Source organism: Gopherus flavomarginatus, chromosome 11 (assembly GCF_025201925.1).
Source record: "Gopherus flavomarginatus isolate rGopFla2 chromosome 11, rGopFla2.mat.asm, whole genome shotgun sequence".
In the NCBI taxonomy this organism is placed as follows: Eukaryota; Metazoa; Chordata; order Testudines; family Testudinidae; genus Gopherus; species Gopherus flavomarginatus.
This window is the reverse complement of record NC_066627.1, coordinates 34,488,998-35,065,713: the sequence shown is the minus strand read 5'-3', so window position 1 is coordinate 35,065,713 and position 576,716 is coordinate 34,488,998. Positions and strand designations below refer to the sequence as shown.

The window sequence follows — 576,716 nt, the reverse complement described above, 5'->3', positions numbered from 1 at the left end:
TTTTGTTCACCGGCACAGGAAAATATAGATTCTCCAATAAAATAAAGGCAGAAATTTTGAGCACTGATTCAGGCTATTATATTAATATTTATTATGTTGATTTCTTTAAGATTTTCAATTGATATATGTCAAGAAATTTGCTACCAAGTACCTTTAGGGAAATCTAGCTAAGGAAATGAGATCAGAGGTCTTCCTAAAGTCACAGCTAGTGAGCGTCTTGTTCAGATCCAACATGTTTGTTGAAGTTTGAGAAATAATGCAGGCAAATGCTCTTACAAAACCATATTTCCATATAATAGAGAAAGCAGCCCTGGTGGGACAGCAGGATAATACAGAGTTTGGAGAGAAGTCTTTGGAACTTCAATGTAAAAGAGAACGCAACATTGTATCTAGCTTGTGGCCATTAAGATCAGCAATACAGATAATGCAGTGTGGGTTCTGGGAAGTAGCTCCTGTGATTTCAAGTGTGTGCCTAATACGTGCATATAATATTCCTAAAAAGTCAGTGTACATTATTCCAATGTCACTGCGCAGACATGTGTCTTGCTATGAGTGAGCTGAAACCTGGCTACAGGTTGAATTAAAACCTCATTCAAACTACTGTGTGAATCTACCTTCCATTTAAGATAGCATAAGAGACAGTTAAGGGACCACACCTAAAACAAGGCCTAATAAAGTCTGCTCAGAAACAAGCACCACACGGGTGCGGGGTTCCACTGGCTATTGTGACCAGGTATATGTGTGAGAGAACACACAGAATCTGAGAGCAGACAAGAACAGAGAGAGAGAAAGAGGCAGTTGAGAAAAGCAAGAAAGCCAAGCAGTAGTCTGTGAGCACAGCGTGATCTGACCAGGGCTGGGTCCAGGCACCAGCGCAGCAAACAGGTGCTTGGGGCAGCCAATGGAAGGAGGCAGCACATCCGGCTCTTTGGTGGCAGTTCGGCAGTGGGCCCCTCAGGGGGGAAGCTGTTCTAGACTTGATTTTAACAAATAGGGAGGAACTTGTTGAGAATTTGAAAGTAGAAGGAAGCTTGGGTGAAAGTGATCATGAAATCATAGAATTTGCAATTCTAAGGAAGGGTAGAAGGGAGTACAGCAGAATAGAGACAATGGATTTCAGGAAGGCGGATTTTGGTAAGCTCAGAGAGCTGATAGGCAAGGTCCCATGGGAATTAAGACTGAGGGGAAAAACAACTGAGGAAAGTTGGCAGTTTTTCAAAGGGACACTATTAAGGGCCCAAAAGCAAGTTATTCCGATGGTTAGGAAAGATAGAAAATGTGGCAAAAGACCATGTTGGCTTACCCTTGAGATCTTGCGTGACCTACAAAATAAAAAGGCGTCATATAAAAAATGGAAACTAGGTCAGATCACGAAGGATGAATATAGGCAAATAACACAGGAATGCAGAGGCAAGATTAGAAAAGCAAAGACACAAAATGAACTCAAACTAGCTATGGGAATAAAGGGAAACAAGAAGACTTTTTATCAATACATTAGAAGCAAGAGGAAGACTAAGGACAGGGTAGGCCCACTGCTCAGTGAGGAGGGGGTAACAGTAACGGGAGACTTGGAAATGGCAGAGATGCTTAATGACTTCTTTGTTTCGGTCTTCACTGAGAAGTCTGAAGGAATGTCTAGTATAGTGAATGCTTACGGGAAGAGGGTAGGTTTAGAAGAGAAAATAAGGAAAGAGCAAGTAAAAAATCACTTAGAAAAGTTAGATGCCTGCAAGTCACCAGGGCCTGATGAAATGCATCCTAGAATACTCAAGGAGTTAATAGAAGAGGTATCTGAGCCTCTAGCTATTATCTTTGGGAAATCATGGGAGACGGGGGAGATTCCAGAAGACTGGAAGGGGGCAAATATAGTGCCCATCTATAAAAAGGGAAATAAAAACAACCCAGGAAACTACAGACCAGTTAGTTTAACTTCTGTGCCAGGGAAGATAATGGAGCAGGTAATCAAAGAAATCATCTGCAAACACTTGGAAGGTGGTAAGGTGATAGGGAATAGCCAGCACGGATTTGTAAAGAACAAATCGTGTCAAACTAATCTGATAGCGTTCTTTGATAGGATAACGAGCCTTGTGGATAAGGGAGAAGCGGTGGATGTGATATACCTAGACTTTAGTAAGGCATTTGATACAGCCTCGCATGATATTCTTATAGATAAGCTAGGAAAGTACAATTTAGATGGGGCTACTATAAGGTGGGTGCATAACTAGCTGGATAACGGTACTCAGAGAGTAGTTGTTAATGGCTCCCAATCCTGCTGGAAAGGTATAACAAGTGGGGTTCCGCAGGGTTCTGTTTTGGGACCGGTTCTGTTCAATATCTTCATCAACGATTTAGATGTTGGCATAGAAAGTATGCTTATTAAGTTTGCGGACGATACCAAACTAGGAGGGATTGCAACTGCTTTGGAGGACAGGGTCAAAATTCAAAATGATCTGGACAAGTTGGAGAAATGGTCTGAGGTAAACAGGATGAAGTTCAATAAAGATAAATGCAAAGTGCTCCACTTAGGAAGGAACAATCAGTTTCACACATACAGAATGGGAAGAGACTGTCTAGGAAGGAGTATGGCAGAAAGAGATCTAGGGGTCATAGTGGACCACAAGCTTAATATGAGTCAACAGTGTGATACTGTTGCAAAAAAAGCAAACGTGATTCTGGGATGCATTAACAGGCGTGTTGTAAACAAGACACGAGAAGTCATTCTTTCCGCTTTACTCTGCGCTGGTTAGGCCTCAACTGGAGTAGTGTGTCCAGTTCTGGGCACCGCATTTCAAGAAAGATGTGGAGAAATTGGAGAGGGTCCAGAGAAGAGCAACAAGAATGATTAAAGGTCTTGAGAACATGACCTATGAAGGAAGGCTGAAGGAATTGGGTTTGTTTAGTTTGGAAAAGAGAAGACTGAGAGGGGACATGATAGCAGTTTTCAGGTATCTAAAAGGGTGTCATCAGGAGGAGGGAGAAAACTTGTTCACTTTAGCCTCCAATGATAGAACAAGAAGCAATGGGCTTAAACTGCAGCAAGGGAGATTTAGGTTGGACATTAGGAAAAAGTTCCTAACTGTCAGGGTAGTTAAACACTGGAATAGATTGCCTAGGGAAGTTGTGGAATCTCCATCTCTGGAGATATTTAAGAGTAGGTTAGATAAATGTCTATCAGGGATGGTCTAGAAAGTATTTGGTCCTGCCATGAGGGCAGGGGACTGGACTCGATGACCTCTCGAGGTCCCTTCCAGTCCTAGAGTCTGAGTCTGAGTCTATGAGTCTCTCTCAGAAGGAAGGACCTGCTGCCAAATTGCCGCCAAAGATTGAAGTGGCGGCGGTAGAGCTGCCACTGAAGTGCCACCGATCGTATCTTTTTTATTTTATTTTTTTTGCCACTTGGGGTGGTGAAAACGCTGGATTCGGCCCTGGATCTGACCCTGGGAGAAGCTAGCTAGCTAAAAGAGAGCTTTTAGGTCTGTTGGCTAAAGAGGCCTGACTCTCTTTCTCTTTTTCCCCTCAAGTTGGGGGAAGCTCCTGTCCTATGTGTTACCCCAGAAGGGGTATTGGTGGCTGGTGACCTGCCAAGGGTCAGGGAGTGGTTAGTCATAGAGTTTATTGCCAAGAAGGACCACTAGATCATTCAGTCTGACCTCCCACATATCACAGGCTACCAACACTATCCAGCACCTGCACACTAAACCCAACAACCAAAATTAAGCCAAAGTTTTACAATCCCCAGGAGACTAGACTATTATGTGTTACAGGAAGAGAATAGGAGGGACCAATGTGCACCACTGCCTGAGGCCCCACAATGGAAGGGAAATGATAACATATACCCAGATAATCTTGGCAAGTGACCTGCACTCATGTACTGCACAAGTATGCGAAAAACCTCCAATGTCACTGCCAGTCTGACCTGGGGGAAAATTCCTTCCCTATCCCACATATGGCAATCTGCTAGACCCTGAGCATGTCAGCAAGAATGCATCTGAGAGAGAGAATGCTCTGTACCATCTCAGAGTCCTGGCTCTTCCTGTCCAATGCCCCATCTCCAGCTGTGGCCATCTCTGAAGCTTTAGAGGAAGGAGATAAAAGAACCCTAGGGTGTTGAGTCCTGCCCTCTACCTTCACAAGCAACTGCATCATACAATAGCACTCATAAATTTGTCCGTCTGTCTCTTAAAACTAGCTGTTTGCCCCCACAACTCATTGGGAGGCTGTTCCAGAACCTCACCTTTCTGATGGTGAGAAACCTTCTTCTAATTCGCAGCCTGATTTTTTTCATGGCCAGTTTATATCCATTTGTTCTTGTGTCAACATTGTCCTTTAGTTTAAATAGCTCTTCACCCTCGCTGGTATTTACCCTCCCCCCATATGTACTTATAGAGAGCAACCATATTACCTCTCACCCTTCTTTTTGCTAGACTCAACAAGTCAAAGTCTTCCTGTCTACTCTCATAAGACAGGCCATCCATTCCCCGATCATCCTAGTAGCTCTTTTCTGCACCAGTTCCAGTTTAAATGCATCTATCTTGAACATGGGTGACCAGAATTGTACATAGTATTCCAAATGAGTCTTATCAGTGCCTGTACAATGGCATTAATACTTCTTTATCTGTATTGGAAATGCCTCGCCTGATACATCCTAGGATTGCATTTGCCTTTTTCATAGCAACATCATATAGGTGGCGCATAGTCATCCTGTGATCAACCCCCACACCCAGATCCCTTTCCTCCTCTGTCACTTTCAACTGATGAGCCCCCAGCTTGTAGCAGAAATTCTTATCAATAAGTCCCTAAGCATCTTTACTATTTAATTTTATCCCACCTGTATCACTTCAGTCTTCAAGGTCCCAAGATCAATCCTTGAGGAACTCCACTAGTAACATCCTCTTGTCTGATAATTTACCTTTCAGCACAACCTGTTGCCTTGTCCCCTTTAGCCAGTTGTTTATCCACCTCACTGGTTTTGTACTGATCTTCCCTAATTTAACTAATAATTTCCCATGTGGTACCATGTCAAATGCTTTACTGAAGTCCAAGGATATTAGATCTACTACACTTTCCTTGGTTAAAAATATCAGTTATTTCCTCAAAGAAGGAAAGACATTTATAGAGCTTCTCAAAGAATCCTTTACAATGCAAAGTGTTATGCAGTCTAAATATAGCTATTTTCTCCCCCTGTAACAATAGTTTGCATAAATAGTCTAACTGATCTATTGTGCCCACATTTTCAGAAATTTGCTCATATTTGTTTGTCTAATTTGCGTACTCAGTTACTGCAATTGCACATGTAGTCCCAGAAAACACAGCAATAAATGCATTTAGTTAGCTATTTGGAAATATACTTATCTGATTTGCTTGCACACTTACAGTAATTGCACATGAAAATCTGAGCCTTAAATTTTTAAGGAGTGTGCATAGGGGTGAGAGAACAAGTGTGCAGAAATCTCAGCAATGTGATTTTGCAGGACACAACCATGTGAGGCATATGAATCGAGCAATTTCACATGTAATGTAGTACAGTATTTGACATTTTACTCTACTTCTTGAAACTTGTTTCATTTGGGCTGAAAGTACAGAAGTGTCTTGCAGGCATAAAGTAGTAACTCAAGGATCCAAGGATTGACATTCAGATCAATAATGCTGTCTAGGACTGAATCTTACTGGTAATGCTAAACATTTCCTAGAACAGGGATCTTTAAAATGCGTGTTAGCATCAATTAGACACAGTGGCACAATTTTAATCTTGGCTTGTAGCAATACTCTATTGATTGTATTTAAACACCCTAATGGAGCTAGTGAAAATATTCTGATAAATAAAGATCCAAAGTAACTTCAATACGATATGAATTATTCAGAGCTTTCACACCCTAAACATAAAGCAAATTGTTTCTGTCTTTCATGGTGCTTTCACAGATAGTCCCTTCAGTGTCATTTACCCACTTAACCAAGGAAGTCTAAGTGTCGATAGCCAGGTAATGTATCTAAGTATCTGCTGCCCTTGGGAGTTCATTATAGTTATGATTTGTCATATCATATTACATTTCTTTCAGATGTACCATACGGGTAGCTTAGTTGTACTGCAGTAGCTCAGAAGCTTTTTGAGGTAGAATAGTAAATAACCAGGACACTTTTCATGGTTGAGCCAAGTGATGATTTGGTTTGTCAAAGACAAATGACATTGTTCCACCACACAACCTGTATTTTACATGTATTTTAGGTCACTAATATAAAATCCAGGAGATGCATTTTCAACTCTATTTACTGAAAAATGCTTGGATACGATTTTCCACAACATACAATTTAAATAATATTTTTACCAAAGAAAACCCCTATATATTCTAATAAAATAATAGATTCATAGAATCATAAATTATAGGGCCAAAAGGGACAATTGTGATAATCTAGTTTGTATAACACAAGCCACAGCCTTCCCTGAATTAATTTATCTTTTTCTGTTAGAAGAACATTCTATCTTGATTTTAAAATTTCCAGTGATTCGGAATCCACCATAAGTTGTTCCAATGGGTAATAACTTTCACTGTTAAAAAATTCCACCTTATTTCTTGTATAAATTATCTAGCTTCTACTTCAAGCCACTGGATCTTGTTAGATGTTTGTTTGCTAGATGAAGAGCTCTCTATTATCAAAATTTTGTTCTCTAAGTAGATACATATAGACTGTAATCAAGTCACCCCTTAATCTTCTCTTTGTTACATTAAACAGATTGAGCTCCTTGAGTCTTTCACTATAAGGCATGTTTTCCAATCCTTTAATTATTCTTATGGTTCTTCTCTGAACCCTCTCCAATGTATCAACATCCTTCTAAATTTTGGATCCCAGAACGGGACACAGTAGTCCAGCAGTGGTCACGTCGGTGCCAAATACAGAGGTAATATAACTCTCTACTCCTACTTGATACTTTCCTAATTATACACACAAGAATTACATTAGCTGTCCCATGAATCACAAGTCCTTTTCAAAAGCAACGAAGAGTCCTGTGGCACCTTATAGACTAACAGAAGTACTGGAGCATGAGCTTTTGTGGGTGAATTCCCACTTCCTCAGATGCACGCATGAAAGCTTATGCTCCAATACTTCTGTTAGTCTATAAGGTGCCATAGGGCTCTTTGTCGCTTTTTACAGATCCAGACTAACACGGCTACCCCTCTGATACTTAAGTCCTTTCAGAGTCACTACTTCTCAGCATAGACTCCCCCATCCTGTAAGTATAACCTACATTCTTTGTTCTTACATGAAGAACTTACACTTGACTATATTAAAATGCATATTGTTCGTTTGTGCCCAGGTTACCAGGCGACTCAGATTGTTCTGTATCAGTACCTCTACTTATCGCTGTTTTGACAATATCCCCAATCTTTATGTCATATACAAATTTTATCAGTAATGTTTTTATGGGTCACTGATAAAAATGTTAAATGGCCGCACAAGATCCTGTAGAACTCCACTAGAGACACACCCGCTCAATTATGATACCCATTTACCATTACATTTCGAGACCTATCATATAGCCAGGTTTTAATCCATTTAATGTATGCCATGTTGATTTTGTGTTGTTCTAGTTTCTTAATCAAAATGTTACGCAGCGCACAGTGAAAACCACCTTATAGAAATCTAAGTGTATGACATCATTATATTACACTTATCAATCAAACTTGTAATAATAAAAGAAAAGACGTGTTAATTTGACTAGATCTATTTTCCATAAACTCATGCTGAATGCCTTGTCTATTGTCTTCCTGTAATGCTGTATTAAAGAATCACCAAAACAAAATTAATCAGGGCTCAAGGCCAGATAACACTGGTATACAATTTGGTGAACTCGAAGATTAGGAAAATGAAGGATTAATGGTATTAGCTATGCCAGGCTATGCACCAGGCCTATGTTAACCAATTTTCATAAGGTCCATGCATGCAAATATGTCTAATTTGCATACATAATTACAATTCTATACACAAATCACAGTGACCCCATGCCTGAAATCTGGCCCACATGGCAGGTGAGGCCAATGTACCTGACTGCTGAGCTGCACTAACTATCTCTACCCTTACCCCCACTCCCCCACACACACTCAGTTCCAGACCTCCTCTGCTAAGCAGAAACATTTTCTTTTCTCCCTTATTCGATCTGGAAGGGATGAGATGAGCACAGTTAGGAGATGTAACTTAATAAACCTACATTTTCCTTTATGTAACTGAGTCCCAATCAGATATGAGTGCTATTCTCATATGAAAACAGCATGAAAGACTCTGCACCTTAAGGCACATAGGACCATCAGAGAAGAGTCTAAACAGTTCTGAAAAGCTTTGGGCACCTGCCTATTCAAGTATTTGGGACTGTTACTGTAAAATGCCTGCTGAACCAATGCTTGGTGCACCTTGGGATGATGCTTTGTGAAGGAGATAGGTACCCACTAAGTATCCAAGTTCCAATGCAGGTAAAGTCAATATAATCAGCTGTAAAAGGAACACAGACAGCTTCTGATTCTGCCTTTATACCATTTTATCATCAGCCAAATGTACTTTACTGGAGCACTAAGCTATTAGAAGAGATTCTAGTGGCTACTGTGTGATTAGTTAGTACAGTGTTTGGGTAAAATGAGCGTGTCCTAAGGCCTACAGCTCTTTCTGCATGCATGTGCAACTACTCAGCTGAGTTTCATTCTGTATCTGTAAGAGAATCAGATACAAATACAGCTCAACTCCAGCATGAAAATTCCAGGATGAAAGCTGCATTATGCATGCTATGCCTGGGGTCCATTTTTCTGAACCGTGTAGTCTGTCTTCATAGCTGTAGAAAACCATTAACTATTTGGAAGCTGCGAATATAAGTATACACACCCTCCGAAAGCTAGCAGTTTGCAACATGCCAGAATATTAAGGGCTAACCCCACGTGGTGTTTAAGTAATTGCCAAGTGCTTATTAAATCTCCTTTTTTATCTGTTGTTGCTTCTGTACACAGGTAGCGCTACTAAATATCCATAGCAGTAGCATTATTATTGCTTCTGGAGATTTTTTGTGCTGGGCATTTGAAGTTCCATCCTCCCTGAGACAATATGCTGATAAGTAATTATCTTGGCTGATACTTTTTCAGAGAGGTTCAGTGTCTGTAGGCAGAGGGTGGAATTTTTTTCCTTTTTTTAAAATACTGTTGTCTTTGATCTGGTTTGCTTTGTTAGGTAACCGCATTGATCTTCACTTGGGTAAAGGTGGAGAATTGTGGTGGGATAGTATGACTAACAAAGATGTTATTTGCACTGAGGTTGAATGTTTTGCAGTATTCACTCTCTTGCAGTACATATGTCTTTGAATTATCCAGAAGGAATTTGAGAGCTTCTCTCATTTGGAAGTGTTTTTAATTAAAGAAAAGGAATTTGGTTTTTCCACTCTATCTCATTATTTTTGAGCTCTCATTTATTTAAAAGGTAATGTGAGAGAAGATGAAACAAGTGCTGCAGAGACTAAGATGTCTTATTGCAACGGCACTAACAATTCTCAGAGGGGGGAAATCTCAACCTGTCAGTCACTGCTGATACATTTTGACAGGAAAGTTTTTAACTAGGATTGATACCATGGGACACAAACATACTCCTTGCATTAATTAAAAAATGTCATTAGAGAGCTGCTTCCCAGCCTAGACAATCTCAGCTAAACTCCTAGCATCTCAGGGTTTTCTAGCTCACTCATCTAACAGAAGAGAGTTTGACCATCAGTGCCTATGGACCACAAGAACCTTGATGTTTATATCAACTGCAAAAATGTGTCGGGCATACACAGACACACAGCGAATTAAGCTATGTGATGGGACAAGTGCACTTGAGTATTTGGCCACTAGTTACACCTGGTAGCCACTGAAGCAAGGATTGAAACATCATTTTTGTCTCCGAGACCTGAAGCTGAAAGGCAGAAAATGTATTCAATGAAAAACAAGAGTAAAAAGGGATGTATTTTAAAAATTGCAATGCAAGGGAGAGTGGAAGATGGCCAGAGAGGTAATGTAGATAGCTCTGCTAACGATATGTTATCTGATGTGACATATTCTCACTGGTAGATCTGTGAGTGATTGCTGCTGTGGAGCTCGCTGGCCAGCTCTCTCACACACAAGTCTACGTTGCAGTAATTAGGACTTCTGCTTTAGCTTAGTCTCCTCTTTTACATAAAATTACAGGCAGAGAAAACATATCTCAGACATGATTTCCCTTTCCTTCCAGGCCTAGGAGACTATCACAAGAACATGGAACATCAAATCTCCCTTTGCAAAGTTCTTGTTGAAATTGGTGTACTGGCTGGGGTACTCTGCTATGGAGGGCTTTACTGCTGATCTTTTGTCTTGCAAAATCACTGGAAAGGTCTCCTGTACATTTATGGGTTAGTCATCTATAGCAATGATAGAATCACATCTTTCAAAAGGCTTCTTAAGGGGAGGCTCACACAAGTAGGTAGAATTCACAAGCCTGCAATTCAAAACCATTTGCCTCCTCCCCCAACCCAAGTGATTTAATTTAAAAACCATTCATTCACTCTGCAGAGTACTAAATTAACTGTAACCACTGAGGAAAAGGACCTGCGTGTCACTGTGGACAGCTCCGTGAAAACTTCTGTTCAACATGCGTTCATAGTAAAAATAAAACAAACAAAAAAAAATCTGAGCGTTTCGCATTAGGAATAGGCTAAACAATATTCTTGAAAATATTATAAAACCATTGTATTAGAGGTAACTCTCGTCTGAAATACTGTGTTCAGATCTAGCTGCACTCAAAAAAAGATACAGGAGAAAAGAAATGTTCAGAGATGGGGGAATGACAGTGTTTAGAACAGTGGTAGGCAAACTGTGGCCCAGGGGCCACATCTGGCCCTCCAGACATTTTAATCCAGCCCTTGAGCTCCGACTGGGAAGCAGGGTCCAGGGCTTGCCCCGCTCTGGTGCTCCAGACAGGGAGCAGGATTGGGGTCTTGCCCCACACTGCACAGCTCCCGGAAGCAGGGGCATGTCCCTGCTCCCACTGCTATGCGGAAGGGCAGCCAGAAGGCTCCACACACTGCCCCCGCCCCAAGCACTGCCCCTGCAGCTCCCATTGGCCAGGAACTACAGCCAATGAGAGCTGCAGGGGTGGCGCCTGCAGACAGGGCAGCGCGCAGAGCTACCTGGCTGCACCTCTGCATAGGAGCCAGAAGGGGGACATGGCACTGTTTCTGGGAGCTGCTTGAGGTAAGCGCCACCTGAAGCCTGCCTCCCTGAACTCCTCCCGTGCCCCAACCCCTGCCCCAGCCCTGATCCCCCTCCCACCCTCCGAAACCCTTGGTCCCAGTCCAGAGCACCCTCAACCCCTCATCCCAGCCCCACTCCAGAGCCTGCACACCCAGATGGAGCCCACCCACCCTCCAACCCCCAATTACATGAGCATTCATGGCCGACCATACAATTTCCATACCCAGATGTGACCCTCAGGCCAAAAAGTTTTCCCACCTGGTTTAGAAGCCTGGAGAGATTAATGTATGAGGTGAAACTTAAAAGATTGGGACTATTTCTCTTAGGAAGGAAAAGAAAAAGAGGGAATGCAGCAGAAACCTGCAAGGTGCTGAGCACCTACTTGGAAGTCCTGAGAGTCCTTAACGTTCAATGAGCATTGTCATGTAGGTCTGTACTGTAGGTCTGTGGGAATCAAGGGTACTCAGCACTTCCCAAAACTGAGCCTGCAGATTCACAGTCCATCTTTGCTCTGTGCTCATTGAATGTGCTCTACCCTTTGTTCATTTCCACTGCTCTTTCTAACTTTCTTTCCTTTTCAGCATCTTTATTGCAGGTTTTATTTGACAGAGTTGATTTTTTTTGTTTTTGTCTTCACAGCACTATCCATCTGCTCAGCTTCAACTTTAGTGACTGAAATAGCCACAAATCCATCTTAAAAAAGCCCCAAACACATCCTTCTGGGGAAGAGGAGTGTGTGTTTGTGTATTATTTCCTAAAGCAAATACATTAGGCCATTCAAATGCAGTTCATCAGCAAGACTGAAAGGCTCAGGAAACAGAAGTTCCTAAGTGAAGGAGCATGGGATCTTCAATGGGGAGAGCTATAGTCCAAGGACATTTAAAGGGTCATATTATCAGCTGGTGTAAATCAGCAGAATTCAGTTTGCTTTGACTGAGCTATGCTGATGCACACCAACACAGAATCTGGTCTTCCATTTTCAGGATGTCAGTAAGAGAGATTTTTCTCTGCAGTACATGTGAAAAATGCATCCACAAACCCAATCAAATGGAGACAGGATCATACATGTGCATGTAATCCCACAATTAGTTTTACTCCTAACAATTGCTAGACCCTGTCCAATAATGTTAATCTCATCCAGCACAAGAGGGGTTAACACAATTAGAGATGTCATGTTTCAAAAACAGCTATGATGGACTAAATTGTCTTCAGTGTACAGAAAGGGGAACTTGTACAGTGTGTGGATGGTTGTGCTTCTGGTAATAATTCTATTCATAAAAATACATTTTATCACCCCTAATTACAGAAAAAGAAGGGAACAATTTGCTATACACAGCAATGGCAACCTGAAGAGAGAAAATGGCATTACAAGTTTCACAAAGTAATTAAGTTTCCTCCTGTGAGTTTCTTCCTTCACGGCAATGGCATTTGCACGAGCAGAACCTGAATTTTGCCATTATTTCCGCTATATTCCTTGACCTGCCTACATTTATTCTGATATGAGATTTATTTATTTTTTTCCTTTTCTTGTTTCCCAGATCCTGCAGGAAACCTGTTATGCAGCCACTCCCCTGATCCTTTGAAGTCTGATATTTGGTCTAGTAATTACATCAGACTGTAACTGACACCCTTTCAGAAAAAATTAGAATGAGAAGAAACCAGAAGCCAATAGGTGGAATACATTTAAATATTAATTTGCAAATCAAAGTTTTGGTGACTAATTAAATTACTTTCTAATTGTGAACACCACATTTCCAGACTTATTTTGAAAATGAAAAGAAATGAAAAGGTTGGACAGCTGCCAACCATGAAATTTTCCATTTAGTTTCTATTACATTTTAATCAATATGTGCTGGGTTGCTAGGGCTTCTTAATTAACATTCCATTGCTTTCTACTACATATGAATGTAGTAGATAGTTTTAAGATTACCCTATGCAGAACTTGTCAGTGACATTTCCCTGCAGATGTTTTTGCTGGTTTCAAATCATTTGCACAGCTGTGCAGCTTCCTATACAATGAGCTCTGTAAAATAAAAGGGATCCCAAAATGAAATGCTGAAGAATGAGAAATGTAAAGCCTCAGTTAGAAAAATAGCTTCCAGGTCAATACTTATGTCATCTGTCAAAGCAACAGAGAATATGAGATCCACAGAAAAGAGATTTAAAGCTCCAAGTCCTGGACTGACAATTTTGCAACACAGAGTCTTTTTCATAACAGACAAAGGAGTAGATTTTCAGTGTGTGTATATATGTACATGGGGCCTGATTCTGCTGTTACTTATACTGATATGAACCAGAATTAACTCAATTGATTATTGAAGTTACACTGGTGTAAAACTACTAAGTAGAGCTGTATGACATTTTTCAGCTGAATCTTTTTTCGGGCGGGAGGGCAGGGAGGATGTCGATTTAGAACCATCAAAATGTTTAATGAATTCATGTTGGTTTTGCCAAATTGTTTATGTAAAAAAAAAATCCAAGAAAGGCTCAACATTTTGTTTCAGTGTTTTCAAAACATAATATTTCCAGTTTTCAGTTTGAAATAACTTCATTTAAAAATGTCCTTCAAAATATATATATATATGTGTGAAAGATTAAAAATGCTTGAAACTGAAAGAAAACTTTAATTTAATTTAGGGGGTCAAACCAAATATTTAATTTGACTCAAATTATATTATTATTTTACTTTCTGATACACCAAAAGTAGGTATTCTGCACACAGAGCACTTGTAGGTTTGGGCCCTTATTTTGGTAGTCTAAATAATTCTTGTTTCATGAAACAAAACAACAACAAATCAAAATGAGAAATCTGGGACCAGTTCTAAGTTTCACTGAAGAGACAACAAATAACAAATTCATATGCAGAACCTCTAACATTGCACGGGGCCAGATCACATATCACGCAATATCCAAGTACCACAAAAGTCAGTTCCCTCCATCTTCTTCTGTGCTGGCTGAAAGCATACTGCTGAAGAAAAGAACACCAAAGAAGATCAGTGAGATGTGAGTGAGTGGGCTGATAACATACTTGAGAAAAGGAAATGCCAAATCCACCCCTGTGACTTTCACTGCACATTAATGGAGTGACACCAGGGATAAATTTGGCACTCAGTCATTGTGTACAGATGGTTGCAAAGGCCGCAACACAAATATATTAGAAGGAAAATTGGGTTTCCTAAACTGAAAGCTAAGGAGTTGTGTCATAGGTTTTCTAGTAAATGAAAGTTGCCGTCTGTTGGCTTTCCTGTTTTCACTTGACCCTTCATGTGAACCATCCAAGGCCTGTCATTGTCAAAGCAAAATACAATTTTCAGCACAAAGCTTTGAGTATCTGAGCAGATGGTGACCTTATCCCTGAATGTCGTTCACCAGGCCGCGTGCAGCAGGCTTTCACTTTAAAATTTAATGGAGATGACCGTACAGATGTAGAACAAAGTAGTTTCAAATAGGCACAAAGCAAACAAGGGATGTGTCTAAACCTGGCAGATTTGACAAGCTGAAAAAGAAATAGCTTTTGACTTGTTCTTAATACTTCTATTGGGTTCTCAGAACTAAAGAAAAATCCCCCCGGCAGTTTAATATATATAGTGCTAGCAATGTCACATTCTCAGTTTATCGAACTGGCAATTTTTTTCTTATACACTGTGCCATTCTTCAGATGATTACATTAAAATGTGCATCTTAAGAGGGCCCTGCAAAGTCTGAAGACTAAGTAATTTTCACTCTTTAGGGTTTTAGACTAAAACATCTCAGTTAGAGACAATTAAAAAAAACTGTCAGTCCTCTAACCCTGGTGTCTGGCTGCTGGTGAGGAGGCTAGTAATACTTGCAACAGCACTCCACAGTATTGTGGGGTCAGATCCAATCCATACCTAGGCCTGGAGCAAGTGTGTAGCAAACCCCAAATCCTTGTCAGTTCTAAGATGGCTTTGTGCCACACATAGGTATGTCATAGTTCTCTCTGGGTACATTTGTTTCATATTTCCCTAAAGATGGGAGTTCCAGCAGATGGACAGGGATGTTGCTACCTGCATCACCGTTTAGCTCTGGACTTGTGCCCGCAATGCTACGCGATGACTGGAGAAGCGTATCGGCTGCCACTGGACGTGGTGCGAGAAACGCCAGGAGCTGGGAGTCCTGGTGCCACAGGTGAAGAATACAGATCACACTATCATCAATCCGAAAGCTAGAACCATGCAGGAGAGGACTCTGAAGGATGCCATCTGCTGCCAAAACATGGAAAACCTGAAACCTGGACCAGGGCAAGGCCTTCGAGGTGACGTGCAAGTGGGGCGCCAGCAATCACTTCCTCACCGGGGCAGCTTCACACAATTGGCCAACTGGAGGTTCATCCACAGGGTCTGGCTCAACTGCATCCCACTTAGTGGAGCTGTCTGCCACAGGAATCGGGACAAGCGATGCAGGAAGTGTGGCTACGCCAATGAGATGCTACCCTATGTCCTGTGTAGCTGCAAGCCCCATTCGAGAGCTTGGCAACTGTGACACAACGCCATCCAAAATCGCCTGGCCTGAGCCATTTTGCCACCCGTGGGGAAGGTTGCCATAAACTCCGCCATCCCCAGAACCCACAGCCAACTGCAATCGGACATCATCATCACCAACAAGGACTGGAAGAAGATCATGGTGGATGTCACAGTGCCATTCGAGGACAGGACTCCAGCCTTCCACAATGCCCATGAAGTAGAGGGTAGAGAAATATGCCCCTCTGGCCAAAACCTTGAGAGCTAAGGGTTACCAGGTCCAGACACATGCACTGACCGTCAGGGTCTTTGGTGGCATTTTGGCAGCAGGTCCTTCAGTGCCGCTGAAGACCCAGAGCGAGTGAAGGACCCACCGCCAAAGTGCCGCCAAAGACCTGGAGCGCTGCCAGGTGAGTCATCTCTGCTGAGACCCCGTCTAAACTATTCGGATTGGGCCCCACACTTCCTAAAGCCAGCCCTGGTGTATAGGTGCCTTTTCCACTATAGCTTATTCTCCTTCCCCCAGGGATAGAAATACTTGTATAAAGCATCTTTGAACGGATACAAACGCATCTCTACTCAAAAGGGTTGTACTGCTTTAACTATACCAATATAGTCTAAGTCAGTGATTCTCAACCAGGGTACATGTACCCCTGGTGGTACACAGAGGTCTTTCCAGGGGTACATCAACTCATCTAGATATTTGCCTAGTTTTACAACAGGCTACATAAAAAGCACTAGCAAAGTCAATACAAAATAAAATTTCATACGACTTATTTATACTGCTCTATCTCCTATACATTGAAATGTAAACACAACTTTTATATTCCAATAGTTTTATTTTAGAATTATATGGTAAAAAGGCAAAAGTAAGCAATTTTTCAGTAACAGTGGCTGTGACAGTTTTGTATTTTTATGTCTGATTTTGTAAGCAAATAGTTTTAAAGCGAGGTAGAATTGGGATTACACAAGACAAATCAGACTCCTGAAAGGGATACAGTAGTCTGGAAAGGTTGAGAGCCACTGGTCTAAGTGGTACAACTTTTCCAGGTAGACAGGCCACAGTTTTGGCACACCAGAGTCCAAACGGGGCACATCTGTCAGGCATATGAGTTGGTCCATTTATGGGGCCAGCTGGCAACGTGATATCCAGAACCACATGTGTCAAGCAATATATTAACATTCCTCCACTTAGCACTTCCTAAGCCTCCTGTTTTACACTGGCCAGATACATGGATGACTCTACTTCACAACCACATCTTTTAGCCACAGGATTTCATTGTTAGTTTAGTGACCTTCTGGGATCCTACCTACACAGCAATTAATGGGATAAATGGAAAGAGTATCATTCCCTCATGCTGTCCAAGGAGTTACATATGGAAGGACAAATTTTCAGCTCACCACAACCCAGCTTCCAAGTTTGCAAATATAAACCAAACATCTACACTAACAAATCCATTTATGCTTGAGTACCTAATTCGACCAATTTGCATGCAGATGTGTAGAGGCCACAGCTGAAAAACTGGCCCACAACATTTTGAACTAAAATGTTGCAGAATGTTCTGCTGTAGCATTAAACAGGTGCCATGTTTCAATGTCTTTAACTGAGTCTTTAAATTTTGTGAACTACCAGTTCTCTGCTCTCGCAGATATGGCTGAAACTTTTCAATAGCAAATAAATAAAAGATATTTGTAGCAACTGAAACAGGGCAGCTATGGCTAATCAATCCTTTTACAGGCAAGTAATTCTAAAACCAGATGATTCTTCTAAATGTCCTTCTGTTAATTGCGCTTCTTGGAACAGTTTAAAAAGGCATATTAGTTAGCATCAAATTAAATTGACCATGCTGCTGTGTATATCGTATAACATAATGTGACAAGAGTGACACCCCAACACAGCACAAACCACAAGAAAAGGTTCAGTTTTAAGTGTCTTCAACAGAAAATGTAGCCTGAAAACTTGCAAAGCCCCAAAGAGTCGAAGGATTACAGCTGGCAGTGTTCTCAATAACTTTATTTGCATGTGAAAAGGCACAAATTCAAATTAATTATACTGGAGACACAAACCCAAGGTATGGATATTCATTTCTCATTAGAAAGCTTTGGCTTTTTTTTAAGACTCTTCACATCAGTGGTGTGTAAGGAGCTGCAGAAAAACATCTTGCTTAAATAACTAGATAAAAGTAGAACAAATATTAACATCAAAATTGCTCTGTGTGAAGGGCCTTATTCCACATACTACTTAGACAAATATTCTGCATATCTCTCGCTCTGCCAGATGCTCACTTGATTTCCCATAAACTTATGGAACTATTAATAAAGAAGCCTATTTAGTCATCATTTACATAGAAATGAATAGGACCTCAAGAAATCTGCATACATTTTGCATAAAATGTTTGTCCATGCACCAGCTTCTTAAAGAGTCCTCACATCCCTTCTCCCATCTCCGTCATATTTCTGGTTACATACAAAAGACCTAAGCCATAACTAAGTCTATATTCTCATCTCCCCCATCAATGAACTACATTGCACATTCATTTCCCTCAGTCTCCAGAAGGGTTGAGTTTTTTAAGGGGGTAACTCTGGAACCTTTCACCAGAGCACACAGCTTCAAATAATCTTATTTCTCCATATAGTTCTTGTACAAATCTAGAAAACAATAAAGCTGCTGTTTCTCTTCCTATGCCTCTTTACTTCCCCCCACACAGACTTTGAAAGTTCCACAAAAGCATTATGCCTCTGCCACCTGCTCTGATCCAACTGTCAGTCTACACAAGGGAGACAAACTGAGCCAATACTGCAATACTTTTATAACCCCATACAAAGTATCTGATAGCCTGTCTCTTAGGTATTTTACATGGGCTGCCTGATAATAATTGGTGAAGTTTGGGAGAAAAAATCCACTGGTTTCTTTGCACTCCTGAAGAAGCTCGGATGACGATTCTGCTCTCTTTCTGTCCCAAAATGAACCTGAAAACGGATGTGTCCAGAGCTAGCAAGAAGCTTGTTGGGAGAAAAGTAATGAAAATAAAACAGAAATCTTGGTAGGTTGTTTATTGTAATAGCTCCTCCTCTACCTGCTTGGATTAGTGGTAGAATTGACCATGAAGGTAGAAATGTTTAAAGGTGAGAGTCTATGCTTTGCTTCTAAGAGGCACAGTGCAAAATCTGTAGCCCAGGACAGGGAGCTTTAAGCCATCTTTTGTAATGCCTGGTGGCCAAGAAAGGGCAGTCCAGAGCCGTAGTCAAGGGTGTACAGGTGATCAGGAAGCTGGCAGGTCAATCTGTATCAGAGGCAGTCCAGGGCAATGGTCAGAGTTTTCACTGGGCTCAGTAGCTGGAAGATCCAGTGCAAATGGCCAGGTTAGTGGGTTGGGGAGATGAGTTTGGGTGAGGCAGCAGGACAAAAAGGCAGGGTAAGGCAGAACAGCAGCACAAGGCAGTTGTGGCTGGTTTTGTACCTCGTCGACCCCTTGAGTTGGGGGGGGGAGTGGTAACCCCACCTCTCTATGCCTATGTCTGTTTTCATTACCCCCCGGTAGTCAGCACAGTGTGGCCCAATGGCCAGGATCCACACATTGCCTCTCCCCAAGTGGGTAATGTGGCGTAGCGGCCGGAGTCCGTGCAATGTGCCCGTAGGGCAGTATGGCCCATGGCCAGAGTGTGCCTAATTCCCCTCCCCCTAGTGGGATAGCCCGTCCTAGCGGCCGGAGTCCATGCTCCAAAACAGGGGTCAGGTGACTGGAGCTGTCACAAGGGGGTGATGGCCCCTGATAGGGGGGCCTGGGCCCACCCAACTCCACCAGGCCCCAACCCAGGGCCCTGCCAGTAGCAGAGTGGTCCACCATGGGGTCAGTGGGGAATCCAACTGAAACACGATTACCTCATAATGGTGGAAGGCACCACTCCCTTACCTTCCCAGGGTTGCTTCCTACCAGTTCTCCAGCAGCAGTAGGCCATATGGCATCAGGGTCTCCAGGTTCCCCAGCACCAGACACGCCCTTGGGTTCCGATAGCTGCAAGCCTCTAGTCCAAGTTTCTGGCTCTTCAGCTCTGGGATCTCCAGGTTCCTCAGCACCTGACACTCCCTGGGCTTTTGATAGCATCAGGCCTCTGGTCCAAGTTTCTGGCTCGTCAGCTGTCATAGGTAAGGGCTGTAGTGGCTCCTGGGCTGAAGCCTCTGCTGAGCATCCTTCCTTCTCAGCAGCCGGCCCTGACTGAGCAGATCTGTAGGCTTTTACACCTGACTTCCAGTTGGCGCATGCCCAGCAGAGCCTTAGGGGCTTCCTCTGTGTAACAGGGAAGGGTTAACCCCTTTGGTACCAGTGCGGGGCCGATCCGCCCCGTCACAGTGGTCTAGAGAGCAATCAGCAGGCAATGGCCTGTTTCTCAGACAGCTTCCTCTTCCCACTGGGGCCTTTTACAGTCCAGGTACCCACAGAGACTCCTGTCTGTCCATCCAATTGGGGCATGAGGTGTATCCACTGGTCAAGGCCAGCAGCTCAGTGCATTGCTGTGGCACAGTGGCTAAGGATGCCACCTAAGGACCTACTAGGCCTGGGGTCCTGACGCTTTTGAACCCACCTGATCCAGGGCTATTCCAGAGGCTGGAGAAGCCTGCAGCAGAATTGAGACACTGAATGTCTCAGTTATGGCAGCATCCCCAGGCTGTTGAAAATCTCCACAAGCACTGTGTACTGCAGACCAACTCCCGACACACCCCTTCCATCCCAGCCCTATGCCTAATATGCCTTCCATCTCAGAACATGTGAGGTGGTCCTCAGGAGACAACCTTACTGCTGTTGTCCATAGCCCTGCACTGGGGGAATCCTCTCCCAAATAGTTATTAGGCTTTGAGAACCCCTTTACAGCCCTTGGCCATTTTACACAGTGTAAAGGAGCCAGGAAAGGTAGGGGAGGATCTCTTCCTAAATCTTTTTGACTCTATATTTCCTGCTCTCCATAACTTGCTGGTTCCACTTTGCAGGTGTTCATGTGAATATTTTCTTCTGTTTATAAGTTTCCATCCCTGGATCTGTCTTTTAATGTGGTGTTCAATTGGACCCAAACTCTCAAAATAAAATTCACTCAAAACCATCACACTTTCCCTTGTTTCACATCAAGACCACATGAAACCACCAGTTTTGCACGAGTTCAGTGCAAAGCCATCAAATGGCTTAGTTTCATGAACTTTTGACAAACCTGAGCTGAGTTTAGCATTCATATCAAAAACCAAAAACAGATACGTTTCTCTGTTATGTTTCGAGAAAATATCTTTTTAACTAATATTTTCTTTGTCTTTTTGGGCTCTGATTATTGCACACAATCACAGAATCAAATTTATTTAATACAAACAAAGAGAATGAAGCATAGTTATTTAGCAAAATTCTCAACCAAAGTTTTCCAAACTGGAACAAACTTTTCAAAAATGTGTGCCTAAAGTCAGGCTCCTAAATGTATATTAGTTTCTAAAATAAAAGTGGCATGGTTTTTTCAGATGTGCTCAGCCCCACTACCTCAGAGGGATTTTGTGGGCACTCAACACCTTTGAAAGTCAAGCCACTTTTAAATAGGAGCCTCCGTATGGATTTAGGAAACTAACTTTTAAGCATCTAAGTTTGAAAATTTTGGCCCTAGTATCTTTGCTTTCCTAACATTCTCAATTTATAATCCACTACAGGTTGAACCAAGTTATTATTATAAGGGTATGATGGGTATTTTCCACAGTTCTATATAAAACTCCACGCAGCATGGTAGGATGCATTCAAACCCCACCCTCAGCCTGAATCTGAAAAGGGAGAAATATTGACTACCACAAATTATGTGAAGTGCTGGTTAACCTTTTCCAGAATTAACATCATTTCCTTTGGGACTGGAATGGAGCCTGTCATAAGTTACAGATTTTATCCAGCACAGTAGATCTCATGCAGTCTGGCAAAGGTTCTTCTTTGGCAATTAATTCCATGTTTTATTCATCCCAGAATTCTAGCAGAGTGCATTGCTAACCACATTATGAAGCTCCAGTATTGCAAATAAAGGTGCTTTTTGCATACCAATCAGACTGTTTCTTCTCAGGGAAAATGATTTTTGCTCTGTATTTATCTCACTAATTGCATTCATAGCATTATAGACAAAATATCTTGCACCTCAGATTTACATTATGCAAAAACCTAATCTCTGCAAGTTACTAAATGAAAAATGCACCATACGGTGCCTCCTGAGACCAGAAAATACATTGTTAGAACTGCCAATCCATATAAATTAGATTTATCAGGAAAAAGAGCTAAGATACCATAAACGATCTGAGAATAATCACTTCGGCGCATGTGTGCACTGTAAATTCACTACTTAGCAGAAAAGTAGGACAGCTGACCAAGCATATGTTGCTGAATTTATGTCCCCACAATAATTATAAAAATGAAGAGACAGTATTCTTCTTCCCACTTGAGTTATATTAAAGAAATAATATAATATTCCATAGGACTATGAGTGCGCTCCCACCTAACTCTCCCAAATACCTCTAAGACTCTGTACAGTTCATAAATAAGGTTAGTGGGTTTTCATTGCTCCACTGCAACCTGAAAAATTAAAATCAACCATAAAAAAGTGTATAGAGTATGTTTCAACTACCAGACAGGCTGGCTGTTGTAGAAACAGTTACAATTCAGGGGCCAAGACCTCATTCAAGCAAAGCTCCCATTGACGTCAATGGGTGTTTTCCTTGTGGCTGTTCTGAATAAGACTCCAGGACTGAGCCCCAGGTTGAATGCTGAAGTCTGGGAAAAGTCGATAGTGTATTTTACGTAGCTAAGCATTGCCATGGATTTTTAAGTAATGGTTTGTGCTGTAATTGGTGTTCACAGTTCCTTCTCTGCCAGCTTAGGCAGTGCATAAAGTACGCTTAGTGTGTATCTACAACAGAACAAAATGAGAGTGCATTAGAGACAGTGTTTTCATACTAAAATTCCCTTTCATTTTTAATTCATTCTAAAGGTCCCTGATTACTGAAATGACTCAGGGTTGGTGCATCATTATTTCACAGACCTTATTTCAAAGTGTCAGCTATTTAGATTCTTGAAATGAAACAGTGGCAGACAGTGAGCCAAATATACCCTTTGTGCAGGTCTGTTTCCTCTCTGATGGACTCTGTGCCACCATGTGCTTGGCACCTCAATTTATGCTACGAATGCCAAAGACAATGGATACTTGGGGGATTCTGGCACAGACAATATCAGCAGAGGCATAAGGAGATATACTGGAGAAGGTGACAGTGGTCGGTCATCTGTGTAGATAGATCAAATGGGATTTATAAAACTGTCCACTTTGCTGGCATGCACACAAATCATAAACTGCACAAGCTAACTGAAATTTTTATGTGCATATCTGCATGTGTGATGCAAATCCTAACTTGCATTCATAGAAGTTTTAAAAATCTTTTCCTTAATTATGTACTATTGGGAGGCCCTTTGTTTAAATGTAAATCTTGTAATGAATTAATTTCTTTAGGTAAGTCGCTTTTTACGGCATTCATCATTGACCTAGTATCTGAGAGACTCACAAATGGTAATGAATTTATTCAACCAAAACCTCTGAGAGGTAGGGAAATATTATAATCCTCATTATAGAATTGGAGAAATGAGGCACAGAGAGCTTACCAGAACTGTCAGATGTCATATAGGAAGTCTGTGAAAAGCCACAAACAGAATCTAGGTTTCCTGTTTCCCTATCAATTGCCTTAACCACAAGGCCATCCTTGAGGATGCACAACAGGCAGGGAACCTAAGATCGCTCATTGGTAGTCAAGTTTTGAGGAGCATTTAAAGACTTACTAGCAAATTCAGGTATGGGTTGAGCTAATGTAGCTCAAGGAAATTGTGCCCACTTTCCCCAATGTTGAGTTTTGCCCTCAACAGGAAATAATTTGATCAACGAAATACACAATGCAGTTTGCATTTTGTACTATTATACAGTATTTGTATTTATTTTTATCTCTGTGAAAGCTTATTCCATAATAAGCCTCTCTTTTGAGTAAACAACATTGATTCTGCCTCATTAATGACCCAAATGAAATTATGGAACATTTCTGTTCAGGGGGTGTTCAGAGGGATAAGCCCAGTGGACTGAAATCACTAACAAATGTTCCTCTGCAAAAAAGAAATGGGTCCAGTTGTCCCAAAGCAAAATAAACCACTTTAATCATCCTGGCACTTAAAGAAAGAAAGAAAATACCATTGTCCAAAAAAATTATCATTCAGCCCATTTGCTTTAGAGAATCCAGGGGAAATGTTATGAATATTGGGCCGTTTACCTCTGATAAGCTAATTAATGCAAATATCACATATATATTCCATCCTATCTTCACAGCTTTTGTTTATTTGTTTTATGGGTTTGAAATCCTATTTAATATGCATTTGCTTTGACAAAGAAACACGAAAGGTGAATGAAATGGAGGTGCTTCTTTTTCTAAATCAACTTGGGGACGTCTACTGTAGCCTCTTATTTACAGCCAGTTTTGAGCAATTCATTAAATATACTGCACTGACTTCAAAATGTCATCTCCATAAAATGTAAATGCTTTATGATCTTCAAGGGAAATTTTTCTGTGCCACAGAATGTTTTCTCCACCATGGAACATTTAGGAAAGACTTACAAATGACAGACATAGGCACATTTGGAAAAGGAAGCTGGAATTACAAAACACTAAAAGACTTAAACACTAAAGAGAGAGTTGTCTCTGGTAGGCCAAGAGATATAAATAGAATTTATAAGGTCAGTGGAGTTAAACCAAAGAAAAATTTGGATCAATAGGTGAACTTTTTTCCTCTCAAACTTTATATTGCACTTTCTGTCATACAGTTCTAGCCATTTACTAGTTCCCAAGTGTGGTATGTTGCTGTTAATCACTGTTTCTTCTTTCATATCTACCTACTCTGTAGTTTTGGAAGTCAGTCTGAAACGGATAGAAGCATTTTATGCTGTGATTAAATGTGTCCATCAGATCATAACCTTCATACTAATGAAGCAATAGTAATATCTAACTGTGATATTGTGCTTTTAATTAGTAGATCTCAAAGCACTTGACAAAGGAGGTAACCATCATTATCCCCATTTTATAGAAGGGTAAACTGAAAGACCGAAAGGTGAAATGACTCATACAAAGTCACTCAGCAAGCTGGTGTCTAAACCATGAATAGAACTCAGGGCTCCTAAGTCCCAATCAGTGCTCTATCCACTTAGCGACACTGCCTCCCATCTCTGCTTTAAACTAGTGATTCACTACCCTTGAGATCCTGGCAGGCTACCCATACAGACTGCAGCTATGCAAAGTGAAATATGAGTGAAATATCCTTTTTCATGATTCTACTTACAGTTTAAATGGTGTAGAAAGCATGAAAGGTCAGGAGTGAAGTTATGCCAGAAGGATTTGAATGTTGAAGGGGGAGCTAATGCTGTGCATCGTTTCAAGGTAAGCAGCAGCTGGCAGTGTATTGGAATTTTCTCAGGAATGGCACATTAATTCGTCATTACCCGAAACCAGCCCTGGATGAAACTAAATGGATCATAAAATGATTAATAAAGATCCTACTATTTTCTTTTCAGAAATAAAATATTTAGGTTTAATAAAATCAAAAAGTTTTAAGTGTCTTTTCATGTATACTTCTTAACATTACCTTACCATTCTTTTTACCATGGACCCTATGTGGCTGCTAAAAGGCTTGGTAATCAAGATCATCAGATGCTCAGAGAATTTTTTTTTTTTTTACTACAGGACAGTGACAGGTTTAGGAAAGAGCTAATTTAAACTTCATGGTGTCCATTCATTTTGATCTTCCCAGTAACAGCTGGGTGAACTTTTCACAGTGAAGTGAACGTTTAACTAGTGAAATTCATCCATTTCCCCCCTCTACAAATAATTGGGATACAAGCTTGATTTTTACAAATTTTTAATTATTCAGTCATGCCATGCAAATAAATTTCAGCCTAGAGCTGAGAGAATACAACAAAAAATATATTTGTGAACATTCTTGAGAATAGAACCCACTGATGAACTTTGCTACCATTCACAACTTCTTTTATTTTCAAATATTAGCCTGAGAGGTTTTACCTGCAAGAGTATTTGTGAAAAGCAAAAGTGATGTGAATATTAGAGTAATGATACGAATGCTCTCATATCCATTCTGAAAATATTTATTATTTAATTCATAAGTTTTGTTGAACAGTTATGAGTGTTTAAAAATGTGCGTTCAGATGGTCCTTTGAAAGATATTGTCAAGTATTTTATACAGATTTTAAAATTATTTTATTTGCTCTCCTGGATGAAATCTTCTTTGGAGCTTCATTTTTTTCCCTATTGATTCTTTTTATATCAGCACAGTGCTAGGATTAGGGTGACCATACATCCAGTTTTGGCTGGGATAGTAGCTTTTTTAAGCCATGTCCTGGTCATCTTTTTTGTCCCATTTACTCTTGCTAACTGATGAGCAGTTGGGTGCAGAGAAATGTGCGGGGGATCAGGTGGCGATGCTAGCCCTGTGGAGGAGCGGGAAAGGAAACACGGCTCCGGCAAACAGTGACACCAGTTGCACAGCAGGGAGGGAAGAGGGGATATATTCACTTAGAAACAATTAAACTCAAGCAAGGTGAAAATGTGCAGTTATTGGAAATATGTGGAGTGAGCTGAGTATCATTTAAGTACTGCCAGTCCACAGGTACTTCCAGAGACTGCAGGTGGAAGGCCACTTAGATGTATCAGTCCACTGGACATTTCACCACCCATAAATAGGACCATAAACCTACAGGAGTTCCCACCAAACCTGCTCAAGTGAGACTGTCCTTCAACAAGTCCCTCAGGGCCATCCTTAGGATTTATGGGGCCCTACGCAGTATTATTAAACAAGTGCCCCTATGCTCCACAGAAGGCAGTCCCCAGCCGGTGCCGCTGACCCCAGTGTGTCAAGGGGGCACAGCCCCCACCCCCGCCTGCAGACCCGCAGAATCCTGCTCATTGCTGACACACACTGAACTTCATATGCAGCAGATGCTGCAGCAGTGGCTCAAGGCAGGCTTCATGCTGTCACATGTGGGCTTCAACTTGCCTGAGCTCACGGCCCTCCTGCAGCCCCTCACCACTCCTCGCTCACCATGAGCATTTTAATAGGAAGTACCAAGCAGTAATAACAAGAATAATACAAGTGTGTGTGTGTGTGTGCATGCGACAGAGTGTGTGTGTGTGTGTGTGTATGTGTATGATGTGTGAGATAGCCAGTGCATGTGAAAGACACGGAGAGAGCCAGTGAGTGTGTGACTGTGTGTTGGGGGACTGTGTGACAGTGTGTGTGTGAGAGAGAGAGAGAGAGAGAGAGAGAGAGAGAAACTGTGTTGGGGGACTACGACTCGTGAGAGGCAGAGTGTATAAAGGTGTGAGAGCAAGTCTGTGTGTGAGAAAGTGTGTGTGTGGCCCTGGCCTGGCCCTTGCCGGAGACTGACCTACGCAGGCAGGCAGGGTAAAGGGAGGGACTCTGCTCCTGGCGGCAGTGGGCCAGGCAGCCGAGCCACCAGTGACCAGCCACGCCGCTCTGGGCTCCACAGAGCTGGAGGGGCAGATCCAGAGGCTGGAGCCCTCAGCAGGCCAGCTGTGGAGCGAGTGAGGGAGGAGGCGGGGTTGGGAGCGGGGAAAAGCTCCCCAGCCCAGCACAGGGGAGGGCAGGGGTCAGAGAAGAGAGGATTCCAGCCGCGGCCAGCAAGGAGAATGGTATCCCAAATATTTGGGTGCCCTACGCAGCCACGTATGCCTAAGGACAGCCCTGAAGCCCATGCTCCATTCCCTTCACACTCACATAGTGAACATTTTTCTTCTCTATGAAAGCAGAGTCATGATCATTCTGTGCAAATCAGATCCCATCTACACAAAAGAGTCCCATGTACCTGAATGTATGTGTCCAACATGAGACAGACACTGAGTCAGAAAAAAATGGCTATATCTTCTCTTCAGGTTTTTTCAGGACCACTTTGTCTCTCCTATGAATCCAGCCTTGTGTGATGCCCTCTTGACCTCATGTTATGTCCATGAACTGCATCACTAGCAAAAAGACAGGTTTCCAATAAAATATTTACTGTAAATCTACATGCTGTCTTGTCTGATTAGATTCTGTAATGCACGAAACAATCTGTAATGGAGACTGTTGGCAAGTGAGGCTTCAGCGCAGCACAGATACATCAGCCAGAGTACAGATAAAAGGCATCCCCTCAGTATCCCTTCATATTAATCATCCAGATCTCCATTTGAAGAAAGATGCCAAAGGGTCTGCTCTCTGCATGTGCTTCACTTACAAAGTGAATGAAACAGAAGTAAGATAAGATTTAATATTGCAGCTAGAGTCTCTTTTGCATCAAGAGTTTATTCACAGATTCTCAGGTACAGGGTTGAGACCCTGATGGATTACCAAAGCCCAGAGATGATTTCTAGTATTCTTACAATATCACCAGTTGGATGGGATTCCCCCCTTTTCAACTCATCGTGTGTGTGTGTGTGTGTGTATGTGTGTGTGTGAGAGAGAGAAAGAGATTGAAAATAAGTTGAGCAATTGTCAGATTCAGATCAGCATATTCTTATATGTATGTGCAGAGCCAAACACATCATTAGTGCTCAGCAATTCATAATAAAGAAGATATAATAATGATTAAGGGTGCGGTTCTCCTCTCAGATCTGCACAGTAAATCTTGCCTCTGATATTCTCCCAATGAGGGTGAGGCACATATAAGGAGATAAGAATATAGGAGTCAAGATCTGACATGTGGATCAAGAGGAGAATTTTGCCAGGAGTCTATTATTTTCTATCTAGAGGGGTACACCTTAAATGACAAAATTGCCATGTACACTCTTAGGTTTGCATTAAAGACAGTAAATCACATTTACAATGTAATGAGTTGAGTGGAATTAAACAACTGGGATTACGCAGTTATTAAAGTGAATAACTTGGAACAATTATATTTTGAGAAGTCAAAATCCATCTTCTTAAGCTCCTTTTGTCTTGCACATGAACACAGCTGTGACACTGAAATGGTATAAACATCAGTATAACATAAGCCAGCATCAGGGGACTGCTGGCTGGAATAATTCAGGGGACCAGACTCCATATTCTGTGCTCAGTCTGTAGAATAACTTGGCTAGTAATTTTGGGGGAGAGAATGGGGCAAACAGCTCAGACCCTTATCGTGGTGCAAAATCCCCATCATGAGATGTTTCTTCGTTGCTTCCTACCCCCTGCCACCACCAAGACTCTAAACAACTCCCGCTCCACAAACATTCCCTCCCTCACTTCTCCTTCCATATTTCCAGTGTCTTCTCCCTTTACACCAAACATCCCACATTCTCCCCTCTCCTCTCCCCAAAACACAGTTTCTCCTCTCCTAGCCAGGGCCTCCCTCCCTACTGCCCCCCATCAAGATCACCCCTGAGGCTGTATTCCCATAGCACACAGCCTCAAGTGTATTCTCCTCTCCACAAGGTTCAATATCTTCCTCATACATGAGCCCATCGCTTCTCTGGAGCCAGCTCAGACCCCCATGTGCTGTGCACTCAGAACCATTAAGGAGGTCACGGAGAGAGCTCTCACTTGAGAGGCAGCCCATGAAGGCAGGAGGTTCAATTGCAGCTTCCTACTGCCTGCCCTGCTGATCAGAAAAATAGGCATATATAGGGCACCACATAGCTCATGCTCATAATCCTAGTAATTTGGTGTAATTTACACTCTGTGGAGCCAGAAGATATAAATTAAATTTCCCCAGCATGTAAGAGGGACCTGGTAACCTGGTAACCATCTTTATATGACCTGACACTTTCTTGTATAAAGCATTCTTGTGAACCTCCTCAGTTGTTTGCAGCAGGACTTTGCTATGTGTCAGGGCATATGCCCTTGGGCTACAGAAAAATGCCTTTCTTCAGTTCCATGAAATTCCATTCAGATTCAGTGAGATGTTAGGTGTTAAAAATCACCATTTTCCTTCTCCTACTCAGGACAATTTTGGCCAGCTGCCAAAATCACTGACCATCCTAAGGCCAGGCGCATGCTGCCACCGAAGCAGAAGCAGTAGTAGTATACACTACACTGGGAATACCAGGGAGCTGCCGGAGCAGCTGAGGGGATGTGGCTTAGAGAAGAGACCCCAGCTGTATCCCTTCCCTTTGTAAATTCACAGACCTAGCACATTGCCCCAGTGATCCAGTTACTTCCCCACCTCCATCCCAGGGGCACCATCTAGGGGCAGAGCTCCCCCAACTCCTCGGCATGGAGAGAGAGAGAGGGAGATATGGGCTGGGCTGGTTTCCCACCAACCATCCAGGTGCAGTGTGGGACATGGGTCACTTGCTGGTTTGAACTAGAAAAATGGTGGAGTCTCTGTAACTTGAAGTCTTTTAAATCAAGATGTGAAGACTTCGGTAACTCAGCCAGAGGTTGTGGACCTATTACAGGAAGGGGTGGGTGAGGTTCTGTGTCCTGCAGTGTGCAGAAGGTCTGACTAGATTATCATTATGGTCCCTTATGGCCTTAAAACCTATAAGATCCCGTACATGGCACCAGCAGCCAATCACCCCTCTGAGGTAACATATGAGGCAGGAGATCCCCCAGTTCAAGGGGCAGTGGAGAGAAAGAACCAGGTTAAGCTGGGATACCTCTTGACTGGTCCCTCAACCCAGAACCCATCTCCCTGCTCTGGAAAAACAACTTTCTCCTACTGCCAGCTGTTGTTAGAACTGTAGATCAAGAAGCAGCAGTCTCTGCTGCAACGAGGAGTTCCCAGGCTTCAAATGCAGCTGGTGATGCATTAGAATGCAGGAGTTGTTACAGCTGTACATAATAGAATTTGTTTTAAAAATAATGCTCTCTCTGTTGCAAAATCAAGCACTCACACATTAGTACTTGCCAGATTTTTACAATTGCCTGTGCAACTGTAATTCTACACCCTTGCACGTATGTGTTACAATTTTACATGATAACATACTATTTTTTCCAGAGGACCCCGCCTCAGTCAGTGCACAACTGGGCAGAATTCAGGTTGCGCACACCACCTTAAATCTGTTATTTCCTAACTTTTAAGTGCTTTACTATGCAACCTAAATGACACTCTTTTAACACAGTTTTTTTAGGTGTACCCTGCTCTTAGACATCTGTAGAGTGAATGTACATAGCTCTAAAGGAGTCTACTTTATAGTGCAGAGGTGGGCAAACTACAGGCCACATCCGGCCTGCATGACGGTCCTGCCCAGCCCTTGAGCTCCCGGACAGGGAGGCTAGCCCCCAGCCCCGCCCCCACAGCCTCAGCTCACCGTGCTGCCAGCACTCTGGGCAGCGGGGCTGCGAGCTCCTGCCAAGCAGCGCAGCTGCGAGATCCGCCAGGTATAGTGTATTAAATTGCTCTCCGTAGGAACGTGCTACTTACCGAGCACCAGGACTGACAGCTGTAAGTAGTACACCATAAGTAGCACGTGCCTACAGGGAGCAATTTAATGCACTACTCCCCGGTAGGGAAGGCTGTGCCTCCCCAAATAGACTGGCCCCCACCCCCATCCACCCCCTCCCACTTCCTGCCCCCTGACTGCCCCCCTCAGAACCTCCAACCCATCCAACCCCCCTGCTCGTTGTCCCCTGACTGCCCCATCTTGGGACCCCCTCTCTTCTAACTGCCCCCTGGGACCCCACCGCCCTATCCAACCTCCCATCTTATCCAAGGGTGGCATATCCCCTGACTGCCCCTGCTCCCTATCTCCTGACTGCCCCAACCCCTAGTCACATCCCTGACAGGCCCCCCAGGACTCCCACGCTTATCCAACCCCCCCTGCTCCCTGTCCCCTGACTGCCCCCCCGGACTCTCTGTCCCTTATCCAACCCCCCACTCCCCGCCCTCTTACCATGCCACTCAGAGCACCAGGACTGGCAGCTGTAAGTAGCACATTCCCCTGGGGAGCAATTTAATACACTACACTGGCCCTCCATACAGTTTCAGAACCCCGATGTGGCCCTCAGGCCAAAAAGTTTGTCCACCCCTGTTATAGTGTATTGCCAGAGCCTTTCCCCACTGCCAGAGTCTTTTCCTGCAACAGAGAAAGGCTTCAGCAGCTGGGAGGCTGCAGTACACTACAATGCTAAAAACAGAAGTGTGGCCAGGAAGGCACGGGCTGGGTGGGTAGAGAGCTGCATAGGGTATGTACTCGGATATATGTCCACAACCTTCAGGAATGTCTGCATTCTACTCACCTAAGTTGGGCCTCACCATCTACACTGCTACTTAAACCAGTGCCAAAGGGGCTACCCGAGTACATACTCTATACGCCATTGAAAGTAGTGTGCAGTGTAGATGTAGCCTAAGGAAGTCTAAATAAGTAAATAAATATAAAGGAGTCTAAGGAAGTCTTAGTTTGTATAACATACCCATTAATGGGATCAGAAGAAAGTGCAAATTGCAACAATTTAGACCCCATCCATACTTGTTTAGATTCCCATTGAAATTCAGCCTTCAGGATCTATTTCTGATGAGCAGACACCTACAATGGGTTATTCTCCATTTTATTCAAAGTCACCACTACTTCCAACTATCGTTTGCTAGTCCAGAAATCTTTAGCTGCCACCCTTGATATGTGTTAGCTACTTAAGCTAAACAACCTGTTCCACCTTGTATTTAGCTGTGATTGTGTTTAGCTCTGATTAGGTTTCCCAGACCTGAAGAAGAGCTCTGTCTCTCTCACCAACAAAAGCTGGTCTAATAAAAGATGTTACCTGACTCACCTTGTCACCCTTGATATCTGACAATTTCAGTAACCCCCAAACCAGAAATTCTTGTACAATGCCCTACATTTCAACAAGACAAGGTGGGTGAGGTAATTTCTTTTATTGGACCAACTTCTGCAATAAAAAATGTACTAATAATAAAATGAAATAAAACAAAAGAACAGATATTACTTCACCCACCTTGTCTCCCTAATAACCAGGACCAACATTGCTACAATACTGTAAACTACATTTCAATAGTTGAGTCCTACAAGTAAATTACTGTTAAATTGGTTATTTTTACTGCAATAATATTTTTGTTAAATTCCTGCTATGCTTCTGACCTGTGAAAATGTTGGGTTTTTTTTTACAGCAAAAGCAGAGTGCCTACACCTTACGGTGCTGGGGAGAGGAAAGCCTGCAGGATTGTTTGCAAGGCTGCTTTAGCAGCTGATGCCAGTTAGCCTAGGGAGCTTAGGTGATCTGAAAGCCTGAATAATTCTTAAATTCTTCTTGCAAGTGACACAAAGGAGAGGAAGAAGCTGTTTTGCTCTTCCATAGCATCTTTCATCTCAGGATCTGAAGAAAGTACTTTAACATTAATTATACCTCACAACACCTCTGCAAGATAGGGGCAGTGAAATGCATAAATTTCAGTACAGAGCTATTTGTCCACAGTCACAGACTGGATCAAGTGACAGATTTGAAAATAGGGGGCGCCGGTCCTGTCAGCTTGTACCTGCTCAAATCCCTTTGCTACACCTTTTTCCTAATAACCTGGCACGCAGGTGAAAGGAACCACATGTATCAACAACAGCACATCAGTCCCTTATGCACGAAATTAATAGTCAATAACTGATGAAGGAACAGAGCTTTTCCATCTCTAATATCTATGACTGACATTCACTGATCAATCTTCTAATCAGCCATCATGAGCTTTCTCTCTACAGATGTTTAACCGAAACAACAATCTCTTTAGACTGATGGGAGACATAACATACTGCTATTTTTTTCATGCCATTTTAAACAGTTAATGTAGCAGCTCTGGATTCAGTGACTCCTTTGCACAAATGACACCTATCTGGTTTCATGCAAGTTTTGCATTCTTCCACATGCAGAGGCAGATGGCTCAATCAATCACTGCCTGGCAGGTGGATCCTACTTACAAAACTGAGGGAAATGCCAGCCTTCTTGACAGCCCTGATGTCCTACTATCTCCACCTCTTGGCTTGAAATTTATCATAGGCGAGTGAACAAAATCACACTTGAAGCCTGTGCACAAGCATTTTTTTACATTGGCATAACAGCTTAAGGAGGACAGCCAGAACAACTGTATGAACTATGAATTTCTATTTCTCTTGCTCTTTTGTTGTTGTTGTTCACCGTCAACTTTTTAATTACCCAAAGTAATGCACACTGGAAAACATAATCCCAACTATACATATAAAATGATGGGGTCTAAATTAGCTGTTACCACTCAAGAAAGAGATCTTGGAGTCATTGTGGATAGTTCTCTGAAAACATCCCCTCAGTGTGCAGTGGCAGTCAAAAAAACAAAAAGAATATTGGGAATCATTAAGAAAGGAATAGATAAGAAGACAGAAAATATCATATTGCCTCTAAATAAACCCATGGTATGTCCACATCTTGAATACTGCATGCAGATCTGGTTGCCCCATCTCAAAAAATATATATTGGAATTGGAAAAGGTATAGAAAAGGCCAACAAAAATTATTAGGGGTAAGGAACAGCTTCCATATGAGAAAAGATTAATAAGATTGGGACTTTTCAGCTTGGAAAATGACGACTAAGGGGGAATATGATAGAGACCTATAAAATCATGACTGGTGTGGAAGAGAAAGTAAATAAGGAAGTATTATTTACTTCTTCTCATAACACAAGAACTAGGGGTCACCAAGTGAAATTAATAGGCAGCAGGTTTAAAACAAACAAAAGGAAGTATTTTTTTACACAATGCATAGTCAACCTGTGGAACTCCTTGCCAGAGGATGTTGTAAAGGCCAGGACTATAATAGAGTTTAAAAAAGAACTAGATAAGTTCATGGAGGATAGGTCCATCAATGTCTATTAGCAAGGATGGGTAGGGAAAGGGTCCCTACTTTGTTAGGTTTCCACTTCTGCTTAAATGAAGCAAGACTAAAGACAGGTTAAAGCAATACAAGAAGCCAGAATCTCAGTTAGGCTGAACTCTAAACCACCTTTTCACTCCCCTGATCCTGGACACACAAAAGGCTATTTTGGCCCCTAACATAATTTGACAAAGCCCAAAGGCAGCTCTAATGTATGCCAGCTGGAACTCTGGCTCCACCTCTCGTGTCCCTGGCATACCCCTTATGCCGAGAAGAAGGGAAAAGCAGGAGGTGTAAGGTCAACATAGCTGGCTGTACACTAGCTGAGAATTTCCCCATGTTCAGAGAATTCTCAATAGCTCCTTTAGGCCTGATTTAAGATCCCTTTGTGCCACTCTGGCAGATCAAACAGAATTTAGTAGGAGGTGAGGATCTGGGCCAAATTTTACTTAAATAGATCATTCTTAACAGGGTCCTGTAGTTAACTGACAAATTCCTCACCCACCTCAGGAAGGCATAGTTTGTGCAGAATTCTGATAACAGGCATCATTCTTCTAGCTAAGGAGGACAGTGTCATTACAATGCCTCCGATCAACAGCAATAATACCAGTCCCCATGTAGAAATATCATGACAGCCTTCTTCTGTTCCCTCACACCTCTATTTATAATTATTCCCTTATCAACATGCTCAGGCATGAATACACTGAATAACAAGTATGTTTACCAGTATTTTTATTTTATTTTTCAGGGAAGAGACAGTCCAAAGATAGGTGAGTTAACTGAAAACAGTTTAGGACATGTATATGCAGTGTAGTTGTAGCTGTGTCAAACCAAGGATATTAGAGAGACAAGGTGGGTGAGATAGTATCTTTTATTGGGCCAACTTCTGTTGGTGAGAGAGACAAACTTTTGAGCCACACAGAGCTCTTGGAAGCTCCTGTCTGTCTCATCAACAGAAGTAGGTCCAATAAAAGATATTACTTCACCCGCCTTGTCGCTCTAGGACATGAATAGGCAGGTAATATCACATTTCTGATTCTGCTGTAGAAAGCATTACATTCCTCATTCTGTAGCTAACTCAAAGGAAGCAAGTACAGAGTGTAGCCTGTTATTCTCTTACTTCGGCTGCTCAGGCAAAGAGCCACAGCATCTCAAAGCTGCTTTAATTGTCAGATTAAAACTAAAGGTGATTTATTAGACATCCTGGCAGCATAGGAACAGTACAGTGTATCCCCAACACATACAATCCTGTGGTTACCACACAGATAATAAACTCACTCTTTGCCTACTTGACTTGGCATAGAGAGAGCTGAGTCCTGTAGTCTAGTGGTTCTCAGCTTTTTCCATACCATGAAACCACGTTAGAACAGAAAAAGTTTTCTGCTGCTGACACAGTTCTGGGTCTCCCCTCTCATTTATCCATAAAGCCATGAAGGGTGGATGTGTTCACGACACTCCTGGAAGTCACCACTTCCCAAGCTAAGAACCTCTGGTGTAACTCGCAGGCAGGCGTTATTCCAGAGAAACTCACATTGGAGTCAATCAGAGCAAACTTCCACTGGGTAAAAACAGGGGCCCAAGTCACACTCTTAAGGCCTGTTTCCATGTGGCAATCGATCCACCAGGGATCGATTTAGCGGGTTTAGTGAAGACTCGCTAAATCGACTGCTGGTTGCTCTCCCATCGACTCTGATACTCCATCGGAACGAAGCATAAGGTAAGTCAATGGGAGAATTTCTCCCGTCGATCCAGTGTGGAGCAGACACCACAAAATGTTGACCTAAGATACGTCGACTATGTTATTCTTGTAGCTGGAGTTGCGTGACTTGGATCAACTGAGCCCCATAGTGTAGACCTGCCCTTAGATTCTGCACAGGAATGCCCTACATAGAAGGGGCAGCACTGTCCCTTCTTTCCCCTGCTGATCTGCAAATGGGGAGGGGAGGATGAGCTCCTGTGTCTTGGGTTGACAGTAATCAGAAGAAATGCCCAATGGTAGCATACAGGTTTTCTCTGAAGAATCCAGCTCCCTCTGAGGAGGATATTGTTAGCCAATGTCCCTGAAGGTCCACACGTTGGAGGCAATTTGGGGAGGAGGGGGAGTTCTCAGCCAGAAAACTCATTTGTCACCTATCCTGAGTCCCATCATTAAAGATGACCCAACTATGTGTAGTGAGCAATATATGACACACTTAGATTGTTTTCTGCTTATGAGCTGACTGCAATTAGATGTTGTTATTTACATATGTTCATTATGCATAATTATTTGATGAACATATGACAGTCTCAGGGTGTTTGGCAAACGGTCACCTCCCCATGTTTTTGAGTATTCATTAGTCTTGTTGTGTGGTTGGTCACCTAAATCACCTGGTCTATTATTTGTTACTCCAGTTTGGATAATGCGAGCTTTAAAAGCAGAGGATAAGCACTTCTAGCAGGAGTAGCTAGTATCATTGTTCTCATGCGAATATAGACATTCCAATGAAAAACAGACTTCCCCCCCCCAAATGTTTGGTGAACAAAAACCTATTTGCATGGATCCACATGGAAAAATGAACAAAAAGGGTCCAAATATGTCTGAATTGAGAGCATCTGAGTGGACATTCACAAACACTGTTTCACAGTATTTACCCACTATCCTTCTGTTAGATTTATGAGGACAATTTCCCTACTACAGAACTGTGAGACACCAAATTCTGCTCTCACTTAGGAACTGTTTTGTCCTCCCAGGCCCAACTACACTGGGGTTATATGATGTGTAAACCAGGTCACACTATGGCCCAAGACTTTTCATTTCTCATTGTCATCCTATTTTTAACAGTAGAACTGCTTCAATCTGCATTAACTAGCATTGGAGCCTGTGTATGAATATTTGTGCATGAACATCTGTGCATGTTCGTCAAACTAGCTCTGCCAAAGCCAACTTGCCAGCTAACTCTGGTCATTCTGTCTCCATTAATATGAAGTACATCGGCTAACACATCTGGATGTTCCATCCAAAAATTAAACTTTTGGCTTGAGCTGTCAGTACAAACGTATTATCTCTCTAATGTTTATCTAACTGCTTGACAACTCTTTAGGTATGAAGATGGAATTTTGCCAACCAAAATTTTGTGTTTCATCCTTAATATAGACATTTGCTTTCAAGTACTCCACTTTACTGAATGAACAAATGAACTTGTTTATGTGAAATATTCAGGGAAAATTTCCACATAATTTCAGTATATAATTGTTGTTTGTTTTCAGACTGCTACAGCACATCACCAGGATTAGATTGATACATTTAGAGGGTCTTCTATGTGGTACAATCTTTATACATCTTAAAACAGTGCTTACTTAGGACAATAACACTGAGGGATTAGGAAGATTAAAGTTTAATGAATTAAATGAGGTGAAGCCAAAATTTTCACGTCTGGATGCCTTAAGTGAAGCTCTTATATTCATACTTAAACATCTGATACATAAACATTATTTTTTAAAAAGTGACTTTACTTTCAGAGGTACTGAGCACCCCCAACTCCCACTGAATAATCTCAGTTTGTCAGTCAGTGCTCAGCACCCATGAAAATGAGTTTACTTTTATTTAGATACCTAAACATGGAGTTAACTTACCGTTAGGCATCCAAGTTCGAGAATTTTGTCCTTTCTCCATATGCCCCAATCCTGAAAACACATCAAGTGACAGGAACTACTCACAGTTCATAAAGGTAAGTATGTGTGTGAGGATTTGCAGGATCCTGGGGGTAAGGGTGAAATTCACCCTGTAAAAGGCTTATAAACCACTTAGATCCCACTTAAAGGTCTCCTCCTGCTCCCATTGAAGTCAGTCGGCAAAACTCCCACTTGCTTCAATGGTTGAGGATTAAGCCCTTAGTCATTAAAAAAGGCATAAATGGAATGTTGGCCTTTTGTTCTGGCCCTCTGCATAGAGGTTAATTACATCACCCACAAATCAGAAGTTTATTTAAAAATATATATTGTTAATTGATTTTAACTCTGAAAGGAAAAAGGCAGCAATTAATCAAAACTATGAATTCAGCACATGCCATGGCGCAGTACCTATAAATCACAACTAACTTTTTTGGTCTAGACTGTAAAACCCAGTAGCACTGGCACCAGTGTGGGAGTACATTGTTTCTAGTACAGTATTGTGTGCTATTCATACCACCACTTTCTGTTCAATAATTCCAGCACTCAGTGCAACACATTTATTTTTACCTATTGCCTCTACAAGCTGGGCTCAATTTATCTTCTGTTTATTAGGTTCTTCTGGCTTTGATGGGCAAGCAGTAAAGTAATATAAATTCATTGTGCACCGCTGAAGTTCGTTTTGATTTCTTTTGACTGGATCATAACATAATTCTAGAGTGAATTTACAACCCCCCAAAATCAAGGCTGCCAAAACAAGAAAATCACATCACAGATCATGGAGGAGCAACGGGAGTGTTCAGTTCTTGCAAATTTTCCCTACTGGGAGGAAAAGGTAGCTTGGCCGTAGGTGACAGATATGTACTGTTCCTAAAGGTGACATTTTATTTTTAACACACGTTTAGGTTCCTTGAATTTCAAGTACAATGTTTTCTTCCAATTTTTTTATGTTAAAATACATAAATCAATTGTTGAGTTAAGTCAGCTATTGTCTAGGCCATTCAAACTCAGAGATACTGCAGCACAGCATCACATTCTAAAATGCCACAGGAGTCTGTTCTCATGTATTCCATGAAAATGAAGGGAGGGAAATCTCTCAGACTTCTGCTTCTGAGGACAGGTTCCAGCCAGACTTGAAGTCTCAACAAAATGTAGAAAGAAGCCAGTAGGGAGTAACAAAAAACAGGTCCCTCCCAACCATGACAGGAGTTGGCAAGCACATCTGTCTCTCAACAGATCAACCCTTGTATAATTTCCTACTATATAAGAATATTATTTCTGAATATGCTTCACTTGTGATTTGCACATATGGTGGCTAATTCCAAGTTTCTCTCTACCAGAGCATGCTTTGTTAAATTTATGAAACCAGCAACAAGATTAATTGCACTAGTTTTGTATAAAGTGTATATTTCAGAACAGTTTTTTTAATTTTCAAACTCATAATCAGTGTGACAATCTGTATCTCTATGTTCATCCTTTTTACAAGACTATGATAAATTTTATACAAGGTATGCCTTGTGAGGTATCATTTGAAAATTTATAATTTGCTGATCATCATTGTCCTGGTAGAATGGCAGGTTGTGCCATTACGGTTGTGTGGCAACCATTAGGTTATAAAGTTCTATTGTAAGACATTGCTGAGACATGTTCCAAGTTTAGAAAAGTAGGCACAAACCAGTTCCTCAGAGACAAAAGTCAAACTGACGCCTCAACCAGGTGTCAACAAAACCAAATGGACTATCATCTGGTTAAGCAGCAATTCTTTGTCAGGAAAAAGGGTGTGAACAAGAAATTTACATTTTGGCAATGGAACAGTTGGAGGTTCCCATTCCCACATACCTTCTGTCTCCTGAAACTCAGCTGGAGATGATAGTCAAAGGAAAAAAGAGGACTATAAGGGGAACAGATGCCCTAAAATACTCATCCCTTTCTATCTGCGCATGGCATCAACAACATCTCAAGAATAAGGAAACTAACACTGAACTGGGGGATGGGTCCTGTCTGAAAGGATTCTTCCACCCTAGTTTCTCATCTCAGTCTCATTGGCCTCACCTAACCAATCCCAATCTCCACTCCACTGGCTTCTCATCTGAGCCCCAGTCTCTTTGCACAGCAAGTCCTAGCCTCAGCCCTCAGGATGCACCATCCCAGTTTCCTCCTCCCAGCTTCTCATCTTATCTGTCTCACTCCCTCACCCTGGCCTCCAGTCCCCATCCCACTCCTACCCTCATTTCTCATCTGCTTACAGTCCCAATCTTCCTCCCCAGGATCCTCATCCAACTTGTGTCCTCCCTGTACCAGTTACTTAACTCACCCTCTTTGCCCAGTGTCATAAACAGATAGCTAAGGGTTAATGTCTCTTTCACCTGAAGCACCTGACCAGAGGACCAATCAGGAAACCGGATTTTTTTCAACTCTGGGTGGAGGGAAGTTTGTGTCTGAGTCTTTTGTCTGTCTGCCTGCTTTCTCTGAGCTTTGGAGAAGTAGTTTCTGCTTTCTAATCTTCTGTTTCTAAGTGTAAGGACAAAGAGATCAGATAGTAAGTTATATGGTTTCTTTTCTTTGGTATTTGCATGAATATAAGTGCTGGAGTGCTTTGATTTGTATTCTTTTTGAATAAGGCTGTTTATTCAATATTCTTTTAAGCAATCGACCCTGTATTTTGTCACCTTAATACAGAGAGACCATTCGTATGTATTTTTTCTTTCTTTTTCATATAAAGCTTTCTTTTAAGACCTGTTGGAGTTTTCTTTTCTGGGAAATTTCAGGGAAATTGAGTCTGTACTCACCAGGGAATTGGTGGGAGGAAGAAATCAGGGGGAGATCTGTGTGTGTTGGATTTGCTAGCCTGATTTTGCATTCCCTCTAGGTGAAGAGGAAAGTGCTTTTGTTTCCAGGACTGGGAACGGAGAGGGGGAGTCACTCTGTTTGGATTCCCAGAGCTTGTGTCTGTGTATCTCTCCAGGAGCACCTGGAGGGGGGAAGGGAAAAAGGATTATTTCCCTTTGTTGTGAGACTCAAGGGATTTGGGTCTTGGGGTCCCCAGGGAAGGTTTTTCAGGGGGACCAGAGTGCCCCAAAACACTCTAATTTTTTGGGTGGTGGCAGCAAGTACCAGGTCAAAGCTGGTAACTAAGCTTGGAGGTTTTCATGCTAACCCCCATATTTTGGACGCTAAGGTCCAAATCTGGGACTAAGGTTTGACACCCAGCCAGTCCCAGTTTTTCCCTTGAACCCCAGCTCCTAGTAGATCTACCTACAGACTGCTCTAACTTACATCACTGGGGTATGTGCCATTATGCCAGTGGAAAATCAGTGAATGCAGCTCTACCTTGCCTCCTTTCTTCCCCCATACACCAGGGATGGGGAGGAGGCAGTTGGCCCAGGGCCAACCTCTTCAGCTTTACACCAACATGTTCCCCTCCACCAGGGGAATTCTCTGGGGGGGTCCTCACAGCCAAAATCTAGACCTTTTGCTCCACCTACGCAGTACAAAGGAGCCAGCTCATAATCTGGAATCTAGACCAGTATCATTTTACACTTGTTATTCCACGAGCAAAGGAGCCATATTTGACTGTTGTTTCAAAGTGCTAGATTTTGCACAGACTGCAGAAATGTGCAAGTCTCTCTCTTCTGACTCTTCTGCATTGGCTACCCAGATCTCAGCCTGAGCATTCCAGAGTAATCAGTACTATGGCCCAGATTGGAATCAATGGGTGTTATGCACTTAAATATCTTTGAAGATCTGGCCTGTCCATTTTCTCCCTACTGGAGTAAGCTGGTAGGGACAGGCAAGAAATATGTGAGCCTCAGCTTGTCCCTACCCACCCAAACATATCTTCTAGCACAGTATAGCCGAGTAGTAAATTACTAGCCGCTCCCCTAGCTGTTTAGCACCTCAGTGCTTTGTTCCTCCTCCTCTATGTAAAGGATACAGTGGAATTTGCTTCTACCAGCATGTTGTTGAATGCAATATTGCAAATGGACCGGAGAAAACGGCTGGATAATTCTGTGAGCTCTAGTCAAATGTATAGCCATGGAAGACAATGATGCGGGTAGTCAAGCCTTATGGCTCTGGAAGTACTTTATGTCCTTAAGAATTTTTTCTCTCTTCTTTAACTTCTATTACTTAGCATAAATGATGAAAAGGAGGAGAGTTCATGTTCTGGTCCACTTGTTTGTTTGCCTTCCTCTGGAGTGTCAAGAACTGGGCACCACCAGAGACAGAAGATTGCACCACATAGGTCATTGGTCTAATGCGTTGCAGCAAATCCTGCATTTCAGAAATCACAGAACCACTGAAGTTACAAACAGAAACAAATCTATTAATACTACGAGGGAAGCGCTTTCGGACAGACTGCTCCCTTTGTGATAGCCTGGGGACGGGCATCACCCCTCCCTTCCTGTGCCAGCATGCCAAGCTTTGGAACACTGTCTCTACATTTTCCCTATCCATTTTATTTCAGCTTTCCACTTCATTTTTCTTTTTTGCATCTTACTTTTTCTCTTTTTAATTATTTTTGCTCTTTTCCACTCATTGTCTCCTGTCTCCCTATTTACCAGAAAGTCATCTGCTACTCAGTGGGTGCTGCAACGTCATCCTACTGGCTCACACAACTGAGTTGAGACACAAGCCTACCTAGCTCACTCCCCTGCACCCTGTTCCTCATCTCCACTCATTGGACCACATCTAAAACACAGACCATAAACTTCTAGTGAAGGGACCATGCCTTTCCATGTCTTCCCCAAAGTGCCAGGCATACTCTTTGGCCATGACAAAATAATACCCAACAATAACAACAGGAAATGTTGGTAAACGGTGACTTCTTAATAATTGGTGGAAGTGTGCAAATGAAGAGAAAAATGTGCTCAGTATTGAGAGAGGCTGCTCAGCTCAATGTCAAAGCCAGCCAGCTTCCCTTCAGCTGGCAGAGACTGCAAGTTAAAGTCCAGCTTACAAGGGTCTTTTGGGTCTTTGACAGGCTATAAAACAAAAGCACTCGGTAACATAAATCAAAAGGAATTATACAAGTTCAAGTTCTCTTGAGCGCGTAATAAAAGCCGCATCTCTCCCAGCTCAGCTCTTTGTATCAGAGCCAAATGTAGCAAACCACCAAGCAGAAGAGAGAGGAAATACTCACTCCCCAACCCTCGCCCTTTTATGTATTGGTCATCTTAACAGATCCCAGTAGATTCCCTCATCACTGAGTTCCCTCAACCAGTCTCACCTACTGGCACTTGCTTCCCATTCCTGGAAGCTGAGGCAACAAGTTCTCATCCTCTTGCTCCACAGAAAGATTTAACCCCTTCACAGCCAAGCCCTGTGTGGAGTTCCTACTTCCTGTCACAATCACTAACTTGGCTCCAATTTAAATTAGGGAATTAACCTGTTTATGTTATAGATACAGGCAATTTCTTTTCTCTATAGAAGTTTCTTTGACTTTAACTTTTCTGACTGGACTATATACAAATTATTCAAATAACTTGAAAAGCCGATATTATTAAATAAATCTTTTCCATTCATCAGCCTTAATGGCTGGTCTGTTTGGACATAACTGAACCATGCTCTCTTTATATGATGGAACTGCTACTTGGCTCTCCCGACTTGCAATTTCTTCTTCAAAATATTTGCTTTTAAATAGGTTAATTGTTTTCCTTTGCCCACATTGACTCTGTCATGAAGGTAAATGCAGAGCTAAATTTAACACACATTTTCCCAGGGAAGAAAGTCATTTATCATTGCAAAAACTATAGCTGATCTAAGAATCATTAATAGCATGATAGCCAAGTGACCTACATATGGCAGGCCAAGACCACAATCAGCACAGGAGATTCTACAAACACACAGCAAGCATGGTTTCACTTGGTTTGAGTTGCCACTTTGCTCCTCTCCCCTTCACACACCAACAAGTTTGCTCGCTTCCTTGTCTGAATGTATTATGTTATCTCCTGACAATAGTGTGATTGTGCACCACTAACTGTGCCAAGATTCCTTCCCCACTCTGAACTCTAGGGTACAGATGTGGGGACCTGCATGAGAACCTCTAAGCTTAACTACCAGCTTAGATCTGGTTTTGCTGCCACCACCCAAATTATTTATGAGTCATTTGGGAAACTATGTCTACCTCCCCACCCAGAATATCTCCCTCCCAAGTACTATAACCCTTCCACGGGTAGCCTTGAGAGACTTCTCCGCCAATCTCCTGGTGAACACTGATCCAAACTCTTGGATCTTAAAACAAGGAGAAATTGATCATTTCCCCTCCTTCCCCCCTACCAATTCCTGGTGAGTCCAGATCCAACTCCCTTGGATCTTAAAACAAGGAAAGATCAATCAGGTTCTTAAAAAGAAGGCTTTTAATTAAAGAAAGAAAGGTAAAAAATAATCTCTGTAAAATCAGGATGGAAAATAACTTTACAGGGTAATCAGATTAAAAGAGCCCAGAGGAAACCCCTCTAGCCTTAGACTCAAAGTTACAGCAAACAGGGGTAAACCCTCTAGCAAAAGGAACATTTACAAGTTCAGGAAGCAAAGATGAAACTAACACACCTTGCCTGGCTGTTACTTACAAGTTTGAAATATAAGAGACTTGTTCAGAAAGATTTGGAGAGCATGGATTGATGTCCAGTCCCTCTTAGTCCCAAGAGCAAACAACCCCAAAACAAAAAGCACACAAACAAAAGCCTTCCCCACACCAAGATTTAAAAGTATCTTGTTCCCTTATTGGTCCTTTGGATGACGTATCAGCCAGGTTTCCTGATCTTCTTAACCATTTACAGGTAAAAGGATTTTGGTGTCTCTGGCCAGAAGGGATTTTATAGTATTGTACACAGGAGACCTGTTACCCTTCCCTTTATAGTTATGACAAACTGCACTCTTACACTACTATGATTACGTGACATCGGGAGGGGCTGAGAAGTCACTGAACATGTGTCAGTATCAATAAATTAGTTACACTTTCTCCAAGTGGCAACTCTAGAAATGACGTGGGTACAGTGAACTACACTGCCCCTCCCACTGGAAAACATGACTTGGGAAAACACATGCCTTCCTCATGTGCCACCAGTAGGGTGACCAGATATCCCGATATTATCAGGACTGTCCTGTTATTAGGGTCTTTATCTGATATAGGCAACCTATTACCCGCCCTCCCTCCTCTTGTCCTGATTTTTCACACTGGCTATCCGGTCACCCAAGGTCAAAATGGTTCACATTGGATCTTATATACAGCATTCACTACACATCAGCAACTACTGGAGGATACCTAACATCTAGATTTTGGAGACCCCCTCCAGTGGCAAGGCACAGATGTTTTAATTGCTGGGCTAATGTACAATGTTCTAGGTATGTCCTAGTAGAACACATCTGCTGTGCTGTATAATGTGTTGGGTGTAATGTAACAGTCTAGCGATCCCAATGGAATGTTAATATAACAATGCCAATGCAGCTGCTACAGTGGTGGATTAACAGTTAGTACAAAACCACCTGCCTTATGGGCCAAGCCATTCACTAGTACAACAGATTATAAACAAACTTCCTTGAAATGGGAAGCTAAGCATGCTATAAAAGAGTAACATATATTAATTCCCAACATACAGGAAGGCCCAGATTGGCCTAAGTATGCTGGTTTGACTATGGTGTGCTGGGACCCTCAGATCTCCCTGCAGGTTGCATAATTTAAAAGAGCACTATCCTTCAATAGTTTTAGTATACATCAGGCAATCACTATGCAGCACTCATCTGGCACTTCATACTGAGTGTTTTGGAATGGGGCCCATAATTGTTTTCAAATCAGTGAAGCCTGCAAATCACTCCTGTGGGTCTCTCCTGTTGCTTCCCTCACCTCCGCCATCCATCACCTTGGAACGTCTCCTGCTCCCTCATCACTGGACAACATTTGAATAGTAGATCAAATGCTCAGAACATTGAAGTTTTGTATATTTTCCTGGGAATTGCCAGTTTCCTCTCCCCAGCATGTTTTCATGCTGCTCAGTTTGTCATCAAATAAGACCTTTTGTTAAGCAAAGCAATTGTTAATCAGGCCAATTCACCTGTACGAATTCTGAACAAAATAAGATGACATTAGTGGCCTGTAAATATACCTGCTCAGCTCTCATAACCTAAGCATATTGGAGTGGTCAGTACCAACATGGGAGACCTTCAAGGAAAAGAGAAAGTTACTCACCTTGTGCAGTAACGGAGGTTCTTCGAGATGTGTGTCCCTGTGGGTACTCCACTTTAGGTGTCGATGTGTCCCCGCACTCGTAGCCAGAGATTTATGGAAGCAGCTCCCGGTTGGGCCGCACATGTGCAGTCCCTGTTTCATGCCGCTTCAAGCAGTTAACTGGGGCTGTATGACCAACCCGCTGCCCATTCCTTCCCTACTGCAGAGTCTGGTTGATAGAACTCTAAAGCAGAGGAGAAGAGGAAGAGTAGTGGAGCACCCACAGGAACACACATCTCAAAGAACTTCTGTTACTGCACAAGGTGACTAACTTTCCCTTCTTCTTCAAGTGGTGTCCCTGTGGGTGCTCTACTTCAGGTGACTTCAGAGTAGTGCCCTACGATGGAAGGAGGGGGCTTCAGAGTTGAAGTCATAGAAGATGAAAGCACCATGTGACCAAACAGGATATTGGAATATGCGTGTTGTTGAAACGCATAGAGTTGTGTAAAAGTGTGTGGTGAGGTCCAGGTTGCAGTCCTACACATTTCCGCATTAGGGATGTTGTTGAGAAATGCTATGGAGGTTGAGAGACTCCTAGCAGAGTGCATACAGATTCTCACAGGGGGTTGTCATTCATAGTGGAGATAACAGAGTTTAATGCAGTCTGATATCCATTTGGATAGGCATTGTTTGGAAATGGCATTGCCTTTGGATCGTCCATGATGGAAACGAACAGTTCTGGAAACTTACAAAAAGATTTTATTCTGTCGATATAAAAGGCGAGAGCCCTGTGGACATCCAAGAAGTGTAATTTGGATTGTCGACTCTCTGTATGTGGTTTCAGAAAAAATGCAGGTAAGTATAAATTTTGGTTAAGGTGAAAGGATGAAGCAACCTTAGGTAAAAACTTAGGGTGGGATCTGAGAGATACTTTATCTCTGAAAAGGATTGTATAGGGTGGGTCTGTCATGAGAGCAGCTAGTTCTCCCACTCGCCTGGCAGATGTAATGGCCACTGGGAATGTAACCTTCATAGAGAGATGTAGTAACAAGCTTGTAGCTATGGGCTTGAAAGGGGGCCCGGGAAAGGCATGGAGGACTAGGCTGAGGTTCCATGGTGGGGAAGGTTTTCTCACTTCCAGACAGAAGTTGGAGACACCCTTTAGGAAGCGTTTAGTAATTGGATGTGTGAAAATAGAGAATCCATCAACTTTATGATGAAATGTCATAATGGCTAACAGGTGTACATGGATGGAACTCATGGAGAGGCCCGTTTGTTTGAGTTCCAGTAGATAATCTAAAATAAGAGGAGGTGGACACAGGTGTACTCTGTTTGCATTGGCACCATGATTCAAATCGCTTCCACTTATGTCCATGTGTCGGGTAATTGTCCTATGGCTGTTCAATAATATGTTCTGTACTTCTATGGAACAGGTCATTTCAGATCCTGAGAGCCATGCAGTAACCAGGCTTTGAGATGGAGTTTTTGGGGATCTGGATGGATGATGTGACCTGCACCCTGCGATAGAAGCCGAGGCAGAAGAGGGAGTGTGCATGGGGGACAGACTGACATGTGGAGAAGGTATGGGTACCACATTTGTCGCCTCCAGGTGCAGGCTATTAGGATCACTCTGGATCCGCCTTGTTTTATCCTGTGGAGCACGCAAGCTGGGAGGGGGGTAGGAGGGAAGGTGTACAAGAGGGGAAAGTTCTACTTGATGAGGAAGGCATCTCCCAGAGAGTTGCGACGAACTCCTGGTCTAGAGCAGAACTAGAGGCATTTGGAGTTGTGGTGGTTGTGAAGAGGTCAATTGTTGGGAACCCTCACATCTGAAAAATATCTCAGATGACTCATGTGTTCAACTCCCATTTGTGGTCTTGATAAAACGTCCTGCTCAGGGCATCTGCTGTGTTGTTCTGGCAGCCAGGTAGGTATGATGCTATAACATGGACGTTGTGTTTGATGCACCACTGCCAAAGATGCATGGATCCACACATAGGGAGTGTCACCACGCTCCCCCTTGCCTGTTTATGTAGAACATACTGGCTACATTGTCGGTGAGGATCTGTACCGTTTTGTTTTGGACTAGTGGTAGGAAAGGATAACAGGCATTTCAAATCACTTGTAGTTCCAGCAGGTTGATATAAAGCTTGGACTTTGCTGGAGACCAGCAGGCCTGTACAGAATGCGTCTGTGCTCCCAGCCTAGAAGGGATGCATCCATGGTGATGGTGAGTGCTGGTGGATTCTGTAGAAATGGCATGCCCTTGCAGACATTGTCTGGATTGGTCCACCATAACAGGGAGTCCTTGACTGCATTGGGCATAGTGAGGAGTTTGTTTATACTCTGCCTGTGGGGAATGTAATTTGTCTGTAACCAGGATTGAAGGTCTGGAAGACACCTGCGGACTGTTTCACACTGTTGAGATCAAGTCAGTTAGAGTCAGAAAGCACTTTGTTAGAAGGGAGGCAGTTGCTCCAAGGGAGTTGAGGTCCGCGCCAACGAATTCCAGGCATTGAACAGGTGTTAGAGTGGACTTTTGTAAGTTTATCTGAAGTCCTAAGTAGGTTAAGAGACTTATCATATGTTGGGTGGAATCTATGGCTGTCTGTAGTGTTGGTGCTTTCAGCAGGCAGTCATCTACGTATGGGAATATCATTATTCCTTCTCTGCATAGGTAGGCCGCTACTACAGCTAGTACTTTGGAAAATACCTGTGGTGCCATGGAAAGGCCAAAAGGTAAAACTTTATAATGGAAGTGGTCCTGTGCTATTGTAAACCATAGAAATTTCTGATGTGAGGAATGGATAGATATATGAAAATGTGTCCTGAAGGTCGGGGGCTGAGAACCATTCCCCCCTTTCTAATGCTGGGATTATGTTGTTTAGCATGAGCATTTTGAATCTTTGTGTTTTTACGAACTTGTTGAGTCCCTGTAGATCGAGAATAGGTCTCCAACCTCCTGTTTTTTTCTGCATGAGAAAGTAGTGGGACTAGAACCCCTTCCCCCTGTACTTGGTTGGTATGGGTTTTACGGCTCTCAGAGATATGAGATGGTTTACCTCTTCTTCCAGTAGAGGTTCGTGAGAAGGGTCCCTGAAGAGGGACAGGGAAAGAGAGTGAGTAGGGGGTTTGCAGATAAAGGGGATGGAGTAACCAGTGATGGACTGCCAGATGGGGAAGAATGGAAGTAGGCAATATCCAAAAATTTTGCCAGTTATAGATGTGCCAGCATTGAGAAAGATGGGATACTCAAGCTCTTGACCAAGGCTTCAAATCTGTTGCCTAGAGGTTGATGTCTGAGAGGTAGTAGTTGAGGAAGCAGATTGCTGTCTCCTCTAAGTTCTCTGTTTCTGCCCCTGTTGATCATAGTATTTATTGCATTGTGCACACGGAGGGGGTTGGAATCTTTGAGGAGTTTGGTAATTGGTCTGCCGTCTTTTGTTCTTAGGCGTGTGGATGCACAGAGACCTCAACATGGCCCTTGAGTCTTTCAGGGTACGCAATGATTCTTCTGTTTTGTCCACAAAGTGTTTGGAGCCTTTGACAATAAGTTTTCTACGGTGGACTGTACTGACTTTGTAAAACTGCATGGATGAAGCCAGGAGGCTTTCCTCATAGCGACCGCTGTTACTATGGATCTTGCTGTGGAAACAGCGGAGTCAAGGGCAACTTGTAGCGCTGTTCTGGTAATTAAGGTGGCCTTCTGTGATGAGTGCTTTGTATTGATCCTTTTTGTCTTCTGGAAGCCTGTGCTTGGTGGGGCTTGCATGGCGGGAGTAGCCATAGTAGAGAAATGTTGTGGTGAACGTCCTACATCCTCCTCGCCATCATCATCTCCACTAGAGAATTGTGCTGAAAGATGTGGAGAGCTGGGTTGGCTAAGTACCGCAGGCACTGTAGTACCGTCGGTGCCAAGAAGAGGAGACTGAAGTACTAACAAGACAGATAAGTCTTTGTGACAGAGGAACTGCTGCGACATGCCTTGTTTCAGTACCGATGGAGTGGTGGGGATGAGTATTGTGTGCTAGGGTGTGCTCATCGGAACTTGTGTGTGACTGGAGTGCATAATACCAGGCACTGCTACCATAAATCTCCAGCTACGAGTACAGGGCTGCATCAACACCTAAAATGGAGCACCCACAGGGACACCACTTGAAGAAGAATCCAGGATTTTGTATGAAATAGGGACAATTGTTCTGTAGGTGGGAACCTTCTCTCCAAGTCCAATCTGAACCAGTGCCACGTGGTATTTCAAGTAAAACATAGGACAGTCTACTCTTGTTACCCTTTGAGCCAAACTCAGTAAACATCTTGGGCTATATTTGTCCTGCTTGAAGGAATCACACACCAGGGAGGAATTTGGTCCATAATGTCACCAATTGCTATGACATTCCAGTATCTGATTTCGCCGATGGTTCCTGAATACAAACTATGTCACTGAGTCATTGTGTAGCAGCTTATGGGCAAAGGGTCAATAAAAAGATTGATTAAAGGGGTGTATCTTTGCTTCTCTGTTGTTTCAGAATCTTTTTAATACACTACTTTAGATCTGGTTGCTCTGTCTCAAGCATAAAGTGTTTATAGTTTGTACTGTATTGCTGAGATGTTGCAATAAAACAAGCATTTATGCAGCACATCCTGCAACAACATTCTGTTATGTTGGCTTCAGTGATTGTTCCACAGTGTTTAACACTAATGATTCGCATTGTTGTGTGTGTGATGCCTTGGGGAGGAGGAATTTGGTATTGACATCTCTGAAGAATCAGATTCTCCCTTTGTCCACAAAGCAGGTATAGCATAGGCAGTGGCAGTGCAAGACTCAGACAACACACATCCCTTGACCCCTACCAGTGTGCCTTACGCCTGACCTGGACAGAAGGTACTTCAGCCTCCCTGGTCCAGTAAGTCCTTGACCTTTATGCTGAAACTGTCATCACAGGTGTCAATTAGTGGCAGTGCAGTTGAGCTGGTGGTTTTTGTGGGTGATCAAAGGACGAAAGATTGTGTCCCATTGCCAGTTTCCTCTGTGAGCTAGTCCTACCTCTCCCACCTGCTTCTGATGTACTGTACAGATTTAATCATTTTAACTAGTCTCTGTTAGTGCAGCAGTGACGGTTCCTCACTACTGACCTGACCTTTTCTCTACTGCTTCAGACAAACGGGCAGCGATGAGCTTCAGTCACTCGGATACCTGCTTACCCTTAAAAGGGTGTTCATTAAAAGATTAAAATAGATTTTAATTGGTAAGTTAGATACTAATTGCCACATGGGAGAGGAGGCTTGTTTGTTTGTTTTTGCTACTTTTACAAATACTCACACTGGGACTCAGACCCACTAGAACTCCAGGTTCAAGATCATGGGCTAAGATTGTTTACATCTCTGGAAAGTTGGTAAACACCCCTTCCCACCCAAGCTGGTATCACTTGGTCCTCCATACCCCCTCCCTCCAGTGCAATCTCCTGCCAATCCCTCCTGGCCAACAAGCCAGAGGAAACCACAGAGGTATCTAGAGTACAAAAATGTCTAGGAGGTTCAAAGCAAAGAGGTCATGGCTGGGGCAGACAAAGAAGACTCAGTCATGGAGAGACGTAGGTAATTATAAAAGAAAGATATGATAATGAGGCAAGAGTCAGAGAGACAGAGACAGAGAGAGAGAGAGAGAGATGTGGAAGGAGGGCAATAACTATGAGAGAGTTCCCCGAGCCTCCAAGCCACTGTGCAATGGGTTGGTTCATTTCCAAACTGCAGAGTTCGTTTAATGATTCGTTTCACAAAACACACCCTATAAGGGCCGCATAAAGCCAGTTAGGACCCTCTGTCTATTCCTCAGGTCTCAACATTTCTGCTCCACTTGAAATTCCAACATCTTGAAATGTCTTTTCATCCCAAATCAGAAAGAAAAATTAAAATTAGAAAAGTCCTGTGAAATGAAAATTCTTAAAAATTTAGTTTAGGAAATATTGAAGCAACCTTTAGTTTTCCCTTGTATATTATAATATATTATTTATAATTTATAACATAACATGATACTTTTATATTATTCTCACTGAAGCTGGTGGGCATAACTACTGCCTGTCATTAAGGATAAATGTAAGTAACAATCAAGTTCCTTTATGGAACCAGAAAGCTAAAACAATAGGAGTTATCACACAAAACACAGGCACATCACAAGACTTCTGTAGAAGCTGACCCATGTGGCCCCCAAGCAGGGGCAGCTCTAGGTATTTTGCCACCCCAAGCACGGCAGGCAGGCTGCCTTCGACAGCTTGCCTGTGGGAGGTCCCCAGTCCCGTGGATTCGGCGGCACGCCTGCGGGAGGTCCGCCAAAGCCATAGGACCAGCGGATCCTCCGCAGGCATGCCGCCGAAGGCAACCTGCCTCCTGCCCTCACGGGGACCGGCAGAGTGCCCCCCATGGCTTGCCGCCCCAGGCATGCACTTGGCATGCTGGTGCCTGGAGCCGCTCCTGCCCCCAAGGGATTTTCTTGGAGACTGATATAGCAAACGCTGGGGATTGGAACACTGATTGGTGAAGCTGTATGTGTCTGCATGTGCAAAAAGCAGCAGAAACAGACAGAAGTACACACAGAAGGAGCAAAGAAGCCCCAGGCACAGGCAGAGAAGCCCTGAGAAAAAAGCTAAAAAAGAGAGATCAGTTGGGTACAATGCTGTCTGAAAGGGGCTTGGAATTGTGAGCAAAGAAACTATATCTCCTGTTAGCTTCCTACTGTGTTCAGGGAAAAAGGACTTTGTACATTCTGTTAAAATAAACAGGATTGCAGCAAAGAAATATCAGACCCCATCATCAATTTCTCCTCCTAATGGAAACAGCCTGCTACTGCTAGACTCTGAAAATTGGCTAACCACTCAGGTCAAAAAGAGGTAAATATTATATTATAAATTACAGTATAAAAGTAAAAACGATAAAGTCAAAGTGAAGTGTTCGACCTTATCAAAATGCTTTGATAATTTTCATCAAATTTTGTATGAAACTGACACATTCCTGCAGAATGTTTAATTTAATTGAATCAGAATTTCTTGATTTCTTTGGAAAAATTTTGACCAATGCTACTTAGAACCATTTATAGTCCATAAGAACAGAGCCATCAGATCTAGAGCAGTGTATTTTAAATGATTTTAAAACAACAGAGAAGCAAAGGCCCCTATGGAGTATCTTGTCCAGAGACTGTAAATGATGGATGTTTAATTATCCTAAGAATAGCTGTAGGTTTCAGGGCAGAAATGTGAAGAGAATCTATTGATATTTTTCTTTAAAACAAAGTTGATGGCTTTCCTCCATCTTCTCCCCTCCTTTCCTGCTCCTACATTAACACAGCATTCACAGTGAAAAACCCCCCACCAGCACCCATCACATAATAGAGCTTTGTGTACTAAACCAGTCAAGCAGGATGTAGGTTTCAGCAGTTTTAAATAGTAGAAGATCTCCTGGTAATATGCTAACAGAATTTATTTTCTAGATATTACCCACCTTGCCAGAGATACCCAAAGTGCCCCTTAATCACATGCTAAAAAAAATCAGAGCCTGTTTGTTTGTGTATGTGGAAATTTGCCAGAGACAAGGTCTGAAGTGATTCATTTCATACCTCAAATATTTTATGAAGTGAAGAATCTTCTGTTTCTGAAAGAGATTAAAAGTTATTTCCCTTTAGGCCTCTCTGCTCATGCTGTTGCATTACTGGGAGGTGATTAAGATGGATAGATGGGATAACAGATACCCCTTTATGAAGCAGTAGCATATTCTAGTGTACTTAGAGAAATACAGAGAAGTATATTGTCCCTATATATTTCACTGCACTTGGAGAAGCTTCTCCTGACACTGGCTGCAGGTGACATGAGTAAATAACGCAGTTAACACAAGTGCTGCAATACTGCATTACATCAATTTTATTGTTGTACTGAGACTTTTGGCAATTATTTCCAATATGTCCATGTCACCTGGCGAATTCCTTTGGTGTACTCTATGCCAAACATCTTTCCCAATAACCCTACCTCCCTACATAGTAATACAGCCTTTAAGTTGCCCTCGTTAGCAGGTAATCTGCAAACAAAATGCTGTTTGACCAAATAATCTCCAGCTCAATATGTCAATTAAGAAAGAAAACTATCAGGCTGACATGATTTTGTCATCAGCTGAGCATCATTTCCATAGGCTTACATTGGTATTGTAAAATTTCTGATTGATATCAAAAGCAATCGTTTAAAAATTAATCCTGTCTCAGAGTAAGGAGTTCTTGAATCCCTACCCAAATAGAGCTCTCTGCCAGGTTACAGCTAAAGGGTGCTCAGTTCAGATGAGAGGATAGACGGTCTTATGGTCAGAGACAGTACAAGGAAGTTTCCCGCCCTAGGCAAAACTTCCAGCTTGCGCCCCCCCGCCCCACCTGAGGTGCCCCCCCATGGCAGCTTCCCCCTCTGCCCTGAGGCTCCTCCCCCCACGGCAGCTACCCCCCGCCAGGAAGCCGTGCAGCACCATCCCACCCCAGCTCACCTCTGCTCCATGTCCTCCCCGAGCACGCCGCCCCCACTCCAATTCTCCTCCCAGGTTTGCGGCGCCAAACAGCTGATTGGTGCTGCAAGCCTGGGAGGATGGAGAAATGGAGCAGCGACTACATGCTCGGGGAGGAACCGCTGTAAAAAAAAAATTGGGGGCACTGCTTTTTGACGTCCCCAAATCTTCGCGCCCTCGGCAACCGCCTAGTTCGCCTTAATGGTAGCACCAGCCCTGCTTATGGTCTAGGCATGACAGCAGCTGGCAGGAGACCTGCATGGGTTCTATACTCAGCTCTGTAAAATGTCGATACTACTACTTAACCCAACTCCCAGTGGTACTGCATGACTTAACTAATGTTTGCAAAGTACTTTGAAAGTGTTGAATAGAATATGCAAAGTGTTATCAGTGTAGATATTTAAGGACTAGTCTACACTAGCAATGCTAAAGCACCTTCACGAGGAGCGTAGCTATCAGCGTTGGGAGCACTGTCCACACAGGCGCTTTACAGCGCTGAAACTTGCTGCGCTCATGGGGGTATTTTTTCACACCCCCGAGCGAGTAAGTTGCCAAGCTGTAAATTGCCAGTGTAGACAAGCCCTACGTTATTCACTTATTGAAACCTTATCAAAAGACTCCAGTTCAACTAATCAAACCAATTAGCCAACAGCCAAAAGAGCTGATTAGTTATGAAGTTATTTGGAATGACACTACTATCCAACAGTTTTCTTTGCCAGACCTCAGGCACATCACCACCTCCTACTGTACCAACACTCTATAGAATCATAGAAATGTAGGGCAGAAAGGGCCTCATGAGGTCGTCTAGTCCACCATCCCTGTGTTGGGGCAGGATTAAGCATACCTAGATCATCCCTAACAGGTGTTTGTTTAACCAGTTCTTAAAGACTCACAATGAAGGGGATTCTATTACCTCCCTAGGGAACCTGTTCTAACCTATCCTTATAGTTAGAACATTTTCCCTAATATCTAACCTAAATCTCCCTTGCTACAAGCTAAGCTCATTCATTACTTCTTGTCCTATCCTCGGTGGACCTGGAGAATAATTGATCACTGGACTCTTTATAGCAACCTTTTACATATTTGAAGATGGTTATGTCCCTCCTCGGCTTTCAGCAACACCATATAAAATAGTTTGCTAATACCACAAAAGTCTGAACCATTGTAAATGAAACAAAAATGAATCTCTGATGTCCAAGTGCAAATCTCAAGAAAATCGGTGGATTCAGAACTCACAGATTCTGTACTGGACTCCATTTTTACACTAACAATTTGCGAGCACAAATAATTACAGATGCCATCTTGCACCCACCGTTATCGGTGAGAGCAATTACAATTACTTTCATGTATAATTATCTGTTTTATTAATGCAATCAGGTCTTTCAGCATACAAATTATCTTTATGGCACCAAAAATAACTGAGGGTAGTAAACTGGTCAGCAATAATTTGCATCCTAAAATGCAAGTGCAAAAATGACATTTTTGTTCAAGCTACTCTGAATATGTGACCCTAAATTAACATGATTTGGGTTCACAAGGAAAATAAAGGATTGCAGAAGAGACATCTCAAAACACTGAATCTCCATCCTGCTGATAGGAAAAGTTGTTTTTCATTTAATTGCAAGAAGGGCAATACTGAAAAGGACAGAATCATCCCTCAAGAAGAAGAAACCAGAAGAGTTATGGAAAAAAGAGGCAGAGCACTGAATGAAGTTCACTGAATTGCAAGACAAGGAATGGGCAGAAATAGAGACGTGTATTCAGGAACAGTGACACATTTAAGGGATTGTCTTCTTGTTCTGTGTTTGTACAGTGCCTGGTATAATAGAGTCCTGATCCATAACTTGTGCTTCTTATAATGGATTCACTATAAGGAAAGCACAGGGGTACTTTTTATTGTTAAATTTCAACTTTCCAATCTGCTTGTTTACACAAGTCACTAGATGTAAAGCGGTTAGTTTCCCACAGATGAATTGAAACCCAAGGATAATTCATTTCCTGACCCTTTTAGGCAATCAGTGACCTGAAAATAACCTGTTCAGTAGATATTCAAATGTATCCACAACATTGTCTGCAGCGGACATCAAAAATGGCTACAGCTCTTAGAAAAGCGGGAGCGTGACGTGGAACAGAGGTTGCTCTTACATTAAATACAGATCAACTACCTATAGTTTACTGTTTAGTAACCATGACACAGAGGCTCATTTATGGTTTATTGCTCTATGCCAACAACTCTATAGACAAGTCTGACATATGCACCATACTAATGTAATGATATTTATTTATAAGGTGGCATGTAATATATTATTTGAACCCTAATAACACAGTGGTCAATAATGTCTCTGTGGAATGCTTGTAACAATGCTGTAGATGAAATCGTGGATACTCTCTGATATTATGTCCTGGAGACTGTAAACAGACAAAGTGACAAAACAGGTTTCTTCTATATAAAGGGGAAAGAAAATATGGTGGCAGATGCCCTGTCCAGGAAAGATGGCTCTGATCTGCTATCTCTGGGTCAGCCAGTGGCTAATCCTCCGGCAGCTTTGCAAGGAGGGAGGTGTAATCCTAAGCACCCCTGTGTTCACACCTTACATGCAATTGTAGTAATCTTTGTTCAAAATATGCCTTGTTGAGGTATCATTTGAAAATTAGTAATTTGCTGATCACTAATATACTTGCATAATGTATGTACACGGTGCTAGCTATGGGCATATGCTGGAATAATTGCTAAAGTATTTTTAAACCAGGCATGTCAGGGGGATTTGGTAAGCAGGTCTGCCCTAGACAAAGAAATGTGTTCGCTTCTCTGATCAACTGTCAGAAACAGTGGAAGCAAAACCTACATAGAAATCAGCAGGGGGATGGAAAGACCATAGGAAGGGAAGAACAGCATGAAGCCATCCTGCCACTTGAAATAATTTCACTGAATTTTGGAAGATATAAGCAAGGGCAGAAGCCATCTTTGGCATCCATCACTAGGCAGACACAAGGGAACAGAGCTTTTACAAGCTGAGAGAGATGGGTCCTTCAACCAAGGGGGGAGCTGAAATCTCTGGAAACTAAATATAAGTGAGAAACCAGTTTAGACAAAGATCTTTCATCAGGAAAACAAGTGAAGTCAGCATCTTGTACTTCTGAGGAAGGTCCTGACCGAGGGAAAGTCAGCCAGGATGGGAACGAAGAATAACTGGAGAGAGAAACCATCTTGAACAACGCCTGTAGCTTGCTAGATTAAATTTTAGACTTTTAGATGTGTGTTTTCTTTTAGTTGCTTCTAACCCTTTGCAACTTTATTCCTTTTATTTGACATCACTTACCCTATGTCCTATTGCTAATAAATTTGTTTATTTTACTATAAACCATCTCGGTGTTGTGTTTAAATGGACGGGTGCATTCACTCCAGTTAAGCTAATAAGCTTTAATACAATTCTATCTCTTTAAAGGAACAAAGAAAACTTATTCTTTTTCTGAGCTGTCCAGGACAGGACTGGACATTACAGAGCAGATGGTTTCAGAAAATTAGGGATTGGGGGTGTATTGGAGTCACCCTGCAAGTAGTAACCAAGGCTGGTGGATGCCAGAGTGGAGCTGTAGACAGGCTGCAGGTGTCAGAGCTGCTGAACCAGGGCTGTCTAGCACACAGACACTTCAGGGTGTGACCTGTATGCTGATTGCAAGCATCCCAGGCGGAGTGCTACAGTAGCAAAGCATTGTAAGACACTCAGGGTTATAGAGCAATTGGTGACACAACCCCTTACTGGTCTGGATTGCACTCCAAACCTTGTGACAGTAACCCAGAGTCAGTTATTCATCACATCCTACACTACCTATCATGTGACACTGCAATGCATCTCTAAGAGGCTCTATAGGAAATATACAATATTACTAATACGCTAAAATATACTTATGTATATTTGATATTTTTGCACAAATATAGGTATATTTGCATTACTATTTGTGGATACAGAAGAGACCAATGAAGGGATAGACTGCTCAGCTAGACTGCTTAGGAATGGGATTTGGAAATTTTCACCTCTTGGCTCCAGATTCAAATACAGCCTAGGTCATTAATGAATGAAAGTTGTTAACAGCTGATGGCTATTACTTGACTTATTCCATCTCGGTAGATCAGTACCTGCACACAACTGGCACTAATTAGCACCCATATTGTGACCGTCTTAGCAAACAGAAGAAGACTTGAAGGGCTGGAGACCAGATCAGTGGTGAAGCAGTTGTCTGAGTAAAGATCACAGCAGGGTAAGGTCCCATATGAGTCCCTATACATATAGTATTGCCAACCCAAAGCATTCGACAATCATGAGTCAGGCACCCTAAAATCATTAGTATGGCTTAAAAATAATGAAATTTTAAAATAATAATACGTTTTGGGTTTTTTTATTTACCTTCTGGTTTATGAGTCTTCAGGGTTCATGTTTTCAAGTTTTTTCAGAGTTCTTTACCATTCTACTATGGCCACTTCTCTCTCTTGCTCTGTCTCAGATGCTGGCATACTCTCATGACAGATGGGTTTGAATCCATGTTCCTCCAGCTTACACATCAGTGTGTGTGGCATAGATCATCATGTGATTTTCAGAGGTGATGCTTCCAGGGGATAAAATCGCAGCTAGAGATGAAACAGCACCAATCCCTTCAAAACCCCAGCAACAGAGAATGTAAATCCAAACACAGATCCAGATTCCCACGGTGCAGCTGGGATCTCTCTGTACACTCAGCTAAATCAAGCACCCATACAATCCCTAACCCCCATCCCCAACTTTGGACTGTTGAAAACCCACATTCAACTTCTGCAGCTAAGACCCAGTCAATATTAACAATACTAAACTTTCATTTCACATAGACTTTGATAGGCCCCCTCCTAATGTAGCTTAATCTGCTGGTATTTCCTGTTGGATAATGAACATGACTCAGAGGTCCATAGGCAGAGGCAGCAGCTAGGGAGACACGCAGAACCAGGGATAGGTCCAAGACCCATAAAACAAAGCAAATCATAGCACAACCATCCGCCATCTACAGGGCCGGCTTTAGGAAGTGCGGGGCCCAATTCGAATAGTTTCATGGGGGCCCTGGCAGGGAAGACAAAACATGTAAAAAAAACATGTGGGGCTTGTACTCACCGGGCAGTGCTTTGAGTTTCGTTCCTTTTTTTTCTTTTCCTTTTTTTTTCTTTTTGAGGCGGCACTTTGGCAGGGGTCCTTCACTTGCTCCCGATCTCAGCGCACTGAAGGGCCCTGCGCCAAAGTGCCGCCGATAGGACAGAACAATGGAAGGACCCACTGCCACCAGGTGAGTTAAAAGGACCCACCGTGGAAGTGCTGCCAAAGACCGGGAATGACTGACAGGTGAGTAAAAATTAAAAAAGGCACCTGTAGCCAGGGAAGGGATTCTCACTGGGTGCGGGGCCCTCTTAGGCACGGGGCCCGATTCGGGGGAATTGGTGGAATTGGCCTAAAGCTGGCCCTGGCCATCTACTAACTGGAGCCCCATACACTTATCAAAGCAATTCCAGTAGAGAGCTAAATACACCTGAATCCCAGACTGAGTATAGGACTCCTCAGCTGTTTGTAAATTCTATGTTTGCAAATATTTCAAGGTCTGACGGACCTAGGAGCCTGATTCTCCATTCGGGGTATAAGTAACTTCCAACTAAGTCAATGGAAGATTGGATCCATGGGCATTAATGTGCATAGCAATTCCTGTGCAGGACACTGAAATACAAGTTGTCATCACTGAGATATACTGTGATGAATGGGCCTAATTAGGGCTCACCCTAACTGTGAGCGCAACTGTAAAAACTGTGAGAAACTTTATAAAGTAGCACAATAACCTGTAACAATAAATGTTGATGGGAAAAGATGCAAAAAAGGACACAAGGACTGAATAAATCTAAACAAAAAGGTTTACTGATAACATCCAAGGACTGTGTTCAGATCATGACTGATGAACAAGAACAGTGAGGGACTGGAAATCAATAAACCAAAATTGATGTGTCAGAAATTAGGTCTAATTGGTGGACAAAATAATGAGGGGATGGACTAGCCCACCCCAGCATTTTCTTTGGGGTTCTTGAAAAGAAAATACTTTGAGGGGGTGGGGATTAGCAGAAAAAGAAGTTGTCTGCCAACAACTGCTGCAGCAAACTCTATCATCGTAGAATCACCATCAGCTCAGGATTAAACAAGGACTGTGAATGGCTAGCCAACTACAAAAGCAGTTTCTCCTACCTTGGTTTTCACACCTCAGCTGCTAGAAGAGGGCCCCATCCTTCCTGACTGAACTAACCTCGTTATCTCTAGACTAATTCTTAACTGCATATTATACCTGCCTCTGGAAATTTCCACTACATAGGTCTGATGAAGTGTGTGTTCACCCACGAAAGCTTATGCTCCACTACATCTGTTAGTCTATAAGGTGCCACAGCACTCTTTGTCACATTCTCTAGAGTGAGAATTTTGTAAATGACACTTAAAGGGCAATACAAATAATAATAGTTTGTTTTCAAAATCCACCTTTAGTTGTTTGTGAATTCACAGGAATTCAATACATCTTCAATATGAAGCTACCAGGCCAGAGTCCTTCCATTTCTAACTAATGATGCCAGGCGAAATGTATCCCAGTGCAGAGGAAATGAAAAATGCTTTATGCTTTATGCTCCATTTAAGCTCCACTTAAGACCTTGACCAGGGGTTTAAGCAACACAGAGGTCCTTGTGTGGGTCTCCATTTGATGGATAAATAATAATTGTTTGCTGGTTGACTTTACTGATAATGAAACAAACAAAAAGAATCTATATTCATGGAGGGGGTTGATTCAGCTCAATGCAAACAAACTATATGTAAATATATTAGAGATGAATTCCAGCTACAAAATTTAAACCCAGATTGAATGTTCATAGACTCCAAAGTTCAGGGGCTTTGGATGACGGGTCTTCCTTGGCTTATTATAAAGATAATGACCAGTTGCAAAATTGAGATCTGGATCCACATTTGGGTTTCAAACACCTGCAAAGCTCAGTGATGATCCAAGTCCAGGCCTATCTAATATATGCATGCCCAGATCAAGGGTGGCCATGAGCCCCCGGAAAATGGCCAATTTAATACATTTTGGATGTTCCTATTTTAAGCAACATGATGAAAACAGAGCACTCAGGAAAATCTCTGTCTGTCTTGGGTCATGCTCGCCATTGACAAGCAATGACCACCGATTTTGATTTAAGTGGGTTTGTGAGGGGTTGGGGGTGGGGAGGAAAAAACAAAACAAGGTAAATTGCAGCCCAAGTTTGAATTACACTGTAAAAACAGAAAAAGCTACTTGTTTGGACTTTAAAAGATGCATTCAAGTTTGACTATAGCATTTCTAAAGCCTGAAAAAACAGAATGCTCCCCAAACTGATAAGAAATAAATATTATCCAAAGGCCAAAGTATTTGTGCAGTACCTGCCAGGTTGTTTTTTCCATAAACATTAACATAGAATTTGTGCCAAAAGAAAAGACTCCGAGACACTCAGAAAAGGACAATAGTTTAAAGCAAAGCAGTGAAGTTCAGGAAAAAAAGAAAGTTAATGGACCCTAATCTAAGGCAGTTTGGACCCTAAATTAATGTTGATTTTTTTTAAATGTGAAGAAGCATCTCTTCACATTAGTAGATATTAATCAGAAGCACATGGTCCCTCTGCTAGGGAAGAAAATCTCAGATTTCATACTTAACAGGGTGTTGTCTGCAGACAGTAAGACATACTTTCAAATTCATACTGAAGGAGAATTTTGAATCAATCTGATTCAGAATGGTACTGACTAATCTTTCAGACTGCAGGAAAATTCTTCAGAGGGATACCCGTAGAGGAAATGGATTAATTATACACAGAAAATTCTCAACTAGGTCATTTTAGAGTCTCTCTTTCTCACACACAGAGATCTAGTTAATTTACCAAAGATTATCAGCCACGATATAAAAATAATATACAATGCAACACATTTTATTTAGTGAATATTTAGTGAATTTTATAAAGTGAATCTCAAATGGATTTTAAAAATATAATTGTACACCCTAGGCCTGGTCTTGATACACTTACTCCACAAGTAGTCTTACTGAAGTCATAGGGGTTACAAGTAGAGTAAGGTGCTGCTTGACATGAATAACAATATCAGAATCTGGCCCCTTAATAATAACAGGAGAGAGAAATGAACGGGTGTGGTCAAGGGCAAAAAGATGTGTTTTAAAATTAAATTTGAGAAGATTTGGAGGCTCAATGAGTGATACAAGAAAGCTGTTCAAGGTAGTAGATGCTGCAAGGGAGAAGTTGCTTGTATGAGCAAGAGCTGGAGTGTGTGAAAGAACAGACTGGAGGTCAGGGATACTGTAGAGAAGTGGAAAGGAACTAGAGACAGATGCAGGGTCCATGACGTCAGTTGGGGCAAGTCTGTAGAGAATTATGAAAACAAGGGCAGTTTTGGATTAGACAAAAACAAAAAGCTTCCTGCCCCCTAAACCTGTATTCATTTTAATCTTTTCAGACAAAAATGGAGGTTTAAATTTCAACTCACCATGGAATAAATAATTCCTAGAGTGAGATAAAAGCCCTTCATGCTTAAATGCTTTGGACAGAACCTCCATCCAGTCATCTTCATAAATGCCACAGAAACTTGCTATCTAAATAAGGTCTCCTTGAAGCTCCATGAATTATTTTCTTGGCTAAAAGTTTCCTCATTACAGTTAAATTAGATTATTCTGAGATGCTGACGAGATTTTTATTTTTTAAGGAGTGACACTGAATTATCTTTTTACAGTGGAAACATAAGAACAGAGGATATTGAGATAGTAAATTTAACAAACTATATCCATGAGAACAAACTGTTAATTGGAGTACCAGCTGCATCCAGCCCCATCCTTTGAGTGTAATGAGCGAATCACTTAGGCATTTAAAAATCTATTTAAACTTGATTTAACTGTTTTGATGGAGAGAAGTGAAGTGTGAATTCCAAAATGTTAACAGTGTTAAACAATTGGCTAAAACTTGAAAAGACTCAAAAACCACTGTGTTATGACAAATAGATCTAAGTGCATGGGGTAGCGGTGAGGGGGAAAAGCCAAGTTCAAGAGAGTAGTAGGTGGCAAGAGAAGTTAATGGCAACAAGCCAAATTTGACTATAAGTCGGCTTGGAGTGATTGATTGATTCATTTTAAAATAGCTACTCTCCCCAGATCAGCAGGAATAATGTATGTAGGTTTTGTTTGTTTTTGTCTAACCTCAGAGACCTGGTCCCACGGTTGTCTTGGAACTGACATGCTGTAGATGGTTGGAACCAATAATGTACAATCTGTGTTTTCTAAGGGTCTTTGTAGGCCATGAAAATAAGAGAAGTTGAGAGCATCTGCAAAAGTCACGGTCTCTCTGTAGGTCAGTTGTTCGAAAAACATGCATGCCATTTGCTTCCTAGTCAGGGTGAAAGCATCAGGACAGAAAACAAACCGAACCGCCTCGTTCTTGGTCAGTTCCAAAAGCTATTGTTTGCACGCCTCAACTGACTAGAAGAGTTACGTTTCTTAAAAGTTCGACTGCCTGAATCCCAGTATCACCAGACAATTTCCTCTGCATGTACGAAATAATAAAAACCTTGTTAGCCTGCTAAGCAATGTACAAGCCCCCCCCCCAAATCATCTTTAGACAGCAGCCACTGACAAACTTGTTAGTTGACAGCCAGAAGCAATACCAAAGGGAACAGCTAATGCACTAAGAAGCCTGTCATTAACTGTGATAATGCCCAATTCTGTGAGGATTATAGCAGTAATAAACCACATTCAGTGATTTTACAATACCAATAATACATTAGAAAGCTAAGCACTGTTTGGAGGCTGGAATACTGAGCTACACAAAATCTCAGTCAACATCATACAGGTAACAACCTATTTTTCTCTCTCAAGGCAAGAGAAGATTTAGTTCTGGTATTAATAATTCATACACAGCTGGGTTAAAATTCTCATTTACCATATTTCTGCAGTTAAAGCGAATACACTCTCACAGTCACAAGCTATAAGTGGGAAAGCAAATTATAAAACCTAAACCCCTGACCATGAGTGAAACTGAAATGAAATGCAATTCTTCCAGTGGTTAAAGTTTGATTGTTAGTAATTCTTTCCATTTTCTTCTGTTACCTGAACAGTTTCTAATGGATCTGAATAGTTACCTGATCATCTGATGCACTAGAGTAAAAATCACCAGGAACAGAGCCAGAAGGACTGCACTGTGTTGAACAGTAAGGGTGGCATTTTCAAAGCCCTCTCAGAGATGCGTAGGATTCTAATAGAAATTTCACAAGCAATTCTTCTAGGCTCAAATTTTCACAGTTGGCAAGAAGTCTAGTCCTGTAGGTTGCAGATACTGATTCCCATTATGGCAAAAAAGTCTACTATTAGATGTCTGGAAACGTATCTGCAATAACACACTAACTGGTTATAAAGGAGAGAGTTTCAAATAAAGGTTTAAAACATCATCTAGTGTACATAATTTTTTTAAGAATTAATGTACTAAGAGCAACTTACAAAGTCATTTCTGACTAGTTTTCCATCTGGCTTCTTTGGGAGTTACGTATTAACATACATATACATATTGTTATCGTTTAAACTTAGCACCAACAAAAATATCATTGTCAGCAGCTTCCTTCACTCTGTATCAATTCAGCACATTTCCCCTCATCTATCAGCAAAGAGCACTACAGTAAACAGAGGCACAACAGCATAATTTAGCTATGAAAATATAGCAAAATAAATTACCCCCATCAATTTAAGTTAATTTATTATGGCTGGCAACACCAATGACATACACTAGGCGACTGCTAGATTCAGCTTGAACAACTGATTTTCCATGGCAGGACTAAGGCTGTGTGTCTTAGTCCCTGGAGAGCTATCCCTGTCAGCATGATATCCGTAATGACCTTCTACCTTTACTAACACAACTTGGGTATAGTGATGGATTAAATAATATCAACAGCTGCCTGTTCAGATATGCAATGTGTTGAAGCAGTGCCACCTTTTGGCACTTTGGAGACATAGGTCCACATTGTCTGTAACACCCAACTTCAACTGAGAGCAGCAAATTAAAGCAGCTGAAAAGGAGACTGTTACAGCTCCCTGATCTGGGGGTTATCACTAAACAGACCTCAGCCCTAACATAGACTAGAGCAGCCTAGGAGCTTCTCTAATTTATGTTGATTATGGCCACACAAGGGCCTATCTACCAGCCAAGGATAGCCAGAGAACAGTACCTCCTCACCCTTCATGTATCCTGTACTCCAGGGTTCGCAGGGGGTGGCTAACAAAGGAGCTGACTACAATGGCTCTACAATGGGGGAATCCTCAGCTGGGGAGATTGGCCAACAGCAAGTTCTTGGAGTGGCACAAAAGAGATGGGGTAGGCCAGAGAATCTGGCTCATTGATTTATTTTGTCTAAGGCCATGTCTACACTACCAAATTATGTTAACCTATTTATGTTGGCATACAGCCACTGAAGTTATTAAATCACTTGTATATGTACACTTTTGGCTACTTTTGTCAGAGGTACACGTCCTCACCAGGAGCACTTGTATTGACACCATAGGGTATTGTGGAATGGCTCCTGAAGTTGATGGAAACAATGCAGTGTCTATACGGATGCTACGACAATCTAATTACATCAATCGTGACTCTACGCTCCTCAGGGAGGTGGTGTTACTAAATCAGCATAGAGCAGTACTTACATTGGCAGTTGCCAAATTTAAGTGAAGCACTTCCACGGCTAGGTTGACATAAGGCAGTTTACATCAACCTAACTGTGCAGTGTAGAACAGGCCTTATTTAGAGCAAGGGCCTGGGAGTCAGTACTCTTGGGTTCTGTTCCCAGCTGCAAGAATAGTGTTTGATCTTGAGTAAGTCATTTAGCCTCTCTTGTGCCCATATGTATGAAGAGGCTAATATTGACCTGCCTAATATTGACAGTTGATGGGATTAGGCTCCTAAGTGCCTTCTGAAAATGAGATTCAGGCTCCTAAATCAGTGAGGTTGGGATGCTGAGCGCACCAACACCTAAATACCTTTAAAAATCTGGGCCTTTGACAAGCCTTCCCTGGCCCCTCCTCCATTCCTTCATTCTCTCCATTAGCACTCTGTTGTACTCTGTGCCACTTTCTACTAGGTATATTCCTTCTCCCCGCTGCCTGCTTTGCTCCTTTCCTTCCCTCACAGTCTCTCCAAAACAGTTGAGCCTTAAGTTGAACTTTATGTTTAGATTAGTTCACCCAGCCCTAATGACTGCTCTTTATGGCAGTGAACATTAATGAGGGGGACAAAAAAAATCAGGGAGATTACCAGCTACCATGGCTATTTGGAAGTTGTGGGCAAAATGAATAGCCTTTTGGAACCACAGTGCTTTGGCTACAAAAATCCCTTCCTTTGGTAAAATATTTAGACAGCTTATTTCCATGACTTCCAGTTGACCAAAACCAAGTAAACTGATGCTTTCCAAAGGAAATCTTTGACACATCTCAGTTAAAATAACTGTTTAGACATGAAATCAGTGTCACGGCCAGATTGGCAAATTGGGCATGGTAAGGATTTGCCTCTTGTAAACTTTCCCCCGACATGACTCTACTTAAAGACACATGCTTTTATGTGGGTTGTGTGGTTTGGTTTTTAGGGAAAGAGCCAAGGTTTTTTAGCCCACAAAAGTTTTAAACTCTGTAGATGGGGAATCATTTTTGAAGTGAACACCACATGGTTCTCATTGGCTTCACATTTCCAAAGCTCGAGTCATTGTGAGTTGCTCAGCAGAGGAGGGTGGAGGGAGAAAATTATGAGTCTCCAGAATAGGAACATAGAAAACTTTACCATAAGAAGTTATAATAATCATTTTGATTTACCTACCGTCTATCTACAAAATCCTGTATCACAGACAGTTTACAATTAATTAAACACACACACAATGACAAGACTGAAGGAGGCATAATTCAGACTGCAGGAATTAAAATTAGTATCTATCCAGAAATAAAATAGGCTGATATCCAAATGCAAGATATCTTATTCTAGAGGAGGCACACAATCTTGCTTATTCATTTTATTCTATAAGGATTCAATTCTGTGAGGTGCTAGTGCCTTCTGGGATATGCTGAGCAGCCTTAACTCTAACTGAAATCCTGCCGACCTTAGAAATTTCAGCACCCTGAAGGATGAGGCCTTAGGTAGATATACATTTATGAACACGAGGGCTAAAAAACCCTAACACAATCAAACCAGACAATCGATCATATTTCTGCTCAAGGTGCCTAAAATATAAGATGTGGATGCAGAGTCTGATCCAAAGCCCCACTGAACGGAGCTAAAATATTTTCCAGAGCTCCAAAATTTTCCTCATCTTGAATAGTGCTGAAAAGTTAAACCCCTCATATACCCCCAAAAAATCAATTCAGGCCAATAAAAAAGTTTTGTTTCCAATATTTCCAAGTGGTTTATTTTGATTTTGACTTTTTAATTTTTTAATTTTTGCTATAGTTAACTTACATTTCTAAACAAAAAGTCATTCAGACTCATGAAACAAGAATATTTTTTGTTTAGAAAATCTCAACAATGAAACATTAGACAATTTTAAACTTATCTATCAACAAATTTTTGAGTCAAGAAATTAGTTAAAAGACCCTTTCCCACAAAAAGTTCAGGTTTCAACTAATAAGCATTTTTTGACAAAAAAAAGTCATTTGAAAAATTGCCAACCAGCTGGAGCAGTCAAGTTAATAGAAAGAGTCCCCTGAATTCACTGGGCCCCTAGTGTTTGTGAAAGAGGCCAGACTGAAAACTCTGACTTGAGTTCTGTTTATCCACAGAACAAACACAATGTAGGCAGTAGCATGTAAACTTAACCCACGCTGTGCCCTGCTACTCGTGGGTTTCAACATTTAACTGGAAAAGGTGAAAGGAGAGATCAGCCTTGGTAGCCCATTCAGCCCTTGGCCTCTCTGCTGTGGCTATCAATTACAGGCACATGTTGCAGGGGGAGGAGATGGTTTAAACTACCAACATTCAATTGAAACAGTTTTGCAGCAAGTTAAAAAAAGGTATTTGTTATTTATTCCAGCCATAGCTATGCTGCTATAGCTAAGTATGCCAACTGGCTTTGCACATCTATTCATGAGGTTATCCTATAAAATAAACAAACCAGAAGTGTGAGCAATCCTGATACTGTCTTGACCCTTTGGGTTTTCATTTGGTCATATTTCACAGTGTGTACAGCAATGTAGTGAGAACAATCATTACTAAAGGCTCAAATTAGGGTGAAATTCACCCCTACACATGGGGGTCAGTATAAGCAGAAGTCCCACTTAAGACCTCAAAATAGAGGTGCATAGTAGTCTTGTGCACTCTCTTCATAATGGTGAATTTCACCAATAATGAATGTATTTTCCTAATGCAAGTGTAGTAAATAAGACATTTGGAAGATATAACAGGCTACAATCCCAGATATCTCCTATATTTTTTTTTCCAGCCTTAACTTATCTAACTTTCAAGAGCGTGTAAACTTCCCATCCTGTAAAATGTGGATTTCAGTCAAGGATTCCCTTCTGAAAATTCCTATACAATTTAAACAGGGTTCTATAGAAATTATTCTAAAAATCGATATATTTTTTAAATCTCACAGAATGATCTTATTCTGTATTAACACAATCCTATAGAATCCTCTATCAAGAATAGAGTTATCTATTAAATACTATAGAATGCCTCAAAAAAGCCACAGAAAGCCTATAATTTTCTATTCAATTCTATCAGACTTTCCCATAAGGGTCTCAGCTAAGTTCTTATTGTGCAAGACCTGGTCTTTCCCACGTCTTCTTTCTCTCTCTGTACTGATTCATTTCCTCTCTCTACCTCTCTCCCCGTCCCACCTGCTCTGTCCCTTGTGGCTGCAAATTATGAGCTCAGAAGCAAAGAACACAGGCCTTGTGTATATAACCCACAATGGAGTTGACAGAGCTCATTCAGTTTGCGCAGGAGAGTCATGTTCCTTGGCTCGATGAGCATTTTTTGGGCAACTGACATGAAAGCTGGCCTTGCACAAGGGTGTACGTGGTTTCAGGACAGGGTCTCTGGTAATTTTCAAGATGTCAGCTAGCTTTCCAAACACTTACCTCATGCTGTCCAGCCTTTTACCACCTATCCCTGACACAGGCCACAAACTGAGGGCTAGAACTGCAGCAAAAGAAACTTAGGAATGTACAGATAGACTCAGTCTGAATACCCCTCACCCACCCTCCAGCTGAAAAGTAAGAGAAATGTCTGCTTGAAACCTCAGTGATGTGCTCATCAAAGTTTCCACTGTATCTTCCCACCTCATGGAAAGGGGCTGTGACAAACTTTACAGAGAGCAAAGGCCAGGAACCATTGCAAAGCACTAGGCAGCATGGAAAAAACAGGCTCCATCTTGGGTCTCTCCATGATGCACCTTCCACCTAGTAGCATGGCTGCCCCTTTGCACTCCACCCCTCTTCTCCACTCACTTTTGGGTATAGTAAATGACATTGAAGGGCAGTTAACACTGACTAAAACGATATTGACACCTGAGCCAATTTCTGTTGGGAAAATTGCCAGGATACAGAGCAACATGCTATGTAGAGCGGTTGCTCTCTTCTCTCTTCCCACCTGTATATATATATTTATACTCATATATTGAAGGAGGTCAAACCAGAAAAATCACAATTGCCCCTTCTGGCTTTATAATCTATGAACATAACCCCTATTACTATAGGAGTGCCTCATTCCTTAACATATTGATCCTCACAGCACCCCTCTGAGGTAGGAAGTGTTATTATCAACATTTTACAGAGGAGGAACTGAGAGATTAAATGGCTTGCCCCAAGTCACAGAGGAGGCCTGTGGCAGAGCAATGAATGGAACCCAGGTCTCCAGAGCCCCAGCCTAAGGTCCTAATCAATTCAGTTCTCTACTTTCCACTGCTTTAAACCTCTTCTTGTGACTCACAGAGATAGGACAGCATGGTCATTGCAAGCCTGGAAGCAAATGGCACCATACAGCAGTGTGTCTTCTCCCCCTTTGCTTCTGCATTTTTTCCACTCTAGTTACCCTGGATTTTGCTGCCCTCTTTTGGCAGGAAGGAGGTGAGCATTGGCCCTGTCATTTTTATGGAAAGTAAACAATACACCTCTACCCTGATATAACGCAACCTGATATAACACGAATTCAGATATAATGCGGTAAAGCAGTGTTCCGGGGGCGGGGCGAGGGGCTGTGCACTCTGGCGGATCAAAGCAAGTTCGATATAACGTGGTTTCACCTATAATGCGGTAAGATTTTTTTGGCTTCTGAGAACAGCTTATACTGGGGTAGAAGTGTATTTACAAATTATTTTAAAAATCTTTTTAAAATGTGAAGTGAGTTTCTGAGCCAACAGAGATCTTCAAAAAGTAAATCTGCAAATACTTGCTAGAGTCAAAACTGAATTTTCTCTCCCTATGTCAGGGCCCCTCTGAAACTGCTATGATCAAGCAGCAGGAGCACCCAAGCATAATCCAGACAAAGTCCCATTCTTTCTCCAGGATACTCAGATTTTCCATCATCTCTGACTAATTTAAGGATTCTGTTCCACTTCAGGGGAGGATTAACAGATCTTTGGAATCCTGGCTCAGAGTTCAGAGGGTCTAACGCCCAAGCCAGGCACAACGTTTGGTAATGAGTCAGAGCAGAAAAGGAGAGAAACCAGAGTTGGCATGCCACAGTTGATAGCTGCTAATTGCCTGGATGCCTGTTGCTAGGAAACCATAATTAGAACCCGACGGGTTATGGAAAGAAAAGAAATACACCAATCCTAATCTACACCACTTTTTACCTGAGGGAAGGGCAAGACAGAGCACCTTCACTGCCAATTGCTACGAGAGCAGAGGAGCAAGGGTACTGGGAACAAGCATAGCACCACAGATGCAGGTTTTTCCTTTGACCTGACAATGTCATCCCATGCCATTTTTGCAAAAGGATGACAGGAACAGGTAGTGGTAGCTGGGTAACTAGCATGTGACTGAGTCAGCATGGTGACCACACCCAACCTCACTCTGATCTCACCTACAAGGGTGTAGACCAGGTGTAACTACTTCAAAGCCAATTAATTATATTCACGTGGGATCAGAATTGGGCCCACTACCTTAAAGAAGCTGAGGAAGTGTGAGCTGGCTGAAAGCTGAGTGGACAGCACTGAGGAGGACAAACACACCAGTGACACCCGAGGATCAGAGAGGAAAGATTCCCAATTGCAAGTCATCCGCAGTTTGACAGCAGCTGGCCAGAGAGCAGGCCATCCCCATGGAGAGAATGTAGACCAAGCACCACTCCTATCCAATATGAGTTAAACTTCATAGGGTCAGAAGAAAGTCAAAGAGCCTCTCTGGGTTAAGGGACAATATGTAGCAATGTTCCTTCTGACCTGGGGATCTGCTGGGGGTGACTGAGGAGTCCCAAAATTGTGATGGATTTTGGTCCCATTTAGCCTTAATCCAGCCATGCTCATTGTACTGGAGTCACTTAATAAAGAAAGTTCTTGTCCCATTTCAGTCTTGAAGTCCCACTATACTGTGACCTCTGAGCCCGGCCTTATTTGTTGGAAAATAATTTGGACTAAGCTTTCAAAATGATGTGCTTGAGTTATATATGCAAAATGAGCTTTTGCACACCCACTCAAGAGCAAGAGCACTTGATTATTGCACACTTTGAACACTGTGCACACTTGAATATTCTCAACTAGTTCAAAAACTATTGCTGGTCTAAACAAAAGTTCAAGAATGAGTGCCTGGAAATGTCCATTTCAAATCCTCACTCAGGGCTTCATCTCTTCTAACCTGGCCACTCTGCTAGAATCACTTTCCTACCATGGGGTAACTATCTGCCACAGCATACATGCAGAATCAGAGCTGGCAATTAACTGCATGGTGGAGCACAGAATGTGACACACAAGGGGCCATGATAAATAGAACATGTGACCTCTTGGCTCAGTAAAAACCCAGTGAGATTAAAAACATCTCAATTAGCTCAGACATAAGAGGGGATGTATAAACACATGCACAGGCCTGACACACTTCATCCAGTAGAGACATACAACCGCACACACAAGTTGACATATTCCAATCACATGGCAGTGCTGGCACACCAAAGAATTCCAGTCACCTCTGCACTGCTTTAATAAACAGCTCCATTATTATTCTATCACAGTCCTTCTTTCTGGAAGTGGTCACTTCACTGCTTGATGCTTATAGTTTATCCCTCTAAAGCTGCAGCAAGTCCCATTGCATATGCCTGCCCATTCATATAACAGATGAGATCACAAAAGGTGAACTCTGTCATTTATTTCACAAAGCAATTTCAATGGCATTTGAATCCAAGCTTACTGGGTCTGTCTTCATATATATAAGTCAGTGATATGCACAGGAGAAAACAAAAACAAAACAAAACAAATTCCCCCAGCAATGGGTTTAATATCTAGGATGCATCATGTGAGAGACAGGACTTGACCGTGCATTCTGATGTTCTCTTTTCATTTCTTTCCCTAGCTTTGCTCTCTACTGTAAATAGAGTTCTCCATATGGAGTAGGTGTCAGATAATTTAGAGCAGCTCTCTGGATGCCAATAGCATTTTGATTATCTGGAATCTCTATTGATTTTCCAGTGCAAAGAGAGAGTATGTGTGATCTGCACAGCAACTAGGCTCACAGTGATTTTAAAGTGTCAGCAGGGGCTGTATCGTTGCCTTTCCTGGCCCTGTCATCATCTTCAGGGGTGCACTGTTCACTGATGCCTAAGGGTGTAGCCTGTGGCTTGCCAGGATGATGCTGGCTCAGGATTCCCTCACTTCCATTATTTACTTATTCTATACAGCCCTCAGAAACTTCTGTAACAGCAATCCCCAAACTGTGGTCTACAGGGAGCTAACCTGTCACATGGTGCTGACTCCTCCTTCATATTTCCATAGGAGCTCCTAGAGGCCTGTGAAATCAGCTGGAAAGAAGGAAGAGGTGCCAGTCTAGTTGCTACTGCTACATAAAAGTCAGAGGAAAAGAAACCACCAAAAGCTGCCCTCAGAGACTGAAGCCAGTTGTAGAACTGGTACTATTAGACACCAGCTGGAGCTGCCAACCTTCAGTAGGAGGGAAGAATTTTCTAAGGGAGAATGAATCGAGGCAGCCAGTCAGGAAGTATATGCAGGGGAGAGACCAGATAGGAGTAGGAGCTCACAATACATGAAGAGTAAAAGAAGATCATGTGATTGACTTATTTTCCCAAGGATAAAGCAGTTGTCACATTAAAGACAACACACCATGACTTCTCCATGTCCACACTCGCCATAATAACCACAGGGCTGTTTACATGATCATGCATGTGAGACACTCACTACTATGAAGTACTCTGCATTATGCAAGTTTGAGAACCCCTGTTAGTGTCCTCAATCCACAAATCACTGCACTAAAGCAAACAGTTGGCTCTCTTGTTAAACCTCGGCTCTTGGCTTCTTCTCTCAACATCGAATCAGGACTGGTCTCCCATTTGCTCTCAGCTAAGTCAGCCAAGAAGCAGAAGCCGGAATTAAACCATCGGAATGAGCAGAACTGGTTCTGACACTGTCTGCCTTGGTAGCCTTAGTCAAGACATGTAACTTATCTGCCTCCATTCCCTCTTCTTTTAAATGAGACTGCTACTTACCAGCCTCACAGCAGTGATGCCGGATTAATAATGTCGTTATTAAGGCTGTGAGTTGCGGCAGGGAGGGAAGGCAACAAGACAAAGTTATAGACTATCCATGCCTTACTGAGTCACCTTCCTCCTCCTTATTGTCACCTTCCTCCTCTTTCCCCTTTTCCTCCTCCTCCTCCTCCTATTTGTGACTCTCACTTGAGTCATGTTGAATTTGGACTGTATGCTCATTAGGGCAGGGACCATGGGCCTGATCCACTTTGCTCTTACATGAATATTTACACCCTTCTAACGCCATTGACTTCACTGGAGCTAGCCCTGATTTACAAAGGTGTAAGTGAGATCAGATGCAGACTCAGTGCCTTTATCTGTTTTGTGAGCCATCCAGCAACTTTCTGGGTGTTTGAAAAACAAAAAATAAATTGGGCCCTCTGTGCCGTAGGCAGTTAGGATGTACAGAAGGGCTTTGATGTGTTGCCTGAAGGGCCTTCGGTGACCTTGTCAGCAAGATCCATTGCAAGGAGGCAGAGGAGTCTCCTGGGCTCCCGTTGTCCTCTTGTTGATAGCATAAACACAGTGGCCTCACTCTCACATCTAGGAGAGATGTTCACTAATGTCTAATACCCAGCAGTTTTCATGATTGATCTCAGTTTGTTTTGTCTTGGCTAATCAGCTCTGGGTACTTCATTCAAATTCTGCTTTTCCCCGTGCACAACTGATGAATCATGGTGTGCGTATTTTCCAAGTTTTATACAGTCCCTTTCCCTTCCCTTGGCATGCATAAGTTGTATTTGAAGATTTCACTCAAACCATTGAATGGAATGTAGTCCCTTCTTATGTCTTTCTTTCCTGTTTTCCTTGGAAACCAATGCCCATGGCCGATACAAATCAGCTGGTCAGCAGTTTCTGTTATGTAGTAACAATAGTTAATCTTCCCACTCACGTTCCAGAAAAGCAGAAGGGTTAGTTTTATTCTGAAGTTTGCCTTGTCTGGTTTGGGACTACCAGTAATCAGAACTGAAATGAAGGGCCCTCAGAAAAGGAAGGCCATGATTCTGAAGCCTTTCTATCATCTCAAGGTCATTTTCTAGCAGGTTTTTCAATAAGTCTCCCACTGTTTTACATATAACGTTTGAAACTGTAACTCCAAAGGGATGAAATAGTATTGGAACAGTTTTCTGAAGATTCCCCAGCAGCTCAATGCAGGCTCATTTTTTAAGACAGTAAGGAAGGGTTTTTAAAGCTTCTGTTTAAGCCTTCTACTAGTGTGAGACACAGAGAAAATGCCATTGGAAATACAGTTTGTCTGGCAACATTATACAGCACAAAAAAGCTTAAGGCTCAATTCCACAAAACTTACTCATCGTCAGTAAGCGCAATTTCAGTCAGGTGGCAGAACTGGGCCATAATAATAATATGGAATAAGACTAATCACCTAAATCACAAGCCACATGCCAGGCAGAGAGAGGGGGAGAGAGAGTGTCACAAATGCCACAGAAGCAGACAAAAAAGGAAGTAGAAATCCAAGGTCAGACAGAGAAGCACTTGTGCTGTGACTCTGAGAGAAAGCTGAGGGAGACAGGCTTGGAATACTGAGCAAATAAACTGTCCCCTGTAGTTTGACTCCTCCTGTGTTCAAGGAAACAGGATGACTTTGTGTACATTCCTTGTAAACAAGCAGGATTACCTCAAATAAATGACTATTACCCATTTCTCCTCCCAATGAAAACAATCTGCAAGACCCCAAATGTTGGCTAAACACTTGGGTCAAAAGGGGTAACAATAATTTTATAAATTTAACCTTTTTCCTGTCATCAAATTAGCCATGAACAGAGTGATTTTTGTACAATGTTTGTTATTTGAAATTGTTTTAACACACTTTATGTTGAACACGTTTCCATCTATGGGTTCCTTGCAAACTATTTGTTCAACCTAGGTCTTCAGCCATTTGCTGTTCCCTATTCACAGTGTGTGACTGGTCACCTAAGTCAGACAGTTTGATTTCTGCTTCCTAGTTGGACAACTGAATTTTTCATCAACAGGAGAAGAGAAACTGATGTTTTATGATTGCTGCGTGACTGCTTCCAATCTGAACATAGTAGTCCAAGAGTGGCCAAACTTATTGACCTTCCGAACCACATATGACAATCTTCAGAAGTTCAAGAGCTGGGGCACACCCGCTGGAGCGTGAGACTTCAGCCCTGTGGGAGACATCCGCTGGGCCCCACTCCTGCTTAAGTCCCAAGCCCTGGAAGGTGCGCCTGGTGGTGCTGGAGCCCTGAGACCCCCCTACCCTGCTGGGCAAAAGCCCCATCCCCACCGCCCCACTGCAAGGCAGAGGTCCCAAGCTCCCCCACCACTCTGGTAGATGGAGAATTGGGGGGTTGTGGGAGGCTCCACAAGCTGCAGTTAAGGGTAAGAGAGACACATGTGGCTTGCGAGCCATGGTTTGGCCACCCCCACAGTAGCACATGTATTCACAAGACTTACTTTCAATGAACATCGAAAACAAAAAGGTACAGAAACAGTGTACAAAGTTTCACAGAAAGCTAATTTGAAAAGGTAATGACTACAGTCAAAGTAAATGTCTCTTTCGTGTTGATAAAACTTTAACATTCCATTTTAATTTATTCAGTTATTAATTTAAATAGGGAACATTGTCCTTAATGTGAATCCATGTACACGCTGATAATATGTATGTGGCATCTAAATAAGATTAATGTTAGCATCTGTGCCTGTTTATATTTGGTTCTTGTATTTAAGTGGATACATTTTACAAGTTAAATCACTGGACTAGTGTGCACACCTATGTATGTGCATGTGTTAAATTTTAAGAAGAGCTGGTTGAGAATTTGATGAATTTCTTTTGTTGCAAAACGCCAATCAATCAAAACCGAAACTTTTTGCAAAAATATATCACTTCAATGAAACTTTCATCAGGAAGTTTTCTCAAGTCCAAGATGGAATTTCTGGTCAACCAGACACTGAAACCCACCTCAGAAGTCACCTGGGATGTGGGAATCCAATATTCAAGTCCCAGCTGCCTGATTCAGAGCAGGGCCTGCTCCAGGTGGGGTTCTCTCTCTGTTAAAAGTTTTGAAAAGTCTTGATTTTTCCCCAGTTCAGAACAAAAAAACATAGAATCTCTGACATTTTTCACAAAATCTTGTTTTCAGGCCTGCTCTAGTTTAGAGTGATATTTGATCAAATCAGGGGCTCACTTGTGACTTTATGGCACTGGCCCACTGGAAATACAGAGCAGCCTACATCTTCTTACCACTCAAGTGAATAAAAGGAATGCAAATCTGACTGGTTTCTATATATAGGGCACAAAAGGGGAGAAAGGTTCTTTCTAGGTTAGTTACAATCAGCCCCAAAATATTTCATTTCTGAGTTCCGCCAGATAAGTCCTAATATCAGTACACACTTTAACAGTTGCTTAGAGAATTATCATGGTAACCTGGCAAGATTCAATGTGATCCTTTACTGAAGGCAGACTAAAAACTATTACTAGAAAAATATTTTCAAAGTCACATGCATGAATATTCATTGAAATCATATTTTAATTTGCAATTGGAATTATTTGTACTGCACTGGAAGTGTAAGTGTACTCCTCCAATCAGGGAACAGACCAATACATTCTAACTTATCTGAAAATAACTGAGAGACATAGCTTGAATGCTGAATCTTCCCCATTAATCACTGAGCGAAAATTTCAGAAAATATACACTGAATAAATTCAAATAAGCACTACATTTGTGGAAACAGCATTCTGATAAATTTGTTGAATAAAGGATTTGTGATGAATTACCTACTCACCATTTCTTATCAAGTGTAATAAAAGTTAGTATCTTAAATTCTTCAAGCTTTCCCAGTGGATCAACAAACATCTGTCACAGCATTCAAGCATCTCCACTCAAGGTTCATACAAAGCATCCTTTGCTGAAAAGACACAGGCAAAACCCCTGCAGTCCCTAGAGAATTTTGTCTAGTTTGCTTTCAATAGTCTTCATGCAGGTCCCCATTTCTGGAAGACAAAGGAGGGGAAATCTTCTCCATGATGCTAGTGTGAATGTAGTCTAGGCCTTTGTGTCTCCATGGAGACAATGTAAACACATCTGTTTTCTTTTGCATTGTGATGAAAGCATCCTACATGGAATTCATAATCACAGGGAATGAAAACGTTATTTCATCCTGGAACATTTCAGGGGCAGAAATCAGAAACGAAGAGAATTCTTCTGCACCATGAGCGGACTTGGTTCAGTTTAGCTCCTGTCAGTGATCAGTGTCACCAGAAAAAAAGACTCACAAGCCCAAAGTCACCATTTAAGATTTATCTGATTAAAGGATCTTATTTGATTTAATGTTTGGTAAAGAATATTAGATATTCAGCTGATGTCAAGAGGGAAGAAAGAGAGACTCAGCTGTGGAAAATTAAAGGCTATCAGGTGTACCATGCCCTTCCACCACTCTGAAATATTATTACAAGTATAAAATTCTCCCGTAATTGCCAGGCACAGTTGCCCCTTTGTGTGACATTTTCAGATGAATGCATCGGAAGGCTTCTTAATAATTTCAATTCAGCTGTATCATAGGGGAAGTTTTAAACATAATCTGTAAAAGAAACAACAGTTCACTTTTTTCTTATGCATTTCCTTCCCAGTTAGTCACATGCAATTAGTCCAGACAAGTTTATGTAGTTAGCACCTTATGTTAAGTGCACTTGAAAGTTCTATGAGATATGCAATGTATTATTACTGGTCTAAGTTAGAGAGGAAAGGGCACAGTATTATGCCAAATTTCAGGGCCTGGTAATTACATTCCTTTTCCTTTGAGTTTCCCCCAAAACTTCCATTGAATATGGTCTTCCTTTATACCCTTTCCAAAACAATTGTGGATGCCACTTTGTACTGCTGCATGGCTGTTGTGTTCCATTCTAGAGGGTGGAAGCAGGAGTGTATGTGCATGTGTGTAACTCCTGTTGATCAGTTTCTCATTTGTAAGGTGCTTTGAGGTCTTTTGAATGGCAGGCACTATCACAGCTAAACATAAAATTACTACATTAAACTTTCTGTAACTGAATACGTCTAATACTCATAGAAAATGGAGACAATATCATGCAATAGTCTGCAAGAGCCTCTGAATTAATGAGATTGTTAAAGAATAAGTATTTCTTAATGTTTATCATTTCAGTTGCCTGCAATTTTCTTCCTTACTCAAGAAGCCCATAAAATGATGACTGAAGATAAGATTTTGCACAATTGCTTTTGTAGCTCTAAAGGGACAGAAATCTTGTAAATCTCTTTGCTTTACAAGTCAGACAAGCTGCAAAGTTTGATAGGCTAAGGGAACTAAATCACTCAGATCTGAAGAATATTTCCTCTGTTCTGCTCTCATCCCCCGCCCCCAACTTTTTTCTTGTTTGTATCATATAATTAACATAATAAAACTTGTCATCTAACATAGCCAAGAGAGTGATAACCAATAGTGAAGCAGTGACTCTAGACAGCAATAATAGATACTCTAGGCAGTAATAAAGTGTACTTTAACAGCTTCTATAGAGAGCTGTGACCATACAGCTTTATAAGAAAAAGGATATCCTGGCTTCCCTCAGGAGCATTTCTATATACTTTGCACCAGTTTAAGAGGTGGTCTCATGCTATACCTTGTCAAGGAAGCTAAAATCAATGTGTCACGGAGTGTGGGGGAGTCCGGCCCTGCACCCCTCTTCCTGGGACCTACAGTGACTCTTAGCCAGCCAGTAAAACAGAAGGTTTATTGGACAACAGGAACACAGGTTACAGCAGAGCTTGCAGGCAGAGTCAGGACCCCTCCACCGAGTCCTTCTGGGCTTTCAGGGTGCTTGGATCCTAGCTAGGATACCCTGAATTCCACCCACACAGCCCCAAGCCCAAACTCCAACTGCTTCCCTCCTGCCGCTCCCTTCCTTTGTTCCCCTTCCCGGGCAAAGGTGTTTGACCTTTCCCCTCCCTTACCTAGCTCAGGTTACAGGCCCTGGCATCGTCCATCCCCTAAAGTCCTCCCCTGCTCTCCCACTCCCCACACACAATCCCTACTGCATCACATCTCTCCCCCCTTCGAGACTGAACTGAGCGGGGTCACTCTGCCCAGTGACCTGGGGAAGTTCAGGGCCCCCTCTCCGGGACAACGCATCCGCTGTCAGGTTGGCACTTCCTTTCACATGGACCATGTCCATGTCATAGTCCTGCAGGAGCAGGCTCCACCTCAGGAGCTTGGCGTTGGCTCCCTTCATCTGGTGCAGCCAGGTCAGGGGAGAGTGGTCGGTGTACACGGTGAAGTGTCGCCCAAAGAGATATGGCTCTAGTTTCTTAAGGGCCCACACCATGGCCAGGCATTCCTTCTCGATGGCTGCGTAGCTTTGTTCCCGGGGTAGCAGCTTCTTACTCAGGTACACGATGGGGTGTCTCTCCCCCTTTTCATCCTCCTGCATTAACACTGCCCCCAGTCCCGTGTCTGAGGCATCAGTGAACACCATAAAGGGTTTGTCAAAATCTGGGTTTGCCAGAACTGGGCCACTAACCAGAGCCTCCTTCAGCGCCCGGAAAGCCTCCTGGCACTGCTCAATCCAGATCACCTTGTCTGGCTTCCCCTTTTTGCATAGTTCAGTGATGGGGCCGGCTATGGCACTAAAGTGGGGCACGAACCTTCGATAGTACCCCGCCATCCCAATAAAGGCCTGGACCTGCTTTTTGGTTTGGGGAGCAGGCCAGTCTCTGATCACCTCCACTTTGGCTGGTTCCGGCTTCAGGCAGCCGCTCCCCACCCGATGGCCCAGGTAAGATACTTCAGCCATCCCCACCTTGCACTTCTCAGCCTTTACTGTTAACCCAGCCTTTCGGAGTCGGTCTAGGACTTGTTTAACCTGGGACATGTGGTCCTCCCAGGTCTGGCTGAAGATGCAGATGTCGTCAATATACGCCACGGCAAAACTCTCCATCCCCCTCAGTAGCTGATCCACCAGGCGCTGGAAGGTGGCTGGCGCTCCCTTGAGGCCGAAGGGCAGGGTCAGAAACTCATAGAGCCCCAGAGGGGTGATAAAGGCCGATTTCAGCCTGGCATCTGCGTCCAGCGGCACTTGCCAGTAGCCTTTGGTAAGATCCATAGTGGTGAGGTACCGAGCACCTCCTAGCTTGTCTAGGAGCTCGTCAGGCCTGGGCATAGGGTAGGCATCAGATACGGTGATGGCATTGAGCTTTCGATAGTCCACACAGAACCAGATTGACCCATCCTTCTTGGGGACTAGCACCACTGGCGAGGCCCAAGGGCTGGAAGACGGCTGGATCACCCCCAAAGCCAGCATGTCCCTGACCTCTCTTTCAAGATCCTGGGCAGTTTTACCAGTGACCCGAAAAGGGGAGCATCTTATAGGGGGATGTGACCCAGTCTCCACCCGGTGGACAGTCAAATTAGTGCGTCCAGGCTGGTTGGAAAACAGCTGTCGGTACAGATGCAGCACCCCTCTGATCTCAGCGTGCTGGCCCGGGGTCAGTTGCTCAGAGAGGGGAATCGCCTCCAGGGGAGAACCAGCTTTTGTCCCAGGGAATAGATCCACTAAGGGGTCATCTCCCTGCCCCTCCCAATGTCCACACACGGCCAACACCACATTCCCCCTGTCATAGTATGGTTTCATCATGTTCACATGGTACACCCGATGGTGATGTGCCCGGTTTGACAGCTCCACCACATAGTTTACCTCATTCAGTTGCTTGATAACCTTGAAGTGCCCTTCCCAGGCGGCCTGGAGTTTGTTTCTCCTCACGGGGATAAGAATCATCACCTGATCCCCGGTGGCGAAGGCACGGGCTCGTGCTGTGCGGTCATACCAGACCTTCTGCCTCCTCTGGGCTCGGGCCAGATTCTCCCTGGCCAGGCCCATGAGCTCGGCAAGTCTTTCCCGGAAGGTCAGGACATACTCCACCACTGACTCTCCCTCGGGAGCGGCCTTCCCCTCCCATTCGTCCCTCATCAGGTCTAGGGGCCCCCTCACCCGCCTTCCATACAACAGTTCGAAAGGTGAAAACCCAGTAGATTCCTGGGGTACCTCCCTGTACGCAAACAGCAGGTGAGGTAAGTACTTGTCCCAATCTTGCGGATGCTGGTTCATAAATGTTTTTAGCATCATCTTCAGCGTCCCGTTGAACCTTTCTACCAGCCCGTTGGACTGGAGGTGATACGCTGAGGCCCAGTTGTGCTGGACCCCACATTTCTGCCATAAGGACCGGAGCAGGGCCGACATGAAGTTGGACCCCTGGTCCGTTAAGACCTCCTTGGGGAACCCCACCCGGCTGAAAATTGTCAGCAGCGCATCTGCCACTGTGTCTGCTTCGATAGAGGACAAGGCCACCGCCTCGGGGTAGCGAGTGGCAAAATCCACCACCACCAGGATGTATTTCTTCCCTGACCGGGTCGTCTTGCTGAGAGGTCCCACTATGTCCATGGCTACCTTCTGGAAAGGTTCTTCTATGATGGGTAAAGGCCTCAAAGCCGCTTTCCCCTTGTCCCGGGCCTTCCCCACCCTCTGGCAGGGGTCACAGGATTGGCAGTACTGTCGGACATGGGTAAAGACCCCAGGCCAGTAAAAGTTCTGTAGCAGCCTCTGCCTGGTGCGCCGGATTCCCTGGTGCCCTGCGAGAGGGATGTCATGGGCCAGGTACAACAGCTTGTGACGGAACTTCTGGGGAACCACCAGCTGCCTCCTGATCCCCCATGACTCTACTTCCCCTGGGGGAGCCCATTCTCGGTACAGGAACCCCTTCTCCCACAGGAACTTCTCCTTGCAACCTCTCCTCATGGTCTGTACCGCACTAAGGTCAGCCCGGTCCCTGTGCTTCCGCAAGGAGGGATCTTTCTGCAACTCGGCCTGGAACTCAGCAGCTGGGACAGGAATGGGGACCGGCTCTCTCTTGCTGGCTGGGTCTGAGGCCGCAGCCTCTCTGCACCGTGCCCCTGGGCGTTCCCCGCTCCCTGAGTTAGGGTCCTGCACCTCAGGTCGAGTACCTTCCCCGTTGTCGGGGAGCAGTGCCATTTGCCGACTCTGACTACGAGTCACGACCAGGGCACTCTGAGTGTTACTAGGCCAGTCCTCAAGGTCCCCTCCCATTAACACGTCAGTGGGCAAATATTGGTGTACCCCCACATCCTTGGGGCCCTCCTTGGCCCCCCATTTCAGGTGTACCCTTGCCACGGGTACCTTGAATGGGGTCCCACCCACGCCCATCAGGGTCAGGTAGGTGTCGGGCACCATCTGATCTGAGGCCACCACCTCGGGCCGGGCCAGCGTCACCTCTGCGCCCGTGTCCCAGTACCCAGTGACCTTCCTCCCATCCACTTCCAGGGAAACAATGCACTCTTTCCGGAGGGGCAGCCCCGCGCCCACCCGGTAAACCAAAAACCCGGAACCGGGAGCATCCACAGGTGGTATGTTGCCAATCCCCCTTTCCTGGGAATGTAGCCCCTCCTCCGATTGGGTTTTTTACCCAGTCCACCCTCTGCGGGTTGGGTCTGCTTGGCATACATCTTCCTGCTGGCCACCCACAGGCCGGGGTGCTCGCCGCTCCCCACGGTTTCCAGGGGGACCCCTAGTGCACCAGCCCTTCGTGAGGTCACCACCTCTCTGCCAGGGTCGAGCTGCAGACTCCTCCACCCCTGGGACCGCTCGCTGCAATCCCCTGGGGGACCCTGTTACTGCAAAGTCCTTCTCACTGGGCACACACTCCCAGGGGTTAACCACCCCTTCGTTTTACTGCTCCCCAGTCACTTACTGCAGGAAGCGCCATCCACGGGGTGCAGTATCTCCCGCCGCTGCCACCAGTTGTCACGGAGTGTGGGGGAGTCCGGCCCTGCACCCCTCTTCCTGGGACCTACAGTGACTCTTAGCCAGCCAGTAAAACAGAAGGTTTATTGGACAACAGGAACACAGGTTACAGCAGAGCTTGCAGGCACAGTCAGGACCCCTCCACCGAGTCCTTCTGGGCTTTCAGGGTGCTTGGATCCTAGCTAGGATACCCTGAATTCCACCCACACAGCCCCAAGCCCAAACTCCAACTGCTTCCCTCCTGCCGCTCCCTTCTTTTGTTCCCCTTCCCGGGCAAAGGTGTTTGACCTTTCCCCTCCCTTACCTAGCTCAGGTTACAGGCCCTGGCATCGTCCATCCCCTAAAGTCCTCCCCTGCTCTCCCACTCCCCACACACAGTCCTTACTGCATCACACAATGAAGAGCTTCATCTGGGGAAACTATATTGGAACACTGCAGGGTGGAGTTTTAGCTTGGCCTCTGATCAGCTTCCACTTGAATGGGTCAGAATCTCATAAAATCTGTACCTGCACTTTATGGGGCAAATGGTATAAATAGGAATAGTTCCATTCTGTTGATTTCAATAGACCCATACTGTTTTACACACCTGTTTGAAACCTGGCCCTGTTAGTGCAAGCCCTTGTTAACAGTATCACCTTGAACACTAAGTAGTAAACACTGATGTACAGTAACTCCTCACTTAACATTGTCCCTGTTAACGTTGTTTCATTGCCGATCTGTTAGGGAACAAGCTAGTTTAAAGTTGTGCAGTGCTCCTTTATAACGTTGTTTGGCAGCTGCTGCTTTGTCCACTGTTTGCAGGATTCTCTGGAAGAGCAGCCCCTCCTTGTGGGGATTAGAACCAGAGGGGGCCTCCTCAATCAGCTCCCCTAAATTCCCTGTAAGGTATGTGGCTTGGCAGCTGTCCAGTAGCAGTTCAGGTGGCCCTCCCCCCACTGCTGTGCTGCTCCTGCCCTGCCCTCTGTCTTGGAGCTGCTCCCAGGAGCTTCCTGCTTGCTGGGGGAGCTGGGGAGAGGGTGCTGATATCATGATGTCCCCCTGCTCCTGCCCCCTTCTCCGTACCACCTCTTCACAAAGCAGAGGAGGGGGACAGGGCTCCAGGACAGAATGGAGGGAGCTTGCTGGAAGCTGTCCATTCCTGTCAAAACTAGCTGATCTGCTTAAAAGGGCAATATACTTGAAGTCGGGTAAGTGTACTTAAAGGGGCAATGCACATCTCTCTCTCACTCATGCACTCACCCCCCAGCGCTATGGAAAGTCAGCACCTGTGGAGCCGTGTATGTGCTGTCAGGAGGAGGGAGTGGTGTGCTCCAGCTGGATAGTGTGGGCTCATCATCATGTTCAGTTTTTGCAGGAAGTGTTTGCAGCTACTGTCCTGCATCTGTTGTGTTTCCTCCCTCCTGCCTCAGTCCATGCTGCCTTGTAGAGTGTGAGACTACATTAACAACAGCGTATTAACCCTTGAGGGCTCAGCCGAGTGCTAGTTCATCATTTAGCACCAAGGCATTCCATGGAAATATCCCACCCTCTGACTCTACCACCTCAACCAAGCTTCACAATCATTCATTGCTGTGTACAATATTAAACTGTTTGTTTAAAATTGTTTAAAACTTATACTGTATATGTATATATGTCTTTTATCTGGCAAAAAAAATTCCCTGGAACCTAACCCTCCCCCCACAAATTTACTTTAATTCTTATGGGAAAATTGAATTCGCTTAACATCGTTTGGCACAAAGTCACATTTTTCAGGAACATAACTACAACGTTAAGTGAGGAATTACTGTACTTGGGGCCTGATCCAAAGTCCACTAAAGTCAAAGGAAGTCTTTCCAATAACTTGAATGGGTGCAGGCTTTAAAGTATTAGCATTCACATGTATAGAACCAATATTTAGACTGATGGTTTTGTGTTTTAATTTTCTTTAGTTAAAACACGTAGCAATAATGGAGGTAAACTCTACAGTTAAACTTTACTCCATCTTCTTTGCTCACTGTTCCATCTGCCCCACTATATTCAGTTCAAAATATTTTATCTCCCCTTAGTGGCAGTTTTTATTAAATGATATATTCTGATTTATATCCCATTCCATTTCCGTCTAATTTTGTTACATGCTTCATTCAATTTGTTATATAGCCAGCTCCACACAAATACACTAAGGTTTATTACCACAACGTCATCTTAATGGATTTAAATACATCTGAGAGAAGAGAAGCTTGCAGAAAAAGGATCAGTTTCAATCTCAATATTTCAAAGTGCTGGTAATTAATGAAGAACGGTGATACGAGCATGTTAGCCCCTTTCCATACCATGCACAAATATAAATCACCAATACACTAATCAGAGGTGCATCTGGGGGGAGGGATTTTGCCTTTCTGGCAAAATAATGACAAGACGATTAGCAAGAATTAAAGTAACCACATACAAAGAAAGAAGTCCAAGCAGAAATGTACTTGCACAATGATTTGTATAAAAATATTTGCAAATGATGAGTGAAGTTAGCCTGTCAGTTATGCTGCAATATGAACAATGACAATGTCTTTTCCACTGAGCAGACTCTTCCACTGAGTAGTCTGCCTCACATCTCAAGACACTGCTACAGCAAGGAGTGCTTAGGATTGCTTTGCTTGAGCCATATGAAGCATGCACTAGACCTTCTGTCCCACCCCATTGCACATGCTGAGGTGAAAGAGGCCTTTGTTCAGAATGTCCAGAATTTACACTAACCTGTGTTGACTGGACTAGATGGATGTCCTGCATCCCAGCACAGCTACATCATGTTGTGCTAAAGCAACCATCAATGGGGAAGTGGTATTTCCCAAACAGTAAGAGAGACAGTTTTCTGGAGCACTATCACTAATGTATAATGCTTACCAGTAATTAAACTGCATAGGTCAAAGAAAGAGCATTTACTAGCAGTTAAAAGTACTGGACTAGGAGTCAATACATCTGGGTTCTGGTCCCTGCTCTGTCACTCTGACTGTGTGCCCTCGAACAAACCACTTCCCCCTCTCTGTGCCTCCATTTCCCAGTCTATAAATCGAGGGTGATTATACACACTGAGGACAAGATTCACAAGGGGACATTAGTGCCTAACTGCACTTTAGATGTGCAAGTCCAACATTTATGCACCACTAGCATTCAAATCCCCATCCCCATCCCTCAGCCAGCTGCCACCTAACTCTGTAGGTGCCTGAAGACTCTGTATGCCTAAGTTTCCACCATTAAAGTCCCTGAGGTGCCTAAATTTTGGCTCCTGGGCATGCACACAACTGCTTCAGTCCTGACACCACCCAGCATCTAATTCATACCTATGCCCCAGCAGGATTCTCACAGTGTCCTTGCCTATCTTGCCTGCAGGCCTGATCTAGTAGGCATGCTCAGAGCACGCCTAAACTCGTACAAAAGATGACAGAGCAGGTGACGTATTAGAACTTGGCTCCACCATATTGCCCTCACCACTGGGCTATTCTGGAGCAGCTGTCTCCACCTCTCCTGTTGAAGCTGTCCCATTGTGTATAACTACTTAAACAATCATTTGGCCACAGAGAGTGAGAATGACTTTAAAGCCCAGTGGTTAGGGAGCTCACCTGGGAGTTCAAGTTCAAATCTCTGTTCCACATCAGGTCTCCTGAAGCCTGGGTCAGTGCGCTGAAAGTTATCAGAAGGGGAACTGGCACCTCTACCATCTCCTCAGTTGTTCTTAAAAAACTGGCTTAGGCACCTAACTCTAGAAGAGGGTTCATGGCTGTGAATCCCAAGTGGAGATGGGCACCTATCTCCAGCCTGTAATTAGGTGCTTAAGTCCCTTTGAGGGGCAGGGTTTAGGCCATATCTCTCCTTGGCATTTTCTATTGGCTAGTTTAGTCACCTTCTCACTAAGTGTGCCGGTGTTTGTGAATCTCATTCTCAAGGGGCCTAATTCAAGGTTGCGAATTCCACAAGGTGGCAGGGCACCCAGGAGCACTGCAACACCTTTGTGTCTTTAGCCTTCAACTTCCTCACAGGAGTTTTGAGAGGCTAATCCATGAACACTTGTTTAAAGTACTTTGAGATTCCCCAGGTGGGAGTTTCTGTAGAAGTGGAAAGTTTATTGGGCCAGATTTTCTTCTCTCTGGCACATTGCGAAGACATTTACATCAGTGCAAAGTGAGAATAAAAGGCTACAAAGCAGATTTCTCCACTCACTTTTACCAGCACTTGCTATTCATTTTTGGTTTATGTAAGGCCTGACAATGAACTTAATTTTTGCTATATTCTAGCAAAAACTTGGACAGTAGTAGTAGATAGGAATACATCTCTCTTACAGAGCAAAATGCGATTGTTTTATTTATTTTCCATCCCTAAGAATTTAATTTTGCTACCACTCAGTTATAGATGCATGTCTGAAGAGGAGCCAAACTAATATCAGAAGGTTTTATAGTACTCACTTGAAATGATTTAGAGATATGCTAGGATCAAAAGTCCCTGAAGAGCTACTTCTAAAAGGCAGTGTTTCCATAAGTGATTAATTTTTAATGCAGGATTCTCAAAACAGATTGTACAATCGAAGGGCCTAGCCCTTCAGTCATAACTCAAGGGAAATTTTCCATTGGTTTGGGCTCCGATATTCCTTGAAGACCCTCCATTTTGGAAGGGTTTGGCCTAATTCTTTCATTCCCACAAGCACTGCTTTCTTGGAGGGAAGTGGAGTCTTCTGTTAATTCTGAGAATGGAGACACTAAATTTGCTGATGGTTCATGGTTCAGCAAAGTACACTCCCTAGCCATAGGCTTCCCAGCAAAGCATTTAAAGTTCATCAAAACCATTATGACGCAATTCTAACATAAATCTATCCTTCCCCTCCACCCCACCCCTAAGCTAGTGCACCTAAATCTGTCATTTTCTTTCATGAGCCACAGATAGAAACCACACCCAGCTTCATGCATTGAAAGGAGAAAAATCCTAGATTATCCAAATGCATGTTTTTATGAAGAGCATCCTATGTTAATTTCAACCTGAACTATAGCTCTCTGGAATCAATAGAAAGTCACGGACTTCAGTGGCCTTCCAATCAGGCCCTAAGTCTTCAAACGGTGATCCCAGCATGCAGGTAATGAGACAGCAGGATGTGTTCTGTATGTCTAGAGACAGGCAGGCAATGAGACAGTCAAATGTCTAGAATCAGACAGGCAACAAGACAAGCAGAAAGCACAGGAGCTAACGAGGAGAACCCCTTCGGTTCAGATAAGCAGACATCAAGTTTGTTGTTTGCCAGCTTACTGCTACTCAGACAGGCCTTTAAAGGAAGCTGCTGCTTGAACGTGCCTTAAAAAAAAAGCTTACCACATTACAAAGGTTTGTAAATGAGTTTCCGTGAGCAGCAGAAGCCCGACCAGCATCCCGCTTCTTTCTAATTAGTGTAAGGAAAAACTGGAAGGTGAGATTTTGCTAGTCCAGCTTCAGCACATAACAGACGTTTCCTTTCCCAGACAATAAAAGGCACCTTCTGAGCAACTCATACTTTTGTCAGGGTGCTGGGTTTACTCATTTAAATGCTTCCATTTAATTGCATTTCATTTGCATCTGCCATTGTTTTTAACCTGGTTAAAATAAACATTGGAACTTGAGCTAGTAAAAGATGTACCAAATACTTCACAATGGGAACCTCCCAAACAAGAAGTCATTCAAAGACATTTCCAATCAAATGGTGGTAGTGAAACTGTTTTAATTGCCTGTTCTGGATATGCATGATGGGCCAAACGTTTCACAGAAATGCATACAGTACTACTACTTCAGAGGTAGATGATTAAAGCTGAAGCCATTAGTCATTTCACAGCTTGTTTGGGTCAGCTGTGGCATTTTATGCCTTTCAGAATATTTAGCTAAAGAATTTCATGACAGGGCAATACTGAGAGTGAAAAGGGCACAGTAATTAGTTTAAGGCATGGAAAGAATTTGATTTTATGTCAGCTTTTTGACTGCATCATGCATAATAAAAGGGGCTTGTAAGAGTTTGTTTTGACAAAAATACAGTGGTGCAAAATTATTCTTGAGAAAAAGCTATAGTTTTCCTTATGTTTCAGTAGAACAATTCACAAATTATGATCTCTCAGACACCTATGATCTGCAGAAGTTGTCCAGACTGGTATATCCTCTGTCTACTTATCTGTCTGTCTATCCATTTCCAGTTTGCTGTTTTGTATTGGTAAACTAATGCTTCCCATTCTCAGGTATCAGGCCTTGGACTCCCAGGTCCAGGACGGGTAGAGACTAGTTAGCTAATTTTTCCTGCATTTGAACCATATCTGCCTCGCCTAGAGAAGTCAGGCTTCTCAGCATTCATCCAGCTGCTATTCTTGGATCATAGTGACTGTTATCCTTTGTTCAACACTGCTGGCAATGTATCAACACAGATCTTGGGCAGGAATTAATCTACTATATACATATATATATAGTGGAATCCTTCCTTAGGCAAAGTCACTATTTTCACAGAGCAGCTTTACTCTAAGTGAAAGTTTCACTGGAACTGGAATTGGTATTTTCTCACAGTTTAGGACATTCATTCTACTTAAATTGCTAGAAATGGAGTTTCACTCTAACCAACTTCACTATAAATGGCTTCTGAGTAACAAAGTTTTACTGTATATACTGTATATCTTCAAAATATTTCAAGTAGAGCTGGACAAAAAAAATTGAACTTTGAAGAAATTTGAAATTTCAATATTAAAAGAATTAAGAAAGTTTGAAAAATTTAGTGACTCCTCACCCCCATTTTTCAACTGATTGTAGAGTTGGTAAAAAAAATTAACTGGAAATTTTTGAATTAAAGAAAGGATTCCCTGTCTCCCCACAACCTCTAATTTACAAAAGTATTTTACAAACAGGGAAGAAGCACAGAAAGGGGAAAAGACATACACTGACTTGGAGAAAGAACCCCAAATTCCTGACAAGAAGTCTCCTGTTCTAACTACTAGATGAAGCGGATGCCGCCATTCATGATTTGCAGAAACCAAATCAGGTAAATTTCAACCTAAACAGTGAAAGTTTGATAAAGTTATAAACAACTGGCAACAGGTTCTTTTTGATTAGGCAACCTTCAGTATAGACACACCACAGTGCTCTCTGCCTATAATATTTTTGTCTGCTAGTTTCAGAATCACTGGGGCAAAGACTGTGAGTGAAATCCTGGCACCACAGAAGTCAACAGACATTCCTACATTTCCCTCTATATGCCATGAATTGGTTTTTTGTATGGCTTTCTATAAAATGAATAACCCATCTTAACCTAATTTTAAAAAACTATGGGATGGCAGAAATCATCTCATGACTGTCTCTGATATATTATCTTATATATTATTTAGAGGATGGTGACATCCAAAATATCCTAGTTCCTTTCCAAACACAGAATATGTCCACACAACCTAAAAAAAAACAAAACGTAAAGTAAAGAAAAGATTGAAAGACTTTGTTGCTAGCCTCCAGCTTAGGACTGAGAATGTCTCCAAGTTCCAAATGGAACATCTTGTATATTATCAGCAGCCAATTAATAAAATATAATAAATACTACTGATCAATGTGGAGTCTTGATACACTGATAGTAATCAGGGGTTGGTGATGCAGGCAGAGAGCTGAGTTTTGTTTGCCCTTCTGGAGAGGTGATTTTACAGCTGCTTCTCACCAGCTGCTGTCTGTATGGATCTTTCCCCGTGTGGCTTTCTAGCAAGTGCTCTGTGATGTCTCCATCTGGCAGCCTATATTAAGTGATTATAATTTCTTGCGTGAAAGGGAGTTTCCTATTCAAATCCAAAAATGGTGCAGTGATGATACATTCAAAGACTTGTACAGATCCTTCAACTGTTAGAAGTAGGGATTTGGGTCACTTTCTCTTCAGCACATCTTTCTAGCTTCCTAGCGGGCAGTATAATGTGAAAGGGGCTTCTCTGCTGCCAGAGACACTGAGCTACAGCTTCAGCTGGTGTAAATCAGCAAGGTGATTCAGAGCAGCTAAGGATCTCATGCATGGACTCCTGTTTTATACTAAATATATGATCAGTATCACTAAGAGTTCAGACAAATAAATGAAGTCTAATGTTGACGTGCAGTTACTGTACAAACAAAATTGGGCAATTGTGTGAATAAGTGGCTAGTTCTGGTCATTTGTGTGTGAAGTCATGGCAACTATCCAACTGCATGCCTAGGATTTTCAAAAGTCTGGTCAGTATATTGTGTAAGGGATATATAGAACAGATATACCTTGAATGATTAATAACTACTGATTCCTTCTGGCCCTCAAAAATAAAAAAAGTTTCCACCTCTGTTTATCCCAAAATAGGACCCATGTATTTACTTTAAGAAGTAAAGACAATAAGAAAATGGTTCACATCACACAATGCACTTTGTCTAAGGACCCACAGATCAGCCAAAGTCAGGTGTTTCTCTCCCCAAGAACAGAAACTAAAATGGCTAAATTAGAGTGTTGTTAATCACCTAAGCAAGAACCTCTTATAATTTGTTTATGGATTAAATCTCTTTCTCTCTCCCAACCTAGCTAAAAAGAACACGAAGTTACCAAGCAAGAGTCACCCCCTGGTCTCCTATGCAAAGGGACCCACTGCACATTGTGGGTAGATCAAGATACTGGTAGAGAAGGCTAAGCAAAATATAAATAACTGGCTGTAAGATTGAAGGGCAAATTCAGCAAGCTACCTGGTATTCCAAGAAATCCAAGCCACAAGTTTTCACCTCAAACTAAACAATGTTTTCCTTGTAAATTAAATATAGCATAGATAATCTTCTTTCACCCCAAATTAGAAGCTGCCCATTTCTTTGCCATATGAGTCAGATCTATAGCCTTATCTATGGGGAAACTGTCTCTTGTTCTATGTAAATCCTAAATAATGTGAAATGCTTATGTACAATCAAAGAATGTATTGAGTAAGTCCTCCAAATTTAGAAAAGAAGAGATTTTGTTAATTTTCATTATAAACATTTGTTGCACTCCAGGGCTAATAGGAATTGTCCGTCACAAAGAAGAATGAATGTTGAAAGAGATAAACCAGGATAAATAATAAATGGAGATATACTTATCTCATAGAACTGGAAGGGACCCTGAAAGGTCATTGAGTTGAGTCCAGCCCCCTGCCTTCACTAGCAGGCCCAAGTACTGATTTTTCCCCAGGTGGCCCCCTCAAGGATTGAATTCACAACCCTGGGTTTAGCAGCCAATGCTCAGACCACTATGCTATCCCTCCCCTCCTCTTGGAATACTAAGAGAAATTGCTTAACGGGAAATCCCAATTAATAGTATGGGCTAATAATGAAATGAAATCCTTGAAAGGAATCAAACATAAAAAAACGCCAATAAGAAAAGGATTGAATAAATTTGTCATGTACCAACACCATCTCCTGGAAACCAATGGAAACATCAGAAAAACAGAGAACTGAAATCTGAGCGCTCAAGAGAGTTGGCTGAACTCAACAAGAAGCTGTGGAATCCTAAGACCGACACCCTGACTGGCCGCATGGAAAGGATTCTCCCTCATCCCAGAGTTAAAGGATAACAAGAAGTGGTGAAATTTAATTTAAAAAATTGTATTTCCCCTTCTATTCTTAAACATAAATAACTGTAGATTATCTTGCTGAGTCTGCACTCTCTAGTGAGACCACAAGTAGCCATAAGTTAGATTTTAACTCTATTCTAAATCTAAGCACATTAGCCTAAAAGAGGTTTGAAAACAACAACTTTAAGCAATTTCTTTTAATATTCAGAACTTGTCCCTTTTGTACTAATCCAGTAAAAGGGTAGTAACCACACTCTTAAAAGGTGCCTTAAAGACAAGCACATCCTTGGAGAAATTGAGAATTTATTATCATAAGTAAATGTAATAAGAAATCTTGATAATTTGCACATGGAATTAAACAGGCAATTGCTCACCTAATGTACATGAGCATTTACCACAAGTATACACGCACGTTGGGCAACTGATTGTGCAAATGATTAGTTACAAAAACATTTACCTGATCAACACTTGTAATCATGCAATGTACATGCAAACTGGGCATACAATTGTACATAATCATGCACCTAGTTTGTTGGAAAATCTAGCCCTAGGCACACTGAAAATATCTATCCAGGCTGCCATTGGTTTTTGGATACCTTATTGCTATATCCTTTTAAACTACTTTGAATTTTAATACACAGATTAAAAAATGCAATAAAATTATTTCCTATAAAGTGTGATTTTTAAATAACTTAAAACTATGGCTTATTAAACATCAAGTTCTCTCTTGTCATACTCCATATTGCATGAGTCAAAACCACTCACTGTTACTGGGTAGCCTCTGAAAAAAGCAATTGCTAGAATAACTCATCTGCTGTGATGGCCAGATGACATGAGGCAAGCACTCTAGCTAGATGTTCTCTTTAATGGAGTTTACTTAAATTCCATTTAACCAATAAATTATATTTACTCATTAAAACTAATGTGCATTGAACGATAACTTACTTGATTGAATTAGTTCTTTTTTGGATAACAGAAACAAGTGCAAGATCCCAGTGAAGAGGAAAATTTAACATAGAAAAGAAAACTTGGTCTAGAAAAGAACACAGATGGAAATACAGAGTTATTGTCATGCACAGGAGAGATGTGAATGCATCATGCAACTTAAAGGATGCTCAGGACCGCCCAGAGGATTCAGTGGGCCTGGGGCAAAGCGGGGGAGCTGCGGCGCTTGTACTCACCCGGCAGCGGTCTGGGTCTTGGGCAGCATTTTGGCGGCGGGGGGCCCTTCAGTCGCTCAGCATCTTCAGCAGCACTGAAAGCCTCCACTCACCCACCCACCCCTAGGCAGCCCTGAGGATGCTTTACTCTATGAAGCTACAATATGTTAGCTAAGTGAATACGCAATGAGATTGAAGACTGAGTAATTTATCCCAAGGAAACTGGAATGAGATTATTAATTACTATTTGTACTACACTAGCCTCTACAGACCCCAACCAAGATTGTGACCCCATTTTGCTAGGTTCTTTACATACATGGTAAAAGACAGTTGCTGCCGTGAAGAGCTTACACAGTAAGTAGACGAACAGAGTGGGAGAAAAGAAGTATGATCATTCCTATTTCACAGATGAGGAATAGATGCACAGAGAGATTAATTGAGTTACCCAGAGTCACAGAGTACACTTGCAGCAGGAGCCAGGCTGTGAACCCAGACTTCCCAAGTCCCAATCCAATTCATTAACCATTATTCCTCCCAGGTCAGAAATAGGGCTTTGGAAGAAGACAGACATGCATGCCAAGCCCTGGAAAAAGATATTTCAGGATTCTGGGCATCTTTTGTTCTCCCACTCCTAATGTTATGCAGCAGAAAAAAAGCTGCTCAATATACCAACTAAACCTTTAAAAAGGCCTAAAGTGCCTCCAGGCACATGGTGTATCCCAGGGACTGCATCATCTACGCACTGAAGGGTCCACAAAGAGGGCATTTTGACAGAGGAAAGGAGAGCATAACTGATAGCTGACACGGGCACCTTTAACCTATACCAGTCAGAGATGGTGGCTAACACAGCACTCATTGATCCACTCTCTGTGAAATCCCTGCCAGTCATGATCCCATGCTGCATATCATAGATTCATGGAGTTTAAGGTCAGAAACTTCCATTAAATCATCTAGTCTGACCTTCAGCATATTTAAGGCCTTTCGTTCACAATTTTTCAGAAACATTTCCATGTTTTACAAAAGCTTTTATAAATGGAGTCAAAAAGAAAGTGAAACAATTTCTGAATATGTGACTGAATTCAGGAAATGTGCATTGCCAGTTTGGAGAGAGTTTAAATGATGTATTAAGGGATCACTTTGTGTACAACACGTACAACCATTTCAGATTTGGGGACAACTTATACTTTCAAGTTAGTGGCACTGCTATGGGTAATCGCATGGCCTCACAGTATGGCAACATTTTTATGGTTGACTTAGAACAAAGCTTCCTCAGCTCTTATCCCCTAGTGCCCCTCCTCCACTTGTGCTACATTGATGACATCTTCATCATATGCACCCATGGGAAGGAGGCCCTTGAAAAATTCCACCTGGATTTCAACAATTTCCACCCCCCCCACCAGCCTCTGCCTGGACCAGTCCACACAAGAGATCCACTTCCTGGACACTACAGTGCAAATTAGGTGGAAAAGCAAAAAGATAAAGACCCAGATCTGCAGCTAGTGCAAGTCCATTCGATGGAACTGTAGCATCACACATGCTGTGGTTCTGGCCCTAGGTTCACAATATTTGGCCCAGCTCCAATGTCCATTAAAGTCAGTGGGAATCTTTCTGTTGATGTCAACAGGTTTTGCATCAGGCCCTTTATATCTGTCAGTCTTTTTCTCCTAGGATGTTGAGGTGCATTACAAACGACTTGATAGGGTATAAGCATAGCTACTTAAGAATCTAATGGGAGTAATGTACATGGTTTTCATGAAGACTGCACCCCCACATTATAAATTTCATTTAACTCCATTTACAGCACAATACCTACTTCAGAACAAAATGCTATGCTCCTAAAAAGATTTTGCATTCTCTCTCCTCCACCTGCTGAAGGATTTCTATTCCTAGAAGAATTCTATAAGATAAGTGTTAATACATTATTCCTTCAGGGCCTGAAGTTTGAATTTAATGTGAACTGAATAAAATCATTTGCTTTTTATCAGCATGGTCCATGAACCATGGTTTGAGGCCAATATGTGACTTTAAGGAAAATGAGTTTAGTTCCAATGCCCTAATTCTGATGTAAGATCATAAAATCAGCACACATCACTCAGCACCATTTAGCAAGAACTGACTGTCTCTGTAGTAATGACAAACCAATGAATTACAGACCCTGTCCCCTCCAAAGATGAAGGCGTCTGCAAGTTCAGGTGAGGTACATGATTACATTTGGATAGGCCGCATTGCAGAGGCTACACAGCAATGAAGTTCTGGCATTGCTAATGCTTGATTTCCTCTTGACAAATATCTATTCTAAATAGAACAGACAGCAATCTTTTTTATGAGTAATAGACTCGCTCTCAATTACTTTGGGGTAATTCCAGTATAAACAATGGAGTTATTCTAGATTTACACTGGTGTAACTTAGCTGAATTCCACCGTATAGTTTACCCACTTTGTTTATATAAGTCATGTATACTCAAATATAGGAACAATTGCTGAGGTGGTTAATGTGTTCTATCATTTCATGAATCTTATAGATGCTAAAGATGGACAAGACAGGAGCCAAACATATACTGAAAAATATTTCTAAATTAATGCTAGTTCAAATTTATTGACTCAGTTGCTTCCTTGATGTTCACTCCTCCCTTTTGTGTTCACTTTGTGTTAACATGCAAGCAACTGTATTTCACTAGTGCAGGGTAAGTATATCTTTAAACTTCCACTCAAATGCCCATGCCAGAAATGTGGTCATAAGGATTACACTCTTCCAAACAAGAAGCACAAATAAAACTATGTAGCCAATCACAACTTAGCTCAGATTTTGGATTTTCAAATAGCAAATCAGAGAGTAATTGATGTTCAAGACAAATTTCACTGAATAATCTTGGATGACTAATACATTTGAGAAAATTGCAATCTGGTCACTCTGTTACACTTTGCAAAGAGAAATGAATTATTTACTCAGGTCTGTAAAGTCTGGCTGGACTATCCACCCACTTAAGGCAAAACTCCACAGAACATTCTCTATTACTTTTTTCATTGCAATTTTAAGTGTCCCAAATTCCATTCCGTAACGTACATTTTTGAGGAACCTTTCCAAAGAGCTTTTGGTTAAGCCTCTAGATATTATGAACATGAGTGTTAAAGAAAACCTTAAAATAATCAGAATGACCGACCGACTGACCTCTACTGCTGCCAGGAAATTTTCCTATTATTCAGCTGGATACAATGAGCCAAATTCTGCTTTTTGCTTCGGTGTAAGTGTAAGCAGTGCAAGTCTGGAGCAACTCCACTGACTTTAATGTAATTACTTTAGATTTCTGACTTAAGTGGAATCACTTCTGATTTTCACCAGCATAACAGAGCAGAATTTTGCCAAACATACGGTAGTTGTTTAATGGTGCGTCTACAGATGTTGCATCAGTTTATCTTAAAATGCCATTTTAAATTATTTTGTTAAACAAGTGCAAAAGTCTGTGGGGATGCTCCAACTTTGATTTAAACTAGATTTAGTTTAATTTTATTAGGAACAGGCTTAAAGTAAACCACTTTTAAGCTGAAATAAGTGTGTCCGCACAGGGATTTGCACTGTTTAAACTAAACTGGTGCAAGTTTGGGTGTAGACTAGGCTTGTGGTGCCTATGACTGCCAATGGAATCTGAGTTCAATAATTCAAATCTGGTTCCAGCTCTCATTAAAAAGAAGCTGATTTTGCAACAAATCTTGGCCTGTGATGTTGGCTATTGATAAAGACATGATGGGGCCTTCAAGCATAACCTTTATTTTTTAATAAAAAGATGTGAGGTGAGGTCCAAGAAGGCATAGCAGGGAGTTCAGGTGGTGATATTACACAAAATGTATTATTTAATGCACTGGATTAAAATGAATTTATACTCATCTGAATGATGTCAGCACTCAAAAATGCATCAGTAAGTATGACTATGTAATTATCATATTATTAGTATAAATTAATTTGTGTGGAGTTTACATTAATATGCTGTAGAAATTTCTGTTTCAGAAAGATTTACTCAAGATCTAGTGGTAGTAAACATCACCTCCATACCTTCTTGTGCCATAGCTTGGTACCATGTCTCATTTTCCCTTCTCTCTCCTTTTCATCATATTCTCCTCCCACCCTAGCCCCCCAATCTTGTTTTGTTTTTGCCTCTTGTTCACTTCTAACTTTTATTCATTTTAGCTCCTCTCTGTTTTGGCATCTCCTGTCCATTCCCCACACAGCAGAAGGCCAAATGCTGCTCAAAGTGGGAATGGAGAGGGGTGTCCATTGATGCCTTTCCAGAGCCAGAACACATGTCCACAGAGATCAGAGTGTGTCATGAGAGGCACAAAGCTTAAGCAAGTGAACTGCTTCCTTAGTCTGTAACCCTGCATGCATGAGCTACTCTTGTGGACAGCTCTCTTAGGGATCCCATAGGAGCAGCAATCTTCAAAAAAGCTTTCCTACATTTAATTGAAGGCATAAGAAAAACCCTTGGTAAGATTAAACATGTTGGACCAATCAGACATACTCATCTGCCAATGTACATGCATGAATAAGGGATTTGTGCATGGACACAACCAGTCATGGCAAACCCTCAAAGATGCATGTACTGTTTTGTGTTTAACCAGATAAAATGTAAGTAGTCATTGAAGGTGTATCTCGGGAAAGAAAGAAAAAAAAAAGAAAGAAAGAAAGAAGCAACACTACCTATTAACATTATAACAAGAAATTACATGCTACAAGTAGTTCCTTACATATTTCAGATCTTTGGACAGCAAGTGCCATATTGCTCATGCTGTAACTCCATCATCCTCATTGGAATTACATCAGGGATACATCTGGCTCCCCAACACATTACATTTTATAAGCATTCCTAGTTGTCAGGATCCTGACAAGGGCAGTCAGGACCAAGAGCACAGTCAAACCTGAGGCTGAGAGTAGCAGAGAAGGTCTTAGATAAGTTCCAGGCCAGGGTTGATACCAATTATTAGAGTTCAAGTCATGTTTAAGGGGCAGGAGGTGAGGCCCAAATCAAACCAAAGTTGAAACCAGGAGTCCAAGACCAGAAAGCAGGAATGGTCATGGCAGCTACAGGAGATCTGCACTGTTGTCGGAACACGTACTGGAATGCCCCTTGGGTTTATTTAGGATGGGAAGTCAATCAGGAACCATGAAACTGCTGCCTGTCAGACCCATTGAGGTGAGGTCCTGAGGTCGGTGTCTGCAGTAGGTCATGGGTAACTGAGCACAATCTGGTTAGAGTGAAGGTGTTCGATTACTGGCAGTTCTGAAGGCATCAAGACCTCCTAGGCCTTACACTAGCTGACAACAGAAAAGAATTCCACAGATTCCATCAGATATGGACATGGGAAAATACAGAATATTTTCTTTCAAACAGAAATCTAGATACAGCAGGTAGAATTTTGCCATCTGAAGAGAGATTCTTCCTGTATTGCCCTTGGGAACAAGTTGAATTTATATTCAAAAACACCAGCAGAGACTGTGTCTATTGATTAATGTGAGTGGAAAAAGGAGCAAAACTACTTTTTTTTCTTTTTTTCTTTTCTCTCTTTTTTTTTTCTGCTGCTGTTGTTGTTTTAAACTGCGCTCAAGTAAAAAAGGATGAAGCATTTAGCTAGGAGGCTTTTTGTCAGAAGATGTTTCAGATTCATGGAGCACACCGGTATTACTGCACTGCTAAATCTGCTAAGATACAAGGATAGGGCATAGTGTAGTATAAAAACTCAAAGTGAGAGAAGAAAGAAAAACAAGGAAAATTACTAGATAGAAGGTTTGGACCATTATTATACGACAGTAGGGCAAATTTTTCAAGTAAGAATCACAAACTGTATGCAATTGCACACCTAATTCATGAGTGAATTTACTCTGATTGCCTCTCAAATCATTATCCACATAAATTTGGCCAATAGGTTATTAGCATACTCAGTTACCTGATTTATACATTAAATTTCAGTGACTGAGTGTGTGTACAAATTAAGCACATGATTGCACTCATTTTTGGCACATATACCTATATGACTAACTAGTTTGATCATCTAGGCCAGTGTAACTTTACTGTAATGTTTACACATCGGTGATGTAAATAATGTATGAAGATGAAGTAACACTACGGTGCATGTGGATAGAACTAAGTTTAGGTGTAAAATAAAAGACTGCCCTCATGATAATAGGACAAGCAGCAATGACTTGGAGCTAAGGATTAAATTCTCACATGAAGATTGCACATGATTGACACTAAAATTAACAAATATCAAAGAAGAGAATTAGGCCCCCAAGAAGGAAAAGATTAGGCCAGATGCTGGGGGGAAAAACGTAAAGAGCGAGGACAGATGGACAGTAGAAGAGACTCCGTAAGAAGAGGTGATTGATGCACTATCACTGGATGTATGCAAGAACAGTAAGATTTTGTAGGAATGATATTGGCAATAGTCCTAAAAGCATTTGCAGGGAGAAAGGATGGGATGCTATTCATGATTCTATGCAACAAGGGGCAGCTGAGATCTCTCTCTCTAAATTAGGGTGACTGGGGTTATCAGTTTACTGTAATTATTAGTGATAGTGATGTCTGATGTAAATCACAACTAGGATCAGAGTCAAGATGCCTGAAATAAATGGCTTCCTTAGATACCTGATTTGTGGCACTTACTCTGGATACTTTAGAAGAAGACGAAAAGGCTGTGCTTAACTTTTGGCATTCAATCTTAGGTCTTCAAATTGCAGACCCATTGAGCTAGTCTTGGTTACAAACACCAGATACTTGATTGTATCATAAAAACATAAAAATGCTTTCTGAGCTTTTCTAGAAACAGAAATTATGGATTAAATCCAACAAGTAATGAATATATCTGCTCTGACCAAGTCCAAATGGCACCTTATAAACCTTTCCCACCCTGGCACAAATACCGCTAAGAAAACACACATTAATCCACAAGCTGGTGATGTGACTAAGCCAAGGGTTTCTGAAAATGTCATTTTCCTGGCACCTGTAGACAGTTCTTTTATTTTTCCACGCTATTGACCCTGTTGTTGGCTGATAGGCAGATTATGTGGTTCACAAACTTCTAAGTAAAATAGGCAACTAAGGTTTGAAATACCAGCATGTTGAATTGTTGAGAGAGTGAGCAGCCCACTGTACTGCTCAGACTACTGGAACAGGAGCCAGGAACTCCTGAGTTCTAATCATGGTTCTGATACTGACTGGTTCTGTGGACATGGGCAGTTTACTTAATCTCTCTGCCTCTGTTTCACCATCTTTAAAATGGAGATGATAATTATCTACTTCATTGTGGGGTGGGTTGCAAAAGGATATTAAATAACTGGCTGAAACAGACAGTAGATTTTGCTAAGCAGTGGCCAGCTGGCTCCTTCCCTACAGTGTAGGCAGGAGCCTATTGAGGCTGGGCAAGGAGGGGTCAGCGGCATGGCCAGAGCATGCTCCACCATGAAGATCCCTGGCTCACAGAAAGTCCTTAGGGGGCTGCTGCAGGGACGAGGGTATTCCAAACAATGATCTCGGGCCGGGCAAACTGCAACTATTTCCTGGTGGCGCTCTCTTCTCTGCTATGTCCAGTAGGGACTGTCGAAGTAGAGGATTGATCCCAGTAGCTCCAGTGAGGAATAAAGGCAGTAAATAAGAGCAGAGTTTCCCTTTGGCTGAACTCACAAGGGTCACTGCAGGGTCACCTGTGAGATATGTTGTCCTTTACCTGTGTCATAACTACCGAATATCCCAAGAATGTGAATGGATGCACCTGCTATTCCTCTCATGATGCTGTGCACAACCACAGGCATCTATCCTCAAAGATTCTTTGACCCTACCTTCTGTAATATGTAGCAACGTGTGTATGTGTGTGTGTGAGAGAGAGAGAGATACTGTGTGCATATATATATATATATATATACACACAGACCCAAACCAAAGCACTCTACTGCACCACACTTCTCCCCTTGGGGAGAAAATGAGAGAATGGACATGGAACAGATGCTAGTCACATTGCTTAATACACATCTGATATTGTGATGGTAAGCGTGATATAAGAATATACTTGAAATAGAATTCATTCAGTTGCAGGATGAGGACCCAAAACTATTCTGTTAGGGCCTAATCCAAAGTCCACTGAAATATGAGAAAATTTCCTTGTTTTTCATTAATAGCAAGCAGTGTTTCTTCAGCTGCCAGTGGAGATGAATTAATGAGCAGAGGGCAGGTGAGGCTTTCAAAAGTACTGCCAGGTTGGAGAGTTGAAAACACCTTGTAACTATAGCATATACCATGTCTATGTGATTGATGGCTTAGTCTTCTACCATTACGTAATATGTTAAAAAGAACTACAAGCTGTACCAGAGTGATAGCCTCCTGACTATTAGTAAATGTTAGTATTTTGTTAAGGAAGAAAACCGTCCACTCAGACACAAACCTGATGCATGATGGCAGCCTCCATCGTGCAGTAGAGAGGCTCCAAATTAGTCTACATTTTTGTCATGTCAAGGTTGTACATCTGTTTGAGTGTTGCAAACATTTATGAATATTAATAACCATTTGTTCCAAAGAGCTGTAAATCAGTTAATTAGGAACCTGTCATCATGTTTATATTGTCCTAAGGAAAACCCAACAGCAGCAGCATATGAAATTAAGCCAGCATTTAGTTCATGAACACTATTTACAAATAAATTACCTGGCCTGCTCACATTAGAGTCTGCACATAATACAAAGCGGTATATATTTTCTCCATTAGTCATATTCTAATGGAGTGATTACGAGAACTGAAAGATATATTGTGCATTGATATTCCATTAATAGTTATGTGGAGTGTACATTAATGTGCAATTTCTGAACCAGGACTCCATGCTTCAGAAGGCTGAGCGATTCCGGGAGATGCTGAGCACCATTGGCTTCAGCACCTTGTAGGATACAGACCTCAATCAGTATAAAAACTAACTTACATATAAATAAATGATATACTGAAAAATAACCAGGACTCACTGGCAAATATGTAATATTAGAACTCTCCTTTCTGTAGGTCCTCTCCCAATATTTATTAAGTTAATAATTTAAATATCTTATTAAGGCAAAGTACTCTTCCACCACATTGGCTGTTATTTTTCTCTCCATAAATAATAATGTCTTGCACCACTTACCCTCCAGATATTTTGCATATTTTCAACCACCTCTGTTTACAATGAGCCTTATAATATGAGAGGGATATAGTGTCAATGAGTTGGTGATATCCATGTGATAAATTGCAGAACCATGCAACAAATGCCCTTTCAAACTGCTCACCTGCATTCTGCCCAATAATCATCTCTCCTGAGATCTTTCTAAAATTTCAAACTACGTCATATTGCTGTCATTTCTTTAAAAAAAAACAACACAGGAGCCATAAAATAATTTCTTTCCTGCCAATGTGAAGTTTTCTCAGAAAGTTACCTCAGCCTAAGACCTAGCACAGGAAATACTTAATCCTGGACTAGTGAGAGGCTGAAGGCCTTGCATCTTGTAAATCCACATGATCTAGAAACAGAGACCTGCCATCAGAGTAATGCCTCCTGATATACATTATTTAACAGGGAAGAATCAGGTCTAGCAATTATTACTATTAATAGCAAAGTGAGACTCCCATCAGAATTCACAGAATTTACTTCTAGCCCTGATAGAGCCCAAGATACCTGAACCTGGTAACTAAGGTACCTGGCTAAGAAGCAGGGATATATCAAATGGGACCATTACAATTTTAAAAAGACGCCCTTACCCTTTTTGTAAAACATGTTTTTTCCGCATTCATGTGGGAGATCTGTTTAGCTCACCCATGTTTTATTCACTCATGAGAAATATGTCCACCTCAAAGTCACACTTATAAAGTCATTTTACTACTCATTCTTGTATTCTGTCTCTATGTGGGGCCTGGCCAAAAATTTCTGAAGCCAATGACAATCCTTCCATTGATGTCAGTGGGTTTTTGGATCAAACCCTTAATACCTACAAATGCAATGTCAAACAGGAGGGTCATTTCTTAGTCTACTTTACTTTTCAATGTTTGACATGCCTATCTGCATGTTTGATCCCTCCTAGATTTTAAGACATTTCTACTTGAATAACACACAACCCAGCATCTATGTCCTTCCTAACCTGCAAGGAAATCACTTCTAGTACTGCTCTAACAATGTCATACTCTGTGGCCATGAAAAGGAATGAGATGTCATGGGCTCAGCAATATGATGTCAATGCAGGATAAAACAGCAGGAGAAGGGAGGCTGGTAGGAGGGACACTCTCTTTGTGAACATAGATAGCTCCAGTATGAAAAGTGATGGCAAGGATATGGCAAGGTATCAGACAGCAACGCAGTCCCATTTTACTTACTGTAGACTGGGCAGTAAATTAGGTGGTGTGCTGGATTATAAATTGATTTAAACTTGACTGTGTTCATACCCATTTTTGTTTGTTTTCCACAAACCCTTGTGTGGACTAGATTGTGATATTAAACCCAGCAGGTGTCACAAAAAGCCTGAACAGATTTTGAAAGCTAGTTGCTTTCAAACTAGTTTGAAACTAGTTGCTAAGTTTCAAATTCTAGGCATTAGCTCATGAAAAATGCACTGTATGAAAGCTATAACTCATTTTTCCATTGCATTCTGAGAGGAGTAATGCAGTCCAGAGAGGAAAAAGAGGAGCAAATGTCTTTTTTTCTCCTTGACTGCAAATGGGACATAAAAGCAAACAATGAGCTCCACACAAGGTATTTCCCAGGAATTAATGACTAGTTGAGGTTAACGACCGCTGTCTATCCTTTGAACGATCAACCATCCTAGCTAGTCATCAATCCCATGCCCCAGTGCCTCAAAGGTAATTTCTTAATAGATAGACAAGCACCAACACCACAGAAAATGGGCAGCCTAATACTAAATGGTAGAGCCAGTCTGAGAATATTTAAAATGTAGGAGTCAGCCTAACAGTACAGAGATTATATTTCCCCACTTTCTCCCCTACCCTTAAGTCATTCTCCTGCCTTAGTTAGAACAACTTGGGAGGGGAAATAAATCACAGGAGACAAAAAGCTGCAGCAACAAACCAGCAGGTCATAAATAAATTCCTCCTGCCCCCACTCCCAAATGCCAAACACTTTTGTTTTCATTTTTTTTAAATCATTACTCACCCTGACATGAATCCTAATTAAAATTTTACACAGTGTGTCTTTTAATTAGCTGTGGCTGGAGTGGTGAAAGCTATCAATATTTAGCAGGATAATTGTGTGAAATGACTTTTCAAAAATGAACAGCAGGCATGAATCCACTCAGCAGCAGGGGGTTATTCAGACACACACTGTGCAAGATGGGGTGCCTCAGATAATGTGCAAGAGATAATAATGCACACAGGGAGTGACACATGCTGCCATATTTTGCGCTTCATTGGTTTTCTGCGAACAACATTTGGCTCTTGTTGCACTCAGGACATCAGGGTTCACACTAGCTGCAAGCTGGTGATTTTATCTTTATGTTGTTGATTTATTTTATCTTAAATAGAGGGATGTGTTTAATAACAGTGCACACAAACAAAAGGCTGAGATGTAGCTCCCTGTATGACCTAGTTTGATTATGCTTTCCACAGGGTAAAAAAGAACAGCTCAATAGCACAGGCCTTTCCTTTTTTTTAGCTCTCTCTATGCTGGCAGAATAGAAAGTGGTAAATGAATTTCTGTTTTGTGTTGCACAAAGTAAATGCAGCCACAGCTTAATTTAACAACAGCTTCACAACTGCTTCTCACAGCCTTCCCTTTCTCTTTCTCTCTCTAGTTCTAGTTCTCTCTTTATTTTTTGGATTTCCTTTTTTTGTTCCTTCACTTTTTTTTTCACAGAAAAAACAGGTTAGACAAGTTAATGTATAACAGTTTAGACAGTTTCAATTTATTAATGATAACTGCTAGTGTTTGTAATTGTGCCTATTATGGCATAGCCACCTGTAAATATTTACTACATGTGCTGAGAAATAGTTCAGCAAATCGTGCAAAATAAAGTTTAGAAGCTGTTTTCATATTGCAATCTATTCATAATCACAAATCCTCAATATTGTGTGCACCTACACAAGTGCCAAAATGCAAATATCCTATATATGCAGCCACATACAAACTCCAGCTTGCAAGCAGTGTAAGAGTTTGTGTGCATTCAAGTTGACTCTCCGCAAAAGCATATATGCAGTCTTGAAGACCTGAGAAACAGCAAAATCTGTGCTAGTGAAAATCCATTTTCAGGATGAAATTTTCAAACAGAGTAATCCAACTACTACACAAAATGCAGCATATCCATGGAGGTGAAAATCTTTTCTTCCATATCAGGCCTATCTGGGGAGTCATTCTTCAGCCACCTAGGAGAAAGATTATAAGGGCCCCTGTGCAGCTGGGCCATGGTTGCTACTGAACTCCTGGTCCTGTACTAGCATCCACAGCTCTCTTAAGTCTCTCCCTTCAGGATTTATGGCAATGGTTCCATGCAAGCCAATCCATCGTCCATGCCAATTCTCCAGTCCACCTGCAAACCCCATCTATATTTCCATGGAGAGAACCACCATGAAGCTCCACAGAACACACTGACCTACAGTGTCAGCTGGCACAGCTTCTCCACTTCCTGTCCCATCTCTTTCTGTGTTTTAGCCCTTTAATGGCAAGAGAGAGGCTAGAAAGATTTGACCCTTAATGTACACAATGTAGCATTTCAACGGGGGCATTAACTACACCTTGATTAGAGCACATAATACAGCATCAACTTCTAAGGATCACAGAAAAATGATATTACTTGATCCAACCCCTACCCATCATTCTGGACTCAAAGACCAAGACAGTCAGTCATAGTGTGTATCATCTCAAATACACTGCAGGCAGAGTCAGGAGAACAGAATAGAATTATAAGTCTGCTAACGGAATCAGACTGATGGAAACAGAGGTTTCCAAACAGACCAGTAGGAGAGATGGATCTTCCTGGAACTTAACAGAAGTGAAACATGCTACGGTTTACAGCATTACTGCCACTAATGGTGCTGCACCACTGGTGAATTATGGCTATGAAGCCCAAACCATAAGTAACAGGAAACCTTCCAATCACATCAATTAGCTTTGGATTGGGCCCCAAGATGGCCACTGTGAACACAGCCCAAGAATCATGAACTCTATTCTAAGCTCTGCCAGAGATTTGCTGTGTGATCTCAGTCAGTTCATTTCCCATCTATGCCTTAGTGTTTTTCTCTACAATGGGGATAATCGTTACCCTTGTTGGAAGTGTTGAGAAGGTTAATTCAGTAAAACCTGTTGAGCTCTTTGAAGTCCATGGATGAAAGATGCTGTGTTAGTGCAAATTTTTTTTAATGATAAATGACAATTAAAGTGTACAAATTAGCAAGTAGGGGATACACAAGAAATGTCAGAGGGGCAAGAAATGAAAGCTTTGGGGGTTTCATTGGTAGTCCAAAAGTAAATAAGTAAAGCTAAACAGCAAGAGAATTATAATCTCCTCCCAAAGAGGACTGAGGACTTTTTCCTATTTACTTGAAATGAGAGAAAGAAGCTTGTAATTTTTACTTACTGAAATTTACCAAAAACACTAATTAGAAGTTCTTGCCTGGATCAGAGGAGAATACACCCAACAAAGTTGTACCCAAAAAGGAAGTGAACATGTTTAAAAAATGTATAAATTATACGGAACATATCGTTTAATTTTCCATCATGTTTTTATTAGGGTTTTTTCCTTGAATGAAATCTTTTTCCTTTCGGGTAAAGCTTTTTTTTTCCCCATTAAATCAATTCAGCATTTATAAGGAAGTGCTAAGCATGATGTTTATTATATCCTGTAAAACATCACCTTCCAGGTGCTATTAGTTTCACTAAAGCCTGACAATTCAAATCAAGGCTAATTTAATAAATTCCCAAGGCAATCTAACCTGGGTGGCAAAACTTTTCTATAATAGTAGACAATTAATCCACTTGCTTAACTAACTTTGCTTATTGATTTTGAAAGGCAAACAATATTTGCCCAATATTTTAATAATGTGCTAATTTAACTACTACTTTATATCTTAATTTTTTCTGTCTGGTGTACAGATACCATAACACATCTATTATCACTATGATGGGCATGGTATAATAAAACACATAAGAAACAATATTACGTTTTTCGCTTGGTTTTCCAATGTGCAATACCTCCAGAATAGAAGAAATTTATGAGATTTAGGGGAAAATACTACACAGTGCAAACATGAACAGCACATTGCCATAAGTTTCTATACAAATGAAATATTCATCAGTTTAATATTCCATAGGGAAAAAGAGTCATGAAAGCAAAAGAGAAAGGCTTTCTTATGAAGAAGGCAGATATAGTTAACTTAGCACAAGAAGGATGACACATGATTGATAGTGGAGGGTTGACAGATGTGTGTGGGAGTCACTGGGTTGACACAAGGTAACGAAGTTAACAGTAGGAGTACAGGTAACAGTAGAATGTGGGTTTATATGGAGTAACTGCTGACAGTATGGCAGGTGGACTGGCAGTAAGGTAGATAACAGGGCTGAAAGCTGGAAGGTATCAGGATTGGCAGCAGACGGTGGTAGTAGCAGTGATAACAGAAGAACATGGTTGCTGCAGTCTTATGGTACTGAGAATGGAAAAAGAACAAGGTTAACATTACTGACAAGTTAATATTTGTTAAGAGTTTTTAAGATGAAAATGGCTTGTTATTAACATTATTACTCCATGTAGCTGTAGTCTGAAAACATGTGGGCACCAGAAACTTACTCCTGCATTAAACATCGGCAATGGGATGAAGTTCTCTTTTCCCCCGATAGAGCCTGTCAATATTTATTACGTATACCAAGGGATGCAGCCTACACTTCTACACAGTTTGTAACTTCCTGTCCGCCCGGAGCTCCTGCATGCCCCCACCCTTACTCTCCCATTTCCCACAAAAACAAAGTAGAAAAAAAAAAAAGTGTTAAATCTACCTAGAGCCAGAAGCAGCTGTATTACATGAAGAATCTCCCAAGATCATGTTACATATGCACATCATTCACAACATATTAATCTTGCTGCCAGTAAAACTAATTGCTTAGGAATTGAGTAGGGAATTTCTGAAGGCACCTTCCCCTTCATGTAAATGAAAGCACTGTCATTAAGTGAGCCCTACAAAAGACGCAGTAACTGAAGGGACATTTGGATTAAACCTGAACATGAAGTTGGACCTTAAGGGAATAAATCTTTCATAAGTGGGAAAGACAAAAGAACTACCACAGTTTGTAAACCGACAAGCTCTCTCTCTCATCAGTGTTAATGGGAAATGGGTGTCTAAATGTCTTAAAATGTCTTTTAAAAATATCACAGGCTAAAATAATAGGGCCTAGATTTTCAGGCATGTTAGGCACACAGACCTGGAAATCTGCGTTGCAGTTATCCTTATCTTGTTCACACAATCTCACTAGCTGTGTGTGCAAATCAGTCGCGCAATTGGAACCATAGTTTGTTGGGGAAGCAGGCTTAGGATAGGCAGGCACTCAGCAACAAGAGTGTAGAAATTATTCTTTCTGAAAAGAAAAATAAAATGTGACTATCTTCTTTACAATGGAATACTTTCTAACAAAATGGTTGTATAAGGTCAGTATCACAGCTTATGAATGTAAGTAGCATGTCATAGAATCATAGATTATTAGGGTTGGAAGGGACCTCAGGAGATCATCTAGTCCAACCCCCTGCTCAGAGCAGGACCAATCCCCAAATTGCCCCCTCAAGGATTGAACTCACAGCCCTGGGTCTAACAAGCCAATCCTCAAAGCCACTGAGCTATCCCTCCCCCCATACAATGCTGGATTTTTTTTCCACTTTGTTCGATGGGTTTGATGCTATTAATTAATTGAAGACAGATGTTTCTCCTTGTTTTTTAAATATCAACATGCCTCAGCCTTAACTATCATTGCTGTCATAATCATAAACTCTTGCACATGACATGGACCCTTATTAGACTTTTAATAAGAAACAAATGTATTATGATTAAATATTCCAGGCACAGTCTACAGACCTTTATTCTAGGGAACAAGAGGGAGAGGGCAGCGAATTAATATGTATGTCAGCTCCCCTGCCAGTCTGTTTGCATAAATGCTCAGAGGGCACTGCAGACCTGACTTCAAGGGAAAGATGGTTGGGCAAGCAGGCAGTTGTCTGTGAAAACAGACATCAGACTGGGGTAGAGGGAACTGATCATGAGAAATATAAGAGAGATGGAATCACTAGCGTGTAAGTAATCTGGAGCACCCAATGGGGAATCAAAAACTACTATGGGCAAGAGGAGAACTAAAAAGCACCGGAGAGCACAGAAGATCTTCACTAGGAAGAAAGAAAAGCCATGATGCCTTGGAAAAAGAAACCAGCTGGCCCCACTGTGGTAACCTTACCTTTTGTTGTAGCTACAAGAAGTTCTTAAACCTCTTTTCAGGCACTGATGGAGCAGTTTCAGACCATGAAAGAGGAGAGTAGACATATGCAGTCATGCCACCTGGGTAGGGTGACCAGACAGCAAGTGTGAAAAATCGGGGCAGAGAGTGGGGTGTAATAGGAGCCTATATAAGAAAAAGCCCCAAATATCGGGACTGTGCCTATAAAATGGAGATATCTGGTAACCCTACACCTGGGCCTTGCCAGTCTAGGGGAACAAATGGTACTAATCCATGAGCAATATTACAGCTGCCTCCAGTAGAGAAGATCAGGCAGTGTTTGAGAATTTTCAGTACTTCATAACACTGACAAGGTAGCAGAGGCCAGCTGCACAAATGCACACACACCCCACTCCAGACAAGAGATGGTACTGAACCAAACTTCCACATCCAAGCTGTGACTTCTGGGATACCCAGATCAAAATCTTGGTCTCAGTTTTGAAGCCTGAGCCCAGCTCTGTTACAAACATAAATGCTTTTGGGTGATACTGACAGTTCAAGGATAGAAGGCAAGCTACTGCTTGGTAGAAAGCAAAGAACTCAAGAGGACTCAGATGACCTCAGGTTGGATCATTTTCTGTTTTCCAGCTTGTCAGACACATCATAGTCCAATTACTTCATAGCCTTTTCAGAAATGGTCACTGAATTTGTAATCCTTCCAGTGAAGAAAAATATTACCAGGATCTGAGACTGCTGGAAAAATTCTAGAAACCAAGCAGGATTCAGAAAGGAGTTTGGCTCTTGTTTTAAAAAGCTCCAAAGTCTCAAGCATTTGTGGATACTAGGACCCAAGAAAGTCATATTAAAACATGTCCAGTTCCCTAATAAAGATTGCCTTTTCAAATTCCACCAAACATTATCTGAAGGATTTTTAAACAAACATTCATTTTTCAACAGTCTTGCTAAAAGCAAGTTTTCAATTTTCAGTCTTTCATTATGCAGGATTTTAACACTCCAGACTAATAAGCAGTCACATGCATCTGAGGAAGTGGGTATTCACCCACGAAAGCTCATGCTCCAAAACGTCTGTTAGTCTATAAGGTGCCACAGGATTCTTTGCTGCTTTTACAGATCCAGACTAACACGGCTACCCTCTGATACTAGTCACTATATTGATACTCTCACTGTACAGTAACAGTAAATGCTATGAAATCATGTTATTAATATCAATGACTGTGAAATTCTTTTTACCAGTATGTACAACTGTACCAGCCAGGTTGCATATATGGTTTCCTATGTATATATGAACATGTGTGCAAACATTACTTGACACTAATTGTAATTAACGTAAATGGAAAAGAAGGTATTGAGATTCAGAGAGTTCTTTTGATAGGTTGAAAACTGTTTGGTAATTGGAGAAAAACTCTCATTGCATACTGGGTCACTGTAGTGAGAGCATCAGGCCAGAGAGCACTGGTGACACAGCTCTGAAAAACGTTTGCCATGAAAATACAAATCATGCAAAAATCACTTGGCTTGGACTTCATGACCAACTAACAACTCAGGCCAAATTTTTCAGAAGGTTCCCTCAGGTTCATGAGACTATTTGAGCAAACTAAGTCCTAGGACCATGCAGTTGTGTCAGACTTCCCAGTTTCGCTTTGATGAAGAATCGGTAAAACACAATGGCTCTGACTGGGTTTCACTGTGAGAACTGTGTTTACTCAAACCTGACAGTGAAACCACAAGGCTCAAAGATGAAGAAGTTAGTTGTATGAAATCATGTGAAACTGCTGAGTTTTGTAGCAGAACCTGGAGTTTTTTGGCAATGCTCAGTCTGCCAGAGGTTTCATTTTGCAGGGATTTGTTTTGAAACTGTATTGATTATGGGCTTTGAGGAAGTGACAAATAAAAGTATGACAGAAAATGATTTCTAGAGCCTAAGAGATGAAGTGATTGAAAGACAACAGAAATCTCACCATATAAATATTGCGGGAGAAAATCTGAAACAAGGGAAAGGAATGGACAGTTTCCTGGATATGGCAAACAATAATGATAAATTATTTATATCAAAGGGAAATTCCGGGGCAATAAGTGGCTTTGGCAGATGCATCTTCACACAGGAAATGGGACCCATTCATAGAAGATGAACCAGGTTTTCTTACATAAGTGCATAGCATTTGGGTTTGAGGTTTCTGTAGATAGAGAAAGTATATGAAGAAGTAGCACCACGAACTGCCAAACATCCATAGTTCTCATGCTGAGCTGCCACTGATTTATATTTTGCAATTCAGAGTTGTGACGGTAGAGTTACTTTTTGGTCCCTTCCTCCCCAATTACAAAATGTGTATTATACCTTCAATTTGCACAGCAGACTCATTGAACTCCTTTGACTCTCAGTGCTCTGCTCTGACTTCGGAACCTTTTCATTTTTACACAGTTTATCCTTGTTTAGAGGCACTTCCTGAATTCCTCAGAAAGATAGGGTCTAGCTCAGAGGTCGGGCAAACTATGGCCCGCGGGCCACATCTGGCCCACATGACGGTCCTGCCCGGCCCTTGAGCTCCCAGCCAGGGAGGCTAGCTCCTGGCCCTGCCCCTGCAGCCTCAGCTCACCATGCTGCAAGTGCTCTGGGCGGCGGGGCTGCAAGCTCCTGCCAGGCAGTGCAGCTGTGAGACCTACTGGGTGTAGTGTATTAAATTGCTCTCCATAGGAACGTGCTACTTACTGAGCACCAGGACTGGCAGCCATAAGAAGTACACCGTAAGTAGCACATTCCTACAGGGAGCAATTTAATGCACTACACCTGGATAGGGAAGGCTATGCCTCCCCAAACAGCCTGCCCCCCCATCTGCCCCCTCCCACTTCCTGTCCCCTGACTGCCCCCCTCAGAACCCCCAACCCATTCAACCCCCCTGGTCCTTGTCCCCTGACCGCCCCCTCCTGGGACCCTCCTCCTCTAACCGCCCCCTGGAACCCCACCCCCCTATCAAACCCCTGACCCTATCCAACCCCCCCAGCTCCCTGTCTCCTGACTGCCCAACCCCTATCCACACCCCTACCACCTGACAGGCCTCCCGGGACTCCCACACCTATCCAACCCCCCCTGCTCCCTGTCCCCTGATTGTCCCCCAGGACCCTCTGCCCCTTATCCAATCCCCTCACTCCCCGCCCCCTTACCATGCCACTCAGAGCACCAGGGCTGGCAGCTGTAAGTAGCACATTCCCCTGGGGAGCAATTTAATACACTACACTGGACCTCCATACAGTTTTGGAACCCCGATGTGACCCTCGGGCCAAAAAGTTTGCCCACTCCTGGTCTAGCTCCTGCTGTACGTTGCACCTTATTATCTTGCACTAGTCTTTTATCAGGCCAAACTTTCCATTATTTTTAAGTTTCTCTACTAAAAGGCTGTGGATGGGTCAATAATCCCATCAGTTTACAGACTGAGCCAAACTCCCTCCATCTGTAGCAGCATAAAACACAACATATGCTCTCCCAGCGTATGCTGTCCCAAGCCCAGCTAAATATTCTTCCTGGAGCTCCCGAATTCCTGCCAAACTCGCTTCTACAGGCCCTTAAAGGGATTCAATCGAGAGATCACTTGAAGTGAAGTACTAGCTTCTGTTGCCAGTTTTTCTGCAGCCAGCTGGATGACTACAGTGGTTCTTCATCTGGTCCAGGTGCCAGAAAATGAAATTTAGATAAAGTGATAGTAGTGTTATTATTTCTTTCTGGCATGTGTTGTGCATGTCCTTAGTGTCGCGCTTTGGGTCTGGGAAATCCACAAGGACACATCAGGCTCATAAACCATAGGAATTAGATTTCTCAGATTATTTATTAACATTCCCTACCTTTATCTCATTGTCAAAGGGAAAACAATCCTTTCATCCTTTGGCTTTTTGCCTTTCTTCTCTTAATCTGTTTGCCTACTAGTGAATAGAAGAATTTGAGGAAAGGTACTTATATGCTTCACTTTTCCCCAGGAAAATCACGCTACTTGAGAGAGTTCACAGGGCAAAGTTCAAAGAAAATATGTACTGAATTCCACATCCTCTTCCCTGACAATATCAGTGAGGGTGTTATCAAAGAAACTTATCAGCCCCACATTTTGATGTAACCTGTAAAGGAGTAGGTTCCCTAAGCCCCTTCTCGACCTCTCTAGTGACTATTGAAATGCTAGGACTTTCCTATACTCAACGTACATTCTGCCAAGCATAAAATGTACAATGTGTTCATGCCACTCAGCATATGAAACTAAACAGATTGCCGCTCTCTTTCTTGGCTTAAAGGTAACCTTTACTACTTTCCAGTGTAGCTCCTTTGATGACTGAGTCTAACTGTATATCACAGTCTGGCCATCTCCTCTGACCTTGGAAAGTTCACTCACTAATTCTTCTTCTTAAGCTACAATAGCTCTAACAACCACAGCAGCTTTGTACAAAAAAAACAAACACCCCCCCAAAGATTTGGACCTTAGCGTCCAAAATATGGGGGTTAGCATGAAAACCTCCAAGCTTAGTTACCAGCTTGGACCTGGTACCTGCTGCCACCACCCAAAAAATTAGAGTGTTTTGGGGCACTCTGGTCCCCCTGAAAAACCTTCCCTGGGGACCCCAAGACCCAAATCCCTTGAGTCTCACAACAAAGGGAAACAATCCTTTTTCCCTTCCCTCCTCTCTGTTCCCAGTCCTGGAAACAAAAGTACTTTCCTATTCCCCCAGAGGGAATGCAAAATCAGGCTAGCAATCCAACACACAGATCTCCCCTTGATTTCTTCCTCCCACCAATTCCCTGGTGAGTACAGACTCAATTTCCCTGAAGTAAAGAAAAACTCCAACAGGTCTTAAAAGAAAGCTTTATATAAAAGAAAGAAAAATACAAATGGTCTCTCTGTATTAAGATGATACAATACAGGGTCGATTGCTTAAAAGAATATTGAATAAACAGCCTTATTCAAAAAGAATACAAATCAAAGCACTCCAGCACTTATATTCATGCAAATACCAAAGAAAAGAAACCATAGAACTTACTATCTGATCTCTTTGTCCTTACACTTAGAAACAGAAGACTAGAAAGTAGAAAGTACTTCTCCAAAGCTCAGAGAAAGCAGGCAGGCAGAAAACAAAAGACTCAGACCCTAAATTCCCTCCACCCAAAGTTGAAAAAATCCGGTTTCCTGATTGGTCCTCTGGTCAGGTGCTTCAGGTGAAAGAGACATTAACCCTTAGCTATCTGTTTATGACACGCCCCCCAAATTGCAGACAGTGGGGAAGCTCACTGGCGGCGATTTCCTTCTAGAACTTGAAAATAAACAGATTAATACAACACATGCACCTTTACATATACTACTAAGTATATAACTAACAGACTTCTACATTTTAAGAACACTTTTTAACTACTGAATTCTGGGAAACTCTCACGGGAGAGTGCATCAGCAACTTTATTAGAAGCTCCTGTGATGTGTTGAATTTCAAAATCAAAATCTTGGAGAGCTAAACTCCAACGAAGAAGTTTCTTGTTGTTCCCCTTGGCAGTATGAAGCCACTTTAGTGCAGCATGGTCAGTTTGTAGTTGGAACCGCCGTCCCCAAACATATGGGCGTAGCTTTTCCAGGGCGTACACAATGGCATAGCATTCCTTTTCACTGACTGACCAGTGACTTTCCCTCTCAGACAGTTTCTTGCTGAGAAACACGACAGGATGGAAGTTGTGATCTGTTGCTTCCTGCATGAGCACTGCTCCTATACCACGCTCAGATGCATCCGTGGTTACTAGGAATGGCTTGTCAAAGTCCGGGGCCCTGAGCACAGGGTCAGACATGAGCGTTGCCTTAAGTTGGGTAAAGGCCTTTTGACACTCATCAGTCCACTTAACTGCATTTGGCTGGGTCTTTTTGGTCAGGTCGGTCAGTGGGGCAGCGATTTGGCTGTAGTGTGGTACAAATCGCCTGTAGTATCCGGCCAACCCTAAGAAGGATTGGACCTGCTTTTTGGACCGTGGGACAGGCCACTTTTGGATAGCATCCACCTTGGCCTGTAGGGGGTTTATGGTTCCTCGACCCACCTGGTGCCCCAGGTAAGTCACTCTGTTTTGGCCTATTTGACACTTTTTGGCCTTAACAGTTAGTCCTGCCTGCCTGATGCGCTCAAAGACCTTTTCCAGGTGTAGTAGGTGTTCGGGCCAGGAGTCTGAAAAAATGGCCACATCATCGAGGTAGGCAACTGCAAATTCTCCCAGTCCAGCTAGTAGACCATCTACCAGCCTCTGGAAGGTGGCGGGTGCATTTCGAAGGCCGAAAGGAAGGACATTGAATTCATACACCCCCGCATGGGTGACGAATGCTGACCTCTCCTTGGCTGGTTCATCAAGCGGTACTTGCCAGTACCCCTTGGTTAAGTCTATTGTAGAGATGAACTGGGCACGTCCCAACTTTTCCAATAGCTCATCGGTACGTGGCATTGGATAGTTGTCCGGACGAGTTACAGCATTTAGCTTACGGTAGTCCACGCAAAAGCGTATTTCCCCATCTGGTTTGGGTACCAGAACCACTGGAGATGCCCATGCACTGGTAGATGGGCGGATTATACCCATTTGTAGCATGTTCTGGATCTCCCGTTCTATAGCAGCTTGGGCATGAGGAGACACTCGGTAGGGTGGGGTTCTGATTGGGTGAGCATTACCTGTATCAATGGAGTGGTATGCCCGTTCAGTCCGTCCTGGGGTGGCTGAGAACAATGGGGCGAAGCTAGTGCACAGCTCCTTGATTTGTTGCCGCTGCAGACGTTCCAGGGTGGTTGAGAGGTTCACCTCTTCCACGCCACCGTCTTTTTTCCCGTCGTAGTAGACACCGTCAGGCCACTCAGCATCATCTCCCTGGACTGTAAACTGACAAACCTGTAAGTCTCTGGAATAGAAAGGCTTGAGAGAATTAACATGGTACACTTTAGGCTTTAGTGAGGAATTGGGAAATGCTATGAGGTAGTTTACAGCTCCCAGGCGCTCTTGGACCGTGAATGGCCCTTCCCATGATGCTTCCATCTTATGGGCCTGTTGCGCCTTCAAGACCATAACCTGGTCTCCTACCTTGAAGGACCGATCTCTGGCATGTCTGTCATACCAGGCCTTTTGCTCTTCTTGAGCATCCTTTAGGTTCTCTCTAGCAAGGGCTAAAGAGTGTCGGAGGGTGCTTTGTAGGTTGCTTACAAAGTCCAGAATGTTAGTTCCTGGAGAAGGCGTAAACCCCTCCCATTGCTGCTTCACCAACTGTAATGGCCCCTTAACCTCGTGACCATACACAAGTTCAAATGGTGAAAACCCTAAACTGGGATGTGGTACAGCCCTGTAGGCAAACAGCAACTGCTGCAACACTAGGTCCCAATTATTGGAGAATTCGTTGATGAATTTTCGTATCATGGCCCCCAAAGTTCCATTGAACCTTTCAACCAGGCCATTGGTTTGATGGTGGTACGGGGTGGCAACCAAGTGATTCACCCCATGAGTTTCCCACAGTTTTTTCCATGGTCCCTGCCAGGAAATTAGACCCTGAATCTGTAAGGATGTCAGAGGGCCAACCTACCCTGGCAAAGATGTCTGTTAGGGCCAGGCACACAGTGTTAGCCCTGGTGTTGCCTAGAGCTACTGCTTCTGGCCATCGGGTAGCAAAGTCCACTAAAGTCAGTACGTACTGCTTTCCTCTGGGCGTCTTTTTTGGGAAAGGGCCCAGAATATCCACAGCTACTCGCTGAAATGGGACCTCAATTATGGGGAGTGGCTGGAGAGGGGCCTTGACCTGGTCTTGAGGCTTTCCCACTCTTTGGCATACCTCACAAGACCGGACATACTTGGCAACGTCCTTGCCCATCCCCTCCCAGTGGAAGGACTTCCCCAACCGGTCCTTGGTTCTGTTCACCCCAGCATGGCCACTGGGATGATCATGGGCTAAGCTTAAGAGCTTCCCCCGGTACTTAGTTGGAACCACCAACTGTTTTTGCGGCTGCCATTCTTCCCGGTGTCCACCAGAAAGAATTTCCTTGTATAAAAGTCCTTGGTCTATAACAAACCGGGATCGATTAGAAGAGCTGAGAGGCGGTGGGGTGCTCCGTGCCGCCGCCCAAGCTTTTTGAAGGCTGTCATCTGCTTCCTGCTCAGTCTGGAACTGTTCCCTTGAGGCTGGGGTCACCAGTTCTTCCTCAGACTGTGGACTTGGGCTTGGTCCCTCTGGAAGCGATGTAGGTGATGGGGTTGTTTTCGTTGCTGGTGAACCGCTCTCCGCTGGTGCACCTGAGGGTATTTCAGGCTCTGGCTGAGCCTTTTGGGTATGGCTGTCTTTTGCTTCTGCCAGTTCTGGCTCGCTGGCGCCCTCTGGCGTTGAGTTTGAAGATGTGGTTGCACTTGCTGGTGCTGGTTGCTGTTCCAGTTCCGGGCCTGGGACTGGAGATGCTGTGGCTGTTTCAGTGGTAGGCATGGAATCCGGGTCCACTACCTCTGTCTGGGTCTCTGGTAACACAGACGGGGCCTCTGTGGACGGTTCAGGAACAGGAATGGGTCTGGAAGCTTGCCTGGTTTGGCTACGTGTAACCATTCCCACTCTCTTGGCCCGCCTCACCTGGTTGGCCAAGTCTTCCCCCAGTAGCATGGGGATAGGATAATTGTCATAGACTGCAAAAGTCCACATTCCTGACCAGCCTTTGTACTGGACAGGCAGTTGAGCTGTAGGCAAGTCTACAGCTTGTGACATGAAGGGGTAAATTGTAACTTTGGCCTTTGGGTTGATGAATTTGGGGTCAACGAAGGATTGGTGGATAGCTGACACTTGTGCCCCCGTGTCTCTCCACGCAGTAACCTTCTTTCCGCCCACTCTCAAATTTTCCCTTCGCTCCAAGGGTATTTGAGAGGCATCCGGGCCTGGGGATCTTTGGTGTGATGGTGGTGTAATGAATTGGACTCGCATGGTGTTCTTTGGACAGTTGGCCTTGATATGTCCCAGTTCATTACACTTAAAGCATCTTCCATCTGATGGGTCATTGGGCCGAGGTGAGTTACTGGAGTTTGGTGAGGTTGAAGGGTAGGGTATCTGTGGCTTTACTTGGGTGGTATGTGGGGTCTTTGGCTGTCCTCGGTTGTAGGGTTTATGGTCTGTGTGCCCCCTGGGGTAATCGTTCCCCTTGACAGTAGCTTTCTTGCTTTCTGCCAGTTCCATCCATTTGGCTCCAATCTCCCCCGCCTCAGCGATATCTTTGGGATTTCCATCTTGTATGTACCGTGTGATGTCTTCAGGAACACCATCCAAGAACTGCTCCATTTGTATGAGGAGGTTTAGTTCTTCCAAGGTTTGAATGTTGTTTCCTGTTATCCAGGCCTCATAGTTTTTTGCAATGTAGTAGGCGTGTTTGGGAAATGACACCTCTGGTTTCCACTTTTGGGTTCTGAAGCGCCGACGGGCATGATCTGGGGTTATCCCCATTCTGTATCTGGCCTTGGTTTGAAAAAGTTTGTAGTCATTCATTTGCTGCTTAGGCATTTCAGCTGCCACCTCTGCTAAAGGTCCACTGAGCTGTGACCTCAATTCTACCATGTACTGGTCTTCGGGAATGCTGTACCCAAGACAGGCTCTTTCAAAATTTTGCAAGAAGGCCTCGGTGTCATCACCTGCCTTGTAGGTGGGAAATTTCCTGTGCTGTGGAGCAATAATGGGCGCCGGGTTGTTAGGGTTGGCTGGCACATGCAGCCCAGCTTTCGCCAAGTCCAGTTCATGTTTTCTCTGTTTTTCCTTCTCTTCATTTTCTTTTTGTTGTTCTTCCATTTCTCGGCGGTGGGCCAACTCTTCTTCTTCTTGTTTCCTTCGGTGGGTGAACTCTTCTTCTTCTAGTTTTCTTTTGTGTGCTGCCTGTTTGATTTGTTCTTCTCTTTCTTTCATCTCCATCTCTTTTTGTTTTATTTCCAGTTCCTGCTTGTGTTTTTCCATCTCTCGCCGGTGTTCAGCTTCTTTGATTTGTTCTTCGGCCTCAATTTTTGCCTTAGAAGTCATGGTTCCTGTTTTCTTGTGTTGGGGTGCCCTCCGATGTTTATCTTCTGAACTGCAGGTTCTCTGTTGCCTCCTGAAGTCTGCCTAGCAACAGTGCTTTTTTCCTTTTCTCTCTCTAGCTAATGTTCAATGAAGGGAAACCAGAAAAACCACTTTATTTACATGCATATAAGTGCTGGTACTTGCCTCCTAATGGGAGGGCTATTGCATGACAAAAGACCCTTAACAGTTTGGTAATGGCTTCTTGCTTAACATGCAAGCCACAAACTGCCAGAGAGAGCAGAGAAAAAAAAATTCTCTCTGGTTCCCTTTTAAAACCAAACTGTTTCTCTCTGCTAAAAAGCCCTTAGCAGAGAAAAGAAAAATATAATATTCCTACTGGCTTCTGGATTCTGTCTATATCCCACCTGCTGCCACCATGTTATAACCTTAGTCCCAGATTTGGACCTTAGCGTCCAAAATATGGGGGTTAGCATGAAAACCTCCAAGCTTAGTTACCAGCTTGGACCTGGTACCTGCTGCCACCACCCAAAAAATTAGAGTGTTTTGGGGCACTCTGGTCCCCCTGAAAAACCTTCCCTGGGGACCCCAAGACCCAAATCCCTTGAGTCTCACAACAAAGGGAAACAATCCTTTTTCCCTTCCCTCCTCTCTGTTCCCAGTCCTGGAAACAAAAGTACTTTCCTATTCCCCCAGAGGGAATGCAAAATCAGGCTAGCAATCCAACACACAGATCTCCCCTTGATTTCTTCCTCCCACCAATTCCCTGGTGAGTACAGACTCAATTTCCCTGAAGTAAAGAAAAACTCCAACAGGTCTTAAAAGAAAGCTTTATATAAAAAGAAAGAAAAATACAAATGGTCTCTCTGTATTAAGATGATACAATACAGGGTCGATTGCTTAAAAGAATATTGAATAAACAGCCTTATTCAAAAAGAATACAAATCAAAGCACTCCAGCACTTATATTCATGCAAATACCAAAGAAAAGAAACCATAGAACTTACTATCTGATCTCTTTGTCCTTACACTTAGAAACAGAAGACTAGAAAGTAGAAAGTACTTCTCCAAAGCTCAGAGAAAGCAGGCAGGCAGAAAACAAAAGACTCAGACCCTAAATTCCCTCCACCCAAAGTTGAAAAAATCCGGTTTCCTGATTGGTCCTCTGGTCAGGTGCTTCAGGTGAAAGAGACATTAACCCTTAGCTATCTGTTTATGACACTGGCCATCTCCTCTGACCTTGGAAAGTTCACTCACTAATTCTTCTTCTTAAGCTACAATAGCTCTAACAACCACAGCAGCTTTGTACAAAAAAAACAAACACCCCCCCAAAAAAAACCAAAAAACAGAAGTATGAAAACAAGAGTATTGGGTGGATCTGAGAACAAATTCCTGCAGACGAGGCATCCTGGACTCATACAGGTAAACAGCAGCCATTGCTATCAATAGCCTACATAGCCCCATGACCAAAAAAGAGGGGGAATGGCGGGGGTTAAATATTACCATAGAAGTAGTGCCCAAATGCTGCTTCCTGTGACTGGGTAAAACTTCACCAGGATAGTCACTCTCAGAAATGGACTCTTGATCATTCAGAATCACCCAACGCTATTGGAATGAGGCATGCTGCTCCCTTGCCATGTTGCCAGAGCAGGCATATGGCCTGATCTGGTTTTGCGTGCCAGGAAAGCCGTCCACTGAATCTACTGCAGGACAAGGCAGGTGGTGTTTCATTTTCATTTCCACCATCAGTTCAGTGACTATACTAACAATAAGGGAGATGCACAGATGCTTTTTAAACTGTAGGTTATTAAAGGCTGCTGGCATTCTCAAATTAATTTTGTAAACCAGGGAGGCTTGGGCTGCTTTTTCTGGAATATTACAACCCTACAGGTCTTTGTTTGGCATTTTTTTAAGGCTGACTTGCCATTTTGAATGACTCAAGGACACAAACACAATGCAAAAGCACTGGAAGCCTCTCTTACTGAATCAAACAGTAGTTTAACAGTGCTCTTCCGAAGGGGCCTCACTTAGTTCACATTGATGCTTTTTATCTAACTGCATGCTCAGTATACTGCTCTCCCTTTTGCTACTCTCTTTGGCTCCAATTCAAAGAGGGAGAGGCACAGGGGCCTTAATTCAGCACGGCACATACACATTTATTGTAGCACTTATTTTAGCACATCCCTGTGCAGCAGGATGTAGAGCTGTTGCCAACTTGCCATTATAACATAAAAAGATATACTGGGGATTTTAAAATACCAGTAAACACTTAATTTGTTGCTGAGAGTTGTATGGATAGGTGTTGCTGGCTTGCCTGCCAAGCTCCAAGTAACAATATGCTTCCGCTAATAAGGCCCACCTCACAATGATTCCCCCTATACAGCACTACAGGTAACTTTGGTTCCTACTCCAAAGTTCCTACTATTATTACATCTCTTTTTTTTTAACTAAATACATACAAGGTAACTAAGTTTCAATTTTTGTACTTAGCTGTATCCTTAGAGTCTAGAACAATTATTCTCTGTCTAGCAAGTTCTCTTATCACTCTGCCTTTAGAGGTAGTATCAGTGTCCCATCTTTTTATCTGTATTAGAACTGACCACTTGAGACTCAGATTCAGTAAACTGGTCCAGTATTGCTTGCATTTCTGAGCTGAATATTAAAGGTTTTTGCCATATTTTCATTCCCTTCCTGCACAATCCTTTCAGAGATCATAAAATCCTCTCTGTTACTTCTATAGACGTCTCCTTCCTCTATCTCAACAAGATAAGATCTTGGAGCAGTGTGTTGGTCAATCACCTGTGAAGACTTCCAGTCTCCTTTTACATGAATACAAACAGTCTCTCCATTTTCCAGTGGTGATAAAGGATTTGTACCTTCATCAAAGAAGTATGTCTGCTCTGCTTGTCTTAATTTTAGGCTAGGCCATGTCTACGCTACCACTTATGTCAGCAAAACTTATGTCACTCACAGATGTGGAAAAAAACCACACCCCTGAGCGGCATAAGAGGTAGTGTGCACAGCACTATGTCGGCAGGCAGCTTCTCCCACTGACATAGCTATCACCACTCATTGGGTGTGATTTAATTATGTTGCTGGAAGAGCTGTCTCCTGCTGGCATACAGTGGCTACATGAGAGATCTTACAGCAGTTCAGCTGCATTGGTACCGCAGTGCCACTATAACGTCTCTAGTGTAGACATAGCCCTAGTTTGTATATCTCCTGGTATCAAATTGTGTTACAACAACTGTGATGAAATGCTCCTTATATGTCATCTCATCATAGCTGAGCAGGTGATTCTAAATCTCCCATAAGTATATGCCAATACTCCAACAAGGTAAGACGGGTATCTGTGTTATTCAAGATAGATTTTTTTTAAGTATCTTTTTTACAGTTTGAATTTTTCTCTCAGCCATTCTGTTCAATTGTGGGAACAATGGATTTAATGTTTTGTGAATAAAGTCCCATTGCTTTGCAAAAGTTTTAAAGTCTCTGGACCAAAATTGTGGTCCATGGTCACTAATGAGTTCTCCAGGTATGCACATACAGATTTGCAGTGTCTGATGACAGTCACACTTGTGGTGTCCTGAACCAAACAGACTTAAGTATTTTGAATAATAATCACACAGAAGAAGGTAATCTGCACCTTGAAACTCAAATAGGTCCATGCCAAGTGACAACATCTTGAGTTCTCCTTTTATACAGTCCTACTCCCAGATAATTTTCATAATTAATAGCCAAGATCTCTTTACTGACACCTTCCGGTTCTATGATTCTGTCACTTTTAAAGACAAGTCTATTTTGCACACTGAGTTCCTCCTTATAAGATCAATAAGCACAGATACCCTCTGGTACTTCAGGTATTTTGTCTGGCCATCTTTGCAAAATAGTTTGTCCTAAGTTTTGCGGGACAACATCATTTGCAGAAGCTGCTTGAAATTACTTCAGTGTCAGTTCTGAAACAGGCAAATAAGACATCATGAGATGTATTGCAACATCATCTTCCTCTAAACTTACTCCTTCACTATGCAACATGTATGCGCTGGATAAAGCATCATCAATTGCTAACTCTTTCCCTGGTCTGTATCCAACTTCCAACTGATACTTCCAGAGCATTAGCAACCATCTTTAGATCCTTGGTGGAGCACTCTGCAAAGGTTTAATGAAAATGGCCTCAAGAGGCGTGTGGTCTGTTCTCACCACTACTTTTTCCTATAGATTGATAAAATTGAGTACAGCCAAAAAACTATTGCCAGTCATTCTTTTTATAATCTGGATATAGTTCTGTTGTGTAGTTGTCAGAGCTTTAGAGGCATAAGCAATGGGAGAGCCCTGTTTTGCAGCAATAGCACCCTTAATCTGGTAGAACATGTATCCGCTGACATAGTAACTGGTTCTTTGCCATGAAAGTACTTCCGCCTGAGAGCCCTTGTCAGCAGTTCTTTCAAGTGTTCATATGCCACGTCATGCATTGGAATCCTGGTGAACTTGACATCTCTTCCCAACAGTTGTCAGTATTGACAAGTGTGGGATAAATTCCCCAAAGTAAGTAACCATTCCAGGAAATCTTTGCAATTCAACCTTTCAGGCTGGTATAGCCATTTCAGTTATTGCCACAATTTCTGAGTTGTCAGGTTTTAGACCTTCTTTTGTCAAGTGATGTTCCAAATATTTTATCTTTGTCAGGACCAATTTGCATTTGCTCTTGTTCAGTTGCAGGTTCCTTTCACAGCACCTGTCTAAAACTCTTGAGCCTTTCATCATGTTCTCTTCTGGTATTTCCCCACACCACTGTGTCATCTATATAACATCCAACCCCTTCCAGACCTTCAAGTATTGGTTGATATTCTTCAGGAGCTGAACAGATGCCAAAGGGAGGTCTAGTGAACCCATATCTGCCAAATGCAGTGTTGAATGTGCAGAAACTAGAATTTTTGCCATCCAGTTGTATTTGCCAAAATCTACTCCTGGCATCTAAGATGTAAAAACTGTAGCTTTTCTAACTTGCTGGTGATGTCTTCTACTGTAGTCAATTGAAAATGTTCCCTTCATATCGCTTTATTCGTATCTCTTAGATACAAGCACATTTTTATTTCATCTTAACCTAGTTTGTCCACAATTACTACAGAATTGACCCATTTAGGTTCTTGCACTTTTGTTATTATCTGCAACTGTTTCATGCAGTGCTATTCTTTTTCTACTTTGTCCCTTAATGCCATGGGAACTTTACAAGGTTCATGAATTACAGGAGGCACTTATGAGCTCATCTTTATGATGTGCTTACTTGGCAAGAAACCTAAACCTTCAAATATATCCTTGTATTCTTTAAATATATCTCAGACACCTTCTGGTCCTTCCTTTACCGTATTGACTCTTTGCACTACATTTAAACTTGTCACAGTCTGCAAGTCTACCCAAATTCCAACATCTGAAATTACAGCAATGCTTTCTTATCCCAATACTCACAGCCAAAGTTGCAGTTACACGTACATGCAGATTTTCCTCTGGGTAGGTTATAGGGTGGATACTCAAGCTGCAAAGTGGTTCAGTCCATAAAGTGATGTATAACTTTATAGACATCACACTGACCTGTGCCCCAATATTGATCTTAAAACTCACAATTTTGTGACCATTAATTAGTAAATCCATATTCTATTAATCCCTGGGAGGCTCAGTACTCAGCAGACTGAGGAACAGATCTTGCGAGCGCTCATCTGCTTCTGTGAGGGTAAACATCAGTTTACTCTGGGATTTTTCCTTTCCAGAGTTGCATGTTTTGGCAACTTTTGCCACATCTCTGGCATTCTTGCCCATATGCAGGACAGTTCCTTACGGTTTGGCTATGGCTGCATTTATAACAACCCTTACTTGCCTTTGACTGCTCCTTTCAAATTTCTTTTGATTGCTGGCTTTTATTAGCTGCAGGATGCCCTCCAGCCCATGACTCCATGTCTGAGTGGACTTATGCAGCAATGTATGCACTTGGGTTTTTTGGTTCACCCAGCCGTTTCAATTGTTTTGCAGTTGTTTCATCTGCATGACATATGTCCATAGCACATTCAAGGGTTAAATTAGTCTCCTCCACAATCTAGCTGTGATGCAATACCACACACAATGTGTGATTGAGGGGATTCACACAGTTCTCCAAATTTGCAAGATTTGTACTGCCAGTTTTAAATCAGTCACATACTGGTCTATGCTTTCCCCATCTGTCTGACTTGTGATGAAAAATGTGTGCCTCTGATACATGACATTTCTTTGCAGTGCACAGTATGCTTCAAACTTATCTTTTACGACACGCATTTTGTCTTTATGTACTGCATCATGAAATTGAGAGGTATTAAATACCTCTCTTGCTTTGTCACCTGCCACATGAAGACATCATGCTATTTGTGGCCATTCATCATTTTTGTCTACACCATTCGCAATTTTACAGCTCAAATCCTTGCTTCCACTTTCTCTAGTTTTCTGCTGCATCTCCTTCAACCATTAACTTTCCTGGAGGCTTCAGTTGCCTCTCCCCCTTTTTTTTAAGGTTTGTTTTTCTCTTTTCTTACTTACAGTTTTGTTCTGATACCATGTAATAGCTGTTGCCAATTTGCCATTATAACAGAAAAGATACTGCAGGCTTTTAAAGTAACAGTAAACACTATTTGTTGCTGAGAATGGTACAGATAGATGTTGCTGGCTTGCCTGGCTAGTTTCAAGCCTGTAGGAACAATGTTTCTGCTAATAAGGCTTACTACATAATGATTCCCCCCATAACACTATTCCAAAGTTCCACTACCATTACATATGGTGCTTAAACATGTGTTTAAATCCCATTGCCTTCAATTAGACTGAAGCATGTACTTAAGTGCTTTGCTGAATCTGTTTCCCTCTTTGCAAAGTCACCAGGTCATCTTAACGCTTAGTGGTCATCTCAGAAAACATTACCTTCCCAAAGATGCCTAGCTATGACAGGGACTGGAGCGTTATAAGGCTCTGTTAGACCAGAAGAGTTCTATAGCTGAAAATGCCCTGCCTCCCTTTTACAGTTAACTGAAGTGTCACCTCTAATCACAGGTATGTAGCTGTCAGAGGGAGAGAAGATTGGCCTCCCCTCTCCCATCTCTAATTTAAGCTATCAACATTTTCTTTGTGAATAACACACTGTATATATACACCTACAGCTACAAGGATAAAAAAGCACAATAGCAACCTAACACTTGTTCTAACAAATTGGGTCCTTGCCTTTCTTAGTATTTTCTTCTTTCGCAAAGTAACAATGGGCAATCTGTCTGCTAGTAAAAGCACCTGTATTTTAACAGCTTGTTTTAAAACATGTTAAATGTTACAGCTTTGCAGTTGCCAAACAAGTAAATTAAGTGTCTAGTAAAAGGTAAACAGAGACATTTTAAAATGCAGGGACTTATTTGCATGCATTCAGTCCTCTGTGAGCCACTGTAAACTCCCAGGTTTTGTAATCTTTTTAATAAGAACACTTTAGTCTGATGAAGTGGGTATTCATCCATGAAAACTTATGCTCCAATACTTCTGTTAGTCTATAAGGTGCCATAGGATTCTTTGTCACTTTCTAGTAGTCCGGTTCTCTAGAAATGAGTAATTCAAATTACATCAGTGAGTATCTTTACATTTCTGAAATTAGGCAGATACCACAGTGATGAACACTATATGATGGCCTACATAGAGAATAGAGCTGCTTGGGAAATTATTCCCCCCTCCCTATCCTGATTTATAATAGTATCAGGCATGTAAAAGAATGACCAGCAGTGTGCCAAATTATGGCTTGTCATCACCACATTGCACTCAAGTAGATGCTCCTAATTAGCCACATCACATCCAATTACATGATTTGCCCAGGTAGTCTCAGGAACCGGGCATGCAAATTGTTTGAGAACATTGTCCATTAGCTAAAATAATGTGCCTGGACCATATCTTTTTTTAAAAATGAAACTCTAAACACTTATCGCTCAATACTCCATAATATGGTGCCCCTCTTCCCCAAGTCAGCAAGGATAATTGTTACTTAATATTAATACTTTGAACCTGAGGACCTCATAGCATTTCACAAACATCAATAGTAGCCTTATGAAAGTATATCCATTGGAATTATATCCATTTTATAGCTGGCAAAACGGAGGTACAGAGAGGTGAAGCAACTAGCTCAAGATCATGCAAAGTCAGTGAGAGAGTCTGGAGTGAAACCTAAGAATTCTGTCTACCAGTCTGCTGTATTAACCACTCGTTCACATTCCTCTCCCACAAAAACTACTTCTCAACTGAAAGAAACATAATTTCATCAATAGAGCCATGTGACAATGGCAATACCTTTTACTGCTGACTCACTCTTCAAAATGCTTATCTTTACCAAAGACAGGGACTGCGTACTGCTGACCACACTAATCTGGAGTTTTGTTTAAAAAAAAAAAGAGAGAAGAAAAAGTCCCCAGGCAGGTCAAGATTTGACATCAATTTCTCTTTTTAAAGGAGTGTACACAGGTGAGAGGAAGTTTTCTGAACAAATCCCCAACTGTGAGCCCTTTAAGATTTATCCCTTTACCAACACCACCAATAATTTATAGCTAGCATATGGAGATAAAAGAGGACTTCATCCTAGCAGAAACTCCTTCAAACAGCTTTGAGGGGAAAAAAAACTCCCTCATAGAGAAGGTTTGCTTTTTAACACAAATTCTATCAAAACATAGACAGGTAGTGAAGAAAAAACCCCAAATTAACTTCACATGTACTAGATTAAGAGCAAGATTATGCAAGTGCAACGTTTGGGCAGGTGAAATATTGTTTAATATCTATCCCTGAAATGAGGCTCAAGCAAGATTTCAAGGTCCACAAAGCCCTTTCATTATGAAAGCAACGTTGAGGTGGTTGATGCAGTGGGGAACACGCAGGACAGTTTAGAATGTATGATAATCTTTATGTAGTAGTAACATTTTATGTGTATAGCATCTGAAAGAGACAATACACATACACCACCACTGAAATGCCGTCTCCTTTAGCATAGAGGGTAACCACCAGCCAGCATACAGTACACTGCAAAGCAAGGGAAGGATAGGGAGGGGAAATTTTGGCCAAAGATTCTAGAGCTAAGCCGTGCACTTATAAAAAATTGACACAGAATTATCAGACCCAGATTTTCAAACACAAGTACAGTAGATTTGCACGTTCAGTTACAGCTCAGGCAAATGACTAGTTAGGTGCATTTTCAAATACAGTTACCCATCTTGTATGCAAAACTGTGGTAACCGTACACACATTCAGCAAGTCAAGTTATATACCAAGCATATTGCAAAAACAGGCCGTTGATGCCCAGGCAGAGAACAGAAAGCAAGATGCAGAATAAACGACTTGGAACTCAATTTATTTGCCCTGGAGGAATGAAGAGCTGAGATGACCCTGATGGGATATAATAAGTTGGGCTCATTTGCGACAATAGCATGCTTGGTTTAGTTGTACATTCACTCACCATGCAGGTGTGTTGCACCCTGCCAATAGTCTTAATTTCTTGAGTTTACCTTGACAAGCCAAGGTGCTCAAACTGCCAGCCTCTAGATTTAACTGCTAGCGAAAGTCCTTTATCTGGAAAACACTTTGCCCATTGGTGTGAAAGAGGTCAAATTTCACAGGCCATTGTTAGCACAAAGTAGGGACTGGTGGCGCAACTGTCTCTCTTGATTTTCCTTTGATTTTTGGTTATAAAGCAATAAGTCCATGTTATTTTGTAGATGAGCCCAGAGAGTTCATTAGTAGGTGCATTCTGTAAATAAAAAATTGAATAGGTAAATAGTATGTTTGCTTTTGGATGATCTCCAAATGATGCTTGGTTAACACCAAAATATTAAGAAAAATACATTCTTTATTTAGGAGTTGTGCCATTACTTCAGTGAGAGCAAGACTGGACCCAGAGTCCCTGTCCTGGAAGAATGAGGTTTATATATTGTAACATTAGGCTTGAACATAGATATTACAGTGATTGTCATCCTATACTATAGATAGACAGCACATAGACTTTCTGCTAGTCATCTATGAAGGGGTGAATTTCACCCACCAAGCATAAAGTACTGGGTGATTAGAAGATGGAGTTCTCAAACAATGCTGTAGAGTTTTGTTTTTTATTTTAAAGAACTTTTATCAATAAACAAACTCTGTTGTGGGTCGTGGGTCAATGCTACTAGGCTTCACAGAGGAAGTGTGCCCTGGAGATATAACTGAACGAAGTGTTTAGATGCCTGGTCCAGAAGAGCTCTAATTCAGAAAATCTTTAATGTATGTGGTTAAGGCCCACTGGAACCTGACTTTACAAAAGATTATATATAGGTCAGTAAGATTTTTTCCTTGTTCATATTTAACAGACGTTATACAGAACATTCCTTCACTGAAGCCTATTTGCCCCGAACATCAAAAAACACCTGACACCTATTCTGTGATATTGCCATAGTGTGTCACTTTTTATATCACAGCACTGATACACTAAACAAATGCAACATTAGGATGTGAGTGTTGGTTCCAGCTGAAAATAGCACTAGAAACTAGAATTCACAGAGCAATTTACAAAATAATCATCTTTTGACATGCCTACTCTTTTTCTCTGTAGGCCAGAAAATAGAAGCAAGGTAATAACCTCCCATGTCTAAGTGCCAGCTAAATGGACCAAAGCTGAAAGGGTGAAATCCTGGCCACTTTGAAGTCAATGGGAGTTTTTCACCATTGACTTCAGTGAGTCTAGGATTTCATTCAAAATATGTACATGAAAAGAAGTGAATGCAGGACACAAAAGTAAGCAAACAGACACAGAGGTCAGCAATTTAGCCTTTCTTACAGCACAACATGAAAATTGTATTGTGTAGCTTTTTCCATATAATGTGTGTTCCAAAATGGAAATTATACTATTGCACAGTTCAGTAACAAATAGCGGAAATTGGTAATGCAATTAAGAGAACTACGCAAAAGAGAAAAATGTTTTCCTCTGAGATTTGACATGAGATGGAGAGAAACAGGGAGGCTCTTCCTAATACCTGCAGCTGCAAGAGAAACGGCTCTTTCAAAAACAAGGGTAAGACTGTGTAGAAGCCAGTGTAAGTGTAACCCAATCTAGGAGAGTATGGGTCTTTGTCGTCCCCCCGCCCCCACACACACACATGCATTTGATCCATATAAGCCTAAAAGAATATACTACAGCGGCTGTCTAACAGAGTTATTCCTCCACCTCAAGTGGAAGCAGCTCATTATATCCATACCGAAGGCGCTAGGTTCAATCAATTTTTGCTCACGTCAAGCAGGGGAGGGGAGCAGTTATGTAAGCAGCAAGTGATGTAGAGAAAGAGACAAATATTTTGAAGAGTGATTTGACCTGCTGGTCTTTGGTTAAGGGAAATCCTGCTCCTCCCCTAAGAGAACTGGTGCTGAAATATATGCTATTTGTGCAGCAGGACAGTCATCTGGATTTCTCTGTTGACTTAGCCACACCAGTAGAGGGGGCCAAATCCTGCTCCATTAAAGTCAATAAGCAGGAAGACAAACACAGAAAGTGCATCCTCATCAAAAAGTTTTTCATTTCAACACAGGTTCCCTACTAAATACGTGCAAGGAATAAAAATGTCATATGGTTAGAAAACAAATTATAATATTCCAGTGACATGGAGTTGTCATAAACAGATAGCTAAGGTTTAATGTTTTTTTTACCTGTAAAGGGGTAACACCAGTAACCTGAAACACCAGACCAGAGGACCAATCAGGAAACAAGACTTTTTCAAATCTGGGTGGAGGGAAGTTTTGGGTGTGAGTTCTTTGTTCTTTGTCTTGTGTCTGACCCTCTCGGCTATGAGAGTGATTTTTCTATCTCCAGCTTTCTAATCTTCTGTTTCCAAGTTGTAAGTACAAAGATAGGAAGACCATAGGTTTATATTGTTTTCTTTTGTATTTACATGTGTGTAGTTGCTGGAATGTGTTAAATTGTATTCTTTTTGGATAAGGCTGTTTATTCATTTTTTTCTTTTAAGCAAATGACCCTGTATTTGTCACCTTAATACAGAGAGACCATTTTTATGTATTTTTTCTTTCTTTTTATATAAAGTTTTCTTTTTAAGACCTGTTGGAGTTTTTTCTTTAGTGGGGACTCCAGGGAATTGAGTCTGCAGCTCACCAGGGAATTGGTGGGAGGAAGAAGTCAGGGGGGAAAATCTCTTTGTGTTAGATTTACTAACCTGACTTTGCATACCCTCTGGGTGAGGGAAGAAGAGGAGAGATTAGCTCTGTCTCGGTACTTGTGTTTTCCAGGACTGGAAATAGGGAGGGTGGAGTCCCTCTGTTTAGATTCACGGAGCTTGCTTCTGTGTATCTCTCCAGGAACCCAGGGAGGGAACACCCGGAGGGGGGAAGGGAAATGGTTTATTCCCCTTTGTTGTGAGACTCAAGGAATCTGAGTCTGGGAGTCCCCCAGGGAAGGTTTTGGGGAGACCACAGTGCGCCAGGCACTGTATATATTCCTGGCTGGTGGCAGCTTTACCAGGTCCAAGCTGGTAACTAAGCTTGGAGGTTTTCATGCTAACACCCATATTTTGGATGCTAAGGTCCAGATCTGGGAAAAAATGTTATGACAGGAGTATTTTAGTAAAGCTGGTTAAATAACTCATCCACGTTTCACCTCTACTGCTTTATGAACCACGTGTTTGCAATTAAGTACAACAACCAAGACCATTTAAATTCTTTCCCAAACAGAACCAGTGTTTGTCCAACTGGGAAAAAACAAGAAGAAAAATGGCAGTCAGACATTGAAGAGAATGTTAAGAAAGCAAAGGAGAGCAAATAATGGGGAGAGGACCTATAAAAATTACTTTAAAACAGTCTGAAAAAAAAGTTGAAACTCATTCTGTCTACAGAAGCAGCTTGTTCCGCATGTTACCCCTGTAAAAAATGCAATAGTCATGGGAGTGTATTTATTGCCCTTTATGATTGTCAAGGTTTCTTTCCCCACTCTGAACTTTAGGGTACAAATGTGGGGACCTGCATGGACACTTCTAAGCCTAATTACTAGCTTAGATCTGGTACACACTGCCACCACCCAGAATTCCAGTGTCTGGGGCACTCTCTGTCCCCCCAAACTTCCCCCCTGGGTTGCCTAGAGGGACTTCACCAATTTTCTGGTGAACACAGATCCAAACCTCTTGGATCTTAAAACAAGGAGAAATTAACCATCCCCTTCCTTTCCCCCCACCAATCCCTGGTGAGTCCAGATCCAATCCCCTTGTATCTTAAAACAAGGAAAATCAATCAGGTTCTTAAAAAGAAAGCTTTTAATTAAAGAAAGAAAAGGTAAAAATTATCTCTGTAAAATCAGGATGGAAAATGTTTTACAGGGTAATCAGATTCCTATAGACCAGAGGGGGGCCCCCCTCTAGCCTTAGGTTCAAAGTTACAGAAAACAGAGCTAAAATCCTCCCAGCAAAAAGAAACATTCACAAGTTGAGAAAACAAACATAAGACTAACACGCCTTGCCCGGCTAATTACTTACAAGTTTGAAACATGAGAGACTGATTCAGAAAGATTTGGAGAGCCTGGATTGATGTCCCATTCCTCTCAGTCCCGAGAGCGAACAACGAACACACAAAGAGCACAAACAAAAGACTTCCCTCCACCAAGATTTGAAAGTATCTTGTCCCCCTATTGGTCCTCTGGTCAGGTGTCAGCCAGGTTTACTGAGCTTCTTAACCCTTTACAGGTAAAAGAGACATTAACCCTTAACTATCTGTTTATGACAAATGATGTTCCAGCCATCATGATTTGTTAGAACCCTTACAATGTGTTTGACTGTTTTACTGTCAAACTGTCCTTTGTTGTCAGTTCCAGCATTCTGAAATTTTACTCCAGTGGTGACACGTTATGGCAGCAGGACTCTACTCTTTGTGGATAAAAAGAACTGCCTGATCCCATAACACATGGGTTCCTAAACTACAGTGGTAAAGCTAGGAACAGTGAATCTAAAGGAGAAATTAAACAATTCAATTTAAATAGAAGAGGGATATTTGGGGGGCTGATATTAGGCATGCTGAGCATGTACAGTTAATGAGATCAGATGAGATCAACTAGGAAATGGAACCAAAGTTCTAGCCCTGTGAAGTGCTGGGCTCCCCTCAACTCACTGAGAATTGAGCATACTCAGCACTTTCCCAGAAGCATTCAGTGGATTTTCAGAGATTCACATTTGTTCTTAGAAAGCCATAGTGACCACCCTTGAATCATGAGCAGAAAGCTGCTCTGTAACCTGCTCAAAGAGCTGGGGCTGTACGCAACGGCAATCTTTTCTCATCTTCCTGCTGTTCAAAGAACACAGAAGGCAACCAGAGAGATTATAGGGCAGGAAGTCTCTGATTAATACTAAAATGGGTTTTTAATGTTGCCACTGCCCACCCACCAATGCTTTGGAAGTCTATTGGGAGGCTTCATGGAAATCTTCTACGTTAGCAGATCTATAAGTTGTCAATAAAGAAAACAAAATTAGCATAGTTCATCCAGGGATGTAGAAGGAGCTGCCGCCTACAGTAGATCCATCAGGTAGTTTTTATAATTCCACTTTAACTTTAAACTGCTGTTGCTACCAAGCGGTAGGGAGTTCTCGCATTGTGTAAAATTATCATGCCACTTACACTGGCTGCCATAATAAAAACTCATGGTCAGCAATCCACTGTTCTAATCTATCCTGACAGCAGAACCCTGGCAGATAGAAGCAAGATATGTTCCCCTTTAAGGGTGATTAGCTTTAGCAGTGCTAACAGGCATTCCCCAGGCTCTGGCTTATGTGGTCAATCCATAACCCGCTGTGTTAGTCTGCAGCATATTTATGCTTGGGCTAAATAAAGCATGAGCAAGCAGTTCAATGCATACATAATAAAATAGCAGGAAATCTCAATGCTCAGTTTTTTGAAAGCTTTCAGCATATATTAGACTTACAAACTACCCAAAGAGACTGCAGATACCATCAAGGATTATCTCTGAAAATTTGCCAGCTGGATGAAGTAATGTAGTGTAGAGCCTGATGTATGGGGCAAAATACCCCACTGACATCAATAAGAGTTGGATCGTGCCTATACTTTGCAACACTAGCAGCAGCCTCCTGTTGGGGAAGCATTCAGCTATTATTGGGTATTGGACATCATTTGTCACTTCAGAGTGACTGGTCTTGGTCACTTCAACTAGATGAAAGGGGTAGAGGGGAATATCTCTGGCCAGGCGACAAACAAATTTGGAAATCTGAAGCATGTTGAACACAGAACTAATATGATATCTGAATTAGATCAAAAAGAATAAGAGTACTTGTGGCACCTTAGAGACTAACAAATTTATTTCAGCATAAGCTTTCGTGGGCTACAGCTCACTTCTTCGGATGCATAGAATGGAACACATTCTATGCATCCGAAGAAGCGAGCTGTAGCCCACGAAAGCTTATGCTGAAATAAATTTGTTAGTCTCTAAGGCCTGGTCTACACTACGCATTTAAACCGATTTTAGCAGTGTTAAACCGATTTAACGCTGTACCCGTCCACACTACGAGGCCCTTTATATTGATATAAAGGGCTCTTTAAATCGGTTTCTGTACTCCTCCCCGACGAGAGGAGTAGCGCTAAAATCGGTATTACCATATCGGATTAGGGTTAGTGTGGCCGCAAATCGACGGTATTGGCCTCCGGGCAGTATCCCACAGTGCACCACTGTGACCGCTCTGGACAGCAATCTCAACTCGGATGCAGTGGCCAGGTAAACAGGAAACTCTCACTCATGCCCGTCACCCCAATTGGGGTATGGGCCGCCAACAACAGATCTCCAGAGTCCTCTATCCTGAGCCATTCGTTCTAACTGGTTTTTTTGCTATCACCTTGAAGGTCACGTCGCCAGGTGTTTCTTGGACAGCCTCTTTTCCGCTTGCCTTGGGGGTTCCACCGCAGTGCCTGTCTGGTGATGTTAGTTGGCTGCTTGCGTAGTGTATGTCCTATCCAACCCCACCTTCTCCTTCTGATTTCTTCCTCTGCTGGGAGTTGACAGGTCCTCTCCAAGAGGTGGATGTTACTGATGGTGTCTGGCCTGCGGATCTGGAGAATCCTTCTGAGGCAGCTATTTATGAAGGTCTGGATTTTCCTGATGGTTGTTTTGGTTGTCCTCCAGGTTTCAGCTCCATACAGTAGGACTGATTTTACATTGGAGTTGAACAGTCGAATTTTTATTACCAAAGACAGCTCTCTAGAGTTCCAGTTGTTCTTGAGCTGTAAGAAGGCTGCTCTTGCCTTACCAATCCTTACTTTGATGTCTGCATCTGTGCCACCCTGCTGGTCGATGATACTACCTAGGTAGGTGAAGGACTGCACTTCTTCCAGGGGGCTTCCATTCAGTGTGACTGGGTCATTGCTGGTGGAGTTAATCCTAAGGATCTTGGTCTTGTCCTTGTGAATGTTGAGGCCAACCTGTGATGACGTGGCTGCCACTACGTTGATCTTCTCTTGCATCTGCTGTTTACTGTGCGAAAGGAGTGCAAGGTCGTCAGCAAAGTCCAGGTCATCAAGCTGGGTCCACAACGTCCACTGGATTCCGTTCCTACGCTCGAAGGTGGATGTCTTCATAATCCAATCGATGACGAGAAGAAAGAGAAATGGTGACAACAAGCATCCTTGCCTGACTCCAGTTTGCACTTGGAAGCTGTTAGTAAGCTGCTCTCCATGGATCACTCTACAGTGTATACCGTCATATGAGTTCTTGATCAGGCTGACCACCTTTACTGGGAAGCCGAAGTGCCGAAGGAGCTTCCAAAGGGTCTCTCGATCCACGCTATCGAATGCTTTCTCATAGTCAACAAAATTGATGTACAACAAGGAGTTCCACTCTATAGACTGCTTGACTATGATGTGAAGCATTGCTATCTGGTCCATGCATGATCTGTTCTGCCGGAAACCAGCCTGTTCATCTCGTAGCTGTGGATCGATGGCATCCTTCATTCTCTCTAAGATGACTCGGTTGGAGACCTTCCCTGGCACCGACAGGAGTGTGATTCCTCTATAATTGGCACAGTTGCTAAGGTCTCCTTTCTTGGGGATTTTGATGAGATATCCCTCTTTCTAGTCTACCGGAATCACTTCTTTTTCCCATATCTTCTCAAAGAGGGGGTACAGCATTTCCACTGAAGCATCCAGGTCTGCTTTCAGGGCCTCTGCTGGGATGTCATCAGATCCAGCCGCCTTCCTATTCTTCATCATGGTGATGGCTTTTCTGATCTCGTCTCTGGTTGGTTTATCGCAATTAACTGGGAGGTCCTCGTTAACTGAGTTGATATCTGGTGGATTCGGTGGTGCTGGTCTGTTCAGGAGTTCCTCAAAGTGCTCCGCCCATCTGTTCATCTGCTGTTCTATTCCTGTTATAGACTTTCCCTGCTTGTCTTTAACGGGACGTTCTGGCTTGCTGAACTTTCCAGACAGTTGCTTGGTAGTATCATACAGCTGTTTCATATTACCGCTGTATGCTGCCTGCTCCACTTCTGCTGCCAGTTCATCCACATACTCTCTCTTGTCCTTCCTGATATTCCTCTTCACTGCTCTGTGGGCTTCAGCATACTCTTTTTGAGCTTTGGCCTTTGCTGCTCTAGTCCTGCTGTTGTTGACTGCTGCCTTCTTCTTCTTTCTGTCTTCTATCTTGATCAAGGTCTCTGCTGTGATCCACTCTTTCTGCTGGTGTTACTTAATTCCAAGCACTTCCTGGCATACTGACCTAAGTCTGTCTCTCACTTTCTGCCATCTGTTTAGTACACTGTCTTCCTCAGGCCGATCCTGTAATACTGAGAACTTATTCTTCAGCCTCAGTCCAAAATCTTCCTTGATCTTATGGTCCTTTAAAAGGCTGACGTTGTACTTCACTCTTCTGTCTGACATGTCTATCCAGTTCTTTTTCAGCTTCAGCTTCAATCTGGCCACCACTAAGTGATGGTTGGACGCCGCGTCTGCTCCTCTTCTAACTCTAACATCCTGCAAGGATCTTCTAAACTTCTTGCTAATGCAGACATGATCGATCTGATTTTCTGTCGTGCCTGCTGGTGATACCCAGGTACTCTTGTGGATCCACTTGTGAGGAAAGATGCTATCTCCTATGACCAGGTTGTTAAGTGCACACAAATCCACAAATCTCTCTCCATTCTCACTCATCTCTCCCAGAGCGTGGGTCCCCATGACTTGTTCATATCCTGTGTTGTCAGGTAACAGGAAAACAGGAAAAGCCCCACGAAATTTTGATTTTCATTTCCTGTTTGCCCAGCGTGGAGCTCTGATCAGCACAGGTGGCAATGCAGTCCCAAATCCAAAAAGAGCTCCAGCATGGACCGTACGGGAGATACTGAATCTGATCGCTGTATGGGGAAACAAATCTGTTCTATCAAAGCTCCGTTACAGAAGACGAAATGCCAAAGCGTTTGAAAAAAAATATCTACAGGCTACACAGTGCTGCATGACAAGTGTAACAGGAAGCCAGAGACTCAAATGGATGCTCATGGAGGGAGGGAGGGGGTACTGAGGACTCCAGCTATCCCATAGTCCCCGGCAGTCTCCAAAAAGTATTTGCATTCTTGGCTGAGCTCCATATGCCTGTAGGTTCAAACACATTGTCTGGTGTGGTTCAGGAATAGCTTGTCAATTTACTCCCCGCCCCACATGAAAGAAAAGGGAAAGAAATCATTTCTTGACTTCTTTCAGTGTCACCCTATGTCTACTGAATGCTGCTGGTAGACGCGATGCTGCAGCAGTGAAGAGCAGTATCCGCTCCTCTCCTCTCCCTGGTGGCAGACAGTGCAGTAGGACTGGTAACCGTCCTTCTTATCAATCTGTGAGTGTTCCTGGCTGGCTTCAGGTGAGGCTGGCCGGGGGTGCCTGGGTGAAAATAGGAATGATTCTCAGTCATTCCCAGTAGATGGTACAGAACAGCTGGTAACTGTCTTCATCATAGCCACTGGGGGCTGAGCTCCATCAGCCCCCTCCCTTTCCTGTGTAAAGAAAAGATTCTGTCCTGCCTGGACTATCATAGCACCGGGAGGCTGCCTCCCCCTCATTTTATCTCACTAACAAGTCACTGTTTCTTATTCCTGCATTCTTTATAACTTCATGACACAAATGGGGGGGGACACTGCCACGGTAGCCCAGGAAGGTTGGGGGAGGAGGGAAGCAACGAGTGGGGTTGTTGCAGGGGCACCCCCCCGTGAATGGCATGTAGCTCATCATTTCTGCGGGATCTGACATAGAGCAGATGTGCTCTCTGATACACTGCTTCTCTAGTACACTTGCCTCATATTCTAGGCAGGACTGACTCTATTTTTAGAAACCATAAAGGAGGGATTGACTCAGGGAGTCATTCCCAGTTTTGCTTTTGCGCCCCCGGCCAATCTCAGCCAGGGGCACCCATGATAGCAGCAGACAGTACAAAAGGACAGATAACCGTCATCTCATTGCCAAATTACACTGGCAGCAGACAGTACAGAACGACTGGTAACCGTCTCTGCTATCATGCAAAAAGCAAATGAATGCTGCTGTGTAGCGTTGGAGTATCACTTCTGTCCGCGGCATCCAGTACACATACGGTGACTGTAAAAAAAAAAAGCTGAACGGGCTCCATGGTTGCCGTGCTATGGCGTCTGCCAGGGCAATCCAGGGAAAAAGGGCGCGAAATGATTGTCTGCCGTTGCTTTCCTGGAGGAAGGAATGACTGACGACATTTACCCAGAACCACCCGCGACAATGATTTTTGCCCCATCAGCCACTGGGCTCTCAACCCAGAATTCCAAGGGGCAGGGGAGACTGCGGGAACTATGGGATAGCTACGGAATAGCTACCCACAGTGCAACGCTCCGGAAATCGACACTAACCTCGGACCATGGACGCACACTGCCGAAATAATGTGCTTAGTGTGGCCGCGTGCACTCGACTTTATACAATCTGTTTTATAAAACCGGTTTATGTAAAATCGGAATTATCCCGTAGTGTAGACGTACCCAGAGATGCCACAAGTACTCTTGTTCTTTTTGCGGATACAGACTGACACGGCTGCTACTCTGAAATCTGAATTAGATCAGACTCTGAACTTACATCCAAAGCAGAAATATTGATGAACTGTCATTCTGCTAGCTGGAGCTGTTATTTCCTAAAATACTTTATCAAAAAGAAAAAATTAAAACCCACTTTGAATCCAACAGCTGTCACTGAATCAAAATGAATTATAAATGTGTTTATTCTTGTTACTTATGTCATAAGGCACCTTAAACTTGACAAATGCCCATTGCTTAGCGAACAGGAGCTGCTAACAGGGAGTTTTGCAAGGGAGTTCTCCAGGTGAAGGAGGAGCACAGACAGCATCTGTGGGGTAAGTGACTGTCTGCAGTGTTTGGGTTTGTGTGTGTGTTTGGGGGTTACTTGCTGTGTGCTGAGCTTGTGTTTGTCAGTCTGTTTGGTTTGTTTGTTTGAAGGACCGTGTGCTGTAGCTGGCAGTTGGAGGTGGAGCTACTAGGAAGGTTTGAAAGCTAGAAGCCTCTGGTAATTGGCTGAGCCTTAACCAGTGGGCGGGGCATTCACTCAGGCCAGGGCTTTATAAAGCTGCGCACAAGCGACCAGGGAGCTTAGCGACCAGGAGCTGCTAACAGGGAGTTTTGCAAGGGAGTTTGGAAGGGGAGTAGGAAGGGAGGGGGGGTCCCTTGTCGGTCTCATCTGTGACCCATTGGTCCCTTGAACCCATAACCTGAGCCACATCGAAAACCTTTCTGTTCACAGCAAAGAGGAGCGGACAGAGAGCTGTAGACAGGAATTTGAGACTTTGACAGAGGGAGGCTTAAAATGGTGAGGAGGACCCGTAACACCTGTGCCAGCACTGCTTCTGTCTCCTCCACCTGCGCCTGTAGCCAGACAGAGCACCAAAGCATGGATGCTTTTACCCAGATTCTGGTGTGGGCTTGCAAAGACTGTAATTTGCAATTTCCACTTACTGATATCCAGGCTGGGGGTGGCATCCAATGTGAAAGGTGCCTACTGGTGGAATCTCTCAGGCAGCAGGTGGGAGAGCTACAGGAGGAGGTGGCCTGGCTGAGGAACATCTATGTCCATGAGCAATTCCTGGACAGTATCCATGTGGAGACAGCTGATGGTGCTGTCCCAGTTGACGGGACTACTGACACTGCAGTGGAAGAGGAGATGCCTCAGGGTGTACCTGACACACCAGTGGAGGAGGAGGCTCAGGGTGGACACAGCCAGCTGGTTACTTCTAGCAGCGGGCAGTGCTCCACCACTGCTGCGAACCCTCCTGTTGTGGTAAAAGATACAGGAGAGAAGAAATCACCCCCAACAGTTAAGGGGGTGAATCCTCGTACCCCTAAGGCTGGGAGGTCTGCTGCCACCACTGATAAGAAACGTAGGGTAGTGGTGGTTGGAGACTCTCTGCTGAGGGGGACGGAGACACCCATCTGTCGCCCTGACCGTTCATCCCGGGAGGTATGCTGCCTGCCAGGGGCCCGTATCCGAGACGTTACAGAGGCTTTGTCGAGGATTATCCGGCCTTCTGACTACTATCCCATGCTACTCATCCATGTGGGCACAAATGATACTGCGAGGTGTGATGCTGAGCAGATCAAGAGTGACTACAGGGCTCTGGGAGTACGGGTTAAGGAGTTTGGAGCGCAGGTGGTATTCTCTTCGATTCTTCCTGTTGAAGGTAGGGGTCCGGGCAGAGACAGATGCATTGTGGAGGTGAATGCCTGGCTGCGAAGATGGTGTCGCCAGGAGGGCTTTGGCTTCCTCGACCACGGGATGCTACTTGAGGAAGGACTGCTATTAACAGATGGCGTTCACCTTTCGAAGAGAGGAAAGGCCTTATTCGCGCACAGACTGGCTAACCTGGTAAGGAGGGCTTTAAACTAGGTTCGACGGGGACAGGTGAGCAAAGCCCACAGGAAAGTGGGGAACAAGACCTGGGAGATGGGTTGGAAGCAGGAGGGAGCACGGGCTATAATGGCAGAGAGGAAGGAGGGTCAGGGCAAAGCTGGGAGGCAAAATCAAACCAGTATCTTAGATGCCTTTATACAAATGCAAGAAGTATGGGTAATAAGCAGGAAGAACTGGAAGTGCTAATAAACAAATACAACTATGACATTATTGGCATTACTGAAACTTGGTGGGATAATACACACGACTGGAATGTTGGTGTGGATGGGTATAGTTTGCTCAGGAAGGATAGACAGGGGAAAAAGGGAGGAGGTGTTGCCTTATATATTAAAAATGTACACACTTGGACTGAGGTGGAGATGGACATAGGAGACGGAAGGGTGGAGAGTCTCTGGGTTAGGCTAAAAGGGGTAAAAAACACAGGTAATGTCGTGCTGGGAGTCTACTACAGGCCACCTAATCAGGCGGAAGAGGTGGATGAGGCTTTTTTCAAACAACTAACAAAATCATCCAAAGCCCAAGATTTGGTGGTGATGGGGGACTTCAACTATCCAGATATATGTTGGGACAATAACACCGCGGGGCACAGACTATCCAATAAGTTCCTGGACTGCATTGCAGACAACTTTTTATTTCAGAAAGTTGAAAAAGCTACTAGGGGGGAAGCTGTTCTAGACTTGATTTTAACAAATAGGGAGGAACTTGTTGAGAATTTGAAAGTAGAAGGAAGCTTGGGTGAAAGTGATCATGAAATCATAGAATTTGCAATTCTAAGGAAGGGTAGAAGGGAGTACAGCAGAATAGAGACAATGGATTTCAGGAAGGCGGATTTTGGTAAGCTCAGAGAGCTGATAGGCAAGGTCCCATGGGAATTAAGACTGAGGGGAAAAACAACTGAGGAAAGTTGGCAGTTTTTCAAAGGGACGCTATTAAGGGCCCAAAAGCAAGTTATTCCAATGGTTAGGAAAGATAGAAAATGTGGCAAAAGACCACCTTGGCTTACCCTTGAGATCTTGCGTGACCTACAAAATAAAAAGGCGTCATATAAAAAATGGAAACTAGGGCAGATCACGAAGGATGAATATAGGCAAATAACACAGGAATGCAGAGGCAAGATTAGAAAAGCAAAGGCACAAAATGAACTCAAACTAGCTATGGGAATAAAGGGAAACAAGAAGACTTTTTATCAATACATTCGAAGCAAGAGGAAGACTAAGGACAGGGTAGGCCCACTGCTCAATGAGGAGGGGGTAACAGTAACGGGAGACTTGGAAATGGCAGAGATGCTTAATGACTTCTTTGTTTCGGTCTTCACTGAGAAGTCTGAAGGAATGTCTAGTATAGTGAATGCTTACGGGAAGAGGGTAGATTTAGAAGAGAAAATAAGCAAAGAGCAAGTAATAAATCACTTAGAAAAGTTAGATGCCTGCAAGTCACCAGGGCCTGATGAAATGCACCCTAGAATACTGAAGGAGTTAATAGAAGAGGTATCTGAGCCTCTAGCTATTATCTTTGGGAAATCATGGGAGACGGGGGAGATTCCAGAAGACTGGAAGGGGGCAAATATAGTGCCCATCTATAAAAAGGGAAATAAAAACAACCCAGGAAACTACAGACCAGTTAGTTTAACTTCTGTGCCAGGGAAGATAATGGAGCAGGTAATCAAAGAAATCATCTGCAAACACTTGGAAGGTGGTAAGGTGATAGGGAATAGCCAGCATGGATTTGTAAAGAACAAATCATGTCAAACTAATCTGATAACATTCTTTGATAGGATAACGAGCCTTGTGGATAAGGGAGAAGCGGTGGATGTGATATATCTAGACTTCAGTAAGGCATTTGATACAGTCTCGCATGATATTCTTATAGATAAGCTAGGAAAGTACAATTTAGATGGGGCTACTATAAGGTGGGTGCATAACTGGCTGGATAACCGTACTCAGAGAGTAGTTGTTAATGGCTCCCAATCCTGCTGGAAAGGTATAACAAGTGGGGTTCCGCAGGGTTCTGTTTTGGGACCGGTTCTGTTCAATATCTTCATCAACGATTTAGATGTTGGCATAGAAAGTACGCTTATTAAGTTTGCAGATGATACCAAACTGGGAGGGATTGCAACTGCTTTGGAGGACAGGGTCAAAATTCAAAATGATCTGGACAAGTTGGAGAAATGGTCTGAGGTAAACAGGATGAAGTTCAATAAAGATAAATGCAAAGTGCTCCACTTAGGAAGGAACAATCAGTTTCACACATACAGAATGGGAGGAGACTGTCTAGGAAGGAGTATGGCAGAAAGAGATCTAGGGGTCATAGTGGACCACAAGCTTAATATGAGTCAACAGTGTGATACTGTTGCAAAAAAAGCAAACGTGATTCTGGGATGCATTAACAGGTGTGTTGTAAACAAGACACGAGAAGTCATTCTTCCACTTTACTCTGCGCTGGTTAGGCCTCAACTGGAGTATTGTGTCCAGTTCTGGGCACCGCATTTCCAGAAAGATGTGGAGAAATTGGAGAGGGTCCAGAGAAGAGCAACAAGAATGATTAAAGGTCTTGAGAACATGACCTATGAAGGAAGGCTGAAGGAATTGGGTTTGTTTAGTTTGGAAAAGAGAAGACTGAGAGGGGACATGATAGCAGTTTTCAGGTATCTAAAAGGGTGTCATCAGGAGGAGGGAGAAAACTTGTTCACCTTAGCCTCCAATGATAGAACAAGAAGCAATGGGCTTAAACTGCAGCAAGGGAGATTTAGGTTGGACATTAGGAAAAAGTTCCTAACTGTCAGGGTAGTTAAACACTGGAATAGATTGCCTAGGGAAGTTGTGGAATCTCCATCTCTGGAGATATTTAAGAGTAGGTTAGATAAATGTCTATCAGGGATGGTCTAGACAGTATTTGGTCCTGCCATGAGGGCAGGGGACTGGACTCGATGACCTCTCGAGGTCCCTTCCAGTCCTAGAGTCTATGAGTCTATGAGCTATTTGTATTACGGAAGAAATAAATAAACTGCATTCAATTTATTATTCTCTCTCTTCCCCCAGGCTACCAATATATCCAGCTTTTGCCCTGAAATTCCTTTTGTTTATCTACATTGTTTCATTGTAAATGAAACTTGTTACTGGTCTTTCTGGGTGGCAATTAATTTTTTCTTTTGTTTGCTTGGTCTGTGTTTAAAAAAGCTATAGATTTTATTTTGAAAGTAATTTAAGGTGGTTCTTATTTGATAACTACCAGCTTAATGTGCTCAGAGTAAACAAACGTTATAGTTCCAATTTGTTATTTTTGTCATCAAAATCGACCAAGCAGAGACTAGTATTCATGTGGGTGGATTCAGGGACTAAATGTTGTGTGGAACAATAAGTAACATTAATAATTCAGTGAAGTGTTACCCAAGGCTAAATAATTACTAGAGATGTGGCATAATATTCCTTAGTGGTACAAGATGCACATCACTGCATTACACCCTAAAGGGGGTGTATGTGTCTCAGCAAAATTAAAGGTCTTAAACTTTCAGAAAGGCAATTCTCTTCTTATTATACTATGTAGACTTGCTCCTGCTACAACTGGAGTTTGAAGGAACGTTGCATTCATTTCACTGGAGTCAGTGGGCATTTTGCAGGATCACTCAGAAACTGCTGGATAGATTGGCCAAGTTTTATGAAAAGTTCCTAAAGTTAGTCTTTTCCAGAGAAAAGGAGGTGGGTAGATGGTGGAACATTAATTTGCATTATTCAACTTTTTTTAACTTCTAGCATTTACACAGTTCAGAAATCTATCCAAGAATCAGTCAAGTTTTTTTTTTTTCAGTGGGTGCCTAAACTTATGCTTCTAAGTCCATATTTAGACACGTGAGCATGGACTGATTTTCAAAAGTGCCAAGCACCCAGCAACTCACCTTGCAGCCATAAAAGGCTGCTGGGTGCTCAGGCCACATATTCTGATGCCCAGATATGGACTTAGAAGCATAAGTTTAGGCACCCATTTAAAAAAAATCTTGGCAGATTCTTAGATAGATTTCTTTAACTGTGTAAATATGAAAATTTAACTTAAAAAACATTAAAACAAACCTCATTCTCCCCTTCTTTAAAAAAACAACAAAAAATAATTGTGGATTTCCAACAACCCTTTGTTCATCCTGTGAAGAGAAAACAGTAACAGATATATTCCTCGATAGAAAAGAAAAAAACATATTAAGGAAAATTGAACTGACATGCACATTCAAACATTAACATGCAAAAAAAATTATGGGTGGAAAATGAAACTGCCTGAATGATCACACTTCTGATATTAATATAGCAATTAATGCAATCACAATTGTAATATTTGATGGCATATTTACATTGTGTTCAGCAACGTGGTACCAGAGAGCTGTAGTAAGGTATGTGCTTTTCATACCATGTTGATTCTTATTAATTATTATTAATAACAGCAATAATGAAACAGTAATACAACCTCTACTGTTTCATTTATTTTGAATGCTATATTACAATGTATCATTGGTAAAGTAGAGTAGAAAATATCTAGTTAAAAATAGTATTGGGCAAAAAAGTACAGTCACTAGACTGATGTTGGACGAGAACACAAAATTGAGTAACTGATATTGCCCTGTGGCCCCACTTCCTGCTATGAAGGAAGGTCAAGGAGGCAATGCCTGTTGCTTTTGCCTAAGAGTAATCACAAAAGGTAACTACCGTCTGAAGGTGAAAGACAGGAAGAGATAAGGCTTGTGTTCTACAATGAACATAATTAAGCGTCTAGTTCCACTTGTAAATAGCAGGAAATAAGGTAAGCATTTGGAGAACTTTTAAACAGATATATATAAAATGTGCATCTCAGCAGCTGAGCCAGCTAAAAGGGCTGATAAACTAAGTATAGCACTGTTGCTCAAAAACCCACCTATTTGAATTCTGCACCGCCCAAACCAACCGGCATGGGTCAGTGCACGCATCCAACGCAAGCTGCTGCAAATTGTTATTACAGGATTTCATTTGTGTAGCTCTGTGATGAGATATCCCCTCCCCACACCCAGACACTTGCAGAAAGGGTTAATGAGGGCCAAGAAGGAGGCTAATTAACCCAAGAGGCCACAGCTGAGTGGAATCAGGCTGCCAAGTAATCCCCATAGTGAGTAAGGGAGCCCAGCTGGGGAGAAATGAGCTGGGCAGGACTTACAAAGACAGGAAATAGGAAGCAGAGGGGGCTGCTGGGAAAGGGCAGGCTTCTGAATATGGGGCCAGTGTTTGGGGATTGCAGGGTGTGCTTGCTGTAGTCACTCCCTGGGAAGAGGGAGGAGGCATTGGGAACTGGTAGACCAAGAAAGAGAAGGGGAATCAGTGGCAGGAAGCAGCCTGGTGAAAGGTATGGAGAATGCTTTCAGAAGTCTTAAAAGTGCAACACTCCGATGCGGAAACTACATAACCTGAACCACCAAAAAAGAAAATCAACCTTCCACTGGTGGCATCTGACTCAGATGATGAAAATGAACATGCATTGGTCCACTCTGCTTTTGATTGTTATCGAGCATAAGCTGTCATTTTATCTTTCAGACTGTGAGCATTTTAGAGTAGGGACAGCTTCTTATGTGTTTAGAAAGCACTAGAGCTGGTCAAAAAACAGGAAAAAAAATTTTTCTCTTCTTCCCCTCCAGAAACTTTCTAAATTCAATTCAGTTCATTTATTTACCAGAACTAGAAGCCACCTACCCCACTATGGATACTACCACAATACAAATAAGTAGTACTAAGAAACAGAAGTATAGTTAATTAACTTGATAAGAATTTAAGTTATGAGACCAAGTTATCTGCTGACACCAGAGTGGAAGAGATAGGAAATAAAATAAACTATGGTGCAGCACAATGAGGAGGAATTCAGGATTACCACATAAAATGCTGGAGCGGCATGAAATCCTTTGACAACAAACTGAGGTGAAAGAGACACTCAAGAATTACAAGATTTCTCCAAGACCTGCCTGATGTTCATCACCAAGTAAACATGTTTCAGGCTGACAGGGAAAAATGCAGTAATTAGGACTGTTTAAAGGAAAGGATGGAAATTTGCCACTTAGATGGATGGGAAATTTAAACAAGCTTCAAGACCAGAAGACAATGCTTGTACAAGGTCCTCCAGGCTAAAGCATCCCACTGAGTCTGGGCAAGGGGATGGGGACAACAATCCTTTTATGCCACAGACACAGTCTCCAAGCTGACTCCACACAGACAGATGTGAAGGCTGCTGCTGAGGACAGGTGGAGAGGAGAGGCCAGAGGATTTATGGAGATGGTTTGAATAGACCATGCAAGTGTGGCAGAACTGCTACCTCAGTCAAAGGGTGTTTGCTTTCTTGAATAAGCAGAGCAATGAGAAGAAAGGAGGGAAACATTCTATCTAGCAGTTGTGATGTGTTCTCTTTTGAAATGCAACCAAGAGATAAGAGGAAGCTTTGCTTTAGTGGAGATTTATGCTGTTATCATCATGTCCATACCTGATACTTGTCAAGTAGAGTAAAACTTTTATGTGCCTGAAACATAAATAAATATTTAAATGTTCTTCCTTTTAGGAGAAGATTCTCCCTGACACTCCCAACATTCCCCTTTCACTCATGGAGAGCAGTACAAGTTTTGAACGCGTGCATTAAAATTTTAAAAGCACTTCAGTAACTAGTTTTGTGTCTCAAAGCTTTCGGGAGCATCTCTGGCATTTAATGAATAATGAAGTGGTCCCTTCATAGCATCCCAATCAAGTTATCTTGCTAGCCTCATTAAGATTCTTCCATCTAGAATACTGACTCTTTGATAATATCTCCTTAGTTTTGTTTTCCATCTGACAGCTGTCACAGAGCAATGGATAGAGTATTCAGAGATTTTTGCTGCAAAGAAGTCTCTCTGAATCACTTTGGTGATGGTATATGACATTCTGGATAAGCCTCAGGTCCTACTAACAGCTTTAAGGGATAACCTAGTCCTATGTAGTCTTAGTAAGGCCTGGTCTACACTACAAAGTTAGGTCGACATAAGCTGTGTTGGGTCGATTTTAATAAAGATTGTGTCTACACTACTGAGTCCCTTTTGCCAACGCAAGTGGCCTGTAAAGTTGACTTCTGTACTCCACCTCTGCGAGAGGCGTAGCACTTAATTCAACATCTACGGTTTGACATGGGGATAGTGTAGACACTGCATTGTGTAATTCAAATGAATTGGCCTCCAGGAGATGATTAAGAAAAAGCAGAAAGCCTATAAGGAGTAGAAGATGAGAGGGATCGGCAAGGAAAGCTACCTTATTGAGGTCAGAACATGTAGGGATCAAGTGAGAAAGGCCAAAAGCCATGTAGAGTTGGACCTTGCAAAGGGAATTAAAACCAATAGTCTATAGCCATATAAATAAGAAGAAAACAAAGAAAGAAGAAGTGGGACTTCTAAACACTGAGGATGGAGTGGAGGTTAAGGATAATCTAGGCATGCCCAATATCTAAACAAATACTTTGCCCTTAGTCTTTAATGAGACTAATAAGGAGTTTAGGGATAATGGCAAGATGACAAATGAGAATGAGGATCTGGTGGTAGATATTACCACATCCGAGGTAGAAGCAAAACTCGAACATCTTACTGGGACTATATCAGGGGGCCCAGATAATCTTCATCCAAGAATATTAAAGGAACTGCACAAGAAATTGCAGGCCCATTATCAAGAATTTTTAATGAATCTGTAAACTCAGGGGTTGTACCATATGACTGGAGAATTGCTAACACAGTTCCTGTTTTTAAGAAAGGAAAAATAAGTGATCCGGGTAACTACAGGCCTGTTAGTTTGAAATCTGTAATGTTCAAGGTCTTGGAAAAAAATCTGAAGGAGAAAGTAGTTAAGGACATTGAAGTCAATGGTAATTGGGACAAAATACAACATGACTTTACAAAAGGATGATCATGCCAAACAACTTGATCTCCTTCTTTGAAAAGGTAACAAATTTTTTAGAGAAAGGAAATGCAGTGGATCTAATTTACCTCAACTTCAGTAAGGCATTTGATATGGTTCCACATGGAAAATTATTAGTTAAATTGGAAAAGATGGGGATCAATATGAAAATTGAAAGGTGGATAAGGAACTGGTTAAAGGGGAGACTACAACGGGTCATACTGAAAGGTGAACTGTCAGGATGGAAGGAGGTTACTAGTGGAGTTCCTCAGGGATTGGTTTTGGGACCAATCTTATTTAATCTTTTTATACTGACCTTGGCACAAAAAGTGGGAGTGTGCTAATAAAGTTTGCGGATGACACAAAGCTGGGAGGTATTGCCAATACAGAGAAAGACCAGGATATCATACAGGAAGATCTGGATGACCTTGTAAACTGGAGTAATAGTAATAGGATGAAATTTAACAGTGAAAAGTGCAAGGTCATGCATTTAGGGATTAATAGAATTTTTGTTATAAGCTGGGGACTCATCAGTTGGAATTAACAGAGGAGGAGAAGGACCTCGGAGTATTGGTTGACCACAGGATGACTATGAGCAGCCAATGTGATATGGCCGTCAAAAAAGCGAATGCACAGTCTTGGGATGCATCAGGAGAGGTATTTCCAGTAGAGATAAGGAGGTGTTAGTACCGTTATACAAGGCACTGGTGAGACCTCATCTGGAATACTTTCCTGACTATCCCACACTGATGTCAGTGAAATGGCCCCTGTGATCCATCAGCTATTGCAACACCATTGAGAAGTACCCCTTTCGATTTATATATTCTTTGGCAAGGTGCTCGGGTGCCAAGATAAGGATATGCATTCCGTCTATTGTCCCACTACATTTAGGCAAAATCATCCACTGCATCCTGCACATTTCCCAGAGTTACTACCCTTCTAAGCAGAGTTCCATTGATTGCCCTGGCAACTTGGATCACAACAGGCCCCAAAGTAGATTTACCCACTCCGAATTGATTCCCCACTGACCGCTAGCAGTCTGGCATTGGAAGCTTCTACAGAGCTATTACCACTCGCTTCTCAACTGTCAGAGCTGCTCTCATTTTAGTATTGCTGCGCTTCACGGCTGGGGAAAGCTCTTCACACAGTTCCATGAAAGTGGCCTTGGGCATTCGAAAGTTCTGCAGCCACTACTCGTTATCCCATGGCTGCATAACTATGCAGTCCCACCAGTCAGTGCTTGTTTCCCAGGCCCAGAACCAGCGCTCCATTGTGTCAAGGTGATGCGTGACTGTCACCAGCAACTGTGAATTGTTCTACTCCATGGCTTCCAGCAGGGCTGCTTGCGTGGAATCACATTGCTCTGTGCAGTGGCTCCTGCTTCGGCTGAGCAAATACTGCAGGATAAGGCGCGAGGTGTTTGTAATTCTCACAACAACAGTGTACAGCTGAGCAGGATCCATACTTACTGTGCTATGACGTCTGAGCGGGTAACCCAGGCTTAGGAAAAAAGGTGCGAAAAAGGCTTGGTTTCTTTTCTGTTGATTTCAGGGAGGGAGGGAGGGAGTGAAGTAAATGCATCATGAGAGGCAAACGCCATGTTCCCATAACCACCTGCACAAATGTTTTGGTTCCATGAGGCATTGCAAGCCCAACCCAACATTCCACTCGGCTACAAACATTGTGGCACAGCTACCCACAGTGCAGCACTGCAAGTGTCAATGCAAGCCCTGCTAGTGAGGATGCACTCCGCCGACACAATGAGCATAGTTGGGACATGCAAGATCAACTTGCTTAAATTGGAGGTTCAGTGTTGACTTACATAAAATCGACTTAACTTTATAGTGTAGACCTGCCCTAAGTCTACTGCATCAAGTGGTCCAGCATGATTACTCGGCAGTATTTCTGAAGACTGATTCTTTCGCCTAACATCATACACATCAGATTCTTTGTAAATTTGTAAATTGTAGACTCTAGGTTGTTACCCATAGCATTTTCCCAGTGTTGAATATTTTATTTATTAAGTTTGATTTATGCACTCAGCTAATTTCTAGAGGTAGATACAAAACTTAAAAAAACAGACAATAATGAAATTCATAATGTATCAAAAAGGCATTAAAATGAACCTCTCTAACAAGACCTCTACAACCTCCAAATCTACTACTCCCATCATCTGTCCCAGAACCACAATTAACTCTATGTCTATAGCTCTAGACAGCAGTTTTACAGGAAAATGACTAAGTGGGGAACATAACTATAAGGGCCTAAATAGGGTTACAGTAGACTATTTCACCATCTCCAAATGTACAAAAACAATTCTGTGAACTCTGTTCAAATCAAACCAAAGAAGGAAAATCATCAGTTGATTCACTTCATCTTCCAAATACATTGATCCATTCCAAACGGCAGCTGGGTTTGCTAGTTCTCTGCATTTCCTAGCTACAATGCAAGGACCAGTATTATCATTTTGAGTTGCTGTACTTTAAATACAATTTTGCACGCATGTGGATCATTACACTACTGAGGTAGCACAGCAAAGCACTTCATGAATTTGGAAAGCAGTGGAGAAAACAATCAGATTGTGCATGGTGACTGACTGCCAGCATCCAGAATTGCCCTGTGTAGCAGAGAACAGCATATTTTACCATTGGGGTTTGTTTGTAGTTCTGGTTGAATAATTGAAAAACTGAGTCCCAAGTTCAGCTGTCATGGAAAGCCTGACACAGCATACATCAGAAATCTGTGACTACAAACAAATTCAGATTATGAATTAACTATTAAAGTGGAATATTACAAATGCAATTCCTTCAGAATAACGTTCTAGATTGAAGCTGAGACTTTTAGAAACGCTCAGCATTAGTCTAACTCTGCTCCCATTGAAGCTTCAGTGAAGAGAATTAGGCTAACGGAGACTCTTGAAAAATCCCACCCTGAATTTAAGTTGTAGATTTTCTGTTTGCTGACAAACAGGGTTTGAAACAGTCTTAATGCTAGTAGAGTTCTCTGTATCTTTCTGTATATGCTTCTGATTGTTCCCTCAACACACTTACTAATAAATATTCTTCCACTTATTAATTGGTGGCTTTTAAACACACAAAGTATAAGAAAGGAGTATGAACTATACTTTAGCTCATGTATGTGCAGTACCCAAGATAAAACTTACATTTATAATGTTGGCAAAGTAGCAGTTTGAATAGGTTGTTGGGATTGGTAGTAATTCCTGAAGAGAAGCTTTGTTAGGACAGTTATCAGAGGCACTCCAAGGACAACTGATAAAACCCAGGGCTTCTTTTTGATTTATTCCTCTGTAAAAATCCTTTGTTGGAAGGGAGATGAGCACACAAGTGATCTTTTAACCAAAATGGACCCCTAGTTACACATTTTTTCTTTATCCAAAAGCATAAACTTCCCTTGCTGATTCAATTAAATCAGTGAATCCTAATAATGGTTCTTGTGTGTGTAGATATTTTCTCTGGATTCTGCGCTTTTAGTCCTAGGATGGTAAATAAATGATTTACTTTGCATTATTACATTTAATTTTTCACTGATGCAAAATTATCTCAACCCTATCAGTAGTGAGACAGTGGATGCAAAGTCATGCGCAGGCTTTTTCTGTAGTGTATTTAAACTGATTCTCCCAGAAGACCCGTACATTTTTCATATTTAGGTCCACAACTAGTTTTTTATTATCAATTTTTTAAATCATGTTTATCAGAGGCTCTCTACACCACTTCCTCAAATCCCATTTTCAAGTTTAGCAGGAAATTCAAAGCACTTGCCAAAGATAAGCTTGGTGTTTTGTTACTTAAGGGTTCGGCTATAAACAAGAATCTCATCCAAAAGGGCCAATCACACACAACTGATAAAGGATGGAATATATGATTCGTTAGGGTAAGGCAAAGGGCAATGCCAGCAATTCAAATAATCGGTCACAGGCTCAGGCCGTGTTTTGTACACCTCTGTATATATGATCACCAGCCAGCCTTAAATCAAGTTTAGAGAGAAAATTTGCTCCCTGCAATCACTCAAGTAATTTATTCACATGGGAAAAGATGCTTATTTTTGATAGCTGCTTTCACTATTGATTACAAAGCTCTCTGAATTCTCAGCCTGTAACAGAAATAGTCTGGTGTGCCCCTAGTTTTCATAAGCATTTCTAAGCTCATCCTGTTCCCAATGAGATAAGCAGTTCAAATGTTCTGCGTGGATCCAATCATCAAATCCATGACCAAAATTCTCTTTGGAGGTAGCCCTGTGGGTAGGATAGCACATCTCATTTCCAAAAGGAAGTCACACTTAACTGTTTGTTCCACTGCTACCACTTTTTTTTGACAGTGTGTACAAATCAAGGATCACTGACTACAGCTCACACTCCCCTAAAAGAAATTGATACTATCTCTTTGCTTGAGATCAGCTTCACTGAGCAGAATTTAATACAAATTCTCTTCATACAGATGGATATCATTAGACTTCCAGTGACAATAATTGAATTGTGATTACCAGTCATACTATTGTCTTTCACTTAAGAAATGAAGCTTGATTTGTGGCAGACTAAGTGCCAGCAAGGCATCATGAAAACACCAGTCAACATCCTTACAATGTGGAGGGGGTATTACATCAGGACTGAGGTCTGTTGAATTGTCAGTGTTGCCAAAGCTGGAATCTGTAAATCAAACCTGAGGAGTCTTGTTAGAGATGACCTCCTACTAGAACAGCGAGGGAAGCAGCTGCAAATCAGGATTCCAGTGCATAAGCAAAGTTGTTAGGCATGCCAAGACTCGAATAGCAGAGAGTATTGCTGATAGGGCCAGAGATAGCTTAGCAGAACTGTCAGGGTCTCATCTCTGAATTGTTATAAACTTCAGCAGGACAGCACTGAGCTACACTGACAGAGTTATGTGAAGAATTTGTACAGAAGCTACCAGTTTCTGATATTTTTATGTTCCTGAAGTCCAGCAGTGCCAGCCTGAAGTGGCTTCTATCCTAAGGCACAGACTCAGACATGAAAAGCACCTTGGGATATAGTTTAGCAAAAGTGACAGCAAATTTTTATTGCAAATTTCAGTGATCATCTTTTTTAATTAAATGTGCATATTGGTTATTTTTCTCAGCTACAATATTTAACTGTTAGGATTAGAAAATTAAGCGACAGTACCACTGCCTGACAAAGTGACCTATGAATTTGCCAGGTCCATTCAATGAACACATTGTCAAATGTACGGGATGTATGTTGGAACCCATGCAGAGCTCTCTCCAGAAGACTGAAATAGAAGTGTGTTGGATCAGCAAGAGAACAAATGCACAACTCAAACAGCTGTATAAAAAAGTGGCCATCACAATGCAGTTTAAAAATACTAAGTGTCAACAGGACAAATTTCAGACGGCAGCTCAAACCACAGACTTTGGGAAGTAGGCTGCAACTGAATACATGTAAATCCTACAGGACAAAGGAGATGTGAGGACTCAGACCATCTAGAGTCTAGAAAGCAAAAAAACCTTCATATTAATATAATGTATTTTGAGAGCGTCTAGCCACCTCAACTAGATTAAGGCCACACTGTGCTAGGGACTGTGTGAACATGACCATGCCTGCCCCAAAGAGTTTACAATCTACTATGGGTAATAAGAACAGAAAAATATTGCAGAAGAAATTCACCCAGACTTTCAAAATGAATTCAACATATTTTTCTTCATGAGCTGAGCATTTACAAGTAGAACAAAGGAAGCATGTGATTGAGTTCTGTGAATCACAAGGTCCTACACTGGATTAGAAGAGCTGCTCTCAAATCACTGTTTACAATGTTGTATTTTCAGTTTATCTATGCGGGTGCCAGTTGCTGGTTTGGACAGAGTAGTTCCATCTGGAATGCTTCTCAGAGTTTTCAACAACAAAAAAAATCAAGCCTCATTCTCAGAAAGGACCCTCTTTACTTAGAAAACAGAAGCAATTGCAATATCTTCAGAACAGAAATATCCTTAATTGCAATATCTTCAGAACAGAAATGACATTGTAAAGGCTACACATTTTTTCTTCTTGCTAACATAATAGTTTTTGTTTCCAGTTCTGATGTGCCAGGGCTTGGTCCATTTTTGAGTGGGATTTCATACCTATCCTATGAAAGCCCCTCAGTGTGGGATTTTACTTAACTGTGATTTCTGTCTAGTGTTGTCTGGGAGCCCATTAAACAGAGAGATTCAATAATCCAGTCTTAACCCCCAAAGACATAAAGAAGTGTTCTCACTTCAGGATCTGAAAGGCAAGGCTTCCACCTGGCATCATATGTAAGGTGATGAAATGCGGGTCTGGGAACTCCACCAAGAGCACTTACTGAGATCTAAATGGGATCATCTTGAGATGCTTCTCTCAAGTGAAATTTACTAGTGGCAAATTTTCCAAGCAGTTCAGTTTTATCTGCTCAAGACACCCTATGGTTATCCTAGCCTTGGATCCCTGCTCAGCACAGATATGGTATAAAAATACTGCTGCATAGGAAAGCAATAAGGACACTTGCAATTTCATATAGCAGTGAAAACTAACTCCATGAGATTCCACATTACCCAAAAGCAGCATGTACAGGTGAAATATGAACACACCTCAAAATGCCTGTAAGCAACTTGGACAATTGCCATGATCCCTTGTGCCAAAAGCAGTGAGGATGACAGCAATTAAGGTAGTAGAATCAGAGGCAAGTGAGAAGTCATAAGGCCTTTTAAAGAGTTTTGGCACCAACTGATGTCAGACTTTATGCCCTTCAAAAAATCTTTTCCTGACTAGCACACCTGCCACATCTGAAAGTCCATCACCGCGTCTTCCAAATCTGCAGGCAAAAGAAGAGGTTAGAAAAGAGGCAGATAGTAGTGAACTATGTGGAGAATGTAATGGCTGCTCCAGATGTGGTGGAACAAAGATCGAGATCAGCAAGTCAAAAACCATTCCAGAAATCACAAGCCATGGAGAGTGTTTGGTAAAACAGGGTGCAGTAGGCTCCCCATGGGAGAGACCAGACCCTCTACTCTGCACAAACTTCCTTCCCTGCAGATCTCTTCCTGTACAAAGACTGACAGCAGGGCTTTGCACCGGCCCTCTGCACTGAGGTGGTTTTTCCTACCAAATGAATTGTTTCTAGGGTGTTAACAAACGAATGGTCAGTGGAGAGCTTATTTGGTACTGTGGTAAGTTTTAATGCAGTGTACAGCTGGTCTGTTTTGAATAGTCCACTTTGTCCCCGGGACAATATTTTATAAGACATAACTCATTTCAAGAGTAATTTCCTGAATATCAAAGTTTTGCACAAAATCTTTGCAAATCTAATTTGGTTCTCTCAGTTGCATGCTTGCTGTAGGTTGTGTGTGTGCCCTGATATTTCTTCTGAAAGACAGAGAAAGTTCAAAATATCCTTGTACATAGGTGTCCTTTGCAGCATAGAAAAATTAAACGGGACTAATGTAATTGTATGGAAATAATTTCATATTAAACTGTTTAATCATTGGCTACAGTCATTTATTTGTTGATTTTTCCCCCACTTTAAGTAGCATAGTAGCACTCCATAATCAAAGGCAGTGATACTATTAGCACTTATGTAGTTCATTTTTCCTTCAAAATATGATGTGCAAACAACTAGTCCTCTCTGCACCCTGGTAGATAGATAAATAATTATCCCTGTATTAAGGATGGAGAAACAATAGCACCAGAGAAATGAAATGACTTTTCCAAGACCACACAGCAAGTCAGTCACAGCCAGAATTAGGATTGGTCCATTCCTTGCCCCATGTCCTCTAGACCATGCTGTTTTGTGGTATAACATTACAACTGCATAGCGCTCTGGCAATATGGCAATCACCCTTCTACATAAAATGCTACTGGCAGCAGGAGGTATGAGGATTCAGAGCACATGATTCTGCAACTAATTTAGCTTTACTAGCGATTGCAGATGAGCATAATTTTAATTGTGAAGGGGGAAAATGTTCTTAAACTTACAATATTATTATATTTCCAGTGCCCAATGGTATATTTTAAGAAGTTCCTATAAAGTAATCACTGCTTGATTTGCTTGTCTGCCTTTGGCATATCCATTGCAGTTATGAGAGAATTAACAGAGATACAAAAGACATGAACACAAACCTTTGCCCCAAACTTTAACTTAACAGTTGTTATTCTAAAACCAACAGGGATTCCACTCCAAACAATCATATTAGAATAGAAGCCAACTCCCAAGATATCTCTTATCATCATCAGTCTGAATCTTTATTGCAGTTAGGAAAAGTTAGTTTTGTTCTTCCATTTTGTACCTCTCAGCTTTCCAATTTGGCACAATGGAAGACCCTGCAATAGCCAATCCATCCCACCCCTATCTGTAAGCAGAGTCAGGATGAGCTCTACCCTGACATCTGGTGGTGAATTATGGGAAGTGTGGAAAGAATTTCAGGAATTGTGAATTCTCAGATATTTGCATGGGCACGCCCAGCATAGCCCAAGGCAGCCTGGGATGGTTATTTTGACAGCTCTGGGATCCCCAATTTCTTTGTTATTGGGGCAAGATAAATAAAGTGTTGCCACCTGGTTATGTGAATGAGGAACTACGAGACTGCTTTATGACAGAGAAGTCTCAATATAACTTAAGTGACACTTGCTAAACAAGGGACATGGGTTCCAATACCCAGTGAATTGAGAGAGGTTGGGGAGTGGTGTGTGTATCTGATGGTATGGGTTCCTTTGGAGGGCCTGGAACACCAATTGCACATTCTCCTCTCTTTTTTGTAAAAGAGTAGAGCTAATTTTGATTCAATTAGGAGTCTATCTAGAGACTACTGAGCTGAGTTCATGTTGGCCCAATGGTGCACCAGGGCTCCCCTACAATGAGCTGAGCTGAGATTATTGAGTGCTGTGTTAACAAGTGGGGGAGCCTGAAGACCTCTTGTTAAGCGGGTGGCAGAGTGGAGCAGTTTGCAGCATGTTGGAGCAGCCCATAGAACAGTGAGTGGAATAAAGCGGTTTGCAGGGACAGCTGGAGGAGCGGCACAGCTGGTATAGTGGAGCTGGTCGTCGTGAAGGCAGCAGCAGAACTTCACGGAGAGGTGGAGCAGTTGGCCCTGGCCCACGTAAGGTGCCCCTTAACACCTTGTGTGGACTCCCCCCCCCATTTCCACCCAGACTGGGGGGGTAAAACTCTGCAGATAAACTTTTGAATTCTGGGGTGGCACTGACCAGAGACTTTTGGGTTGTTGGACTCTGGGGTGATTGGGCTTAAGACCTTAAGGGGGAAAGGACATTGCCAAAAGTACTTGGAGGTGGCTTTTTGCTTATGGTTTGTGTTATAATCCTGTTTGTGGTGTTTCTCCAATGGGATGCCGCATTGTTTCCTTCCTTTATTAAAAGGATTTTGCTACACTCAGACTCCGTGCTTGCGAGAGGGGAAGTATTGCCTCCTAGAGGCGCTCAGGGGAGTGTGGTATGTAAGTGTCCCAAGTCACTGGGTGGGGGCTTGAGCCAGTTATGCATGGTGTTATTAAAACGGAACCCCTGGATACTGAACCCGGCCCTTGTTGCTGCCAACTCAGAGGGGCAGAAGGGTTACATATACATCCCAAGCAACAAGAACTCACTTTTCTACATTCTGATTTGTTAACCTTACATTTTATTCTAATTTTAAATCATTATTACAGCTCAAGTTAAGTCTGCTGTGCTCCTTCTACGTGCTTGGGCTCTGCACTATACAGCTTTCTCCTAACACGCAGTAAAAGTGAACATTTCTTTTCCTAGCACAATTCATGATAATACATGCCAGAACTTTGGTGCAGTTATTAGAAGTGTCATTTCAGCCTAATGCAGGCCTGAACTGACTCAGACACAGTTTTTTCTCATATGAAGAAATATCAGGTAGCAATTATAAAATCCTGAAATTCTATACCTGGAAATTTTCTGAGGCTTTTAGACATCTGGAGCAGTGGTTAAGAATCCAGAATGATGTATCATCTAACACCTAGTACTATGTTAATAATAAATGAAAGTAGTATTTTTAGGAGTACTTGTGTTTTATACCAAACTTAATATAAAATGCATTCAAATGTTGGCTTCATTACAGGAAACAGCACATGAAAAATCCTCTCCCCAGTTTTTCCTATAGAAAGAGAAAATGTGCCGTATTCCCAAGTGGTTTTGATGAGGCATGATATAGCATTTCATCTCACAGGAAATGCACTTGTTTCTTTTTCTTTCAGATACTAAGACTCTTGGAATTCCTACTAAGGTTAAACAGCAAAGTCTCACATCTAATCACCAATTTGAGTTTAACATATGTTTTCACTCACTGTTCTTATTCCTCCAGAAACACCAAAGCTCTTCTCATTCAAATAGTTATGAGATTTTTAGTTCATATGAATTTGCAAAAAAAGATTTTGTAATGAGCAACTCCCTAGTTTCTTTGTACCTCTTCAGCCTTCCATGGAAAATATCATGATTTCCAGTACAGCTTCACTTTTAAAGTTAAAATTAAAGTGATGCAGAGCCAGGCAAAGCCCAGTGGTTTCACATCCACTTTCCAGCAGGTTCGATTCATCCAGTTTTGCTAAACATTCCCCATATTCCCTTCCTGCAAGTTTCCCTTTGAACTTCAGATTTCCAGAAACACAAATGCTACATGCAGTGCACACAACGAGAGAGTTTCACTGAATGTTGCCTAACAAGTGAGTTTTGTCAGTTTAATTACAAAATCAGTGCATTTGTAACAAAGTTTGCAGGTTTCTAGCACACTTTGCATTGAAAGTCTCTTTTCTGTTGTCTCTGTAATATAGCAGTAGAATTCAAAGAAAGTCTCACATCAATCTTGGCTGGCTTGGTCTGCAGACCTGAAATCTGAAATCTGCCATGTTTCATGTTTTATTTGGCAAATCGTACACAGCTGTAATGGACCAGGTCCCCAGCTGGTGTATATCAGCAATCTCTATTGACTTTAAGGGAGCTATGCCAATTTGCACCATCTGAGGATCTGGCCCACAATATTTTGCTGACCGTTAGTAATTTAAGGATGACAAGACCATGACTGAATAATTTTTTTTTTTTAAGAACTCAATGTTTCGGTCTCCAGTTGCCAATTACAACTCTGTTCTTTTAGTACATTTGGGATTGGGATGCAGATAAAAAACAGTAAAGTTATAAACACGCTATTTCACTCTTACAAGCGCCATCTTAATGTGCTTTTTTCTGCCCATTAAACATCCAGACCCAGTGTCCTGTTCACAATTACTATACTCATTTACCCTTTGGGAACAAAAAGTAGGCTTTAAAGTTGTTGCTGTCAATCAGTGCCAAATGTCAAACCAACATGGGATCTGCCCAAGAGTGACTGCGCAGTCCAAACATTTAGCATAATTGGAATGATTGATGCAGATCAAAAGAAAATTAATATGAACTTCCAGAAGCTTATGAAAAGCTGTTGACATTATCCAGCAGCTCTCTCCCCTTCCCTTTTCTCCACCTCATTTAGTGTGTCACTGGATTTGTGTGCCTCTCCCCCTGTCTTTTCTCTTCTAACTACCCAGGGGCATTTAAATAAACTAACCATGGCTGTGCTGATACTGACACCAGTTTCAATAAACAGAATGAATCTTTTGCATAGTTTAAAAGGGATCAGGAGAGAACTTTAAGTATTTTAATGCAGACTGTACAGTATATATTTTGTTTCTCACCTTTGTATGGTTCAGCAACATTTCTACGGGTGACCATTATAGACCCAAAGGTGCTCTGTGCCACATATACTGAGCATTATCTCACTTTTTGGATAAATTCAGAATCATGAATCTGAGGTTATATACCTTCTCCCATTTACACTTAGGCATAGTCTTGGTTTAGTTCATTCAACTTATCCCCGACTTGAGCCTTGGCAGATAAAAAAATCTGCTTGAGAGGAAGGATATTCTTGTGATTAAGGCACTGGATATGGTCCCTGAAAATCTAGTTCAATTCCTGTCTTTGGCACAGACTTCCCGTATGACCAAATAATTTAACTTCTCTGTGGTTCTTTCTGTATATTTCCTCTTTCCCCTTTTCTGCCTTGTCTGCTTTAGCTATCTCTTGCTATATGCCTGTACAGTCCCCAGCAGAGTAGAGGCCCTGAGCTCTTTGTTAGCACCTAGAGGCCCACCATACTATGTCTTATTATTTGTATACAGTATTTTCCCATATTGTTTCTCCTCTGTGCACAGGTGAATTTAACACTAACAAGAAGCCCATTGAGACCACTGTAGGGTATTTGTTCATTGCAATGTTCCTCTCCAGTTGCTTTCATACACTTCAGGTAACCTGCTAATTTTTCCCCTCTATTTTCTCACTGTGATTAAGTAGAATTTACAGGCTCTGCTGGGACTACATTGTCTGTTCAAATGCTTTCATCTGTACCATACAGCATTTCTTGGTTCCAAAGGTTAATCCTGCTGAGATAAAGTAGCAGGGATCACTTCCTATTCTCTAAAACACTGATCAGTGTACCAACCTGGGAGATATCTTTCTAGACACTACAGACCAGATCCTCACTTAGTGAGAATCATCATAGCCAGCAGAGCTACACATTTACCCCAGTGGAAGTCCTGGCCTATACTATTTAACTGATAATTTGCCAAGTTATAAAATACAGAGCAGCCCATAGACAGTCCTGAAGCGGCTGCCATAAATCAAAGTAGCCACTGAAACTTTGGGGCCATTCTAGCACCCACAGCCTGCCAGAATCCAGGCAGTGCAAAAGTGCCATGAAGTGACTTTTGCCCCATCTCTCCTGGCCTGTATCTCGATCTTGTGTTCCTCTCTCTGAAGAGATGCAACAAAGACTCTAGCCCAGAGAGTGGCATGCACAAATAGCGGACCTAGCTTCACAAATAGAGGGGTTGAGCCTTCGAAACTCAGAGATAGGAATAGACCGGACAGTGGAAGCAAAGTAAAAAAGAAAAAAGATAGGGAGCCTTTGAAGCAGAGTAAAGGACCTTGAAAACAGACAGATGGCCGAGAAGTGAGTTAGAAGGTAGCCCAAGATCTTTCTGCCTATTCAATAAGGCTGTAAATGTGATGTATAGTTTAAATAGCGTGTTAAACATTAATGCTAAGCATTTCTGTGTCTTTCTGTGAAGTTTATCAGAGCCTAGAGGCTTTTTTAAGGTTCTTTCATCCCTAGGAGCCAATGTTTTCTCTCTGAAAGCTGTGGGGAAGCAACATTTAAAAAAAAAAACAGTTTATTTGGAAAAGATGAGAGCATACCTCCTTCATCTATAACAGTGGCTATGAGGCTTATGCCTGCATTTCCGTCCAATGAAGCAACTCAATGGACCTTGAAACACAGTCAACAGTAAAGGGATTTTTTAACAGCTCTTTCAAACAAAAACAAACAGTGGTGGTCATGGTCAAAGCTGTCTTTGGCTGCAGTTTCAACCTGTTGATTAAATCTTTATTTTACCCCCTGGATTTGATTTAAAAAAATGCAAAAAGTACTATATTGTTTCTCATTCACTGACATACTGATACCTACAGCAACAACACTGTCCTGCCTGCAATGCAAGACACACATGCATCCCCACACCGCTTACACACAGATTCCCTAACTTGAGAATTAACTCAGTACCTAAAAGTTAAGCTTGTATTACACATGTAAAAACAGGCAATTGCACATCTAATTACATTTGCATGTATTTGTATTATATAAGTACCTAGAGGATCCAGTCACGATGAGGCCCTATTGAACTGGGCACTGAACAATCGGTGTAAAAGATGGTCCCTCCCTGAACAACTTTTACATTAAAAAAAAATCATCAGAGTAAACCTTGAGAACACTACTCCTGCAGCGAGATCTACATTTATTCTTACAATTGACTCTACCTCTCAGATGCCACTAATTATTAGAATCCTAGACAATTAAGCTGGAAAGATAGCTCAGCCATTTAGTCCAGCTCTCCCTGCATAAGCTGATATTTTCCTATATGGTAGTTCCAAGTGTTCTCTTTTACCTTTTCTTAAGCACCTCTTCTGATAGGGCCTTACCAGTCTCCTCAGGATGGTCATTTCAGCATGTGCATTTCACTTTTCTCCCCCTATGATATAAACCTACCTTTTCTTTGCTCCATCAACTTCTGTAAAGAAAACCTCCCCCTCACGCTTGAAGCTGCCACAGGCTATGCAGGCTTATGCTTCTTTATAAAAATCTGTCCCATTCTCTCAATACACACTTGATAACTTGTCTTAAAGTTCAGTTATGTTGGTCTTTTTCCATACAAAAAATAAATCCTTTTAATGTGATTGTTTCATGTTAGTATTTTGCTAGAGGCTGAGGTTTTTGGTGGCCTTTGAAAATGGGCTGGCCAGGGCATCTGTTTTCACAAGAAAATTAGATAATTACATGTGCAAATGACAATTTGCCTGCACAGCTCTGCAACTTACCCAGTTAGCTCATACTAACATATAATTTTTGCATATGTAATTGCCCACAAGGCCTGAAGGCTCATTTTCAGGGACTAGCTAACAAGTTAGCCTAAAGTCATTTAGGTGCTGGCTCTCTCCATAGCTAACATATTGAGTTGTTCTGCCTGCATCAGAGTAACTGGACCCTTCCACAGACATTCTTTGATAGCTTTCACCTTCTTACTCCCAAGAGTGACTACTGCTATGTCCAAGATCAAAATGAAAGCTTAGCTGGTCCATTGCACTTGTAATTTGGTTAGCTCTAATCAATTTGAGAGGCCTAAGTTTCTGACAGCATTTTCTAACATGTTTTCTGACAGTTGTAAACCAAATTTTTTGTAATCTGTTTATGGTTGGGCAACACGAATTATCAAATCTTTCATCCTAGATCATAAAGACTCAGAAGCATGTTTGTCCTACAAGTAACACAGTGAAAAACATGCTGAGTGGATTTATTTATAGTTTTATTGGAAAGTCCACTGATGGACTCCCTTTGTTTGTAAAGATAACATACTAATTGTCATGTCTGCTATCAGAATCTGTTAGCAACTTCAGGCTCATTAGTAAATCTCCTTCTGCTCCATCTCCATATGGGAAGGATTTAGAAGTGTACAGTATCAGAGGGGTAGCCGTGTTAGTCTGGATCTGTAAAAGCAGCAAAGAATCCTGTGGCACCTTATAGACTAACAGACGTTTTGGAGCATGAGCTTTCATGGGTGAATACCCACTTCCTCAGATGCATCTGAGGAAGTGGGTATTCACCCACGAAAGTTCATGCTCCAAAACATCTGTTAGTCTATAAGGTGCCACAGGATTCTTTGCTGCTTTTAGAAGTGTACAGTAGCTCATCTAAATTTTTGCTAATGTATTGAATTTGTCAGTATTTTTGGTAATCAAAGCAAAATTAGCTTGATACTTGAGAATACTGCATAACAAGGAGAGCAAATATCTATAACATTTACTTAATGAAAAATTTAGAGATATAGAATTTAGATTTAAATATTAAGAACTGTAAACTGGCATTAAATCAGAACAACTTTCTCTCTGGAGACAAATGCAAAATTTGGTCAGTTACAGCTGGAGAAGAGAGCTCTTGCAATTAAAGCAATGAAAGACTGGTGGGAGACTGCATTATCTGTGTCCTTATGAAGAATCTGCCCCTGAATAGGCCACAACCCAGGAACTCATCAGATCCATGGTCAGCATTCCACCTCTTGAGCTAAAGAAGAACCTTCTCATAAGCAGTCTATATCAGTCTTTTAGGCCTCTAGTTGTAATGGGCATGAAGGTACTAACTTGGACAAACCATCTTGCTCCACAGAGAACCTGAGCAACAAATAATGGGAAGGTCACCAGTCATGTATTGATCACATCTCATTTCAATGGTGGAAGAAGTCACTGAAATCTATAAAGGGCTTCAAGAGTGAAGTAGTAAAATAGTGTCAATTTTCTAGTAGTAAGCAAGATACAGTAAAGATCAAACTCTGAAGGACTGAACCAACCTGTAAAGTGAATCCAAGATATAGCAGCAACTCAGAGTCAGAGGCAGAGACTACAAGAGGACTCAGAACTCCAGAACAAGTGTTCAAACTGTGCAGAAGCATGAAAATGAAAGCTTTGAGGAAGTAGGGTAGGGGAAGGAAAACCAACTTCTGGGCAGCCCTAGTAATTACAGTAGCTGATATTCTGCCCATGAAAAGGAAACCAATGAAATAAAGTACTGTAAGCACGGCACAACGGGGCCCAACCTGGTTGTGGCCATTAGGCAATATCACAATATAAATGATGATGCCTGGGATGATGCTGATGGCTGAGAGCAAACAAGATGGTAAACATCAAGGAAGTAATAAAACAGGGCAGGTAAAGATATGAAATAAGTTACCAGACAGGGAAGTAACCGGACAATAACCACAGTCAAAGGTGGAGAGGAGGAACTGAAATGATAAACCATAAGTCAGATGACCAAGAACAGACTGAACCATTAATGGCTTCAGAGGCTTCTAGTTAATCAGACAATGAACCATCCTAATATCTGACAGAGAATAAAGAAAGATTATCATTTTGACCTAATTCTGAACTCTCCACTTTTTACTGTAGACATAAGATCATTGAACTAATATGATTTGAAGTGAATAATCATCCATCAAGAGAAACTGCAAAATTGTTGTAAAGAGAACGTTGGGGACACATAATACGCAGTGTACTATGACTGACAGAGTCAAACATCTTAAACTATAGAAAACTCTCTTGGTTTTCACACCTCAACTGCTAGAACAGGGCCTCATCCTCCCTGATTGAGCTGACCTCGTTATCTCTAGCTTGCTTGCTAGCATATATATACCTGCCCCTGGATATTTCCACCACATGCATCTGAAGAAGTGGGTATTCACCCACGAAAGCTCATGCTCCAAAACGTCTGTTAGTCTATAAGGTGCCACAGGATTCTTTGCTGCTTTTACAGATCCAGATTAACACGGCTACCCCTCTGATACAGAACAAAGGGTTAATCTTATAATTTAAATGACCCAAAGAGAAGAGAAGCTGTAAGAGCATGTTATAACTGGTGAAAGGTAGGACTTTTGCTCTGTTCCCCTCCATTCTTTGTAGAAAAATAACAAATAAGGAACTCAGAGAAGAAGCAGCTGTATTTGGGACATTCAAATAGGGAGAAAATATTCCAGAAGAAAAATCAGAATGGGACAAAGACCAACATGTGACTAAGAGAAAGCATTTGACAGCATTAGTTGAGATTTATTTTGGAAAATTTGTGACGGGTCATGCAATCCTTCCAAGATCATTCTCCTGTAAGCAGTAGCATGAAGTATGATTTGATGATGGTTCTGAGTGTTTCAACATTACCAATGTATTTGGACAAGGCTGCTTTCTCAGTCCACGCCTACTATATATGGCCTGGACTATAAACTTGGTAGTAAATTTAACCATGGGAAAACATTAAAACCTCAGACTCAGATGAGATAGGGGCACATTTTTGTTATAGCTTGTGCTCTTCTGCTACACGATTCCAGTGCCTAATATTCAACACTGAGTCAAATCCCAGCCACTTTACTCATGCAAATAGCTCCAGTGAGGTTATAGCATGGCATTCGGGGCTAGACTGTGTTATGGACTACATGAACTATAGCAACAGACTACACTTCTGAGCAGGCCACCTGGACCTTGCATCCAGTCAAGTAGCAATAAACAAAGTCAGTGTGTCTGCATACTACCCATGTGGCAGACGATTTGAGGATTGGGAGGGATGAGTGGAGCATTTGCTCCAACATTCCCTTACTGCTGGCCAGTACAGTGGAGTCAGTGTGCAGAGAAGGAGTGTTGTAACTTGCTGCCTGTAGAGGCATGGATCAAATAGCTGCCCACACCCCTTCTCCACCCCCCAAACCAAGGAGGAAGCAAAGGGGAAAGATTATGACACAGAGGGGCCCGGTGTTGACAAGTCTGTCTCTTTTATCACAAATTGGCATTTTTCTTAAGTCTTGTGATTACTTGTGACTCTCTCACCTTACACATCCACTTGAACACCTCATAACTGCAGAGAAGTTTGAAAACAAGAACCCTGAAGGCGCAAACACCAGAAGTCAAACGTAATCCCAAATTTACTACTTTTAAAAATCTTTTTTTTTAAATGTTTGGGATTGGCAATACTGGAGATACAGTCCCAATGGGTCCAAGAGGCTCTCCTGGTGTGGTTTCTTCATTATTTCTTCCTCTACCAGTGCCTAAAGTAATAATCTAGCTCTGTATGACCAAAGAGAATAGCATTTGGTCCTATGTAGTTATGTTTTAAAATTCTATAACTGGCCTCAAAATTGACACCAAATTATCTAGGAGCAGATCCTGCCACCCTTGCTCATGCTTTGTAATACCAACTTACTCCTCAGGTAGATCTATTGAAATGAATGGAACTACTTGAGGGATAAGTTGGTATTAAAACAGGAAGGGTGACAGGATCTGCCTCTGTGTGGCAATAAATTAAGACAACTTCCCCAAAATGCTACCATTGCTTTGCCAAAGGACCATAATGGTTTCACTTCTCCTGCATTCTCAACATACAGCAATAAGGACTGTACAAAATGCATCTTAAAAGCAAGGGCAGCCTTGTCATCATTCAAAAGATATTTTTGAAAAATCAGCTGAGACAGTTATCAGCAAAATCACCATTAATAATGTAAGCTACAAATCCTACTTAATAATCAAAAAAGAACACACGAACAGGCATACTGGATCAGATCAAGGGTCCATATAACCCAGTATCCTGTCTCCCAGCAGTGGCCAATACTAGGTGCTTCAGAGAGAATGAACAGAACAGGTAATCAGCAAGTGATCCATCTCCTGTCACCCATTCCCAGCTTCTGGTAAACAGAGGCTAGGGACACTTCAGAGCATGGTTTTCCATCCCTGCCCATTCTGGCTAATAGCTATTTATGGACCTATCTAGTTCTTTTTTTGAACCCTGTTATAGTCTTGGCCTTCACAACATCCTCTGGCAAAGAGCTCCCCAGGTTGACTGTGTGCGGTATGAAGAAATACTTCCTTTTGTTTTTAAACCTGCTGCCTACAAATTTTATTTGGTGATCCCTAGTTTTGGTGTTATGAGGGGTAAATAACACTTCCTTATTTACTTTCTCCACACCAGTTATAATTTTATAGATCTCTATCATATCCCCACTTAGTCATCTCTTTTCCAAGATGAAAAGTCCCAGTTTTATTAATCTCTCCTCATAGAGCAGCCTTTTCATACTCCTAATCATTTTTGTTGCCCTTTTCTAATACTTTTCCAAGTCCAATATATCTTTTTTGAGATGGGACTATCATATCTGCATGCAGTATTCAAGATGTGGGAGTAGCATGGATTTATATAGATGCAATATGATTTTTTGTCTTATCTATCCCTTTCCTAATGATTCCCAGCATTCTGGTCACTTTTTTGACAGCTGCAGCATATTGACTGGTTGTTTTCAGAGAACTATCCACAATGACTCCAACATCTTTCTTGAGTGATAACAGCTAATTTAGACCCCATCATTTTATATGTATAGTTGGGATTATGTTTTCCAATATTAATTACTTTCCATTTATCAACATTGAATTTAATCTGCCATTTTGTTGCCCAGTCACCCACTTTTGTGTGATTCCTCTGTAGCGCTTCGCAGTCTGCTTTGGACTTGAGTAGTTTTGTGTCATCTGCAAATTTTGCCACCTCACCATTTATCCCTTTTTCCAGATCATCTATGAATATGTTGAATTGTACTTGTCTCAATACAGACCCTTGGGGGACACCACTGTTTGTCTCTCTCCATTCTGAAAACTGATCATTTATTCCTATTCTTTGTTTTCTATCTTTTAACCAGTTATTGATCCATGAGTGTACCTTCCCTCTTAACCCTAAAAATGTATCATAGTGCTACTGGTAGGAAAAATATTTGCCTTATATGACTATTCCACTCCCTGGATAAAGATTAAACTCAGTTTATTCTTTCAGGTAAGAAACAGTAAAACTGATATGGAATGTATAACACTGAGGTTTCATTACATTTATACGTTTGCAAGGCAATTAGTGGATTATTCAATTTCAATTGAATTCCAGCTTGAAATCTCAGTCTTTGGGGTATTTATTTTGTAATCCTAGGCTGAGATTCTGTTGTATCTGGTCTTTCCTATGCTGGAATGTTGCAATCTTGGCTTCCTTATTCCCAGCCCATTAAAAGATGTAAACAGATTATATGAATGTTTGTCCCTTTTTTGAAAAAAGAGATACAAGTTGTGATCTGTATTTCCAACTTTTATGCTTTCAGAAAAAGTAATAGTTAAATTAATATATTGAATTTAATGTTTTAAAAACAATTCTTGGAGCAGAGTGATATGTAGCAGAACAGACCTTGTTTATTACTTCATTATTATTCACTGAAGGCAGACAATGTGCTCAGTGTTATACAAACACATTGCGAAACAGGATTCCTGCTTTAAGGAGATGATGATTGTGTAAAGAAGTTGACTAGAGTGTAGACACATAGGGCCTAATTCTGATTTCACCTACCACTAATTTATAGATGTTGAATCAGAATCAGAGCTAGTCAGTGCTATAGTTCATAGTTTATTAAAACTGACATTCTACCTTCTTTAAAAGTATTAAACTCTTTTACAGTAGATCGAAATCGCTACAGTTTAAAATAATGATACTATTCTGTTTGGGGCTATCACTGTTGGATGCTGTTGGGATTTCTTTTGCAGCAGGAGGGGGAGAGGTGAAGTGAAGGGGTGAAGTGTTTTTTGAAGGTTACCCAGTTGAATGGGGAAACTGTGGCAATGTCTCAAAAGCAGATAAGTTAGAAGATATGATTATGATGAGGATCCTGGCTTCCTTCCAATACTTCCGATTTTTCTTTTACAAGTTATAATTTTACTCACATGATTTTCTCCAGTACCAGTAAAAGTGCTAACATGTCATTTAATGTTATAAATTGAAGTATGTCAGCTGGTATCAAAGGGGACCCCAAAAATAATGTTAGGGAAAATGGATCCTCTGATATAAATTCCAAGACAGTTTCAAGCTGCATAACATCATATTGGCAATTTTTCTCTAGACAGTTAATAGTCTTCTCAACATGATTTACATCCTAACATGCCTTTTTATGTTGCAAAATATGCTTACTGCTTACCTTCTCCTGACGTTGACCTGTCTGTTTTGCAATTTCCAGTTAATTTCAAACCTGAGATTGATACATTCCTCTGCAATGAGTCACTAGAATGGGACCAGCAAAACTTGCAACTAGACCACAGACATTTGGTCCTGAACTGCTAGCAAAACAGTGGAACTCAGCACATTTCTTAAAGAGATTTGAAAGAGTCACATATATACCAAATAAATATTAAATATTAATGACATTACCAATATTTAATGTCTTATCTTTCCCCTGCTACTTTCACTAAGTTATAAAAGTCGGCCTTGATTTCCACTAAGATTCTTCTACCCCTAGCTTACCTAAGCCAGACACTTCTGTTATAGCCCGAGTTTGTTCTTATTTAACTACTTTTTTTAAAATTTACTGTGTGATCTCCCATTGATGTTGACCCTGTCAAAGGGATATGGGCATAAGTTCTACAAATGCAATTTGTCACTGCCCATAAATTTAGCCACAGATGGGAAGAAGTTGGTGAATAATTTATCAACAAATGCCCTAAGAAACATCTGAACAAACTAGAAAGCCCCTTAGAGCCTGTCTGAGTCAGGCACTTGCAACAATAACTAAATGTACAAACGTATTTGCACACACAAAATGGATATTTGAACTGCAAATGCACCTGCATGCTCACATACAAATTCTTGTGTCGTGCACACTAACATGTTTGGCATGTGAATTCCTCTTTATAACTGCACCCATTTTTAGGATGCCATTTACACACCAATTTAAAAAACATGGCTCACTTTATATGTTTAGTGACAGATTTGCAGCACCCATCTATGTGCTCCACAATGCAAAAACAATTGGGATCAGCAGAGTACAGCAATCTCTAGCTATGCCCCCTCATTCACCCACTATGCCCCTAACATAGCAATGTCCACCATCACAGCAATGCCTGTCATACAATCCCCCTCATAAACTTGTTTCACAAATTCATAGTAGAGAGGGATCAACATCACAAAAAGCACCACCACCATTACAGCTCATTAACATCCTTGCTGGCAGTCTCAACAAAGAGGTCAAGGATTTAGTGGGTCATGGAGATTGAATTCTAGTGATCCTTCCAGCTCAGAGTTCAGACACATTCCAATGCCTTGCACTATCACTGCTTGTATTGTAACTAGAGTAACTGGGCAGGAAACAGTTTTCATACGAGAATTTTCAAGATCGTTAAATTTTTTCCCCATACCGAATCAGGATGAAAAATCAAAATCTTGTACATTTTATCCAACTGACAATCCAAAATGTTTTTTGGATCAGTTCAATCGAAATGCTGTTTTGATTGTTTAAAAATGTTTATTTTTTTTAGTATAAATTAAACCAAAATTTCAAATGGAAGAAATCAAGTATCAGAGGGGTAGCCGTGTTAGTCTGGATCTGTAAAAAGCGACAAAGAGTCCTGTGGCACCTTATAGACTAACAGAAGTATTGGAGCATAAGTTTTCATGGGTGAATACTCACTTGGTCAGACGCATGTGATGGAAATTTCCAGAGGCAGGTATAAATATGCAGGCAAGAATCAGTCTAGAGATAATGAGGTTAGTTCAATCAGGGAGCATGAGGCCCTCTTCTAGCAGTTGAGGTGTGAACACCTAAGGAGGAGAAACTGCTTTTGTAGTTGGCTAGCCATTCACAGTCTTTGTTTAATCCTGAGCTGATGGTGTCAAATTTGCAAATGAACTGAAGTTCAGCGGTTTCTCTTTGGAGTCTGGTCCTGAAGTTTTTTTGCTGCAGGATGGCTACCTTTAAATCTGTCATTGTGTGTCCAGGGAGGTTGAAGTGTTCTCCTACAGGTTTTTGTATATTGCCATTCCTAATATCTGACTTGTGTCCATTTATCCTTTTATATAGGGTCTGTCCAGTTTGCCCAATGTACATTGCTGGCACATGACGGCATATATTACATTGGTGGATGTGCAAGTGAATGAACTGGTGATGTTGTGGCTGATCTGGTTAGGTCCTGTGATGGTGTCTCTGGTGTAAATATGTGGGCAGAGTTGGCATCGAAGGTTTTGTGCATGAATTGGTTCCTGAGTTAGAGTTACTATGGTGCTGTGTGTGGTTCCTGGTGAGAATATGCTTAAGGTTGGTGGGTTGTCTGTGGGCGAGGACTCGCCTGCGTCCCAAGGCCTGTGAAAGTGAGGGATCATTGTCCAGGATGGGTTGTAGATCACTGATGATGTGTTGGAGAGGTTTTAGCTGAGGACTGTAGGTGATTGCCAGTGGAGTTCTGTTGGTTTCTTTCTTGGGCTTGTCTTGCAGCAGGAGGATTCTGAGTACACATCTGGTTCTGTTGATTTGTTTCCTTATTTTCACGTGCAGGTATCATAGTTTTGAGAATTCTTGGTGAAGATCTTTTAGGTGTTGGTCTCTGTCTGAGGGGTTGGAGCAAATGCGGTTATACCTCAGCGCTTGGCTGTAGACGATGGATTGTGTGGTGTGTCCAGGATGGAAGCTGGAGGCATGAAGGTAGGCATAGCCATCGGTGTGTTTCGGTATAGGGTGGTGTTAACGTGACTGTCACTTATTTGTACCATGGTGTCTAGGAAGTGGACCTCCTGTGTAGATTGGTCCAGGCTGAGGTTGATGGTGGGGTGGAAGCTGTTTGAAATTGTAGTGGAATTCTTCCAGAGTCTCATTCCCATAGGTCCAGATGATGAAGATGTCATCAATGTAGCATAGGTAGAGAAGGGGTGTGAGTGGACGAGAGTTGAGGAAGTGTTCTTCAAGGTCAGCCATAAAAATGTTGCATATTGTTGGGCCATTCGGGTGCCCACTGGTCGTCACCAAATTTGAAATAATTGTGTGTGAGGATAAAGTCACAGAGCTCAGCAATTAGTTGTGCTGTGGCACCATCAGGGATACTGTTCCTGACAGCTTGTATTCCATCTATATGTGGGATGTTTGTGTAGAGAGTCTCCACATCCATGGTGGCTAGGATGGTGTTTTCTGGAAGATCACCAATGCACTGTAGTTTTCTCAGGAAATCAGTGGTGTCACAGAGATAGCTGGGAGTGCTAGTAGCATAGGGTCTGAGTAGAGAGCCCACATATCCGGACAGTCCTTCATCGAGAGTGCCAATTCCAGAGATGATGGGGCGCCCAGGGTTTTCAGGTTTGTGGATCTTGGGTAGTAGATAGAATAATCCCGGTCGCGGCTCTAAGAGTATGTTGATTTGTTCCTGTGTTAGTGTAGGGAGCGTCCTGAGTAGATGTAATGGTACATTTTGACATCAAAACTTTTTATTCAAAAATTCACAAATGGGGAGATTCATCAAAACTGACCATTCACCGCAAACAGTTTTGGTCTTGACTAATTAGCATTTTCCAATCAAAAATAATTTCTAATCATTGGAAAACTTCTGACCAATTCTAGGTGTACCTGTTCTATAGAAAAACAGTAGACTTCATTCTCCAGACCTGTCAAGCCAGCACCTTTCAAAGGCAATATAACATTCTTCCTTAACAAACAAATCCACCCTACCAGTTTCACATTACTTTCATGGAAGGCATCTATCTGCACCTGAGAACGCTGTAGGATAAATATGTCTTTGCAACAGAAATCTTTTACGTATTTAGCAGATGAAATCACACATCATTCTATAATCATTATTAGTTTCTCTCAGCATGTGATGGAATCGATGAACTAAAATGGTCAGCAGGAAAACCTCTGACAGTGGGCAAGATTCCCAGGTATAAATTTGGACTTACATCCATTTGCAGCAGAGGAGTGTGTAACCCCACGTATTTACATGGAGTAAGTGTTTAAACATGCCCCTTCTGCAGGTTCCCTTCCCCACCACTGTAAAGATATCCACAGTTCAAATTAATTTACCCAGATAAAAACTTAGCAATAATGTTACAAGGTATAGAAGTCTATAGGGTAACACATTATAAACCTGTCACATTATAAGTTAGTTCATTTCTCAACAGCCTGGCCAGACTGGTCATTGGGGAGCAAAAGCAGAATAACTAAATGGCTCACTTAAGAGTACTTAAAGATTAGCGGTAAACCACTAACCCAAACCTACAAGCTAGGTTAAAGTACAATAGTGACAAAGGCTCAACACAGAAGGAAGAAGCTTTGATTAAATCCACTTGGCCAAATTCATCTCTAATGTAACTGCACTGACCACATTCAATTTTGGTATAAATGCACTGCCAATGCAGTTACACCAGGATGAAGTTGGCTCCGTATCTTTTTTTACATACGGACATTAAGCCGTAGCAGAACACTCATGTTTCTATTTTTCATCATCACACTAGTTTGGACTGTAGAATGTTCCAGAAAGCTAGAAGTATTTCAGGTAAAACTATTTTCTATTACTAATTCCTCTTCCACATGGAATGTGCCCCAGAACTAGAAGTGCATCTCCAACAAATTATTTTTGTTTATATTATAATCACATCAGAAATATTCTAGGGGTTCGGCATTGTACAGACACACAGGAAGACACAGTCCCTGCCCTGAAAAGCTAAAATACTATAAACATATGAAGGGGTATAAGCAGAGTGGCACATCTTGTTAATTCCATGGGGTATTATTTTTACTAAGAGAAGGGCAGTGATGAGTGTAAGGAAAAATTAAAAATGTTGATGTTGACCAATTTTTTGCAGGTATCAGGACAGAAATCAATCTCCAGCAGTATTTCAACAATAAGACATTGCCTCTTAGATAATGAAGAGCATACCAAGCACAGTATGGATAAAGCACAGAGAGGTTTGTTGGAGAAGCAGACTGTGACTGCCATCCATCACAGAGAATATGGGAACACAAGAGGTAGCCCTACAAAAGGGTTCGTTCAGTAACATATTTTTGTTAAAAAAAAACCAAACTCTTATTGGATTCCACAGAGTTCTCTCAGGAAGAAAGAAAAAATTAGAACTCAACTGCAGGGTTAGCTCTTCTGCTCTCCCTTCTAATTGCCCTTATCTTAAAAAAATAATAAAGACTCACCTTGGTGAGTCAAGGGGAGGCCAAGCCATAGCATTGACTGCTGCCTGTTAGATTCCATTTTGGGTCACTTGTACAGACACTGCTATTTATACCTTTATATGGCACCATCTGGTGTTAGGACAGTCATATTGCAAGGGAGGCAGCACTGCAGCTTCCCACTAAAACTGTCTTGAGTGGCTGATTGGCTACAACCAATAAGTGATGGAGCCTAGGAATTATAAAACTGGTCATTAGGCATAGGAATATGCTGTAGCCTAATAGAAAAAATGAGTTAACTCTAGCCTAGAAAGGATCTGAACCAGCTGCTGTCTTGCCCTTTAATCTACAAGTGGGAGTTACATACCCTTATCAGCTCCTGGAGCTCTACAGTGAGCATCTAGAGGACCCTACCACCAGTACTACAATGATAATGGCTGCCAAAGCCCTTTGGCTGAATTCCCAGCATGCAGAATCAGAGGTGGGGAAAGAACAAAGTACAACCCTGGCTGAGGCCAACAGGGAAGTTTCTGCATGAGGTGATCTGCCCTGAGTATGTACCTGTGGTCTCAAATGGGATCATACTCCAGATAGCTAGCCTCTCTCGCTGCTTGCATTATCATAACTATGGTTCCATTTTTGGCATTCTAGCTTTATCAGAATTAGTGCAGGTATGTCTCTTTGAGCTGGAATTTACACTTTCCAGCCCCTAACGTAGACATAATAACTTATAACTCACAGCAGGATACAACTATAGCGTGATTCATATGGATGGGTTATCAAGACTTGCAATTATATATCTGGGATCTAAGTAAAACCAGTAACAAGTATCTAAGCATTGGAAAATAATTAGCTGTTCCTATGCCCACATAAGGACTCATTACTGAGTAAAACATTCATCTACAGAGAAGGAAATAAGCAATCACCTCAGAAGTGTGAATGTGTAAAATGTGAAGCACTGGAGAGGTCCTAGCAGACCGTGTCCTGTTTCTCTGTACCAGATATGGACTGGTCACAGAACTTGCTTATCCACACCACCATGGACGGTGAGTATCATAGGCCAGGCTCCCCTAACCCAGGCCATGGCTCTGCCCCAAGGCCCTGCCCTCGCTTGCCCTCTCCCCTCAAGTTGGCAAGGGCTCAGCTCCAGCCAGTGGTCTGGAGCTAGCGGCAAAGGATGGCTCGGGCCAGCGGCCCAGGGATTGGGCTGGTTGGTGGCATGGTACTTGGGCCAGGGCTTGGGCTGGCTGGCAGCCCAGGGGTTGGGACGGCCCAGTGCTGGGGTTGGCTTGCATGGTTGGGGCCAGCCAGCCGGCAGCTCCGGGCACTTACAGCAGGCGGGCAGGGGCTCCTCCGGTCATAGGGGTAGGGGAGGCTTAGGTGGAAGGGGAGGGGCAGGGGGGATAGCCTCCCCAAATGAGGGGTTCACCCACCACCCATGCACACCAGATGTCTTTATTGTAAGATTCTTTAATGCACTGCCAAGTATAGCTGAGGTTCAGTTAAATGATATTTTAAACACAGTGCCACTTAATGTCTGAACAGTATAATATAGTTTAGCATCCATTACATTTCCCCCTTTAAGTTCTACATTCCTACAGTTTACAATATTTACACTATCATGATATCTTTGAAATTCAGTTCATATCAGTTTGTTAAGTGTCTCTGAATCATTTTCTAATTACAGGACCCTAACACGTAACAACTTGGTCATCTAGCTGTTCATTTGTTGCAAAGACTGGCTGTGGTCAGTTTGGAATCCTTAAGTTGTTCTTCTTGTTCTGCAACGGCCATCCATAGAGTTTGCTCTGTTGATTGTTTTTTTCTGAGGAACAAACAGTAGCGATTGATGGTTTCCGTTGAACTCTCCACATTTGGTCTTGATCACATTCAATTTGACATGAACACAGTTACCCGGTTCTAGACCCAGCAGTTTATTAACTAAGTGACATCTGTTGTCAAAGGGTTCATAAGCTCTTTTAGCTTTTTTGTCCGATTTGGCTACTCTCTTCATGTCTGGCCACTTTGGAGACAGATGCTTTTCCACACTTGGAACAGTAGATCTGAGTTGTCTTCTTATCAGGACTATATCCAGTAGCTCAGCGGGCTGTGAGACAGGTTGTTTGCATTGACTGTCCACAGGCACTGATGCCTACAGCTCCTAGTAGCCGCAGTTCACTGTTCCCAGACAATGGGAGCTGTGGGAAGTGGCACAGGCCGGCCACCACTTCCTGCAACTCCCATTTGCCAGGAACAGTGAACCACAGCCACCAGAAGCTGCAGACGGTCGATGTAAACAAACTGTCTCGCAGCCCACCAGTGGATTACTCTGATGGGCCGTATGCGGTCCATGGGCCGCAGGTTACCCATAACTGCAGTAGCTCCTATTGGGTGTTGATCTGAAACTCAGTAGAGCAAGGAATGGATCTTCCTATTGTGGAGTCTCTTGGCTGTCTCTGCAGATCTCTCAGCTGCTTCACTTACTTCTGGGTAACGTAGGCTGCTAGTAATATCGATATCATATTTCATTCTAATTGTGGCCTATTGTCCATCACTTGTTGTTCTGGAATACAAAGTGAGCAAAAACACACTTCAATTTCTCAATAACACTGCAACATGTTATGTTTTTCAAATATATTATTTTTATATACCTGGAAAAAGAATCCACCGTCACCAGGTAAAGTTCTTCTGTATTTGCATCAATCTGCAGCTAGTGTCTTCCAAGGTCTCTCTGGTAGAGGTGCTTGTACACTGTATGGTTCATCATAGTGTCTTAAGCTGATTTGTACTGGATCTCCTTTCAAAAGTCCAATATCGTCAAATCCTTCATCATGTTCTTCTAGTCACATCCTGGCTGTCATGCTGCAGCTGAAGAGGTTGCTGGTCTTTGATCCTTTGATCACATGCACTCTGAATGCATAGCTTTTGTCTTTTCTAAGTTGTTTCTTTGGCCCATGAAGTTCAGAATACCTCCAGTCCTAGTTAGATTGTGTCAGGTGACTTCAGCTCTGGGAAGGGTTGAAAGTGACTGTAAATCCCTTCTTAGATGACTCTGACATCAGCTCCTGAGTTAGTTTTCAAGTCCATAGTCTTGCAATTAAAATTCAGTTTCATTCTCCAGGCAGGCTCTATGTCAGTGGTTGTCAAACTTGTACTGGTGACCCCTTTCACATAAGAAGCCTCTGAGTGCAACACCCACTTACAAATTAAAAACACTTTTGTATATACTTAACACCATTATAAATGCTAGAGGCAAAGCAGGGTTTGGGATGGAGGCTAACAGCTTGTGATCCCCCACGTAATAACCTTGCAACCCCGAGGGGTCCTGACCCTCAGTTTGAGAACCCCTGCTCTATGACATCACAAGTGATAGATCCCAGAAGTAATGGCTCTTGATTGTCTGTAATATGAGTTAACTGCTTAACTGCTTTGGTGCAGCAAACAGCTGAAAAAGGTCTATATTTCATGCATTTATTTTACTATGTACCTTTGGCTGGACTTGCATCATCTGGGTATATGACTTTTTATATCTTGTTCATGTAGGCTGGAATTTGTACCTCTTAGTCTCAGAGTTTTCTCTCTTTGCCTCAGGGTTTTTTTGATAATGAATTTTAACACTCAAGTGTCTGGTTTACCATTTCTAAGCTAGTTTCAGGTTTTTCAAGTTAATCAAGTTTCTCTAGGTTTTACTGTTTTACCAGATCAGATTGTTTTGTTATTGAATAGCTGTGGCTAGCATTAAGTCTATCTTCAATTGTAGCTGCTGTGAAAAGTTTTTCATCTATTAACACAACAGCCTGCCTTCTCTGATATGTTAATGTTTTGCATTCCCAAAAACCACAGTTTTCAGCCAATGTATACAGAGATCTTATAAAACATTCAAAATTTCCCCTGGTTCTTGAATTTTCTGGTAAAAACGTGTTCTTTCACAAATCACATTGCTCTGAGGTATAAAGTGTGCATCAAACATAGCCAGAACTCTGCCATAGTCATCTTTATGACTGTCTTCAATAAAGTCAAAGATTTTGAAAATAACTCTTCGTGCTTCCCCATAGATACCTGTATATCTCCAGTTTCTTTATGGAGTTTGTTTGGAATTCAAAATCTTGCAAAATAGTGCTTCCAGTCTGTCCACTGTGAAGGTTTGTCAAAGCTGAAGTTATTTGGGGCAATGAAGAGTGGCATATGATTCTATCTTGATGTGATCCTGCAAACTTTGTTGCAATTCCTTCTGTCTGCAACCTTTGTTGCTGTTTTCCTTCTGTTTCTGTTCTTAGTTAACACTCCTTACACTTTGTCATGTTCCTCTGTACCAGATATGGACTAGCTACAGAACTTGCTTATCCACACCAGATGTCTTTATCATAAGATTCTTTAATAATGCAGTGCCAGCTATGGCTGAGGTGCATTTAAATAAGGTATTTTACACACCGTGTCGTCTAGTGGCTGAACAATATAATAGTTTTCCATTACAGACTTGGTAACAGGGCTGTAGAAGTCCCCTTAAGAATATGGAAGATGGGGTGATCAGATGTCCCGATTTTATAGGGACAGTCCTGATTTTGGGGGCTTTTTCTTATATAGGCACCTATAACCCTCCACCCCATCCCGATTTTTTACACTTGCTATCTGATCACCCTAATGGAAGGTGCAGCACTGATGGGGTGGTTGAACAATATGGGTCCTAGTCTACAATCCTTTTATTTAAATAATCTAAGATTGATTGTTTCTAAGGGAGACTCCATTTTAAAAGACAATGGCTGAGATCCTCAGCTGTGTCTGAGCACCACTGGGTACAGTTGGAGGCCAAAGGTGGCCTTAAGCCAGCTCTACACAGGCCAGGGATTCCCTCAGACTGGGGAAATTTCAGCTGTCAATTTAGGGAAGCTTTATAGCCCCTTTCAATGCAAAGGAGTTGGCACCTGGCCCTGAATATTGCTCAAAATTTTCTTCTAGCTAAAAAGAATCCTGTTATATGTATTAGGAATAAAAGAATCTTGGTGAAAGGTAGCCTGGCACAAGTTGGAGTTCTATGTACTCCAACCTAATAATTCATTCTCTTGATCTCTGTATAATATTTTACATCTGTGCGTAGTGGACATAGAATGCTACTATTTAGATTAGCACTTCACTTACCCTTTGCACTAACTTTGAGCATGTCCAAGGCAGCAAAGATTAAAATATTTACTTTAACTAGAATTTTTATTTTTCCTCTTCTCTCTTCTTGTTTTTATCACCCTTGCTATTTTTTCACTCTCCTCTTTCTTGTTTTCATTATGTGCTGCTTTTGTTCACAGTCTCACCTAATCTAAATGCAAACCCAACACAGTTAGACTATCAGTGGAATGGAACCCTTTAGGTTCAATGGAATCAAAACAAGTCTATCTACTCTGGAGGGAACTATGTCCAGCCCTCCTCTGATGGAATTAGAAAATCCTTCAGGAAAATCCTTAAGGAGGCTGATAACTTGTTCGCAGCATAAACTTCTCTGGTTATGATATTAGATCAGGTGTATATTGTTCACCAATACAGATTTATGGCCAGCAACAAGATCCTTCTGCATGTTAAAAGAGGAACAAAATTCTTGCTTATAAACATGCCATGTTAGCATCAAAGAAGAGAATGGAGGGAAAAATTACATGAACTCTGGAGTGGAATGATCAAGTACTCTTAGTGTCATAGGGATTTCTCCTTTAACCTTGTATGTTCTTTACATGAACAATACTTTATTATACAGAATAAACAAGAGGTAAATGAAACCACTGCACCTGGGCTTAGATTAACCTGAAGAGCCTACCTCATGTCAAACCTCAGGAAGCTTGGAGAGGAGCTTTTTGGCAGTCAGTTACACTGATACAGTGTCCTGCTGCTATAAAAAGACAGTATTTTAAAAATATCATAGAGCACCAGAAAATGGAGAAGCTGAAAGATCAGACACCCGAACTCCAGAGTACAGATGACTTAGCTATACTGACTTGGTGGTGGTGCGTAAACTTTAAAATGCCATCTGGAAAAATCTTTGGATTGTGTTACTTTATATTATCCAGCAATGAGGTACCACAGTGGATATGGCATACGATATAAAAGATATCTAGGCTTTTAAAACCACATTTTCAAAAGAGAATGCAATGGATGCAGCTCAAAAATGCACATGTTCCCACTAAGTACGTGCAGACGACCACTGTCAACATATATTTGTGGGTTTTTACAGGTTGCTAATTGCACATAGATTTTTGCAGGCACACCTATTGTACCTTCATTTTACCAGTAATTGTTTAAGAATTGGTGGTTCTAACTTTGGAATTCTAGTGTTAAAGAGAAGCAAGTGTGGGAATGGGGCAATTAGATTATAGGTCCCTCTTTCCCGTATTATATTTTTGCCCGTCACCCACACAAAATACAGGGGCAAGCAATGCAATGTACCTGACTGAAATATAGTGCAATATTGTTTAGATGCAGTTCCCCATTGTGTTCTGTTCTCTCATGCCTGGTTCTCTGAAACAGTTAAAAGAAACCTGTATCCAGGCTGGTCAGGCAACAGGCTGAATGTCCAAACAATAAAAGGTACTTGGCAGAAATAAAATGTTAGTGGGAACTTATTTTTAATTACTGTTGTATGCTGGGTTGTACAGTTTGCCTTCAAACTGCCTGTCACAAATCAAAATGCTTCATTTATGTAACTTTGTGATTTAGTGTTTATGCACCCAAAAATATTCCAGAAGGTGTCACAAGCCTGTATGAGATCCCTGAATGATGGATTTGGCATTTGGGTCTCTTAAATAGCTGAAAAACATGTAACTAGACAGCTTCAAAATCACATGCAACTAGACAGCTTCCTATAGGCTACATATCTGAGAAGGCTCAAAATCAGGGCATGGTAGGAATGAACTTAAATCCCCCTTCCAGTTACTCCTAAAAACTCATTGCTTTGTTCTGGCCAACCTTGCAGGAGTTTATTATGAATTAGGTAGTATCCTTTAAATAGCTTGTAAGCCATCTAGGGGCCCTCTCTGTCTTCTGTGTTTCAGAAGTCACCTTAACCCTGCCAGAGCAATACTGGTAGGATTTGCAAGTTGTATGTAGTTAATAACCATGGTTATTTGGCCCAACTGTGACCATGTGGTTCATTCATATTACACGTTTGTTGTGTAACAAACAAAAGAAACAGCACTTATGTTGCTGACCTCCACCCTAGCCTTCATTCCAGACACTGTCTATGAAGAGTAATGTATTACATTTAGTTTTATTTTTAAAATTTACAAATCAAAAATAACCAGATCTGTATGTTATCACAAACACATCTCATGACTCAACAGTGATGTAACTCTCTGGTTCTTCCTTACCCTTCCTCATTCTTTTTTGTTGTTGCTGTTATTGTTATCATCTGTTGCTGTCTTTTGTCTTATTTTAGGGACCAATCCTGAATATGTGGACTCCAGTGTAAGCAATGGGAGCCCCTGTCTGAAAGGGCGCTCAGCACACTGAATGATGAGTCCTTGTATTGTAACTTCCATCTGGTAAGGACTTTAATTTTCTGTTTGTCTGTAAAGCCCTACATGCTGCTATAGCACTAAAGAGATAAATATGCATTATTACAAATAATTAACTGCTTTAGGTTCTGCAGGTTGTGTTGGCTACACAGGAAGACCATAAGAGTTATTTCTAAAGGAAAAAAAGCAAAATTTTAGCCAAGCTATGCTCTCTATGGGTGCTGTGTTAGTGTGAAAAATGCACGGAACTAACTCTTGCTGTGTAACTTTTGGAGGATAGCAGAATACTATTAAATAGATTATGCAGTATGTTTATGAGTGTAATATTTTAAAAACAGATCCCATGTGTTAAATAATGATTGAGCAGGTAGCTGAGCAGGGAAGTACAGCAGAAATTTGTAAGTTTGCAGGATGTGCTAGACAAAGTGACGTTTACCCATTTCAAACCCAGATTTTACTTTGGGAAACTTCCACCTATTTCAGTGGAATTTTGCTTGGGTGAGGAATGAGTTAAAACTGAACAATGTCCGAGGCATTTAGCCCACAATGCAGTTTCTTTCATAACAACCATATAATGGAAACCTCGGGGTGGTTTCTTATTTGCAGCTCCTGCTTTCTAGAAGCAGCACTGCTAAGCCTCTTCTCCCCTTCCCCCCACACTTGTCGACTTGTCTCCCTGCCAATACATTAAAATAATGTTTTAAAATTCATACAGTTAAGGTCTATAGTATGTGATGTCACAGACGTGGCAGCAGAATTCTTTTATCATCATCTTTTTAAATGAGAAGAAAGCTATTAAAATCTTTGATCATTTTCTGATGCTGCACATCAACATGCCATGCAGCAAGAAGAGCCCAGCATGGAATTGTACACTTGCATTCTGCCTAAAGAAGAACGCACACAAAAGAGGCCATGTTATTATGGTGTCTCATTTGTGCCAGATATTTGTTTTACGCTTGGGAATCTGACTTTTATCCAAAGCTGGCTTGACATAAACCAACACTTGCCCATACTTTTAAAAGACATGTTTATATGGAGACATATTCATTAACATAAGGACTGTTAATATTTGCATTTATACTATAGATATAGATATAGATAGATAGATAGATCTATCTCTAAAGGGCTTAAAATCCAAACCAGGGTCTCCATCTGTTTTTAACCTCTGCCCTCTATCAAACAAAAAACAATTTAAATACCCCCCAGCCTAGGAGATTCAAAGTTTGGATCCCCATATATAGTAGAAATGTGCCTAAGATACACAGTTCAGGTATGGATCCTGATTTTAAGCCCACACATGTTGTGAGTGGGTGATTCTTTTACTTGGGTTTTTGGATTGCTAGGGGCCAGCATCTAAACCCAGATGTGATCCTGGTTTGCGTTTCAAGCCCCTTAAATCTCAGGGGGTATCTGGATTTAGGGTTTTGGTTTAGGCTCAACACTAACAAATGCACATGAAGTATATAAGCAGGTTATGTCTTGGTAACACAGGAGGCATAATCTTATTTATTCTTGTTTAAATGTTTAAACTCAATTTGAGTTAGGGCAGGTAAAAATAGCTTATTGATGGTGGGCAGGGAGTTTGGCATTAAACACAAATTACCCTCTTTATGCTGATGACTTCAGGTACACAAACCTAAACCTTTTATCTAAAATGTGGTCTGTCTTTCTGTCATGTCCTTCTGAATGTCTAGCCGTCAGCTCAAGCTCAACATGGCTAAAACAGAGCTCCTAATCTCCTCCTGCCCCCCGGCCTTCCAGCTACCTCCTTTCTTGATTTCTGTGGACAACATCACCATTCTGCCAGTCACTCTGACCTGTCATCTGAGTGTCATCCTTGACTTGGGCATCCCTCCAGGTCCTCAGATCCAGGTTATACCTAAATCTTGCAAATTCTTTCTGCATAACATCTCTAACGAATGACCTTTCTTATCCACCCACACAGCTAAAACTTTTGTCCAAGCTATCATCATCTTCCAGCATCCTTCTCCCTGGCCTTGCCAAATGCAATCTTGTCCCACTTACGTTCATTCAGAATGCTGGTACAAAAATAATGTTCTTAGTCCATTGCTTTGACCATGACACCTCTCTTTGCATCCATACCCTTCTCTATCACATCCAACACAAGCTGTTTATATTTACTTCCAAGGTCCTTCACGGTCAATCCCCACCCTGCCTATCATCTCTCATTCTCTCACAAGTTGTCGACTCCTGCCTCCAATTAGCCCATAATACCAGCCTTTGTTGCCCACTTCTTAAGCATTCAAACAAGCACCTTCATGCTTTCCCACTAAGTCCACATATTGAATACTGCAAGATTGGTGCAACTGTGGAAATAGCCAAATAGTGGGCAACATACATGGAGTATATCTGTATGTTACAAATTCATGTATATCCAATAAATGCTGTACATATACTTATATGTATATATAGTGGGTGAATTATAGTAATTTTACAATTACTGCATGAGACTGCAGTAAATCTTGTTATATGGTTTGACAAGACGATTTCAGTCACCTTGTGCAAAAGGAAGTCATCAGTTGTGAGATCTTAAGATTTTGTGGCAAATTTCAAGCTGTTATTTGACCTTTCTCATAAAAACCACAATTGAAGCATGTCATTCCTGCATGCACATTGTATTCGTGCACATAGATATGATCTCTTGGTACTATCATAACTTTGTGGCTCTGGTGAAATTACAGAACATCATTAGAATGAAGGATACAGTGCTGAGAGTTTTTTCGGTCTTTAGGGGTTCATTTATGCTGTAATAAATTTCACAGTGCCATCGGAAAGGTGGAATCTAAACACTGTAATACAGTAATATTGAAGTATTTGTTTTGCTTCCTCTTTTCCTTGGTTGAAATGCCAGCAAGGGAGTGTTTTTCTGCTTGGCAGGCAGCCAGTAGTTTCCCAGTAAATAATATGAACCCTGTCCTGCAGACTAAAGCTGTACATCACTTCAGAAAATATTCAGGCCCCTGGAGAGCTCAAGGAACCTTGGCTTACAAAGTATGTCTAGAGAAGATTCTTTTCCCAGCAACTTGCCACACTTTAAAACTATGTAAGGTTCTCTCTCCTCACCTCTTCCCCGCTCCTCCAAATGACTCCTTATACTCCTCATCCTTATTAATCATTATGCTCTTTTCCCTCCTCTTTCAGTGTGAAGACAGAAAAAGATTGCTCACTAGGACCCAGAAAAACAACCCTCAGTAGCCACATCCCAGCAAGGCTAGGCCAGATCTAATCCCCATCCACATTGGTACCAGTGTCTTGTGGTGACAGGTACCAACTTAGTAGCTGCAGGCAGCCTGCCTACCCAGCTGCTCAGTCAGTCTCAGAAAGTGACATCGGCGGGGACTGGTTGCAGTTGATGTAGTTATTTTGGTTTTTGGTAATTGTGGAGTCATGAGTAGACTCCTAAGATATCTGAAAAAGTCTTGTGAGGTCATTCAGGCCATTCCTCTGCAAAGGCAGAGTCCTTCGGCAGAGGGTATACGAGTACTAAATTGATATCAGAGCAACACTAAAGGTAAGGCCATGAAAGCAATCGATTCTAAACCTCTATCCCCTACAGGATGAAATATATATATATTGATATCAAGGTTGACAATCCAAGTGGCTACACACATACCTATGTGGATGCCCTGGGCAGGAAAAGGGAACTCCTACACCATGAAGATCACAGTTACGTGTGACTTATGCTGGCTTCTGTTTGAAAATTGACACAAGAAGCTTCAAGTTTAAGATGGACGGATGTGGACAGATCCTGTCTGCTTCTGCACAAGAGAAAAAGTCGGGAGGGAAAGAGTGGTGGTGTATATGCTGAGGACAACAAAAAGAATCCTGGTGCTTCTTGCAAGTTGTAGGGGAGCAATAATTTTGGCCAGATAGGCAATACACCTCGAAGAGAGTCTGGCTCATTGAGGTGGATAATCAGGGTGATATTCACCTCTGGCACCTCCAAAAAGATTTAAGAGCCACTCCTAAGTCTAGTCTCTTCAATTTCCTAGGCAAAATGCTTCCAGCAGCTGCTGCTTCAGTGTTGCACCTCTCCACACATTCCCAACCCACAGCATAGCTCAGACTTTAAAAGCCACAAAAGAGCCCAACGGTTTAGTGAAAGGACTGCATGTTTGCATGGACTTGAACACAGAATAAATTAATTAATCAATGTTTGCAAAGCCTTTGAAATTGAAAAGTGCAGTAGGAGTTAACGGATTGTTATTACTGAACACTTCCCAGTTAGCACTGAAGTTACAATGCCTTTCCCCATACATGTTCCCAAGAACTAGATGGGAAACATGAGGCTGCAGTTGCTGACAATCACAATCATCAAAGGATATGTGAGGGGCAGAAAGTGTCCTGTAGCTGTCCTTACAAGGAAAGACTTATCTTGAAGTCAAGTTGGCAACTGTCTTATCCTCCAAGGTCTGTAGAAAGCTGCTTCCTCATGTATTTGTAACATATTGTTTTTTTTCAGCTAACATAGTTACCAGTTGCCAGAAAGTGATGTGTCCCTATGGCAGGAACACAGCAGTTCACTTTTCTACTGGTACTTTCAGCAGTTAGCACTGTCCATTAAGCATTTTTGCCTCCTCAAGGGGGTCAGGACCCAAATGGCATCCCATGTTGTTTCAATTTTATTTTCTCTGAGAATGAATTTGCTTCCTTAGGTAAATTTACTAAGACGGCTAAATCTAGGCTAGGGTCTTGCAACACACCAAACACCTTCATTTTCTTGAACACTCATTACTAGTGTGAAAAGAAACTTCATTTCCCACAGTTTGCAAAAGGTGTCAGGTTTCCATAAATCTGCCTTATCTTCACAACAGAAGCAAATCCTCTTAGAAGTGGGGTGTTTTTCTGATGATCAGTATACTGAGTTTTCCATTTGTTCTTCTCCCTATATTTCATACAGAAAATCCTGAGCTGCAATAGTCATACATCCTTTTCCCTGGAAAAATGTCTGGAAATGTTCAGATCTCGTGTTTTAGTTTGGCTCAACCTAAAAAAAGTCAGCTGTAAAATTAAGAACTGAATCCAAGTTTAGATTTCAAATGCCCCAAATTTGGTGGGGTGTTTGGATTTGGGTTTTTGTTTTGGGTTCACTGCTAATACCCAGTTTCTGTAACTTGATAGTATATGTTTATTGGGGAAGGCAGTTGGCAGGCACAATTATATGTGAAGACGTTAGAAAAACTTCTAATTGATATAGCTGATGCATATTAATAATTATTTTCAAATTTACAGAAAAGTCATCAGCATCTTTCTTTGCATTTCTGTGAACTGTGTATGAACTTGAAATGGGGGAACTTGTACAATTACTATATAAAACACATACACACACAAATCCCTGTTGCTGCCAATGACTTTCAAATGCCCTCTAAAAACAAAATTCCAAATGCTAAGATTTTGTGTATGAATGTGTGTGTAAATGGCAAGAGGTGTTCTTTTCCTGATGACTCGGCCCTGCAGAACATCTGCCGTACAAGGAAACAACACCAAAATAACACTTGCTTGAACAGTTTCCTTTGGAGATTTCAGACTCTTCTCTCTATAAGATGCTATTAATTAGGCATGGAACTCTTTTGCATGAACAAAATATAAAGCTTTTCATAGATACATTGCTCTTTACTCTGAACACTGAGGAGGACTGTTTATTCTTGCTGCACAGTCTTTGGTCTCATGAACTGTAATTGCTTACAGCTTTACCTCTGTGTTTATTGATAATACATTGCTTGACCAATTAGTGAAATCAGCTCATTCTTCACTTTAAGAGACTTTCAGATAGGATCTTAGATGTGTCTTTGAAGATTTTGAGATGTTTGTTAAGAACAAGGATCATGTTTAACAGCCCTTTTAACTCTCTGTATGATGGCATAATCAGAGCTTTTAAATAATATTGATTGTTAAGTGTTTGCTGCCCACAATGAATGAGGAGATAATTAATATCAGTTATGATTAACAGTGATCAGTGATGTATGAAGTGATTATTTACTAGTGCATATATGTCTAAATATATTAACAAGGTTATTAATAATACTTTGCACTTATATGCACTTGTTCATTTAATTACTTTTATTTCCAGTTTCACAGATAGGAAAACTGATGCACAGACAGGTTAAGTAACTTACCCAAGGTCACAGCAGTCTAGCAGCAGAGATTGGCCACCACATCAAAGAGCTCTACTTTTATTCTGCCTGGCATGGTGATATTGTGGGTTCTTCATGCCTGGATTGCATTAAGACAATATGTGATACTGATGAATTATGCAGGGAGAAAGTTCATATTTTTTCATGGCACATGTTTTCAATCCTTAAAACTACAGAGCTGTAGAAACCTAAGTAAATGATCATGGGGAAAGAATGCACACCGAAAACAAGCTAAGAAACTAACTTTGCAACAGGCATTTTGCTTGCTTGGTGTATGGCTTTTTAGAGAAAAGGTTTAAGGCATTAAGCAAAAGGTCTAACGGAACAGTAGATTTGTGGGTAAAACAGTGGATTGGGACTCTATACATCTGTCACAGACTTCTTGTGTATGACTTTGGGCAAGTCATTTAACCTGTCTGTATCTCAGTGCCCAGTCTTCTGTTTGTATGTTGTATCCTTTTCTTCCATCCTTTATCTGTCTTGTCTATTTAGAATGCAAACAATTCAGGATGGTGAGTATCTCTTACTTTTTGTGCGTATCAGCACTTAGCTCAATGAGGCTCTGACATAGTAATAAGAGTTAAAGCTACAGATTGGTAAGACAGACTCCCCAGTAGTGGTGATGGACCCCATGGGCAAGTCTACGCTAGGGGACTACATCAGCGCAGCTGCACCGATGCAGCTATGTCACTGTAGCATATCTGGTGAAGACACACTATGCTGATGAGAGAGCATCTCCCATTTACATAGTGCCAGTGTAGATAGCGCTTAAGTTGATGTAACTTGCATTTCTCAGGTGGGTGTCTCTTTCACACCCCTGAGCAACGTAAGTTACATTGACTTAAGCAGTAGTGTAGACCAACCCCCATGTCTCACAAGGTAAGAACAGGTTAGGTTAGAGAGGTATATGGGAATAATGAACAATTGGGAGTAAGCTTGCAAACTGCATGGAAGACTCCATTGATATTCTGTGATTTTACTAAAATAATACAAAGCCAAATTCTCTTCTTAAATGCCAAAAATCAACAGGAGTTTCTCATGCATATCTGAGGACAGAATTTCATCATTCAGGGGTCTCACTAAATAAACACAATCAATTTAGTGTCTCTCAAAATCACCAAGGTATTAGTAAACTTCTAAATCTAACCGATGCTGAGACATTAAGAACACAAGAATGGCCATACTGGATCAGACCAAGGTCCAGCTGTCTCAGTATTCTGTATTCCCACAGTGGCCAATGCCAGATGTTTCAGGGGGAATGAACAGAACAGGTAATCAAGTGACCTTCTAGAACAATGGTTTTCAACCTGTGGTCTGTGGACCCCTGGGAGTCTGCAGACTAAGATTTCCAAAGGGTTCCACGCCTCCATTCAAGTTTTTCAGGAGTCTGCAAATGAAAAGAGGTTGAAAACCACTGTTCTACAGCAATGTTTCAGCCCTCACAGTAGGTAACAGGTACATGCCACTTTGAGAAAGTGCCTGCCTACCAGTAATAAAATATTACGCCTATTACTATAAGCATTTCTGCAGTAGAGTGAGAATTGGGTAAACCATATGGCTTAGTTTCAGTCAGGATACTTTTTCTGCTAAACAAGGAGTGAGACCTGCTGGTCTTCTAGACAGAGTACAGTTGAGAGCTGGGATAATGTGGGTGTCAGTGAGAGTGAAACAGCTTTAAGATGTAGACTGGTGTGACTAGTACAGGAATCCAAAAAAGCATTTTTTAAAAAAGGAGGAGGGACATTTTTGTACCAGATTTGGATCTCACTCATTCTGGTTGTAAAATTTAAAACCAGAGTCAAAGTCAAGAGAGTTGCTCGGGATTTCTACTACTATAAGTGAGATCAGAATCTGGCCCTTTGTTTTTAAACTGCACCTAGGATTCAATTTTTTTTGGTAGTTGTGTAACATTACAATCAATATTTATTTGTTTTGCTTAATTCCACAACAGGCTTCACAAGAAAATACAAGACTATTTAATTATCTTTAAACTGTTTAAAGCTGCAAAGAATTTGCATAATTGTCATGACCGTTCTTTTTTAAAAAACTGAATCTGGTACTGTCTAAAGGGGAAAATTCACTGCTCAGATCCCATGGGTCTTGTGTGGAGAAGCAGATGGAATGTAGGGAATGGCATAAAAAAAATCAAAAGAAATAAAGACACTCCCCCAGCCCCCAAAAAAACTGGTGTAGTCCCCTTAAAGTAAAATGTATTTAAAGACAAAAATTTAAAAGATCTATTATTCTTTGTGTATGTTTTCTTCTTCTCCCAGCCCTCATATAGTTAATTTCTGTAAGGCACACTCATGGGGAGGGCTAGCTCAGCGGTTTGAGCATTGGCCTGCTAAACCCAGGGTTGTGAGCTCAATCCTTGAGGGGGGCTATGTAGGGATCTGGGGCAAAATCAGTACTTGGCCTGGCTAGTGAAGATAGGGGGCTGGACTTGATGACCTTTCAGCAGGGCCGGTGCAACCATTTAGGCAAACCAGGTGGCTGCCTAGGGAGCCTAGTGGTTGGGGGCGCCTAAAAGTCACCTCAGGAGAGGAGGTGTAGTGGAGGTGAGCTGGGGGGGGCACACAGGGAGAGCTTCCTGCAGTAACGGGGGGAGGGGGGGTGGCGCACAGGGGAACAGCTCCCCACCCCAGCTTACCTTTGTTCTGCCTCCTCCACTGAGCACACAGCCCAGCTCTAAGTCTCCTCCAGTCAGCACTGCAACAAGCCTGGGTGGGGAGGAGAATTAGAGCAGCACTGGTGTGCTCAGTGGAGGAGGCGGAGCCGGAGCGGGCTACCTAGGCACGGTTAGCTGCTGTAGCGGGAGGGGAAGCCTCCCCAGGCAGGGTTAGTTGCCGTGGTGGGGAGTCTCCCTGGGCAGAGTTAGTTGCTGGGGGGAGAGGGGCTAGCTGTCACAGTGGGAGGGAGTAGCTGCTGTGTGTGGGGGGCACCACAGGTCAGGGGCTGAGTTAGCTGCTGGGGGGGGGCTTAGCTAGGTGGGGCTGCAAGGTCAAAGTTTCACCTAGTGCATGAAACTTCCTTGCACTGGCCCTACCTTTCAGGGTCCCTTCCAGCTCTATGAGCTAAGTATATCTCCATATATTATAAAACAAATGAGAAGGCAAAGAGGAACTAACAAGGGATAGGGCTCACATCCACACTTAATATCTGAACCTGCCACTACACTGATCAAGACAAAAACCCAAAATGAGGGATCACACAGATAGCTTTTTATTATGGAGAATTTGTCTTCTAAAAAGTAACACTTTCTCTGGACTCACTTTCACGATTCAGCATCTCTCTGATGGAATGAATTTGCAATGCGGCAAGGTAGTAAATATGGATTGGCTGGACCTTTGCTAAAAAACTTTTGAAGTTAAAAAACATGCAGAAACCCTTAATGCTATGTGAAAGGTATTCTTGAAGCAATTTTACCAGTACAGCAGAACCCTGAGATTTCAGGAGTATCCTCTTTACATGAAACTTCCAGCACCAAAGAAGTCTGGCTGTGTTTGGATAAACTTTTGCCCCTCTGTGTGCTTATTAAAACCTAGGGTAAATTCCCTGCTCACTCTAATACCAGGTGTTGGTCTTTGACAGATGATATGTTTTTTGGGGGGGAGGGAGCAGGGAATTTAATTAGTTCAGGGCCTGGTTCTCTCTGGAGTAGAGGGGATGAGGCACAAGATACAATTCTTGTTTAGTCCTATTTCCCCTCCCTGCCCTGCACAAGACTAAACACTAGACCCGCATAACAAGTGAGCACAGGACAGTGCAATTAGACCAGTCGACACTAGTGAGGACTGATATTACTGGCCATTCACTCAGGTGATTGCAGTTACTGGGTGCATAATACCACAGGCTTCATTGTACTCTTAATTATCCTCCTATCTACTACACTGCTTGGCGTCTTCCTCAGACCCCTGTTCCACATGCGGGGTGGGTGCGTGGGTGCGTTCAGAAAAGTTCCTACCCCAAAGCATCCCTGGGAAGCAGGGGAGATGCATGAGAGTGAGGGAGAAAGAGGGGTGATGGAGGGGGAAGTAGACACCAAGTGGGGTAGGAAAACAGGGTGTAATGGGTGTGAGGGGGAAGAGTGGAACTAGGGTGTAACAGGGGGGCTGGGAGTGGAAGCGGAGCAGCTGGGGGGGAGGCTAAGGGGAGAGAGGCGTGGGGTAATGAATGGGTGAGGAAAAGCCGGGAACAATGAGGGGGAAACAGGGGGCTCCTAATTCTACAGCCCCGCCCACGCCCTCTCCCCGCTGCTGCAAGCAGGCCGGGCGCTAGGCTGAGGGGCCGGGACGGGAGGGGGGGGATGTGGCCTCAGCACCCCGGGCGGGGAGGCGCCGCCAGAGCAGCGCTTGGAGGAGGCGCCTTGCAACAGATGGGTAAAGCCGGCTCCTCACTGAGTCCCGCACTGGCCGACGGCGGCAGCGGCCGAGCGAGGCGCGTGGGAGCCACTAGCAGGGAGGCAGAAAGGCGCGGCGGCTGTGTGGTCCTGCAGGCAGGCGGCGGAGCGGACCACCCCCAAGCCCTGCTCGGGGCGGTGAGGCGGCTGCCTGCCCCCAAGGTCCAGGGGCAGCTGGAGGTCGCTGTTCGCTCCCCCTGCTGCTGCTGGGGGCCATCTCTGGCCGGCCCTCCTCCTCCGGTGCAGTAAGTAACCTCTCCTCCTGCGGCACTGGGGCTGCAGGGGGGGGGGGGGGGGGGAGAAGTTGACGGTCTTTCCGCGTCTGGGGACGGGGGCCTGGCTCTTAAACTGCTGCATTTGCCTTCTCCGTGCACTTGAGGCAGAAGAGCCAGGGCTGCTTATTCCTGTGTCCAGCGCTTAGCTTCTTCTGCTAGTGTGACCTGTAAAAACTGGGGAGCGGCGGAGCCCAGTCAGGACCCAAACCAGTGCAATTCCTCAGGCTGCAAGAGAGTCCCCATCAAAAGGATGCTGTCCTCTGATTGTAAAGTGTCAGTGCCTGGTGTAAGTAATTATTCACAGTTCTCCTTCTCCAGCGTCCTTACCAGAGAGGGAGGGAAGTTTCAGATGGGGAAACTTGAGATACAGTGAAGGGACTAACCCAAGGTCACACAGCAAACCCCGGGGTTGAGCTGGATTAGGTGCTCAGGTAGGGTAACATGGGTTATACTGAAAACTTTGATCCCCAGTTCTGTGCTCCAACTGTTAAACCATACTGTGAGATAACTGCTGGAAGAATACATTTTTGTGAAGGAGTTTTCTAAAGCATTGTGTACAGGCATGAAACCATGGACAGAGTGCAATAGCAGTTCTATGGCTCATCTCCTCCAGGTTTGCTCTTTTTACTATCTAGGGGTAAAGATTAGGCTCCATAAACAAGGACACAAGCCACTGAAGAAAGAACCAATGTTTTTTTCTTTCTTACTCACTATCACCAGACATTTTAGTGTCTCTTAGACTGAATGTTTTCCCCCCCAAACATTTTAAGATACCCTAGAATTTAATACAACCAGGAATTCAAAGGCCATTACAAATGACAATAGTTCCTGTTGTTCATAGCTCCCTGACCATGTGCACAGTAATTCAGACAAGCCTAAACTACAATTCTGTAATAAGCCTGAATTTAGCTATTTTATGTCCTCAAACTGCCAAGTTCTGACGTCCTCAGTTAACATTTACTCTTGGTATGTAACCTCATCTTTGGCTTCAGTTTGGTCCCTTGTCACATGGAAGCAAAGCTCAGCCCTACTGATGCTTGGAAGAGTGATGTCTCCTTTTATTGAAACTTGCTGTCATGGCCACTCAAGCCAATCTGTGACTCTGGATGTCCAAGTCAAAGTGGTTACTTGCCAGAGTCCAAGTTAAAGATGGTATGGCTCAGCTGATGATGCTGGATGCTTCAGAGAGAGGAGGAAAAACAATGCAGAAGACAACTCCAAAGGCTTTTAACATGAGGGAGAAAATATTCCTTTCAGGTCTTCAAAGGTGATGATGCGACACACTGGAGCATGAGATTCACTTGCCTTTTCAGCAGTCTTAGCTTGCAAATGGCAAGTACTGCAAATCTCATTCTTGTCTTTAACAGAATCCAGCCATTGCCCTTTATTTCATGGTGTGGGGTAAAAAGTATCTAAGACTTCATTATATTCATTATTATATATACCTCAGAGTTTCTTCTGACTCTGCCCTTATTCAGGCTAAATAATCCTAGTCTACACCATATAAGAGCCCCCCCCCACACACACACACATACATGCTATACTTCTGATGGAAGGTATGTTTGCTTTGATTGTAAAAATCAGTATCTACCCAAGTATGGGACAGCAGCACGCTCAAGTCCTACCTTTGAGTATCAACTTCTACATTCTTCTCCTTAGCAAACTCTAGATAGGTTAGAACAGAGCCAGTGCTAGGTATAAGCAGACTAAGCAGTTTCTTAGGGCCCTGAGCAACTCAAGGGGGCCCCTTGTTTGTTTGTTAGTGTTCATTGTGTTGGGAACTTCCTTTCCTGCCCCCAGATATTCCTGTTTAGGGCACCCAAGGGCTAGCACTGCCTCTGGGTTAGAAAAATGCTGGCTGTTCCTGTCTACAGAAGTAACCAATCTGCTTCATCAATCAGAACATTATAGTGGACCAGAGATGCTGCCATATTTTATGTAAACTTCCTGCATCCAACCCCAGTGACTTCATCTCCAGCAGCTGACACACAGGGATACCAAAGTGAAAGAAATCAGCAATCCCTTTGCAGTGAGAGAGAAAGGAACAACTGAAGGAAAACCAAGAATATAATAATCTAACTTGGAAAAGTAACTGATCTACATATTTGGTTAGATGGTGAAAATGATCTTTCTCCTATTTCAAATGAGAAGAGAGTGGAATACAGCAAAATCATTTCATATATACTGAATGATATATTCTGGGAGACTGGAATTAATTATGCTCAGAATGAAGAGAATACTGTATTTTTCACAGAAATTAAACAAAGAAGAGATTCACAGGCTAATAATCCATACTTCTTACTGGCTTTCCTTTTATCTAGTAGTAATTATTTGCCTCTCACAGTAGATAGGTACAAGATGGTTTGTGCAGCGAACCTTACTTTTATTATATAGAATATAATTTTCATAGAATTTTGTGGAATTTGTTTAATGTATATTCTCCTTTTTATCAAAATTTGTTGAAATAATTCACATACCCCTTCACCCAGCACTAGGGTTCTCAGATCTAGTGGGTAAAATCTGGCTTTAGAGGGTTGCATAATATTCTCTGATCACTGCCTAGCTACTATTTGCATCTTATGGTTGGCATGTGTAACCTCAGTGGTGCAAGAACAAAAGCTATTTTTGTTTTTTCACTTCTCAACTTTGCTTCCCCCAGCTCCTCAGGAAGCAGTTGCTTGCACGCAAAAAGCAATGCCAGAGCCAGTAGACACAAAGCAAAGAAGTCACCACCATCACCTCATCAGCTTATGTTCCTGGTACAGACAAGAATAGGCAATACAGAATGGCATGCTCATTTAACAGGGCATTTAGTCACTTACAGAACTGAGGGAGAAGAGAAAATTTTGATCAAGTGCGCTGGGGAAACCCATGAAACACATGATCACAGTGCTCCCTGTGACTTTTAATGACATCTAAATTCTCATGCAGTATCTTTAATTTTAGAGATAGTCAGGAACTTTTTGAAATATGTTCATAGAAATATGTAGTTTCATCAACACCAAAACATTTTGCAAAGATATATCAATTTCAATGAAGGGTTTGTCAGGACAGTTTCTCAGGTCCAGTGTGGACTTCTGAAGCAGGGGGAGAGAGACTGACTTATTTGATCTGAAAACAGACATTTTGACACTCCAGAAGATTTTTGGGAAACTAAAGGTTTTAGGTTTGTTTCAGCATGAAATGAAAATTAATTTTGAAGCCATGAAAGTTTTAGTGAAAAAGATTTGTCCTCTTGCCAGCTCTACTTAACAGATTTGAAATCGCTCTTGTCTTTAAAGTACAGCAGTTTCCAACGTTTGGTGTTTTTTTTTTTTTTTTTGGTCTGCTAGTGTGCAAAAAATAGTGTATAGAGGGGAGCTGCAGAGATGAGGCAGCTTTGATTAGAAAGAGCATTGAAGATAACTGTCAACTAATAGTCAGTCTTTGTATGCGGGGAGAAGATGTAATTTGAGGAGATTTATTTTATAATCTGAATTGTTTAAATAAAATGTTATCACTGGAAATTAGCTTCAGACTTGTCTTGTGTTAGTTTCAAAACTTTTCTGCAAAGACTGATACTAAAGTTATGTAAGTCCTGCGCAAGGATGGAGAAAAGAATTGTTGCATTCACTTTTGAATAAGCAAGAAGGTGTTTGCTCCTATCATAGTTTGGTAAATCAGAGATTTTATTACAATTTCTTGTGAGGAATCATGCTTAACTTCCAGTGTTCACATTGGCATGTGAAAAATCTATGCACATTTTGAGTGGTCCCAATTAATGTCTGTTTGGGATCCTGATCTGTGCACACTGATGCCTACATTTGTGTGTATCTTGCCATAGCCATTTGGAGTTTTGGAGACACACATCTTGTTACAAGATAACAAAGTAGACACATGTGAGTGGCACTGAAATTCTTCCCTGTATGTCAATTGAACAGTTTAACAACTCATAACCCCAAATAAACCTTTTATGTACTTAAACAAACAACCAAAAACTCACCAAATGTCTGATTCAGATAAATTACTTTTGATTTGCTAAGCCCCAGTGAACAGGTTTTTCTGTAATGATAAATATTGATGAGCTTGCACCTGACCAGTCTGGAACATTGGCTGCCTTCTCTTGCTGTTGGTTCTGATGTGAATTTGGTTTTGGTGCCTAGCAGGAATATGTGTGAGGAGAGAATAATAAATAACAGTACTACAAAAGATCTAACTAAGGACCCGGCTTGTAGGGAACATAGAGATAGAGCAGGGGTAAGCAACCTATGGCATGCATGCCAAAGGCGGCACACGAGCTGATTTTCAGTGGCACTCACACTGCCCGAGTCCTGGCCACCGGTCCAGGGAGCTCTGCATTTTAATTTAATTTTAAATGATGCTTCTTAAACATGTTGAAAACATTATTTACTTTATGTACAACAATAGTTTAGTTATATATTATAGACTTAGAGAGAGAGACCTTCTAAAAACATTAAAATGTATTACCAGCATGTGAAACCTTAAATTAGAGTGAATAAATGAAGACTCGGCACACCACTTCTGAAAGGTTGCCGACCCCTGATATAGAGATAACTCTGTTGAAAGTTATGAAGTTATTATTACTTTTATATAAATTTATATTTTTGTACAGCTCCCAAAAGTGTGCATGGTGCCATTGTAGGTACCGATAGACCATTCCTGCCCTGGCTTTATAGTTTAATTTTAGACATGAACAACCAATTGGAGAACGGAACGGTGTGTGGCAGGAGATAATAGTATATTGATGTCTTTAAACTGAAATTCCAGTTATAACCACAAAGACATTCTGTAGGACATGCAAAGACTCCTCTAGTAACATTCTCTTGTTAGTAATAAGTGTGTTTAAATTCTGTTTCTATTAGGGGATGAGGGGAGGAATGGAAAGAGATGGATGCTCCTTGGCCAACAGTAGGGAGCAAGAATCTCAAAAGGGAGACAGAAGTGACTATACTGCACTCATCTCCCTAACCCACCTGCAGTGCTCCTTTGTAGGAACTCTAGGCAGTTAAGGCTGTATGGGTTTTAGAATGGGGAGCAGCTGGTCTGAGTGACTCCCTTCCCTGGCCAACTGGGGGATTTTCAAGTGGGAATCCATTCAGCAGTTAATATCTATTTCTAGATTAATTATCCATAGCTTCCTACTCTCTCTGTAGGCATTCTTACCACTCTCTTATGAGCCAGTTTGCCATGGATTAAAGGAGGGTTAATGAGAAGCAGAGTGGGGCATGCATTCTGCCTGGACTCCCCAAGATCTGCTTGGTAGGAATGAGTTTTTTCCCTGGGAATTCTCTGGCTTGTCACAGTGAGAGTGCCACAGCCTCCTACTCCCTTTGTATGGGCACAAACCACTCTTGAAAGGCAGAGTTCTCCCCGTATGTACTCACACAGCTTTTTCCATAGGATGGTAGAATGGAGGCCAAAGTTAATATGCCAGTAGATTTTTATACTCCAGCTTTATTATTGGCAACCCTCCGCAGCACAGTCCGATGGGTGGGTGTGAATGGGATGGGAGGGGTGGGTGTTGTCGCACAAGATGCACAGTTAGAGATTGGGCACTAATGTGTTTAGTCCTAAAGGCCCCAATTCACTGCTGACCTGTGGCCTCTTTGCACCACATGGCGACCTCCCTCTTTTAGTTGCACAGAGCATTTGTGGGTGGAATGGGGCAGAAGAAGGTGGAGTGGATCTGAGGCAGGTGGAGGCATGATGGTGTGGAAATATGCTCTGGCAGTTATGTTCTCTGACCATAGGCCATATGGGTTGCTGAAGCTGTGCTGTAATTTTGAACAGTCTCAGGAGTGCCTCATCCAGTGAGGAAGGCTGCTCCTGCTCATAGCAGGCCCTGAATATGGGAGGAGAGAGCCTGCCTTTCTCTCTTTCTCCAGCTGATTCTGGCCCAGAGACTCTAGTGGAGTGCTCAGAGGAGTGAGGATAGTAGGATCAGGATCTTATTTTGCTAGAGCACTGAACTAAAAATCGTCTTTATCCCTTCCCTTGCACCCCGTTTTCCCCCTTCCCCAAACTAAGTTAACATATTAATGTTGGTTCATCTCTACAACAAGATGTAGATTTTTAATTGTGGTGCTGGAATAGATTTTATAAGTCCTCTTATTTTAAATATAAATTGAGAGAAGGATTTTTTCATAGATTTAGGTACAAAAGCCTCTGATCTGCATTTGAGGATAGTCATTTTGCAGGGATGCAGGAGGCTTGGGATAGGAGAGAATTTGTCTCACTAGTCCTAATATGTTTCTGTATTGCTATGTGCTCTCCAGTGTGATTAAATATTCCACTGTTTTGTTTCCTAGATGATACCTACATCCACAAGCAGAGCTGTATCCCTAAACAATGATTAATTTCTTCATCATTTCAAAGTCCCTCCTCCCACCCTTAGCACATTGAATTTAAATAAAATTGCTCTCTTATCTGCCTTGCAGGTTTAGTATTGTGTGCCTACCTCCTAACTGGTTAATAGGGATCATTCAAAAGTGGATCTAGTATGGTGTGTTAAAATCTCATATCCTTGAAAGTGCAGCCATTGACTGAAATATATCTTTTCCCCAAGATTCCACGATATGTGTATTAGGTGTTTGTAACACCAGTGTCAAACTAAATTGTGAAGTAAAGATTCTTGGGTCAAATTCTGGCCTCCATTTTGCACCAGCAACCCAATGATTCTGCAAGGGGGACCCTGCCTGGAGCATGAAGTATAACTGAATGGGAAATTTGGCTGGTAGTGTAGCAAGTTCCTTCATTTACTCTCAGTAATTGCATAGGTATTTCTGTCAATTGTTTGTTTGTGCATACTTTTTTTCTTTTTCCCCATCTTGGATCAGTTACTCTGCACAAAGAGATGCATTCCACATTGATTCCCGGAATTGTCCTAAAATGATTCCCTTTGGGTTTAGTAATACAAAAACTAAAATTTGATATTAAGCTAACTAGTTTAAAACTCTTATACATTATGATCTGCGTATTTGTTGACATGTATGAACTAAATTTTAAATGTGAAACTTGTTTTCTTTAGCTTATTTGTTTCTTTTGCCTAAAGTCTCTTAGGGGCATGAAGATCTATATTTAAGGCATAAGGAGTCGTCATTTCTTCCTTTGGAGCAAATTGAGTGTTTCTCAAGATGCAAATGGTTTCTAGATTGCTCTATGCCAGATTTATGGTTGTTCTTTCATTAGGCTGGGATTTGAAAACCTTTTACTACTGCAGACCTCCAGATCTGACTGTGCCAGGTGTATGGTATGTGCCTTAAAGTTATATTGGTGGGAAGACGGGTTTGTTTCTAGAGACTTGTTAATGCAGGAGAGATAATGCTCTGTTTCATATATGGGTGGATGGGGGTGGGTGACAAGAACAGACTAATACAAAACTAGATGGATTATCCAATGGGACGGTTAGTTCTTTTGCCGCAGACTTCAATACTGAATGTCTGGAATGAAGTCAGTGGGATTCTTTCAACTTCAATGGGTGCTGGATCAAGCCCTGAATAACTACCACTGCTCAGCAAAAGCTTTGATGCATGAAGACTTTCCTTTGTGATTTGTGGAAAAACTGTGTTCTGAAGTGTACATTTGGTCCTAAAGTAGTGCAGAATTTGATCCAGAAGGGTTTAAATTCTTTCCAACACCACTGAGATTAACAAAATAGCACAAGTTGTAAATTAGGACAGAATTTGGCCCTTTAAATACAAATGTCATTATTCAGGTGGAGTCAGGGAAGGAGAGATCAGTGTCACTAATCATAACATTTCTTTAGTATCACCAGCTTGTTTGTGTTATAAACAAATATATTGCAGGTATTTCTGTTAATGATCAAGCTGCTGTTCATATCCAGCTGTGTTTAGCTCCCATTGTTGGCTCCCATTGCTGCAAGAAAAGACTGGGATTTTCCTCTTTAATTTTGTGCAACACTAGTTGCATGCATTTATAACTATACATTCAAACAGACTTGGGTGTGCATATTATTAACATTTTTTGAATAGTTATGTTCTTTGGGCAGAATTAAAAGAATTGTATTTTTTCCAACTGTTTTGTTCAGTAAATAATAAAGCCTGTCACTCTGTCACAGCACTAGCAGCATTAGAATGAGGAACTTTAACAAAGATTTCGTTCTACTACATCACTCTTTGTTTCAGGTGAGAAACAGTACAAGACTTCAGGGATTTGTGGAAAAATTACACAGTATTAATACCTAGAAAAGTTATACAGCTGAGGCAAGCTTGTTTCAGCTATAACTCATTATTACATGGCAATTGCATTTGAAACATATCTCAAAAGTTGGGTGGAAGGGTGAAAATGCATAGCTGGCACTGGCAATGACTTTGCAAAGTGTCTTTTGCCACATGTATCATCTGGTACATCTGTGAATTCCACTGTACCTCCAGAAGTGATTAATCCCACTGTTTAATACTAGAATACTATTTATTTAAATATTTTTGGATGTTTTCTACATTTTCAAATATTGATTTCAATTACAACCCAGAATACAAAGTGCACAGTGCGCACTTTATTTTTTATTACAAGTGTTTGCACTGTGTAAAAACAAAATAAATAGTATTTTTCAGTTCACCTAGTACAGGTCATTGTAATGCAATATTTTTATCATGAAAGTTGAACTTACAAATGTAGAATTATGTAAAAAAAGACCTGAATTCAAAAATAAAACAATGTAAAATTCTAGAGCCTGCAAGTCCACTCAGTCCTACTACTTATTCAGCCAATTGCTCAGACAAGTGAGAACAGGCATTCTTGTGGCGCTGTTGTAGCTGGCATCACAACATATATTTACGTGCCAGATGCACTAAAGATTCACATGTCCCTTATGCTTCAACCACCATTCCAGAAGACGTGTCCATACTGATGACGGGTTCTGCTTGATAACAATCCAAAGTAGTGCAGACCGGCGCATGTTCATTTTCATTATCTGAGTCAGATGCCACCAGCAGAAGGTTGATTTTCTTTTTTGGTGGTTCAGGTTCTGTAGTTTCCACATTGGAGTGTTGCTCTTTTAAGACTTCTGGAAGCAAGCTCTACACCTCATCCCTCTCGGTTTTTGGAAGGTGCTTCAGATTCTCAAATCTTGGGTTGAGTGCTGTAGCTACCTTTAGAAATCTCACATTGGTACCTTCTTTACTTTTTGTCAAATCTACAGTGAAGGTGTTCTTAAAATGAACAACATGTGCTGGGTCATCATCCGAGACTGCGGTAACATCAAATATATGGCAGAATGCAGGTAAAACTGAGCAGAGGACATACAATTCTGCCCCAAGGAGTTCAGTCAGAAATTTGATTAACACATTTTATTAATGAGCATCGTCAACATGGAAGCAGGTCCTCTGGAATGGTGGTCGAAGCATGAAGGGGCATGCGAATGTTTAGCATATCTGGCACGTAAATACCTTGCAATGCTGGCTACAAAAGTGCCATGCAAATGCCTGTTCTCACTTCTGGTAACATTGTAAATAAGAAGAGGGCAGCATTAACTCCCTTAAATGTAAACAAACTTGTTTCTTAGCAACTGGCTGAACAAGAAGTAGGACTGAGTGGACTTGTAGGCTCTGAAGTTTTACATTTTAAGTGCAGGCATGTAACAAAAAAATCGACATTTGTAAGTTGCACTTTTGCAATAAAGTGCACTACAGTACTTGTATTTTTCAATTCACCTCATACTATTTTATCATTTTTACAGTGCAAATATTTGTAAGCAAAAATAATATCCACTTTGATTTCAGTTACAACACAGAATATAGTATATATGAAAATGTAGAAAACAATCCAAAGTATATAATAAATTTCAATTGATATTCTATTATTTAACAGTGCAATTAAAACTGTAATTAATCATGATTAATTTTTTTGGTTAATTGCATGAGTTAACTGATAAACAGCGCTAAAAATATTATATCCCTGTGGAAGACATGATGAAAACAATTTTGATGCAGCTTACTCAAATTCTCTTTTTATTGTGTGAAATGTTGGTGAGCTGATAAAAGGGGAGGCAACTACAAGAGGGCTTGATAAGGACAATTTGCAGATTTAAATCACTGTAAATGACCTGGTTTTGGTCACACTAGGTACTTAGTCTAGATATGGAATAATAACATCTGTTTTAATCTCATTAATTTGCTTGTGTGTGATATTTTATGGGTTATCGTGTCTTCAGAAATCTCTGCTGTATAACAAATTTGCAACCAGTGGAGCTAAGTTATGATGTAAGATACTGTAGCTTGTGTAGATGTTCACAGTGTGACATTAATGGTATTAGATTAGCAGCATCAGCAGTATTAACTAATTTCCTCACTGAAACCATGGCATTTGTTTGGTAAAAGGATCATTAAACATATGCAAACATTCCCTGTGCAGTATAAGGTCTTTGGGCCCTGACAGATGATAAATTAGAAAATTACAGGTTGCAGGAAAATGTAAATATCATTCTTTGTAAATCTGTCCCCTGGCAAGAGAGAAATGTTCCCCTTTAAGCAGTGAAGCATTCATTATATTCTTTTCACATCAGTGAAGAATGCCCAGACTATTTTACATATTTATACATATCTTGATTTGTCTCTTACTTTCTTTTGAGCACTGCTGTTGTACTGGGATTTGTCCTGGTTTTGTTAAGCAAGTACTCCAGCAGTGCACTGCAGAAAAATAGCCTAGCTTCAATTAACTCCTTCCATAATCTTCTGAGCAATCCAAGGGTCATCTCATTATGTTTTTCTTATTAACAGTCATGAGTCACTCACCAAGCATTCCATAAAAGAATTACACACTGGATTAAACTGTAAACTCACCTTGTGGTTACTTTTTCATCAGATGACTATACATAACTACAAATTTACGTTAATAGATAGACACCTTTATCATGGATTGAGGAAATTTAGTTAAATCTAGCTCCATTTAAACTTTCAGATGAAAGAGCTATAGTGACTTTTTTAATGTCCAGACACAGATGCATAGAATTTGCAATACCAGATCACAAGATTAATGCCTCAAATCTAGTGGTTCAAAGACACCAACAAAATAGCATTCCTGTAGTAGCTGATTGTCCAGTGCTGTCCATGGGCAGCGTTTTCTTTCTGACCTTTAGGGTGATCACCTGACACCTTGGAGCATGACACAGTATTCCAGTTTAATGCCATTCAGCTTATCATAACTGAAGCTAATATTTGTGGTGTTATCACATAATCAAATATAAATTGATTTGTTAGATTTTTTTAATACCTGTGGTTTCAAAACAACTTGAGCTGAAACTTATAAATGAAAGTTATTTCAGTTTTTTCAGATGTTTTCCCCAAACTGTACAGGAAAAACTGTTTTTATGCAAGCAAATTTCTCAGGCCGTTAATTCATAAAAAGGACCTTTATAACAATTGACACACAAATATCTTCGAACAGCTGAGATACTTAACTTTGTATATTAGCTACTGAGCATATTTCTCTTCCCTTCCTCCAAAATAATTATCGTTGCTAACAGCATCCCCGTTGTATAGAATGTAAAAGAGGGGAGAGAACTCTAATCTTTCCAAAAGGGTCCCATCAGTTATATTGTCTAGAATGCCTGCCACTTCTGGTCTTGATACTTGCTCGTGTTAATCTTCTAGGATACAAGTTTTTTAAGCAAGCCAGGTCTGTAGCTGTATGCACAATTATCATGATTGCATGCTCAAAATAGGCAATAGTGTGCTTAACTAGGTATGGACTTGCACTATCTCATGTGGTTATCTGATCTGTATATGCAGTCTAGCAGGAATCCTAGGTACATTATGCTGCCCACAGCTTGTTTGAAAATGAGGTTATAAAACCATTTATCAGAGCAAGGGAACTAGGATCTTTTCCAAAAGTCCCATGAAATATTTAACTTCCAAATTGACAGTCCCTAGACTAAAGGTGGTAAGGGGGCTGGAAAGGAACCTCAGTTTGGCATCACACCATTAGAGGAGATTTTAATCTCCTGGTGTGGCACTGTAGCATCAATGCTGAATAAAAGGAACAGGGATGAAATACTTTCCTAACTTATGTCAATGGCAAAACTCTCACAGACTTTGATAGGGGAGGATTTCACCCCAAATTCTCAGGTGACCACCAAAAGATCTAGCCCAAAGTTCTGTTGCTAAACTTGAATTTACATATTCCTGTGCAAGAGTTAGGAGTGCTATTAACAAAGCTAGACTGGCACTTCAGTAGTTGCATGCAGAAAGTCTGTGTTTTGTTAGCAATCTCACATTGAAAAGTTGTCCTGATTGCATGACACTTTTAATTAAACTTTACTGTGTTTGTATGTAACTTTATATCTTTCTGTCAGTATCAAAGCAGTTTAAGAAACAATAGTCATATGTATTTGTGGCGTGTTTGCCAGGTCCTGTACATTTTTGTAAATTATGGACTAAATTACACCCTCGATTACACTTGTGCAATCCAGTGACAGGCAATAAAGTTGCACAGGTATGATTAAAGGAAAAATTTAGCCCTTTATGTTGTGATTGCTTCAACACGTTTTAGAAATGCATCTATATCTGGGGTGGAACCAAATATGTATTCTATGACTGCAACACTACACAGCAGTATTTAATGAGGGGAAGTGAAGAATAATATATCTATTTAAATGTTTGCGACTATAAGTTGCCAGAATTCAATTACAAAAGAGTCATCATGTTTACAGTAAAGTTATTCTTTCACCAGATTTCTGTGCACAACTCTTTATATGACTGTTCCCTTGGACTCATTTTTAATAAATTAACTTTACCTATGCTTGTTACATAACAATATATAATTTATTCCCAGTTACAAGCATGAAAGGGGTTTTGCAGTTTGGAAATTTCATGTGGTTTTTAGTGAATGTAACATTTGAACCCATCCTGAGTTCCTCCCTCTCTGTTGTATCCATTCTTCTGAGAATGACACTTACTTCTAATGATTTCAATCAAAGATGGAACTTTGGTGGTTATTTTTGTTGTTCTATAGCTTTTTAGGAGGAATGAAATTTAGGTGTTACTCCCTCCCTTCAACATGTATAAAGATGACTGTTTTACAGAATTTCATGTAGGTTATTCCCCTCTAAATTTTCCTTAATATTGCTATATTTAAAAAAAATAGAAGTCAAGCTTTAGAAAAAACTGCTAAATTTATACAGAGATCAGGAATTCTGTCTAATTCTGAGTTAGGTACTGTTACAGAGGTTGGTTTACCCATTATACTTATTCTATTATCAAAAATGTGTGACCATCTAAAAATATTAGTTGAATTCAGTTAATATATTAGCAGGTTTTTTGTTTGCTTGGGTGTGTTTAAATGAGGTGCTGAAGGACTGGATTCTCAATTGGAAATTCCCGTTAGCTTCCAAAGGGTGCTTTTGACCTTCATCTGTCCTTTTTGTGGATAAAGGAAACATGAAGGTGACTCATTTTAATATACTGCCGAAAACACAGTATAACATTTTCTGATAATAGATTGTACTGCATGGGCAGATTTTTTTATTTATTTTATTAAAGCATCTTGTTGTCTCTCACAACATTAAAATAAGGTGATCAGTTTCTTAAGTAATGAGATTCTAATGTCTGATTGGGCATCATGGTGGAAATTATAATTGTTTTTCTTTGTCATCTGTGTTGAACTCTGCTTATCTGTCCATGTCTATTAACCTTGGTACTTAGGCCTATCTAGTCGAGCAGCAGCTTGGTTTTTTTTGAGTGTGTGCTTGCAACTGGTACAGGATGCTTATGGCTTGAGAAATACAGCATCTCAAGACCTCTTCCTCAGGGCCTCATCTTAATATTCAATAGGAGTCTTGTCTGCATGTCAAGTCACTGGGAGTTTTGCCTGTGAGAGGACTGCTAGATGGAGTCCTGAAAAGTGAAGAATATCATCATCGGTTTAATATGGCTAAAAGCTGCATAAGGCTCTGGGATTTTTTATGGTCTTATTGCTGTTATGGTTAAAGTTAAGTGAGTTCTTTCAACTCTAAACCATTGCTATTTCCTTAACAATGGCAAAAAAACCTTTTTGGCTCTAATTTCTGTTTATCAAACTCTAGACAAACAGATTAATTGTAACAGATACAAAAAGTTTATGCTTTACATCTGTCATCTCCCCAAAGTTATTCTGACATTTATTTATTCTAAACTTTGCGGAACGATTTAGCATGCTAGAATAACTTAAAAGTCAGTTGGAATTAAACAATTATGCTGAAAAGGTGCCTTATAGGCCTATTTTTAATACTGCTGTGGCATTTAACAAATATTTATGGTTTTGCAGGTAGTAGTCCTTTTTAAATACACTTTAGATTTTGATGGGGGGGGGAACCCCTGTTGGTTTTGTAAACATTAAGTACTTGGCATATCTAGACCACTCTTCTGATGCAGCTTGAAACGGGATATAACATGCAGCAATAATTTGGCGTTTTTTTTTAAACCACACTTTATTGGAACAGCATCATCGACATGCAAAACCCCACACATTTACTGTAACTCTCTATGAACTGATTGCCCGGGAAAGTTGCCTGGGGAGAGGCTTGTGTTTGAAAAGACAACTGCAAAATTTCATAAAATAAACAACAAGAACGTTTAGATAAAACTCAGGATTTTTTTCATTATGCAAGTGCTGTACAAACATTAGCTGATCCATCTTCACAATAACTGTGGGAGCTAAATAAACATTTTTAGCTCTATTTTACAGATGGTGATTGAAGGCAGGGAGGTTAAGGTAACATTTTTTCTAATGTGGCACCTAAATCTGTGTTTAGGCCCCTTCTCTCTATGGTAAAACCCATGTTCCATTGAGTTCCATTGTTTTCAGTGTAGCTACACATGGGTCTCTTTGCCTGTATGCATCTGATTGCAGGATTATGGCCTAAGGCGCATATGTAAAAGTGGCCTGGTTTTTTGGAAGTGCTGAGCACTTCCAGCTCCTGAAGTTGGTGGGATGCACAAATACTTTTATTGTTTCTGTGGGAGTTGCGGATGTAAGGTTGCCTGATTTTTTTCAGAGGCACTGAGCAAGTTTGGAATCTGTGGCATATGCCTCTCTTAAGGGCACAGAAAGGAACTAGTGTCAGAGCTGGAACTAAGACTCAAGCATCCTAGCTGTCAGTATTGTGCTTGGACCACTCAAAACAATGCTCCTCAAGCTGGTGAGAGAAGCAAGCACTAAAGTTGGTGAGAGAAGCAAGCACTCATCACCTTTTGGGATATGGTAGGCTCTTCTTTTTTGAAGATCCCACATTAGTCGCAATATGCAGATCTGCTGCTTCTCACTTCATCCCACATTTGAAAACTTGCGACAGGCAAGTCTTGCATCTCTTTCATTCCTCCATAATATCTTTCCATGTCTCCATTCCCTGTGTGCTCATAGTTTGGTTTGCTTTTTGTCTAGGGTACCCCATGCTAGTTGCTGTGCACTGATTTCTTAAATAACATTAAGGTTAAAATGCAAGAGGCAATTTCTAACTTGCCTAAAATATGAAACTGTACTGTACTTAAACTAAAATAAAATCATAAGTATGAAGTGGTCTGAGTATAGCTTGTGGAAGAAGGGCCTATATTTATCGCTTTACAGAACATTTGAGTGTTCAGTTTGGGGAGGGAGCTCACATAATGCCTAATGACAGACAACAACGGTTGCTGTACAAAATAGAGAAATCAATAGTATGGGGAATAGAACTACTGGGGAATGTTATTAGGGAAGCTGGAAAGAGAACTTGATACACAGTACTCAGATCTTAAAGATGGCAGCTGACCTCATAAAGGACCATAATAGAGACAGTCTGTCCTAAACATCCCCTCTTTTTCTTTTATTGTAAGGTTGCTGCTTACCAGCTAGCTGTTTTGAGGATAACAATGGCATGATGTGGTGGATATTGACTTTCCAAGTAAGCTGTTCTCCCCCACCCCCAGTATATTCTCACTGTTCACAGCGGAATGTTGTATGAATGAATTTAGAGAGATTACCCACTCTTCTGCTTTTAAAATAATGGCAGAATGAAAGAACTGTACAGGAAAAAAATTCTGATATATTAAGAATTTACAGATTGGGATTGCTAAAAATAAGTTGCTTAAAAACTGTTGGATATTTTCTACAAAACCAGGTATCTGCATGATGGCTTAATTAAAAGAAATCACTTGAATTTAGTAATAGTTGAATGCCTCTATGTTTTTAATTTTAAAATGCATTTACATTAATACAAATAATGCTATTCTGTGAGCCATTTCTGCCTCGCATATACACATGCAATTCCCAGTTTACCTTACTTGTGGTCCTGTAGGTTTATCTGCAGTGGAATTTTGGTCTATGTATCTCAAATCTCAAGTTTTCTTTAATTTTTGTTAAGTAAGTTGTGTTCGGGTGGCTTTTTTTTTCCTTACAATTCAGATTGTAGTTTGTGTCAGTGGCCTTTAAATGTGGGAATATGGTATAACAGTACCTGTTTCTTTGTGCATTACTGGGCTGAAGAGGAAAATTGTATAATGTGCTTTCCTGTTTTGCAAGGAATGGAGATGGATATGGAGATGTATGTATATATTTTAGCATTTGCTAGATTAGCAAGGTGGTGTAATCCAATGAATAGAGCACTGGATTGGGAGTTAGGAGACTTTGGGTGAAATCTGCGCCCCATCAAAGTCGATAAAAAAACTCCTATTAACATAATCTGGGTGAGGATTTCATCCTATGTTCTATTCCTTGGTTTGCCATTAAATCGTGAGACGTGGCTGTCAATATATCACTTAAAATCTCTGTGATGTATCTTAAAAATGAGAACAATGATATTCACCATATTTGCAAACATAATGTTTTTATTTATAGATTAAAAATAGCATCAATACTAGATGGAATCTTTTATAAGACCATATTGTACAGGCTTGATTATTTTGGGGCTGATGTATAATGCTATTTTCACCCAGCCTTGGATAGCCAGTCACAAGAATCCAAATTGATATTCGGATTTTCTTAGTAAAATTGCATCTCAGAATCTGTAGCTACCCTACAGCTGTGCCTGAAGACATTGTTCTGTAGTTTATCTTTACAATTAGTTTGTGAGTTGGTGCTAAATTACACCACCTTGCTATTCTAAGCCCTATCTCTATTGAACAGTCCTGTCCCTGGAGAGGTTTGTGTTTAGTCTGTCAAAGGTGCAAAGTGAATGCCCTGTAACAGTTCCTAGGTACTGAGCAAAGTGATATTTGGTTCCTTCTCCCTCCTTTTTGTACAAATTCTTATATCTTGGGTCTTTAGAAAGAACTACTCAACTTTGCAAATGGTCAATGGTCCAGAACTGAAAAGGAAGTAGTTCATGCTGACTAATACAGAAGAGTTTTTAAGTGCAGATAGTCCCTGTTAGGTTTAACTGAACATGCTCAGAGTGCTTTGCTTTTAATGTTCTGAATATGGCTCACTGCACATAGCACTTGTGTTTAGCATCCTGCTATTCACCTTCACTTGGAGATTACCTTTAAAATTAAATTGATTTTTAAAACTACAGAACAGTGCTAATGTCTTTTTAGACAGGGAAAATAGTAGAATAAAGGACACAGAGCACCAGGTGACTTACTATCCCCAGCTTGTGATTTTTAAAAAAAATCTTGCATCTTGAAAATTGTGACAGAAAACCAAAAATATCAATGTCTAAAACTCAAAGTGCAAAAGAGAGAAACATTGATAGTTGAGATTTTTTTTTTAAGTAATAAGGCAGAAGTTGTAATTCTACAAATAGAACTTAAAAGGTACAGTGACTAGAGTGAAATCCCTGCAAGCTGCATGGATACTTTTCAAAGACACCATAACAGAGGCCCAACTTAAATGTATACCCCAAATTAAAAAACATAGTAAAAGAACTAAAAAAGAGCCATCGTGGCTTAACAATCATGTAAAAGAAGTAGTGAGAGATGAAAAAGGCATCTTTTAAACAGGTGAGTCAAATCCTAGGTAAATCTAAAGGAACATAAACACTGCTAAATTAAGTGTAAAAATGTAATAAGAAAAGCCAAAAAGGAGTTTAAAGAACAGATACCTTGTGAGTTTTTTGCTAATAAAATGTTTAAGTACATGTTTAAGTACATCAGAACCTGGAAGCCTGCTAAGCAACCAGTGGGGCCCCTGGATGATCGAGATACAAAAGGAGCGCTTAAAGACGATAAAGTTATTGCAGAGAAACTAAATGAATTCTTTGCTTCAGTCTTCACAGCTGATGATATTGGGGAGATTCCCAAACCTGAGCTTTCCTTTGTAGGTGACAAATCTGAGGAATAGTCACAGATCGAAGTGCATTAGAGGAGGCTTTAGAATTAATTGATAAACTCAACAGTAACAAGTCACCGGGACCAGATGGCATTAACTGAAAAGTTCTGAAAAAACTCAAATATGAAATTGCAGAACTATTAACTATGTTTTGTAACCTGTCCTTTAAATCAACTCCTGTACCCATTGACTGGAAGATAGCTAATGTAACACCAATACTTAAAAAGAGTTCTAGAGGTGATCCTGGCAATTATAGACTGGTAAGTCTAACATCAGTACAGGGCAAATTAGTTGAAACAATAGTAAAGAATAAAATTGTCAGACACATAGAAGAATATAAATTGTTGGACAAAAGTCAGCATGGCTTCTGTAAAGGGAAATCATGTCTTACTAATCTATTGGAGTTCTTTGAAGGGGCCAGCAGACATGTGGACAAGGGGGATCCAGTGGACATCGTGTACTTAAATTTTCAGAAAGCCTTTGACAAGGTCCCTCACAAAGGCTTTTACGTAAATTAAATTGTCATGGGATAAGAGGGAAGATCCTTTCATGGATTGAGAACTAGTTAAGACAGGGAACAATGGGTGGAAATAAATGGTAAATTTTCAGAATGGAGAGCAGTAACTAGTGGTGTTTCCCAAAGGGTCAGTCCTAGGACCAGCCCTAATCAATTTATTCATAAATGATCTGGAGAAAGTGGTAAATAGTGAGGTGATACTGAACTGCTCAAGATAGTTAAGACCAAATCAGATTGTGAAGAACTTCAAACAGATCTCACACAACTAAGTGATTTGGACAACAAAATGGCAAATGAAATTTTAATATGGATAAATGTGAAGTAATGCACATTGGAAAAAATAATCCCAACTATACATACAAAATGATGAGGGCTAATTCAGCTACAACTAATCAAGAAAGATCTTGGAGTCGTCATGGATAATTCTCTGAAAAAGTCCATGTAGTGTACAGCAGCAGTCAAAAAAGCAAACAGGATGTTAAGAATCATTAAAAAAGGGATAGAGAATAAGATGGAGAAAATCTTATTGCCCTTATATAAATCCATGGTACGCCCACATCTTGAATACTGCATAGAGATGTGGTCTCCTCATCTCAAAAAAGATAGACTGGCATTAGACAAGGTCCAGAGAAGGGCAACTAAAATGATTAGGGGTTTGGAATGGGTCCCATAGGAGGAGAGATTAAAGAGGCTAGGACTTTTCAGCTTGGAAAAGAGGAGACTAAGGGAGGATATGATAGAGGTGTATAAAATCATGTGTTGCGGAGAAAATTAATAAGGAAAAGTTTATTTGTTCCCATAATATAAGAACTAAATTTCACCCATTGGCAGTTAGCTGCCTACATGCTAATAGTAGTTAACTACATGATTTGCTGGGAGGCTGGTTTTCTGAAAATGCAGGTGCAACTTGGGAGCTTGGAAAATTTGGATCCGAAACTTCTAAAGTGGAAGTCTCCACTTCCCTATGCTTTTAAGCTTTGTATGATGAATAGTCACATGTTCCTCTCTTGTAATTCTTCCTGTCACTGGTATTTTAATTAAGACTTGTCCTGGGGGTGTTCATTGCCAGAAGCAGAACTTTATGGAATGAGAAGAGACAGGCACCTGATTTTGGGGGGGATTCTAGTGTTTAAATATTTCTAAAATAATTACCTCTGGGCCAGATCCTCTGCTCTTCTTTGTCCTATTTCTGCAACTCCTGTGTTAACTTAAGGCAGCAGGTAAGGAGTCCCCTAATATAGAAATAGCCCTAGCATAGGTCTGGCATAGCTAACCTAACACCTCTCTTCCTTTCCCTTTCCCCTCACTGACAATCCAACCTCGGTGGTGGTCTGGAATAGACTGGGGTGTCTATGGGATGGGGCCAGTGTGCAATGTGCTCTGGTGGTGCAGACTGATAGAAAGATCCTTGATGGAGCTTAAGGCTGCTCTTCCTTGCATGGGGGTCAATTTGGTCCCAACAGTAATAGGATCCGATAGATGGAAAGGTGGCATAAAAGCACCGCCCAATCCTGTTCCTTCCCCAAATGTTTTCCTAGTGCACCTAAGGATCTACTCCTCATAATTTTTTTTTCACTGCTAAAAGTTGGATGCTACAACTGGAAGGTCCAATAGAGCAGTTAACTAAAAGGTTGCAACTAGGATAAATATCACAAAAGCTCTTTGGGTTTTCAGAGGGGAAAAATGGCAGTAATCTTCAATGAAATCTTCTGAGTTCACTGGTTGCTGCTGGGTGCCTGGCATCTCTAAAAATTGCACCATTTATTTAGGTGCCTAAATGTGGATGTAGGTGCTGAACTTAAGCACGCCTATTTGAAAATATTGGCTTTAACTTCTATATTTTCCTTTCCTCATCTTTAAAATAGGAATTGTGACGGGTTTTCCCCTGCTCTGGGATGTCACCTGCTATACTGGGGTACCACTGAGCCCTCCTGTTCCACCAGCCTGGGCTTCCTTACACTGTCCTGCTGAGCCAGGCCCTCAAGCCTCTTCTCGTGCGCACACACAGGTAGGGACACACCCAGCTGCAGAAAGACCCAGACACCGAGATCAGCTCTGCATGGGAGTGTAAACCCACAATTGTATTATCTTGTGCTGCACAGAGAACTGTACAGTATAAGCTCATAAAATTGGCCCCCTCCCTCAATGTGGAGGAAGATATGCACAGATTTTTGCCCCCCAGTTATGAATTCCACAAACTAGTTTCAGAGAAAACAAAAACAAGTTTATTAACTACAAAATAATAGATTTTAAGTGATTATAGGGTTTAGTGAACAGATCAAAGCAGATTATCCAGCAAATGAAACAAACACGCAAATTAAGCTTAATACTAAAGAAACTGATTACAAGTAGTAATTTCTCACCCTAAATGTTGTTTTAGGCAGATTAGAGTTTCTTGAAGGCACACTGCTCTTGCTTGCAGCTTAAAACTCCAGGTATTTTTTTTCACAGGCCAGGCACCTTCCCAGCTTGGGCTCAGTCCTTCTCCCTGCTTTGTCTTTGTTTCTTAGATGTTTCCAGCAATCATCCTGGGTGGGAATTCAGTGAAGAATGAACCCTGATTACCTCACTGCCCGGCCTTAAATAGAATTTTTACATATGGCGGGAATCCTTTGTCTTTCAGTGTGATTCCAACTCCCCTCAGTGGAAAAATACTGGTATTCTATCATGGAGTCCAGTACTAGGTGACATGATCACATGACCCTGCAGTGTCAAAGCAGCCATGAGTCAAAGGCCATTTATAGCAGGTGTCTCAAACTCAAATGACCGTGAGGGCCAGTTCATTGGCCTGAGGGCCACATCACTGACACCCTCCCCATTGCTGGCCCTGGCCCTGCCCCCACTCCCCCCCCCTTCCATGAGGCCCTGCCTCTTCCCACTCCTTCCCTGCCCCCAGGGGGTGCATGAGGGGTGTGGCGGGGGCTCAGGGAAAGGAGTTGAGGTGCAGCAAGGGGTTGGGGTGCAGGCAGGGGGCTCCGGCCAGGGGGTTTGGGTGCATCAGGGTTGGGGTTTGGGCAGGGGGATTTGAGGTGCAGGAGGGGTGTGGGGTGCGGGCAGGGGGTTGAGGTGCAGGCAGAGGGGCTCAGGGCAGGGAGTTGGGGTGTGTGTGCAGGAGAGCTTCGGGCTCTGGGGTGGCAGCAGCGCACACTGGGGCTAGGGCAGGCTCCCACTCCCGGGAGTAGCTGGAACCATATCCCTGCAGCCCCTGGGGAAGGGGTATGCAGAGCTCTGCTTCCTGCGCCTCCAGGTACCTCCTCCAAAGCTCCCATTGGCCGCAGTTCCCTGTTCCCAGCCAATGGGAGCTGTGGGGGGTGGGGCAGCACATGAACGAACCCTCTTCTTCCCCTCTCAGCCACAGGGGTGTGATGCCAGCCAATTAGGGAATGGCGCGGGGCTCAGTGGGGGCAATCCTACCACTGTAGTTTGCCCACCCCTGGTCTGGAGGTAGGCCTGGGGGGCGGGGGCGGGCCACTTGGCGGGCTGCAGGAAACACAGGCCACATGTTTGAGATCCCTGGTTCATAGCATCCCAGAAAGGTGAAAGATTAGTATCTTCAAAGACTTAATGTTCTCCTTAATGGGTTCATTGATTTGTCCCCAGCTAACCAGCCAGACTGGTTGCATTTTGTCTGGTGGGTGTTCTTCGGGTGCAAACACTTTTGTAGTACAGATGAATAGTCAATATTCCTAACTTGAGATACAAAAATGATACATGCATACAAATAGGATAATCATATTCAGTAAATCATAACCTTTCCAATGATATCTCACAAGCCCCATCTTGCATAAAATACATCTTAGATATGCTATAATCATATAACAATATTTCTATGAAGAATATGGGACATAGTGTCATAGGAGTAATTACCTCCCAAGAGAGGGCAGTGAGGCTTATTTAGTCAATATTATTTACAAGTTCAAAGAGGTTGAGGTGACACTCAGGACCACTGTCTATCTGCCCAGCCCCCTTCCTCATCAGTGGCCCAAAATAGCCAAGTGGGGCTTCTGTGGGATTAGAGAGAGAGAGTATGTGAGAAACCTGATGCAAAGCCCAGTAATGTCAATAAGAGGGCTTCCATTGAATAAGCTTGAATCAGGCCCCTGTTTCTTAAACTGAAGCCCCCAAGAGCAAATTCCATTATTTCACAATCTGATATGCATGTTCTGATTTTCATTTTCTTTATAGCATGATCCAACCCTTGATTTTTTTTCTGCTTGAAAGTTTTTGTACTGTTTTAAAAGCATTGGTGCCTATTTAGACATGTTATCTGCTTTATCTTTTTAAACTAGATATTCAGCTGTACAAATAGCTGTGATGTGTGTTCCTGGAATTGAATATCCTCTTACTGTGTACATAACATTTTAAGTAACTTGGTAAAATATATAAAATTTCTTAATTAAATGAAAAGAGTGCCTGATTCAAAGCCCTTGTTTCATACTGAATGTATTCTCAGATTTGCTTCTATGTATTCTCAGATTTGCTTCTATTAAAAACAATTTAAACACAGATACCTCTGGCAGTCTTTTAAAAACAAATGCACTCAAAGTATTTCATCAGTGATAGCAGCAAAAATGTTTCAGAAATAATTGAATGTAATAGATTAAGAAGTAAAGGGATCATAGACAAGGATCACAGATTTAAAATTCCCTAGCTGGCCTTAAGAAGACCGTAGCATCTTAAAAGTGGAAGAATTTAAAGTATAGAACTTTGCTTTTCACCACTTCTGTTGTTGCATAAAGGGTATTTTACACCCATTTTGTACACATATAATTAGCAGTGGAGAATTAGCCCCCTATTGTTTTCTGTGACCAGTGTGCCATCTCTTTTCAAATTCCTGATGAACAATTCCTAGGAGAAGAGTCCTGACTGAAAACCTGGAGAATGGTGGTCTTTAGACAAGCTTGTAGCCAGTGAAATATCCAAATTCAGATGCTAATGTCTTCCTCTATAACTGGCAGATCCTACATGCTGAAACCAACGTATTTGGAAACTAGAAGGAACCTGCTTTTTTATAAGCACATGTTTGAGAGAGGCAGTCTACCAGGTTTTAGATTTTCGGTTTCCCCTTTTTTCTTTGTAGCCAGGGGGGAGAGCTCTATCTCCCCAGAGCTCGTTTGTATTGTGTAAAATAAGCTTATTAAATCCTAGCCAATTATGATGCAATGTCTGAGCGTCTGTCAGCTTCCGAGAATAATTTTGTTGTGTAATCCAGCATTTCACTGTTCTGACTGGCTATAGAAGTCTGCTTCTAATGAAGGGGTCAATCATATGAATTATCTTTTTACATAAGTTAAAAGTAAAATGAACGAGAAGTCATGTTTTTGTTTAAATTGGATTTGAAACCTCCTGTCCATAAATTAGAGTATATTCCTTTGTTACTGTAAAACAACAGCTAAGTGCAATATTTTCCCTGCTTAGAGGGTAAGAGCCTCCTACTGCTAACAGCTGAAGGAGTTACTCCCTTAGTTGCATGAGCTTTTGGTCCCAGATTCACTTTCTTCTGATGAATCTTGGCAAGAGTTGTTATAATTTTACTTACAGTAATCTTAAGAAAAGGAATTGTTTGTAGTAAAGTACAAGAGTTTCTATCAGTGTTGCCTTTATATTTTGGGATAATCCTCCCAAGTTTTCCGTATACAAAAGTTGTCAAAGTTTAAAATCTAGATTTTTGGAAAAGATGCCAGCAATTGTTTGAGAGTTGATATTACCCTACGGTGAACTGGACTAACTTCAGGTGTGTTTTAAATGGGATTCCACTAAGTTGTGTCCATTTATATAAATTTGACCCATTATCTCTTACATCGAACTTAATCATTAGATATTTTAGTAACCATGTTTTAGTTAAATCAGTGAATGGGATGATATCTTTAGTGTAGAAATGTAGACTATGCAGCTTTTTGGGACAAAAGAAATTTCACACGCAACGTGGTTCACTGCAAGTTCATCTGAAACATTAACATTTGCGCTTTGAATTGTGTTTAAACCTCTTCACTCAGCTTTGATCTTTTGTAGCAATTTTTGTCTTTCATTGTTAAGTTTTTCAACTTTGCCACAGAATGGCATGCCAAGGAATGACAAAAAGCCAGTGAATTAGCTATAACATTACTTATTCTGTGGCTATTCAGCCAAGACAGGAAAAGCTACCCATTCATGCTAAAATGTTTCACTAAAGATGGTGGAGTTGGCTGTATTGTACGTTCTACTGACTGTAAACTATACTACCAGTTGTTTTTATTTGCCATATAATGACCATGACCAGCAGTGGCTTCAAAATGTTCTGTGTTTCTGGGCTCTTTCAGTATGCATGTTAGGTTCACCTTGGGCCAAAATTTGATCACATTCAAGATGATGTCAAAACACCCCATGATACTGATATCAACATTTGGCCTACAATGGCCTATTGTTACAAAGGAAAACATATGTCTGCTGTACGTACTCCATGGGAAATAACTTGTCATATTTTGCTTATTTCTGATATTAGTTCACTCCAAGGTGGACTGGCTAGGAAATTCAAAGGTAAAATTATAATTGGAACCATTGAAGATGAGGAAAATACTTATCTAGTAGTGAGTCTACTCCCCTTCACAACAAGCTGTTGTCCATCAAAAAAGGATGTATTTGATCCCCTATCTTCCTTTACTGCCTCTGTACCATTCTGTGTGTGTGTATGTGACACCCCCTCTCCCAGGGGTTTTCTATGTTCATTGACTTTCATGGATTGCATAGAGGTTAAGACCAAAAGGGGCCATTAGATCATCTGGTCTGACTTTTAGTATTACAAGCCATAACATTTCATCCACTTACTCCTATATTAAACCTAATAACTTGTTTGAGTAAAGCATAACTTGTCTAAATAAAGGATATCTTCCAGAAGGACATCTAGTCTTGATTTCAATGATACCATTTCAAATGTTGTCAGTTCAGTAATTCCACTGAGGATAGGATTTGGCCATGGGCCAAAAGAGAATCCCAATTTATTCTGGATATCACTAGTTCTGCAGTGGTAGCAAGTGGTTAAAAACAAAAATCAAAAACTTGTTTTTACCTGTAATGTCAGCATCTATGACTCAGAGTACACTGTGGGAGCTGATGTGTTGATGTAGGTAGGTGCTATTTTTATGTGGCCAATTTGCTGGCTTTAACTGGACTTCATTTGAAATATGAGAAATTAGTAATAGGTACAGCAGGGGAAGAAACCTGATGCCATTAGGGAAAGATGACTGTGGTGCAGAAAAACACTGTCACAAAGAGGAAGAGGAGAAATTGTTTTCTTTAGGCAGCAATGTTAAGTCAAAAGTTAATCAGTTTGCAAAGAAACAAGAAATATTTGTTTACTTAGAATTTCTTTTAATTTTGAAGAATGACAAGGGATTCAGAATCAATTTTCAAATTGGCAGTAGAGTAATTGCTTAATTTGGGGTCATAGGAAGCATTTGTTAGTAATGGTAGAGATACTTTTGCTGCACAGAGAGAGTAGGGGATGGATTACATAACTTCCAGACCTATTATTTCTATGATTTGTGGAGTATTCATAGTGACTGATGCTCAAGATTATTAATGGATTTTCCTTGAAACAAACTGTGGTGTGTAGACCAACTTAACGGTAGATGTTGACTAAATCAATGGTAGTAATCAACAGATAATCTTTCCAAAGCAATGTGCGGTAATGGCAATTCAATATGATTTAGGTGACCAAATATGAGAGCAGATTTCAAGTTAATCCAAGTGTTACTTCAGACTGCACATGTTAGACAGTGAAACTGCTTTCAGAAAACAGCAGATGAATTTAAAACACAAGATGGGGAAACTATTGTAGTATATTCTAATGTGTTTGGGGAAGATTCAACTGGTGGCAGTGCAGATGGTTTTACATGCTTTGTTTATACATATTCTGCTCTAGGCACCACTTCATCCTTTCTACCAAGGTGTCTGAATCTTCATATGGTAAGAAGGGAAGAATGAACATCTCTCCCTCTAAAGGCTAGTGTAGAATGTAACTAAGGACTAGAAATGTTTTAGTTTCTGCATTGGAGTTTTGATGTGAGTGTCATCACAAGAAAACATAGATGAGCTTGAAACAAGGCTCTGAGCTCGTTACTGCTCTGTAGTATTGCAAGAAGTGATTCAGGACAACTCTGGCTCCCAGCTTCTAACCACAGATGGGATGAGTCTTATTTCTGTCCAGGAAAATTTAGCATTCAAATTAGGTTATATTTAAAGACTAATCTTGGTGGGGAAAGTAACTGTAGGTGAATTTTAAAAATTTGTTTAATGGAATCTTAAAATGGCAGTGTCAATTTCGTGTATCCTATTTAGTCCAATTTTCAAATCTTTAATTCAGTGTACCAGGCTGAAGCAAAAACACAGTATTGCCATACCCACACATTTAAAACAACCAGGAGTCACCTCCTCCATTCATTTTTTTGGCTTAAAAACTGAGACTTCTGAAAATGAATGGGGTGCTTTTTATTTACCTCTGATCTTTGAGCCTTTAGGTTTCACATTTTCAAGCTTTTTTTCCTCCACAACCATGTTGTTTAAAATTGTGTGCGTGTGTATATATATATATACCTATTTAATTTTAAATAATTTTCTAGTCCCTGTGTTGGGGAGAAAAAGTCTTGTTATATATGTTCAGATTCTCACATAACTTGACCCCAGGAGTTGGAATTTTAAGAAAAGTATCAACTAGTCTAAGATTTGGCTACACTGAAATCTTTAATTGTAACATTGTGACTGCTATTGCTGATAGTTAATGCTGGTGCACACCTTGTTCCCCTGCTCTCCAGTGACGCTGTGTGTCCCTTGATAAATAGGGTGTGCAGAAATTTTGCTATACAAAAAAAAAAAAACCCACTGAGAAACCTGATGTACCTGTAATTTTTTTCTTAACAAATTGCACCTTCAGTTTTTGTCTTCCAGTGTGTACAGCTTACTGTTCTATTCATGACCACAGGAAAGCTTTAAATAGAACCTGCCATTTGTGCCTCTTATGAATCATGCATTCATCAATGTGTGCGAGACATTATTAATCTCTAATCTGAGGAATTCAAGTGTTGTCACTGAGAGCATGCATCTGAACATATTTTAACAATACTAAGGTAGGAAAAATGCCTAAATCATTAATTACTTATTTTTTCTATCAGTGGTTTAAATGGCAATCAAATCATTCTGTTCATATATTTAAAGCGTTATTTGCTGGGTCTCAGCTAAACAAATAATATTTAGATGGGAGGGAAAAACAGACACCAACATGATATCAATACTAGTCTGCTTTTAAGAAATGTATACCATTTGCTAAAGCTTGTGCTCGCAGAGCAAGAATTTATTTCCTTTGGCTGGTCAATACAGCACAGTCAGCTTTACAGAAGGACAAAGAATACATCCAGTCAGGGAGGGACAGAACAATACAGTGTCTTACTGTGATGTACTAAGAAGACCGTCAGTAACGCTAATAGATATTTCCATATGTAACATAATTCTGTAAAGAGCGAAGGTACTGAAAAAGGAAACCTTAAACCCTACAAAATTCCTGCAGGCATTTCAGATGAAATGGACCCTTCTCCCTGATATTTAACTGCGACCATTTTCTACCCCTAGTTTCTGTCCCCACTAGTTGCATGCTGCTTTTCAGAATTGCTGTGTATAGTTACTTCTATTACAACTGTACTGGTTGGTTGGCCTGAAAAGCTGGTAATTTATACATGTGGGTTGTGTGGGCTGGAGGTTGGACTTTCTAATTCAATTTAGCTTTAACTGCAATTCTGCAGTTCTTTATTTTATATTGGTGTTTAGAGGGCAAGTTTAAAAAAAAACCAACCACTCATATTATTACATAGTCCAAGAAACTCTATTCATGGCTCATTGGAAGAATACAGAAAAAGTGTTTGTAGCGGAGAGCAGTGACACATGGTCCAGTTCTGAAAAGTGCCAAACTCTTCCTGTAAGCTGCTCCTGCTGATTGTAGTGGGTGTTAGCTGAGATGCCTCACTCAGCAACTTGCAAGAGGAACCCAGCAGTCTGCAAGATTTGGGCCAACAGAAGAAATCTACATGGCAGTTTGAGAACTAAGAATGCATTTTTAGAATCATTACTTATTGCTGAATGCAAGTGATGGAAGATCACAGTGGATCTTGATGTATGGAGCTGGTCTTCTGCCATAGGGCCCATATTAGTGGAGGATTGAGGTCTTTCACCTCCAGGCTACTGGAGGCACAATGGTGAGATGTGCAGAAGGTGATGGTCAGAAGATCTGGACATGGCCTACACCAGTAAGAGATTGGGCTCTGAATTGGCATGATAAGTTTTTAATCTGCCATTCTATATGCAGGCAACGTGAAGACCACAGGGTAGGTGAATTATTATTGTAGAGGCTCAGAGCAATGGGAAACGTCCAGCAGCATTCTGGGCAAGCTGCAACACGGAGGAGCTGTCCTGGACAATGCCCTGTGAAAGAGGTAGTGCAAAGTGTACTTAGTTTTTATAACTGTTACTCACCTTGCACAGATTGTGTTAACTGTGTGTGTATGATGGGGATAGCTTTCCCTCATCCAACAGCACGGGAAAGGGCATGGCCAAAAGTGAGACCAGGATTTCTAATCTGATTTTTACCTCCTCCGAAAGGAATCCTCTCAAGAAGCAGGGGTACAGAAGAGGAAATGTTCAAAGTCTGAGCACTTGTATTTTCCTGGGGCTCAAGGTGAATTAGCTCCAATGCCTCTAGGTGGCAATGTTGTCATCCAGAGTAAGGACAAGCTTGTGGGGTCTATGGAGGAAGAGAGATGAGAGAGATCATCTGAGGATACTCCACCTTATGTTTTAGAAATGATCTTGCCAAGAGTCCTGAGATCTGTGTTGAATCAGAAAGACTGATGGCCCATGGCCCAATTAGCACACAGCTGTAAAATTCAAAATTTTCCACTCTGATCTGGCAGAGGGTAGGCAGCCCTGCTGGAGTGTTCCTGCCAGCAGCAGGCCGGTGAGCGCGGGGGTGGGGGGGCGGGTTCTGGGCAGCGTAGGTGCAGGAACTAGGGCTGTACAGAGGTGCTGCAGCACCCCCCAGGTTTTACATGGGGCTCTGCTCCTGGGCCTGCTCAGTGGAGAGGTCTCTGGGTGGGAGGTGCTAGGCATAGGGGTCTACAGGAGGTTTTAGCGGGGGCGGGAGAGAGGGCTCTGTGGTTTTCAACTTGCGGCCCATGTAATATGTTGTGGCCCACATATGCGGCCCACGGTGTATCAATAGTTTGAGAACCACTGAGCTAGAGTCTAGCTAGCCGCTGGCTTCCATATAAATACAGTACACATGCTGCTGAACTAGGGCAATTTGCCAGATGCTTAGTTCTTTAGCCAACATACTGGCTTATTAATAATGGGGTCTCTTCTATCTAGTTTTGGGGATTAGAATGTTGAGTAAGAATGTCATTGTTTCTAGCTCAATACCTGCTTGTGGTTTTTTAAAACAAACTAGTTAAAGGGACAGTAAACTTAAATCTTGCTCTACCTCTGAGGAAGTTTTGCCTGTTACATTAATGTAAGTTACATTTTTTCCTTCTGCTCTGTCTATTTTGTTCAGTTTGTTTACTTTGTGTGTTTAATAGCGCTCTTGATATAGTTCCTTTTTACTCTTTAGTCCCTTATGAGTTTATTTTCTCTGTTTGGTGTGGGTCTTTTAATCAGAGCGAAGAGACAAGCACTTCTAAGAAATAGGAAAATACGACAGATTGGCATGGGGACTAAGATGTGTAGTACCCGAAACTGTTTAGTCAATTACAAAATGAGTCAGACTTTGAGTTGACAGTCCCTTTTAATTAGATGTTCCAGAAAGCTTGCTTTTTATTTGGGTGTATGGTGTTACAGCTAATGTAATCTTTTTGTTTTGCTGTCTGAGTCTCCATCTTTAGTTCATTTTTTGTATTGAAATGAAATATAAACTGAAACCATTGGTAAGATACCAATTATAACAGTTCAGTTCAATTAATTCTGTTGATTCCTTGAGTATTTGTAAGGTTTGGTATTGGACTCTTCCCTCTACAACTGTTCAGTTTTGGTCACATTTGGTTTTATGAAGAAAAGTTACAATATATAAAATTCTCTTGGAGCAATACTTACACAATTTGTCATTTAGGAACCTGTAAAACTTATGTTTAAACCAATAGGAGTCAATTCAGCTATATAGCTCATAGATAATTTCTGTTAATGGTTTTCTGGTTAAATATGTAGCATCATCTGGTTTTGGTCATAAAAGTAAAATATATACCACAAACCGTATACAAATGCAGGATGTGCAGTTTGCTATAAGAATCTTAACATATGCAGATCCTAACTTATTTTATTTGACCTGTCTAATATAATGAATATATTCATGTCATTTTAAAAACTTTTATTTTCTTGCTTGTTTTGAGGGTGAAAGGAAGGAATTGCCTGTGCATAAATATATTACTCCACAGTGCACAGCATGCTTTATTATATTGCATATTGTATTGAATGCATATATGTATCTTCATGTTTGCATACAAATTACTTTTGAATGTGTGAACGCGTGCATGCACAGGTTTTTATACTATACAACTTTGCATCAGAACAATGTTAAATGAGTTAAAGGGGATATGAATCATAATGACAGGCTTGATGCCTGGTATCCAAGATACGTTAACATGCTGATAAGTTACTTGTTTCCCTGCTGTGAGAACTGGTTGCTGTATTTACTTCTTTGGGTGAATACAGACTAAATTAAATCTGCAGTGACCTATATTGTGCTCTAGCTAATGACCCAGTTAACCCCTGGTTAATTTTCTGTCTCTTGGTGTCCTGGGAACAGGGACATGTTTACCTCAGTTGTGAAGAACCTTTAGAAATGTGCCACTGGCATTTATTATTCTAGAGCTGTGTGTTTTAATAGAAATTAGCTAATGGGCCATAGGGATCTGCAGAAGTTGCAGAATGCCAGTACGGGGCTGTCTTTCATTTTTTTCTCCACCCTGATTTACATGACTAAATGTCTTGACTTTTGTTTTGTTTGTTTCTTGATTATGGATCTGTCTGTCTCGTGCAAGAAACAAAGTTTGCTTAACATGCAAGACGTTAATATTGGCAGCTTCCCAGAATTTGCCCCTCTGCAAACTGAAATTAAACAAGAATCATCCAGATATTAGCAGAGAGGGTTGCAAAGGCAATGCAGTGTGATCATTAAAGGGTTGTGATATGTAAATAAATCTAGACATAATCATAAAATAATAATGTTGACCTTGGCAAAGGTTGGACCTCTCTAACAAGGAATAACCTCCCTCTCCAATGGGAATTTGATTCTGCACTAGCTGGGTAAGCCTATATGTGACAGTTTGACTTCTTCAGGAAATGACAATGGACTCAGTGCCAGGCACAACAGACAGGGGAACGAGGTCGGGAATTACCAGATGTGTATGCTGGAAATGCTGAGCCTCAGCTCTCTGTAGCCTTCCTCATAGTTAGATTGTAAAAAATTCAAGGAAGAGAATGGGTATGTTTCTGTATTCCTGTGTTCTGTGGCGGAGAGGGGCTTTGAAACCTTTCTCGCTTCTCAGGACTGTCTAGTCCTCAGTGTAAGTTAGAGCAGCATTAGGGACTGGTAACAGCCCCTTAGAGACCATAAGCTGTCAGGAGTAGCTGAAGTGCCTTGTGTGTCTGCCATGCTCTCTTCCCATCTCCAGCCCACCTCCTACCCACTCCAGGTATAGAGTCCTATGCTGATGTCTGCAAGGCAGCAGAGTAGAACCATTCCACCAGCTCTGCACCAACTGGCAAACCCAGTGCTAGGAGTATTTGTCTCCAGTTTCCTATGGCCTATTTCCTTTCTTGTACAAGCTGAATAAGAACATCGGTTATTACATGCCATATAAAGCTGCAGTTCTGACTCAGAAGGGTTGCTGTCTAAATTTCCCCAGGTCGTCATCTCTGTCTGCTCAGTACTCTGTTAGATCTTCCTGAACGCACCTGTGCTGTTTTACTCCTGCTTACCCATTACTGTAATATGTTAGTGATTAATTCTCAAACTGTGGCCTATGAGCAATTGGAGGTTTGTGAAGTGCATGCTGATGGCCTATGGAGTGCTGATTAGTCACAGGGTGCTGGGTCTTTTTCCAGCTGCTAAACTGTATTAAAATAACTTGAACAGAGCTTACATGCTCTCTTAATGCTACACTTCCACATAAGACATTGCTGTAGTTGGCACAGGGATGTTTTCTAGTGGTGAATGGGAAGGGTCTGCACTGTCATTAATTGGTGGTGAGGTGTCCATGAAACAATCTTCTTATTAAGGCCATGGTCCCCACTATTAAAAAAGTTTGAGACCCTTTGAACTGAAGGCTTGAACTCACTCTTGAATTCTGTATTATTAGATTTGGTCTGGATCCAAGCACACGCTTACCTTGGGAAAGGGCTGGATCTAGAGCTGAACTTTGCAACTATCGCCTCTCTGTAATGGGCAAAACGTAATCCTTAAGTCTGCATTGACTAGCACTGAACTCTCAGGGAATTTGAGTTTGGTTCTGGAATTGAACTTTACCATCCAGACTGATAAGCTACAAACAGAACGGCTCAGAACTCTTCAAAATCTCACTGTAAAGTTTTTCCAGAATTGTTTCAAACTATATTAGCTGCAAGGTCAATGTTTAGGTCTGTCTTGAGGTTGTTCCTTAAGGATCCCAGAGAAATGTACAGTAAAGCATACATGCAATAGTTTTTTGTCCAACATTAGCTTCGACACAAATCCACCTTCTCCAGACATTTTAGCATTCAATTTACAAAACAATCTTGCTGTCTGAATGAACTTATCTAATTGCAGTGAGCCCCTTACTCAGCCTATTTTTGTCAAGGAACTATTGAAAATAATACACTTCCCTGAACCAGCCAAACCTTGGCAGCATGTGGGTCACTTAGTGGTTACAAATTGAAGCTCTGGGACACAGCTGTGCCAGAGCTGATCCTTTATGGCATTAACACATTGTCCATCCCTTGTCGTTCTTACCTTTGGGGACGGAATGCTCCATTATTTTTGCTTTGCCTAAGGCAACAACAGGAATAGGTGCAAGCAGCAGCTTGTGTGCTCAGTCATTCTGCGGTGGTATAGCTGCTGTGCAGATGGTGGCACGTGGAAACATTTTTATAGCAATGCTTAGTTCTGTGCTGGCCGCACAGACACGGGGTTTAGGGCAGAACTTTAGCTGCTCATGTGCAAAACTGTAAGACACCAGTTGAGATGTCAATTTTTAGACTTAAGAAATGGAGTATTTTTTTTAAAGCAACATTGCCTCCCTCCATATCTCCCCCTCCACTCTCAGTCTCCATGAGGATCACCTCCTAGAGTTTTTCTATGGCATTTTTACCCCACGCAGAATGAGCCATGGGGCTGACCCCAAAACGTACAGATCCTGGGGGTTGTCCAGGAGGCAAGGGTAATCTGCACTAGCTCTGGAGCCTTGGGATTCCTTGCCCCAATTCCCTGGAACTGTCTGATCCTATTCCTCATATTTAGAGAGGTTCCGCATTGTGTAGGGACATTCTTGGAACTGGACTGTGTATTGTTTCACAGATAATCTCCATAGTCCCAGCTGCACCGAAGCAGGGCTGTGCACGTGTTCTCCACCCTTGTTGGGCCCAGGCTCAGCTTCTCTGTTGATTTCCCCACAAGGGCCTGGGGGTGAGGAGGTTGGTGCCAAAGGAGCACAATATGGCCCTACAAAATTATTAACCATCGCTATATGGGAAGTACATTCAGTGACTGTGTAAAAGCATCAGTGAAGCCTTACCTGAGTTGAAATAACAAGATGTCCCAAAGCTTTCCTGTTTTAAAAGAGAGAAAAAAAAGCTAGCTTTTATTTTTCTTAGTGTTTCTGAAATATTCTCTATTAGAAAATAAATTGTATAACAATCCATAAATTGCAAAAGTAATTTGGAGTCCCAAGATATTGATCTCTTCCATTTTACCATCTGGAGCATCTTGAAAACAGGAGCTTTTTTCTGTCAGTCATCTGTCAGAGTACAGGGAATTCTGCATATGAAGGCAGCTACAGTACCCCACAGCTAAGTCCCTAGTTTTTTCTGTTTATGAGCTTATTCTGTCAGGGTCTGTTAGTTTTGGTATTGTTAGAGGTTTAACAGGATTTCAGACTTCTTGGTGGTCTCCATGGGTCCTTTGCCAATTTCACCTCTGCCAATTCCTTCCGCTGGGCGGGGGGGAGGGGGAGTGACTGTGACTGAGAAGATTTGAATTACATAGGGTGTAATTCCTTTATCCATAAATTTATAAGGGATTGCTTCTCTCTTGGTTAGTGTTTTAGAGATAAGAGCCAAATTTCGAGCTTTTGTCAGAAAGGGAATATAGACTTCAGAATCTGCAGTATGAGATTGGTATTTGGTGCCCCTTCATTTTGTTTAACAGACCAATAAAATATGTATATGTATATAAATGTGGTACATTAATAAAACATAGTACTATACCATATCATATACACTAATTTTGTGGACACAATTATGACCCCTGTTACACATCCCCAGAACTGAGCCAATATGGAGGGCAAAGATACCTGTATCAGAAAGGGCTAGTACAAATTACTTCCAAGAGCAAGGGAGGGCCATATTGTGATCAACTGTAGTGTCCCTGGTGAGCACCTGAGGCAGTGCAATTATGCACTGTGTATCTTAAGACTCATGATGAAACAACAATTTAGCCTTTGTTAAAGGCCTATTACCTAAGAGTAATGGACAAGCTGTAGGGGCAGTAGATGAATTCAATTGTCTGGGATCATATAGATCCAACCAAGGAGGCTGCTCTAAAGAAATTGGAAGATGACTAGGGATGATCACTCAGCTATGGCTTTCCTTTCTTTAAAAAAGTGCATGTGAGGGGAAAGTGGCATCTCAAGATGTATTAAGATGTGACTGGTGAATAATGTATATGTTTCAAAAATGGTTTATGGATGTGAATTATGGGAAGTTAATGCTTCTGGTAAGAACAAAAGTGAAGCTTATGAACTGTGATCTTGGCAAATACTCTTGCAAATCTCCTGGATGGAAGAAAGATGAATGTCTATCTTGAAGTATTATTGGCGAGGAGCAGGCCCTGATGTTGGAAATCGGCAGATGCAACTGTATGCATTTTGGTCACATCAGCCACAGGGATGGAAATAATAACCTTGAGAATGTTATTGTGGAAGGTGGTCGTCGTAGGAGATGATCAGCAAGAATATGGATGGATGATGTGTGGAGGTCACTGCGGAGTGTTTAAAGTTAGCAATGGGTCATGAAAGCTTTAAAAAATTGTTCTATAGTGTCACCAATACTCAGACATGAGTAAATGGACAGACAGATTGTCAGTTTACTTAAGTGTGTGTTACTGGTGGCTTCTTATGTATTTGCATGGTGCCTGGCCCATCATTACCCTACGGGGGTGGGAGGGATAGCTCAGTGGCTTGAGCATTGGCTTGCTAAACCCCGGGTTGTGAGTTCAATCCTTGAGGGGGCCACTTAAGGATCTGGGGCAAAAATCAGTACTTGGTCCTGCTAGTGAAGTCAGGGGGCTGGACTTGATGACCTTTCAAGGTCCCTTCCACTTCTAGGAGATAGGTATATCTCCAATTATAATAAAAAAAAATACTTCATGACTGGGACTCCAAGGCTCTGCTGCAAAAAAAAAACAAAACAAAAACAAAAAAACCCAATATATAATTAAAACAGCAATAAATAAAATTCCTGATTCACATTGGCCAGTACGTGACTTGATGGGTCAATACCTGATTTTTCATAAAGAGTTTAAGAAAACATGAAACAGGTTTTCAGAAATCTTACTCCCTGCAGCATGGGGCTTGATTAACTTTATTGTTAGCTTGCATAATTACATGTCTGATTTATGGTTTTGGTTTTATTTTAAACAGAGTGGTATATCTCTATAAATAAGAGAGTATTTCCTGAGCTGCCCAGTGCTCATCTTAGTAAATCACACTTTCAAGCTGTTTTTGATTTTAGACAAAACAATAGAATTATTTCTATTATTTAAGTTCTGCAAGGCCACTACCCTTTCTGCATTAAATTTCCTTCCAAAGATGCACTTCTGTGGTAACCCAAGAAACTAACTAGTTGATTATGTCTAAGTTTTAAGTACTTGGGAACAATTTCTGTATCTTTATACTTTTATCTCCTCATAAATGACTGAAAAGATTTTGTTTTGACTTTCCAGAACAGCTCATCTTGGCACTGAGAATTTCATCCCAAAATGTGAATGTCTGGGAAAGTTTATGACTACATTAAAACAGAATAGTGGCAAAGGTTCTTATTTACATTTTTTGTAGCTTCGAAATCAAATGTACAAATTGAGGATTAGGGCCTGATCCTGAAGTAGTTCCATTGACTAGGATCATTAGTCCAGTTATTCTTTTGTGCCAACATAGCAATATTTATATTTAAACAAAAACCAAAACCTAAAACTGAGTTCTTTTGCAACTTTAACTGCATAGGGGATACAACTAATAATGCCCTTACTTGCACTGAGTAGCACATTACTCTAAGTGAAGGCATCTCCCGCATAGTGTAGATCTCCTCAATATATTTCCTTGCTTGTAGTATGTCTCATGACTACACTGTTCTTCTAAAGTAGTTGTTCATGTGTGAATATGTAGCAGAGTGATATAAAAGCAATATTTTATTCAGAATATTTACAGAAGAATGTTAAGCATGACTGCATCAACTTTTGCAGAAGAACTAATTTTCAAAGTTTCAATCCTTGAATATAAATCATATGATTTTTCTTTTCTTCTGCAGGTTACTCAAAAAGCCTGACACGTCACCTTTATCATGACACTTCACTGTCCAGGTGAAACACAGTACTGGCAAATACAACACATGCAAATTTTTCTTTTAAATTAATATGAAAGTGAAGGAAATTCCATGTTTGGACATAGGATAGCGACTAACCCATCCAAATCCACTCATGCAGCTCACGTGAGGTTGTATTACGGTCTCATGCAGGTATTAATTTTAAAAACTGCATTGACTTCAGTCAGTGGAACAGAGCAAAACTGGGCCTTTATATGTATTTTTTTTCCTTTCTTTATTTAGGCTACTTCTCGTTCAATAGGGTCCTTTTTACAACTTCAAAGAGATGTTTGCAATATTGCATAGCATGTGCATTCTATATGCTTTTGTATGTAACTAGTGCTTTTACCACTTGTAAAGTCTCTCTTTCTGTTCTTGTTATAATAAAATTTTAGTCTTGGGGTAGAAGGGGAAGGGGGAGGAGAGAGGGAAGTGGGGCACAAATCAATGTAGATTAAGGTTCTCTGGTTTAACTGAGATGTTCCCAATTTAGGATTGAACTTTGTCTCCCTGGGGGATGCGGTGCATTGAGGCTGTTCTCACTTATTCTTAACTGTCCATGTTCCCTGGGGGCTATGATGTTACTTTCTTCAGAGTCTCTCAATACAGCTATAAATGAAGGCTCTCAAGTGATTAAAAAAAAATCAATCACAATTAATCACACTGTTAAACAATGGAATACCATTTATTTAAATATTTTTGGATGTTTTCTACATTTTCAAATATATTTATCTCTAACACAGAATACAAAGGGTACAGTGATTACTTTATTTTTATTTTTAAGTATTTGCACGATAAAAACAAGAGAGTATTTTTCAATTAATCTAATACAAGTACTGTAAAGCAATCTCCTTATCATGAATGTTGAACTTACAAATGTAGAATCATGTACAAAAAAAGTGCATTCAAAAATAAAATGTAAAATTTTTGAGCATGCAAGTTCAGAGTCCTACTTCTCGTTTAGCCAATCGCTCAGACAAACAAGTTTATTTACATTTGCAGGTGATAATGGTGCCCGCTTCTTGTTTACAATGTCACCTGTAAGTGAGAACAGGTGTTCTTGTAGCACTGTTGTAGCCAGCATTGCAAGATATTTATGTGCCAGATGCGCTAAAAATTCACTTATCGCTTCATGGTTCAACCACCATTCCAGAAGACATGCGTCCATGCTGATGACTGGTTCTGTTCGATAAAAATCCAAAGCAGTGCAGATCAATGCATGTTCATTTTCATTACCTGAGTCGGACGCTCCCAGCAGAAGGTTGTTTCTCTTTTGGTGGTTCAGGTTCTGTAGTTTCCACATCGGAGTGTTGCTCTTTTAAGCTGTCTGAATGCAAGCTCCACACCTCGTCCCTCTCGGATTTTGGAAAACACTTCAGATTCTTGAATGTTGGGTTGAGTACTGTAGCTTCCTTTAGAAATCTCATGTTGATACCTTCTTTGCATTTTGTTAAATCTGCAGTGAAAGTGTTCTTAAAATGAACATGTGCTGGGTCATCATCCGAGACTGCTATAACAGGAAATATACGGTAGAGTGTGGGTAAAACAGAGCAGGAGACATACAATTCTGCCCTAAGGAGTTCAACCAGAAATTTAATTAACGCTTATATTTTTAATGAGCGTCGTTAGCATGGAAGCATGTCCTCTAGAATGGTTTCCGAAGCATGAAGGGACATGCAAATATTTAGCATATCTTGCAATGTTGGCTACAAAATGCCATGCAAATGCCTGTTCTGACTTCTGGTGACATTGTAAATAAGAAGAGGGCAGCATTATCGCCCTTAAATGTTGTCAAACTTCTTTGTCTCAGTGATTGGCTGAACAAGAGGTAGGACTGAGTGGATTTGTAGGCTCTGAAGTTTTACATTTTGTTTTTGCGTGCAGTCATGTAACACAAAATCTACATTTGTAAGTTGCACTTTCAGGACAAAGATTGCATTACAGTGTTCGTATGAGGTGAACTGAAAAATACCATTTTCTTTTATCATTTTCACAGTGCAAATATTTGTAAGCAAAGATAATGTACACTTTGATTTCAATTATAACATAGAATACAATATATATGAATGCAGAAAAATATCCAAAATATTCAGTAAATTTTAATTGGTATTGCAAATAAAACTGATCATAAATTTTTGAGTTAATCATGTGAGTTAACTGCATTTAATTGACAGCCCTAATATAAACATAATTAAGTGCTTTTTAATTCACTGATGAAAAATGCCAGTATTGCAATACTGAATTAAAGTACAATCTTATAAACTCTCACAAGATAGAATTGAGACTACAAAATGCTTATGACTGACCTACACGCTTCTTGCATTTCATATTTTAACCCCAGTTTTGCTTTCTGTATCTCTTCTGACATTTACAGTAAGTAGAGCATGAAGGATTTTCTGTATTTTGAAAAAATTTAAAGATTTTTATTAGACTTCAGGCATAACAAACTTTCCCAGAGCTCAAGTTCAGATATGACCTAGGCATTCCTTAGGTATTAGATACACATCAGTAGAAAGAAAAGGGGGCCATGTTCAATATAAATGTAAAAAAGCTTTAGACACTTGTGATTATCTGTCGCTTTGCCTGAATGACTACAGCAGCTTGCAAATAGGAAGGATTTGGCAGGGAGACCAAAATTGCAAATCCTTTGCAACTGCACTAAGATTAAGTTCCTGTGAAATATTTTCTCAGTCACTAATTTCATACTCCAGGGACAGAACTGTGAAAAGTTTACAGCATATAAATCTCATTTTAATAACTGCTTCCTTGAGCCTTATTTTTTTGAATAGTCATTGCCTTTTTTATAAGAAAATGTTTAATTTCTTTACAGTAAATGTAGTAGAGATTGTTAATCCTCTTTTATTTTATAATTGTAGACATTCTATGGTAATTTGCAGAATGTTGGGAGTGAGGCTTAGTACATCATATTCCCTATTTACACAATTTTCCAGCAGTGCAGGTTCTTTTACTGCAGTTTTATGCACAGGAATAGAACGTGGAATATCTTAACATCTGTTTTGCCTTTATTCAGAAAATACTTGGCTTTTCAGGGCATTTTGTGTGTGAATGGGAAAGGATACAAAATAACGTGTTTGAAACCTGAAGCACTCCTTATGAATTACACGATAAGTGGGCACTGCAGGCCACATTCTCTTCCTATTTACACCAATGCAACTGTGATTGGAATCTGGACTAAAATGTAGTAGAAAAGTAAAATTATGCTCAAAATTAAGATTATGAATTGCTCAACAAACGTAGACTTAACATTGAGAAAAATCCAGTAATTTCAAGACCAAAAACATGAATCATAAATTAAAATTGGAGCTGGAGAAAGCTTTAAAAAATGTTTTGTTTTGTGGGTGTGAAAGGGAGAAGGTTTGAGATTGTTCATAAGGACCTGAATTCATTTATTTCACTTCTCCCTATTGAAAACACAGTACTATGTCCTCCCCAAGGGCAATGGGGAGACTTGCCTGTTGATATCTGATGATTTAGAGTTGAGGTCGACAGTTGAGAAGAATTGTTCCTTAAAGAGAATCCACTTCCTTGCTTCATTCTGAACCCTGCTTCTGGGAAAACTTGTAAAACAAGACTCCTAGGGGAAATGAGTAGATTGTCACGTGCAATGTCACAGCTTTTTCCTGGGGTTGAAAGAGAACTGCCACTTTTTAAATGAAAGCCCAACTTGATTATCAGATTGTCCTGAACATCAGCTCTCTGATAGTAATTATGAAATAATAATACTTTGCACTTCATTGGCAAAGCTTTTCTGAGACTATCAAGTACTTTACCTACCTCTCGAGGGTCCTGCCAAGCTTCAGTACCTAAATGTTTCCAATCTCCTCATTCTCATTTTCCAGACTGGGAAGGCTGAGGTAGTGAGAGATGGAGTTGCCCAAGGTCACAGAGGAACTTGGTGTTAGAGCTAAAAATAAAACTCAATAGTCAAAACTTTCAAAGCAGTTCATGGTAATTTAGCATTTAATTTTTAATATATGGTGGGTAGCTAAATTCCCCTGTACAACTTTCAAAATCTCAAGCAGGAGTTTCTAACTGCACATGACCTGTGTAGACAACAATCTCTCTAAACATTTTCATTGTTGAGAAGAAATTGGAGAAGGGAGTTATTCTTTATTTCCAAAGCAGAGAGCAGCCAAGGGATTTTTCTAAAGCTGGTTTTATTAAGGGCCACTGGCATGCCATAAAACTAAACCTGTAAAATTGAAGTGAATTAATTAAAATATGGCACTTTTCTTTCAAGCCAACTGCTTTTTTAAATAATGCTGAGACAGAAATCCAGGCAAGGAGCTTGAGGAATGTAAGTGTGATGGTAAAATTCAAACTTGATTCCTAACTCATCTAGTTGTGCCCCTCTAGTACAAAGTTTTTGGATTGCTGCATGGCGTGAGCCAGATCCATACTACTCCAGTGGTACATGGGACCCATAACCAGACTCACTGTGCAGAGGAACCCTCAGGAAGGTCCCTAGATGATCTAGAGCTGATTCAGTGACTACACAAATTCTCCCCCCCCCTCCCCTTGTCTCCAGTGCAGGGAATGTGGCCATGGGGGAGAAAAAGATATAGAACTTATGTCCCAGCAATCGCCAGTTGTTGGAAGAACCTTCTGATGCTATATGCAGCTGATTTGCAATGGGGATCAAACTAGCTCCCAGTCTCCAGGTTTCATATTTGGAGAACTGAAAAAGTGTCATAAGGGTGATGTAGCATGACAGACCAGAAAACCTGGCTGGTTTATGTGCAGTAGTTCAGAGCAACAACAGGGGGAGTTCAGAGAGGAATGGCAGTATGGTGCTTTGACTTCAAATTTGCTGACCCTTTTTGTGGTGATGGGTGTTTATCATTACCTTCACGTTGTTAATATGCCAACTTTTAAAACAGAATTTTTAGTTTTAAGAATATTACCAGGAAATATCACTGGGAAAGATGCAGCATCCTGAAGCTCACTTGTTTTTTTGTGAGATGTGGTCCCTAAATCTGTACTCTGTTATAATGCATGGGTGATAAATTTTAATGTTACTTCTATTAGCAGCTGTTAAACAGAGAAGTGTCACAGAGAACTGCACATTCTGTTAGAGCTTTTAATGTTTACCACTGAGTATGACAGTAACCTAAAGGAGTATTTATTCTAGACTCCTCAGTCTCATGTTTGCGTTTTTATAAATATGGGTGTTAAATTGGTTGGGTGCGGGAGAGAAATGTACTAAAGTGAAGAGACTCAGTCTGTAAAAGGACATTGATAAAAGCATGACTGGTCCAGGAATGAGGCAGAAAATGAATGCAAGACCAGACTTGGTCAGGATAATGTAACTTCTGCAGAGATGAAAATTAGAAGTATGACTGCCCAGGCAAACAAGTTAATTTTAAGCATGTTCTAGACTCAAAAGCAATTTTTTTTACACTGAACAACTTCATGTAAATAATGTTCTAATACCAGCTGTGATACAAAAGCAGAGGCAATGTAATTTTAAAACTATTGCATTTTTTATCAAAACAATGGCAAAGATTGAGAACCTTTCTTTGAGCAAAAGAAAATATTTATAGGTAGGGCTTAAGGAAAATGTTGGAATATTACTGTGAGGGATACTGTAAATACTATTTGTTTTGCTCCTAAGTAAGCAAGCATTCACCTTTTTTTGCATTACAAATAAAATTATTTCTAGATGCTTACAGTGAGTGTCATTTCATGTGAGTGTCTTGTGAGGATAAGGAGACTGTATAGTGATTGTATTAATCCTGCTCTCCATTAAGAACTAGGCTTTCAAAGTTGTCAGACATGTTCTTGCAGTTACAGGGAAGGTACTACTTGTTATGTTACTTTACTCATCAACAAATGATTTGTGGTGTTAAACACTCCTCATATGATGAGAGTCCGGCTAGTCAGTGGTACCCTGTTCTTCTGTGACAGCTGTTTTTTTTTTCCTCTCCCTGGGCTGATCACTCACTTTATGGAATTAAAATATCTTAACTCTTTAAAGATTGCCACACTGTAGTCTTTTCAGCACCAAAAGACACCAGGCGAAGATCAGGGGTTCTCAAACTGGAGGTTGGGACCCCTCGGGGGGTCATGAGGTTATTACATGGGGGGTTATAATGGTGTTAAACTAAACATGCTTTTTAATATATTTATTAGGGCGGGTCACAGTCAGAGACTTGCTATGTGAAAGGGGTCTCCAGTAAAAAAAAGTTTGAGACCTACTGTTGTAGATGATGATTACAAAAATGTAGCATAAGAGTTGCAAGATATTTTCATGGTGACATTAGAAATACACTTAAGCTAATTTTATTTGGAAAAACCAACAGACCCATACATACTTTACTTCAAAGCTCTACTAAGAAACAAAGAATAATAAAAATGAATGAGCAAACCAGGAAAGAGAAAGCAAATGTATACTTTAAAATTTGCAGATATGTTCAGGCCCAAAAGATGTGGAGAAATGGTGTGCAACATAGGAATGATATTTAAAATGTAAAATAAATTCCTGTGTTGCAACCCATTTCTGCCTCTTTTTGGCCTGAATGTGTAATAGTGTCTGTTTTAGGTCATATGCTCATTGAAGAAGGGTACTGTTGCCAACTCTTGTGGTTTTATTGTGAGTCTTATGCTATTTGATTGCTTTTCTTAAACTCCTAGAAACTAAGATCATGTATACATAGGATTTCAGCTTTTTTTTTTTTTAATTAAAGTGCCTATACCTCATTGTTGCAGAGAGAAGCTTGAAAATGTGACCCCCCTCCCCAATATGCACCAGCAGCAGACACCATTTTCTACACTCTGGGTCCTAGTGCCTGCGTCCCCTCCCCGCACAGTCTGGCACGTGAGGCGACCCCCTCAGTTTGCCTCATGGTAAGGCCAGTCCTGTTCTCTCCCCGGCCCTTGAATAACAGAGTCATGATGACGAGAGAATCTTTTTTAAAAATAGGCGTTTCTGGATAAAAAAAATTCTAGATCCTGAGGGCCTGCATCTAAGTGAGATGCTGTTTGTGAAACACTGGAATCCTCTCTGACAGAGGACACGCTGGGAAACTGTTCAGAGGCAATAGGTAACTTGTATTGGAAAGGGAATTAAGCTAATATAGTATGTTGTATCTTTGTTTATTTTCTGCGTAACTGATGTTTTCTTTTCCTTAAAATTTCAGCTTTGAGACTGATTTTTATATTAAATCAACTTTTTGTTTTTTACCCCAAGCAGGTCTCTCTTGTGTAAACTATGTGGAGGGTGTGTTCCAAAATAACTGATAACTTGGGGAACAGGTTTCACTCCTTTGGGGGGGGTAACAAACAGGAGAAAAATCCAAGTGCCTAGTAGTTAACTCTGGGTAGATGGATTAAGGGTGACATAGGGCTGGAAGCGCTGTTAGTGTCACCCTGAGTAACTTGGCTGGTGGCTGCTAGGGTGAGACCTTGATGCTTTTAGGCTGGGTACTTGTGTTAGTGCTCTGAGCCAGAGCTACATAGTATTAAGGCACCCACGGGTCATCTTTGAGGAGTGTCCCTGTGGGTTCTCCACTTCAGGTGTCGTGACGCCCTGCGCTTGTAACTGGGGATTTGTGGTAGCAGTGCCTGATTGGGCCACGCGCACACAGTAGCCATCTCGCACTGCTCCAAGCAGTTACATAGCAGCGTGCAGCCAACTGCCCCCCAGTTCCTTCACTACCACCTTTGGCTTGAGTCAGAGCGATCAGCAACGCCCTCTTCTACTTCAGAAAAAATTATAGTAGATAATTCATAGTGGTGGTGTTATTTTAGTCATCATTAGCATTCCTATTCCCTTCCCCTACTCTAATTTCTTTAATTTCATTTAAAACAAAAATCCTTCTGCCCCCACCAACCTCTCTAGCAGGTGTCTAGCCTTAGCCTTAAACAGGGTTTACCCCTGTTTTTCCCTAAGAGATCGACTCTTTCAGGCATGCCAGGCTGACCTGGTTTTAAATGCTGCCTGACCTGCAGACTCTCCATACTGGTCTCTGATGGTCACGCTCAGTGTGTCTGCTGCCTTGGCGAGACAGACCTTACTCAAAATGCCCACATTGCAGAAAGCTAACAGCCAGGACAAGAAAAGCCAAGGATCTTCAACTGAAGCTCCTCATGATGGAGAAATCCCTCAGGCTAGCCTCTGACCCGGAGTCCAGGTCACCCCCAGGCCAACGGTCACCAGTGGCAGCCTCTGATGGACTCTGCTCCAGCAATGGTTGCCAATGAGCCTGTTCCTAGAAAGGCAATAAAGTGGTCGCAGACATCCCCACACCAGGAGTCATCCAAAAGAAAGCACTCTCCTACTGAAAAATCTGCCCCAGTACTGACAGGACCGAGAGTGCAGGACCACAGGGCACCGGGAACGTCTGGCACCAAGAGTTCCCGACAAGCTAAAGACCCTATGTGGGCAAGCTCTAATGGCGTTTCACACACTGAAGTGAAACCTGCCAACTCAGCACCTATAGCACTGAAGATGATCTCGGCACTGAGCAGTACAATAGCATCATGTGTTGTACCTGTGTCACATATCCATAAAGGTTTGGCACCTGCAGTTTCAACTCATGCTCCCAAGCCATCCACCATGCCATCTCTGGCATGAGCTGTATGGTACCGCTGCAATTTATGAGGCATGTGGACCTGATAGTGGCTTCACCACTGAAATCTACTTAACACCAAGGGCACTGATTGATACTAAGCCAGCTGACTACTCCCTGCAAATCAGCCCCTCCTATCTCCAGTGATGAGGAAAAAGAGTATGATGCAGCAATATACATTCCTTACCACTCCTCACCCAAGCCAGGACCATCTGATCACTCACCACCTGCGGACATGGGAGGATTGTATGGGCACCTCCTCCCATACTATTCCCACATAACTGGTCATACTGGGATCCATGGGAAATGTACAGGGCCCAAAACTGCAGACTCCCTAGCCTTTCAAGGTCCAGCACAGCCATGTCGCCTTCACCAACTGTCCTGGCACCGTCAGAAACACAAAAGGAATACACTGAGGAACTTGAGGACACAGCCGAGCATGACACTTCGCCACCTACTCACCTCTCGTCTTTGTCACCAGATGAAAACATAATACTACTCCTCCTACTACAGGGGATGATTTCAAATCCTTTCAGGACCTCTTCAAAAGGGTTGCTGAATCCCTAGATTTTGTTGGCACAGCTACCAGAATCCCAACATAAACTCAGACATACTCCAGGCATCTCCATTGGCAAAGATAGCCCTGCTGGTAAAGGATGTGATTATGGAGCCTGTGAAAATCATCTGGTAGACTCCAGCTACTGCTCCACTCTTGTGTAAGAGGTCTGACAAAAAATATGTCCCAGCGAAAGGAGCTGAATTTTTATTCACACACTCCGCACCAAACTCCTTTGTGGTGGCAGTGGTCAATCAGAGGGGGAAACAACCCCAGTCCCGGATGACCTCCATATGATAAAGATTGGAAAAGGCTAGACCTTTTCAAGTGGAAAGCTTATTCCTCAGCTACACTTCAGTTCCACATGGCCAACTATGCTGCCCAAATATATGCACAATTTGTTCACCAAAATGTCAACTTTTATTGAAAATTTACTAGATGACAGAAAAGAATAGTACAAGGAAAACATTTCTGAAGGGTCTCTCATCGCCAGGATGGCCCTCCAGGCCTTCCTTAACTCTGCAGAGGGCTGCAGGAGATTAGATCAAAATGTGAACATACTGATTGTCACTCTAGACCTGCCCTGGAATTTACTGGTATCTCAGCAGCCTTGCAGAGGGACTCCTCAGAGTACTGTGGTGAGGTTATTTTAATGGCACCAGGGGTTTGGTGTGGTTGGTTTTTATCCTGTGGATCCTGCCCTGCTTGTGGCTTTACAGGCCACGATTTGTGTCCTGGGCTTAGTGTCTTTACTTTTTAAGATGTCTTATATTGAGAAAATGATCTTCAGTAAGGTGGCTGAACTACAAGGAACCCACGGCTCTTTATGGATGGGGACATTGTAGGCCTGTCCTCATTCATGGCAGCATTCTTCACATTCCATGTGGGTTACCCTGAGGTGAGCCTATGAGGGACTAGATTTGACACACATCCTACTAGGAGTTCTGTAGACACAGGAATTGCCATACTGGTTCAGACAAGGTGGAGAGGGGACATCTGGCCCAGTATCCTGTCTGTAACGGCAGCTACTATTAGCCGCTTCAGAAGAAGGAAGCCTGCAACAGGCAGTTATAAAGTAACCTGCCTCCAGGGAAAGATTCCTCCTGACTCCCACCCAATAGTTAAAAATTGACATACCACAAGAGATGAGGGTTTGTATTCCTCTGCCTTGAGTAGCCAGGAGGACAGTGCAACACAGGTATGTATACTCTGTTATGACAGAGGCATGCATGCTCATAAGTGTAGTGCCGAGAACTGAGGGGTTGCCCCTCTGAGTAGCTGCAATTTTAATACTGTTCTAGCCTTTAAAGGGACAATTTTAATGGGGTTCATTTATTAAATTGTCCTGAGATAATGGAGAGTTATGTGCATGTTGAACACTGATGCTTTATCTTAAATTATTGATATAAATTTATAATAGGCCTAACAATGGGTTAAAATAATTTTAATAATTATATTTAAATATAAATATCAAAAATAACTACTTCAAATTATATTCCATAACACCCAGTCTTTAAAATTGCATGTAAAATGCATGTCCATTTTGTTTGCTGAATTTGCATATGCTGTTACTCTGCCTCCCCACCTAAATGCACTCGGCTTCTGCTCTTCTGTATGTGTAATTACCTATCTAATTTGCCATCTGTGTGTGAAGCTATCACAGTTGTGAACTCTCAAATGTATTTGTCCTGTTTAACAGGCATGGGTGCAATTATCCCCTGCAAAAAGAAAACCTACCTATAGGGCAGAAATCATGTTACAATTTCACCTTGTAGTGATTTCTTCCTATTTGTTTCATCAGAGAACACATTGTGACAGTTTTGACTTCTCCCCTTTTCATGTCAGTACAGTGGTTTTCAACCTCAGGTCTGCAGACCCCTGGGGGTCCGCAGACTATGTCTAAGATTTTCAAAGGGGTTCACGCCTCCATTTGAAATTTTGTAGGGGTCTGCAAATGAAAAAAGGTTTTAAACCATTGTGTTAGTAGAGAAGAGAACATGGGCCAGTGTTTTTAGTCTGTATGGTAATATTGAAATGTATAAGGCATTGTCTCTGACAGGAAACAGTGAGATGTTGGTTTCCAGTTTCAACCAAATAGCTAAGAAGAATGGTAATGACTTCTTCCTTAGTAAAATCCTGAAGCAAATTCCATCTGTGAATTTGTGATGACACGTTATAATGAAAGAAGCTTCCGTGACATGCCTGCACCAGAGCCCCTATCGGATTTTTCATGTTAATACTGCATATTGTTCCAAACCTTACCCAACAGGTGTCACTCATGCTGGGTTATGAATGTGCATATGAGCTGCATCCTATAATTCTTATTTATTTAATCACGCACACAGAAACATAGAAGGGGAAATGTTGTTTTCTCAGTGACCATAGCTCTTCCGAGTTCCCTGTGGGCTTTGTAATATCACACAGGTATTTAAAACAATCACAGACAAAACTGAATCGATTAAACTGGAAACAATTGACTTAAAGACTTTCTAAGGTTGCAGATTAAGTTAGCCCCCAGAGAAGAAAAGCAGCAATTTTCTAATCTTAATTAAAAGATAAATAGAAGATAATTAGAGATTGGCATTAAAAGCATTTTTGTTTGGGTTTTTAAAACATGAACAATATACAGTACTGTATAACCAAATGAAGGCACTTAAAAAATGTATTGTAAAGGGGTCAGAAAGTAGCTGGTTTCAAAGCTTTAAATTTGTTTTCTTTAAATTGGGTTTTGCCTGTCCCCTGCAGTGAAAAACAAACTGAACTAAAACTTTGAGATGGTTTGATCTATAGCAGCAATAAAGTGTGGGTTCTGGATTTGGGGGAAAACACCTCAATTATTTAATTTTTAAAAACTCTTTAAAAAAAATCTAACTGCTATAGCATCGAACTCCATAATATCCCTCATCTCCACCAGGAATCATCAAATATTTTTACTAATGCTAGGGGAACAAAACTAAACAACATGTGTGCTGAGTTGTCAGGGAAGTAGTAAAAGCCCACTGATGGGGTCATATTTAACAGAACTGGATGAAGCCCTGGAGCATAGTTCTGCATTGGGTAGTGGTGGAATAGGTGATAGATTTTCCATGGAAATGATTATGCATATGAAGATACAATATTGCCACTAAACAACTTTGTTTCAGTTATACTTTGGGAGCCCTGCATTTATATGCATTTCTTGGGACTGCTGGAAGTTTTTTGTATTGTATGAAATCTTTTATATATTATTGGTTATGTATTACATAACACAGTAAGTTGTTTTCATTCCAGAAGATTAAACATGCTGGCACTTCTTTGGTGGAAAAAGTAACTCCGCCTTCCCCCCATAACTATTTTTAATATCATACACTTGTAGATTAAACTTAAAATGCATAACATCAAGGCATCTAGCCTCAGCATTTAAAAAAAACCACCAGAGTTAATTATCTACTGGAATCATACAGAGCAACCACCATGTAGTTGTTGGAAGTGTGGAGCATACCATGGGATTTTGTCTGTTCCCTTAAAGTTATACAAATACTTAGTACTTTTTGTAGTCTGCTGTTCACGTTGACTTGTTTTTCCACGGATGGCTATGTAAACAGGGGGAAAAGTCTCTGAATCAGGGTGAAGAACATTCAGAGGGGTGGAATGTGGCCCAGGCCAGCCCAGAGGGGGATAGGAACACCACTCAGCTCCACTCTGGTGCTGCCCCCAGTCCCAACCCTGACCTCAACCGCAGAACTGTTCCTGAGGGCGAATTACATTAGGGACAAGGGGGGATGTGACTTTAAAAGTTTGGGGATCACTGGTTTAAATTGATGTAGTGACCTTTTGACTAAAAATTTTTTCATCATAATCCATCTTTCTCTCTTTCATGGTCAAACTAAGCAGACCTTGTAAGAGAGAAGGCCCTTCTAGAGCATTACAGGACTTCCCTGTCAGTTTTCTCCAACCATCTCCGGTTTTAAACATAGGCATCTCTCCTCCTTGCTTCTTTTTTGGCTCTTTGAGAGATGTTTTGGTGAAGAGAGAGGAGATCGCAGCAGGTTATAAAACTGTCAAGCATGGAACTCCTCTGCAACGGATATGAGAAACTGTTCTAGACCCATGAGCTTGTGGTAGAGAAGGCTCCACTTCCTGCTCCCTGAAGCGTACGTGGTGCTCAATTATTTTTCATTTCTCAAGATGCGTCCCTGAAGGAAAGATGGTTTGTGAGATGGCTTGGACTGATCCTATCCCAGTCTTTGTTTAGCTAGTATAAAAAGTAGAAATGGATCTGGTAGTCAACTGAAGCCAGCGTAGGCTATGGGACACCATAATAAGGTGTGTTCTTTGGCATGTCCTAGTGCGGAGGGGGCGTCATGTTGTGAATCAGCTGAGAGGAGTGGATTAAATCATCTTGTCGAGGTAGATGGAAAAGAAAGTACTTTGAGTGACTTGATGTCTGGGTTTCAAGGATGATAATGAGACTAGCATGAACCCAAGGCTGTGCACTATCCTAACTGCAGGGAGACAGATGCCCTCAACTGAGGATGCGGTGGTGATAGTGTGTGTCAGTTCTTAGAAAGGCTTACTTTTTCCAGTTGGCTTTGCTTCCAATTTTTTCCTGGTTCAGTTTGTCAGCTGTTCTTCATCCAAGCAACTTTTTACACTGGGGTAGTATACACATGGAATGTATTGCATTATTGGCTACAAAAATAGATATCTACTATAGAATATGTGGTTGACAAAAATAAAAGAATGAAGAAATGGAGCAACTTTCTTCCTGTACTAGATTATCAACTGAGAAAAGAGGCTCAGTGAGATTAACTGGTTTTAAAAAAATCACTCTTAGAATTTATTATAATGGCTTGCATACATATTGTAACCCATACTTATTCTCGCTGACTCTGCTGTGTTTGCACACCACCTCCCTTTTTTTTACTGTTTATTACATAACTAAAAGCAACTGTTACGTACAGTGCTATGCAAACATCTGTTCTCAGTTTTGAGTGACACTGTAAATAAGTAGCATCAGCATTATCTCCTGTAAATTGTGTGTTTGTCTTAGCGACTAGCTGAACAAGAAGTAGGACTGAGTGGATTAGTAGGATCTAAAGTTTTACATTTTTGTTTTTGAGTGCTGATATGTTAAAAAAATAAAAAAATGGAAGTTGCACTTTCATGATAGAGATTACACTACAGTACTTGTATGAGGTGAATTGAAAAATACTGTTTTCTACAGTGCAAATATTTGTAATAAAAATACTATAAAGTGAGTGATTTCAATTACAACACAGAATACAATCTATTTTTAAAATGTAGAAAAATATCCAAAAATATTTATAATTTAAATTGGTATTCTATTATTGCTTAACAATGCAATTAAAGCTATGATTAATTGTGACTATTTTTAATCTAGTTAATTTGTTTTGCTTTAATCGCTTGAGTTAATTGCGATTGACAGACCTACACAGAATATAAACATTTTCTTAAGTTGTAATCACAATTACTGTTGTACAGAGGAACTGCTTGGTAGAAGTAGATATGCATGTGCTAATGTCTTTGATACCATTACATAATGCTAAAAGAATGTTGAAAAGTAAGCAGATTTGTGAAAACCTTTCACAAAAGCAATATTGTATTCCATAATTGTGTATAGATGTCAAAATCAATATGCAAAGCATGTGATTTTAAATCAATATGCAAAGCATGTGATTTTAAATCAATATGCAAAGCATGTGATTTTAAATCAATATGCAAAGCATGTGATTTAAAAAACAAGCACAGTTGGCATTTGAACATCAGTTTTAATTGAGGCTGCTCCTACATTCTGTATGCTACAAGAAAATTAACAGTGGTGTTGCAACGCTTCAAGAAAAATTAATTATCCCTGCTGATTCCCAGTCCCTATGCTTCCTTCCTAACCCTGCACTCTTGTACCCTAGCAGGTTTGGAGTGCCACTGTTTACACATACAGCATATTTCATTGCCTAGAGCAGGGTGCAGGCATTTAAAAATTTACCAGCTGTTTCAGGTCACTTACAACATAGCCATCTCTTTAGTTTTGAATGATTTATTTAGATGACCTCTCTGGGTTGTCTGGGGTCTGCAGAGACTGTAACTATATGAAGAAAAGATCCTACTCTGTCAGCTCAAGAGAAGGGGAGTTGTTTGTAGTCAGAGAAAAGGAAATTGGTTCATATTTTGAGTCTGACGTGGGTTCTCCCCAGGTGCAATACTGAAAGAAGTATGGTTGTCAGCCAGGCATTTCCTGATTAGAGATGGAAGGGAGATGAAGAGAGTGAGTGAATGTGACACAATAGGGGAAGGCAGCAGAGATTGAAATAGTTTTTCTTTTCTGTGTTCAGTAAGACATGTGCAATTGTGTGTGCAGAGATGTGTGCATGCTCTGTGCCTCTGAGAGGGGAAACTAGTGGAAGTTGTCAGAACTAAACATAGATGAACAGGGGAAATGATGGGAGTCATAGCCTGCCCCATGGCCTAAGTAAAAGAGGACACTTGATGAAATTAAAGAGAAGTAAAATTAGAATGATAAAGGGAAATGTCACTTTATACACCTTGTAGCCACCCCATCAGCCATAGCAATTCATGGTCACAGGAAATTACTGAGACGCATCATACAGTAGATTTTTATTTATAAAAAATGTGAGATCAGCTTATGACCATTAACAACATTGCAGATAATCTAAGGCAAATCTCATGCTTCAGAGTAGAAGCTGATCATCTGCATAGATCAGAAGGGGTTGGCATGTAAATTGCTGCACAATTGGCTGAATGCAATTGGCTGAATGCTCAATCGGGAGAGGAGGAGATTTCACCTTCCTCTTAAGCATTAAATCTTGGTGACTGGAGGAGGAAGGTTAAAAGATTGGCTACAATATCAGACAATCTGCTAAACCTAATTCTGTTACCTTTTAAAAGATTAAATGGGTGTAATTATCCATGTGTTCAAAAACAACAACAAAAAGTTGTCATACTTGGCAACTTTTGAAGGTATCCTTTTTAATAATGTAAAATTCCATGTTTAAGTGGTGAGTCAAATTCTGTTCATTTGCATCAGTGTAAATCTGAAGCATCACCACTCTAGTTAGTTTTGGTACACTTTGTAATCTAAAATTATTTGTCCACTGCAGTAATATGAGGTATATGTCTGCAGTTAACTTGTTTAAAACATTGCTATTTAATTCTGTATAGTACTTGTTGTTTAAGATTTTTGCTTTGATCAGTAATAGAATTTAATTTTTCAACCAGCGCTTTTCATACATATATCTCAATGTACAAAATAAATGACTTCTCTTTGAAATTTGTGGGGTATAAAAAGCACAGCATGAAACCAAATTCTCTTCTCCTCTGTTATGGAAAGACACTGATAAGATTTTAGCTATTTGTATACATTGTAAACACTATATTTTATTGGATGTCCAGTTTTTTTTACTTATCTAAACTTTCAAAAATCGGTTTTGAATTTGTACTGCACAAACTTTATGCACATGGAAAACTCCCCACTGATATTTACAGATGTCATAGAGGGGCTAGAATGGGTAGAAATCTAAAAGCTGATCTATCAGATGCTGTTTATAGTACAAAAGTATGTTTTATAGAAACAGAATTGCCTGGCAAATTTCTTTTAGAAGCAGGAACTTCAGAGTGGTGGTCGTTGTTTTTTTTTTTTTTAAGAGATTTGTCACTTAATGTCCATCTACACTTATAATGGTATGTGAGCATCTACTAGCATGGGTTAATTATGAGAACTGATAATTTATGTACTGTAACTTGCGACTGTTAATTTTAAAATCAGGCTCTATATTTTCTCATGCTTATTGTGTCTTCTGTGACCTGTGTATGGGATCCTGAAAATATGGCATTTCTACATCTCAGAAAAGACACAGTTGTTGGACTTGAACTATATTCTAGGCCTTCTTTAAAATAGCCAGTAATTAAATCATTCAATAGGTGCTAATGTACCATGGTCTTATATAAACCTTTTATTCTTTAGTGTGCTGCTTGAATATATACATATTCAGTGATTATGTTGCTGCCATAAATCATCTTTTGATCTCTTTAGAGGTCTCCCTTTTCTTTCAGTCTGTAATCTGTTTTTGTAATTGAGTTCTACTCCACATATGCACTATATGTTTACAAAATAGATTTCCAAAACCAAAAAGGTCCTGTAGGCCCCTGTTAATGGGTATTTTTGACGTACAACAGGAAAATGCTAATACAAGTAGTAATATAGCCAATTGCTTTCCATCAAGGTGATTGAAAGCTCACAGAGATGTTTTCTTTTGCCTGTAGGGAGCATGTAGGAAACTCCATCAGTCACTATCAGGTACTTGAGCGTCATACACTTCTCAGGATGTTAACCCTTTTATGGTTGAATAGGAATTGGATGGTGCTTCATTCCTGAACTCTGCCAGAATCATAGTATATTTGCATAATCATAAGAATTCAATGAAGTTGTGGTTAGGCAGTCACCTGTGGAAAGGTTTTTACAGTGTACAGGTGCACAAACAACTTATCTGAGTTGCTATTGATTGACATTTGTTGGCAGTCTTGGCATGGAGGAATCAAACCGACTATGAAGAGCTGACGTACCCTTTTTCCCGTGGGGTGGTCTCCCTTGTTCTTCCAAGGCTGTCTGGTGCTCTTAATCACTACCAAATTCACCTTAAAAATAAAGACTCAGACTTTCCAAACTGCACTCATGCAAAAATATGCATGCATGTGCACATAGGTATCCCTCCTTCTACCTCACCAAAAAAACCCCACGTCTTGGGACACAATAGTCCTTGTTGACCTTGGCAGTGTGTTGTAATGCACATTTATCTGTCAGGAGTTTAAGAGAATTAAGCTTTGGATAGAGTGGTTCAGGTGATTGGGTTTGAATTGGGGAGGAGATGAGGGTTTTGTGGAAGCTGAGATGGGAAAGTGTATGGTGATTTTATTATTAATTTTTAAAAAAAAATTTTGGAGTAGCTAAAGGCTGGTGGTTTGCTACTGCTGTCTTTTGTTATAACTGGAATTGTATTTTTAATTATCTTTAATCTGGGATAGGAGTTCTTTTAGGTTTTATTGGATGATATCAAAATAGATAAAATAGTTTGCTTGTGCCGTGACTATGACTGCATGAGAACATGTGATGGAAGCATATACAGATGGCAGCTAAACATTGAACTGCTTGTGTGCATTTGCTGCAATTGTGCATTTAGTCATAGTAACTACAAATGTAGCTGAAGGCCGTAAATGAAGCTTTGACAACCTGGGCCAGGACATTTAGAAAACATGCTATGTTTTTGTAGCAGCTGGCAAGAAATGGTTTTATTTATTTATCTCATCCGTGGTACAGGACAATGTGCCTGTGACAAGGCATGTAGATACTATCTGATGAAGACCCAACAAAAACTGAAGAACCAACCTTCCAGATACAGTGTAGAACAAAAGCAGTGGCCCTCAGGCAACCCCACCCACTGTGGCTCCCTACATAATTAGGTGGGGATATACAATGATCGATCTCTCTCTCTCTCTCTCTCTCTCTCTCTCTCATTTGCATGCAAATATAAAAGGGCAAGGGATTTCCAAAACACTCAAAGATAGGCCAGCAGAAATCAATGGCTGGCAGTGGGCCTCGGTATTAATTTAGAAAGTCCTGAAAGACTTGGGCTTTGGCTTATCCTAACCAGTTTCTTTCCCTGTGTTCCACCATTGCTTTTTAAATCAGCTGAGCCTTTTCTTTGCTATCATTGCATTTGAACATCTGGTATGTTGAGGTGCTAAATAGAGGGCTCTTTGCCATGAAAGTAGGTGCCTTTCTTAGTTCTCTAAAGCGGTTGACTGTCAGGCCTGGTGTACGGCTTGTCCTTTCTCCTTGTGAGGAGAAGTATTTCACTGTCTTTTTTTGCCCAGGGGTGGGAGGAACATATTTATTCAGTTAGCTGTGTTTACAGTTTGATACAGCATTCTGTGACTTGGTATTGGGCACTTCCATAAAAAATAAAATAATCAGCAAGGGACTGCTATGAGCTCACTCTGAGAGGCCTTGCCGTCAAGACAAATAAAGATCTTTCTGGTCCATATTTAAGGAAAAGACCAAAAGCAAACTAGCTTTAGTCAAGGTCACCTGCCAGGCAGATGTGTGTAGAATTTAACTATGCAGAGTTTTAAATTGTCTTTAGCTATTGTATTTGTCCATGCATAAAAAAACTCTGAAGAAAAGCTTTTGAATGTAACTACTGTATGGAGATAGGTTGTTTCTGAAAGAAGCAATGTGACAGACCCAGGCCAGAGGGGTACAGGAGTCTGGTAGAGGGCAAATATACTGGTCACTGGATGAGTAGTTTTCTGTTCCCTGAGTGACCAGAGCAGGGGCTGCACTAGAGTAATCAGGAACCTGCTAGAACCAATTAAGGCAGCCAGGCCGATTAGAACACCTGCAGCCAATCAAGGCAGGCTAATCAGGGCACCTGGGTTTAAAAAGGGGCTCACTCCAGTCAGGTAAGGAGGAGCCAGAGGAGCGGAAGTGCGTGTGAGGAGCTGGGAGCAAGAGGCACAAGGAGCTGAGAGCGAGAGGGTGTGCTGCTGGCGGATTAAGGAGTACAAGTGTTATCAGACACCAGGAGGAAGGTCCTGTGGTGAGGAGAAAGAAGGTGTTTGGAGGAGGCCATGGGGAAGTAGCCCAGGGAGCTGTAGCTGTCATGCAGCTGTTACAGGAGGCACTATAGACAGCTGCAATCTGCAGGGCCCTGGGCTGGAACCCAGAGTAGAGGGTGGGCTTGGGTTCCCCCCCAAACCTCCCAACTCTTGATCAGACACAGGAGAAGTTGACCAAGACTGTGGGGAAGATCACTGAGGTGAGCAAATCTGCCAGATAAGCGCAGGACCCACCTAAGGTAGAGGAGGAACTTTGTCACACCGTGTATTTGCTTCTGTTCCCATTAGAGTAGCAGGTGTGTTTTAGTCTTTTTGTAATAGATTGCTCTTTGGTGGAGCTGCTCTGGAGTAAAGAAAAATAATAAACTGAAAGATAAACAGTTTACAGCCAAACCAGTCTAGAAACTGCCACATATCTGTCTTAATCCACATCAGAAAGGGAAGGGAAATTAAAATTGTGTGTGAGAGCATATGAAGAGTGTTACTAATCACATCTTGTATTGTTTTTGAAAGCCACACTTCAACTTGATGGTAGAGTGACCAGGCAACTCTCTTTAGCTGTTCTCCTGAGCAAATTGCTGTGTGGGTCTCCAGCCTGGGGCATAGTTAATACCATGCTAGCTGGTCATTAGAGGTGCCAAGCTTCAGAGCACAGAGAAGACTCCTTCATGAATTCTTTAAAAATTGGCTATGACTAGTCTGTGATTTATCCAGGTATTCATCGTAATAAAAGCCACTGCTCCAATGAAATGGGAGTGGCATTATGGGCCCAGTCTTGCTCCCAGTGGGCATTTCAAAGAAGTAAAAGGGGAGGAGGATTTTGTTCTATGGAGGTGCACTGTAATGGAGTCACCTGGCCAAAACCCTGACAGAGAAATGGCTGTGCACATGTGTTACACTTAGTCTTAATCTACAGTTATTTTCTTAGAGTAATGCTTGTGCACAGAGCAAATATATCTTTTCAGAAGTTTTAGCTAAATTTTGAAATGCCATAAAACCCATCACCATATAGGGGTGCCAACTTTTTAATTGCACAAAATTGAACACCCCTGCCCCTTCTCCAAGGTCCTGACCCCACTCTCTCCATTCACCCTCCCTCCGTTGCTCGTGCTCCCACAGCATCACTCATTTGCTAATTTTCACCAGGCTGGAGCAGGATGTTGGGGTGCAGGCTCTGGGGTGGGGCCAGAAATGAGGGGTTCTGTGTGTGGGAGGAGGCTCAGGGCTGGGGTAGGGGGTGAGGGCTCTGGTTCGGGGTGCAGGCTCTGGGGTGGGGCTGAGGCCAAGGGGTTTGAAGTGTGGGAGGGGGCTCCAGGCTGGGGCATGGGATTGGGACATGGGAGGAGGTGAGGGCTCTGGCTGGGGGTGCAGGCTCTGGAGTGGGGCCAGGGATGAGGGGTTCAAGGTGCAGGAGGGGGCACAGGGCTGAGGCAGGAGGGTAGGGTACAGGAGAGGGTTCAGGGTGTGGGCTCCCGGCTTCTGGGAAGTGTCCAGCATGTCACTCCGCCTCCTAGGTGGGGGCATGGCCAGTCGGCTCTGCATGCTGTCCCTGCCTGCTGGCGCTGTCCCTGCAGCTCCCATTGGCCGTGGTTCCCAGCCAATGGGAGCTGCAGGAGTGGTGCCTGCAGGCGGGGCAGCACGCCTAGTCTCCATGGCCATCCCTATTCCTAGGAGCCAGAGGGATGTGCTGGCCGCTTCCTGGGAGCCGGGTAGGGAGCCTGCCAACCCAGCGCCAACCAGACTTATAACGGCTCAGTCAGCCCTGGGAACCCTATTACCATACTGTATATTCAGACCATAAGAAAAGCATTGAGTTTATCATTTTATATTGACTTTATACTAAATTGTGAGGCTTTCTTGGTCTTGGAATAATATTGTAGTGAGATTTTTATCACGTTAAGATAAATGTTTTCCCTTCTAATGTCCTACCACTTTCTAGTTTTGTCCTTTGTTTACAGCGCTGTCAAACTCTTCTTGCATTCCAGAGAATTGGTTTTAAATTTTACTTTAGATGTATCCAGTTCTGGGTGCCACGTTTCAGGAAAGATGCAGAAAAATTGGAGAAAGTCCAGAGAAGAGCAACAAAAATGATGAAAGGTCTAAAAAACATGACCTTATGGGGGAAGATTGAAAAAATTGGGTTTGTTTAAAGGATGTATCTTTTTCCCTACTGTTATGGACAGCCCTTGTATTCGCTGGCAAATGGATTAGAAGAGAGAGGGCTGTGAGGGGACATGAGATTTTTTAAGTACATGAAAGATTGTTACGAGGAGGAGGAGAAATTATTGTTCTTAACCTCTGAGGATAGGGCAAGAAACAATGGGCTTAAATCGCAACAAGAGAGATTTAGGTTGGACATTAGGAAAAACTTCCTAAGTGTCAGGGTGGTTAAGCACTGAAAAAATTGCCTAGGGAGGTTGTGGAATCTCCATCATTGGAGATTTTTAAGAGCAGGTTAGACAAACACCTGTCAGGGATGGTCTAGATAATACTTAGGCCTGCTATGAGTGCAGAGGATTGGACTAGATGACCTCTCGAGGTCCCTTCCAGTCCTATGAATCTATCCCACCCTTCCAACATGTCCTTGTCTCATTCTCCTCACCTAGCCTGTCCCAGTCTGCACTCTTTCAGGCTTCTCATCCCTGTCTCCTTATCCAACCAGTCCTAGCCTCTGCCTCTGGAGGTGGCATCCCAGACCTAATCTCCCTCCCAAACCCAGTCTGCCTGCCTGCCCCCTTCCCCCACTCCACTCTCATTTTTTCTGAATGACTTACCTGGCCTCCCAGCTCCTTGTCCATAGTCTCCCTGCTCAGCCAGACCCAGTTCATCTACTCTTAGCATCTCTCACAATTTCTCTTCTTCCCACCTCTGGCCTCCAGTCACCCCACTGCCTACCCCTCTTCCTTCTAACTGCTATGAAATGGAGGAGGGCATGCAGATTAGTCTTTGGGAAAAAATAAAACAATATAGTTTAAACACCCCCCCCGAGTTAATTTACCTCTGTATCAATGAAAGGGAAATTGTGAATAATTCCTCTGAAGTCTATGTAGTTAGAGAAGAATCACAAGACAGAAGAATCGGATTCAAATTCTAAGATAGTGACTCTTAAATTTGTGTCATCCCCCATTTCACTCAGATAACTTTCTGAGAGGAAATCACAATTTCTGGATTTGCTAATTGGTTCCTCCAAGATTAAGAAATTAAGTCTCTAGAGAAGCATTTAGAGCTGTCTCTTCCACCTTCTTATCCTTGAAAGTGAATCTAATTCCTTGAACTAGAATTTATGAAGTGAAGGATCTGAAACAGAATGATCCACATACCAGAACCCACTCTTCCTCCACAGTTCTAAAGGGATTTCTCAAAAGTGTAACATTTTGTCTGAAGAGCCACAACAGATTGTTACTGACGATAGTGAGGAAAATAGAGCTTACCCCAGCAAAGGAACTGAACAATTATTTTTAAAACCTCGCTGATTTATTGCTTTGGTTGGTTTCAAAGCATTGAAAAATGTTAGCTGAAACAACAAAACTGATAGCAGCTAGGGCTAGACTGTAACTTTCCCATGTGCCCTGAATAAGAAGTAGCACATAGCTGCACAGCCGCAGGAACAGAGCAGAGAAGGAACTGATGTCAGGTTAGATTTATTTTGCACTCACAGGATGCAACTGCAGCTCCAGTAGACACATCTGAGCTAGCTTTACCCATGCTAGCATGGTGAAAAATAGCAGCGTACATGGGGCAGGATGGGCTCTATAAGCCTGTTGGGGACCTACTCGTGTTGCTGAAGCCCATGCTGCTGCATCTACAGTGCTGTAGCTGTTCTTAGGTTGACCAGACAGCAAGTGTGAAAAATCAGGACAGGGGGTGGGTGTAATAGGAGCCTATGTAAGAAAGACCCAAAAATTGGGACTGTCCCTATAAAGTCGGGATATCTGGTCACACTAGCTGTTCGAGCTGTCACATGAGGGAGTGGGGGGGGGGAAGCAGGCAGAACCGGGGCTCCCCCATTCCATTCTCTCCTCACTTGCATGCAGCAAGGGGCACCAGGCAAGTAGCCCCATATGCCCCCCACTGCAGCAGGAGTCACAAAGTGGCCAAGCAGAGCAAAGAGGGGAAGCTCTACTCCCCTGCTTGGCTAAGTGTGGCCTGTGACAATCTAGCCTACAGGGAATGAACACAATAACCAGTGCACAGATCTTCTTGGGCTCCATCATTCTTTCTGCCTCTTTGGGTGACGGGGACCAAAACCCAGTACTGCCTCCACCATGTCATTCCCCCCTCCCTTGCTTCAAGGAAAGTGTCTATTACACTGGTCTACAATGTTTGAGAAGTCATGTGCTTCAAAGATAAAATGTGATATTTATTATGTATTTTGATGTGCTGAATTCAAATATGACAATTAAAACAACTGGCTACTGTTTCTAAGATATTTAAGTTTTTACATTTTATGTCTGTCTATTGTGTAGATAGTAGAGTTTTAATCATAAATTGTAAACTTAGGTCTTTTCATGTGTTTATGGTTGCTTTACATGATATTTCACCTGTCCTGTTTATGTAACACTTTAAAAATCAGCAAAGAGGTTATATAAATAAAATGTATTAGGAAACAAAAGGCAAAACACTATTGTGTACATAGTTTAGTCCTATTCAGTGTCTACTCAGTGCTTCTTGGCTTGTCTTTTGTATTCATTAAATGGAGCATCTCTTGTCACTGTCCAGCAATAGTCTGCAAGCATTGATGGGCTCCATTTGCCCTGATAGCCTGCCAGGAGATTCCACTGCTGTAGTCTGGATCCCAACAGCTCTGCCTTACTCTTGGGTAGTTCCAAATCCCTGACAAGGTCATTCAGTTCACCTTGTGTTATGAGGTGTGGTTCAGAGGAGGAGGATGGGAGAAAATGTGGGTCCTGTGACATTGATGGTTCAGGACCAGAAGTTTCCTCCTCTTCCTCATCTGACTCAAGTGAGAGAGATTCTGGTGCATCAGGAACCGGCAGTCCTTCTCCGTGGGGTACTGGGCGTATAACTGATGGAATGTTTGGATAATGCATAGTCCACTTTTTCTTCTTTGACACACCTTTCCCAACTGGAGGCACCATGCACAAGTAACAATTGCTGGTATGATCTATTGGCTCTCTCCAAATCATTGGCACTGCAAAAGGCATAGATTTCCTTTTCCTGTTCAACCACTGGCGAAGATTTGTTGCACAAGTGTTGCAGCATATGTGTGGGGCCCACCTCTTGTCCTGATTTCCAATTTTGCAGCCAAAATAAAGGTGATAGGCTTTCTTAACCATAGTGGTTATATTGCGCTTTTGTGATGCAAAAGTCACTTCACCACAAACATAGCAGAAGTTATCTGCACTGTTCACACAAGTAGGAGGCATCTCTGCTCACTTTAGCTAAACAGAAATATGTCCCTTTGCAAAATCAAACACTGACAAATAAGAGAGCACGACACTGTATGATTTCTAGAGCTGATATAGGGCAATTTGTTCAGCAGAGTGATGTAAGCTTCGTTATGATTGCATCATCCATGACTTCTAGGAATAACATGATGCAATTCATATCATGTATGATGCAATACCAGCTTCAGATTGCATCATTCATTGTTTTGCCTAAAAAGCAAGTACTGTCCAAACCCAGTCATAGATTTATTCATCGATCCAGTCAAAGATGTATTTTTAGTCATTTCTGATTTAAATTGAGATCCCTTCCCTTTATAACTCACTTATCCTCCGCCATTCCCAAGTCAAAGGTCGTATATACTGACCCACTAGCATATCTTGAAAACTAGAGCCAATCAACAATTTTAAGCATCATTTTCGTTCTCAGTGACCCAGAACTAGTAAAGTTGGACTACATTTATTTCAGAAGCATTTTGGCTGTAGAGCAGTGTTATCAGAGGGGTAGCCATGTTAGTCTGGATCTGTAAAAAGTGACAGTCCTGTGGCACCTTATAGACTAACAGATGTATTGGAGCATAAGCTTTTGTGGGTGAATACCCACTTCGTCGGATCAATGAAGTGGGTATTCACTCACAAAAGCTTATGTTCCAATACATCTGTTAGTCTATAAGGTGCCACAGGACACTTTGTTGCTGTCTATTAGTTCAGGCTGAGTACAAGGACTTCAGTGGGATTAATTATTGTAGTACCTTGTTTGCTTGATTCAACCTCATTGACTTCAGTAAGAATTTTGCCTTAACAACTAAGTAAAAACAGTTTTGTGGAAATATTTTTTTAAAGTTTTTTATTATACTTTAAAACACACACAATGTAACTTTGGGTCCTCTCTGACTTCACTATGTCCCCCTTTTAAATCCAATATGTTTTAAAAATCCATCATACAAAAATTTACACTTTTACAACATTTTAGGGGGACCCTTCTCAATGCCAGTTGACTAGAGAACATCAGTTCTCTATGTAAAAATACTACATCTGTCTCAAACACCAATTTTTGTTTCCTTGCTGGAGGTCTCAATACAGGGACTAAATCTAATCAACATTTTCCTTGTGTGAAATGGGGATGTTGTGAATATGAATTAATTGAGTGTTTGTGAAACATTCTGATATAGTGATGATGAGCACCATAGAAAAGCCCATGAGAAAATTAATAATACTGTCGCAGGGTTGGAGTAGTGTGCAGTAAATAAGGCATGAAGGCCACACATTAAATGAGGGGGAGTGGAGAAACAAAATACTTAATGAGCAGCTGTTCAATAATTGTCACAGAGTCCCTGAGCAATGCTCTGGAACTGTTCCCCACAAAACCAGCCAGGACTTTGGGGAGCCCCCTCTACCTTGGAGCAGACTGTCTTCAGGGCAAGAAGCTCACATGGCTTCACCTTCCTGGGTCTGACCTTGGAACATTCAGCATATCCCCTCCATGCTCTTCCCACAGCAAGTCCGCCCAGGTGGGGTCCTGGGGAAGCCAGAGGGTCCTGCATGCACCCCCACTTTGCAGTCAGACACGAGTCTTAGCCAGCCAGTAAAACAGAGGTTTATTGGATGACAAGAACATTAGTCTAAAACAGAGCTTGTAGGTACAGAGCACGGGACCCCTCAGCCAGGTCCATTCTGGGACCCAGCAAGCTAGACAACCCCGTCTGCCCTCACTTCCTGTCCCCAGCCAGCTCCCAACTGAAACCCCCTCCAGCCCCTCCTTTCTGGCCTTTCTCTCTTTCCCAGGCCAGGAGGTCACCTGATCTTTGTTCACCTTTAGCCATCCCCTTGCAGAGGGGAAGGGCCCCAGCCATTTGTTGCCAGGAGACAGTATGTCGGCCATTTATGCACACTGGAGACTTAAGAAATGCATAGAGGAAACTGAGGCACACAGTATTCAGAGGCAGCATTAAGAACAGTCCCACTTCATCACAATAAGCACCATTCCATAGGGCAGTGGTCCTGTGGAAAAAATTAGTATATGATTGTGTAATTAAAAACTGCATTAGAATGTGTATACATGAGGGGCCAAATTAAGGTTGAACTAGCAAACTTAATTCTGGTATTTCTTAACTTTTGAGTGCTTGACTTTGCAACCTTAATAGTGTTCGTTTAATGTAAATTGTGTGTAATATATGTATTGGGAGGATCTGGAGTTTTAAATAACATTTTACTGCTCTTTGTCTTGCTCCTAAATATGTACTTTTCAAAAAGCATGGGGATAGTCTGTAGAGCCTCTTTCAGTCATAAGGACACTGTATGCTCTGTAATATGTTAATTACTGATTTATGGCGCTCTTAATGTGCTCACTAAAATATTTACTAGTATTTCAAATGCATGTCCATGAAGTAATTATTATATGCAAATAGCTTGGGAAGCTTTAAAAACAGTCTGCATTCTCTTTAAAGCCATCACGAGACACACTTTCCATTTTGTTTTACAGTGGAGCCTCTCTAATTTTCTGTTCACTAAATTGCAAAGCCAGTAATACTCACAAATAAACCGTTTTGTCATCCCAGTCTCATGAAAGATTTAAGAGCAGATGACAGATGTTGTTTCTATGACATTGATACTTTATCAAATCTACTATTGTACTTTTACCAGTACTGTACTGCTATAGTTTGAGCTCTAATTAAAATCAAACTACTCTTTGCAAATTAAATGAACATTGCACATTTCATGATGTGGTATCTTTTTATATTTTTGATCATTTTACTCATTTAGTTGCAATTTTGTAAAGAATCTCCCATTGATTAGTGTGAATTAGTGAAGTTCCACAGCAGCATCTGGTATAACACAAAAGTGGCTTCATGTTGAGATGTTTTAACATCTGCAGAATAATAATCAATAAGACATTCTAAGCCTGACATTTGGTAATCACAATGGTCTAAATCAGTGGTCTACAACCTTTTTACACCCAAGATCACTTTTTGAATTTAAGGGCAACCCAGGCTCTACCCTATCCCTTCCCCAAGGCGCCACCCCACTCACTCCATCCCTCCCTCTCTCAATCACTTGCTCTCCCGCACCCTCACTCACTTTCACCAGTCTAGGGTAGGGGTTTGGGAGGGGGTGTGGGCTCTGGATTGGAGCTGAGGGCTTCTCAGTGTGGGAGGGGGCCCTGGGCTGAGCTGGGGGCATGGGGTTGGGGTGCAGGAAGGGGTGAGGGGAGCAAGCTCTGGGAGGGAATTTGGCTACAGGAGGGGGCTCTGGGCTGGGGCAGTGTTGGGTACAGGAGGAGGTACCGGGTGTAGGCTCTGGGAGGGGGCTCCTGGCTGGAGCAGAGTGTTGGGGTGCAGGGTTGTGTCAGGGCAGGGTCTTGGGGTGCAGGAGCAGGTATAGGATGCTGACTGGGTGGGGGTGCAGGAGGGGGTTTGGGGTGCTGGCCTTGGGAGGGGGCTCAGGGCTGGGGATTGGGGTCCAGCCTCGCAGCACTTGCTTCCAGCAGCTCTCGGTTGGCAGTGCAGCATCACAGCCACTAAGGTAGGCTACCTGCCTAACCTGGCCTCATGCCCCTGAGGCCTCGCAGGGCAGGTGGCACATGACTCCTCGCCCTGCCTCTCTGCAGGCACTGCTCCTGCAGCTCCCATTGGGCACATCTCCCCATTCCCGGCCAATGGGAGCTTCAGGGGGCGGTGCTTGCAGGCAGGAGCAGCTCACAGAGAGAGACCTGTGCTGGCCGCTTCCAGGAGCGGTGTGGGGCCGGGGCAGGCAGGAAGCCTGTCTTAGCGGCAGCCCTGCTGTGCCGCCAAAGATTGTGATCAATGGGTTGGTGACCACTGATCTGGACATAGCCAGCCGTTTATAACTGTGGAGAACAATAATATGTTTCAAGCATTTGGCAATTAATAACCCATTTTGGCAACAGTAGGAAGTAGCAGCATGTGTGTATCTGAATGATATAAATTCTTCCACATGTCAAACTACAGAACTGGAGTATGAATGCAATAATTGTAATTAAACATGTTGTTTTGTAATTATATTTTCCACATGCTGCTGTCAATGTATTGCAGCTTGTAAAGAAAAAGATTTTAAATATTTATTTTGCTGCAACTTGTTACTCTGTCTACAGTGAAGTTCCAGGGGAAAAACACTTGACAATGTGACACATGTTGCTGAGGTTTAATCTTGGGATGATTATCTACAGGGAATAATTCTGAGTTGTGCTTCAGATCTCACAACAACTTACACTTGTGACCACATAAGTGGCAGAAGCATTTGTCATATACAGACCTTACTTCCACACAAACTAATCACTGAAGATCAAAAGGAAAATATGCATTTATTTTTCAAATACGGAATTTCTTTTTCCAACAACACTTCTTTTAAAAGGTAACTGGAATCTTAAAATAAAACTCTTAGCAATGTCCACTTTTCTAGTCGCTGGTGAACGCATGGCTCCGCAAACATGATCAAGAGTTTGTTTTATTTCCCCAGTTTTTCACCTATTACCCCACTGGCTGGGAGATTTATCAAATTGTATCCAAGTTGGAACTGTTACTATTGTCTTCCCTGTTCATCACAGGTGTTATGGTTCACAATGTGACATATGTAATCTATCTGTGGGATTAATGTACCATGCTATGCAGTCCTAAAGCAATCAACTACTGTAATTCAATTATTGGCTGCTGAATTTTTCATAATATTTCTACAAATCTTAGCCATATATTCAGACTTTTTATTTCTCAGTACCATAGCTCATTCACATAGCAGTAGGTGTATTGAATGATGGACAGTTGATCTACGTGAATTAAAGCAAGATATCTTGTAAACCCCAGAGCTTTAAAATTCTTAAACAGATGCTAAGCAAGACTAGGTTGCCATGGAGAGATGATGGACCAATGCCAGTATTTTACTCCAAGGACTTTCAGCATTCCTCTGATTAGCAGGATGAACCAAGTCTTGGCTGTGAGGCAGAAGGATTGACCATCCTGCTGCCAGTTTGATGTTTTAATGATGCTTGTTTTTATTTATTTATTTATTGTAATAAACAGTGTCTCCAAAATGTATTCCATCAGCTTTAAATCTCAGTAGAGCTATCAGAATGTGAATGACAAGTACTGTGCATAAGTGCGAGGTGGTTCCTGACTTAACAGTGGAAACCTGTCTGATCAAGGTCCAGGCTAAGGTGTAAATAACACCCTCTCAAAGATAAGCTCAGTGGTTCAGCTGGGTGATCAGATGCTACAGAGAGATAATTATATATTTGAAAGAGAAGGCTTTTTTGATGCCATGCCTTTTGACCTTTGTGATAGACTGGAGGAATCAAGAATGTTATCATTCAAAACAATGTTTTCTCAAGGTCCGTGGCTAGCGTACTCACAAAAACTTAACACAAAAACCAGTACCAGTTAAATGTGTGGGCTAATGCAGAAAAGTGCTTTTGGCAATATGCTTGAATTTAAATTTGCTGGAATTGATGGAGGGTTGAGCAAATCTCCTCTTTCATTAAAGTTACCAGGGACCCATGCTGTGGTCAACAAAGCCTTCAAGAACCTTGATCCTTAATAGCAGACCATCCTCTGGGACTACAGAACAAATGAATGCAGCTCATTTCCTTATTTTTCCATTGTGTTGAAGTTGTACTTTCCCTGTTTAGATAATGGGGAAAATGAGAACTTGACCTATAATTTGCAAAGTCTTGTGGTCCCACATTTGCAGTGGTGGATATCAAAGTTTATGTTCTGGGTTTAACACACTTTGTGGTTTTGTTTCCTTTTCAGGCTCTTCCTTCCACATCGAGCTCCTACCTCAGCCTGGAAATAGAAGTTAAGACCCTTGTCTTTTCCTACCTGCATGCTAGCCAAGCCGCTCCAGGGTACTCCTTTTCTGAGTGATGAGTTGAGGGTATGTAAGAAAAACTGTACCAGATGAAAAAGAAAAGGGATTCTGTGTTAGAGGATGTGTGTTTTGTCTTATGACAGCTTGGAAGTGTTTTGGATGGGGTGGGAATAAAATCCTTCTACTTTGTTAGCTGAGGGGGTTAGGAAGCTAGTGGCAGGATTGAGAGCAAAAAGCACCAGGTTCAGTAAAGGTGTGATCTAATTTGGTATTTAGAATGTGGAAGTTTACCTACTGCTAATTCACACTTTTACCTAACAGGGCTTAATATATACATAATCTATTGTCCAATATACTGAGAGGTAGCAGATCTCTCTTCTAAAAATGGCTGCTTGCCTCCTTTCATGGCTGGACTGAAGGTCTGAATGATCCTGACTACAGGAGCTATCTGGAAAGGGCAAGAATATATCAGAAATTATGGAATGAAAACACCAATTAAGTCATCCAATCCATTACCTTGCTCAGGTTCTAGTCAACCCCCTGATTGCAGTAACTTTTCGTGGTGCTTTGTCCAGCGTACAGTAGCTTCAAATGTCTCAGGTGATGGGGTTTCCATTTGAGGGGTCTATTCCACATTGTGCCCTGATATTCAGCCTAAAATTCATATTCCTTGATTCCCTCTCTTCATAGGTCAGGCATGGATCCTGCACCCATTAAAGCCAGTCAAGGGTTTTGTCTGTGTTTTCAGTCAGAGCAGGAGATGGTCTTTGGAGCTTTAAGGAGAGCAATGAGTGATTCCTGGCCAGGCTATCTTCTCTGTAAGGAAGCGGAAAGTTCCTTATGCCCTCTCACCCCTTTGGGCACTTGTACAGAGCCAGCCATGGTCTGGGCCTAAGTCTAATCAGCTCCACTGATTGTCTTAATCACCTTTTTAATTACCATGCTAAGGTAGTTAGTCACTTGATAAAGCACAGATGAATTGTCCTGCTGAAATTTGAGATTGCTCATGTGAGTAAACTACTCATCAGTATGTGTAAGAAGTTCATAATTTAGCCAACTAGTATTAATGGTTTCAGTGGATACCAATGATATAAAGCTAACAAGCCTCTACTTGCCACAAATACCAAACATAAAAATGCACATACCTGCCTGTTGCAAATTTTTTCTCCTGCTTTGCCTTCATAGCTGAAGTTAAATTGGAGCAAATGGTTTCCAAGTTTGTTTCAGAAGGGGAATTGGAAACTCTGCTACACTTGTATAAGCTGTAAAATCTATAAAACATTCCTCCTAGACATTGATAAATTTATTAGCAAGGGAGAACCGTGAAAAAGTCTGCTTTTGGATTAGAGTAAGCTGTCAAAAATAAATAAAAGCTGCAAATACACTGGTGCTAACACTCCAAAAGAGCCCTGATGTGTGAAGCTGATGAGAATCTTTTGCTACGCTCATGGTATAGCAGTGGCTTAGGGGATAAACAATTACTGTAGAGTATACTGGTATGGGAATCTTGTATTGAATAAACAAAACACCAAGGCTGGAGTGAACCCCACAGTATTCTAGATAATTCATTGGGCAGAGAAGTAGTATCGCGGCAGTGTGGGTAGCCAATTTGCTTCAGCTGTAACTTGTATTGAAAGTTAACTAAACAATATCACATATAAACATGCTTTGATTATCCTGAGAAAAATGTCTCTTTCCAAGTACTGGCTTCAAAATGTCATCTGGACCAAATCTCTTTTTTGGAAGAATTGTTTGAGAAGTAGATTACCCAATATATTTTTTGCCAGAATAGATGCCATCACTGTGAATATTCTGCTTAATCTCTGCTTGTATTATTTCACTTGTGAATGACTGGTAATGCTGTTTACATCTGGCAGAGATCATTTCTGGGTCTCTTACTTCTTCAAGCAGCCTGATTTCTGTGCTGCGCTGTACAATATGTCTCTTCAGTAAGAGCATTGTTACACGCTGTGAAACCGAAAAGTGAATGTAATGCCCTGACTGGCGTGCATTTGTTGCAGACTTGGGTGAAAATGAAGAACACACCTGTTACAGTGGATACATAGACTTTGTGTTTGAACCCTTTGTTGAACTCCCTTTTGCAGTAGTGGCATTTGATAGGATATATATTGCAACCGACGAACAAACTTACCAAACATGCTAATTCATTATGGTTTTTCAAGCGTTTGACTACAAACTCTGAAAAATAGTCATTAAGGGACTGACCCTGCAAACTGTTGAGCACTCTCCATTCTCGTTTAATTCAGTACTCATTCCCTTGCAGGATCAAGACCTCATTGCCTAACAGTGGAAGGGCAAATATATAACCATCCTAAGCAATGTTTAGTACAATAGCTTAATAAACCACTTACTTTAGAACAAGACTATTCATTTTAAAGTTTTCAGCGTCTTTGTATATTCACTAGGCTGCTTCCTCATGGCATCTGTTACCATTGTACTAGCACTTAAAATACAATTTGTTGTCCTGAGTTGGATGTTAAAAGCACACTGATATAGATAACACTCTTAACATCACAGTGAATAAATTATCTGTTCTTGGAAAAATGTAATGGATTTTATATTTTAGCATATTTGATGTCCTTTAACCAGAGTTTTCTTTAAAATTATCTCCAACTTGTACACACAATTTAAATTTATTTGTAACATTGTAAGTGTTCGAAAGCGAGTTCTTTATACATATTTTGTTAGAGGCACAAATATATAGTACCTGATACTCAGGTGCTCTAGTGGAGTGGAAATTTAGAACTGCAAAGTGTGTATTCTAGTATGAAACCAAAAGATAAGCAGATGTGAAAAATGCCAGAAAGGTACATTAGACAGCACTTGCTGCCACCCACCAATTCACCCTTGTCCTGTTCTGGAGGAAATAGAAGACAAATCCTATCAAACAATGATGAAATTGCTATTGGTATAGCACTACTGAGAAGGTTTTCTGCCAGCTAGGGTTGCCCCTGGTCGTAGTCAAGGACAAATGGGATGGGTCCAAATAGATCTCCTCCTTTCTTTAATTCCTATGATTCTGTGGTGCATTGTAAAAAAACAAGAAAACACCATTACAGAAAATAGGTTTTTAAAAAAAAAAAACCAAAACTTTCCTTTGCAAAGTTTATAATCCGAAGTTGGGACCAAAGCACATGCAAATAAAATTTAAATCAAAAGTTTTGAGAAACCGTATCTCCTTCACAGGGTTGGTTGCATGTTTCCTGGAGCAGTTGATAGTATTCTACATCTCATTTTCCCTGCACTATTTAGATATTGGAGCTCCCAAACAAATGTGACACCTGAACTAGGGACTTTTTAATAAAGGAGGAGCTGATGTGAGACCATTCTTAGGGTTGCATAAGAATTTTCTGTTTTACGGGGTCCTTGCCACAGGGCTCCATATTTTTCAGAATCCTTCTGTGTAAATATGCCGTGGGGAATTTGAACCAAATTCCAGCCACTAATTTAGTGCATGTGTGGAAATGATCTCCAGGGTATATTTTATGTTGTTTTTTTAAGAATTTTGGAAAGACTGGAATGTCAAAAAGCTTGATTTTTTCCTAGTTTTACCCCATACACATTTACTGCCCCTGTAACTGCTCAGCTGTAATATTGTGACGTGAGAAATAATGAGCCACTCATCACTCCTTCCTTCCATTTCATTTGCATACTTGGAGAGTTAATATTGCCTAGTTCTCATGGCAGCAGCTGCCTTTGATAACTGACTTATCTAAGACTACCGTAAGGTTATAAGAAGGGTCACAAGAGGAACTATAATGAAATTATACTGCTTTGATAAACTCCTGCTGAGCTCTTTTAGATCTCTCTGTAGTAAGTTATACTGTTCCTTTTCAGATGGTAATTGTTACTTTCCTGAGGGATTAGGGGAAAATAAGATACAAAATTATAGCTCCTCTTCATGTATATTGTTAGGTGCTTCTTACAAATAGTGGACTGTGGGTTTCTGAAAATTTACCTTTTTTTAAAAAGCAGGAAATTTGTAGATGAGTCCCTACTCAAGTTTTCTTAGGGAAAAAACACAAACCCCATGTTTTGTCTTAGTACAGTTTAGTTTAATTATTTTCAATATATTGGTCAACATGGCACTGAGTGGTGAAATATGGCGCTTCAGAAAGAGAACAGAGTATGTTGTCTGTAGACATCTGCCTCATTTGTTGCAGAAGTTGGAAGGTTTGTAGTGAATGAAATGGGAAGAGAGAGGATGGTTTTGTGATTAGGACAGTTGAATGCCTTGCCCTGGAGTCTAGAATTCTATTCCTGCTTCTGTCACTGAGTTCCCTTGTGTTGCTGGGTAAGTCACATACACGGAAACTTTTTGCAGGTAGCCACTTCTGCATGTAATTAAGTGCTGTATCATAAATGCATACACACAAGGAGGCCAAATTAATGGGTGATGTTCATTGTGGCGTTTCCTAACTTGAGAGTGCTTGACTTTGTAACCTTTTAATCCTTAAATTTGTATTACCTATTTTTTTTCGTTTATGGTTGTTTATTGATGAGAGCAACCTTAAGTAACACTAAATGAAGCTCTGTCTGTGGATTGTATTAAAATGCATTTGCAATTTGAGGCACGGTTTCAAGGAAGCATCTAACAAAGCAGCCGTAGATACTCCTAGTGAATCCTGTCATATCATCCTCATACACCAAGAACTCCCATTAAAGCCAACAGACCTGAGCCAAACGTTTAGGAACCAACCTATTAGATTGTCATGCTCCATGCCCTATCAACCACGAAATAATTTCACACGTGAAAAATGCAAGGCAGCCTTTGCTTATGTTAGAATTTGCTCATATAAACGTTTGCCCTTGGCTTCTGCCAGCCTCAGATGAAGAGGTTTGCCAAATATGTATCTTAAGCTTTATTTTCAAAGTGCAGCCTTTAAAAACATTTTCCTAAATACTTCCAGGCCAGCTTTTAATAAATGTAATCTTGTTGGTGGATCAACATAATTCATTCTTGATAACACTGCTTGTTCCTTCAGAATGACCTCTCCCATGCAACAGAAACAAGTTTGATTTAATAATCACAAATAGACTATGCTCTTGGGCTGTGGCACTGGAAATCTCCTAGACATGTTTACATAATTTATGCTACTGTGAATAGTAATTCTGGAGGGGTGGAGGGAAGGAATGATACTGATCTATGGCCAGAAACATAATGAAATTAGACCCTCTATTGTGCTTAAAGGTTATTTATAAATATTATTTATACAACTTCATATCTTTATCTGGAATGAAACCAATTACTCTTAATACTGAAAATGTTGAACAATGATTGAGTTTCTGTTGAACCTTGTGTTGCAAGTCATTAGCAATCAGTATGGATATCAGCACAATTAGACTATCCATAGATCAGAAACTATCCAGTGTGATATCTCTACACATGCAAGATGACTGACCTAGAAAAATGGAACAGTCAGAAACCATTACCTCAAAAGTAAAGGGGTAGGTGTGTGTGTGTGTGTGGGGAGGGGGGCGGGGAGGAATATTCTTACTGTTACTAGTAACTGAGATGTAGAGAGGCACTATAGATTTAGCTGGGAAGGTTCATCCATACATAACTTAAACTAAGAGAAGTAGTCATCGTCACAGAGATTATTCTTTCATACTAAGGTTTTTCTGAAGTCCTAGGATTAGGAGTTAGGAGTTTCCCTAAATTAGCAGTCTTTGAATAGCATTGCTACAAAGCTTAAACATTTCTGAAATAAAGCAAACTAGGACCATCTGGGGGGAGTGGAGGGAGGAAAGGCATAGCAACAGATATTTTACATTTGGGTTTAGTAATGGAATTTAGGGTGATTTAACTAGAGTCTGAACAAGACCCATTTTGTCTTGTGTATGTGAGAGCATCAGGGAAGCTTGTTGGTGTTTAAACGTAGCTCTGCATATACAGCATCAAGGCAGGATAGGTAAAGAAGTCAGTGAAAACCAATTAACTACAGACTGATTAGAAAGTGCTTTTTTGCTAGAGAAATATAAAGATGTAGTTAACCATTCAATACATTTTAAATTCATCTGTTGACCTTCATTGCAGTTGAATAGAAAACTGTATTTTTCTCATCTAATCGTTTTTCTGCTCTAAGCCTGTTCGCAGTAAGTGTATTCAACTTTGTCATTTGTTCCTTTTTCGGTTTATAAATTAATTTATGAAAGTATTCTTGGTCAGACTCAGTGCTCTAGATTATATATGTAACATGCTTGCTATCAATGTTGGAGATGGAATGTGGAGGCTCAGATGGAAGGTTTTGCTCTGATATAAAAGGCACCTTTTTTGTGTGTCTTTAATGATGTAAAAGAGAGCTTATCTCTGAGGCCCTGAGAAATAAGAGGAAGGTTAGAACTGGTCTTAATTATATTAACACTGATTGGATGTTAATATTTCAGAGTCTTCAGATCTCCTTGTATCCTCTGATGATAAATGCTGCTAAGAAATATCAATTTTATCCTCGATGCTCTTTTCATGCAAACAAAACTAAGGGTTTTTAATATTGGGAACAAGTTAAAGAACGTAAGCGTGCTTAAGTTCTTGCATGTAAAATCTACTTGCCAGAATTATCTATTCTGTGTTGCTTTTACAAAAAAAAAAGTTAGTGTCCTTGGTTTCCTTTCATTTGCCAAAATGATTTAGCCTCCTTGGCTCATGTACGGTTGACTGTGTACACTACGTTTGTTTATCTACATTTACCTTGCCACAAAACAACTATTAATCTTCTAAGAAGAGTGTCCTTTTTTTTTTTTAATCTTGTCCTAGACCAGCTGCAGTTTCTGTAGATAAGAGCCAATGATGCACTGTAGAAACAAAATCTTAAACCTTGTTCATCATGTGCAATATATATGTTCATCAGTGGTGTCACCTCATAGACACGGGAATGTGCAGTCTTTCTTGGAAGTAAAAGACAAAAGGAACAAATATTTAGAAAGCTGTTTTGCTTACAGGTCCCTTTTCCAATTTTCTGGGTTTTTCTCAAATCATGTTGCAAAATATAATTTAAATGGCTTCTAAAGCAATACTTTGCTGGCATTAGTAATATCTTAGGATGAAATTCACCCCTGTTCTGAGAACTAGTACAAGATCTATGCACTGTTGAAATCCCACTTCAAATCATCCTTTGAGGAGGTAAGGGATGCACAGGGCAAACTTCACCATTGCTGCTCACCAGGTTTCACAAGCGAAGTAGATTGAGATCCAGCCAGTACTGGGATGGAGACCTCCAGTGATGCTGTAAGAAGTGGCTTTGATCCAGCAGCCGATGCAGTCAGTACTAAGTTGGTGGCCCTGTTTAATGCCAAAGACCACTGTGTTTCTGCAGATGCAGCTTTGGGAGTAGCATGTTAATCTCTGGCTCTGGCAACTTAGAGTAATTTAAAACTTGATGACACTTTTCACATGAATTAGACAGTGGGTCTCGATGTCCTGTCTCAGTTCGAATTGGTTGATTAGGGTGGAATTTTAGACAGCGTCATGTATTTTCCTTGGAATGTGGTATTCTTCATCTCTTGTCCTGAACTATTGTCACTTTGCTATGATATGTTAAATCACTGACCTTGAAATGGCAAGGAAAACAACAGGAAAAGAAATTTTGCTTATTTTCCTCTTATGTTTTACATTCGCTGCTGCTGTCATCCAAAAAGTGACTGCAATTCAGCAATGAGTGAAGTGATCCAGATATATAGATAGAACCTTTGGTGAAACATGTTAAATCCTTTAAACATTTAAATGAAAGGTGGTTATATATAGATAGAGATTTACGTCTGATCCTGCTCCACTGCAGTCACAGAGCTTTGCTATTGACTCCAGTCGGCTCAAAATCAGGCTATAAATCTCCATTATTAGTTATGTTTTATTTATTTGTCAGAAGTGTTGTGCTGGCACTGGATATAGAGGATGATTCTGTGCTGTGTCTGAGACATAGCCCAGTGGGAGAGACGGGGTGGAGTGGCTTTAAGCCACCTTTGTACTATCCCAATTCTGGACTATCAGGTGCTTTAGGCAGCTCCCTAGATATGTCTATAGGTAGCAGCACTGTGTTGTAGCTCCAGCTCCTTCCACACCCAGCACACCCCTTCTTATCCCTGCAACACTGTTGATGCTGTGGTTTGTAAAGGGGGTACTCAAGAGACAGTCTGTGTCTCTTTGACACTTGTTTTGCTGGGAAATTCTCATCTGGCCAGATTTTGGGTTTTAGATCCCCTTAATGCTGCTCTGACCCTTTCACTTGGTGTTCAGGGGCTGAAGCGGGGATGAGAAACTCAATCTTTCAGACTTCCTATCAAATACTCTAGTAAATATGGTAAAGTACCCTACTCTAGATACAATGCCTACATAATCAGGATACCTGAACACTGACAGTTTCTGAAATCATAACCACTGAAGGGATGGTAAATGTGTACCTGAACTGAGGTATAACTTTTATTTTAGATTAATTGAAGAATGTACATCATGAAAGAGAGAAAATGTGCTGAACACTTATTTCTGGTGATCATTAACTTTTAAAAGGTTGCTTTATTGTCCTACTCTAATTCTCCTACACTGGAGAGGAATGATATACACAATAAACAGGTTTGATCCATTAACTGAAGAATTTACAGAACACTAACAGTCATGAACATCAGTGGCAAAGCCCACCCACTTGCCCGATGGAATATATTATCTTAGTACATGCTGCATAAGATAGCCCATTTGTAAGCTATCTGCTACACCTTTAAAATAGTAAATGAATAAAAATCCTGCTGCTTTACTGAGTTTTGTGGAAAGCTCCATAAAGTGGTAGCAACCCACAAAGAATATAATATTGAAATATATAGATTACCATTATCTCACTATTACCTAAAAGCCGCACTTCCACTCCCAGTTGTAGAATGAGAAACTACAGGAACTTCGTCATTCCATCTGTGACTCATGGAGCCAGGGTTTCCCTCAGTGAAAAGTCATTAGTTTTGCCATTGACTTCAGTGGTAGACCTCAGCATTTGTCCCTTAGAGAGTTGAGGAAGAGAAGAAAGAAATGTCCCTTCATAATCAGACCAAAGCAATAGCCTTTAAACCAGTAATCAAAGATACCTGCAATCTCACTTGGCTGCATCTTTTGCAGCATCCTCTGGCTTTTTAAAGTACTGTTTTCACCATAACTTTTTTCAGAAAGAGAAGGGGAAGTGGGAAAGACATGTCCCATCTCCAGAGCTTTAATTTAGTTAGGCTGAAACCACCCTATGCTGTCTAGTGACTTCTCATTTCAGGACAATTAAACTTTTTGGCAGACTTACCTTTTAAAAATGTGCATCTTCTAGATTTGCAAGGTGAAAACGAGTTATGAATATATAAATTGCTTTATGGAGTGCATAATTAACTGGACTGAGACTGGTAAATACTTTCCTCATAAATTGAGTATAAACTCTCATCCAAGAAAAAGCAAATGCTAGTTTGCCTTGTGAAGTGTACGGAAATTCAAAATGCTGGTTGAATTTAGATTACATTACTAGGGTTGCTGAAGCATTGTAAGTTTTAAAATAAATAGGTAACAGCTAGAGCTTTCTTTCCTATGCCTCATAAAAAAAATCACCTCCTGTTACAGGCTTTAATATATCTCAGGATATGAAAGACCATAATTTACTTTGGGTGTTCCCTATAATAAATATTGTTTACATTAGGAACTGTAGATTCTGTTCCACTATGTCTAGACAGCATGTATACTGTAATTGTGCTTATTAAAATCATGAATTGACATTTTCATTGTCAAGTTATAAAACTTTGAGTCCAACTCCCTGTTATAAAATACACTTTTCTTTAACTTGTCTGACACCAAACTGCATTTTTTTAATAGAAGCATTGGAAGATTTCTGTACTTCTGTATTTGCTATCCCAATAAAATAATGGTAGACTTATCACTGTTACTTTGTATTATAAGAATAACTAGATAAATATTGCATGGAAAGGCTTATGAAGAATGTCATTCTAAACTAAATATTTTAAACAAAAAAATCCTGCCATGCACCTTGTTTTGTTGTTCACATGTCTACACAAGTGTCAGCTACTGTCCAATTGAAATGGCAATATTTAATCCCATTTTCACACAGATGCAAATGATTTCTGACCTGTATGATATCTGTATGTTGCACCTACATGCCCATGGTCAAGCCCCATTGTGTAAGCAGTGTACACAATGAGAAGTTCCTGCTCTCAAGAGCTTAAATTCTGAAGGACACAAGATGCAAGACAGTGGGGAATCAGCCCGTAATTATTAAATACAAAGTACTATAGTATAGGATCTGTTCTAAGACTTTCACTTTCATAATATTTTTTGAAAACAGATTATTTTAATGAGTCATAAGGTAACATTTCCATAGCACTAAATTGATTTAGGTGCCCCTCCCTCAAAGCTTGACAACATTTTGCCCTGGCCCAGTTCTGTGTCTTCCCCACTCTGGGCTCCTTGTCCCGGTCCCATTCTTGCTGTTAGAGTCCCAATCTGTCCCCCCTCCCCACACCCAGTCTCCTTGCCCAGCCAGTTCCAGTTGCCTCTTCCTGGCTCCTTGATGATGTCTCTCCCCTGCCACCCTCTTCCCCTGCCCCTGGATCCCATCCTAGTCTCTCTCTCTTCCCAGGCTCTTATTGCAATCTCATTCTTCTCTTCCCCCCCCATTTCTTCCCTGGCTCTGTGCCTCGGTCTCCCTCATTCTGGCTATTTGTTCGAATCTCTTTGTCCAGCCAATTCCAGTTCTCCCCTTATTTCCTAGTTTCTTGTCTGATGTGTCTTCTCCCCCCTCCCCACATTTTCCCAAACACTGATTCCTAGTTCCAGTCTCCTTGTCCAGCCAATACCAGTCTTCTCTCCCTCATGTGATCTTAGTGTTCCCCTACCCACCCAGACAACTGGTTTCCAGTCTGCACCCAGTCTTTTCCATCACTGATTCCTGGTTCCAGCCTCCTTGCCATGCAACAGTTTCTCTCTCCTTTCTCTTTACAGTCCCGGTCTCACCAGATTCCTTATCCCAAATTCCTCTTTTACCTTTCCCAAGTCCTCTTTTTGTCCCCTATGCACTGGAATGAGAGAGCTTCCTCTGCTGCACTGAACAGATGGAGGTCATTGAGAGAGGCTCTCTGATGTCAGTTCCAATGCATATGGCCCATAAGCAGCCCTGTCATATGTAGGAGCTCTGAGGGGTTGGAGCATGTTTAGTCACTGGGATAACACATGCACAGCCTGGTCAGCACTAATTGCTGTGAGAAGCTCAAGGATGCTCAGTGAGGATGGTATCTTCAGAGATCTGAAGCTGCTAAAATTGAAGTCTGAGCATGTGAGAACTGGAACTTTTAAGGCTTATAACTTGGCCAAATTTGGGGGGATATTCATGAGGACTGCCAAAGGCACATCTCTCAGACAAAGGCACCTCCTATCAAATTCCAAGCCTCTGCTCCAAAGGATGGGGACAGTGGAGCTTTCAAATGAAAGATCAATGGAATTTTTAACATGAGCAAAACAATGTATGTTTCTCTAGCCTGGTTCTTGGAAATGGCTGAACCATTTTGGTTGCAATTTTCTTAAAATAAATAAAATAACACACACACACATACTCAACATATCATCAAGCTGAGTCAGACACCAAGCATGGAACTTTTCAGCCAAATGGTAAAAGTTTGGCAAAGTTATAAAACTGAAAACATGATCTTATAATGGGAAATGTCACGCAGCCTCAATAATAGGCAGTATTATCAGTCTTGTCTATAATAAAACTTCATCCACTGTAGTGCTTTGCCACAATGTGTTCAGAGTGCTTCTAATAACTGAAGAAAAGAAAGAGGCCATATAACTCCTAGTAGCTCCTTCTGCCTATGGGCTAGATTGTCACAGCCCTTATCCACCTTCCCTCTCCTGCACAGATTGAGTAAGCCCTGCCCCTCCTCTCTCAATCAGTGCCAGATTTACTGTGGGTCCAGGCCCGCTCTTCTCCGCCCCCCATCCCTGCTCTCTCCTGTGGGGGCAGAAGCTTGATGCTGCTGGCTCCTGCTGCAGCAGGGTAGGGTCTGCCAGCAGCCAAGCTCCTCCCCCACCTCTCCCCAGAGGGGGCTATGTTCCCTCCCTGCTGCCGATCAGCTGTTTGCCGACAGGAGGGAGGGGGATGAGCAGAGCCTCAGCATGCTTGCTGCTCTAGGGAGGAGAAGGAGAAGAGGCAGGGGAGGGGCCTTGTGGAAGGGGCCTGAATCGGGGCATGCCCCCTCCCGCCCCCTGCTGTGATCACCCCCACGACCCCAGCCCTCTGCTTCCCCTGACTCCTGCCCCCCCACAGTCCCCTCCCCTGACAGCTGCACCCTCCCTTTGCACCTCCCCAACCCCCTGCCATGACTCCTGCACCCCCCCACATCCACATCCCCACCCCCACCCCCCAACACCAAATGGGAGCTCCTGCACACACCCCCATTCCCACCTGCACCCCTCACACCAAACAGGAGCTGCCTCGGTAAGTGCTCTACACCCCACCCTCCTGCCCCAACCCTGAGCCCCCCCCGTCACCCTAGCTCCTGGCCAGACCCTGCCTGCACCCCAATAGTTTTTTTTTTACATTTTTTAAATAAAGCACTCTTATCCAAAGCGCTTTACAATAGTTAGCTAACAGTCCAAGAATATTTGGAAAGATCATTAAGTAGTCTGTCGACCCTCTGATTTTTCAAGGGGTCTGTGGAAAAATAAGTTAGACTCAAGAACAATCAAGGCACCTCACTTTATTTTCATTTACTTGCTATTATTTAAAGGCAGAGGATAAAGAAAAAAAAGAGAAATGGGGGTGGGAGAAGATGAGAGAATGTACTTTTTTGTGGCTAGGGCCCAAGGAGGGCCCCCAAAAATGAAGCTGAGCAGAGGGCCGGGGGGCTCCACTAACTCTAACTCCACCACTGGCTGTCACGTCACCTGGGCTGGGGATACTGTGTCGACTGATCCCCCTACAGTCTCCAACCTACCTGGGCAGTATAGCAGACATGGCCCTGCCCACTAGCTCCTCTCCACTCCCTAGCCCACCCACCACTTGCTCCCTCCCTCCCCCTGCTTAAAAATGATTGCTTGCCCTCTCCCCCTCTCTTTCCCCTCTTCCCCCACCCGCACTCAGGCTTTTCTGGCAGCCTTGTTGCCAGGTATCCAGTTTTAGACTGGAAACTCCAGTAGAAAACGGGACCTGAGTGTCCAGTTGCAGTGCTGGTTGGGAACTAAAAGTCCGGTTATAGGAGTAACCGCATTAGCCTTCACTCCTCCCACTCCCAATACCCACCACCGAGGGCTGGAAGGAGGGGCAGCTCAGTGCAGAGAGAGACTAAAAGAATGGGCTGGAACCAGGCAGGTACCCGCCCTACATGGGCAGGGGCAGAGAGGGATTCAGTTTACCTTCTCCCCAGCCCTGCTGCGCTTACAGTTTAACCCTGGCCCCTCTCTTGCTCCAGGGACCAACCCTAGCTCCCCCTACTGTGCTTTTACCCCCGGCCCCTTTTACAATCATTCCCCGGGGGGCCACAAATATGTTTGGTGCCAGGCCCACAAAAAGTTAATCTAACCCTGCTCTCAATTATTCCCTTGCTTGGCCCTGCTCAGACTATGACTTTACCTGGTGGTGTAGAGAACAAGGGCTGCTCACCCCACTGTGAGCAGCTGGTCAGGGAGTGGAGGTCAGAGGGCCAGGGGACTGGGAATAGCTCTTATTCCACATTATTCTTTTCTCCATCCTGCAGCAAGAGTGGAACAGGGAAGGAATTGACTCTGTGACTATTCATTCTCTTCTCTGCTCTGCTCTTGAGGGAGTGCAGCTAGGGACCTCCTCTTTCTCAGGGCAGGTGGTAAAGCTACAGCCTAGCCATGTGTGTTTAATGTTTGCATCTTGTAATGATTTTTTTTTACTGTAACAGCTTAGCAGCTGTAAAAAAGCAAAATCTCAATTATAGGCAAAAATGGTAATTGGTGTTTATTGGCTAATCAGTTTATATATTTTGTATCATTGCAAGAAAATTGCTGGATATGATTTATCAAATTGCTCATAAAAAGCAACATGGACACAGTAAAACCAGGGGAAAGAGAGGGCTAGTAAAGTGAAAGCCAGGAGTTAGCTGTAAACTGTTTACATCCTCCTCTGATTGCTCAGACCAGTTAGTGTAATAGTTAGTTTTTATGGCTTGCAGCTATGCTGCCTCAGCCTGTGATCTTGTCAGATCTCCAAAGCTAAACAGCGCTTGGCCTGGTCAGCCCAGTGCTGAAGTCACTGCTGCAGAAAGTAGCATCTTTGAGGAAGAGATGCATAACAGAGGTCTTGTCCACTTGATGTTAGTTTAAAGTCCCATGACTTTTTTCACTAGAGTAGGGATGTTAGCACCATTGTTGTGGCCAGATTCCAACAAGATTAATTACATTGTGTCTCCTTAAATTCCCCCTCTTTTTTAACTGGACACATTATTCATCCCCTGTCCTAAACTGTTGCTGTTACATTGTATAGAAGTTCTTGCTGAGAGAATGTTTACTGTCTCTGTAAATTCTTTAGGTCTTTTTGGTTATAAGGTTCCATATAAATAAGATTACTAGTAAATAAGGATGTTTTCTTTCTTTTTTTCCCCACATAATTAATTGTTTTCTTTTGGAAGCATTGTTGTGAAATAAGTTAGAAAGCCGCTGATTGTATTTTTACTGTAAAATTGAACTCACTCAAACTCAGGTTGAGTGAGTTTCTTCATATGTGGTTCATGCTTTGCAGCACATAAGAAGCAATAGCAATTGTTGACTGTGGAAGTGCAACATGGTTTAACCAGGATGAACAAAATGTAATTCATATAGAAAGCATGCTGTTTTTGGATAATTATGCTGGCTTGAATCGCTTGTGAATTAAGCCATTTAATACACAAAAAGGGAAAAGGCCTTCTAATCTTCCTTTTGAATGAGCCATGAAATGGGATCCGTGATACTGCCTGAAGTGTGAAGAGGTTAGCATGGCATGGTTCCAAGATATTTTTTTTAAGGAGATATTAGAAGATTTGCACTAGTTGCATGCCTTGGGGGGCTGTCATACATTTCTGTAAAATAACATAATGTATACCTGAAAACATCTCCCATAGTCTCAATGAAAGTCTCTGAAGCTGAAGTCCTTTTTGAAGGTGCTATTGAAACGTGCCTCTTTGCAAATGTACTATGTACTTGGCCAGAAGGAACCACTTTTAAGTAGAAGCCCAAGGCGGTCAATTCACTATGTTCTGTGTCTGTAGTCACAGCTCTTTCTTCAGCAAAGACTGGCAAATGCTAACTTAGGTTCATAACTCATCTCTGCTCCAAAAGAGACTGCAGTGAAAATAATAGCTCAATAGGTTATATGCAAAAGCAGCAAAGAATCCTGTGGCACCTTATAGACTAACAGATGTTTTGGAGCATGAGCTTTCATGGGTGAATACCCATTTCGTCAGATGCATGGTTATATGCAGTTTCTATTTCTGTGGAGAGAAATTCCCATTATTTTGGCAAATGAGAACTGTTGAGGTGAGCTGTAAAACTTTCATTTAAATATATTTTGTTTTAAGATTCTAAGCTAGGACAAAACAAATGTACATGAACATAGAATCGTAGAAGATTAGGGTTGGAAGAGACCTCAGGAGGTCATCAAGTCCAAGCCCCTCCTCAAATCAGGACCAACACCAACTAAATCATCCCAGCCAGGGCTTTGTCAAGCCGGGCCTTAAAAACCTCTATGGATGGAGATTCAACCACCTCCCTAGGTAACCCATTCCGGTGTTTCACCACCGTCCTAGTGAAATAGTGTTTCTTAATATCCAACTTAGACATCCCCCACTGCATCTTGAGACCATTGCTCTTTGTTCTGTCGTCTGCTACCACTGAGAACAGCTGAGCTCCATGCTCTTTGGAACCCCCTTCAGGTAGTTGAAGGCTGCTATCAAATTCCCCACTCACGCTTCTCTTCTGCAGACTAAACAATCCCAGTTCCCTCAGCCTCTCCTCATAAGTCATGGGCCCCAGCCCCCTGATCATTTTCGTTGCCCTCTGCTGAACTCTCTCCAATTTGTCCACATCCTTTCTGCAATGGGGAGCCCAAAACTGGATGCAATACTCCACATGTGGCCTCACCAGTGCTGAATAGAGGGAAATAATCACTACCCTCATTCTGCTGGCAATACTCTTACTAATGCAGCCCGATATGCCTTCTTGGCATCAAGGGCACAGTGCTGACTCTCATCCAGCTTCCTATCCACTGTAAACCCCAGGTCCTTTTCTGCAGAACTGCTGTTTAGCCAGTCGCTCCCCAGCCTGTAGCACTACATGGAATTCTTCCATCCTAAGTGTGGGACTCTGCACTTGTCTGTGTTGAACCTCCTCAGATTTCTTTTGGCCCAATCTTCCAATTTGTTTAGGGCACTCTGGACCCTATCCCTACCCTCCAGCGTATCTCCCCACAGCTTAGTGTCATCCACAAACTTGCTGAGGGTGCAATTCATCCCATCATCCAGATCATTAATAAACTTACATAATTTACAAGACGTCCAAACACCTGATTTGTCATGTTGCACTCCTATGCAACACTAATTTAAACCCTTTTCTCCCGGATTACATGACTTATCTGAAATCTTCTCACATAACTGATACTTCTGTTATGTTCCTTAAAACTGTATTTGTAGAATTATAAATCTTTTGCTTTTCCAATGCCTCTCAAAAAGAGACACTGTTTTTCACAATTGGAAATGTACATTTTCACAGAAGTTAGTTACTTCTGTGGTGACTTGGTTTAAACCTACAAACTGAAACCAAGTATGTGAATCGTATTCTCAGGAGCCACTATGCACACAATTTTCTGTAGTACTGATCACTTGTACCTCCTATTCGTCATCTGCATTTGTGGGTGCTTGGTACTTTCAAAAAGTACACTCCAGAAAACACAACTCTCAGTGCTGGAATCAGTGTCCACATACACAATGCTCCTGCTATGATGCTAGCACTGGTGTCACAGTGGCCTGGTTTGGTCTACTGCTCCCTGAAAGTGTACACATGCAACAACACTGACACTGTTATCAAGAGTAACAGTCAGATCTTCTCAACTCTTTATGCTTGTTCTGCAAGGGCAGGATGACCAGATGTCCCGATTTTATAGGGACAGTCCCGATATTTGGGGCTTTTTCTTATATTGGCTCCTATTACCCCCCCCCCCACCCTCTGTCCCGATTTTTCACACTTGGTCTCTGGTCACCCTATGCAAGAGCAGCAGGATTTGGAAAAGCTATCCTGGTATGAGATCTGGGATTACCCCAGTGGGAATAGTAGAGAAGTATGGAGTACAAACCCAGTTTTGGGAAGACTTTATGAATTAAAGCAATTGTGTTATGATTCATTGATGTGCGCCTACAAAAATAACAGGCGAGACTGCACATGTCCAATCTAGAGTGCGAACTTTCTTGAGCAGAGAATGTTTCTCTTTTTTTTTTTTTCCTTTCAACTTGTATAAACAACTAGTGCAATGGGACCCTGATCTCTGTTTGGGGTCCCTAAGCACTGTCATGATACAAGCAATGGTGCCTAGTTACTGTGATTCCTGTGTTGAGTGATGATTAACTGTGAAAGTGGACAGTGCTGACTGCCAGTCCCTCCATCATACAGAACCCTTCTAACATGCGTTCAACAGTCTTACGCACGCTGTGTAACAAGCAGTTAATTTGTACTGTGGGCTAATTTTTCCTGGTGTTTTGAGGAAAAGAGTGCTTCGGGGCTCAAGGTAACAAGCAACCTTTTAAAACCATCTAAAATGGGGGAAGAGAAAGGGATTGTTCATGAACAGTTTTAGTCCCATCTTTTTCACTGAAACTTAAGCCAAAAAAAAAAATCTAATTGCACCGATATTTTACCAGCTTCAGTTAATACTTGTATGAGAGTTGTTCCTGCAGGTGCTGTGCAAAAGACCGGGGGTGATTCCATGGATGGAATTCTTCCATCTGAGTCAGGACTGAATCAGTGTCTCCGCATGACAGAAATGTTGTCTTTTGGACAAGACATAAAATTAAGACCCTGACCACTTGTCACCTAGGACTTGATTGTCATAACTGAACTTATGTGACTGTATGTGCATATAAGGACAATTACAGTTGCTCTCACAGTTTTTTTGTGCAGAATGTTTTGCATTCATGCTTATGAAAAACACATTCTTAAAGCTCTAGTGGGCCTTTCTATAAGAGCAGGGGTGATAACTGGCGAAATTCCAAGTTGAGCAATTACCTAAAATCCTCTTGCACTTTCAGGAGAGGGAAAAATATTTTTCATTTCTTGTCCTGAAATGTTATGCTGCTGTCCGCTGCTAAACGGGTGCTGTTGCACCCCAATGGGGAAGGTCTTTTGTTGCTGGGTAAAATCCTTGTTTTAACTTTTATATAGCAGCTTCTGCAATGTTTTGGGATGAAATATGCAGTGCAAATGCAAAATCGTCGTAATCACTGTAAAGGATTTGAGGAATAAATAAAGACTATGTGTACACCCCGACCCCATTAGATCATATGCTTTCTCCTAATAGTTTATTTTTGGTAATATTTTACAGCTGTTGCTGTTGGATTCTTGTCCATTACACTTCTCAGTGTTGGTCTATAGAAGACCAATTGTTGATCTCTGTGAGTACAGAAACCTCTTGTACTATGTTAATTGGCTCTTGTTTGCTGATAAGGATCAGGTTCTTAGCTGGTGCAAATTAATGTAGCTTTACTGAACTCAATAGATCTGTCTGTTTAACCCAGCTGAGAATCTGGCCAAAATTTTTTATATTGGAAAAATATTTCAAATAGGAGATGTAATTCACTGATATTGTAGCTTTTTGTACAATGGTAATAAACTGTCATTTCTAGACTATGTGAAATTAAGAAATAAGGAAATAGCACAACCTTCTGTGAGCCAGCTACAAGTGTCAATGCTATACCTTTCCCACCATCAAGCCCATCGAAAGCAATTCCGGGCCCCAGGGCAAGGGCTGTCCCTAAGTGGGCATGGGGCCTGGGGCAGAAGTGATGAATCTGTCATTTCCAGGACCGGCTATGCTGGCCAATCACACTGGGCCACGGGGGCCCCCAAAGCATGGAGCCTGGAGCGGTCACCCTGATTCGCCATACTCTAGGGGAGGCTGTGCCCAGGGCAGAACAGTCAATGGGCCCCCTAGAAAGGTCTGGCCTGCCTTGCAATTTAAAAGGGCCAGCGGCCACCGGGCCCTTTTAAATGGCCCGGACCCCTGGGCAATTGCCCCTTTTGCCCACCCCCCCATCGGCAGGGCTGCCCAACTGTCCCTTATTATTAAAGACCGTTCTTGTTTAAGAACCATGGACCCATATCATTTTCAAACACAGAAATGTAGGGTCTCATCATGTTCCACAGGTCTCAAGCTCAGGCCTGCAGGGTTCATGGGAGCAACCATGCTCCAACTCTCCGCCTGGCAGCCTGCTGACAATAGCCTTCCCAGGATCCACAGAGCCCAGCACCAGTGTGAGGCTTTGCCCCTCAGGTCCAATTGGTGGAGGCCCAGAGTGGTTGAGTGGCCCACTGGCCTTATGTAAGCTAGCAGCAGGAACTGGTAGCTATTCGAACCGGGCTCCACTCTGCTCTGGCCTGTGTGCCTCTGGGTTCTGCTCCCCTGGCCTGACTCCTGATATCTGACTCATGGTTCTGCTCTCCAGTTTGTCTCCTGCCTCTGACCTCTTGGTATCCTGACCCAGCCAACTCTTGACTTCTGTCTCATGACAGCCAACTCTGGCTCTGACTACACCTCTACCCTGATATAACACTGTCCTTGGGAGCCAAAAAGTCTTACCCCATTGTAGTTGAAACCATGTTGTATCAAACTTACTTTTATCTGCCAGAGCACGCAGCGCCCCCCCTCCCGCCCCCCAGTAGCACTGCTTTACTGCGTTATATCTGAATTCATGTTATATCGAGTCGCATTGTATTGGGGTAGAGGTGTGCTAGGTCTGATTGCCTATGACCCAGCTATGAGAATAGGGCTGGAAGGGACCTCAAGAGGTCATCAAGTTCTGCGCTGATGCCAGATCAAGTATGCCTAGACCATCCCTGACAGGTGTTTTGTCCAACCTGTTGTTAAAAAAATTTCAGTGATGGGGATTCCACAACCTTCCTTAGAAGCCTATTCCAGAGCTTAATTACTTTTAGTTAGAAAGCTTTCCCTAATATCTAACATAAATCTTGCTTACTGTAGATTAAGCCCATTATTTTGGTCTTACCTTCAGTAGGCATGGAGAACAACTGACCACCGTGTATCTGAAGGCTATCAGGGCACCCCTCCTTCCAATTTTCTCAAGATTAAACATGCCTAGTTTTTTCAACTTTTCCTCATTTTTGTTGCTTTTATCTGGACTCTCTAATTTATCCATGTCTTTCCTAACATGGCCCCCAGAAGATCAGTCTGTTTACCTTTTCATTAGATTTTTGCTAATTACCTTAGACATGTTTATTTACACAGGCTATTCATGTCCCTATCACTCTCCCCAGCTTGATCTTCTCTCTCTCTCTCTCTCTCTCTCCATCTTTGTATTTCTATTGCTTCTATCACAGTGATATTAGAATTGTCCAGCAGTGCTTATAACGTAATTTTTGACATTACACTGGTGATTTTACAAACGGGGGCTTGCTGTTTTCCTGCTGGTCCAAAGTGAAAGAAAACTGTGTGTGGATGCTCTTGGAGTGGAGTCAGAGGTTCCCCCCAACATTCTTGTATTGTAGGATTACTCTGTCCTGACCAACAAGAGCAACTATAGAAAGGGTGTGACCTGCCAGCCTAGAGGCATGGCCAGGCCTCCTCACTTCTCTTCATGTATGCTGCAATTAGCAATGCTTGTTAAAGTAGCACAGGCTGCTCCTTTTACAATCAGAAACTAGATGAATTATAAAGCGCAGGTCATCCCCTCTTCTGCTCTCTGCACCAGCAAGCTGTTTTTAGGAACCATCTTCACTTTCCTCTTGTTCTAGCTCTAACTCATAAGGGCAAGACTTTGCCCCAAAAACAAAACAAAATGGGCCACTAATGCTGGGTTTACAGGGATCTGAGAGGAAATTTGTATTTCTTCCCTTTCGTGCTTGTGTGCGGCTTTATGCATCATGCAGAGGGGGTTTGTTAGAGTATTAAATTTTGTGTGATGCTGCATTTAGAGAATAACTGAAAACAGGCCCAATGTGGAAAATATTGATAAACTGGATCAGGTATTTCTTTCAGGATCTTAGTTCTTTCCAAAAATGGTAACTGAGAGTATGGCTTTAGCAATGCATCCTTACCATCAGTCATTTTTGTCCAATGCATTTTTTTATCTGGCTTATAAAAATTGGGTCAAAACTAATAAAGTGACAATCAATTAGCTAAAGTGGTTTCTATGGGGGAAAATATATGGATGAGATTTTGATTTATAGGTTTTCTTAATGTGATCCTAATGGAATTCAACTGCTTTAAGATGGATTAATAACTAATTTTGATTCTTTATTACTCTTAGGCATTTTGTACTGAGAAATTAAGTTGAAATGAATCTTGATTCTTGGCTAGTCTGTTCAGCAGATTAAAAAAAATAGTTTTGATTCCAAAAGACTGTATGAAATTAGAATATATTCATAGGCATTTCTGTATTATATTTGTCTGTGCCTTGTTCTTAGGCAAGAAACACACACACCTGTTTTTAAAAAATAGTATTTTTGTGGCATATAATATTCTGGGATAACAGCTCTCCCCTGACCAGAAATATCCCTGCAATGCCAAGTGGTAACAGAGTTCATGAAAGATGCAATGTCAGCTTGTACTTTGAATTTGTCTGGGTTTTGTCTGATTGGTGGAGTCGGTATAGAGGGAGGGCGGTATCCCCACATTAAAGTATAAAGCTTATTCTCTTAAAACTGTTTCATCATATGAGATCCTACACTTAGTAACCAAATATGTGCTGGATTCTGATTTCAGTTATTCCAGTGCAAATTCCATGGAGTTGCTTAATATTTACACTGAAGTGAATTAGGAGCAGAATTTAAACTCCATATTTGGAAATCAGCTTCATCTTCCCTTACCTTCTGCATCCTGAGATCAGGGCTCTGTTTTCTCTGTGACAGGTGATGATATTCAAACAGCTAACACAAGGAATGTTCTCAAGACTTCTATCCATTTTCCCACCTCACAGGAAGTCTCCTGCAGTCTGCGGCCATCCATCACAGAAAACTAAGCCCAAAACAATACTCCTTTTCTACTATTAGTCTTTATTATCTGCCTATCTCCTCAAATTCCTGAGGAAGTTAGATCAGCTACACCGTGTGCCATAAAGATTGACAAATTCAGGTTATTTTCAACCAGGATGGGAGTAGCTTACAAAGCTTGCCATGCATGGCATCTTTTTTAAATGAGCTCCAGTTTGAGCATCTTTGCTGACTGCAGCTGTGGTGGTATGAGATGTCAATAAAGATCACCAAGTTTCAGCTGTTAACCATCGCAGTGGGGCTGCCAATGTACAGCACCTCCTTCCAATCTGCTTTTTTTATTTTTTTAAACAAATTTCCCATCCTTGCTGAGAAACTTGTCTGTGTAGCAGGGTGGGAGAGACAATTCTGTAATGGACCATTATTTCCTTTCTTCTTCATAGATTAGCCTCTAAATTAGAGTTTGTGACATAATGATATTTATTGAGAGTAATATGATTGCAACAAAACATTTTTGTCATTGGAAACTGCAGGGGGAGGCCAAGTGGAATATGTAACTGTAGATTACAAGGCCCGCTGAACAGTTTGCATTAATGTTTTGATTAAGGCCATGTGGGTTATGACAAGAAATAATGAAGAGTTTTTAAATCGTGCCTTTGCAAAATGTTATGAACACTCATTTTATAGATGCAAAGTACATGAAAATTTACATTTGCACATGTTTCAATACAAAAGATAATCTTTACAAGTATTTCAGTCCAAACCAGGACCTTTCTTTGACAAATTATTTAATTCAAAAAACTCTGCCATATTGTTGTGAAAGTTATTTTGCTCAACTTTTTTCATAAAATTGGACTAATTTCACAAAATGGAACAGAATGAGGAAACTTCAACTTCTAAGGCTTTCACTTTTCAGTGTGAATATTTTGCACAACGAGAATTGTTATACTGGAGCTCAAGCGAGGCAGTTACGCAGCCACTGAGCTCACTCATACTCAGATACAGAGCAAATGCAAAGCATTGCAAAACGCGTTAATCAAAATAAAATTATTTACAATGCTAACAGCTGATAGTTCTAGTATAAGGAATTTGGAGCATGTAGCACTCAGTTTTGCTATGGCTACAGGCTTTGGCGCTATTGGAGAGATCATGCTCAGTCTTCCAGAACCTGAAGAAATAGAAAGCAGATTTAAGTTTTTGACATAAAACAATGTTAAGTGTTTGTTTTCCTCAGGTGAAGTACTTATTATTGACCTAGTGCTGATGGAGGGAAGAAAAAAAATCATTGCTTAGTAGCTCACCGTTGTTTAGAGAGAGCTAATGTGGATTTAATTTTAAATGATTCAGAGGCACGACTCCACTGACCTTGCCATTGCATGTGACTTTCAATAGAATTGCACTTTTTGTCATGATTGTTTCCTCAGCTGTCCTAGGAGCCTGCTTCCCTCTCTCTTTCTACAGAGAGCTTTAATGGAAGTCAGTGGTACATTTGGCTCTGGTTCTTGGCTTTTCTCCAGCTGTAAGTGCTGTTAGCTGGCACTACCATTGTGGAGTATGGCATGAGCAAATTTAGCACCATTTTCTGTAATATATAAAACTTTTCTAGCAAATTTAAATATTCTGTTCTTATTTAATGAAAAGGCAACTGTTATCCTAGAAAAGACTGATTGGCTTGGGGGGGGGTGAGTGGGGGGAGTTAATGGTATATGCTAACTTATGTCTGGGTTACCAGTTTGAACTTGGGTTCCTGGAAGGCATTATCATCTCATGGTCTTTAATAACCAACATACAATTATATTAAACAAACAAACAAATCCACCAAACCTACATGAAAAGAATTTTCTGCTTGTAAAATCAAATTAAGAAACACCATAATTAAGGTAGTCCAGGCCACTGTAATTCAGCCTCCTCGTGCGTGTGCATTATGACAGTCTTTAATGACATGATTACATACTGTTTTGTTTTCACAAAAACCCTTCCTCCTTCAGTGCACAGGATGGATGGTACAAATGATAGTTATTTAATATTTCTTTTTATTCTCCTCATTCAATATGTGGCCATATGCTTTATTTATCATACAGTCTAGCAGAATTATCACATTTTTCATTTTCATGGGGGAGGGGTTTGTCACTCGTTGCTGTAGCACCTGAATACTTCAAAAACACTAATGGCTTTATCTTCACAATAAGTGAGGTGGTATTACTAAACCCCATTTCAAAGATGGGAAATTGAGGCATGAAGAAATTAAAGTCAGAAGTGTCAGTTAACTTCGGTGCCCAACTTAAGACTTCTAAGACTTGATTTTTCAGGGTACTTGGCATTTTTTAGCACTTCATGTGTTCAAAGCACAGTTGTCATTGACTTCACTTTCAGATAAGTGTGCTAGCACTTCTGTAGATCACGCCCCAGTTGTGTCAAGCTGAGCACTAGAAAATGAGGAAGACTGACTTTTCTCTTTTTGCCACAAGTAAAGTGTCTTGTCCAGCATCACATAGGAACTCTGTGGCACAGGCAGAGTTAGAATCCAGTTTTTCAGGACAATATTAAGCTACCTTAACCAGGAGACCATCCTTTCTGTTCTTGCAGCCCCCCTGCTTCATTCACTACACACAATCCAACTTCAACAAACAAGGCAGAGCATGTATGGACAATAGTCCCCTTCACTACACAACCTTGATTCCTTCTCAAAGCACCAACTATCCTGTGCATTGAACAAGGCCAGGGTTTGTTTTTTTTTTGTAAGTATGTAATTGTATAATTAAAGACTGTATGATCACAAATATGCAGAAGGGGACTGAATTAAGTTGCATTGGTGATTTTAAACTTTTCAATACTTTTTGAACACTAAGAGTGTGAAATTTGACATGTTTTTCTTAATGTAATTTCATAGTTTTTGTTATTTTTTTAAATAGTAGCCTGGATAAAACAAATTCCATATTGACCTGCATATGGATTATTAGCAGAGTTGGAACCTTTGGATCCAGAGCACTACCTACTTCTTGAGCTAACCTAGTAATTGGGAGTAACAGCAATCTATTATCCTCTATATGGGAAAGCTACTTGAGGGAGATTAAACTTTGTCAGTGGGTTTCACAGGTATTTGACAGGAGAGAACTGTTGGGACTCAAGAATTCTGGGTTCAACTCCAGGTTCTGGAGTGGAGTGTGAACTAGTGGTTACAGAACCTTCTATCCCTATGCCCCCCACCTCTTATTCCCCTCTGTTCCTTCTGGCTTCCTAGAGGTGATTAACAGCATAACAAACTAAAGCTTCACTACTGATGGAGATCAAACAGTTTAAAGAAGTGCACTGTTTCGGCTCAGTGCCAGTAAATTTATGGAGCATTTCAGATCAGTTCTGAGGGTAGCGCATAAGATATAGTTCACTAGAGACTAGTTAAAGATCTGTACTATTTTAAAGCTTCATTAGTAGGCACTTGGAGGTTGAATGATGATAGATGCATTGCAAGCCACAATTAGAGTTGGTTTTCCTTCCCTTTCTTTTCATTTGCTACTATTGTATATCCCTAGAAAACCCTGCCATGATTAAAAAAAAAAAAAGTTAACTAATTAAAAATAGTTAGATCGAAATGCACCCTGAGTTGTACTTGTGCAGCCATATCAATTTCAGCGTAATGGAGGTCAGATTTGTATATTTAGTTCCATAAAAATAATGGTCATTGCTGAAGTGTGAGAGGTTAATAATTATTAGTCCAAATCTCCCCTTCTCTTGCCGCCCCTCCTCCTCCTCCTCCTCCCCGCCCCCCCCTTCTCTCTCTGTCACACACATTAACTTCATATCATTAGAAGAAATGCTAAAAGGTAAGGCCTAGTTCTCTAAACTCATCCAATTTACATCCTTGAACTTAAGGAGAATTAGGTAGCCTTCAATTAATCCTTAACAGGGCTATGTCCTGCTACTGCTCCATACACGTTACTCTGTTTGTAATTAGTGCGAATTTGCTACTCAGCAGCCAAGATATGGTCCTATTTCCTTGTTTAAAGGTGCTTTTTTTTTTTGTTGCACAGCAGTTTCTGTCAAACTCTTTTTATGGCCTCTTAATCTCAATTATGTTGAAACTTGAACCTTTGGGAGGGGAAATATAAATTTATATCTGGACAAAAACAGTTATTTAAAAAAGAATATTTATTAATATTGATCCTTTGTTGGACAGACGGTATCCTATGTACTATACAGAATAAAGAAGATACATAATCACTTCCCCAAGGAGTCTACAATTTAAATTATCAAACAAGACAGAACATATAGAATATGCAGAATGTAATTAGGTGGTGTAAATGTTGCAACAGGATGCAGAGTATGAAGCTTTTTAAAAAAAAGCCAAACACTTCTGTGTGGGGAGGATAAAGAATGGTAGGCTTATGGACTAAGTTTTGAGGAGGAATGTGAGGAGAACCTGGGGACAAGCATGATAAGATATTCCTAGGCAGAGGGAGCTCCATGGAAGAATGATGAGAACAAGAATGGGAGAACTTTGCCTAGAGGCCAGTAAGCCCCAGGGTTTGCCCAAAGTGGACTGAGAGTAATAGGAGATGTAGGCAGGAACTGAGGCCTTGTCCACGCTACAGAGTTCTGTTAACTCAAGTTAAGCCGACAATCAAAAAACGTTATTACATCGCTCGTGCACGTTCACACAATGCTCCTTCTGTCGGCAGAGCGCGTCCCCAGTTGATACTCTAGCATTGACAGAGAGAGCAGTGCAGTGTGGGTAGCTATTCAACTGTGTTACATTCCACCTTCTGCAGCTAGGAGTTGTGGGAAGGTGGTGTAGTTCGCAGTGCATCATGGTTGCAGGCTCAACATCCCACGATGCAGTTCTTTCTACCCCAGCATTCTCTGGGGTTCTGACTGCTTTTCACAGCATTTTTCAACAGCCCTTGTTTACTGGGCAACCGCCATCTCTGTCTGAAAGTATGGATCCCTCACTGCTCTCTGTTGTTGTGGTCACTGTTATGAACACATCGTGGATGGTCATGTAGTACATTATGAACACCCAATCTGATCAGGAATCATGGCTGTGCGTCATGGAAAGAAACAACATCAGATTACTTTTGGTATTCAGGGAGCAGCTGAACATGATGGACCCTTGCTTTTGGGCCTGGGAAACAAGCACTGAGTGGTGGGATTGCATTGTTATGCAAGTCTGGGATGACGAGCAGTGGCTGCAGAACTTTCAGATGTGGAAAGCCACCTTCCAGAACTTGCCCCATCACTGTGGTGCCAGAACACCAAAATGAGGGCTACCCTCTCAGTGAAGAAGTGCATCTGATTGCTGTGTGGAAGCTGGCAAGTTCTTCTTCGAGTGATCGCTCATATCCATTCCAGGTAGGTGTACGTGCCGCGCGTGCACGTCTGCCGGAAACTTTTTACCCTAGCAACTCCAGTGGGCCGGCAGGTCGCCCCCTAGAGTGGTGCCAGTATGGCACCAGATATATACCCCTGCCGGCCCGCCCGCTCCTCAGTTCCTTCTTACCGCCGTGTCGGTTGCTGGAACTGTGGAGTGCGGCTTGCTGACTTCCACATCCCTAGCTCTCCTGTTCGTCTTCGTCGTTTGATTGTAGATAGTTCTTAGTTAAGTAGTAGATAGCCTTTTAGTATAATAGTTAGTTAGAATCTTGTAAATAGTTATCGAACGTTGCCTGCGGGTGGGCCGTTGCCCTCCCCGGCACCCGGCCCATGCCTGGCTCGCAGGGTTTCAAGCAGTGCTCAGCGTGCAAGAAGCCGATGCCTACGAGCGATCCCCACGACGCGTGCCTTAAGTGCCTTGGGGAATCGCACATTAGCGACAAGTGCCGCATTTGCAAGGCTTTTAAGCCTCGCACTAAAAAGGAGAGAGACCAAAGACTTCGCGCTCTCCTCATGGAAGCGGCCCTGTCTCCGGCACCGGCGGCGCTGTCAGCCAGTTCTATTCCGGCACCAGACCGCGCCGGCACCGGCAAGACTCCCCAGCACCGACCATCTCCGGCACCGGGAGCAGATCTATGTCCCTCTGCGTCTGCGACACCATCAAGGCAGGCCCGAGCGGACCGCCCGGCACCTACCTTAGCCGCGGCACCGCCTGCAGGACTGCTGTCGACTCCGGGCCCGGACGGTCCGTCGAGTCCAGCTCCACCTAGCTCCCCCGTAAGATCAGGGGTCGAGCTAAGGGTCCTATCGACACCGGAGACCTTCACCTCGGCTCGGGACTTAATTGCACTGACGGAGCCATCTCAGCCTCAGCCGGCACCCCCGGGACGCATAACTTCCAGGGGTAAGCCGATGCTTCGAGCGCTGTCTCCCGAGTCCCAGCACCGATCACCCCAGAGGCGCGAACGCTCACGCTCGAGGCGCCGCTCGGAGTCCTGGCACCAGTCGCCCAGACGGTACCGGTCGTACTCGCGGCACCGATCACCATCCGCACGGTCCCGGTCGGGCTCATCTCACCACCGGCACCGAGACTCCAGGAGCCGTTCGCCTCGGCATCCGGCCCCGCGGTCGACCTCCCGCACCGAACCGGTGGCAGGTCCCGAACCCAGTCGACCTCCCGGCACCGCGCTGGTGGTAGGTCCCGGTCTCCGCTGCTGGACCGGCACCGCGTTCACAGAAGGTCGCGGTCCCGCTCCCGGCACCGACATCGCTCCCGCTCCCGGTCGGGATCTCGGCACAGATCATCATGCCGTTCCCGATCCCGGTACCGATGTGAGTTGCGGCACCGAGCCTCGGCACCGAGGGGAGCGTCAGTCACGGCGCATAGAGCTACATATCAACAAAGATCAGCGCCCCCCTGGCCTTCTAGGGAGCCGTCAGTCTCCTCCCACACTGACAGTGTCTATGCCATGGCACAGGACAGGCACGCGGCCCTGTTCCAAGACCCTCCGCCACAAGAACGAGGGACTCCACAGTGGGGGTTTTGGACCCCATGGGCATACTCTCAGGCCCAGGGTCCGCAACACATTACCCCCCGCCCTGTGGCGGAGCGCAGACCACCGGAGGCGACGGCGTCTAGACCCCCTCACTCCCCGGAAACAGACGGTACTCACCGGGACCCAGAGCTCTCTCCAGAAACGGAGGTGCAGCCCCTCACGGAACCCCCCGTGGACACCTTGTTGCCGAGGGTCTCCTCGTCCTCGTCTCCGGATGAGGCAGTGGCGGGCACCTCGTCCTCCAGCCCCCCCCCACTGGATTTGAGGGCACATCAGGACCTCCTCTGCCGAGTGGCACAGAACCTGAACTTGCAGGCGGAGGAGGTGTCGGAAATTGAGAACCCGGTGCTGAGCATCCTTTCATCCGATGCACCCACCAGAGTGGCCCTGCCCTTCATAAAGACGATCCAGACTAATGCCACTAACATCTTGCAGTCACCGGCCTCCATCCCTCCGACGGCTCGAGGGGTGGAGTGAAAGTACATGGCCCCCTCAAAGGGCTATGAATACTTATATGTTCACCCGACCCCCTGCTCGTTGGTGGTCCAGTCAGTGAACGATAGGGAGCGCCACGGGCAAGAGGCCCCAGCGCCCAAGTCGAAGGAGGCGAGGCGGATGGACCTCCTGGGCCGCAAGGTCTATTCGGCGGGGGCGCTGCAGCTCTGGGTCTCAAACCAACAGGCCCTCCTCAGCCGCTACTCCTTCAATTCCTGGGTAGCGGCGGGGAAGTTTGTGGAGCTCTTGCCCCAGGATGCACGCCAGGAATTTTCCACCATCCTGGACGAGGGCAAGAAAGTAGCAAGAACATCGCTACAGGCCTCCCTTGATGCTGCCGATTCGGCCGCTCGGACCCTAGCTTTGGGGCTCACGATGCGCCGGATTTCTTGGCTGCAGGTCTCTGGCCTTCCGCCGGAGCTCCAGCACACAATCCAGGACCTCCCCTTCGAAGGCCAGGGCCTGTTTTCGGATAAAACAGACCCTTGATTGAAAGATCTTAAAGATAACAGGGTCATAATAAGGTCGCTGGGCATGCATACGCCGGCGACACAACGCAGGCCGTTCAGGCAGCAAAACCAGCAGCAGCAGCGGCGGCCATACCCTCAGTTCCACCCACGGCAGGACCTTTCGAGGTGCCGAGGCAGGAACAACCGCCGCAGGCAGTCTGGTGGGCAAACGGGGCAGAACCAAGGCTCCACCAAGGCCCCTCCAGGACCTAAGCCTTCATTTTGAAAGTGCGCCCGGGGGCGCAGTACCAGTTTCCCCTCCGGATCCTTCCCCGCAGTTTTCCAACCGCCTTTCCTTTTTCCTCCCGGCGTGGACCCAAATAACGTCGGACCGTTGGGTCTTGCGTACGGTGCAGGCCGGTTATCGCCTGCAGTTTTCTTCGCCCCCACCCTCCCACCCACCATCCCCGTCCCTTTTCAGGGACCCCTCTCACGAGCAATTCCTCCGTCAGGAGGTGCACGCGCTCCTTGCCAAGGGAGCCATAGAGGCGGTTCCGGAAAACGAGAAGGGCAAGGGGTTTTATTCCCGTTACTTTCTAATCCCCAAATCCAAGGGCGGCCTCAGGCCCATTCTCGACCTGCGGGAACTCAACAAGTATATCGTGAAGTTAAAGTTCCGCATGGTATCCCTTAGAACCATCATCCCTTCCCTGGATCCCGGAGACTGGTATGCCGCCCTCGATATGCAGGACGCCTACTTTCACATCTCTATTGCCCCCCAACACAGGCGTTTCCTCCGCTTCGTGGCCGACCGCCAACATTACCAATTTGCGGTCCTTCCGTTTGGCCTCTCTACGGCACCGAGAGTGTTTACAAAATGCATGGCAGTCGTCGTCGCACACCTTCGACGTTGCCGCATCCACGTCTTCCCCTACTTGGATGACTGGCTGATCCGAGGCACGTCGGAGCTGCAGGTCCACGACCATGTCGACAGGATCAGCACCCTCTTTGCGACCTTGGGCCTCGTAATCAATGTGGATAAGTCTTCTCTACTCCCCACGCAGCGGATAGAGTTTATCGGGGCCGTTCTAGATTCTACCCTGGCCAGGGCCTTGTTACCCTTGCCCAGGTTCCAGTCATTGTCGGACATCATTCTACGTTTGCGAGCGGCCCCGCTGACCTCTCTACGAACATGCCTGACCCTCCTAGGCCACATGGCAGCCTGCACGTTTGTAACAGCATATGCCCGACTCCGCATGAGACCTCTTCAATCATGGCTCATTGCGCAGTATCGGCCGGCCAGATAGTCATTGGACACGGTCGTCACCGTCCCTCAGAGGGTGCTGGACTCTCTTCGCTGGTGGCTGGACCAATCGGTAGTCTGTGCGGGGCTCCCGTTCCATCCGCCCCAACCTTCGGCATCCCTGACCACGGATGCCTCCGATCTGGGATGGGGGGCTCACTGCGGCACCCAGAGAACTCAGGGCTTGTGGACACCACAAGAGATCAACCTCCATATCAACGTACGAGAGTTGAGGGCGGTCCGCCTTGCTTGTTAAGCGTTTGTCTATCTCCTTCAAGGTCGTTGTGTCGCGGTCTTCACCGACAACACAACGACCATGTTTTACATCAACAAGCAGGGCGGCACCAGGTCCTCTCCACTCTGTCTCGAGGCAATACGTCTCTGGGAGTTTTGCATAGCCCATTCGATTCACCTTTCCGCCTCCTGTCTCCCGGGAGTGCGGAACACCCTAGCGGATCGGCTGAGCAGATCCTTCCGTTCGCACGAGTGGTCCCTCCGTCCGGACGTCGCCCTCTCAGTCTTCCAGAGGTGGGGTCGTCCCCGGATGGACCTCTTCGCGTCCAAGGTGAACAGGAAGTGTCGAACATTCTGCTCCTTCCAGGGTCGGGAGCCAGGGTCTCTAGCGGATGCATTCCTGATCCCATGGACAGCCCACCTGTGTTATGCTTTCCCGCCCATCCCGCTGATTCACAGAGTTCTCATCAAGGTGCGCAGAGACAGAGCCCGGGTGATTCTCATAGCTCCAGCATGGGCCAGACAGCACTGGTACCCCATGTTGCTGGACCTCTCAGTAGCCAACCCAGTTACCCTGCCCCTTCATCGGGACCTGATCACTCAGGACCACGGCAGGCTCTGTCACCCGGACCTTCCGTCTCTTCACCTGACGGCATGGCTCGTGCGTGGTTGACAGACTCTGAGTTGCGATGTTCCACCCCGGTTCGCGAGGTTCTCATGGGCAGCAGAAAGCCTTCCACCAGAGCGACTTACACAGCTAAGTGGAAGCGTTTCTCCTGCTGGTGTTCAGAGAAAGCTCTTCGTCCTACGGAGACTCCCGTCACCACTCTTTGAGACTATATCTGGTCCCTTAAGACCCAGGGTCTGGCACTGTCGTCCCTCCGAATCCACCTAGCTGCCATCTCTGCGTTTCATCCTGGAGTGGACGGCTGTTCGGTCTTCTCTCACCCTATGGTGGCGAGATTCCTGAAGGGGCTGGAGCGGCTCTATCCACAAATTCGCCCTCCGGCCCCTTCATGGGACCTCAACCTGGTCCTGACTCGGCTCATGGCCCCTCCATTCGAGCCATTAGCTATTTGCTCCCTGCTCTACCTCTCGTGGAAGACCGCCTTCCTTGTGGCCATTACCTCAGCTAGACGAGTGTCAGAGCTGAGGGCCCTCACGGTGGACCCACCGTATACCGTCTTCCATAAAGACAAGGTACAGCTGAGACCTCACCCTGCCTTTCTTCCCAAGGTGGTCTCAGCTTTCCATGTGAACCAAGAGATTTTCCTCCCAGTCTTCTTTCCCAAGCCCCATTCGTCCCGCAGGGAGCAGCAGCTCCACTCGCTAGATGTCCGACGAGCACTAGCATTTTATGTGGACAGGACCAAACTCTTCCGCAAGTCCCCCCAGTTATTTGTGGCAGTAGCGGACCGGGTCAAGGGGCTGCCGATTTCCTCCCAGAGGTTATCTTCATGGGTTACCTCCTGCATCAGGACCTGCTACGACCTGGCCCAAGTTCCGACGGGCTGTGTGACTGCTCACTCCACCAGAGCACAGGCATCATCGCTGGCTTTCCTCACCCGCGTCCCGATCCAAGAGATCTGTAGGGCGGCGACCTGGTCATCGGTCCATACATTCGCTTCCCATTACGCCCTGGTCCAGCAGTCCAGAGATGATGCAGCCTTTGGCTCTGCAGTGCTCCAGGCTGCGACTTCTCACTCCGACCCCACCGCCTAGGTAAGGCTTGGGAATCACCTACCTGGAATGGATATGAGCAATCACTCGAAGAAGAAAAGACAGTTACTCACCTTTGTAACTGTTGTTCTTCGAGATGTGTTGCTCATATCCATTCCACACCCGCCCTCCTTCCCCACTGTCGGAGTAGCCGGCAAGAAGGAACTGAGGAGCGGGCGGGCCGGCAGGGGTATATATCTGGTGCCATACTGGCGCCACTCTAGGGGGCGACCTGCCGGCCCACTGGAGTTGCTAGGGTAAAAAGTTTCCGGCAGACGTGCACGCGCGGCGTGTACACCTACCTGGAATGGATATGAGCAACACATCTCGAAGAACAACAGTTACAAAGATGAGTAACCGTCTTTTCAGACTACCATGGTTCCCGGCCAATGGGAGCTGTGAAGCTAGTGCTCTGAGCAGAGGCGGCGCGCAGCGTTTCCTGACCACGCCTCCGTCTAGCAGCTGAGCAAGGGGAAATGTTGCCGCTTCCAGGGAGCCCCCCAGGTAAGTGCCACCCAGAGCCCAACCCCCTGCCCCATCCCACATCCAAACTCAGCTGTTGGGGGAGCACAGTGGCCCAAGCCAGGCACACCAGCCACTGCAGAAGTCACGGAGGTGAATGTGATCTCTATGACAAACCTGCAGCCTTATTCATGAATCCTTACACAGGAAACCTGGACAGCAACAAGGAGCACTTCAACGGTAGGTTGAGCAGGTGCAGAATGACAATATAATGTGCCTTTGGCAGATTAAAAGCATGCTGCTGCTGCCTTTATGGCAGGTTAGGCCTAAATAAGGAAAATATTCCCATGATTATAGCAGCCTGCTGCGCACCCCATAATATTTGTGACGCTAAGGGTGAAAAGTTTGCCCCAGGATAGAGCATGGAGGCGTATTGCCTGGTTGCTGAATTTGAACAGCCAGATACCAGGACTATTAGAGGGGCACAATATGGGGGCTATTCAAATCAGGGAGGCTTTGAGGCAACATTTTGACAATGAGCACCAGTAATATGTTTTTCTTTACACCACTCTGCCATTCTTTAACTTGCCACCTTGCATGTAAATTGTGATAATTCCTGACCGGGATTTGTAGTCAGCAAATTATCAGACTGCCACTGTGTATTACTACCAGCAACAACCACCATGTGTAGGAGACAAATAAAGACTGGTTATCGTTCAGAGAGTTTGTTTTTAACTATCAAGTAACACACACAAAAGGCTTAGTGGGAAAGGAGATAAGAGTGCAGGGCAGTGTAAGCTCTCATAGCTGTGTGTAAGTCCAGCTTTAACTTTGGAAGCTGTCTGAAGAGGTGGAGTGAATGGGATACTGAGACATTCCAGGAAGTTGCAAGGAATGTTTGGGGGGAGCATGGAAAGCAGTTTTGTATCGGCTGCAAAGGGTGGAGGGCAAGCACATGTGTGTTCTGCCTGGAGCATGATTAAGGACTTCAGCATCGCTGTTTGCTCCATCACTTTTATCCTCCTCTCCTGGCCCTTTATAATGCAATCCTCACTCTTTCTGTCCTGCCTTTCTATTTTAATTTTGTTCTTCAGAGTCTCTCTCCACTCTCAGCATTCTCTTTTTTTGGCCTCTGAGGATTGGAGCACCTCTTGGAACATATCCTCCTTGCTCCACCTTGGTCGCTTCCTTACCTGATGGAGGCGCTCTGCTGGTGTGTAGGAGCTTCTCCTGAAGGCCACATCTGCATAAACACAGAAGCATGTTTGTTAATTCACACACAGCATTGAATCATTATAGTAAAATGCCTCTTTTTACATACAAATAACTCTCTCTCTGTCCCCTGGCAAGCACTCATCTAAATATGGTGAGTTCTGCATGGGGGTAGGAGGGGCTGAGCATTCAAGTTGAGGTAAAGTGTATAGGTGGTGTGTTTTTTGTGTTTTTTTTTTTAGGGAATTACTGCAGGCAACTAGGGACAATATTGTAAATTCTACCACCATTTTCCACAAGTGGGTGTCATTGAAGCCGATATTTCATTCCTGAGGGTAAGCAAGGATGCAAGAGTGCATCTCCATATGCATGCAACTTCAGACCCTTTCCCTATGCTGCTCGTTGTGTGCCACTTTGGTCCTGCACAAGGGATTGCCAATTGATGCAGGAAGTTTTCCTACAATGGGGGAAGGAACAAAGCAACTCTGCCAAGGAACCTTCAGCAGAGGATTGGTGAATACCTCCTGGAAAGTTTCCTAGAGATCTCTGTGGAGGACTCCTGTGAAATCTCTGAGTGCATTAATACACTGTTCCGCTACACTGCTTAACTGCACAAGGGAATGGGAGCACACTCACTCACAGCTAGTCTTGTAGGTTTCCATCCTTTCACCCACTTCTAGAATACACAGAGCAAAAGACAGCTCTTCCTCATATAACAAGCAGCATCAGCTCAAAAATATCCCTTACCAAGGCTCTTTTCTCTCCTGCATCATGCATGCCAGAGACGGACTGCTGGGACTGGCTAGACCTCTCAGGAGTGGAAAAGAGGTCCTGATTCACTGTGCCACCAGATGACCGTGTTGTGTGCTTCTCATCATCCTCCAACTTGTCATCCTCGTCCACAACTTCGTCCTTGGAGTTGGGTCCATTGTCCACCACCTCCAGTGCCACTGAAGTATCCATGGGGCTCTTGGTGAGTGAGGTGGAGTCGCCACCAAGGATGGCATCCAGCTCCTTGTAGAAGCAGCAGGTCTTTGGTGCAGCACCAGAGTCCCACTCGTAGCCCTTATCCATCAAGCCATGAGAAATCGGACTGTCGGTATTGAAGTTCGTATGTCTGGAACAGATCTGGGACTGTACAACCTTCCCTTCCAACAGTCCAGCAGATCCGACATCTCAGGTGCTCTCAGAGTGGAAGAGTGTTGGCTGCATGGAGCTGCCATGGACAGCTGGGAAGATGCAATGTGAGCTGTCCACACTGAGCAAACAGGAGGTGGAATTTCAAAAATTCCTGGGCCTTTGCTGCAAAAAGCTCTATGCCTCTCGTCAAGGTGGTTTTATTTTGTCAGCAAAGCAGGAGAGTTTTGTTGGCAGAAGGAGCATTGCAGTGTGTACACCTCTTCTGTTTTGTTGGCAAAAGCTGACTTTTTTGTTTTTTGTCAACAAAACTGTGTAGTGTAAACAAGGCCTGAGCTGAGCAGGGCCATGAAGACAAATAAAAGCTGGAATGAATGAAATACATGACAGTGTGTTCTATAGAGCTGTCCTCCATTGCCAGGAGAATGCATTAGGTGACATAATAGCATAGCTGAATTAAGGCAGCTGGGCCTAAGCCCTGGTCTACACTAAGGGGTTAGGTCGAATTTAGCCGCATTAGGTCGATTTTAAAAAATGACTGCATCCACACAACCAACCACGTTCCATCGATCTAAAGGGCTCTTAAAATCAACTTCTGTTCTCCTCCCCCATGAGGGGAGTAGTGTTTAAAATCAACTTTGCTGGGCTGAATTTGAGGTAGTGCGGATGCAAATCGATGGTATTGGCCTCCAGGAGCTATCCCAGAGTGCTCCATTGTGACTGCTCTGGACAGCACTTTGAACTCTGATGCACTAGCCAGGTACACAGGAAAAGCCCTGGGAACTTTTGAATTTAATTTCCTGTTTGGTCAGCATGGCGAACTCAGTAGCAAAGGTGACCACGCAGTCCCCCTAGAATCGTAGAGTGTAGAATGTTTCTATGCTCCCCCGTCATCTCCATCCCTGAGGTTATCGCAGATCAGATGGCGAAAAAAATGCACTCGTGATGACGTTTTCCGAGCTCATGCAGCCCTTCCACACTGATAAGGCACAGCTTAATGCATGGAGGCATTCAGTGGCAGAGTCCAGGAAAGCATTAAGTGAGCACAAAGAGAGGAGGCAAGACGCGATGCTGAGGCTAATGTGGGCAGCAAACGAACATGATGAAGTCTCTGTTGGAGGTGCAGGAAAGCCAACAAGAGAACAGACCCCTGCTGCATCCACTGTATAACTGTCTTCCCTCCTCCTCATGTTCCATAGCCTCCTCGCCCAAATGCCCAATAATGCGCTGGGGGAGAGTCCCTGGGCACCCAGCCACTCCGCTCTAGAGATGGCAACAGAAGGCTGTCATTCAAACAGTTTGATTTTTAGTGTGGCTACAATAAGCAATGTGGCCTTGTCCTTCCCTTCTCCCCCACCCCACGTGGGCTACCTTGTCTGTTATCTCATTTTTAAAAAAAAATTAATAAAGAAAGAATGCATGGTTTCAAAACAATAGTTTCTTTATTTTGAAAGGGGGAGGGTGGTTGGCTTACAGGGAATTAAAATCAACAAAGGGGGCGGGTTTGCATCAAGGAGAAACACGCACAACTGTCACACCGAAGCCTGGCCAATCATGAAACTGGTCTTCAAAGCCTCTCTGAGCAGCACACCTTGCTGTGCTCTTCTAATCACCCTGGTGTCTGGCTGCTCAAAATCAGATGTCAGGCGAATTGCCTCAACCTCCCACACCTCCATAAACATCTCCCCCTTACTCTCACAGATATGATGGAGCACACAGCAAGCAGCAATAATAATGGGAATGTTGGTTGTGCTGAGATCTGACCTAGTCAGCAAAGCGCGCCGGTGAGCTTTTAAACATCCAAAGGCACATTCTACCATCATTCTGCACTTGCTCAGCCTACAGTTGACCTGCTCCTTACTACTGTCCAGGCTTCATGACCATGGGAGCAAGGGGTAGGCTGTGGTAGGGGTGAGCTGCTGGCTGGGAGAGCAGCCTGAGGCAGAAGCCTCCAGCTTGCATGATATTCCAGGCAGGACTGAATCTCCATGAGACGAAACTTAAAGAAGAGAATGACGTGGAGTCTCTGGCTCCCATTTGGTGCTCTAAGAGGAGGATGGCCATGTCTGTCCAGGCACCCCTGATCGACCTCTCTGAGGAGGATTCCAAGGAGTCCTCCCAGAGCAGCAGTACCACGTCTGCCAGCAGCACCCCGGGGGACCAGAACGGATCCCTTGAGCTCGTCGCTGGGGAGCAGTTGAGCAGAGTTGCAGGGGAAGTGGTGGAATACCATGATGGGAAAGATTTTGGAATTGGGAAGCTTATGTGAGGGAAGATCAAGGGCTTCTCCTGGTGGCTTGCAATCATTGTCTCCTACAGAGTCACATCCAAACATCAGGCAATCTCCAGAATGCACTGGGTACATGGTTTGGGGATCGGAAGTTCTCCGAGGTTTCAGCAGACAAGCTAGTGGATCTGAGGGCTTTTAGGCAACATTTCAACCACTCCACATTTAATAAGCTGGTCTCCTATGAACGAGCTGTACACCAGGCCTCAGAGGTTGCTAGGAGCCGGGCAGGGAAGATGTTCCCAGAACCCCTGGCCAAGCGGCTAAAGACTAACTTCTGCAACAACAGCAAGGAGTGGGTGGAAGAGGGCCAGAGCAGAGAGCAAATGGTTTCCAAAGTCACAAACAACAATAGGAGCCTTGAAGACAGTTTTTTTTATTGTGCAGGAGAAAAAAACCAGCCACATTCCACCTGCTGTTTGAGGTGGGCCTTTGCCAGACTTGCAGGGATCAATTCCTGGCGCTCTTCTACACACATGAGGATGGGTATCAGTACTACTGCACCGTCTGCTGCGAAGGCAAGGAGCTGCCGCTGTGTAGCAATGCCAGCTGCTGCAAGTGCTTCTGTGTTGAATGCTTGGAGGTCCTTGTTAGGGTAAGGTACCTCGGCCAAGGCATAAGAGCAAGAGCCCTGGAGCTGTTACATGTATCAACCACAGAAGTGCTATGGCGTGTTACAGTGCTGACCAGACTGGAAAGTACGGCTGCAAGACTTCTTCACCAGTGACAAAGAACAGGAATATGAAGCATCTAAAATCTAAAAGGGCCAGCACGTTTCCCTGAGTCACTACCCTTGATAACAGAACATTAGTGATTGCATTGGCTACTTGGATCACAGCAGCCCCCACAGTAGACTTGCCCACAACTGCAGTGGTGACAGTGAGCTGAGCAGGCTCCATGCTTGCTGTGATATGGCTTCTGCATGGCTAACCCAGGAAAAAAGGCGCGAAATGATTGTCTGCCCTTGCTTTCATGGAGGAAGTGGCAACGGACAACATGTACCCAAAACCACCCACGACAATGTTTTTGCCCAATCAGGCATTGGGAGCTTAACTCAGAATTCCAGTGGGATCGCTCCATAAGTCGATGCTAGCCACAGTAGTGAGGATGTACTCTGCCGACTTAATGCGCTTAGTGAGGACCTACACAATTGACTGTATAAAATCGATTTCTAAAAATCAACTTCTATAAAATTGTCCTAATTTCATAGTGTAGACATTCCCTTAGACATAATTTAGATGGGGCCTCCCTGGAGGGGGAGCAAGTTTCAGAGTTGAGTAGATGGGGTAGTTCACACCTCTTTGGGCTTCTTGTTTCAGACTGCAGACCCAGGCAGGTATTAGTTATATTTGGGTCATACTTTTTCAAGATTTTCTTTGTATCCATGAGTTCTGGAACCATGTTAGCTTGGTTTTTCAAAGAAAGCTGAAGTTCTGTTTTCATGTGACATAATCTGAAGCTCAAGGCATGAAACTATTGTGCTTTGTCTTAATCCACCTATGTATGCCTGGTAGGTATGTATTTTCATAGAATTATGGGCCTATAGTTGGTCGTACTGTAGAAGCTCTCTAGTTGTTAATTTGAGATTGATTTTTCCTATGTTCACTTACTGAACTGTTAGGTTTAGGGGTATATCAATAAAATGCTGTTTCTGTAGCTCTGAAGTTCTAATTAATTGCCAAAACACTAATGATGAGGTCCATTCTGTTTCAGAACATGAAAATGAACTGTTTGTTACCTGTAATGTCATGGCTTGTTTCCTTGAACAGTAATTGATGTCAATTGCAGATGATGTCCATGAACTTGGAATTGTGTTGTTTACTTGCGAGGGACCTTGAGTGTGTGATCTTCTAACTCAGCCACAGCAGTATAGATTGCATGTGTAGTGCAAGTATTGTCAAGGGACATAAATTACAGCAATTAAAATTAGCTAGAGGAGAGAGAATGATGCATTATTAATTGCTGTGGTCATTAAAGGGCTGCAAAGAACCTAAAAGAAATGCAATGTCAATACTCAAGCACCAGAAGTGACAGACTGTGTGTATGCAAAGACCAGTGATTGTATTTGGAGCCTGAGGTCATTAAGACATGGACAATTATACAGAGCTTTATGACTCTGTGAGTGGAGTGAAACTCATTCCAACATAGTAACAATATGTTGAAATGGAAATTTTATTATTTTTCAAGAACAATTATTTTCAGATGTCTACTCCCAGGGCCTGAATAATACAATTTATTTCCTCCTAAAGAACATTTATAATTTTTTTCTAAAGTTTAAAAAAAACCCAGCAACAACCAAGAAATAACCCCCCCCCCCCACACACACACACCCTACAAGAAATCTGGCTAATTTAAGCAGAAAATAAACATTTTATAGAGTAAATATTACGAAGTTTACAGTAACGTGAGCCTATATAAACAAGAATAAATTTTGCCATATTGAAGACTGAAGATTTAATTAAGACACTCTTTATACTAGAGAAACAAAGCCTTGCCAGTATCTTGCTGAGAAATGATGATCTGAACCATAAGAGTCTCATGGTAATATAGCTGTACATCACCCACTTAATTATTCATAAACATGCTTCTGAGTGAATTTCAGTGCTTCACTTATTACAAGCGAGTTCTTTTTATTCCAAATATTGCTTGTCTTATCTAATAAATAGTGAATTTGTTGTGCCATAAATGTAGATAAAATATTGAAAAGGAAATGTCTTTTGTCAGAGAGAAGTTTAATAATTGATTCACAAAGCAAAATAAACTGTTAAGTACCAAAGGTGTTAGGGCAAGAACATGTGCGTTTTGACACATAATGGAAGAATGTACATATGGTAGTATGACTAGTGAATTAAAATTCCTAAGCAATTCTTTGCTGTTTCTCAGTGCTAAGTATCACCAAGAGGATTTTTTTTCAGGGCTTACAAATACTTTTGCCATTATAGTTTCCAAGAATTTAGATTTCCAATTAATCTCATTCCCCTCCCTCCTAACCTCCAGTCCCAGAAGTTTAAACGTTGTGTGAGATTAGCTTTGCTATACAGTTCCCAAGGTGAATATGTCTGTTGCTTCAGAGAAGCTGAGTAATGTCAGAGTTCAATTACTGTGTTTTCACTAAGGCCTCTTGCTGCCAACGGGTCTCCTCTCTTAGCTGGTTTATTTTCTGGTGGGAGGGAAGGCAGGAAATGTGCCAGATTCTGGATCAACATGCAGTTGTCCTCACAATGAGCATATATGCATAAACACTGAAAAAGCAGCATAAATGTGCTTCCATTTTTTAGCTTGAAGCAGCCACCCACATGCTAGTCTTTCTGCAGGTAAATAAGGGTTATAATTTATATGTCTGTATTTGGCGTTGTTATATTCTTGTTTATTTAGCTAAATCCCTGTTACAAGCAAGTGCCCTTCTGGGAAAATTAACTTACCTGAGGAAAAAATCCAACCCCATACCTGCTTTCATTTATACTTGGAAGAAATAAGGCAAAAGTCTGTGGTATAAGATGACCATTGTCCCATTAGGTCAGAGCAGGGGTAGGCAACCTTTCAGAAGTGGTGTGCCAAGTCTTCATTTATTCACTCTAATTTAAGGTTTCGCGTGCTAGTAATACATTTTAATGTTTTTAGAAGGTCTCTTTCTCTAAGTCTATAATATATAACTAAACTATTGTTGTATGTAAAGTAAATAAGCTTTTTTTAAAAAATGTTTAAGAAGCTTTTTTTACAACTAAATTAAAATGCAGAGCCTCTCTGACCGGTGGCCAGGACCTGGGCAGTGTGAGTGCCGCTTAAAATCAGCTCGCGTGCCGCCTTTGGCACACATGCCATAGGTTGCCTACCCCTGGGTCAGGGGTTCCCTATCTTGTATGTCAATAGGAGAATAGTCCCTCTAATCTTGTTGAAAGACAAAAAGCAACACCGAAGAACCATAAGGTCAGCTCACAAGGGAGAGGTTCCCATCATCTCTCAGAGGTAGTTCACTCTGATCCTTTTATCTCAGATTCTCTGGGTTACTATGTAATATTAAATCAAGCACTTAAAAGACGAGATAAAAGGTTTTGCCATCTTTTTTTCTGAGCAGTCCAGGTGAGCTGGCTTCACTGACACTTGCTGCTTTTAGTAGTGTGAACATGGAACATTTTGTGTTCACTTAGTCAACTTATTAAATGTAATAGCAAGATAATTATGTTCTATTATTGCAGCAGAGTGCACCTCATGACTTCTGATTGCAAGAAAATCAAAGAGCATCGCTACACAGAAACAGAAAAGCCGCTGTCATAAAGGTTCAGTCTCTTAGTTTTCCAAAGTTGCCTCCTCTTCCACTGTGAAGATTCAAAATCATTTAGGCATGAATGTGGGGTTCTAAAATACAAGCTTGTAATGGCACAGCCAAATATTTTTCATTTTAAAATTAAATCTATAAAGTTCAGGAATTTACAACTGTTTGGCCAGAAACATCTATCTTTTGAAAATTAGGAAAAACTCTTGAGTAAATGATGCAAAATTCTGCGTGCTTGTGCCTCACCTGCCTCTCAGTAAAAGAATAGCCAAGTGGCAGCATTGTGTACAGCAATGGATCAAAACTATTTATCTCTGCACAGTCTCTATGCTGGAGCAAGTTGCAGCATCAGCACGGTCAGTCAGTTGGAGTATACAGACACACTCCAAGTGAGCCCAGGTAAGGGGCTGATCCTGCCAGGGTCATAAGGAGATGCAGGGCACCCGAGATGCCTGTCAGAGCCAATGTCAGTTTGCATTGAGCATGTTCCATCCTCTCGCAGCCCCTCGGTGCAGACTGGACTGCACATGTGCTCCCCACAGAGAGACCAAATATGCTTCATGTCAGGGCAACTGGGTTTGAGCAGGACTTTCCTGCAATTACTTCCCTAGCTGCTGGGAGCCACTGTGGAGCCAGGCACCGGAGCTAAGAACAGGGGTACAATGGTCTCTCCTGTGCTCTCAATATTCCTCCTGCTGGAAGCCAGACAGTGTGGAGAAGAAAGCAGCTCAACTGAAATGCAGAGGGGTGAGAAATAGATGTGTGTGGAAGAATAGGAGTAGAATGAGAGAGAGCGGGGGAAGCAGATGGAAGGGAGGCAAATAGTATGAGGTTGTATAATTAGAGACAGTATCATAATGCATATGCACAAGGAGTGTGAATTAAGATTACACAGGCATTTAATTCTGTCACTACCTAACTTTGGACTTTGCAACCTTAGCAGTCCTCTACTGTAGGGCTGTTATTTAACTATAATTACTAATATAACCTTGTTGATGTTCATGGCAACGGTGAAGAACATGATAATGTTCCTGCCCAAAGAATCTCACAGTCTAGTCCACCACAGCGTGAATGACTGACAGCAGAAAGAGAAAATATAGGGATAAGAGTCCAAGACTTGAGAAAATGACTAGTGATTTTAGGTGCCACAGTTTTAATGTGCTCAACTTGAGGTGCCTGATAAAAGAAGCCTGACTTTCAGAAAGTGTTGAGCACCCACTCTGAAAATTGAGCTCTCCCCTCCACACGGCGTGTATATATATCTAAAGATTCATCATTGCTGATCTCCCCTTCCTAAATATCTGTCATATATCAAGTTTGAAAAGATCAGAGCCTTCTGTGTACAGAACTTGGCTACAAACTTCATATAATGATGTAGTTTTATTGTTCCCCAGTAACATCCTCACCCTTTATCTTGACATTTTCGTTTGCTCTTTCTTTTTGTCTTTCCTGCATCCCTAGAGCCAATTTTTCAGTTCCTTTGTGGCTGACACACCTTCAGTTATTCACTCCCATCTCAAATGTGGAACTTTGTCAGAGATGTTTGTCATGCTAAATAATTTGCAGTTGAGTTCTGCCAAAATGTCTTATTTTAATTTCCAATTGGAGACATCAAAACGGGCTCTGGCAGATGACATGAATTTCCTCCTGCAGATTAAATCCAGAGTAAACAGCCATTGACAGATAATTGGTGTAGGCTAGTACAATTGACTGAAACATTATGGGTAAAAATTGATGACTCATACTTTCCCGCCCTAACAGGAGGTAATTTTTGCAGTTTCAAGAATAAATTTTTCTATACCCTGAAATATCCAGTGATTAGTAGGGTTTTTTTTTTCCTGTTTGTTTTGGCAGTTGAGAATAAGAGCTGAGAGGGAGTTGATGATGTACTAAACAATAAGATGGGTTATGACTGGAACTATCCAGCAGTATTGCATAGCAAAGCCTATGCTCCTGAATTAGTGGCTTGGTGTATGTCCATAGTTCTTGTTTGATTGTAGGCAAAATATATTGAGTTGAAGCAAAGTGGACCTGATTCTCCACTGCATCATAGCAGTTTTACACTAGTATGTTGCTTTTGTCAGTGGAGTCACCCCATTGTAGAACTACTGTAACACAAAGGCATATTAGGCCCATTGACTGTCTCCCATTTTACAAGCCGAGAACACACAATGTTATCTGGCTTGGTAGTGAGAACTCTACAAAACTTAGGAACTAAGAAGGCCCCAGATAGAGAAGATGCTGAGAAGGAGAAATATCATTGTACTTCAGTGTTGGGAGGGTGTGTGTGTGGGGTGAGATGTAATAGTGTTTTCACTCCCAAGTTCCGAAAAATGTAGAGCAGTGCTTCATTGTAATAGGACAGGGACATAGAGCGCATATCCTAAACTGGTGTGAACTGTCATGGTTCCATTGAAGTCTCTTCAGTGGCACTTATATCAGTTCACATCAGCTGAGAATCTGCCTAATGAGGTTGAAGGAGAAATCTCAAGCTCTAGGTTTTTGGAAGGAGTTCTCTCTTTATTCTTGTTTTGTTAATATTTTGAAATGATCCATTATTTCATGGCAAGAAAACAATCCTTCAGCGGAAGAGCAATATTAATAATATTTAGGCTTAATAAAGCAGTTCACGTCTTCAATTGCTGTACAAATAATTCAGTAGGTAATTATTATTGTCCTCATTTTGCAGATGGGGAAGCTGAGATAGGTAGGTTAGTGGCTGATTTTTCAGAGATGTGGTGTTACTGTAAATTTCACCGAGTTCAGTGGAGTGTTTAGCACACCTGAAGCTCAGACCATGAATACCCAAGATAACAGAAGGAGTTAGTATTAGTGCAAGATTAGAATTCAAAACTTCTGGCTTCCAGACCTTCCTCTCTGTGTAAAAAAGGTCCTTTAATCATTATTTTATTAACTATTTTTGAATCCCTCAGTGTGCTACGTGCCCAAAAATGTGCTATTTTGCTCACTGTCATTGTGGTTGTCTTTTCTTTTCTATTATTTTATCCATTGTTACTGTGTTCACAGCTGTACCATGCCAATGAAAATTTAAAAGTAAGCTGACCAGAGAACATGTCCTTATTTCCTTTTTAATGAGAGAAATATCAAGAGCGCCTTCTTTTGAGTTCAGGTAATTTGAAAACTGCAGCTAAAAGAAGAGCGTGGGTACCACTATGTGCAATAAGGACGGGCTAACTGCGTCCCAAGTAATGAGAATATGAAGCGACTCGGAGAAAAGTGCTGGCAATGATTAATTCTCTGTTGGTGTGAATGACCTTGTTTAACTTTGTTCAAGAACTTGTCATAGTTACAGTCAGGTGGCTCATTCAAGCCAAGGTCTATCAATAAGAAAGTAATTTAAAGGTGCTTGTTTGATGCAGTTGTTCCTCCCTTGGCCTAGTCTGCATTGTGGCTAATTGGATGACTACAGTGATAAGGGTTATATGCTAAAAGTGTGTCCAGGAGGACCAAAGATGATATGGGTACATGAGACCATGGGATTATCAATGGAGCTATTTTTAAACAGTTGAGTGCAAGTGAGATGGACTAAAAGGTGACCATTGTACCAGCAGCACCAGTGCTGTGCACACAGATTACTCTTACTGGGTGGGAAGAGATGAGCATGACTTAGGGCTCTGAAGCCTACAGAGTGAACTCACTCATTGCACCCAGGGCTGGTGCAACCATTTAGGCAAACTAGGCAGCCGCCTAGGGCGCCTAGTGGTTGGGGGCGCCTAAAAGTCCCCTCAGGCGAGGAGGTGGAGTGGAGGTGAGCTGGGTGGGGGGGCGTGCGGGGAGAGCTGCCCGCAGTAATGGGGGGGGTGTGCACAGGGGAACAGTTCCCCGCCCCAGCTTACCTCCACTCTGCCTCCTCCGCTGAGCACACAGCCCAGCTCTAAGTCTCCTCCAATCCGGTGTGCTCAGTGGAGGAGGCAGAGCCGAGGTGAGCTGGGGTGGGCTACCCAGGCAGGGTTAGCTGCCATGGTGGAGGCGGGGGAGAGGGGGGAAGTCTCCCCAGGCAGCGTTAGCTGCCGTGGCGGGGGAGGGGAAGAGGGGGGAAGTCTCCCCAGGCTGGGTTAGTTGCCGTGGTGGCGGGGAGAGAGCGGGGAAGTCTTCCCAGGCAGGGTTAGCTGGTGGGGCGGGGAGGAAGTCTCCCTCGGCGGGGTTAGTTGCTGTGGGGGGACGGGGAAGAGGGGTTAGCTGTCGAGGTGAGAAGGAGTACCTGCTGTGGGTGGGCTCCCCGGGTCAGGGACTGAGTTAGCTGCCGTGGGGGGAGGGTTAGCTAGGTGGGGGTGCAAGGTGGAAGTTTCGCCCAAGGCGCGGAACTTCCTTGCACTGGCCCTGATTGCACTATAATTACTTACACACACACACACACACACACACACACACACACACACACACACACCCCCTGTATTTTTTGGACCCAAGAACAAAAATTAAAAATTGTTTAGTTTTTAGCTGTTGTTGGCTCATAAGAAACAAGCCTGCTTATCAAAACATTACAATATGTGCTGCCTTAATTGCATAGGTTTGCCTATTGAAATGCTGCAATGAAACCCTTTATTTTCGGTGAAAATTAATTGTAGACAAACAAGAATACACTTCAGTTTGAATTAAATTGTCTAACACTCCGTTGGCAGAAAATGCCTTCCATTTTTCTTGTTGAAGTTTGTATTTGTAAAACTCCCTCCATCACCTCAGTCTCATCTTCCCCATAAACATTTGTTGCTAAGCAGAGCCCTGCTTCTTATTTTATGGTCTCCCAGGGGTATCCACTTTAATTTTCAGTTTATTATAATTTGCTTTCTTTGTTGATTTTTCATTTAATCATATCTTGGTACATTGTCTGGCTATTTCCCAAGGTCTGCAGCCCCCCTACCCTGTGCATGTCACTTTTGATTAAGCAGTTACAAAGCCCTTTACCCACCTTCTAAAGGGTAAAAGTCAAAAATCAATAATGTGCCGGTCCTCCCCAAGTGCAGTAGCAGTCAGAGGTAAATGAATGATTAAACATGATGAATAACAGTGTAATGGAAGACGCAAAGTAGGGAAAAGTGCTCACTTTAGCCTAAACTCTGAGATTTATTGCTGAGTGCTACAAATAATGGAATCATCAATCTTCCAAGGACTAAAAAAAGCATCCACTGCAGCAAGTTTAAAAAGCAGTGAAAGAAATCTTATCTTCTCATCCTTACCTGCTGTGGTCCAGTTACTCTGCAATATTGCAGTACCCATTGCATAAGTAACCAGTGTGTAAGCTTTGTAGTGAAAACAGAATGCTGTTTATACAATTTCCCCAGATAGTAATATGATTTCTAGCTGTAAACAGACTTTTTTCCTGTATTTTTCTTAAATATTTGTGTGCATCAGTTTAACTTGTACTTTGCTGCTTTAAGTTAATTCATTTTTTAAACAGCACAAAGGTCAGTGGCTGCTGTTTTGCCCTCTATTATAATGAACACTAAATAGACAGCATTTAAAAATACAACATCTAATTTATATAAATATATTTAGCAAAACCGCATATTGAAAAAAAAACCAATAATTTGTAGACTTTCGTTCTTCACTTTTGCTGTGTGGCTGATTTAAAGTGCCACAGTGCAATGTGCCAGCTGTGGGATGGCAGGGAAGGGTTCACAATAGGTGCAATAAAATGGAATTTTTAAAAAAAGTACAGTGTTGTCACAGTCCAGTTTTTATTTTCTAATTCTAGGGTATTTAATGCACACTGATTTTTTTCTCACTTTTTCTGCTGTAGTTCTATGTTACTCCATTGAATTCAAAAGTGTCACACCAGTGTAAGTGAGGAGAGAATTGGGCCCATTATGGGTTGAATTCTGATCTCTGTTATACTTGCCTACATTCAAAATTCCACGTAAGACTTCAAAGGATTTACTCTGATTTTAGCCTGGGGTAACTGAGATCAATCTCTTAATGAAATTTTAGTTTAAAACTAAATTGCTAGGAGTCTATTATATGCAGCTTGTATGGATATTGTTCATAGGAAAATATTATTAATAAAAATATTTCAGTTCAAGTGCATATTAAGAGTATGTTCATTGGGGTAGAAGAAGTTAATATAAATGAAAATGCATAAAGGACATGGAGATATGCAAAAGGTATGAGTGATACCAAATGGCAAGCATAGAGTAGCTCTGTAACATGAGGCTGAGGTAGAGTAGTATATATATTGTACACGCCAAAGCAGAGAAGAAATTGAAGATTGCCTGGGAAGTAAAGACAAGACATTTTTCAAGACTGTAAGGTGTATAATATCATTTTAAAAAATTAGCAGAACCTCTAAGAGCTAGTGGGAGTAATCTAATGATAGAAGTGCTAGACATTGCTGAACATCTAAATTAATTCTCTGCTTGACTTTTCACGAGGGAGGATGGAAGACTGTTACCAGAAACAGAAATACATTTTCTGAAAAAGAAAAAAAAATACTGAAGAAATTGAGGATCAGTCAAGAACGCATGATAAATAAGATTTGTTGAAGACTGCAGACATAGCACTTTAGGCTGAGATCTCCTCAGATCTTCATAATCAAATACTGTCTGTGCTGGGATGGAAGACCTCCAAGGAATACCAGATGCTACAGGAAATGCTGCTGAGGTCAAAAAGGCACAACAAAGAACTCACAACCCAGGAGGAGAAATGTCTAAGGTGGCTTTAAGCTGACCTGGGGGCCTGTCTGTTACAAGCAGCCTGTTCCTGACCACCCATAGGGCACAGTGCTGGCCAGGATCTCCATAGATCTGTGGACTCCACACCCATTCTGCCTCAAGCCACCATTCCCACCCTTCCCCCTATGCCAGAGTTTGAAAGGGAGCCTCTCAGGCTGTCTTTTGTAGCCCTAATGCTGGGGGAATTCTCTTCTGGCCAGATGCAGGATTTTTCAAGCCTCTTCATGCTGCTTCCATCTCTTTTACTGACTCCTCCCCTTCAGTCGTTAAAAACAAATTCCCAGCAATTTGCTAGGGATCACCATGCGTCTTCCTGGAGGAGTTTTTTAGATGAGAACTAAAATCACAGTTCCCTACTGCTCTTAATCATTAAAGAGTCCATGGCACTTTTCACTAGGAATGTCATGTTAATGTCTGCTTCCTAGTCAATTTCTGCACTTGAATCTTGTCTGCTTAAATTCTCCCTGCACTTTTACAGCAACTCCTCGCTTAACATAGTTATGTTCCTGAAAAATGTGACTTTAAGCGAAATGATGTTAAGCCAATCCAATTTCCCCATAAGAATTAATGTAAATGGGGAGGCGGGAGTTAGGTTCCACATAAATTTTTTTCATCAGACAAAAGACTATATTTTATTTATATTTTTATCTATATATATATATGTATACGCACACAGTATAAGTTTTAAACAATTTAATACTATACTGTACCCCCCTACCTCTACACAACAAGCAGGAGGCCTCTGGGAGCAGCTCCAAGGCAGAGGGCAGGAGCAGCACACAGCAGTGGGAGGAGGGATAGCTGAACTGCCAGGCAATTGATAGCCTGATGGGCAGCTGCCACACAGGGAACTTAGGGGAGTGGGGAGCTGATGGGGAGGAGGGCTGCCGGTCCACCCTGATTCCAAGCCCCCACCAGCTAGCTGCAACGGGCTGCTCTTCCTGCAAGCCGTGGACAAAGCAGGCAACTGCCAAACAACATAAGGGAACATTGCACAACTTTAAACAAGCATGTTTTCTAATTGATCAACAACGAAACAACGTTAACCGGGATGACTTTAAGTGAGGAGTTACTGTAATTGGATACAGCATTATTATGTAGGTACTCATTACTTCCTTCCTCATGTCTCCTCTGTGTGGAGAGCACTCAACCCCTTGCATCTTCCACATGGAAAGCCTTTCACCCTGAGGTCCTGTTATCCCTGTGTCTCTCCTGACCTATTAGCCCCTTGTGAACATCTCTGTAGTGATCCATTAACTCTTTGTTTCCCCCTCAGCACCTGGAGTCCTATTACCTTTTTCATATCTCATCTGCAGTACTCATGTCTCTTCTGTGAGGTTTAGGAGATAGGCTATACATTTAATTTTGTACCATGGTTCTCTCAGTTTAAATCTGTTTCTCAGAGAGGTCAGAGAGCTAGTACAGCAATGGACTATGGTCTGTTCTCTAGGTCTCTCACAGTGACATTTCCCAGCAATCTGGCAGTGACTTCTGCCATTTATTGCACATACTATTAATTTGCCTTGCATTCTGGTATTGATCTTCCAGTCCCATTAAAGACAGCTGTTTTAACTGCTGTTCCTGGAAGAACAGAACAGAATCCTGAAGTATTTTCCAATCATTGCCTAGTGGCTAATCTATCCTTTCTTGCTAATGTGCATGAGAGGGCTGTAGTCATACAAATGCCTCACCACTTTTCTGAGAAGTCTGTCAGGATGGTTTTCCAGCATTGGGGAAGGTTGTGAATGACTTACCTCTTAAAGCTGCAGAGTGGGTGTTTATCTATTATGTTACTGGGGACCAATATGAAAATTGAAAGGTGGATAAAAAACTGGTTAAAGGGGAGACTACAATGGGTCATACTGAAAGGTGAACTGTCAGGCTGGAAGGAGGTTACTAATGGAGTTCCTCAGGGATCGGTTTTGGGACCAATCTTATTTAATCTCTTTATTACTGACCTTGGCACAAAAAGTGGGAATGTGCTAATAAAGTCTGCGGATGACATGAAGTTGAGAGGTATTGCCAATACAGAGAGGGACCGGGATATCCTGCAGGAAGATCTGGATAACCTTGTAAACTGGAGTAATAGTAATAGGTTGAAATGTAATAGTGAACAGTGTAAGGTCATGCATTTAAGGATTAATAACAATAATTTTGTTATAAAGTGGGGACGCATCACTTGGAAGTAACAGAGGAGGAGAAGGACCTCAGAGTATTGGTTGATCACAGGATGACTATGAGCTGCCAATGTGACATGGCTGTGAAAAAAGCGAATGTGCAGTCTTGGGATGCATCAGGCAAGGTATTTCCAGTAGAGATAAGGAGGTGTTAGCACTGTTATACAAGGCACTGATGAGACTTCATCTGGAATATTGTGTGCAGTTCTGGTCTCTCATGTTTAGGAAGGATGAATTCAAACTGGAACAGGTACAGAGATGGGCTACTAGAATGATCCGAGGAATGGAAAACCTGTCTTATGAAAGGAGACTGAAAGAGCTTGTTTAACCTAACCAAAAGATGGCTGAGGGGAGTTATGATTGCTCTCTATAAATATATCAGAGGGATAAATACCAGGGAGGGAGAGGAATAATTTAAGCTCAGTACCAGTGTGGACACAAGAACAAATGGATATAAAATGGCTATGAGGAAGTTTTAGACTTGAAATTAGATGAAGGTTTCTAACCTCCAGAGGAGTGAAGTTCTGGAACAGCCTTCCAAGGGGAGCAGTGGAGGCAAAAGATATATCTAGCTTCAATACTAAGCTTGATAAGTTTAACAGAAGGGATGGTATGATGGAATAGCCTAATTCTGGCAATTAATTGATCTTTGACCATTAGCAGTAAATATGTCCAATGACCTGTGATGGGATGTTAGATGAGGTGGGATCTGAGTTACTACAGAGAATTCTTTCCTGGGTATCTGGCTGGTGAGGCTTGCCCACATGCTCAGGATTTAGTTGATCGCCATATTTGGGATTGGGAAGGAATTTTCTTCCAGGGCAGATTGGCAGAGGCCCTGGCGTTCTTTCTCCTTCCTCTACAGCGTGGGGCATGGGTCACTTGCTGGAGGATTCTCTGCACCTATAAGTCTTTAAACCACAAGTTGAGGACTTCAGTAGCTCAGACATAGGTCAAGGGTTTGTTACAGGAGTGGGTGGGTGAGATTCTGTGGCCTGTGTTGTGCAGGAGGTCAGACTAGAAGATCATAATGGTCCCTTCTGACATTGAAGTCTGAATCTGAGAGTTCAGTTATGTTTGAGATGATCAGTCAGGCTGCACGGTTGAAATTTTAGTCCGTGTGAATGGAGAGAAACTGCTTTGGATTAGTTTTAGATTATATTCAGTCTGTTGTTTCTTGTTGGCTTTCATTCTGTACCTGATTCTTCCATCCTTTTTCGTCACCAGTGGCCTGTGCCAGCTCTTGTTAAGCATTTACATGAAAAGTGATCAGAACTCATGGATTTATTTTTCCAGCCATATGTACATAGACAATATAGATTTGTATGATGATTAATCTTGACTGTTCCTCCACTTCTGACGTTTCAGAATATCTCTGGGACAAATATGTTCTAGCAACTTCTACCCTGCTATAACTTTGTTGCAGTTAATGCAGCAACACCAGAGATAAACTTGACCTATGTTTTTAGAGAAATAAAATTAAAATACAGCTAAAGCTGAATTCTTAATTACCAGGCAACAACTTCTGTTTCCTTTCTTGCTACACTGCTTCTCTCCTCATTCATCACTAAAGGGTAATGCCCTCCACTTCTGGAATTTTGAGGTGGTCAAGTGTAATTGCTGGAGACGTCACTCTTCTGCTCAGACCACCAGATTTTCTGCCTCAAGTGGTGGTACAAGTTGACTGTTCAGTTTCTTTTGACCATTTTGCTTTATAACTTTAATTTTTATTTATAATGCAATTGTGACACATCAGGTGAGCTCGTAACTCCTCTGCCTCTCTCCTGAGGTGAGGAGTAACTGGGATAATGGAGCTGTACCCCTCTAGCTCCTCCAGTACAGCTCTCTTCAAGCAGGACTCCCTCTGCCCCTTGCTGCTGCAACCAAGAAACCCCAAGCCAAGTCAGAGGTGCTATAGGTGATTTTCCAGGAGCCTCAGAGGGTGACATGCTGTGCTGCCACCAGCTGCATACACTCACTCTAAGGAATGGGACTTGAGAGGATGAGCTATATACCCCACTGCTGCAAGCTGTTGACCTTTGCTCTGCCAGTCAGATGGGATGGAGGGCTACAATAGTACTATGGGAGGCTCAGGGACACGAGGATTCCCACGGAGAAGAGAACTCCTCAGATCCTGCTCAGGGGTAAGTCTTGCAAGCTCCAGAGAATCCGGTTGCCATAAAGACCAAAAGCGTCACCTTCATAAGGCAGCGATCCGTATTGTTAATGAGCAAGTGGTGTAAAAATGGTGTTTAAACCCTTTCTCCTTTGCTTTACCACCCAATGGGAAGTGGTCACTGCAGCTTTGCTCCTCACAGAGGCTCTTTTGCAGTGCTCTGTATCAGGATCGCTGCATCTCACCTACCTTGCCATATGCCTGGGCATCCAGGGGAGCCTGTCCCTCCTGTGAAGCTCTGCCTCTGGCTGCAGTGTAATGGAAACTGGCTGGCTTTCAGCTCATGGACCCTTGCTCTGTCTGGAAAAGAGGCTCAAACTCTGAATGTTAGGGGCAGGGTATCTCTACCCTTCCCCCCTCTCCATGGGCTGGCTCCACATTAAAGCATAAGGAGCAGTTCAGGCAGTCTGTAACCAGACCAGAAGCACATGAGGATTTCATTCCCCACACAGCTGCACCATCATGGGATTACAGAGGGGTAAGTGAGAAGCCCCTTCCCATGTTCAAAGTGACACCTGACTTACCGAGTAAAGTGCTGAGTGGTACTAGGTCACTCCTAAGGCACTAACATGAGTGTTAGCCAGCCTGGGGGAGCAAGGAGGCATCATTTCAGGCTCCTAGGCACAACTAGCCCGTTATTCCCACAGTCAGGATATTTGGCTCAGTACCCCTTCTTGGTTGAGTGCTCCCCAGGCCAGGACAAATAGCCTGCTGCCTCCGTCCTGTAAACACCCACAGGAAGTATCCTACATACATCACCAAAATGTGCCCTCAGATTTGCAGGACTCTTCCAGGACAGGATTTGAGTGGATTGCAAGAAACTCATTAGTATTCATAAAATATCTTCCCTGTCAATCATGATTAGGTACGTGGCTTCCCATAGACACCTCCTTAGAGGACATCTGAAAATCCAGTGTAGACTTCTGATTCAAGCCATCTAAAATGTGAAATTTCTTTGTTTTTTCATATAAGTGTGGGGAGCCTAAGGTTGATGCAGAAGTGGTTCAGCCAGTGAAAGAAATAGTCACACCTTAGAAGGAAACTCCCAACAGATCCCGTACCATGGGAATGAGGAAAGTCTGCACAATGGTTCAAGGATTCAGATATAGTCACTCAGATGAAATATATTTAGTAAAGAAAAACTTGGTTAGAAGCATGTGGCTCATCTTGGGGTGTGATCCTTGCTTGGAGTGAGGGGTCTCAGTTCTGACCTGGTCAGATCCGTGGTATGATTTCTGACGAGCAATGGCTCCTAACTCAGTGCCTACAAGGAAACTATGTTACACCCTTGAGTAGCAAACAATAATCCTAAACCAATAGCTTGTTCATTCATGTTAACAAGTGAGAAGCTGTTTGCGGAAACTTAAGAGAAATTAGTAGCCGACATTACAGAGCAGTGTTGACCCTCACTATCAAATTCAGCATAGCAATCCTTTGGTTGCTGTTAATACCAAGGGTGTTCGAGAAGAGACTGTTTCCCTAGCAGAGGGGAAAATCTGGAAAAAACTTTTAAGGACACCTAGAGACATTTTCTTTCTAAACCCACAAAGTCCTTAGCATGACAGACAAAAATGAGCATTTGTGTGTAAGAGTTTACAATTCCTGTACAAGAACCTTCCTTTCGATTTACCCTCTGCACCCAGAGTCCTAAGACATTGCTGATAGTCATAGTAAGGCAGATGTTGGAAGTTATGCACCTGTATCCATGCATAGACCATATACCAATTCATACCCACAGTTGTTCAAAATCAAGAACTTTTAAATCCAGTGGAGAGAATTGTTCACTCAAGGATCAAAAACAGGCATGGCTCTGGCCATAATTTTACCAACATGGTAAAGATCCAAAACTTCATTGCATCAGTTATTTCCTGACAGCAGGCATCAGTAGCCAATTATCTCCAATGGCTAGGATTGCTGGAGTTGTGCATTAGTTTCATTAGTTGGATTTCTCAAAATGTGCCCCCAGAAATTCCTTGTCAGGATGTGGAACCACACACCTGATGTAATGCGAAATTAGATTAGTACTCCTAGAAGACAACTTTTAGTTTACTTTGACAGCTCAAGCAGTGGTGTGTCTGAACAAAATCATAGATGTGACCATATGGAGTCACAGCGATCCATAGAATCCAATATCCTGTCTGACAGTGTCCAGTGTCAACTGCTTCAGAAGGAACAACCACATAGAAGGCAATTATGGTGCTCACTAGAAGTTTCTCCTCCTACTTCCCGTCAGAGGTTGGCTTGTGACTGAAGCATGGGTGCTAATATTCATTCCAAAACCAGAGAATTGACAGAGGTCAGAGTTTCTTTGTGGCAGCGCAAGTAATGTTCTAGGCAGAGAAGAGTCTGCTTCCTGTCAAGACTGTTCACATAAAGGACACAGAACAGAGAGAAAGGGAGAGTTAAAGTCCTCTTCCTAGTTCTCCACTGGCCCAGATTAGTGGTAATTTAGATTTGGTAGACAGTTAAGGAACAATCTTCAGTGCACCTGTAAAAAAAGACAAGACCTCTCTAACCAAGAACTTCTTCATCTGGACTTGGACCACCTGGGCATTGGAGGAGAAGTGTAGGTCAGTAAGGATTCTCCACAAACCTCATTGCTGCATTTTGATATCCAAACCACACTCAACCATGAAATTTCATTCACTGAGCTGGTCAAATTAAATTTCTGGTATGAGAGAAAATGGAGAGCTTGCCACTCCAGGGACACTGTCTTTACTTGTACATTGCCCAGCACCAGGAGTCCAGGTCTCTAGATGCTATAATACAAATAATAATCACAAAGTTCCGGTGATATCAGCTACATTAAAGTTTCTCCAGGATGTTTGGTTGGAGTCCTACAACCAAGCATCATAGAAAAGTGGGTACTAGCCCTAGCGGTCCTCTTTAGGCAGGCATATTGGTCTCCCTATCTGAGAACCACCCAGTGTCAAGAGTAGTCAGAATGGCAGATTAAACAAGCCTATGGCTGGGTTTGTCATCATACCTACAAAAGACAGGGCTTGGAATTAGTCCTTTATCTACACAAGAACCACACTACTGTTGTAATGAGGAAAAGGTTATTCTTCTAGTTCCAGAATCATTTCTGTTCAAATTAAGTTCTTTCCAGAAATCCTGGGAAGTCATTCTCCTATCATTTTGTCTCATCTCCGCTGGAAGCTTGTGGCATAACTGAGGCATTCATAGCACTCCGAAGATGCATCCCAAGCACATGGAGTGCACATGCCAGTTGTATCCTGTCCATCTCATTCCATCCAAAATGCTGGGTCCTCAGAAATTGCTGCAGGCAATAAATTAAAATCCTGCATCAGTTGGCATGCTAGGCATCTGGAAAACTTTCTGTGGAGTAGGAATCAAGGCTCCCTTTACAAGATCCCTAGAGGTGTGGTGGGGAAAAGTGTATGAGCCTCATCTGAGGAACATTTGCAAAGGAAGGTTCCGTTCACGGCATCCTTTTGATAGGACTGTTCTAGTGGGTTGGTTCTTGCATAACTTTTAAATTACAAAACTCCTTTATATTCGGGGGAGCTTCCATTTTCTGCCTATTATTCTGCTATAATAATTAAAACTCTCCTACACCTCCTACCCATACTTCTGTGGTTCACTGCTTGCTACTTCCCATTAGTGATAAATGAAGATAGCTGTGCAACAGAATGAGAAATTTCTTATCTGATTATTTTCTTTCTGTTAGCAGCTTCTCTCATCTTTCAACCCATCCTAGTAGTCTGGTAAATGACCAGAATGCAATTTGTAACATTTGTTCTCTAAATGGAGATTTAGACTTATAATTGCCTTAAGATTAATATATCCAGTTGTGTTAATGCTAATATAACCAGTGTTGTTACAGCTTCAGAAGAACTCTTCTGGTGACTTGAGCTGAAAGTGAGGGTTTTAGTTCAGCAACATTTGTCAGCATCCAAGTTCTACAGGTGAGGAATATTATCCATTAATGATGAATGAAGAGAGAAACTGGTAAGAGGAAAAATTAAAAGGTAATAAATTCTCATTTGTCATCTATGTAAAGGTTCTTGAAGTTATGATTAATTCAGGTGTTATTTTCATATCTGTCTATATAAGTGAAATCAACATTTTTATTACGTGATAAACGTGAGCAAAATTCAACCTCTCCTTTCCTGATACAAAGATATCTACCTATATCCTTGTCTTCTCCTAAATATATTACTGCATTCCCAACATATGACAGGAATCTTGCTACAGATACACTCATTACCAGCCAAATTTCATTTCCGTAAGTTTTTATATTGATTTACAAAGTCCTTCACAAATAGGAACAGAGTTACTTCTTCCTCTGCTGAATGCCAGCTGTGGTTACGGATATGTCTCCTTGTGTCTTCATTGCTGCTATCTCTCTGCGAGTGTCTGCTGCAGTGGTTTGTAGGATTTAGCTGATTTCGTTCAGCCTGACCTCAGGTGCATAGCACTTCAGAATAGATGTTGTTGCAGAATTCCTTCTTGATGACAGCACCTCTGCATGAATGCAAGGTTCATTAATCCTGAGATAAATGTCATCTCAACACCAAGGACTTGAAAAACATGGTCATGCATCTTCATCATCCATTTATTTGTCGATATGCTTGTGTGTGCCAACACCAATGGATTTTACCAGTCGCTCATCAGGATACCCCTACATATGGGAGGGCAAGCCCTGTTCCTAGACATTTTAGTTATGGATACATAGTGGTTTATCATTAAGTTAGCTTGACAGGTTCATTATTCTTTCCACAGAATATAAACAAAAAGAGTTAGGGATTCTGATCCTTTGAGTAGTATTTACTGAGTGCTTAATTCATGTTAAGATATTTCAAAAGCGTGCTTCTGAGAGCTTAAATAATTAAGGAAAATCACTTTAACACACACCTATTGACGTTCCAGCTACTATCAAATGAGTTGAAATAAATAAATCATTAAAACTATCTGATACTTCACAGCAAAGGGTGTGTATTGACAAACATGATGTGAATCAATTCAATTAGGGTAGCAATGAGCAGTGTTGGGTTTGACAGCTACGTGCAGAAATGAACCCTAGCCCATTGTAGAATCTGCTGCAATAAAGTATCAATACATTTCAAAGGGCCTTCGGCATGGAGTCCCTGCTCACAGGTGTACCATTTATAGCTGTTACTGTGATTTTTACATAATTCTGTTCCCCAAATGATGATCATTTATATTTCAGTAGAGCCAAAGAGGCCCCAGTTGTGAATGGTGTCCTATGATGCTAAGTGCTGTACAGACACACAGGAAGAATTGGTTCTTGCCCGAGTCGTCTTGATGATGAAAGATAAACATAGAGCTCATGTACCAAACCAGTGAAGGCTGAATTTTAATTACATTTGTTAGTGCTAGTTGCCTGCTATACGTACCCAACAAAGGTTCTGAACAGGTATTTGTTCTTACGCTAACCAATGTTTTTAAGGGCACAATGTCTGTCTCTAATTACAGATGCACCAAGAAAAGAAGGGAAGCTGAATCAATATGTAAAAAGACTTTGCTACATAAGCCTGAGGATGGGAAATAGTCTATCATGTAGGGCTTCAGAGTTCCCTCTAAAGGCCAATACATATGCACACTGTTATGCTTGTGCACAGCAGGATGGTTTATATGAATCTAAACAGATTAGTGTGTTCTCTGTAAAGTAACTGGCGTGTGTTTGCTATACAAATCTCTGGGGTGCCTCATAAATATGCAGTATCAGGCACATTTCTTAAAGAAACATTGGCATTAAGTTGGTGCCTTTTTGAAATTAAAGAATTTTTCTCTTTAAGCTGTCTTTCAAAAATCCTGTTACGGTTTGTTTTTGTTTAAACTTGTTTCCCTCCTCCTCACTATTCTATAACTTGTGCCTCTTGTCCTTGACTCTATTTATTTATTTTAGAAATTAACAATTTTATTAAAGGTTTCAGTTCTTCTCCAGCTGGAATTTTCGAAGCTAGAGTTTCACAGAACATCTTGCATATAAACTTTGGCTCATTTATTGAGCTTGTCAAGGCATATTTCCTTTGAAAGCTCCCAAAGGGCTTGCAGATGCCATATTTCTCCTTCAGATAGTGCAGTATGTGATGACATTTGTTCCTGGAGAGGTTCACTGGACAAGCCTGGCTCACTTTTTGTAGATTCTAAGCTCTTCCCTTTCACAGGAGGGGTACAAGATAATGAAATGTGTTTTAACTCTTATTTTACGAGTCCAGTCACAGACCATGTACACTTTTGTCATGCTGCTTCTAAAGTAGAACAGTGTTGCAATCCATACACACATTCATCCATCCAGCTGCTATGGCTCCATGTGATGTTCCAGAATAGAACAAACAACCTGGGGCTGCGAAAACACGATGCTCGACCCTGTGACCTAAATGAGCAGCTGAACTAACTGAGACAGCAGACAAAACTGATACACACTTGCAGAAGAGTTTCTCACTTGTATTTGTGGTAAAAATGCTGCAAGTGCCTAACACCTAATCCAGGCATTAATCTTCATTGGTAGTATGTGCAGTAACATTCAAGTGCAGTAACACTTATCAAATGTAATCCAGTTATCCTGGACACCAATTAAAAAAGTACAACACCACTCTCTAGATGCTTACCTTAATTTCTACTGGGTCCTTACTTGGGTAAACTCCCATTGAATCCAGTTTGTAAACTGAATTTAAACTGAGTTAGTACTTGAGATTCTTGGCTTGTAGAAACTTTTTTTTTTTTAATTTCGGTCTTTCTAAATCTGGGCTTAAGGGGGACTGCTCTGTTATGTGCCATTGCTGTTAATATTAATGTAGCTTTCTTCTTTACACCTCTCTACTGGCTGTACTATTCTGCAACAGCAGATGTTTAGGTGAGCAGATTCCTGTCTGCAGTCAGTCTTCATATCTGATTTGATCCTACAGTGCTTAGAATAAAATACTAATTATAGCCTTAGTACTTCCAATCTGTTATGTGCTAAAAATATGCTGTTTTACATTCTCATCCACAGGTGCTACTTAGTTTGGAAAATAAATGGTGGGTTTTTTTTAAAGCCATAGTGTGAGTTATAGAAAAGGTTTGAAAGTGCTTAGTTGTGAGAAATAATGGCTATTACTGACTATCAAGCCTTTTCATTAACTATTTATGTAATCAATAAAGATGTTTTATACTCAAATAATGGTAAAGAGGTGTTTTGTAATGGTTAGAGATTCTTATAGTTATGAACAATAGACATGCTTATTAGATCAGTGGCAACCAAACATTCAAAAAACTGTAACCTAGCAGCTGCCTAAGATGCTGCAGTTTTAAATCAAAGCTCTACTGAAATGCAAAATAGGAGCTAAATAAACCTGGTCTGTGAGTATGGAATGGACATGGTCTTTTTTACATGGAAGCTCTCAGAGCAAGCTGAAGGAATCTCAGGTATTTGCAGAACTCTTCTGTAGCATACAGCACATGTAGGAGAATGATAAGGGGACTGAATGGAAGAGAAGAATGGAGAGGAAATACGAAGGTACATAACTAGGATACAAACAAATTCTTGCTGTCAGGGTATTGAGATAAGGGTATCACCTTGTGAATGGTAAGGGTGAGGGAATAGCAGGGTGAAGCTGAGTAGATCAAGCATCTCCACAAAACAAGAGGAGTCCCAATATCAGTTATGCTGTAAACTTGTTTCTTTACTTGTTAGAAGAGGAGAGCAGGCATGTTGGAAAGACACTGTCATGTACTCACTTTTGTGTCCACATCTGTAACAAATATGGCAGCATCCTGGCTTTGCTGACAGTGGATCTACCCAACTGAGAAGCTGGAATTAAGTGTTTCAACCAGACTATTCCTGTTCCTGTTTCAGTTCTTACACCACCTGCATCATCGTATTAGTTGGGCACCTTCCAGTAGTGTGGGTAAGCAAGGTACATAACATCTGTTATGTGTAGTTCATTCTGCCCGTCATCCTCTCCCCAGGTAGAGAATTGTTTGGGTAGTGTAGAGGTTTATTTTGATAGGATTTTGTTTTGAGGTGGCTGTTTTAATGTACATGCAGCTTTATATTTTGTTCGAGAAGGCAACGTGAAAGAAGTGTACCTTGCACTCTGAGCAGAAGGTGGTGATGTTTGTGATGGGTCCACTGAGAAGTGCTGTCTGGAGAAATGTGGTGCAATGGATGGAGTCTGGGACAGGGAGTTAGGAACTCTTGGATCTGGTCGTCCATTGCCCTGCACTTTGTATAATTAATTACACCACTGCATAGCTAGTGTAAAATGCTGCTATTCTGATTTTATGCTAACTTTTTTCACTGGTATAAATAACTACTCAAGGTGCAGGGCAAGTTCTTCTTCTACATCCTGACATTGACTTCATCTGTGTCTCAGATTTCCCATCTATACAATGGGGATAATAGTAACTTGCCTTCTCCTATGAGTGTCTCGTGGATGGATAGATAAGGTTTGTAAAGTAATTTGAGAATGAACAGAAACTATGTAAATTATAGTTTTGGAGACGACAAAGGCTAGAGCACTCTGAGCTCTCTGCTCATATTTAGGCACTTGAACAACAGGTTTGGATGGGGGAGCCTAACTTATTCAGTTTTGATCATTTTGGCCCAAGGGTGTGTTTTTAACCCCGCTTTGTTATTGGTGATAAAATGTCACTGAACCTAGTTTTACTAATCATTAAGCTTTGCTGGGACAATGTTTCTTAAATGATTTTGCTGCTGTAGTCAGTGGAACTTGGCAGCCTCCATTTAGGTGCCAACGTGAATCACCGGCATTTTAGTGGCATCCTACCAGGTAAGTTGGAGCAGCATTACTGAAGATGTGTCCTACGGTACGTATCTGGTAGGTTAAGTAACACTGGTGGTGAGGGAAAAGCAGAGTAATAATGACATCCTGATTCTTATTTGTCTTTTTAATATGCCATCCACCTTTCCCTTAGGCTCAGTGCTCAGGTTAATAACATTTGAGTACATTCTTGGTTCTGAATCTATTAACTGAATCTTCCCCTTAGCAGAGAACTTGGGTTTCAAAGTAATGTGACTTCTCTTTCCTCCTTTCTGCTTTACTCGTATATACTGATGTCATCTTGACTGGTTAAGTTCCAAACATTTGGAGAAATATAAAAGGGATCTATGCCTGACAGAAGGATTGGTTTTCTAGCCTCTTGTTTCCTAGGCTACATTTCTTGCCTGTGCTGTCCCAGTTGGCTCGCTCTCTCCCCTTCTGGGAGTGCTCCTTTCTTTCCAAACTGGCCTTCTCATTGCATCTGCCTCTCCCAACAGGCTGCAACCAGGACTGGAGCAAGGATCAGATACTCAAGCTGCATTAGTGTAGCTCAAGGAAGATAAATATACTTACTCAGTCCTTAGTGTGTGCAAGGGCTGAGCCCCGGCATCTTTGGACTTGGCATTTCGTAGCCCCAGCACCTCTGGGTTTGCCACGGCAGTTCTGAAAGTAAAAAGGTTGCTTGACACCTGATACCTCATTCATTACAAATTAAGCACTGCACTCACTCGCTTGCTTTAAGGGAGGTACAGTGGGTTCTTGGTACAAATTAAGACGGGTCTGAAATATTCTAAATCTGTTGACTACCATACATGCTACAAGACTCGTCTTTTAAGGAAGCATTTGGAGAGGAAGATGTTTGAGGTTTGATGCTTAGTGAAGGATGGGGGTTTTCCCTTTTATTTTGATGTCTGGTCCTGCTTCCATTGAAGTCTGTGGGAGAACTTTCATTGATCTCAAAAGTGCAGAATCAGACTCCTGGTTCCCATTATACTTTGTTGGTTTGCTGCTAGTTCTCTTCCATTTGTATTGACTGTGTATTTAATGAATTGTCAGGAGTGCTTAGAGTGAGAGAGGTGTCTCTTGTGTCTTATAAACCTAAAGTCATATTTAAAACTCTTAAATATTCAGCACACCTCAAGCAGGAAGATGGCCTCTATAATATGTCAACAAGCCACCCTCTCCTATTTCACCCAGCTTTTCCAAAATTATAGTTAACTTAATAACCCACTTGACCTTTACACTCATGGTAAGACAGTTCCCATGTGTACAATTAAGCCAAAGTAGATAGAGAGAAATATTTAATAGAGCTGTAGAAATCAGAGGTGTTGGACAGTACTTATAACATTTTGATGATGCATCACAGTTGATTTATGAAGCTATTAGAAGTCAGCACTTTCCATGTAAACACAATGCTGTTGAAGTTTGTGAAAATCACAGCCTCATTGAAATCAAGGTAGCAAGGGATATGAGGACTCCGCATGCTCATGTCAGGTAACTTTGTATGTGTACAATATTGCAAGAGGGTGTTGTTTGAATATTTTGGTTTTCTAGGAAAGCTCAAGAAGATGCAAGTTCCACAAGATATAAATTTTAATTGCATTTGAAGGATTTATAATGCTGTATGTAATTTGTCAATTATATCTCAATCTTTAGAACAGAAACTGCTGCAAAGCTATTTGTCATTTATTTTTAGCGCTGTAGGTCAGCGAGAGGACTTCTAATACCCAGCTGTAGCAGAGATAGAGGTATTATGCTTTATTGTAGCTACCAACATCAATCTCATATGCAGCTAATATTATGCCCCCAGGAATAGCCATCTTCGCTGTAATCCTCAGACTTTGATTGTATGTGAGGATGAGAGCAAAATACTTCAACGCTTAAATTACACAAGGAAGCGTCTTATAAACACAGATGTAGAATGACCTGTGAGACTCTCTTTTTTATAAATGCAGTACATTTCAGGTTGTAAAAACTACTGAGCCTGGTTATTCTTATCTTACTTTATTATGCCACTAAACATAACCCAGCGTTTCATGAGCATTGCCTGAGACCAGTATAAATGGAGCTTGTATGTTGCGCAATATATTTTAACAAAGGTGGTGTGGTGTGCTGGCAAATGCAAAGATAAATGGGCTGCTCCATGCTTACAGGTTATTAGGATATTCATGCAGAAAGTATCTGGAGAGTTGTCTAAAAATCTAACTTTAGTGACGACTACTACCAGGCATGTGCTGTAAGTGCTTTGCCGTAGCATTTTAGTGCTTCCTCTCCATTTACATCGATCAAAGACCTCTCAAGTTCCAAACTCACTTTGGTTAAGTGCCACTGAAATCACTGGAACAATTCTGATTAACTTTCTTTTCTGAGTTCATATTTGTCATAATTTCTGTAGGGACTAGATTTGTTACAGGTATCTGGGCCCCGTATAATGCTTCCAGAGCACTGGGGGGAAATAATTAGGAAAATAAAAAAGAATTGAAATATGCCTCCCTGAAAGGATAGAGTGCTATTTAAAAAAAAAAAAAAAAACTACTATGGCTGAACTTAGTTACACTATCCTTTTCCTGACACCAAAAGAAATTGAAATCGTGTTTTTCTCTAAATGTATGAAGGTTCTCACAGAGATAGACACAGTAAGTACTGAAGGTATAACAGCAACAACAGGTTAAGTCCTGTAAGCAAATGCCAATTGTGCAACTCCCTGGAGCCACGCCAAACGTAGAGAATGTCAAGACTCTTTACAGGAAAGGCTTACCTCCCCTTGTGTCAGATTTATACCATAGAACTTGTCAACCAAATTGATTGCAAGAGAAAGTGCACCAGCTACCCCTGTTAACAAAAACAAAAAAAGTCAAGATTTTTGAAGAAAGTAAGAAAAAGTGTGGAATTAAAGAAGAGAAGCAGGATGAGATTTAAAACAAGAATAAAATGTGTTTACAAAAGTCAGTGCCAGCTCTTGAGATTTTTTTTGATCTTTCATGTTGATCACAAAGTAAAAAAATAATGTACGGAAGTTGGCAACTTTCATTAGCTGCTGTTATCAACAGTGGCATTTCTAGAGTACTTGATAAAAGGCTCCTGACGCTTAGGCATCAAAACATCCTCAAAACATTTCGTTGTCAGAAATTTGTGTGTAGGTTTGCAAATTTCAGTGAGTTGTCACCACTCCCTCTTATAAGCAGCACAACAGACAAATCTGCATTATGTTTAAGTTTAATAAATGTTTTATAGTCTGTCTCTTAGGAGCTGCTAAAATGAAGATGCTAATTACAGACTAGCACTAAAGGAGTTCTGTGAGTGAGAACATGATGATTCTTCCTTCTATATCTTGAGACCCAAACTGTAAATTGTCTTTTCTTCTTATGTCTGTTCTTTGTTCTTGCACTTGAATAGCCCCCATGATCCTTAGTAGATCAAGGCAGATACACTGGTGGTTGATTGGTATAAGAACCTCAATCACATGTTTTCATTTGAAATGTCTTTTCATAATTGCCTTCTTTGCAAGATGGACAGGGCTGGAGGAAGGCATAGACAGCATATGCTCATGCCTAGGTGCTCAGCTCCTGGAGTCAAGTGATTACATCAGAATCTCAGCTTTCATTTTAAAAAAAAGGTTTCTAGCTTGGGTGATTGTGAGAAAAACCTTGAAAAAGTGACTGGATGGTGTGTCACCACTGTAGTGATATCTGCCTGAGTCTGCAAGTAGCCTAGAACAGTAAGTCTGGGAAGTGTGAACTACTCCAAGAATCTCTGAGTTTGTCTACACTGCCGCCGGAGAGGGTGTGATTCCCAGCACAATTCCCAGTCTTGTGTTAGCTCAGCTCAAGCTAGCACACTGGAAACAGCAGCATGGATGTTGCAGCATGAGCAGCGACTGTCTACCTTTGCTGGAAATTGCACTTCTCAGTTGCAGAGTAGACATACCCTCAGGAGTGTGTTAACTCCAAGACCCGCTGTCTTAGGTCAGGTTCCCTTTCAATCTAACCCCAGCACAGGATTCTGCGTGGCCAGACAGGAAGATGTAGTGGGCCCTGACACCTACCCACCCAAACAGATGTACCCTGGCTGCTGGAGTAAATTCTGGGGAGTCCCTCCTCCCCCCCACATTTGCCACCATTGTCTTTCCAGAGTGGAGGGAAGCCCCAACAGTCACTTCTGTTGTGGAGGAGAGCATCAGGCCTCTGTCCCTGTTTCTCTGGGAAGAAAGGGTGGGGGGCCCTTCCACCACCACCACTCCAAACAGTGTGCCTGACTCTGAGTTGCCTTAATCTGGCTTTGCTCATGGATTTTTATCCTGTTCTGTTATGCCAGGTTTTTAGACAGGTAAATATTGTATGGAACATAAGGACCTGTATTCTTATCAAGGAGTGCTGAACCAAAAGACCTTTTCTATGCTGGGATTTGTAGGGGTGATGTTGGCATGTTGACACAAGATAGTTTCTTTAATATATGCTAATTTGGTTGAGTTAGTCTAACATATTCATGGGATTTGTAGATTTTAAGGCCAGAAGGAACCATCATGATCATGTAGTCTGACCTACTGCATATTTCAGGCCACAGAACCTCACCCATCCACTCCTGTAATAGACCCCTGGAAGAGTTACTTAAGTCCTCAAATCATGATTTAAAGATTTCAAGTTACAGAGAATCCACCGTTTACACAGGTTTAAACCTGCAAATGACCTGTGCCCCATGTTGCAGAGAAAAGCAAAAAACCCCCAGTTTCTCTGCCAATGTGACCCAAGGGAAAATTCCTTCCTGACCCCAAATATGGTAGTCAGTTCAACCCGGAACATTTCAGCAAGACCCAACAGTCAGACATCTGGGAAAGAATTCTCTGTAGTAACTCAGAGCCCTTCCCATCTAGTGTTCCATCACCAGCCGTTGGGGATATTGGCTACTAGTAGTTGTAGACTGGCTACTTGCCATTGTGGGCAGTCTCCTCATACTCCATAAATTTATCAAGCTCAGTCTTGAAGACAGTTAGGCTTTTTGCCCCACTGCTCCTCTTGGAAAGCTGTTCCAAACATCACTCTAATAGTTAGAATTCTTCATCTAATTTCAAGCCTAAACTTGATGGCCAGTTTATATCCATTTGTTCTTGTGTCAGCATTGGTGCTTAACTTAAATAACTCCTCTCCCTTCCTGGTTCTTATTCCTCTATGATATATTTATAGAAAGCGATCATATCTCCCCTCAGCCTTTGTTTGGTTAGGCTAAACAAGCCAAGCTCTTTGAGTCTCCTCTCATAAGGTAGTGTAGGCGGGTCGGACTCACCCCCACGGCGTCTCCTACTGGTCGTCCTCGGGAATTAGCTCAGCCCAGTGTCCAGAGCGCCCTCTGCAGGCCGGTGATCCACCTTTCCAGCTACTGGCTCCGTGTCCCTCCCTGGACCCCAGTGCCCTCTTACATAGGGTGCTGACCCCTGGCAGTGACCCCTTGTTCTCAGGGTCTCCCCTCCCTAGGGAACCCCCGCCCTCTATTCCCACCTTGCCTCAGTGTATGGCTACTGCCAGTCATTGTCTAGCCCCACGCCCTAGGGCAGACTGCAGTATCAGCCAACTCATCACTGACAAAGAGGGTTTGGACCTGCTGCCCTGGCCTACCCCTGGGTTGCCTCCTGCAACCCCCAGCACCTCTTGGCCTAAAGCTAGGTTGCAGCCTGGGCTCCAGGCAGGAGCTCCCCAGCCTTCCCCTAGCCCTGCTCCACTTAGACTCCCAGTCTCCAGCTCCCCGCAACCAGGTCCATTTCCCTCTACAGCTAGAGAGAGAGAGTGATTGTGCTTCTGGCTTCTCTGCCTTATATAAGGACCTGTTGCTCAGTTTGGGGCATGGCCCCAGCTGCTGCCACTTCCCCCAATCAGCCCAGCCTAAAAGGCTGCTTTCTCCAGCCCCAGCCCTTATCCAGGGCTGTTTTAACCCTTTCAGGGCCGGAGCAGTGGTCCACCCTGCTACAGGTAGGTTTCCACTCCTCTGATCATCCTCGTAGCCCTTTTCTGCACCTGTTCCAGGTTGAATTCATCTTTCTTAAACATGGGAGACAAGAATTGCACATCATATTCCATTGTAACACCATGTCCTTATATCCTAGTCTAGACAAAGCCAAAGATTTTTCAGGTTTAAATTAGGTCTGTCGGTTAATCGCAGTTAACTCATGCTATTAACTCAAAAATATTAATTGTGATTAATAGCATTTTTAATCATGCTGCTAAATAATGGACTACCCATTGAAATTTAATATTTTTGGATGTTTTCTACATTTTTCAAATATATTGGTTTCAGTTACAACACAGAATACAAAGTATATAGTGCTCACTTTATATTTTTGCTTACAGATATTTGCACTGTAAAAATGATAAAAGAAATAGTATTTTTCAGTTCACCTCATAGAAGTACTATAGTGCAATCTCTTTGTCCTGAAAGTGCAACTTACAAGTGTAGATTTTTTTGCTACATAATTACACTCAAAAACAAAACAATGTAAAACTTTAGAACCTGCAAGTTCACTCAGTCCTACTTCTTGTTCAGCAGTTGCTAAGACAAACAAGTTTGTTTACATTTAAGGGAGGTAATGCTGCCCGCTTCTTATTTACAATATCACGAGAAAGTGAGAACAGGCGTTCGCATGGAACTTTTGTGGCCAGCATTGCAAGATATTTACGTGCCAGATATGCTAAGGATTCATATGTTCCTTCATTTCGACCACCATTCCAGAGGACAAGCTTCCATGCTGATGACGTGGATTTAAAAAAAAAAAGCATTAATTAGATTTGTGACTGAACTCCTTGGGAGATAATTGTATGTCTCCTGCTCTGTTTTGCCCATATTCTGCCATGTATTTGATGTTATAACAGTATCGAATGATGACCCAGCACATGTTCGTTTTAAGAACACTTTCACTACAGACTTGACAAAACGCAAAGAAGGTACCAATGTGAGATTTCTAAAAATAGCTACAGCACTCAACCCAAGGTTTAAGAATCTGAACTGCACACCTCGTCACTGTTACGTTTTAGAAGGCAGAATGCTTTCAGAAGTCTTAGAAGAGCAACACTTTGATGCGGAAACTACAGAACCCGAATCACCAAAAAAGAAAGTCAAACCTTCTGCTGGTGGCATCTGACTCAGATGATGAAAATGAACATGCATCAGTCTGCACTGCTTTGGATTGTTATCAAGCAGAACCAGTGGAAGAATGAAGGGACATACAAATCTTTAGCACATCTGGCATGTAAATATCTTGCAATGCCAGCTACAACAGTGCCATGTGAATGGCTGTTCTCACTTTCAGGCGACATTGCAAACAAGAAGTGGGAGCATTATCTCTTGCAAATGTAAACAAACTTGTTTGTCTGAGTGATTGACTGAACAAGTAGGACTGAGTGGACTTGTAGGCTCTAAAGTTTTACGTTGTTCTATTTTTGAATGCAGTTATTTTTGGTGCATAATTCTACATTTATAAATTCAGCTTTCATGATAGAGATTGCACTATAGTACTTGTAATGGGGGAACTGAAAAATACTATTTTTGTTTTTTACAGTGCAAATATTTGTAATATAAAGTGAGCACCCTACACTTTATATTCTGTAAAGAATCCTGTGGCACCTTATAGACTAACAGACGTTTTGGAGCATGAGCTTTCGTGGGTGAATACCCACTTCCTCAGATGCATGTCAGGAAGTGGGTATTCACCCACGAAAGCTCATGCTCCAAAACGTCTGTTAGTCTATAAGGTGCCACAGGATTCTTTGCTGCTTTTACAGATCCAGACTAACACGGCTACCCTCTGATACTTTATATTCTGTGTTGTAATTGAAACCAACATATTGGAAAATGTAGAAAACATCAAAAATATTTAAATAAATGATATTTTATTATTGTTTACCAGCATGATTAATCATCGTTAATTTTTTTAATCGCTTGACAGCCTACTTTAAATTGACCACAGATTTCAGTGATCCCAAATTTGAACAGCATTGCAATCTGATAATATAATGTCCTGATGTAAATGTCATCCTCTTGCAATGTCAGTTCATCACTCTGGTTACAGTTTGGATTGCAAGAGAGAGCCAGCTGCATGGGGAAGTGCCTGACCATCTGCTCCTTACGCTCTTGAATGTCAGTCCAGAGCAGCAACTGAGTCTTCAGAACACAAATTAAAGGCATTTGGGTTCACTTGGCAAATCTGACTAGGGCATGTTCCAAAAGACTGGTATTGCTTTTGTGAGGCTTTCACACTCTCTTTACTCTGATACTTTAGTTTTATCCACAAATAAGAGATGGGCTCAAACCCTGGGTCTGAGCTATGGGACTGAATCAAAACTTCCAATTCCTTTGACTACAGAAGCAGGAGCTGTAGATCTGAACAATACTGATCTTGGGGTGTTGAATCCCAAATCAAAACTGTCTTGGTTTGAGGTGTTTTGGAATTGGCCTGTTTTAGAAAAAGTTTTGAGCTGCAAACTCTGCCCCAAACCCAGCTGGAGTTCAGGTACAAGGTTTTGTTTCAGATCCATTTCTGTTATATATATATGGAAGGAAGAAGAAGAAGGGAGAGATTTTTCAAAGGGACAAAGGGGAGTTAGCTTGGGGTGTTGAGACACCCTTTTGTGCTTTTTGAAAATCTTCTCCACAATAAATACAATTAATATGTGTCATTAATCTCTGGTTTGATGTTGTTTCGTGTACTGACTGACATCTAGGTCTTTATTTTCAAAACCCCTTTTAGGGGAACAGTTTGTATCCACAGTTGAATTGTGGGTGCAAATCTAGGTACGCATGCCACTAACTGCATAACTAAAGGTGCATACTCAAGGCAAGTACTTAGAGGCACATGGACTGAAACTTGTGCCCATGATTCATTTTGCTTCTGCAAAATTAGGCACAAGTTGCTCCTGTAAGAAGGGACGCTGATACTCAGCTGTCTGAAAATATACCCTATGAAGAGCATGAGATAAATGTAAAATGACCCCAAATGCTTTTACATCAATTTCAAATGATAACATAATGTGGTGTCATAGTCATTCTTTGTGAGGTTTTTAGAACACTGTAATGCTGAAAATAAATGCATGGTATAGGCGTATAAAACTTGAAAAGAAGATAATAGATCCACTCTTGCATGTAATATGGATCTGATAAAAATGGATTTTATGGCATGCTTTTACTGTATTGTGGCAAACTAGTAATAGCTACAAAAATTTAATTCTTTACATTCCTCAGTTGTTGGCATTTGAAGTATCAGTAATTTCCTTTCAGCAGATTACATACTACTATAAAATTTAAACGTCTACTAACCTATACAGCTTTTAAAAACAAACATTCTGGACAGGTAGTACCGGTTACAATTCATTGTGCTTCTGACTCAATCAACTAGAGATTGGGATATTATTTGTATATCTTTTTCTCTCCTTCTCTGTCTAGCATGTAGAAATGAGACCTGTAATGTTATGCCCAACATTTAAAAAAATAAAAATAAAATTGCTTTAAGCATTTTATAGGTTTTTAAATCATAAAACTGGACTCAATCTTGAATACATTCTCATTTATAGAGAGAAAGCAGGAATCATGGTATTTTAATAATCATGGCATACTTTCACTGGTTGAAACACTTTATTTTTGGTAAGGCATTTTATGGTGATGGAATTACTCTGAATTTATCATAGTGTAAGTGGAAACAAAATTTGGCTCATCATCTTTCTTTTGTGCACCTTAGGTATACAAGCCAAAAATCTGGAAATTTCAGGTTGAATTACACATTGCCACATAGCAAGAGCTGTTTATGTAAAATGTTCCACATAGGCTCACCAAAGAGGCTTTATCACCCTCTGTCTATTCAGCTGGAAGCTGTCACTTTTGAAATTTGTCTTGACCTGTTTCGGTGCAAAGAAATCAACCAAATGAGCCTCCATTTTCCAGCTCATGACTGTACTTTATACTGTACCATAAACACGCATATAATACTTTACAAAATAACCTTTAATCAACACTCAATTAGCAACAGTAACAACATAACAATCCTAAACTTAATTTATGTAACCTTTGGATAATTACACTATAATCTGCTAATAATATTTTCGCTTTGGTTAGAAAACCTTAGGACCTTTTGCTTAGAAAACCTACAGGCCAAATATTCAAAAATGGGTTCTCAGTTTGCACCCATGATTTGTGCCTACAGATCCGGCTGAAGGCGGAGGCATGTCTGGCCCAACCATGTCTCCAAGCAGTTAGAAAATCTCCCTCATCCCTAAATTATAGGAAAATAGTTAATCCCCAACAACAATTTGAGTATTAGCCAGTTTCCACAGGTCATTGTTGTAATTAAGCTGGAAAGTGACAAAGGTGAAAGAAGGAGTCAGCTAGCTGAAGCGAAAGATATAAGGATGTGTAGGGCCAGATTTGAAAAAAAAACTCAGCTCTTATTTAGGCACCTAAACAGAAGTGGGTAGATTTTCAGAACTGTTCCCAGTGGGTGGTGAGCACTTCTGAACATCTGTCCACTTCATTTTGGTGTCTAAATGGGACCTGAGTGTATTTGAAAAGTCTGGCTGAGAATTGAACAGATTTCACAGGGAATGCAAAACACTTTTCAGTGATAGAAATGTGGGCTCTTATCCTGCTCCCATTGACTTCAGTTGTGCAAGATCAGACTCATGGTTCTCAAGTAATAACTGGAATCTGAAATAAGACTTATTCCAACCCAAGAAGGGCAGCTGTGGTATAGAATAAAATTTAGAAATCCGCAAAGTCATGTTTAAAAGGACTAATCTCATTTTTTGCCAAATACAGTTGCAGTCATTGATGTTCCCTCTAATGATGGTGAGTTAAATTTTTTAAATAGGCAAATAAAGAGACAGCTCATAAATCTAGAGAAATGACTTAGAACTGAGTATCATCTTATCAAATGAAAAGAGAAATTATAACTACAAATAACTCAGTGACAGTGTAGAATAACAAAAGGGCTCAGTTGGCATCTATAATGTTCCACACATCAAGAAAACCCAGTTAGATATAAATCACCCAAATGTGTAATTATGCAACAGAAATAACAAAAGGTTGGAAATAAGATGATTAATTACATGGAGGATCAGGATGTTAGTCAAGACAGAGTACAGGAATCTGTATGACAGATTTTTCTTTCATATTTGACAGTAGTCAAACATGATAGTTGATAATGCTGTACCGTGATCAGAGAAGGTGCGTGAAGACTTATTTTTAGTGCTTTGGGCAGTTTTATAACCAAACTGAAATTGCTTGTGAAGGATTAAAAAAACCCATCATTCACATGATCATCTCAAGATGCTTTTGCACCTTTTTTCTTAAACAGAAAAGGGGTAGAGGGAGAGATCAGGTTTACAATTAAAATGTTAGAGATCGCCAAAGGAATGAATACTTTATTAAATAATGTAATCATAGCATGTCATCTTTATTAAAAAGCAAACAACCTTAGTGATCACCGTCCAGCATAAGGGAGTAAAAGTGTGATTACCATAGCTAGTGGTTTCTGAGAAGTTGTAAATGAGTACAGAACTCAGCCTAATGTCTTCTGATTTTTTAAAAGATGATACATAGGTGCTCCAAAGTTAATCTCTGCCCTCAGGATCCAAAAAAATGCCCCAGAGTAGAATCAAAAGGATTACTTGTTTGTAAGGCCAAAAATACCAAATATAGTTTGTGGGCCAGGTTTTTGAAAATGTTAGGTATGCAATTGTTTAGCTACCTTTGCTGAATAATTACACATTACCATGTACCAAGAGCTGTGTAATTCCCATGATTGTGTGTGCAATCTTATGGTAACTGCGCAAGAAAATAGCTTGACCAGATTTGTGCACACAAGAGTTTGTGCGCATACTTCCCTAGAGTTTCTTAGTTTGGTGCTTAAAGTCCAACTAAAAGCTGTAAACCTTCAAATAGGCCAGAATATCCATCTATGTTGCTGTAGAAAGAAGGTATGCGGTGACCTTTAATGTTTGGGGAAGCAGGAAAAGGAGAAGGGACAGTTAACTTGATCAGAACATATGAGGGTATGATATATGAGTAAATAAGAAGACATAGCTTTCCTCATTTGAACAGAAAGAAGGCTCCAATTATATGTTTGTTTAGGGCTATCACATAAGTCGTCTCAGGGCTTGTCTACACCATGCAGCTTTTAGTGACAAGGCTATGTCAACACGCTCTTTGTCAGTTTGTTGGCGCTTTTGCTGACAAAATACTTCCAGCCCCTTGAATGGTGTTAGCTCTCTCGGCAGGAGAGTGCTTCATACTGCCGCTTGCATTGGCTTTTGTTTTTCGGAGGGCAGAGGGAGTTTAAGTACCCGAGAGACAAAAGTTTTGTTGACAACTTCACAGTATAGACATACCCTCAGAGAAATGTAGAAGAGAAAGAAAAGTGAGGATCAAATGTTGTCAGTGGCTTACGTTGGCAAGTGAAGATGTTCAAATGCATGTTGGAATGTGGTTTTGCTGTTACTTGAACAGATCAAGGAGATGAAGTCTTGTATGCAAAATTGTATACTGCTTTAGTGTGTGATGATTGTGTCCCCTTCCCTCAATGGGAAGGGTTTTTGGTCAAAACAGCAGGGATGAGATAATGCCCAGAAGAGAAGGTGATGTGAGAACTCATGCTTGGCAAGGCAAGAGCTGGGCACCTCCTACTTCTTCACCTCCTACACCTCTGCCCCCCTTTGGCCCATCTAGGCGAACTGGTTGGACTGATTGGCTCTCATGCTTTCCCTTCCTCCATCTATTTACATTCTTCCCCAGGCTTTTGAAGGGCCTCTAGCCCATTTAGCTGCCAAGCCTCCATCCTCTTAGTTGTAGTACAGGAGATGTGTTTTTCAAGATGCTGCGGGTCTGACTGATGACCTGTTTTGGGATCAGGAAGAAATTTTTCCCATTGGGCCAAACTGGCTGTGGTCAGATGGGTTTCCTTGCAGGATCATGGAGGCATAGTTGGGTTAAATAGAATAGGACTTGAAAGTTTAATATAAGGAATGGTAAGACTGCTTAGCTTGTCACCACTTGTGGCTGATGTCTAGTGCAGATAGAGGCTAAGATGGTCAGTTTCCAGAAGTGTGTCAATAAGAGAAGGGGAGACCTGAAGTCTTTGCAGACTGAAGTCTCTCCTTGGTTCTCTCTATCACCCCACCACCACTATCTCCATGGCAGGAGAGTGAGAGGATTCAGAAGTGAGCAGAGTTGTAGACTTAGGGTACGTCTACACTACGGGATTATTCCGATTTTACATAAACTGGTTTTGTAAAACAGATTGTATAAAGTCGAGTGCACACGGCCACACTAAGCACATTAATTCGGTGGTGTGCGTCCATGGTCCGAAGCTAGCATCGATTTCCGGAGCGTTGCACTGTGGGTAGCTATTCTGTAGCTATCCCATAGTTCCCGCAGTCTCCCTGCCCCTTGGAATTCTGGGTTGAGATCCCAGTGCCTGATGGGGCAAAAATCATTGTCGCGGGTGGTTCTGGGTAAATGTCGTCACTCATTCCTTCCTCTGGGAAAGCAGTGGCAGACAATCATTTTGCGCCCTTTTTCCCTGGATTGCCCTGGCAGATGCCATAGCACGGCAACCATGGAGCCCGTTCAGCTTTTTTTTTTACTGTCACCGTATGTCTACCTGATGTCGCTGACAGAGGCGATACTGCAGCGCTACACAGCAGCATTCACTTGCTTTTGCATGACAGCAGAGACGGTTATCAGTCATTCTGTACCATCTGCTGCCATTGTAAATTGGCAATGAGATGACGGTTATCTGTCGTTCTGTACTGTCTGCTGCTATCATGGGTGCCCCTGGCTGAGGTCGGCCAGGGACGCAAAGGTAAAAATGGAAATGATTCCCTGAGTCAATCCCTCCTCTATGGTATCTAAAAATAGTCAGTCCTGCCAAGAATGTGGGGCAAGTGTACTAGAGAGCCAGTGTATCAGAGAGCACAGCTGCTCCATGTCAGATCCCGCAGAAATGACAAGCTGCATGCCATTCACGGGGGTTGCCCCTGCAACAACCCTACCCGTTGTTTCCCTCCTCCCCAACTTCCTGGGCTACCACGGCAGTGTCCCCCCCATTTGTGTCATGAAGTTATGAAGAATGCAGGAATAAGAAACAGTGACTTGTTAGTGAGATAAAATGAGGGGGAGGCAGCCTCCCCGTGCTATGACAGTCCAGGCAGGACATTAAGTGGTGCGGGGGAGAGGAGCCCAGCATCCCGCTGCTATGATAGTCCAGGCAGTACAGAATCCTTTCTTTACACAGGAAAGGGAGGGGGCTGATGGAGCTCAGCCCCCAGTTGCTATGATGAAGACAGTTACCATCCGTTCTGTACCATCTACTGGGAATGACCGGGAATCATTCCTATTTTTACCCAGGCACCCCCGGCCAGCCTCACCTGAGGCCAGCCGGGAGCACTCACGGGCTGATGACAAGGACGGCTACCAGTCCTACTGCACCATCTGCCACCGGGGAGGGGAGAGGAGCGGATACTGCTCTTCACTGCCGCAGCATCACGTCTACCAGCAGCATTCAGTAGACATAGGGTGACACTGAAAGAAATCAAGAAACGATTTCTTTCCCTTTTCTTTCATGTGGGGGGGAGGGAATAAATTGTCGAACTATACCCTGAACCACGCCGGACAATGTGTTTGAACCTACAGGCATTGGGAGCTCAGTCAAGAATGTAAATATTTTTCGGAGACTGCTGTGGACTGTGGGATAGCTGGAGTACCCTCTCTCTCCCTCCATGAGCGTCCATTTGATTCTTTGGCTTTCCGTTATGCTTGTCACGTAGCACTGTGTAGCCTGGAGATTGTTTTCAAACACTTTGGCATTTCGTCTTCTGTAAAGGAACTCTGATAGAACAGATTTGTCTCCCAATACAGCGATCAGATCCAGTATCTCCCGTACGGTCCATGCTGGAGCTCTTTTTTGATTTGGGACTGCATCGCCACCCGTGCTGATCAGAGCTCCACACTGGGCAAACAGGAAATGAAATTCAAAAGTTCGCGGGGCTTTTCCTGTTTACCTGGCCACTGCATCCGAGTTGAGATTGCTGTCCAGAGCGGTCACAGTGGTGCACTGTGGGATACCGCCTGGAGGCCAATACCGTCGATTTGCGGCCACACTAACCCTAATCTGATGTGGTAATACCGATTTTAGCGCTACTCCTCTCATTGGGGAGGAGTACAGAAACCTATTTAAAGAGCCCTTTATATCGATATAAAGGGCCTTGTAGTGTGGACGGGTACAGCGTTAAATCGGTTTAACGCTGCTAAAATCGGTTTAAACGCGTAGTGTAGACCAGGCCTCAGTCTGAACAGGCTCTGCTCTGAGTTAGTGGTGGTATGGTGGGAGCTCTGTAACCCTGCACTGGACCCAGTTAAATGCCTACTATGTGAGAGTGGACAGTGGTCACATAGTGCCTCTCCCTAATGTTAGTTAATAAAGCTGGGCCTGCTGCTTAAATCCATCCCTGGTTCTGTCATTCATTCAACTGTGTGTCCTGATCAATTCAAATCAGTCTGACACTTGGTATCAGAGGAGTGCAGAGCAGCATTGCACTAAGAATTGTTTATTACAATTTTATGTAATATGCATATTGTTTAAATAAAGGTGCCATTATGGGCCTCTCTACTGCTGTCACTCTGACTAGAACATCCCTCTCTTAAATTCTCCTACATTTTGCAGTCATATGCCACCGAGTGACGAAGCAAGGAATTACAACTAATCATTGCTCATGTTAAATGACACATCAATTAAACACTCTTGGTCCACTGTTCCATATTAATAGCATCTAAATGTCAAAATATTAGGTAGAATTTGCACCCCATTGAATTATGTTTAAAAAATCAAATCATCACACATTAGCTAGTCTGAAAATGGCTTGTGGAACAATTTGCAAAAGAAAAGCAAAACAGTACATACCCACAGAGATCATGTTTTTGCCAATTAAATACCCCCTTTTTTTCCTTTTATGAAGCTATTGGACCATTAATCTACATTCTCTGTATAAATTTACAGATGCGCCTCTGAATCATATTGATCAGTTTCATACTCAATCTACTTACATTTTTGTATTTAATCAGTAATAATGTTTTATATTTTTTTTACTGGATTTCTAGAGAAGATTTATCACTGATGAATTGTCATTTTTCAATGTTCTTCGTGATTATAGCTTTTGGTGTGATTATGAGCTTCCCCAACACCTTCACTATCTGATTAATTATCAACATTCCTTGGAGTAACCTGTGTGGTGTTCTGGGTTAACAACATTTATATTTGCTTAATTATGGCTTTTACCTTACAAACTAAAAATATATTAATGGAAATGTTTTAGGTATCAATATCTAAATTGTACCTTATAATTTGCAATTAAGTAAAAATGTTAGACTATATATAATCTGTATATATGTAGAAGATAGAAATGCATTATGTCAGTGCTGGATCGGTAGAGCAATGTGAATTTTTTTTTCTTTGCTCTTGTTAGCTTGTCATAAATGGATAGTTAAGAGTTAATGGAACAGAAGTACTTCATATCTCTTTTGCCTGGAAAAGGTTAACAAGATCAGTGAGCCAGGCTGTCACCTGACCAGAGGACCAATCAGGGGACAAGATACTTTCAAATCTTGAAGGAGAGAAGTCTTTGTGTGTGCTGTTAGATTTTGGTTGTTGTTCACTCTGGGGGCTCAGAGGGATCAGACGTGCAACCAGGTTTCTCTCCAATCTCTCCGATACAGGCTCTTATAAGTTCAGAATAGTGAGTACTAGGTAGATAAAGCGAGTTAGGCTTATGGTTGTTTTCTTTATTTGCAAATATGTATTTGGTTGGAAGGAGTTCAAATTGGTATTTTGCTGAAAAGATTTTAATTTGTACTTGTATACTTAGGCTGGGAGGGTATTCCCAGTGTCTATAGCTGAAAGACCCTGCACCTATTCCATTTTAAAGTTACAAAGATAATTTTTACTGTTTTTCTTTCTTTTATTAAAAGTTTTTATTTAAGAACCTGATTTTTTTTAATCCTGGTGAGACCCCAGGGGACTGGGTCTGGATCCACCAGGGAATTGGTGGGGAGAAAGGAGGGAAGAGGGGGAGAGAGGTTAATTTTCTCTCTGTTAGGATTACTTTCTCTCTCAGGGAGAGTCTGGGAGGGAGAGAGAGGAGGTGGAGGGGAGGTAAATTTTCCTCTCTGTTTAAAGATTCAAGGAGTTTGAATCACAGTGATCTTCCAGGGTAACCCAGGGAGGGGAAGCCTGGGAGAGGCAACGGTGAGGAAAAGAGTTTACTTTCCTTGTGTTAAGATCCAGAGGGTCTGGGTCTTGGGGGTCCCCGGGCAAGGCTTTGGGGGGACCAGAGTGTACTAGGCACTGTAATTCCTGGTTGGTGGCAGCGCTACAGGTTCTAAGCTGGTAATTGAGCTTAGAGGAATTCATGCTGGTACCCCATCTTTTGGACGCTAAGGTTCAGAGTGGGGAATTATACCATGACATGGCTGTTTGGGTTTTCCTTTTTTATAATATACCTCGAGACATATAAACAGTTTTTCCCTAATATGGTTGAATTTTTACAGACAGCACAACCTCAGTCTAAATGATAATACTGGAGCAATTGACCACAAAATTATATTTAGTGGGATGATCTTACAGTCCACAGTCTAAAGCATATGCAACACATGGGATCAAGGAGCTGAGCAATTAAATCTCAGCTCATTTTATTTCTTTCCTTGTAAAAGCATTCTGACTTGCCAAGCTTCTGATTTATATTAAAGCAATGTTTATACTTGCAGACCATGTATACGTTGTATTCATTCAAAAAAAAAAGTGAAACTCTGTACAGGACCTGATTCTGATCTCACTGATTCTAGTGTAAATCAAGAATAATTCCATTGAAGTCAATGAACCTACACTAGTATAAAACAGGTGTGAGATCAGAATCAGGCCCTATTGTTAGTTTTTTAGCTCAAGAAACAGAGGGGAGCCTGTAAAGGTGCACAGAAGGGTGACCAAAATAGCTAATTGTTCATCGGGTTTATGTATGATGAGTGGATAGCAAAGAGAGGGTGTAGGTTGCCCAAGACAGAGAAAGATTATAAGGGAATAGACTGGGGTTTTTTAAATGTGGATGTCAACCCTTACATTCTGACTTCTTATATAATGTGAGAAGGCAACATTCAGTGCATTTAAAGAGTAACAAATTTGTGAACAATGAAAAGTAAATGCTCTGCACCAGGGATTCCTCCTCCTCACTTACTGTCCATCCTTTATTTTTATATCTTCAGGTTTTTTTGGTTCTCCTCTTACTTCCCTGCTGATGCTTCTCCATTTCCTTGGGTGCCTGGAACTGTCTCCCAGGGTGCTCGGCTTGCTTGTATAGTTCCAACTGTTGTCTCTATGCTGATGCCCGAGAGAGGGCAGTACTATCTCAGGTACTTATGTTAGTATCTGAGCACCTCTCAATATTGAATGTATTTACCCTCACTTGTGAAATAAGGTGTGTCAGAGAGCATTAGGGACAGATTGCTAAAAGTGTTTGAGTTCCTAAAAAATACAGTTGGGAACCTAGTAGGATATGTAAAAGCTCGTATTGATTTCAGCAGGAGATAAACACCTTGGTATGTATTAAAACCCCACCAGACATTTATCTTCATCTTTAGATGTCTAAATATCTTTCGAAAAACTGGCCTTAAGTGACTTGCCTAAGGTCACAAAGTGTATAGCAGAGCAAGGAACTAACCACTGGACTGTCCTTCCTCTCCCACAGGAGAGGCTTTTTCATCACCAGCACCACCCTTGTCCAATGTTGCATCTCTACAGAGATGTCCCACTATCTTATTAAATATGGAGACAAGAGAGCCTTCTCATTTCTAGCCTTTTCCACTCCCTCTTCCTCCTTCACTGTTGAAAACCACACCACCTGACCCATCACCCAAACAGATGTGTCCCATTTGAGTCTTTTCTCTCTTCCTCATATCCAGGATCTTGCTAAAACTCTTATCTGTTCTTTCATGATAACATATCTAAAGTTTAGATTTTCCTTTCTCCTTTCCCGCAACAGCCCCCCCTGTGCATGCCTTGGCATATCTCTTGTGGACTGTTATAACCTCCCACTTTCTGGCTTACTCACATCTCATCATGCAGCCTTCTACTTCAAATGTACTTTTGCTGCTGAAAATCGCTATGTCACTCCCCTCTTTGAATTCTTTTCCTGGCTCCTTCTCATATTCAGGTCTCTCCTCTTAATCATCCAAGTCCTTGCACAACATTGCCACTACCTATATATCTAATTTCAGTTCCTTTCTTTCCTCACCTCCTGCTGCCTATACACTACTCATGTGCCTCCAATGCTATGGCTATAGTTTATAATGGATTAAATAATTTTTAGGTAATTAGTAACTTGCAGCTAGTCAAGCTACAGTAAAATGATGACAGGCAGTCTAATTAGAGACACAAGTTAGGTGGGATAATATCTTTTATTGGACCAACTTCTGTTCATCGAATAGACAAGCTTTCAAGTTACACAGATCTCAAAAGCTTGTCTCTCTCACTAACAGAAGTTGGTCCAAAAAAAAAGAATTTATACACGCCTTGTCTCTCTGATATCCTGGGACCAGCACAGCTACACGACACTTGCAAACAGCAAGCAGTGTAATGGCATACTACAAGATGTTAGTCAAATGTTTTTATTCTGTCCAGTGTTACGCAATCATAGAATCATCATAAAATATCAGGGTTGGAAGGGACCTCAGGAGGTCATCTAGTCCAACCCCCTGCTCAAAGCAGGACCAATCCCCAACTAAATCATCCCAGCCAGGGCTTTGTCAAGCCTGACCTTAAAAACCTCTAAGGAAGGAGATTCCACCACCTCCCTAGGTAACCCATTCCAGTGCTTCACCACCCTCCTAGTGAAAAAGCTTTCCTAATATCCAACCTAAACCTCCCCCACTGCAACTTGAGACCATTACTCCTCGGTCTGTCATCTGGTACCACTGAGAACAGTCTAGCTCCATCCTCTTTGGAACCCCCTTTCAGGTACTTTGAAAGCAGCTATCAAATCCCCCCTCATTCTTCTCTTCTGCAGACTAAAAAATCCCAGTTCCCTCAGCTTCTCCTCATAGGTCATGTGCTCCAGCCCCCTAATCATTTTTGTTGCCCTCCGCTGGACTCTTTCCAAATCCTTCTTATAGTGTGGGGTCCAAAACTGGACACAGTACTCCAGTTGAGGCCTCACCAGTGTCGAATAGAGGGGAATGATCACATCCCTCAATCTGCTAGCAATGCCCCTACTTATACAGCCCAAAATACCATTACCCTTCTTGGCAACAAAGGCACACTGTTGACTCATATCCAGCTTCTCATCCACTGCAACCTTTAGGTCCTTTTCTGCAGAACTGCTGCCTAGCCTTTCGCTCTCTAGTCTGTAGCAGTGCATGGGATTCTTCCGTCCTAAGTGCAGGACTTTGCACTTGCCCTTGTTGAACCTCAGATTTCTTTTGGCCTAATCCTCTAATTTGTCTGGGTCCCTCTGTATCCTATCCCTACCCTCCAGCGTGTCTACCATTCCTCTCAGTTTAGTGTCATCTGGAAACTTGCTGAGGGTGCAGTCCATGCCATCCTCCAGATCAGGGGTAGGCAACCTTTCAGGAATGGTGTGGTGAGTCTTCATTTATTCACTCTGATTTAAGGTTTCGTTTGCCAGTGATACATTTTAACATTTGTAGACGGTCTCTTTCTATAAGTCTATAATATATAACTAAATTATTGTTGTATGTAAAGTAAATAAGGTTTTTAAAATGTTTAAGAAGCTTCATTTAAAATTAAATTAAAATGCAGAGCCCCCCTGACCGGTGGCCAGGACCTAAGCAGTGAGAGTGCTGCTGAAAATCAGCTCGTGTGCCGCCTTTGGCACACATGCCATAGGTTGCGTACCCCTGCTCCAGATCATTTAATGAAGATACTGAACAAAACCGGACCCAGGACCAACCCTTGGGGCACTCTGCTTGATACCAGCTGCCAACTAGACATGGAGCCATTGATCAGAACCTGTTGAGCCCTACGATCTAGCCAGCCTTCTATCTACCTTGTAGTCCATTCATCCAGCCCATACTTCTTTAACTTGCCGGCAAGAATACTGTGGGAGACCATATCAAAAGCTTTGCTAAAGTCAAGGAATAACACGTCCACTGCTTTCCCCTCATCCACAGAGCCAGTTATCTTGTCATAGAAGGCAATTAGGATAGTCAGGCATGACTTGCCCTTGGTGAATCTATGCTGACTGTTCCTGATCACTTTCCTCTCCTCTAAGTGCTTCAGAATTGATTCCTTGAGGAATCGCTCCATGATTTTTCCAGGGACTGAGGTGAGGCTGACTGGCATAGTTCCCCAGATCCTCCTCCTTTCCTTTTTTAAAGATGGGCACTACATTAGCCTTTTTCCAGTCATCCGGGACCTCACCCGATGGCCATGAGTTTTCAAAGATAATGGCCAATGACTCTGCAATCACATCCGACAACTCATTTAGCACTCTCAGATGCAGTGCATTCAGCCCCATGGACTTGTGCTCGTCCAGCTTTTCTAAATAGTCCTTAACCACTTTTCTCCACAGAAGGCTGGTCACCTCCTCCCCATGCTGTGCTGCCCAGTGCAGTAGTCTGGGAGATTACCTTGTTTGTGAAGACAGAGGCAAAAAAAGCATCGAGTACATCAGCTTTTTCCACATCCTCTGTCACTAGGTTGCCTCCTTCATTCAGTAAGGGACCCACACTTTCTTCTTGTTGCTAACATACCTGAAGAAACCCTTCTTGTTACTCTTAATATCTCTTGCTGGCTGCAACTCCAAGTGTGATTTGTCCTTCCTGATTTCACTCTTGCATGCCTGAGCAATATTTTTAAACTCCTCCCTGGTCATTTGTCCAATCTTCCATTTCTTGTAAGCTTCTTTTCTGTGTTTAAGATCAGCAAAGATTTCACTGTTAAGCCAAGCTCGTCGCATACCATGTTTAGTATTCTTTCTACACATTGGGATGGTTTGTTTGAGATTAGGTGCATTATGGGAACAGGAGTAGGAGACGTTGCTCTTTTATTTTTTTGAACCATCAAGTATTGACTTCTTTTGGAGGTAATATACCAAAGTAGCTGGACGAAGGTCTGATCTAGTGTGACCATTCTAAATCACCATGGACTATCTTCTCCAATTAGTGAATGGAGAGAAATTCTTCCACTTAAAAAAGATGTGTTTAATTTCTTCCCCTGTGCACCTGTAGGACAATAGAGACCATTGTTTTACCAAGAATGTAGACTTTTTGTTCCTTGAAACTCCTGATAAACTGTTCTAAATTCCTTTAAAACCTTAAAACAATCTACGCTCTTTTTGGCAATGGAAAAAAATAATTGAAATCACCAAAATGTTTAACTTTGGAAAACTATTCAGTCTGCACATAGCTTTTCCATTGTGGTTTGTAACAGAGTCAACACAAACTCCTTTTGAAATATGAGATGGAAGCACCATCCACTTCACAGGGTTGTCACAAACCAGAGGATAAATTATTCTCTTAATGCACTTTCATAACTCCCAATAACATTAATGGGAATTACATGAAATCACTGAGAGGAGACGATACCCTTTTGTTAAATTGGGAGATCCATTGTGACAGATTTTCTGACGAAGTTAGATCAAATTCAGATTATATTCACATCATCACTTTATTATTATCTTTATTATTTTAAATATCTTTACCGGTCACAGTTCTATTTTAATGAAAATTCCCCTCATGAGCAACTTTCCTATGTAAGATAGGGCAAAGTATTATTACAAATAATAAAGCTGGTTTAATTTGAGCCTGGTCTACACACAGGTTTAGTACCTGCATAACTGGTGGTTAGGGGAATTATTTTTGGTGTTATTTGATACAGTTATACCAGTACAGCCTCTAGTTTTGATTCAGTTATACTGGTTATAAAGGTGCCTGCACTGGCATAGCTTAGTCCCCTTCCTGTATGAGCATTAGCTATACTACATTTATAGAGGTGTAACTACATCTGCAGGAGGAGGAATGTACCACTTTAACTATACCAATATGGGAAAATTATATCCTGTCCATTTCAGCTTTACTGGTATAGCTTAAAGCAGATCAACATCCTGTAACGGAAAGGGTGTGAACCTATGAAGCGTATCAAATAAAGTCTGAGTTAAGGCTGTCACCAGGTTAGCGTGTGTGTGTGTGTTTTGGGGGGAGGAGGTGATGCATTCGGTTTATGTACAGTTTGAACATGAATCTCTTGTTAAAACCCTACGTGGCTTTAAAATCATCTCAGTCTCTAGTTCTTTCTGTGTCTCAGGCTTTTGGATTGCTGCCCATTGCCGTAGTATTTTGAGCTCTTTCCATATAGAATAGATTGGCACTAGTGAAGTTCTTGGTAGACTTCATGGAGTGTATGGGTTAGTACTAGCTAGACATTTTCTTTGAGACGATTGTAGGAACAATCACTGTTTTCTCAGCTTGATTCTGCTTCCATTTAAGTTAATGCATGTTTTGCCATTGACTCAATCGGAATAAGATAGGGTCTTCTTGCTCTACCCTGTTACTTATTTCTGTTCTTTCATTGTCCTCTTTGAACAGGAAAATTATATCCTGTCCATTTTCAACCATGTATAAATCTCCTTGAGTATAGCACCAGTTTATGGTAAAAGAATGGCAGCATGTTGAACATAAACACAGAATGTCATTTTATTTTCAGATGCGTATATTTGATGCAGTTTTCGGCTATGAATGCCAGTATAAGATAGTGAAAGTTAATTTACATATAGGTTTGGGTTTGTGGCCTATGGTCTCATTTGCAGTGAGTTCAGGATGAGATTTAATAGCAAATACTATATTGTTCTGAGATAAACATAACTATATATTGCAGCATGGGGATGCTTGAAGGCCACTTTGAAAACAGATTAAAAGAACATTTATTAACACATCAGATCTAGTTTGGAAATGATTATAGTTAAGAAGAACTCATCATGCGACATACAGACTAGCCAGTAAAAACTATTTAATATTAGTCACAGTAGTGTCCAGATACTCTTATCAGAATAGGGATCTATTTTTGTTTGTACAGTGCTAGGTGCATACAGGAACCTACCCCAACTATCTTACTCAATATTTTTAAAAATTAAAAAGTGTTGAGCACCTTAATTTTTACATTCCCAAAATGAGACACTCCAGAAAGGCTTGAATTTCAGAAGGTAGTGAGTACCTACTCTTTAAAAATCAGGCCTCTTTCAAATGGCAATTTAGGCATCCCAAAGTGCTAGTCATTTTGGAATATTTTAGACTAAGGGTTCTGATCCGGGAAATATTTACTCCTGTGGGTATAGCGACATGAGCAGTCCATTGAACTTAATTACTCAGGTGAGTAAAATTAGATGCATGGATGTTTGCAGGATCAAACCCTAGGTAGTACATTTTTGAAACACAACACGGATAAAAGTACGGCAGCATGTTAAACATCCTCTGTCTTTTTTGTGCAGGGCTCTTATCCCTGAGTGCCAGACCCAATAAACTCCAGCAGTGCTCTGAATATTCGACTTGTTCTAAAGGCGTTGTCCATCTTGCTGCATAAACCCCCTCCCAGCTCTCTCCTTCGGCTGTGTGGGTGGGTGTCCGTGCAGAGAAACGCAGCCCGAGCGAGCACTCAATCTTGTCTGTGAGACGAAGCCAAGTTATGGCAGAGCTGTAAGCCGCTGGACTTTGAACAAGTGCTGGGGGAACGGGTTTCCTCCCTCTGAGCCGCTTGGGGATTGCGTCAGTGCTGGGAGGAGGATTCTGGAGCTCAATGAACTTTTAAAATAAATTTTTAAAAAACACCCTACGCCCATCTCTTCCCCTCAAAGGTTGGTTTGAAATGGGCTCCAGCTGCTGCCCTGTGCCAGGGGTTAATCACCTTCTCCTCCGCCCTGCTCAGCACCGCCAGGGCCGTGGCAGGAGTACAGAGCTGGCTGCTGCGCCGGGGACCTGGCTCTCCTGTGTGTGATATTTAAACCCGGCTCTGTGCAGCAGCCTGTAGCAGAGCAAAGCTGAGCTCCGGCGGCAGAGCAGCCGCCAAGGATCCAGCGCCGCGCGTGTGCGCCGTGTGGGGGGAGCAGGCAGGAGGTCGCTTGGCAGCACCGGCGCACGGGGTGGGAGACTGGAGGAGACTGAGCCGGCGGCTGGGAGAGGAGTGCGGGAAGCCATGCCCGGCACTGGGGGCTCCTGGCGGCCGAGCGCTGCTGCTGCTGCTGCAGCGGGGAGGCTGAGCTGCTCCTGAGGCGGAGGTGGTGCTGGAAGGGAAGGGGACATGCAGAACTCAGCCGCCGGCTGCTGCGGCGCTTTCGCTGCCCGGGTAAGTGGGGTGGAGGGTGGGGAGCGTTGGCAGGTCATTGTGGTGGGGAGAGCTGCCCAGAGCCTTCCTGCAGAGCGGGGGAGGGGCGAGCCCAAAGTTTAGCGGGGCTGGGGTGGGGAGAGTAGAGGTTGGAGGATGGGGAGTTTGGGGGTAGGGGAGGAGATGGGAGCAGGGGTAGGCTCAGGAGCAGGGGGGGTCAGGGTGGAGAAGGAAATGGAAGCAGTTGTGGGGTGAAGGGAGGGGCTAGGAGGTACTGCCAACCCTCCAGAATTGTCCTGGAGTCTCCAGGAATTAAAGATTAATCTTTAATTAAAGAATATGTCCTGTTGAAACCTCCCGGAATATATCCAACCAGAATTGGCAACCCTAAGGGGAAGATGAGATCTAGGGGTAGAGTGATGGCAGATGGGCTGGAAGACAGATGTGGGCTGGCAAGTAGGTCAGACTGTGTAGGTGGGGAGCAGCCTGGGCACTTGGCCCCAGCTTAGCAGGGGGCAAGAAGAGATACTGACCTGCCTCCTTCATCAGGGCACTGCTGCTGCCCAAGGAGTGGGGATCTTGTGGCCTGTGGGGTAGGGTTCTGGGGCTGTGGGCTCTCTGCACAGCTGGAGTGCACCTGGCTAGTGCTGCTGGGTGCGGGTGGAGTGTGGCTAGCTGCACTTGGCAGTGATGGGACACAATCCGATCTGCCTGTGATATGGCCTGGCAGGGCTTTTATAAAAGCCTAGGCTCCTCAGTGATTAAAACTTGCACTGGAAGGGGGCTGCACAGCGTGCAGGTCTGTGCCCTCAACATGGGGAATGGCGGGGCGGCAGGAAGCTGGGGCAGTTTGTTTGTGCTGTATTTATCTAAAGATTCCATGTTTAAACCTTCCCTGGTTTGGGATGAAGTACCAGATGCTGGGAGGTATCTCTGCAAGAAACAATCATTTGTAAAACAGCTAATGCCTTGGCACTTAGTTTTTCATTTAATAATTCCACATGTGCTTCGGGGTTTTAAAAAACCCACCTTGCTTTGAAAATCTTATTTTTCTGTATACTAGAATATAAAATCTTTAGTCACTGAATAGATTTGTCTCTGTGTGCTTGTTTTTTTTGTTAAGACTATCATTTTTTTGTGGCATGCTGGCTCTATATTCATTCATTCTTCCCTTGTATTTTCAAATCTCCTCTCAGCTGCAGTAAATACGAATTTTTCAAAATTTATTCTTAAAAATCACCCTAAAGTTGTACTTAATAAATATGCAAATATGGGTATATTTAGGGGAGAAATAATACTCGTCCTCTCTGTTAGTTTGTTCCTGGGGCAGAAGTGAATGTGCTGTAGAAAAATTGTTTATTATAATGGACTTCAGTGGACAGAGAGCGAAATAAAACTCCAACTGTATGAGGACTAGCTCATATCAAAGAATCTTAGTGTGAGTTCTTTATATTGTAGCTCTACTGAATACTAATATGGAATAATGTTGTGTTTAACAGTAAAGCACTTCTTACAAAAAATGTAACTGAATGTTAGAATCACAGGAAATTTGTATTTAAAACAAAGGTTAGTGTGTGGAGAAAGATTTTCCCCTTATTAAATGCTTAACAGTTTGAGCCCTGGGTGCAGTGCTCACCAAGAGAACAAAAGTAATTCAAAACAATCTGTTTAAATATGTAATTTAATATTCTCATAAGCATTTGGAGCTGTGACAGTGTCCTGGCTCTCTAAGGAAATGTTTTCACAGAGAGGTCAGATACAGAGTGATGAATCAGTTCTCATCCTCAAAGTAAACCCGCACAAAACTTTCAAAACCCGAGCCTGGGGAGCTTAAATTCACAACTTTGCTAGACCCTAAAAATCATGGTCTTAATAAAGAGAGAATTTATGGTTTATTACAACAATCTGTAACCCACTTATCCCCCTATTTGTCCTAAGGCTACAGGTGTGTTAGTGGGCCACTTCACCTTGAGTGGTCTCTTAGAATGCATGCTAATGACTTACGCTAAACCAGGGATCGGCAACCTTTCAGATTTGGTGTGCCGAGTCTTCATTTATTCACTCTAATTTAAGGTTTTGCGTGCCGGTAATCCATTTTAACATTTTATAAGGTCTCTTACTATAAGTCTGTAATATATAACTAAACTATTGTTGTATGTAAAGTAAATAAGATTTCTAAAATGTTTAAGAAGCTTCTTTTAAAATTAAATTAAAATGCAGAGCACCCCCCCGACCGGTGGCCAGAACCCAGGCAGTGTGAGTGCCATTGAAAATCAGTTCGCGTGCCACCTTCGGCAGCCGTGCCATAGGTTGCCTACCCCTGCGCTAAACTATCTGTTCAACCTTATATTTAGCTGTGATACTCTGAGTTCCTTTCCCAGACCTCTATGTAACTCAAAAGCTTGTCTTTCTCATGAACAGAAGTTGGTCCAATAAAAGACATTACCTCACCTACCTTGTGTCTCTAAAGAAATGGTAGACATTTAGTCATAGTTAGGGTGACCAGATGTCCCGATTTTATAGGGATAGTCCCGATTTTTGGTTCTTTCTCTTATGTAGGCTCCTATAACCCCAGTCTGATTTTTCACCCTTGCTGTCTGGTCACCCTAGCCATAGTTCATGCATATGCTATTGATGTAACCTTCAACAGTCAAGGTTAGCCCTGGGTTTGGGCTTTGGCTTTTTGTGTCCTCTTTTAAATTCAAATTTGTAACTCTTTGAAAAATATTTAGAAAATGTTACTCTTTTCTTTTTAAAAAAGAGTAGTATGTATTGTGAGATTACAGCAAAAATCATGATTCAGTAGGACTTTTTTTTCTGCAAGCCTATTTGAATGCAAACAAGAATCCTCCCTGTCCAAGTATAAAATGCAATTTTTATGTAGGCGATATAACATGCAAAACATGGTCTTAAATAAAAATTATAGCTGATTGAAGGCATCAGTATGAAAGAGTTGTTATGCATGAATGCAAGGATCTGCAATAGTGGTCCAAGAGTTAATAGAACAGAGGTACAGTAGAAACCATTTAATTGGTAAACTGATAAACATGCTTATTTAGTTGGGATTGCTGCTAGGGAATGGATCCCACACAATGCATTTCCATGCCTCTAAACGCTGCATAAATGGCACACCTAAGTCTGCTTAAATAACGTACCTGGTGTTGGCTCCAGACATATTCAGATCAGTTATCAAGTGTGAGTTGCTGTTTGCTAGCATATTTTCCCCATTGTGCAGCTACCCTTTGTTCCTTACATGCTGTTTCCCTGTTTATGGCTGCTAAATGAGTCAAACATGCCTTAGTGGCTTTTTTTAAATTACTGTTTTGCATTATGCTCATTTTTAAATCAATCTAATAAATAAAAGTGAATTTGAGATGCAGTTATTTTATAAATATGTTTCTAGTTATATGTCAAATTAATGGCGTTATAAGCTCAAAGAATGGTTGAAATGTTACTGTTTATTTTTTCATAACAAAATAAAATAATTTGTTGTGTGTTGTGTATTATGTCTTTGGCAGTACAACATAAGGCAGATTCTGTTCTTAGTTTTGTTGGGGGTAAATCCAGATTTGTTTTTGTTTTTTTGTATTTTTTGTCTTTTACTTTAAGGGAGTTACTCCTCATTCGTATTATACTAGTGTACTTCTGGTACCTTAGATACTAAGGGTTTGGCTACACTGGAGAGTTACAGCGCTGGTGGTGGCTTTACAGCGCTGTTTTACTCCCCGTCCACAATGGCAAGGCACATACAGCACTGTATCTCCCTGGCTACAGCGCTGGTTGTTCTCCCCCGTGACAAGGGAAGTAAAGAGAACAGCGCTGGTGCTGCAGCGCCAGTGTAAACAGTGATTAATCTTACTACGCTCTAAATGACCTCCGGAATTTTCCCATAATGCTTTTAAGTATAGATAACTCTTTTTGTTTTGTTGTGGTGCCTCTTTGTTTTGTTGTGAACTCAGGGCTTCTGGAACTACTTATCTAAAAAACAAACACAGCTACCGTTTACTCGAGCAGAGGCAGGAAGAGGGATGAATGTCCACAGCTAGTATTTGCTTGAGGAGAGAAGCAGCGTGGCTTGGGTGGGGGGTCCGTTTCGGAGCAGCTGCTTATCTGGTCTGTGAGGAAAAAAACAAAAGGCTATTTGCATTTAGTGAATGAGAGAGGGGTGGGGGAAGGGATCAGAACTTGCAAGGCAGGGAACTGACACAGTGTCAGCTCCAAAAATCCACTCTCTCCCCCACGCTCCCTGTCACAGTCCACCCCACCCCCCTCTTTTGAAAAGCACGTTGCAGCCACTTGAACACTGGGATAGCTGCCCATAATGCACCACTCCCAACAGCGCTGCAAATGTGGCCACACTGCAGCGCTGGTAGCTGTCAGTGTGGCCACACTGCAGCGCTTTCCCTACTCAGCTGTACGAAGACAGCTTTAACTCCCAGCTCTGTACAGCTGCAAGTGTAACCAAACCCTAACACATTTATTTAAGCATAAGTTTTGCTCAAATAAATGTGTTAGCCTCTAAGGTGCCATAAGTACTCCGTTCTTTTAGCTGATACAGACTAGACTAAACCGGCTACCTCTCTGAAACCTGTCACTAGTGTAATAGGAGTATTCATGCTAGGGACAATTGAAGTACTTCCCCACTGTCTCTAAGGCCTTGGCTACACTGGTGCTTTACAGCGCTGCAACTTTCTCGCTCAGAGGTGTGAAAAAAACACCCCCCTGAGCACAGCAAGTTACAGCGCTGCAAAGCGCCAGTGTAAACAGTGCCCCAGCGCTGGGAGCACAGCTCCCAGCACTGCAAGCTAATCCCCACGGGGAGGTGGAGTACCTGCAGTGCTGGGATCACACTCGCACTTCAAAGCGCTGCCGTGGGAGCGCTCCCGCAGCAGCGCTTTGGAGTTTTGAGTGTAGCCAAGCCCTAAGGCTGGTTCAGTTGCACCATTGGTAACTGCATAGAGCAGGGATGGGCAAACTATGGCCTGGGGACCGCATCCAGCCCTTCAGATGTTTTAATCCCTCCCTCAAGCTCCCGCCGGGGAGTGGGGTCCAGGGCTTGTGCCGCTTCAGATGGGGAGCAGGGTCGGGGGTTTGCCCCACTCCGCATGTGCCGTGGCTCTGCCCGGCTCCTGGAAGCAGCGACATGTCCTCCCTCCAGCTCCTACACCTAGGGGCAGTCAAGGGGCTCTGCATGCTCCCCCCCCCCAAGTGCCACCCCTGCAGCTCCCATTGGCCTGGAATCATGGCCAATGGCGGCTGCAGGGGCAGCACCTGTGGTTGGGGCAGGGCATAGAGCTGCCTGGCCATGCCTCCACATAGGAGCCGGAGGGGGGACATGCCTCTGCTTCCAGAAGCTGCTTGAGGTAAGCGCTGCCCAGAGCCTGCTCCCCAACCCCTTCCATGCCCCAGCCCTGATCCCCCTCCCACCCTCCAAACCTCTCGGTCCCAGCACCCTCCTGCACCCCCAACCCCTCATCCCTAGCCCCACCCCAGACTACGCACCCCGAGTTGGAGCTCTCATCTTCCCACCTCACTCCACCCCCAGCGCGGAGCCCCATCCTGCACCCTGAACTCATTTCTGGCCCCACTCTGGAGCCTGCACCCCCAACTGGAACCTTCACCCCCTCCCACACCCCAACCCCCAATCTCATGAGCATTCATGGCCCTCCATACCGAGATGTGGCCCTCGGGCCAAAAAGTTTGCCCATCTCTGGCATAGAGAATGCTAGGTGCATATAGCCCAGCATTATTCACTACAGTTTTCAGCATAGTAGCTGTTAGACTTGTGCAAAGCGATTTTAATCAACGTGGTGTAAAAAAACCCAGCATTTGAAGTCAGGACTGCTGGGTTGATGATGACGATGGGGGGACATTTTTCAGAAATTTCCCTAGTGGAGGCATCCCTCAAGAGCAGAATTGGATCTCTGTCCTGTTAATAGAATAAACACACTAAAAAGGCCCCTTCCGTCAACATTTATAAATGTGATTTAGTGCACCTTCTCAACCTTTTTCTTTCTGAGCCTCCCCCCCCCCCCCCCCGCCCCAGCATTTGCCGCAGTAACTGGTTTTCTGCATGTAAAAGCCAGGACCGACATCAGGGGGTAGCAAGCTGGGCAGTTGCCAGGGCCCCCCCACAGAGCTACATTGCTCTGGCTTCAGCTTCAGCCTGGGTAGTGGGTGGGACTCAGGGCCTTGGGCTTCAGTCCCATGTGGTGGAGCTTCAACTTTCTACTCTGGGCCTCAGTGAGTCTAATGCTAGCCCTGCTTGGTGGCCCCCCTGAAACCTGCTCGTGGCCCCTCGGGGGCCCCGGACTGCAGGTTGAGAACCACTGACTTAATGGTAACATTCTGCATTCCCACACAGGAGAACTGAGTTTGCCTGTAATCTTGCTCCCCAACTGGTAGGATCTTAAGAACAAGGGAGGCATCTGTATCCAATTCAGCCTATGAAGGAGGGAGTGATTTGTTATGGCAAATAGGGTGGTGGTGGGGGGAGAACATTCTTCTCTTTTTTTTCCCACCCTGGGCCTCTCTGTGTTGGAGATGCTCACAGACTTACCACAGCTCAGTTAGCTGTCTCTTCTGAAAGAAAAATGTCTAGGGTTTTAATGGTCCTTACATATAAACAGGGCTGATCAAACTTTGCTACATTTGGATGGGTAATTTAGGAGAAACTAAGAGGTGCACCTAATTTCATAAGAAACAGCACAGATTAGAGCTGTCCCCATCTATTACATGGGAATGTGGCCTGCAGCGGTTACAGGTCTCAGCACATAAAGAACCAGATCACCTGGGCCACTGAAATAAAAATGCATCATTACACATAGATGCACCATATTAAAAATGAAGGTAGAAATGGCAGATGAAGGCAGACGTAAAATTCTGTAAGCCCCTCTTTGGCCAACATTGATACACACAGTAAACCAAGCCTCCAAACAGGAATGAAAGAGAATTTTAATAACTACTTTGTCTTTGACATATTGTTTCTCTCACCAAGTTCACTAATAATTGAAGAGACGTTCTCAACTGTGACACTTTGCAAAGTATTGTCACAACTCATAGACTGCATCTGACCACTATGAATGTGAGATACTTCTGCTGCCATTTTATAAGCTACTTAAAGCTGTTAATTAGATTTCACAGCTAATGTGGAGTAAGGAGTGGCCTACCTGTCTTGTATGAATACACACATTTCAGAAAATAGAGAGTTATTTTGTAAATTATGTTAATTTTTTACCCAGTTATGAATACGAGTTTTGGACATAATTGTATACTTTTGAGTTGGTTCCAGGGGGTATCTAGGAGGAATTCTTATCCTGATAACAACAGGGTCATAACATCTGAGAATAGTTTAAACATCTGAAGCAGAGAAGGGCAAAGATGAAAGTAATTATTTTGGTAGAGGTTGCCTGCTGAACTTAACATGCAGTATTTTTCCTATTTTCTTGGAAATAACGGTAACTTAACTGTAAATACATTTTTGTGACTAGAAAAGTTTTGGAGACACCTCTGTATAGGTTGTTTTTTCAGTGTCCCAAAATATACTAAGAATTTAATAGGAAGACGTAGTCCCTGGCCCAAAGGGCTTATTGTCTTATTTTAGAGGTGATGCAATGAATTAGGGTAATAAATAGCAGGGAGGGAATGGGCAGGGAAGCGGAGAAGGGAAGAGGGTGCAACAGTGAGGTCATATAGTTATTCCCATGCATTTGTTTTAACGAAGAAATAAAATGCAAAATACACTCGTGCATAAATCCTATATCCAGTTGATGGGGGGGAAGGGAAGCATTGTCAGATACATCAGTAATAGACAGCCTTCAGTTGACTAGTCCCAAGCAAAAAATTAAATGATCTCTTGTAAATCCCATGTCTTCAGAAAAACACGGGCTATGTAATGGGAATGGACAGATCGTCAGTTTTGTGGGGTTTTGTTAATACACATTTCTGTTTATCAGAATTTTTGTCTCTCTTCAGGAGGGAATATCTCTACTAATGTGCACCTCCCAACCTTTTGATTCCTCCTCCCCAAGTGAACAGCTCTAGGATATGCCTCTATCACTGCTCTTGACTTTCCCAAGTAGTACTTGCACTGTGAAACTGACATGATTCTTGCCTGTTTTACTGCTGCAGGCTGAATTCTGAACATGAGCAATGAAAACTGACAAGACTGGTCAGTGTGCACTCTGTCATAGCTTAGCAAAGCTCTGGGCGGAGCAGAGGTACAAGAGCAGTCAGCCTGCAGTTTTAGGAAGACTTTTTTCCCCCCATAACCACACAGGCTTGAATTTGTTCTTTTAAATAAAATCTTAGATTCTGCAGAAATTGATTTAATTCACCCATGAATCGTAAAGAAACTTGCTGGGGTAAATAAATAGAGCAGGCTTGAAAAATCAACCTATGTATATGAATTGGGAAATAGCCCTTGCTAAATATTGTATCGTTGTACAGCTAGATATCTGCTAGTTTGAAAATAAGAATCTTGTGCTCCTTCCCTCCTCATGAGTGTAGAAACTGTGTGTAATTTCTCAGCCCAGTGGTTTTGTCATGGCTTGAGAACAGTCTTAATCAAGGTTTATCCCAAGAAACAAATTCTGGTAGCGATGATCTGATGATTTTGGTATGAAATAATCTATTAGGGGAGGGAAAATTTCTAACTTGCTTTATGGATAGAACATTAAGCTTCTTTCATTGTGCTGGGCTTTTTCTACTCAGTCACTTCTGGTCTTTACAAAAGGCAGATAGTTTCCCATGTGTCACTTTTAATTGATTTCCACTGCACTATGTGAACTCATTGGCACAAGTCCAGAGAAAGCCGGTACATAGGGAATTAATCAAAAATTGACTCATTGATCACTTGATGGGATGAAATAATTAGCTCTTGATATTCTCTTTATAGTTTCTTATGGGTACTTTGACTTCTATTAGCAAAAGAAAATTCCTTTAGGCCAAAAGATTATCAACCAGCATTGAAATTTAAGAAATGTCTCAATGTTCGTTCATCTAGGGCATGCCCCTGCTTGCTTAGAAATCAATAGGAGCTGTGCTGTTGTTTCCAGTGGGAGCAGGATCAGGGTCTTAGGGACTGATGCTGCAAACAGTTTACCTCTGGGCATAATCCTTACTGCCATGAGCAGTTCTAGGCAATAGGACAATTCTCAGTGTGTCTTGTGTGTGATAAGAGAGTGTAGGGCTACAATTCAAATTGTAAATACAGAACATGCTTATTTATTACTTTAACAGAAAATCAACAACAGCAACAAATTTCTGTAAATCCTCCATATCCATTTTGAAATAACATGATTGCCACCCACAAAGCCAGGAAGTTCAGAGTTAGTGCTGAAACACTAGCCTGAAATCATCCCACCATGTCTAGGCCCGTGCAGCCAAATTCAGCCCTGGTATTAAGGGACATGCTTTCGAATTGAAATCTGAGTTGCAGCAACTTATGCTAGATCTGAATTTGGCTTGTAATTTATGTCCGTTGTGACTTCACAAGACAAACACATTGTTCACTCAACAGGTTTTACCACAATACTGGTAAAAATCTCTATTTAGATACATTGTTCCTTTAAAGGTGATTTTTTTTGACTCAGTAAATAAAATTATATTAGTCAAAAGTACCCAGAGGGCCTTAAATTTACATTATGGATAAGTACCCTGCACTATTGTAGCTCACAGATCCAGTACTCCTAGTATATTATTTTAATTTCTGATTAGTTGTACCTGGCTACATTTTTTTTTTAAATCATTTTGTTTAAAAAAAAATGTTTCTTTCTCTGCTGGGTTCCTTTAACTTTTTGCCAACTTTCAGCACTCAACAAAATGTCTCAAAAAAATTTAGATAAACTCTTGCAAGTGGTGAATGTTTCTACTTCTAACAGGATGAAAAACTGCAAGTACTTTGTTTCTCATTTAGGGGACTTAGGGTATTTTAGGTATATGTGGACATAGCCTTTTAAAAAGAACCTCCTTGTTCATATGAAAGATTTTGATAAATGGGAACATTTTTTATTTATTGTTTTTGCATAAATGCTTACCTGTTTTCCCTCTCCCCACGTTAGATCTGCAAGTAAAGAGGAAATAGAAGACATTAACCCACCTGTTTGGAGAGAACACAAAATCAGCACAATATGGCACAGCCTAGCATTGTTCTTGGATTATTCATAATGACTGTTTTATCAATGCTGTATGGAAGTTCAGCTTTCCTATTAAATCAGCGTCTGAAGGGAAGATTTCAAAGGGACCGCAGAAACATCCGTCCAAACATCATTCTCGTTCTTACTGATGATCAGGATGTAGAACTTGGTAAGAGCCAGAGTATTTTAGCTCACAGATATGGCATTGCTTTTGCTTGGGGCTAGATTCTGCTCTCAGACACTCTAGTGTAAATGAACATTTTGACCAGTGCAGCAGAGAACAGGATCTAATCCCTAACCTGCAAACAAATTTTTTTCTGTGTGAAATGTATAATAGAAGGAACAAGTGGTAAAATATTGTAAAAACTTTTATCTGTATATGTAAAATATTTTCTAGTAATATACTAACTCACTGACAGCAAATGTAACATCAATATAAGATTTGATACGTTCTGTCTCGGGGGTTATATCCTGCTTTGGTAGGGAAACAACTCTGATTTTTAATGTTTATTTTCAATTTGCTTATTAATGTTATGTGCACAAGCTGGGAAGTTGCACATAAAGATGGTAGGTTAGATACATAACTGGCTTTTCATGTAATTACCCAATTTCCTTGTGAAACTGCAGTATTTGAAGCACATTGTTTTTCATCTCTAAATTCCATTATTTAATAGTATTCCAAGAAATTAAAATTCTTTTAGGGTTTTTTCCCACGAAGATAAGTATTTGATTACTGCCAAGATCATTTAGGATCAGAAGATTCTACCTGCTTATCCAGCTGTGATCATCTGTTCCACTAGTTGAAGTTGTAATTGTTGAGGAAAGAAGATTAAGCAAAGAAAGGTTTGTTTAATCTTAATGATTTGACATAATGATTAAGTTGAGAAGCTTGCTGAAAAATTAACCTATATCTTTGCAGAATGTTGCATATAGTGAGAAGCAATTACCAGAAAGCAGTTTTGTATGAGTAGTTTTTTAGGTACATTTATAAATGGATTTATGGAGCCCATGTCTGTTTAAAAGTTGAGGGGATAGAATCTGTTTTGTGTTTCTTTTGAGTGGTGTTAAAGCAAATTTCCAGTATAGTAGATGGGAAAACAAATTGTGGGGGGAAAGGTGGAGCATTGTAGTAAAATGAAGGAATTTTGATTTATGCAGGGACAGCTGCTGTTCTAAACCAAAAGTGTATGATGACATCATGACAAAGCTTTTATAGATACTTTCTTTTTATCAGTGTTTCTGCATGTCATAAGCTGTATCCCAGTTGTTACCTTTTGAACCAAGTGACTAGAAAGTTTTCTGGTGTAACAGGATAAGAAATAAAACATTAGTTTAAGTGAGGCAGGTTCCAAAGGTTTTGTTTGTTTGTTGTTTTGGAATGATGGTTATGTTTTTCACAATTAGACAAACCAGTTTCAATAATGCATATCCAAAAAAGCCAACTACATTATCTCACAGTCTCATGTGACCAAAATCCAGAGGGTGGTCCTAAAAAATTTATCACTTTCTGTTTTATGCCCGCCTGCCTGTCTCTGATGCAATTGTTAATGTCCTCTGGGCAGTATACTTCTTTTCTCAGGTAATCTGATGTCTCTTTCCAATTTCAAGCACACTGGGCATCTGTCCACACAAATTAGGGTCCGGCTGGAGAAAATGCATTTGATGAAGCTGAGATTTGATATTATCATATTCCAGTTAATGGCTTCATGAGACCAGATGTTTGTTTGAGATAATTTTTTATTCTTAAATTGGCCAAATTTGTCTATCCATACTGCTGTTTATGAGTATTGGAGTTAATGCATTCAGGAACATGGAAACAAGATGTCAGTTACAGTTTGGTCTACAGATTGCAAATGCAAGCTAACAAAAATTTGGAAATGTTTAGAGGTGCAGTTTAGAAAACTGAGCACAGCGAAGATTACCAGTATTTCTGAGGAAATTCAGAAGGAAGCTGTGCTTTTGGTGGGCAGAGTTGGCATGTAACTTCATTTTGTTTTTCTGCAGAGATTGTTTTGTGGCTATTTCTGATGTGAAAGGAGAGAGGATGCAATATCAGGTTCAAACAGCCTTCCCCTTATTTTAACCTAAGGTGTGTTTAACAATATAGCAGTAACAGGTGTGGCTTCCCAAAAGGAGATTCAGAGCATTCAGGAAAGGGGCTTAACTTCCCTTTTATTTGTTCTGCTGTTAATCATACTTTTTACTCAGGAAACCAAACCCTAACCGTGGATTGAAACAAGGGAGGGTCTGATGAAAAGACTGCACGATCCTTGCGTCAAAGGATTTGGAATGTGCTGTACTGGATATAAATGAGAGAAGATAACTGCTTTCTTGTGACCTCTCAGAAGACCGAGGAGGCATTTAGTCAACTATGTAAAAAGAGGCGAAATATACTGGTGGTAGAAAAGGCTTAAATTACACCCAGAGATTCATTAATCTAATTGGAAAATTAGAATCCAAGCTGTCCTAGTGCTGATGTCCAATGCATTATAAATCCCAGGATCTCCAGTTTAATTTGGACTGAGGTTTGAATATCATATTACTGTTTTTACAATAGGTCAGTGGTTCTCACCCTGTAGACCGCTTATGGCCCAATCAGCACACAGCTGCAACTCCCATGATATCCTCAGGGCCATAAATGGGATGGGGTAGGAGGGGCACCTGCTGGGGTGCAGAGCCCGTAGGAGGGGTGCAAAAATCAAGCCCCCCTGGCAGGATGAGGCCCAGTGACATCAGCCCCCTCCTCCCCCAGCAGGATTGGGCCTAGCAGCATCAGCAGGAGGCCAGGGTGATTAACACCTCCCACCCTGCAGGATCATGGATCCAGTGACCTCCACTGGAGCAGACTTCCTGGCAGTAGGACTGCAGCGGCAGGCAGGCATGCAGGTTGCACAGCTCAGCTACCTGCAGTGGAGATTGGAAGCCAACAGATGTGAGGAGAGGTGCAGGGGCTATGGGGAGGGGAGTGCAGCCGGTGCATGGGGTACAGACTCTAGTTGGGTGGCTGGGGGCAGTGCTTGGATGGGGAGCTAGGTACTGGGGCACAGTCCCTGGATGGGGGTTGAATGCTTGGGGGGGCAGTCCTTGGGGGGGCTGGGGACAGTTGCTGGGGTAGGCTGGGGAGCAGTCCCTTGGGAGGGGAGGAACTCGATGCTGCAGGAGCCAGTCCCGAGTGGGGAGGAGTGGGGTTCTGATCTGGACAGAGTACCCTGTCTCTGCAGGGCAAACACCATGAGCAACACGTAATGCAGGCTGGAAGATGCTAAGCCTCCCCAAACCTCGTGCTGCTTGGGGCGAGGCACAGTGGCAGATTTTGGGGCCCTGGAAAAATCTCCCCCCACCCTGGGCTGAAGGAGTTCTCACTTCCCGGGGCACAGAGCTTTTCTGGTCTCGGAGCCACCGAGGGTGGGAAGGAGAAACCAGCAGGAGGCTCAGGGAGGGGGAACAGGGATGGAACTGCAGGGGAAAGGGCAGAATGGGGAGGGGCCATGGGCAGAACAGGGGAGAAGTTCTGGGCTCACAGCCCCAGCCAGGACCAAGAGCTCCACCTTGGTCCTAGCTGAGGCTGAGAGCTCGAACCCAGCTGAGGCTGAGCTTTCGGCCCCCTCCCGCCCCTAGCTGAGGCCATGGGGGTGGGGCCTCGGCCAGAAGAGGCAGGGCAAGAGGCTAGCCTCATGAAGAGGAAGCTTCACCTGCTGCCCATGGCAGGCACGTGTGCCAACACAGTGTTGGGGTGGTCTGGATGCTGGGAGGGACAGTCCCTGGGGGGTTGGGTGATGGGAGGACATTCCCTGGCTGGAGGACAGTCTGGGGAGAGGCTTGGGGGCAGTCCCTAGGTGCAGGTGCTGTGTGCATGGGGGACAGTTCCTGACTGGCGGGCTGGGTGCATAGGGAGGACATTCCCTGGCTGCGGGGCACCCCGCACCAGGCAGGCCTCCCCACCTTTGTAGGCAGGCTCCACAGCCATGTTCTCCGGGTGCTCAGCCCAACTGTGCTGCCAGCAGCAGCACGGAAGTGACGGGGGCAATATACCATGCCATGACACCCTTACAGCAAATTAATTGTAACAGTAATATTTTGATTTATTTTGCTAATTTAAAATGCTCTTAGTAGACATTTGCCAGTGTTGAAATGAAAGGTACTATATCAATATGAATCATATTGCTGCCATATAACACATACTAAACCTTATGTTTTGTAGATGTACAGATTGTGTTTGTGTGTGTATACACACACACACACACACACACACACACACACACACAGAGTGTGGATATGGTCCATACATAACACACACAGAGCTGCATATGTGGCCCATAATGGTAAATAGATTGAGAATTAGAGCCCTGCGTGGATACAAATTTATATTCACAGATATAAATTGGTTTTCGTAGAACTGCAGGGCTCCCCTGGGAACCGCAATGGTGAAGGGAGCAGAAACGGGCTGCCGCTCTCAGGAGCCAACATCCCATGCTGGCAACTCCTCCAGCACAGCTGTACCCTCACCCCCAGCCCTGCCCCCATCCCTTCCACGCAGCTGTCTGCATCTCCAATCTGGGAGTGTGCGCACCAAGGGTGACCAGATGTCCCAATTTTATAGGGACAGTCCTGATTTTGGGGGCTTTTCCTTATATAGGCTCCTATTACCCCCACCCTCATCCCGATTTTTAGAACACAAGAGCACGATCAGGACAGCTGCCACTGAGCCTGATGCCCGCCCTAGTGGGCAGGGCTGAGGGTGGTACAACCGCTCTGGAGGAGCTGCTGGAGTGGAATGCTGGCTCCTGGAAGCCGCGGCCCCATGTTCTTCTCCTAAACAATCGTGTTCTCTAATTGATCAGCAACCTAACAACGAAACAACGTTACCTGGGGTGACTTTAAGTGAGGAGTTACTGTACTTCGTGTTAGTGAGATCTGAGTAACTTGTTGATGTATGTCCTATTGAATAAGTACAAATCTGGCACAAGAGGACAATGTGTTTGGCAGTTTTCCTACATAGAGAGAGGTGATCTGTTGGCAGCTTTTAAAGGAAAGAAGCACAAAGAGGGAAAATTGGGGGTAAATAGAAATAGAAAGCAAGCATAATGTTTATGAGAGCATTCATTAACATTCCAGAGATTGAATAGACATGTCCACTTACAGGTATCTCTCAAATTTAGCTACAAAACAGAGGAAGTCACTTGGAGATTAATTCAAGCTCTTTAACAAGTGTAGCTGCCAAAAACTTATATTAATTGCATGATCTCTGACAATAAAATGCTAGTTAATGAAACATTCGATATTAGATCTTCAAACAGCTGCTAAAGTTATTTATTTGTGTTGAGCATGTTTCTACTATTGGCTTATACTGAAGAATTCACAATAAATTCTGCTCCTGCAGACAATCATTTAAATTCACATACAAGATTTTTATATTTCCCTTTTCAATATTTATATCTTTTAAAGATGTTAATGTATTTTAACACCTAAAGGGAAATCTAATCTTTAACATTACATACCATTATTGGAGAGACTTGACTGGATCCCACTATCAGAGCACAGGAAAGTAGTTTCTCATGGACTAATATTTGAACGCTTGTATGACTAATGCTTTGTATTGGTGCTGTGATCATATATTTTGCAAATGTGAACACAGAGATAAACTTTGCTATGGGTATGTAATAGTGAATGTACTCAGACAAGTCTCCAGAAGAAGGTCCAGTCATAGTGTGAATATTTAATAAATACGAGCAAGCAGGGGATGTGTGGGAAACAGTATGCAGTGAGGCATATTTTTAAGGCATGGCAAAATGTGTGTTCAAAAACATGTGCAGTAGTATGCACAAAAAACCTGCATTTGTGTGTTTGAATCTCTTATAACTACCTGTCTTTTTTCTATAGTCTTCAGGCTTGTGCACAAATGCCAGTTGTCATAGGAAATGTGAGGTTTTAAGAAGCACCTGTTACAGCAGCTCAGTTATTGTTTCAGTACAACAAAGCCCTCTTTCTTAATATGCCTTGCCGTGCAGCAGTATTTGAAGAACTTTTGATAAGTGTCCTACATGCACACTCCTGGGATCTAGTGCTTCTATCGGCCATACCATATATATTTCCTTTGCACTTTTCCTCATAATCTTTGGATGGATAATAGAGCCCTTCTGTGATATGAATTTCTCAGATTCATTATACCCCTGAAAGATGTTACAAGGCTCATCATAAGACTTCCATCTACTCTGAATGTTAAATTGTGCTACTGAAGATCCCTACAGTTGTCATCTTAATATGTATGCTTCTAGGTACCTGGGATGTCTGGATCTCTGTTCTGACCATTTTATCTCGTCTGTCCTCCATTTACAGTGGAGGAGAAGATAAGGGGCTCTCTGACACATAATGCAGGGAAAGCTTCATTCTCAGATAGTAGGGGATAGTTATTAGTACACAAACAGAGTTGTAAAAAGGAGTGACTTCTCAGTGTCTGCCACTGAGCTTGCACAGTTTTGTAGTATTTCCTCAATGTCAAGGCCTCACTCAGTCTGTAGAGAGTTTGTGTGAATTTTCCACATTATAATATTAGTATAAACAGTGACATCAGCAGTAGAATAAACTCTGAAGAGAGATCAAGCAAAACAAGTTGTTGCAGTTGATGTTACATGAAGTCCAAACAGAACTTTAGCCTAGTACTATATACTTCTTATGCTTCTCTTTGTCTACTGGACAGCTGAATGCATCAAACAGATGACTCTCAGCAAATCTTTCACCATAGATTTTCTTACAGTTCTCCAAAAAGCACACCATTACAGATAAGGCAACTTTATTATCTATGATTTTAGACTTGTAACAGACCTTTTTTCTGAATAAAAGGTTGATACTTCAAAGCATAACGTTTCTTAGCACATCAGAATCTAACTAATAGAATCCCGGAAGGTTTTCCCACTCGAGAGAAGATGGTTTACAGAGATTCCAATCACTGTAACACACAAGTGATGTTCTGCCATAGAAGAATATAATTTCTATTTTCCTTTAATGTCACCAAGTTTGTGTTGGAGGCAGGATGAAGAAAATAAATTTTGGTTGGCTGGCTCAGTGGTGTTCTAAAATATTTAAAGCTGGCCTACTTAAGATTGCATGGAAGGGTATGCTTGGTTTTTGCCTCCACTGATCTGTCACTCTGCATTATTTCTCAAGCTGGGGAAGCAGATTAGATCATATGTTTTTGTATTAAGGACTGTTGATATAGGGTCTGTCATTGCAGCAGTTTTATTAAAGAAGGTTACTGTCCCCAAGGGAAGACTTAACATGTAGGGTTATTTATGCACAGATGCCTCTGTCATTTAAAAGGGGTTGTTAAAATTATATTTTAATAATAGAATGACAAAACATTCCTTCATCCTGTTAAAGTTGTATTTTAATAGTGGAATGACAAAACATTCCTTCAGCCTGCTTTATTTATTTTTGAATTAGCTCATAAGACAGAGCAGTGCTAACATTTGCAATTTTTGAGCTCACACACAGTAAAACTGGCTGTTATAATTGTAACTGAAGTTAGAGCCTTTGAAGAGGAATGCTTCTCTATTTTGTGATTATAAAAAAGGTCTTGTCTATTTTTTTTAAGATACTGCTATTTAGTATGTGTGGTATAACAGGTTCTCTCACAGGGGAGTCAGTCTTACAAATGGCCTTTCGTTCCTGTGATGAAGAATTACAAAGATGAGTTCTGATTAGCTGAAAAGGTTCCTGATAAAAACATTTTTTTTGTCTTCAAACAAAATGATCTCAAGAAATCTGATGCCCTGGTAATTTTAAGATGAAAAGACTTGCAGTAGAAATTCTTCATGGAACCAGGGAGTCAGATTTCCTGCATGGATTGCAACCATTCTCACCACCCTTTAGATTTTGAGTCATGGTTGTAACAATGTGCCCTGTATCAAATCAACTCACTGTTGCAATTTCATAATGAAATCCCTTCCTAAAGAGCTTAGGAGAAACCTAAACCCATTATTGACAGAAACAGTGTACAGTTTGTGCCAGATGGTTGCAGGAAATATTGATTAAAGCTGAACTATTAATCCAACTCAACCTTGGGTAAGTTAGCCCCATCTCCACTCCAACATGAAACCTTATGCTAATCCTGATATTGTCTGTAAGGTACTTTGCTCCCATTCATAACAGGATGGATTTGATGATATGTAAAGTTTTTTATTTATTTGGGATTTTTTTAAGTGCATGTCGTACTAGTGCCAATTAAACTTCCTTCTAGATCAGGTATAGTCCAAGCAGCAGCAGTACAAGTTTTCCCCGTCAATATGCTTTAATTCTAATCTAGAGAGACCACATTTATGAGTCAGAGGGAAACTCATTCTCCAGGTCTTTTCAATCCTTGATTTCTCTTTGCACAGAGAGACAATGAGTGCCAATTGTGATGGTGGCTTCTTTGAAGTGGATGCCTTCCCACCAAGAACTGCGTTGAGTCCAGAAGAATATGTCACCCAGGAAACAGGGTAGCCATTGATAACAGTGGCTTTTGGTCATTGTTGACCTTGGTTGTATTTGAACCACTGAAGGAAGGAATGAGAGCAGCAGAATAAGGACAATTGATTTCAAAAAAGCAGACTTTAACAAACTCAGAGAATTGGTAGGTAAGGTCCCATGAGAACAAGTTCTAAGGGAAAAAAGAGTTCAGGAGAGTTGACAGTTTCTTAAAGAGACTATATAAAAGGCAAAAATGCAAACTGTCCCGACGTGAAGGAAAGATTGGAAGAAGAGGAAGAGTCCAATATTGATCCATCAGGAGTTCTTTAATGACCTGAAAATCAAAAAGGATTCCTACCAAAAAGTGGAAACATGGATGAATTGCTAAGGAGGAGTACAAAAGAATAGCTCAAGAATATAGGGACAAAATCAGAAAGACTAAGGCATAAAATGAGTTAACCCTCAGAAGGAACATAAAAGGTAATAAGAAGAGGTTCTTTAAATACATTAGGAGCAAGAGAGAGACAAAGGGGAGTGTACTTAGCAGAAAAGGAGAGCTAATAAGTGATGACATCAAGAATGCTGAGGTGTTTAATATCTGGTTTGCTTCAGTCTTCTTCACTAAAAAGGTAAATTGTGGCCAGATGCTTAACACAATTAATATTAACAACAAGGGGAAAGGAGTGCAAGCCAAAATAGGGCAAGAGCAGGTTAAAGATCATTTAGCTAAGTTAGATGTATTCAAGGTGGCAGGACCTGCTGAAATTCATCCTAGGATATTTAAGGAACTAGCTGAAGCAATCTCAGAACCATTAGCAATTATCTTTGAGATCTCATGGAGGGCAGGTAAAGTCCTAGAGGACTGGAGAAGGGCAAACAGTATCAGTCTTTAAAAAGAGGAACAAAGAGGATCTGGGGAACTATAGACCAGTCAGCCTAACTTTGATACCTGGAGAAATACTGGAACAAATTATTAAACAATCAGTTTGTAAGTACCTAGAGGATAATAGGGTTATAAGAAATCGCCAGCATGGATTTGTCGAGAACAAATCATGCCAAACCAACCTATTTTCCTTCTTTGACAGGATTACAGGCTTAGTGGATGGGGGGAAGCCGTAGATGTGATGTATCTTGATTTGAGTATGGCTTTTGATACAGTTCCACATGATATTCTCATAAGCAAACTAGGGAAATGCAGACTAGATGAAATTACTATAAGATGGCTGCATAACTGGTTGAAGGAATTTACTCAAAAAGTAGTTATCAATGGTTCAGAGTCAGACTGGTAGGGCGTATCGAATAGTGCCCCGCAGAGATTGTCCCTGTGTCTGATACTGTTCAATAATTTCATTAATGACTTGGATTAGTGAAGTGGAGAGTATGCTGATAAAATTTGCAGATGACACCAAGCTGGGTGGGGTAGCAAGCACTTTGGATGAGATGATTGGAATTCAAAGTGACCTTGACAAATTGGAGAATTGGTCTGAAATCAACAATATGAAATTCAGTTGTATGTGCGAAGTACTTCACTTGGGAAGGAAAAATTGAATGAATGGCTACAAATGGGGAAAACTGGCTAGGCGGTAGTGCTGCTGAAAAGGGTATAGATTACTGTGGATCACAAACTGAGTATGAGTCAACAATATGGTGCACTTGTGAAAAAAGTTATCATCATTCAGAGGTGCATTAACAGGAGTGTCATGTAAGACACAGGAGGCGGTTGTCCCATTTTACTGAACGTTGGTGAGATCTCACCTGGAGTTCTGTGTTCAGTTCTGGGCACCACGTTTTAGGAAAGATGTGAACAAATTGGAGAGAGTGCAGTAGAGAGAAATAAAAATGATCAAAAGTTTAGAAAAACTGACATGAGAAAAGGTTAAAAAAAACTGGGCATGATTTAGTCTCTACAAAAACTGATAGTCTTCAAAATATTAAAGGCTGCTATAAAGAAGACTGTTATCAGTTGTTCTCCATGTTCACTGAAGGTAGGATAAGAAGTAATTGGCTTAATCTTCAGCAGGGGAGATTTAGGTTAGGTATTAGGAAAACCTTTCTAACTATAAGGATAGTTAAACTCTGGAATAGGCTTCCAAGGGAGGTTGTGGATTCCCCATAATTAAGTACATAAGAACGCCCATACTGGGTCAGACCAAGTATCCTGTCATCCAACAGTGGCCAATTCCAGGTGCCCTAGAGGGATTGGACAGAACAGGTAATCATCAAGTGATCCATCCCATCGTCCATTCCCAGCTTCTAGCAAACAGAGGCTAGGGACACCATCCCTGTTCATCCTGGCTAATAGCCATTGATGGACCTATCCTCCATGAACTTATCTAGTTCTTTTTTGGAGATCTTTAAGAACAGATTGAACGAACACCTGCCAGGGATGGTCTAGGTCTATTTGATCTTGCCTCAGTACAAGGGGCTGGATTTGATGACCTCTCAAGGTCCCTTCCAGCCCTACATTTATAATCTATTAAGAATCTGTAATATTATATTCAGAAATCTTGCATTCCTTATTTGGCTTGTTCTGTCTAATAGATGTCCTTGTCCACTTGCAATTTGTTTTCTCCTCCTCTGCCTGACACTGGTAGACTTAGCATGTCAGCTTGTGGCTTGTTCTTTTAACTGAAAACAAGAAAAACCTTTTGTAAACTGCTGATGGTTTTCTTCTTTTAGGTTCTATGCAAGTGATGAATAAGACGAGGCGGATCATGGAACAGGGAGGTGCTCACTTCATCAATGCCTTTGTGACAACCCCAATGTGCTGCCCATCCCGCTCCTCTATTCTCACGGGAAAATATGTTCACAACCACAACACCTACACTAACAATGAGAACTGCTCCTCTCCATCGTGGCAAGCTCAGCATGAAATACGCACATTTGCAATATACCTGAATAACACAGGATACAGGACAGGTAAGACCCATGCACCAAACCATCTCTCCAGCTGCTGACTTGTGAACACACAAAAAAAAAAAAACCAGGCACAGACCTCGCATCAAATAGAAAATCCAGTGTCCTATCTCCTAGTTTATTCTTGTAAAGTGCCACAGGAGCAGCATATCTTGTTGGCACAGAACTGAACCCAGGGCATGACATACCACATACAGCACTTTCATACTGTGCTGGTAAATTATACTTTGATGCTCCTAAGGTGGATAAGGCAGAACCTTCAGTGAAGAGGAAAGAAACTGGGAGAGCGCCAGGGCCTAGATGGAGAGAAGAAGGAGTTCCTCTTAAAACAGATAAATTAGTTTAGTAAGACTAGGGAAAGAAGAGAAGAAACATCACCCTGGTCAGTGTGTGTGTGTGTGGGGGGGGGGGGGGGGGGTTGGGTGGGCTGGGGTGGGGTGATTGGTTACTATGGAGATGATTTCCCAAATAGAGGATTAAGAGAAAAAATTGATCTGAGGAATAGGTAGCAGATGAACTCTTGAGAAACAAAAGATCCTGTTTGCATGCAAATGCCTCTGAGTAATAGAGTCTAGGAAGAGGAATTCAAAACATATGAGATGCTGCCTCAAGCCCATTTCTTTCTGGTGTCCACAAACCCTGCAGTGCAAGACCTTGCCCATTACTTTGAGTTTACTAGCACTGAGCTGCTCATTAGCACCTTGTAGGTCAGGAAGCATTTCATACAAAACCCTAGGCCTGCATACATTAACAAAGCTCTTTGGGGTAGGGACTGTCATTTGCCGTATGTTTGTACAGTACCTAGCACAGGAGATTCTTGATCTGATTGACGCTGCTAGGCACTTCTGCAATATTAATGTTAAATAGTAGCCATAATATTTTCTTCGGTGCTCAGACAGCAAGGAGTGGTCTTCAAACAAACTGGGTATTTCCTTGCTTTGTTTTGCTCAGATAAAGGCTTGAATTAGTCTTGAAAGTGAGGAAATGTGGCTGCCTAATTACTTGATAGAATTTCCTTTCATTTATCACTCCTGGTATTAACATCTATGGCCCTACAAAATGCACATGATGCTGAGGTCATGTTTTCCTCTTTATAATGCATTTGTCCTTTGTTGCTATTTGATCGTTGTAATTGTTGTTGTAATATTCAATGTCCAAATTATAAACACTTGCTGTTCTTATTGACTTCAGTAAGAGTCACAGATGTTCATCTCTCAGGATTTGGACTCAAAGTTAAATAGGAAGTTCAAGTAAAAATAGTCAGTTTTAATATATAATAAACCTAGACAAAATTTTCAACCTGTCCCAGTTTCAAGCTGTCCCCTGGTACAAGCCAAATGTATTGTCACATCTGTTGATGTGCAAAACATACCACTTTTGTGAATGTAAATAGAAGAACTGTGTGACTGACTTTCTGGTATGAATGAAATCCCCATTCATACAGACGAATGCAGGGTTTTGTTCATAGAAGCAAATTTGACGGTGGACACTAACGAAGGCTGGCTGAAGCTCTAGACCATGCTGTTCATTTATGATTCCTGGCTTCAATTTACTGATAAAGAGGGTGTATCTGCTGTGTGGCAGTGCATTTTACCTGCTTCTTCCAGAGAACTTATCAGATTTACCTTCTTCACTAACTCCATCTCAAGGATTCACATTTTAGAAGATTTGCTATCACACTCATTATCTCACATTTCAAACAAAAGCTGGTTAGGAGGGTATTTTCAGCTGTGACAAGTAACATTTCACTGCTGAAATGTGAGGTCCTCTTTGAAAATGGCTGCAGCTCTGAACAAAGCCTCTGATTCAGGAAAGGCTCCCTATTAAAGAAACTATGTAAGCATATGCATAAATCTCATTGAAGTCAAGACAGTGACACTGATTTTCTCTGAGACTATATGTGGTTTCATTTCATGTTAGTCTTTTTATTTGAGGGGGGGCCATGAGGTCTCCTACATTCACTTTCAAATGGAGAGATTTGAAACTTTAAGGGGGAGGTTTTATTTTAAATCTTTCTTTCTTTATTTTGTTCCTTTTAGCTCCCAGTCCAGTTACTTTCTCTCTCTTCTTTGTCATTTCTTCCCTCCTTTCTCTTGGTAACCCTCTTCTCTCCTTTACCTTCCTTTGTTTCCCTGCCTCTCCCCTTTTCCACCTCCCTAGTTTCTGTATTTGTTTGACTTTGGCTCTTCTCATTGTGGTTTCAGAGTCCGTCCCTGCATTATGTCCCTGTTGTAGACTAGGATTCTCACCATTCTGTGGGATCTTCCTACCTGTTCTCTTACCTGCACTGTGGTATTTTGTAGTGGCAATGGAAGCAGTGGTTTGGAATTGTTCAGACTCATGCAGTTCCAGCCAGATTTGTGCAGCTGCTGCTGACACCCCTGGAACAGTGCCACTTAAGTGCAGGCAGGCGAACCAACATGACGCAGGATTCTCCCACACTTGATGGAGTGGAAAAAGTGTAGGTGGGCAAGGGAACAGCATGATAATCCCACAATCACTTCCTGAAGTTTAGTCTCTGTTTGTAGTTTTTAAACTCTCTACCAGTCTATCATATTTATAGAGCACCAATCAACATTGCTTGAGCACCATAAACAAGACAGTGAAATCCAGGCAGTATTGAAGTCAATGTGGGTTTTGTAACTGAATTCAGCAGAGGTAGGTTTCACCCAGAGTGCATAAGATTCAGGACTGAGCTGTGGTTTCACCCTTCTGTGGATCAGTTAAAATAAGCACTGGGATGGTACAGAGCTTGGCTTTTCCTTTCCTTCTGCCACCAAGCCTGTAGCAACTGAGAGTATATATGCGTTTCATCATGAGCATTAATTTGGCTTGCAGTCTGGAAAATGCTGGTGTCGTGAGGGGTAACTATAAAGGCTGCCTTGTTCTGTTGGTGCATCTCACCCATGCAGCCAGTGAGTTCCTGCTCTCTGTACATCAAACAGTCCAACTCAAGAGCTTCTCATATCATTGCCTTATTACACATTGTGGGAAACTATACAGGAAGGACAATTTCGGTAAACACATTAAGTCAGTTGAAGATTCATTTGTGGAAAAGCATGATGAAAGCTCTGATGCCTGAATCATCATGATGTGAAATAGTGGGCACTGAGGCTCAGACTCTGAGGAGGAGACGTCTAGAATGGAGGGAAAACAAAGAGATCTTGTGATAAACATTTCTGAGTGTCTGAGAATTGACTGCCAAAGATTCCGTGTATAAACATTTACAGAAGGAAGGTTCTGTTTTCCATGGATACACACAGCTTTTGTAAGGAAGCAGCACTTAAAATGCAGGATACACTATTGTGAAGGTATTTTTTTCCTAGTAACAGATACCAAGATATTTGATTGTAACACTAACCTACACTTTTTCCATAGACATTAATGAGAAAAGTTTCTTTTTTTTTCTTTTTTTTTTTTTTTTCTTTTTTTGGTTGTCTTACGGATTAGGTCTTAAAATTGGTGACGCATTCCAGAATATTATAGGTTTTTTCAGTCTCTTCTACAGTCAGGAAATGAAAAGGCTTTTGTGTACCTAATTAAATTCAGCTCTGGTGAAAGTGAATATTGGCTTCAATGAGGCTTCAGAGGAAGTTATGTTCACTTACATCAGCACTTAACTCGGACCAAATTGCAGCAGGTGCAACACATTTATGTATATATGGGCCAGATTAGGTCATCCTCACTCATGTTGAATAGTAACCTACTGCAGGTATAACCCAGTGTTTTAAGCAGGGCTATTCACACAATAAAAGGCATTTTGAGTTAGGATGGCAGAATCTGGCCTCATGACATTAGGCTCATACTTGAATTATACAAAAAAATTAATAAATACCAGTTTACACCATTCATTTTTTATGAACTGAGAGAAATATCATTATAGGAGGCCTAGCTCTGCTATTATTTGAGGTTTCCTGGGAATAAAAGTAATAATCATACTTAGCACTTTCGCAGGCCTTTACAATAATTAACTAATTAATTCATTAAAATTCAGTCAGTGTTCCATTTCCTCCCGTTAGTATTAGACTAAACACATATAGTAGCTGACTGCATTCAAATAATTATTTTTCTGCATCAGTGTCTGAGGCTTTGACATTTCAGAATAACTTTAATATAAATTTAATTCTAAGAAATAGGAGAAATGCTATTGGTAAATGTTTATTAAAGGAGGAATGAACCCAGAAAAGATGTGATTGGATTATAATGTTCAAATACATGGCAAGGGCAAAATTCTCAGATTCTCAGCTTTTCCCTGCAGCATCCTGCTGTCCACTGTTGTTTAGTTATTACTTCTATTATAGTAATACTTGGAGACCCCAACTGAGATTGTACAGTGCCTGGCACAATGGGGTCACAAATGCATAGTAGGAGCTAGCCTGTGCCCTGGGAGCTTATAGACAAGACAGACAAAGTTGGGAGGAAAAACAGATATCATGGTCACAAAGAAGGTCACTGGCAAAGCTGAGAACAGAAGCAAGGTTTTCTAGCTTGCAGTCTGGTGCCCTAGCCACTAGACCAGGGATGGGCAAACTACAGCCCGTGGGTCGGATCCGGCCCATCATGGCTTTGGATCAGGCCCTTGGGATTGCCCGCCGTGGGCCATGCAGCGTTCTGCAGAAGCGGCCGGCACCACTTCTCTGCGGCTCCCGGGCTGAGGGGCAGAGGGCTCCGTATGTTGCCCATGCCTCCAGGCACCGCCGCCTGCAGCTCGCATTGGCCAGGAACGGGAAACCATGGCCAATGGGAGCTTCGGGGGAGGTACCTGGAGGCACAGCAAGGGCATCACATGCAGAGCCCTCCGCCCCCCCATCCCCTAGGGGCCACACTGCTTCCTGGAGCAGCGCAGGACTGAGGGCAGAGCAGGCATGCAGGGAGCCTGTGCTGACCCTGGTGCACACTGCTGCCACCCCAGAGCCGCTTTAGATAAGCGGCGCCAGGCTGGAGCCCGAAGTCCTGCTGCACCCCACTCTCCAGCTTTCTGCCTGCACCTTGCACCCCTCCTGCACCCCAACCCCTTGCCCTGGGCTCCCTCATACACCCCACACCCCTTCTCTGCCCAAATCCCTTGCCCTGAGCCCCTTTCTGCACACCGCATCCCCTCCCACACTCCCTCACGCACCCCAACCCCCTGCCCCGGCCTTGCATACAATTTCCCCACCCAGATGTGGCCCTTGGCCCAAAAAGTTTGCCCACCCCTGCAGTAGACCGTGCTTCCTCCCACTGGGAGTTCTATTTATGTCGGGATAGAATGTATCCCAACTCAGATAACCCCTTGAACACAGGAAAGCAGATTTTTGTACTGGATGAGGAACTTGGAGTAAGATTTTCAATAGTGCCTTAGTCACTTAGGTGCCTAAATTCCATTCTCAGAAGTGACTTAGGCACTTAAGTTCCTAAGTCCATTGACTTTCAATGACTTTCAATGCCTGTTGGCCTAAGTCACATTACTCTCTGTTTTGAAACATCCTAGCAGGGACTGTCAGACCAATAATACCCTATCTGTAAACTGTTTTGGAGACCTCTATGCTTGAAAATAACCTGAATGAAGGATTTTTGCATATAAAATTTACTATGGTAGCAGTTACTGCAGGGAGCAACCGGGTGCCATGTTAAAAGAAACAGAAGTAAAGGGTAGATCTATAGCCCATAATCCACTTCCTCTAACACATTATCTTCTCTGGCAGGCAGGGCCTGTAGCAATGCAGTATAGGGAGATGGAATGCGCTCCAGAAATTAGAACAAAATCTTCAGGGAACAGGCTCTTGGATTTCTGGTCTTTTGTGTTTTGGAGTCAGGAGAGTAGCTCCAACTCTCACCTCATGTAGCTGACTGGTGCTGAATCTGGCCTCTGCATGCATGTACCTCCTCCACAGTGTATATCGACAGGGCTCTGAGCATTTGTAACTTACTATGTAGATGTACTTTGAGCTCTTATAGAATTAAGAGGGAACATGCTATCTGGAACTCTGTTTCCCTGGTTCCTCCCCCTGACTGAACAGCCGAACCAGAGCTGGACTTCATGCAGAGGCTGCAGAAATGAGAGGCGTCTGTACACTAGAGAGGATTCCACTGCATAGCTACTGTGATAAACTCAGGACAGACAGCTACAAGGGAGGGGTAGGAATCAGTCCCAGAGGGTTAAAAGGCCCTCCTCCTTATCAACTGAGAGGCAACTACAGGTCAATCAGGTTCACCTGAGAAAGGGTTACCAAGGTAGCAATTAGAATCAGCTGAGGGGGAGCTACCTGAGGTTAATTACTATCAGCTGATTCCACCTTAGGGCTGCCTGAGACCTTTTTAAACCCTTCCCTAGGAGGAAGGAGAGGGGAGAGCAGAGAGAGAGAAGGAGCCCTGCTGCCGGAGTATAGGAGCAGCAAGACAGCGAGCCTCACCAGGAGAGACAGTACTCTCTCCCACAAGAGAGTAACAATACTCTAAATAGGACTGATGGAGATACGGGGAGCAGACTTCCCCTGTGTCCCAAGGGTGACTGCATTACCCAAGCCTGTCTCACTAGGGCTAAAAAGCAGCAGAGGCTGGGGAACTGAGAAGATGCCTTACCACACTACCTATCCCCTCAGGCTACCTACTTATTCTACAGGTTTCCCTAAGCATTCTGTAGACAAGAGGAGCATATGCCCGTCTATAAATATCTTCCTAACTTAGATCACAGTGTAGTCCAGGGTCCAACAACGCTTTCCTCTGTACCTGACATGAATACATCCATGGCTGTAGAAGTAAACCAAAGAAAGTATCTGTGGTTTCCTTTTGCCCAGCCACATATCGCTGGAACCCCTCCCTTTCCCTTTTGCCTGACTGTATCTGTTTTCAGCATTAGATATTTTAGATTGTCAGAAACACCTCCTCTTTTTTCCAGTAATTTACTCTTACGATAGGATGCCAATTCTATCATTTAAAGTATAATGGCTTTGTCATATTGATTTATCATTTCTGCCAAGTAGCAGTTTTTAGTGTGGTATTTCTTAAAAATAGGATTCTTATCTCATAGTCTTCAAACAGTAAAAATCTAAATAGAATATTTGCACATTATCAAAATGCTTTCAAAATCCATGTTACATCATTTAGAACCACAATATTTACAGATTGAAAAGACCTATCAGACGGTTGGGTCTGCCTATTTTAAAGGGTAGCATATAGTTTCCTAACACAACATGCATCAGATATTAGGCAGGATCTTAGCCAAAAGTCTGAGAAGAGATTTTCCCCATGTTGTCTAGGATCTCCGTCTATCTAGGCATGTATTCCACCATCCTCATTATAACTGAGTACTTCCTTTCTGATGGTATTCTCCATAACTCTATCTTTTGCAGAACTCTCATTCAGCTTTTCAAAATCATGTTGAGGCACAACTTCTCTAAGACACCCTTATTTTTTATGACCGCAGAGGCTAATCCACAGAGTGGTAAGGTTACAATCAAACTCCAGGCAACAACTCTAATGCAGCTTAAGTTTGCTTTCCTAAGTGCTCAGGCGTATTGTATGTTGCCCATACTGTTTACAGACTCATCCAGCGTAGCAGCAACAATGCATGGTTTGGTAGGTAGTGGGAAAGCTTGGCTTGTTGTATCCAGCTCAAAGACAAAGCAATAGATTTTGTGAAATCTCTTAGTGGAACAGTCTAGCAGAACAGAACATGGTAACTGCTCTGACAAGCAACTGCCTGCATCCATAAGCCTTTACGGAAAGGACATTCTGGAGGCAGAAGGGCAAGCTGTGTTGAATTGTAACTCCTTACTTATGTATAAGGGGAAGGAAGGTGGATAGGGTGCTAGTCTGGGGCAGAGGAGACCCAAGTTCAGTTCCCAGCTTCCTGTGGGATCTTGGGCAAGTCACTTAGTCTTTCTGTTTTACAGATGGGGAGCTGAGGCATAGAGATAATAGCACCATCTTAGCTTGCAGGGGTGCTGTGAGGCGAAACACATTCAAGATTCTGAGGTGCTCAGATGTTATGGGAAGCGGGGAGATTAGTACCCAAGATATAGTTGGATGCATCATAAGGGACATATAGGTTATGAAAGTCCTGTTATGAAAGTCCTGGGGCTGTTATATCTTACAAAGGTCATTGAAGAAAAGATGGGAAAAGTGAATTAGGTGAACATATGGAAAATAATCTATCTGTAGAATTTTACTGTTCTTCTGTCTGGAGGAAATTTAGTAGAAAGGAATTTGGTTGTCAGGGTGGGAATTTTCTCTTAATTGGGTCCAATAAGGCTATATTGTGTCCTTTGCATATTTATTTATCAGCCAGTGTTTTTCTAGTGCTTCTTCCAAGTTTACTGCTAAGTGGAAGAAAACAGATTCTGTTTCAAGGGGACAGACATTTCTTTTTACACAACATAATCTAATACCTTCCCAGAGTTTGGCAGTCGGGGGCTTTCTCAAATTCTGTGGACAAACTGACCTTGAATGAAATTCTCTTAAGGGTATGTCTGCACTTAAAACAGCAGAACAGCTGCAAATGCGCCACTGTAGCACTTCAGTGTAGACACTCACTGCAGGGAGGGTCTTTCCTATTGCTATGCCAGTCCACCTCCACAAGAGGTAGTAGCTAGTTTGAGAGAAGAATTCTTGACCTAGCACTGTCTACACTCGGGATTAGGTCAGGATAGCGACGTGTCTCATAGATGTGGATTTTTTTCACACCCCTGAGAGATGTAGCTATGCCAATGTAAGTTTTCAGTGTAGACCAGTCCTAGGTTTGGAGTTGACCAAAATAAATTGGTGCAGACTCTGTCACCAATAAAGGTTCAACATAAACAAGATAAACCTTGGATTATCTTGCTCCTTATTACAAAAGTCTATCCATCCAGTACTGGGCAGGTTTATGATATTTTTTACATGAAAGAGGAAATGTTACATTTGTATACTAGAGGATAAATCCTAAGAATGTGATTCTTTTTGGGCTTGGTAGTAATGCCATGTGGTTAGTTTGTAATGTACTATACTTCTAGGAGTTTGGGGGGCTTTGTTGCTTTTTGGGGGGACGGGGAGCATTCTGGGAAAGTAGCAAACTAGAATAGTCACAGCAGGCCGTCGAGATCTGTAAAGGTTTGAGTGGCAGGGCATTGAGAATATGGCTGATAGGGCTTTTCTCCATTCAGCGCTTGCTGGCTTATTTCAGGAAAAGGGGTCTGGGCCTTATAACAGTAGACTTGCTCCATTTACGTGAATAGTCCTATTGGTTTTAATGGGAGCACGCTCTGGCCCATTGTTTCCATTGGGATTACTTACCTGAGAAAGCAGCAAAGAATCCTGTGGCACCTTATAGACTAACAGACATTTTGGAGCATGAGCTTTCGTGGGTGAATACCCACTTCCTCAGATGCATGTAGTGGAAATTTCCAGGGGCAGGTATATCTATGCAGGCAAGCTAGAGATAATGAGGTAGTTCAATCAGGGAGGATGAGGCCCTGTTCTAGCAGTTGAAGTGTGAAAACCAAGGGAGGAGAAACTGTTTCTGTAGCTGGCAAGCCATTCACGGTCTTTGTTTAATCCTGAGCTGATGATGTCAAATTTGCAGATGAACTGAAGCTCAGCAGTTTCTCTTTGGAGTCTGGTCCTGAAGTTTTTTTGCTGCAGGATGGCCAGCTTAAGGTCTGCTATAGTGTGGCCAGGGAAGTTGAAGTGTTCTCCTACAGGTTTTTGTATATTGCCATTTCTGATATCTGATTTGTGTCCATTTATCCTTTTCCGTAGAGACTGTCCAGTTTGGCCGTTGTACATAGCAGAGGGGCATTGCTGGCATATGATGGCGTATATTACGTTGGTGGACGTGCAGGTGAATGAACCAGTGATGGTGTGGCTGATCTGGTTAGGTCCTGTGATGGTGTCGCTGGTGTAGATATGTGGGCAGAGTTGGCATCGAGGTTTGTTGCATGGATTGGTTCCTGAGCTAGAGTTACTATGGTGCGGTGTGCAGTTACTGGTGAGAATATGTTTCAGGTTAGCAGGTTGTCTGTGGGCGAGGACTGGCCTGCTACCCGAGGACTGTGAAAGTGTCCAGGATGGGTTGTAGATCCCTGATCATGCGTTGGAGGGGTTTTAGCTGGGGACATGTACTCCTCTTGCAGTAGGAGGCTTCTGGGTACATGTCTGGCTCTGTTGATCTGTTTCCTTATTTCCTCGTGCGAGTATTGTAGTTTTGAGAATGCTTGGTGGAGATTTTGTAGGTGTTGGTCTCTGAGGAGTTAGAGCAGATGCGGTTGTACCTCAGTGCTTGGCTGTAGACAATGGATCATGTGATGTGCCCGGGATGGAAGCTGGAGGCATGAAGGTAGGCATAGCGATCGGTAGGTTTTCGGTATAGGGTGGTGTTAATGTGACCATCACTTATTTGCACCGTGGTGTCTAGGAAGTGGACCTCCCGTGTAGATTGGTCCAGGCTGAGGTTGATGGTGGGGTGGAAGCTGTTGAAATCGTGGTGGAATTTTTCCAGAGTCTCCTTCCCATGGGTCCAGATGATGAAGATGTCATCAATGTAGTGTAGGTAGAGAAGGGGCGTGAGTGGACGAGAGCTGAGGAAGCGTTGTTCCAGGTCGGCCATAAACATATTGGCATATTGCGGGTGCCTGAGAAAGACAAGCAGGAGTTGACTTATTATCTACATTCTGCTGTTTTAATTCCTTGTTGTCCACTTCCAAATATTTTGGTTAAATTTTTCTGTTTTAATTGACTCCACTCTCCCCCCCTCCCCCCGCATCAGCCAGCCTGAGCCAGTAAATAAACATTGGGACTGAGCCTTGGCTGCAGCTGAGGAACGTGCATTACAGACTCAGGAGAGTGCACAAAGATATTGTAACACATACCTTTGTGTTCCCCAAGGTGTGTACCAGACCCATCCCCTGGCATAAATTAGAGCAGTCTAGAGGCTGCTGTAATTGCACTGGCTGCTGATGGCCCACCAGGGCTTTTAGGGCAACCAGGAATCAGCGGATCATCAGGATATCCTTTTTCACTCCAGCCCCAAATTCTAAATCAACTTCTGGGAGATGGGGGTGGGTATGAACCCAGCCCCCTACTCCAGCTCTGTGCCATTAGAGGTTTCCCTACAGTGATGGGCGGGCTACACAATCTTTAGGGCAGCTTTCTGCCGACAGCATTCTGTAATGCAGAGGAAAATCTGGGCTATCATGTGCAACAGACTTTTTAAAGAATGCACCTAATACTTCTTTCTTTAATCCTAGCTGACTATTACGTTCCTCGAAGATTTCATCATTTTCAAGGACTGTGTGGCAGATGCACTAAATCTTTGATTTCCAGCAAACATTTCATGGTTTTTAAAAAAAATCTCTATGAGCCAAATTGTGCCTTTGCTTATAACCAAGAATCAATGGAGTTGGTTAGGGTTTGAAGACAAAATGTGGCCTTAAGTTCTCCTTTTCATCTTTCAAAAAGGATTTTGTGTATAAGAACCTATTGTATTTTTTCTATGGCTCGTAATATTTATAACCGTTACTGAGCTAATAATACTAATAGCAGATATTTTAACTTTTTGCAGCAGAGCTACAATTCCTATTATTGCTAAATGCTAAGGGCCAGATTTTCAACTGGTCAGTTCAATACAATTGGGGATAGATTTTCAGAAGAGCTCAGTTCCCATTTAGGCACCTAATCAGAGGCCAGATCTTCAGTAGAGATCAGCACCAAATGTGCTGAGGTCTTTTGAAAATCTGGCCTTTTATTTTCATGCCTGACAGAGCTGAATTCTTCTGAAAAACTGTCCCTGGGGGACAGATTTTATACTGACTACCGTTGGAGTAAATGGCCACATTCTTAACTCAGATCTATCAGTGTTACACCACTTTAAATCCATTGAGTTTGTTGGAGTTGATCCTAGAGTACGCTACCAGTGTGTGTGTGCAGAATTTGGCCTGATGTAAGTACTGAACTTGACCTTGAGAGTTTATGCTTATTACTAGTACATATAAATACCCTGCCTTGCTGAAAACTCTCTGTTACACATGATTTTATCTGAAAGCCTTTTACAGAGCAAGAAAGTGTTACAAAATAATTTTGGCTAGATACGTAATAGGAATCAGAGCAGAAATGCTGCTTTTCCATTCAGAACTGAATAGCTGCAAATTTTAGCTCAAACACTTGACCTGGAAAAATCAAACAGAAATGGAGCAACTCAGAGGAATGAACAAACCCATATGGAAAACTTTCAGATTGGCAGCTAAAAACCTTAACAAATGATTGGAAAGATGGCTGCTAAAATATATATCAAAGTGAATGCAAAGTTCTACAAAGTACTTGACACATGATATCTGATTTGGAATGTAGAAGGTTAATGGTTATGGCACAGAGGTTTAAGGTTAAAGTCACTGCAGGTGTGTGCAGTTTAACAGGGTGTTAACTAGGTAGCAGGTAGATATAAATAAGTAGCACAGGGGGTATATAAAGAGTTTTGAAGGGAAGAAGTAATAGTATAAACTCTTAACTCTTGTACCTCATAATAGGGAGAAGCCTGACTTTGCTTTTCTGAGCTTCAATCTTTATTGCACTATTTTGTTAACAAAATTATTTAGAAATATAAATCTGTATGCTTAAATTTGGTAATCATGTAAATTAAATTTGAGATGAGAGAGACCTATTAGGCTTTCTAGCTCATCCAACCCAGGGCAAGAATGCTCCTTATAATATATTTTTCTAGTGTTTAACCCCAGTGTAGGCTTAAATATCATAAGAGATTTAGCTTCCACTGCTTCTCATGGGAGAAACTATTCCATAACGTAACATATCACTGACAGGAAGTTGTTAATGATATTCCACCTGTGCTTTTCTTTCTTAATTTTATCCTGTTACCTATTTTAAAGGAACATAAGCACTCTGATTTTATTGTTAAGATGAAGTGCATAAAGATTCTTCATCTCTTTTTAACAAAAACATATCTAAATAAAAAAAACTGATTATATAGCACTGACTATGACTTGAACTCCATTGTCAAGGCGAGTGAATGAAGAGCAATAACTCTGGCCTTGATTCTGTCTCTCACCAATTTTACATTCGTGAAACTCCACCGACATCTGCAGAATTACTCCCAATCTAAACTGGAGTAAGTGAGATTAGACTCAGGCCTGCTCTACACTACACGTTTAAACCGATTTTAGCAGCGTTAAACCAATTTAATGCTGTACCCGTCCACACTACGAGGCCCTTTATATCGATATAAAGGGCTCTTTAAATCGGTTTCTGTACTCCTCCCCAATGAGAGGAGTGTAGCGCTAAAATCGGTATTACCATATCAGATTAGGGTTAGTGTGGCTGTAAATCGACGGTATTGGCCTCCGGGCGGTATCCCACAGTGCACCACTGTGACTGCTCTGTACAGCAATCTGAACTCAGATGCAGTGGCCAGGTAAACAGGAAAAGCACCGCGAACTTTTGAATTTCATTTCCTGTTTGCCCAGCGTGGAGCTCTGCTCAGCATTGGTGGTGATTTAATCCCAAATCCAAAAAGAGCTCCAGCATGGACCATACAGGAGATACTGGATCTGATCGCTGTATGGGGAGACAAATCTGTTCTATCAGAGCTCCGTTACAGAAGACGAAATGCCAAAGCATTTGAAAAAAATCTCCGGGCTACACAGTGCTGCGTGACAAGTGTACTGTAAAGCCAAAGAATCAAATGGACGCTCATGGAGGGAGGGAGAGGGGACTGAGGACTCCAGCTGTCCCGCAGTCCACAGCAGTCTCCGAAAAGTATTTGCGTTCTTGGCTGAGCTCCCAGTGCCTGTAGGTTCAAACACATTGGCCGGCGTGGTTCAGGGTATAGCTCGTCAATGTACCCTGTCCCCCCCCCCCCACGAAAGAAAAGGGAAAAAAATCGTTTCTTGACTTTTTTTAATGTCACCCTATGTGTACTGAATGCTGCTGGTAGACGCAATGCTGCAGCAGTGAAGAGCAGTATCCGTTCCTCTTCCCTCCCCGGTGGCAGACGGTACAATATGCTTGATAGCTGCTGAACACCCCTGGCTGGCCTCAGGTGAGGCCGGCCGGGGGGGGGCGCCTGGGTAAAAATAGGAATAATTCCTGGTCATTCCCAGTAGATGGTACAGAACGGCTGGTAACCGTCTTCATCATAGCAACTGGGGGCTGAACTTCAATTAGCCCCCTCCCTTTCATGTGTAAAGAAAAGATTCTGTACTGCCTGGACTATCATAGCAGTGGGATGCTGGGCTCCTCTCCCCCACACCGCTTAATGTCCTGCCTGGACTGTCATAGCAGCAGGATGCTGGGCTCCTCTCCCCCACAACGCTTAATGTCCTGCCTGGACTATCATAGCAGCTGGAGGCTGCCTCCCCCTCATTTTATCTCACTAACAAGTCACTGTTTCTTATTCCTGCATTCTTTATAACTTCATGACACAAATGGGGGGGACGCTGCCACAGTAGCCCAGGAAGGTTGGGGAGGAGGGAAGCAACGGTTGGGGTTGTTGCAGGGGCAACCCCCATGAATAGCATGCAGCTCATCATTTCTGTGGGAGCTGACATGGAACAGCTGTGCTCTCTGGTTCTCTGATACACTGGTTCTCTAGTACACTTGCCCCATATTCTAGGCAGGACTGACTCTATTTTTAGATACCATAAAGGAGAGATTGACTCAGGGAGTCATTCCCATTTTTGCCTTTGCGCCCCCAGCCGACCTCAGCCAGGGGCACTCATGAGAGCAGCAGACGGTACAGAACGACAGATAGCCGTCATCTCATTGCCAATTTACAATGGCAGCAGACGGTACAGAACAACTGATAACCGTCCCTGCTATCATGCAAAAACAAATGAATGCTGCTGTGTAGCACTGCAGTATCGCCTCTGTCAGTGGCATCCAGTACACACATGGTGACAGTAAAAAAAAAGCTGAATGGGCTCCATGGTTGCCGTGCTATGGCGTCTGCCAGGGCAATCCAGGGAAAAAGGGCACGAAATGATTGTCTGCCGTTGGTTTCCCGGAGGAAGGAATGAATGATGACATTTACCCAGAACCACCCGCGACAATGATTTTTGCCCCATCAGGCACTGGGATCTCAACCCAGAATTCCAAGGGGCGGGGGAGACTGCGGGAACTATAGGATAGCTACAGAATAGCTACCCACAGTGCAACGCTCCGGAAATCGACGCTAGCTTCGGACCATGGACGCACACCACCGAATTAATGTGCTTAGTGTGGCCGCGTGCACTCTGCTTTATACAAGCTGTTTTACAAAACCGGTTTATGTAAAATCAGAATAATCCCATTGTGTAGACGTACCCTCAGTCCCTCTATCCTTAACTTCCAGTGTTCGGCCTTGGCATCGCAGCCCAGGTGAGATGAAATGAGAGGAATGATTTTCCTCATCATTTTAATGATCCAGCTAGGAACAGTCTCTTAATTTCCATTTGAATTTAGATCCATGGAAAGATATTTGAATATCGTTTCTGTTACATTTCATTTTTTGGAAATTTATCCTTAAAATATAAAATATAAAAATGATCATAAAAAGCCTGTAAGGATGGGTAGGGAGGAGTGTTGACTTGAAAGTTTGCCATGGTCATAAATGTACTCTTTTAGACCATTTTCAAACTGAGAAGTCTGTTCTTTTGGTTTTGCTCTGTAGATTGCGTGTTGTCAGGCCAGATTCACTTTTTAAACCATGAATTTGAGGACCTAATATATTTATAAATTACATTGTTATCAAAAGAAATCTTTGTATCAATCCGTAACATGCAGCAAATTATTACATGCTCTGTTCTTGTTTTTTATCCTTCAGCAAAATGTTTCTTAAACTCTACCTGCAACTCCAACATGCGCTATAGACTCTTCCAGGTGGTTGGGAGTCATGGAAACTTTGGGGAGCCGAGAACTTGGTGGGATCATAAAATCTGGCAGGAGACGTTACCTTGTATACAGGACTTGTCATTTAGTTTCATCCTGTCTGCCATGGACCCTGCTTCACCTATTCATGGGAGACGCTATGTTGGATAGTAGTTTTTAAACCCTCTTTATTATTATTACATGTATAAAAAGCATTTAAAACCATTTGGATATATTTTTACAGTTACTTCATAGACTGCATGTTGAAATACAGCTGTGCATATATAGCTTTGGTCCCTGAAAATGTTTGCTAATGAAATCCTGGAGCAGTCTGGAATTGGATGCACTGAAGGCTTGCATTTTCCACTGAGCAGCTGTCTATGGTGATGGGCTGGACTGAAGCAAAAAAAGAAAAGTGTGTTAGACAGAAGCTTTACGCTATGAAAGCAAAATCTTTCCCAACAGAAAAAGAGCTTTACTGTAGCCCCATATTCTGTATCACAAAGGAGAAATGTTCAGAAGAGTTTAAATAATGAGCCTTTTTAAGGTTCTTGAGAGGAAGGGAGGGAGAAAGAGAGATGTGAAATGGAAGGTTAGAAACAGTAGAGAAAATTACTTAAAGTACTTTGACATCCATGAAAGATTATAAAACCGTCCTCTTGAACATACAATGGCAGATATGCAAAAGGTGCTGGAAGGAGCTTCCCTCAGACTTTCCTTTAATGCCTATGCTGAATGACAATGAAGTAATTATTTGCAGAGTGCTGCTTTCCTGCATTGTTTCGCTGGCTCAGCCAAAGGCTTTAGGAACTGACTGGTAAACTGGAAACTGGGCTTCCATGAATGGGGTGCGGAGCAGTGCCAAATTTAACTCTGTTTGGATATAATATATGGGTGAGGCACAAAAGGCTTTAGTTTGCTTTGTACATACGTGCCTCGGTAGACAACAGTCAATATCTCAATCCATTATCCCCTGATACCGGGCCAGAACAAAACAAAATCTCCTGCTCTGTTTAATTACCCACATATCATTGTGGTTTGCCTTTCACTTTCTAAATATTGGATGTTGCTCAGAAAGCAAAGTCATTTGAGAGAGTATTTGTGCTGTGCAACCCTCTAAAAGGACATGATTATTTTTATCCATTTACAGTTAAGTGGATTTAGCTTTGCTAGTTGCTGTCATCTTAGTTTGTGTGATTTTGGTGACTGGTCTTATTAAAGTGGAAGTGTGATCTGTTGATTAGAACAGGGGAACTGGAATTCTTCACAGTGATGCTGACTCGGTCACAGACTTACAAGAGGAAAGGTGGGTGGGTGGGGGAACATCTTTTACTGGACCAACTTGTGTTGGTGAGACGAACATTTGAGCTTATACAGAGCTCTTCTGCAGGTGTGGGAAACTTAGGGCTTGTCTTCACCCACAGAATTACAGCGGCACAGCTGCGCCACTGTAGCACTTTAGGGGCGACATATTTACGCCGACAGGACAGCTTCTCCTGCTCTAGCTCCTGCTCTGCCTCAGGATCCTCCAGTTTCTCCGGGTACTCGGCAGCGGGCAGTCCTGGTAGCCCCTGTCCTTCCTCCAGGTCAGGTTTCTCCTGGTCCAGGGCCTCCCCTGGCGCAGCAGCAGGGTCTGAAGGGAACAGCCAGCGGTCTGCATCTGCCTCCTCCTTGGTGGTGCTCTGACTGGGCTAAGGGCCCTGCCTTTTGTACTTCCTGTTCCACCCCTCCCCCTTCTGGGGGGCGGAGTAAGCTTGGTCTGGCCCCGCCCACTCAGGCTGAGAGAGTGGCTCTTTACCCTCAGGTTTGGAGGGAAGCCACCCTGGCTCCCTACAACAGCTAAATACAAAATGGAACAGATTGTTTAGCATATAAATAACTAATGCACATTTCAAGGGCCCATTCCAGGTGAATTGGCCCATTAACACCCCTCCAGTCTCAGAAGAGGAAGGGGGGAGCAAAAGCAGCTGGAGGTGGTGGGATTGTTAGTGGGTTCTGGATTGTTGTCATAAGGCATAAAGTCAGTCCATGACTTTCAGTGTCTAGCAAAGTTATGGATTTAAGCTCCCAGGCTCGTCTCTTGAAAGTGTTGTGCTGGTTTCCTTTGAGGATTACAATTGATAAGTCAGATATAGAGTGATCACTTTGTGAAAAGTGTTCACCCACAGGTGATGTGGTGAGTTTTTCTCCCCGTCTTTTATCATTTTCCTATGTGAGTTCATTCGAGAGCGCAGTGTTTGTCCGGTTTCACCCACGTGGTTGCTATTGAGCCATTTAGTGCACTGGATGAGGTACACAGTGTGTTGTGATAGGCATGTGTAGGACCCAGGGATCTTGAAAAATGTGTTGTGGTGGTTGTTGATCACTGTAGTAGTGGAGATATGACTGCAGGTTTTGCGTGATGACTGAGGTCTTTAGTTGATGTGTCTTGGTGTGTGGGGAGCTTGCTTCCGATAATGAGCTTAGAGAGGCTGGGGCGTTGTTTAAGGCCAGAAGAGGGGGTTCAGGAAAGATTTCTTTCAGGATGGGGTCACCCATTTTTCCTCTTAATATTCTGGGACCAACGTGGCTACAACACTGCATACAGACTTACCAATCAATTAACCCCTCTGTGGCTCAGTTACTCATCTATAAAATAGCGAAAACAATGTTAACCCATCTTTGGAAAGTTGTTTAAGCTCCTTGGATGAATTTCAAAGTATTTACTGTATTTATTCATTCATGTCTCTTCAATGGATCTTCTATCTCCCCGTACTGTCTTCTGCGTGTTAGACCATGATTCTTTCAGCACTTCCGTCAGTTTTAAAAGATCCCAGATTTTGACTCCATTAGTCATGGCTAGAGAGACACATTAGTTGACCACCTTCATTTTCTGTTGAAGAGGATGATGGATAAATTTTTTCCAATTACATTTTGAAATTTTTCTGTAGCTCTTCAGGTCTGATCTTATTCACTAAATGTCCCTGAGAAGTTGTCCATGTATTCACTGCTTTGAAATATTTCCATCTTTATTGCTAGTCCCGTGTTCCCCATCGTGCTAGTTCCATTGAGATTTTGGGTCACATTCTCAGCTGGTGAAGTCAGTGGAGCAATGTCAACTTATGCCACCTGATGATCTTTGTCCTCAGGTACATCTTTTACCCATTTTTTTTGTATCATACTTAGATTGTGCTCTTTAACTTGTGTGTCTTATCAAGTAGGAACAGTGCTATTTGTGGATAAGGAAATCTCTCTCACATTGACTTAATTCCCTTTGTGACAAATCCTTAGATGGTGCAAATATCTCTATTGACTTCATTGGAGCTGTACCAATTTGCACCAGCTGAGAACCTGGCCCACCAATTTCAGTGAAAATTCTCCTCATCTGCACAAATATAAGGGAGGTCAGAATCTGGCACTATTGCTAAGATTTTCAAAACTGACTAAGGAATATGGAATCCAATTCCCAATAAAAATGTATGGGAATTGTGTATCCAAATCCCTTAGGCTCCTTTGAAAATCTCAGTCTACAGCTTTAGAGGGAAATGCTGATCTCAGATCACTCCACTGTCATCTTCTGCTCTCTCTACATACACATACATGTTAATTGACAGGAGCATCATCATGAGTTGTCACATTCATTATTCGATTCTGGGTTCAAAATCTGTATAATCTAAAGAGGAATGAGTGTGATAGTTTCTGCTCTCGCCCACTGTGGGTGTGCTGTTAACTTTTAACCTTTAAAAACTTGCTGTACCAGGTATGCATCAATGGGAGTATTATTACATATTGGTGAATTTGTGCTTTTCTGTATAATATTAATATTTTGCATTTTTCTCCTCCATTTTCTGTTAAGTAATTTGTGTCACTGTATCTGAGGCTTACAGGAGCCTGGTCAGTCTGAATAGCTATTCCGGGGGGAAGACTCGCATACCTGCATAGCTTTCTTTAATGTCTCGTATACTCTTCATTTCTTCTGACAAACAGGCTGCTGGTCCATTTCTTTTAAGCCTTTGAAATTTCATCACTTTGTGAACTGCCTCATTTGTTGTTGTGTCTCCCACACCAGCCTGATGCTGCTGAGCACTTACTTAGCTGTAGATAGCTTAAATGACTGTAACCAATATGAAGAGGGCAGCTAAATTGGGTGGTTCAGGGAAGAATGAGGTAATGTGGCAATTGGCATTATTTGAGATGTGTGCCTGAATGTATCAACCACTATTATAGGTACTTTAAATGCAGTTTCAGTTATTAGTTTGATCTGGTTTATTTCTTATATAAGTGGTGTGTAATGCAAATGACCTATAGCATTAGAGAGCTCTGAAATGCAGGGAAGACTGTACGCGGAATTTCATAAGACATCTCACTATGTGCTGTCCATGTTAAATGTACCTGGATGAAGAAAAAACTGAAGTGTGTGGTAAAATGTGGTCTCTGAGTTGTTTGTATTATACCTACTTATTCTAGCTCTCCTTTCTCTCCTCCAGCTTTCTTTGGGAAGTACCTTAATGAATACAATGGTTCATATGTGCCTCCTGGCTGGAAAGAATGGGTTGGATTACTTAAAAACTCTCGCTTTTACAACTACACACTCTGTAGAAATGGCGTGAAGGAGAAGCATGGATTTGACTACTCTAGGGTAGGTCGTATTGATTTATTTTGATTTTTTTCCCCTTTGGACATGACTGCAAGAAGAATACAAACACTTTAGGGATTCAGTCTAATTAAAGTATTCATTTCATAATTGAAAGACAGTGCTAGTAACATCTGTTTCAGCCCCTAATGCGGCTCCTTTGGATCATATCTTTTCACTTCTGGTGGACATGGTATTTAAAATGTTCTTAGCAGCTACAAGAATATAAGTTACACGTTCTAAGACTGTAAAAGCTTCTATATGTCTTACAAGCTGAGAGGTGGATTTAACTGCATCAAGACTGGTATTTCACTACTCTGCACTTCAGTTAACACTCACTGGGCCGGCCTCTGGCCTGTTACACTGGTGTACAACTAGAGAAATAAAACTGACTTCAGTGAGGTTTCACAAGTGTAAATGAGATTAGTATCTGATTCCTTCTACTTAGGATGGGTGAGTGGATTGGTTTGAACGTATGTATTTATTAAGTAAAAGCCTGTTTCATGGTCACAGTGTGATAATTGTGGGGAGTCCATAATGCATCAGTTTATCACACATTAAAGCTGGCCTTGCTATGTGAATGCTGTGGATGTGTAACTGTTACATATATATCTTTCTAAAGTACTTGAGGATACTCTACCTTCACTTAGCTCACTAAAATGTTTGGTGCCCATCTCCCCAGCACAGGCCCCACCACTTCCCTTTCTCATCTCATATTGCATAATGTCTGCTAGCAAGGAGAATGTTTTTACTTGAGCAAAATGCATGCATTTGTCAAACAGCCAGCTTGTGTGATTTCCTAAAGTGAGTTGCAGAATCTCTGATTTATGGCTGTAAATAATTCATTTGTAAACTGCTTTGGTTAGAAAAACTGAAACCTGAAGGAAACAGTCCAAGAGTGAAACCGGGCATTGTTTGAAGGAGGGGGAAAAGCAAATAGCTGCGAAGTGACATCATGGATTTAGAAGAAAAAGGTTATAACGATAGTTAATTCTCACTGTAACATCATAATCATTTGTAAGATAGATTTGCATGAGAGGAATTCAGTTCAAACACACCCTGCCCTTTTTGTTTGAAAAATACAAATGTTGCTTATACATGTTTTTGCTTTCCTGGTGGTATGTACACAGAAACATCTTTCTTAAAGAAACTGAAATGTAGATTATTTTTGTTTGTTTTTTTGTTTAGTGTGCTGTCAGAAGCTGAATCTTAATAGGTTTCTCAGGTTTCTTCTTCTATTACCAGCTGATAAAGGGAAGGGACAACTGATTGACAGAATTATGCCTCTCTCCCATTTCACTTTTAATCTGTAAAGGACAAGAGGGCTGATCTTAACAGCTAAACTATTGGAAATGTTGAATTAAAAAACTTTTCAGTGGAATAATGTAATGTCAGTGATTTTACTGGTCACTGTACCCAGTTGCTGCAAAGGAAGCTAAGGAGGGAATACACACACTTAAAAACCCTCAACTCTGTTTGGTATATAAGGTATTTTTAAAACGCTTGCATTTTCATTTTGTACAGCTCTTCATATCTAAGGTGTCTGAACACCTATTAGAACTTCTTTTTCCAAAAATCCCTGGTTGAAAGTAAATGTCCCAAATGACCATCACATCTTGTGCATATAGATTATTACTGTAATTCCCTGCCAGTAGTGTACAAAGCAACATGGATTGATAGTAACATTTGGAATCAAGTGGTGGATCGATCAGTAGTTGAAACATGCTACTGTATGTTTCCTCCCTGCCTTTTATGTTTTTCTTTTCATAACTAAATTGTCCACTAAGGAACAAGTTGCAGTAACGTGACTCCAGAGAGATTGTTTTAATGACGCTTCCACATCAAAAAACAAATACCTTTTTGTTTCTAACATCTCTGCCACTGGCACACAAGTTAGCAAAGCCCATTGGTGCTTCCATGGGCTATTGACCTCTTAGTTGTACAAATTAAATATTTGAGATCCAAATTTAATGCAAAGTTCATATTAAAGGATAACTGTCAGGTTAAGAATTATATTTTTAAAACCGAGATATCCTTATTAAAAATACCATTAAAGAAAAAATCCCATTTTTAATATTATTATGTTAGCTTAATTTTTCTTAACTCTTATTTTAGACAATGAAAGCCACAATTTTCAAAAGTTAGTAGTGGGCACACTCTCTGAAATCAGGCCCATTAAAAGTATTTCAAGCTTGGCACCTCACAAATTGAGGCAAACAAAATCATTATTCACTTTTTAAAATCTAAATATTAGCCAGAAAATGTACTAGTTGGTTACACTTTTTCTATCAGTTTCTTATCTATTTAACTTTGTATGTATTAGCATAATTTGCCTTATTTAGGTTTTTTTAAAACATCACATTTAGTTTTTTAAATCTGTCTTAACTGGAGGCTTAAATAAAAATAAATTCATGGCAATATTTCCATTTGGTCTTAGGTTTTGCAAATGTTTATTTTTACAGAATTTTAATTTGAGGGCAGTTTTGACCTGTCAAGTGTCCTTGCCCTTTAGAATGGAATAGAAATCCATATTCTCTTCACAGACCAGACCCAAGAACAAAAGGTCTTTCTGTCTTCATTATGTCTGATAGCGGGCTTAGAAAATATATATATGTTTTAATTAAATGTGAGTGTGTTATTACTCCAGAGTTCTCTATTAGAATATTGACTTTCAGTTCCTTAATCAACATTAAGAAGTGTTTTTCAGATATAGAGGGTCAGGTCCTCAGCTGGTGGACCTTCATTGTTTTTGGTGGAGTTATGCTTATCTACACAAGCTTTCATAATTGAAATGAGTTGGTGGTTTCTGCTTTGTCCTCTGTAGGTTATTCATATCACAAATACACCACATAATTCAGAACAGGTGGCAGACTTGGATAGGGTAAACCTAGGATTGGAATAGCAGGAATGCTTCAAGTCAAGACTGATATTTAAAGGTGTAAATTGAAGCTTGGTCAGGGTGGTTCTGGGAGAGGCAGCGAGCAGTTGTGCTAAGTCTGAACAAAGAAATCAAGTGAGAGAGGCCCCTTTTGAGTAATGAAAGCTGACTTTCTCTTGCACCTCCGTGGCAGGGGTGAAGAAGATTGAGAAGGCACTGACTGTACTATACTGGATTTGTTATATAGCAAAACAGAGTAGTTCCCTCTCCTGGACTGTCAGTCTCGTGCCTTTGCATTACCCTTACTCTGTAAAAGGGAGGTGCACTGGGAAGCCAGGGACTGGGCTGATGAAAGAAAGCTGTGCCTGAAGGGAGAACCAGGGAGGTCTTCCATCCTCTGTGATGTGAACCACACTCATACCAGGTGACTTGACAAAAGCAAGACACTGCATGTGGTTTTACTTTGGATTTTGAAGGTGAAAAGCCAGTCTTTTTTGTTCTTGTGTTGTTTTACAATAAATAATACCATGCTGGTGTCTGAAACATATGTTGATATATAGGGTTTTCTTGATATGCAGGAAGTGTCACAAAGACACTGTTTTCAATCCACATGCTTCCAGTATCACAACATGTACCTGATACTCTAGAGGATTATGAAGGATGTTCAGTTTACATTTTCCCAGGGGACTCTATTAAGTTTTCAGATATGTTTTTTAATGGAGACCTCTATCTACCTACCTTTAGATTCTTACGCTGTACCCATCATCATGGTATCTGAGTGCCTCTCTTGTATCTGCCGTGCTGAGTCAGACCATTGATCCAACTAGTCCAGTATCTGGCTGCTAGCCTTGGTAACTGTCTGATGCTTCAGAGGAAGGCACACAAAAAAAACAACCCACAAGTCAGTTGAGATTTTCAAAGCATTCTTTCAATGAACAGTGTGCCTAAATCCTCTTGCATGCTTTGAAAATCTCAACCCCAGAACACAAAAAATTTAGCTGCCCTTAATTTCTTGGAGGGGCTTGTTGTTTTTCCATATCATCGGCTAGAGAGAAGGGAATGATCTGTTTTTTCATTTATTGTTCATAATTTTAACAACCTAAACTTAAGTCTCTCCTTACTCTTCCTTTCCAGGCTAAATAATCTTTTTTCCCACGTCCCTCTTGATACCCAAGACTATCTAGGACTCTAATTGGCTGTTGGAATATTTTATTCAACTTTTTCCTCCTCTTCCAGGATTATCTGACTGACCTGATCACCAATGACAGTGTCAGCTTCTTCAGAATCTCAAAGAAGATGTATCCCCATAGGCCAGTTTTGATGGTCCTCAGCCACGCTGCTCCTCATGGTCCTGAAGATTCAGCTCCTCAGTATGCACAGCTCTTTCCCAACGCTTCACAACACATGTAAGGAAAAATAAAATCCCTGTATTTCCTGGCACAAGAAAAAAGAATGGGGAAAAACATATTTTGGGGTCCTTAGACTCTTGGCATGCGTTTATCGCAGTTAGTAAGAACAGAAGAGTTCGGAATTTTTATATGAATATTCAGAATACTATAAGCACCTTCAGACTAGAGATCATATCAGTGGGCCTGAACCATAGCTCCTTGAAGTCAATGGAAAGATTCACATTGATATCACTGAACTTTATGTCAAATTCTATGGCCCTGATTCTCTAAAGTCCCTTTACGCTGCTCTGACCGTGTATATCTACACAGCCTGTGGCAGCGAGCATCCCATCCTGGGCTGAGAGACTCAGATTTGCAGGGCTTGCACTAGCAGTCTAAAAATAGCTCTGTAGACAGTGCTTTGGAGTCGTGGCTGGCACTGAGGTTCTGAAACCTAGGGAAGGGTGTGAGCTTCAGAGCACTATCATCAACCCCACAAGCTCAGGTCAGTTGGCCCAGGCTGGGAGGCTCTCTGCTGTGGCTGTGTTGACTTACCCCAAGTGGGTGTAAATTTCACTTCAGTGAGACTACTTGGGAGGTAAGGTGCTATTTCAGCATGTTTAAGGTGAATCAGAACATGTCCCTTAAATTGTAAGCTCTTCAGGGCTTCAGACTTCACCTTTTTGTGTATTTTGTGGGTGTTACCATAATACAAGTAATAAGTAATGTTTATTATTATCTCCATTTAACATTCAGACTGCCAGCGTCTCAGTTTCCCCATATGACTTGCCAAAGTCACCCAGGAAGTTTTCAGCAAAGCTGACAAATAATTTAGGTCTCTTGATCTCTAGCCTTGTGCTGTCACCAAAATTCAGCTTTCTTCCTGTGTGGTCAGAGAACACAGTGATTCCAGATTAAAACTAGTTTGGCACACGTAGCTTTCAGGGGCAGAGTAGTTAATTTCAGTTTTGTGGAGGAGGCAAGGATTGACTCTGTAAGGTGATCATCAAACAGCAGTTAAGGGTACCAGCTCCTTGCAGGATTCAGCTTTGGAACAGACTCTGTGTGAGTGTGAGAAAGGGTTTTCTTTGTTTTAATTTCTGATTATTAGAGAGCTAAGAATTGTATGTTTCGTTCTGCCGCACTGTGCCACTAAAGAGAATCTGTCTCTCATGCCTGAAATGACACAGTATTTCATATTCAAGTTGTTTGCAATCCCATGCTCAGTTCTTTTCCTTTGAAATGAAAATTACAAAAGCTCAAAATGCAATAGAATAATACATTACTGAATGAAGGAGGGGATGAAATCTATGAAATGCATCTCTGTATGTTTTTTTTTTCTATTTCACATTGTTTACTTTTTTCCCAAACATCAGTCTAGTTTATTTTCCTGACTGGAAGATCTTTTTTATGGAAATTGCTGCAGGATTTTATATCAGTAGTGAATTTCATTATTACTGTTACTAATAATAATCTATTAATGTATAGACAATAGTACTTTGCAAGAAATTTATTAGTTTGTAAAAGATTACATTATCTCAATAAATTAAGCAGTTTTTTCTTCTTTTAGATGTGCATACTAAATAGCCTGCATTATGTGTATTTATGCAGAGAAACTGTCTTCAATTATTTTAAAACACTTTTTATAGCATAAGATTAAACTTAAGCTGTTGTAAATAAAAAAGAACACCAAGAAAAGTGTTTCTTTCAGAAATGCATCAGTATCTTAATAGAGCTAATTAGCTATTAATGGATTTACATTTATTAAATCTTTAGATATTTATAGAATATCTGTGTATTATATTGAGTATGTATGGCTTGATTTCCAAATAAAAGTTAAACATACAATTGCTTGTCTAATTGGAGTGCACAGTCCCCACATCTGCACATGCAAATCAGGTAACTGCACATGCAAATTAGTCATTTTGTTTCACATTTCCTCCCTCTGATCTCCCAAGTGAGACATGGCTAGAGCACTATGGTGCAGCTTGGACCAGCCTCAAAACTGCTTTAAGTTGCACTGGGGATTGAACTTGGTCCTTGTCCAGTCTCAGGATCAGGATCAACGTAAAGATGGCACACCTATGCCCCCAGCTTCCTCCTGCAACTATGTCAGCTGAAGCACAAGAACAGCTGAGGATCTGGCTCTTAGTGTGCAGTTACAGTCCTATCTTAATTGAAAATCTGTCCCATACTTTCGCGCCCTCCTCTCCCGGAGCAAATCACTGAACTGTATTAATAGTTTCCCTTTTCTTCTCCTAGACTTATAGTTAAATAGGATGGAACAGCTGGACAATTTCATATTGGCCTCTGATGTTATTTCTCTATAGAGTACATGTTTTATCATGACTGTTTCCCAAGGTCAAATACAATCAGGATTTGTAGAGCAACCAAGGTAGCTTCCCCCACCCTACCCCTTCCTTTTGAATGGAACGTGAAGGGGTTATTTTGTCCAGCTTCCAGGGATGTTATATCTTGTGTGTTTAACTATGAGAGAAACAAATCTGTTAAGTGTAAGAGGGTTACATTTGTAGTAATCAAAGAAAATCATGGGCTTCGGGTGGATTAAACAGCAGGAGATTTCTAATCAGCCAGGAGATCACAAAGCAAGCTGAAAAGGAGTTCGCCATTCTAGGCATTACGTAGCAACAGTTTCCATAACTGTCAGCATATTCATAGGAGCAATGTCATTATTTCAGCAACAACAACATTCTGAAATTCAAGAGACTATTAGCAATGCACAGAGAATAAACAGAGCAGCCTCTCCTCCCCAAACAGAGAAGCCTCGCTTCCCTGTCTAAGCGCATTTTTCAAGTAGGCTCCTACATAAAACTTTCCATCAAAAACATGTTGCAATCCAATTATTATTTTAATGTTTATTTCAAACATGAATGAAACTTTTAAGAGCATTTGGTACCAATGACGTTCAAAGATACGCTGGAGGAAAGTTTTCAATTTATGTTACTATTATATATCCTGATGATTTAAGTTACTCTGCTGCTATGTTGTGTGCACAAGAATAGTAGTGGCTTTTGTCAAGACGTAAGTATAATTAGTTGGAGACTGAATATTGGGATGCAGAAAGTGACTTGAGCAAAATCTGCAGATCTTTGCTGTCACAAAGCCACCATCTTGGGTTTTACAGGAAGCTTGTGACGTGCTAAACATTAGCAGTGATCTAATATTTTGAACAGAAGAAGAAATATGAAGAAATCTTTCATTTGTGTGAAAAAAAATCTGTATTTGTGAACCTATGCATGGTCTGTCCCAAGCCAATGTGCCAACTATTGATTAGAAACAATTAAAAAGGCCCTAGGTCTTAAATGGTGATAAGATAGATAAATAAAACAATAGCTTCTCTTGAAAATGTAAGACAAACATATTCATAGTATGACAAAGACATATGTAAAGAGTACCTACCATGTTATACTATACAAAAGCAAGTCCATTGTGGGCTTTAGCTCCAGCTGATATGGCGCAATGTAGTTGTGAACAAAAAAGCAAGCTCCAGAACTCCCAAACAAAATTAAATAAAGGACCATTAGTGATGTGCCTGCTGATTGTTAACACTGATACTTTAATGGAACTACAGGATCATTAGGAATTAAAGGGGCACTGATGCTCTCAGAAGGTCATCAAACCTAGCTCTTGGCTTTTTTGTCAGGGTGCTAAATTCTCTTTCCTTAATGTGCACTCATCAGAGTGTAATGTGAAGGTTTCTAATGATCTCAGAAGAGTTAAAGGTAAGTCCAAGTCCCATTCCCCCCACCGTTTTTTGGCAGGTCTTTAAAATGCATCTTTGTATCCACTTCTGCTTGCCATGAGCTCACATGCAATTTAATACCACCAGGTAGGGTACCTGTGCTCCCCTGAGTATGTGAGTGCTGCAATATTAACATGGCCAGGCATGCTGAATTCAACACAGTTGTTAAATAATGTAGTGGAATCTTTTCAGCAAGCTGGACAGTTATTATTAGGAGCCAATCAAGCTGTAATAGCCTGTGTTAGTATGGGGAGAATGAAAGTGGAGCAGTTACATCAGTGGAAACTCAAGTGGATATGTTCTTGGTTCAGATGTTTCCCAGTTGTGGTGATAGACTTCTAAGGCTAATCTGTTGGCATTGAAATGTATCCCTACTAGTCTGGAGAATACTATTAAAAACAATGTATATTTTACTCTTTTTAATAGGTTTTACTTCCCACAGAGTTCTTTCCATGCTCTCACCTTTCATATAAAACATAAATGAATAATGTAAATGTAATGTTTTTCCGACATACCGCAGAAAGTTAGTTTTGCAGTGTTGGTCAAATAAAGTTTATTGGCACTCACTAGTTTATTATTTTTTCATAATAACGTGGTGGTCTCTGTTTCCCTTATTGCTCCTTAGCACTCCCAGTTATAACTACGCTCCCAACCCAGACAAGCACTGGATAATGAGGTATACTGGTCCCATGAAACCTATTCACATGGAGTTCACCAACATGCTACAGAGAAAGCGCTTACAGACACTCATGTCTGTGGATGACTCCATGGAGATGGTAAGATTGGTGGTCATTTTTTCAAGCCCAACAGGTACTTGTTTCTTGAGTTAAACTCCAAAATGTTTGTGCATTTGTTTTAAAAAATAGTATATTCCTACTCTGCATATAAGCTAAGCACTGCCAAGCTAAACATGGCTTCTATTTATCACTACCTCCAAACTGACAGCTCTCCAAGATTCTCTGGTTTTGTGACATTGTTGTTCCGAGTAAAAAACGAGCATAATGTAAAGTCTAAAAGCTAGCAGAATGTTTCCAGATACCTACTGCTGTCCAGTTAAAGAAAGAAAAAAATGAAACATGAAAAAAAAAATTGTAAAGCATGAATTTTTTAAAAATTTTATTTACATTAAAAAGCGTTAAGTCTCACCATATACTAGTTGGAAACTAATCATCTCAACTGCAGGCATAATGCACTCCTGCCTTACTACCTCTTTGAAAAACTCCAGTGAAATTAATGGGGTTACGTTAGGGCGGAACCAGAGTAACAGTACCTCAAAAGGACTTAGGTGCCCAACTGCCACTTTAGGTGCCTAAATCCAGAAACAGGCCCCACTGGTATTCAGAAAGCCCCCACTCAGCTGGTACCAAACCTCAGATGGGGGGCTCCTACAGTCGCTCATGTTGAATTGTTCCATTGTGAATAAATCATGAACGAGTCACAGGGCCACAGAGAGAGTAGGGAAGCCTGAGACTGACTCTGCATCCTTATGGTTAGAGCACTCACTTGGGAGGTGAGGTACAGCCAGGATCCAGCCCCCGTCCTTCAATTACTTTTTAAATTGTCCAGAGTGGAACAGTTTTTACATGCAAGACTGAGGGAGCCCCACATCAGAATATCCCACAACTCAGTGGTTAGGGCACTCAAATGAGAGGTGGCAGAGCCTTGTTTAAATCCCTTCTTCCCCTCAGGCAGAGGGAGGCTTTGAACTGGATCCCAGGTGAGTACCCTAACCACTGGGCTGAAAGTTATGGGGGAGCTCGTTTTCCTCCTCTCCCCTCCACCCCCCATTTAAGTACTGAACTCTCTGAGAGGGGTGAGGCTTAGGCATTCCCCTTTTCCCCCCACCCCCATCATCTTCCCTTGATCAGCTTATGTGCGGAGCTGCCTACCGTGCTGGCTTTTGTGAATCCCATTCTGAGGTGCCCGTTTCTCCGCATTCATTGTACAGTGCACCTAGGTACTTAACTCAGGCTTTGTGCATTTCAGTGATTTTTCTAAGTGCCTAAAAGTTAGGTATGGTAACACTCAGCATTGCCACAGTTAAGTTCCTTTGTGGCACATTGATTACATGTATTTTAAAAAACACAGGCAAACTTTCTAAAGTGCCTGCATTATGTAACAATAAGATTCCGGAAATCTCACAGTGCAAGCTATGTGTCAGTGGGCCTTGAAAAGGAACCTATGGATCAGCTGGTAGGTACTGTGGAAAAAGGGTGGGTTTGTTTCAAAGTGCAGAAAGTCTAATCTTGAAGATATTACAGTTTACAGCTTCATATCTCCTGGAAATCTTATCCACAAAAGATAATAAAGGAAGTCCAATAAGGCAAGAATGAGATTTATCTGTTAGTAATTTATTATAATTACTAATAATTAATTGGGCATAATAACCCAGGAAAATATGTTCTGTCCTTGTAGCTAACAAATATGCTGTGGTGAGTCAGACACCAGTTTTAGAGAAGGCATGTCACACAGTCACCTACTAGCACCAGTGTATTTATGTTCTGCTAGTTAGCAAGGTGGTTTCACTCCTGATGATTTTGCTGGGTGTGCATTTCACTCCAGACTGAAACTTAATCTTTTGTAGTTTAAACCACAATTTTTAAATGAAATTGTATGTACCTAACATCCTTTAAAATGTCTGTTCATATTTTGAGTGCATGGCAGATATCAATGGCTCTAAGAGGTCACTGTGACTTATTTAAACAAAGATTGCAGTCAAAACGTTTATATAAATTTGTCTTTACATGAGTCTATACCATTTCCTCATGGAACATGAGACACATTGAGTCAGGCTACATCTCAAAAAGGGAGTCACATTTTATCTTTAACATTTTGTCCATATTTACTATACTGATCTGACTTCGTTTACTCTGGGTCCACACTGATGAAACTTCCTTGACTCCAGTGCAGTTTTTCCTGATACGCACAAGTGTGAGAGCAGAATCAGGCCCATATTTTCTAATCACAGATCTCACATGTGGGACAGGGAATGATATTACCCTAAAGAATATCTGCGGTAGTACCATGTTGCTAAATCCACATGAGATGACAGAAACTGACTAAACCTTGAGGATGAAACGTCATGTGATGGCTGGTCATTAGTGTTGTGCATTGATACCCTTCAGTATTCACCTAAAGAGACCATTTAAGCCCCATAAAAACAGTAGGATTCAGAGTTAAGGTTGAAACGCTTAATTCACCAGATAGCAAGAGCGAACGGCAGTATCTGCTGTTTAGTTGGGAGAGTTTGTGAACATTCTGTGTGAATGGGACTCATTTGCATGGTGCCCAAATGTTTGAGTGGCATTTAACCAAGTATTAAATGTGTGAAATTTTAAATGGTGTCATTTTATTGAGAGTTTGCCAAATAAAAATTTAAAGAAGATAAAGAGCTAGAATTTCAAAAGAGCTCAGTATACAACAGCTCCCATTTAGGCATCTAAGTAAGTGGCCGGAGTTGGAAATTTCCAATGGAAAATGCCAGGTGCAAAGTACTTCTGAAAATCTGTCAACTCAAATTAGATCCCTGAATGGAAGCTGAGCATTTTGAAAGTCTGTCCTGAAATGCGTAGTCACTATTTTCATTCAGTAAAGTATTATTCTATTGCATTTTAAGTATTTATAGATTGTTCTTTCAAAGAAAATGGCCTCCTCTTTTAATCAGGATAGTTGTTTAGTGAGGGTGTGTGGATGTCTATTCGGATGTCCTAGTTAAGAACATGCAATTCTGTTACACAGTATATATGTGTACATTTTTATGCACAGAATTATTTCAAATATTACTTACACTGTGTTGTTTAGTGCAAAATATTCTTTTTTTTCAGATTTATAATACACTGGTTGAAACAGGTGAACTGGACAATACCTATATAATATATACAGCAGACCATGGCTATCATATTGGGCAGTTTGGACTGGTGAAAGGGAAGTCCATGCCTTACGAGTTTGATATCCGAGTTCCTTTTTATGTGCGAGGTCCAAATGTGGAGGCTGGCTCCCTGTAAGTCCTTGTTTTTCAGCTCTTGAATTGTTTTTGGTTTATTGGTCTGATAATAGTGATTGATATGCAAAGGAATGTGAGCTCAGTGGCCATGTACCAAAGGCTTAAAAGCACATGCAATGAAGTACAACTGTGCAATCAGATTAAAAATGTGCTGAGTTTGAGACAGAGAAAGATAGAACCTTTGTTTTATCAGTTTGTTGGGCTTAATAGTTAGGGGAGTGTGTAGTTAACATCTTTTGAGTACACCAGTGTGGGCTTTGCATGGACATAAGAGATTGTGACATGAGGCACATCCCTGAGCAATGGGTAGGTCAGAAACTGCACTGCCCCAGGAGGCATTGTGACTCAAAGGCTCGGTCTCCACTTCAGCAGGCATAGCTATGTCAGTCAGAGGTGTGATCCTGACAGACGCAGTTGTGTCAACAAAAGCCCCGAGTGTCAATGCACTATACCAGCAAAACTGTACACTTTTACCAGTATAGCTTATTTTGGCTGGGGGTGCGTGGCAGGAGTGGGGCAGAAAAAGCTGGAATCAGCTATACCAGAAAAGCAGTGTTGCTTCTCTAAACTGCGTCCACACTAGTACTTGGCTGGTATATTATACTGGCAAAGCGCTCCTAGTGTAGACTTGGCCTTAATGAAATGTCTGCATCACAGTTCCTCTCCTGCTTCCTTCTTGCCCTGTGGGTTTAGTAATTTGCTGTTATCTGTACCAGCCATGAATTGACATCCTCTGCACTCACTCAGCTGCAGAGTGAGTGGAGAGGTGAAGAGATGGAACCAAGGTTCTGCCCATTCCCTGCCCTCCCTGGTCACCTCCTGCATGATTCAAGGACCGTAGCCCATTCTAGGATTAACTGGGTTTTTACGAACCTGGGTCCCTTGCCCAGGTGAGTGGTCCAAGTCACTGTGTAGCCCTGTGGCTTGCATCCAGTGCAAGATGGGTGTGATATTGCATGGAAATGCCTAGTCATTTCTCCTTTCATTTCACTCAGACTCTAGGCCATGATATTTGCCAAGTAACCTTTCTTTTTATGTTCACTGCCACTGTAGATGGTTATCAGAGATTAATTAAATGATAAAATAGAGTCACTGTGCTTTCCTATTTCAACTTGTAAAGAAAAATGAACATAGTATTTTCATATATGACAGCTATAGAAAGTTTTCCTTTGTTTATCCTTCGGGATTACACAGTTAAGCTGTTTGTTAGTGACACACGAGAATGCAGAATATGACTGTTAATTAAAAAGGTAGCTTTGATCAGATAAGAAATTATGTAAATAACTTTCTAAGCAATTATTTTAATAGCAAATGTTTTCACTTAAGTAATGATTTTGGACAGAGTGCCATAATTTGCTGCCTTTTATTTATATCAATGTGCATGTTTTAGCATAATTAACACATATAAAATCTTCCTCCCACAAGTTCTTTTTCTCTTATACTACAGAGGAAAAGCTGTAAGCAACAAATATTAAGAATGTAATAGAGTAGCAAATCTCTTTACAAATATCTTAAAGGTTTTATTTAGTGTGATGATTAAATTCATAGTATCAAAAAAAGGCAAGAAAGTTTTAAACACTGTAGGTGTCATGCCAAAATCCCGTGACATGGAGTTATTACTTATTTATGCAGTAGTTGTGCATGTTCCCTGTCCCAAAGAGCTCATAGTATAATTTAGAGATTATTTGAAAGAGAATACTTCACAATGGCAACAGGATGGCCTGATTTTCAGAGGTGCTGAGCAGACAACTCTGTGAAAGACATGGATTTTAAGAAGAGATCTGGTGGGGTGATATGTCTGTGGAGCAGGGGCACGACCAGAATTTTCATAAGGAAGGGGCCCAGAGCTCTTTCTCCCCCCGCCCCCCCCCCACTCTGTCCCCACCTCGGGTAACCAGATGTCCTGATTTTATAGGGACAGTCCAGAGTTTTTGATCTTTTATGTAGGCTCCTATTACCCTCCACCCCCGTCCCAATTTTTCACATTTGCTGTCTGGTCACCCTACCCTCGCCACACCCTTTCCCCACTGCCCCCACGCCCGGTCTCTAGTGTTCCCCCTTTTACTCCCAGTCCTGAGCTCTCACAGGTTGTCCCCACAGTCAGCCACATGCTCTTCTCCCACCACCACCACTGCCCTGCACCCGGCTCTGATCTCTCCTCCCTGTACAGAGCACTTACCCAAGGAGCTGTTCAGGCTCTGCAAGCACCATCCCCACCAGAGGCCTGCCAGGCTGTTCTGGGAGCCCCAGATCCCATTCTCCTTCTGCATCCCCAGGAATCACCAAAAGCCCAGATCCAATCTCTCTCTCTTCTCCCCCTTCCTCCCGGCCCTTCTGGGGATTGGACGTTCGGGTGCCCCCTGCTCCACTTCTCTCTAGGGGCTAGGGTGCCCAATGCGCATGGACACTGGAAGGACTGCAAAGGAGGAGGGCCCAAGCAGGTTCATGACGTTGCATTTGGGTCAAATTTCCAGCCCTGGTCAGGGGCTAAAGTGGGTTTCTGGGCTCCCTTCCTCCGCTCCCACTTGTGCCCCTGCTGTACAGAAGGAAGGGAGGATGCATGGGGAAATAGAAGGTTCTTCCAAGATTTTGAGGTGGTATGAAGGAGGAAGTGTGAAGCCATGAGTGCGGGGAGGAGCCCTAAGGAGCAGTTGGGGAGAGAGGTGCAGGAAGAACATAAGGCACAGGAAGAAGAGTGGGTATGAAATGAGAGATGAAGATCCAGAGACTCCATGAAGTGCACTGGGGACTTTGCTATTGATTTTAGGTGTAAGATGCTTAGACAGTACAGTGATGGAGGACAGGGTATCAAAACTGTAAGATAGAGGAAGCCAAGCCCTGAATCACTTGGAGCATTGACTGGAGAGGTGGCTGTGTTAAGATTGTGCAGCCTTTTTCCACATTAAACAGGGCAGGCCTCAGCACACTCCTGCTTACGTGTATTGGAATGTTAGCTGGCACCATTGCCTCTCTACTACTAAGCCCTATCCTTTCCATTCCAGGGGAGGACCCTTTATGGTGTTATAGTGGGCTCCACAATAAGTTATCTAAGTAGTAGGGTTAGTATGTCTTGAAGCTCCCTTTGGCTCTGATAATTAGGTTGGACGGAAGGAGGATCTGTGGGTTGCCTCAGTCTTAATATTGCTATTTCCTTTTGAACTTCCTTTTAGTCTGGTGATACAGATGCATTTTAAATGACTAGTGAATGACACCTCACAGAACCTTCCCATTGGGTTTTCTGTTTGAATACCTTTTGATGATAGAAAATATTTTTATTAGGAACACAGGAGTCAGACACTGAAAAGACCTAATAGAGCAGAGTTCATGCCACTAAAAGATGAAGTCCCCTGGAGAGAGGATGTATTAGATAGTAAATTTATGCTGTCTTTGAACATATATAGTAGAACTTTTTTAATCTACACTTTGCTAATGAACACACATCATTTTTCTTACAAAATATTTGCATTCTCTCCCCTCCCTTATCAGCCAAGATTTAATAGCAGTCACTGTAGTGAGGTGTCATTACTAAGCCTTCATTACTATCACCAGGTATGTGACACAGTATTTAACTAGTAATTAGTATAAAATGGCATGTATCAAGAAAATGAACAAATGTAACATCCTTACTCTTGTCATTGTCTTTTCTTTTGCTAAGGCAAAATTCAGTAATTCTCAAGTGGTCTCCCATTCACTAGTGTGAATTAGCAAGGTTCTGCTGTCCTTTATTTTAAGCTAGAAATCTACACAAAGCCTTGTAGCTGCCTTGATGGCACTATCCTTATTGTACTTTATCTGCAAAGCACGGGGAAAGTAATTCCTGGTCCTCAAAGCCACAAAAATAAAATTTCTACATAAAAGCATTTTTGCTTTTTCCTACTCTTTTGTAGTGTCTCCATTGTTTTTTTTAAAGTGATGCCAAGTGTACATAAGAATAAGAGAGGATGGGAAAGCAGCAAACAGTACATACTTTCATGATATTCTAATTGTAACAAGTGAGTTTTAATTGTATTTAAAATAAACTTTTGTTTTCTGAGGCACTATTCAGTTAGTGAGAACCACTCTAGTGATTCGTACAGTACCAGGCTGAAAGTAAGAACATAAGAACGGCTATATTGGCACTAGCCCAGTACACTGGTCAGTGCCAGCTGCTTCAGAGGAAATGATCAGAACAGCACAATTATCGAGTGCTGCATCCCCTGTTGGCCACTCCCAGCTTCTGGAAGGTGAGGCTTAGGATACTCAGAGCATGGGGTTGTGTCCCTGATCATGTTAGCTAATAGCCGTTGATGGACCTGTCCTCCATGAACTTATCTAATTTTTTTTTGAACCTGGTTATAGTTTTGACCTTCGCAACATATTTTGTCAATGAGTTCTACAAGTTGACTGTGCTGTTTGTAAACTAGTACTTCCATTTGTTTGTTTTAAACCTGCTGCCTATTAATTTCACTGGGTGACCCCTGCTTCTTGTCTTATGTGAAGAGGTAAATAACACCTCCTTATTAACGTTCTCCACATCATTCATGATTTTTAGACGTCTATCATATCTCCCCTTAATTGTCTCTTTTCCAAGGTGACCAGTCAGTCTTTTTAATCTCTCCTCTTATGGAAGTTGTTCCATCCCTGTAATCATTTTTGTTACCCTTCTCTGTACCTTTTCCAATTCTAAAATATATATTTTTGAGATGGGGCGATCAGAACTAAACGCAGCATTCAAGGTATAGGCGTGCCATGGATTTATATAGTGGCATTATGATATTTTTTGTCTTATTATCTATCCCTTTTCTAATGGTTCCTAACATGATGATAGGTGTTTGGACTGCCACTGCACATTGGGCAGATGTTTTCAGAGAACTAGCCACAATGATTCAAAGATCTCTTTCTTGAGTAGTTACAGCTAATTTAGACCCCCATCATTTTGTACGTACAGTTGGGATTGTTTTCCAGTTGTTACATAAGAACTGTGGCAACTTAACTGTTTCACTCCAGGGGGTGACAGGAATGAATTAATGGGAACACAACTCTCCAGTTGGTGAAATATTAATACAAGTAAGCGTGCTCTTATCTAAAACTACATTTTATTAGATTTAAGCACACACAGATGCATGCAATAGGTTTAGAACATCCTATATATATATATCTGCATTCTGGGACGGTATTGAGTAATTGACAGCAGGTCCGCAGTGGCCATTTGCTTACCCGCCGGGGAGAAAAGGTGTCAGAAAAACGTCTCTCTTAGGATAGCTTCAGAGGACTTCTCCAAAGCACACTATATTATCTAGGTCTAGTCCTTTTTATAACTAAATATTACAAAACACAAAAATCATAGTGACCCCTACTGGGTAATCACTTTTCCTTCCTCTCAATAAACTCTTTATCAACAAACATTCCTCACAGTCTTAGTCATAATAAATGTCTATATCAAAGACGCCCAAATTCAAGGTTCTCATCCACTTATCCTCTTTCAGTCTCAATTTTTGACTTTTTTTCTTCCCTCCTCCCATTCTGTTTAGCAGAAACTGCAGCTAGTTTTGACCTTGCCTCCTGAAACCGTGCTTTCAAATTAATCCTTAATGATGTGGTGTTCTATTCTATTAATTCATGGTGGCTGAATGCACATAATATGGTTGCAATTGGCTTAATCACATTCTGGGGTCCATGAGCCCCTCAAATCCAGGGTAACACAATATGCTTTACTTTGCATTTATCAACACTGAATTTCATCTGTCAGTTTGTTGCCTTGTCTCCCAGTTTAGTGAGATCCCTTTGTAACTCTTTTCAATCTGCTTTTGGAGTGAGATGACAGGGTATGTTACTAAATTGTTTAACTGCCTAGTGACACTGGATGCCTGGCTGTATCAGTACTTTGTGGAATGGAGAGGCTGGTCTAGGGGATGGCTTTGTTATTACATTTGAACGTTCACAGTTGGAGCTATGCTGCTGTATTTTCCTTTTGCCTCCATCTTATCTATCTTTTGTGTCTCTCTGGCCTGGTCTACACTACGCGTTTATACCGATTTTAGCAGAGTTAAACCGATTTAACGCTGCACCTGTCCACACAACGAGGCCCTTTATATCGATATAAAGGGCTCTTTAAACCCGTTTCTGTGCTCCTCCCCAACGAGAGGAGTAGAGCTGAAATTGGTATTACCATATCGGATTAGGGTTAGTGTGGCCGCAAATCGACGGCATTGGCCTCCGGGCGGTATCCCACAGTGCAGCACTGTGACCGCTCTGGACGGCAATCTGAACTCGGATGCACTGGCCAGATAGACAGGAAAAGCCCTGCGAACTTTTGAATTTCATTTCCTGTTTGGCCAGCGTGGAGAGTTTACCAGCACAGGTGACCACGCAGAGCTCATCAGCACAGGTAACAGTGCAGTCTCCTAAGAATCGAAAAAGAGCTCCAGCATGGACCGCACAGGAGGTACTGGATCTAAACGTTATATGGGGAGAGGATTCTGTGCTAACAGAACTCCGTTCCAAAAGACGAAAGGAGAAAACATTTGAAAAAATTTCCAGGGCTATGATGGAGAAAGGTTACACCAGGGACTCAGTGCAGTACAGAGTGAAAGTGAAGGAGCTCAGACAAGCCTACCAGAAAACCAAAGAAGCAAACGGAAGGTCCGGGGCAGGGCCGAAAACATGCCGCTTCTACGCTGAGCTGCATGGAATTCTAGGGGGGTCCGCCACCACTACCCCACCCCTGTCCATGGATTCCGAGGTGAGGGTGGTAATCTCAGCCACGGCTGAGGATTCTGCGGACGGGGAAGAAGAGGAAGAGGAGGACGAGCTTGCAGAGAGCACACGGCACTCCGTTCTCCCCAACAGCCAGGAGCTTTTTCTCACCCAGACGGAATTGCCCTCCCAAGCCACTAGCACGGACAATGAAGCCATGGAAGCGACCTCTGGTGAGTGTACCTTTGTAAATATAAAACATGGTTTAAAAGCAAGCGTTTTTTAATGATTGATTTGCCCTGAGGACTTGGGATGCATTCGCGGCCAGTAGAGTTATTGGAAAAGTTTGTTAACGTGTCTGGGGATGGAGCGGAAATCCTCCAGGGACATCTCCATGAAGCTCTCCTGGAGGTACTCCAAAAGCCTCTGCAGAAGGTTTCTGGGCAAGGCAGCCTTATTCCGTCCACCATGGTAGGACACTTGACCACGCCATGCATGTAGCAAGTAATCTGGTATCATTGCATGACAAAGCCTAGCTGCGTATAGTCCCGGTTATTGCTGGCATTCAAGCAACATCCGTTCTTTATCTCGCTGTGTTATCCTCAGGAGAGTGATATTGTGAATGGTAACCTGGTTGAAATTCAGGAATTTATTTAAGGGGACGGAGATGGCCATTCCTACTGGGCTGTTTGCCTGTTGCTTAAAAGAAATCCTTCCTTGCAGGTAGCCAAGCGGGGGGAAGGGAGGGGGGGTAATGGTGCTGAGCTTTTTTGCATTTGGCTAGCAGGCATCTTCCCTGCTACCAGCCACGCGGTGGGGGGCGGAGGGGGGGTTATTAGCAGTGATCTTCCATGATACCAGCCACGCGGTGGGGGGAGGGGTAAAGCAATCATCCCAGAGAATTGGATGGGGGGGTGGTTTCTGCTGCTGCATGTTAACAGGAAAGAAGCAGCACTGAACAGGATTTGCTTGGTATTTGGGAAATGCGGGCACTGTGTATATGAAGGCTGCAGAAGCTGAAAGACAATGGCTTACCATGGCCGCATGCAAGCTGAATTCTGCTGCCTGGACCTGCGTCTGTGAGATCTCTAACACCAGAGCCGCAGGCACTCAATATTAAGATGCAAAATGCGACCTTGTAGTGAAATCACATGGGCTGTGTAAGGTGAATAGTGTTGTTCACTGTGAAAGAATATAACCATTGTTCTGTAAAATGTATCTTTTTAAATACTTCTCTCCCTTTTTTACCTCCCTCATGCAGCTGCAAATTTTTCAAGCCTTCCTACTCCATCCCGAAGGCTATCAGATAAGGCGGAGGGAAAAAAAGACGTGAGACGAAATGTTCTCGGAAATCATGGAAGTAACCCGCAATGAAAGAGCTCATCTGAATGAGTGGAAGGACGTCGTATCAAATTACAGGAAAGATGCCAGTGAACATGAGGACAGGAGGGACGCTCGAGATGAGAGGTGGCGGCAGGAAGATCAGAGGTTTAGGCAGGAAGATCAGCGGTGGCAGGATGCAACACTGGGGCTGCTGAGTGATCAAACTGACGTCCTCTGACGTCTGGTGGAGCTTCAGGAACAGCAGCAGGGTCACAGAGTGCTGCTGCAGCCCCTGTGTAACCACCCTCACCCCTCACCATGTTCCATATCTTCCTCACCCAGACGTGTAAGAACACGTGGGGGAAGGCTTGGTGCACCCACCCACTCCACCCCCATTGACAGCCCGACCAAAAGGCTGTCATTACTTTGAAATATTTTTAGTGGCCTTTTCCTTCCCTCCTATCCTCCTCCCAAACCACACCCAGGATACCTTGTCAGTTCTCTCCCTCTTTTTATAATGACTTTTTAATAAAGAATACATGATTTTTAAATGATAGTGACTTTATTTCCTTAAGCAAGCTGTAATCGAAGGGGGAGGGTGGGTTGCTTACAGGGAATGAGTCAATCAAGGGGGGCGCATTCATCAAGGGGAAACAAACACAACAGTCACACTGTATCCTGGCCCTTGATGAAACTCGTTTTCAAAGCTTCTCTGATGCGCACCAGTTCGTGGTGTGCTCTTCTAATCGCCCTGGTGTCTGCCTGCACGTAATCAGCGGCCAGGTGATTTGCCTCAGCCTCCCACCCCGCCATAAAGGTCTCCCCCTTACTCTCACAGAGATTGTGGAGCACACAGCAAGCAGCAATAACAATGGGGACATTGGTTTGTCTGAGGTGTGAGCGAGTCAGTAGTGTGCACCAGCGAGCCTTTTAACGGCCAAATGCACATTCTACCACCATTCTGCACTTGCTCAGCCTGTAGTTGAACAGCTCCTGACCACTGTCCAGGCTGCCTGTGTATGGCTTCATGAACCATGGCATCAAGGGGTAGGCAGGGTCACCCAGGATAACTACAGGCATTTCAACATCCCCAACTGTTATTTTCTGGTCTGGGAAGTAATTCCCTTGCTGCAGCCATTTAAACAGAGTAGCATTCCTGAAGACGCGAGCGTCATGAACCCTTCCTGGCCATCCCACGTGGATGTTAGTGAAATGTCCCTTGTGATCCACCAGTGCTTGCAGCACCATTGAAAAGTACCCCTTGCTGTTTACCTACTGGGTGCCTTGGTGCTCCGGTGCCAAGATAGGGATATGGGTTCCATCTGTCGCCCCCCTACAGTTAGGGAATCCCATTGCAGCAAAGCCATCCACTATGATCTGCACGTTTCCCAGAGTCACAACCTTTCGTAGCAGCAGCTTAATGATTGCTTTGGCTACTTGCATCACAGCAGCCCCCACAGTAGATTTTCCCAATCTAATTGATTCCCGACTGACCGGTAGCTGTCTGGCGTTGCATGCTTCCAGAGGGCTATTGCCACTCGCTTCTGAACTGTGAGGGCTGCTCTCATCTTGGTATTATGGCGTTTCAGGGCAGGGGAAAGCAAGCCAAAAGTTCCATGAAAGTGCTGTTACGCATGTGAAAGTTTTGCAGCCACTTCGAATGGTCCCAAACCTGCAAAACTATGCGGTCCCACCAGTCTGTGCTTGTTTCCTGGGCCCAAAATCGGCATTCAATGGCTAGAACCTGCCCCATTACCAGCAGGATCTCCAAAGTGCAGGGGCCAACGGTTTGAGCGAATTCTGTATCCATGTCCTCATCACTCTCGTTGCCGCTCTGCCGTAGCCGCCTCTTCCTCACCTGGCTTTGCAGGTCCTGGTTCAGCATAGACTGCACGAGAATGCGCGAGGTGTTTACAACGTCCACAATTGCGGTCTTGATCTGAGCAGGATCCTTGCTTGCTGTGCTATGGCATTTTCACAGTTCACCCAGGAAAGAAGGCGCAAAACAGTTGTCTGCTGCTTTCACGGAGGGAGTGCTGAGGCTGTACCCAGAACCACCCGCGACAATGTTTTTTGTCCCATCAGGCACTGGGATCTCAACCCAGAATTCTGAGGGGCGGGGGAGACTGCGGGAACTATGGGATAGCTACGGGATAGCTACCGACGGTGCAACACTCCGGAAATCGATGCTAGCCTCGGTACATGGACGCACACCGCCGAATTAATGTGCTTAGTGTGGCCGCGTGCACTCGACTTTATACAATCTGTTTTACAAAACCGGCTTATGTAAAATCGGAATAATCCCGTAGTGTAGACGTACCCTCTCCCTCTCACTCACTCTTAATTATAATAACCAACTGTTAGTTGTTCCCTTTGGGTAGTGAGACAGGATATTTCTTCTCTACGCTCTTTTTGTGTGACAAACAGTCCAGTGCCATAGACCCAGCTGTTTGTTTTTGTGATGTATGTTGAAATAGACAAAGTGTGTTCTATCTGCCAGGCTCTAGGTGACTTGCACATTAATTCTCTAAGACACCAGAGGAGTTTTTATCATGTGCTTTTTCACATTTCAGAATAGCATTGAACCCTTCCCTTTACTCATTAACTTATTTTGCTTTATAAGCCATTTTTCATATTCAGTCTGAAATGCTATTGCTTTAGAACTAAATCTTCACGTTAGCCTCTCTTGGGGTTATGCACCTGGGAGTAATTTGAATATTGTAACATATTGTATATGTTAATCCCTTTCAACACCCGACTTGATTGGATAATATTTTCCTTTGTTCTGTGCTGATGCCACAGATTAAGCTTTTTCAGATCCCATATTTGAAAAGGAGGTGGGGTTAAGGTAGTTGTTCACAATTTCCACAAAGATTCTCTAAGCAGGGTCTTTATATATTTCTTTCAGGAATCCTCACATTGTATTGAACATTGATCTTGCTCCTACAATTCTAGATATTGCAGGCTTGGACATTCCACCTGACATGGATGGTAAATCCATTCTAAAACTGCTGGATTCTGAGAGACCAGTTAATAGGTAAAGAAAAGAAGTTTGACTCTGTGTGTGTGTGTATCTGTGTGTCTGTGTACAGCCATCTGCAGACAAATTTAAGGGGAAACGGAATGAATTACAGATATAGACTGGACATGGTTCAGACCTGTTCTGCACTTCTTAACTGACTTCAGTTTTTTAGTTGGCCAGATCAATATATTAGTTATATGGTATTTGCCTTTCTGATAGCAAAATATAATGTGTGTGAGAGTGAACTGGCCTTTGGTCATGAGGATGTTTCTGTTTGCATGAGTTACAGATTTTAAATGTGTCTGTGGCATCATTTATAGCTATGTCTTTTAAACAAAGCTTTTATTATTGTTTAAACTGTAAAAACTAATTGTACGTCAGTGCTTTATATAAAGTAAAACTTTGTTTATATTGTTGTATTGGAAATACACAATTATATTCTGAGACATACCAACACTTCCACCTGAAAAAGGTGGGGGGAGAGGATTCACGTGGGTGCTTGTGATGAACAGTAGTTTTCAGGAAAAAGCAACTGGAGGAGGAGAGAGGGAGTGGGGAGATGTGTGCTCGTGGTGGAGGAGAGCAGGTGGGTCAGAAAAGGGCTTTTGTCAGGGCAGGTGGATGTTTTTGAAAGCAAGGCACTGAACTGGGATCCAGAAAATCTAGATTTAATTATACACTTCCTTTATGACCTTGGGCAAATCACTTAATCTCTCAGTGCCTCAGTGTTTTTTGTATAGAAACCGTGTTCTATAGTCTGGCTCCATTATGGATTTTGTCCCCATGAGAATGAGTCTGGCTCATATTCCTTTGTGATTAGCACTGACGACACATATCTTTCTGTTTTGTACAGTTACACGTTCCCGTGGGAGAAGTGGGTTGTGTTTCTGGAGGAGCAATGGAGAGGAAGGGAGGAGAGGCTGGTTTTCATGAGAATTTTGTTTTTATAGGTTCCATTTAAAAAAAAAGATGAAGGTGTGGAGAGATTCATTCCTTGTGGAGAGAGGGTAAGGAAAGAGTTACACAGAGCCCAGTTGCTCTAAATAGGAGAATCCTGCATGGCTGGAGCCTCCTGTGAAAGCTCATGGCTAAGATCACATCCCCGCACAGGTAGTGGCATTGCTGTCATACACCTAATGCCAATGAGTCTATGATAGGAGAGACTGTATGGTAGCTTTGTGCTAGCCCTGGCCCTTGCACATAGCCGGCATAAGTGTGCTGTGCATAGGGGGGGTTGATGGCAGTTCTGGGGTGCCCTCCTCCCTCCCTGCAAGCCACAGAGTGGGAGCAGCTCCATGACTGCTGTCCTGCCCCCTGCATGCGAAGGGGATGTAAGCTGATGAATCTTCCTAGTTGCAGATCGACTGGCCCTGCCCCCTCATCTGTCGTGTCCCCAACTTCTGTGTTCATGTACAAGGATGTTCACTGAACACTTGAAGAGTATAGCTCCATGGCACCTAGGAGGGTACGGTTGCCTTGCATGGATTCCCTGCAGCCACTTTGCAGTGAAACCAGTACCTCTGCGGATCAGGCTTTTGTAGTCAGCTGGGTTTTTGAAGGGACTGCATCATTTTATGAACACTCCTAGCTAGAGAAAGGCATGAACCAAGCTTCTGTTCTGCGTTTGGGGTGTGGATTTTGAAACTCTTGTAGTTATGCATGCTCTTAGTGGGTTAATCAAATCTCTCACTTTGGGAGGCAGCAGGGGTCACAAAAAGGAGTCTTGGTCTCTCCTTCCCCCATTTGCAGGGTAGCTCTAGTAGCCTGGTGCATTTTCAAAGCAAATGGGAGAAGTGGAGTGGATTCAGTTTCTTCTGGAGCATTAGATTTTGGCCACTGGGAGAGGCAGGACACTGACAGGGATGGTCTGAGACACTCTGGCAGACCCTGTGTAGTATTTTGAATGAGTCTTAATGAAATACACTGTTTCTTTCCCTCCAGTAAATTACTGCATAAGAGAGAGAATGAGAAGGTGGATGCTCAGGAAGAAAACTTCCTGCCCAAATACCAGCGTGTGAAAGACCTCTGCCAGCGAGCTGAGTATCAAACCGCCTGCGAACAGCTTGGGCAGGTGAGACATATTTAGCACTCAGTGCAAGAAGCTATATCAAGAGCTAAGTTTAACACCACTTGCAAACTGTGATAACGTCCTTCACCTCATTCTCAGTGCCAACTTATAAATCAAGTGACTCATTTTTGTGGCCTTTGCTCAGAACTATATTGCAGCATTTATGAGATTGACTGGCAGTCAAGAAATTGCTGATTCAAGTGCCTATGTATTGATTCCCAGCTACTGTAAAAGAATGGCCTAGATTATTTTAACGTTCTGTTCCCCAAACGGAATGAAGTTCAGGATACATTAGTGTTGAGAATTCACATTGAGCGCCACAGGAAAAATTATCCCAAATGTGCATAGCTCCCTTTGCTATGATCTTATATATAATATAATAGTTTTTAATTTGAATTTAAATATACTAACATAAAAAAGCCTAATCTGGGCTTCGTGTGCCCTTATCACTAACACAAATATACCATGAAAACCATAGCTTGCATACACAATTACAATGACTGCATGTGTTAACTGTGCCCAGGTCTAAACTAGCGGGGTGGGGGGGCAACCTAAGATACACAACTTCAGCTACGCGAATAGTGTAGCTGAAGTCAATGTATCTTAGGTCGACTTTCCTGGCCGTGAGGAGGGTGGCAAGTTGACATCTGCCACTCCCCCATCGACTCCACTTCCACCTCTCGTGAACTGGAATTCCAGAGTCGATGGGGAGTGCGATCGGGGATCGATTTATCGCGTCTACACTAGACACGATAAATCGACCCCTGATAGATCAATCACTACCCGCCTATCCGGTGGATAGTGAAGACCTGCCCTGTTTGTGAATATGAATGCTTAGCTGTCTGATTGGTCAATTGTGCCTGTGGTTTCTATGACTGTTACGTAACTCTGCTATGCAAATATGAAAATGTTCACAGCCCAGGTCCAAATTACATAGGAGAAGCTCAGCAAGTGACTATAGTACACCACTAGGAACAGAGGCATATCCTCAGCCCCATATAAGGTTGCTCTGTGCCCCTAGAGTGGTGCAAAGGTACCGCAAGCCTGTCCTAAATAGGATTCCTGCAGTGTGTGGGGGGAACTTCAGCTAGTGAAAAGCTGATATAGCTGGTTCTACACCATTCCTTCCTGGTGTAGAAGCCAGAAGGGGCCAGGGCCAGGACGCAGAGCTTCTAGTAAGTTTCGCCAGAGTAATAGCCACTAGGGGGCCAGTATGGGTTGATACATGTTACATCAGCCCTGTGGATGCTTTAACTTGCACCAGGGGGCAGTACTAGGATCAAGAAGGGCAGTAAAATGTAGTGTAGCGCCACCCTTAGCCACCTCCTCCCCTACTGCCAGCTGCACCAATCTTGTGCTCAGTGCACCTGGGAATTGACTCATAGTTTCTCAGCTGTTTGGATCTGACTTAGATGATCAGACACCTTCAGTAAGAACCTTTCCCAGAGCTGGTTTTCCAGGCTTCCTTTTCCTCCTGTGGCTTCCTTTTTAGGTTTAACTACATGAGCAATCATATTCCTCTCTTTTTCAAAGTCCAAAGTTCCAAAGTCTCACAGGTATGAACTTTGATGCAGCTGATTATTGCTATCATTTCTTTTGATCTGGCACTCCACATGAATAGGAACAAATAGTGGGTATTTGAAGTTGTCAGGCCCTTAAGTCAGAGGGAACATTAGCTATTTCTGTTACAAAGTGTCTAGGGAAACGTAGCTGTTCTGTTCCCATCACTACGTATCCTGCCAGTGCTGTAGCTGTTCTGTTCCCATCACTACGTATCCTGCCAGTGCTGTTTCAACTTCTTTCTTGTGGTGTTCTCTTCCCTGTGGCTTGGAACTTTGTAGTAGGCATTGAGGGGTCAAGATTTTTCACATAAGTTCAGATAGACACTGGAACTGTCTCCTTGTAAGAGGTTACATAACCGCATGCAGGCTTTTCCCCCTGAAATTACTGCATGTCACTGTCCTTGGTGGGGGTCAGTCTCTGTACTGTAACACACATGCATGTGCACACACTTACATTTCTGTGAATAGTAAAATACCTTTGACATCAAGCAAAAGTGAGAAAAGGGGTCAGCTCTCTGCCCAGAATTCTTGGTAAATTGCAGAGGAGAGGTATGACACTGGCACATGGGTTTGACACGTCCGTGTAGTCAGAAAGGGAAATAATTGTTTCTGCATTTCAGTAAGATGTAATTTGAAGTGATGGGATGATATTGAGCAAAAGAGAAATTTTTAAGTTGGACATAAGGAAAAATTGCCTAACAGTCAAGTCAGTTAGACTCTGGGGTGCTTTCCCTAGGGAATCTCAATCCAGTCAGCCCTTGCTGTAAAGAACATGCCCTAGTTCTCTGTCTAGACAGAAAGTGCAGTGGGAGATGAATGCGTTGTCTATGGGCAGAATTTGTCCCTAAATATGGTTGCATCTAAATAACTTCAGAATGAAGCAAGACAGACCATGAAGGGGGCATATTATTATTTGTTTGGTGCTGTTGATGTGGACAGCCCTACACAATAGGTAAAATGTGCCAAATGCATAACAAATCCCAATCCTGAGAAGTTTAAAGTGTAGGTGCAGTAGTTACAGTACAAACACAGGGCTCTTCTACACAAACAGTTTGCAGCAAGTTGGAGTGTCCATCTACCCAGCACTGGTTTGCTGCAGACCAACTGTCCATGTGGACACTGCTGCCATGCATTAACAGTTCATTTAGTTTGCTTTGATCTCGTCGTCTTTGATTTGGGACTAGATCAAAGCAGACTAATGAACTGTTAGTGTGTGGCAGCAGGGTCCACATGGACTGTTAGTCCACACGAGGCTAGAGCCGGATAGATTCACACCCCAGCTTGCTGTGAACTAAATGCTCATGTAGACAAGCCCATGGTCCTGGTGCTGAAAGGTGGATTCCCAATGAGAGGTTGAGGGCATTTAATACTAAGCAGCCCATAGTAGCCAGAGTGCTTCATAGAATAGGTGGATTTTTTCAGATCCTATTTTAAAGATGGAGGAATGTAGCTTGGTCAGGATTAGGGCCTTGATCAAAGCCCACTGAAGTCATTGGGAGTCTTTCACTGAGTTTTGGACCAGGCTGTTACTAAGATGTTCCAAGCACAGAGGATAGTAGGAAAGGTGGTAGAAAGTCTGAAGTAGGACAAGGAGACAAAAGAAAAGCTAGAAGAGAAGCAGAAGCAGATCATCAGGACCAGGCAGGAGGAGTAAGAGAGGAAGAGGATGGAGTCCTGGATGGAGGGGAGGTAAGGAGAGTGTTGAATGCAAAGTGAAGAGCTTATAATTCTCCTTTGTATACACAGCTACCATCACTACAAATAGAACCTTCCTCCGGTCCCTGCAACCCTAAACTGTTAAGTCATTTCTCCCTGTTACAAAATTCCCCTTGAACTGTAATCAGGTTAATAAAAGGGCACTGAGACCATTTGTACTGTTAAACCCCTTGATGCCAACTCCCTCTTGTGAGGAGTTTGGGTTGACACTAGTGAATGCAAATACCCACAGAGTGCAATGGGAATGTGTGTAGCAGCCTTCCAGGTTTTCTTTTGCAGCTAGTGTTGCATTAGTTACATCCAACAAAGAACAACTGTATCCCCAGATGAAAGAACAGCTCAGAATTCATATTCAGAGATCTAAAGGGGGGGATGAGCTCTTCTTTCCCACATGAAATAAAAAGCATTTGTCCTAACACCTAATGGCATGCGCACAATTTCTTTCTCTTTGTTGCAATTCGGCCTCACATTGTATGCTGACGTGGTAAATGGAAGTGGGTCAGCTTCCATTTACCAAGTCAGCATACAATGTGAGGCCTGCATTAATGTGCTTTTGTGGAAGCCAATTATGATATCACCATTGCTCTGTGGAGTAATCCCAGCAGCTCCTCAGTATCATCATAACAGTTGCACAAAGAACTCCATTTAAGTAATTAAGCACATTTGCTTAGCATGCTTCAGCCACTCAGCTAGAAGGTCACTAAAAATAGCACATTTCCTCTTTAAATAATATGATGTGAGATAATTGTGTTTAACCATTTGCTAAGAAAAACAGATGTCTGAGTTTGCACTATTTCTTCTTCATACCCTGCTCTTTCTTTGTTGTGCTGCTTGTTATGGCTCAAAATGTCTTTGTGTGGAGTTAAAAGGCTTCCTTTTGCACAGCTGTTTTCTCCAGGAGATTTTAGAGTCCATCTCTAGTTCCCTCCCACAGAACAGTTCTGCATGTGGAAGGCTAGTTGCTCAGCCCTCCCTCTGGCTGTATTGTGCTATGCAAGGAGTGCTTTATATTCCCCTATTGCAGAGGTTCTCAAACTTCTTTGCACTGTGACCCCCTTCTAACAACAAAAATTACTACACAATCCCAGGAGTGGGGACTGAAGTCTGAGCCCAAGGGTTTCAGCCCCAGGCAGTGGGCCTCGACCCAGGCAGTGGGGCTTGGGCTTCAGCTTGGCCCCGGGCTTCAGCTTCAGCCCTGGGCCCCAGTTTGAGAACCGCTGCCTATGGTAAGGAAATACTCAAGTGGCATAAAGGTGGCTCTATGCCACTTGCTTCTCGGGAGTAGAACACGGTCCATGGCAGGCCAGAGACAGGAGCGGTTGTGACCAGGACATGCTGTAACAAGGTGATCCATGGCTGGCAGAGCACTCCTTAGGGTTTTATTCCTGTCAGCATAATTATGATGTTGGAGGCTGAACTACCCCGACTGGTCCCAGGATTAGGGAAGTAGAAAAGTGACTTAGACCTCCCTTTTCCCTCTGACCCCTGGGAAGGGCACATCTTGGCTGCACTTGGGAACTGGACCACCATGCGCAACATTCTCCTTCAGTAACTGGAACAAATACACAGTAAGGCATCGCTCTGTCTGCCTTTGTGATGCTCTGGCTTTGTTCTGGCTAGCAGAGATTAATCCTGGAAATTACCCAGGAATCTAGCATCTATAACAGTGTAGCATATGCAACTAAGTGAGCTATCAAGCCAGCCAGAATCGAGAGCATTTTAGCAGTACAGTAATCTCCTCTGAAGAGTTTCTGAGATCCATTGTAAGTTATGGGTGCTCAGTGCCTCACAGGATTTGTCCCTTAATATGTGATTAAAACAAGAAATAACTTGTTCACATTTTAAAAATAATGAGGCATTCCTGATTGTTTCCAGTCCCTTTAAAATCACAGAGATTTCCTAAATGTTGTTTTCAGGCATGATCTATCTACAGTAACTCCTCACTTAACGTTGTCCTGGTTAACGTGATTTCATTGTTACGTTGCTGATCTATTAGGGAACAAGCTCGTTTAAAGTTGTACAATGCTCCCTTCTAACGTTGTTTGGCAGCTGCCTGCTTTCTCCACTGTTTGCAGGATTCTCTGGCAGAGCAGCCCCTCCTTGTGGGGATTAGAACTGGGGGGGCCAACAGCACCCCCCATCAGCTCCCCTAAATTCCCTGTAAGGTACGTGGCTCAGCAGCTGCCCAACAGCAGTTCAGGTGGCCCTCCCCTCACTGCTGTGGTGCTCCTGACCTGCCCTCTGTCTTGGAGTTGCTCCAGGGAGCTTGCTGGGGGAGGGGAGGGGGGAGAGGGGTGCTGATATCAGGATGTGCCCCTGCTGCATATGCCCTCCCCACAAACCAGAGGAGGGGGACAGGACTCAGGGACAGAAAGGAGGGAGCTTGCTAGAAGTTGTTGCTTCCTGTCTGAACTGGATGATATGCTTAAAAGGGCAACATACTTGAAGTGGGGTGAGCATACTTAAAGGGGCAATTCACGTCTCTTTCTCTTTCTCTCTCATATGCACGCACTCCCCAGCACCTGGAAAGTCAGCACCTGTGCAGCCATGCATGTGCTGTCAGGAGGAGGGAGTGGTGCACTCCAGCTGGATAGTGTGGGCTCATCATCATGTTCAGTTTTTACAGGGAAATGTTTGCAGCAACTGCCCTGCATCTATTTTGTTTCCTCCCTCCTGCCTCAGTCCATGCTGCCTTTTAGAGTGTGAGGCTACATTAACAACAGCATATTAACCCTTCAGGGCTCAGCAAGTGCTAGTTCCTCATTTAGCAGCAAGGCATTCCCTGGAAATATCCCACCCTCTGACTCCACTACCTCAACCAAGCTTCACAGTCATTCATTGCTGTGTACAATATTAAACTGTTTGTTTAAAAGTGTTTAAAACTTATACTGTATATGTTTATAATGCCTTTTGTCTGATGAAAAACATTGCCTGGAACCTAACCCCTCCTATTTACATTAATTTGTATGTGGAAATTGGATTCACTTAACATCGTTTTGCGTAAAGTCGCATTTTTTCAGGGACATAACTACAATGTTAAGTGAGGAGTTACTGTATTTCTTATTGGTCAGCAGTTTCACAAGTCATCAACCAGTGTAAGAATAGAATCCAAACAGAATGAAGAGCAGGAAGTATTATTTCGATACTGATGATTTGGAGGAAAGGAAATTCGATTAATCCTTTGCTGATAGAGAAATTGGTGGGAGTGCACAGGAGAGCAACAATAACAACAAAAAAGATAAAAGATTTGGAAAATAAGACCTGTGAGGAAAGGTTAAGGAACTGGATATGTTTAGTCTGGAGAACAAATGGCTGAGGGAAGAGATAATTGTCTACAGGTATCTAAATAGATGATGTATACAAGATAGACCAATTATTTTCAATCAGCAAGGACAGAATAAGAGGTAATGGATATGAGAGAGAGAGCAGGGAAATTTCTTGTTAAGTATTAGGGGAAACTTGGTAGCACTTGGGCAATAGAACAACCTGCCAGTAGAGGCTGTCCAATTACTTAAGCTGGAGATATTCAAGTGAAAACTAGAATTGCATGGGTTGTGCATGATTTAGGAATCATTAAATCAGTCCTGCCCAGGAGAGTGGACTGGGTGACTCATGCCTGCCTAGCCAGAGGATTTTGCCATATTATCCTGATTAGTCCAACCCACCAGGGAGGAAGGCCTGTGACTATCTAATTGATTAGAGCTGGAGTTGCTCCTTTCACTTTACTGCCTGCTGGGATGTTATCCCTTCCTTCAGCAAAAGAAGAAACCCCTGTGAGACACAATGCTGACTTGAGGCTTAGTCCTGAAATCCATGGGCTTCAGAGGGAGTCTCGCCTGACAAGGATTGAATGATCATCCCCTTTTTCCAAAATAAAAACATTGTCACTTGAAAAAGAGATGCACTGAGAATATAAGCGAACTGCATGAAAAAACCTACTGGGAGGGAGGTCATAGCTATTTATTTCTGTTTGGAGCCCCAAGTAATGACTTTGAATTAACATCTTTAATTGCTCTAGTGGCAGGAAAGCTCTGAAGCACAATAATGCAAAACCACTTGATGGTGGTAGGGAATGGGATGGAAATTAAGGCTTCTTGATATGAATACAAAATACAGCATGCATCTGCCACTAGGGGATTACGTGCATGTTACAAGTGGGTAGCTTCACTGAAGAAGTCCAAGTTATTATTGTCTGCATGCGTAAAAGAAAAGTATCTGTTCCTTATACATCTGCTGCTAGAATTGTGTTTTAGTGCCCAACTGTTTCTACATGTAGGAGATACTTTGGGCCTTTGTTGAGTGATATTCTAGTATCACTTTTCCAAAACACTGAAATTGCCCGTTCAACTGTGGGCTCAGCTTCTTCAAATCATGAAGATTGTGATTAATACATGTGGGGGGAGGGGCTGGGAGGACTAGAGTATGCCTAGCTAAATAGGTGGCAGTGGGCACCGATGCCCAAAGTGTCCCAATGTGGACAATAGGAATTCCTCTACTACAGCAATATGAAATGAGAAGTATGAAGAATTGTTAACGTGATGGCTTTCAGGCCACACTGCAAAAGACTTTTATTTGAATGTGTGTTCTGTGGGAGTTCATCCTCACTGACCTCAGGTCAACTAACTTGTAGTAAGTAACGTGAGCTTAAAATCCTAGTGAAGACAGATCAGTTTGCAGTTTTAACACTGTTAAACATTGTAAACCCTAGGCTCCCGCACAGCAGGTTGGGATAGACCAGGGGTTCTCAGATTTTTGTACTGGTGACCCCTTTCACACAGCAAGCCTCTGAGTGCGACCTCCCTTATACATTAAAAACACTTTTTTATGTAGTTAACACCATTATAAATGCTGGAGACAAAGCGGAGTTTGGGGTGGAGGCTGACAGCTCGCGACCCCCTATGTAATAACCTCGTGACCCCCTGAAGGGGTCCTGACCCCCAGTTTGAGAATTGCTGGGATAGACTATTCAGAATGGCCTGCTAATTTTTATTAAAACTACAAACTGCCCTATCTTCGCTAAGACTTTTAAGATGTTAGTTACCATGAGTTAGGTAATATGGATTAAGAACATACTGGATTTTTCCTAGTGAAGACAAAGAAGGAGTGGTAAAAGGGGACGTTTTGCTGCTTGGATTTATAGGCTAGCTGAATTAACCCATTATTTGTTAATGATTATATTTTATTGCTAAGTGGTCATCATTTGTGACTATGAGCCTAATTAATCGTTAGGGCAGCTACCACTCTTTGGGTAGTTTTAATTGTTTAAATGACCCTCCAATCAAATAGAGAAAGTTGTACTCATTTCCCTCAGTGTGAATGTGCTCTGCAGCAGACAGGAATGATGGCAGGTGCTGCTATTGCTTGACAAAACAGGTGTCAATGCTTAGAAGCAGGCTGAGCGTGCATTGCAGAATCCATGGGGAGTATGCCACTGAGTGCACACCCACACATCTCTGTTCAGAAGGGAAAAAAGAGAGGCAAATTATTTCTGAGCATTTGTGGTTTGTTCTGAACTTCTCTCTTTGGTGCAATTGTCCAGTGTCTGTTTCTAAAGAGTTTTAAGCAGTATCTTCGTGCACTTATTCAGCAAATAGGCCTGTTGATTACAAACGTGCCTTTGTAACAGTCTTCCAGTGACTTTCACATCAGCTCAAAACTCCTCTGAAGATTTTTAAATGTACCAAATTAAAGTAATTCTCCCAGTTCACATGGAAGGAGAAAGTTGGGCGTTTCTTGTTTTCTTGATGAGAGATGAAGGAAGAAGAGAATAAATTGTATTGGGACACACATTGGGGCACTTATATATAGCAGTTACCATCTTGGCATGTTAACTTCCTCATTGCTGAGTCTGTGGAAAAGGTTCTTTTTACTGATACATCATTTTCCTATAGCTGAGTTCTACTAAGCAGGAAATGTGTCTGGTCTGTATATTTTCCAAAACAAGGCTCAGATGAATCAAAATGATTCAGAAGTATAGCTTTCTTCAGTGTAAGAGCTGGTATTTAGCAAACTGATTTCTTAATTTAAACTCAGGTAGTTACATTTTATCACATTAAGTAATTCTTAAAATACCTGGCAATTTAATCTTCATAGATTTTTTCCGCACACACCCTGGGAGGTAAATTTATCCTACTTTTACATAGGAGGAAACTAAGGACCCAACCCTGCAAATGCTTAACTTTACAAATCTGAGGAGTCCCACGGGATTCCGCATGAGCTTAATGCTAAGCAGGTGCGTAAATCTGAGTAAGACTGGGCCTAGGACACGCACAAATTGCCCAAATCCACAAAAGGTGTCTGTGTCCAGGCCTTAATTACAACTCAGGAGTCCCTATCTCCCAGTCACCAGGCATTCAACAAACTCTTGAACTTTTTAAAAAAATGAAAGCACACATTGAATGTGGAGAAACAAGCCCTGGTTGGCCAGGACTGTGCAAGATCTCTAAGCTCCCTGTGCAATACGAGCACTGGGTTGCTGTTTTCTGCTTCGCTGTTGTGCAAATAGTGGCGTAAATTTCAAAGGAAAATGACAGCTTTTTTCCGAAGCCCCAGAACCATCTCTCTGTGGGAACTGAGTTATTCTTCCTCATAGAGCGGCAAGCTAGTTGTAGAATATTCTTTCACTTGAGAGCTGCTGCTTTTGGGGTGTTATTTGTTTTGTTTTTTTGTTGTTGTTTCTTTTTGAAAATGTCCCAAAGTTCCAGTAAGGCCTGGAGGCTCAGATCTAGAGAGCCTGTAACAGAGAAAAAGTGGAATTTTTCTCAAGACAAACTATAAGGTTACCGGGGGTTTCCCAGTGACAGTAGATTTGGGACAGTAACAGACACACTTCCATGTTTTAAAAATGAGCCCTTTTCTTTCGCTTTATTGTAAGTTTGTTGTATTTTTTTTCCCCTTGATACCTAATTCAGTGGTACCAAAAGGCTCTGCAGGTCAATGTTTACAATTTGAAAATGCACAAGGGCTTAAATAGAGTTTGGATGGCATGAGATTGTATCCATCTTGAGTGGAAATTATGACTTTCACTTTATGGTTGTCCAACCCAGCTCCATTGACTTCAGTGGGAGGTAGATCAAGCCTGAAAGGTGCAGTTGAACACATTTTCCTGATCTTCCCCCAGTGCCAGATGTCTGAGAGGAGTATGCCTTAAAAAGCTACTGAGATACACACTTGGTCAGGGTGTGCCTATGCTGCAAAGAAAAACCCTCAGTGTCCTATCTCAGTTGACATGGACTCGAGGCTTGGGCTCCGGAACTAAAAATAGCAGTGTAAATGTTTCTGCTTGAGCATTGAATCCATACATCTTGGAGTCCAGGCTGTAGCCCAAGCGGTAACATCTACACTGATATTTTTAGCCCTGCGAACCCAAGTCAATTGGCCTCGGCTCTGAGATGCGGTGCCTCAGGTTTTTCTTTGCAGTGTAGACATACCCACAAGTGCATAGACTGTGGGAAGAGAGGTGGAGGTCTCAAAGAAGTTGCTTTTCTCTTTGTATTGTGTGGGGTGGGGCTATGATTACACACAAGGTTGCCCTCCTGGACTGATGAAGTGGGATTCTGTCAGGCTGGAGAATGCTGGAATTGGTAGGGAGGGAGAGCATTAAAGGAAATAACTTGCCAGCCTTTTAAAGTTGGGGCTAAACCTCACTCTTCCATTGCCATGGTCCCAAGATTCATTCTCTCTTTTCTGGGACTGGTCTCTCTGTTGTGGGATGTTTTGTTTAAAGTCCGCAAGGAAACAGGCAGCAGGCTAGAAATAAGGGAGTCCTGGTAGACTGTGCATTCCAGGTATAAAGGACAATTGTATGGAAGGCAACTGGCCAGTTAAAAGCCTTCTAAATCTTTGATTTATAACGGTGATTGTTTTGTTACATTACGGTAATAAGCCAACTGTCCTCAAGCTAAATAAAGTGCATAGAAAATATGGCAACTCCCTTCATTCTACTCACCCAAAAAGCTTACCTACAAGAAAATCAAATGCAAAAACAGAATAAAGAATATATGGGTTGAAAATGGGAAGGTTGCAACAACCAGTGTATTTTGAGTGTAGATAATTTAATGAAGTGGCCATTTATCCTGGGCTGTTTTTAGCAAATGGTTAGTCTGGTAAACCTGTATTGCAGAGATGTTGTTGTGCATTTGCATTTGTTCAGATGTTACTGCTGACCCAACCTTTTACAGACCCACTGATATGGAGCTTTATACTTTTGGTAAAACCCTCAGTGACCGCAGTATTGAAGGATAGTTGTTGCTAATGACCAGCTCTGTCTGTCTCTTTGTATTCTGTCTGTGGCATGGTGGCAGTGTTCTAACAACCAAATGTAACTTGCAGAAATGGCAGTGTATAGAAGATGCCAGTGGGAAACTCAAGCTGCACAAGTGCAAAGGAATGGCTCACCTGACAGCCGCGAGCAGCAGCAAGGGGCTCTCCAATCTCCTGCCCAAGTATTACAGCAGGAAAAGCGAAGACTGCAACTGTGAGGAAAATGAATATAAGCTGAGCCCTATTGGACAGAGAACGAAACTCTTCAAGAAACGTAAGCGACCGCGCTGCCTCTTCTGCAACTGTGTCCTAGAAAAAAGGCTTGCTCTTCGCTTGTAGCAGCATTCTCAAGCTTGAGTGCCTGATGTTAGAGTACCTGGATCCATATGTAGGCACTCAAATCAGTGATCTGATTTTTCAGAGGTGCTGAGTGCCTGCAGCTGTTACTGAAAATCAGGCCACTGATTCAGGTGTACAAATACAGATTTAGGTGTTTAACTTTAGACACCCAATTTTGAAAACGTCCTCAACCTGTGGAACACAAGGATTCTTTGGGATTAGAATACTTTGCCATCCAAAGCAGGACAAAATGGTGTCTGCAGTGGGACCAGGAATTGCCCCTCAGCATTTAATGACTGTGAATTTGATCATCCTGCTGAAGTGGACTATGTTTTTGATGTATATCAAGATGCTTCTCTTAGGGATGTGGTTATGCCTATCAGCTCCTTGGATGCATATTGTGGCATGAGAGAATCCTAATGGGTCCGATTCCCCACTGTCTTCACCTTGTTTAGTCACTTACACCCATACAAATGGAGTGTAAAGCAGAGTTGTTTGGATTCGGCAGGGTTTGTACCTATTTGCTCAGGTGCAAAGCCTATACGAGGTGTAAATCCGTGATGATTCAGGCCCATTTCCTCTAGCCGCTCAAGGTACATTTACACTTCCAAAAAGAAACGGCAGCAGTAAGTCTCAGAGCCTGGGTCAGCAGCTCATGGGGCATGTACTATGGGACTAAAAATAGCAGCGTAGACGTTCCTGCTCAGGTTGGAGCCGGGTCTATGAAACCTGGCGAGGATGGTGGGTATCAGAGCCCAGGCTTTGGCTCAAGCTGGAATGTCTACACTGCTGTTTGTAGCCCCATAGTGCAAGCCACGCGAGCCTGACTCAGTTGACCTGAGCTCTGAGACTTAGAGCTGTTTGTGCTTTTTGGCAATGTAAGCGTACCCTCAGAATGACTGTCAGTAATACACCGACCCTTGTGTCTCCTTTTGATGCCTGAGCTGGTGCTGAGGGAAAAAAGTCAGGTTTTAATCCATTTTAAAAAAAGACTTGTAATACTAGTGAAGGCACTGTCCTCACACTTCTGGGAATAAAATTCTTTATTTATGCACCAACCAAGAAAGGCACTCAGCGCTCATGTGCCTGAGGACCAGCAGGGAGAGCTGCTTTGTGTTTTCCTGCAGTCAGGCCTCCTGACCCTACTCTGAAGAGAGCACCTCCAGGTCCTATCCCCTTTTGATCTCTCTGCAGGCACTGTTAATTAGTTCTAATTGTTTGTGCTTTTAGTGACGAGGACATGTGTCCCAGTGGAGATTTGCACTGCAACCAGTTTGTTGATTTTTATCATTTTTTTGAAAAGTAAAGTAGTATAAAAAACAAAAAATAGAAAACAGAACAAAACAAAACAAAAAATTCAGCTAATCCATTGAACATCAAAGCATCTGTGCCCTCAGGGGCTATACATTTTCAAATGGCATCCATGATGCGATGCGATATATATTTTCTTTACTACATAAACTTTTTCAGAGAAAAAGTACGGATAATGACCCCCACTCTCTTCTACCTCTGCCATGGGTTATCAACAGAGAATGAATGGGGGACCTTCAGCATTAAAAGCCTGGGCCTTTACCATTTGAACTAAAAGAGTAACTCTGTTAGCAGCAGTAGGCTTTTATCTTCTTCTGTGGACCAGCCACTAAAGTGAGGGGACATGTTACATACTAAACCAATAGTTTACAAATGCTTAAAGTGGCCTGTTCCAGGTTACAATAGTTATTGCAGTGCTTGGAGCAGTTACTGCAGTAATTTATTTTTAATAAGGGGGCTTACCCTCTTTGTTCCAGAAGCTGCTTACTTCTAATGTATTTTCCTCACGCTCAACCAACGGTACCAAGGTTGACTCTTAACCAGAGGTTGGATCTAAAGGGGATGACTCCATTTCTAGTTTCTTTGGCACAGATCAGGTGCTTTTCCATAAAGCCCATTCACTGGCTCTGGTTTAAACCTGAGTCAGACTAATATCTGTATTTGAAGTACATAGTCTAATTATAGATTAAAGAGGGAAATGGCAGCTCAGAATTATTTTTCGTCTGTAATGTTGCTTTTGTCTCACTCCACAAATGCAGTGCCTTAATTATTTAGCAGATTAGTCTTTCTCTATAATGACCCAGCACAAGCTTCAAACAGAGAGTTTAAATTGATTTTCTCCCATTATATTTGGCTTGCAAGATGGTTAGTAACTACTAAACTGATTTTTAGGTGAATAAAATTATTGCTTCCAGGATGAAATTACACAGCTACACTTGCTGTTGAAATATGTGGCATAGCAGATAATCTTAAAATAATACTAGAAGTTGCAGCTCAATTAACTTTTTAAAGGCACAAAAAAGAAAGAGTTCAGTTACAGGGACAGGTTGAAGGCTCTTAATATGGAAAACAAAACAATTATATTTAAGTGGGGACAACATAATACTATTAAGTACATCTGCACAGTACTTCATAGACATTAACTAATCTTCACAACATCCCTATATGGTGGTCAAGTGTGTAATTATATCTGTTTTACCTATGCGAAAGACAGAGGCAAACAAGTTAAGTGTGGTTAGGGTACAAGGGGAGTTGGTGTTAGCTCTGGGATTAGAACACTGAAGTTCTGGTTCCCAGTGATATGCTCAGAAGCGGGAGAGTTTTTACTAGATGTTGAGTGATAAGATATGGAGTTAAAGTTAAAAAAAAGGAGAAATTTCAGCTTGCTAACAGAAAACACATTTTCCAGGCCTGTGTAGGTAAGTGTGTAGTTCCTAAGAGGTGTTCAGAATGAGATAGGATAAACGAATAGAAGGAGTAGAGTACAATCTCCCTAGTGCAAATGAGATGATGGACAAGTTGAAGCTAATTAGATCACCTCTGAATCAAGAAGACATACTGAACCTCTTTGTTAGCCCAGTGTGTCCAGGCATAGGATATAGAATCCAAGTTTAGGAACATAGGTCCAAAGTCAGCAAAGCACTTAAGTATCTGCTTAGATATTTTGTTGAATTAGGGTCATAATTGGTGATTTTTTTATCCTCCCTGAAACTTTTTTATTTAAAAAACAAAACAAAACAACAACACGATTTTAAATTCAAGTATAGTCATAGTCAGGTATTGTCATTGTTTGAAAATGAATTGTTAATGCAAAGGATTTTTTTTAAAAGTGGAGTGGGATTCTGGGAACAGAGACCCTAGTGACTTCTCAAATAAATGGGATCATTAGCAAATGTAAGGCCATGTACTCTGCTGTAGGCCTCAGTAAGGAAACACGGTGACTATGTTTTCAAAACAATCAGCCTAGGGAGACTAAGATAGGAGTCTAATGATCAAATTACCACTTCTTGTTTCTTGATTAAAAAAAGGGGTTCTGATGCTTTGTTTCCCACAGCCGGTTGTAGCAGGGCATGGAGTTCAATGGAATGGGTGAGCTAGGGTCAGCTGACATGGACAGTGGAATGCCATCAGGAATTCTTGCACATGCACATTTATTAGCCAATAAATCACACTGTGAAAGTGAGTGGGCACAAAGTGACACAGGTCAATGTAACTTTCTGGTTTGTTATTTTAAACAGCATAAGTGGAAAGCTGGCTTATTGGATTGAAAAGTGTTAGGGCAGGAGAACAATTTCATCTGACTGAGAACATGTACAGAACTGTTGGGTGCCCAGGGCATACAGGATCAGGCTCCAAGCCCATTCCAGGGCCTAGCAAATGCTGCTCACTAAAACAGAGAACACAAGTTAAAAATTAAAACAACAATGCCAAACTGATTTAGACACTTGACCTACCCCTGTCAGCAAGAGCGAGTAAATTCTGGGTTAGAGATACTCAGCTGCTAGGCCTAAGCTCAATTTGGGGCTCCTGTACATTTTAGCTAACCTGAAATTCCTTCATATATAGGGAACAAGGAAAAAGGGCTTTCAGCAGTGTGTGTTCTGAGTATACCTGCTTTTTAGTGCGAGTCAGGGCGTTCTTTGAATATCTTGTATTTCTCTGTCCTCTTAATTTCCTTTGAGTTCTAGATGGCTTGTGATTTTGTACTAAGAAATATGAAACAAAGGTCTCTGGAAGTAAGAAAATTTAAACAATAGTGAGACTATAATAAGCTATATTACACAACTGTCTTCTGGTGTAGAACGTTACTCTGTATAACAAATGTGGTATAGCTCTTCCCCTACTGTGTGATGCTGAAATGCATATGAATAATGGCAGTAATAAATGTGAGTGGTCTACTTCCACTTTCCTGCCTATAACTTACTGAACAGGAAGGAAAGAGCGTTACACAAACTGTTAGTGTATTTTCATTGTAACTTCCATGAGATTTGTTTTGCTGGAAGGTCAGATCCCACTGCTGTGGCAAAATCCCCAGTTTTAAAATCCGACTCTAGGAACCTAAGGCACTTAGGTAGAATTTTCAGAAGTCCGTTCTCCAAAACTCTGTTAAAATATATTGATGATGATAATAGGAAACATTTGGCTGGCATCAGATTTTTTTTTTCCTTATGGCCTATTCAGATAAAATAAATTCCCCATGGTTAGAATCCATTAGCAGAATACTTGCTCACAGTAATAATCTGAAAGACTTTTTCCGTGGTCATTTATGAAATGGAAAATACTTCAGATCCCAACTACCTATGCAGAATGGGTAGCAGCAGGGAAGTGCAAGTGCTTTCTGCCTTTCACTAATACCTCTGCTATGTAGCCGGGCTTCTGCTTTGGAGAAGTTGCCACATACAGCAGTTGCAGTACTCAGTTATCCTTGAGAGAATGATCATTCCTAAGTGATCTCAGTGCTAAATCATGACTTCGGCAGGTGGAAACTAGTAATAAGGCTTGAATGATGGCTTGAGGGAAGTTAATGTAAAGTTGAAGGCTGTGTGTGTTTATGCCAGATACGAAGTTTATGGTTTTATAATAAAGCATTACCGCGTTTCTTTGTGTAATTGAATAATCATTCCAGGTGCTGCAGTGCATGCTTACCACCCATTGCTGAAACCTCAGATGCTGCTACTTTTTGCTACCAAAAAATAACTCATGAAAGAATCGAGTGGTTTAGTCTTCCGTCTGGCTGAGACAGTCCTAGCTGGAGCTTTGTACCAGCCCCCACCCCTGAGAGAGAGAGAGAGAGACAGACCCATGCTGAGGGACACAAGAGGAAAAGGATAGCAGTTGTGGAGAGAGTGTGCAATGATGAGCGATTTAGCTTCATTTAGCATAGATCGATTTCTCCAAACTCGGTTTGTAGATTCAGCTTTGAGGATGTAACCCTACAGTAATACAGGCAAGATATCAGCCAGCTTCTGAGGAAAGAGGTGTGAGATTCCTGGGCCTTCCTGGAGCAGAAGCTATGAAACCTGGTAAGACAATTATAATGACAAGGGATTGCACAAAAGGACTAATATTCAGAGGCCCTGCACGCACGTGTGTGTGTGTACAGGCAAATGAATTGGAGAGCAAAACTTGGTAGTTTGGGAAGCAAATCAGGTGGTTAGACATATAACTATTAGAATTTGTGCCCACAATTCACTTTGCAAACAGGGAGGCCCAGCTGACAATTCATCACTTAAAATATTTTAACCATTCCTCTTGGAATAGATGGCATTTGGGACAAATCACAGTATTAAATGCTCTGATCCAGCACTGTGGGTAGTGAATCATGCTAGCAGTGACAAAAACTTGACTTGATTTGTGAGTTCTCTCATACCAGATTGAGTCATTCTTCATCTGGTGAGATTGGGAATGGCTGCAATGGAGAAGTTCTCTCCTGCATTGTGAGTATAAGAGGATTCTTCAGGGACATGTGTAGGCTGTGGTTCCTTGCAGCTGCATGCTAAAGGCCAGTGCACCAGGTTGGGTACATGAAGTTCACAGGGAAGAGAAACTCTTGACTGGCAGAGAATAACAAGATGAAATAAGAGAGCAACTAAAGAAAGAAGAGTTTGCATTTTGAATCTAATTGTCAGGGTGTAGCTTTTTGGAACATCCTTCTGGTATTGAAAAGATGGGAGTTTCCTCCTCTTATTCAAATATTTCCTGAATTGGAGCCTAAAATGTTTTTTTCTTCCGCTATGATTCACCTGGCTCAATATCAGCAATACATTTTGAGCCTCGGATGGAAAAAAGTGCTGCGCTAGATCATCCAGCTGGTATTCTGCTTTCTGTAGCACATCAACTGGAACTAAGTGCCAGGAACCAAAGCTTAGCGCTAGGAGGAAAGAGATGTTTCTCTTGCTGTTGCATGCCCACCAAGATTCATGAATGGGTCCTGAGCCTCCTGACCAACTTCACCAGGAAATGAGAGATGGGCCCCCTAAATAGTTCTGTGTCAATTATAGGACATAACTCATTTGAACGGTCTATCTTTTTGGTGAGACAACACTCTAGTTAATGTTTCCCATTTTTTTATCCTCTTCTCTATGGGTGTTTCCTCTATTGAAAGGTCTGTCTTGAGCATGGTGGGGCTAGTTTCTTTTCATGCCAGCAGCACCAGATCTCTCTTCGTCAGACTGCAAAACAAAAGTCTCATTCTTGTGGGGCACACTCTCTGCTAGCTTTCAGCTTTGGACAGAGAGGAGGAATCCGGAAGAGACTTGATTCCGGTGAGGCCTGAGACAACCCTGAGTCCTTTGATGCTAAGGAAAGGATCGGGCACCAGCAAGCAGAGGGGCTTTCTGTGGTGGCTTACGGTTAGGTTGTGCTGCTGTCATCCCTTTTTCTGCGAGGGCAAGATCTGGATGTAAACTTGGAACCATCTCTAGAATCTCTTGGGTTTTGAGCAGGGAAGAAGAATCTTGGAAAGCAGTAGTACCAAACAAATTGATGAGTGATTGTGGACAGCTCATGGTGCGGAATGCTAACAGTGTGAGTTTGGGCTGCGTACGGAAAGGCACTGCGTTGTATGGGACTGTGTGGCACTGGAGAGACTGTAGAAGAGGCAGTCAGCTCTGGGCAACTCAGTGTCAGAAACATATTGACAAACAAGGGAATTTAGGGACAAGAAATGGAAATGAGGAAGGGCCAGGTGGGATTGATTTGAGGGGAGAGGTTAAAAACTAAAATAGCTTGTCTGGGAGGAAAAAGGTGAAATTGAGCAAAAGGGTCAGTCTGAGTGCTGGAAAAACTTTCTGAGCTTTGTCAAAAGTGTCTGTGTGGGATGTAATGGAAGTTCAGTTGCCTGGGAGCTTTATCGTAAACTGGACAAAGCTCAGGAGCACATGCTGAAGGGAAAACGCTATAGTGGCCTGCACAGGAATGACCTAGTACAGTGCAGCTCTTCCATTTCTACCGATCAGGGTTATTTTTTGAGCTTTTGCTGCCATCTGGTGACTCTCCTAGTAAAAACAATTTTTAAAAATGAACTATGTTCTCTCTAAACAATATCGCATATCTTCCTCCCCCTGCCTTCTCTGTGCCCATCTGCACTGTATCTGCCCTCACGCTCTCATGCTCCCAGTTACCCATCTGACCATGAAAGTGCTAGTGAGATAACAGCTCTGAGGACAGCTGCAGCAAACACCAAACCTGGAAGGCGGGCCAGTTAATTCCAAATGTCAGTCTGGCTGGTGTCTGAGGAAGGACCCTGGCTCAAGCAAGATCAAATTATAGCACACATTCTCTCTTCCTGTCTTCCAGAGTACAAGCCAAGCTATGTCCGGAATCGCTCTATTCGCTCTGTGTCCATTGAGCTAGATGGAGAAGTTTATAATTTGGGTTTAGAGGACGGCTACCAACCTGTCTTACCAAGGAATATCACCAAAAGACACAAGGCAGAGGGGGACGCTGCAGGAGAGGAGGATAAGGACATCGGAGAATACAGTGGCACGGGCGGCATTGGAGAGTATACAGCCCCTAATTTAATCAAAGTGACTCACAGGTGAGTGCATATAGTGTGTGACATTTGCCCTCGTCACCCATGGGGCAGGTTGAGAAAGAATAGGTGCATTTCTTTTGGTGAGCTAGTAATTTGGATGCTGACACCTGGCCTCTGACTTTCCAGCTTGTTAGAGTGCAGTTGCTCCAGAAACCATTTATTTGGAGGGGGCGGTGGGGAATCTGCCTGGGTTCAGCCAGGGTCGTTGCAGAGTGAGGGCTCAGAGGTGGGAATTTTCCAAAACACTCCGCATTGGCCTAGCTCTGCTCCCATTAAAGTCAGTGGTATAACTCACATTGATTTCAATGGACACTGAGTTAGACCTTTTGAAAATCCCATCCTGACTGTACATTTAAGTCCCTCTTTCTCCCTTCTCTGAAATCGCCATCCTCACCCGCACTAGCATTAGCTTTTCACAATGGATGATTTGCCATCACACAGGGAATAGTGTGTGGCTGCTGAGGGCTGCCCCATGCTCTAAGCTTTGTCTGCACTGGAGACTTGCCGCCATTTCACCTATCAGTGATGGGCCTATTCCGACCCCTAGTGTAAACAAGCACAACTGCTGTTTGCACCAGGAATGATCATCCTTATTTGAGACCAGGATAAGCTGTCCAGTTAGGGTGACCAGATGTCTCGATTTTATAGGGACAGTCCCGATTTTTTTTTTCTTATATAGGCTCCTATTACTCCCCACCCCTGTCCCAATTTTTCACATTTGCTGTCTGGTCACCCTATGTCCAGTGGAACTCAGTGATTCACCTGGTCTGTGCAAGGGGTTGGCTGTAACTGCTTATTCCAAGAATGCACTCAGAGTTCTAGGGGAAGCAGCTGCCTCTCACACTTCCCTCTTGCCAATTCTGGGAACGCGAATGCTGGACTGAGGGGAGAGAAGCATTGTGAGGTGGAGCCTTGGAGGGTGAGGAGAGGGAATTCTGTGGGCTGTGAAGACACCATAATACCGCAGGGAAGCAAAAAATCTGCTGTGTGTGTAAACTCTAGAGCTATTTGCAACTAAATCTGTGTTTGATTAGCTTAGTCACTGTCTTCTTGTGAATTATCTGCAGACAGACCTCCATTATCAATATGGCTGTTATTTTGAATTGTTCACTGATTAGCTCATGTAAACACGCTTCAGTTCCTGCTTTGAAGGCTAGCTCCTCTACTGGTGTAAGGCGGCTTCATTGACGGTAGTGGAGTTGAGGATCATGAGTCAGAATGTGCTGTTTGTGCTGTGTGAGTGGCATCCTGCATCAAATGGTATTGATCCTGCTACCTGATTAGGTGGCTCCCAAGTCCACACAAATAGCTGGTTGTGCAAACACTGCTGCAGACATACCTGAGGAGTCCCATCGGTGAAAGCCGTGGCAGAGAGCTTTTTGTCAAATGACACTTTGAAAATACCTATCTGTGGTATTTGCTAAGCTCCTAGTGTAAAATTTTCAAAAATACCCAAGTTCCATTTTTAACAGTGACTTGGGATTCTAAATCTCATTAAAAGTCAATGGAACTTAGAAGCCCAAGTCATTCCTGAAAATGAGACTTAGACTCATAAGTCACTTAGGTGTTTTTGAATTTTACCCCATTGTAAAAGCTGTAAAAGTTCCTTCCCTTAGAAGCCTAACATTATTTCTGGGAAACGTCTCTTGTGTGTCTCTCTCATAGATCACTTAGGGTATGTCTACACTACCCGCTGTATCGGTGGGCAGCAATCAATCCAGTGGGGGTCAACTGATTACATCTAGACTAGACACGATCAGTTGACCCCCGAGTGCTCTCCCGTTGACTCCTGTACTCCACCACTGCGAGAGGCACAGGTGGAGTTGACGGGGGAGCGGCAGCAGTCGACTCACCGCAGTGAAGACACCGCTGTGAGTAGGTATAAGTGCATCAACTTCAGCTACATGATTCACATAGCTGAAGTTGTGTAACTTAGATCGATTCCCCTCCCGTAGACCAGGCCTTAGTTAAGTGTTATGGGATTACTGCTTCTGAGAAGCTTTAGAATTAGTTAAACATCTGTTAGCTATATGCTTGATAAGTGACTTAGAAGTCTATGTAGCCCAGTCTGAGAGCAGCAATAGGAAATAGCCAGTATATGATAGTTTACAAAGATATTCAAAATGATTGTTTATTACCCTCCAGTTAATTTTCACATTGTCTGTGTGTTATCGTGGTAAATTTGTAGCAAATTCTCCCCCGCCCCTTAATACATTATTTTATATTGCTGAATTGGCATCATTTGCTTTTTGGAGCTTTGGAAGTCAGGCCTTGTCTAAACTACCGCAGTAATTCAACCTAAGGGTACGTCTTCACTACCCGCTGTATCGGCGGGTAGCAATCGATTGCTCGGGGATTGATATATCGCGTCTCATCTAGACGCGATATATCGATCCCCGAACACACTTATATCGATTCCGTAACTCCACCAACCCGGAGTTGCGGAATCGACAGGGGGAGCCGCGGACATCAATCCCGCGCCATGAGCACGGTGAGTAATTCGGTCTTAGATACTTCGACTTCAGCTACGTTATTCACGTAGCTGAAGTTGCGTATCTAAGATCGATTTTCCCCTGTAGTGTAGACCAGCCCTAAGTTACGCTACTCCCACTACATGAATAATACAGCTGGAGTCAATGTAGCTTAGGTTGACTAACTGCAGTGTCTACACCATGCTGTGTTAATGGGAGATGCTTGCCCATTGACTTAACTTACTCCTCTCATTCCAATGGAGTACCAGAGTCCACGGGAAAGCGCTCTGCAGTTGATTTAGCGGGTCTTCATTAGACCCGCTAAATCGACTCCCACTGAATCAGTTTCAGCAGCCTCAGTCCTGGTAAGTGTAGACATGGCCTCAGAGTTATCAAAAGCAGATGTTCCTGTTGCAGGCTCCTACATGCAATGTAATAAACTTTTATTCTCCTGTGGACAGATGCTATATTCTGGAGAATGATACTGTTCAGTGTGACACAGATCTGTACAAGTCACTGCAGGCTTGGAAGGACCATAAACTTCATATTGACCATGAGGTTAGTGATCTTAACAGCTGTATGTATATAATATGCTGCTTTATTTTATTATTTTTAACTTTTGCATTTGGGAATTGGATTAGTTTTTCCTTGGTTTGTGGAGATGAGGGATTTGGAAGAGAAGTTGTCATATGAGGTCTCCCTGCGGGCCTCTGCATTCAGGCCAGTGAATATTTACCAGTCACTGGGGCACAGGGAGATAGATGTTGGGGAGAGAAAGGTGAAACCAAAACCATCACAGAGAACAGGGGAAGGAGATCTTGTAACTACTCAGCAAATCATATCTGGGAACGTTTTTACACTGCAAAGCTTGCACAGTTCATGGGAGATACTGAAGACCATATTAGCTTTGGTAGTACACTAAGGGGCAATCTTATGTCAAGCTTCTTCAGTATCATCCTCTTGTTCCAGCTCTTTGTTTTTTTAACAAGCATGGAATGCGGAAGAAAATTGCCTCATCTCATCTCTCTCCTGTCTCCTCTGTTTCTTGAATAGGGTCACAGGGCAGGATCCTTTGTGTGATCCTCTTGAGTTCTGGGTCCACCACCTGTACACTAGCCTGTCATGCTGCAACTGCTATTTAGTGGTGGTGGGATAGTAACCTTTTTCTCAGTCCTGGATAATATGTTTGCATTGTCTCTCCATGTAAAGAGCCAAGGAGGGAGCCCTAGACCCATCCCTTGAGCATGAATGTGCACTGCCAGCTAGAGTGAACAGTACAAACACACTAGCAACATTACTGCCTTCAGTTACAGGGGAAGGAGCAGATGATGGTCTGGCGCTTTGCTTCTCTCCCACAAATGCATATGCTAACGCAATCAAACTAACTGCTGCCCCATGCCCCATGCAGCCAGAGGTTTCAAATGATTGTCATGTAAAATGGTGGAGACCTGTCATTTCCTCTTGCAATCCTGAAAGGAGAGAAATCTGTTCCTCTTTCAAATTCACAATGGGCCATACCTCTCCTAAAGGCTTCAGTTTGACTTGTTCCTTTCGCTAGGTAACATCCATTCTTTTGCAAGTATGCAAATCAGAACATAGTCATAACTTTCCCCTGCCAGAGCTCAGTATGGTGGTTAAGACCTGCCCTAAATAGGCCATTGTTGGTATTTTGGGAACAGAAGGACTGACTTCCCTATAGCTCCAAGCTCAGGTTTCCATCCTAGGCAGCCAGAGGAAGGTTTGCTCTTGGGCTTTAGGGGGGAGTAGTTTTGGTAATTTTGATCCTGGGGCAGAAGCCTAGAAAAGTATGTGCATCAGAGGAGCATGTATGATTGGGGTAGGAGCAAGATAAGAGTGGGGAAAGAAAATTATTTAATGGACATAGAATGGATGGGAGAAGGTAGGAACCCAACCAATTCATTCTGTGATTTTTGTTGTTAGATTGAAACACTGCAAAATAAAATAAAAAACTTAAGGGAGGTCAGAGGTCATCTAAAGAAGAAGCGACCAGAGGAGTGTGACTGTAACAAGATAAGGTATCTCCACACATACATTAAAGTAGCAAGTTGTAATATGCAACTGTGGCTGATATGAGTCTTGGCAGGCAGGATAAGAACCTGTTTTACCAGAATTAATGCTGATGATGCTAACAGATTGTGTTCTTTTAACAGAAAAGCAGTACCATGAGTATGTTCCACCTGCTAAAGTCCTGAGAGAGTGGGGCTGCAGCAGAGGAGCTCTTAATCCCGTGCGCAGTTTAGCTGAGGCTTTCCTCCCACCTTCTTGTTACACATGAATAATTATGAATCTGAAATAATCAAAGTGATGCTGAGAGAAGCACATTTTAAAGCTGGGGACATTTTTTACAAAGTGACAAGTCTTTTCTCTGGCCTTCTCCTGTCCCTCTACTCCAACAGTTGTAGTGTTTGACTGGGAATGTCCTGCTTGTAGTTACTCAGTTCCGCACTGTAAGAGAAGTAGCAGAACTTGGCATTAATTAGTCCTGAATTAATCCATGAGAAACAGAAATGCCCGTTTAAAATGATGGACAAGGTCAAGCTTCTAACTAGGTTTTAAGCTGCCCCTGTGGTCTAGTGTTGGTGACCTAAGGTCACGCGTAAGGCTCTGTGTTTGTTGTGGAAGTTACGGATTCCGTGACTTCTGCAGCGGCTTGTGTGGCTAACCCCGGGGCTGCCCAAGCAGCTGCCCTGGGGCCAACTGCTTGGGTGACCCTGCGGACAGCCACACTGGCTGCTGCTGGAGCAGCTCTGCAGCCAGCCACTTGGACGGCCCTGGGGCCAGTAACACCAGCCACTGCTCTAGCAGCTGGCCCCGGGGACCATCTGAGCAGCTGTCTCGGGTGGCAGGAGCAGCCACAGCTCAGCGGCTCCCGGTAGCAATCTGGGGCGGCGGCGGCGGCAGCAGCAGTGTCTGGCCCCGAGCTCTCCTTCTCCCTCCACCCTGCATGGCGGCTGGAGCAGCACTGGCCTCCCAGGGCTTCCCTCCCTGAGCGGCAGCAGGCCCCCAGGCGGCAGGGGGAGCAGCAGTGGGCCCTCGGGGCTCCCCCTGACAGCTGGTGCCAGGAGCTTCCCCCCCCATACTATGCCCCCTCACAGTCCTCCTCGGGCCCCCCACCCCCGATTCAGTCAGGGGTATTTATGGTACAAGTCATGGACCGGTCACGGGAAAGAAACAAAAAAAAAGTCACAGGCCCATGACCGGTCCATGACTTGTACCATAAATACCCATGATTAAATGTTAGCCTTAATCATGGGTTCAGATCCAGCTGATCAAATATAACTCTGTGCTCAGATGCAGTGGTGGTGGTGGGGACATCTGAGAACAGAGATGATTCATTAAGCACATTGTTCTGACTTTAGACTTGCTTTTCCAAAGTGGAGCAGTGTCACTTTCTCTGCTTTCAATAAGTATATTGCACAAATGGAGTAGTGCAAAGGTCAGATGAGAGCAAATTGCCCCCCCTTCAGTTTAATCATGGGCATTGTAATCCATTTCCTCAGACGCCGGCAGTAAAATGTCTAGCAACTGCTGGCTGGAAGAAATAGGCATTTTCCAGCTAGTAGGGAGCACCTGTAGCCGTACAGCCAGCACTGGTTTAAACGCACCCAAACTTTTCTTATTAACCGAATTCTAAGTGCAATAATTTAATATCAAAACAGTGATTGTGCATCAGGGACTCTGATTAGCTTCTAATGTCCCCAAGAATTTCCAAAAGGATTGGAAAGCAGCACACACTTTGCATTGGGAGAGCATTTAAGAGCTTCCTGAGGGCTTCAGGCAAACAAGAATAGCAGAGAGTCTTGTAAAATCAGTTGTTAAAGTACTTGAATAAAATTTGCTTTCAAGAAAGCTGCTCAGCAAAGCAACTTAAGAGTGCCAGGAACAGCTGACATTATGGCTACTATTGAGTCTGCCAGTGAGCCAGGTGTCACCATGGGAATATCAGCCATAGATCTGCAGTGAGTTATTGTGTGTGCTCTACAGAGCAGATGCAGCAGGTCAGTATATTTAGAGAAACCAGACAGCAGTACCACCTGCCATTAATTAAAAGGATATTTCAACGGTTATTAAACGAAAAAATACTGTGAGATGTGCCCTATAGAAGCCTTTGGGGAAAAAAGTTCTGGTATTATGATGAACAGGTATCTCTGTGAGAAGAGATGAGGAGGTATGATATGACACATCCCCTATTTCAGTTGCTTCTACAAGCTGAGCTATTCAGAGTACACCTTCAGCTCTCTGGGTGCACATTACATGCTAGCTAACAACTGTGAAGTGCACAGTCTGCATAGTGTTTGTTAGGTGGTAACTCTGCAGTGCAGTGGCCTGTAGCTGAAACTATACAACAAATGTAGTGGTTTTTTAATATTCCCTGGTGTCGCCAAATAGTATGTACAAGTGTGGCATAACCTATTTAATTCTGAATGAAGAATGAGATGTGTGTGTAATCTGATATATAGTGATGTAATTCTATGCAGTACGGACACTCCCTCTTAGATGTGTAATATTTTCCAAAACACAGTATGAGTCCGTGAAAGCTTACATAGCCCTATAAAATCACTGGTTTCAAAGAGTAACATTTTAAAAACTATGGTCAAGGACAAATTTTATTTTAACATTTACAGTAACTTAAAACATTGAAGGATGAACATGTTTACGTGGAGAATGTTTACACACCTCTGCTCTGCAAGCATTTACACAAGTGCATATGTGTGCTGACTTCAGTGGGAGTACCCATATGAGTAAAGTTTCATTTATGTAAAACTACAATTCTGCAGTAAGAACATATATTGATTAACGAATTAGGTACATACTGTGTGTGTGAGATGTAAGCTTGCAGAATCAGACTAGTTATTTGATAGTAATAGTTACCTTTTGTTGATAATTAGCCTTTTTAAAGCTCTGTGGCACTCAAAGATATATTCTAACATTTTATTTGAGTTATGTTACTTTCTTTGTATTTCTCTGTTGAAGAGTCTATTAGAACCTGCACAAGTCTGACAGAATTCAATCTGCTACACTATTTAGATTAAATTGCAAAACTTTTTAAATTGGCTTTTGCTTTGTAAGGCTGCTAATGAAGGGCATGACAATAGCCAATAGAGTTGCAATTAACTGAGCTTTTATTCATTTAAAAAAATTGTTTAATTTTGTAATTTGTGTATAAAGAGTCACAAAGACCACCTTGCAAAAACTTAAATAGCCCTAATTTTTATAACACAGGAAAGGGAGTTCCAAAAAGAGATCTAAACAGTAGACTAACTTGTTTAAAACCCAACACACATTTGCCAGAATCCTGCTGAGTACACAGATATCCAGAATAAATAAGACACTGGTACAAGCCAGAATGTTAGTTGCAATGCTACCTTTTATCTGTTTCCCAGGCACTGCTAGCCCATAACAATACAGCAAGCACCTACAAGTCAATTTATATTCATTTCTTTTAACTACAAGGAAGGAAAGATTATAGGCATCTGGCAATAAGTTCATAAAAATGTACATGAAGAAAATACTAAAACTGGAAATCTAATTGTTTTAGCTGACAGATGTATAATTTTGGCTCTCATGTGCACAGAACAGGTAACGTTGAAACTGCAGTATCTGAAATCACTTGCAGATACATGTTGCAACACACCACAAGATGTCCCTGTCCTCCCATGATATTGTGGAGTCAGCAGAAAATGCAGAAAAATGCTTAGCTGGGTAGATTCCAGTCCAGCTAGGTTACAGATCGTTAACCACACATTGCTAGTGAATAACTCAGCAGAAAGAGGTGACATTTTCTATTTGAATGCAGTGTGCAAATTCTGTATAAACAGAAGCAATTGTCTTTCGGTGTTCTTGATTGTGAATTTGTGGTTTTTTTCCAGTTACCATTCCAAACACAAGGGCAAACTCAGGCAAAAAGGGTCTAGTCTCCATCCTTTCAAGTAAGTGCAGGCCTCCTTCTTTGGAAGAGAAATGCAAGATGCTCACTGGTTAAACTTTGATGAATACACACTAGCTAAGAACTAGCCAAACGCAATAATACTGCGTATCTCCTGTATTTAAAAGACATTTTACATGTAAAGAAAGGGCAGTGATTAAAAGAGTAGGGTTCTAGTGATTCAAGAATGGGACTAGGAGCTATCAAATTCTGAGATCTAATTCCTGCTCTGAAAAGGACTCAGACTTTAGGCCAGGCAATTAACCTCACTGGCAGTTTCATCTTCAAGAAAATGGGGTAAAAGAACCCACCTACTTCGCTGAGCTGTGATAAGGACTGAGTAGATCATGTCTCAACTGTTTTGAACAAGAACAGGGCTGTAATTCCCAAGTATTGTCTCAGCAGGGCCTTTTGGAAGGAAGGCTGTTTCTTTAACAATATGATTAATTTTCCTTCCAGTTTACGAAGCAAAGCCCATCAATTTTGTAAGCCACTTTCAAGTCCACCTCACCCCCTTTTTTTGTTTTAAGAGTTGGGCGTATTGTCCTAACTTTTTGTGTATCTTGGCTGTAGGAAAGCCCTGCAGGAAAAGGACAAATTGTGGCTGCTTAGAGAACAGAGGCGAAAGAAGAAGCTGCGCAAACTGCTGAAGAGAATAAAAAACAATGATACATGCAGCATGCCTGGCCTGACGTGCTTCACCCATGACAACCAGCACTGGCAGACTGCCCCCTTGTGGACATGTAAGGATCCCAGTGACTGAGCAATAACCAGGAAGGTGCAGGTCACTGCCTGGGACAGGATTCTGTCCACCAGGCAATGCCCTGCTCCCTCATTGTTAGCATCAGTCTTATAGACAACATTTTATAGCATATGGTATATTGACCAAGGTCACAGGAATTTCCTCATAATATACGATGGTGCATTTGCAGTTGGTATTACCAATCCAACAGAATGGGGAAAAGCACACCTCCTTTTTCTGAAAAGGGAATTAAAAGTGGAGGCTAAAAATAACTTGTTTAAATCAAATAAGTGTTTTTTAACCAAGATTTTCAGATAATGGGGTCAAGTTTTGCCCTAAGACATGCAGGGAAGACAGAGTTGCATACCGAGCCTCTAACAGAATTAGGTGCTTTTTAAGTATTTGCCATGAATAAACTAATCCTTAGGAAACTGACCAGTTTGTAGGTGCCTGGCACATGGGGATTTGCTCATTTCCACAGTTGAGGGAGAGGTGGTCCATGGCCACTGGGAGGATTTGCTGGATTGAGAATACAGGTAGGCCAATTATTTATTTTATTGTAAATAGCACATTTGCCAAAAAATGAAGTTTCTGATTGACTGAAGCTGCAAATTCAAGCTGAGCTCAAGAAACAGTTTCTGCTGCAAAAAAGTCAACAATTTTTTTCATTTCAAAGAGACATTTAGTTTTGAAATGTAGCTAGATTTAACTTCAGAACAAAAGTATAAAAAAAAGGGGGGGGGTGAAGATAAAAACCACAAAGCCAAAACAACCCATTTCATTTCAGCCAAAATGAGGGGTATTTTTGTTTTTTCATTTCACTGAGGGGAAAAAAATTCCAGATTTTTCAGTTCAGTCAATGGAAAAAAAAAATCAGTTATTCACCTAGCTCTCATTGATGCTGCCCCTATACTAAGATCCTCTTCTTGGAGACTAGAAGGGCCCCTCTCAATGACTCTAGTATGGCATAGATGGTAGGACAGAATAGAGCACAGCATGTGCACATTTCAGATTGCTAGCTGTGCCCTCTCTGCCTGATTTTTGCATAGGGCAACAATATTCCTAAAGTGAGGCAGAAGGAATGCTAATTGAACACACATTTTAGAATAGTGTCTCACCAGGCTGCCATAGAATTTTGCTATAAGCTGGGGAACAGAGGAGAAGAAAGACCTGGTCGAGGACTATGAGCCAGCAATATGATCCAGTTTTGAAAAAGCCTAATGAAATACTAGGATGCATCAGTTATTTTCAGTAGGGATAGGCAAGTGTTATTACCATTATCCAAAGCACTGGTGAGATCTCATCTGGAATAGTGTGTGCAGTTCTTGTCTCCCATGTTTAAGAAAGGTGAATTCAAACTGGAATAGGTACAGAGAAGGGCTACTAGGATGATCAAAGGAATGAGTAGAGCTTGGCTTGTGTAGCCTAACCAAATGAAGGCTGAGGGGAGATATGATTGCTTTCTATAAATACATCGAAGGGATAAACACCAGGGATGGAGAAGAGTTATTTATAGTAAGAGTTAATGTTGCACTAGAACAAATAGATATAAACTGGCCAAGTTAAGGTTTGAAATTCGGTGAAAATTTCTAACCATCGGAGGAGTGAAGTTTTGGAACAGCCTCCCAAGGAGAGCAGTGGGGGCAAAAAAACCTAACTGGTTTCAAGACCAAGCTTGATAAGTTTATGGAGGGAATGGTATGATGAGGTTGCCTACAATGACACGTGGCCTGTCCATAGCTGATAGCAAATATCTCCAATGCCTGGAGAAAGGACACTAGATGGGGAGGGCTCTGAGTTACTACAGTGAATTCTTTCCAAGTGTCTGGCTGGTGTATCTCACTGAAATGTTCAGGGTCTAATTTTCCCTGAAGTCAGATTGGCAGAGGCCCTGGGGTTTTTCATCTTCCTCTGTAGCATGTGGCACACCTGGTTTGAACTAGAATAAATAATGAATTCTCTGTAACTGTAAGTCTTTAAATCATGATTTGAGGATTTCAGTAACTAAGAGGTTATGGGGTCTATTATGGGGTGGGTGAGCAGGGCCAGCTCCAGGCACCAGCTAAAGAAGCAGGTGCTTGGAGCGGCCAATACCAAGGGGCAGTCTTCCAGCCGCTATTGGGGCAGCACGTCCAGTTCTTCAGCGGCAATTCGGTGACGGGTCTCTCAGTCCCTCTCGGAGTGAAGGACCCGCTGCTGAATTGCTGCCGAAGAGTTGAGCGGCACGATCGCACTGCCATGGTTTTTTTGTTTGTTTTTAATTTTTTTCCCCCTGCTTGGGGCAGCAGAAAACCTGGAGCTGGCCCTGTGGGTGAGGGTCTGTGGCCTGCAATATGTAGGAGGTCAGACTAGATGATCATGATGGTCTATTCTGACCTTAAAGTCTGAGAATAGTGAAATGCATGCCTAACCCTGGCTGAATGCTTTTTATGGTTTTAAGTATCTCAACCTTTCATTTGCAGTGGGTCCTTTCTGTGCCTGTACCAGTGCCAATAACAACACATACTGGTGTATGAGGACAATCAATGAGACACACAACTTCCTGTTCTGTGAATTTGCTACTGGCTTCCTGGAGTATTTTGATCTCAATACTGACCCATATCAGGTACCTGAATACAGAGCAGAAATAGAAATACTAAAAACAGACAAGTAAACTCTTTTCCCCTTTCAGTATGAAATTACTTTTTAATTGCCAAATAACTACCTTTTCATCAACCAATGTACATTTGAAAGAAATCTCCTGGCATATACTAAAACAGTGATATAAGGTAGTGACTTGATTAGGAGCTAATAATTCACATCAGAGCAAGGCAGTCTTTGTTCAAAGAAAAATATTGCACTTTCCTGGTTAAAAGTGCCAGTGGCACTGAAGCAGTTGTTTTCTGGGGCAAGTAAAAGTGCAAGGGGGTGTCTTCCTCCTGCCTTAAGGGACTAGAGCTGGCTCTGCACTGACCATACACTCTCGCATCTGGTCACAGCTCAGAAATAGGTATGAAAGGCTTCGTCCTATGTCTGAGGCCTTTGTATCATACTGGTGTAAGCTCCACTAGTGCCAACCTCTATCATAGATACACTCAACTGCTGTAAGCCGTGACTTCCACCCATACAGTATACCCTGGTTTTAAACCTCTCTTCCATATTTAAGTATCTGTTTGTAGAGAGAATGGCTATAATTGATTATGTGGTGCTGGGTGCCAGGAAGCCACGTAGTTGCAAAGTACATCTTATAGACTCTAGGGTTGCACGGCTGTGGCAATGCTGGTGCAAAACAAGAACTATTTCATTTGACCTGTGCAGCTTTTCCTTGGTTTACTTACTTTTGGAAACAAACCATGTGTTTTCTTTGTATGAAGCGCTCTCAACTTCCTTAAGGACACAAACAACCCCTCTGTTGTTAACAAGAACTTTTATTTATCCTTAGTTGATTAATGCAGTGAACACACTAGATAGAGACATTCTCAATCAACTGCACATCCAACTCATGGAATTAAGAAGCTGCAAAGGATATAAACAGTGCAACCCAAGAACTAGGAACATGGATCTGGGTAAGAGCCCTTCTACTTACATCCTCCAAATCCTCAAGTGAAAATACTAATTTTACACAATTGGAAATGGATCTCTAATATTATGACTAGTAGCCCCAAAAATTAATATCCTGTTAATTGTGGACTTTCTTTAGGTTCATGGTTGCATGCATTGGATTGTGTCCAAATTTCCTGTACTCAGTGTTGTAAAGAACTATCCATTTCTGTGAATTATATAGACATAGCTTTACATTTGCTCAATACACTGACTCTGTTTTGTTTACTTATTTGAGGGAAAAACTGAGCTAACAGTAGAAGAGTACAATACTAAACTTAGAGAAGCTGAAGATCTCATGAGTTGAACTGTTGTATAAAATCCCATGTATGTCTAGTACAGTCCTGCTTGTTTAGTTAGGATCCTCAGTGTAAGTCTTATATTACTTTATTCCTCTTTTGCTTATACAATCTTTAAAAGAAACAAAACAGTTGTTCCTAACCCCCATAGCACATGCTATGGTATCACAGATAATTTCCAGGTAGTTCTTTCCAACAATATATTTTTCCATTGGAAAATGTTGATTAATCAACACTGACATGCTCTCAGGCTCTGTAGCAGCCTGCTAGGTGGGTGACCCTGGAGCCAAGTGCCTGGGAGACAGGGCTCCCAAACTGCCTGGCAGCTTGCTTGTAGGGATGACACGATCATGGGGACCAGGCTCCTGGGGAGCATATTTCATTTAGGAAATGGTCCTAGTGTGTCTAAAATGAAATACTGCAGATTTCTAGTTTTGGGATGAATACTCAAAAAACGTCCCAAATCAGTATGAAGAACTTTCAAAGAACTCAAAAATTTTTGAGGAACTGAAGTTGTTATTACAGCTAGCCAGGAAACCAGGACCCAATAGATTGGATAGCCATTTATCCTAGTGGGAGTTATTAAAATGTGGTGAAGACTAAACTGATAGTCTGGAGTCTTTTGTCTATTAGTTATCAAAAGAAAAGGTACACCCCAGGAGTGCACTGCTAGAGAGGAAAAGGAAAGTGCAGTCTCCCATATCATTCAGTCTTTGCCCCCTCTCCAGCTACAATGAGCATGAGTCAATTAATGATATGCGCAAAACTGATTAGGAACCGGAAACCAACAAAGGAGCTATCTGCATAATAGTTTTAGCCCCCTCCTAGTGCTGGTAGCAAAAGCTTTTGTATCCATTTCAATTCACCCACTTCCCTTCATTAGCAGTCTTGTACTGTTGCTACTGAGATGACTTCTCTTATTCTAGATGACTTAATTATCTTTTAAGCTTCTGTCTGATTTACTGAGAACACTCAGAGTTCCCCACTACTGCATTTAAAGTAACAAAAATATATACAGTAAAGACAAGTGTGTTTAATTCCTGCTTGTATTTTTCAATAAAAAAAAAAGTCTTGTTCCCTCTAGAACATGCTCAGGATATCATATGAGTAAGCTAGTGAAATCTGAGCAGTTGAGAAGGAAAGGGTTTTTACACCTCATAGAGAAAACAAATTTCATTATATTCTCTTTATTATATATGAAAATTGTTTCATTATTAGGCTTTTACACCCATGAGTGTTAAACAAGTGTTAACCAGAGCATTATCTAAGTCTGCTGAAGCAGTAGCTGTGAAAGGTTTCAACTGTCCAGTCTCTGCACTGAGGTATCTATTTTGAAACTGGCAGAAATAACTAAAAATGTGTTTATCCTAAACTGCACCCTGCTCCCCTGGTGTGGAGGATTAAAAATAGCACAGGGGCTTCTATATTGATTGTATCTATTTGTGTATTTAATAGATGTTTCTACTACATTTATTTAAATAAACCTGCCTGTGAATTACCAAAATCATGCTGCAAAATCTAACTCTGTTGATGTAGAGTAGAAAAGGCTAAGATTCTGGATAATGATAACATAGATCAGAGTACAGACCACCTAATTTGAACTTGGTTATGTAACCCCAAAAGTGGCTTGTGAATTAAGGTTAGTACAGGGTTTTCACACTGGGGGTCGTGACCCTTCAGGGGGTTACAAGGTGGTTATATGGGGGGTCATGAGGTGTTAGCCACCCTTGCTGAATCCCACTTTGCCTTCACCATTTATAAATAAGTGTTAACTATAAAAACCTGTGTTTTTAATTTATAGGGGGGAGGGGGGAGGTGTCACACTCAGAGGCTTGCTGTGTGAAAGGGGTTACCAGTGTAAAAGTTTGAGACGCCCTGGCTTAGTAGGTAGAAGGTTCTGAGACATCAGTTTTTTGCATTGTGCCTTACCCAATACCTTATTCTTTTGCAGGCATCAGTTGATAACTACTATTTTTTTTTTTTAATTTAAGGTCTTAAAGATGGAAGCTATGAGCAGTTCAGGTATGTTTTAAAACAAGTTTAATTTTGATCAGGACTCACCTTCATACTAAGCAATGAGGAATCTGAGGTTGGGAAAGCAGAGGAGGGACTCACCTGTTGGTGCCAGGGATACCTTTGATGCAAACTCTTCCTCCAGTCCCCTTAATTTGAATTTCTATGGTGTTCCTATTTATTCATTGACAGGGCATGTTCTATTTCCTGTAATTCAGATTCAAGTTAAAATCTTTACCCATCTTTCAGACCATAGTGCTGGTAGTTTTCTTGGTGATGGTTAACCTTTTTTTCTCCTTTTGCTGCTTGATAATTAGGCAGTTTCAGCGTCGAAGGTGGCCAGAAATGAAGAGACCTTCATCTTCCAAGTCGCTGTGAGTTGGGAGTTAGTTCATGAAAAGCATGAGCTTTGACTTAACGTTTATTTTTCTCTCTCCTTTTTGCATGCAGCATCTATTCTCAGTTCAAGTAAGGGAGCCTCCCACTTAAAGATGGTACTGTAGTTCTATTAATTGAACACAGTGCTGACAAACTAAGCATTACTCTAACCTCCTTCACTGCAGCAATTTTAAACATTCAAACTGGCTACATCATTTTCTACTATGCGCCCTTGAAATGAAGGTACACAACTTTCACCAAAAATCTTCAGACTTCTGCCTCCTTTCAATTAATCTAGGGAACTAACTCAATATTTGCATTGAGAAAGATGCTCTATGACCAACCCAGCACCCAAACCATTTAAAAGATATGTTAAAGCAAGCACCTTAAATTACGTTTAGAAAGAAATTAGAAGCCACTGCAGAGTACAAATGTAACATACTCCCAACAAGAAATGCCACTGAACGAGTGCAGCCCTATTCTGTACCAGAATGTTTCTAAATAGTTTCAGCTTGTGGTCCCATAAAGCACATACCGTTTTTCAGTCTTGAGCTGACACAGATGTGGTTCACTGCTATAAACTCTGAATCACAGAAAAAAGTTGCAGTCTTTTATGCCAAATACAGATGCCTAAAATCCCTTAGTCACAGCTACCTTCTGGGTGTCAAGAAGCAGCCACGGATAGCAGAATTGCAAACATAAGCAAGTGAAGGCAGGCTAATTCCCTCAGTCTTGTCTAAATGAAGTCTCAGCAGCTCCCTCTCTTCAAGCCATAAACTCAGAATGGCCCTGTCAACCACATAAACTGGATCTGACAAAGCAGATTGTACAGACTGCTGGTTTTTTTGCAACAGGCAAAAAAATCCCACTGTTTCCCCAGTGGCCTCGTGTACTATGAGCAGGAGGGGACAAGATTGAATTACCCAAACTATTCATGAAAAATAACTTGACTGCAAAATATACTTCAATATAGTCTGACTTTCTGCTAGAATCCAGTGATTTTTTGTTTGTTTGTTGAATGCATCTTTCTCTATTAATGCAGTAGTCATACTTGACCTTGCAGGGATGTGAAGATGATAAATCCATTAAAAAGTGTGGGGCACTCAGATACTATGGCAGTGGGGGCCATATAATTCATAACTCTACCCTTAATTACATCAGAAATAAAGTATCACAAAATTAACTTGTAATAAAAAAAATGGTGACAATCAGCTTCAGAACTACAAGGAGTAACAACTGTTGAAATAAGGGCTAACTAAGAGTACTGTATTGAAGAATGTTAAGCTTCTATTTATGGCAATCATATGATCAATATGACACTTTATTTTAGGTAACAATTTTTTGGGCCTCATTTTAAGAGGCTATTGTTTAAGTTATACCATGTTCTCCACAAAACTGATTTTAGAGGATCTACTTATCTGTGGACCACCTATCTTTCCTGCATGGCATTACTGAGAAACAAACACATTTGCAGATACTTCACATTCCAGCATCTGAGAAGACACACACACTAAAATATCTTTATTTTATTTAAAGAGGACAACTTTGGGAAGGATGGGAAGGCTAACCTCCTGCAACTGCTGGACCTCAATGAGGATACAAACCGGCCAGAACTTGAATCCTTGTACAGACTTAATGAAAATGTATATGATTTCAGAAAAAATTTTAATGTTAGCCTAGAGGACTGGATGAACTTTGAGGCTGAAGTAGATAGAATGTTTGCACTGTTGAGTGAATTAAATAGATAGCGGATTTGGGGGAATTTCAAAAAGGGAACTATATTCCTGACAGAAGTCCGCTTTTACTTCATGAAGTCACCACTGTTCAAGGAATTGATGGAAGAGAAAATGAGGCTAACCCCATGAGTGGATTGACACTGCAGAGCACCCACAAAATTATTTCAGTGGGAACAAATTAAAAACCTTTTTTAGCTACACCATCAAATGTCATTAGAACAGCCACAGAGCAACATTTAAACAACGTGGAAATTTTTACTTTTGACTAGGGCAAATTAAATGAGGACAGTGGTAGAAAATTATTATTTAGAGATTCAGGAATTCAAGCCAGCAGCACTGAAGAAGTAGCAGCTGAAAATGCTCAACAGCACAATACTTCAGGTTTCCTCAAAGGATATCATTTTAGTTCACTGCCTCCGTAGCCACCCTATTGCCAGCTGTAGGAAAAATAGAGAAAATGTTGAACAACAAAAAAGCAAATTGCTGGAGTGGTTCTGTAAATATTCAATGTCTTGTTCAAAAGAAATTGTCAATAAAAAAAGTGGAATGCCCAACTATCATTTCCTCAAAATGGTACCTTGTTAAACATTACATAATAAATTTCAGTTAATGTATGTCTTGAATTTTAATGAAATCAGATTTGTATGAAGTCTTTTTATGTGGCAAAATTATATTGTATGTTCAAAATGAAAATTTGTTTCAGAAAGCACATGTTCGCCTAGTGACATAACTTTTACATTTGTAAAAAGCAACAATCTTGGCCAATAAAAAAAGTTATAGCTCAGTGTACAGGAAACTAGAACTTTTGATTTAATGTCTAATCTGCAGTAAGTATTAGTAAATGATTGGGGATTCCCCTTCCTAAGTAATGTAGGAATCTGAATATTTTCATAAAGAAGAGGTCATTAAATACACTCCAAACAGGCTCTGCAAATTCACTAAAGGTTTTTTTCATGTTCATTATATACGAAACTTGAAATGGGGTGCTCACCATAATAGATGCTGTGTGTTGAGTATAAAATCATGTGGGAGATCATCAGAAGGAAAAATCTGAATGTTTAATAACTTTTCTCTCTCTTTTGGGTAGTCAAAATGGAGAAATTTTCAAAACAAATGTGCACCTCTGGCCCTCTAAACATGTTTTAAATAAGCAAAGTACATGGGCACGTCTTAAAAAAAAAAATAATAGGAAGCTTCAGCAGCGATTACTTGCTGGGGACACAGACCTCTAGCACCACACACAAATATTATATGATAACCTAATAAAGTATTGGTGAATGTGGAAACAGAAGTTGAGCAAATAAACTTTCTCAAGGGTGACACTGTAGTCTTTTGCTGTATGTTTTCAGCGAAGCTAGGAAAAGTAAATTTGATTTAAGCCTGTATTCATCGCATCCCAGGTCAGATTTAATATATTGTCCAAAACTGTCTTGTCAGAGTTTTGTACTTCAATAGTAGAATGTGTGTGCTCGGCTAGGAAATGCAGTCAAATATTAGCTTATCCTGAGTTTTAAAACATTAGAGGATTCACCAGCAAGAAAAGACATTTACAAGGATGATGGAAGTCTGATACGAATAAATGGCAAATGGTCTCTCTGCAGAATTTATGTCTTCATTGTTTTCCAAACCTTTCCCAAAGAAGAAAGTGTACGTAGCTGTATACAATTCCTGTCTGGGAGAAAAAAGGAAATTTAAGAACTACATGACCATGAAGGTTTGTACTTACATTTCTCTGTCATCTGGCAGCAACTCTGGAGATGAGAGAATGTGAAAGGTAGAATCCTGGAGGGCCAACTAATGTTAATAATGCTGCTTTATATCAATCGGAAATACTCTAAAAACTACATATCTACTTCCATTTAAAAATATTCAGCTTTCTCTGTAGTTTAGTACAGTATAAAAGTCTGAATATGCATTTCAGGAAAAATGGCAAAGTATATTTTCAAACTGTTATACAAAACTTGGCTTCAGCCTGTGGCTCTCCCTGTGACAGAAAATATATATTATAGCAAGAAAACTTCTTACCCAAACCTTTAGTTGCTCCCAAGTTCTTTTTATTTCCCCACCCTTCCTTCTAGTTGTCGGCTGTGTGTCAGAAGGCTATTCTTAAAGCCAGAAAGATCATTTTATAGGCAACTTTGCAGTTGATACATCTTCAGCCCCTGAGACATAACTAAACCTAGGAAACCAAGAGTACTTAAATCATTCCCCAAATCTAGCCCCTCTCACATAATTGTGTTACATTATCACATCATCTCTCAAAGAGTGGCTATATTTTGGTTTGGTGGAGAAATGCTACATTGCTGGCCTTGTTAGAATATAATTGGCACCCTTCGGAGCTTAAACAGCTGACATACTAAATCACCAAGTTCTGGTTTTAAATAGAAACCTTTATTTACATTATTATTAACATCAAAACACAAAAATCAGAAGAGCAGTAATACTTTATAACCAACCCTTTTATAAATCAGCCCACATGGTTTTTTGTTTTTGCAATGTAAAGATACACACATTTCAAGCAGTACTTTAATGTAAACTAAATTTAAATGCAATTCTCAATACTGTATGCCTTCTCCTGAGAATTTTTTTTTAAATATTGCTCTCAGAATTATATGGTTTCATACTTGCTGTATCATTCTATCATCAGTCTGCACTTAAAATCTAAAATAAAATGTGTGCTAATTGGTGCAACATTCAAATGGTTTTGTTTCTAGGTTTAAAAAATGCTCTTGAATTCCTCACATTAAAAGCACAAATTTAGGATGAGATTGAATAAAAAATTGCTTGTGGATTTTATAACACATGGTTTCTATAATCAACAGGAAACCTGACAGGCATGTAGTGAGACTATGTCTGCTATGCAGTAGTGATCCAATTGGTTATTCTAGTAAACTGTGATCGTACTGTCAAAAATAGTTATACAGCTTCTTGAATCATTCAGAAAACTCTGCTGCTGTAGAACCAAAACACAGTTATTGGAGATATCAAATACCACCAAAGCAAAGGACTATTTAGTTTAGTAAATACACCTTTCAACCTAGGTGAACTATTTAGATTGCTACCTTGAAAGGTTTCAATAACACTAATTTTAAAAGGTTTAAAAAGGCTTATCTTTTTATCATATTTGAATTAAAACAAATCTTTGGATTCAGCAAAAAGTAATTACGGGGAAAAAAAACAACATTCTAAAAGCAGATGAGGGAAGGAGGATTCTTTGTAACATCCGTCCGGTACTACATTTTAGACGTATAAATAGAATCATTCCCACAAAAAAAAAAAGTTAAGGGCAAAAAGCATAAAATAGTACATATCCTGAAGATTTCACTAGTCAAAGCAATGAAGGTTTGCAGCTTCCATCAATATAATGAACAACTACAAGATATAAAATCATTCTATTCTGATTTAATATAAAAAGCAAGGGATTGTTGCCTTTCAACTCCATTACGTTGCACTGACTCAAACAGCAGGTGGATTCTAAAAAGCAAGAAAGGGGAAAACAGTTCCTTATGCTTTTAAATGTCATGCATTACGACACAGATGAACCAGACTGAGGAGTGGAAACAACTAAATTACTACAGCCAAATCATGTTCTCAATGCTGATTGTACAGACTAAGCTGCATAAAAAGCAGATTTTTATTGCGCCTGCCTGTCTTGGGGAGTAGGACTGTGGTTGTATATATAGGATGAAAGTTGTGTGAATTTTTGCACAGAAAATTATTTTCATTAAAATGGAAGAACACCGAAGTTCCTTCAGGTTACTGCAAAATAAAATATGACTTCATAGTTACAGTACCAAAAAGCAATGATCAGAATCACTGATTTTCATTCACTCAGAAGAAGTCTGTTTTCCATTACACAATGAACAATAGAACAAAAGCACCACATGCCTTAAAACATTTCTGGTTCACACCCTTATGGAAGTTTCCAGGTTTCAATCGCCATCTGTCTGAAAGTGAATAATCTGTAATAGCATCTTTGTTTTATGGACAAAAAATACAACCTGTCAACAGATAAAGATGAATAGACTTGTAACCTAACATGAACACTGATAGTAGGGACACTTGTTAAGAAAATACATTCATTACAATAGAACAATCCAAAGAGGTGCAGACATTTGGTTAAACTGTGGCTTAATATCCATAAAGATTTCTGGATGTCATGTGACAAACGAGTTGCTTGCTGTAAGATGTGATGGTGGAGAAGTAACAAGAAATACTTAGCAATAGGCATCTTCTCTAGAAAAACATTTACGGTTCATTAAAGATAACCAAAAGTCCTGACAATACAGACTCATTAACTAAAAAGGCTATATAAAACCACATGAACTGTTATGACAAGTCATGACAGCTTACAATCCAGGGAGCCTTTTTTGTCAAATTGCCCTATATAAAAAATGAAATGTAACAAAGTGCTCACTTAATGTGGAGAAAGCATTAATCAATTGCTTAACCCTAAACAAATGATCTTTTAAAAAAGCTATTATGTTAAAAGATATAAAATAAGTGGCAAAGACCAAAGAAGAAAAAAATATGGGCCAAAGTCACCCAACTCCAAGGTCATTAAATTAAAAAAAAAATTGAAAGGTCTTCTATCTGGACCTCAACTAAGATGAGTTTACAGAAATCAACTTTGTTAAATATTTAGCTTCACAAACTCTGCAAAAATGAGTTAGTGACCTACAAAAGTCATATATATAATACAGTTCTTAAAGATCATATTTACAAAATTTATTCACAAAAAAAAAAAACAAAAAAACCCTGCAAAATTCTGATTCAGACTGCAGTGCCTTGCCTTGATTTTTCTGAAGGTTTTTTCCCCCCCAAAAACCATGAAGGATTATTGCTCTAATTTCCAATAACATAAAACATTACAGTACACAGTCTCTTCAATCAACAATTCTTAAAAGATTGGATTTGAAAAAGAACATGTGTACACCCTACCTTTCGGTTTATTAAATCCTTATCAAAGATATTGCATTAATCCATTATATAGCCTTTTATAAAGTGCACTCAGCTGCACATCGAAATTTAAATATTAGTCACGATTATGTTTAAATAATTTTAATTTATTTTATCTATAACCCCCTCTTGGCATCAGTGGGCAGGATTTTGGAACATTACATGCCAATTCATTCTTCATTGCCACTATGCTTGGAAATCCTGACTCCTGGAGATAAGAGGTTAAAAGCAGCATTTGTATTCAGGAATTAATATAAAAGAGTCAAGGCTAGGAACTACATTCTCTGTCAGATATTCTTACTAGAGAAATCAGAATTCTTATCTACCATGACTTCTCCAGGCACTTTTGCCTGCCTATAGTTAAAGGGCTTTGGATAGCTACAGTAAATAGAAGTGGTATACACAGAGTCTACCCATCATATTTACTAAAATGCCATTCCCAAATTCACATTTCTAGAGGCAGAGTGCCAAAAATATTTATGACCATTGTTTTGTACACCACAATATACAGTAATACAGAGACTCTGCTTCTACTAAAAGAGAGTCTTTTTTGTATGAAGTCACTTGGGACATCTTGGTGATCAGCTGGAAAAAATCAGTTATTTCCATAAGGCCAGTACTAGTTGCCATGAAGAATATGTAGCTTTTCTTTGTAATACTAGTGCATCATCATTAATATAGATCATTCTACTTTGGGAGATCACGGTTTTAGGTGTCAGCAGTATTTCTGTTAAAGGAAAACAAAAAAAGAACAAGTATCAGAAAAACACCAGGATGGAATCATAAGGGGCACTAAGGAACTTATGTCCCACCATGTAGTCACTGCTGGCATTCACAAAACTCCTACTCAGTGCCACATAACCCTGTAGGCACCTAAGTTTCCACCCTTAAAGTCCTGAAGTTGCCTAAATATTAGGTGGCTGTGTGCTAGTCCAGCCACCAAGTCCTGATGATTCACCAAGTAGGTGCTCCCCTGCCTACCTTACCATCAGGGCCTAATTTAGGGGCATGCTCAAAGCAAGTCTAAACACACACAAAATGGGGAAGGAGAAGATGATGGTGCCCCCTCTCATAACTTTTATTCCATTAGTTAGAGCACTCACCCAAGATGCAGGAGATCCAGATTCAATTCCTCTCTCTGCCTGATGTGAAGCAGGGATTTGAACTTGGTTCTCCCACTTCACAGGAAAATTCCCTGACCACTGGGATGTGGAGTATTCAAGGGCCAGGTCTCTCTCAATGGTCTCCTAATGGAGCTGCTCCATTGTGGATAAATATTCATTGGAGCAAAAGTACTGCAACCTGGGTCTCCCACTGCCCAGGTGAATGCCCTAACCATTGAGCTATCGAGGCATTTTCACACACTGTCTGGCCCCAGTGTTTATTTTGAAGATTGAAGTATTAAGAGAATCCATTTTTAGGGAGAAGAATCGCCTTTATTGGACTTGGTACTTCTAGTACTTCTATTGCACAACACTTTTTGTCTCCAAACACTTGCTTTACAAATGTTAACTTCTTAATTCTCACAGGACGTTTTGCTCATTTTACACATGTGGAAACCAAACTGTGCACTTAATTTTACTGCCCCTCTCCAATGTGAATTGGTCAGTTTAATCTAGTTGAAACCTTTGTTCTTAGATTGAAGATGGTCTTGCAGATAACTTGCAAAATCTCAGCAGATACAGTTGTCCTTTTTCATGTATTTTGGTCTCCGGAATTTCCCCAAGCTCAGTAATACTTAAGTGACCATCTTGTCTCTTGAGCCACAGTCATGAGATACCTGAAGAGAAACAGCTAACCTAGAAGCAAACTGCCAGGCTTCAGAATGGATATCAGCAAAGCTAAACAGAACCTATTGGAGCAAAATGAAAGCTTTACACTCAAAGGACTTAGGGGACAGCGAGAACTGAAAACTGGTGTGTGAGAAGAAGGCGGCCAGCTTGAGAACCGATTGTATTCAATGGGAAAAGAGGAGCTATGGACCTTTAAAAGGATCTTATAACTACCCAGACGTTTAGTGCTGACCAAGCCTTTGAATCTCTACAGAACTGTTTATCAGTGGAGTGAATTGTTACAGTTATCTTACCTGGTCTGGACCCATAGACATCCCTGACATAGGCATGGTGTTAATGTTCATTTGTCCAACATGACCACTGCTGCCATTCATATGCATCAGATTATAAGTTGTAGAGCTCCCTTGATGGCTGAACTGCTGCTGTGGAAAAGAACTGGAGCACACAAGAACAAATAAAGTTACCTTCCATAAAGTTTGACATTTTAATGCACTGCAATGCTTATACAGGCCACAAGTGATTGACATGGCAGAAAGATAAGAAATAGAATTAAATCTTTATATAATTACCAGAACCGGAAGGTACCCCATTTGTTCCTTTTACACATTGGATAGACAATATAGAAATACCAATACTCTGATCAGTTTTAATTTTTATCTGAAATTTACAAGTCAGTTTACCTTTCAGGAATCTGGTAAGTATTCTTACTAATTAGTGGATACAAGCCCTCTCTTGTAGCCCTTTTAGGGATTCCAGTGATCACATTAGTCCACCATCATAATATTGTTGTGCACAATTAAATGTTTTCCAAGGTATTTTGTCAATATTCCTAGACTAAATCTGATTTCTAATTAGAAAGATATAAACTCTCATGGATGTTAGGTGAAAAATCTATTCATACCTAGCCAGGGCAGGATCAAGGGCATAACAGACACTAATTAGTACAAGGATATGAACTCTCTTATTTGTTGGTAGAAACTGAAATGTTCAATTTATCCTTACCCAAATCCTTTTCCGCTGCAAAATGTAAGACACAGATTTAACATTCAGGTGCAATGAAAGAAGTTCTGGGTCATGAATAAGAAAATGCTGTAGCAAAGGCATTAAGTTTGGCAGAAGAAAGAACATGTAGCTATTTGTAGTTCATGTTCCCAGAATTCAAAGCTGGTTGAAGCAGAATATGAAAGACCATTGACAGCCATGCAGTGGATTTATATTCCCAGTAGATGTCCCTCTAGATGGTTTACATTTAAAGAATCATTGCCAAAATTCCAAACAGAAGACAATTTCATGTTAACTGGTGTACTTTATCTTTCCTTTCTGTCCACTGCTAATTAATAAGAAGTGTGTATGTGTATTTAAGTCATGGAAAACAACAAACAAGAAAGCTTTGAAACTCTGGTAAAAAGCCCACCAAATACACTAAGGCCTTGTCTACACTACAGGGGAAAATCGATCTAAGTGACGCAATTTGAGTTACCTCCATACCGCGGGATCCACGCTACATGCTGTTGATGGGAAATGCTCTCCTGTCAACTCCCCCTACTCTTCTCCATCCAGTGGGAGTACAGGAGTGGACAGGAGAGCAAGCTGCGGTTGATTTTAGCAGATTTAGTGAAGACCTGCTAATCAACCGGTGATGCATCCATCACTGCTCTTGGAAGTGTAGACAAGCCCAAAGAATAAGGACTTTGCAGATGAGACAGATGATAAAAAAGTTAAATTTACTGGCCTAGATACTGTTCCTTAAGGGTTTCATGGGAGTCTTTAATCTTAGCATTGAGGGGACAAGGGATTCATGGAAACCTTAAGTCAGAATCTCCTTGCCTGTGCATCTTTGGGTTAGAACCTTAATGTTATTTTTACTATGTGTGGGTGTGCATGGTGTACACACACACACACACATTTTTAATAGAAGGTAAAACACTAATGTCTATTTTGTTCAGTAACATGAATATAGGTTTTGATTACTTAGTTTTTTGTACAGCATACACTTAAAGATTTTGGGTGTTTATTTAAGAAATACGGCCATGATTTTGTAAAGCAACTACCAATTTTTGGTGTCCAACTTCAGATAGTTTAAGAGAGACCTGGGGTGACATCCTGGCTGCACTGAAATCAATGACAAAACTCCCATTGATTTTAATGGAGCCAAGATTTCATCCAGGATCTTCAGAAAGTGCTAAGCACCCACCCTCTGAAAATCAGGTCCCTTTAAATTGTCTTAATTTTGGCACTTGAAAAGTGGGACACCCAAAATCACTGGTCACACTTGAAAAACACTGACTTAAGTCTTTACTGCTCACCTGCTCCTGGTCATGTTTCCTGATGACCAGCCTTTCATCTCAGGGGACTGGTACATTGCTGCTGTCTGAGAGTGCTGCATCATGGGATTTTGAGAGGCTCCAATTCTTGATGACATCATTGGGTTGGGAGGGCTTGCTACTCTACTGAACGTGGGATCAGGTTGTTGGCTTATTCCTTACAAGACAAAGAACAAACAAAACAGATACTAATTGTCATCTTTAAGCATTTTTAGTCTATCTCCTTGCAATGGAGGATGAAAAATGAGTCATCGCATTAATAAGCGTGATGAGTCCTGATTTACAATTGTTCTTAAACACTAGTCTGCATTTCCCTTACATGGAAATTGGGTTTTTAGGTGCACACATGCACATTTAAAATTTCATTCGCTTCTGCAGCTTATTGCCCATCTGAACTCAGTATTCTTTTCACAGCAACTAGTTGTGATATCAGATTATAACTTAATGTGACAAATAAGCAGCACATGCAGCCAAACATTTTAGCAATAAAATCCTGTTTTTGCAATTTATCTCAGTAATATTCCAAAAGGGAGGGGCGAAGACACATATAGGCTATATCAGCAAAATGAGTTATAACAAGATATGTTCAGTCTTCAGCATTGTTTCAAAAGTTTTTCCTCCAATACTCGTAATAGGAGCTATTTCCATTTTCCTTGTAACTCACGTGTGAAAAGAAACAAAAGATATTTTCCTCCTCGGTATTATTTATACAGCATCGTAGGTGTGCATGAGAAATTATAACACAAAGAAGCTAACAAATAAGTTAATATAATATGTAATATCCATCTTGGTAATTTAATCATTTAATTGTATCAGGAATGTCTCATATGCTAATAAAATGTTTGCATTTAAGAGAATGCTGCAGAGAGCTAGTCACATAAATTGCTGTAGTGTTCTGTAGCAAACAGGTTAGAGAATTTACTTGGGATTATGTATCTGGATTCACAATAATGACTTTTCTCTCTCAAAACTGGATTTTGAGGGCAGCCAGATAGTAGGTACATTCAAATAAATATTAATTGCTTTCTGTAAATGAACTACTGAACAATTCTATGGAAATCATGACAGTATGGAATGATCCAGGCAAGAAAGTTATCAAAACAGAAATGGGGGCGGGGAAAGAGAAGAGTAATAGATTCTGTTACATCAGGAAACAATACATCAATAAACTAATTACATGGTAAACAGTAAATTCATTGGCAGCACATTAAACTGTGTTTTAATTTTTGACTATTTAAATAACCAAGGGAGCTCTATATTTATATGGTAATAACCATTTCTTGGGCTGAATAAATGCTGAAACCTAAAACAAAAGTTAGGAATTCTTTAGCCCAAGATGGAAACAAGCTACACAGGTTAGCAGCCTTCCCTACACTCTCCTCTCATCCCTGCACTCTTGTCTGTATACTGGAGATCACTGTGCTTAGACTATTACCAACAAAGGTTTAGCCATCCTAATCCTCTCCATTGCCTTCCAACTTTCACTTTAATATATCTGCAGGAAGGGGAAGCCATTTGTATTATGGCAGATTCTGGAAGCAGCCAGAGAGCTTTGCATAACAATTGTATAGATATTGGAAAATAACCAAACAATGATAATGTAAATTCTTGGGCTCTCATTGTTTATACTGTATCTTCACAACAGAAATGACTTACATGTATATTTGATGAACTCATGGCTGGTATGGGAAATAAATGTTCAACTATTGATAAGTAATTGGATAGAGTACAGGCAGGCTGACAGGGAGAGTTCCATTTAATAATATTTGGCTACACAGTGTGTTCAGGATCTCTGAAACACTCCTCCTCCCTCGTCCCTCTGCTCGCCCCCCCACCCCCCTGACTTATAAGGATTTTTTATCCCAAGCCTCACTGATCTGCAATATTTAGGTAGATGAGATAAATGGAAGAAAGGGAAGATGGAGCAAGGGAGAGACAGAGTTGAGATGTTAGCATCAGTACCATAATTAGGCAGATATGGGAATTGCTGTGAAGGAACTTGAGCCATTGGGGGACCTGCCAGAGAACTGTCCATGCTTCCTGAGGCAGTCACATTTGGTGGTGGACTGAAGGTCTGAGGTTGTTGTTGCTGCTGCTGCTGTATCATCATTGCCATCCTCTGCTGTCTGATATGATGACTTATTAGCTCCCTGTTGCGCTGAGCCACCATCTGAGCATTAAGAAAACCTTGCTGCTACCCCACAAACAAACAAACAAAAAAAATGTATTGCATGATATTTAACAAGTAATGCCAGAGAATCAATCCATGTAAATATTTTGTACCCATAAGACCCAGCACATCCAGGGCTAGCAAAGGAATTCACATTAATGAAAGCCAGTTGGCAGTATTAAAATGATCAAAATATCAAGTTTAAGTTTGCACTAAACTATTTTATTCATGCTAAAAGCTAATGCAGGAAGTTATCTTCTTACCACTCATTTCATACCAGTGCCCACAAGTCTGCAATTTCAGAACTGTGGGGGATATACCCACTTGATAATGAGGATCATTCTTCAGCCATCAAAGAAAATAAATATACTCTGTAGAACCATGAGAGAAGGCCTGAATTCTATAAGGACTTGTAAAATAGCAGGGGAAAAACATGTCACACACAACATGATATTTTGGAAGAGTGAGTGTGATGATTACTCACCTGTGACCCCACCTGCGGCTGCATGACCGGCCTCATGACTGGGGTACCACCAGTACCTGGGTTTTCCATTTTAATCTCAAGTGCTTGACGGGTCTGATTCAAAAACTTAGGGAAAGACAATTAACAGTGCCTAAATGGGCTGTATTAATCTGCTGCAAATAGGAATCTTCAAAAACACCAGGCTACAACAATCAAACCAAGTAACAGCAGCTAAACTTTTTTATTTAGGAAAAATAAGAAAAAAGAAACCACCTTTCTGCAAGTGTAAATTTTTTTTTTTGCGCATCTAGAATCCAGAGATTAGTGTTTTTACCTAGTTAGATACATAATGCTGAAGCATTCATCTTTAATGACAGGCCACTTAATTTGAATGTGTGAATTACAACTGTTCATGTTCAAATTTAAAGACTTTACTTTCTCATAAAATATTTTGTAACCAAACTTATTTGAAGCACAGTATAATAGACCAACACTTATACTCCAAGTTCCAAAATATATATAATTACAGGTTTCATCTCTGTTTCAGGGGTGGCTACTGTTAAAGCTACTATTATAAAAAGACATGACAGTTGCTTCAAAAAGCCATAGCCTGATTCAATGCCCTGGCCCAGCCAAGAAAAAGTATGGGATGGGAAGTGCTGAATACTACACTCTTTTATAGTATAAGCCATTACATTAATTCTCCCAGCCTCTATTATCTGACATTCCCTGTTATCCAGAACTTGTTGACAACCCTTTACACTTACTACAATACAAATTTCCTCTGCTATCAGATACTTTTGTTATTCAAAACATATTCAGTGTTCCCCAATGACTTATGGATAATAAAAGGTTGCACTCTACTGTGGCACACGAATTACATTTCTTAACAGAATATTTCAATTTAAGTCAAAACGATGAGACAACATATAACCCCTTTTTAAATTTTTTGGCACAGTGTTATAATCCATCTAGTTTCTTATACTGTGCCTATCACCATAACATCAGATTCATAAGGGAGAACAAACAATACTTTAAAAAAAGTACCACCACCATTCACTTATATTTTATTTAATACAATTAATCAGATCAAGTGATATCTGAATGCCTCTATTAATAGAGGGAGTGATTGGTAGATAATAGCATATTTTGATATTTGTGAAGTCATTGTTTTGACACAATAAAAAATTAATTAATTTGCAAAATAAGTTGAAAAGCTATTTATTCATTAAAAAGCAAAACCCAGATATATTTACTGTGGAACTCACTGGCAGAAGACATCACTGGGGCCAAGCGCTTAACAAGACTCAGAATAAAGACTGGACATTGCATGGATAATGAGATCCTCCAGAGTTATATTAAATAGGATTATTTTTAAAAGAACAAACATTTGGAAGCAATATAAACCTTTGTACTGTAGGGCCAAACCAACCTCTAACTGGGAGGTTCTAGGAGGAGCTCTCCTATGGGCAACTTATTCAATTAGTTGACCAAACTGAGGTTCTTGCACCTTCTTCTAGAGCACTGATTCCCAAACTTTAACTTGTGAACCGCTTTCACTAAAATGTCAATTCTCATGAACCCCCTCCTAAAAATGAATATTTCCAGGGATTTTCTCCTTTACCTGAGTAAAAATTAGAAAAGCAGTGATCTTGGAAATATAAAATTTGTTTTTATGACATGCTTATTACACACTATTTATTATTAATTATTTATCATTACATTATTTTTATTACATTATGAAAACAGCAACACTGTTCCAAGATCTCACTTTTGTAGCTTCTATCACTTTGAATAAGCCTGTTATAAGTCAAGCTCCTATGTTTCATCAAGGAGTATCAGATGTGAAACAGCATGAAGGTATTTAAGAAGCCAACTCAGAGTTCCTCCTACATAAACATTCAGGTCTTGAACAATCCAGGCAAACAATGCACATTACAACAAAGCTTAAACCTGTTCTTCATAAATTTAAATATAATACTAGTTGCCTATTTAATTTTAAAAAGAGCAAAAAATCTCCTCCTCCCTTTCCATTTCTTATAAGGAGTCTTGAAGTTTAAATCTCCTCAGTGTGATAGATATGCTTGCTTTGATCTGCTTAGCTCTTGGAAGTTCAGGGGCTCTGGGCTGCCAGGGATCCGTAAGGACCGCTCTGTCCGCCATTGGGGAATTTTTTCCTGAGAACCCCCTGTAACACTTCGTGAACCCCAGTTTGGGAACCACTGTTCTAGAGTCTAAAGCATCTGGTACTGGTCACTGTCAGAGAGGATGGTTGACTAGACACCCCTCATGTGAACTGGTATGGCAATTTCTATGTTCCCTTCATTCTTCTGAAGCAATATAATTCACTTTACCTCTCTCTTCACTGCAACAAAGTTTTCTGTCTTTTGGAGTAAGACAAAAGTGTAAACAAAAAAGCAAAGATTACCTGCTGCCCCTGAAGCCTCTGCTGGAGTTGCATTCTGAGCTGCTTTGGTGTATTGGTTCGGGGTCTCATTAGATTTGCTCTAGGATGCATACTTTGCAGTGGAAAATTACTCTGCTGGCTCATCTGATTCATCATTGAATTAAAGGATTGCTGTTGTCCCTGCATGTTAGTAAAACCTCCTGACATTGCTGCCCCTTGACCCTGATAGGGCTGACCATATAATGGAGGCTTCTGGTCAATCATAACTGCAGATTCCTGACCTTGAAATGAATCTTGCTTCGGTTCCAAAGTTTGCCCCTTTAACAGACAAAGAATATACTGCAAATGAGAACAGTGTCATTTTAAATATTGTCAGAAGTAGTAAATGCTGAAGTAATTATAAAATTAATACAGCAAATGGTCCAGCTAGAAAGACGGTGACCACTGTCAAACAGAAAATGTGGCATTTGTAGAATGCTATTTGCCTTGGTTTTCAGTTTCTGCAGTCTTATCTGTCTGAAGCGATGATTATAGTTAATAACTAATGATCTTTCAAAACGATTTTGAAGAGCCTAATATATAGAATTGTTTCAAAAGCTGCTCCTTTTGGCATAGACGCTGACTCTGTGAGTACTCCAGCCCTGGAGCAACCAGGGGTGAAAAATGGTGGGTGCTGAGCACCCACCAGCAGCCCCCATATTGGCTCCCCCACAAACCCAGTGCCTCCCACTCACCGGCAGGCCCTGCAGATTAGTGCCTCACTCTGCCTCCCCACACCTTCCGCCTGCTGCAATCAGCTGTTTTGCAGCGTGTGTGGGGAGGAGGGAGTGAGGATGCGGTGCACTCAGGGGAGGGGGCGGAAGTGAGCAGGAAGAGGCGGGGCAGGGGTGGAGGGGGGGCAGGGCCTGAGGTTTGAACACCTCCCCCAGCACTTTAGAAAGTCGGTGCCTGTGTCTTTGTAGTTTTACTTCGAAGAATGACTTTGTAAAAAGGACAGTACAGGGTTCTGTTTCTGAATGATTTCCAGATCAAGTGTGCTCATTCTACAAGATTTTTAAAAATATTTTATTTTATATTTTTAACAGCCAGCCATGCAAACTCAGTCTGGGATCTGAAAGCCATACTGAGTTCTTTTTGTACTTGCACATCATTGCCAATAAAGTATTCTGCAATCTGAGCGTTGTAGATGCATGAATCACAAGAATCCAGTTCACTCTCCCACAGCTGTGCTACTTCTGCAGTGCTAACAGGAATAAATAGTAATATCAAATTGTTTATGTTAATAAAATATTATAAGAAGTCAGGAATTGGAATATATCCATGTCTGTTATGCTAAAATGGCACCTTCTTACCTGTATTATGTTTTTCAAAAAATACTACAAGTTCTTTTGGTATAAAGTTTAGTGAATACTGGTCAGTATTTTTCATCAAAGAGGGATGCCTGAAGCAGATTTTAAAAGGTTGAGATGTTATGATTTTTTCATTCACTTTCCAAGTGCCAAGATCATACAGGAAGCAGGAAAATAAATGGTTAAAAATCTCTTGGTTACTTACTTGATTTACAAGATCAGGAATTCCTAATGCTCTGTCAATCTCCTCCAGTCCTGTGACATCTGCATTACTCAGCAAGGTGTGCAGCTGATCTAAAAGAGCCCTTTCATCACTCTGGCCTTCCATGTTAGGAGGCGGACATAAGAAATCATCCAAAGAACTTCTAACTAATTGTCTATAAAGCAACCAGTTAAAAACCATAAATTATAAAAACATGTAGCATACATCACCTGAAGATAGCAAACAACATTACAGAAACGATAAGTATTACCCATATTACAGAAAGGTTAACTAAGGTATAAAGGTTAACAGACATGGACAATGTCACAGCAGCAGAGCTGGAAACAGAAACTAGGCTTGTCTACACAAATACATAGTTCATGGCAAGCTGAGGTAGCAGGCTAGCGCAGGGTAGATTTACACCCTAGCTTGCCATGAACTGCTAACGTAGACAAGCCTGAAGTCTTTACTCCCAAATCCACTACTGCATGCACTAAAATGGAAAAGACCTATCAAATCCAACTATTACCAGTTTATGAATCTATGATAGGAAGAGAGATGAGAAATTTTCAGAGTTAGAAAAGAAAGAACTTTCAAAGTTCACTTCTAGGAACTTCTCATGTGGCACTGCCACATATTTTCATATTATATCATCATGTATGTGTTTATCAAAATGTATTTAAAACAATTAAAACAAAGCTGAAAATTAGCCTCAAAGCTGTTAAACCAGGTTATTTTAACATCTGCTGTATGCCGTACTGGTGGTGTGGTGTTAGTGTTCTGTTAGGGCACAGGCCCATTTTCTGATGAATCTTCTCTGTCGGCTGGTGCCCCCTGCTCATGGAACAAAGGGGTTCAGAAAGTCATATCTTAGAACAAATACTATTCCAATTTTTAAACTCTTCTTACAGCAGTGATCAGTCATATGCAGCTTTCATCACCTATTCTAAACCCTACCTGTTTTGTGAACCTCGAGGTCCTTGCTCCATGGACAGCATGCTATCAGGCCATGATCCTGGCTGGTTAGATGGTCCTGTTTGCCCATAAGGATTACCTCCCATACCCATATTAATCTCAGTAGGCCCTATGAAGTAAAATTAATTTTATTATTTTTTGAAAACAAAGGTAAAATTTAACATCCTGCTTTACATGTGAAATACAAGTTTGTGATGCTACAGATTATTGTGTGTTATATTGGTAACTTCAATAGGTTAACAGACTAATTAAACTAAATACTTTAAACAGCATGTGTACACACACACACACACACACACACACACACACACACACACACGATATGAAGGACTAGAGCTATTGTTCTCTACAGGATATGATTTTGATTTCTAGTATCAGTCCCACAACACCTTAAATGGGAACAATATGAATGCAATATAATTCAAAAGTGATTTTTCAGGGTGGGTTCATTTAAATCAAAGAGATTTAAATCCCCAATTTTATTCATGACTTAAATCAGCAAGCAGGAAACCTTATTTTAAATAATAAATTTTAATCTTCTTTTGCATTTATACTTTTTAGTTATTTTCCTAAAGAAACGTTAACGGTCACTGGTTGGTAACCATTAAAACATGTTGATTTGCAACTAAATCTAGCCTTTACACTAAAGTTGGTACTACTTTTTGCTAACCAAGAGAATACACTATATCTAAGCACACTTATGTAAGCAATTATCTAGTTTAATTTACATTTATTCAGATTTTTAATGTTTACATTTTATTATGGTAGAAAATGGTGAATTATTCATTTATCTACTAAAATACTAATTTTTCTATTTGTGATTTATGTCGATCTCTAGCTGGATGAAAATTAAAATGCAAAAAACCAGTATTTTAAAATGGTATTTTTATTAGTTAAATAAAACTACATTAAATATGCTGATACATGAGGAAAAAAAGTTTATCAAGAAGTATATCAAAATATGTTTTCCATTTAAAACTGATTTATTAACCAAAGGAAGTATTATCTGTAGCTAGTTAACAAAACTGATTGTTTCTAGTTACCATGACCTTCAAGATTTTAGAACTAGTAGACCTCATCCTCTCAGACCCAGATTCTAGTCCTAGATTGCAAGAGGAAAAGGATAACAAGCTTTCCTGCTTTTGCAAAACTCTCATTTGGTTTCTTAACTTTGAGCTAATATTGACCTGAACTAGTTGAATTTAAGAAAATATTTTCTCTGCACCAGTACAAGAGGCTACTGCTGTCAAAAGCTGGTTTAGCACATCAAGAGACTCTGGTTCCACCACACTGACTTTCACCAGCTCAGTGGTTTGACTTTCTTTAAAATTTGGCAACAAGCAAGTACTGCTTAATATTACTCATATAATTAATTTAAATTATTTTAAAAGATTATAAAAGTTTAGGCCTTAACACAGATTGTCATAATTACAAATTTAATTTTAAATAGTTTAGATTTTATTGCAATAACCCGTATTCAATTTAAATTAAAAACAGATTTAAATTTTAAAAAAGTTATTTATTAAAAAAAATCAATTTTTATCCACCCCACTCATCTTGCCAGTGAAGTCAGGACACTATCAATCATGCACTGTAATAGTGACCTGAACATGTGACATTCTAAAGACAAGTACAAAATAAGTTACTTATCAGCAACAGGTTATTTGAGTGTGCTGCCTCTGCCTTATCCATTCACTTTTCCCTCTTACCAGAAGTTCTACTCCCATTTAATTCTGTTTTTTAATAGAAAGAACTGAGCCGGCTGGGGATCACATCACCATTTAACATCTCCAAGCACACAGTGCAGTGTGGAGGTATTTGTGCTGTCCCAACAAGCATTACTTTTCCCAAAACTCAGCAGTATTCTACATATTTCCACTTATAAGAATTCACTAGCAATACAACTTCCAGCAAGATGGGCTGAAGAGTTCTAATTAAACAAGAATTGCAGAACTGTCTTCCCAAATTGAGCATCACATCCCTATGCTAAGTTGAGAGAGTAGGGCTAAGAAACTTCAGGCAGTAGATTTCTGTGATAGAAATGTTAGAGAAATGCCACTGATCCTGCCTTAGCCCTGGTAAAATGAGCCCTCCGACCCTTGGGTATCGCAACCTTCACCAAAGTATAACAAGTTTGAGGGTCCAGTCCAATTGACTTTGAGAGGTGCTATATGGAAATGGCATTTCCTTTACACTGATCCCAAAAAGGTATAAAAAGCATGGAAGATTTCTTTAATGGTTGAGTTCTATCTCAATTAAAACTTAAGGCCCACTTAACATTTTAGGCATGAAGCTTCATTTCTCTCATATGAGCATCATGTTTTAAAAAGAAAAACAGGGCATTGATAGGCTTGTTCAAATGAAACTCAGACCCTACTTTGTTTTATCATCAAAATCTGGATGCAAATGCAGGACAATTCTGCCCTGTGGAAAACAGTGATGAAAGGTTCAGATACCAAGTGATCAAACATCAATATGGGTCAAGTTTAAAGAAGCATCTTCTGAACACTGAAAGGTCTGGTCTACACTACGTGTTTATACCGATTTTAGCAAAGTTAAACCAATTTAACACTGCACCCGTCCACACAACAATGCCCTTTATATCGATATAAAGGGCTCTTTAAACCAGTTTCTGTACTCCTCCCCGACAAGAGGAGTAGCGCTGAAATCGGTATTACCATATCGGATTAGGGTTAGTGTGGCCACAAATCGACGGTATTGGCCTCCGGGCGGTATCCCACAGTGCAGTACTGTGACAGCTCTGGACAGCAATCTGAACTCAGATGCACTGGCCAGGTAGACAGGAAAAGCCCCGCGAACTTTTGAATTTCATTTCCTGTTTGGCCAGCGTGGAGAGCTCACCAGCACAGGTGACCACGCAGAGCTCATCAGCACAGGTAACAATGCAGTCTCCTGAGAATCGAAAAAGAGCTCCAGCATGGACTGCACGGGAGGTACTGGATCTGATCGCTATATAGGAAGAGGATTCTGTGCTAACAGAACTCCGTACCAAAAGACGAAATGAAAAAACATTTGAAAAAATTTCCAAGGCTATGATGGAGAAAGGCCACACCAGGGACTCAGTGCAGTGCAGAGTGAAAGTTAAGGAGCTCAGACAAGCCTACCAGAAAACCAAAGAAGCAAATGGAAGGTCTGGGGCAGGGCCGAAAACATGCCGCTTCTACGCTGAGCTGCATGCAATTCTAGGGGGGGCCGCCACCACTACCCCACTCCTGTCCGTGGATTCCGAGGTGAGGGTGGTAATCTCAGCCATGGCTGAGGATTCTGCGGATGGGGAAGATGAGGAGGAGGAAGAGGAGGAGGAGCTTGCAGAGAGAACACAGCACTCCGTTCTCCCCAACAGCCAAGAGCTTTTTCTCACCCAGACGGAATTACCCTCCCAAGCCTCTAGCCCAGACAACAAAGCCATGGAAGCGACCTCTGGTGAGTGTACCTTTGTAAATATAAAACATGGTTTAAAAGCAAGCGTTTTTTAAAGATTGATTTGCCCTGAGGACTTGGGATGCATTCGCGGCCAGTAGAGTTATTGGAAAAGTTTGTTAACATGTCTGGGGATGGAGCGGAAATCCTCCAGGGACATCTCCATGAAGCTCTCCTGGAGGTACTCCAAAAGCCTTTGCAGAAGGTTTCTGGGCAAGGCAGCCTTATTCCATGATAGGACACTTGACCACGCCTTGCATGTAGCAAGTAATCTGGTATCATTGCATGACAAAGCCTAGCTGCGTATGGTCCCAGTGATTGCTGGCATTCAAGCAACATCCGTTCTTTATCTCGCTGCGTTATCCTCAGGAGAGTGATATCGTTCATGGTAACCTCGTTGAAATTCAGGAATTTAATTAAGGGGACAGAGATGGCCATTCCTACTGGGCTGTTTGCCTGTTGCTTAAAAGAAATCCTTCCTTGCAGGTAGCCAAGCGGGGGTGGGGGGAGGAAATGGCGCTGAGCTTTTTCGCGTTTGGCTACAAGGGATCTTCCCTGCTACCAGCCACACGGTGGGTGGGGGGAGCGGGGTGTTTAGCAGTGATCTTCCATGATACCAGCCACGTGGTGGGGGGAGGGGTAAAGCGATCATCCCAGAAAATTGGATGGGGGGTTGGTTTCTGCTGCTGCATGTTAACAGGAAAGAAGCAGCACTGAACAGGATTTGCTTGGTATTTGGGAAAGGAGGGCATTGTGTATATGAAGGCTGCAGAAGCCAAAAGACAATGGCCTACCATGGCCGCATGCAAGCTGAATTCTGCTGCCCGGACCTGCGTCTGTGAGATCTCTAACACCAGAGCTGCAGGCACTGAATATTAAGCTACAAAATGTGACCTTGTAGTGAAATCACACGTGTTACGTAAGGTGAATAGTGTTGTTCACTGTGAAAGAATATAACCATTGTTCTGTCAAATGTATCTTTTTAAATACTTCTCTCCGTTTTTTACCTGCCTCACACAGCTGCAAATTTTTCAAGCCTCCCTACTCCATCCCGAAGGCTATCTCAGATAAGGCGGAGGAAAAAAAAGACGCGAGACGAAATGTTCTCGGAAATCATGGAAGTAACCCGCAATGAAAGAGCTCATCTGAATGAGTGGAAGGACGTGGTATCAAATTACAGGAAAGATGCCAGTGAACGTGAGGACAGGAGGGACCACTGTGAGGAGAGGAGAGACGCTCGACATGAGAGGTGGCGGCAGGAAGATCAGAGATGTAGGCAAGAAGATCAGCGGTGGCAGGATGCAACGCTGGGGCTGCTGCGTGATCAAACTGACGTCCTTCGACGTCTGGTGGAGCTTCAGGAACAGCAGCAGGGTCACAGAGTACTGCTGCTGCCCCTGTGTAACCACCCTCCCCACTCACCATGTTCCATATCTTGCTCACCCAGACATGTAAGAACGTGCGGGGGAAGGCTTCGTGCACCCGCCCACTCCACCCCCGTGGACAGCCCAACCAAAAGGCTGTCATTACTTTGAAATATTTTTAGTGGCCTTTTCCTTCCCTCCTATTCTCCTCCCAAACCACATCCGGGATACCTTGTCAGTTCTCACCCTCTTTTTATAAGGACTTTTTAATAAAGAATACATGATTTTTAAACGATAGTGATTTTGTTTCCTTAAGCAAGCTGTAATCGAAGGGGTAGGGTGGATTGCTTATAGGGAATGAGTCAATCAAGGGGGGGTTCATCAAAGGGAAACAAACACAACAGTCACACCGTACCCTAGCCCGTGATGAAACTTGGTTTTCAAAGCTTCTCTGATGCGCACTGCTTCGTGGTGTGCTCTTCTAATCACCCTGGTGTCTGCCTGCGCATAATCAGCGGCCAGGTGATTTGCCTCAGCCTCCCACCCCGCCATAAAGGTCTCCCCCTTAGTCTCACATAGATTGCGAAGCACACAGCAAGCAGCAGTAACAATGGGGACATTGGTTTGGCTGAGGTCTGAGCGAGTAAGTAATGTGCGCCAGCGCGCCTTTGAACGGACAAGTGCACATTCTACCACGATTCTGCACTTGCTCAACCAGTAGTTGAACAGCTCCTGACTACTGTCCAGGCTGCCTGTGTATGGCTTCATGAACCATGGCATCAAGGGGTAGGTTGGGTCACCCAGGATAACTACAGGCATTTCAACATCCCCAACTGTTATTTTCTGGTCTGGGAAGTAATTCCCTTGCGGCAGCCGTTTAAACAGAGTAGTGTTCCTGAAGATGCGAGCGTCATGAACCCTTCCTGGCCATCCCACGTGGATGTTGGTGAAATATCCCTTGTGATCCACCAGTGCTTGCAGCACCGTTGAAAAATACCCCTTGCGGTTTACGTACTCGGTGCCCTGGTGCTCCGGTGCCAAGATAGGGATCTGGGTTCCATCTATCGCCACCCCACAGTTAGGGAATCCCATTGCAGCAAAGCCATCCACTATGATCTGCACGTTTCCCAGAGTCACCACCTTTCGTAGCAGCAGCTTGATGATTGCTTTGGCTACTTGCATCACAGCAGCCCCCACAGTAGATTTTCCCACTCCAAATTGATTCTCAATTGACCGGTAGCTGTCTGGCGTTGCATGCTTCCAGAGGGCTATTGCCACTCGCTTCTGAACTGTGAGGGCTGCTCTCATCTTGGTATTATGGCGTTTCAGGGCAGGGGAAAGCAAGTCACAAAGTTCCATGAAAGTGCCCTTACGCATGTGAAAGTTTTGCAGCCACTGCAAATGGTCCCAAACCTGCAAAACTATGCGGTCCCACCAGTCTGTGCTTGTTTCCCGGGCCCAAAATCGGCATTCAATGGCTAGAACCTGCCCCATTACCAGCAGGATCTCCAAAGTGCAGGGGCCCACGGTTTGAGAGAATTCTGTGTCCATGTCCTCATCACTCTCGTCGCCGTACTGCTGTAGCCGCCTCCTCTTCGCCTGGCTTTGCAGGTCCTGGTTCAGCATAGACTGCACGAGAAAGCGCGAGGTGTTTACAACGTCCACGATTGCGGTCTTGATCTGAGCAGGGTCCATGCTTGCTGGGCTATGGTGTTTGCACAGTTCACCCAGGAAAAAAGGCGCGAAACGGTTGTCTGCTGCTTTCACGGAGGGAGGGGAGAGGCTGTACCCAGAACCACCTGCAACAATGTTTTTTGCCCCATCAGGCACTCAGATCTCAACCCAGAATTCCAAGGGGCGGAGACTGCCGGAACTATGGGATAGCTATGGAATAGCTACCCACAGTGCAACGCTCCGGAAATCAACACTAGCCTCGGTACATGGACGCACACCGCCGAATTAATGTGCTTAGTGTGGCCACGTGCACTCGACTTTATACAATCTGTTTTATAAAACCGGTTTATGTAAAATCAGAATAATCCCGCAGTGTAGACATACCCTAAATGATTTCTTCTTGGATCAGCTAGTTTTAGGATGACAAAAGGGCATGAAATCGCCATTTAAATCCGGTCTCTCTAATATAGGTTTTTAGGTTCTATATGAGACATAACACCTCAGAAAAGAGCCATAGTAGGTCCAAGAATCTAACTGCATGATAGTGCAGAAATAAAAACAAAGAAACAAAAAACCGTTTTGTACAACTACCTTTGACAACCTAAAAAGCTATCTGCATACTAGTAAAACCATTATTACCACCAGTAACTATTACTAATTAAAACAGTTTTTTTTCTTTTAAACTAAATTTCCTAAAACTCCTGATATAGAGTCCCTACACCTGCAGCTAACTATCTGGGGCAGCTCTAGCTTTTTTGCCGCCCAAGTACAGCAGGCAGCCTGCCTTTGGCGGCTTGCCTGCGGGAGGTCCGCCGGTCCCACGGCTTCAGCATACCAGCCATCGAATTCGCGGGACCTGTGGCCCTGCTGCGGGCAAGCCACCGAAGGCAGCCTTCCTACCACCCTTGCACGGACTGGCAGGGCGCCCCCCGCGACTTGAAGCCCCAGGCACACGCTTGGAGCGCTGGTGCCTGGAGAAACCCTGCTAACTATAGAGCGGTTCCTAGAACTCTGCATTTCACAGGCAGGAATATGTAGAAGCTATCACCAAGAAGAATATAGAGATAGATTATCAATATATGAATACTTTTTGTTTGTTTGTTTGGGGTAGGAGGCGTGATAGGAAAAATGACACCTCCAATTGGAAATATAAGCAAACATACGGACAAATAATTAAATAATATGGAATTCCTTAATCTGAAATTATTAATTATCATTAAGATTAAGGAACTTTCTACAGTGTGCCTGGCACTTTCCAAGCACAAGAGGAAAATATGGAGCTTGCCTCAAGGAATTAATTGTCTTTGGATGTAAATTCAGATACTGGAATTAAAAGGACCTTTATTCTGAATGCCTGATCAACAAACGACTATGCATTTTATTAAACAGGTTTATACAAATGTAAAGAACTTACTCATATGAATCATTTGCTGTTGTAGCACTGGTCTCGTACCAGGTATGCTATTAGATCGGATGGGCAAACCAGGCATGGAGCCACCCACTGTAGGTCTGGGAAGGGATGGGTTATAGTCTGGTCCTGGTCTCACCATTGAACCAGAATTTGTAGGTTCCAGTCTGTTAACCTTAGAGCTTGGCAAAACCCAGTCTCCTACTGGATGCTGATTCATAGCCATATTTCTGTTGGGTCCACCTAGTACAACGAAGAGCATATAAAAGATTATTTCTCCTATAGAACATATGATAAGTTTTGTTTTTTGAATCATTTCTATTTTCTCCCTAATTACAGTGACAACAGCCAATGAGCAGAGAACAGATTACTGAACTCCTATTAAATCTGGCCATGGCATGCTTCATTACTTCTTCCAAGCATATTAATTTAGCCAAAATTAAGAATATTAACAAATTTTTTTGACTGGCTGCTCTCACAAACTGATCTTGTCAACCACACATTAAAAAGACACTTCAGTATTTCGAAACATTATTAGTTTTGAATAATTCAGCTAAAACAAAGTCCCAGTAGAACACATGGCTGGGATACAGCTATAACCTAATAACTCCAGCTATGGACAAAAGATGGTTACTCACCTTTGTAACTGTTGTTCTTCGAGATGTGTTGCTCATAGCCATTCCAGTTAGGTGTGCGTGTGCCGCGTGCACGTTCGTCGGAAGATTTTTACCCTAGCAACACTCTGTGGGTAGGCTGGGCGCCCCCTGGAGTGGCGCTGCCATGGCGCCGGATATATACCCCTGCCGACCCAACCGCCCCTCAGTTCCTTCTTGCCAGCTACTCCGACAGTGGGGAAGGACGGCGGGTTTGGAATGGATATGAGCAACACATCTCGAAGAACAACAGTTACAAAGGTGAGTAACCGTCTTTTCTTCTTCGAGTGCTTGCTCATATCCATTCCAGTTAGGTGATTCCCAAGCCTTACCTAGGCGGTGGGGTCGGAGTGAGATGTGGCAGAATGCAAAACTGCTGAGCCAAAGGCTGCATCATCTCTTGACTGTTGAACCAGAGCAAAATGCGAAGGAAGGGTGTGGACAGAGGACCAAGTAGCTGCGCGACATATCTCCTGGATAGGTACACGAGCCAGGAAGGCGGCAGATGAAGCCTGAGCTCTGGTAGAATGCGCAGTGATGTGGCTTGGGGAAATATGAGCCAAATCATAACAAGTGCGGATGCATGCTGTCACCCAAGATGAGATCCTCTGAGAGGAAACAGGTAGGCCTTTCATTCGGTCTGCTACTGCGACAAAGAGTTAGGGCGTTTTCGAAACAGTTTTGTGCGCTCAATATAAAATGCGAGCGCTCTGCGGACGTCCAGGGAGTGCAATTGTTGCTCCCGTCACGTTGAGTGTGGCTTCGGGAAGAAGACCAGGAGAAAGATGTCCTGGTTAACATGAAAGGCCGAAACCACCTTAGGGAGGAATGCCGAGTGTGGTTGCACCTGCACCTTGTCCTTGTGGAACACAGTATACGGCGGATCCACCGAAAGAGCCCTAAGCTCGGAGACTCGTCCAGCCGATATAATGGCTACGAGGAAAGCTGTCTTCCAATACAGGTTCAATAGCGAGCAGGTTGCTAATGGCTCGAATGGGGGAGACATAAGTCTGGTTAAAACCAGACTGAGGTCCCAGTCGGGGCTGGGCGGCGTACTTGAGGGTATAAGCGCTCCAAGCCCTTGAGGAACCTCGAAACCATAGGGTGTGAGAACATGGAACGATCACCTTCGCCTGGGTGGAAGGTAGAGAGGGCTGCCAAGTGTACCCTCAGTGATGATACTGCTAGGCCCTGCTGTTTGAGAGACCAGAGGTAGTTCAAAATAGAGGTGATCGAGACCTCAGTGGGAGTAAGATTAAGTGTTTCACACCAGCAGGAGAAACTCATCCACTTGGCCAGGTACGTTGACCGAGTGGAAGGCTTCCTGCTACCCAGGAGAACTTGTCGTACTGATTCAGAGCAATGTAACTCTGACTGGTTTAGCCACGCAGCAGCCACGCCATGAGGTGAAGAGCCTGCAAGTCCGGATGGCGAAGCCTGCCGTGGTCCTGAGTTATGAGGTCTGGGTGGAATGGCAGGGTAATTGGGTTGGCTATCGACAGGTCGAGCAATGTGGTGTACCAGTGCTGCCTGGACCACACTGGAGCGATCATGATGATGCGCACTCTGTCCCTGCGGAGTTTCAGCAGGACCTTGTGAACCAGCGGGAACGGTGGGAAGGCATAAAGGGCTGGCTCTTCCACGGCATCAGGAAAGTGTCCGAGATCGATCCCAGGGAGAGATCTTGGAAGGAGCAGAACATCTGGCATTTCCTGTTCTCGCGGGAAGCAAACAGGTCTATGTGGGGAATTCCCCACTTCTGGAAAATAGAATGCATAACGTCCGGGCGGATCGACCACTCGTGAGACAGGAAAGACCTGCTGAGTCGATCCGCCAGAGTGTTCTGAATGCCTGGGAGAAAGGACGCTACCAGATCTATTGAGTGGGCTATGCAAAGAGTTGGATGGCCTCCTGACGAAGGGGGGAGGACCGTGTCCCTCCCTGTTTGTTTATGTAGTACATGGCCTCGCAACTGTTGCTGGAACACCTGGCACGCCAGACAGACTGCTCTCAGTTCTCGGACATTTATGTGTAGTGCCAGCTCCTGAGAAGACCAAAGTACGAAGGTGACCGAGGTGAGCACCCCAGCTGAGAGATGACGCGTCCGTCGTCAGGGACATTGAAGGTTGGGGCGGATGGAACGGCATCCCTGCACACACCAGGGAGGGAGTTAGTCACCATTCTAGGGAGCCTAGGGTACTCGGGGGAATGGTGACTATCGTGTCTATTGGGTCCCTGCCCGGGTGGTATACAGAGTTGAGCCAAACTTGGAGAGGACGGAGGCGGAGCCTGGTGTGTTTGGTTACAAACGTGCAGGCAGCCATGTGACCCAGGAGACCGAGACAAGCGCGAGCCGAGGTCATCGGGAAATTCTGTAGACCTCGGATGATTGTTCCCACCGCCTGAAACCGCGGCTGTGGTAAGCAGGCTCCGGCTAGACTGGAGTACAGGATAGTTCCTATGAAGTTTAACCTCTGCGTGGGAACCAGAGTGGATTTTTCTATATTGATCATCAGGCCTAGACGTGTGAATAGGTCCATGACGATGCCCACATGCTGAGTGACTTGCGTCTCGGAGGTCCCTCGGATGAGCCAATCGTCCAGATATGGAAAAACGTGTATCTGATGTCGGCGGAGGTAGGCGGTGACTATGGCCATACAGTTTGTAAATACCCTTGGGACTGCAGAAAGGCCGAACAGCAGGACCATAAACTGGAAATGCTGACGGTTGGCTACAAAGCGGAGGTATCTCCTGTGTGGAGGAAAGATGGCGATGTGAAAGTACGCGTCCTTCATATCGAGGGCGGCATACCAGTCTCCAGGATCCAAGGACAGGATAACGGTCCCCAGGGATACCATGCGGAACTTCAACTTTATCATAAACTGGTTGAGTCCTCGCAGGTCTAGGATAGGTCTGAGACCTCCCTTCGACTTGGGGATTAGGAAATAACAGGAGTAAAACCCCATGCCCCTTTCGTCCATCAGTACCTCCTCTATAGCTCCTATGGCGAGGAGTGTCCGCATCTCCTGTAAGAGGAATTGCTTGTGAGAGGGGTCCCTGAAGAGGGACAGGGTTGGAGGGTGAGAGGACAGGGTTGAAAGAAATTGGAGGTGGTACCCTACTCCACCGTGCGTAGGACCTAGCGATCTGAAGTTAACTGGGATCACGCCGGGAGGAAGTAGGAGAGACGGTTGGAGAAGGGAGGAGAGGGATTCTGGCCTGTAACTGGTATGCCACCCTCCAGCGCACCTTCAAAAGTTCGTCGTTGGTCCCGGTGGTGGTTTCGAGGGACCTTGATTTTAGCCCCCTTGGGGTCCTGACGGTCGTCTGCGACCACCTCGGCCGCGCCGCCTGCCAAAGTCCTGTCTTTGTCTAGGCACAGAGTATGGGTGGTGAGGCTGGGGACGAAAAGGCCTGCGTTGGGTCACTGGCGTATGCATGCCGAGAGAGCGCATTATGACCCTGTTGTCCTTCAGGCTTTGCAGCCTGGGGTCAGTCTTTTCCGAGAAGAGGCCTTTACCATCAAATGGCAAGTCCTGAATAGTATACTGCAGCTCCGGTGGGAGGTTTGAAACCTGAAGCCATGAGATGCGCCTCATGGCAACACCCGAGGCCAGAGTCCTGACTGCTGAGTCTGCTGCATCCAACGAGGCCCGAGGGAAGTTCTGGCCACTTTTTTCCCCTTCCTCCAAGAGGGCAGCAAACTCTTGGTGGGAGTCTTGAGGGAGAAGCTCCGTAAACTTACCCACCGCCACCCAGGTGTTATAATTATAGCGGCTAAGCAAGGCCTGTTGATTTGCCACCCGGAGCTGTAGGGCCCTTGCTGAGTACACCTTCCGGCCGAGTAGGTTTATTCGCCTAGCCTCCTTCGATTTCGGGGCTGCACCTGCTGGCCATGGCGTTCCCTCTCATTAACGGACTGGACGACTAGTGAGCAGGGAGGAGGATAGACATACAAGTACTCGTACCCTTTAGAGGGCACCATATATTTATGCTCGACTCCCCTGGCCACAGGAGGGATAGAGGCTGGGGACTGCCATATAGTATCGGCATTCGCCTGAATGGTCCGAATAAACGGTAGGGCCAGTCTAGTGGGGGCATCCGCTGATAGAATGTCCACTACCAGGTCCTCTACCTCCGGGACCTCCTCCACCTGGAGGTTCATATTGAGTGCTACCCTCCTTAGGAGGTCCTGATGGGCTCTCAGGTCGATTGGAGGAGGGCCCGAGGAGGATGTTCCTGCCACCGCCTCATCTGGAGAAGAGGAAGAGAAGATGCCGGTGATGAGCAGGTCCTGTGTGGCCTGTTGCTCTTGGGTGACCTCCTGTTCCAGTGGACCCTGGGAGTCCGGTGGGTGAACTGGGGCTTCCTCTGCAGCAGTCAGAGGGGGATGGCTAACCATCACCTTTGGCACTCGGTGCTCTGATGAGACAGAGCGGGACGGAACTACTGGTACGCCTTGGGCCTGGTGGTAAGCCCAAGGTGTCCAGAAAGACCACTGATGGGGTCCTTAGGCCTGGGCCTCTTGGAAGACTCTGGTGGGCACATCAGAATCGCAGTCCTGTCCACACGGGAGGACACTGATGCGTGTCTGGATGGCCATGGAGGTGCTGAAAAGCCCTGAGCAGAGTCTCTGTCTCTAGTGGACCTTGCTCTACTCGGCACTGGGAGGCATACCGGTACCTGCGACCGGAGCGGTGCCAGGAGGTCGACTGAGATCTCGAGGCTCGACGTCGAGAGCAGCTACGGGAGTCATGGTGCCTGGAGTGGTGCCGGGAGCTGGAACGGTGCTGAGAGTAGCGGGCCGGCGAACAGGATACCGATCGGAGCCGTGAGTGCCCACCGGTACCAAGGAGGAGAACGGTACCGGGACTGCGAGTGGCATCGGGAGCACCGACGGGACCTGAAACGTCTGCGGGACCGTGATCGTGAACGGTGCCACTCTGCTGTGCCGACAGAGGATGGTCTTATCAAGGCAGGCTTGCTGATAGACTGTATTACCCGCACCGGTGGTGCCGGGAGTTGAGGCAGCGTCGACTCTGTCATGGCAATCAGATCCCTCGCCGTTGAGAATGTCTCCGGCGTGGATGGAATAGTAAGCTCAACCACGGCTTGCACCAGGGAGCTGACAGGCACCGGACTCGACGGCCCTCGTGGGACCGGAATTGATGTTGCCGACGTCGTCAGGTGTCGGTGCCAGGCGATCCGACTTAGATGAGCTCTCTGGCTGCGGTGCAGGTGGCACGGAAGCAGTAGGAGTCTTAGGCTTTCTCGACCTCAGGGAGAGGGAGCGGTGCTGAGTCGACTTCGGTGCCGGCGATGGCCGGTGCCGAGAGGCCTTGGCAGTACCGGCGCGGTCTGGTGCCGAGGAGGTGCTTCTGCCCGCCGATTGACCAGTGCTCGGTGCCGAAGGCGGAGGGGTAAGAGCCGCCTCCATGAGGAACTGCTTTAGCTGAAAGTCCCGCTCCTTTTTTGTTCTTGGCTTAAAAACCCTGCAAATGCGACACTTATCTGTCAGGTGAGATTCCCAGAGGCACTTAAGACAGTAGTCGTGTGGATCTCCTGTCGGCATCGGCTTATGACAGGCCGAGCACGGTTTGAAACCCGATGAACTGGTATGGGCCTCAGCACTGGGTGCGGGGAAGGGGCTAATCCCCGAACCCCTCTTAACTATACACTAACTATGAACAATAAAAATTAACTATAACTATATAACTTTGAACTATATACACAACAAAATAACTAGAGAACTACGAGTAGCTAGGGAGGTGGAGGTCAGTAAAACCGCACTCCACTGTTCCAACGACCGACATGGGCAGTAAGAAGGAACTCAGGAGCGGCTGGGTCGGCAGGGGTATATATCCGGCACCATGGTGGCGCCACTCCAGGGGGCGCCCAGCCAACCCACCGAGTGTTGCTAGGGTAAAAATCTTCCTACGAACATGCACGCGGCGCACGCACACCTAACTAGAATGGATATGAGCAAGCACTCGAAGAAGAATAATAGTTACTTAAAATCAGTTTAATAATTTAGATGGTAAATATTAAAGATTAACATGCCTCATTCTTATACATTCAGAGTTTTAACTAATTTCAACACATTAAAATTTTACAATATTTTCAATTATAATGAGATTTGTTTGTATGTAATCAACAAACCCATGTTTGATCCAAAATTTTCCTGGTTCTCAATCATTCTTGGACTCCCACTCATGATGTTTTGCTTTTGTAACATGGAGAATGCATTGACACTCCTCACTGGAGGGCTTGAACCCACAGGTATTGGGCTGTCTAAAGACATGGCTCTGTTGAAAGGAGGACGGGTAGTCTGCACAGATTGGGGACTTCTCATACCTGTTAAAAAATTAAAAGATGCTTTCAACTGTACTGTACATCTTTAAACAAGAAATAGAATGCCCTACTGATGATTTATACAAGTTATATCTATTTTTGAGCACCTACACTACACGTTTAACAAGCCATGAATGACTACTGTGTTTTAGGTGTTTGTCCCTACAGATAAGCCAAACAAGTCCTTGGACCCTAGGTGTAATATGATCAAATATTTTAAATTACAACCTAGGACTTCTAGGTGTTCTCCTGGCATATACTGTATTGCAAATGGCATGAGTACTGTGTATGCCTCTTGATATATTGGTGTTGGTCTTCAGTTCTTATTTTATCCATAGTATATTCTCACAAAATTTGGTGTGTGTCTGGAAAGTACTGTCCTTCCAAAGGAAGTGTACAACTCACCTCTCTTAATAATCTTAACTGAAAGCAAGGTTCTATTCCTCACCCTTAGAAAGTTACAATTCTCTCAAGCATCTTAATCCCATTGGGCTTTCCAGCCTTATTCACTTTCAGGTTACACCTCTTTTGCTAACACACCCTCATCCTAATGTGTAATACCTGGAACCATCTTGCTCTATCAAAACCCATACTGGTTCCTACTCTTTGGTTTTCCCTTGATATATAGACCAGTTACATACATCGAAATGTACAAATTATTGCCTCAAAGCAAACAAAGACCCACAAGGTCCACCTCCAGTATGAAAACTGGTTATCTCCAACACTACTCAGGAGAGCTTGAAAAATGTACTAGTCATCTACTAGCCATAGGAGTAAACTTACTTGCCAGGAGATATCTGTTTTAAGCTTTTGTAATGTGCTTATCACTGCACTGAGACAGATGTAGAACACAGCGATGGTGGTAATGATGGCATCCCACATGTAACATTAACCCTCCCTCCCACTCCCTCTACTGGTAGGGATGGCCAGTCCTTTAGAAATAAAATTATTAGTATTCATTAGATCAAGGTTTCTCAAACAGGGGTCACCGCTTGTGTAGGGAAAGCCCTTGGCGGGCTGGGCCGGTGTGTGTACCTGCCCCATCCGCAGGGCTGGTCGATCGCGGCTCTCATTGGCCCGGAGCCCAGGCCAATGGGAGCCACTATCAGCTGGACCTGTGGATGGGGCAGGTACACACACTGGCCCAGCCTGCCAGGCGCTTTCCCTACACAAGCGGCGACCCGTTTGAGAAACCCTGCATTAGATGTTGCAGGCCTAAAGGTATCTGGGAGAGCAGTGGCAAATAAGAAGCTTGCCACTCATCCCTCAGCCTTTCCCTGGCCAGCTGCAAGGATTTAGTTACTTCTTTTAATCTGCAATTGCCCCAATTCATAACAATATATTTTCCCACTGTCTTTGGAACATCAGAGAAGTGCAAAGAGGACCATGAGATGGGAAGTGAAGAGAAGTTAACTTTACTCAACATTTGTAGAGTATACAAAGCTCTTGAGAATGCTCTTTCTAATGCTACAGTATGGACATGCCATTGGCAAGGCCCACAATTCAGATACATAGCTCTGTATCAAATTTTTAAAATTTAGTAAAAATCAGATGCTGGCTGAAACGGGATTTTCAGTGTCCTCTGATATTTCATAATACTTCTTCACACTAATTATATAAACACAATGTACCAATGGATAACTAGCCCTGCATATATCAGTTATTCCTGTAGACTGATTTCCTAGCAAATCAGAAACAAAACGTTCCCCAAGCAAAGAAGGAGTTAAATGTACATTACACTGAAAGCAAATCACACACTTAGCCCCTAACTTTACAGAAAAGTGGAATTAAGTGATCTTCCTTACCCAATGGGGCATTTCCTTGAAATAATGTTTGCTTAGTTCCAAGACTACTCCCATTTGTAGACATGGCATTTTTGTAAAAATCAGAACTAGCCAGATCACCCAGTATTGCGTCCAAATTATCCAAGTCTCTACTCATCTAAAAGGAAAAAAAAAATACTACTCTCACATTGTTCATCCTTTAACATTCCATTTAGCCCCCCACAAGTCTTAACAACCCTTAGCAATATATGCAGTCAAGCACTTTAGTTCAGTTACAACATTTCAGGACTTAATGCTGACTTCCAAAGAATTCTTCAGACATCATTCAACTATTTGGTTAATGCACTTTGCTTTGTTGATTTTGGAAAAGCAAAAAGGCAAAAAGTGGTTACACAAAAAATTAACCTGAATGCAAATATTTTTAGCATCTCAAATTTTAGAAACTTCTCCGTATTAGTCTCAAAAGTTTGAATGGTAAAGCAAAGCACTATAGGCATGACTTTAATTCATAGTCACAATTATTATAATTGTACGTGCCAATACCAGTGCACCGAATTGATAATTTGTGCACATAATCACAGTAACCACATGGGCAAATTAGACACATCTTTTGCAGGGTAACTGCATGGCTACTATTCTTTGAAAATTTGTCCCTGAATCACATAGTTTGAACAGAATAGATATGTTAGTTTGCTAAATGATAACCTCACCATGAAAGTGTTCCATAATTCTCAGAATTTAAAGAGCACATGTATATATAAACTACATAGCAGTTGGTAATTGTCTTCCTATATGGTACGGAAAACTCCGGGTGATTATTGAAAAACCACCCTACGAATAATCAACATTATTTATATTGCAGTAGTTCCCAAAATGTGCTAGGCACTGTACAGAAATACACAGTCCTTCCCTGAAGAACTTTACAAGGCCCCTGTGCCTACCAAGAGCACCACTGACTTCAATAAGAAGCCAGCCCAGGCAGAGCAGTTGCAGGATCACGGGCCTAAATTCAGCTGTTTTCGATCATGAAAGCATCTATTCAGATATATTTAAACACAGCTGAACATTTTCAAACAGTGTTTTAAATTGAGATAAGAAGTAATATTTGAAGACAAAATGGGTCTCCATTAAGGCACGGGGGTCTGCCTGTACAGAACAATTTAAAGAATCAGCTTTGGCTATTGTATGTACATGTAACTCAAGTTGTTTGATGGCTCTTCCTCCCCAACTTCCCAAAGGTTTTTTTTTAAAAAAACATCTAAAGTACTGAAAAGCACAAGTCACATAATATATATTCAGTTATAGACTTTCTTTACCGGATTCACTGGCATTATTCTCACATTTACACCAATATAATCAATGGAAATGTCACCAGAACCATCTCTGTGTAAATCCAGCGAGAGAAACTAGTACCCCACATTTATAAACCAAATTGCATATAGAAAATGGATTGTTTCCACTTATGTTCATTCTGTTTTATTTCCTACTGTAGCACCCACAACTAATTTACTGAGTCAGCTGGCAGCTCCATTTCCAAATGACTCATAAAAATAAATATATGCTATGTGAAAATTGCCAATTTTAAAGATTAAATTTTAAATAAAATACACTAAATATACTTTGCCTTGTTTGATAGCTCAACACTAATATTATTCAAAGAACTCCAGGATAGCACATTTCATTACAATATATACTGTTGTTCAAGTTAAATGTACTTTGTTAACTATCATAAAACGAAACATACGTTTTTATGCTGTGGTTACTCAGTACTGTCTTGGAAATAATTATACACAAAAATTGAATGGTGTCCTTTTAGGTTGTTAACTCTAATAAGAAAAATATTGGTGAGTTCAACAACAAAATTCCTGTACAAGGTTAAATACTCTACCTCTTCAGACGGTTCTGTTTTTATTTTAATCTCTTTTTCTTGACTTGAAGTAGGAATAGTGGAACTACTGCAGTGTCCCATTTTATTATCCAGACTTTCTACCTTAGGTTTCATTTCTTTTGAAAGTGGATCTTTTATATCATCCTTGTCTAGAAGGTATCTGAGTAGAGCATTGTTTTCCTTCTTCTTAGGACTCAGCTGTTCCTGTTTGATAGCTCCTTCAACACAGGGGGCTGTATTGCTGGAGTCATGGTAGGTATCTTTACCAGTAGCTTCAGCTGTGATCTTTGCTACTTCTGCTGGAGAATTACCATTCTGTAACAATTTATGCAAAATCCTGTGCTTTTCTTGTAGCAGGGACCCATGCATGTTTGATGAGGAAGAGACCCCTCCAGATGTAGAAGAGGAGACTCCTGAGGGACTTGTAACATTGGTAGAAGATTCTTTACAACCAGAGTCCAATGGTGAGTTTGACAAGGTAGAATGCCCTCTCTCATCTGAGGAGCATGTGAGTAACTGAAGCAGCTTTTTATGACCTTTGTTTTCATTTGGTCCCCTCTGACTCTCAGACCCTTCCAGATTTCCTTCTTTACTGTCTTTGTCAGTAAGGAGTTCCCTGTTGTTTGACTGGCACATAGAACTCTCCACTTGACTTTGTTCACAATACAAGCCAGGAGGACTCTTTGAGTCCTGGTTGCCCATTTTACTTTGCTGAGCTATATTCATATTTGGGGAATTATCCAATTTTGGACCCGGTGAGGAAAGCGTTGATAGAAGAGAAGTTCCAACCCCCTCGCTAATGGCTTGAAGGGCACTAAGGGAACTGCTAGAGAAGCTGTTGTTGCCAGTGTTGCTAGCAGATCCCATTGGGGAGTGCATACCTGTATCAAAGTTATTATGTTACAGTTATTACGTAACAGAAGCAATCATATCTACATTTGATTTTACTTGCCAGATAACCATTACATACTAAATAAGTCTATTTAAACATGCACATTAAGAACTGAAATATAGATAGCAGAAAGAAGAAATACTGTAGCATTAATTACTGTACCTTTGAATATATCCTCATCATAAAATTAGGTATTTTACACTTAAGGTATAGTAGTTCAGATGTTATAAGAACATGATATATAAAAAACCCAAAAAATTAAGATAAAATGGGGCAAAAAGCAAACCCTAGAGAAAATTTTATACAAAAATAAATACCTGCAACTGGAGAAAACTGGTGTGAACCCATTTTTGGACTCCCACGATTCCTAGGAGAAATCATTAAGTTCTGTTGGCTGGAAGTCAAGCTGGGACTACCATGTGGTGGACTACTCATAGTTAACCCATAACTGTTGTTCTGATAAGGAGAGGACTGCATTCCTGGTCCAGAGTTGATGGGTCCAATATTACCAGGACCTATGTATCTAATGCCGCTCATCTGTCCCATCACACTGGGATCTCCCATGCCATAGTTTCTGTTCTGCATTGGCATGCTTTGACCTGGTGACATGTTCATAATAGCACCAACAGAATTTGTGCTTCCGGCTGTAGATGCTCTGATGTTTTGTCCCACTGGATTGGGATTTGGTCGATATCCATTCTGTTCTCTGCAAATTCAGCATCCCGCCACCCCACCCCAAGAAAAACATTTAAAACTTTATAGGAATCAAGTATCACTTTCTTCTCCAAGTCAACAAATGACACCACTCCACTTGTCACAAAAGAAACACTTTAATATTGCCATAAACAATCTCAGCTGCTCGTTGACCAGCAGCTGGGAGCATTTCTACAGTGACAGCCACAGACTACTTCCAAAGTGCCTTTCAATTAATCTTGCAATCAACAGGGACAAGTCACAGAAGGTGCTATTTAAGGCAAAGTCAGACTTTTTACTTTTTGAGAGATGTATGGTATATTTTACCAGTTTATTTCTTTGTCTTTAAACTGATCTCCAGTAAGAAAGTGGCAAAGAAGATAAAGTGTTTAATTAGGTCTTTCTATCTATGCAAGCTTTATAATTAAAAGTATACATTATAGAGGAAAATGAATGGATAAAATAGTGACCCAGAGGGAAAATTACCAATTAGCTATTATGATAGTAGACTGGGTTTATGATAGTAAAACAAGACCTGCTTTAAAAAACTTGTTTGGTTTTTGTTTCTTAAATATATAAACCTATTGTAGGTGAGATCTAAAACAGCAATTTTATTGGAGTGTGACAATTTTTCATGTGTGCTTACTATATTGTTTTGTGCTGTTTTATGTTGTTTATTTTGGTTAAACAAATCTTTATATAGCAGAGGTGGCCAAACTGTGGCTTGAGCTCTTTTATAGTTAAAATTAAGATTATTGTATGCAGCTTGGAAAATCAGTAAGTTTGGCCACTCCTGTTATATAGCATCAAATATCAATAAAAATGTGTGTTTTTAAAAAGCTACACTATTTAAATCTGACAGATGAACACTGTTAATTTCACCTTTGAAGGAAGTGGGTGGAGACAAATCCATGACGGTCATTAGTTCCTGGATTTCGTAACAGTTTACTCTTTGTTTGTGCTGTCACTATAGTACCATCTGCTAAGGAGAACCGATACAGTGGAGTTTCAGCATGGCCTTGTATATAAGCTGTGAGGAAAAAAACAATTGCACAGCAGTAATCTGCTTGTATTTCAGATTCCAAAGACCAAGTAATTTATGTAAGCTTAACTATAATTGCTGAACAAAAAATACTCATCAGATTAATACGCTGAAAAACTAGATTAAAAAACAGACATAAAACAGACATGATACAGGATGGGTATCCCAAGACTTGGAACATACTGCTACAGTTCCCAAGGACTAATGGGGGGCAGGGAGGGGAAAGACAGCAAATCAAAATATAGAATCACAGAAGTATAGGACTGGAAGGGACCTCAACAGGTCATCTAGTGTGGTCCCCTGCACTCAAAGCAGGACCAAGTATTATCTAGATCATCCCTAACAGGTGTTTGTCTAACCTTCTCTTTAAAATCTCCAATCATAGGGATTCCAAAATATCCCTAGGCCATTTCTTCCAGTGCTTAACTACCCTGAGAGTTAGGAAGTTTTTCCTAATGTTCAACCTAAACCTCTCTTGCTGTAATTTAAGCCCATTGTTTCTTGTCCTATCCTTAGAGATTAATGAACAATTTTTCACCCTCCTCCTCATAACAACCTTTTCTTTACCTGAAGAATGCCCCCTTCAGTCTTCTCTTCTCCAAACTAATTAAACCCAATATTTTCAATCTTTCCTTGCAGGTCATGTTTTCTAGACATTACTCATTTTTGTTGCTCTTCTCTGGACTTTCTCCAGTTTGTCACATCTTTCCTGAAATGGGGTGCCCAGAACTGGACACAATACTCCAGTTGAGATCTTGACAGCCCAGAGTAGAGTGGAAGAATTATTTCACATGTCTTGCTTAAAACTCTCCTGCTACTACATCCCAGAATGATGTTCACTTTTTTTTGCTTGTGATCCACTATAACCCCCAGGTCCCTTTCTGAAGTATTCCTTCCTAAGCAGTCATTTCCCATTTTGATGTGTGCAATTGATTTTTCCTTCCTAAACTTAATACTTTGCATTTGTCCTTATTGAATTTCATCCTATTTACTTTAGACCATTTTGAATTTTAATCCTATCCTCAAAAGCACTTGTAATCCCTCCCAGCTTGGTATTTTCCACAAACTTTGTAAGTGTACTCTCTGAAGTTGAACTGACTGGCCTGTAATTCCCCAGATTATCATTATTCCCCTTTTTATAGATTGGGACTATATTTGCCCTCTTCCAATCCTCTGGAATCTCTCCTGTCTTCCATGAGTTTTCAAAGATAATCGCTAATGACTCAGATATCTCCTCAGTTGGCAATTTGAATATAGTTTTTGCTGCAGTTTTTTGTGCTGACTGCACAGATCTGTCAGAACTCTAAAGCTGCTGATGCATTTATCAATGGTCTGCTTTGATTCCAAGAAAGAGGTTTAGACATTTCAATCTTCAAATCATCCTCAAAAGTGATGCAATAATTAGTATCTATCAGAGTAGTAAAAAATTTTCCAATAAAATAACTTTCATCAAAAAATGAGGATCTGATGAAATTCAAATGTTTCATGAAAACTTACTGATTTAATAGAAATTTTCCAACTGGAAATTATCTAAACAGTTCATTTTGATGAGGTTGAAACATCTAATTTTGACTGTGTTTTATAGTAAATTATAAATTATAATGTGATATATAAATCAAAACAAAATGTTTCTATAAGGTCATCTCATGAAAAATTCCAAGTTTTTGACATTTTGTCCCAAATTTGGGATGAAACAAAATTTCAGTCTCAGAATTTCCGGAAGGGTGAAAATTACACTTTTTCAGCCAACTCTAGTATTTAGCTATTTAAAATCGCTTATGTCTTTGAGAATTTCCCAGACAAAGCTGGGTAAACATATTTATATAATTAATTCTCTATTAAACAGATTATTTGGCATAGAAGGAAAAAGGTTTAAATATGATCTTTCATCTGTAGCTCTCATATGAATGGAGCAAAGGTAATCCGTGACCAAAAGACATTACCAACTAAGGGCTATTCATAGAACTAGATAAAATGACTTGATGGCAGAGACAAAGTATGTGCAGTAATATCTTTTACTGGACCAAGTTCTGTTGATGAGAGACAAACTTTGAAACTCACACAGAGCTCTTCTTCTGGTCACAGTCTATTTCATAATAGGCACATCCCCCTTCTTGACAAAACCTAACAAACTACTGTACAACCCTCCTTTTTTCTTTTTTTGCTAAAAGTGGACCCCTCCAAGTCAATGTACAGCCATGCTGCAGCTCATTAAGGAAGCATGGCTTAATCTGCTGCTTTCCTGCTGTACCTATCTTGTGGACGAACAGATAAATTCAATCTACAGGAATATCTGTCTGGTATATTTCATAAAACCTGTCATAAACACCAACTGATATACTTGAACAAGACAGCTGCTACACCAGACACTCCTTAATGGAGAACTCACCATCCCTCAGTTTATAAATATGAGAAAGAGCATTTTCCACTGGTTCAAGACATGGAAAAGCATATACAATAGCAGAGTTTAGTGGTTCTCTCTCTCTCTCTCTCACACACACACACACACACACACACACACACACACACACACACACACACACTTGCAACTAGCAAGAAAGACAGTATACTGAAAACTGCAATCTGAGCTACCTTCTTGATAGTGGCGTTTGTTTGACCAGGACTGTCCATCATTATGGCACAAAAACCTCTGAATACACCGACGGATTGTATCTTCAAAGCCTGGTCTCATAGAAGACCGTAATGAGTTTGTATCTATGTTGACGAGTTTACCTGTCACAGGAAAGAAAAACTTAAAATAGTCATAGAGTCTCTGTCATTTTAAATATAATCTTAATATTAAAAATACAGAATAGTATTTCAAAAGTCACCAAATATTGTCTATATTATATTTTTATAATATACCTCTCACTGTAGAATCTAAGCACTGAAATTGTTTTCTAAGTGTCTGTCTAATCTTTTCACTTACACACAGCTTCCCATGCAAAGATCTCAAACTGCTTTATGAACAAAAATTCTGAACACCCCTGTGAGGCAAGTTATTACCACATCATTTTTACATATAAGGAAACCGAGGCACCCAGAGGTTAATGCTAAAATTCGCAAAAGCGTATAACAATTTTGGGTTTCCCTGGTTTTATGCAACTGAAAGGAGACCCCAAGGGCAGGGTTTTCAGATATAAAGAACTACACCTGAAATCAATAGGAGCCGCAGGTGATTGGCATCTGAAAGAAAAAACTGCTGCCCAATAATGTGTTTAAATATTTAAAATGTAAATACCACAGCAGACTATAAAGGTTTCATGATGTTACAGAAGGAAAGGAAAAATTATCTCAATGAGTCTTCATTAACTTGATATATGATTTATAAACACTTTAGGAATACTTCTAGAGGAAGATGCAATATAAATAATTTGAAATATTACCTAGTTAAAGGAAGAAAGGCAACAGTATAAGTAGTACTAGTAATTCCAGGTATTAAAACTTATTTGTCACAGTTTACTGTATACAAAACAAAACAACAAGGAAGAAGAGCCTTTACCTTCCATTACCTTCACCTCAAGTAGATTTCTCACCTGAAAGGTCATGTCTTGTAATAAAGCTTTCTGGGTTTGTTGGAAATACCCTTTCCATTGTAGTGATGCGACGTGCCACACAAATCATACAGGACTGCAAATCTGCAATGAAAGGAGTTATTTTCCTCTGTGTCCTATTTATGCTATTATTACATTTCTTATAAAGGAGCAGGACTCTTGCAATATTAAGATAAAGGCATAATATGGGAGACAAGATTTGAGGATTCTGCATTTAACTCCTAAATTATTCAAAATATGGAATTCTGAAACCTCAGGCTTTATAACGTAAAATTTAGTAGTAAATAACTGTAGTAAGAGGATTTTCCTATAGAAAAATTACCTTCCCCTTCTTCCATCATAGCTCTTGGCTGAGATAAAGCAAAACACTGCATGGTTTCATATCTCTGACGCGAATCCTGGTTGCTGCCCACATCATCCAAAAGATCGTGAGATGTTTTTACCATCATGCGGCAATTAAACGTATGACTCTTCTGTCTAGGTGTTTCATTGGTCCAAGTAACTCCATTAACTAAAAGAAAATGATTATAAAAGTTCACAAAGATTTTAAAATAAAATTAATTCTCAATTGCCTGATTTTTGAAGTATGCAGTGTTGTTGTACCTGTGTCAGTCCCAGGATATGAGACAGAAAAAGCGAGTGAAGATAGATATTATCTCACACACCTGATCTCATCTCTTTTGAGGTTCACATACTATAACTTTTTTAAAAGATTTGTTAAAAGGTCATCATATTGATATTTTGGGGATAGTGTTCTTCGCTGCTACTTGAAACAACACCATCCCCTCTAAGGGTATGTCTACACTACGGGATTATTCCAATTTTCCATAAACCGGTTTTGTAAAACAGATTGTATAAAGTTGAGTGCACGCGGCCACACTAAGCACATTAATTCGGCGGTATGCGTCCATGTACCGAGGCTAGCGTCGATATCCGGAGCGTTGCACTGTGGGTAGCTATTCCATAGCTATCCCATAGTTCCGGCAGTCTCCTCCGCCCCTTGGAGTTCTGGGTTGAGATCCCAGTGCCTGATGGGGCAAAAAACATAGTTGTGGGTGGTTCTGGGTACAGCCTCACCCCTCCCTCCGTGAAAGCAGCAGACAACTGTTTCGCGCCTTCTTTCCTGGGTGAACTGTGCAAACGCCATAGCACAGCAAGCATGGACCCTGCTCAGATCAAGACCGCAATCGTAGACATTGTAAACACCTCGCGCATTCTCGTGCAGTCTATGCTGAACCAGGACCTGCAAAGCCAGGCGAGGAGGCGGCGGCTACAGCAGAGCAGCGATGAGAGTGATGAGGACATGGACACAGAATTCTCTCAAACTGCGGGCCTCTGCCCTTTGGAGATCCTGCTGGTAATGGGGCAGGTTTAGTCAATGAATGCCGATTTTGGGCCCGGGGAACAAGAACAAACTGGTGGGACCGCATAGTTTTGCGGGTTTGGGACGATTCGCAGTGGCTGCAAAACTCGCATGCGTAAGGGCACTTTCATGGAACTTTGTGACTTGCTTTCCCCTGCCCTGAAACGCCATAATACCAAGATGAGAGCAGCCCTCACAGTTCGGAAGCGAGTGGCAATAGCCCTCTGGAAGCTTGCAACGCCAGACAGCTACCGGTCAGTCGGGAATCATTTTGGAGTGGGAAAATCTACTGTGGGGGCTGATTGACTCATTCCCTGTAAGCAACCCGCCCTCCCCCTTCGATTACAGCTTGCTTAAGGAAATAAAGTCACTATCGTTTAAAAATCATGTATTCTTTATTAAAAAGTCATTATAAAAAGAGGGAGAGAACTGACAAGGTATCCTGGGTGTGGCTTGTGAGGAGGATAGGAGGGAAGGAAAAGGCCACTAAAAATATTTCAAAGTAATGACAGCCTTTTGGTTGGGCTGTCCAAAGGGGTGGAGTGGGCGGGTGCACGAAGCCTTCCCCCACGCGTTCTTACACGTCTGGGTGAGGCAGATATGGAACATGGTGAGGGGTGAGGGTGGTTACACAGGGGCTGCAGCGGCACTCTGACCCTGCTGCTGTTCCTGAAGCTCCACCAGACATCAGAGGATGTCAGTTTGATCACGCAGCAGCCCCAGCGTTGCATCCCGCCACCGCTGATCTTCCTGCCTACATCTCTGATCTTCCTGCCGCCACCTCTCATCTCGAGCGTCTCTCCTCTCCTCACGTTGGTCCCTCCTGTCCTCACGTTCACTGGCATCTTTCCTGTAATTTGATACCACGTCCTTCCACTCATTCAGATGAGCTCTTTCACTGCGGGTTACTTCCATGATTTCCGAGAACATTTCGTTCTCGCATCTTTTTTTTCCTCCGCCTTATCTGAGATAGCCTTCGGGATGGAGTAGGGAGGCTTGAAAAATTTGCAGCTGCATGAGGCAGGTAAAAAACGGAGAGAAGTATTTAAAAAGATACATTTTATAGAACAATGGTTATACTCTTTCACAGTGAACAACACTATTCACCTTACATAGCACATGTGATTTCACTACAAGGTCGCATTTTGCATCTTAATATTGAGTGCCTGCGGCTCTGGCGTTAGAGATCTCAGAGACGCAGGTCCGGGCAGCAGAATTCAGCTTGCATGCAGCCATGGTAAGCCATTGTCTTTCGGCTTCTGCAGCCTTCATATACACAGTGCCCTCCTTTCTCAAACACCAAGCAAATCCCGTTCAGTGCTGCTTCTTTCCTCTTAACATGCAGCAGCAGAAACCACCCCCCCCCATCCAATTCTCTGGGATGATTGCTTTACCCCTCTCCCTCACCGCATGGCTGGTAGCAGGGAAGATCCCTGCTAGCCAAACGCGAAAAAGCTCAGCACCATTACCCCCCTTCACCTCCCCCCGTTTGGCTACCTGCAAAGAAGGATTTCTTTTAAGCAACCGGCAAACAGCCCAGTAGGAATGGCCATCTCTGTCTCCTTAATTAAATTCCTGAATTTCAACCAGGTTACCATTCACAATATCACTCTCCTGAGGATAACACAGCGAGATAAAGAATGGATGTTGCTTGAATGCCAGCAATCACTGGGACCATACGCAGCTAGGCTTTGTCATGCAATGATACCAGATTACTTGCTACATGCATGGCGTGGTCAATTGTCCTACTATGGTGGATGGAATAAGGCTGCCTTGTCCAGAAACCTTCTGCAAAGGCTTTTGGAGTACCTCCAGGAGAGCTTCATGGAGATGTCCCTGGAGGATTTCCGCTCCATCCCCAGACATGTTAACAAACTTTTCCAATAACTCTACTGGCCCCGAATGCATCCCAAGTCCTCAGGGCAAATCAATAATTAAAAAACGCTTGCTTTTAAACCATGTCTTATATTTACAAAGGTACACTCACCAGAGGTCGCTTCCATGGCTTCGCTGTCTGGGCTACTGGCTTGGGAGGGTAATTCCGTCTGGGTGAGAAAAAGCTCCTGGCGGTTGGGGAGAACGGAGTGCCTTGTGCTCTCTGCAAACTCGTCCTCCTCTTCCTCATCTTCCCCGTCCGCAGAATCCTCAGCCATGGCTGAGATTACCACCCCCACCTTGGAATCCACGGACAGGGGTGGGGTAGTGGTGGCGGACCCCGCTAGAATTGCATGCAGCTCAGCATAGAAGCAGCATGTTTTCGGCCCTGCCCCAGACCTTCCATTTGCTTCTTTGGTTTTCTGGTAGGCTTGTCTGAGCTCCTTAACTTTCATTCTGCACTGCACTGAGTCCCGGGTGTGGCCTTTCTCCATCATAGCTTTGGAAATTTTTTCAAATATTTTTTAATTTCATCTTTTGGAATGGAGTTCTGTTAGCACAGAATCCTCTCCCCACATAGCGATCAGATCCAGTGCCTCTCGTGCGGTCCATGCTGGAGCTCTTTTTCGATTCTCAGGAGCCTGCGTTGTTACCTGTGCTGATGAGCTCTGCGTGATCACCTGTGCTGGTGAGCTCTCCAAGCTGGCCAAACAGGAAATGAAATTCAAAAGTTCGCGGGGCTTTTCCTGTCTACCTGGCCACTGCATCCAAGTTCAGATTGCTGTCCAGAGCGGTCACAGTGCTGCACTGTGGGATACCGCCTGGAGGCCAATACCGTCGATTTGCGGCCACACTAACCCTAATCCGATACGGTAATACCGATTTCAGCGATACTCGTCTCATCGGGGAGGAGTACAGAAACCGGTTTAAAGAGCCCTTTATATTGAAATATAAGGGCCTTGTTGTGTGGACGGGTGCAGCGTTAAATCGGTTTAACTCTGCTAAAATCAGTATAAACGCGTAGTGTAGACCAGGCCTAAGGTACTTTCAGTCCCAGTCAAAAGGGAGTGGAAAGTCATTCCCTTGTTTAAAAAAAAAAAAAATGGCAGGTAGCTCCCATTAGTTCACTGACTTCAAATCTCAGCTGTCTAGCAACACAGTTATGAGATATTGATTGAAATCATTCAATCAGCTTTTTGCATAAAATTACAGTATTTACACAATTCTGGAAGGCCGCTTCTGCTTGAAAAGCAGAAGGTCTAAAGAACCTAATTATTCTGCTTCAAAATGGGGAGAGAAACATCAAAGTTGAATTGTTAACAGTTCCCAGAGCTTCATCAGGATGTGGAGAGAACTTGTGCAACATTATTTTAGGGCTTATTTTCATGAGGAATTCTGGAATAGCTATTCCTAATTAACTCCATAAGTGAAACCTCTTATTATAAGAGCTCCTTATTCTGAAGTAGTTTATTTGACATGTATTAAGCAATTTCAGAATAAAGCACTGTTATTCCAGAATAAGCATGTCCACACAGAGTTATTCAGGAATAGTTAATCCATATTAAAGTCACACTTCACTTTATTCTGGATAAATTTTCATGTATAATTAAAAAATGTTTTAGTCCTAGGTATTTTTAGTAAAAGTCGTGGATAGGTCAGACAGTAAATACTAATTCTTGGCCTGTGACCGATCCATGACCTGTACTATATACCCCTGACTAAATCTTAGGTGCTCCATGGCAGGGGACGGCCCAGGACCACAGCTGGTACGGGGGAAAAGTGGCAACGCTGGTGCTGGGGAGGACAGACCAAGACCGTTGCTGCTGCTGGGGGGGTACGGGGTATCAAGACTGCCCCAGTAGCACCTGTGTGGCTGTCCCTGGAGTCAGTCACTCTGGCCACTGCAGAAGTCACAGAATCAGTCACTTCCCTGACAGACTCAAGGCTTTATGTATAATGAATCCCTTAGAAACAGGCAAACCAACCTCAAATGCTTATCCCTCTTTCATTTCATCAGAGTATAGAAACATGCAACTCCATAAACCTAGGCATTTGTTCGCTACACCCACACACCAGTAATATCTGCACCTAAGTTCTGTTAGTTGTTTATATAATTTCTAGTTTGAAAGTAACATTTTAAATACTTAGATCAAGAGGATATAAATGTAAATGGTAGTCCTGGTGATGGAATTTTGTTTTCATTCTTCTGCTAGTCTGCTAACAGCAAAGAATTCATAATCAATGTTGCAATATTCCTATTAATTTAATGTTAAAAGTTAATATAAAAGAGTCATATCCTAAAACTCAAGTCAAGTGATAGCTGCACCATAAGAAAGATTTGTTTTGTAAGGTTAACAACTTTGGAGTTTATTTATTTATTTTTTAAAAGAAGTCTGAGAATTTAAGTGAAGACCCTATTACCTGCAGATTTAGGTAAGTTTTTAAGGAAGTCCTTCCGGTCTTCTTCATGCAAGATGCTGTAGACACTTGTATTAACCAAATCCTCCTGTTTATACTGCAGATATTGTGTGACATTTTCTGATACAAATACAATGTTCCCATCTCGATTTACTACAAACAGGAAACCATCCAATGCCTAAAAATACATTGCAACAATACATGATAAACATACACACAAAATTCCAGACCTGCTAAAACAGTTCATTTTAAAAAGTAAGTGGGAGATAAAGTATTGTAGTTTAGGAGAAGAATCACTTAACTTTTCTAGTAAAAGAATTAAAATTTTGAGTTTTCGTTAAAGAGAAACTTTCATAGTAAGGAAACCCGCTGTTCAATTGTTCTTCCACTATTGATCTTACCACGATGATAATCAAACATTTGGTTTTTAACTCTTTTAGCCTGGAAATATGACACTGAGTCTGTGACATCTCAATAACTTCTATAACAATACAATGAAGTCAAAGTCAGGATTATAAATTCGCCACAAGACCTTTAAGAAGTAGAAGTGGAGTGTGAGGGAAATAGCCTTCTTAAGGATATATTTTCAATACCAATGAAGAACATTAAAAAAAAAAAGGGCGGGGGGGAGAGAGAGACTATCCACTTTTTAAAAACCACCGTACTCATTCCCAAATCAGAAACAGCATTAGAATCTCTCTAAGACAGTTAGCTTTGAAAGTACTTCAAAAACTTGACTCAAAATAGCAGCTTACAACATACTGAACTACTTTGTGTACTAAGCAGTAGGACTGGTTTCCTGGTTTTTAGAACTCTTAATAAATGTTACCTACGTGATTCTTATGTAATTTGGAGTCTCAACACATGAGGGCAGCAGCAAACAGATCTACTGCATACAGCAGTGGTCATCAACTGGTCGATCGCGATTGACTGGTTGATCCTAGAGGATCTCCCAGACGATCACAATTTTTGGCGGTGCAGTGTGGCTGCTGCTAAGGCAGACTCCCTGCCTACCCTGGCCCCACACTGCTCCCGGAAGTGGCCAGCGCAGCGCAGCTCTGTGGCCCTGGGGATGCAGGGGTCTCCTTTCATGCGCTACTCCTACCTGCAAGCACTGCCCCCACAGCTCCCATTGGCCGGGAGAGCTGGGGGAATGGTGCTTGCAGAGAGAAGCTGTGCGCAGAACCACGTACCCCCAGCAGCCCCCCCACCCCCGGGCGCGTTGGCCCCTTCCGGAAGCGGTGTGGGGCCGGGGTAGGCAGGGAGCCTGCCTTAGCCTCACTGCGCCCACCGCCTACTGGAAGCTGCCAAAGGTAAATGCTGCCTGGTGGGAGGCCGCACCCCAACCCCCATCTCTGAGCCCCTCCTGAAGCCAGCACCCCATACCCTCTCCTACACCCCCCTTCCCAGAGACCGCACCCTGCACCCCCTCCTGACACACCAACACTCTGCCCCAGCCCGGAGCCACCTCCTGCACCCAAACTCCCGCATAGAGCTTGCACCCCTCACCCCCTCGTGTACCCCAACCCCCTGCTGCAGGCTCAGCCAAGAGCCCCCACCCCCTCCCAAACTCCTACCCCAGCCCGGTGAGAGTGAGTGAGGGTGGAGAAGAGTAATTTGGGGGGGAAGGAGATAGTGGGTGGGGCTTTGGGGAAGGGGCAGGGTAGATGCTGGGTTGCCCTTAGATTCAAAAAAGTGATTTGGACGTAAAAAGGTTCGAGACCACTGGCATACTGGAATTGATCCTAAGAAGCACCATTCTGCACCTATAAATTCCCCCTAAGACAATGGGAATTCAGGTGCTCGTTGCTTCCCAGAATCAGACCCTCGGTCTACAGACCTTCATCAAGCCATGAAAGTCCTTGATGGCCATTTCCTGAGGTAAAAAGTGGGGAAAAAAAACTTGAACGCAGAGTCTAGTCAATGTAATCTTATTAGTCATTTATTGGGACTACTACAAAAATAGAACAGCATGCTAAGGCAAACCCAAATGCCATTTGATTTTGAATTCTCTAGACTGCTTCAGCAGAGTTGAGAAAACAATGATGGATTTTATTTTTTGTCCTTTTAAAACAATTTTCTCCATTGCCCTTGCACACTAGCATTTCTCAGTGTTGTAATCCTGTCACATAACCTATTGCTTAAGAATATGCAATATCAAATCTCATTTGATTGTACCAGGACATCATTTACACTTGCCTGTAGTAAAAGAGGTCCCAATGAATCCTTATCAATAACCCCTTGACCTGTAGAAGATACGTCAGCCTTCTGTACATCATCATCACAGGATGCTGTTTTTCCTAAAATCAAAAAGACAAGTTTTCAAAAAGGCAACATTTTGTGTTTGGAAGCATAGAAATATTTTTGAAGTTACGTGCTGCATTCCAGGAAACCTGAGAATAAGCAATGAAGCTGTAATTATATGATTCCATTTAATGTTACAATTATATGCACAGAGGGAGCACAACACTTTTTTTTATATGGTAGAACTTCTGGGCAGAGATTGGCTTCCTGTGTGTTTTGAAAGCACCTAGCAAATTTTGGATTCTGCCACACCACCACCAGAGTTTCCATGACAAAACTTCTTCCACTGGCAAGATGATTGCTTTATGAAATGACTGTCCTTTGGTCACTTTTGGCTGGCCAGCACAAACTTTTCAATATAATGAAAAGCTTCCTAATTCTTCCCTTCTTCCTGTACAACCGTGTGGAAGATAAACATTTAAAATCATGTTATGGCTTAATTTAGGCTTTACTCTAGAAAGTAATCCAATTTAATATGCAGAATGTACGGTTTGCTCATTTAATTGTGTTCTTGGATCCAAATCAAAATACAAAACTGGAAACGAATTCTCACTTGGCCTTCTGCAGATTATTTAATCATATCTGATGCCAATAATTAAAACACTTTTTCAGCATTTTAACCTAAAATATACTGAAGAAAAAGTAAAAGTTTGTTACAAGGAGAAAAAAAAATAAAAATAAACCCACGCAGTAAAGTAATGGAAAACAAGCAGTACTCTCTATTACTGTGGCACCTGCTGGCTGTTTAAGCAGACCACAAAAGGAGTTTAATGTACCAAAGGAAGATTATCAACCAGTGAAGTGCACAATGAAGTGGCAATAATGCCACTGGGAAAGTACTTCTAAAATAGCAATTAAGGCTACTTTAAAAAATAGAAACACGTTCCAACAGGGCAGACAGAGCAGAATTTGGAAGTTTACCATTTCAGGTAAAGTGTGTGATATATTCCAGCAGGCTTCTAACATAACTTACTACTGAGTGGAAACTCACTGAACTGGCATACACCTGATGCGTAATCTATTCTAATATTTTTGAAGTCACTTCCACCAGCACATACCTCACAATTACCAGAGGTTATGGAGGGAAACAGCAAATTTAACAATTATATTTGTCTGATTTGTTTAAAAAACTACTGTTGTTACAAGTAAAACCTGAAAAACATACTGTAACTAAGACATTAGCAAAACAGATGTTCCTCTATATTTTCCCCCGTTTATTCTGCACTTGATTACATTTTGTGTACAGTTAATGGGACTTTTTAATTGGTTACATCAGGGGTTGGCAACCTCTCAGAAGTGGTGTGCCGAGTCTTCATTTATTCACTCTGATTTAAGGTTTTCCGTGCCAGTGATACATTTTAACATTTTTAGAAGGTGTCTTTCTATAAGGCTATAATATATAACTAAACTATTATTGTGTGTAAAGTAAATAAGGTTTTTAAAATGTTTAAGAAGCTTCATTTAAAGTTAAATTAAAATGCAGAGCCCCCCGGACCGGTGGCCAGGCACTGGGCAGTATGAGTACCACTGAAAATCAGCTTGTGCGCCACCTTTGGCATGCGTGCCATACATAGGTTGCCTACTCCTGGGTTACATGGTCAGCTAGTTGCAGTCTGACTGTATTGGACCCCAGTTATTTTTCCTTGCTAGAAAGGCTCTCAAACACCAAAACAGGAGCAGAAAAGTCAGAAAAATATAACATGAATTTTAAAAAATAATTTAAAATTTCAGGACATAGCACTGAATAAGAAACTGGGCTTCTTTTATAAATTAGTTTCAAACAATCCAAGTTGGCAGGGAACCTTTGATTAATAGGCAATAGATGGATTTCTTTACTCCAGTGGGCAACTAATTCATCTATGTTTTGAAGAACAACTGCTTTATGACCTATTTTAAGCTTTTATTGCTTGTTTAAGTAGTTTAAGGAAGTTAATAAGAAACGGTGAACTTTAGGCCCTGATTCAGGAACGCTTCCCTATTCATAAAGGGTGTTAAACATAATGCTTAAAGTTAAGCAAGTGCTTAAGTCCCACTAAGCACATGCTTAAAATTAAGCATCTGCTAAATGCTGAATAGGGAATAAGCCCTGAACAGGAATGGATATAAGCAAGTGCTTAAATGCTTTCCTAAGTCAGTGCCTATTGTATGAAAATTCCACTGTATCGTCTCAGCAACTAAGTATTGTTTTGGAGAGAAACTGCCTCCTAATAGAAAACCAAATATTCTTCCTTATGATTTGAGAGAGAAATCCTTACCTTGTTCCTTTATCTGCCGGATCTGTCTTACAGTTTCCTTTAAAATTGCACATTTATCTGGTTTGACATTGAAATTGTCAATGTCACTCAGATTAGCTGATATCAGCTCAGCTAGCTCCTCAATATATTTGCTTTCCTGTTCACGTCGGCGTTTCTCACCACTGCAGATCAGACTAGGAACAAGAAGCAGCATTTAAACAAGAACTATGATCACACTGTCATCTTTGATGCATTTCAGATACCACTTATGTAAATTTAGCTAGTGGACATTCATCTCGTCAATTTACACCTGTAGGTTTTTACAGAACCATATAAAGGAATGTATCTTCAGAGATTATGACAAGATTATTATTCCAAGAATAACTGTTGTAGTTATTTTCTTATTGAATGTAATGAAAATTCCAGCTATTACAAAAATAATGTATTTGTACTGTATAGGCATTTTAAGGTGGAAAAAGCTGCAGCACCATTTTGTTTGGCCAAGCAAAGTTTTACATCTAATTCAATGGCACTTCTCTGTCAGTAATATAATAACTTTGGAACACTGCACCCATCAATTCCAGAATTTCAGGAAATGTTCTAGATATCAGTGGGTACAAGTATATTGATTTTAAGGTAGATCAGACCACCAGAAAAGCTTATTTCACAGGAAAATCGGGGCTTCCAGAGTGACTGTGTTGCAGGCAGAAGAATCTCTCTGCTGCCCCGGTGGCTGTCTACACATACCAGAAGCAGCATCTTAACTGGCTGCATGGGGACAGCCTGTAGTTTGGATTATCACAGAAATAAGAAAGTCTTACAAGTAGCAGGGAGGACCTAGGTGGCTGGGTGTGAAAGTAGGAATCTAGGGGGCAATGGAGATGGGGAGGGGAACGCAGGGATCCAGGGAAACGTGGAAAATGGGGACAGTGAGCAGTGTTTGTCAGCAACCTGGAGAGGGAGGAATGGCCATGAGTAGGGCCCTACCAAATTCACGGTCCATTTTGGTCAATTTCATGATCATAGGATTTTTAAAATTGTAAATTTCATTATTTAAGCTATTTAAATCTGAAATTTCACGGTGTTGTAATTGTAGGAATCCTGATCCAAAAGGAGGCTGGGGGGGGGGGGAGGAGAAGAGGGTCACTAGGTTATTTTAAGGGATCGTGGTATTGCCACCCTTACTTTTGCACTGCCTTCAGAGCTGGGTGGACAGAGAGCGGAGGCTGCTGGCTGGGAGCCCCCAGCTCTGAAGGCAGAGCTGCTGCCAACAGCAGCCCAGAAGGAAGGATGGCATGGTATGGTATTGCCACCCTTACTTCTGTACTGCTTCCTTCAGAGCTGGGCCCTCGGTCAGCAGCCACCACCCAGCTCTGAAGGCAGCAGCACAGAAGTAAGGGTGGCAATACCACGATTCCCCCTAAAATAACCTTGCGACAACCCCCTACCCCCCACAACCGCCTTTTGGTCAGGACTCCCAGTTTGAGAAACGCTGGTCCCTGTGAAATCTGTATAGTATAGGGTAAAAGTACACAAAAGACCAGATTTTGAAGGGAGGGAGGGGAGACCAGATTTCATGATCCATGGTGCGTTTTTCATGGCTGGGAATTTGGTAGTGCCCTAGATGCGAGGAAGGGAAAATGGGGACTGGGTGTGTGTGCTAAGGACAGGGGGAAATACAGAAACCCTACCATGAGGGGAAAGGAGGAGGCACACAGAGAATCCTGCATGAGGAAGACAACGCAGGACTTTGGTATGGGGGCAAACATAGAGACTCAGGCATAGGAGGAAAAGGGGGAATGGAGGTGCACACAGAGCATGGGGGAAGGATATGGGCACACAAAGAGCCCCTAACATGGGGAAGGTGAATAGGGGTCAATGGCATGGGGAGGGGGGAGAACATGGGGTACACAGAGCACCTTGGCATATGGAAGAGGGGGCTATGGGGAACATTCAGAGCTTCTGGCATGAGGGTAAGTGTGGAGGGACTTGCAGGGAGTCCCTTAAAGGATTTTATCAACTGAATATAAATGAATAGCAAAACTCTTAATACTCATTTCAATTAAAACCTAAAAACAAAACACCACACTGCACTATTTATAATTTTATTATGAAAAATCTAATAAAAACAGTGAGGAAAATGTGTTTACTGTACCCTGGTCCTGGGGCATTACAGGGCAATGGCTTGCGTTTCCTTGACTCACTGGTCAAGCTGTCCAAGGAGTTTTCTCCCAATCCACTCATCTTGACTGAGCAACAGCAAACTGAGTTTACATCAGCAACTGAAGTGTGTAAAAAAAAAAAGAGCATCAAACTGATGATGCTCTCTCAAGATATTTTAGACAATTAAAATAAATTGTTTTACAGTATTCTTTATCCATTTTACAGTGAGACTATCCAGATAAGCACTAAGTCATAATTTATAGCAGCTCTGCAAAATTTTAGTCACACCACGATGCTTGATATTTTTGGGACCAATGTGTAATATATTGCTTTAACTATCAATCACCACTTACTGCTCTACATGATACAAGAACTTGGAGGATCAAAACTTGATTAACTCAAAAAATATCATGTGGTCAAATTATTGCTAAGAAAAAAATACTGTAGATTACTGCACATGCTCAGATGCAACATACTTTCCAAGCACTATATAACCAGAGCAGTATACACAATCCATATTTAAAAAAAAAAAACCCACAACCACACGTCTCCCAGATCCGTACCACTTGCTGGAAAAAATCTAGGACATAAGAATCAACAGTTTCTTCGGCAACAGATGCATAAAATATCACTGTCAAGATAGAAATGTTACCACAATTGTTACATACTCTCTGACTCTGGCCATTAAATGACCATCTTAGTTAATAAGTGTTTTCCAGGGAGCAATAAGGAAGTTACACTGAGAGCTAACTAAGAAGTGCCTTTAGATAAAAAGTAATTTTTGGCTTATAAAACACTGGATCATTAAACAGCTATGCTAACCACAGGTACAGAACATGTGTTTTAAATATTCTCCAAAACAATTCTCATTCTGTCAACAAATCAAATATTCTATAAAAATGTTTACTTACCTGTACAGTAACTGTTGCTCTTTGAGGTGAGTTGTGCACATATACAGTTCACTGCAGGTCCCTGTGTGCCCAGAGCACTTGAGTTGGAGACATTTCTCTCCAGTACCACTATGCAGTGCATGCTCTCCTCATGCTCTCAGCTGAGAGCATAAAAAAGTTTGTGGTTGCCACCTTCCTCTCCGTTACTTTGCAGTGCTATATGTGACATCTGAAGCAGTGGGAAAGGTGGGAGGGCCAGGGAATGTATATGTGCACAACATATCTCAAAAAACAAGACAAGTAAGTACACTTTCCCCCCCCTTCGAGTGATTGTGCACATATACATTCCACTGCAGGTGACTCAGCAGTTCCCTTATATTATATATATATATATATATATATATATATATATATATATATATATATATATATATATATATATATATATATATGGAGATATACCTATCTCATAGAACTGGAAGGGACCGTGAAAGGTGATTGAGTCCAGCTCCCTGCCTTCACTACTCTGTGTTTAGCAGGCCAGTGCTCAAACCACTGAGCTATCCCTCCCCCTTACAATGGAGGAGGAATCTTGGATCATCTGAACAGAGACTGTAACACTAAAGTTGGCTTAAGTGATGGTGTAATGAGAAAAAAAGTAAGTACAGCTGACACAATCACTGCCCAGAAGGCATCAACTATTGGAACATTGCTCAGAAAGGATAATGAACTGGACTGAGCCCGGAGCTGTTTTTCCTGGTGGAATAGAGACTTAGCAAGATTGTAGCAGCACTTACGGCAGTCAGAAATTCAGTGTGCAATTCACTGAGATGACACTGATAAAATTATGAGTGGCTCATCATAGACTACAAAAAGCCTGGGGGTAGTCCTGAAGAATCTAGAATCATCCAGTTAGATTGCCAAAGCTCTACAAACATCCAAGGTCTGAAGCGTTTTTCCATCTTTAGAAGAATGGGGTTTTGGAAAAAAACAAACAGAAAATGAATATTTGATTCAGGTGGAAAGCTGACATTACCTCAGGCATAAACTAAGGGTGTGGCCTAAAAGAAATCTTGTCTTTATGGAAAACCGTGAAAGGAGGATCACCCAGGAGAGCCTGAAGGTCTGAAACCCTCCTAGCACAAGTGATTGCCACCAGAAAAGCTATTTTTGGATACAACAACAATAGTGAGGAGGAAGCCATAGGCTCGAAGGGGGGCCCTAGGAGTTTGGAGAGAACTCAGTTGAGATCCCATACAGATGCAGGATCAGACACAGGAGGGTAAACGTTGAGTATGTCTTTCAAGAGACTCAGAAAAAGAGGTGAGAGAAAGTGGAAAACCCATCTAGTGGTGGATGCAGTGCAGAAAACAGAAGTCACATGAACCCTCGTGGAACTAACTGAAAGGCATGATGATTTCAGGTGCAACAGATACCTCAGTGTGACACTACGCCCCATATTCTTCAGAGATATCGTTGTGATATGAATGTGGCCTAAGATATGTTTTACACATGATGGGTAATGTGAGATATCATTGGAAAGGTTATGATTTATTGAATGTGATTATCCTATTTGTATGCATGTATCATTTCTGTATCTGAAGTTAGGAATATTGACTATGTATCAATTGCACCTGGGGAATGGCCACCAGACAGTAGGCAATTAGCCAAGATGGGCCATTAGGCAGGACAATAGGACTTTGAAGATACTAATCCTCCCACCTTCCTGAAAAGCTTCCTGGGATGGTGCTTTGACACTGAAGGGTCATGTGGTCATGTCACAGAGTCATAGAATATTAGGGTTGGAAGGGACCTCAGGAGGTCATCTAGTCCAACCCCCTGCTCAAAGCAGGACCAATCCCCAGACAGATTTTTTGCCCCAGTTCACCAAATGGCCCCCTCAAGGACTGAACTCACAACCCTGGGTTTAGCAGGCCAATACTCAAACCACTGAGTTATCCCTGCCCCCCACCACCTGGTACTTGACCCCATCTTGGCCTGCTAGTATTTTTCCACAAAAGGGATGGAGACCAAACTGGGCAACAAAGGATTCCCGCCATATGTAAATCCTATTTAAGGCAGGGAAGTGAGTTAATCAAAGTTCCGTCTTCACTGAATCCCATACCCACCCACAATGACTGCTGGAAGATCTAAGAAACAAGGACTGAGGAAGGGAGAAGAGCTGAGCCTGGGCCGGAAAAGGTGTCTGGCCTGTGAAACAAACACCTAAAACAACATTTAGGGTGAGATATTACTACTTGTAATCAGTTTCTTTAGTGTACTGAGCTTAGTTTGTGCATGTGTTTTATTTGCTCAGTAAACTGCTTTGATCTGTTTGCTAACCCTTAACATCACTTAAAATCTATCCTTTGTAGTTAATAAACTTGTTTTATTTCCTTTAAACCAGTTTGTGCAATTCATAACAGGGAAGGGGTGGGGGGGAAGCTGTGCATATCTTCCCTGCACATTGAGGGAGGAGTATGCAGTGAAAGACAATACAATTTTGCGTTTACACTCCAGAGGAGGTGTGCGGTTGAGTGCTGGGCAACTCCCGAGTGGAGTCTTCCTACACAGAGCTGATTTCAGAGTCAGTGTCTTTCTGCAGCTGTGTGTGCGCGCGCGCGTGAGTGCACGTGCACGCACTGGAAGAGGCTTGAGGGCCCTGGCTCAGCAGGACAGGGTGCTGGGACTTCCCTATAGGAAGACTAGTCCTGTAGTTTAGGTTTTGTAGCAATAAAGACCTGCAAGGTGATCTAAAGGATCTCGAAGGTGAGACAGGTTCCTCCTTTCTGAGTCTGAAGAAACATAAGCCTTCTCAAAACAGGGAGAAGCAGTTCCTGTTGGGATTCTATGTGGCCTGGGTTTTTGGAGACACATTAGGATCCAAAGGAAGTGAGGGTTGGGGCATGCGGAAAGCCAACAAAGTGATCACTGCTGGCATAATTGGTCAGAAAGATGACTAACAGATGAAACAATGTTCACTGATAGTGCTGGTGGAACCAAAACACACTGAATCTACTGAAGAGAGGAAGGAGGATTCAGCATGGGTGAAGACACTGGCCTCAACAGCACGAAAGGAGCCAGTCTCGATAGTGCTGCCTCAGACGGGACCGACGACTCTAGCTACAGGCGGTGAGAAGGAACTGAGGGGGTCAGGGAGGCTCTGCCCTTGTACAGCCCAGGGAGGAGCTATGGTCGTAGGGCATGAGTGCTACCCCATGAATACTTCTAGACAAAGTTCTCCAGCTCTGATGCACCCATACACCCACACGGAATACACAGCTGCATCTACCCAAAGAACTAAATTAAGTTACTACCACTAAATATTAACTATAACTATATACACTAAAGTTCTGAAATCAGGCTACCCGAAGCAAATGCTACAGGGAGCTCCACCTCTCACCACAGGCAATGAGAATGAACTGAGAGGGAGGCAACCATGACATCCCATTTATGCCTTTGCTTGATGGCACTGGGGCACATGCATCACCTATTGATACTGCAAGCAAAAGTCTCTGACAAGTGCACTGGGCACACAAACACCAGCAGTGGAATATATATGAGCACAATCACCTGAAGGAGAATTAGCATATACTATCAAAGAGAGTGTTTCACAGTTAACTGTCCATCTACCAACAATAATAGATTTCTATGCATCCTTTGGGTCCTCTCACATTTCTGTTCTGCAAAGGAAACTTAGATGGAAAGTGTCACACGGAGGGAGGAGAAGCATTAGGGTAAGGGGTTTAGTATAACTTCTGGTGATTTAATGGAAATGGCAAAGTAAAATCTGTGCATCTCTTTCAAAATTTTACCCTATGGTGTCAGATCTCTAAATCAATTATTTTATTCAAGTATCATTTAACAGGTCTTAAACTATTAAAGCCAATATTTCATGTTATATCTGGAATCCTGCTTCTAGCAGGGCAAATAAAACATCTACCTCAACATGTCAAGACCTATTCCTTTCTTTGGATTGACTCTACTCTCTGGCACATTTCTCTTCCAGCAAAGGTCAAACCAAAGTCTGCTTAAAGAAGTGTAGTCATTTCACTAACTCTTGCAAGACAGTTTGGATCTGTGCAGTTTTGTGTGCCTCAAATCAATACAGTTATCTGATTTAAAGCCTTGTATTACTGAAATTGCTTTTATAGCATAATGAACTGTGTTCACTATTGAGTTCCCAGGGCAACATCATCTATTATAATTGGAAATCAAAATACAGTCAGTAATTATTGTAGTTCATGACCATATTATTTAGCCAAAACATTCTCATTGTATAGGCACTGTTTGCATTGCACAATATATGACAAGAAATTGCATTACTACCAACACACACAGAAGAATGGTAAGGTTTACACGCAGAAGGATGGCAATGTTAAAAAGCACATATATAAGAAACACAAATCACTAAGGATACGTCTACACAGCCCAGGGAAGTAAGCTTCTCAGCCTGGGTCGACAGACCAGGCTAGTGGGGCTTGTGCTACCACTCTAAAAATAGATAGCGCTTTGAATTTACAGCTCAGGCTGGAGCTCAGGCTCAGAATCCCCCCACACCCCAGCTTGGGAATGTGAGCCACAACTTCACAGTGCCATCTATCTACACAACTATTTTTAAAGCACTAACATGAGCCCTGCTACAGTTAAAACTTTGGTGTGCTCTAAGTATTATAAACCCTAAGAACCCATATTTTGTTCTTTATTTGTATTTATTTTCACTATATTCGTCAAACACAGGAACCATGAATGAAAATTTGCATTGACTTCAATTAATCAGGATTTCACCCCATGTCTTCACTACTGGGGAGATCGATGCTGCTGCAATCAATGCAGTGGGTGTCAATTTAGCAGGTCTAGTGAAGACCCACTAAATTGATGGCAGAGAGCTCTCTGCTAAACCCTGGTACTCCAGCTCCCTGAAGATTAAGGCCTGTCAACCAGAGAGCATCTCCCATCCACACAGTGAAAACACTGGGGTAGGTCAACCTAAGCTATGTCGACTCCAGCCACGTTATTCATATAGCTGGAGTAGCGCAACTTAGGTCGACTTACCCTGGTAGCAAAGACAAGCCCTTGTAGTCCTCCCTTTTCCCATCCTGTCCAGAAACAGTCATTACAGTCAGTATTATGGCTCCATCTCAAAGCACCAAGGAGGTAAAGATCTCTCAATCAATGCCAGAATAGAAATCAATTTCCCCACAGAGCAAAGGAATAAAGGAGACAGAAGAAAAAAAAAATCAAATGACACTTCCTGAGAGGGACACAGCCCAGATGCTGCCAAATCTTCTGGAAAAACAACTGGGTCTGAAGACTCCACTTGCCAAGAACCAATATTTGTGTTGAGCCAATCCACCAGCAGTCCAGTTTTCACACAAGTGCAAGCCACTGATACAAAGGTTTCCAGGGCTGAAGGAGATTTATGGTACAGCTGCAAAGTCAACACTGTTGGAAACGAAGGGGGACAGAGACCTGGAAGAGACTAGCTATGAAGTCCCTCCAACTAGGGATTTCTCCTTGATGCTCTTCCTCTCCCGTTTCACACACCATACCCTACCCCCAGCATCATCCACACTTCTTATTCTCTTGCAACTGGATTTCTTGTATATGTTTAGGAGATGAAAGAGAAAGATAGAATGGGAACCAAAAACTGAGTCATTATGAGACTACACTAAATGCTTCCAGGACAAGGGCGGGGGGGAGTGGGGAAGGTGTATTGCTTCTGATGTACTAATCTCGACTGACTCGTCTTTTGCTTTTTGCTTCTGGGAAACCACAACACTGTCTGCTCTTGTTCTTGATAAGTAAATTGAGAGGATAGGGATACACAATAAAATTATTGTGTGGAGCAGTTGCTATTGTTATGTTAGAATGTTGGCTGTGGGTGGAGAGTTCAAAAGGTCATTCTTCACACAGCAAGGCAGATCTCTGATTGCTGCTCAGAACAGAGAACTATCTGGCTCCAACTAGGAGCAGGCTCTGGATTGCTGTAAATGTACTGTATAGTTAAAAAAGATATCTGTTTACATACAAGCTCTCTATGTGTTAATATGAACACCACCACACTGCTTAACACACTTACAAAATATTATAGTAAACTAATATTTACAAACACCACCACCAATTGATGCATTCATTTTTACTGGGAAGGAATTACTTCAAAACTACATAGCAGATTAGAGCAGGATTTTAAAAAATTAAAGGGCAGTAAAAAAAAGATCAATACAAACATAGTATAGCTCAAAATAAAACTATTCCCAAAAGATGTCTAAACACACAAATGTGGCCAAAGACTCCACTGACAATAAGCCAGGAAACATTTATGCTCCAAATCCTGATTCAAAATAGTTTACAGCTACCTATTTGACATACCATGTCAAATTAGTGGAGGCAAATCCCAATGTTTGATGACTGTGGAAGAGCAAACATGAGGAACTTCATTGTTTTTCAACCAGATGCTCGTTTATGGTACATTTATAAAATAGAATACATTTAAAACAGTGACAACTCGTATGTGCCCAAGAAAAACAAATTATTAATTGTCAAATTGCCACTAGATGGCAGAATATCATCAAGTATATACATGAACAGTATTTACTTCAGCTAAACTGCAGATAAAAAAAACATGTTGCGAAGTTAGTTTGGCTCATCTGAATAAACAAGAAGCTTCAATTTTTAAAAAGTGATTTATATAAACAGTATGATCATGCAAAAATCTCGGATTAGAGTTATCTGAAGGTCACATTCAACACTCTCATCCATAAGGTCCTAGATCTATAATCCACATAGCTATGAAAGAATCAAGTGTCGTTGAGCAGGTGGCACATATACACACTAGGTTTGGTGCTGTTCTCCCAGCAACTGCATTCCAAGGCAGAAGCATACTGCTGCAGTGCTAGAAGCTGCTATGGAAAGAGAGGAAGCGCTTAAAATAAGATAAAAGGTTGAGGACAGCTCAGGAAGGGAGTGGGCACAACAAACATGTCAGAACCACAGTGCACATTTCTTAATTTAAACAAGCTACCAAAACTGTTTAAAATGTTTTAAATTGCTGAACATAGCCTGGATACAAAATTTTAAAATTTCAGTGTGATGCAGTTTAGAAGTTGATATGGTAACAGGATTGAATTTAGCTGTTTAGAATTTATAATAGAAATATCATTTGATTTCAGTATTACTTAAAAGTAGCATATACCCATGTTGCTATAAATGAAAACTAGTAATTTAATTAAATAGAAAAATATACACACTTTATGTGTTATTTGAAAAACCTCAAGAGGAAAGAATTAGAGTATTAACACTATGTCTATTCAGGTAGTTTTAAAAAAGGATGATGTTTTTCTTAAGCTACAATGCTTGGATTATTGGGGAAGGAAGAAAGAGAAGAGAAGAGAATTTGTTTAAGCAGAGCTCCCCACCTCCCTATCATAGCATATCTATCACTTACTTGGGGGCCATAAAGCTTCTGGCAATTTCTCCAGACATAAGCCTGAAACATTGTCTGTGTATGACTTTTCCTTTCCCTACCAATATTACCATTACCCTTAAGGAGGCTTGGAAGAAGGCTTTGCAGCTTCTGAACCAAGCCCACAGAGGCTGCTTTCTGCTGTATAGGAACCTACCATACAAACTCTTAATAGCTACCCTGCACTATTCTTCAAGCTACAAGAGACCTTAGCAACAGAACAGAACAGAACAGAACAGAACAGAATTATGCAGTGAGTTATTAATGCAAAAATCACAAATTAAAAATACAGAGAGAACGATGTTTATCCATCAAATATGATGGTGCAATAGCTACCCTGCACTATTCTTCAAGCTACAAGAGACCTTAGCAACAGAACAGAACAGAACAGAACAGAATTATGCAGTGAGTTATTAATGCAAAAATCACAAATTAAAAACACAGAGAGAACGATGTTTATCCATCAAATATGATGGTGCAATTACTACAGGTACTTTATTTAAAAAAAAATTATTGAAGTGAGGCATTACTTTGAAAAGTGCTTCTGAAAAAATGACACAGAGTTCCAAATGTGTGTTTGAATACAAATCAAAACATCCTCAATTTACTAGTAAAATAAAATTTGCAACTGTCAGCCAGTCATGTAAACTCAACCTGTGAGCTAAAACATGATAGCTTCTTTCTGGCACGTGCTTCAGCAGTGCTAACCAGTAGGATTCTACAGGGAAAATTCTTCCCTCAGTTGCATCTGTGCAACCCCATTGCCTTCAGTGGGGCATTTTTCAAAGAACCGCCCACCTGAACATTTTTTTGGCTTATGGCTTGTTAGATTTAAGAAACATTTCATTAAATATATTACTAAAACATACAAGATAACTTTTCCTAACTTCATGCATAGTACATTTACAATACAATTAACAGAACACCCCCCCCCCCCCCCCCCCCAAAAGCAATATGATATGCACAAAAATTAAAAGGTTAAAACAACATGGTAGTTTTCAACTAACAGGAGTACAAAAATGTTGAGCTTGGTAGTTTCAGCTTTATTTATTTATTTATTTATTTTGTAGTCATGCAATTGACAATAACTACTGAGGAAAATATTTTCAAACCAAAAAATTGCAGATGGTTTTGTTATAAAGGTTTAACTTGTGCAGGAAAGTGGATATTTATGCACACAAAATTGCTACTTTATAGACGGATAAGAATTTTAAAATTATATTAAGCACTTTACTAGAAATATGGATTTGTACCATATAGTATAATAGTAAGTAGACTGTTCTAACATTTAAAAAATTCAGAGTGAAGAAGGCACAGCAAGGCTCTCACCGTTCCAGTTATGGCCAATTGCGAAGAATCAAATGGATACTTTTCATCCAATCCCTAGGAACACCAGCTTCTTTTTTATTTTTATTTCAATATAGATATTAAACAATTCACCTCTCTAAAAAAAGGTGATATAACTCAAACTAGCCCATTAAGATCTAAATTGTAAGATTTCAATTTGTTAAAAAAAAAACAAACTCACAATCTCATAAGTCATGTCTTTCAACTTTGATTTAATAATCTAATGTAGTGAGAATCATTGGAAAGTCCATTAAGAAATTCCATTCCTTGCTCCACACTTTCTTTGAAAACAAGTATGGGTAAATAATAGTACCATAGTTTTCCAGTGACACTGACTCAAAATATTATTCATATAACAGAAAACAATTTGCATAGTTTTGGATAACCATGGATACAGATGATGTTCTATTTATTTGGATAAGATTCTATAGGAAATTGCACTTTTAGGATACTTTCTGGCAGCAGTCAACTGGTTAAATTTTATGAGTACAACTTTTATGGTCTTTGTAGTTACACCTGAATTTCATAGCTTTAAAATGAGGAAGAAAGAATAATTTTTCAGCTGTATATAGCCAGGATTTGAAAGCAGTCACTTACTTGTCCTTAACACACATTCCAGCAGAGAAGACTTTTCAGTGGACCATCAGGATCAGTAATCATTGTAAAGCACCTCCTGCAAAAAGAAATCCTATGCATAAATATTGCTTTTTTATGTTATAGTTAATATTAAAGTTAAACATGAAGTGTTTAAAATTTTAAAAAACATTTTACTAATTCTAATCTGGAGATTTCCAGTTTTAAAGCTGCTTCACAGCTGTTGCTATTCTTTACCGTAATTGTTGGACAAGATCACATTGTAATTGGAACATTTAATTTTGCAATTCCAAAGTTTATGTTGCATCTCTAATAGTACATTAAGATAAATTATGTTTTATTTTTTCTCCTTTACATTTTTAAAAAAGGAAAAGAAAGAAGCCATCTGGGATGCTCTCTTCATAACTCCATAGGTTTTCGACTCTACCACTTACTACATACACAAAACAACAAACCGATGTTACAACTGTTTACAACTACATCATTTAAAAAATGTATTAAATACTCGTACATAGGATGGTCTAGCCACTTGTGAAGTTTGTCATTTTAAAAGTTCATCCCTGTTGAATTATCAGTGTACAAAAGAAGTCTTAAATTCCTTTTAAAGCTGAAACATTTTCTTTTCCTTCATTCAGAAAAGATAATTGCTACAGCCGATTACTTAGTTTTAATTCTCATTCAAAACACACATCCAAGACTAAGCATGGAAAGTTCCAGGTCAAAATGAGAATTTTTGTAACTTGTGACCAGTAAGTAAAAACTGAGTGTACAGATACATCTTCCCTGTACATAGGGTGACCAGATGTCCCAATTTTATAGGGACAGACCCGATTTTTGGGTCTTTTTCTAATATAGGCTCCTATTACCCCCCACCCCCGTCCCGATTTTTCACATTTGCTGTCTGGTCACCCTACCTGTACATGAGCACACTGCCTTCTGCATCATGCAAGAACAGCAAATATTTTCAAAGCAGAAGAAAAAAAGATACGTTGTCAAGTTCCTACTGCCTAGTTTTGCTGTGAAGTTCTGAGAATGAATAATCCATTTTGTGGTGCATGTTGTACAAGGTATGATTAAGTGTACTAATTAGTGAGCATTTCTGGGTCTCTATTCAGAATTACAATAACTTAAGGAAAAGTTTCAAACAACAGCTGCAAGATTGAACTGATTTATTGAAAACTGCTTGAAGCACTATGTAAAGCAGAGGCTGTTCAAGCTAATTAGAAAAATAAATTGCTCTTGGGAAATATTTATGAGGCATTCACATGTAAAATTACACACTATAGTCCTATCCAAAATCAGGAGTTTTAAAATTGATACTTCTACTCAGACTACTTAGTAGATAATCACTAGTAGTCAGGTGAAGAGCTTTGTCCAAGCAGATCATTTCTTAAGAATTTAAACTGAAGCCTTTCAGATCAACTGGGTGTGTATGAAGTTGTCTGCTGTTTTAACCACTTCTTTGACAATACTGACTATAGCTTTATTCATATGAACAGACTTACCAATTAGAGGGGTGACTGACAATGTGGTCACATAAGAATAAGCATCAGAAGTAAACTGTCTCCTAATTAAACACCTTTGTAATAGCGTTTTATGCTAAATCAACCTCCACTAATCACAGAAACTAGAATGAAGACCAAAAAAAAAGAGAAAAAAATAATTCATAATACTGCTAAGCAAGATGCTCCATCAAAAACCCTTAATTACATTTGAATGTTAAAGAAAATGAAGCCCTTCAGATGGGCATCTCAGTAAAAACTCAAATCAGCCTTATTACTTGACTATATTCAATCTTCAATGGCATGATTATTAGCCCCAAAAAGGGCTACAGAGACTACTTATAGAAGTTCTCTACTGGAGAGACCGTATGAAGAAAATGAAAAGTGCAATTTACCTGCAGATGACCAAATAGGTTTGTCAAGACATCATTAATTATTTTAGAGATTAATATTAAAATTTCTAAATTTTAAGTCAAATTTTGATTTTGTTAAGTGATTATGAAGTCACCATAGTCATCAATCTCAAATCAGTTTGAAAAAATCCTGCAATAACTGATATTCTTGCAGGCAAATCAGTGCAAGTACTGATACTGTTTGCCTAATCATCAAAAGAAATCCCGCTGAACATCTGAACCACTGACACGGACTGGACAGGGTGGACAGAGAGTCACTTACAAAAGAAGTTACCTTATGGAAGAGATTTGAGATCTCAAAAAATGTTCTAAAAAAAATGAATAGTTTTGAAATGCTCACCTGCTCAGTCACATTAAGACAGCTAAAGTGTTAAATGCTTTGCATATATTAATTTTCCATTTAAGCGACTGTTGAAATTACCATACAGCTGTTATGAGATTGAAAATGGAAAAACTGAACATGTATTAAGCAGTGGTCCACACTATGAAAAAAGTTTGAAAACTGTCACTTAAATTGCTTACAATTAATCCTAGATCATTTTAGATTAAATTTGAAGCTTTGGTGACTTTTGTTCATAAATGGTGTTCAGGCAACAGGCTCAGCTATCACAAAGCAAGTTAAAAGCTTTAAGAGTAAACTGTGTATACAGATTAACAAATTTTCAGTCATTGTCTACCTACCATTCCCATTTTCAGCATATTCATAACATTAGTGATATGGACCATTCAAGACAGGATATACAGATTTAGCAACATTTATGCTTCATTCACTAATTATATAGTTTAAAAGAATTTAATACACAGTTATCTATGAGCTATCTATTTCTGTGACTATGCCCCATCCTGTCTGTCATTACTGGTAACCAGGAAGAAATATGTGGCTGATAGGTCGGCTGAAAGAGAAAACAGTCACATAGCCCAAAGATTGGTTTAAGCTGACTTCCACGCTGCTGTGTTGCAAGTCTAGGTACAATAAAGAAATACATTTTGATCAAATCATTTTCATTTTTTGTTGGGGAAGCAGGTTTATAAATCCTGTTTGTAAGCAGAGGGTGCACTCTATGGAACATCAAATCCACTGCATCACAGAAAATAATAAAAAAAGAACACCAATATATCGAAGTTTGGGGGCACAGCAATTTTATCGGTATGCCTAAAGTAAGGGCTTGGCTATACTTGCAGGTGTGCAGCGCTGGGAGTTACAGCTGTCTTTGTACAGCTGTGTAGGGAAGGCGCTGCAGTGTGGTCACATTTGCAGCATTTCAAGCGCTGTTGGGAGTGGTGCATTATGGGCAGCTATCCTACAGAGCACCTCGTCCCATTTTGGTGCTGTGTGTTGTGGGAAGGGGGCGGAGGCTGTGGGTCATTCTGCTTCCTGTACGAACACCCTGTGATGCATTGCTTCACATCCCAGCAATCCCTGTTTTTCCATCCACCTTTGGCGCCATCTTGACTCTCTCAACAGTTTCTGTGCAGCGCGATTTCTGTAGGAAATGGAGCCCGAACTGCTGAGGAGTATGCTGATGAGTCTCGCCAGCACATCACATTTGGCAGTTGAGCTATTCCTTATGATCCAAAGTGATGAGGAGTCCGACGATGACAGCGAGTCGCCTGACGCGTATGACACGAAATTGCTGCTGGCATTCATGGAAATGCTCAGCACCGTGGAACGATGCTTTTGGGCTTGGAAAACAAGCACTGAGTGGTGGGATCACATCGTCATGGAAGTCTGGGATGATGAGCAGTGGCTGCAGAACTTTCGGATGAGAAAAGCCACTTTCATGGGACTGTGTGCTGAGCTCACCCCCACCCTGCGGCGCAAGGACACGAGATTGAGAGCTGCCCTGCTGATGGAGAAGCGGGTGACTATTGCAGTCTGGAAGCTGGCAACTCCAGACAGCTACCCATCGGTCGGGAACCAGTTTGGAATGGGAAAGTCGACCGTTGGGATTGTTTTCATGCAAGTTTGCAGGGCCACTAACACTGCTCTACAGCCAAAATGCTTCTGAAATAAATGTAGTCCAACTTTACTAATTCTGGGTCACTGACAACGAAAATGATGCTTAAAATTGTTGATCGGCTCTAGTTTTCAAGATACGCTAGTGGGTCAGTATATATGACCCTTGACTTGGGAACGGCGGAGGATAAGTGAGTTATAAAGGGAAGGGATCTCAATTTAAACCAGAAATGACTAAAATACATCTTTGACTGGATCGATGAATAAATCTATGACTGGGTTTGGACAGTACTTGCTTTTTAGGCAAAACAATGAATGATGCAATCTGAAGCTGGTATTGCATCATACATGATATGAATTGCATCATGTTATTCCTAGAAGTCATGGATGATGCAATCATAATGAAGCTTACATCACTCTGCTGAACAAATTGCCCTATATCAGCTCTAGAAATCATACAGTGTCGTGCTCTTATTTGTCAGTGTTTGATTTTGCAAAGGGACACATTTCTGTTTAGCCAAAGTGAGCAGAGATGCCTCGTACTTGTGTGAACAGTACAGATAACTTCTGCTATGTTTGTGGTGAAGTGACTTTTGCATCACAAAAGCGCAGTATAACCACTATGGTTAAGAAAGCCTATCACCTTTATTTTGGCTCCAAAATTGGAGATCAGGAAAAGAGGTGGCCCCACACATATGCTGCAACACTTGTGCAACAAATCTTCGCCAGTGGTTGAACAGGAAAAGGAAATCTATGCCTTTTGCAGTGCCAATGATTTGGAGAGAGCCAACAGATCATACCAGCAATTGTTACTTGTGCATGGTGCCTCCAGTTGGGAAAGGTGTGTCAAAGAAGAAAAAGTGGACTGTGCATTATCCAAACATTCCATCAGTTATACGCCCAGTACCCCACGGAGAAGGACTGCCGGTTCCTGATGCACCAGAATCATTCTCACTTGAGTCAGACGAGGAAGAGGAAGAGGATGAAACTTCTGGTCCTGAACCATCAGTGTCACAGGACCCACATTTTCTCCCATCCTCCTCCTCTGAACCACACCTCATAACACAAGGTGAACTGAATGACCTTGTCAGGGATTTGGAACTACCCAAGAGTAAGGCAGAGTTGTTGGGCTCCAGACTACAGCAGTGGAATCTCCTGGCAGGCTATCAGGGCAAATGGAGCCCATCAATGCTTGCAGACTATTGCTGGACAGTGACAGGAGATGCTCCATTTAATGAATACAAGAGACAAGCCAAGAAGCGCCAAGTAGACACTGAATAGGACTAAACTATGTACAGAATAGTTTTTTGCCTTTTGTTTCCTAATACATTTTATTTATATAACCCTTTTGCTGATTTTTAAAGTGTTACATAAACAGGACAGGTGAAATATTATAATGTAAAGCAACCATAAACACATGAAAAGACCTAGGTTTACAATTTATGATTAAAACTCTACTATCTACACAATAGACAGACATAAAATGTAAAAACTTAAATATCTTAGAAACAGTAGCCAATCAGTTGTTTTAATTGTCATATTTGAATTCAGCACATCAAAATACATAATAAATATCACATTTTATCTCTGAAGCAGAGGACTTCTCAAAAACTGTAGACCAGTGTAATCGCATCCTGCTAAGAAGAACTGTGACTCTCAGGAACGTGCAGGACATTGTGGATTGCTTTGCGCAAATGGGATTCCCTAACTGTGGAGGGGCGATAGATGGGACGCATATTCCTATTCTGGCACCACCCCACCTAGCATCCGAGTACGTTAATCGGAATGGGTATTTCTCTATGGTTCTCCAGGTGCTTGTGGATCACTGTGGGCGTTTCATTGACATTAACACAGGCTGACCTGGAAAGGTGCATGATGCATGCATCTTTCGGAACACTGGCCTGTTCAGGAAGCTGCAGGCAGAGACTTTCTTCCCAGACCGGAAGATCGCAGTAGGGGACGTTGAAATGCCCATTGTGATCCTTGAAGACCCCACTTACCTGTTAATGCCTTGGCTCGTGAAACCGTATACAGCGAAGCTTGACAGGAGCAAGGACCGGTTCAACTACAAGCTGAGCCGGTGCCGAATTACTGTGGCGTGTGCTTTTGGCCGTTTAAAGGGGCGCTGGAGATCTCTGTATGGGAAGCTAGACTTGGGGGAAAGCAGCATCCCTGTGGTTATATCCGCATGCTGTACCCTCCATTATATTTGTGAAGGGAAGGGTGAAACATTCAGTCAGGCATGGACCTCTGAGGTTCAACGCCTGAAGGCTGAATTTGCACAGCCAGAGAGCAGGGCTACTAGAGAGGCCCAGCACAGGGCTTCAAGGATGAGGGATGCCTTGAGGGAGGAATTTGAGGCTGAAAACCAACAGTAATGTTTGGTGCCTTGCACGGGAGTGAAGTGCAGTGGTTACATTGTTAGTAAGAATCTGTTTTTCCTAAGCTGATTTGCAGTGCCTGTTTCTTTCCTGGGCTAAGGTATCTTTTTACTTTCTGCAACAATAAAGATGGTTTTCAAAGCCAAGAATTCATTTATTGAAAAGAAAATAACTTTATTGACAGACACACAACAGTTTGGGAACCTAAAAGGGCAAGGGGGTGCGGTGGGGAACTGTACAGTCACAGGTTTGAATATGTCCTGTCTGGAGGGCTGGGCAATGACTGCTGCACTTCAGGATGCCTATACCGCATGGTGATGGGGGTTGAGTGCAGAGGGTAAGGGTCGTCGTTCTCAGGGCTGGTTGGTGAATGTACAGGTGTTGGAGGCAGCTGGTGGTGGTGATGGTAAGAGCCTGGATGCTGGGGAAGGGGGTTTTGAGCTGACATTTGGGCACAAGTGGAAGAGCTTCGGCACGGGGGCGGGGGGGGGGAGGGGATGGTAGTGCTCTGCCTGCATGGCTACGAGCACCTGGAAAAAGTCCGCTTGGCATGCCAGGATGCTTATCAGCTGCTTTGTGCTTTTCTTCCTGGCCGCTGCGTTTCTCTGGAGGATCCTGCTTTCCTTTTCCCTCCAGTCCTGCAGTTTTTGATTCTCTCTGGCAGAGTGATCCAAAACTGCTTGCAACAGGTCGTCTTTGCTTTTTCGCGGCTTCTTCTGGAGGTTTTGGAGTCTCTCAGCTGTTGATAATACGGGCATCTGAGAAGTCAAGGTTGCTTGTGTCACGGAGTGTTGGGGAGTCTGGCCCCGCACCCCTCTTCCTGGGACCCACAGTGACTCTTAGCCAGCCAGTAAAACAGAAGGTTTATTGGACAACAGGAACACAGGTTACAGCACAGCTTGCAGGCACAGTCAGGACCCCTCCACCGAGTCCTTCTGGGCTTTCAGGGTGCTTGGATCCTAGCTAGGATACCCTGAATTCCGCCCACACAGCCCCAAGCCCAAACTCAAACTGCTTCCCTCCTGCCGCTCCCTTCCTTTTTCCCCTTCCCAGGCAAAGGTGTTGACCTTTCCCCTCCCTTACCTAGCTCAGGTTACAGGCCCTGGCATCATCCATCCCCTGAAGTCCTCCCCTGCTCTCCCACTCCCCACACAGACAGTCCCTACTGCATCACATCTCTCCCCCCTTCGAGACTGAACTGAGCAGGGTCACTCTGCCCAGTGACCTGGGGAAGTTCAGGGTCCCCTCTCCGGGACAACGCATCCGCTGTCAGGTTGGCACTTCCCTTCACATGGACCACGTCCATGTCATAGTCCTGCAGGAGCAGGCTCCACCTCAGGAGCTTGGCGTTGGCTCCTTTCATCTGGTGCAGCCAGGTCAGGGGAGAGTGGTCCGTGTACACGGTGAAGTGTCGCCCAAAGAGATATGGCTCTAGCATCTTAAGGGCCCACACCATGGCCAGGCATTCCTTCTCGATGGCCGCGTAGCTTTGTTCCCGGGGTAGCAGCTTCTTACTCAGGTACACGATGGGGTGTCTCTCCCCCTTTTCATCCTCCTGCATTAACACCACCCCCAGTCCCGTGTCTGAGGCATCGGTGAACACCATAAAGGGTTTGTCAAAATCTGGGTTTGCCAGAACTGGGCCACTAACCAGAGCCTCCTTCAGTGCCCGGAAAGCCTCCTGGCACTGCTCAGTCCAGATCACCTTGTCTGGCTTCCCCTTTTTGCACAGTTCAGTGATGGGGCCGGCTATGGCACTAAAGTGGGGCACGAACCTTCGATAGTACCCCGCCATCCCAATAAAGGCCTGGACCTGCTTTTTGGTTTGGGGGGCAGGCCAGTCTCTGATTACCTCCACCTTGGCTGATTCCGGCTTCAGGCAGCCGCTCCCCACCCGATGGCCCAGGTAAGATACTTCAGCCATCCCCACCTTGCACTTCTCAGCCTTTACTGTTAACCCAGCCTTTCGGAGTCGGTCCAGGACTTGTTTAACCTGGGACGTGGTCCTCCCAGGTCTGGCTGAAGACGCAGATGTCGTCAATATACGCCACGGCAAAACTCTCCATCCCCCTCAGTAGCTGATCCACCAGGCGCCGGAAGGTGGCCGGTGCTCCCTTGAGGCCGAAGGGCAGGGTCAGAAACTCATAGAGCCCCAGAGGGGTGATAAAGGCCGATTTCAGCCTGGCATCTGCGTCCAGCGGCACTTGCCAGTAGCCTTTGGTAAGATCCATAGTGGTGAGGTACCGAGCACCTCCTAGCTTGTCTAGGAGCTCGTCAGGCCTGGGCATAGGGTAGGCATCAGATACGGTGACGGCATTGAGCTTTCGATAGTCCACACAGAACCGGATTGACCCATCCTTCTTGGGAACCAGCACCACTGGTGAGGCCCAAGGGCTGGAAGACGGCTGGATCACCCCCAAAGCCAGCATGTCCCTGACCTCTCTTTCAAGATCCTGGGCAGTTTTACCAGTGACCCGAAAAGGGGAGCATCTTATAGGGGGATGTGACCCGGTCTCCACCCGGTGGACAGTCAAATTAGTGCGTCCAGGCTGGTTGGAAAACAGCTGTCGGTATAGATGCAGCACCCCTCTGATCTCAGCGTGCTGGCCCGGGGTCAGCTGATCAGAGAGGGGAATCGCCTCCAGGGGGGAAACCAGCTTTGGTCCCAGGGAATAGATCTACTAAGGGGTCATCTCCCTGCCCCTCCCAATGTCCACACACGGCCAACACCACATTCCCCCTGTAATAGTATGGTTTCATCATGTTCACATGGTACACCCGACGGTGATGTGCCCGGTTTGACAGCTCCACCACATAGTTTACCTCATTCAGTTGCTTGATAACCTTGAAGAGCCCTTCCCAGGCAGCCTGGAGTTTGTTTCTCCTCACGGGGATGAGAACCATCACCTGATCTCCGGTGGCGAAGGCATGGGCCCGTGCCATGCGGTCATACCAGACCTTCTGCCTCCTCTGGGCTCGGGCCAGATTCTCCCTGGCCAGGCCCATGAGCTCGGCCAGTCTTTCCCGGAAGGTCAGGACATACTCCACCACTGACTCTCCCTCGGGAGAGGCCTTCCCCTCCCATTTGTCCCTCATCAGGTCTAGGGGCCCCCTTACCCGCCTTCCATACAACAGTTCGAAAGGTGAAAACCCGGTAGATTCCTGGGGGCCTCCCTGTACGCGAACAGCAGGTGAGGTAAGTACTTGTCCCAGTCCTGCGGGTGCTGGTTCATAAATGTTTTTAGCATCATCTTCAGCGTCCCGTTGAACCTTTCTACCAGCCCGTTGGACTGGGGGTGATACGCTGAGGCCCAGTTGTGCTGGATCCCACATTTCTGCCATAAGGACGGGAGCAGGGCCGACATGAAGTTGGACCCCTGGTCCGTTAAGACCTCCTTGCGGAACCCCACCCGGCTGAAAATTGTCAGCAGCGCATCTGCCACTGTGTCGGCTTCGATAGAGGACAAGGTCACCGCCTCGGGGTAGCGAGTGGCAAAATCCACCACCACCAGGATGTATTTCTTCCCTGACCGGGTCATCTTGCTGAGGGGTCCCACTATGTCCATGGCCACCTTCTGGAAAGGTTCTTCTATTATGGGTAAAGGCCTCAAAGCCGCTTTCCCCTTGTCCTGGGCCTTCCCCACCCTCTGGCAGGGGTCACAGGATTGACAGTACTGTCGGATATGGGTAAAAACCCCAGGCCAGTAAAAGTTCTGTAGCAGCCTCTGCCTGGTGCGTCGGATTCCCTGGTGCCCTGCGAGAGGGATGTCATGGGCCAGGTACAGCAGCTTGTGACGAAACTTCTGGGGAACCACCAGCTGCCTCCTGATCCCCCATGACTCTTCTTGCCCGGGAGGAGTCCATTCTCGGTACAGGAACCCCTTCTCCCACAGGAACCTCTCCTTGCAACCTCTCCTCATGGTCTGTACCGCACTAAGGTCAGCCCGGTCCCAAGCTTCTGCAAGGAGGGATCTTTCTGCAACTCGGCCTGGAACTCAGCAGCTGGGACAGGGATGGGGACCGGCTCTCTCTTGCTGGCTGGGTCTGAGGTCGCAGCCTCTCTGCACCGTGCCCCTGGGCGTTCCCCGCTCCCTGGGTTAGGGTCCTGCACCTCGGGTCGAGTACCTTCCCCGTTGTCGGGGTGCAGTGCCCTTTGCCGACTCTGACTACGAGTCATGACCAGGGCACTCTGGGTGTTACTAGGCCAGTCCTTGAGGTCCCCTCCCATTAACATGTCAGTGGGCAAATATCGGTGTACCCCCACATCCTTGGGGCCCTCCTTGGCCCCCCATTTCAGGTGTACCCTTGCCACGGGCACCTTGAATGGGGTCCCGCCCACGCCCATCAGGGTCAGGTAGGTGTCGGGCACCATCCGATCTGAGGCCACCACCTCGGGCCGGGCCAGCGTCACCTCTGCGCCCATGTCCCAGTACCCAGTGACCTTCCTCCCATCTACCTCCAGGGAAACAATGCACTCCTTCCGGAGGGGCAGCCCCGCGACCACCCAGTAAACCAAAAACCCGGAGCCTGGAGCATCCACAGGTGGTATGTTGCCAGCTCCCCTTTCCTGGGAATGTAGCCCCTCCTTCGATTGGGTTTTTACCCAGTCCACCCTCTGTGGGTTGGGTCTGCTTGGTCTGTCCCTGAGCTTGGGGCACTGGGCCCGTATGTGACCTCGCTGGCCACAGCGATAGCAGCCCATGTCTCGTGGGTCCCCTTGAGGGGGTCGGAGGGACCTGCCGCTGGATGTTCCCCTTTTGGGGGGGGTTCTCCATAGGACCCCGCTGGGAGGTCCCATGATGACTCTCTCTCTGCATTGAGGCAGGCTTGCTCCTTCGAGACTCCTCCCTGCCATCCCCTGCCCGACTGTCCACAAATTGGTCGGCCAGCTGGCCTGCGTGCTGTGGGTTCTCCGGCTTCTGGTCCATCAACCACAGCCTCAAGTCGGACGGGCACTGCTCGCACAGGTGCTCCAATATGAATAGGTCAAGCAGGTCCTCTTTAGTTTGGGCCCCAGCTGTCCACTTGCGGGCATACCCCTGCGCCCGGTTGACCAGTTGTAGGTATGTGACCTCACGGGTTTTACGCTGGCTCCGGAACTTTTTCCGGTACATCTCAGGAGTCAGCCCAAACTTGCGGAGCAGGGCCTGTTTGAACAGTTCGTAGTCCCCTGCCTCCGCCCCTTTCAGTCGGCTGTACACCTCCACGGCTGTGGACTCCAGTAAGGGGGTGAGAACTGCGATCCTGTCTGCAGGGTCAACCCTGTGCAGCTCGCAGGCATTCTCAAAGGCCGTCAGGAAGGTATCTATGTCCTCCCCCTCCTTACGCCAGGGCAGCAAGTGCTTATCAAAGCTCTTTGTAGGCTTGGGTCCCCCCTCACTCACCGCAGCCAGGGCCCCACTGCTCGCCAGCCGGGCCAGCTCCAGCTCATGTTTACGCTGTTTCTCCTTCTCCTCCCGCTCATGTTCACGCTGTTTCGTCTTCTCCTCCAGCTTTTGCCTCTTTAACTCGAGCTTCTCCCTTTCATATTCCAGCCGCGTCCGCTCCACGGATGCCGAGCGTTGCCGGGAGGATCCCCTGCTGGGGGGTGGGCTTCGCCGGGCGGATCCCCTGCTGGCCGAGGGTGTCACGGTGCCCTCGGTATACACTGGGCTCCTCCCCGCCCTTCCCCTAGGCCTAGGAAGGGGGGGTCTCGGGAAGCCCTCGTCCGCCGGCTGACCACTCCCAGCGGGGACAGACACTGGTGCCTGCGCTGCATCTGCCCGGCTGCTTCCCTCAGAGACAGGGCTCCGTTCATTCATACGGTCTCCCTGCTCCAGCTGGGCAATCAGCTGGTCCTTGCTGAGCCTCCCTGGGTGCAGCCCCCTCTGCTTGCACAGCTCCACCAGATCACACTTGCGCCGCTGGGCATACATCTTCCTGCTGACCACTCACAGGCCGGGGTGCTCGCCGCTCCCCACGGTTTCCAGAGGGACCCCTAGTGCACCAGCCCTTCTTGAGGTCACCACCTCTCTGCCAGGGTCGAGCTGCAGACTCCTCCGCCCCTGGGACCGCTCGCTGCAATCCCCCAGGGGACCCTGTTACTGCAAAGTCCTTCTCACTGGGCACACACTCCCAGGGGTTAACCACCCCTTCGTTTTACTGCTCCCCAGTCACTTACTGCAGGAAGCGCCGTCCACGAGGTGCAGTATATCCCACCTCTGCCACCAGTTGTCATGGAGTGTGGGGGAGTCTGGCCCCGCACCCCTCTTCCTGGGACCCACAGTGACTCTTAGCCAGCCAGTAAAACAGAAGGTTTATTGGACAACAGGAACACAGGTTACAGCACAGCTTGCAGGCACAGTCAGGACCCCTCCACCGAGTCCTTCTGGGCTTTCAGGGTGCTTGGATCCTAGCTAGGATACCCTGAATTCCACCCACACAGCCCCAAGCCCAAACTCAAACTGCTTCCCTCCTGCCTCTCCCTTCCTTTGTCCCCTTCCCGGGCAAAGGTGTTGACCTTTCCCCTCCCTTACCTAGCTCAGGTTACAGGCCCTGGCATCGTCCATCCCCTAAAGTCCTCCCCTGCTCTCCCACTCCCCACACAGACAGTCCCTACTGCATCACAGCTTGTAGAAAGGCAGAAAAGGCAACCGTTATCAGAGGCTGCATTTTTTATATCTCAAACAGTTATTCCCACACTGTGAAGGAGTTTACAGTCTTCACAATAGCATAAATTTTCCCATGCCAAAGAGAGCACACATAACCCACAGGAGCCCGGAAATGGTGAATAAGGGGGACTGATTGATTGCTTCTGGGCTGTACTGGGGTTTCTGTGCATTGGGGAAAGCAAACAGCTGCAGGGGGCACCTACACTGAACAGTCTCCCAACATTTTCCACAGGAGTTGATCCTGCAAGATATCTCGCTGCTGCGGGTCACCTGGGAAGAGCGGGAGGGTCTTCTACAGCAATGCGGATTCCGCCCTGGCCCCTTGTGCAGCTTGCCTGTGTGTAGCAATGGTCCTCCCACCCCTCACAGCACAGTGGCGTGGACGTGTTAACCTGACTGGGACAAAGACCACAGTGGCTCTCCCAATAATCTTGTGCAAGCGCATTGCCCACGCTCTGGCTGAAACTTTTGAAGAGATTACCGACGCCGATTACCGTGATGTGATAGACCACATCAATGGGCTATTCCACATCTAGGCATGCATGCAGCCCTAACCCTCCCTCCTCTACCGAAACATTTCCACCCTGAAAATACAAGCCGCTTACCGGGAACCCGCTCCTCTGCTTGTTCTTCACCAAGTACCGGCTCCTGCGACTGGCTACCTTCCTCCTGGCTTGAGAAGAGCTCCTGGCTGCATGCTTTCTGGGACACCGGGGTGTCTCCCACAATCCCAGTACCCTCACTCTCGGTTTCCTCCTCCCCCCCTTCTCCTCCTCCTCCGCCTCTCCCCCCCAAATGTCCATCGTGGTCCTCGGATTGGCAGTGGGGTCACCCCCAAGTATTGCGTCCAGCTCTTTGTAAAAATGGCAGGTCGTGGGGGCAGCACCAGAGCGGCGGTTTCCCTCACGGGCTTTGCAATAGGCACTCCGCAGCTCCTTCACTTTAACCCTGCACTGCAGCACGTCCCGGTTATGGCCCCTTTCCATCATATCCCTTGATATCTGTCCATAGGTATCGTAATTCCTACGGCTGGAGCGCAGCTGGGACTGCACAGCTTCCTCCCCTCAAACACTGATGAGGTCCAGCAACTCACCATTGCTCCAAGCTGGGGCTCATTTGGCGCGTGGAGGCATTGTCACCTGGAAAGATTCATTGATTGCACTCCACACATGGCTGAGCAAACAGGAAGGGGATTTTTAAAATTCCTGGGGCATTTAAAGGGCGGGTCACCTGAGGCCAGGGCAGTAGAGTTTGAACTGATGAGCAGAGTGGCTGAACAGGCATTCTGGGATACTTCCAAATTCCTCTGGAGGCCAATAACAGCGCTTTTGGTGACTACACTGGCAGAGCAGCGCTGCAGTCGTTATTCTCCAGGCAGAGGTAGAGTACAGCCAGCGCTGTATCCAGGGAGATACAGCGTTGGATGTGCCTTGCAAGTGTGGATGGTGTGTTAGTTGCAGCGCTGTAAAGCCACCACCAGCGCTGCAACTCTCCAGTGTAGCCAAGCCCTAAGTGACTGGTTTGGTTGTAGCACCTGTCTGTGCCTTCCAATTCTGACCAAGTAGACTACGACTAGAATGTAAACACATAACCAATCTAAAAGGAAAGATGGAATATAGTTTCTGAAAGAAGACTAGTGGTGCAGAATAACTATAGTTTTTGATAAATCCTACAGGAAGGTCTTTCCAGTGTAAAAAGACTATCTAGATAAGTATTTTCATTAATTTGCTCTGGCCATAAACCTTACAGGACCACCTTCCTGGAATGATAACCTTAGTAAAGACCATTCCAAGTTAACTAAGGCACTGTAAGTCCTACTCCACGGATAAGAGCTAGAGTAATGTAAAAAAAATGAACAGAAATGGAAATTTTGGTTGATAAACTAAACCAATATATAATCAAACTCAATATGGTAAAATATTAACACATATCAAAAGAGAGTGAGCACATTATAACTTGGGTCAGTATTACTCTATGTGTATGTGAAATATTTTTAGCTGATATAATAAAGCTATTAAATATTGACTTCATCATTTCACTGAAACACAACTTTCCTTTCACTAAAACCTAGCTATTCTCATGCTATTGAAAACCTACACTGTCACATCTTGCAAGGTGTAATTCCATTATTCCTATCCTAAAACCAGAAGCTTCCTCTTCTGATCAGAGCAAGGTCATTGCATTGTGCACCATCCGAAAAGTTGCAAGTTTATTTCAAACTTGATCATCATTTAGTGTATTAGTGTCCTTTATTACAGACACTATAAAACTAAGCTAATTACCACACGTAACAGAGTGGCTTGCCCCTGATTACAGAATGAGCCACACATGGGAGAAATCAGGATTACTGTCCTATAAAGAGCAGCAGGAGTCTGCAGTGAAGAGAAAGGGAGTGGGGACAGGGGAAGCTCAGTAAGCTGTGGAAGAGTCTGCAGAGAGTGAGGAAGGCTCTCCAAGCAGAGAGGCCTGGGAGCACAGGCACCGACTTTCCGAACTGCCAGGGGGGTGCTCAACCTCTAGCTCTGCCCCAGGCCCTGCCCCCACTCCACTCCTTCCTCCCCAATTCTGCTCCTTCCCTCCTCAGCCTCCCACTTGCTGCAAAACAGCTGATCACAGCAGGTGGGAGATGCGGGGAGGTGCTCATCTGCAGGGCCCACCGGCAGGCAGGAGGTGCTGGAGGAGTGAGGGGGCGCTGATAGGAGCTGCCAGTGGGTGCTCAGCACCCACCATTTTTTTCCTGTGGGTGCTGCAGCCCCAGAACACCCATGGAGTCAGCACCTATGCCTGGGAGAGATCATGACCATGCAAGGGAGGGACTGCAAAGCTCCCCAGGCTGAAAGTCTGGGAGGAAGAAGCGAAACCTTGTGTTGTGTGGACTTAGGAACAGATTGGTTTGGTGATTTTGAGTTTTATTTGCAGTTTATTTTATATTAATAAACCTAGCCTGCAAGGAGGGGTATTTTTGACCCAAAAAAAGCCTTGGTGAAGAAACTGAGGTTGGTTGCTGGTAGTGTGACCAGTGCTTAATTTGTGCCAGAGCTTGCCAGGACTGAGTCCTAGCACCCCTAGGCTTTGCAGTTCATAGTCCCAGCACCTATGGGCTTGCTGCATCTATTATGAATGTTAAAAAAAAAAAAAAAAAAAAAAAAAAAAAAAGGTGCTTGAGTCCCAGCACCTCTTTCATTACAAATTAAGCACCGAGCGTGACCGTAGGCTACTGAAAGAGGCACACAAGAGGCACCTGGCCTGGTTACAAGGCAGAACAGAGAACTCAATCCCAGCACAACCCCAGTTCTCAAAACTTGGTGCCCGAGTCTCTACAATCAATGTCTCTGCTAAATCTCACAACATCAGTAGCACTTTCGTCATATAAGCCTTCCATTTCCTGTCTACAAAGTATCTGAGTTCAACAGTAAAGCAAAACTGTTTACACAGTCTGGTATTCAACTTATAGAGGAAGATCTTTATGTATGCTGTCATTTAATTACACTTCTTGACATACTTACATTCAGTAGATTACCCTTCTTCAGCTACAGAAATAATGAATTTATACCCTACAGTAACAAGATCTACTCCATTACCTATAAACCTCAGTTTATATATCTCAATTATCAAATGTAAGACCACAGTCAGTTTTCAGTCACAAGACAGAAGAAAACTTTAAAAAACGCTAAAGCAAAGAAACTTTCTTTAGAGATAAAGATGGAATGGTTAAATGAGGATGACATAATATAAAGCCTGGCCTCAGAATTCAAACAACAGAAGATAACCTTGCTGGAGTACTTATGTGAGCTGAGATAAATAAAATGATACCACATGATTAATGTAAAAATACCTCCAGGATCACATCACCTAGTGGGTGTGATGTAATCATCATATTCAACATATGTGGGAAGTCAGTAGCTAATTTCAAAGAAATGGGGAAATGGTCATGACCACAGCAATATACTCGTGGAAGAAGAAAGTTGGTCATGAATCTGGAGCAGAAATGGTGGTAGCAGCTGAAGGATAAACTTCAGCCACATCAGTCTTAGGGATGAGATAAAAATTGAGACGTTACCAACTTAGATACAGTTTTAATAGAACAGGTAAGACTGTTAACCAGCTACAGTATTGCTTGTGGCATAGACAGCAGCTATACGAAATGCGACTAGAATGGGATTGTTTTAGAAATTTAAAAATAAATTCATAGCAAATGAACCAATGTATGTTAAATCCAAATTAGCTACCGATTTTTTTTTGTAATTATATAGATCGGCAAAAATGCATAAAACCCTTTTCATTCCGTGCTTTAAAGATAGCTAATAAGGCATTTAAGAAGACAATAAAATACAAGATAAATGCTAATCTTTAGACCAATGCAAATTAGAACAGCTTAGTTCTAAATCCCCGGGAAAAAAAGGGAGCATACAGTGAAACTACCACTGAAGCCTTAACTATAGCTCTGTGGATATGACAGTATACTATGTCAAAGCTATGCAAATAGGTAACAGAAAATAGGTAATTACTATGGGCTTTAATAGAGCACTTTGGTGCAATATAACAAACTGTTTTGTATCAGAAAGGTGCAATATATCTTTTGAGACTAATTCATCTGTCCTTGAGTCTCAAGGGGAGAAACAATACATTTTGCCAGTTGTACCTACACAGCATTATCCTAATTTTCTTGCACATCAGTCAATAAATTAATTCTTTAACATAAGACTTTAGGGTGACCAGATGTCCTGATTTTATAGAGACAGTCCCAATATTTGGGACTTTTTCTTATACAGGTACCTATTACCCCCCCATCCCCAGTCCCAATTTTTCACATTTGCTATTTGGTCACCCTATAAGACTCTTTCAAAATATACTGGGGGAGGAGAAGCCTGGTGATAATTCACTGAAACTGGGCTGTCACTAAAAATAATGTGCACAGAGGTCTTAGAATCTTGAACTCCAGCAACGTACCCCTTGTTGCAACATGTTAAATACTCCTAACCCAAAACACATCATTATATTATAACGCATCCTGTCTTAGGGAGACAATGGATTTTGTACAGGTCTTGTCAGGCTCCATTTACCAATTTTCCAGCAATGTTTAGTAAACACTCTGTACATGAGGCTGCTATTTTTCAGATATGACAATTAACTCACTTCTTGTTCACTTTGCATATATTAAAATGACAGAACAGCATTAAAAATCTTATGCATTAGAATATTTTGAATATTTCTCCCCTTCTCCTAATGTGTCATTTGTGTGCCCTATTTCTGGAAGCTTCTTTCTCCCTCTTTCACAGTGTGTGTCTGTGCATGCGTGTGCACAAACACACGCATGAGAATGACTCTATAACCTGGTGGATAGAGTGCTCACACGGGAGGTGGGAGACCCAGGATCCAGTCACCCTGCTTCAATGAATAAGGATTTATCCAGAGTGCAACAGCTTTGACAATAGAGAGACTGACTGAGCCCCACAACAAAATATCCCACAGCCCAATGGTTAAAACATTCACCTAACAGGTGAAAAATCCCAATTCAGTTCCCTTCAGTGGAGGGGGGATCACCCGTATCCCAAGTGAGTATCCAAAACACTGAGCTAAAAGTTATGAGGGAAGTCCTCTTCCATCCCCACCCCCTGCTTTTTTGTGTGAACTTAGCTGTGAGGCTCGACCCAGTAGGCGGCCTCTGAGCATGCCTACCAGATCAGTCTCACACACAACTTTAGGCAGCTTCCTCTGCTTTGTGAATCACTCTGGGGCTTAGCTGCCCAGGTGCCTAGAAAAAGGAAGCAATGTGCATGCTCAGAGGCAGAAACTTAGGCCCCTAGGGAACTTTTACTGCAAAATCTTGGGAGCCAAGTAAGTTTAGGTGCTGACAAGCTTAAGTGGGAGTTTTATGCATCACAGTGGTCCCAAAACTTGGACTTAGACACCTAACTCTTTCTGAGCATTCAGGTGTTAGGCTTCCTGGACAACGAAATGAATAATTATTTTACAAAAATACAAATTTTTCAAGAAAACTTTCCTACTTCAAACACCAAAATACAGGATGTGCAGTCTAGGCCAGTATAAAGGGACTTGATAAACCAAATTAACTGGTAAGAAACCACTGCTCACCAACATCCTTTTATATCAGTCCAGATAGTTCAACAGCAGCATCTGACCTCAGAAAAGACAGTAATAGACTGCAGCATGTCAGGCCTCCTGCTCAGACACTACTATATCAGTGTCTAAGAAGAGTCTACAGAAGGAGCACCTCCCTTCATCTCACACTGAGAAATAGTGATGGTTATCGTTAAATTAGCTTTGATACAACATATTAACTACAGGCAGTGTTAGCTTCCTCAGTGCAGTCCCAACCACAATATGACTCAAAACTTGCACATACTGGTTTGTAAACTGAGCACATGCTATATAAAAGTCACTAACGTAGCTTAAAGATGAAACGATAACATTTTTACAGAGCCACTTTTTTTTTTTTTTTTTTACTATAAATACACTTAAATACAATGTTCTCTGACCATTTGACACACATTGGTTCATAAGCCACAATGTAGCAAGAAATAATATGGGCTCAGTAGTACACATCTGCACAATATACTCAACATAATAAATATTACTAAATCACATAACTTAGTACAACTCATAATAGGGATACACACAAGCCTGAAAGTTTAACTTCATGTCATTAATCCTAGCTGCAATATGGATATAAAATTCAGAAGAACGCAACAATTAGTATGCCAGAGCACAAAAATAATAATCTATGCTGGTACAGATTTAAATTCAAAACCTGAAAATACTGCCATATGACTTGTGTTTTGTTTCATTGTTAAATGTTTATTACTTTTTATTCAACTAGACATACCTAACTCAGTTGATAAGAAGGTTCATTTTATACCTCTGGAATTTTTAATGCCAACCATGCCCTAGCCTTTGCAGTGACTTGATGCCTTTCACAATATATGCTGTAGTCACTGTCACATTACACAGAACAAGTTTCAGTTCAGATTACTAAGGACCAGTCACACAAATTAAGTGACCATCACGTTAGCTGCATCTGAAGAGTGACAAATAATAGTAACACATACTAGATAGGATACATGGCACCACAGTGGAATGTCAATTTATATGAGGGATGATTATAGTTTTAAGTTAAAGGACACAGTAAATTATATCAAGCTTCAAAATGAATGAAGTCTCATTAAAAGGGCTGAGGTAAAGCTTAACCATGTTTGCTTTTTTTTTTTTTTTTTTTAAATACAAAGGTAACTTTTAAAAGAAAGTCATTTTTCTTTTATCAACATCATAAGTTTCAATGGACTGACATTTCTCCCTACGACAGTGGAATCTATTGGCTTTCATGTTACCCAAATAAATGTCCAATGTAAGTACTTGGACAATATAGACAAAATTAGACCGTATTATATGATTATGTCAATACTATGTCATTAGCAGTGTTGTAGACTGACACAGAAGACAAGACAACAGTATTTACTACAGCATAAGTCCAGTTAGATCAAGGTGGTCAAAACAAGACAGAAATTACATTTACGTGATTGCTTAATTACTTAGAAACAAATTATCCTATATGTAGTTACTGTAATATAAATGACTTGTGTTAAAAGTTTTATTCCATGTAAGAAAAAAAGTTTTAATATATAATTTTCAGATTTGACAATTCTGGACATAAAGAATATACAAGAGCTCTGAAACACCTATTTTCTAGAAATATATGATTGAACTGTGATTTACATTCTAAGCATTTACTTGCATTTCACTCCCACATGGGAATTAGAGTTGGGATCCTGAGCTGACAAAGGTTGGAAGCTCTGCCGAGACAACAGTCTTTGTCCAAAATGCACATATGGGCCTGATGGGGATTTTTGAGGGAAAGAATAAATGGTAAAAGTAATGTGGATTATAGGTCCCCCACCCTCAGTTGTACAAGCGTTACTTTAATATTTGATACTGATAATAATTTGTTCTTGCTTTCAAATAGCCAACTGAATTGTTTTAAAAAACCCAACAGAATCATCTACCGTTTCTTTTCATAACTTTAATGTGGATACAGACACCACTTGGATTACTATGCAAATATATGCCAAATGATGGAACATTTTAAAGTTTGAATTAAAAAAATTAAAGATATAACTATAGATTCATTTTAAAAATTCAGTCTTCACAAATTTTCATTTTTTTCCTTTTACTAAAAGCAGAAAGTTTTCAAATCTTCTAAAATTGAAGTTTATGGGAAGACAAACAATGGAGATTACTGTCATTATGCACAGCACATGCTTTGTTCTTATTCCTGAAATTTTGATAACTAGATATTTAAAACAATGTAATTTTATTCATTTGTACATTCTTGACAAAATATGTTTAATATATCAGAATAGGCATACAATAAACACCAAAACCTTAATACTGCTCCATTAATGAAAGCTGATGCAAATTAAGTGATTACCATATTTTCATTATCTTCTCATACAATCCATTAGTTCCAGTAAGACATTGTTCTTGACAGAGACATTTTTCTACATGCAAGCTGATACAGATATGAGAGCTCTTACCTTTTAACCAATCAGCTAGGGAAGTATTTTTCCCTTAAAAGGGAGGAGGCAATCTTCCAAATATACAGTTTCAGTACAGTTAGAGCTCAGTCTGCCAGTTTTCAACAACAACCATTATCACTTTCTTCTTGGAGACAGCAACATACCATCTAACACTTATAAAAACTCAGAGTACTCATCAAGTTCATGGTGAAAACAGGAAATATAATCAACTAAACTCATCAGTCTGTCTCACTAAATACACGTGATCTCTGCCCAGTCATCAGCAAGTCCATTCCCCTTCCTGAAACTCTGCAGATATCAGAATGTATATTTTTGTTCTGCAATTCCACAATGCCAAATGTCTCGAGGGACCTAAGGAAGCTAGGATCCAACATACCCTGATAGATTGCTTCTTAGATCTCCTGAGAATGGCAGGTTCAGCATTACAATTAGCATTAACTCCTTCCAGTCCTACTGCATTGTTATAATTGAATCAGTTGAAGATGCCAAATGGACTCATTACATGCAGACTACAGCATTATATAAATACGTGTTTAGATTTTGGACTGATCTCATTCTAAGTTTTCCATTTTGGTAAGGATTATAAAATAGGCAAAATTTAATAAATGTTTTAAAAAGCATGCCACCCATATGTTTAGAATCAGTGATTAAAAAAACAAAAACACCTCTCCCCGCAAGAGCTGCATTTAGCACCCATTTTAGAACAAACCAACCAACCAACCTGCAACACAGGTCTTGGGGAAAAACTGACTGCTATGCTCAAAATGAAACTTACTGTACACGTGATCTGTGTTAAATAGCCAACAAATTTTCAAGCTAGCTTTTAAACTTGTCCAAAAATAGCTTTCAGAAAAAACATTCCAAGAAATATATGTTCATATGACAGGCATTCCATTTTCTGCGTGTAATGTCACCAAAAGTCAGGATGTTCAAAACATATCAAATAAATCTTTGAACTTTAGTTTAAGTTTTATATCAATTAAATCTCAGAATTTATGTACAATTAGGGGCAATGGAATGGATGGGGGAGGGGCTAGTGCCCTTGCAGTGGAAATATTCGGGGGATGGAAATCTATGTTTCTGCCCCGCCTGCTCTCAGAGGCAAGAAGTGGGAGCCAGCTATGTAGACAGAGACAAAAGCAAGACCCAGAGGAGGGACTGAATTTACTGCCATGGCACAGAAGATTCAGCCAGCTGCTAGGGAGCAAATAGGACTTCCTAGCCCAGCCCAGTCGTACCATCCAGCCACCACAGGTCCTCAGAGGACACACCAAGCTCAGGTAAGGGCAAGAGATCACGAGCCAACTGCTGTGGTGGGGAGATGGGACAGCCATCCCTCATGAGGATGCATAGGTGCCAGCCACTTACAGGATGCACGAAGCAATGGGCACCAGCTGCCCGATACTAGGAACTACCAATATGTCCCTTTCCAGCCTGGAGCTCCCTCACACTTCAAGTCTCAGATATGGAGATTGGCATTTAAGCAATAGTTTGGTTGGTTGCTTTATTAAAAACAGAAACCATTACAAATGTCAGGCTGAAAAGGCAGAAATGTTTTCTAATTAAAAAAAAAAAAATCTACATTTCAGGGAAATTTTGATTCAAAAGACTGATCCTCATACTACTCCTGGGGGAATTCTGTGCTACTGCGCATATGCAGAATTCACATCCCCCCACAGATGGGAAAGGCTATGTTCCTCACAGCACCTCTCCCATGGGGCCAGGTAAAGAGGCACAGGATATAGGGTGGGGGAGGGAGGGTCAGAGTGGGCACATGGGAGGGTCACAGACTGGGATTCAGAAGTGCCACTGGAGGGACAGACTGGGGCAGGGGCTGAATGGAAATGGGGGTGCATGGTGACAGGGCCACATGGGGATAGGGCAAGGAGGAGTAGCTGAGTAGGGGGTGCAAGGGCACAAGGGGCCAGGGGAGTGGAGGGGTGTAGGGACACTTGGAAGAGTGGCAGATGTCCCTGACTAAATCGGAGAGGCTAAGGGTCTGGTTGGGGGAGGCTCCCCAACTCCCTAACAAAAGTCTCTCCCTTCCCCACACAAAAAACCCTATTCCATACTTCTCCAACCCACACCCAACAAACCCTCCAAGCTCACTCCAAGGCTTCTTCCCAGAATTACTTCCCTTTCCCTCAGCTCCTCCCTTACCCTTAACTCCCCTAAACCTTCACACTGCTTCTGGGGGGGAGCAGGAAATATGTTTCTTTACTGTAGTTTAAATGAATTACTCAAAGTAATTTGAATTAATATGCTTAGTAAGGAATCTTTGTCAAAAAACATTTCCTGAATCTTTTTCATATTTGTATTATTCTGACAAGTAAAATATGCAGAATTTCAAAGTATTGTGTGCAGAATTTTTAATTTTTTGGCATAGAATTCTCCCAGGAATAGCATACCTACAATAGGCACCGACCCTGTGGCTGCTCCAGCCCTGGAGCACCCACGTGAAAAAATTTAGTGGAGACTAAGGGGGGATATGATAGAGGTATATAAAAGAGGAGACTAAGGGGGGATATGACAGAGGTATATAAAATCATGAGTGATGTGGAGAAAGTGGATATGGAAAAGCTATTTACTTATTCCGATAATACAAGAAATAAGGGTCACCAAATGAAATCAATAGGCAGCAGATTTAAAACAAATACAAGAAAGTTCTTCTTCACGCAGCGCACAGTCAACTTGTGGAGCTCCTTACCTGAGGAGGTTGTGAAGACTAGGACTATAACAGCGTTTAAAAGAGAACTGGATAAATTCATGGTGGTTAAGTCCATTAATGGCTATTAGCCAGGATGGGTAAGGAATGGTGTCTCTAGCCTCTGTTTGTCAGAGGATGGAGATGGATGGCAGGAGAGAGATCACTTGATCATTGCCTGTTAGGTCCACTCCCTCTGAGGCACCTGGCATTGGGCTCTGTCGGTAGACAGGATACTGGGCTAGATGGACCTTTGGTCTGACCTGGTACGGCCGTTCTTATGTTCTTATGCTTAGCATCCATTGGCAGCCACCTTCTCCCCTCCCCACAGTGCCTCATCTGCTGGTGCCTGCCCCATCAACTCCTTCCCCTCCCTCCCAGTGCCTCCCTCCCGCCTGCCGCAATCAGCTGTTCCGTGGCATGCAGGAGGTGCTGGGGCGGAGGGAGAGGAGTGCAGATGGAGCACACTCAGGAGAGAGGACAGAACTGGGCTGGAAGGGGTAGAGCAGGTATGGGACCTTGAGGGAAGGGGTCGGGTGGAGGTGGCACCTGGGGTGGAGCAGGGGGTTGAGCACCCCCAAGACCCAGAGAAAGCCAGCACCTGTGATACCCACTATTTAAAAAGTGAATCTCTTTCAATCAACATTAGGAAACCTAGCCTTTTCACAACAGTGACCCATATACCTTGGTCACAGCTTTGTCTCTCCATTCTACTTTTGGCATCAGTTCTCAAAAGCTGAGATCTAACTGATGAAGGCACATATCTCTTGCAATAGCTCAATTATCCCATACAACCAGGACATCAGACTCATCACTTCCTCCTCCCGTCCCTAGTTCTTGAATAATCACATTGTAAACATATATAGTAGGGGTCAGCAACCTTTCACAAGTGGTGTGCTGAGACTTCATTTATTCACTCTAATTTAAGGTTTCATGTGCCAGTAATACATTTTAATGTTTTAAGTGTCTTTCTATAAGTCTATAATATATAACTAAAACTATTGTTGTATGTAAAGTAAATAAGGTTTTAAAAATGTTTACAAAGCTTCATTTAAATTGAAACAAAACAAAGCCCCATGGACCAGTGGTCAGGACCCGGGCAGCGTGAGTGCCACTGAAAATCAGCTTGCGTGCCATAGGTTGCCTACCCCGATATATAATGTTATCAGCTGGAAACTGGCAAACTCCAGCAAAGAGCTGTATTTGTACAGAATACTCATTTCATCTATCCTTCATGTCTCATTTCCCTATGTATAAAAGTAACCAATAGTATTCCATGGTGTCCTGACACTAATATTGTCAAAGCTCTTTCATATTCTCAAACGAAATGCAGGAGAGAAGTGCACAATATTCTTACTTCCACTATATATAATTCTCCCGTGGGGATTCTGTAAATTTATCTTAAGGGTTTAAATTTTGTTATTGTTGTTGATGTCTGGAGAAACCAATTTCACCCTAGCTGCCTGAGCAAAGCACGTCTTATACTCAACCCGGTGGCATTTCTGTCTCTCTGTAATTTGATATCTTTTGAACATCATATTTGATCAATTCCAAAATTTCAGGGAATACTCTAGGCATCAATGGACAGAATCCCACTGATTACTGAAAACTGTAAAACCTAGTTTCCATTGATGTTAGAGGAGAATCGGGCACACCCATTTGGTGCTGCAGGCATAGGAATATTACTGTCTACACATATTGCAGGCAGCAGCTTAATATTCTGCTCTCTCACTGGGTATACAGTTTGGCTTACATAAGTAACAAAATAGTTTCTGATCTTAACCTTGAAAAACTGCAGTCTCTGGAGAGTCTTCCTGCACAAATACCTGCAAAACACAACAACACAAGTGCTTGCTAAAGGAGAACAACACAGTAGAAGGACTAGAAGCCAAGCTGTATGGTGAAAACAAATCTGTGGGCAGGAAGAGGACTAGTCAATAGCACTTTTCGCACAATGATCAGCAAAGTGTATGAACAAGTGGCCAAGGCATAAATCCCTGGAAGATATGCCTGCAGTAGTTTGTGTATTATTTCATAAATACACAGGCCTTTAGAAAATATAGCACCCACACCACAAACTACCTGGTGCTGGAAGACAGGATACGTAGCTTGCTCTAGTAGGCAATTTCTTTTGATTTTGTCTTGAGCTGTGACTATTCCTAAATCACAGGGTCTCACATGATTAAAAATTGTTAATTTCAACGGGCCCAAACATTTAGGGGGATTATATGTGATCCTAGATTCAATTACCAACCAAAACAAAATATACAAAAAAGAAACTGAAATAATGATGAAAAGGAGCATCTTAGATGAGAATTTAGGTGTGGCTATGTCCTGTAAAATTGCTACAGGTTATAATCCATCCACAGAATCTCACTATACATGTTCTTTTTGGAAAAACTGAAAAGCCATTTGCACTTAAAAAGTTGGATAGCACACAGAGCTGAGCCTACATAAGCAACGAAGTGTGTGACCCTCAAGTATATTTTACATGCCACATTAGTTTTAACTGGAAAACCCAGTAGACATCCATAAAAGGGTATATATGATACAGTTCAGGGCTGCTAAGGGAGGGCACACAAAATAGTTGCCAGTTTTTGTAGATGTCTGATCTTTCTACACTTAGATGGCCTGTCCAATGGGTGTGTAATTAAGAAACTGTTGATATCTGATATTAAAGATTGTTTTATATAGAAAATGTTTCAGAATACAAGAGTACTTTTTCTACTCACACATACACATGCATGTATGACTATTTACCTTTTTCATCTTACTACAAAAATGTAATTACGTAGTAGTCAATTGATCCATTTCTCTGAATTTCCACTAGTTCCTCCGCTATCTGAAATTTTCTGATGAAAAATATCCATCTTGAAGAAGATACAGTGCCAAAATAAATGCTCCTGCCATAAATACCTGTATGTTTAAAGTGCAGTCTAAACTTTCTAAACCTTCTTGCTCTTTAAAGAGGCAGCATTAGGACAAGTCTTGTGTGTACACTTTATGTACAGGATTCCAAAACACCTAGAGATGTATCTTGGATAAAACAGAGAATGAGAAATACTGTTGTAATATTCTATATCATTAAAGTGTTTTCAGAACTATTTTACATAGTAAACACAATATTTTGATATTTACCTATCTTAAAATGAGAAAAACTACTGAAAATAAAAGGACTTCTTTTTTTTTTTTTAACTCAAACTTTATGAGGCATTTTTGATATATTGGTGATATATTACTGCTACAAGCAGATAGAAAACCAACCAGCCATCTTTTACTCTACAGGTTTAGTTAAAGTATTAAAGCTATACCTATCACTTTATCAACTGCACACACCTGCTTCTACAGACTAAAAATTTACATTGTTATTGTTGTAGAGTCAAGTCTATCATAATTTGTATAGAACTGGTAGAATAATAATCGTTTCAATTTATTTTGACATATTGTTAATACATTTAATGATTTTTTTTTTAAATCAGCCAGCTTGCCTCCTCTAGCTCAAGTAGAATACACTTAAGTTATTTGTGACCTGAATTCCTTTTTGTGTAGCCTACTGAAGCTTGTCTGAGAAGAGAATCAAAGGAGCAATGGCCATAAAAGAATTCAGAAGAGCATACACATCTGTGACATCTCAATATGAATGGAAACAATAGACACCTCCCCCGCTCCCCATAACACTATTATGAGAGTGGAGGGGCAAATCTTTTTTAACTGCAATATGAAGGACATGGATAATGATCTTGAATGCAGTTAGGAGGCATGGTGAGTGGCATTACAAAAACTGGTTTCATTTCTTGCTGAATATGATGGTGAATGCAGGGAAAATGTTACATGAGAGCCAAAAGACATTAAGGACAAATACAGGGAGAGAGAGAAACAGGAAAAGAAGAGGAGAGAAGAAAAATGGTCCTCACAGAAGGAAGAATCACCAGCAAGGTATGATGAACGCATTTTTTACAAAAGCGGTCAACTAAAAGAGCATATTCATGGAACACACAAAGCCTACCTTTTTAAATGGACCTCAAAACACACCATTGTCTGGGCAACAAGGAAGACAGATGGGTAGAGTTCCTTATTTCACTCTTGCTGGAGCTCAGCAGATGCAGACAACAGATTAAAAATTAGATGTTTTGATTTAATTTTGCATTTGAAATTGCCATGTAAGGTCTCTCTACATGACCAGAAAAAGTGCTATTTAAAATTAGAGTTAGCTAATATGATTTGACTAAATCTACATTAAATGTTAAGGGGCATTTCAAATCAAGTTAGCTGGTGATGGGGATTATTAATCATACATACAGAGTAAGAGATCGGTAAAGGTGTTAGTTCTCCAGAAAGCCAGTTACTGATAAACTCAGCTGGAAGAAAAATGTCAAAGTGTGCTAGTGAAGAAATACAAAAACGACAGCAGAGTGCTAAGCCAGTTCAGTGACAGGAACAGAACTCTGATACTCCACTGCAACAGAACTTTGGAACCAGTTTTACTATTCGTCAAGAACAGACTGAGTAGGTCTGTCAACTCACGTAGAAAATGCCAACAAATTAAGAATGGCCACGGTCAATCCAGCCCAGTATCCTGTCTACCGACAGTGACCAATGCCAGGTGTCCCAGAGGGAGTGAACCTAACAGGTAATGCTGCCATCCATCTCCACCCTTTGACAAAAAGAGGCTAGAGACACCATTCCTTACCCATTCTGGCCATTAGCCATTAATAGACTTAACCTCCATGAATTTATCTAGTTCTCTTTTAAACCCTGTTATAGACCTAGCCTTCACAACCTTCTCAGGCAAGTTCAGTCTTCCACTCACTTACCATTCACACTTTACTCATCCTCCATTTTAAAGTGTTTTGGAATTCTTATTTATTTATTTATTTTAAAAAGGATGACCTGAATACATCCATGCTCCAAATTAAGAGTTCTGGGCAAAGAGGACAGGGTCTGGCCACTTTCTTTTTTCACAGACCTACAAGAAGTCCTGACTATTGTTCTTACATCCCAAATTGCAAATACTCAGCTGTCTTAATCTTTACCAACTTGAATTGGGGCTTGCAGACTCTCGCATGGCATTAATATTCCCTGCAGCAGAAGTAATACACAGAATTCTAAGGTGGCAGTGCTGCCTCCTCCCGCAGGCGCACGTCCGTGAATGAAGCAAATCTTTGCCATATTGTTCTCCTTTCTCTTAGAGTCTTTATTTTTTGATACGCCACTCGGCTGGTCCTGCCTGTCCCTTTCATTGATGGCAGACATGGCCAAGGATGCTGCTGGAATGAGTTTACAGGTATTCAAATCCCTTTGCAGGGACATAGTACTTGTTTTCCACCTTCTTGGAGGTAGGCACAGTGGAAGAGGGGGTCTGACACACTGATTTGGCAATTTTAAGGACCTCTGCTTGGAGTGCACCAAAGTTGTTGGATCTGCTGGGTCTGTGGAGAGAGGAGGCTGTGTGGTGCCAGCTCCACTCCAGCCGAAGGAACTTCGATACCTATGGTGAGATCACTTCTGGTATGTTGGATAAAGGCTAAGAACAAGACATGCAGCAGTGCCGTACGAAGATAAAGGAGCTGAGGCAAGCATACCAGAAGGCAAGTTGCTGCAGCAAAGACCTGCCACTTCTATATAAGGAGCTGGACACCATCCTTGGTGGCAACCCCACCTCCAAAAGCCCTACGGATGATACTTCGTGTGCGGGGGGGGGCGAGGGGCACGGGCTGGAGCCAGCAGACTCAACACTGAGGACAAATTAGTGGATGAGGTAGTGCAGCTGGATGATGAAATGGGACAGGCAACAGGGTCATCTGTACCATGATGAGCCCGGACCCCTTCTCCACCCCGGAGGGTTTCAGCCAGTCCCAAAACTCTGGGAAGTGCTCATTTTGAGTCGATACTGCTCAGTTACATGAGGTAGAGCTGTCCTTTGCTTTGTTATATGCCAGAGGCGGACTGAGGGATAGAAACATACAAAGACTAGCTGTGTTTGCATCTGCATCACATTCCCCTGTGCAGCTATGCAGTGGGGGCCCTGCAGAACATTATGTTAATGCAAATAGAGATTTCCCGGGAATCCTTCAGAGAGATCTCTAGGAAGCCTTCCTAGAAGAAGCCAAACCTCTGCTGAAGGTTCCTTGGCAGAGCTGCTTTGTTCCTTCCCCCCATTGTAGGAAACTTTCCCGTACCAATTGGCAATCATTTGTGCAGGGACCAAAGCGGAACACAGGTGAGCAGCATAGGGACCAGATCTGAAGCCGCATACATGCAGGAGCTGCACCCCTGCATCATTGCTTACCCTCAGGAGTGAGATATCCGCTTCCATGACCCCCGCCTCTGGAAAACGGTGGCAGAATTCACAATATTGTCCCTATTCGCTTGCAGTGATCCCCTTAAGAAAAAAAAAATCACCAAGAGCCTTTGCCCCATCCTGAACAGCACCCTTCACTCCAAATTACCATGTTTAGGGCATTCACCAAGCTGTGTGCTTGCCAAAGGACAGCGAGAAAGAGGTGTATTTTACTATTATTTGATTATGTCAGTGCACTAACAATCATGCATCTGTTTATTGTTTCCTGTGCTTCTGCAGATGTGGCCTTCAGGGGATCCCCCTAAATGTGCAACACCTCCACCAGATAAGGAAGTAACTGAGGAGGAGCAAGGAGAACAAGTTTTAGGAGTTGCTCCAATCTTCTAATGCCGCAAAAGCACAGGGCAGAGAGAGACACTTAATGAACATTTAAAAATAAATAGGCATGAGAGGAATCAGGGCCAGGAGTGGATGATAAAAGTGATGGAGGAGCAAATGGAGATGCTGAAGTCTCTAACTGAGTTGCAGGAATAACTCATGCATGCTTGTCCCTGCTGCAGCCCATACAGAACTGCTTGCCATGTCCTCTCCAAACTTCTCCCACACATGCCTTGCATATTCCAGGCCCATCGCAGTGCCCCATTCACTCCACCACTTTGCAAATGAGAGCTGGAGTTACACACAGCTATGGGCCTCCATCAGGAGAGTGCCCTTCTCAGTGTTCTGTTCCTTTCAACAATGCATTTTCTGTGTTGTTTATTGCTGTTTAATAAACAAGTACTCTCTGAAACATAATTAATCTTTATTTGTCTCCTATACACTGTGGTTGCTGCTGGAATTAATACACAGTGGCAACCGGCACATTTACAGACTACTGTATTGATGTATCTTCCCATGTGGACATTGTTGTTTGGAATAACACTGGCTTTTGTTTGTGTGTGCGCGCGCACGCTAGTTAATCTTATGATGCTTTGGAAGCAGTTTCAGTTAAATTTTAAAAAGATCAATGTTATTCCAAACAAGATCATCCACATGGGGAGCTATACTGGTATAACTACAGCAATATAATTATACTAGTATCGTAGGCAAGCCCTAAGAAACACTTTTTCAATAGTCAGGCAAATGCCTTCAACTGAGGGAACAGTAAATAGAATTAGACAGATTTTCAAAATATTCCTTGTGCCAATCAGCATCACCTCCATCATAGCTGGACTAATCTTAACACAACCAACTGGCTTTTATCTCAGGAACTCTTCACACTGGAGAAGTTACCTATGACTATGCAACCAATCAATGAGAAAAACTGTTGCAAACAAAATAGCCATGAAAGCCAAATGACACCAGAGAACTTTTTCAAATGTTTCCGTGATACTGTAAAATGAGTTTTGTATACAATTACTGAAGCAGTAGTATGGCACAGTAATAGGTTTCATTACAGCATACTAGCTTAACTGTGCTCTGCGCTATATAATTTGTTGCTTGGTGCCAGTGATCTGTGTTGAAAAAAGGGTAGCATGGTGAGCCTTTTTACTTCTGTGTAATGCTTCTCTATTCAGTGGTTCATAAGGCTCTATTCATTACCCAGCATTTAAGTTTAAGAAAATATGGCTTACAGACACTTTTTTTTTTAAAGGAGGGGGGCAAAGGAATTATGACAAGTTTTATGACTAGAATTATACATTGTTTACAAAATAAACCTGAGCATATATACAAAAAACTCTTACAATATTAACAGGGTAATATGTTCAAAATGTAGTCAGATGGAAGGTTCTTGCCAGATCTTCAGTTCAGGGACTTGAATGTTTGCAAAGCACCTACTGTACCATGAGCAGTACTTCAGCATAACCATACAGAATGTGAAATTCAAATATTCTCATTACAATATGTAGCACAAGATTGAATTATTTCAGCATTTCTGAACTGAAGACAATCACAAATAATTATTGTCCTCAGTAGTTTATTCTTGCTGATTCTTCTAGGACCAAAAACCACTACCTACTTTAGCATCAAGGTAGTTAATAGCAGATGTCTGTCTTGTGTATTGCTTTGGATAGTTATGACTCAGTAATGTAACCTAGTCATAAGCAACGCAGACCAAGAAACACAAATTGGATGGGCAGACTTCATTTCATTGCAATGAAGGGTCTTGTTCAACTTCAACACTGAACCCTAATTTGCCAATGCAAAGAGAAATCACCACGAATTCAGGAAGAGATCTCCTAAGTTACTACATTAAAAAAGATACTACAGTGCTTGAAGTTTTTTTGTTTGTCTGTGTTTTATATATGAGGCCCAGTAGCTACTCAGAGGAGGAAAACAGCAAATAGACACAGGATGAACACACAATAATGTAATATAATAAGGGGGGAAAAGTTTAAGTTAAACCAGACACATTTGCCTGTCACCCTGCCAGTGTTCCATATACAGTACAGTAGACAAATGATTGGCATACCAATTCTTAAATAAAAAACTAAACTGAAGACATCTTATGGGCCTTCTGAGTGAACTGTAATGCACAGACTTTTCACAGGTAATTAAAAAGGATAGTATTACCCCAAATATTCTAATCACTTTCCCTCCATTTCACAAAGTAGACCCTTTTTGGAACACAGTACAGCACAACTTGTCTGTGAGACCATACTCAGCAAGACATCCAGCTACAGTTTTAAGTGCCTTCGAGCTGCTATGTATGTAATGTTAAAAAAAATATCAACTTCTGCTCTTAATTCAACATTTTCAAAATATGCAAAACATTAGAACACACGGGCAGCCATACTGGGTCAGACCAAAGGTCCATCTAGCCCAGTATCCTGTCTTCCGAAAGTGGCTAATGACAGGTGCCTCAGAGGGAATGAACAGTACAGATAATCATCAAGTGATTCATCCCCCATCACCCATTCCCAGCTTCTGGCAAACAGAGGCTAGGGACACCATCCCTGCCCACCCTGGCTAACAGCCATTGACAGACCTATACTCCATGAACTTATCTAGTTCTTTTTTGAAACCTGTGATAGTCTTGGCCTTCACTACATCCTGTGGCAAAAGAGTTCCACAGACTGACTGACATACTAAATCAAGATAATAATTTCAGTTTGCAAAGCTGCTAAAACAAAACATATATGCATAGTAATATGCCTTTCCCCATGCAAATAATTTGTTTTATACATTTTTACAGTAATAATTCTGTTTGTTTCTATTCAGGCAAAACAGCATGGGTTGCACAAACAAAACATCATTAAAACTCTATGAGCTAACAAAATGAAATTAGTTCAGAGGAAACCTTCACTGGATATTTACGAAGGAAAAACTGGAATGCTAAATGAACCATGAACACTTTTTAAATGCTTAATTTTATGTACAGGCACACACTTTCCAGCCACTGAGATCAGGTTGGCATCTATGAAAATGGAGTTGGGAAGAATCCCAGAGATGATCCCTTCAGAGTCTGACCTGTTCATCCATCTGATCAGAAATGTGTTGTGTTGTGTTTTGTTTTGATTGTAGAGGCAATTGAGATACTTTCTCCAGATACTCTCTAGAACACGGGTGGGCAAACATCCGGTCCACAAGCTGATTAAATCTGGCACTAGATCTCCCGCTGGGGAGTGAGATCTGGGGCATGCCCCCCTCCTGCACTCCAGCTGAGAAGCGAGGGCGGGGGCCTCTCCATGCACACATGCCGCAGCTCCCGGAAGCAGTGGCATGTCCTTCCTCCAGCTCCTATGTTTAGGGGCAGCCAGAGGGCTCCATGTGCTGCTCATCTGCAGGTGCCACCCCTGCAGCTCCCATTGGCCAGGAACTGCAGCCAAAGTGAGCTGCGGAGGAGATGCCTGCAGACATGGCAGGATGCAGAGCCGCTTGGCCACGCCTCCACGTAGGAGCCAGAAGGGGGGACATGCCGCTGCTTCTGGGACCTGCTTGAGGTAAGTATGCAGATAAATGAAAACAATGCACATAATGTCCTATTAGTTTTCATGAAGTTTAAACACCAAATACACTCTTACATATTTAACCATCACTTTGATCTATACTAATACACAAATGAATTGTCCTGGGGCTTTGGAATGGGCTGGCACCTGATCTCCCAGCGACACAAGGTACACAGTCAATAGGCAGGTCTTCCTTTTCAAACCAGGCAGGCTTGTAAATGGAAAATCTACACTTCTGGCAATCTCCCTCATTGCCTTTGGCTCCCTAGCTCTTCTGTCTCACTGAAGATCAAAGGAAACCTGTTGTGCACTGTTGTGGGTTTCTTCTGCGCCTGCCAGGACACTAGCCTAGGTCCAACAGACGGCAGTAGTCTCTGGTAGCAGATCAAATGCCAGGCTGTTTCTCCATTGCTACAGGCTAACATAGCCTCAGGTCACCTTCAGCCCAAAGAAGAACTTCCCTGAGAAAGAATCTTCAGAACCACTCGTTGTGGAAGTTGCTGAGGACTGTACATGGGAGTCACCATTCTCCAATACTTGCCTCCCTTTCAACAGCTTCATAGATCTGCAGGACCCTAGACTTTAACTCAACCTTTAACTTGTACGAAAACTGCCTTATTGTCACTAGGATTTTGCCTTGAGTTGGTTAACTCAAGAAAATATACCTGTTTTTCTAGTGAAGGGGCAGCCACAGTCTGAACTGGCCATTGCACAGAATTCCATCCCTTGTTACTCCTCTCTTCCCCCCTCAGTACTGACAGAACAGGAGACATCCAACATAGCTGCAACACTCTTGCACACTTGCTCAAGTTCAGAGTCCTTGTTCCACTCTTCCCAGACAAAGAGAGATTTTGTGGTTCTCATGAAAAAATCAGAGTAAAGACAATCTCTTTGCTCCACTTTGACAGCAGTCAGAAGAGATTTTCTAGCATCTATTAATCTCAGAGACTCTTATTTACATTGACTCCTACCCATGAGATTTCTGTACTTTTACTGCATTTTTCACAACAGTTTAGAGTTGGCCTCAGCTAAAATTGTGATTATGATTGCAGCTGCCCTCATGTAGATTATCTCCTACAGCAGAATCTCAGAATTCCAAACACAAGAGTTATGAGTTGACCAGTCAGCCACAAGCCTCATTTGGAACTGGAAGTACACAATCAGGCAGCAGCAGAGAAAGGAGGGGTTAAAAAAAAAAAAAGACAATACAGTACAATGTTAAATGTAAACTACTGAAAAAAGGGGAAAGTTTAAAAAAAATGAGACAAGGAAACCTGTTTCTGTGCTTGTTAATTTGAATTGATGGTTTAAAAATAGCATTTTTCTTCTGCATAGTAAAGTTTCAAAGCTGTATCAAGTCAATGTTCAGTTGTAAACTTTGAAAAAAAAACAATAGCGTTTTGTTCAGATTTATGAATAACTTTCATTCCTGAGGTGTTTGGAACTCAGGTTCTACTGCAGGGATCGGCAATCTTTGGCACGCAGCATGGGCCAAAGGACGTGCTGGCCATGGCTTCTCGTTGCCCCCATTAGCCTGGAGCGGCAAACTGCGGCCAGTGGGAGCCATGATCTGCTGAACCTTTGGATGCAGCAGTTAAACAAACCGGCCCAGCCTGCTAGGGTGCTTACCCTGGCGAGTCACGTGCCAAAAAGATTGCCGATCCCTGTTCTACTGTATCTATTTTTGTACCTGAAAGACTGACTTATCTGGGTCCAGTCATTTCAAGAAGCCACTTGTGCAAATTGCCTGTTAAAGGCACTGGGTCTGGTGATAGATCAGAACAAGAGCTCCCTGACCTCTGTCTAGGAGCTTCTGTATCTTGGAGTGGTCATGGACAGAAATCTAGGAAAAATTATTTGTCCTTAAAAGATGTAAAAGATCCACACTCTGTTCCAGACCTGCTAGCCCAACAAAACCATGTCCATCAAGTGCTGCATGTCCCTTTTAGGAAACCTGATGTACTGCCTGAGTTTGGTTCCCTGGGCCCAATGCCACTTCCAGGCTCTCCAGCAGTGTCTACAACCTTCCCTTCATCCTTCTAGAGCAGGGGTGGGCAAACTTTTTGGCCCGAGGTCCACATCAGGGTATGGAAATTGTATGGTGGGCCATGAATACTCACAAAATTGGGGTTGGGGTTCAGGAAGAGGTGAGGGCTCTGGCTGGGGATGTGGGCTCTGGGGTGGGGCCAGAAAAGAGTTCAGGGTGGGGGGAGGGCTTCGGCTGTGGGTACAGGTTCTGGAGTGGGGCTGGGGATGAGAGGTTTGGGGTGCAGGAGGGTGTTCTGGCCTGGGACTGAGGGGGATCAGGGCTGGGGCAGGAGGTTTGGGAATGGGAGGGGGTCAGAAGTGCGGGCTCCAGGAGGTACTTATCTCAAGCAGGTCCCAGAAGCAGCAGCATGTCCCCCTTCTGGCTCCTACGTGGAGCCATGGCCAAGCGGCTCTGCGCGCTGCCGTGTCCGCAGGCACCTCCCCTGCGGCTCCCTTTGGCTGCAGTTCCTGGCCAATGGGAGCTGCAGGGGTGGCACCTGCAGATGGGCATTTACATTGTGTATACTCCTGTATCTAAATAACCCATCAAAGGAGAAAGAAGTCTTGTAGAATGCAAATGAAGAATTCTAACAGAAAAGAGCTATTCAAAGCAAATGGTTGTTTTGTGTGATGATTAGACGTCAAAGACTCAAAATGAATTCCTCATTCTCCTTCAAAGAAAAAACTTATGTGGGTAATGACCCTGTCAGCTTGTTTTCGGTCAGAAGCTATGGTGCAAGCATGTCTTCAATTTTAGATAAACTATACTTTATTAGACGATAGCTAAAAATATATTAAATAAACCCTTTTCTATTATTGCTCTTCCATGTAGCCAATTACTGGAATTGCTTGAAATAAAAGTTATACAAGGCCTCAGACAAGAAGAGGTGATTTTACATGACTGCAAATAGTGAAGTAGATATCCATCTGGCAATCTTTGTACTCAAATGTGATCCATACTGAAAAAAAGTTTGACATACACTGGCTTAATGGCATAAAAACCTCATAGATTTAAGAAGTAATTCTCTTTTGTGAAATTTTGAACAGTTAGTACACAAAATATAAAAAGTTCTTAATTTGGTTCTAACTTGGTTTTTTAATTGTAAAAGGGCAGTTTGCATCATAAGCACATTACCTCTTTTCTGTCGTTAAATAGTAGAAGGGAGAGATTTGGGATTAAAAAGCAACAAATAGGAGAATAAAACGAGGGGCAGATTAATATCCTCAGGTCATCGTATATTCAGCATTCAGGTCTCAATGCTTATATGAATGTTGATGTGGTTAAGTTGCAGGAGGATTTGTACATGATTGCTAGGTGCTCAAGGAATTTTAAAATTATCTCATGGCAGCTTTTAAACAAATAAACCAATAGATAATGGCTATCTTCTACATTTAATTATTTTCATTTTTAGTAAAGCCCTACAAAAAGCTTTATATTGTGAGATTAGTAAGGACAACATATAGGACAATCATTCATTTAGTCTGTGCTTTAAATGGAACTGAAACTTTGTTTGTTTGGTACACTGCAACAACTTACATTTGCGTCTTATTATATTAAAATGAAACATTAAAGTTTTGGGTTTTTTTTCAGCAATAGTTGCTGCTTTCCTTAGAAGGAGCACAGAAACACCACTTAGGCCTTGGCTACACTTGCAGGTGTGCAGCGCTGGGAGTTACAGCTGTCTTCATACAGCTGTGTAGTGAAAGCGCTGCAGTGTGGCCACATTTGCAGAGCTCTTGGGAGTGGGGCATTATGGGCAGCTATCCCACAAAGCATCTTGTCCCATTTTGGCGCCGTGGGTTGTGGGAAGGGGACGGAGGGTGCGGGTCATTCTGCTTCCTGTCCCAACGCCCCGTGATGCATCACTTCACATCCCAGTAATCCCTGTTTTTCCATCCACGTTTGGCACCATCTTGACTTTCTCAACGGTTTCTGTGCAGCACGATTTCTCCGGAAAATGGAGCCTGAACTGCTGAGGAGTATGCTGATGAGTCTCGTCAGCACATCATGTTTGGCAGTTGAGCTATTCCTTATGATCCAAAGTGATGAGGAGTCCGACGATAATAGTGAGTCGCCTGACGCGTATGACACGAAATTGCTGCTGGCATTCACGGAAGTGCTTAGCACCGTGGAACGCCGCTTTTGGGCTCGGGAAACAAGCACCGAGTGGTGGGATCACATTGTCATGGAAGTCTGGGATGACGAGCAGTGGCTGCAGAACTTTCGGATGAGAAAAGCCACTTTCATATGAGAAAAGCCACTTTCATGGGACTGTGTGCTGAGCTCGCCCCCACCCTGCGGCGCACGGACACGAGATTGAGAGCTGCCCTGCCGGTGGAGAAGCAGGTGGCTATTGCAGTCTGGAAGCTGGCAACTCCAGACAGCTACCGATTGGTCGGGAACCAGTTTGGAGTAGGAAAGTCGACCGTTGGGATCGTTTTGATGCAAGTTTGCAGGGCCATTAATCGCATTCTGCTAAGAAGAACCATGACTTTGAGGAACATGCAGGACATTGTGGATGGCTTTGCACGAACGGGTTTTCCTAACTGTGCAGGGGCTACAGACAGGACGCATATTCCTATTCTGGCATATTCCTATTCTGGCACCACCCCACCTAGCATCCGAGTATGTTAATCGGAAGGGGTATTTCTCTATGGTTCTCCAGGTGCTTGTGGATCACCGTGTTTCACTGACATTAACACAGGCTGACCTGGAAGGGTGCATGATGCACGCATCTTTCGGAACACTGGCCTGTTCAGGAAGCTGCAGGCAGGGACTTTTTTCCCAGACCGGAAGATCGCAATAGAGGACGTTGAAATGCCCATTGTGATCCCTGGAGACCCCGCTTACCCGTTAATGCATTGGCTCATGAAACCGTATACAGGGAAGCTTGACAGGAGAAAGGACCGGTTCAACTACAGGCTGAGCCAGTGCCGAATGACTGTGGAGTGTGCTTTTGTCTGCTTAAAAGGGCGCTGGACATCTCTGTATGGGAAGCTAGACTTGGGGGAAAGCAGCATCCCTGTGGTTATATCCACATGCTGTGCCCTCCATAATATTTGTGAAGGGAAGGGTGAAAGATTCAGTCAGGCATGGACCTCTGAGGTTCAGCGCCTGGAGGCTGAATTTGCACAGCCAGAGAGCAGGGCTACTAGAGAGGCCCAGCACAGGGTTTCAAGGATTAGGGATGCCTTGAGGGAGGAATCTGAGGCTGAAAACCAACAGTAATGTTTGGTGCCTTGCATGGGAGTGAAGTGCAGTGGTTACAATGTTAGTAGGAATCTGTTTTTCCTAAGATGATTTGCAGTGCCTGTTTCTTTCCTGGGCTAAGGTATCTTTTTACTTTCTGCAATAATGAAGACTGTTTTCAAAGCCAAGAATTCATTTATTGAAAAGAAAATAACTTTACTGACAGACACACAACATTTTGGGAACCTAAAAGGGCAGGGGGGTGCGGTGGGGAACTGTACAGTCACAGGTTTGAATATGTCCTGTCTGGAGGACTGGACAATGACTGCTGCACTTCAGGATGCCTATACCGCATGGTGATGGGGGTTGAGTGCAGAGGGTAAGGGTCGTAGTTCTCAGGGCTGGTTGGTGAATGTACAGGTGATGGAGGCAGCTGGTGGTGGTAAGAGCCTGGATGCTGGGGAAGGGGGTTTTGAGCTGACACTGGGGCACAAGTGGAAGAGCTTTGGTACGGGGGTGGGCAGATGGTAGTGCTCGGCCTGCATGGCTACGAGCACCTGGATAGAGTCCGCTTGGCGTGCCAGGATGCTTATCAGCTGCTTTGTGCTTTTCTTCCTGGCCGCTGCGTTTCTCTGGCGGATCCTGCTTTCCTTTTCCCTCCAGTCCTGCAGTTTTGGATTCTCTCTGGCAGAGTGATCCATAACTGCTTGCAGCAAGTTGTCTTTGCTTTTTTGCGGCTTCTTCCGGAGGTTTTGGCGTCTCTCAGCTGTTGATAATACAGGCATCCGAGAAATCAAGGTTGCTTGTTGAAAGGCAAAAAAGGCAACCGTTATCAGAGGCAGCATTTTTTATATCTCAAACAGTTATTCCCACACAGTGAAGGAGTTTACAGTCTTTACAATAGCATAATTTTCCCATGCCAAAGAGAGCACACATAACCCACAGGAGCCCGGAAATGGTGAATAAGGTGGACTGATTGATTGCTTCTGGGCTGTACTGGGGTTTCTGTGCATTGGGGAAAGCAAATAGCTGCAGGGGGCACCTACACTGATCAGTCTCCCAACATTTTCCACAGGAGTTGATCCTGCAAGATATCTCGCTGCTGCGGGTCACCTGGGAAGAGCGGGAGGGTCTTCTACAGCAATGCGGATTCCGTGGACGCCTTAGCCTGACTAGGACAAGGACCACAGTGGCTCTCCCAATAAACTTGGGCAAGCGCATTGCCCACGTTCTGTCTGAAACTTTTGAAGAGATTACCGACGCCAATTCCTGTGACATGATAGACCACATCAATGGGCTATTCCACATCTAGGCATGCATGCATGCAGGCATGCAGCCCTAACCCTCCCTCCTCTACCGAAACATTTCCACCCTGAAAATACAAGCCGCTTACCGGGAACCCGCTCCTTTGCTTGTTCTTCACCAAGTACCGGCTGTTGCGACAGGCTACCTTCCTCCTGGCTTGAGAAGAGCTCCTGGCTGCGTGCTTCCTGGGACTCCAGGGTGTCTCCCTCAATCCCAGTACCCTCACTCTCTGTTTCCTCCTCCCTCCCTTCTCCTCCTCCTCTCCCCTCGCCCCCCGAAGTGTCCATCGTGGTCCTCGGATTGGCAGTGAGGTCACCCCCAAGTATTGCGTCCAGCTCTTTGTAAAAATGGCAGGTCGTGGGGGCAGCACCAGAGCGGCGGTTTCCCTCACGGGCTTTGCAATAGGCACTCCGCAGCTCCTTCACTTTAACCCTGCACTGCAGTGCGTCCCAGTCATGGCCCCTTTCCATCATATCCCTTGATATCTGTCCATAGGTATCGTAATTCCTACAGCTCGAGCGCAGCTGGGACTGCACAGCTTCCTCCCCTCAAACACTGACGAGGTCCAGCAACTTGCCATTGCTCCAAGCTGGAGCTCGTTTGGCACATGGAGGCACGGTCACCTGGAAAGATTCACTGATTGCACTCCACACCCGGCTGAGCAAACAGGAAGGGGATTTTTAAAATTCCCGAGGCATTTTAAGGGCGGGTCACCTGAGGCCAGGGCAGTAGAGTTCGAACTGATGAGCAGAGTGGCTGAACAGGCATTCTGGGATACTTCCAAATTCCTCTGGAGGCCAACAACAGCGCTTTTGGTGTCCACACTGGCAGAGCAGCGCTGCATCACCAGCGCTGCAGTTGTTATTCCCCAGGCAGTGGTAGAGTACAGCCAGCGCTGTATCCAGGGAGATACAGCGCTGGGTGTGCCTTGCAAGTGTGGACGGTGTGTTAGTTGCAGCGCTGTAAAGCTACCACAAGCACTGCAACTCTTCAGTGTAGCCAAGCCTTTATACTGTTTAGTCATGACCAGCATTTGAAAAAAAGACTCTGATCACGCCTGCACTTCTCTCATTTATCTTTACCAATCACCTATAGCTTCCAGTTACCTTGCTGCAAGTCAGTGTGTTCTACATATCAATACATTGAGTTACTGCAGTAAAAGGAAACTACTACCCTAAAATCAGTCAAGTTACAATGAAGTAATTACTTCTGCCAGATAACTTTAAGGGAGATGTTTGGCAAGAGCAAACACATAATTTCTACTATTATAATAAAATCAGATTGGTGATTGGGGATTTTTATTTCACATATGTAGTGTTGGCCCTTTACAGATAAAATAGGAAATAAATTATAGTCAAATTTCTGAAACAGGATTAGACATTCAACATATTTCAGGTATGCTGTGTACTGTGAGAGCTAATGAAAACAAAAACAAAGATATAATATGGAAGAGATTTTTTAAAACCTTTAAATGTTTCATGTATCAGAGGGGCAGCTGTGTTAGTCTGGATCTGTAAATAGCAACAAAGAGTCCTGTGGCACCTTATAGACTAACAGATGTATTGGAGCATTAGCTTTAAATGTTTCATGTTGCTCTTAACATTTAGTGTCAGTTTACATAAAATTAATACTGTGCGCAAGTTTGATACATGAGGCTCATTAAAGTTTTATACTTTAGTCCCTTGTGTTAATGAGCCAATATACTTCAGAACAAAATGTTCAAAGCTTAGACACATATGTTGAACACGTGTGCACAAAGATTTTGAAAGCTGCTTAAAAATGTGAAAATGAGTAAAGCGCCCGTTATGCTTGATAAATGTCAGCTGTCATGCAACGTAGCCCAACACACACTATTTTTCACAAACCGCAGCCCCAGAAAAAGACAATTTTGATTTCACCAGCTGTATGTAATACATTATACATGGCAATATCTACCCAAGGTCAAGAGTTTAGAGGTTTTCAAGTTTTAACTTCTAAATAGTCAAAGCTACAATGTTAGAATCAGATACAGTAAAATGTTACTCCTGGGAGCAATCCCACTGAAGTCAATGAGACTATTCTCGAGAGTAAGGGTTTACAAAATCTGGTCCTTAATTAAATATTACATCCTAGAAATATACTCTGCTACATAAAAGGACCCATTCGATTTGAAATCCAGTCAATTAAAAGACAGAAAGAAAGAAAGGAACAAGAGATGCACTAAACTTGCTCTTTATTTCCCCTGCCAATTTCTGTGGTTTTTATAGTTATATTTTCACACATATGCACACCATACTCTTCCCTTTTGATGAGTAGGGGAAATTGTGACTATTTGGAGGAAAAAATGTTACCCTGGTTATTCAAAAAAGCTCAAGTAAATAAATCAAAAAATATTCTCTCTCCTCCTAGGCATTTATTTATAGTAATCTTAGGTAAAATGTTTTTAGATATGGCACTATATTCTACATTTGAGCAAGTAAAAATTCCCACTGTAGTAAGTCACTAATTGCAAACCTCTGATTGCATCCAATGGAAGTTTAGCTAATCAAGACATGCTGAACAGGATCCTTAAACATTAATTTGTATATTGGTGTTTAGAAAGATCAGCACCATCTCCATCAGCAGCGTTTCACTGAGAGTTATTTACAAAAATGATATAAATAAGCCATTTATCCATATCTACAATGCACTTCAGTTTTAAAGCTGCTAATTCCCCATGCCCTCCATCTGAGACCAGATACAGTTTATGACTGTGTGTGTATGAAATAGGATTACTTAGCTACTATTACCGAGCCAGAAAAGGAAACGTGTTCAAGTTTTCACTATAACTGTCACAACAGGCAGGTTTCTTTTCCTGGAAGCTGAGTGTAAGAGGGTTATTATAGTCTTTCGAGGATTTTTAATCACAGGTGAGTGGTAGCTAGTTTCACTTAGCAGATCAAACTCAGTGTTGAAATTGACGAAATACTTCTCATGTTAGCCAAGTCTTATCCAAGTCCTCAATGTTTATGAATTGAGCATTTTAAGCCACTGTAACTTAATATACTTAGGTTGGGATTTTCAAAAGCATTTTGTATTGGCCTAACTCTGCTCCCACTGATATCTGTTGGAATTTTATCACTGACTTCAATGGAAGCAACTGGGTAAACAGTGAGCATCTTTTAGAGTGCAAAATCTCTGTCATGCTTTAGAGTTTACCTGAAAATAACACATGAAGGCCCAGCCCAGTGACTGTGCTCTGGCCTGTTAAGGACATCTTGATTTTATTCCCTCTTAATTGTTCATTATGCTAGTTGGGAATAGAAGCACTGCAGAAGCAGTGTACTCAGTGCCAAGTAAAACCAATAAAATGTCTCCTGTTGCTCTACAGCCACCTCTCTGGCAGGTATCTGTGCAACGATCCATGTTAAAATCTGATTTCTGTAACTGTACAAAATTATGTAGCCTGCCTTAAGGTATTTTGTACTCCATTTTATGCTCTCTGTTCTGTCAAAATATTCATAACAACATTTAAAAATGGAAATTAAGTAGAAGGTCAGCACTAGTCACCTCCTACCAGTAAAACCACAATAACGGTTTCTTGAAGAAAAGTCAGACCACAGAAAAATTAAGTATGGAACTAATCATTTTTATATCTAATAGGTGCAATTCAAGTAACTTTCTCATCTCTTATGTGAAGAACCACACAGTAGTTTGAAGATTCTAAGCACTAACTTTACTGGAAACAATAGTAACAAATTTAGTAACTAGTGACAGCAAACTGAAGTATTTGTAACAATGTAAATATCACAGGTATATCCTTGGTTGAGTAGGTGGTTACAAGTCAACTGCCAGGTTTCAGTACTATATACTAACGCAGTGGCTCTCAAACCTTTTTACTGGTGACCTCTTTCACATAGGAAGTCTCTGGCCATGTCTACATCTAAAATTTTGCAGCGCTGGTTGTTACAGCTGTATTAGTACAGCTGTATAGGGCGAGCGCTGCAGAGTGGCCACACTTACAGCAACCAGCGCTGCAAGTGGTGTTAGATGTGGCCACACTGCAGCGCTGTTGGGCGGCTTCAAGGGGGGTTCGGGGAACGCGAGAGCAAACCGGGAAAGGAGACCAGCTTCGCCGCGGTTTGCTCTCGCGTTCCCCGAACCACCCTGCAAACCGCAGGGAAGGAGACCTGCTTGCTCGGGGGTTCAGGGAACGCGAGAGCAAACCGGGAAAGGAGACCAGCTTGATTACCAGAGGCTTCCTCAGGTATGCTGGGATACCTGCTTATTCCACGGAGGTCAAGAAAAGCGCTGGTAAGTGTCTATACTTGATTACCAGCGCTGGATCACCAGCGCTGGATCCTCTACACCCGAGACAAAACGGGAGTACGGCCAGCGCTGCAAACAGGGAGTTGCAGCGCTGGTGGTGCCCTGCAGATGTGTACACCTCCTAAGTTGCAGCGCTGTAACTCCCTCACCAGCGCTGCAACTTTCTGATGTAGACAAGCCCTCTGAGTGTGACTCGCACCCCCCCGATAAATTAAAAACGCTTTTTTACATATTTAACACCATTATAAATGCTGAAGGCAAAGTGGGGTTTGGGGTGGAGGTTGACAGCTCATGATCGCCCATGTAATAAACTAGGGGCCAGAACCCCTCAGGGGGTCGCAAGGTTGAGAACCCCTGTACTAACTCATCTTCAAGATCTCCTGTCCTCTGCAGAATGGGAAAGATGAAGGTGAAAAAAAGTGATCTTGCACCTCTGATATTATAGTGTATTTCAATACATCAGTGGATATTGTAAGCAATGTTTGTCTCATTCTCTTATATAGAAATACCCCTTTCAAACCTTCTGCAATTAATCTAAACTAGAATACATGCACTGAGAAATGTGGCACAGAGTTTCAAGAGTTTTTGGTGAAACATTTTTAGAACTATTTTTTTAAAAGATATGAAAGTATAAAATAACTTTTTAGAACATATTACCATTTCATACTTCATAATGCTATACACATCATCCTACCAATAACTCAGAATAGGGAACATATACCTTGAAAGTGAAGAATAACTAAATATCTCCACATATTCCTTCTTCATATGCCTAAGAAAACTTCTAAAAGAGGGGTAAGTAGGAACTGTAAGAATCATCAGAAATTCAACAGAAAACACATACACAAGATAGAATGTCACAGTATTAAGTAAACATACAAGTAGCATTCACTGGGAAAAATAAGCTGTGGAGTTAAGAGGCAGAATAGTTAATGCAGTTTAGTTATAACAATCTGACTCTGAAGCCTTTAAAAGTTACAGAAGACGCAGTGTTACAGTGGAGAATTTTCCACTTTTTTCCTTGTTCTTCAACAGACACTCTCATTTTCCCTTTATCCTAAAAATGCTTAGGAAAGTGGCTTGATGATAGCTTTTCTATAAAATGGGATTTGTGTTTAGTCTCTCAACAATCCTAAAAGAAGCATAATTGACAAAAATGCTTTAGTTCTTTCAAAGAGTAAAGCATTAAAAGCAGAGTATCTCTTTGGTCTTTTAAACGTCAGACCCAATCTCAAAGAGATGCAATTTAAAAAGCAATGTTTGTTTAAAACCATCTCTCAACCCCAAAGGCAGTATTAAGTTTTTGGCTTTGGACACGTCTACACAAAAATTCTTTGCCAATACCAGCAGAGCTCCCTGGTGTAGACACAGCATAAGGTGACAGAAGGACTCATCGGCGTAACTAAATCATGACATTACAAGGCTTAGTTGTGTCTAAACCAGGGGTTTTGCAGTTTAGTTCTGTAAGCTACAAGGTGTAATTTTTTCACACTCCTAGCTGACATAACTAGGCCAGCAAAACTTGGTACTGCACACGATCTTGCCCTTCCATCCTAACAAACTGACTTTACCTTATACAATTGGTCCAATATGACAATATCATTACTGTTTCCAATTTAAAATGGCAACCTAAAGTTTGGTGACTGAAAAATTTCCCAGTCAGATTCAAAGCAGCAGCTCCGTATTATGTGGGACGATTTTTAATTTGTTCTGTACTTCTGTGAGAAAAGCTTATGTGGCTGTAATTTGGGGTATATGGGCTGAACTGAAAGAATACAGTTGACTGGCATCAGCATAAAGCAGGCAAAAGTCATAATGTAGCATAGCCTCTTAGGATATTGTTCTTCCAACATCAGAAACAGAACTTTCTGCCAAGTAATTTATTCTTATAGAAAGTCAGAGGTATACACTGAGATTCAGGGATGAACCTTGTTGTTGAATGTTACAAGAGAGCATTTCAGAGGAGACAATACACCAGTTAAATCAGTCAACCTTCAGGTTATTTATTTAATTTCTTGCAGTTATGATTTCACCGCACATGGGGGAAATGCTTTGTGCAGAGTTACCTTTACTCAGTGAAAAGTAGTATAGACCCAATGGCTCTTGCAAAAAAAGCAAGTCCTCAGTTCTCTGGAATTAAAGAGTTAAATTCCATGAACTGTGAATGAGATCATGGCCTTGGAGTCTGAAGGGACAGGAATCCTGGAATTTTGCAATGAGCACTGAATAGTTATTTTTACTGCCTTAGGAATGGCAAAGCTTTCCAAGAGCTTTAAAATGAGGAGGCCCCTGCCTGAGATACTATCATAAACCTTTTATTAGGTCTACCAGTCCCCAAAACAGAAAATCCCTTCAGAAATAACAAGCCCCAAGACAGACAAATATTCTATAATTTTAAACACATTTCATTAAGTTTCCTATAGGTAAAGTCCCTAACTTCCTGTAGTTTTGCAGCCATGCAGACTATGTTGAAAGTTAATAATGAAGAATTGCAACTTCCAGTATTTTGCTTTTGGAAACATAAGCAGTGGCCTTTCTGCTTCAAGACAGCCATAATATATGGTTAACATGAAGCTCATGCCACAGCAGAAAAAGAGAAGTGTTATTTCATTTAAACAATGATGCTGCTCCTCCCATGAGCTCTTTAGAATTAAGATGTGTTTGTCACAGAAACACAGAAATTGCCATTCTAGAGGCCCTTCTGTCCAATATCAGAGGGAGGTGCAAAAACTAGAGCATATAAGTTATAGAACAATCAGCTGAAGGAAAGTTTCTTGCTAGCTTTCCCAAATAAGCTAATAACCAGTTTATGCTCTACTTAGAAAGGTTTATATCTAGGGCTGTCAAGCGATTAAAAAAATTAATCGCGAGCAATCGCGCTGTTAAACAATAATGGAATACAGTTTATTTAAATATTTTTGTATATCTGAATTTTCAAATATATTGATTTCAATTACAACACAGAATACAAAGTGTAGAATGCCCACTTCACATTTATTTTTTATTACAAATATTTGTACTGCAAAAAACAAAAAGTAGTAGTATTTTTCAATTCACCTAATACAAGTACTCTAGTGCAATCTCATCATGAAAGTTGAATTTACAAATGCAGAATTACGTACAAAAAACCTGCATTCAAAAACAAAACAATGTAAAACTTTAGAGCCTACAAGTCCATTTAGTCCTACTTCTTGTTCAGCCAATTGCTCAAAGTTTTGTTTACATTTGCAGGCGATAATGCTGCCCTCTTCTTGTTTACAATGTCACCTGAAAGTGAGAACAGGTGTTCTCATGGCACTGTTGTAGCCGGCGTCACAAGATATTTAATTGCCAGATGCAATAAAGATTCATATGTCCCGTCATGCTTCAACCACCATTCCAGAGGACATGCACCCATGCTGATAACAGGTTCTGCTTGATAACCATCCAATGCAGTGCAGACTGACCCATGTTCATTTTCATCATCTGAGTCAGATGCCACCTGCATGAGGTTGATTTTCTTTTTTGGTGGTTTGAGTTCTGTAGTTTCTGCATTGGGGTGTTGCTCTTTTAAGACTTTTGAAAGCATGCTCCACACTTCATCCCTCTCAGATTTTAGAAGGCACTTCAGATTCTAAAGCCTTGGTTCCATTGCTGTAGCTATCTTTAGAAATCTCACATAGGTATCTTCTTTGTATTTTGTCAAATCTGCAGTGAAAGTGTTCTTAAAACTAACAACATGTGCTGGGTCATCATCCGAGACTGCTACAACATGAAATACATGTTAGAATATAGGTAAAACAGCACAGGGGACACAGAATTCTCCCCCAAGGACTTCAGTCACTAAGTTATTAACGCATTTTTTAAAACAAGCATCAGCAGCATGGAAGCATGTCCTCTGGAGTGGTGGCTGAAGCATGAAGGGACATATGAATGTAAATAAGATGCGGGCAGTATTATCTCCCATAAATGTAAACAAAACTTTGAGCAATTGACTGAACAAGAAATAGGACTGAGTGGACTTGTAGGCTCTAAAGTAGTGGTTCTGCAGCCCACAATGCGTTACCTGGGCCCAGGTGGCTGCCCTGACCCTGGACCCTGTGGGGCCAGCTGAATGCTCCAGACCCAGAAGCTCATGGGGTCTGAGGCAGCCTGTCAGCCCCAGACCCCGGAGCTTGTGGGCCCAGGCAGCTGCCCAAACCTCTGCCATGTAGGATGGGCTGGTGGACCTGGACCCAGACCTCTGACCCTGTGGGGCTCCGCCACCCCGACCCCAGACTCACTCTGCAGCACAGCACCTCAGCCACACCCCTCCATGTTGGGCAGCTGACAACCTGGCAAACAGGTGGCCTTTAGCACACATCTGAGCTGTGCTACAGTTGTGTGCTAATTGGGCTGCATGTAGCCCACAAGCTAAGAACGGCTGCACTAAACTTTTACATTATTTTGTTTTTGAGTTCAGTTGTGTAACAAAAAAAAAATCTATGTTTGTAAGTTGCACTTTCACGATAAAGAGATTGCACTACAGTACTTGTATATGGTGAATTGAAAAATACTATTTCTTTTGTTTACAAATATTTGCACTGTAAGAACGATAATCAAAAATATTATAAAGTGAGCACTGTACACTTTGTATTCTGAGTTGTAACTGAAATCAATATATTTGAAAATGTAGAAAAACATCCAAATATATTTTATAAATTTCAACTGGTATTCTACTGTTTAACAGTGTGATTAAAACTGTGATTAATTTTTTTAAATTGTGATTAATTTTTTGTTAATCGAGTAAGTTAACTGCCATTAATCGACAGCCCTATTTATATCCCTTAAACATTTACCTATCTTGCGTAAGGGTGCTTCCATATCCATATAATAAATGAACAATTTTTTGAATCCTGCTAAGTTCTTGACCTCAAAATCTTGTAGCAGTAAGTTCCACATGTTAGTAATGCATTGTATAAAAGTATTTTCTTTGATCAATTTCAAATCTGTTGCCTTTAAAACTAACGAAGTGTACCTTTAATTCCTGTACTATGAGAAAGGGTACATAGGAATATCTAGATTTCCTTACAGCATTTGTCATTCTGACTACGTCTATCATGTCCTCTTAAACAACATCTACCTAAACTAAATAGTCCCAGCCTTTTCACTCTCTTCTCATAAGCCTCTCTCTTATTATTATGGTACGCTTAAGATGGCTCCAAACTGAGTCTTAAGATTATAAAGTTTTCTCACTTTTGACTTGATAGTCCTTTTACACTAAACTAGATTTAAACTAGATTCAAAACACAGCTCCTACTCTGAAACCTTTCATTGTTTTGAAATCCCCAATTTTGGATTCAGAGCATTTTAAGGCCAGAAGGGACCATTCTGATCTAGTCTGACCTCCTGCATATTGCAGGCCAGAGAACCTCACCCATGTACTCCTGTAGTAGGCCCATAAACTCTAGATGACTTATTGAAGTCCTCAAATCCTGATTTACAGACTTCAAGTTATAGAGAATCTACCATTTACTCTAGTTCAAATGAGCAAGTGACCTGTGCTGGAAGGGAAAGCATAAAAACCGCAGGGTCTCTGCCAAATCTGACCTCTGGGGAAATTCCTTCTCAACAGCAAGTATGGTGATCAGTAAGATGCACCAGCCAGACATCTTTATAGGTGCTAAATCTAGGGGTACGGCCACACCCACTGGCTTGAAGTGGTTTCCATCATATACAGGGTTTACTGTTTGGTTCAATGACTCTCAGCACCCCCACGATACAATTTGTTCCAGCGCCCCTGGACACCTGGGAAATAATTCTCTGAAGTAACTCAGAACCCTCACTGTCTAGTGTCCCATCATCCATTGTGTGTCACAATAACAAAGTGACCCAATTAACATAATAAGATCCAAGATGGTGACATTAAATGTGTTAGAAAAGCAAGATGGAAAAGTGGGGGATTTAAAACAGAGGCTGACTGAGCCTTCCCCACCTTTTCAGTACTTGCCCAGTGAGGCAAAAGAGAGTTAATCACTACTAAACAAGACAACTCTCTCAGCACTAATTTTTTTTCATGGACTTTCATCTGACATTAAGTCATGAAAGAACTTTCTCAGTTTCAGACGTTGCACAGCTTTTTCCCAACAATGTTATAATTTAAGGATAGAATCTAAGATGGCATAAATTATTGGACAAAGACTACAGTATTTGAAATAAATTAGATAAACCTTGAGTACAGAAGGCAAAGAAGAAATGTCACTACGTTTGTCTTTTGACATTTTTATCTAGTCTCCACATATCTGCAAATATATTTTTTTGAAATTTTCATTCAGAATATCCAAAATCCCTTAATAGACAAAAGTAGTAAGAAAAATTATCTGTGTTTATCTGAGCATTTCCTCTCTATGAGTAACAAGCTACATAGATCAGTTACAATGGGTACTTCATCCTGCTTGCAGGTTGGGGATAGACTCAGATCTGTCAGTCACCAGCAGCAGGGGACTAACCTTTTTCTGAAGTCCATCCATCTTATCCCTCCTTTCCCCCCTCTCCCCACATTGAGACAAACTTTCACAGCAAGGAAAATTCAATTCTACTTTCTTAACTTACAGATTATGTTAAATCTACTTTGAGGAAAAAACAACAATTTCTCCTATTGCAGAGCATGGGAAATTCCCCATAACACAACAGACCCAAATATTGGGTGTTAATTTTCATTCCATTCTAGATAATCCATGTCTCCAGGATGAGCCAGATCTATAGACTTTATTACTTGAAGAAAGAAAATTTCCAGGTAAGCACGGATAAATTTTTCCTATTCTTCACTGTTCTATGGTCCACAGATCTGTTACAATGGGATTTTCACAGTAGCGTACCTCCAGGATGGTAATCTGGATCATCCTTTAAATGATGATACATTATGTATCCTTCATCTTCCCCTGGGCACTAAGACATGCAGAAGATTTCTGCCAAAAAATGACTTTGGCTAAAGACTGGATAACTGATATGTAGAATATTAGTGAATTTATCTTTTGATGGCCATGTGGCTGCCTAGTAGATCTCAATACGAAAGATACAAGTTCTCTGCCCTGTCCTAAGAAAAAGCTCTGTGTACACTCAAAAGCTTGTGTCTTTCACCAACAGAAGTTGGTCCAATAAGAGATATGACCATACTCGCCTTGTTTCTCTAATGCTCCTAAGGATTGGGCTTTGACACTTAACAGAAGGAAAAATATTTCTTGAATTTACTTTGGGATTGTATACTATGACAGTTGTAAGGACTACTTGTTTGAGTTAGAGGTACAAAACTGGATCTCCTCTGAGACAGTTCAACTTCAAATTTTATCTGATTGAAGATAGTAGCTTCTGTGAGGTATGCTTTACTGGATAGAAGGCATAATGACATCTGCAGCTATTCAATCCAGATAGTGCTGAAGCAAAATTACGTTCCAAGAGGTCTCTTACAACCTGCTTGTTCTTCCACATCTGGGCTGCTATCCCTCTCATCACTCCATGGCTAGCTACTTGGGGGAAGAGGAGACGCTAGCGAGACATAGCAGCCTGCAACGGAAGCTGGGTATAACCAACTGGGCATTAAGACACTGTGACCTTCAGTGGCAGCTAGGAATGACAACTCAATAGGGCATGATGATCTGAAGCAGCATCTAACAATGACCACACTGCTCTACAGCCAAAATACTTCTGAAATAAATGTCCAACTTTACTAATTCTGGGTCACTGAGAACGAAAATGATGCTTAAAATTGTTGATTGGCTCTAGTTTTCAAGATATGCTACTGGGTCAGTATATATGACCCTTGACTTGGGAATGGTGGAGGATAAGTGAGTTATAAAGGGAAGGGATCTCAATTTAAACCAGAATTGACTAAAATACATCTTTGACTGGATCGATGAATAAATCTATGACTGGGTTTGGACAGTACTTGCTTTTTAGGCAAAACAATGAATGATGCAATCTGAAGCTGGTATTGCATCATACATGATATGAATTGCATCATGTTATTCCTAGAAGTCAAGGATGATGCAATCATAACGAAGCTTACATCACTCTGCTGAACAAATTGCCCTATATCAGCTCTAGAAAATTATACAGTGTCGTGCTCTCTTATTTGTCAGTGTTTGATTTTGCAAAGGGACACATTTCTGTTTAGCCAAAGTGAGCAGAGATGCCTCCTACTTGTGTGAACAGTGCAGGTAACTTCTGCTATGTTTGTGGTGAAGTGACTTTTGCATCACAAGAGCGCAGTATAACCACTATGGTTAAGAAAGCCTATCACCTTTATTTTGGCTGCAAAATTGGAGATCAGGACAAGAGGTGGGCCCCATACATATGCTGCAACAATTGTGCAACAAATCTTCGCCAGTGGTTGAACAGGAAAAGGAAATCTATGCCTTTTGCAGTGCCAAAGATTTGGAGAAAGCCAACAGATCATATCAGCAATTGTTACTTGTGCATGGTACCTCCAGTTGGGAAAGGTGTGTCAAAGAAGAAAAAGTGGACTGTGCGTTATCCAAACATTCCATCAGCTATACGCCCAGTACCCCACGGAGAAGGACTGCCGGTTCCTGATGCACCAGAATCATTCTCACTTGAGTCAGACGAGGAAGAGGAAGAGGATGAAACTTCTGGTCCTGAACCATCAGTGTCACAGGACCCACATTTTCTCCCATCCTCCTCCTCTGAATCACACCTCATAACACAAGGTGAACTGAATGACCTTGTCAGGGATTTGGAACTACTCAAGAGTAAGGCAGAGCTGTTGGGCTCCAGACTACAGCAGTGGAATATCCTGGCAGGCTATCAGGGCAAATGGAGCCCATCAATGCTTGCAGACTATTGCTGGACAGTGACAAGAGATGCTCCATTTAATGAATACAAGAGACAAGCCAAGAAGCGCCGAGTAGACACTGAATAGGACTAAACTATGTACAGAATAGTTTTTTGCCTTTTGTTTCCTAATACATTTTATTTATATAACCCTTTTGCTGATTTTTAAAGTGTTACATAAACAGGACAGGTGAAATATTATCATGTAAAGCAACCATAAACACATGAAAAGACCTAGGTTTACAATTTATGATTAAAACTACTATCTACACAATAGACAGACATAAAATGTAAAAGCTTAGATATCTTAGAAACAGTAGCCAGTTGTTTTAATTGTCATATTTGAATTCAGCACATCAAAATACATAATAAATATCACATTTTATCTCTGAAGCAGACAACTTCTCAAAAATTGTAGACCAGTGCAATCTGATATTTCCCTAGTCTTTTAGATGGGGGCAGGAGATCTCCACTACTCTATTACCTGCAATTCCCAGGGACACTAAGGAGGGATTTACAGATATAGTTTTTGTAGGGCAGCTGCAGACTTCCTAATCATAGTTCCACAGTACTCAGTATTCTGCCTGGAATACTAGCCTCCAGATTGTTGTTTTTTTTGTTTCTCCTCCTCCTCCATGCTGCTTTTCCTGGTGAGGATCATGGCAGCAGCATGGACAGTAGGGAAGAACAGACCTCCCTTTCCTCTGCAAAAGGTTCAAGCTCCCCCTGAGGGATTCCCAAGTGTTCCCAGGCCTACTGGGAGATATAATCCCTCCAGCACAGAATTTTGTTTCTAATATATAAAATTAAAAATATACACTTTATTTTTTGATATCCTAACTCCTGATTTGGTCAGCTGGTCTTCCTCCTCCAAGGAGGAAGAATTCTCTTTGATGTGTGCGCACACTTAGGAGTATCAGAGCATCTGTGGCTTGGCCTCTTCTGTATTGATCTGCTCCGCTGAATTCCACAAAGGTGAGCAGGTGAAAATAAGCTAATTTTATTTATTTTCCCTTTGAGAATGTGTACGCAAAATATTGCTTTAGAGGGGGAAGTGAAATTGGGCCTGGGTTCAAGGATGGACTCCTCAAAAGCTCTATCCCTCACTAGCTAGCCCATGTTTACCGGAGGTTGTAGCTGTCTCACCCTTGGAGGTCCCAACTTGGGATATCAATAATGAACCTGGGACACCTGTTACAGAAGTGGCAGGAGAAGATGGGAGCTGGGCTAGAAAGCCCTGACCACAATATCTGGTGCTGATGGTATCTGCTTTGTGCAGTACTCTCCATCTGGTGGCAGAGGGAAGAAAGGCAAATAAGCTCTGCAATCAGGAACTCAGCCTCTTAGTGTAGGTACTAGGGAGACAGACATGATCTTCCATCTGGCATTCTGTCCTTCTAGCACTGTTCCCTCGTGAAGGGGGAGGAAGTGTACTGCTTGCTCCTGGAGACAGATTTTCCAGTTCTGTCTGCCTCCTTTCCAACTGGTGAGGGTAGAGGGGGAGTGCTCCCTGCCCAGACTAGTCTATATGAAGGAGGGAACTGCATTCTCCCACAGAGCCCGCTGAGCTCTTGAATTAAGATACTCCCTAAGGGGGTAAAGTAGTAGATGAAAAAAATCTCTTTTGTCGCTGGCTTTTCCAAGCCCAGCTCTCTTCTTGAAGCCTACAATGGCACCAGCTGGTGCAAACACCTCAGAAGACGGAACTGAGGGGATGATCTCCCCAGAAGACAAGTGTAGCCATGAGAAAATGCTGGGAATTAGGTGGATTGTTGTGCCAAGAAGTTAGACACAAATTTCAAATAAAGTTTGGAATTTCCTTCACAAAACTCTGCAGCCGTGGCAGTTGGATGAGCCAGTAGGTGCTGTTCAAGCTGAAAAAAGGTGGAGGGAACTCCAGGGAGTGGTGCATTCTTCTGCTGCCAATGACTGACAGGTATGGATCTGCCCCCAAGCTGCAACCAGACTAAAGACCCATTGTAACAGATCTCTGGGCCCTAGCATGATGGAGAAAGTATTTGTAAATAGTTTCTTCAGTTTATATGTAAACCCTGCATGCTACTATTTTAAGGTTAGAGACTGCACTAACACTAAACACATGCTACTGTTTATTAAAGGAAAGAAAAGGGAAAAAAAGAGTCTACAAGTTAAGAGTTTTTATACAAACTATTAATGACGAGCATCTTTAAGTTCAACTATTTTCAAGTGCTTATACGCTTCTCATTAGCAGCAGTATTTGCAACTCAAAATGTTTAAAAAAACAGGAATCAGGTCCAAAAAAAATAATAAAATCTCATAATTTCTAAGACTAATACATTTTGGGAATTTTGTACTTGAGCCTTTAGTATTCACATTTTCATGTCTTTCTTCACTCCCAAAAGGGCCAGAAACTTGCTTTTTTTAAAAGAAAAAAAATGAAAA

General features: G+C 42.1%; 3 protein-coding genes and 1 pseudogene across 11 annotated transcripts in view; 3 read left to right on the top strand and 1 right to left on the bottom strand.

Annotated features, from left to right (window-relative positions):
- Positions 1-209,198: 209,198 nt before the first annotated feature.
- Positions 209,199-456,860, top strand: SULF2 (sulfatase 2). 4 transcript variants are annotated; one of them, XM_050917299.1, is made up of 22 exons: positions 209,199-209,287; positions 211,691-211,758; positions 362,376-362,619; positions 373,578-373,817; positions 394,091-394,242; positions 398,351-398,520; positions 402,891-403,041; positions 406,090-406,265; positions 417,175-417,303; positions 418,239-418,295; positions 419,230-419,359; positions 430,966-431,170; positions 438,844-439,084; positions 442,014-442,110; positions 443,494-443,588; positions 447,444-447,503; positions 448,073-448,242; positions 450,704-450,846; positions 451,663-451,786; positions 454,111-454,141; positions 454,450-454,506; positions 456,047-456,860. In XM_050917299.1, the coding sequence occupies exons 3-22, from the start codon at positions 362,445-362,447 to the stop codon at positions 456,075-456,077; spliced, it is 2,634 nt and encodes an 877-aa protein (XP_050773256.1). In that variant the 5' UTR covers positions 209,199-209,287; positions 211,691-211,758; positions 362,376-362,444; the 3' UTR covers positions 456,078-456,860. The 4 variants fall into 4 exon arrangements, with proteins under 4 accessions (XP_050773256.1, XP_050773255.1, XP_050773254.1 ...); XM_050917298.1 differs by lacking the exons at positions 209,199-209,287; positions 211,691-211,758 and adding an exon at positions 264,452-264,551; XM_050917297.1 differs by lacking the exons at positions 209,199-209,287; positions 211,691-211,758 and adding an exon at positions 351,854-352,335.
- On the top strand, positions 298,457-303,662 carry LOC127030985 (DNA (cytosine-5)-methyltransferase 3B-like; annotated as a pseudogene).
- Positions 456,861-458,615: 1,755 nt separating the features above from the next.
- Positions 458,616-576,716, bottom strand: part of NCOA3 (nuclear receptor coactivator 3) — a 184,737-nt gene continuing 66,636 nt past the window's right edge. Inside the window, exons 1-23 of one of the 6 annotated variants that reach the window (XM_050917259.1) lie at positions 541,741-541,841; positions 520,289-520,364; positions 509,982-510,108; positions 507,848-508,008; positions 505,488-505,588; positions 503,292-503,466; positions 497,955-498,143; positions 497,615-497,716; positions 496,671-496,811; positions 493,919-494,066; positions 492,661-493,049; positions 491,452-492,332; positions 489,585-489,720; positions 487,588-487,782; positions 480,782-481,018; positions 472,871-472,997; positions 471,917-472,088; positions 470,384-470,701; positions 467,977-468,081; positions 467,285-467,516; positions 465,305-465,479; positions 463,292-463,433; positions 458,616-461,932 (exon numbers count right to left, since the gene is read on the bottom strand). In XM_050917259.1, coding sequence (XP_050773216.1) covers positions 461,921-461,932; positions 463,292-463,433; positions 465,305-465,479; positions 467,285-467,516; positions 467,977-468,081; positions 470,384-470,701; positions 471,917-472,088; positions 472,871-472,997; positions 480,782-481,018; positions 487,588-487,782; positions 489,585-489,720; positions 491,452-492,332; positions 492,661-493,049; positions 493,919-494,066; positions 496,671-496,811; positions 497,615-497,716; positions 497,955-498,143; positions 503,292-503,466; positions 505,488-505,588; positions 507,848-508,008; positions 509,982-510,070 — 4,227 coding nt within the window. In that variant the 5' untranslated portion in view covers positions 510,071-510,108; positions 520,289-520,364; positions 541,741-541,841 and the 3' untranslated portion in view covers positions 458,616-461,920. Of the gene's footprint in view, positions 461,933-463,291; positions 463,434-465,304; positions 465,480-467,284; positions 467,517-467,976; positions 468,082-470,383; positions 470,702-471,916; positions 472,089-472,870; positions 472,998-480,781; positions 481,019-487,587; positions 487,783-489,584; positions 489,721-491,451; positions 492,333-492,660; positions 493,050-493,918; positions 494,067-496,670; positions 496,812-497,614; positions 497,717-497,954; positions 498,144-503,291; positions 503,467-505,487; positions 505,589-507,847; positions 508,009-509,981; positions 510,109-520,288; positions 520,365-541,740; positions 541,842-576,716 lie in introns of those variants that run through there. The other 5 variants (XM_050917257.1, XM_050917260.1, XM_050917261.1 and 2 more) reach the window with 5 other exon arrangements.
- Positions 475,425-477,988, top strand: LOC127030726 (uncharacterized). Its single transcript, XM_050917457.1, has 2 exons — positions 475,425-476,332; positions 477,350-477,988. The coding sequence occupies exons 1-2, from the start codon at positions 475,942-475,944 to the stop codon at positions 477,862-477,864; spliced, it is 906 nt and encodes a 301-aa protein (XP_050773414.1). The 5' UTR covers positions 475,425-475,941; the 3' UTR covers positions 477,865-477,988.

Excerpts from the sequence above, each read along its gene's own strand:
- SULF2 (XM_050917299.1), top strand. The coding sequence starts at position 362,445 with ATGGCACAGCCTAGCATTGTTCTTGGATTATTCATAATGACTGTTTTA. Across the intron at positions 403,042-406,089 it reads TGGATGACTCCATGGAGATG|ATTTATAATACACTGGTTGA; the intron begins GTAAGATTGGTG and ends CTTTTTTTTCAG. Across the intron at positions 418,296-419,229 it reads TCATTCCTTGTGGAGAGAGG|TAAATTACTGCATAAGAGAG; the intron begins GTAAGGAAAGAG and ends CTTTCCCTCCAG.
- LOC127030726 (XM_050917457.1), top strand. The coding sequence starts at position 475,942 with ATGATGGAGAAAGGCCACACCAGGGACTCAGTGCAGTGCAGAGTGAAA. Across the intron at positions 476,333-477,349 it reads AGCCATGGAAGCGACCTCTG|CTGCAAATTTTTCAAGCCTC; the intron begins GTGAGTGTACCT and ends TGCCTCACACAG.